General features: G+C 45.6%; 5 protein-coding genes across 6 annotated transcripts; 4 read left to right on the top strand and 1 right to left on the bottom strand.

Moving 5' to 3' along the window:
• The first annotated feature begins 18,699 nt into the window (after nucleotides 1-18,699).
• On the top strand, nucleotides 18,700-277,602 carry IGDCC3 (immunoglobulin superfamily DCC subclass member 3). The gene is made up of 13 exons (XM_073304657.1): nucleotides 18,700-18,781; nucleotides 35,709-36,014; nucleotides 117,932-118,076; nucleotides 123,276-123,406; nucleotides 132,068-132,205; nucleotides 140,948-141,106; nucleotides 153,632-153,797; nucleotides 176,582-176,829; nucleotides 177,278-177,442; nucleotides 191,776-191,964; nucleotides 192,308-192,412; nucleotides 230,190-230,282; nucleotides 277,430-277,602. Exons 1-13 carry the CDS (start codon nucleotides 18,715-18,717, stop codon nucleotides 277,600-277,602), a joined length of 2,085 nt encoding a protein of 694 aa, XP_073160758.1. The 5' UTR covers nucleotides 18,700-18,714.
• A 16,557-nt stretch (nucleotides 277,603-294,159) lies between these two features.
• Nucleotides 294,160-294,888, top strand: LOC140917968 (actin, cytoplasmic 2-like). The gene has a single exon (XM_073361499.1). It carries the CDS (start codon nucleotides 294,160-294,162, stop codon nucleotides 294,886-294,888), a length of 729 nt encoding a protein of 242 aa, XP_073217600.1.
• Nucleotides 294,889-316,016: 21,128 nt separating this feature from the next.
• Nucleotides 316,017-324,994, top strand: PARP16 (poly(ADP-ribose) polymerase family member 16). The gene is made up of 7 exons (XM_073304338.1): nucleotides 316,017-316,103; nucleotides 317,068-317,272; nucleotides 319,795-319,932; nucleotides 321,131-321,337; nucleotides 322,709-322,880; nucleotides 323,699-323,840; nucleotides 324,138-324,994. Exons 2-7 carry the CDS (start codon nucleotides 317,081-317,083, stop codon nucleotides 324,280-324,282), a joined length of 996 nt encoding a protein of 331 aa, XP_073160439.1. The 5' UTR covers nucleotides 316,017-316,103; nucleotides 317,068-317,080; the 3' UTR covers nucleotides 324,283-324,994.
• A 19,977-nt stretch (nucleotides 324,995-344,971) lies between these two features.
• LOC140917967 (gonadotropin-releasing hormone II receptor-like) lies at nucleotides 344,972-358,231 on the bottom strand. 2 transcript variants are annotated; one of them, XM_073361496.1, is made up of 4 exons: nucleotides 358,127-358,231; nucleotides 353,130-353,645; nucleotides 348,070-348,271; nucleotides 344,972-347,271 (listed from the first exon to the last, which is right to left on the bottom strand). In XM_073361496.1, the coding sequence occupies exons 2-4, from the start codon at nucleotides 353,640-353,642 to the stop codon at nucleotides 346,862-346,864; spliced, it is 1,125 nt and encodes a 374-aa protein (XP_073217597.1). In that variant the 5' UTR covers nucleotides 353,643-353,645; nucleotides 358,127-358,231; the 3' UTR covers nucleotides 344,972-346,861. The 2 variants fall into 2 exon arrangements, with proteins under 2 accessions (XP_073217597.1, XP_073217598.1); XM_073361497.1 differs by lacking the exon at nucleotides 358,127-358,231 and adding an exon at nucleotides 358,009-358,102.
• A 42,618-nt stretch (nucleotides 358,232-400,849) lies between these two features.
• On the top strand, nucleotides 400,850-416,292 carry CILP (cartilage intermediate layer protein). Its single transcript, XM_073304337.1, has 8 exons — nucleotides 400,850-400,916; nucleotides 403,629-403,712; nucleotides 406,119-406,388; nucleotides 408,665-408,850; nucleotides 410,122-410,436; nucleotides 410,577-410,685; nucleotides 412,563-412,720; nucleotides 413,382-416,292. Exons 1-8 carry the CDS (start codon nucleotides 400,850-400,852, stop codon nucleotides 415,727-415,729), a joined length of 3,537 nt encoding a protein of 1,178 aa, XP_073160438.1. The 3' UTR covers nucleotides 415,730-416,292.
• Nucleotides 416,293-418,108: the final 1,816 nt, after the last annotated feature.

Below are 418,108 nucleotides of genomic sequence, written 5' to 3'. Positions count from 1 at the left end.
TTACCCAGTGGTACTTACACTATCTTTCAAAGCAGAGAAATAATAAAGCAGAAAAGATCTTATCGTACAAAAAGGATGGGACTTGCATCAAGCCTCTAATTCCAAACTTCCCTGGAACTTGTGGAAGTTTGGGTCTGGGCCAAACTATGCTCCTCAGAACCCTCTCTTTGGTTCAGGTGTGTTGGACTGCACAGGATTCAAGTTTTCCAACATTTAGAATCCAGAATATTGTCTATTGAGGGGTAAATTCACATGAGGGAATGGCCTGGAGGGAAATTGTACGATATCTGTGAGTGCTGCAGAGAGGATGGGTTTCTGTGTCCATAATTGTCCATCATTTCTACAGTATGATCCGTGATTGTTCATTTTGGGGTTTCCTGCCCTTTCCTTGGAAGCAGCTGTCACAGTTGGAGACAAGTTGCTAGACCAGATGGACCATTAGTCTGATCTGGTCTGGCAATTGCTGTGTTTGCACCAGGTCCAAAGTGACAGGTCCCGGAGGGGCTATTGGGAGCAGAGCCGTGGGATCCGCCTGCTTGTGGAGGCTGGGAATTTCCCAGGAGCCTAATCCAAATCTTCAGAACAAGCAACTGAAGTTGGGCACCTAACTCCTTTACATCGCAGTCTAGCCTGTGAATGATCTGCATCACAGGTTGGGGTTTGGATTTGTGAGGCGTCTCTCTATGCCTGACATATCTCCATCCCTGTCTGCTCAGGACGACAGATAAAAGAAGATGTGGGAGGGGACAGCTGAAGTCAAACAGTTTGCAGTTCATCTCACCTGGAATCTTGGGGGTTTTAATAAGAGGAAGCATCCAGCAAATGAATGGACGGGATTCTTCTCCCAGTGGTGACACATTCAGCTCAGATTCCAAAAACTTTGCTATAAAAAGCATTGCTATAACTTGCCCCATTTAGCGGCCCAATCCTGCAAGAAGCTGAGCTATGAGATACCGAAGACCCTCAACTTCCAAGGCAGTGGATAATTATTAACGAGTGGAGGTCGCTCAGAACCGAGCAAACTTGTGCTCAATCTACGCAAGCTCTTATACTTGATCCAATACGTCTGTTAGTCTATAAGGTGCCACAGGACTCTTTGCTGCTTTTGCAATACAGTTACGTATAGATGTGACTATGGAGGGTTCAGACCCAAATAGGCCCCGACTCATGTTTATAGTTTCAATTTATACAATGCACCTGTATAGTACGATAAAGAATTAAACTCTCTGGCAATAATCACCTCATCCAGCAGTGTGTCAAAATTGAGAGAGAGCGAGCTTCCCATCCCACCATAAAGGATCCCTCCCAGTGCAACTCTCCCAATTCACAACAAGCTGGAGTGAAGTGAGAGGCAGTTGCAACAATGCCAGAAGGTCAAAAAACTCAGCGTATTAGACCAAGGGTGACAGTCAGGGGCCTGAGACAGACAGTGTCCTGCCCACCAGCCTTGCCAACACTCCCATCCTGGGACCAGCAGCTCATGCAGCCCAGCTCACCTCAACTCCTGGGTGAAAGGGTTTGTCTCTGAGATGCACGTGGCTGGGCACGTCAGCATTAACACCGGGCACCCAGAAACATGCTGGGAATCCAGGTACTTGCTCAACGCTCAGGCTATGTCCACACTTAGCATGTGAGAGTGGCCCAGCTCCAACTGCAGCCCGGTAGCACATCAGTGCAGCCACTTGCTGCAGCCGCAGAAAGGGGTTCTCCCGTTAGTATGGTAAACCCATCTCTCCAAGGCGGGGTAGCTAGTTGACCTTCCGTCGACCAAGAGCTGTCTACACAGGGGCTTAGGTTGGCTTAACTATGTCGCACAGGGGCTGGATTTTTCTCACCCCTGAGCAACATAACTGGGTCGATCAAAGTTTCAAGTATAGACCAGCCGTAAGTCAAGCCTCTGAACTTGCCAGCTAGGCAAGTAGCAGAGCTAGAAACAGAATCCAAGAGACTGGTTTCTGAGTTCCCTGACCTAACCACTAGACACGTGGCTACAGAGCAATTCATACCATTTAACTGCCTTGTGTCCTCCTTTGTCGACTGTTATGCGCTGAGTGAAACCTTGTTCTGGATTGCAGCCTTTATTTGAAATAGCTTGGATAGTTCTGTGATAAACTATTGTGTCCCTAGGGAGAGAGCTCAGCTCCCATGGTACTACAGTTTTCAGATCAACAGGGTGAAAGTTACCCTGTACGATTCTCTTCGCTTGGGAGGCTCTAGGAACACACGGAGACCGAGGACAGTCACCACAAACACAGTGACAGGACAGAAGTCTTGTTTGTATTATAAATTTTACAAAGCAGATGATTAAGGTGACAACCACATGCACAAACCCCGAGAAAGCCCATGCCACAGCTACTGCTGTGTTCATACTCTCTTTGCCAGAGATGTTGTAGAGTCTGGTGGATCTCTCAACAGGTGGTCACTGATGGAGGGGGTAGTTCCTGCTGGAGTCTTCCCACCCTATCTATTTCAGGAACCTTTTTTTTATCTTGTTGTTATGACCACGCCTACCACCTTATGCATATGCATGAAGGTGCAAACTTCCTTTTCCTTATCTGTACTTGCACACCTCATCAATTTTGGGGAGCCCTGTTTTTATAGGTTGTCCTCTTAGTTCCCCTTATTCTTATAAACATTTATGTAAACATGTTCCCATGGTAACCCGCGGTAAGAGCAGACCTTTCTGTGACGTTACAATCAGGTGCCTTGTGTGGTCTAGACAAGTACACTGTGCAGTATATTTTCTTGGAACATCACCTGTTATCGTGTTCTTTACAATAATCTTGTAACTTGACTGACATAGCTATCCCTCCCCATGTAACCCTCAGTGGTTTGAGCATTGGCCTGCTAAATCGAGGATTGTGAGTTCAATCCTTGAGGAGGCCATTTAGGGATCTGGGGTGAAAACTGGGGATTGGTCCTGCTTTGAGCAGAGGGTTGGACTAGATACCTCCTGAGGTCCCTTCCAACCCTGATATTCTATGATTCTACTCCTGGGTCACCTATGTATGTCAAAAACCCTGAAGCCTACTATGACCAAGCTGAGATCTTACAGGCCTCAGCCTATAGGCATCACATTACTTACATACCTGATACACACTTATCACACCTAACTAGTTACTACTGTTATACTCCTGTCCTGCTTATTGCTATACGTATATCTACAACTGAAATCTATTCATCGCACATCGATTGCACATGAACTAACAGAGGAGTTTGCCATGACAACAGGTAACATAATTAAATGATAAAATGGCCTGTTTTAACAGGGTTGAGTTAAAACCATGTTCAAACTGATGTGGGAGCGAGTCTTCCATTTAAGATCATTGTAAGAAACAGTGAAGGGGCCCCACCTAAAACAAAGGCAAATAGAGTCCCCAGAAACTGGCAGCGGGTGCCACTGGCCATTGTGGCCAGGTGGATGTGGATGTGTGAGAGCACACACACACACTGAGGACAGGCAAGAACAGGGAGGGGGCAGAGGCAAGAAAGCTAAGCGGAGGGCTGTGTGAGCACAGTATAATGCTGGAAAAAGCTAGAGAGAGTGTTTTGGGGTCTGTTGGCTAAAGGGGCTTGGGGCTGCAAGCTAGGCAGCTGCTCCTTTAGTTTTTGGTTCCACCAGTGTTCAGAGACCCAGGACTTTGTACCTGGTTTGTAAATAAACAAAACAGCATCAGAGAAATAGCAATTTTTACTCCCAATTTGAACATCCCAAGGGCCCCAAAATTCGACTAGCCACTCTGGTTGGAAAGAAGCAACCCTGAAATGCAGTCTTTGCCAGAGAAGGGAGCTTCCCCTTTTCCCGTAGTCAGCCAGGACTCTGCTGGATCTCATTCTGTCTGCATTAATAGAAGGGAAAGGCTGGCCTGGGACTTCTTTTTTATTCTTGCACTCAGAGGGTTAGCAGCTCCCCTTACTTCCCCATCTGCACATCTGCACTAATTTGTCATAACGGAGCTGGGCCTTCAAAAAGGCCAGGATCTGAATGAGTCATTAGTTTGCATTTCATTCTCATCACTATCTTTTATTACCCCCAGATGCTCTTTGCTACAGTACAGCCAACAATAGTATTACAGGCATGGGGCTAACCTGCAATGAGGTATTATGTAATTCAGTAGCTGTACTATGCAATGAATTACTCAGCTCAGCTCTCTGGCAAGTGATATCATGGGATTCAATTGGCTGTAGGGCAATATGGTCCTGTCAGCAACGTTCCAAGCAAATTCTGAGGGAAAGTGGTATTGTTTGTAGCCCATGATGGCAGATTATGGGATTGGGGGGGGAGGGGGTTTCGCTGAGTTTCTCCTGCTCCAGCAGAAAGTTACTGTTGGTTGCTGAGACAGCATTATACAAAGCTGACCCATGCCTGCCAATCGTGTGTGGGGGGGGCAGTGTGAGGGCAACCAGCTTTAGCAGTGTTACTGAGCATGCTCAGTACAAGCCAAGCAGCAAACTGGGGAGGTGTGACCCCCCGCATGCTCCCCCAATGCACGGTCTTGGCAACACAGATGCCCAGGGCGTTGTACAAAAGTGGGTGAAAATAGTCCCGTGCCAAGGGTCCGAACGATGAGAACAGCAGGAGGCCATTACATGGAGACGGGCTTCTGGAGAGAGATGAAGGGCGAAAACAAGGTGGTGGTGTGGTGGCCTCAGAGGTGAAGTCTCACCGCTTGAACGTTGCCCAGGTTCTTTGTTCTTTTTGCAGAGGAAGAATTGTTCCGTAGCTAGTAAATCGACAACTGAACGTAACAGCGTGGAGGAGCGTCCTTGGAGACGTGGTTTCTGTGAAGGGACTTAAATGAGGAGAGGGCAGAGCTGTGGTGGCCAGGGACTGGATTCCAAGGAAAAGGATATGTTGGCGCCATCCAGCTTAGCACCTGGGGCTGCGCGAAGGGCAACGAGGAACTTAAACAGTGACAAGACGCCGCTCATCAACAAAGGTGCAAATTAATGCCAGATATAGGACTGGTTTACTGAGGGTTTGTTTACAGGGGGAATTTTTTCAGCTGTATCATTAAACCACTATAGTTATGTCAGTGTAACACCCCTGTGGTCATTCTTATTCTAGAATAAGTGGCTTTTTTGGTTTAGCTTAAACTCTTCCAAAGCTACATAAACTGAATTGGAAAAAAGGCCTCCTTATACCAGATTATGAATGTCCACACGGTGATGATACCAGTGTAACTCTAGTGCTTAAAATTCACACCTGACTGTATACTGTTATAACTTTCCTATATAGATTTTGGTCCTTGTCCACTAAGCACTGTTCCAAAGTGAATACACCTGTAAAGAAGACCACTGAACTGCCAAAAGATGGCTTGAATTGGAACTCCCAACCTAGCGTAAGTGTTCGTCTACACAGGAAAGTTAGACTGGTACAAGGTAAGGGGTGAATTTAATCCCCTATATTTATACTGGTCTAACCCTCTGATGTGGACACCCTTATTCCAATTCCCCCTTTTTCCAATTCAGCTTATGTCGCTTGGCAAGCAGTGAGAAATGTCACTCTTATTCTGGAATAGGAGTGCCCACACAGAGAGTTATACTAGTATAACCATAGTTATTTATCTATACCAGTATAACTGAAAAAAAAAAAATCTCGTCACCAAACTCTCAGATACTCATCCCCTATTGCCAGTTCCCAGAACTGCCCCTTCCTCTGTGGGTGCTGACCCAAGCAGACACACTCTGGGCTTATTCAGACACCACACTAGCCACTCACGGGACATTGCATCCGCAGTGTTTCCATCCAGCAGAGTGTTTCCTGGGTCACCTGGTACAGGCAATTGATTCTGAAGGGGACTTCTGCCGGGGCAAGGAAACCAAGAGCGCCGAGGAAGTTTGACTTCTTCAGGAATGGCAGCTCTCAAATCGTGAGCCTCAGGAGCATAGAGTACATCTGATCTCCCATGCACATACTTTGTAATACTCCATTATAATAATACCTAATGTATTAATAGGAACACAAAAGCCAAATCTGCTACATTGTTCACGCAGTGACAGGTTGACATTTTCTGCATAAACTATGAGATCTGATTGTAATATTTTCTTGATGTGAAAATGACAAGCATAAATTGGCAAGAACTCAGTTTACTACCAATACAGTTAATGTATTGAAGGTTGATTGACTGATTTAGCAAACAATGAATACATCTGTGTTTATTTTAATTTTATTGCATTTGTAAGAATAATATCAATACGACAATATAAGACTTTCCTTTGGGTCAATTGGCATCTACCTTCCAGCAGCTCCCTCTGCACGCCAGATTGCGTACCACTGTGGCAGGATGGTTGAGTGCCCTTTGGACTGGATGAGCCAGATCTTCAGCTCGTTGTCGGTCCACTGAAGTCAATAGAGCTACATCGATTTACTCCCACTGGGGAGCTGACCCCAATATGTTCAATGATCTAGGGAAGCATTAATATTTATTATTAACAACGATTTTATAAAGTGCCTTCCCTGACATGGGTCTGGGCCCATTGCATGGCACACCCAATCGGCATTGAACCTGAACATATTTTGAACTTCCACAGCACCAACCCGCCAAGACGCTCCAACCACTTTACAAACATTGACTAAAATTTATCCCCATGAGCTATTATTCTCATTTTACAGAAGGCGGGGGGGGGGTCGGGGAGGAGGGGGAGAGGAGAAACTGAGGCCCACCCAGGTTAAATGACTTGCACAGGGGCCAACAGTAAGTCTATGTCAGAGCCAGGACTAGAATCCAGACTCCCGAACATGCATCATCTCTCCATGTGAGCCCCAGTCCTGCATGGCTATGAGCAACTCCTACAGTATGCCGCCTATTACTCCAATCAAAGTTGAGGGCACGCAGCACCTCGCAGTATCAGACCCCTGGGGTGAATGGGGATTGGGCCTGAGCCAAAGCCCTCTGAAGACAATATGGAAAATTTTTCTAAAGCACTGAAGTGACTTAGAGGCCTAAGTCATGGGATTTAGTCTCCTAAATGCCCAAGTCACTTTTTGAAAATGGGGCTTGGACTCCTAAATCACTTAGGCCCAGATCCTCTAAGGGAAATACATGAGAATTACAAACCTAAATATCTTTGACAATCTGGGCATTAGGCACTTTTGAAACTTTTACCCTGATACTAGTTCCATTGACTTCAACAGACTTTGAAATCAGGCCCTGTACACAGAGCTGACCATGGGCTTTTGGGGACCATTCTGATATACCGTCACTGTTTACTTACAGCAATAAAAAATAGAAAAATCCCACCCAGCCAAGCTATTTTGATCTCAGTCAGATCAGGTTGGTCAGTCTCCATGCACTTGCATGGTGGGGTTGGTGTAACTGCCTTTGATGACCATCGGCATTAAAGCATCATCTCTTTTCACTGAGACGCTAATGCAAGGGGGCGGAGAGGGGACTACAATGTAGAGGCCAGAAGGATATTTCTTTGGATTGCCTGGTTCATCTCATTTGCATGGGATGTACAGTCATGCTCCTTTATTTTCTCTAAGGCGTCATTAGTGCTGACGCCGCACACTCATTTCCACTGATAGCAAAACTGCTGGATCATTGGCACAGTTGTTTTCAATTAATTGAGGATATATCGCTCCGCCTCAGCTCAGCAACCTAACTGCCATGTGGAATCACCCGGCTTATGCACAGCAAGGCACAATGGCACCAGCCACCATTCATTTATGTCGGTAATGAAATGGCATAGGCTGGTCCTTAACAGCCACTATTAGGGCCGTAAACAAAGGATTTCTATTAGAGAAAGCGATTTCCAGTGGAGAGCCCCACCGGGCCCTCCCTGTGCCTCAGAGACCTCAGGAGCAGTCATCTGACCGCATTGCCATGCAGGAGTGTCTTTGAGCTCCATTCCTGAATATGGGCTCCATAAAGTTTTAGGGCTAGTGTCTTCTAATCCTCTGGGGGCCTTTGTGCCTGTAATTCCTGTGGTAACGAGGGCAGTTGTCAAGACAAAGGGAAGCAAGGAATGGGAAGGGCTGTGGTTGTCGTTCCCCTCTGGAATCTGTTCCCTTTCCCCTGGCTGAGCTAGTGCAGGGCTTGGGAGACCCCTGGCCACCACTGATTTAAGGACATATTCCTCAGGCAGGGCAGAACGGCTGACAACCCACCTCCATCGTTGTGCTCGAAGTACCTCTTCCTGTCAGATGTGCGATTTGCTCATCGCACGCTGCACTGACTGAAAGGAAACCCTCTGCCGCACAAGGGAAAGCAAGTGAGTAGGCTAGATCCCCAGTGTCTATAGACTTGGCTCATTGACTGGGAGAGAGCAAGGCCCATTGGCACCAGCAGGGGAGCTGGCTCAGGTCCTGCTCTTCAGAAAGATTCTGGAGATGGAAGCTAATCCCTTTGGCAGAGATGCCATTAAATGGCCAGGTTAAATGTTCTAGCACTGAGTCCGGGGGAGGTGACAGAGAGCTGCAGCCTGAGGGAAGACCCAGACTCCCCCTCATAGCTCTGTCAAGGAGGGGTGGGGGGGTGTCCTCCTTAGAACAAGTCATGTTTCTGTTCCCAAACTTCCTTACCTCAGTCCCTGCTGGTCTCCTCTGTCCACAGCTGACCTGAGGATCCTCCCTGAGACAGGGGTCCTCTCTGCTGAGGGGGATCTGTGGGAAGAAGCAATGCAGCATCTGGCAGCATTACTCTTCTGCCTCACCCCCCATGCAGTCCTGGGGCAGGAGGATTTCCCCCAACCCAATAACACAGCTCCTTTGCCCACATACCTACTGCCATTCAGGGATCCCCAGACCTGTGGAGAGCACTTGGCAGGCGTGGGAGCATGCTGCCGTGGAGGTACAGCAGACAAATAAATATTACTCCCTTTTAAACAAAAATACCTAGCACTGTTCATCCACAGATCTCAAAGGGCTTTACAAAGTAGGTCCAGAATCATTATCCCAGAGGGGAAAACTGAGGCACAGGAAGAGAAGTGACTTATCCAAGGTCACCCAGAAAAAGCAGTAGCAGAGTCAGGACCAGACCTCAAGTTGCCTGTGTCCTGGCCTGCTGCTCTGTCCACTCCAGCAGCAATAGAAACCTTTTGCTGAAATCCTGCAACCAGCGAAGATTACCAGCTATTCTCTGGTATTCCAGCCCGTGCTGATTCCAGGCAGAACGAAGGGGATAGCAAATTGTGCTGCCTTTTTCCAGAAAGGGGAGGGTGTCAGGTCAATTCTCATCTCTCAGAACTGGGGCTCTTAAACTTAGTTAAAATCCTGACCAATAAAATGAGACTCTCTTTGAGACGTTCCATAAAATGGCAAACCCACTCCAGGGTGAAAGCCCAGAAAACTCCAGCTGATTTACACCGGTCTTGATGAGTGCAGAATATGGCTCCATGATCATAAAATGGCTGGTGCAAAAACAATGTACATGTATATACTTAACTGCTCAGGAGACGCTGATGTTTAGGTAGCCCTGTAACTTTGCATAGCACTTGACAAAGAGAAGAACAAGTCCTTGCCCTGAACTTCTTTTTTATTATGTCAACTGTGGCCCAGATCATCCCCCAGAACAGTAGAAACTGAGTTTCAGGGGCTGATTCTCAACTCACTAGTGTAAATCAGGAGTAACTACGTTCAATGGAGCTACTGTGGTATAAAACCAGTGTACATGAAGGAGACTCATGCCCTCAAAGTCTCTGTTCTCATAGTCCATTGTGACAAAGTTCCTCCTCTGCCTCGGTGGGTCCTGTACTTATTGGCGGATTTGCTCGCCTCAGAGATTCACAGCAGCCCTCAGTCTGGCTACTCTTGCTAGTGGCTCAAACCTGCTGTCCATTCAGCTAATCTCATCACTGGCCAGCATGGGGGAAACAGAGAATAATCCCCGCAGTCTCTGTGTCCCACCTAGTGGGTCAGGGACAGGGCAGATCCTTTTCCAATTTAGACCTTTCCTTCTGGTGTTTCTCACAGACCAGGTCAACTCCTCTTGTGTCCAGTCAGGAGTTGGGGGGGGAAGAACCTGGGCCCACCCTCTACACCAGCGTCCAGCCCCAGGCCCTGTGGATAGCAGCTGTCCACAATGTTCCCCATATCAGCTGCGTGATGGCTACAACTTCATGGGCTACTTTCTCAGGGCCTTTCCCCAGCACCCTCTTTATCCTCACTGCAGGATCTGCCTCCTGAAGCCTGATCATGCTTAACCACTTCAGTCCACCAGCAGTACACCTTCTCACTCCTGGCACGTCCCCCTGCTAACCCATGGGAGGGACTTTTTAAACCAGGTGTCTTGATTTGCCTGCCTGCCATAATTGAATCTAGAAAGTTCTTAATTGGCTCCAGGTGTCTTGATTACCTTGCTTGTCTTAATTGCTTCTGGCAGGTTCCTGATTGCTCTAGGGCAGCCCCTTCTCTGGTCACTCAGGGAACAGGAAGCTGTTCATCCAGTGGCCAATATATTTGTCTTCTACCAGACTCCTGTATCCTACTGGTCTGGGTCTGTCACACTGTGGAAGATCTGGTTAGTGGGAGACATGGGGGAATCTCTACCTCTAAAATACTCAGGGGCAATGGACTTGAGCAGGGCTGGCTCTAAGGGCTGGAGAACAAGGTGATTGCTCTAGGCACCAAATTCCACTCAGCAACACCACTCAGCTCTTTTGGTTTATTCTCTGCTCCCAAGTCCTGGGCCACTGGACTTATAAAACTTTAGAGCCTACAAGTCCAATCAGTCCTACTTCTTGTTCTGCCAATTGCTCAGACAAACAAGTTTGTTTACATTTGCAGAAGATAATGCTGCCTGCTTCTTATTTACAATGTCACCTGAAAGTGAGACGAGGCGTTTGCATGGCACTGTTGTAGCCAGTGTTGCAAGGTATTTACATGACTGATGTGCTAAGGATTCATATGTCCCTTGATGCTTCAACCACCATTCCATCAGACGTGCCCATGCTGATGATGGGTTCTGCTCGATAACAATCCAAAGCAGTGTGGACCGGCGCATGCTCATTTTCATCATCTGAGTCAGATGTTACCAGAAGAAGGTTGATTTTCTTTTTTGGTGGTTCGGGTTCTGTAGTTTCCACATCGGAGTGTTGCTCTTCTTTTAAGACTTCTGAAAGCATGCGCCACACCTCATCCCTCTCAGATTTTGGAAGGCACTTCAGGTCCTTAAACCTTCGGTCGAGTGCTGCAGCTATCTTTAGAAATTTCACACTGGCACCGTCTTTGCATTTTGTCAAATTTGCAGTGAAAGTGTTCTTAAAATGAACAACATGCTGGGTCATCATCTGAGACTGCTATAATATGAAATATATGGCAGAATGCGGGTAAAACAGAGCAGAGGACATACAATTCTCCCCCACGGAGGTCAGTCACAAATTTAATTATGCATTTTTTTTTTTTTTTTTTTTAAGGAGTGCCATCAGCATGGAAACATGTCCTCCGGAATGGTGGCCGAAGCACGAAGAGGAATATGAATCTTTAGCGCATCTGGCACTTAAATGTCTTGTGACGCCAGCTACAACAGTGCCATACGAATGCCTGTTTTCACTTTCAGGTGACTTTGTAATTAAGAAGTGGGCAGCATTATCTCCCGTAAATGTAAACAAACTTGTTTCTCTTAGCAATTGGCTGAACAAGAAGTAGGACTGATTGGACTTGTAGGCGCTAAAGTTTTACACTGTTATGTAGCAAACCCCTACATTTGTAAGATTGCACTATAGTACTTGTATGAGGTGAACTGAAAAATACTATTTATCATTTTTACAGTGCAAATATTTATAATAAAAAATAATATAAAGTGAGCACTGTGCACTTTGTATTCTGTGTTGTAATTGAAATCGCTATATTTGAAAATGTAGGAAAACATCCAAAAATATTTAATAAATTTGGTATTCTAGTGTTTAACGGTGCGATTAATCGCAATTCATTTTTTATATTTGTTTACATTTACATACAAAATTAATCACGATTTAAAAAAATGAATCGTGATTAAATTTTTGAGTTAATCGCATGAATTAACTGCAATTAATTGACAGCCCTACTTAAAATCTCATGATTTGTAAGCCAATCGCATGATTTGGGCGGAAGGGGCTGACTCAGGATTTCTGAATGAGTGGAGTTCGCAAAACCAGAGAGGTGATTAGTGTCAGTTTATGAAATCCTAGCTGAAATCAGTGAGACAGACCTGTGACTCCAGATCTAGGGCTCCTAGCCTGGATCTGTCAAGGACCCACAATGTTTAGCTGAGTCTCATTCTCTGTCCTTTCCAATTCTGGGTCCTGGAAACCGGGCCCAGGACCACCACGCCAAGCCCAGTTGAGAAGGGATTTAGAATAGGTGAATATGCATGAGCAGTGATTTAAGAAAAGCTCTTCAGAAAGTTCCAAGTTTGATTTACTTTTTTTTTTTTAAACCCAGCCTGTAGTGTAATGTTTCTGAAGCCCAGTCTTCCGCCCTGGGAAATTCTGAGAGTCCAGAATAGCCGTTAGCATTACGGGAATGCTTGCTATGGGCCCTGGCCTCCATTAAGAAGAGCAAGCGAGAGGCCTAAGAATGAGCAGCTAAGAATTCGGGCTGAAAGGTCAGGGACCATTCAGAAATAACTGAGAGGTAGGCAGGGTCTGTTCAGTCAAGAGAAAATAACCACCTGCAATATCCACACGGGATCTCGGTATTTCTCTTACAACTCAATCCTCTGCTAAGTTCACCTGAAAACAAATCTTGAACACACAGCTGGTGGGCAAACTAGTAATGTCATCTTTGCTTCCTAGCAGACTGGAATGTATGTGTACAGTTATGTAACATCCAGGCAGTAATGGGTTGGGTGTTGTTAAAAAGTATTTTCACTGGAAAGCCCACTGAGCAGATCAGGTTACTAAATCCACCTCCTCCTTTCTATACTGGTCTGGTTTTACAAGATGACTGCCCATCACAGTGTCTTCTGCACCAGGGATCCAGCGGTTGATTTGCAAAAGGCCCAGAGGGTACGAGTGGGAATCAAAGCTGTGTGGGGGAGAAGACTGTCAGGATAACTGCTCCCTCCCCCACACCCCAAAATGGTGTTTCTAGTACCAGTGTAGTTCGGTGCACCCCAAAGGGGAAAAGTGTGCTCTTCAGGTCTCTCTCTCCCAATGGTAAGCCACCCCTAGAAGGGACAGGCTAGCAGGCTGCAGTGGTGGTGGGGAACATCATCTGGATGCAGGAAGGGGGATTTTTCTCCCACTCACTCTTCTTCCATCCATTCAAATTTCCTCCCCCCATTTTTCAGCTGCTGTGGAGATGGGGGCAGGAGCAGTGGCCAAGCAAAGTACTTCTGTATGTACCATCCATGGGTGGATCTCAAAGCACTTCACAACCATTAATACAACTAACTTGATATGTTTTAATGAGATTACAAGTTTAGTTGATATAGGTAATAGTGTTGATGTAATAGGCAGACTTTTGTAAGGTGTTTGACTTGATACCAGAGGACCCTTTGATTAAACAACAAGAATGATAGAAAAGTAACATAGCACACATGAACTGGATTAAAAGCTGACTAACTGATAAGTTCCACAGCGTCGCTGTAAATGGGGAATCATCACTGAATTAGGTGGGGGTCTGTTCTTGGCCCTACACTACTTACCATTTTTATTAGTAACCTGAAAGAAAACAAAATCATTGCTGATCAAATTTGCAGATGACCCAAAAATTGGGGGAGTGGTAAATAATGAGACCAGGCCACTAATACAGAGCCATCTTGATTGCTTGGTAAACAAGGCGCAAGCAAGCAATATGCTTTAATACAGCTAAATATAGAGGTATACGTCTAGGAATAACAAATGTCTGCCATATTTACGGGATGGGGGCTCTCTCCTGGGAAGCAGTGACTCTCAAAAAGATTAGGGGGTCATGGTGGATAATCAGCTAAACATGAACTCCCAGTGTGACACTCTGGCCCAAAGCGCTAATGTTATCCTGGGATGCATAAAGAGGGGAATCTCAAGGAGGAGTAGAGAGGTTATTTGACCTCTGTGTTGGGCAGTGGGGTGACTGCTGCTGGAATACTGTGTCCAGTTCTGGTGCCAACAATTCAAGAAGGAAGTTGAAAAAATTGGAGAGGAATTGGAGAAGAGAAGATTAAAGGGTAACTAAAACTCTGACAGTGACAGACTCAAAGAGCTCAATCTATTTAACTTAACAAAGAGAAGGGAAATGGGTGACTTGATTAGTTTGTAAATACCTAGGTGGGGAACAAGTATTTAATAATGGGCTCTTCAATCTAGCAGAGAAAGGTACAAAATGATCCAGTGGCTGGAAGTTGAAGCCAGACAAAATCAGACTGGAAATAATGTGCACATTTTTTAACAGTGAGAGTAATTAACCACTGGAACAATTTACTGAGGTCATGGTAGAGTCTCCATCACTGACATTTTTCAGATCAAGCTTAGATGTTTTTCTAAAAGCTCTGTGCTAGGAATTATTTTGGGAAGTTCTATGGCCTGTGTTATGTAGGAGGCCAGAAGAGATGATCAACAATGGTCCCTTCTGGCCTTGGATCCATGAATGAATTCGGACTTGCACCTGGAGAGTAGGGAAATATTCTCATCCCCACTTCACACACGGGGAAGTGAGGCTCTGGGCACATTAACACGACTTGTACAAGACCACAGAATGAGTCTGTGGTATAATTTGGGAATAGGACCCAGCATTCCTTCTTTAGGCACCTTGTTCTGCACTGAGTTTTAAACTGAATTAGGGAACTATGGTTAACCATGGGCCAGCTAGAATTATGCATAATATAGTTTGTCCTGCCAGTATGGCTGGATTAATCACCTGAGGACCATATTTCAGAGGATGTACACCCACACTGGTCAGCCAAACTGTGTTCGAAGTCAGTGGATTTGGATTCCTGTTTGAAGTGAGCTCACCACTGCCCCCTAACGCAGGTAAAGGCCGGGGTAAACAGGGCCTAGACAATGCAAACTTTTGCATTCATTTGACTGGGGTTTTTTTGGTTGACATTCACGTACCGTTATCTGTCTTTACCATCATCTGTTACAAAAGATGTACTGTGCTGTATTTAATGTGCAATCTGCATGCACCTCTGTCAAAAACGTGGGCTACTTACTGCCTGACCAAAGAATTCACTTTGGTCTCCAAACAAAGTCTGCAAACGGAGTCCCTAATAGTACTGCTTGGAAAAACAAAGTGAACATTTCATCAACTTTTTTTCTTTTTTTTTAATGTCAAAAAATCTCTGGTTCTTTGCAAGGTGAGAATGAGCTCATTGTACTGCAAGATCCAACTGATTGCCCTCCCAGTTACCCAGCAATCACTGTCAAACCCCCAAAACTGAGCTCAGAAACCAGAGCCCCAAGAAATGGCCTTATAGCATCACAGCCGTGGAAGACTGGAAGGGACCGCAATAGGTCTTCTAGTTCAGGGCCCTGCACTTACTTTTACTCCGGGCAGGATGAAGTAATAACTCGACCAGTCCTAGTTATGTTCAGCCTTGAGGGGTTAGACAATTATCTCAAGGCCAGGGGCCACAGTCAATACTTTAAAAGAAAAGGAGGACTTGTGGCACCTTAGAGACTAACCAATTTATTTGAGCATGAGCTTTCATGAGTGAGCTGTAGCTCACGAAAGCTCAAGCTCAAATAAATTGGTTAGTCTCTAAGGTGCCACAAGTACTCCTTTTCTTTTTGCAAATACAGACTAACACGGCTGCTACTCTGAAACCAGTCAATACTTTAACTGCTTCCCTTGCCCCAGGCACATAGGAGTTGGACATAGGGGTGCTGCTGCACCTCCTGGCTTGAAGTAGCAATCGCAACCCAAATACGTGGCTTCTGCCTCCAGCACCCCCACGGTAAAAATTGTTCCAGCACCAGTGCTCAGGCAGAGCCGGTCAAACACCTCTCCTGCTGTCCCCAGGGCTCCCAGCTCCTAGTAGGGAAGAAGGAACGGAGCAGCAGCTTCTCCTCCCTCCCCTGCGAAGCAGCAGGTGCCAGCTGGGGAGCAGTTGTGAAACTGCAGCAGGGGAGGGCCAGAAAAGCTACTCCTAGGAGGCTGTTTTTAGCTTACTAGTGCTAAGGGTGATGTGGGAAGAAGCCAGACTACCATACGGGGCCATTTTGTAAATTCATCCCTGGTATAATTCCTTGGAAATCAATGGACACTGGGCTAAACAATAATTGCTTTTGTCCTGTTATTACACATGCTTGGTCTCTGTCTTAATGGCAGCCTGGTTTCTAGTAGGCATTCTTCACTCCCGAGAGACCATGGATGCGCCCCTGAGAAGTAAAGAATTTACTCAGTTGGTTTTTATGGCAGCCGGGACTGTGGCTGAAGACACCCACTCGAGAGACCATCGCTGCAGCAATAGATGGGGTGTTGCGCTGGGAGTCAGGAGCCCTGGGTTTTATTCCTGCCCCTGTTGCTGACCTGCTGGGTGAGCTGGTACAAGGTGACGTCACTTCAGTGCCCTGGTTTCCCCAACTGTAAAATGAGGATAATGATGCTGACCTCCTTTGTTACGTGCTTTTTGAGACCCATGGATGAAGAGCACTGTGCAAGAGCTACGTGTTATAACTATTGGTTTCCCCTCTAACCCTTCAACTTTCTTGAAGTATAAGCTGTTTGGGGGCAGGGAGTGTCTCTCACTATGTTTGTAAAACACCTAGCACCATGATCTTAGTTGGGGCCTATAAGAGCTGTACTCTAATACAAATAGATAGAAATACAGTTTGTGTATAAGCCTCCCTCTCTCTCTGCTCCTGTGTGTGCATTGAGAAAAGTTAGTCGTGCATGCTCGCGCTCTCTCTCTCTCTCTTTTTTTTTGGTTAGAATTTCATTGCTGTGGATTTAAGCTACCTTAATACTTCCTAACTTCAGCTGGAAATGTTTCACTGATACTTTTGGAACTTCCCTTTGTACATCTTGTACAAAAGGGACCAACGTTACTCCTTTTCTAGTCCTGACCATGTTGTCTGTGCACGTTCCTGATTATTGGCACAGTGAATTAAATTCAGGTGAACAAGATTCAAGATGTTCCCATATTTAAAACATCCCCCTCCCAAGACAACAAGTCAGTTAAAAAAAAAAAGCCATTTCCTTCAGAACCTGATCACAAAGGATTATTAAGCAGAATAACTTTGCCCTGAAGAGTTATGTTTAACTCTGCAAGACAAATGGTCCCTTTCTTAAAGTGTAAAATAATTTGTTAGCTCTTAATTTGATCTTCTAGAATTAGCATGTAAAGCAATTTTCTCTTTTCTGTCAGTGCAATAAATCAATCCTTTATAGACAGAAATGTTGTTTATATCCTCTAAAGGGGGGGACAGCACATGGAAGCTAGAGTTCTTCTCTATGGCTTTGTTTTAGACAGTAGAAATCTATCTTCAGCATCTTGCATACTGTTGCTCTTTCTCTTACATGCAGTGGGTAAATGCATAACATACTTCCTCTGTAATTCCTCTCTCTTTGAATTGCCTGATTTAGGGAGCAGAGCTCTCTTTTAACACCCATTTGCTCACATGGTAGAAGTTTGCTTTAATTAATTTCCAGTGGACTAAACTCATCCCTGTTTGTATCAATGCACTGACTCCAGTCAAGATACACTAGGAATAGATTTAGCCCAATATATCTTGTTTTTATGGGGGGGAGGGTTTTTTGAATTTCTTTAACTTCTGCCTAACTGTCCAAATCCCCTTCATCTGACCCAACGGTAGATAAGTTTTACCATATTAAATGGGAGATCTTTTCTTGCTCTTTGCATCAGAGTGGGCCAAATTCCTCCTTCTCAGTCATACCAGCATCAATCCGGAGCAATTCAACTGTGCAAGGAAACCCAGTGCAACTCTACTTTGCAGAACCGCTGTTCTATCAAAGCTGCCTCCCTGGGATGCTTTTGCAGAGTGAAATAAATGAAGCACATGCTTTGCATTTGCACAAGCCCCAAACAATTGGTGGAGGGTGCCCTTTCATTGAGCTAATCCAGAGTAAAAATAAAAACCGGCAGTGGTATTTGTAGCTGGGCCAAAGGAAAAGGTTCCCATACAACTTTCTTTCTTTTTTTTTTTTTTGGGTGCCCTTTAATTTTATTTTTTTGGTAACTACAGTGCGAACATGACCATCACTTTTTCTTGAGACTCCCCTCGCTGCCTTTTCCTTCATGCTTTGCAAAATGAGCCCGGCTCCCCTGAATCTCGGGAAAGAAAGCAGCTATTCGCCGGTTTATAAAAGAAAGTGCATGAGCCTTTTGATGTTCTCCTGGAATATCCAGGCTCCAGTTCAAAGCCTGGTGGGGCAAGGGGGGGATCCGTTTGCTTTGCCTTGAAATGTCCAGTCGCATAAAGCGCCAGTTGGATCTTTTGTTCCCCAGAAGGGGCCTCCAGGAGAGAGAGGAGTGAGTGTGCACGGGGGGAAGAGAGGGATCGCTGGCCCCGGTGCAGGGGAGGCAGTAATGTTCATGCCTGTGTGTTTGCAAAGAGCAAAGGGAGATGCTGACAGATCCCTGATAGATGTGCAAGATGGCGCAAGCCCATTCCAGCCTCTCCAGCCACCAATTGTCTTAGGCAGCGCTCGCACCATGAGGATCTAGGTTGGCTTCCAACCACCCCCCCTTTTTTTTCCATTTCGGTGCTTTGGAGCTATTTTGGGGGGCCCTGAAACCCGCTTTTGAGGGGGCTGATTCCCCCCCCCACACCACTCCAGCTGGATTTCCCCCCCATCCCCCCGGATCGCAGAGGAGGAGAGACACCAGCCACACCAAAAGTGGATCCATGGCTTCCCCCGGCTCTCCTCTGCCGGCCGGCGTGTTCGGGTTCCTGTTACTCGCCTTCGCGGGAGGTAAGCGGGGATCCCTCTCCTGCCCGCCCGGGGGGTTGGGCGGGACCCACGCTGGGGGGTGACCCCCCGCACCCCATGCCATCTGCCCCGGCTCCGACCTGTCCCTCGCCGGCTCGGAGCGTGTTGCTGAGCCGCTTTCCAGAAGGGGCCGGAGCCCCTCTGTGGCGGGGGCATTTATTTGCACCCGGACACTGGGTGCCTGAATTTCTACCTGGCTCTAAACGGGGGGATGTCGGCGGGGGGCACCAGCGCTGATCCAGCCGCACACTCCCCGCCTGTGTTTTGATTTTCCTGGCTGCTTTGCTGGGAGCACATGGGTCTGTCAACAAGCTCCTTTCCCAGCAGGGAAATTTGCCAAGCAGCCGTGAATACTTCAGTATCGCTGCAAACGGGTCGCGCTCTCTCTGCACCCCCCCCACCCCCTCTCTGGGGCCAGGCAGCACTTGCTGGCTCGGTTGCTATTTTTTCCTCCACTTTGGCAGTTCGTTATGCGAGGCAGGCTCGCTCTTTTCGGGGCTCCAGCCAGCAGCTCGAGAGTCACGGCAGTTACACGGGGAGCTGAATTCCTGAAGCTCAGTGAGGCTCATCCTTGCACTGAAATGCCCTTCTGATTTCATTTGGGTCTGAGTCATTCTGAAACCGGGCCAGAGGTCTGTAAGCGATATTCTGAAGCACCGAGTAAACTTTTTTTTCAACACACGCACAGAGGCAATTTATATTCTGCATTAGCATCCCCATGTTTGCAAAGTTCGACAGGATTTCCCCTTCCAAGCGGGCTCTTATGCGGGGGCGGGGGGGGGGTATGCTGGAAAACCGCAAGCTAAGCCATTTAAAATGTTCTCTGGCCAGGTTTTTGAAGTTTAAATCTTGATTGGTGTCAGTGGGGAAGATGGTGTGTAGCTGTGTAGATTGGAAAGAAGGGGGGGGGGTATACAATTAAATAATGGGGGATTCCCCCTCCCCCACAGATGTTCCTATAGAATTTTCTGATGGCCTGTCAAATTATAAACCGGATTAATTGGAAATGTTCCAACTATTTCAGAAATGCTTTATGTTTAATTGGAAGAAAGAAAAGAATCCCCCTGCATATAGATTCAGAATAGACCCCATGGCATTCGTTATCACTGATAGGAATTAACGCTGGTGTTACTGAGTGATCTGTGATTGCAGTGGTGTTTGCACCATTGCTATTTAGAATTCACACCTGGAAGATATACACACACTGGGGTGTGTGTGTGTGGGATGAATCCTACCATAAAATGCACAATCCTTGTCAGTGGAAATGATAGCTAACAGGGTAGAAGTTATAGTGAAAGTTACAAGGGAAACAGCAAACTATTTTAAACCTACAAGTGTTATGCTTTCATGTAATGCTTGGCTTCGGTTCACACAAATGCCAACACAACCAGTAACACCCCCATAGGTGTAAGGCTGAACTACAAAAACATCAAAGGGATTTTCCCCTGGACCTATCACAAACCCTGCTGATAAATTGTAACATTTTCTCCCTTAGTCTGGGTGCCCTTAAAATACAAAATCAATGTAAAAACAGAACCAAGAAAGGCAAGTGATCTTCTTTGGCAAAGGTGGAAAAATTCATGTGGGAAAAGGATTTTCTCTCTTTCCCCCTCCCCGGTTCGTGGAGGAACCTGAACGAAATACGGTACAAGTTGTTTGAGAAACAGCTTAGCCTTCTCAGAACAGGAGAATAGTGTTACACTTAATCTGGGTGTCTGAAAAATGATTAGGAAACCAGGGTGCTGGGTTATTACAGTAATAAACCTGCTGTACAGTTCTTACAGCCAGTGGTGGAAGGACTGTGTGTAGCTCTTGGAAAATATAAAAACAGTGATGAATTGAACAGTAATGAGACAGGTCTCCTTATTACAATCAGCCTGGTATGATTTCTGGATAGATAATAGTGCAATTAAGGTGATTGAAATAATGCTTGGGGTGTTTTTACCTCTTTTTTTTTTTTCCTTGCAAGGTATTGAAAGTTTAACCTTCAAAAATCAAGCTCATTATTAGTTTATTGTCTACTGATCTCTTAGATGGGCATCATGTTTTCGTTTGTATTGCAGTGTGTAGTTGTTTTGGTGACTTTGTGGTATGCTTTCGTGGTCCTTCTTAGGAACATTTGGCTGCGGTTTAAAAGGTGGTGGTTGTTTTTTCCTTCTTATTCTAGGATTTTTTTTCTCCCTCAATAGGCTTAACACTGTAGAAACAGTGAGTGTAAGTTTCTGTGGCCCGCTGAATTTAATAAAACGTTCTATGTGTATGTCAATCAGTAACTCAATGGAAACCTTTTCCACTGTGAGGGAGACTGTGACTCATAGGTTCTGCATAGAGGAGGTAGTGTGTCATGTTGGGCTTTCTTTTTCTCAGGATGCTCTCTCTTTTCACTACATAATGCTTGAGTTCCATCCTCCGTGTTTTTCAAACTTTCCAAAATTAGTGCAGGCTGCCTCTTAAATAAACCAAGTGAAAGCTGAACCGGCTGGGGGCTCAGTTCATGGGATCTGGGTTCAGCTTCAAGACAGTATTTCCTCTTTTTTTTAATTTCCTGGAGTTCTTTGTTCTGGGTGATGGACAGCTTTTGTCTGTCATTGCTGAGCCCTACATTCAAAGAAAGGCACAGGATATGAGATGCACCCAGGTTCTGCTTAGTAACAGCCTTGGAATTAAATGTTGTCATTTATATTTAAGTAGGCTTAACTTTTAAATTATTGAAGCTATAAGCTTTCGCTAATTCCTATTCTACATGGCTTTGTGTTTTTTTTAATGTGAAAAGGGATTGCTTTCTCCTAAATTGGCATAAGACCCTGTCTTTTCTCTTAAAATACATACAGGGTATCTGGTATCATTTCCCTCATAAAACTCAAAGACAATATATGAAATTCAAACCTGCATTCAGTCTTTGTTTCGTTCAGGGAGTTCAGCTTGAGAATGTGTTTAAGTACTAAGAGCTGATCAGTTTTCATTTACAATCAAAATCTCATGGTTAATAAAATGACAGCAAGGGTTGTCTAGCAATAACAAAGTTACATGTAAAATCCGAGAGTGCTGAAAAGAGAGTGTAGAGTATGCCTGCATCTCCGTATTGTGTAACTATACAATGATTGTTGTTGTAATAACATCATTGTTGAGATCCCATGGTATCAGGGTGCCTATTATTATTTAATATTTATATTTCAATGGCACCTAATGGCTAATGCAGATAGTGCCCCATTGTATTAGGTGCTGTACAAACATATAGTCAGTCCCCGACCCAAGTTGCTAGATGAGACTCTGCATAATGGTAATACAGATAGAAATTTTATACATCTTTCTAATCTTTTTTCCTGGTCTTTATTACGTATCAGCCTGCCGTCCTCCTACACCCAAAACTCCCTGTGAAGTCCATTGGGAGTTCAGAGCATGTAAAGAATACAGATTTGGGCCCAGGGTCTATATTACAATCCTGACTCCTCGCCCGACCCCCCTCCATTTCTACACCAGTGTGATTCCACTGGTGTCATTTACATGGCATATGTGAGAGCAGAATCAGGCTCCCAGCAGTAACTTCTGTCAAATGGCAGAGAAGGCGTTTTTATGGTATACGTACAAATGAGGAACTGTCTTTTTTCCTTCGCACTGACTTTACTTTTCTGATTTCCTTCTTTGTGCCTGGAATTTCTCTCTCTCTTCTCTTCCCCTTGGAGCATGCTGAGTGCAGAGCACGGACCCCATGCAGCACCAGCCCCTTCACAGCTATGCTCCGCAGATACTTTAGAAGCAGTTCCATCGAGTGTGTGCTCCTTTATCCCCCCCCCCCGTGCGTTCGCTTCCTCACTGCCTAAAAGTAACTCCTTTGTCTGAAGTGTTGAGATCAAGAGAGCCTGGCTTTATCACCATGGCGCACCATTGACATTCAGAGGCTGGCTCCTACTCCCATTGAAGTCAATGGGAACTTTCTTATTGACTTCAACGGGAGCAGGATTGGGCCCGAGCCGTGCGGTTTCTGTGTGAGGAGCAGCATGTCAGTATAGCTCCATGCTGAGCTTCTGGCTTTTTCCTGTTGAAAGCAGAGAGCTAATTCTGCATTGATTAGAGAGCATGCCATGCATTTCATTTTGCAGATTGTAACAGCCTCAGAACATGAGCGGCTTTCTGGTTTTTTGACCCATAATATCACCCTTTTATTTGATCTAACCAGACAAGCCAGGCAAACCTTTTTCAGATTAAGAATTTTAATTTAAATTCGCCTATATCCAAATGCGGTGGGAGGGGAAATAGTCAATTCAGAATTACTTTGGAATCACCAACTTATTTGAACTTTACTGGAGCTTGTCGTTTTACAGAGTTTGGAAACTAATAAATTACAGAGCAGAGCTCATGAAAACCTACCCAGTCACTTTATCCAAAAGAATATGAACATTTTGGTTTTTCAAGGAAATAAAAATAATTGTTGACACATGTTCAGGAGTCACTGGCAAGCATATAAACCCAATGTTTAAGGGGCAGACATGTCAATAATTGCACTTTAAAAGAAGAGTGAGGCAAGCAGGCTGACATATTGGGAAAAGCACATAGCTACTAATCTGGTGTTGCTATTATATCAGATGTCACTGTCCCACCGCAGCCTGCACTTGAGTGGAGCCTAGACACTTAACAGTCCAGACCTGCTGCTGCTGCTTTAGTAATTTAAAACCGGAGTTTCATAGCCGAGGAAAGGATTTGTTTCATTTTTGCTCATTGTTTTGATGAAGCTAATCGTAAAACAAAAGTTGGGATTTTTTTTTTCTTTCTTGGGCAGAAGCTGGGATTGGACGATAAGGGATGGATCGCTGGATAATTGCCCTGTTCTGCTCTTTTCCTCTGAAGCATCTGGCACTGGCCACTGTCGGAAGACAGGATACTGGGTTAGATGGACCATTGGTCTGACCTAGTATGGCGGCTCTTTTGTAAACCGATGCTTTTGCCGAAAGAATCTTTGCAGCTCAGACCCATGCAATGAGTATGAAGGGGAAGAGGTGCTGATATTTCATTTGAAAACAGCTTTGATGTGTGGCCCACGCAACTGATACCCCCTGGAGGTGGAGCCAGTACTGATCAGCTAGCCCTTGGTACTTCGTTATATCTCCATCAGATTGATGGCCATGTTTGCCTCTGTTCATTTTCAGTAAGGTGTGGAATGAGAAGTGATAAGGCAAAGGGAATTGAAGGGGATGGAAAGAGCTAGTGCGGTATCTTTCTTCCTTAAATCCCTTGGGAATTAATAAAACACCCCAAAGATTAAATTAAGGATACGTTGGGGATATTTTTCCCCAAAGGAATCTGCTATGTCTGTCGTAGGGTCACCTTCCAGTCCAGGACTGTCAAGTCCGTGGCTTGGGGAGACTCTGAGTGCGGGCTGTAGACCTGTGATGCTAGAGAGAGAACTGCAGGGTCTCCAGGTGTCCTGCAGTCTCAATACAAAATCCCCTTCACTGCCCTCTTTCTTATCATCCACATGAGGTGCATGGCATTGCTGCCATCAGTTCAGAGCGAGAGCTCTCAAGGACGGTTTCCCTGCCGTCATTCTCCTTGTGAAGCACCAGGCACCCTGGGATGCCAGATAGGGATGGTGTGGCTAGTCCTCCCTTGGAAGTCTTGCAGGGTCCACGTTGTGAAGGATCCAGAAGGAAATGGGGAGCTCTTTGTATCCCAGTGCTATCTCCGGGCATTAGTTTTGATACCTTCAGGTGGCAGTTCTCCCCACAGACAACAGGGCTTGAACCAGCGCCCCTGGAAGTCAGTGAGGAAGGTTCCCATTCACTTTCTGAAAGGTCAGTGGGGCCCAGACACAGGGGTACAATGAGTGTCATATTTGGGGGCAGGAAAGAGTTCCTGACCTGTCACATGGAGCTATTGACATAGTCGTATTTGGAGGGTGAGGAGCAATTGCACTTTGCTCCCCGAGGGACAGAGGAGAAGACCAAGGTGGAGTTGCAGGAGAGAAAGAATGATAAAGAGGGAAAATGCCAGATGTTAAAAAAATGAGGGAGAAGGTCAAGTTAGAGAAGAAAACGGTCTTGAAGGAAGAGTGGGGACCAGGGGCAGAAGAAAAAAAAAAAAGGTAAAAAGAACAGAACTTATGCTCTATGAAATATTTTGGATTAATTGGTCCCGTGGTGGTGATTGTTTCTAGCTGTAGCGAAGAGAGATAGGGAAATATCCCTTTAAATAGTTTGCGGGCCCTCTAATGTCACTGTTTGCGGGCCCTCACTGTGCTCGGTGGTTTAGAAGCAGCCAGAGCATCAGTGTGCATGTAGGTAGGCCTGGTGTGTTTGGGGGTATTTAGAACAGGTGATTGTCTGGGACCCCGCTGTGCCTGGGTGGCTTCTTCATATAACTTGTTGTATGAAGAGCAGAAGACACAGCCATTGGTGACAAGGCTTGGGTCACAACAGCGTCTGTGCTTTCTGCTGGAGCTGTATGAAACAGAGCATGTTCCCACCTTTGGAAGAGGATGGGTGATAATCCCTACCCCTGCCCACTCTGCTTTGGATGCTACAAGTAACCCATGTTTTCCGAGAGGTTGATTGGCATGGGCATGTTGACAAGGACGTTGGGTGTTTTTGCCCTGCTTTGATACACATAATGTGAATCAGCCGTTGGGATGTGGTACGTGTATCCCATGGGGTTGACTTCCCATAACTGCAGTGGGATCTTGAGGATCTGTGTCTGAAATAGTTACAAAAAAGTTATATAGATCAAAGTTTTGTGGGCAAGATCCTTGCATGTGGCCAAATTGCACAGAGCACAAGTCAGGGTGTGTATATGCTCCCTTAATCCTGCTGCTGCTCTGTGCCTGGCTCTTCCTCCTGTACTGGTAGAGCAGAACAAAGGCTGCTCTAACTTGCTCCAAGCCGCAATAACGTGCAGAAGGGGGCCCACTAACTTACCATGTGACCTTGAGCAATCATTTCATCTCTCTGTGCCATCTTGTCTATTATAGTTCTTTGTGGCAGGGACTGTATCTTACTATGTGTGTGTACAGCACCCAGCGAAATGGAGCTGTGGTCTTATTTGAGGTCTCTAAGATCGACTGTAATCTAAATAATAATAATGCATCCTATACTCCCAGGTGACTGTCTACTCTATGAACACCTTATTGCTGACTAATTCCACTCAATAGCTCAATCTGGAAGAGGTCTTTCCCCTTTCCGGGTATTCCCGAATAGACTGGGAATTGAATTCGGGCCTCCTGAGTCTTAGACTGGTGCCCCACCCTGGACCATCCTTCCAGCCGAGAGCCCCACTGGCTACAGCTTTGTTTAAAGATGGTCACAACCAACATGTTTTGGGTCTCACTCTGGAGCAGGCCATAGAGTTTGGAATTTTTCTCACCCTTGTTGTCACTGTCTTCAGAGTTCTAACCCCTGGGAATTGTCTGCTCTAGTTTATAACATCGGGGGGCATTTTGCTGAATGGGAGACTGGTTCTTCACTTCATACTTGCTCCTTACTCAGGCAAAATGTTCATCAGCTGATGGGAGGAGAGGCAATTGTACTGGGGCCCCAAAGCATCTGCAACTGGGGTGAAGTGGGAGCCAGTCAGGGAACATGATGTAGTGGGCCCAAAAGTCCTCTCTATGCCTGCAATCCCTGGGTGAAGAGGGCTGGGCTGGGCCCTAGGTCAGATGTCCCAGAGGTGCTGCGTTATCCTTGGCTAAGTCCTTGTGCACTCCCACGAATGATGGACGTGTTTTATGTGCGCTGATGGAAAATAGCTTTATATAACCTCCCATCGAAATGGAAAGGGGATAAAAAATTCAGTGCTAGTAAACTTTACTAGGGACCATTATAGTCTGTTCTCTTCTTTAAATGTAAATTTTCTGAATGCCCTAAAGAGCCAGTTTGCACTATACTACAGAGTAGGGCTCTACTAGTCAGTGACTTGGTCATCTTCAGGAAGATTTAAAGGGACACTGTCCAGATTTTTAGGTACCCAATTTCATCAGCCTTGAAACAGTTGTCATCTGCTAGAGAACCTCCTTCAGATCCTAACTCTCTAATAAGAATATAAGAATGGCCATACTGGGTTAGACCAATAGTCCATGTAATGCAGTACCCCGTCTCCCGAAATTGGCCAATGCCAGGTGCTTGAGAGTAGTGAACAGAACAGGGCAATTTATTGAGTGATCCATCCCCTGTCGTCTGTCCCAGCATCTGGCAGGCAGAGGCTCAGGGATACCCAGAGCATGGGGTTGCATCTTTGCCCATTGTGGCTAATCGCCACTGATGGACCTATCCCCCATGAACTTATCTAATTCCTTTTTGAACCCAGTTATAGTTTTGGCCGTCACAACATCGCCTGGCAATGAGCACCATAGGTTGACATTGTATTTCCTTTTGTTAGTTTTAAACCTTCTGCCTATTAAATTCATTGGGTGACCCCTGGTTCTTGTGTTATGTGAAGGGATGAATAACACTTCCTTATTCACTTTCTCCACACCAGTCATGATTTTATAGACCTCGATCATATCCCCCCTTAGTCATCTTTTTTCCAAGATGAACAGTCCCAGTCTCTTTACTCTCTCCTCGTATGGAAGCTGTTCCGTACCTTTAATCATTTTTGTTGCCCTTCTCTGTACCTTGTGCAATATTAATATAGCTTTTTTGAGATGGGGTGACCAGAACTGCATGCCATATTCAAAGTTTGGGCCTACCATCGCTTTATGTAGTGGCATTATGATACTTTCTGTCTTATTAGCTAACCCTTCTTAATGGTTCCTAACATTCTGTTCGCTTTCTTGACTGTCGCTGCACAGTGAGTGGATGTTTTCAGAGATTTACTACAGTGACCCCAAGATCTCTTTCTTAGAATGGTAACCGCTAATTTTGACTCATCATTTTGTATGTCTAGTTGGGATTACGTTTTCCAGCGTTCATTACTTTGCATTTATCAACACTGAATTTCATCTGCCATTTTGTTTCCCAATCACCCAGTTTTGTGAGATTTCCCTTGTAACTCTTTGCAGTCTGCTTTGAACTTAACTATCTTGCGTAATTTTGTATCATCTGCAAACTTTGCAACGTCATTGTTTACCCCTTTTTCCAGATCATTTATGAATATGTTGAACCACACTGGGCCCAGTACAGACCCCTGGGGACCCTGCTATTTACCACTCTCCACTGTGAAAACTAACCATTTATTCCTGTCCTGTCTTTTAACCAGTTACTGATCCATGAGAGGACTTACCGTCTTATCCCATGACTTCTTAGTTTGCTTAAGAGCCTTTGGTGAGGGACCTTCTCAAAGGCTTTTTGAAAATCCAAGTACACTGTATCCACTGGGTCATCCTTGTCTACATGTTTCTTTGACACCCCCATTTTATTAAAACATAGCCCCGTGATACTGAGAAATTTAGAAAGCAAAACTTTTTTGTAGAACCTGACCAAAAAACAGTTGGTTTGTGCTCCTCTTTCTGCTGGCTCTGCAGTTAACTATCAGAAGCTCTGATCCTGCTCCCACACATCCATAGGCATTTACCTTTACTAACCATGATAGTTCTGTGGGTAAGGCACCTTGGGCTGAACTCTTCATTGCACTTCTCCAGGTTTATGCTCATGTGGCCCCATTGACAGTGGAATAATGCAGAGGACAGTCAGGCCCCTTATATTCAATAGGCTACACGAGGCTGGATTTGGTAGTCTGACAAGTTCACGTTGTGTCACTGACATTGAATTTAAACCATCCAGAGAATTGGACAGGAAAATTCTCCCTGTGAAGGGGCATCTCCATTAGCCTAAAGCTGGCAAAGACTGCATAGCCATGTCATATACCAGCTGCCGCTCCTCCCCCAACATATGGAGACAAAGGGCTGGGTGAGGACAGCAGTGGGCATGGTGGAACTGAACTGGACTGGGACCCATTTTAATTCCTAGCTCTGCCACTGACTTCCTGTGTGACTTTAGTAAGTCATTTAATTTCTCAGTGCCTTGATTCCTTCACCTGTGGATTGGAAATAATCATAGTACTAGCTTTGTCTGCTTAAACTGTAGGTTCTTTGAGGCAGGGATGATCTCTCTTTCCGTGTGTTTGTACAGCGCCTAGCACAACGGGGCCCTGATCTGAGTTGGGGACTCTACAAGTTACACTATTACAGATCATAACAATAATTACTCTTGTAAAAGAAAAGGAGTACTTGTGGCAGCTTAGAGACTAACCAATTTATTTGAGCATGAGCTTTTGTGAGCTACAGCTCACTTCATCGGATGCATCCGATGCATTGCATCCGATGAAGTGAGCTGTAGCTCACGAAAGCTCATGCTCAAATAAATTGGTTAGTCTCTAAGGTGCCACAAGTACTCCTTTTCTTGTTGCGAATACAGACTAACACGGCTGTTACTCTGAATCTTGTAAAATAAGACTTTTTAATTTCATCTTTTTTGAAAGCACGGGGGGAAACGGTTCCGAAATGGAAAAGGACAAAATCAGGGGAAGAAACATTTCTTTTCAAGCTTCTAAAGGGAATCACAATGAATGCTGAGTTTTAAAAAAATTAAAATTATAAAAACAAACAAACTTGGAAGTGTCTTCTAAGCTTTTAATTCATTCAAAGTTCCTTCTCTTTCAGCACTAGGTAAATCTCATAGTTCCAAAGTGCTAATTGGCTTCTCTGTGTGATCAATATGAGGAGATATTTTGCGTTCAGTAACCCTATACATTGACACGTGTATTATTCGGAAAGATGTTAAATATTTCTCAAAGGGGGAGTTGTAGGATGAAGCCTCCAGTCATTTTCTCTTTTCTTTTATGTCAGTGTTAATAATACTCACCCTCCCTCCCTTTAAGAGAAGGTACAGCAATTTCCCCTCACAAATTCCAAAGCATAGGCAGCTGGAGTTAAGACAATCATTTGTTTAATTGGCTGAACAGTGCCCGGTTACTCTGTGTCATCAGTCAAGCTGGCTGCTGAGTAGAGTTTTAGAAACAGTTTGCATCTTTTCAGGCAGTGAATATAACACACACTGACTCAGAGTCTATTTTCATAAATCCCTCTTTCCAGGGACTTTGCATGGGATGATGTTAGGTTTGATATACAGCCAAGATGTGGACAGGCATATCAGGGAATTAGACTTTTCTAATGAATGCACATGGCCTGAGTAATTACCCCCCACCCCAATTAATTACAGAGTTGAATGGTTTACATTTGACTAGAAAATGGAGTTTATTTCCACTTTGCTTCAAACTGGTGGCTTTCTGATAAATTTACTCTGCTATTTATGAGACAAGAGTTTACATTTGTTTGGTCCTTATCCATCTAATCTATCTATCTAATCTATCCATCCTCTCCTACATCCAGGTTGACCTCTAAAGTAAACATTCCTTTGTCTAAAAGGAGGCTGCTTGTCCCACAGGGGGAATTCTTGTGCTAACGTCATCATTCCTTTTACTGTAATCTGGACTGTCATGGAGAAAGCCTGGGCTCAGAGTTTGGAATCTGCCTTTTAAGATCCGGAATCTGATAAGGAAAATCTTTGCTTCACTTGAATTTCCCAATATGTGTAAAGTCAAATGGACTTTGAAAATCTCCCCCAGGGTCCAAAGGCATGGTGCCCAACTCCTTTTGAAAATCAACTCCCATTGGAGCCTTTGAAAAATCTTACCCAAAGAGAGCATTTCTGGGCCAAAAGGACTTTAGCTCAGGCAGTTCCTGGATCTGATAGTGCCACCCTTTCCCATGTTGAGTAAGGATGGGACAGCTTGGAGAGTAAAGTAATACTGAGGGTGAGTATGGGAAGCACAACCTCCCCCCCTGTGAGCAGAGGAAGTGATATAGGATCTCAGGCCTTCGGCTTAATTCAGTCCTTAGCGAGGCAAAACTTCCAGGACGAATTCCCTGTCCTATACCCCTGTCTCACCTGATTGGCTCTTTTTCACATGGAGAATCCCATTGATTTCATGAACAAGGATGTGCAGAACTGGGCCTCATTCAGTGGGAGTTTTGTCTGGGTAAAACCTGTGGCCAGATTCTGCCACATTTGATTCATGCTCAGTAGTACCTTGCTCCATGGATACTCAGTGTCTTACTTTCTAAGTGGTGCTTTCGAACGGTGTACCGGGTGTCCCTTCAGGTGTTGCCTTCCTCCTGACATTCCTGAATATGGGCACACAGGAATCTGGCTGTATATCTTAGTTACTTATATGGCCCCATTACTTAGTTTCTGAGCACCTCCTAAACATCTTAATGTATTTATCACCCCTGGGAGGCAGGGCAGGGCTGTTATCCCCATTTCACAGAGGGGAACTGGGGCCCAGATTTTTAAAGGTGTTTAGGTCCCTAAAAACACACACAGTGGGATTTTCTGAAGTGTCTAAGCACTTAAGAGCTTCTGAATATTCCACTGGTCACCCCTCTGCATCTTTAGGCACCTCACCTCAATGCCTGGCCCGAAGTGACTTGCCCAGGGTCACGCTGCTGGAAGTCTGTGGCAGAGCAAGGAATTGAACCTTATTTTCCTAAGTCCTTAGGCTAGGGCCCTAACCACAACACCAGCCTTCCTGTAAGCAGAGAGGTGTGTGGCCTGCTACTCCACATGCCCACAGAATAAGCTGGTGGGAAATGGGCATAGCCAGCCCCAAGGTGCCAGCAAGCATAGTAAGCCAGAAGAGGGCTGGGGAGGGGTGATTTGCTGCTGATCTAGGCTAGGAGGAAGCTAGCCCTCTGGAGGAAGAGGGAATCGGGGTAGGATTCCAGCCCCAGAGAGGGGTCTGTGAGTTGCAATGCAAGTCCCCCAAAAGGCACAATCCAGCTCCTCACTTCAAAAAAAACCCACCCCCAGGTTCGGCGATCACTGAGTATCTTTCAAGCCTTCCATGAACCAGCACGTGCCTGAGAGCAACAGATTTTTTAAAATGATGAGCTACAGCCCTTTCCTCATTCAAGCCGCGCACACAGTCAGGATCAAGGCAGAATGTTTACCGAGGTAAACATGATTATCCCAAATCAGAGGCCCTAATGATGGTTATTATAATGACAGCAATTGTGGGGAAAGGGTGTGTAATTACGTTGATTCTTCTCTTTATTGTACATATAATAATAAGCAATTTCATGCAACAGACGAGGGGGAAGATGGGGCATTTATTTCATTAGGCTCTTCAGTGATTGGGTGTTGGGCCAAATCCTGAAGTCTTTACTCAGTCTTTACTCAGGCAAAATTCCCACTGGTGCGAGTTGAATGAGTAAGAATCTTGTTCCTATTACAGAAGGGTCCAGAGGCCTCAGCAGAGAATGGGGCCCTGTTGTGTTAGATGCTATTTAGACTCTGGCCCATGCTGCAGAAAAATGCCGAATGTTCGTCTAATTCCTTAATTTGGGGGGAAATGTAACTGATGGATTCTGCCGGCTGCACTTTGAGCCGCTGAGAGAGCCACAGGGCTGTCTCTTAAAAAGGAGCTGGAGGGTCCGGTTAATCATCGAGGTGTGTGAGGCTATCCTGACGAACAAAGGGTTCGTAACCTGGTGGGAGAGCATGTTTATTTTAGGGGGCCGCTGCTACATGGAGGCTGTCCATTTCGTATACACATGCCTACCTCTCCAGCAGCACCTTTGACATGCCATGCATTACCCTGCCTCCTTCGCTGGCTCTGTCCTTGTGTCTCCTCTCAGGTTACACTCAGTATCTACCCCCAGTAATCCAATTTAAGCGGCTGTATATAAGTAACTGATAGGAACTAAAGGAAAAAAAAATAGAGGAAAAGTACCCTAGCTCACAAAGCAGAAGAGAAGGTAATTTTGTTTAAAAATAACCTTGTATCACTTTCCCTTATTTATTTTTAGCTAGCACGAAAGGTATGCATAAAGAGCCCCTCAACACATTTGATGTCATCTGTGTTTACAGCACCTAGCAGAACAGGATCTGGTTCTTGGATGAGGTCCTGTAGGCCCTACTGTCAAATGATGATAAGTTGTGGCTTGGGGTCACCAGGTAAAACGTCTCAATAAAGGTGTCAATTCTGCAAACCTGTGCGCAGAATTCATCCCATTGGAGCCAGTGGGAGAGAGGCAGAACTACTTAGATAAGCGCTCCCAAGGCCAAACCCAAAAAGCCCCGTGGATCAGAATGGATTCTCTAGCACTAGTAGATTCCACCTGGTGGAACTTTGTCTGGACACATGCACATGCCAGGATTCCATTAACTTCACTAACCCATTCCAAGGCAAAATTTTAAGTTATGATACCAACAGCGCTTTGGGACAAGGAACTTGTTGATCTCTCAACCGCATCGGCAATTTTAGAATCGTCTGATGCCACAGTGTCAAACTTCCTTCTGACCCAGGGAATGATCCCTATTGCAACAGTTTCCTCCGGTGTAGCTGACGTATTGCTTGCTGGAGTGTTCAAAGTTGGTTTGACTAATTGCCTGTTTAGTCCCCTGGGGTTTGTTTATGAAGTGTGGTAGGTTCTATAGTAATCGTTAGAGAAGGAGAAGACATAAGGTAACTGGAAAGTTATCTAAGGTAGTTGCCCAGATTGCCACTATGGTATCTATGAGTATGGCAGTAGGATCTTGTCTGCATCCAGGGAATTTGCAGCAGTGTAACTATATCAGCAGAGTCCCTGGAGACTAAACACCGCTCTCCATCCTACAAGTGGATTTTCCAGGGCAGGGTTGAAACATATTGGCAGGGGAACATGAAAGGAACTTTAACCGCTATTACCTTAGCCCCTTTTTCTCCTCCTCCCTTCAAATCAGTGGGAGAGTTTTGCTGTTGATTTCAGTGGATGGAGGGTTGAGCCCATTGTGTGCTTGGCTGACTCTACCTGTTGAGGATGTTGCTGATTAAATGATGGCTACCCCATTAATTTAAATTGGAGCTTTCATGTGCTCCTAGGACGTAAAGAGGTGAAGAGATACGGATACGTACTATGGAGAATGGCATCATTACTGCGGTTTTACTTGGTTACACTAGTTCTTACAACATCATCTCTTCTTCTCTTTTGCTAGAGAACTGCAAGAAGAGCTGAAGGGAGTGACATACCAAAGAAACGTTAGCTAGATTTGGTCTAATTTTCAGTGTATTTTGTCATCTTTTATGTAGTGTGAGACTGAATGGAAATATCCTCCAGACAGGACCATTTAAAATCCATGACAAGCCCCCCGTCGACATCAGAGGGAGTAAGATGAGACTCAAGGTGCATAGAAAGTAAATTTGGTGCTGTTGTTTCTGGAATATGTAGCAGAGAACTTTTCCACTGAGTATCAGCATGATCTGGCACTCATACCCATTCTGCAAATTGGTGGATTCCAGGTACATTGCACATGCAGCCTGCAGCAAGCAGCATTTTTTTTCAGAGAACTGTAGAAATTGCAGATGGAAGAGGCATGTCTGATGATCTGATCCCTTCCTGGAACTGCAGGATTGTGTTCAACTGCATTTCTATTTGATTTAGTTGGGGTACGTCCTGCAGCAGGGGGTTGGTCTAGATGACCTCCTGCGGTCTCTTCCAACCCTAATCTTCTATTATTCTCTGATCTCCTCATGTTTGAAAGCAGCATCTGATGAATGCCCCACATGATGAGGCTTCCAACACAACCCGTGGGAGACTTGTAAAACACAATTGTTGGGAAGACTTTCCTGTTGTTCAACTTAATTTTCCTTTTCTCAGAGTCCTGACAGTACCTCTAGTGATCCTTCCTCTTAACCACCCTAGTAAAGTCTCCATCCATGGTGTTTACACCCTTCAAATATTTATATTAGGACAGCTGTCCTTTGGTCCCCTTTTACATTTCAGGTGTGCATGTAAACACTTACTCTGAACTATTCTTAAAAGTGCTGGCCTATATTCATCTTTCCTTCAAGTCTGTAATCACGACTGCATTGCAAATTATAGCCTAAAAAGGTGTGCTGGACTAAATGAAGCATAAAATACAAAGGACATAGTGTTTAGACATTCTGTTGGGAAAAGGAGAAAATTAGCATGTATCTTTGTGGTGTGAAGCGTGGATTTGCTTGGTGTTAGAAATTCTACGTTAACCCATGTTCTAAAGATGTCAGTTAGTGTAATGGGCTGCAGGAGATGTTTTGTGTTTCTGCTCCATAAGATTGTGAGTTAATATTACTGTGCCTACTTTACTGTTCATTAAGAATGTAATAATGACATCATGTGACTGCTACTGCATAAGATGTGCTAGGTGGTAAAAGGAAAGGCCCAACTCAGCCGATTAAAGGGGCTTCCCTCAGAAGGCGTCACTAGCTTCCTGGAAACAATAAGTTGCAAGGAACGTGCAACTTGAGGGTCGTGACTCCCGAGGGGGTGTCATAAGTCAGGGGGCCGCGGCCACCATCCCTTTCTGTTTGCTTAGAGGAGCGGCTGAAGCTTTTTTTCCTGTTGTCACCTAGGGTCATGAGGTGGAGAATGGCTGTTCTAAAGTAACAGATGCGCATTGTTTGAGCGAATCCTTCTTTTATAGACATTGCCCCACCAGTCAGGGCTAAGGTAATAGTCTCGAAGTGGGTATAATATGGCTGAGATTTCCTAAGCCACCTCAAGGGTTTGGATGCCCAGTTCCCATTCATTTCAGTCCCTTAAGGCATCTCTGAACAACACTGCCTGCAGCTGCTCCTTATTGTATTTCCCTAGCCAGCTCCAGGAGGGTTCAAAATGAAACACAGACTCTGAGCTGCTTGTTGGAATGTGCGTGCTCTTCCCAGGTGCTCCTCAGGGCACCAGGAGCAACTAACTATTCCTTGCTGGAGCGGTCCCTTTCTAGTCTTCTTGACCAAGCAGCTTCTGCCCGTTTCTTGGGAAAGGTCCTTACGGCCCAGACACAGCAACCTGTTGTTTCTGGACGGGTTTCATAAATCCCTGGTCTTAGTTAAAGCCTTAACTCTGGATGCTTCTTGTGGATTAAGTAACTGACTTGGTTTGTTCCCTTTTCCCCCCATCTTCTAGATTTTGGTCATTCCACCGAGCTGGCCTTCGCCGTGGAGCCCAGTGATGACATAGCCGTGCAGGAGCGGCCGCTGGTGCTGTACTGCCAGGTGGAGGGAATCCCGCCCATCACCATTACGTGGCGGAAGAACGGGGCGATGGTCATGGACAATGAGAACACCTTCGTGCTGGCCAATGGATCGCTGTACGTCTCCCGCTTCCAGAAAGTCAGGGGGGATGGGTCGTCTGATGAAGGCGAATACGACTGCATGGCTCAAAACCGCTTTGGGCTGGTGGTCAGCCGTAAGGCGAAGATTCAAGCCGCTAGTAAGTACTGCGCTCGCCCTATCCAGGCCTCCAAATTCCAGCCAAGGATGGTCTTGTTTTGGAAGTAGAAATGTTCATTCCCTGGTACCGTTGAAGGATGCATAGTAGTTGCATTGGCTGGCTGGAGGTAGAGCAGTAAGTCTACAAGGATCTAAATGATCTGAATGCCAAGGGGGCATCACAACTTGACTATAGATCTGAGATGCAGAGGTACATGTGCTCCCATTCTGTCCCAGAGCTAATGGGTTTTTGGGAGCCCAGCTGCCACTTTACGTTTTCTGCCTGCCTGCCCTCCCTGTATCTGGTGCACAGAGACGTGGCTTGGGCGTGCTTTCAGAACTGGTGCAGGAGCGTCCGTGCGCCTCTTTCTGTAGATCTTACGCGCAGGGCTGGAAGGGTGAAAGTTCATATAGGGACGGGATTGCTAAACAGTAAGAACCAAGCCATTGGCAGGCTTCTGTCTGGAAACCTGAATGCGGGGTGGAGGAGAGGATTAAAAGAATGAGAGAAAAAGACGAGTGGGGAGCAGATGTGGGCTATCGCTGTGATCTAATCTTTGGAATAATTGTACTCCTGTAAAAGGAGAGCTAATCAGCCCTTGCTTAAGGAGGAGAAAAATAAAGAGACCTCATGGTAGTAAATCCCCTGTCCCAAAGGAGTGTGTTGCAGTCAGTCACACAGCGAATACTCCATCACTCATGTCTCTTCTGTTCTGTGTTTTGAATTCTCTTTGCCTCTCGCCGCTGCTAGGTACCATTCATAAGGCATCACTTTTCCAACAGTAGGCAAAGACCTTTTGAAGGTCACTATTTCTTTGTTATTTAAGGCAGGCAGTATGGAGGCAGCAAGGCTTATTTACTCCGTGGCATTGCTTTGCCTTCGGGGGCGAGGCTAACAGCACAAGACAGATTGTCTGTTGTAGGAGCCTGTAGGGGGGAAAAAAATGAAAATGTCAAAGAGTGAATGAAATTTAAAAAAAGAAAGAAAGGGAACAAAATACTGAGTGGAACACGATTGTGATTCCGTGGCCTGCCTGTGCCTGCAGTCTGCTGCTCTCTTATTTATCCCATTGTATTTGGAAATGCTGTTCCTGAAGTTAATTCTTTCTTGAGTGGCATATGCTCTGCTGGTGTTTTCCTAAATGCAGCCTGCTTGGGTTTTTGATTGCTGGTTTGGTCATGAGTCTGAGGGTTGTCCAGATAGCAGCAGCAGCTAACAACCCCCTGAGTGGTGGTTTCTGTCTATGTGCCTTCCACAGAGGGTCTGTCCTTTTGCCAGTAGGCTATCTGCAGGCTGCCTGAGGTCCAATAGGGTGTCCTTTCTGCATTTAACCAGATCTGGTGGTTATATCTAGGCGTGTACTTTATGTACAGTTCGAGTAAGGAGATACCCCATTCCCACCTTGGCTATCACCAGGCTGAGGTCCTTCATGTAAAAATTCTGGGCCAACATTATGAAAAGACCCCAACTCCTTTAAGAGAACATGATTTGCTCGCTCTAGAAGTGGTCCCATAAAAACGCTTCCATTGCCTTTGTAATTTATTTTGAGACCATCTGATGGAAGGGGCAAAAAAGCCCAGGCAATATCCTCCGTCAGGGTGTGGAACTTCCCTGGTTATACTTATTGCCACCGAAACCACTTAAAATCCTTCCCTTCCTGCTGTGGGGCTTTGGATCGCTGACTGTCCTTAAAGGGAAAGTCCTGCCATCAACCGTTCCTGAGTGTACGGAGAGGCCATCAGCCAACCTCGCCATTTAGTGGTGTGAGTAATGACAGTATCGAGGAGGCAAAGGGTCTGGATCTGTGCCAGGCAAGTAGCCAGATCTGTAACATGTCAGTCTCCTGAGGACAAGCCTCAGAGCGTTTTTGGTGACCAGTTTTGTCATTTCTGAGCTGGGAGATGGCTGACACAGGAGTATAATTTCCGACTTCCTGGCCCTGTAAGTGGGAGATGTAAGAGCCAGAGGAGTTACCTTTGGGATAGCTGATTGTCAATAAACAGTGCTCTCTAGGCTGTGGTGTCAATATATATGTGAAGAGCTGTGTGTTCCTCAATAGCATTTCCTTTGGTAACTAGATTTTAGCTTAAATCACAATGAAAGAGAATCACGTTGAAAATATTCTGGACCATATTCTGGCTTCGGGCTTGGAGCTGTCATAATTTCTTCCCATGCTCCATTAACCCTGTACAGAATATACTGTCTTCTCCTCACCCCGTGCAGTGAGATCCCACCAGGAATGGGAGTCATCTGCAGGGCATCGTGGTGCATGGAGCTGAGCATGTGTACTTGGGCCAGTGTAACCCACTGTTCAGCGTGTGTTGCCGATCCATAGAAAATATGAATCCGCCGCAAGTGCCAGCTAGAAACTTAGTTCAGTGGCTTATTCGTTAGGTCCCAGATTCAGTCCCCTCTGACGCTCAAGATGACGCCTGTCCTCCCTGGACCCAAAGCTTCACCACCCATCTTGCTTCTTCTTTAGAATGTAGAATGGCACCTCAGTCGACTGGGTATCAAAAAAGAACAGTTTCTATTTTTTTCAGCATTTTTATTAGGGTTTTTTTTTTTTTTTGGACCGAAACAGGTGAAATTGGCATGAATTCATGAAAAAGTCCAGTGTCCCCGAATCTGCCTCTTTTGCTGAAAAAAGGTTTAGGTTGGAAATTTTGTTCCCCAGCAGTATTTAGAAGCAATGTTCCAAACAGGTGGAAATTGGTTTGTCGTCTCTTGCACTGGACTTCCACGCTGCCAGGGCCACCGGTTATTTATTCTTTGTCCCATGGTAGCACCTACGGGTCCCAGTCATGGATCAGGGCTCCATTGTGCTAGGTGCTGTACAAACACATACCAAAAAGATGGTCCTTGCCTTGAGGCGCCCACCTTGTGCATTAAGCACAGAAATTCCAGTTGCATTAACTGGTAACGAGCGCTTATAATCTTGGGTGCTGTTTTCCTTTAAGGAAGAAAATATGAAAGAGTTAAAAATGTCTATGGGCTAAATCCTGGTCCCCCTGCAGATACGCCCTTCGTTCTGTACTGACAGCTGGGCAGAAAAGTGAAGGAGAAATAAAAAAAAAAAAATCATGAAAGTTTATCAAGGCTGCGCTACTGAGAAGTAAAAGGAATCTGACAAAGCAGAGCCCCCAGAGAGCTCTGCTATACATTTCACTCTGTTCAAAGGGATGACAGTCGTCTCATATCATCATGACAGACTCTGGCTTTGTATTGTCGCTTGGCTTGTAGTCTTCTTGGCTCGGTGGCGCGTCCATGTTTGCATTCAGGAAGTGTGTTGGATATCGCCTTTTTTTTATGTTTCAAGTTTACTTCAACACATTGATATTGGGTAAAATTTAATTGGAAAACCAGGCTGATCACAGATGTACATATAATACAGGGTCCTCATGGTATGAATGCTCAGATTCGAACTCCTCATATTGGCATTGAAATGAAAGGTTATGCCGTATATCTCAGGGAAGGTAAATTACCTGAGCTTTTCAGTAAAGTCTTGGATTTGGCAGTATTTAGACATCTCAGTGATGCAATGATTTGGGAAATTTTAATATAGAGAAACATGGTCTGAGCATAGAAATGGAGGCCAGACATTCCTGAGTCAACCAAGACTCCAAATCCTAGCTCTGGCACTGATTTTTCCTGCAGCCTTGGGCAAGTCATGTCATTTCTCTGCCTCAGTTTCCCCATCTGTAAAATGGGGCTAAACTGCACTTTTTTACCTCCTAGGGGCAGGGTTATCAAATTTAATTAGTTAAATGCTATATAATTGCTAGGTTTTATTCATGAGAATACATAGGCTTCATAAGGGTACCTCTGTTGCTATACAGTAGTATTGCAGGGATGGAAATTGGCTTGTTCTGTTATGTGGATTTTCAGAACATGTGCGAATAGTATTTTCATACAGTAATTAATCGTACAGTAGTAATTAAACCGAACAAAGACCTTTGATATTTGTACCTGCATCTAGCAGACTTCTTGGCCTGTCCTTGATCAGAACTTTCCAGTTGTTTGTTGTTTGTTTGTCCAACCCCAGTGTGTGGGTTTGAAAGGTCGCAGCATATGGCATGCTCTTTTATAATCTGATTATGTTATTGAATACAGCTATTTTTTTCTAAAGATAACAGAACAGTTTCATAATTTATCTTCTCATATCTCTTAGCTTTCTTACTTAAAATCAGTTTCATGTATCCACGTTCTCCTAAGGGAAGGATCAGGGAGGATGTGTGAATGTATCTGTGTAGGTCTGGCTCTGGCTTGCAGAGATTCATGGGCAGGGGGGAAAAAGAGGTATCCTTTTTTAGCAGGACAGCATTAAAGATCTTTAGTTTGCCCCTGGAAAAGCTGATTAGAGGCACTTTGATCAGGCATTTTATTGCTCATTTCACACTAGCTCTCTTTTTCTCTCCAGGCCTGCAGATGTTGTGTTTAACTATAATAGCATCATTCAGTGGGCAGGCCACAGGTCTGGGCATCAGGAGACTCAGGGGTCAGTTCCTGGTTCTGATGCTGAACTCCTGGGCAATTTTGAGCAAGTCACTTCCCTTCTCTGTGCCTCGGTTTCTCCATCTGTAAAATGGGGATGATAATTCTGACCTCCTTGGTAAAGCTCTTTGAGCTCTATGGATGGAAATGCTATATAATCTCTAGGTATTAATAATGAAAAGGTGTGATGCTTTGTTTTGTTTTTGTTTTACATTCTCCTTTTGCTGGATAAAACAGATGCAAAGGGCTTGATTGTGTCTGTAGGCATAGCCCTGAGCAAGACCATAAACTCTAGCATATCAACACTACTCTCTCAGAGGCACAAATTCCTCCCTGCTTCCTTCTCCTTCCAGCGGAATAGCACTTTCTGTTGGCTTCTACCACTGGCATGCAGGCATAGGGATTGGTGGAGCTCAGGCTCCGTCCACTCTCTGTCTACTCCTACCTACCTGCTCAGGTGAGGGAAGATAAATGGATCTAAGATCTGGAACGGATGAAGGAATGGGTTAGGAGCCCGTACGGTCTTGTAATTCAGGTCTCACAGCCTAGTCCCAAATAAACACAGGATGATTTTAACATGGAAGAACTGAGTGGTATTTCCATTCCATGGGGTCTATGCCATGCACGCTGGTGTTATACCACTCTCCAGGCCTCCTTCAAGAGAAGAGCACTACAGAATGTAAAGCAGCTAGGCTCCTTACCATCACCGCCTTTTGTTTATCTAGGGCTTATCTGGAAGCCATGTATCGTCTTGCAGAATTTGCAGCCTTTCCACCCGCACTATAATTTCATGGAGCTGCCTTGCATCATCATAAATCACAGCCTGGCCCGTGGAATAGGACCCATTGATTATATCACTCAATAACAAGCAATTATCGCTAATTGGAAACCACTGTCCTAGTGAATGCTGGGTCAGCTGCTGCACACATCTGGCCTGATGCTGGCAAGTTGCACGGTTTGATCTGATTGTATTAAAAAAGGCAGTCTCATTGCTTGATGCCAAATGGGTTTCCTGAAGCCAGGTGAGATGTTTTGGCCTGATGCTTTGATCTAGGTTGGCACCCCACAATGGCTCTGCAGAGGGCTGTACCTGCCAGACAAGAGTTCCCCCATCACCTCTTGTCCAGAGAGACCTCAGTTACCAGCACTGTAGGCGCTCAGCTCATTTACCTTATTTCAGCAGATCCCCAGCCACTTGCTTCCATCCCACTGTGCCTGTGTGTACTTGGCACTTCCCCTGTTGGCAGGAGGGGAGTGCTGATATTCCGTGCAAAGCAGATGTGACTTCTGTCCTCTGCATCGATCCTTTGGAGATGGACATTACAGACAACAGCACCAACTTCTCTAGTGAACCCCGAGGCCAACACCCCTTCCCTGCTAACCACTAGCCTCCGTGACCTAAAGGGTGAGGGTCTCAAGGTCACTTGCAAAAAACCCTACTGTTCCCACATGCCTTTGAGTCCTTTTGCCTTTTAAGCTATTTGCCCAGCAAAGAAAGTTGTGTGCTTTTTTTTTTTTTCTTTAAAAGCAGCAAAGATCTTCCCATCATTTCAACTCCTCTGTATAGAAGACATTCAGTATGTTTAAACTGCAGCCCCCTTTGAGCTGTGGGATGGTAGGAAGAGCAGGCTGAGCCTAAATAATGGGAGAATTGATAGGAGGGAAGAGGCAAGAAGGAAGTCTAAAAGGATTAAGCAGAGACAAAGAGGGCTGATTATTTTATGGGTCACAATACAAGGCATTAGAGTGAGATCACAAAGGGATGTAATTACAAAAGAAGGCCATATTGGAAGGATCAGACCAGGATTATAGTGGGAAATACATTTACACCGTTTTGTTCCACTCATTATGAAGTTAGCATTTTAAATTAAGGTTGAAACAAGATAGCCCCAGTGTTGTCACAAATGTATTTCCTGGGCAGTGCCACCATATGGATTTGGATGCAGATTGCAAACCACCCTTCAGAACTTCATAATTAAACCTTAGACCCACCTACCTGGTTTGTTTTTCTCTTGTCGAGAAGATGGAGAGCCCTTTGGATGGAAAGTTGAGATCGGGTCACCACATTTCCAAAATTAAAAACTTGGGGTTCTTTTGTGGTGACACGTTTTAGGGTCATGAAATATTTGCACAAGACAAAAATGCACTTAAATATATATACGCCGGTGTTGCTACAGCCAACATCTGGCTCAAGAGTGACATGAGCAGATTACTTCTGGTGGAGGACTTTTTCCGTAGTAGGTAGGCCTCCAGCTTCCAATGATTTCAGTGGGCGTTAGGTACCTAATGTCTTTGTGGGTCTGAATGAGCTTTGATCTGAGACGTTGAGTAGTATCACTCTGAGCAAAAGAACTGCTTTGGTAATTAATGTCTGTGTGCTCCTCCAACTATTCTCCTCAGTCCAAATATTGTGCAGCATGCTGAACCCTCATTCAGCTGGACTGGATTGTTCTTGGTAAACCCTGAGCCGATTCTACTTCCTGGAGCAATATGTCTTGGGGGTGTGTGTGGGGGGGAAACAACAAACAACATTTTAGTTATAAAATCAACCAAATGGTTTGATTGGCTGAAATGAAAAAACAAGGACATTTCAGGGGTCCTGTAAAGTTCTTGTGAACCAGCAAAACCACATGAAAGAAACAGAATTGTCCAAGAAAAACTGGGACAGGTGGCTTGGATTTTTAATAGATTTGCAGATTTAAGAGTTAGCCACCCATCTCCCATTGAATTTCAGAGTCTGCCTAAGTTGCCTTTGAAAGCTTGAAATTTGGTGCTTGTTTCACCTTTCTTGTAAAGGATGCTGGTTTGTAGCAGTGTGAGGTTCATTTAAATGTAATCTCACTCTTCTCTGTAATGGTTGTAATGTAGCTAGGACAAGCTGTAACTGCAGCAATGGTTTCTCGCTTATAGGAGCATTTGCTCTTCAGGCAGTAATGGCACTTAGTCGTTTGAAAGAATTCTCCAGGAAATATATCAGAGGAGTTTCATTAATGGTAGGACTGTTGAGTTATTTGTCTCATTTAACCTTTGTAGCAAAGCTGAGGAAGTTTGGACATCTGTAAGGTCAGCAGGACCTAGATAACTGATTTTTAGACATAACCAGAGCAATTTGAAGGTGGCTTTAAAAAAAAAAAAAGTCTACATCCACAACTGGTGTAAACTGGGGTCTCCACGGAAGTCAGTGGAGCAATGCTGATTTACATCAGCTGCTGATCAAGCTCTTGGTGTTTCAGTTTTGTTTACTTGTGCTTTAAAAATCTCTGTTCTGTCCCTGCGTTATTTTGCGAGTTTGTTTGCCAAGATGTTAGCCGTTGTACTTGGCAAGAGTGAGACACTGAAGTTCTTTCAGATGACTGCAGGGATTCTATTGTCGGAGCCAGTAAATTTTCATTTTCATCTGCTGGGATGGTGGTTCTCAACCTTTCTAGGCTACTGTACCCCTTTCAGTTGTCTGATTTGTCTTGCGTACCCCAAGTTTCACCTCACTTGAAAATTGCTTGCTTACAAAATCAGACCTAAAAATACAAATGTGTCACAGCTCACTGTTGTTGAAAAATTGGTGATGGTCTCATTTTTACCATATAATTATAAAATAAATCGATTGGAATATAAATATTGTACTTACTTTTCAGTGTGATACTTGAACCTGTTTTTCACTTGAGCCTTGTCTGAAGCCTGGGCCCTAGGCAGCGGGGCTGAAGCATGTAACTTAGCTTCGCAGGGCTCCCTGTGGCGTGGGTCCCTGGGCAATTGCCCTGCTTGCCAGCCCTGCACTTGCAATATCCCTAAACCCCTTCTGTGACCCCTGCCACCCCCGGGGGGCTGCAACCCTTCGGTTGAGAAACAGTGATCTAGATGAGTTGAGTACCCCCCAGTAGACCTCTACGCACCTTGTGGAGTACGCATACCACTGAACTGGGAGACTGGATGCCATTTTCTAAGACATCAAGTTGCCTGAAACTGTTTAATAGCAGATCAAGTCATCAGTAGTGACTATAGAAGAGTTCAAAACCAAAATGTCTGAACTGCAAGGATATTTAGACCCATGACAGACCCCCTCAGTCAGTCATGGTCCTGGATCTAAACTGGGTCTGGGAAAGCTCTGATTCCGCTCTGTGTCCATCTCTAGGCTTTATGCCTTGGGCCCATCTCTAGGAACAAGGGAGTATGCCTGAGTTCCACGTGCTTGGCCTGGTATAAATCCAGTAAGAAAAAGAAAACTTTAAATGGGGACAGAAGACCAGATCCCCTCATTACAAAGCTCTTTTAATAGGGGAAAGGCACCCAGGGAAGCTGTAGTGTAGACTTCTCCATCATCGTGGGGACTGGGATTTCTGGATGCAGCCCTGGAGCGCAGGTTGATTGCCTGAGTTGCAGACGTTTGTTATGTCTTATTTTGACAGCTTGAAATCTTCACTACTGAAGTGGCAGGAAACACAGTGAATGCAGGCTGCTTTATCTTGAGCCAACATGGGGAACACAAGTAGCTGTGACCTAGTGTCCGGGAATCCAAACAATGCCTCTATAACTTCTATCCTAATTTGGAACCTTAGAGCTTGGAATCAACATTTATTGCCAGGAATCTCCCAGATTGCAAACCTCAAGTGCTCTGAGAACCTGTACAGAAGGTGTTACAAAAGAGCAAAGAATTAGGTCACATGATTCACTGGGAATTTATTTTGGCTTGGATCTAGAGGTGCCCTTAAATCTTAGGCTTTGCAAGCCTATCAGCATGCAAATAGTATCCAAAGCCAAAGAAGAGAGGTGGCTACAATGACCAGGTGAGAGAGATGCTTCGTTTTTTTCTGCCACCGTTTATTGGAAAGACAGTGAGTAGGAATTGACTTTCTGGAGCCATTCGGCCCAGGAAATCCATACTGTTGGTCTGATGGGTACCTAGTGATTCTTTGTAACTTAAAAGATTCCTGTGCCTGGCTTGATATGTTGTATTTTGCTAATCCTGGGTTTGACCCTGTGGTTACTGATAATGGCCAGGAAAAGGAAACGAAATAAAAGATGTTTGAAAAGATGTTTAATCTCTGAAATCCAGCAGGGTGGTGGATTCTGCACTTTAACCTGCTGTCTGCAGTTACAGCTCCCTCCAGGGGCATGACAGCCCTGGGATAGGGTTTTAAACCCTTTTCTGTTATGTGCAAAATATGTCAACAGCTCCTAAGTGACTTAGGCACCCATGAGACTTTGGCTGCTAAGTCTCTTAGGTGCTTTGGAAAAATGGACCCTTAATGATAATACTTTGTACTCTGAAATCAGTGGCAGTCGTTCCACTGATTGCAGTGAGAATTGGCTAAAGGGTTTAGGGTCCCACAGTACTTTAATCTTCATGTGCCCTGTGAGAGGAGCAAGCCCTATGCTCCCTGTTTTTCAGGTGGGCAAACTCGGGCACAGAGAGGTTAAAACAGCTTTCCGAGGGATGGCAGGGGGCTGGGAATAGAACCCAGGACCACTGGCCCCTCTGTGCTCCAGGGCAAGAGAATGCAGAAAGGCTGCAGAGTGATACAGTGAGCGAGGAGGCAGAGAACTCACATGCTGGCTGAAGATAAGCAACGGGTTTCTTTAGGAGAGAATGTGCTGCCAGATTGGTGAGACGTGCGGTGAGCACAGGTGCTAGCCTGTGCTGGAATGGGGATGTGGCCTTAAAGGTCAACACGGGGAAGGGACTGTTGCATGATCCCTTTTCTTCCATTGTATACTGACATCTCCAGGTCGGTCCCCTTTCTGAGCATGGGATGTGCTCACGCTCCCTGCAGGTATGGCACATGGTTTTCCAGCAGGTTCCTGCTTTAAACCCAGTTTTACAGTCGGGTTGACTGAGGCAAAAGGAGGTCAAACGATTCGCCGGAGGTCACTCCATAAGTGGCTCGGATTAAATCTGAACCCAGGACCCTGCCGGTTCCCAGCCTTGGCTGTGACTGCCAGACCAGATGGCCTCCTGAATGCAATTTAAAGATCCTCAGCCTTTTCTCTCCCTCATTGTTCTCTATTGTGGGTTTTTGAATGCCGGACATTGAAAGTGAGAGTCGGTTGGGATTTGCTGAGTCTGAGTGACTGTTTAATGACGTGGGCTCTCAGGAGAGGGTTTAAAGCTGCCTTGCTGTGTGTTTCAGTCTGTAAAAAGGTTTGAAATCTCTTTGCTCTCCATCACTTTGAGCAGTTTTCTAAGCATAAAGCTGCCTTTCTCTCTCCAAACCAGCAGCAGGTGAAAATGGATCTCTCGTACATTTCATCTGTGCTGCTGTTGTTCCCTGCATCAGCCCACTGCCAAGCTGGGATGGGTGGAGAGGTAAAGACAGGGCTGAAGTCTACGTGAAGGAAACTTTTTGGCCTAAATCCTATGGATGGCCTGGCTGGGTGATGTTTGCCCCTGCCCTCTCCCATCTCTGGTGGTGCAGTGAATGGACATGCCATGCTCCTATGGCTTTCACACCCTGGTTGCTTGTGTGGGGTTTCAGTGCAGAAAGATGCTGAATGAACCCGTGACTTGCTCTGGAAGTGAAGCCCATTTCTCCTGGGAACACAATGCACAGAGTGGCTGGCTCCTTCCCCCAAGCCACCCTCCAATGCACATGGAAGGGATGCTGGTAGCTACTTGGTGTGGGACAGTCTCTTCAGTCCACATGACCCCATGGTGTCCCATTTCTGTGATGTTTTGTGTGTCTTCCTTGATCCCCTGTGTACCATGCAGTGGCTGGGGGTGTTGGTGGCGTAGGGGCCATGAAAACAGAAAGGGGAACTGATGGATACATTTAAACACACAAGGGAGAATGAGGAGTTTGATGACTGTGAACTCTTATGATATTGCCACCTCCCCATGTCCTGGCTTCACCTCCCCTGACACTCTTTTCACATCAGATCCACAGATGCAAAATCTCCATGGGCTGGAGCTCCGCAAGTTACTTGCTGGGTGAGCTTGGGGAAGTCACGTGACCGTTCTGTGCCTCAGTTTCCCCACCTATAAAATAGTCAGCGGGGAGGGGGGAAACTAACACGTTGACCATTTCTGTAAATCATTTTGAGATGCTTAGGGGAAAGGTACCGTAAACCAGCAAAGTCTGGAGGGGACAGTTACCTCAGCCACTTTGTGCTCCGGGAATAAGCAATATTTGGCTATAATTTCCATCTCCGTCACTTGGACAACATGGAAGAGGACATGTCTGTACACAGTTGCTCGTGTTCCTTGGAGAGCCAGGGAAATTCCTTTCCTAGGGCTGGACAGCTCCTCTCTGCAAGCCACCCTCCCCTCCTCCTCCTGTCGCTTTCTGCACCTTAGGAACAGCAGTGGCTCACATGCCTGAATAAGCTGGCACCTCTGGAGCATTCCTTGATTAATGGCGTTTCTTTGTCCATCCTAAGAGGCCCCCATTATGTCCCTTTGATGCTGCATTTTGCACTTACCACTGTCACCAAGCTCAATGACTAATTTTCACAGGTCACGGCAGAGGGACAATGGATTAGGCTAAATTGGGAAGAAACAAATGAAATTTTGCTGCAACTGAGAGCGCTAATTAAGAGCAGGGATCAATTTTGGCACACAAAGGAGATAGTTTTAGGCGGGTGGTGTGTAAAAGAGTAGCAGTGCTTGCAATAAAAAAGACTTGTGTTTGTGTGTGTGTGTATGGGCTTCACCTGCAGTCTTGTTCTCGGTTGCATTTGATCATGGCCCATGCTTCTGTGCTTATTCATTGTGGAAGAACAAAATGTTTTCCTACCTAGCGTGTCTTCGAAGGTCAGGCATTAATGCTGAGAAAAGACTTATTAGATCTACTCCATTACCAGGTCAGTGCAGCATTGTACCCTGTGAGATATATTGTCCTGTTTAGCATTAAAAATATCAAGCCACCAAGCTCATATTCCACGTGATCATTGATTACGGTTGATGTAAAAACATTTCCACAGCACGGTAAACTTACACGGTGCTTTGCAAACACAGAATCAGGTACAGTCCCTGCCCCAAAGATCTTGCAACCTAAGAGGCCAGTCTCTGATGCCCTTCCTGAGTGTGAGTATTGCCTCTTTCCACCAGTAGTCTCATTGATTGCAGTGAGACCATTCGCAGAGCAGAGTAGTACTCCAAGTGAGTGAGGATGGCAAAATCTGGCCCTAAGGCAGACGAAAACAACAACAGACCATAACAGTGCTGGGAAGCACCAGTGAGCAGAGGTGAGTGAAGGGAGAGGGGAAAGGGAGGGTTTCTGGAGGGTTTGGTAGGAGGGAGATCTTGCCAGATGTTGCAGGCACAACAGGATAGAAGGCAAGAAGCCAGGAATGTGTAAAAGTTAGGAAGGAAGCAGTAAGGAGAGAGGATTGGGGTTCACACGAGTCCTTCTCTGCAGGTGAAATAACCCATTCACAGAAAGAGCCTACTTCTATTCAGTGGGAGTTGGGTCAGGTCCTAAATATGGATCTGAGGCTTTGTTTAAACACCCAAGTCAGACTGGTCTAAATAAAATCTCTTTAAAAACCATACTGTGTAAGGTCTTGAGGACTGGGACTGTTTCACTGTGTTTGTCAGCTCCTAGCGCCATGGGATCCCAGTCTCTTTTGGGGCCCCTAGGCACCACCATCATACAAATAACTATCATTAATAACGAGATACTAGAATGTGAAGGTGAAAGCTTTTCTTCAAACGCAATCTGCACTCACAGCAACAGAAAACTATTGCCCCAGTAAGATATATTGGGCCAGATCCTAACCTGGCTTGGACTGCACCGAAAACAAGGCCAATATTTTCAAAAGCGGTCTCTGATTTTGGACTGCCTTGATTCTCTGGCGCCAACCGAAGACCACAGATCCTCTTGGCTTCAGGTGGAGTCCTGCGTGCTCAGCTCTCCTGAACACAGGTTGCACGGGGGCTCAGTGCAGGCACCCGCAAGGAGAGAGGCCCCCAAATTGGGGCCCACTTTTGAAAATGTTGACCTCCAGCTACAATTCCCTGACAGTAAAGGAGCTGCGTGGGAGGCCGGTCAGGGCCCAACTTGCCTGCTTAGGCATTCTTATGAAGGTTTCTCTTGAATGCCTGGCCATCGGCTGAAGTTTAGGTTTCAGGATCGATCCTAGCTCCACTCGTTTATTTCGTTTTCCACCACCTTCCCTTGCCCAGTTAGTGTCAATCGAGACGGCGGCTCTGGTTTTGAGCTCTCCTCAGTTTCACTGTCCCATGACGCTCAGCTCTGAAGGAAAGTCCTGTCCCTTTGTTCCCTCCCGTTTGGCGGTTCCCTCCTAAACAAGAATGCTTGCTGAGGTGTTTTGTTTGGCCAGAGCAGCGGAGTCCATCCAACTCACCATGGTTTCCCATGGAAATGTATGAAGGGGGTGGGAGGGAAAGACCTGATTGTGTCTTTCATTTACGATCCTAATGCACTGAGAGAGGGGGAGGGGAGAAGGGAAGGGCCCCCAAAGGGGTCAAATCTGTCTCTTGATCAAAAAAAAAAAAGAGAGAATTTCTTTTAAGTGAGCCTGGTTTGAAGCTAATGAGAGTTGGGGAAGTTTAATGAGTGTTGGGAAGAATCTCTCTAGCTTCTAGTGCTGGGTTAGACAGGTTCTCGCAGGTTTGGGGGATTCTGAGTGTTAATATGAGGAGGGAAGGCTTGGATTGGGGGTAGGGGTGGGGGGCTTTTTCTCTTCCTTTCTCCTGCTAGGGTTGTACAGTTCCACTTTGGCTGTACTCTTGACTTCCCCAGGGAATCTTCTGCAGCCAGTTTTCCCTTCACGTTTTGTAGTCCAGTGTGTTTGCACATTTTCCTTGTGGTGAGCTAAGCAAAGCAGCGGTCAGGGGCTTCTTACGCCATAGGCCCCAGTCGTGAGGTGAGCTCCCTGCGGGCCAAGCTCTGAACTCGTGAGTAGCTCCAGGCGGGTGCAGGGAGCTTGATGCAGGATTGGGGCCATCATCTGCAAAGGCGAAAATGTTTGAAAGCTGAAAATCAAATGGAGGCTGCAGCTCTCTCATGAAATAAAACCCAAAGGCTCATTCCTGCCTGTGAGGAGAGGGGGTGGATTGTGAGGTGATATCACACATAAAGGACACAGCAGGGAGCAAAGAAATTCATGGAACTCCCGAGGTTGTGCCCAGGATTGTGGGCCAAAGCAACACATCACAGCCTTTTCGATGCATGAACAAGGTCAAATTTGAACTAGAATTATCTCCTGGGGAGGAAACAATTGCCTTCTCCGTGCTAACAAACTATAGTCGGAAGTGGCACTGCTGGAATTCCCAAACAGCGGGATTTGCAGGTGCACAAGCACCTGGTAAAATCAGGCTACTCTTCGTTCGTGTCCTAAGTCCTCGGTGGACTTTGGAACCTGCTTTTAAGGATTCAGCGCTGAAAATTTTGGCTGGGCTTTTCCTTGAGGTGTCAGGTACTCAGGAGACCTGGCTTTAATTCCTGGCTGTGCCACAAATTGTCTGTGTTGTTTTGGGCCAATTGCTTAATCTCCTTGTGTTTCAGTGCCCTAGCTGTACAATGAGAATAACAGTGCTCTTTTCTCCCAGCCTTTGTTTGGTCTATTGGAATGCAATTTTTGCAGGGCAGGCCCTTTCTCTTCCTATGTGTCTGTACAGTGCCTAGCACCGTGGTCTTGGTGGGGACTTCTGGGCATTATTGTAGTATGTGTGTGTATATTTATAGATATGTTGAGTCACAACTGTAGAGAATATGCACAGGCCATTCATGTTGTAAAATATCTGGTTAGCGTAGGTGTGGAACAACTCAATGATTCATGGAGCTGTGGGCTGTAGGGGGAACGTAGTATCTTGCCTTTGTTTCATAGCTTCCATCCCCAGAGAAGCCTGCTTAAATTTTTTTCATTAACTGAATTCACCCAAGATTGAGAGTACCTTCTTCTTCCAAAGAGCCTTTCCTATGTGTGAGGATGTTTGGGTGACTTACCAGTTTTAATTAGCTCTCCTGACCAAAGCATGGGTCCCCTCTTCGTTTGCATGTTGACTTACATGTTGAATTACAATGAAGATTATCCAAACTGTATGTGTAACATCCAACTGGTGAGTGACAGACGTCCATCCATACTCATTTTTCCATTTCAGCAGGAGCCATTTGGGATGGACGCTGGCTGATTATTTGGGAATTTTTTGCTGACACACATTCAAACATGGGTTTGGAGTTTCACAGAGGCACTGAAATTCGGCCGTTCTATGAGGAGTGAGCACTGACTATTTTTTTTTTTTCTAATTTCAGTTCTGGATTTTCTCATGTTAAAATCTATAGTGATCTAGAATTTAGATTTCAGAGTAACAGCTGTGTTAGTCTGTATTCGCAAAAAGAAAAGGAGTACTTGTGGCACCTTAGAGACTAACCAATTTCTTTGAGCATAAGCTTTCGTGAGCTACAGCTCACTTCATCGGATGCATACTGTGGAAAGTGTAGAAGATTTTTTTATACACACAAAGCATGAAAAAATACCTCCCCCCACCCCACTGCAGGAGAGTGGGTGGGGGGAGGTATTTTTTCATGCTTTGTGTGTATAAAAAAATCTTCTACACTTTCCACAGTATGCATCCGATGAAGTGAGCTGTAGCTCACGAAAGCTTATGCTCAAAGAAATTGGTTAGTCTCTAAGGTGCCACAAGTACTCCTTTTCTTTCTAGAATTTAGACACATTCTAAACCTTTCGTGGGCAGAGAGGTGATTTAATTGGTGAATGGATGGAAGATGCCAGATGTCTTAGCTATCCTGTTCAGAGAAGGAAGGGAGCATCGGGAGTCATTAAATTGAGAGCGAGGGTAAAATTGTCCTGGGGTTTGCATTCCAAACACTATTCACAGCAGGATATTGGGTTTTTAATGTCCTAGGAGGTAAACTTTTTTTGCTGTGATTTTTCCTCTACTTTAAAATATGCTGGTCTGAAGTTTATGGAACTCTTGCCACAAAACATTTTCCATTCTTGTGGATTATTCAAGGTACAAAACTAAGTATATAATCTATGATCAATAAACTCTATGGCTGAATTTGGGAGAGGAAATAAAGAGAGGGCAAGATTCTGCGTTCCAGAGATGAAAAAGGTATAGAATCACTCCACAAAAAGGAGCAGAGGAGCCTTTAGGTTCTGAGTCTGTGTTTTCCTGCACAATGATTCCGATCGCCCTGCATCTGTTACAATTAGTTAGTCATTGCTTGAAAATTCAGAACGAATCAAATGAAAGGAACTCCCGTGGCTTGAAGAAAGCGTATTCTCTTCTGATGGCCCCGGTGAATGTTTGCGCCAATTCTACCTCTAGGTTTTGTTGTCCTGCTGCTGACACTGTTAGGGAAGGAAAATGATGCTGATTGCTCTTGCTCGTCCTTTGTGGCAGCTCCGCTCATTTGGCAAGAGATTTGGAGGGACGGGGGTTAAGTTTTGTTTTTTTCCCCCTTGGTTGCCTAAAAGTCAGATTTAAAATGGAGGAAGAGAAACTGTTTGTTCTAAGGTAAAAGTTTAGGACATGATCCAGCAAAGAGTTACTATCCCACACCTTATAGTGCCATGTAGGAGTAAAGAGACCCTTGTGTGTGCATGCCCATAATAAATGTGCATATGAACCAGCTCCTGTTCTACAGCCAAGGAGCACAGAGCTCCAGGGAAGAGGGAAGAGACTTGCATGGTTGTTGTAAAGCTCACCTTGGCTCCACCTAGATCCTGACGTCATGGCATGTAGGGCCAGTCCCCTGGCACTAGGTGAGAGCTGCTGTAATTTATGGTAGCTGTTAATGAGGCCCCATGGGGATGAATTGGTAACTGGGGATCAGTTCAGTAGAGCAGGTCTCCCTGCCATGACACCTTTCCTTCAGCCACATCCCCTGCCCCAGTGGTAGGGCAGATTGGGGGGTGGTTTAGGAACCTCCATGCTGGCTCTCTGCTATTGGAGGGCCCAGGGTCCACAGGTCGCGCAGTGCAAAGTGGCCCACAATATACGGCTATAGAAATTAGGATGCATTTATTAGCATTATTCTTCCTCTCCTCTTCCCTCTGGGCTAAAACAAGGCATTTGCATGGGTTTCACAGTGGCAGGGCTGTAACCACTCTTTTGTTCTTGAATAAAGGCTCAGCCAGCAGAAGGTCTTTTGTCACTGGAGTGAGGCTGTTTTGTTGTCCAGAACTATTTGAGTGAGACGTGGAGTTTCTAGCAGAGTGAGCACAGGAGCTGAGCTCTGTAGTGTGAGTGTCTTGGGTTATGGCCTGCTGCAATCGGCCTTTGCACGGTGTTTTTTGTAAATCATAAGTAATTGGCAACATTCTAACACATCCGATAGCTGAATGGGATACTGGATGTGCGTATGGAGCCAAATGATATAATTCGGTGTCTTGTGCTAGGTTGTGTAGAGGGTGAATCATTTATAGCAAAATTCATGAATTATTTCTGTGGGGTGCATCCCTAACTTCTTCCACGCTAAACACAAACCAAAACATTTCAACGTGTAACTGAATGATGGACCCATTGGTGCAACTTCATTTTGGTGAAAGAGAAATGGCCGAGGAGCTGCTCCGGACAAGCAGACAGAGCTCTGTGCTGTTGTTCACCCCAATTGAAGCTTCACGGTGCATACTTGAACTCCCACCATAGCAACAAGTTCATCTGTAGGCCAGTATAATGGTCGAGTACAACATGGGGCTATAGCATAACAATGTACCCAGGAGACCGTCCAGACTGTGACTTCCCAGGGAAGAAAGGTCACTTTCTCCAGGAAGGCATGAGGGAGGGGTTCTGAATGACTACGAGAGGCTTAGAAGAAAGAGTATGGCTCACGGGAGAAAGGGCCTGGCTATGTGATGTATGGAAATTCACCGTGGCATGAACGCGACAGGCTTCTGGAATTCTGTGGCACTTTAAGACCTGTCTCCATAATCAGCAGAGGGGAACTCTGCCGGAATAACAAAATGTACGGAGGGAGAGTGCGGGCTCTGCATTTCACACCCCCAGAATGCACCATTGGCTGCAGAATTCTAAGCGCTCTGGTTTCCCACACGCACAAGGCCAGGGACTCACTTGCTGGCTAGTAAATGTAACCCTTGCAGCGTCGGTGTGGTGAATATGGACGGCTACTGCTGTCTAGTAGAGATAGTAGCTAGAACAGGAGACTGGGAGCCAGGACCTCCTGGGTTTTTATTCCTAGCTTCATCCCTTGCTTATTAGGAGGCCTTTTGGGTGTGCCCCTCATCATGTCTCTTATCCATCTGTAAAATTCAGCTATTGTGAGGTGTAGGAAAGGTGCTATTTAAATGCTAGGTCATAATAGCTACTACTATTGTCACTTAAAAGCACCGTCAGAGAAGCCGTCACTGCACCAAAACAATTTTGTGGTGAAAAATACAGATTCAGTGACCCGGAAGCAGTTTGTGCATTTGTGTCAATTTTGCAGAATGGTTTCCATTGGAAATTATTTTTTTTTTAAAAAAAATCTAAACTTTGTTTTGATGTTTTTGAAATAAAATATTGAGTTTTTTTATTTGAAATAACTTTCACTTTGAAATTTCTTTTAGCTTTATTTTTTAATTTTTTTTTAAATGCTCAAGAATGAGACAATTTGTTGTACCTGAAATTAATTTTTCTTTACTTTTTTGATAAACTGAAAATTAGGAAAAATTTCCTTTTTTGGTTCAACCTGCAGTGAATTTAAAATTTTTTGTTGAATTGTTGAGAAACTGAAAAAATCTGTTATAGGCCCTCTACTGAGGATGTTGGGATTTTTTATACCAAAGGTCCGTTTATACTGCGTGCCAGCGTCAGGCATCAGTGCTCCAAGTGTGGCTAAACCAGCCACATGCCACTGGCAGAAGGATGCAATTGGTGCCGATCAAAGTGAGCAGATAATAAGCATTGGAAAACAGAAGAACGCGGATTGTAGTTCTCTTCACCTCTCTCCACTTTAAGATTTCAAATTTCTATGGTGAGAGACACTTGAGGTGGAATATTTCTAAAGAGCCACTTTCCATCCTCTAGAGGATGAGGAGCAGGGCAAATGGAAGTAGGAATAAATTGTATTGCCAATTTTGTGTTAAAAAATCCCACTAAATTCCTGAAATTGGTTTAAAATTCAATTTAAAAGATTAAAAAAATATGTGGTTCTGTTTGTTTCTGTGCCTTTAGGATATACTTAGTTCTTGCTTTCAGGCTTTTCTCCATGATCATGTGGGCTAGAAACTTGCTACTTTTAATATAATGAAAGCTGAGATTATGTGATCACAGGACTCCAGGAGCTGGGGCTTTTGGAAAAACACCACATAACATAATAAAATCACGAAAGCTGTCAAAACAGAATAAGATGATTAGCTTCTTGTGGTGCAAATAGACACCAATTTGGGTTTGTCAGTGTCGTATGGTAAAAACTGGTTTATGTTTTAGGATCCTTTAAATAAATACAAATCTACTTGGGAGATGCTTTGATCGTGGTGAGCTTCTCATTATCTCTCTGATACTATGCAAAAAAGGAAATTGCTGTGTCTTTTGTATTTTTCTATTTAATGCCATATAAATATAATTGCTTCAATGAACTGTCTTTACCCTCTTGAGGGAAGTTGTAGTCTAGGAAGAAGCCCTTAGACGTGAATGGATGACTTTGTAATTGCCATAGTTTCTGAAACACATAAGGGGGAACTACTGCTAATCACTTATGGCATGTTATGGAAGCAGCATAATAGAAGTCCCATTCAAGATTCAGAAGAGCTAATATTATTGTGTATCTTGCAGGGGGAAACTCTAGCAAAGCATCTCCAGGGCTGGAGGTTTCCTTACTAATTAGATCTTGGGTTTGTGGTGGGGTTTTTCCTCCCCCCCCCGTCCGCTGATGATACTTTAATTCTGTACAATTCTCTTCAAAATTATCATTTGGTTAAAGAGTTTAAGAAGTAGCATCCAATAGGAACACAGGAATTGGATAAGAAATAAAATCCCACTTGTCTGGTCTTTTGTCTCTGACAGCTCCAGATGCTTCAGAGGAAGGTACAGGACCACTGCAGTGGGCAGTTCTCAGATAGCCTGTCCCTTGGGAAAGTTTCCTCCTGACTCCCAATAATTAGAGGTTCACCGATGCCCTGAAGCATGGGAGTTTCTACCCCTTCCATAACTTTTAGTTTATTTCTGACTATTATAACTCTGGATATTCCTGTTAGCCCAGTATTGACAGCCCCAAGCATCCAAAATCATTAGATTGGCATAAATATAATGACAGGTTTCAGAGGAACAGCCGTGTTAGTCTGTATTCGCAAAAAGAAAAGGAGTACTTGTGGCACCTTAGAGACTAACCAATTTATTTGAGCATGAGCTTTCGTGAGCTACAGCTCACTTCATCAGATGAAGTGAGCTGTAGCTCACGAAAGCTCATGCTCAAATAAATTGGTTAGTCTCTAAGGTGCCACAAGTACTCCTTTTCTTTTTTCATAAATATAATGAAATTTTAAAATTAATGTGGGGTTCTTTTTAGTTATCTTCAGGATTTTGAGACTTTAGGGTCATGTTTTCAAATTGCCCTCCACAACCATGAGGGCTGGGAACTTAATTTTTTTTAGTGAAAGCTGAGATTTTCATTTAATCCCAGGAGCTGGGGCTTTAAGAAAAATACCAAATACTGCAAGTGTCACAATTAAATCATGAGATTAAGCAACACAGGAATATCCGTATAAATAGCCAATCCCTTTTGAACCCTCTTCAGCTCTTGGCCCCAGTGATACTTTGTGGTAATGAGCTCCATAGGCTCCAAATGCCACAACTTACTGTAAAATGGTTGCTGGGTTGTGGACTCTTACTGGAGAATACTGTTGTGGATTTTGCAGCATTGCAAGGTGATGTTACATTCACTGCCTTGTCAGAACCACAAGAGACAATGGCGGTCTGCTTGTAATCTAAATTCCAAGCCAAATTCCCTTTGTAATAGAGTGATCGTGATAGGGTTAACTGGGTATTCAGCTATGCTCCATCCCTCCCTTCTTGTTTAGTCAGTGAAAGTCCCGTTCTCCTAATTGTGATGCAGTTAAATAAAGCAGCAAGTTCCCAGCCTGCAGTCCTGTTAGTAGACTTACGTTGGTTGCACTGAGCAGTCCCTTTACAAATTCTTCCTACAGGAGCTCCTTCATTTTTTAAAGCGAGGGGTCCAAGGTGAATGCCTCTGCTGCTTGCCACTGCAGCTGTCTGACACAGGCAGAGAAACCTGTTGCATCCGATGAAGTTGGCTATAGCTCACGGAAGCTTATGCTCAAATAAATTGGTTAGTCTCTAAGGTGCCACAAGTCCTCCTTTTCTTTTTGCGAATACAGACTAACCCGGCTGCTACTCTGAAACCTGTTCACCCACTAGGTTTCAAGGCCAAATATGTTAAGGGCTGTTACAAAAAGGACGGTGATCAGTGGTTCACCATGTCCATAGAAGATAGGACTAGAAGCAATGGGCTTAATCTGCAGCAAGGGAGATTTAGGTTAGATATTGGGAAAAACTTTCAAACTCTAGGGGTAGTTAAACACTGGAACAGGCTTCCAAGGGAGGTTGTGGAATCCCCGTCACTGGATGTTTTAAAGAACAGGTTGGACAAACACCTGTCAGGGGTGATCTAGATGCTCTTGGTCCTGTCTCAGCACAGAGGGTTGGACATGATTTCTTGAGGCCACTTCCAGCCCCATCTGAGGATCTGGCCCTGAATGTTTCTACCTGCACTCCAACCAATAATGATCATTTCCCTGTATCTACGTGAGACTTTATTGTCTCCATCTGTCGTAATTCACCTTGTTTGCACAATCTACTGCGTGCATCACCTTGCTTCTGGAAAGTCTCTGCTTTTCATTAACAACTCGGAATACACAGAATTGTCCATGTTCTGAGCTGCCTGTCTCTATTTCTGGGCTTTGCTGTCGCTGATTTTTGTTTTGTAGTGGTGTCAGTTTACCTTCTTGTGGTTTGCAGGAGACTTTGTTGCTCGATGCTGCACTGCACTTGCAGGCTAATCGTAAATGCACACACAGCATCATAAAGGTAGAATCATAAACTGGATTAATGTTCATTGATCTTTTTGAGGGATTGAGGAGAAGGAGGGAGAGGTTTGAAGTCCAGCTAGAGTTAAGTCCCTGAATGTTTCCAGGTTGTCTCAGCAGCGGGTTAGCACTTACCTTACAACTCCTCCCCACAGCCTAATTGTTCTTTAAGCAAATTGTCCGCCTTCCATATCAGGGATGAAGGAAAAACATACAAGGAGAAAGAAAGTCAATTAGCCATTCATTGCCCATTCAACTCACCCACAGATTTCTCCCCAGGGTGCGCCTAGGCACTAATACTTTGGGCTGGATTCTTCATTGCGCCTCTGTGCTACTCCAGCAGCAGGAGATCTTTCCCGGAAGAACTTCCCAGACATAGAGGGGCTTCCCAGCCCGTGTTGCTGGTTGGAATGGTTCCATGCTGGCTCACCTTGCAGCCCGTGGCTTAGCAGGCGTGTCGGTGAGGGGTTGGGCTGGGCTGGAGTGCTGATGCACTCTGGCTGTCCTTGGAGTTTCAAGGCTCCAGGGGGAGCAGGGGTGTCCTCAGCACTATTTAGAGAAGCCCTGAGGCTGGGTTTGGAATAGGGGAGGCTTCCCACCACTCCGACATTACGTGCATTTCCTCCAGAACCGAGAGTTGTACCCTTTCTCCTTGTTCCATTCCATCTGCCCCCATGTACTAATTACATCAGATCGGATTGGTGGGCACCTCTGATGGTGGGCAGTTCGTTTCATGCCCTCAAGCTGAGTGCACTGAGCCGGATCCCCTTCACTTTCTTCCTTCCCAGCTGCCTCTGAGAGCTCCCCTGATAACATCCAGGTCCTTTCGTCCACAACGATGCCCAGAGTACTTGGCTCTCTTCCCGCTGAGTACTTAGGAACCTCTTGCAGCTCACCTGTGTCACGAACAACTGCCGTCCTCTTCCAACTGCTGGCACGCTTCTCTCGTCGCTGCACACACACTTCCGTTTTGTCTTCTTGACAGACAGTCACTCCTTTCATATGCTTGCTCCCTGCACGTTCTCCCCCCCTTGACCTTAGCATTAAATCTGGTCTTGGGATAGTGGCGGTGTCTCGTTCTATTGATAAAATATTACCAGCGCTCTCTTCAAATGACGTCTGCTTCTCATTTCATTGCTTTTGGGAGAACCCCTATAGGGTTGGCTCTGATGGTTTTAATCCCCATCTCTGATAAACCCAACAAAGATTAGCTGCCATTAAATCCCATGAAGGCTGCCAGTACCCATCCTTCTCAGAACCTCATTTCACATGGTAGCTGGGTTTCTGCAGAGTAGATGTTTTGGATATTGCCATATTTTGCACTGCTATTGTTAAGTGTCCTAGAGAATCAGATATTCTACTTTACTATCGTGGTATAAAGAGGCCTTACAAGGAGGGGATTAGACTGAGTTTAATGTTGGTGGGCTGGAAGAGTTGAAGTTACCCCTTACCTGTGTGTAGGTAAGTAACCTCTCCATTTTGCAGATGGAGAGGTTGAAGAACAGAGAGATTAAGGGCTGGGGTAAACCAGAGTGATTCCACTAGGTAAAAACATTTTAAGGGTCTATGTCCCACTGACTTTGAGTGGGATTTAGGGTTCTGAATCACTGGTCTGCTTTTCGAAACTTTACCCATTGATTTCAGTGGAGCTATGTCCATTTATGCCAGCACATGGTCTAGACCTAAGTGACTGCGGCCAAGATAGTACAGCAAGTCTGTGGCCAAGCCAGGAACAGAAGTCAAATTTCCTGCCATCCAGTCCTCTGCTTTTCCCATGAGCAGATTCTGCCTCAGTGTTAGTGTCGCCTGACCATTCTTCAAGGAAACCCTTGTCCGCCAGGTTTTCCTGATACCATTTTCCAGTTCTCTCTGATTGTCCTTGGGTGTTTGGTCGTGATCTGTGAGCATATCAGAGCAGCTCTTCTACTGAATGCCTGCTGGGTTTTCCTACTTAGCCTGGTGCTTCAACTTAATGCCACCGACAAATGGGTGTGCTACCTTTCTCGCTTCTGGCATGCTCTGCATGGATTGTTGACAGCATTGCAGACACTTACTGGTTTAAATGCTGGTGTAGACGAGGCTAGACCATTTTCACCTCTGCCAGGAAAGGCAGCTGTGAGGGCTAGGGCACTAGGCTGATACTTGGGACATTGGGGTCCATTCCTGGCTCCGCCAAAGGCTTCTTGTGTGAACTTGGGCAAGTCAACGATGCTGTGCCTTATAGCCCATCTGTACAATGGGATAATAGGTCCCTTTCCCCACCCATTTTTTGTCTGTTTAGAGTGTAAGCTTTTCAGAACATGGATTGTCTTTTACCATGTGTATGGACAGCACCTAGCCCGATGGAGCCTTGATCTCAGCTGGGGCATCTGTGTTCCACGAGAGCACAAATCACAATCATGTGCGGAACATTGGGTTCTTGCTGCTGTGGCTTCATCTGACATGGATAGGTGCAGGGGGTAAATCTTGGTCTTAGTTTGGAATTTATTTTCACTAATTAGCTTGCATTGTCTCCGGAAGTTTGATTATATTTTTTTTGTCCAAGAAGGTTTTGCATTATAAAAAAAAAAAGAAAGAAAAAAGAAAGCCAAGAGCGTCACACAAACCCTGACAAATGGCGTATTGTCCCCAACTAATAATGTGTAATTTTTCACAAGGGAATGTAATCTCTACCCATTGTAATTTCTTCTCCTAGCCTGGCTGACTGTTAATAGGATGAATAGTTACATGAAAACTCCACGTATGGCCAACTCTGGCTTTTGTAACAAATTGCTCCCAAAAAAACTGGGGAATGAAGAGTAGGGAGTGGATAAAAATCCTGACATAAAGTGACTTTTTCTGTACTGGGAATGGTTGGCTGGCAGCCAATGACAATAATGGCCCGGCGTGCCAGAATTAACAGACAAATAACACTTTCCCACTCCAGCGTAATTATGAGACGCTCTCTTAGCAGCACTCCTTCCTGTCACTCATTCTCCTGTGTCCAAAGGAGCTGTCAAGGGGGGAAATGTCTGAGTGTTGTGATGGGGCACTATGAAAACATGAGTGACAGACGGGCATTTTGACAGCTTGACTTCAGGTACTTACCGCAAATGTAAATACATTCATTTGAATCCAATTGAGACAAAAACAGGCCTTTTAATAGAAAATAAATGGAGGACAGCTTAATGGTGACATTTTTGGGGGGTTTTTTTTATGGGTTTTGCCCAGACTCGCAGAGTATTGTGGAGGGTGAAGTGGTTCCCAGTCCTCAACTGCTTGAAGCACATATTTTTCCATCAAATTGCTTCCTGCTCCCCCCAGTTCTAATGCTAATCCTTCTCTGAATGGCGAAACAAGGAGTTCATTCAATGCACATTAAAGCAGCTGATAAAACCCATCCCCAGTGATATCAAGCAGCCAAGAGTCTTTAAGCAGCCAAGAGTCTATCTTACCCAGTTCCTTTTGCCCTTTGGAGAGGTGCTACTCTGCAGGAGCAAAGGTGATAGAATCAGGCCCTTTCTAATTAATATATCTCACAAGGTCTTAATATGCGCGGGGTATTATCCCTGTTGTTATCATGTAGAAAGACTATACCCAGACTTAAACCAACCGGGTTATAAAATGCAAACATAGAGCGCAGTGCACGCTTTTCAGGGATATAAAACTATACCTCACATAAGGTGATTGTCAAAAGGGTGAGGCCATTCTCCACCCTCCACAGAGCAGACAGAGGCCATATCTACACTAGCACTTATGTTGGGAAAACTTTTGTCGCTCAGGGGGTGAAAAAAACATCCCTCTAAGTGACATAAGTTTTGCCAGCAGAAGCGCTCATATGCACGGGGGGGTGCTCTCCTGCTGATATAGCTACCACCGCTTGTGTCACGGAGTCACCGGGCGATGCTGTGGAACTAGTCCATATGAAGACAGCCAGGACTCTGGGGGAGCCTCCTCTCTCTGAGCAGACTGTCTCCAGGGTAAGAAGCTTACACAGCTTTGACCTTCCTGGGTCTGACCTTGGCGCATTCAGCATCCCCTTCTGACACCTTGCGCTTCCCACAGCTAGTCCGCACAGGACTTGGCTCCTGGGGAAGCCAGTGGGCCTGGCACCCCAATGCTGCAGTCAGACGTGACTCTCAGCCAGCCAGTAAAACAGAAGGTTTATTAGATGACAGGAACACGGTCTAAAACAGAGTTTTAAGGTACAGAGAACAGGACCCCTCAGTTAGGTCCATCTTGGGGGGCAGGGAGGCCAGAGCCCTATCTGGGCCTCCCTCCATTTCCCCAGCCAGCTCCAAACTGAAACTCTCCTGCCCCTCCTCTGGCCTTTGTCTCTTTCCCGGACCAGGAGGCCACCCGATCTCTTTGTTCTCCAACACCTTCAACTCGAACCTTGCAGAGGAGGGGCCCAGGCCATCAGTTGCCAGGAGACAGCCATTCTCTGTGCAGACACCATCACACTGGCCCTCTAGGGCTCTGTGACAATCACACATCCTTATCCCATCACCTAGATACTTAAGAAATGCCTTGGGGGAAACTGAGGCACCCACACAGTATTCAGAGAAAACGTTAAGAACATTCCCACTTCCTCACAGCGTGTTGAGCTGGTTTTATTATGTCAACGGCAGAGCTCTCGCCTGTCAGCATAGAGCGGCTGCACACACACTGTATCACTACAGCTGTGCTGCTGTAAGCTTGTAAGTGTAGACGTTCTGTGAGTCTGTGCCCTGAGCTCACACCCCACTGGGGTTTGGCCGTAGGGGTAACTTGAACAGCTTTTTCTGCTGATCGTTGTTCCTAGGGTGTCTCTCTGTGATCTCCTCTGTCTTAGTTCTCTGTAGCTCAAAGAGCTGCTTTTTTAATCCTGCTTTAAGGTAACTCGACCCACGTCTTGGTAGGACTCGGCAGTACCTAGCCTAGGGTGGCTTGACAAAAGACAACGCCTGGATTACTTTCCTCCAGGTACTGTTCTGTGCTGTGTAGGTTCTTGTACCATGCTCATCGTCGTAGTCTGAGCACCTTCCGGTTGTGTGTTAGGTTTTGTTCTCTCATGGGGGAGAAGTGTATGCAGCTGAACGCATGGGCAGCGGGTATCGCAGGCCAGGGGAGGCTGAGCCTCCCCAAACAGCTCAGGCATGGCCCTGCCCCCAGTCCACCCTGAAGCCCCCTCCTGCTTCCCTCTCTTCCCCTGTGGCCCGGGCTGGGTGGGGAGGTGTGCAGTCTGCGACTTGGGGCAGCTGGGTCTGGTACTTGGGCCGCCTGGCACTGGGGTCATGCTGCCTGGTGCTCTGGAGCTGGGGGCATCCACCCAGCACTGTGAGGTTGGGGGCGCCCACCCGGCGCTCCAGGGCTGGGAGCACTGTGGCTGGGCATGCTCACCCAGCACTCTGGCACTGGGGGTGCTTGGGCAGCCCGGGGTTAGGCAGCAGCTGCGATGGGGAGCTCCGGGCACCAGCAGGGGAGGGGAGGTGGCGAGAGGGGCAGGGATGAGGTGGGGCCGGGATCTAGCCTCCCCCAGTGGGCGGTTAATGCGCTGCCCATGGCTGAATGTCTTGTTTTGGTAGAGTTGTAAATGTTGCTCTGTATTTGTTAGGGAAGGCAGGTCACAGAAATGCGCCTTGTGTTGAAGCGGAAGATGGTGGAGAGGTTTGAGATGCTCCTTAATTCCTGGGGGAGACCATTCGCCAGTCTTGGACCAGCCCTCCCTGAGAACATTCTGTCTCCCACGCAGAATGGGCTTTACCCTTACTGCAGAGCGTTCCATGGTGCCGGAGGTGTGATGCTATCGACCCCGGTGAGCCTTTCCCTCTGCAATAGGTACGGTCTGGGCGATCTTCAAGCAGTACGTCACCCAACTGTAATTCAGCACAGGTAAGTAGGGTAGGCTGGGAATATTCATTTTCTTTAAGGGCTTGGCTCAGCACCCACTGAAGTAAAAATGGCATCCCTTCCATTGACTTCCGTGGGTGCTGAATCAGGCCGCAATGGTGTCAGAGTCCTGGGAACACCATTGAGTGCAAATGGATTGCAGCCATCTTGACTTGTGGCTTGTCATCTGCCACCTACCGTACTGACGCATGGCACAGAAAGTCATGGCCCTACCATCAAAATGCTGCACTGCCCCTTGATTGTAAGTCTGAGTCTCATTAACCTGAAATCCGCTTTACACTGGCCTCGTAGTGCAAGAGACCCTGAAGATGGATGTAAGGAGCTGAACGGCACCTCACAGTGAGCGTATAGGGGTGTTAGGGTATGGGGGATTTAGGCCAAAGATCTCGATAGACACGAAGGCTTGCTGTTCCACCTCTCCTCCTGCAAGGGGCTTCTTGCTCTGCAGGGTGACGTCCATTGCATAACGCTGAATTCCTGCAAGACGTGTGGGGTATTGAGGCTCCAAGACTGTAGCACCGATGACCTACGTGCAGTTTACGATGGCAACACTCAGATGAGATAAACCAGAGATGAGACATGGGGGGCTTATTTCACTTCTTCCTCAGACCTCACCGCCGAGCTGTGGGGAATCTGCTGTTTCAGCAACAGGTCTTGTATCTGCCATGCATAGGTGATCTCCATTATTATGTCTGGTGAAGAAATGGGTGGATTGGACAGATAGGGCTCATTAGGTTTCTGTTGCACTGGGCATTGTACAAATATGTAACAAAATGGTCCCTGACTCAGGGAGCTTGGTATCTGAATTTCTCAGCGTTCTGGAGTGTGTGACTCTGGGAGTTCGAATTGGACCTGTTTCTGCTGTACATAGAGGCTCCTAGATGAGCATAGGTTGAACACTGACTGTTCTGGCAGGAGAACAGACAGGTAAAGCTCACTCAAAGCCAGATCCTCCGTAAAACTGCATGGCAGAGCAGGACATGAGCTCCGGTAGTTCTTGGCGCAGGCACATGCAAATCAGTTAGCAGGACTGGTCCTTAATTTGCAAGCTCACTGGAGCAGGGAACTATTTTCTGCGAAGCACCCAAGCATGCTGGGGAGTGCTACAACGTATGACATAACGGCAATGTCCCAGAATGATGTAGGGCACGCCAAGGTCTGAACGAAGTTTAGCTGGAACACATTTTCTGTGCGGTCACTTCCACAGGCCTAATTAGATGGGACTCAGACCCATCGTGTAAATAGATGCTGTTTCACCCCACTTTTATTCTAGTTTAGCTGTTCTACTCAGTGTTAAAGTGGAAGGGGAAACAGGGAAGCTCAGTTTAATGGGGCAGCTCTTTCAAATACAGCCTAATGTAGTGATGCCGAATAATAACAGAAACTTTACTGTAACAGTGTAAAAATCTGTTCTGAATTGAGTTTGATGGGCTGCGTCAGATCCACCCGGAGGTTGCCACTCCCTGATAATCATGTTAAGCCCTGATTATTTTTTAAAATTTGTAAGCAGATTTGGATAAACCGTTTCCTCTGCCGCCCCCCCCCCCCCGCCAAACTTGAAGTATCTTTCCTGCTTTCATACAAGCCTCTTCAAAACCTTTCTCTACTCCTTGATTAGTATGGTATGCAATGCATGTCAGGAAAATCCCTGGCAATAACAAACAGAGCACCCTATTCAAATAAACCAGCTGGGATATCTCATTTACCCTCCAGCTTCATCTGAGATTCTCTAGCTAATGGGAGCGTATCCATATTTAACAGAGTAAGGAGTTCAACTAGACTTTACAGTATTCCATTGCCAGGGGGCTTTGCCCATAACTAGAGCAAATGGGAGACTCCTTGTTTGAAGTTAGTGAATCTCAAAGGATTTCAGTTGATTGAATACACAATAAGGCATATAGGGTCTGATTCTGCTTTCATGTGCACTGGTGCAAATTAGGAGTCACTCCGTAGACTTCAGTGGAGAGACCTACAATTTGTATTGGTGCAAGTGAATGGAGAATCAAGCCCATGATGCCTGTTGAGGAATTAGGTTGCTTCCTTATTACATTGGAGGTCCATGAACTACCTTTGGGTACATAGAGGAAGACAACAGTTAAGCAGCCATTTATCTGTTATTTTTACAGTGGGAGAAGTAGGAAAGATACTGTAGGAGTTGGACCTCCTCTGAGTGAGAGGGGATCGGAAGATAATTGGGATGGATAAGACGCATGTGAGGGCTTTTTCAACATATTTGATGCATGTCAGGGAGACAAGAGCACATTTAGGAGACACAAGCTTTTCAGATCACTGAAGTTTGGTTATATGAGGTTTAGCTACACGTTCTCTTAAAGTCACTATCATAGAGTCATAGAATTTAAGGCAAGAAGAGATCAGTAGATCATTTCCCTTGCCTGTCCCATGCGGGAGGTCATCCAGCATCCTCATGCTTGGGTAGTTGCTTGGGCAGTTGCGCTCTCGGCTCTTGGGGTGGCAAAAAACCTAGCGTTGGCCCTGATCAACCGTAGATTTTTAGACCAAACTCACAAGACTGTAGTGCCTGCAGATATGTCTGACTAGCCAAATGCTTATGGTAGGGCAAATGATTTTGATAATGAGGCATTTGGGTGGCATCATTGCAGGAGCAGGTGGCCAACCTTTTGCTGGCGGAGAGGAGAGGCACTGGGCAGTTGTGTCTTTGGCACGGCTCGGTGAGCTTTGTTGCACATCTGTTTTTGAGCCATCCAGCGGTGGTAAAACTGAGGGTCACTTTGGGACAACAGTCAAGACCTTGAGCCAAGTGTACTTATCAGATGCACTTTTAAAATATTGATTCTGTCTACACTCCGGGCTCTCACCTTGCACTTAATCAGTTCCCTGGTTTCTTCGACGTAATGCTGGGCTGTCTCCAGTGTAGTCTTCCTGGACATAGATCGTGCAACCCACCAGGTAGCCAATGCCATATCAACTTTAACAAAAGTAAAGCTGCCTCTATTTGCTCATCTGTGGTGTCATGCTATGTGCACAAGCCTGTTTTTCAACCCTTTCTCCTGACTATTGAATACAGAGAATAATACCAAACTGGCATAGCTCTAGCTGAGTCACTGGCAAAGCCCTGTGCAGTGATTAGCTAGGCAATCCTCACAACATCTCTGGGAGGCAGGTAGATATCACCCCCATTTTATAGATGGGGAAGCTGCGATGCAGAGTTTAAGTAACTTACCTACGGTGACATGGTTAAACAGGGACAGAGCCAAGATTAGCATCTCAGAGTTCTTGGCTTGTAGTACCTTGTTCCGGTTCCCTGTTTCTTGTCTCTGTGTAAGAATTCCTACCCTCTTTCTAGGTCTGATTCATTGTTGCCCTGCACCTTATGATTCACATCAGAAGCAAGTACAAAATACTCTGGTCTGGTTGCATTTTACACCCACTGTGTAGGGTGCAAATCAATGGAGAATTAGGCCACTGGTACGTAAGGGCCATAAGTAGCTGTGCTGAAGACGAAGAACTTAGTGTTCATGAGTGTCTTTGTCCGAAGGCGATGATTTTGCTGGCTGTATAGGTGCTGTGTTTGGCAAAGGAGGGGCCGGGTGCAGGGTTTTCACCTTGTTTAGATTGTATCGCACCATTACTGTGGGGGTGCTGTTTGGGAGCCAAGCGCTACAAACATGAGGGGCAAATCCATGCTTGGTGTCAATTCTAGGCATGAATCTGACCCCAAAGGTCTCCCACATGGCATCGGTGCTGTGTTGTTGCTAACCACCTGTAAGTACTGTGCACTTCTACTCACTCTGGTTAAGGAGGCAGAATCAGGCCTTTTGTAAGAGGCAAACGGTGCTGTAAATATTTCATGCTGTCAGAAGTTGAAGTATTATAGAGACAAATAGCCCATAGGGTCAGCTGTAAATAAACCTCTCTTTGCTTTTACTTGGGTTGCACTTGGTTAAGTTCATGCTGTCCTGTGGCTCTAAGTAATTCCCTCTTCCCTTGCCAGTGAGGTGACTGGCTGGTTTCCCCCCGAACAAGCAGAATACGGTGGGGTTAGAATAAAAATCTTCAACCAGGCTGTCCCAAACTCTTTCCTCTCCACCTGGATTTTGATACCGATTCTGGACTCTGGCTCAGCTAAATGAAAGGCTTGGAACTGTTGCCAAGTGAGGGGACAAATTAACTCCAGATGGGGCTTAGTGGGGGCAGCTCTTTGCTGAACTGCTCTTTCAGGAAATAGCGAATGGGGCAGCTAAGAACCAGGCAATTATTTTTCAGCCAGCCGGGCGTTGTCACTGTGCATGCAGAGAGATTTTTCCCCTTTTTTATTACAAAGCGTGAGACGTCATTGTTCCCACCACCCGAGGCATGCAAAATCCACTTTGCTCTTCTGGATGAAGGGTGCAATTGTCGCCAGGGCTGCTTGGTAAGACCTGAGCAAAAGACCAGGCGAAAACGCTTTTGGCCTGTCGGGCAGAGGGAGAAATCATCCTCTCTTTGGCTTAGATGCTCCCCTCTGCCTCTTGGCACAGAGAAATGGGGCCAAGGACTGCGTGGCCGACAACTGAGGAATATGTGACATCTGTGGTTCAGGCTCCTCCCCTTTCCTCTCCCGGCCGCAGACTGTGTATGAGAACCATGTACATTTGGGGCAGGGCCGTAAGGAGGTGTGGGGTAAAGCCAGAGGCATGGATACTTTGCCCCTGAGAAATGTACAGATTCCCACAAGGAGCGTCCTAGTGGATGATGCTAGGTTGTTTGGTGTTAACTCCTCCTCTCTGTGCATTAGCTCCCCCAGAAAGGGTAGGGTTAGGCAGGCATCCTTGCTGTGGGATCAGAGCGTGGAAGGGCATTGGACTTCAGATCCATGTCCTATCTTTGCCAGCCCATTATCTGTGTCTCATTGACATTCTGAGGGACTAATGCACGTTCACAGTAAGTTTCTTCCTCTTCGGTTGTGTCTGTGGAAGGGCACGATTTGGTCCTGTCTCCTGGGTCTCTGCCACCATTTCAAACATACCGCTCCTAGCACTTGCTGCAATCAAACTTCCTATTAGTGGGTTGACACAGGCCACCGTAAACATAACCCCCCTGAGATCTCTCACTCACGCTTCGGAGAGAAACACCCAACCGCTAGATCAAATTCACCTCCACGCTTGAGCCTTTGTGACATGTGATGAAAGCTTAGGCATCGAGTTTGAAGGAAGAGACTAGAGCCTGGGAGGATTCTGTAGGTGGAAACTCCGCGCATTGCTAATATTATCAGGCCATGTTCTCTCTGAGTCTACAGCTCTCACCCACCCTGCCCCTTTACAGTCTGTCTTTTTGACTTTCTCACACACAAACGCATCTCTCCATCCTCAAACAAGGTCTCCGGCCATGCATTTCTAGTGCCCCCAGGATTACAGATTTGCAAACCCCACAGCCATTGTTAGCTCTGTCTCCCCCCCTCCCCCTCCCTTTTCAATGCTCCGCTTTGCTGCAAAGGCATTTTTGAAGCAGATGTCCGACATGAGCCTTTCCCAAGTTCTCACCCCACTAGAGACATTCTCAAGAGGAACATGCTTCAGTTCTAGAATGTAGGTGAGCCTTTCCCAGTCGTCAGCCCCAAAGCCAAGCTGGGAATTCGAAGGCTTGAGCGAAGCAACTGCACGAAGCTGATTACATTCTCATCTCATTGTACAAGGCGGGCATTTGCAATTTTAAGCAGAGGGGGGAAGAGAATAATAATAACCCTCCCCCCCCCAAAAGAACCAAGCAAATGAATTCCGTTTCGGTCCGGATGTTTCCAGACCACCCTGCCCTGCACAAACAAATGAGTTAGATGGTCCGAAATTCCATCCCTGCCTTTCAGGGCTTGTCGGGGGAATTCCTGAGTAATGGAGGTTGTACTAGGTCACGGGGGCAGCGGGAGTGAATCCTCAAAGTTTTGCTCTGGCGTTAAGTCTCCTTTTTAGGCATGTAGGAGAGGGATTTTTTTACATCTCCCCCTCCCCAAAACCTGGGAACAATACCTTGGTGTCGGGGGCCCAGGCTGGTTCTGTGCAAAGCCCTACAGCGTTATCTGGGAGGGGAAAGAACTGATGGGAAAAAACCATGCTTCTTCTTGTGGACACTTAGTGGAATCAATGTGCATTCAATTAACCCTGTAAACCATGCAGGCTCTTTAGAAGGTCCAGGAAAAGAGGCTTTCAGGCATTGTGCGGAGAAAGTTTTTTTTTTTTTTTTTTAAAAGCCATCGTAATGATTCCTGTTTGAATAAAGCCCTCTGGGTGCTGAGCTGCACGATGGGGAATGGAGGGGAACTTTTCTGAAAGCTGAGTTCAGGTAAACTCTAACGGGCCTGATCCCGAACTCCTTACAGTCACTGCAACTGTATGGTGCAGCGGAAAATTAAAATCAAAGTCACACTGGGCCTGAGCCTGAAATCCTGACTGTGTTTGTACTCAGGCCAAGCTCCCCTAGGCATCTCTGAATAAAAACTCTGAATAAAATAAGGACCCAGGGGTGCTGAAACAATTTGTATAGCGAGGTGCTGAGAGCCATTGAACCAAACTGGAAACCCTCTATCTGATGGACACCACTTCAAGCCAGGGGGTGCGGCAGCATCCCCAGCACCTCTCGTTCCAGCACCCTTCTAAGGATCTTCTTGAAAGTGATGGGAATTTTGCCTGCTTAAGGAGTTCAGGTTTGGGCCCTACATTATAGTAGCGAAGATGGAGTGGGACTGCAACTGTACAGTGCAGCAGAAAATTAAAATCAAAGTCACTGCATCAGAAGGACCTGCAGAGAAGCTAACGAGGGGAGCTTGCAAACTGAGTTGCCGTCTCACCCTTAGTGATGGTGCCTCCAGGTCTGGTGAGTGAGACAATTTTGTGAAAGGTGTGAATGTTTGCAGTGCATAGGACATTGGGAGTCGAGAGGCTGTGTTCTCTTCCTCGTGTTGTTGTTGGGGTCTGTGCCTCAGTTTTCCCATCTGTAAAATGGAGTTAATGACACTTTTTGAGATCTGTGGATAAAAAGTGCTAAGTGCTGACTGTTCTGTGGACAAACAGAGGACCTAATTCCCCAGGTCTGTCTGGCAACATTCATGAACACTAAATTCATGCAAAAAGAAAAGGAGTACTTATGCTTATGCTCAAATAAATTTGTTAGCCTCTAAGGTGCCACAAGTACTCCTTTTCTTTTTGCGAATACAGACTAACACGGCTGCTACTCTGAAACCATAAATTCATGCAGCAGTTTTAAAAATAAAATTATTCCAAGCGCTTTGTGTGTGTTCCCGCCGATCCTTGCAGAACTGTTCAGGCGGATGTGAAAACAGGTGTGGAGGGGTTTGGTTAGGAAGCTAGAAAATATCGATTACTGGCAAAAATAAAAACCACCATCAATGCAACTCAGCCCTAAGTAGCCCCAGTAGAATCTCTGCAATACAGTTGAACAAAGACTTTAAAACAGCCAAATCCCTTTCATTGCATGCAGATGATGTTCACCTGGAGAAATCCAGCCATTTGTGGATATTAAACTAGACACTGTAATAAGTTCAATATGTATTTCAATTTACTTTGCTGCAAATAGATTTAATTTACCAACTGCAGGGTTTTAGATGGAATCGCCTGTATTTCTGTCATTTTATGCTATTTGCCGAATGCATTATACATAAAGTTGTAAATGAACAGACCAGTGTGCGATTTGTTGTACAGATGACATGGATGTGCAAGTAAATTAACGATGAAGTCTTAGCAGCACATAGTTTAATTATATTTGCAGATGAATTAAGCAGTGCCCTCTTCCTTTCTTACTGTGATATATGGTTAAAAGTATATTTTCATCCAGGGCGTTGGAAGTCATTTGCACCATCCTCTATGGAAGGTTCGTTACGCTTGGTGAATGGCTGCAATTTGAGTTCATGACACACGTGCTGCCTAGACACCCATACTTCTTTATTATTGTATTATTAATAATAATTGTAATTTATTATTTTATGTTATTGCCTATGTGTGCTGTGCTAGCAGCTGAGGGCCCCAACCAAAGATCAGGCTCCTCTTGTGCAAGATGCTGTGCAAACAAGTCGTGAAAACCAGCCCCTGTGTCAGAGAGCTTACAACCTAGGGCCCCGACCCTGCAATTGGCAGAGCCCAGGCAGGCTGTGGAATCCATGCAGAGCCGGAGGGGTACATGTAGTCTCTGGCGTATACCCACACGCTGCCTAGGTTGATGACAGGATGTGAGAGGTGACTGGCACGGAGAAATGGGCAGGAGGTGGGGAGAAGGAGAAGAGGTGGTTGGGAGGATGTGGGATGATTAACTCACAAGTTTAGCCGGCTGAGGCCAGTCCGTGGTTGCATGGGAGACCCACCCCCACCAAAGAGAAAATGAGGGCTGGCTGCTCCAGGAAGTGGTGCTGGTGATTCTATTCTGAGGCCCTGGAAGGCATCGCTACTCAGGACCGCACGCAAGCACGTGCTTAACTCCCACTGAGGACAAGCTAAGCATGTTGCAGAAGAGGACTAGAGTTAAGGAAGTGCTTAAGTGCTTTCCGAGTCAGGGTCCAAATCCATGCAGAAGCAATGCCCCAGTGCAGAGGGCAGTGCCATAGCAATCATTATTGCTGTCTTATTTCACTCTTTTTTGTGTCCTAAGTTCTCCACCATAACCATAAGAGCTTCTCTGCCAGTGTGCGTTAACTACAGCGTGTCTGATTAAACCCAGCAAAGCGTTAGCAAAGGAAACACTGATATTGCTGTGACTGCTAACAACGTTTTGCTACGCTGATACTGTGGGGGGCTCTGTCGTCTTCCCTGTGGTCTGGTAATAGCGCCTTTAAAGCTGCCGCTTCTCGCGAGGCGCTGGTGGGATTCACAAGCACGGCTTTGCCCCTGGTGGGCGTGTGCAGATGTAAAAGGATCGGGATGCTTCGGTGGGAAAAGGAAGTGCTGGTGTGAGACCGAGTTCCAACCCTGGAAATCGACGTGTCCGCCAATAAAATACCCCGTTGCCAGCTCAAAGAGCAGGCAGGTCTCACCAGCTGGGAGGCCACATTGCATGAGTCTGAGAGTGCATGAGATTAGACTTTGTGGGGCTTTTCTGGGGACTGGATCGGGTCCTAGGTTGAAAAATGTCAGTGTGCGAGTATCTCCACCTTTGTGCCCAGCGCTAGCCTCTGCCAGCGGGCCAGCCCCTGCCCTGCTCAGCGCCGAGGGGACAGCAGGTGTGCTTGCTCCGCGTTCTCCATAGCATTGTGGGGGGTGGCTCACCACAGAGCCTACTCCGCTGCTCCTTTGAGCAGGCTGCTGCACCGGCTCGGGAGCCAGGATGCACCAGCCAGCGAGAGGGTCTGTACTTAGACTAGTGATTAGCCTTGGATAGTATGTTGCAGGCTTTGTAGCTTCTAAGCTTTAAAAGTAGCTCCTAAGTCAATTTCAGTGTTGTTTGCTTTCTGGGAGTATGAACTTCATTCATGTGTAATATACCTGCTTGTCCATATAATTTAAAAGTTATCACATTTGAAGTAAATCGTGGACCAAATCCTCAGCTGGTATTAATTGGCATAGTCCCTTTCAATGGCACTGTGCTGATTTACACCAGCTGTGAAATTGTCAAAATATAAGTAAATTGGGTGAAATTCTGGCTCCATTCAAGTCCAATGGGAGTTTTGCCATTGGTTTCAATAGAGGTAGTATTTCACCCACTGTGATGTGGAAAATAGGAGTTAGAGCTAGAGAAAGGTGCAAGCTACACCAGATCCAAAGACTGCAGCTGTGGATCTGGATTTGAATCCAAATTTGTGCCCATTAGAGAAAAAGAAGTCGGGGTGAAATCTAGCTCTGATAAGTTTTTCTAAGGGGAAATGATCTATTTCCCCTGATAATACTTGCCTAAACACTGCTTGGTTGCTGGTAGCTTCCCATCAGTCTTTGGTTTTTCTTTTTGGATAAACGTTAGTTTCTGCAGGCCAGTGGCTTTTAATGGTTTCCTTTGAGTCCACACACACATTCGAACAACGCTGTTTCTCCTTGACATTTGGAAGTGGGAATGTGTATATCAGCATTGCTACTTCACAGTACCCTTCAGGCACGGAAACTGGGACCTTGGATAAACTGGAGATTAAAATGAAGCAGAATTACACAATAAAAATCCACATTTTTCAGGTGTGCCAGGAACAAATTGGAGAGGCGATTCCTGCTAATGGGAAATTCAGTGTGTTATCTGAAGAGCCATTTAATTAACAAACAAGAAACCTGTTTACTATGAAAACAAGTCGCAGCTTCACTAATGGGCCTTTCAGTTTCTTATGCTGAGTGTACGTCTCTTAAAGGATAAAAGCACCAGCAACTCGGAATCCAGTCTTAACCCACAAGCCAGATTGGGGAGGCAAAGAAGTCAAGAGCCATTTATCTTTTATTAAGAATATGAAACCAGCCTTTCTTTTATTTAAACACCCAGTTTATTTTCTCTCTTAGAGGTTAACAATGCTAAATGACTTTATTCACAAATTACAGTGTGAACAGAACAATTAGCTCGCCCTAGTCAATCCACCTACCATTACCGAAACTGCAAACAAACACACCACATATATGAGTAGAATCAATCTTAGTTGCAAGCATATGCAACTCCAAGGCACTTAACAACATATTTTTTAAAAGCCTCTTGCTTTCTCCTCACTTTCCTTCTTGCTCTCACTTCCAACGTACTGTGTATATCTCCATAGTGGGTTCCCCTATTGCTCATCCCAGTTGCTGATTAGTTATAATTCTAATAGACGGATTGTTTTAGCAGTTGTGGTTTTGATGGGTGTCTCCCCCCGCCCCGCCATAACAATCAGAACTTTTTTAGCCAGTTCAGTTTTTCATCGCAGCTGTTTTGTGTGTGTTTAAACGAGAAAAGTGTAATCCGTTATAAGCTGAAAATGGGCGACGCTGTTCCTTTAACTGTGCAGAGGGCATAGCTGTTTTTACTTAAAGCTCTTGGAGCAAATTGTCTCACCACATCAGGGCCTCATTTTCATCACGTCTATCTCCCCCTCCCCCCCTTGAGTCCTAAAAGTCAAAGGCCAGTGGGGGGAGGGGGGAGGAGAGACAGAAGGCAATGACCTCTGAGTAAGTAGCGGAGCAGATGGCCACGCCCCTTCCTCTGAGCTTTTCTCTCATTGCCCTGGGGCACAGATCCGTGACCTTCGCTTTAACTGAATGCCTGGACTGTGGGACTAGGACTTTGGCGTGCTCTTTAATAGGCATCCATTATCCCTCTTTTGCCAAAAGCAAGGAAAAGTAGGTTCGTTTAGATTTGAATTTTAAGTAAAACTGTTTGGATTGGTCACCCTCTCCCCTAGGTGCCCTAAGTTAAATTGTTGCTCTCAGTGGAAGATGCACTCATGGACAGGTTTGAAGGCTTTTAATTTTGTTTAAATGCCTGCTGCTATGCAAAAATCTGCACACATCACACACACACACACACGTGTGCGCACATGAGCACACACACAGACACACACAGAGAGCACGTGAAGCTCTGGTGCTCCAAGTCAGAAACTCCCAGGGCGCTGGGTGCACAAGCCACATTTCCTTTTGCTGATATCTGTTTTGTACAGAGTCGGGACGAAAACTCAGGAGTTCATTTGATGGCACTGCCTTTCCCATCACACAGCTAAAGGAGAATCTCTGTCCATTAACACTGGGAGCATTAGGGTTCAGAATCTCTTCAAAGGTTCCAGACAGTAGAGCAGGGGTTCGCAACCTTTTTCTTTCTGAGGCCCCCCCACCATGCTATAAAAATTCCATGGCCCACCTGTGCTACAGCTGGTTTCCTGCCTATCCAGTAGATTAAAAGCCAGGGCCGGTGCTAGGGGGTACCAAGCAGGGCAATTGCCCAGGGCCCCACGTCACAGGGGGCCCTGAGAAGCTAAGTTGCTCAGGCTTTGGCTTTCAACCCTGCTGGTTTATTTTGGCGGACCCCCTGAAACCTGCTCATGGCCCCCCAGGGGGCCCCGGACCCCTAGCTGAGAACCACTGCACTAGAGGGTGACATAATCACTAATATTTCAGCAATTCTGATTCCAGACAACAGGGGTCAGTGGTGACATCAGCTCATCGGCTAATCTAGGACATTGCAATGTAGTAGAACTAAATGATACCAAGCAGAGGGCCAGATCCCATTCTAATTGAATTAAATGGAAAATCTCCCAGGAGCAGGGGTGGGCCAAACATATATTTGTTGTAAGTGGGTCTTTTAATCAGTTGTTCTGATACCATTGTCAAATATTGTTACGGCTGCACTTCTCCACACTATGTCTCTTTTATTTCCTTTGCTACTTTAAGTTTGAGTTATTGGAGCAGAGGGACATTAAGTGGAGTTTATGGTTGAAGAGACTAGTTTCCTCACCAACGTTGTTGCAAGAAGGATGTAATAATAAATAACAATAATGGCTGAAGTGTCTTGTAAAATAAGAAAGATCCCTTCGTGGAGCAGATATATGCTTCTGCACGAATTAGAAGGAACTGCTTTTCTCATTAGTATTTCCAGGAAGTTCCTCTGATATTTCTGCGGATGTCATTGAAACCCCAGTTGTTGTTGTTGTTGTTAGGGGAGCCCAAGTTCATGTGAAAGCAATTTGCTTGATAGCTGCAGCCTTCCTCATGAATTTCCTTAAGGGAGGCTAGAAATATGCAGAAGAAGAATGCAGCAGAGAACATGGAATTTGATTTTTGCATGAATGATCAGTGACGAGCTTAACCCTTTGAACATGGATAGTTTACAGGGTCTGTCAGCCAAATGGATACTTAGATACATTAATGCTCGCAGTCTCTAAAGGGTTAAGCACCTGAAAGTTATTCCAATAACTTCCCTTTACTACAAACTAGGCTTATATAAGGACGTAGGTAGGTTAGCGGGCAAAGGGACAAATTCAGCCCTGATGTAAGTGAGTGCAACTTCACGGGACGTCAGTGAGAGTTGCATGCCCTTATGCTCGGGCTAAATTTAATCCAAAGACTTTAGAATGTTGATTTTTTTAAATTATGTTTTTTAGTCACAGAACCCTGTTTTGTGACATCTGCCATGGTTTACAATTGCACCTATGATAGCAGGCTAAAAAACCACTGAAGAGAGGGCAGTGGATGCTAGTGCGATGGTACCCTAGGTTTTGATTGCTCATAGCTCATGTTCCTGTTTTCAATTAAATTAGAAAGTATTTGTGGATGAAGTGACCCATTAGTTGGGTAATAACACTGCCTTATCATGCCTGCTTATCAGTATTAGTTATGCACTATAAAACCCATACCAAAGCCCTTGGGGGAATCAATCAAATTGAAACGGGCCGCTTTGTTTATGTGTGTGATAGAACCATTGTTACACGTGAATCACGCTTTGTACGCCACACTGTTCCTGATAACTACTGGAGTCTTCCTAGCTGTGGGCCAATCCTGCCTTTAAGCGTTCTGCATCACAGATTTCCCTTGCCTCTGCCATGTTCCACACAGAACAGAAAGAAGCAGGCCATAAATTTGCTGATTATGTGCATTTAGGCAGACTAACTCCCTTAATGGCCTTTATGACGGTTGTGGCAGCCAGTGATGGAGTTTTGCATCCACAGTGCCTAACAGGAAAAGCTTGCTTGTTCATGCTATACATTGCATTAAATAAATTGGAGCCTACTGTGACTGATTGCGGATATTAAGCTTCAGTGGGATAGAATAGGAAGGCCCTCTCTTGCCACTCTGACTTCATGGGAGGGTGAGTGTTGGATTTAAGGGGTTTATACTTTTTTAGGGAGGGGATGTATAAGAATGAAAAAAAGCTAGAAAAAGTCGCATCTAAGTTCCTGTCCAAAACTAGAACAGTGTAGTGTGTAAGTTGCTAGGGCTTGATTCTGTAAGGCCCTGAGGCCCATGGTCCTCAAAGGTGTAGGTGTCCTGAAGTCAGTGGGAGTTAGGTGCATAAATACCTTTGAGGATCTGGGCCTCAGTGCCTGATGCACTGGCTTCAGTTGGAAGAAGCAACTTTTAGCACAAGACCCTTATTTCTAGCCAGGTATTACTTGCTAACTGTATCCCCATTTCTGTTGTTCCTCTCCAGAGTGATCTGTGGTGTAAATAAACGGAGAGAACAAACAGCATTTTTATTTTTGACTTTCTAAAAGCCACCTTCTGCTCCCAATGAAGTCAAGGGCAGTTTTGTCATCGAGTTTAATGTCCGGTATAAAAAAGGAGACACAGAGATTGACCTACCAAATGTATCAAATAGAGAACTACACATTAAATGAGACAGATTGTTGAAATTCACTGTCCATTTGAACCAGTAATGAAACCTGATAACGTATTTAGACTCCACTTCTTCAGAGAGATCTAATGGCTGATCAGCTGGAAAGAACTGGATTTCTGGAGAACATCCTGCCACCCCCGTCAGTTTCAGTTAGTCTGTTAAGGTTGTATTTGGCATGAAGCAGGAGCATGAATATCTCTTTCCTTGATCTCCTAGGACCAGATTGAAAAAGAAAGTGGTGACTTGCAACAAAAAAACTATAATTAGCAAATCTCGGGCCACAAAGTGACAGATCACACTTCAGTGTTGCAGTGAGGAGAGGGTGAAAGAGAAAACACACCCCCAGTGAGATGAAGGGGTACTAAGAACAATGTAATTCAAACAAATCTGCTTTTTAGAAGGCCACAACTCTGCTATTTTTGAAGGGATGTGTAGAGTCGCATCACATTTCCAAGAGGTTGCATTTTCCTCTTGAAGAAAACCTCACAGCAATGGTTTGGATCTTAAATTCTGAGTGCTCTGCTTTGAATTTGAGAAGCTGCAACACCTTAAGGTCAGGCCAGGGGGCCCCTGCTAGTTGGCAAAGGGGGAATATGGGTGGAGGGAGCAGGATGTCATTTTGTCATTAGTTGGGCTTCAAAGCAATTCAGGCATTAGGATGGAAGCGGAGTCGGGGGTTGATTGAAGGCTGTGACCCAATTAGAACAGACTCTACATATACACACCACTGGATTTATTCACCTGGCACATAGCTGCTGTTTCAAGGAAAAAGCAAAATAAAAGCAGAGAGAGAGAGAGAGAGAGGCAGGCCATGGTGCAGAAAACTACATGGGCTGATTTATTTCTTCCAGCAGCCTGTTTAACTGTCCTGAATGGAATGCAACGCATAGACCAAAAATGATACCAACACTCACTGTTAGTACTTGAGAGTAGTACAACACAGTGAATGGGCGGGGGCGAGGGGCTAGAACACTGCCCATTAGGAAGGAGGTGCTGTTTAAAGTGCAGGTCCCCTCCCAGGAGTGACAACCTCTCAGTGACTTCACAGCAAATCCGCATTGCAGTGATAGACAGCTCTGCTGGCCCTGGGAGCTTAGCCGGGAGCTGAGCTGGGCGTGCTCTAGCTCATGCACTACAGAATGGCCAACCTCAAGCCTTCAAAAATCATGCGTCAGGCGCCCCCAAAGTCATGAGACTGGCTGAAAAACCTACGAGGTTTTCAAAAACACAGTGAGTTGTTTGGATTCTCTTGATTTTGCTGTCTGGTTTCTGAGCCTTAAGGGGACGCTGGGGCTGTGGTTCCAAGCTTGCCACTGCTGGGCTTGAAACGTAGGGAAGTTGAGATACTCGTTCAGTCTCTTGGGTCTAGCAGCTGGGGTGTTAAGAAAACACCCCATATAGAGAGATTATAGAGTTGGCAACAACCTTGCCTCCCGGTCCAGAGTTGGTCCCGGCCCAGCCAGGAGTAGGATTGCCAGTGTTGGTTGGACGTATTCTGGAGGTTCCAGCACGACATACTCTTTCATTAAAGATTACTCTTTAATTCCTGGATACTCCAGGACCATCCTGGAGAATTGGCAACCCTAGCCAGGAGGCTTCTGTGTTAGCTGCTCTCAGAGGTGCTCCTGCCTAAGATCCTGAAGCCCCTGGTTGGTACAGCTGAGGAGACCTTCTAGGCTGTTTTTCCATGGGGTTTCTATGGTGAGGTGATGGAGGATTCCAACTATAGACTTACAGCATAGGCCAGTCATAGTCTCCCAATCCATCCATGACCACAGACTTGGGGCCGTGGCTAGAACCACACTGGTCTACCCCATCAACACTGCTCTACCCTTCACCACCGGGGCCTGGGAGCAGCAGTAGAATCAGGGCCAGAGCCACCCAGCCAGGGAGCAAGGGAAAGGAGTAGTCGGAGCTAGGCACCCAGCTATGGGCTGCCAGAGCATCCTTCACCTGATTGCAAGAAGCAGCCAGATCTCCCAGGGCAATCAGGACAGAACTTCAAGGAGCCACCAGAGATATCTGGACACCAGCCCAGGTAAAATGTCAGAGCCAGCCAGGAGCATAGTGATTCTTATGTTTCTAAAGCTTATTCCATGCTACAGCCTCGTCAGGCTCTGGTAATTAGGATGTTCATTTATGTAGATAAGATAATACATATTAGTCAAATATGTAAATTAGGCTATTAAGTCATTTTCATGCAACCTCATGATTTCTGAACCTTCAGCCACAACTCATAGATTCTGCAGCAGACACTTAGTTAATCATTCTGTTGATGCATAAGGCAGACTAGAATCCAGATCGCTCTCCCACAGCTGGTTCGGCTCTGCTGCGTGAACGGCAGCAAAATGGAGCAGGAAGATGTTTTGGTTAGTACAGGTAAGGCGGTCTGACACTGAATACACCCATGGCAGATTGTGGGGATAAGACAATGCCATGATTACACAGACACTCTTCTGACCATAACCACATGTTAAGTCATGTGATAAACCGTGTATCTGCCTTTCCTCAGAATTGCATCCATTACATGCAGGGCAAGTACCACACATGTATCGGATGGCGAACAATAACTCAAATAAACGAGAGGCCCTGCCTCAGAGAGCTGACTCTGTAAGTGTCTGCTTGTGTACAATGCATTGCAGAGCAACAAGAGAATGGAAGCACAGAGTCGCAAGCCTAGCGATTCCGAGATGAGTAGGCCTTGGTCAGAGGGACTGCTTGTAGGAGTGAGCGTCTTATCTGGCCATAAGCACCAGGGTGTGACTTCATCTGAAGCTCCTATGGGGTCACTCGCTGATGGCTGACACACTGGAAGGCAGAACGACTCTAGGGTTGTCAACCCTCCAGGATGGTCCTGGAGTTTCCAGGAAGCAAAGCTGAATCTTTCATTAAAGATTATGTCACGTGATAAAAACCTCCAGGAATATGTCCAACCAAAACTGGCAACCCTGCCGTGGTGTGAAACCCTGCCTCTCTCAGCACAGCTGCACAGGAGTGACTGCAGTGCTGTGTGACAGTGTGGGGTGATCGGGAGGGTAAAGGGCACCACCAACAGTACTGGTGGGAAGACTCCCCGGGGCAGTGTGGTGCTGCAGCTCTCTGCATCGGTGTGGAGGGACGAGGCTGGGAGCAAGGTGAGGGCTGGACAGGGGAAAGGCAAAGGCATAGCCAGTGCATCTGTGAATATTAGAGCTGGGTGGACACTTCGTGCGTGGGCTTTGCTAGTGGCTATAGAGCATCAGCTGTGGGAAGAACGGGGAAGAAATCCCTGCTGCAGGGACTTCTTTGGCCAGCTGTGATGCCTGTGGCTTGGTACAGATGGCCAGGAATGATCCCAGTGACTTCAAAGGGAGGTTGTGCGTGATCCAAGACTACAGGGCTAGCTAGCTAGTACAGAGGCAATGCTGTATCCCCACAGGAGGTCTGCAGTAAAGGGGGCAGAACCATCCTCAGGAAAAGCCAGGGGAGTGCCTGCAGACATGCTAACGATGGTAGAGGACCCAGGTAACCGGCCAACGAGTGGTCTTTTTCCTTTGGATTCATTCAGGGTTGTGGGCGTCCAAGTGCTAGCCCCCGCCGTGGCTGCAGCTTCCGGGACATCAGTTACTACCAAAAGGAAAATGCATAAAGATCTGTAACCCTTTGCCTGCAAGTAGCTTAACAATACCTCTGAGCATTACCCTAAATGTATATAAGAAGTCTGGACTAATAAAGTAACGAATTTATGAGCTTTTTAAAGATTTTACTAGATAAATAGAGGCGCTAATAACATGATTCGATTTCTTAATATAAGCAATGTATTTACTGGGACCTCTTAAAAACTGTGTCCTAATGTTAAAGCTGAAATTGTAGCCTATGATTTGTATTTCTGCTGCTGGAAGCTCTGGCTTTCAGGATCTGTGTAAGCTGCAAATCCAATTATATAATAGATGCGAGAGAAGGGATGTAATGTTTCATATCTAATTGTTCTAACATGCAAATTCTTTCTAAAGCTGGCACATATTAAGATAAAAGGAAGCGGTGGATGCATTCGAGGTCCGTGCGCTGTGTAAGTGGAGCCGCGCACATTGCACAGCATTGGGTACATCAGCCTATCGTTTTGACGGGCTTTATTGCATGGCAAGATGCTTGGAAGAACCTCCAGGAACCCCGAATCCCAAACTGAGGCTCGGCTACGCTACAGCTTATGCTGGCATAATTTATGTCGCTCAGGGGATGTGAATAAGCCGCCCCCTGCGCGACGTAAGTTACACCCACCCAAGCGCTGGTGGGGACAGCGCTGTTGCTGGGCAAGCTTCTCCTGCCGACACAGCTCCTGCCACTCACTGGGGGTGGATTAATTAAGCTGACGGGAGAGCTCTCTCCCATCGGTTTAGAGCGTCTGCATTAGCAACACTCCAGTGGTGCAGCTACATGGATGCAGCTGCATGGCTGTAAGCTCTGCAGTGTAGCCAGAGCCTGAGAAATCTGGTTGCTGAATGAATTTAGTGCCGGTGAAAAGTGCCAGATCGACTGCTCTAGAGGGCCAAGCCTTTCTACTGACATAGCAGAATATGCCACAGATCCAAACTTCCCAGCTCACCCCTATCTCTATAATGCATTGAGCCCAAAGCCGGGATCTGAACATCCCAGAAGTTTGGATACAGACATGAATGGTTTCAGAGTAGCAGCCGTGTTAGTCTGTATTCGCAAAAAGAAAAGGAGGACTTGTGGCACCTTAGAGACTAACCAAGCTTGGGCCCATCTCTGGCAAAAAATATCTAAACGCAAACCAAGTGATCTCACAAAACTGGCTGATAGGGCAACAAAATGGCAGATGAAATTCAATGTTGATAAATGCAAAGTAATGCACATTGGAAAATGCATAATCCCAACTTTACATATAAAATGATGGGATCTAAATTAGCTGTTACCACTCAAGAAAGAGATTTTGGAGTCATTGTGGATAGTTCTCTGAAAACATCCACTCAGTGTGCAGCAGCAATCAAAAAAGCGAACAGAGGCTGAGAATCATTAAAAAAGGAATAGATAATAAGACAGAAAATATCATTTTGCCTCTATATAAATCCATGGTACGTCCACATCTTGAATACTACGTGCAGATGTGGTCGCCCCATCTCAAAAAAGATATATAGGAATTGGAAAAGGTTCAGAAAAGGGCAACAAAAATGATTAGTAGTGTGGAACAGCTTCCCTATGAAGAGAGATTAATAAGTTTGGGAATTTTCAGTTTGGAAAAGAGATGACTAAGAGGGGATATGATAGAGGTCTATAAAATCATGACTGATGTGGAGAAAGTAAATAAGGAAGCATTATTTGCTCCTCATAACAGAAGAGCTAGGGGTCACCAAATGAAATTAATAGGCAGCAGGCTTAAAGGCAGAAAAGGAAGCATTTCTTCAGACAGCGCACAGTCAACCTGTGGAACTCTTTGCCAGAGGATGTTGTGAAGGCCAAGATTATAACAGGGTTCAAAAAAGAACTAGATAAATTCGTGGCGGATAGGTCCATCAAATGGCTGTTAGCCATGATGGGCAAGGAGGTGTCCCTAGCCTCTGTTTGTCAGAAGTTTGGAATGAGCGACAGGGAATGGATCACTTGATGATTACCTGTTCTGTTCATTCCCTCTGGGGCACTTGGCATTGGCCACTGTTGGAAGGCAGGATACTGGGCTAAATGGGCCTTTGGTCTGACCCAGTGTGGCCGTTCTTATGTTCTTAAGTGAAATGAGTGTATGTGCTGAATTCTTAATATGCACAGTTTAAATGTCACATAGGTCAGACCTTCCAGAAATTATATCACGGTACAATTTTGTATCCTAGTTTCCCGTGTCCTACTGTTGATCAGACATATTGAGAAAACAGGCCATAATGTTATGAATTTCTTGCATCTATCACTTTAATATCTATGAATCTATGAATTGCCAAGTTGCAGCTCGACTGCTCTATTATATTATTTATCTCCATCCTTCTAAGCACTTAGAAAGAATATCGTGGCACAGTGGGGCAGGGCCTACACCTTCTTGTCCGTCTGGAAAGTGCCTACCACTGGTTAGCTGAGAGATTCCCCTGCTCTCCCCTCACCACAGCTGTGATCAGCTGAGGCCCTCAAGCAAACAGTTGCTGGGTTTAAACAGGAAGGGCTGGTAGCAGGACATTGCCAATCATCTCGGGAACTTGTCTCTCTCTTGATCTTATGTAACCCAAGTAAGCTGATCTTTGCTGTAAGGACTGTCTGTTTCCCCTGGCATTGGGAAGGGGGATATATGTGGATTTAGGTTTGTGGTTGTTGGTGGTCCTGTTATAGATAGTACCAGTAACATAGGGGAAGGAAGAGTTCATAATCATGTATTTGTTTATTTTGCCATGTATGTAACTAGTATACACTCCTAGAGGAGCTGATTAGGTACATTTAAAGTGATCAAGATAAACAGAGGGACAATCTAATCCTGGCTAAGCATGTCCAGCTCCATTGAAGTCCGTGTTCAGCCAGCATTGAATCTGGCCTATAATTGTGATTTGCAGGGGAACGCTGGACACATTTAAAAGATCAAAGAATTCCATAGCTTCTGCCTACCCCAACAGCCATTCACTCGCTGCTCCTCCTCTTGCTCTGTGTGTTGATCTCTGTCCCTTTATTTTACTGCTGTGGCATCAATGGCACCAGCCAGTGAATGGTTCTGATTTCAGCATTGGGTTCTTTTGATGAAGATTCCCACTAGTTATCTCGAAGCTAATGGGCTCTGTGATCTGGATGTGAATGGGTCCCATTCAGCTTTGTTTTATTCATCATCAGCAAAGCATGAAATTACAGTGGAAATGCTAATAGATTTCCTAACAACTTCATATCTACTTGTGTGAAATGGTTATCTGCTGACTAATTAGTAACTTAATTATTTAATATTTTATTGAGGTCAGGTTTTTTTTTTTTGCATTTCTAAACAAGACTCCATTTTAACGACTGAACTGCAGGACTTCTTTTTGTTGGGCTGATAGAAAGAGGAAGAGAAGCCAGGAAGAGCAGTGGCATCTCCAGAAGAAATGATCCCAACCAGGCTTGTGTGAGCCAAGTGCCACACCAAGATCTCAGGGGTATGAGTGGTCAAGGCCAGCTGAAAAATGTGTTTACAATCGCGTGCTTAATTTGCACTGGCATTTACAGTGCTGGTGTATGCAAATCAGGTCTTTAGGTCTGTCGACAAATCGAGCGCACACATCGAAGCATATAATTGGCTGTTTGCGTATGCAAATCGTAGCAACTGAGTGTGTAAATTAAGCATTCGACTATGCACTTCTGAGCATTGGACGATGAGGCCTGTAAGCCTGTTATGTGTATTAATCTAATGCCAAGGTGATACTGGATTTTTAAGAGGGAAGAGACCCAGTCTACCAATGATTGGTCAGTTGATCTCCCCAGTTAGACTTAAAAGAGGGCATCTGGGCTGGCTAAAGGTCCCTGCATGAAGATGGGAAGGCGCAAGTCAGAGCTGCCTGGGAACGGAAGTGAGACAGAAGGAGCAGCAGAGTTTCCCAAGGGAACGAGCTGCAAAAAACAGCAGCTCTGAGCGGCTGGTGATGAGGTCTGACCATTGAAAGGCTGGCTCAAGCTGGGGAGCCCTGGCCAACTGCAGGAAGACTTGTGCAGAGGCCTCTAGGAATGAGGGGAAAAGCCAGCATGGTCAGTGGCCCAGAAGCAAGCGATTGATTCTGAAGGGCGGAGGACATTAGCCAAGATGGTCAGGGACGCAGCCTGGTGCTCTGGGTGTCCCTAAACCTCTGACTGCCAGAAGCTGGGACTGGATGACGGGATGGATTACTCAATAATTGCCTTGTTCTGTTCACTCCCTCTCAAGCATCTGGCACTAGCCATTGTCAGAAGACAGGGTACTGGGCTAGATGGACCATTGGTCTGATGCAGTATGGCCGTTCTTATGTTCTCGAGGAGTAGGGGGAGGTTTCACAGCTGGGGAAGCTGCGGAGCATAACGCAGAAGACCTTCATGGGGGGCTGTGGGAGGAGCGCAGGAACAAGAGATTGGTCCTGGAGGGACGTTCCCCTGAGCGGGGGTGAGACTGACCAGCGAGGAGGCCTGGGAGAGTAAAATGCTTCAGGGAGGCTGGAGAGTGGGGCCCTGGAACAGGGGCTAAAGGAACCGGGACAGAGTGGTCAGTAACTCTCGCTTGCCTTGTTTTGCTTTGGGGATTTCAGAGGAGCTGTTTCTACTGCGAGGGATCCATGGACTGTGGCACTTTCCATTCATAAAAGCATTTGAATTTGCCGCTCAGAGAGAGACAATGTTCATTTGTACAGCTGGAAGAAAGGGGACACTGAGGCAGGCACGCCTGCCTTAGAAGGTGCTGTGGGTGGGGCTGCCCCCTGACACGTTTCATTAATATTAAGCAACATAGGCAATGATTGAAGATGGAGGGAACTGGGCTGGGCTGGCTAAAGGGCTACAGCTGGGGACTGTTCTACTTCGAGCCAGCTGGCAGAATCTCCAAGGGGCCATTACTGTAGCTGGGGATCTGGTGCACATGGACACCTCATGCACACTCCATTTCCCTACTCCTGTCCCTTACTCTGGCCTCAGGTAGGGGCTGGTTCTCCCAGGGCTGGCTACAGTGGAAGCCCGAGGGGGGATAATCTAACCCCTGTTGTCAGGTTCACTGGCTGGTTTGAAAGATGCAATCTGAACTGAAACGGGCCCAGGCAGTAATGTTCCAATCCAGATCTAGCGGTCCAGGAGTGTTTTGGAACTGGAGTTGCACTCCAGGCCTGGCCCTAGCTCTCAGGCCGAGCACTGGTGGTGTGTTGGGATTTATTTATTTATTTTTGTGACTGTTAAATGGCCAGTTTTCTCATCTCGACAGAACTGCTTACACACTGCAGCCGTGCTAATTAAAACCATTCCTGACATAAAAAGCATCCTGCCGAAAGAAAGGAAAGACCTCTCCTTCCTGGAATTTATGATTGAACATGCGCTTAACTCTGCCTTCCTTTGCTGTGGCATGAAACTCTTTTGCCCGGCATTTCCTGCCCTCCTTTTTGCTTGCTTGCTTCCTCCTAGTTTGGTTGGTTGGTTCAGCTTTTCCAGTGGTGCCCTGGCAATATTTGTTTGGCTCTTCATTCTCTCTTGCCTGTTTCCCCAAAGCATCTGTGTCTTTGTTCCCCTTAATGTTGCTTCCCTGGGAATCAGCTGTCTTAGATGTTGTCATACCCTGTTCTTTCTCTGTTAGTATCCCTTAAAAGCAACAGACATGTCATGGTGTCAGCATTGTAGTGACACTTTTATAAGCCACTGGTCTTGCTCGTTCATGGAACACGAGTGTAACTCCATTGAGTTACTCCCAGTTTGCACTGATGTATGTGAGAGGATAGCGAGGCCTAGAGAGTTTGGCTGTTGTGTAGAAGACTGCCGTGTGTTTTAGAAAGGAGGCAATGTTGAACACGACTGCAGACAGTTTTGTTCTTCCCTTGGCTTTCCAGAAATACAGTTTGGGACCAGATTTACATTGCTGTTGTCTGTCTGTCTGATCTGTTGCACTGAAAACCACTGTTTTGGGTTCATTACCTTTGATCTAACTAATCAGTATTTCTAAAGCAAACATCACCTTACTATTTAAGCACTGGCATATAAGTCTTTGTCTACACTTGCAAATTTTGCTGGTATGGCTACGCTAGCAAATCCTTCCTGGTGGAGACGCAGTGATACTGGCAGAAAAGTGCTTTTGCTGGCATAGCTTATTTTGGTTCAGCAAGAGAAATAACCTATACCAGGAGAAGCATTTTTATGCCACTGCGCTAGGGATTTTGCTGGCATAGATATATCATAAAAAATCACTCCCCTAACTGACACAGTAAAACTTTTAATTGCAAACCCAGCCTTACTCTCTGTGATACCTGTGTATAACATCTGGGCATGCAGTGTCTTTACAGAGGATGGTATAGCTAGACCGTTTACTACCCACAGGCTCAGTCTTTAGTACTTAGGCAGACAGCACTCCCATGGGTTGAAATTAATCACAGAGACTCCAGGATGGGGCACAGGACCGCATGCTGTCATGTATTACAGACTGTTTCAAAACGGAAGCTACAGAGCAAACCAGTGATCACATAAAAAACATTTTAGAAAAATAATGGACAAAATGCCTTTTGGATCTTGTCAATGATACTTTTGACTCACCCCATGTCAGATGAAACCTTTTAAAGTTTGCATTTGATTGGCGGTAACAATCTCTGTGCATCGGACTAAATGAGAGAGTAAAAAAGCAAGCGGTTGCAAAGTATGTTTTCAACCTGCAGCTGAGCATGACCCGGACATTTCAGGATAGTGCTGCCTGATTTACCCTGCCTGTGGATACACATGGATTCATTTTCTTCCTGTTTATCCCAGGATTCTTGTTAGGCTAAGTCCTGCAGCTCGGGGATCCTCTAGGAAGGGGCTGTAAAAGTTTTATTAGTGAAACGGAAAAATGTTTGTAGTCCTATTGTTCCTTGTGAAATAAAAGCAGAAAGGGTAGATAATGGCATGCCTCTTTACTGGACTGAGCAATCAGCCATAAAGCCGGTGTGCATTTGAAGCTGGACCACTGTGCCGCTCGCTAAAGTGGAGTCAGCAGTACCCCGCTGTTTGATTGGAGCCTATGGGTCTAACTAAGGATTAAAGGGAGACTCTCCAGAACCGTCAATGGACTCTTGTTTCAGCTGGTTAGAGGTGGGAAGGCACCAAGGGGACAAGCTACCACTCAGTGATCCCAGAGCTGGTTCCACATTGGCCCCAGACTCCAGGTATATTCCAGCAACCTGGGAGCTGTTCTAAACTGGTCTGGATGGCAGTGCCCCCCAAGGTGCTGTCTGAAAGCTGGGAGTTGCTGGAGCGCAGTGCACTTTGGCTATGCCCGTTTCCCAGCATGCCCCCTACACCAGGTGTTGCTATAGGTGTGGCCCAGAAGCTGGCTCTATGCCTGCTAGGGAATCTGTGGGTAAGGAGATTTGACCTGTCTGCAGCCTTGCCAGAGCAACGCGAAGGGGCCGGAGTGGGCCAGAGAATCTCTCCCTCTGTTTCTGTTATCTATCCTGTGCGCTCTCCAGTCACCTCCTCCTCTAGCCTTGCATCAAGGCTCGGTTTATAGAGAATTTAATTATTAAAACATAAACCTTTCTTAGTTGAACGAATATTAATGCACTGTGCGACCTGCCTGCCAGGTGTACGTGAAGCTGTCCATTTCTCGGAATTACTGGGTTGAAACCAATGACTGTGAATGACCTATAACAATCCCTTTTAAAAATATAGAGTCCACAGTGAAGATATTTCATTTTAAAGTGTTTGCTCACGTCAGACATTAGTGCTGCTTTACTTCCATCTGGCAGCTACAGCCGGCGGTGAAGTTTTATCAGACGTTAAAGACGTTTGAATTTTCTCCTGGGCTAGACTGTTAAATCAACCCATTTTCCACCATTTTTTTGTGTGTCTTGTGCTGTTTTTTTCCTGGCAGCTGTGGGTTTGATTCCATTTCTCTGTTAAGTTTTCTGTCAGCCCTATCTGTAACCATCTCGTGTTTTATTGCGCATGAATGAACGGTGATGGCTTTCAGATGACAGATATTGTCATCTGAAGAAGCTTGTTTAATACAAATTTCTGCTTAGCTTCTGTCCCTGCAGTGTTTTATAGGTAGCACGAGATTATTTCAACTAGCCTGAATCTGCAGCCAAACTTATCCTCTAGGAACAACCACCCTTTTCCCATTCAGGGGCAGTTTGTAGCGTCTGTGGGTATCCTTTCAAAGACTGCTCGTCATCTGTGAGAATTTTGGAAGCCGTATTCAGTGGAGTTACACCACTCTCACTGGGCCTGAGTGTAGCCTCTAGTTTACATATGACAGTACACTCCCAAGGATGTGCACCATGGGCATTTCACCCTCTTCCACCGCTGATAGCAACGCGATCTCGGATGTGTGAGGTAATAATGCCACCCGCTTGGTTTGTGGATCTCTGTGCACTAGGCGTCATGCACATGCATTTTGAAATGAAACATTTCATCTGTGGTATTAATTTTGTTATTGCCTCATGGTATTTGCTTCTGGTATTTCTCCACTCTGGAAAGTAGAGCATATGTCATACTTTTCAGGAATGCACTATGTGATATTATAATAACGTAACATTTAAATTCGGGGTCAAAATCTGGTCTCAGTGTCAATCTGGATTAATGACGCTGAAAGTCAGGGTAGATCGCTACGGCCCAGATTGGTGTTGGGTTCCCCCCAGTACATGCACAGAGGGATCTGGAAAAAAGAAAAGGAGAACTTGTGGCACCTTAGAGACTAACAAATTTATTTAAGCAAAAGCTTTTGTGAGCTACGTCTCACTTCATCGGATGCATTCAGTGGAATCAGAGGGATCTGGGGTAGTTCTGGGGTTCATGCAGAGGGAGAGGGTGGATCCGGGGGGGGGGCGGCGGGGCGGGGAAAGAAGTAGGCAGGCAACAGGTGGGGCTGGAGTGGGTGCATGTTGTTCCCTGATGACCCTGGATGGAATCCCTGGGAAAGATAACACAGCCTAGGACTGTATTTCCTTCTCATGCAGCCCAAATCTGGAGTTCTAGAGCAGCTTCATCCAGGGGCGGCCCTGGTAGCAGCATTGCCAGGAAGCCAGTGGCTACAGTGTGAAGGCACAGGGCTTTTGTGCAGATGGCCCTGGCTTCTCATGGACCTTTGCGGATCCACCAGGTTTGGGGACATGGCCCATGGCCGATTCCATGGGCCGGGGAAGGAGGGGGTGAAGCAAACTTCACCTCCCATGAAACAATATGGAAGCTGCTCCATGGGAGTGGGTAATCTGGCCCTGAAGGTGTAGATTTGGAGTAACCTCATTGAAGTTACTGGTCTGGAGTTGTCGTTGTGTCACTGAGATGAGAATTTCACCCATGGTCTCATCAACAGAGTGTGCAAGCACGAGCGTAGCAATCAAACACAGATCATTCCATGCCTTACGTAGCTGATTCTGTTAGTGAATGACTGGAGACCCGCCTCGTTCCAGACTGCGTCGCTGTGTGTGTCGCTGCTCAGTGTGAAGACAGAGAGCGCCAGCAGAGAGCTTGCTGAAATGCCGCCTAAGTGAAAAAAAAAGATGTTCGCAAGGCCCAAGGTTTGTCATCTCTGTTTGCCAGGATCCCCTGAATTTCTCTAACAAGGTGATTATGCTGGTTCATGGCTCTTACCAACAGTTATCCATGTGGTTATCCTTCTGCATTTGCGATAAATCCGTGCTCAGTTGCAACAGTGACAGGCAGGCATGAGAAACACAAGCTGGCTCGATAGGGGGCCTGCTGCTGTGGGAGTGGAGCAGGAGTAAAGGCAGCCAGAATGTACATAGCGGTGGCTGGAGGGAGACTTCTGAATGCAGGTAGTATGGGGCTAACTTTTCTCCATGCGTGGCATGTCCTTTAATTAACTGGCAGCAGGTGAGAGCCATATGGCCAGCACGCCCTGCTTTTTGTAGTTGTGAAGCTCCTTTGATCCTTCTCCTGTGCACCTCTTGGCCTGCCTCTCTGGATTAACCCCACTGCCTCTGATCCTTTTTGCTAGTGCGGCATGTACGTGGGCTTTTTACAGCTTTCTGAAGCTGACTAGGGCATAAAAATCCGACCCTAATGATGGCTCACATTGCGCCCTCCAGTGGAAGAGGCAAACTCTGAGACATCCCCCACGCAGAGCTGAATTCCTCCCTCGGGGTGAGGTCTGACCCCCGACTAGAAGAAACAGCCAACATCCCTTCAAAATACATAGATTGCCAAGATCTCTGGGGATTACTTTGAGACACGGGACCGTGGGCAAGGAGGCCACGGGTTTCTGCTTTGGCTCTGGAGCCCACTGATACGTCCCTGATAGCTCTGAGTTGTGCTGACTGGGCTTCTCCTGGCTGCAGCAGGGCCTGCTCCCCCTTCCTCCAAATGATAGGAGTTAATACAGCTGCGGGCTCTGCCTCTCTCTCACACCCGCCCATCTGGTATCAGGCAGCGGAGTGGAGATTGCACACCAGCAAGTTAACATGGTTCACACGCCTCCCCCCCGCCCCCCCAGCCTTTCTCCTTCCTCCTATGTCACAGGAGGATCTGGGGAGAGTTTTCCCCTTAGATAGAATAGTCATAAGCCATGAATGTCTCTCATGAATTGAAACCCAAACTGAAGCAGCCTTATTCTCTAACACCTGGCCAGAGAGACTGACTGATTAGAGCAGGTCCCAAGTGAATGTTGTCTTCAGCTGCAGGACTCCCTTCCCTGGCAGCGCCTTCTCTCTGACACCTGTTCCCCCCTGCGCTTCTGGGTGTGCCCCACCAGCCAGGCAGGATCCTCTCTTCTACGGAGGACCTAACCCTAAGCCACTAGTGCTCAGTTCCAAGGCCCTTAACCTGTTGGCTCCAGCACGGTCCTGAGCTGCCTCACTCCTGCTGGGCTTGATTCACTTCTCACATCGCTTATACCAGCTTAACGCCATTGGCTGGACTGCGGTTACTACCTTGGTGAGTTCAGAATTAGGCCCAATGTCTTCCATGAGAGCGGAGGGGTGCCCAGCACCTTCTGGGAGGTGCTGATACCAGGCAGGATCAAGTGTTACCCCAAGAACTCTTGTTATGACTTCGTTGTTTGCTAAGGGCCAGATGCTGTCACCTCTGTTCACAGTGAGTAGTACATTGCCCCATGAGGAAATTAGTGGGATTGCTCCCCTGAGTCCTTAGCATGGGTAAGGGGGCCACAGTGCAGCCCACTGAAATCAGTGGGACTGCTTGCCAAGTAAGGGCTACAGAATCTGGGCCTGAGGTACTAATATTGGAATCTGTGCCCCGTATATAGTCATTTCCTAGCAGATCCATTGTAATTCAGCATTCGAGAAGCATTATTTAATGGGTCTGGTTTCTAAGCACAGTGTATGAGCACAGCAGTATTAATCTGGTTTGTCCCTGCTGCGGCAGCAGAATTTGCATGTGGGCATCTTGAAGCAGACAGTATTGTATGTCTTTCAGTGTCACACTGACCATTTGTTGAAAGGCGGCGCATTTCCAGAGCCCCTGGAGACCATACATCATGCAAATGTGCAACGGAGACTTTCTCTTGCCTTTTAATAGATTGCCCAGCTATGACTCTGGGCTGAAATGCAGCTAGTGCTGTTCTGCAAATATCACACTCCTCTCCCGTCTTCTTCCTGTTGGTCAGACCCACTGGTCAAGCCATATGCCAGCAATTGTCTCCCAAGCAGCCACGCATCTGCATTAATTTATACGGTTCAATGTGGCCAGCTCGTCTTAGCTTGATTTCCCCAGCGGTTCTCTGAGTCAGCTGGATGGCTGGGGCCTCAGTTTAGCGGTCCAGCCCCATGCCAGATGGTGGGTTATGGTTTGTGAAGGCCACCAAACTGACAAGCCCATTGTGCTTTATTACAAAAGAGAGGCTGGCTGTTTTTCTTCTGCCTTCATTTTCATTCAGCGCTGTCACTATAATGGATAGTTCTTGGGGCTTTACCTATTTTTTTATTTTTTTAGTTAATTGTTAGCAGGGTATAAATTTTTGCCTTACATTTTTGACGTGGATGCCTGTGTCATTTTCTACCTAAATACCCTGTAGGCTCTGTTTTCCCTGTCTTTTCCACAAAGCATGAACACCCAGAAGAGCGCACACACACAAGCAGTCTTGCCCACAGACACGCATACACAAGAATTCTATTTGCAGTCAATTTAGTCACATAAAAAAGTTATTAAGGTATCCTAGTTGGTCTCCTAGGGAGCCATTATGTGCAACAAGGTTTCCTTAAGATAGACTTAATCAGCGTGCTGGATATTTTGGGTGTCCAGATGGTTTTGCAGGGTACTAATAGCCAGTGTTTTCATTACATGTCGATTGCTGACTTTGCATCGCTTTTGTTCGTACCATCGTTAGGCCCGTAGTGGGGGCTGAGTGTTTGTTTCCATAAAGATGTGACTCTCTGAAGAGAAGACCAACTCCGCAAGTATAACGTAACGAGGGCCGAGCTATTAGCTTCTGAGATTCCCTGAAGATCAGGCATGAAGGAAGCTGATGATGACAAGCTCCGATTGACAAATCTGGCAGCAGAAACGGTGACACAGATCAAATTCAGAGCTTTCAGTTATTTCAAAAAAAGCAACATTTTGCAATCGGCCAGTCTGGAGAAATGTGAATTCCTTTGGGGTGTTGGTCATACTTTAATGGTTGCTCTCTCTCTCTTTCCTAACCCCCGCCCTGAGCAGCGTTTCTGCTGGTGCAGAGGGCTCCTGGACAAGGCAGATAGGTGGGAGTGCACCACTTTGGGACTGTTTTGGCATTCCTGCTCTTAAGTGCTTGGAAAGTGCTGGTTACGGTTTGAACAAAACTATGGCTCATCTCAGCCTTACTGTGCCAAGTGAAGATCTTAATTTATTTGACGCATCTTCAGGTGGGATCCCTGGGCTACAGTGAGCTGCTGGTGGAGAGATGTGCTGTCCCCGGAGCAAGTCAGGGGAGGAATTGTCAATAAATCTCAATTATTTCCTTTCCTGATTCCCCCTTTGGTCCTATGGGGAGGAATCTGCAAGTATTCCCCCCCCCCTCTGTTCCCTCCTCCTCCCCCCCGCCAAGTTCAACCAAGCTGGCTGGTCCATTGTGGCTGCAGAGTTCCAGCTTCTCTCCCCTCTGCAGGGGTGGGGTGTGTATGCTGCATGGAGCCTTTGTTGTCAACCTCCTGCCTGTGCAGATATGTAGGGGGACCCCTCAGTGGTGTGGGGAGCATTTACTTTCCTTTATGGCCTCATGCAGCTGTGTCAGGTGGGGCTGCAGTGTGGCCCAAAGTCTTTAACTGATCATTCTGGTCATGATGTTGTTGTGACCTGAGGAAGAGCTCTGTGTAAGCTCGAAAGCTTGTCTCTCTCACCAACAGAAGTTGGGCCAATAAAAGATGTTACTTCGCCCACCTTGTCTCTCTGGTATTCTGGTAACAGTCAATTTCTAATGACAGTGAAGGTCATATTTAGTGCTCCTCTGGGACTTTTCACCTTGAGAGCGCTTGGCCAACGTCAATTAAAATGAATCCTCCCGACAATGTTGTGAGGCTAGTTAGGTAAATATTATTAATCCTGTTTCCTAGATGGGGAAAATTGGAGGTCACAGGGTGACTGAGTCAGGATTCAAGCTCAGGACTCCAGATTCCTAGGCCACTAGACTTCTCTCCTATGAGTTCTCACGGCAGAAAAACCTTGGGAGGCTTTCGGAGTCAGTAGACAACATGGACACGCATGTAGCTGCTTCATCTGAATCTTAGCTGGGTAATTGCAGGTTCTCTTTGGCTCCCTCATCACTAAAACCCACCTTTGAAGTCCCTGAGTGATTTTGAATTCAGTTTGTATGAGTGCTCTTGCAATGTCAAAAATGTGCTTGTGCTCTATTCCCCAGCTACCATTCTGTTGTTTTTTTAATATGTTTAATTCTCTAAGGGTTTGATCCTGAGAGCCTGCAATTCCCTTTACTTCAATAGGAGCTATAGGTGCTGAGTCCCTCTCAGAATTAAGCCCTAAGGGGCTTTGATCATTTTCCAAGATACACTCCTGTCTCTTGTTAACCATGATATCTGCATTTGATCCACTATGCAGGGTGTTTACAGGTGTGTGTAAGGCGTGGGAAAGAGAGCGTGTGGTAGGCACGTAAATGTTTTTAGTTAAATAGCAGCTGCTGTGATCAGGTCTGTGCTTCACTGCTGGCATGCAGAAGGGCTTCTTGCAGAAAAGATGCTACTGGCCTATGTGACTTTGCAACTATATGCCAGTTGAATGGTGCAAGTGATTGCGGATGGATGACAGCATTCTGGCTAGCTCTCTGTATTTTTGCTTGTTGAAATTTTGTGATAAAATGTTGGCAAATTACACAGCCGCAAAAATGCTGACACCCTCCCCTGTCACTGGGGAATCGAGAGAATGCCTTTTTTTTTTATCAGGGGCTGTGCCCTTACCATTGAATGCTTTGGAAGTTAGCCCTCCGCCTCTTAAGGCTCAGCTGCCCTTCCCTCATTACTGGGGCCTTCTATGATATCATGTGCCCAGTTCTTCAAACAGTGCCACAGGTCTTCAGGAAAAGAGAGAAGACACGGTCTTCGGTTACTGATGCTCCTCATCTTAAAAGAGAGAGAGAGAGAGAGCAAAAGAAGGCTTTAAAAATGTTGTGAGATGTCCTTTAAATATCCCGGAGGAGCCGCTGCTAAGGGTGCACGTGACGTATATTTGTTTTGGTTTTCAGTTCCCCTTTAAACATCCCCAGTAAATCCCTAATTCTGACAAGCAACAGACACATTTTCAAAGCACCTTGTTTGATTGTGACAGAGAGCGGAAACCAGTGAAAACACACTTGAGACCCATGTACATTCTAGATATAGATTAGGTGTCAGCTGATCACCAATACTGATAATGTTGTCTTTGTGTTGCATATGAGCCCTGTTGTTTAGGTTGTATGCTGCTGTTGTAAACCTTATTGCATATCTAAAACACATATGGAAACACTCTGTAGGTGGCAGTGATAAATTGCAGAAGCATGTGATAGAAAGGTGCCCGATAAATTCATTTAGCTAATCTTTCTGATCTCATCTCTCCCACTTTACATGATAGTCTTGTATATTTCGGTATCTATACAGACCTCTGAAGTAGCATTCTCTTTATGGCCGTATGTACAAACTGCCTGCCATGGCCGTTAAGCACATTCAAGTAAAAAGTGGAAGACTCAGATGTAGTGCACATAAGGAGTAGAAATACTGCCACCATGAGCTGCAGCCATTCCTCTTCCACCTCTTATTTTCAGACAAGCCTTTATTTTTTCTCCCTTCAAAGGAAGCAGGTGCAATTTGGTAGACTGATGGTTGGGCTTGGGGCTGCCTGTTTGGATCTGTCCCACTGGTGAGTGACACCATTGTGAGTTTGATAGGCAAAGCTTTCCCTGTTCCTAGTAACCAGAAGCCAGTTCTTCTCTGGGCAGTTCTGGCTTCTGGAAAGCATTCACCTTCCTTCTGTGATGTTAGTGATAAGGAGGCAGATAAGGGCCTATGTTATAAACCCTCTCAAAAAAACCCCTCCTCTTCCTCCATATTAGTAGCCTCCACATTTTCTCTATCTTTAACAGTTGTCCTGGGTCCTAACTTGTGTTTTTCTTATTTAGTTTGGAGGCTTCCAGGGTCGGGTCTAACTCTTGCTTTTAAAGTACTGTGTAGTTTATGGTGCGTTATTAATAATTTCTGCACTGCATGTATATTGTGAGGGGAGAAAGGTAGCAGAAGAGCTCCATTGAAGCATGAAAATTGTGGAACTTAGGACCAATTCCAGAAATAAGAACTCAGGTAAGACGCTTGTTATATGCAATGGCTACTTCATTCCCGCTGCTAGGCCTTTCATATGTTACTGTTGTTACAGTAGAATCTCAGAGTTACGAACCCCTCGGGAATGGAGGTTGTTCCTAACTCTGAAATGTTCGTAACTCTGAACAAAACATTATGGTGGTTCTTCCAAAAGTTTACAAGTGAGCATTGAGTTAATACAGCTTTGAAACGTTACTATGCAGAAGAAAAATGCTTTTAACCCTCTTAATTTAAATGAAACAAGCACAGTTTCCTTACTTTGTCAAATCTTTTTTTTTTTAAACTTTCCCCTTTTTTTTTTTTAGTAGTTTACGTTTAACACAGCACTGTATTGTATTTGGTTGGGTTTTTTTGGTCTCTGCTGCTGCCTGATTGCGAACTTCCAGTTCCAAATGAGGTATGTGATTGACCGGTCCATTTGTAACTCTGGTGTTTGTAACTCTGAGGTTCTACTGTATTTAGTATTTGTATTACTGCTAGTCATGGCGCAGGACCCCATTGTGCTAGGCGCTGTACAAACACAGGACAAAAAGACGGTCCCTGCCCCAAGGAACTTGCAATCTAAGTATGAGACAAGAGACCACAGATGGCTGCAGACAGATGGGGAAGTGCAAGTAAACAATAAGATGGCATCGGTCAGCATGACAGGTAGTGATCTCTGCACACGACCAGCCGAACCATTGTCAAGTTTTTTGCAGGCACCACAGCAGAGGAGAGTTTTGAGTGGGGATTTGAAAGCAGATAACGACGTTGCTTTGCAGCTGTTTCTGGGGGACGCCTCCCAGGCAAGTGGGAGAAAGCACCCAGGTATGCGTTCGAAAATGTAATGAGCGGGCAGTGGAGGCTGGCATCAGGGCTGAGCGGAGGCCAGCCTCAACAGCTCGATAGTGAATGAGAGGCGACAGGTGGGGTGGAGATTACCGTGAAGGGCCTTGAAAGCGAGTACAAGCAGCTTCTGTTAGGTGCAACAGAGACCTATGGTGAAATGGAAGTCACTGCCTCGGGGCTTTAACGAGCATCAGCCCTACGTTGTCGAATGGTTACTTACCAAGGAGTTTGGTGAGGGAGTGGATGGTGAGATGCCTGTGTTCACTGGCCAAACCCCTAATCCAGCAATGCTAGCAGAAGGGCAAGGAAGGGGTTAACACCAGAAGACACCGCCGCAGAAACCCATCCACCTCTCCTGGTGCTTTACAGGGAGAAATCCAGGAAAACATCAAACCACACAGACTGCACAGCAGAGATGATATGCTTGAGCGGTGAACTTTCTCTTTGAGGCGGCAAGAGCTTGGCTAGCAGCCAGCAGCAGCAGAATAAGCGGAAAGGGGAACTTCCACAGATAAGCTATTTTCAGCCAACAGGGCTTCTCTCTGCGAAGAAACAGAATAAAGTGTGAGGCCTACGTATGTGTCATGTGTCCCACTTCTGTGGAGTTTGGCCTGTGTTCTGAAGAATGGCCGTAACTCAACTTGAATTCCCCTGGATCTGTGCCAGCAAAATAGGAAGCCGTTTCTAGTGCCAGAGGAGTGAAGGAGAATGTGTGTGTGTGTAACGTAGCCTCGTGGAAGAAATGACAGCTAAGGGCTTCACTGTGTCTAGGGGAAAAATGAAACCTGGGGGGGTTGGGGGTGGGGAGTTGCTGCGCTTATTCAGTGTCGTAGTGGTTCATCCCAGCCTTCCCTTCCCTAACATGATATTTTCACCTCAGATCTGAGTTAATTAGCCTCAGCACATGGTGGTGCAGATCACTCCAGTGATCACTGTGAGCACCTAGGAGTTGAGAGTGCTTGGCATCTGGTAGAATCAGACCCAGAATGGACATGTGAGAGGTGTTCAAACAAGGAGTGTTAGACCAGTGAGTTCTTATCCCCATTCTGCCACTGACTTGCTCTGTGACCGTGGTCAAGTTCTTTAGTTTCTCTGCCTCACTTTCCCCTTGTGTGCAATGGACATAATACTTCCGTACCTCACGGGTTGTGTGAGGAGATCCAGATGGCTGGTGTGATGTGAGTATGGCACAGATTTATTAATATTTATTTATATTAATGTCTTTTGCTAAAGTATAAATGTCTTATGTCTTTATGCTAAAGTATAAATGATTGTCACCTTTCTTTCATTATTTAATAACAAAAGCTACAACTAAAATCACGGGGCAACTAAAGAGGTGCTGAGCATCTGATGAGCAACTGCAAATCCCAAGACAATCAAGACATCTGCAAGCTGTAGAAAGAGGGAGTGGCAGATCATGTAGCAATCCCAGCCAGACGTTACCAATGGAAACCTGGAGTTTCTCTCTAGCTGAGTTTGAAAGAGACAGGTACTTGGATACCATGTAACGGGCCTGGCATAAGAACCTGGTCTGAACAGAGTCAGTAGAAATTGCCTGATCTCTTCTGGCTCCCAGTGTAGAATTATCCTCACCAGGTCCCTTCCCAGTTCTTTTCATCATAGAAATGCTTCACTACTGGATCCCTATCCAATGGTTTGTTGGCCTTGCTCCTCTTTGTTCGAATCTATGAAACAGAGAAGTAAGCAAATGTCTCACCTGTTTCTAAAAGTCCAGCAGCCCAAGGATTTTGAAAGAGTGGGTCAGAAAAGCAAAACCGCATTAGCACAGCGAGAGAAAGATGGTGTGGCATTCAAAGTCTCCTTGGCCAGATATTTGGAACTGGTTGTGTTGCTGAAGGACAAAGTTTAGACTGACATGAAAGAGCAAACGGAGTAATGGACTGGCCTCTCTCACCAGTGACCCTACAGGAAAGGAAGGAGTGACAAGACATTCAATGTGTACACCATAGACTTATCTGTGGGCCAAAATGTATTCTTCTCAGGACAGGACAAGTAGGCCACCACTTAGATTATCCAGAGGCCCCTGGAATCAAGTCTTGTAGGTGAAGCTGTTTCCTTTGGAAAGATGGGAATTCTCCCTTCTTCTGACCTCTAACTGGATTACATGCATTAATGAGGTTTTCCCAAGCATGGCACAGCTGCCTCTTGTTCTTTCCCCTCTCTGTGATATCATTGCAAGGCCTGTAATTCTATAGCATAGCAGAAAATGCATGTCATGGAGACATTGAGTATTGCAGCTGGGAGTCTTTTATCTACCCTGCAACCTCTGTTCTCCAACCTGGACAATGCAAAGGGACGGTCTCGAGGTACGAGAGAGTAAATATTTCCCAGTGATGTTGTGTCTCACTGATACCCATGTAAGTAAGGCCTGAAAATGTATCCTTGTGCCTGGTTCTTGCCAGGGTCTCTTGAGAGCCTCACTCAGCTGTATGTGCTGCCATATCTTGGATTGACAGTTTAATGAAAAGATAAAGGTCCTGACCTTGGAAGCCCTTATTTGTGTGAACATTCCTTCACGACTGAGGATAGTGATGCACCAGTGACTTCAATGAAACTGCTTGCATGAGTCAGGGTTACTGGATTGGGCTCCAACTTTATTAGTTCTAAGCCAGATCTTGAATTCGTTAGTCCTTACTCAGGCGAAACTCCCACCGAGTAAAGACTTGGGCTGCGATTGTCAGGTATTGTAATAGAAAGGGAAATGAGAGAGTGAATTAACTGCATTGATGCGGTAGCCCTGATAAAAATGGCATGCTGCCCCAGTGTTCTATAAATCACAGGTTCCATTCGGAAAGGAGTTTTCTGAGGTAATTAATGAGCCAGTATAAAGATATTAAATGTAGAATGTGCTGTGATAGAATGGCTTGTCATTCACTGAGCCATCTTCCCTCATGTGAATAACCACAAGGGAACAAAGGCCAGCCTCCGTATAGACTAAAGTGCACTATCTCTGATAGCTGGGAATGAAGTAATTCTCTGAAAATAACAAAGGCACAGTGAAATACACTAGTAAGCTAATTACAAGAGAGCTGTTGAAAACAGAAAATTTCAAGCTATTATTGAAATGATTGCTAGCGGAGAAACGGGTATCGACAACAACAAAAATTAAAAAATGCATCTCATTTAAAATTCATTAGCCTTTGTAAATCAGGAGAGTTCCCTCCTCTCAAAGTGGGCCTGATGGCATTTCAGTGGGCATTGCTAATGAATGGCTTCCTTTTCCTTTGCCTTTCCTTTCATTTGCTTCCCTTCAGAATTCTGTAATTGCATGTCACCTTCCCAGAGGCCAAAACTAAACAGGCACATAGTCCAAATCTTCCAAACAAAAAGGCAAACAAATGCATCAAATTGTATTCAAAAGGAAAATCGTTACGCTTCCTGCAACATACGGTGAGCCAGCTCCCGCTGAAATCTCTGCGAGTGTTCCACCCCACCTGGAAATGGTCAACGTACAATCTTACTGGTCCTACAGCTTCGATATCAGGATAGATTGGACCCAACAGGTGGTGGCTAAGTGAAGAAAATGGATGTTAGAATACTTCCCATGATACCGTCAGTCAGCATTTGACGGTGGAGGTGATATCATCTTTATTGAACAACAAATCAAAACAGTAACTCAGTAATTTGTTTTAATTGCATGTGTCAGGGGTAGGGAAAAAATCTAAATAAGGAGAACGGTCTGCTGGCAACATGCTGGATTGTTTGGTTTGCACCTTACGATCCACCAATTTCTGGAGAAGGAAAAGGAGTACTTGTGGCACCTTAGAGACTAACCAATTTATTTGAGCATAATCTCACGAAAGCTTATGCTCAAATAAATTGGTTAGTCTCTAAGGTGCCACAAGTACTCCTTTTTTTTTTTTTGCGAATACAGACTAACACGGCTGTTACTCTGAAACCAATTTCTGGAGGTTTATCAGACTTCTTCTTCTTTGTTTTTTCATTATCACCGGGATCTGTCGGAATTACTTGAATGTGATGATTCACGATCTCTGTCTGCACCTGCAGCATGAGGTCAGGTGCTGCACATTGGAGCGATGTTCTCCCGTCAGGGTAGGTGTCTGGTTCAAACCAAATTGCAGTCTTTCAGAGCTTGGCGACACGCTCTGCTCCAGGGGGATGCAATGTCATCAGACGCATGATGGATTTAAATTGTGTGACTAGACCTGTAAATCATCACCATAGTAAAATAGAGCCTGTCTGTTCTAGATGTGGTAGCACATCACAGGAAGCAGCCCACCCGCCCATGCACTAAAGTATCAGGCAGGGAACAATATCTGGGCCTGATCCTGAGAAGCTGCTGAGTGCCTGAAATTCCCTTGGGGACACCTCCTGTGGTCCTTCATCCCTGCCGCTATTGAGGGCGACGATAGTTTGCCTGAGTAAGGGCCTCAGGATCTTGCCCACTGCCTTGTGGTGCTCAACACCTCTCAGGATTGGGTCCTGCGGGGGTGTGCCTTCAAATGAACTGACCGTGGGGATGGGGAAGGCTAGAAGGAGCCACTTGGCACAACAACGAGCTTCAGCGGCAGGGAGCAGAGGTTCTTTGCTGCCACGAGGCTGCGCTGCCGGTGTGACGAGTGTTGTGGTTCACTGTTCACGTCTCCGGAGTCCATGGGAGATAAAAGCCAGCTCTGGCTCTGTCGTCCACAAGTCCCAGGCTTAATCCTTCGGTATCGGGGGGAGTCCTTTTGCCAAGCACAACCGCCCGGCATGGGCGTTGCTTCCACTGTGATAGCCTCCTTCAAACTCGCGCCTCCGGAATGGCTCTCTGCAGGACTGCTGGAGTGTCCCCCCGCGAACCAGCGCCGCCTAGCCAGGGCCGTCGCTTTGTAATGATGACAAATAACCTCCGAGTGAACTCCGTAAGCCACATGTGCAGCCCTCCCAGGCAAATTAAGAGTTGTTTATGACATTTAATACTCCCTTTTCCCCCGCAGCGGCAGGGCAGGGGGAGCCCGGCTTTTGTTTCACAAATGGTTGCCTCAGGATACACTAAAAGCTGTCTCTGAGTCAGAGAATCATTTCTTCCTGAAAAATGACTGCAAGCCAGCGTGCTGATAAAGGCCTCTCCCCGCGATGCCGCCTTTCTGACAGAAACCTCTGCTCTCCCCTTAACCAGTAGGAGAGTGCTAAAAGGGCGGCTTGTGAGTAGATTTCACGGGAACATGTGTTGCATGGAAGAGTGCGCCGGAAAACTAAAGTTCCACTGTCCTCTGTTTTGCAGCTCTGCCTAGCAGGTGACTGGCCAGAAAGCTGCTGCATGCTACACGCTGGTGCTATAAAAAGGATGGGAGTGGCCAAAAGAGTTACCCGGTGCTCCATTAATTGGTACCATGTATCTTTAGAAGCTAGTTAAAACATGCAAAGCAGCATGACCTAGAGGATAGAGCCATGGACTGTGAGTCAGGGGATGCAAATTCTATTCCCAGCTTTGCCTTTAGCCTGGGTGACCTTGAGTGAGTCACTTCTCTCTCTCTGCCCAGTTTCCCTTATCTGTAAAATGGGGCTTATGATACTGACTTCGCTTTTAAAGTGCTTGGAGATCTCTGGCTGGAAAAACTCCGTGTCAGAGCTAAGGATTATTTCTGGCAGCCTTCTCACTTTTTTATTAATTCTCTGCCTAGAAGCTGGGTTGAATTTACAGGGAAAAAGCATCCGTAAGATCACAAGAAACGAGTATCTGAGGGGAATCATGGGATTATTGCTTTCTGGCCTTTAACAGTTGTAGGGTGTATTTCGGTGTGAACCAGCCCCTTTTGATGTTCAATCACTGTCCCTTTCCATGCATGGCTCACAGATCGTTTCTGTCCCAGCGAAGATCTCAGATTCACAGGAGAGTGTTCCTGCATCAAAAATTAATGGTGTGGTAGTTATTTTCCAATAAGTGAACTATAATCAATGCCATAAATCTACTTGATATTCTTTAAGACTGTCAGAATGGCTTGGATATGTGTGTTTGTGAGAGAGAGACAGAGCATGCACGTGTGTATTGAAAAGAAGCCCATCAACATCTGAATTGTTGAGCTGTAGGAGATGATGTATGTACCTGTAAGTCACTTTCATGACTCAATACACTGAGCTAAATTCCGCCCTAGACAGCTCCATGGTAGTGCCTTGAAGCTGGTTGGAAGGAGAGCAGTCCCTTTACAGGGCCACACAGTGCCTTTAAGCCCATGGAGGACCAAGCAGCGTAAGGCGGAACTGAGCCGCAGCAGGAGGACATGAAGGCCTTCTAGTTGCCTCAGCCCCAGTTCCTCCAGGGACTCCCATGGAATGCGTGCTGGTGAGGGGGTCCCACCAGTAGGTGCTTCCCCTCCCGGTGTCAGCTCTGCTCCACTGGCCCATGCAGGGGTTGGGGAAGCCAGGGTGTCATCTTCACTCCTAGTCACGACCTTCTGGGCTGGCTTGTGTTGGTGGGCGCAACACACCAGCACAGGACTGGCATTCCCCGCTGCCATTTTGGTTGCCCTCTTGCACCATCTGCCTTTCGCCTCATTCACCTGCTTGGGACCATCCACCATCTGGCTTGGATGGACCTTGCTGGGACTCTGCGGTTTTATTGCACATCCTTCCTTTGCAACATGTGTGTGGCAGAGTCATGTTAGTGAGTACCTACTGTGGTAAATTGCCGGCACTACTTTGATGGGTCTCGTGCTTTCTCTTCTTGGGGAGGGTTCAGGGCACCGTTTCTTGCCCCTGAGCTTGGGTATTAACTGCCCAACTAGTGTTCTAGAGGAGGGGAGTGGAGAGGGAGGGACCCGGGCCCGCCCTCTACTCTGGGTCGGGGCCCTAGGGATAGCGGTAAACCGCTTGAACCAGTGGTTCCTTCCCCTGGGCTACTTCCCTCTCCTGCCCTTCAGCTTAGGGGCTTCCTGCCCTCCCTCTGCACAAACCAGGTGTCCCTTTACCTAGGGTCTTGGTCTTCTTAGCCCACCGCAGCACTTCTCCAAACTCTCCTCTGCTTCCCTCCAAACTGCTCTCTGCTCCAACACCAATCCACTCTGCTTCAACTCCTCCAAACTGCTCTCTGCTCCAACACCAATCCACTCTGCTTCAACTCCTTCCCTTGTCTGATTGAAGCAGGGGGGTTTTATCAGGTGACTGGCTTCAGTTGCTCTAACTGGCTTCAGGTGCTTTAATTAATCTATAGCAAACTTTCTTCCCTCTCCAGGGAATAAGGCTCCCTTCTAACACTCTGCTGCTGCTGCCCTCTGGCCATGCTGTATCACACTACCTATTGGGGATATTTAGCACCTATGCACAGAAATTATCCCCCTTATGGTTCGGCATCTTTCCACCCTTTTGGTGAAGCAACAAAACGAACAGTAACTAATTTCTGTGCCTTAAGAAGATGTTACCAGGCTGTAGATCTTAGTCTGGCCTTAGGAGAGCAGCAGGATTGCCAGTTTTCCCAGGAAAACGAAAGCAGGAAAGGGGGAGAGAGGAATGTTTAGTCCCGTGGCCCAATCCTACCTGCCTTACTCAGGAAACGTTCCCATCAGAGTCTGGTCCAGAGGGGACTCGCTTTTCTTTGACCTGACAACGCAGCTTTACGTGGCTGAATTGTGCTTTGTCTGGTTTGGTGTTTTTGTCTATGTGAAGATCTGAGATTGGATCCCACATCACAGCTTTTAAAACCTGGATTTATAAAAGACCTACCTGCCATCTTAGATCTTTTAAATCCCACCTGTCCTCCGGGGGAATGCCACTGAATAATGCCAAGTGCCTGTAAGGAGGGAGCATCGGTCTGCAGGGCAGGGCATTATCAAAGTTTTCAGGACCATTTTTTAAAACAAAAGATGTTGTGTGCTTTACAGTCCAGACACTAGGCAATATTGTATCCCTTGGAAAGAGCAACCAAAGTTGTCTGATGCCATTGCGGGGATGCCAGTTCTATGGCAGATTCCTCTGCTGGAGACCTACAGGATCAGGCCTGTTACGCTCCTCAATACCCCCTGGATTTTCCATTGAGACACTGACTAATGTCTCTTCTCAGGATTGGAGAGCCCCGGGGCAGCATGGGAGCCAGGCCAGAGAACAGGAGCTCCACTGAAGCTGGATCTGTGGGTGTTCCACCATCTGGCTGTTCTGTGTTGGGAGGGGAACTCTGCACCCCCCAAGGAAGGACAAGTAGGAAACATCAAGTTGAGTGTCCTGTGCCCTGCATGGGAAAAACCCACCTAGCGCAGAACAGGGCCCCCCAAGGGTGCCCTGCGAGGACCTTTCAGGTGCTCTCACTCCCTGTGAGAGCACCATGTCCCGCTTTGGAGCCAGCTTAGCTTAGCTTTAACTATCAGTTGTGATGATCCCAGGCCAGGAGGCAGAAAAGTCTGGCATTGTTCCTGTCTCCTGATCTGCCTGATGCTGGGCTGTCTGCTAAACAACTCAGAGAGCACTGGGTCAGCTGAATGAAGATGGAAAACCTTTCTCCCCCCAGCTTGTGCAGGGACAAGCCACAACCCAGGTAGGCAATGTGCTAGCCAGAGGGTAAGACCATGACTATGGCTCCTCCCCTGTGTAACAGCCTCCGACACTGGGTCTGCGCAGGGCGAGTGTGGTGCACACCCCCTGGGAAAGTGGAAGAGCCTTGTGCTAATGTGTGTTTCCCTGGAGCCCTTAGAAGAATTCTAGCTGAAGTCCCTAAAATTTCCAAGGCCTCCCCCACTATATGTCCCTCCTCCCCCACCCCAATGCAGCCCCTACCTTCCAACCAGTCTGGACTGAAAGGGGGAAGCGTGCAGATTGCCTGTTTTTTGGCACATGGCCATGTAAATTGTAATGTAAAAAGCCAATAACGCTTGACACAAATGAAGTGATTTCATCTTGCTGTGAGTATGGAATGCTGGGGTTTTTTTTAGTATCTGCTGCTTATTTTCTCCCGTAGACAGCTGCTCCGTCACGAGATGGGTTATTAGAATGCGATGCAGCGCACCAGCGCTATTCAAACTCAATCAGCAGCTCCTATCTTCAGGCGGTTTAGAACTGAGCAGCAAGAATAAATAAATAAATTAATGGAATAAAAATCCCCAGCCTGCTCCAGGTGGAAACTTGGCATGTTGGCCTGAGAACTGCTTTTGATCTGACTTTTATTTGGAACCATATTTGGATGAAATCATCTCACCCAACTTTGGTCAGAAAGAATCAGTTCTGATGATTTTTAAAGTGGCGGGAGAGCGAAGAAATGAGAGGGAGAAATCTTGTGCTCTGGGAGACTTTGGCAACACAAAAAAACCCTCCAGAGAGCCTGATTCTGCCATTCCTCCTCCTACTGCCTTGCTCTGGGAGTAGTTCCATTTGTTCCACTGTGGAGCTGAAAAATGGTTTGGATGACAGCAGAAAACGTGTGGCTAATTGGAGTCTGTATTTGGTTCAAGGTGTGGGCAATAGACACAGAACTGTTGAAAATCCGCATAGCAAGTTACAAGCTTTGGGCCTGATCCTGTGTGTGTTTTACTCGATTAGTCCTGTTGAACTCAACGGGACTGCTCTGAGGAATGAAGATGGCTAATGTGAGTGTAGGATGGAGTCCCATGCCCTTTCAGAAACCCCCACTATGGTTGGGAAGTGCGGTACATAGCAAAAATGTTTTTTTCCCCTATCTTCTGGTGGCTGCTTGTTTGCATTGCGTTCATCCAAAATGTCTTCCTCCATTCTAACGCTGTTGAGTCTCACGGCCCATTTGGTTTTCAGATCTGAGACCCAACGTGCACAATGGAGATTTGGGATTTTAAACCCTCTTATTAGAGGGAAGAGCTGAAGGGGATTTTCTTCTGTGGCGAGTGAGGCACGGCTGCTCTCTAATAGGTCCCTCCCTCTTTAAAGCTGGGAGAGAGGTGATTTTTCATTTCCCTCAGCTGTGAGTGACGGCCCCCACTTCTGATACTCCTGGAGAATTAAATAGATAAATGGGCGGCGCTGTTGTTCACGCTTCACTATGCACAAAGCCGCATGCATTCAAAACAGGGCTCCGTAGCCGTTCAGCCACGGCCTCACACAATAGCATCATTAGACACGGAGAGTGAGCTTCCAGTCAGGGTGAGGTTGCTGTGCAGCTGTGAATAGCCACTGGGCTCTTGTGTGAGGTGTTTTTTTTTTTTTATGCATCTTTTTAAAAAGAATGTAAAAAGAAGATACAGTGTCTTTTCTTAAAGACTCGTAAAACCGTTCTGTTCTGAAAGCAGGCGTCATTGAGAGGAGAGGAGAAACCCAATGGAATTTGCTTATTCTCTCTCCACAACCCCTTTTAATATCCGGGCTCCTTTCAGACAGGCCGATTCTCAGTTCCCAGAGTGTGAAGGGTAGCAAATAAAATGACCTTGTCCAAGATAAGAATTTCTCTTTGCAGATAAGGCAGACTCCGTATTTATTAAGACTTAACCTGCTAGCTCCTTTGAAAATATTCAGCTAGTTTGCTAGGTTAATGGTGCCAGGTCTCTTAAAGCGTCAGAGAATGAAGAGGGACATAATTCTTGTGTTTGCTATGGGAACTTGGCTATTGGGTGGAGTTTGGAGATGGGTGAGGGGTGGTGCGGACTGCCAGCATTTAATGAGCCTAATGGACCCCAAAGATTGTTTCTCTTGTGCCTTTCAGCTTGAGGTTGTAACACTTCAGATACACACTTAATTGGCACACTGTTTAATTACTCCATGGAAAAGGTCTCTTTGACTTCTGTTGGCTGGATTCCGTCAAGGGCGGCCAGTGATCAGGCTCTGATCTTTCTGCTGCCTTAGTATTACGGAGGCTTCCCTATGCCCTTATATATGGGAAGCAGAATGGAAGGTGATTAAAATATGCTTCCACCCAGAAATGTGATTCTCACCATGTTCATTGTGTCTCAGGCATTTCCAAGATTTGCTCAGCGTGCAAATAAAAAGATGTTTGTTCCAACTGCTGTCCTCATGGGCTTACCCAAGACTTAGGGGTCTCTCCCTCTTACATGTCATCCCCAGTTATACAGGTTCTGCTGCCACAGCTATGCCTGGGCAATCCCATTAGCCTTTAGAGAGGGGTAATCAGAAGGCAGTGGGTTGTATTGGTGTCTGTGAGGGCCTGCTTTGGCCAGCAGAGCTTCTGTTACTGGTGATGATGTACAAGATGGAAATAACACAGCTTGGCTCTCAGGGCTCAGGCTGGGTTTGTGGAGACGAGCTGTTAGGGAAAAGGCCTTTTTAGTAGTAAACTAGCATCAGTGAGAAAATCAGAGACACATGATAAAGGCCATTCCCCTCACACAGTGACATTTTTACAACATTACCTTTCAGGGAAGAACCACTCTTTAAGGGAACCAGTTCTGCCACTGCTTTGCTTTGTGACTTGGGGCAAATCACTTTCCCCTGTGCCTTAGTCTTCTCATCTGTAAAATGGGGTTAGTGGTACACACACTCCTTTATAAAGGACTTTGAGGGCTTTGGATGAAAAGCTGCATATAAAAACTAAGTATCACGACTCTTCCTCCTTTTACACTCTCATTTTCACCTGTGATTTGCAATTTCTAGAGGGTCTGAGGTGTTAGTGGGCAGAAACATGAAGCACTACTATCCAAGTGACTGCCCTTTTCGCGTGTCATTTTGCACACGGTTGAACTTCCATGGCTTTTGAGGGTGCTTAGCACCTTATAGGACGTGCTCTTAAGGCTGCATTGGATCACTACATTGTATCGCAAGCAACTTGGGTGTGTTGTTTTCTGGAGTAATTTAAAAAATGGAAAAGCAACTTGATTACAAAAGTAGCAGGGCTTCCCGCTCTCCAAACACCATGCTTTGTATTGAACCTTCAGAGTTCTTTTCCCCCTGTGCCTGCAGTTGATAATAATGTTTGCGTTTTAATGATTCTAACAGGCATGGGATTTGCTTTGACATCCCGAGTTAATGTTTTCTTTTTCTACATCAGATCTAGGTCAATCTCTTGCTTAGCACTAATGCTCTACTGAACAAAAAAGGATTGGCCATTAATGGTTTCAATTTAGTTTTTCATGGAGTAAAGAAAATTTCATTCAATACCTATTTTCATTTTTATTACATCAGACTTTCCGTGGCATCTGTTAGTCTGGAGAGTGTATTTGCTCTTCGATTATGGAAGACCCAGCAAACTTGTTTGCCGTAATAAATCCTCCGTGAATATGGATGAGGTCAAGATCTGCTTCTTACCTGTGAGATGCTGCAGGTTTAGTGCAGTGTCTTGAGGACTTTTCCTCCGGGAATCCCAGAGCAATGGAATTCTGAATTTGGAAGCTCCTTAGTGTGCTGTATAGTGATACCTCGCCAACCGCTGGAGTGGAATGTGGCAGTCAATGCATTCGAGTAACACTCCACGAGAGTTTTAGGAAGAAGTGAAGGATAATTTCTCCCGTTGAAAGTACAGTTAGGTATAATGTAAATATCCACCCTGGGATGTGTCCAGGACCCAGGAACTAGAATACTTCTCCTGTTATGAAAAATCCCATAGGCTTTACAATAACAAAAAATGGCTAGAGTCTTGGATTTCTAGCTCATTCAAAAGATGGGTGTCTCCTGCAGCAGGTCCCCCACGCATTACCATTGGCTCAATACTGAATTAGAAGGAACAGTATCACCCGCCCTGAGTCTTGCAGCTTCTGGGGCACAGGTGCTGACTTTTGGTTTTGCTGGTGGTTGTGTTCCTCTCTGCCCGCTCCCTCCCTGTGCGAGTGGTGGGGCGGGCCTTGGGGGAAGAGGCTGGGTGGGATTGAGGCCTCGGGCGGAGCATGGGTGGGGCCACAGGGCGGGGTGGGGGTGGGGCCTTGGAGGGAAGAGGCTGAATGGGGTCTTGAGATGGAGCGGCAGGTGGGGAAGAGGCTGAGCAGGGGATGGGGCCCACAAAAGATTAATGTGGCCCTGCGGGTGCTGAGCACCCCCTATTCTTTTCGGTGGGTGCTTGAGCCCCGGAGCACCCATGGAGTTGGCACCTGTGGTCCGGGGCTTCTTCTGGAGTTCCCACATCCAACCAAACACTTTATAGCTTACGAGATCAGCCCAGCTACTGCCTGCAGTCTGTGAGTGCTGCTCATGCAGCCCCCAGCCCATGGGTGCAGCACTCCTCTGCTTGGCTGTCTGTGCTCTGCACGGACAATATGATGCGCTGCCAAAGGGCAGGAGTGCCAGTTCAAGATAGCACTGGGCCCAGTCGAAGGGGAGCAGCTCTGAGACTTTTCACGCCGTAGTCATGTTCTGGAGATAACAATACCACCAGCATTGTTCTTGGCTCTCTACGCCTGTGGTGGTCTTATGACAGGGGTGGGCAAACTTTTTGGCCCGAGGGCCACATTAGGGTTGAAAACTGCAGGGAGGGCTGGGTAGGGAAGGCTGTGCCTCCCCAAACAGCCTGGCCCCGCCCCCTATCCTCCCCCCTCCAACTTCCCACCCCCTGACTGCCCCCCTCTGAATTCCCTATCCATCCAGCCCCCTCTGCTCCTTGTCCCCCAACTGCCCCCCTCTTGGGATCCCCTGCCCCTATCCAACCCCCTCTGCTCCCTGTCCCCTGACTTCCCCGACCCATATCCACACCTCCACCCCCTGACAGGCCCCCCGGGACTCCCACGCCTTTCCAACCCCCCCGTTCCCCATCCTCTGATGGCCCCCCCACAACCTCCGCCCCATCCAACCACCCCCTGCTCCCTGTCCCATGACTGCCCCCCAGCACCCCTCGCCCTGGCCCCCTTACCATGCCGCTCAGAGTGGCATGTCTGGCAGCCGTGCCACCCAGCCAGAGCCAGCCACGCTGCCCTGTGGGGGCGCGCAGCCCCACTGCCCGGAGCGCTGCCCGCTCAGTGGTGTGGCTGCAGGGAGAGGGGACCGTGGGGGAGGGGCCAGGGGCTAGCCTGCCTGGCAGGGAGCTCAAGGGCCGGGCAGGATGGTCCCATGGGCCAGATGTGGCCCGCGGGCTGTAGTTTGCCCACCTCTGTGTTATGAAATACTTCCCTTGGAGGGGAGGATACCACATTTGCCTGTACACAGGCTCAGAATGATGTTCACTGTAGCCAAGGCCCCAGCAGCTGCGGGCATTTTTAACCATCACATCGTCCGTAATTGCATTTAGCAGAGTTAGGTGACACAATGGTCAACACGTTGGCGCCTTGCCTACTCCCATTGTTCCTACCACGGACGGAACTGAACCAGCAGAAAGTTTTAAGGGGGGAAAGATCAGTTCAGATCCCCTCTAACAGCAGGTCAACAGAACCAGCCAGCAATTTCCACTCACCCACTACTACTCAGCTGCTGCAGTGGTGGTTTCATTGGGGACAACTGGATGGAGTAAGTTAAATGACCAAGATAGAGGGATTAGATAGTGCCTCCCTATCCAGGAGACTGAGAGTGCAAATGAATATTATAGTGCCATGCAATTATTTTAAAAAATAATTATGTAAATGTGCATGCAAATTAGATGCAGCCGTCAGGCTCTTGGCAAGTGGCCGATGCCAACCGGGAAGGTGTGGTTAGCACTGTTCCCAAGGTATGTTTAGACAATTAAGTGTCCCTGATAACAGAAATCCTAGTGTTTCCTGGTGAAAGGCAGGAGAGTCAGAGAAGCAAGTGCTCAGCAGTGTGGATTTGTTGTGCAGTCAGGTGAGAAGTATGTAGTATGGTATGGTACAGATTTATCTCCCTTGAATGGTGCCCCATAAAGCCGTCAGTTTCCCACCCTTTTCTCCTTTACACACCGATGTGATTTATTTCGAGGTTGGGAACCACATTCAGGTGCTCACTTGCTGTTAACTTTGTGGCAGTTTATATGAGCTCCAGCAAAGCCTTTGTCTTTGTAACTGTAAAGAAAGTTTCAAACCTGCTTTAAAAAATAGTATTTTGTAGGTCAGTGCATTCATTTTTAATGCAGATTGTGAAAACCAGCTGCCTTGGCAGGGGTCGTGGTGTTTCCTAGGCATTTAACATAAACCTGTGCTTCAAAGCCACATTACAGGGTCACAGAAGAGTAATATTTTACTTACCGTCCTCATAACTGAATTATTTATAACCTCACATGTTTTATTCATGATAAATATTAATACCAGTGTCTTTAAGAGGAGAGGTTATCACTGCAATTTTACCTGTACGAAATACGATTGAAATAAAGGAATGGAAATGCGTTTTTTACCGAGGGCTATTTTCATTCACACTCCCCTCCTCAAATTAACCCCTTCAGCGGCTGTTAAATTTCAATATTGTTTATTGCTAGAGAACACCGTGATCGTTTTTCCAGCCTGTAGTTTCTGCATCCTTACAGTGAGTCATAATGCAGGGCATCTGCGTTTCTGGCGTTTTTGTTTTCTTGTTTAACTTTGTGCAGTTCAGTGAGTTCATGGACCCCTGGTGATTAGCCAGCTGATACCAATTATAGCGTGATCATCCAGTCAGTCACTGTGCTTGGTTATCAGTTATTGGGCACCTCTATACTATTGACAGGTGGTGACTTACCAAGACTGTACCCCCTTTTAGGAATGGGAACTCTCTTTTCACTATGTTTGTACAGCACATAGAACAATGGATGCCTAATCCTTGATTAGGGGCTATCATAATAGACTATTCTCAGTGGTAGAAGAGGACAGGACAAGGAGTAATGGTCTCAACTTGCAGTGGGGGAGGTTTAGGTTGGATATTAGGAAAAACTTTTTCACTAGGAGGGTGGTGAAGCACTGGAATGCGTTGCCTAGGGAGGTGGTGGAATCTCCTTCCTTAGAAGTCTTTAAGGTCAGGCTTGACAAAGCCCTGGCTGGGATGATTTAATTGGGGATTGGTCCTGCTTTGAGCAGGGGGTGGGACTAGATGACCTCATGAGGTCCCTTCCAAACCTGATATTCTATGATTCTGTGATTCTATGATAATACAAGTACTACTAACACATCATCATTAGTTTATTGGGCATGCCACATTCTTTCTCCTCGTGCAGGATTTCCTTCCATCTCATTATATTCGATGAGAGCTTTATTCATGGAAATAAGAATCAGTTTAACAGTATGAAAATAAATAAGGCATTAACTTTACAAGGCAAACATGGGGCATGCTCCAGCTCCCACTGACGTGGATCAAGCCCTTCATGAGGTGAATATGTTGGGACAAACCCAGAGAATCCATAGAGGATTGAATAGTAATTTGCACTGGATGGACACAATAACGTACCTCATCCTGGCCCTGAGCCCAAACCCATTGAAATGGAAAGTGTCCCAGTGATTTCAGTGGACGTTGGACCAGGTCTCCTTCTGGAACTCTTCCCTCTGTTGGTGAGCACTGACTGACATCAGTGGTCCCATTTGAAGTCAGTGGGATAGCTCATGCAGTGCTTGCCAGTGTAACTCAGGGGCCCACAATCAGGCATGTTGCCCTTTTGAGAAAAAGGGATAAGGGATCATTCTTCACCTTCAAAAGTTAAATCAGAAATAGGTTTGGTCAGTTTTATTGAAGGCGTCAGGACACTCCCTAGAAATGCTCCCTGTAGGGAGAACAGAAGATGTTTCTGTATGCCTGTGTGTGCAGTTTCCAGGTTAGTATGTTTCCCATTGGGTTTCCCATTGACTAGGCGGGCTTTGATCCGGTCGTGCAATATGTCTAGTGTGCTGAGGGCGCATGGCAGCTTGGGTGTTACTGCTATCTACACAAGACCATATGGCAAGGGGAATTCACAAGCACTTGAAACAAAATGGATATTAATGAAATACTTAGAACCAAAGAGCAGGGTCCAGGGGAAACCTTCCCAATCCTCCAACCGCCCTGTGCTGGGGCTTTCTACCAAGCGCTATTCAATCAGCTTAACAAATCTGTATTTAGCATGTTGAACTTGAGACTGATGATTTGGGGAGCAGAGGGGTTTAAAGCAGCACATATTTAATGTATTGCTAATAGCCTCTCCCATCTGCCCAAGCCCAACTGGAATCAGCAGGTGAGTGACCCTGACACATACGTAGCTTGTTCCTTAGCAGATGCACATTGATTACCCTTGACACATGTAAAAGGAGGTGGGCTTTTCTGTGCGGGAGAGGGGTATTTTTAGGGATGGGAAAACAGAGCTAGGGGATACGTGATTTTCTTGGAGTTTATATTATATGGTAACTTGAGGGATCCTCCTGTGTATATGGTACTAAAAATGAATCATGAGCTAAATAGAGGCTCTGAGGTGTTTATTAGCCCAGGTTATATTTATTACGCAGTCAAAAGTTAGCACCTTCCAATTAATTAATAGTAATAATTATTGTATTCTGGTGATGATGATTTATGTAATGCTAACGGCATGCCAGACACTTTACCCACAAATGATTATTACTCTTATTGTACTGCAAAAGCTGGTCTTTCTTCTTCTTCGCTGATGCTTTGAGAGTTATCCTTTGCTGACAGCTGGTTGACATGAGAAGCCCAGGTGACCCCAAGTGTCGTGGGCATGCAGGGCCCAATCCTACAAAGTCCTGAGCACTTTGTGGGACTCACTACAGGCCCACTGGTTGAGGAGGATGCTTGTTGCAGATGCTCATCACCTCCCAGGCTCAGGGCCTGTAGTAACTAAGTTTAACAGTAGAGGAATGTGCATGTTATGTGGTTGTGCAGAACTGAGGTAGATGTGTGAGTCAGTAGTTTATACCCATGCTTTTCTCCTTAATGTAACGGAGGGCAACCTATATCCTAATGAGAGTCGTGACCAGGAAATAACAAACCATGGGCTGTTGTCTTAAACTTGTCTTCTGTTGAAGGATATCCCCAATCCTATCATGATTGTGTGCGACTGCTTGATAAGCATGGCCATCTTTAAGCAGTTCCTGGCCTTTCCTATCTTCCTCCAGAGTGTGATGCCACATTAGCACAGGGGGACTCTGTTTTTTTCCCAAATTACTGCAAAACCCCACTGCATCATGCTAACAGTTTGGGAGAGCTAAAATAAGGATTGATCTGAACATTTGCCAAAAGGATCCCTCCGGACAATGTTCCCTTTCTGTTGTTTTTCTTTGACTGGAATGAATGACAGACAAAGCTCAGACTTGTGTCATGGTGGCTATCATGCCGGAGGCTGATCACCAGTGCAGCTCCATCAATGGTTTCAGTGGTGGGAACACTACTGTAGATCATAATAGAATGCCCTAGACCCTTCCTCTCCAGATTCCCAGCCAGGACTTCCCTCCTTGGTTTTATAGTGAGCCCAGTGCATGCTGGATCAGGGGTTTAGGGGGTGCTGTGTGAATTCTTGTGTGATTGATAGCACTCCTAGTTCTGTACTTAACTAGTGAGTTCCAGTGTCTTGCTCTGGGCAGCTTAGAATTTGACCTGTTGTCTCTTTGTATTCACTAAGTCACCAGTTATCCTTTCTGAATAGGTTGTTGCCTGTACAATACTGAACTGGTCCCTCTGCTGCTATTAGGGTGATGGAGAAAATATGCACTAAAATTGGCACCGGCATCATCTGTTGGTGTTTGCCAACCTCTGTTGCTATCAGTTCTGATCCTATCATTCTAACAGCTCTGACTTTATTGGGGTTGTTCCCTTTCCTTTTTTGATGCTGGAAGGCAGAAACTTGAAATGATAGGAGGCCACCTGCAGTATGTGCCAAGCAAAAAAATCGGCTGCCATAAAATGGTTGCCAGCCTGTTCCTTGCACTCTTTCAGTAGAGAAATGAAAATAAAGTTAATGGGGAAGTTAAGTCAAACATACAGACAGGACGTTTGTGGTGGACATGGTAGAAGGGCACTGACAGCACTGGAATGAAAAGCGCAGAGACCAGACCTTTTCTGCTCTGCAGCCGAATCCAACGCCTACTGAAGGTGATGACAAAGACAGCCAATGAGTGACACTGCAGTGTTGGAGCATCCTACTGGCCCCTGCTGTGATGGTGGTCACTTCTACACATGATTGCAGCGCACGTAAATTGTGTAATTGCAGGCCTCCCATCCCGCTTTCTTTGCCCAGGTGCAGGGTTAGCATGTGCAAATGCCTGGTGTGCAAACATCCTTTCTGCACACCAAGGCATGGGTCCAGATTCAGATATGACCCTACAAGCCACTTTTGTTTGCTGTTTCTTGGCAGGTGAAGTGGTGGATATTTCTGCCAGGCTGGGTCATTGTGACCTCTGCTGGCAGTGCGCTCTCTCAGCGCTGAGCTGTTGTGATCTCATTTCATGTCTTTGTTTCTTCTCTTCCCTCCTCCAGCTATGTCGGACTTCCATGTTCACCCTCAGAACGCAGTCGTGGAAGAAGGAGGTGTTGCAAGATTCCAGTGCCAGATCCATGGTTTACCAGAGCCCTTAATCTTGTGGCAAAAGAATCAAGTCCCCATCAACACGGACAATGATAGGTAAGAGACATAGAGGTAATTTATTACTGACCCACACCTACATGTTGGAAATAGCAGGCCAGAGGCTCTCTTGCTGGTAGAGGGAGATGCAAATGCACTATCTGGGCACACTGAACATCAGAGCGGGGTTCATCTGAGGGAAGGCTCTTTTGTGTTTCTGCCTTGGAAAGACATTTAAATCTATGCCATGAGTTCCATCCTCCCGGCCCGGGGTGCTGGAGTGCTGAGAGCCACTGAACTAAACTGTGCGCCCTGTGTATGATGGAAACCACTTCAAGCCAGGAGGTGCGGCACCTATGGTTCTGGCTAGGGGATGTGCCAAAATAATGCTTCCTAAGGCTATCCCGGGGGCTGGGAACATACTGTCCTGGCCACCCAGTATAGCCACAATCACTTTCTGTAGGGCCTCCTCCTGAGCCAGTGTGGCAGTCACTGTCCTTTTTTTTGTCTCAGACTGGAGAGGCTTTTTAATCAGATTGCCATGTACAATATCTATCTCTACACTTTGCTCCCACTGCAGGTTGATTCTCCTGAGCTAGGAGCCCTCCACAAGGGACAGCTCACAGAAGGTAGCACTCACCAGCATGACAAAGCGTTGTACAATAAGATCCTTTTATGTTTTGAAGGTTTAAAATACAATCTAATCACTGGCCTTACCTTCCGAAGCGAGCTACATTGTAATACCCCAGCCTTGGCAACGAGACCAAAAGAAGGGTGCCAACAGAAGATCTTTTTAGCTCTTTCCCATTCAATCCTCCTTAAAAAAAAACAAAATCACTTTCCACTTCTTGCCCCCCCCCCCCGGAAAACTTGAATGGCATGTCCTTGCTTCCTTTGTTTGACAGCCTTCCCCCTTTGTTTAGGAAGCGCCGCTAAGCCTGGTTTGATCTTCTGAGTGTGGGCGTGGAATGAAGGGACAGGTGGCAGGCCACCCTAGTCTTTGGGAAGAGTTTCAGCACGTAACAGGAAATGCTTGATGTGCTGGCTCCAGTCTGTGATAGTCACAGCTGCAGCCAAAGCACCACAAAGCAAGTCTTCCCGGAGCCAATCCATCACGGCACACCTTGATCATGACTTGATGTCTGCACACTGGGGAGAGATGAAACCAGGAAGCTGTAAATATTTTTCTGAAAGTCCCCTGTTTTTAAACGTCAGCTCAGCATCAGAATGTGGCTTGGTTCCTTTGGAGCTAAAACAAAACACACGCGAACCAGAACAATACTTGACCTTTTCAGCTGTACTGTGAATTTATAGAAGCACCCAAGAGACCGACCACAGAGTTTAAAATTGCAACGGTCTGATTTTCCTGGTATTTTCCATCTACCCTTTTGTAGCCTACTAGCATTATATCTACACTGCAATAAAAGACCCTGGGCATAGCTGGGTCAGCTGACTTGGGCTCGCAGGGTTTGAGCTTCAGGGCTATAAATCTGCAGTGTAGACGTTTGGACACGGGATGGAGGGGGGGCCTGGGGCTTGAGCCGGTGTCTGAATGTCTATACTGCTATTTTTACCCCACAACCCAATCCTGAGTCAGCTGACCTGGGCTCTGAGACTTTGAGCCGCAGGGTTTTTGTGGCAGTATAGACATACCCTAGGCTTTATTCTTCTACCTAACGCACTTTGAATAGTCCTTACTCATGTGAGTAGCTCCATAAGAGTGCTTGCTAGCAGGACGCATGACACAGTGGGACTGTTTAAGGTAAGTACTACTCAATGTGAGTAAGGGTCACAGAATTGGGCCTTAACATTTTTTGTGCTCATCAAAATGAGACTGTTAGAATTGGCTAGAGTAGGCCATGCCATGGGCAGATTTGTGAGCAAGTTCCTCTTGTATCTGTTGCAGAGATGCACAGGGTTGGAACTGCAGTGTCAGAATAGACTGCCAGATACGTCCACATCCCCAGACCGCTAACACTGGCTGCGCATCTGGCAGGGATTTGAGTGAGATCATCACACCTCACTTTAGCTGAGGCTCGAAAGGAACAGCCACAGAATCCAGGGCTCTGATAACCAAACCCATTTGCCTGACCTGCCCTCTACTTTTCCTTGGGTGAAGGAGGAATATTCAGATGCTTACAAAGGAGCTAGTTTAGGCTCTTTCTACCTGTGCTGGGCATCCTGATTTTGAACGGATTCCGCTTCTTTTAGGATGAAGGTTGCTGTCATAAATATAAAGGGAAGGCTAACCACCTTTAAATCCCTCCTGGCCAGAGGAAAAAACCCTTTAACCTGTAAAGGGTTAAGAAGCTAAAGATAACCTCGCTGGCACCTGACCAAAATGACCAGTGAGGTGACAAGATACTTTCAAAGCTGGAGAGGGGAGGAAAACAAAGGGTTCTCTCTGTCTGTGTGTTGCTTTTGCTGGGACCAGAGCAGGAATGCAGGTCAGAACTCCTGTAAAGGGCTAATAAGCAATCTAGTTAGATATGCGTTAGATTCTGTTTTGTTTAAATGGCTGATAAAATGAGTTGTGCTGAATGGAATGTATATTCCTGTTTGTGTGTCTTTTTGTAACTTAAGGTTTTGTCTAGAGGGATTCTCTGTGTTTTGAATCTGATTACCCTGTAAGGTATTTACCATCCTGATTTTACAGAGGTGATTCTTTTACTTTTTCTTCAATTAAAATTCTTCTTTTAAGAACCTGATTGCTTTTTCATTGTTCTTAAGATCCAAGGGTTTGGGTCTGTGTTCACCTATGCAAACTGGTGAGGATTTTTATCAAGCCTTCCCCAGGAAAGGGGGTGTAGGGCTTGGGGGGATTTTGGGGGGAAAGACGTTTCCAAGCGGGCTCTTTCCCTGTTATATATTTGTTAGATGCTTGGTGGTGGCAGCAATAAAGTCCAAGGGCAAAAGGTAAAATAATTTGTACCTTGGGGAAGTTTAACCTAAGCTGGTAAAAATAAGCTTAGGGGTTTTTTCATGCAGGTCCCCACATCTGTAGCCTAGAGTTCAGAGTGGGAAAGGAACCTTGACAGTTGCCCAGAAGGTTTTTAACATTAGTTCAGTCCATAAATTGTGACATTTGTAATCTCTGACACCAATGGGATTTGGTGAAGAGAGTTGCTTCCTTTGTAGCTGAGTTGAAATTCTACATTAATCATGGTTGGTACAATTTTGTGTATAAATTGCATATAAATTTGTATGCTGAGTGTTACACTTTGAGGCTTTGAAGACAGTATAATAGCTTTGGAATTGAATCTTCTAATGTGGTAGGCAGATTGTTAACAAAAATGAAGGCTTCTGGTGGTATAATTCATCCAAAATAAAGGACATTTGAAAGTCCCAGAGAGATTGCAATCAACTGCAGTACGTCCAAAACTGATTGCTGTCATGCTGTCTCAGAGATTCAGCCGAGCTCTTGGAACCCACAGTGAGAGCCGGTTAGAAACACTTAACCATATGCTGATCTAGAAAAGATAGTCTCAATCTTCCAGACAGAAATAATCATTAACTCATCAAAATGTAATGACCTACTACCAGCTAATTTAATGACATAGTTGTTTAAAAAAATGCCAGACAACTTATAATAAATATATATTTTTGAAACCCACAAACACACTCATTTAAGGTAATACAGAACTGACTCGCAAAGGCCAGAAAATTCAGACTTCCTAAAATCTACAAACTCTGTGTGTACCTCAGCCCATTGCCATAATAGATAGCATTACGGTATGCAAGGAAGCATGTTATTTAGAGACTTCTGCAACATCAAGTTTCATCCTTTGGGTTAAGGAGAGAAAAGTATTTTAGCGTTAGCTTTGAATTCCCTGGCTTTTATTGGTTTGTCAGATCACTAATGCTTTTCAGTCTAGGTTGTTTTAGTTGTTTTTTTTTTAATTGTTCTATTGACATGTGGTATGAGAAGGTCCGAGGTTCATTCACACCCATATCATGAGGATCCACAAGACAGAGATTGTTTTATTGGCAGCTTCCATAGTAACAGACACATGGCAGAAGTTCTGGTGTTTTTGGCCAATGAATGTGGTCGACAGCCCAACACGTTCTAGATCATGAGACCAGGGGAGGGGGTGGACAAAAATCACCATTTGTGTAACCTGGTCCAGCTCCAGGAGGCCAAACTGAGCCATCTTGCACCACATGGAATGATGCTAGTGGGAAATTAGCGCTGAGGTCTGGTGGCGGTATTCTTTTGTCTTTCAACCAGTGAAATCTGAATAATCACGTTTTTGTCTGTGATGAGGCAGGGCTTCTCCCCAGCTTCCAAATGACTCTCTGCCATGCCCAAAGTCTCTTTGGAGCAGTTTTATTCCCAAACTGAAACCAACAAATAAAACTAGTTTCATAACTTACGTTTTGCATCTCAGGCTTTCGTTGCCTCCCCTCCCAGGGGGTGTCTGGCAGTCCTGTTTCCTGCAGCTTCCTGCCTCTCTCTCACCTGCTGACTCTCAGCCAGTTCCTTCTCACAGCCAGCCCTTCACTGGAACTTCCTTTAGAGCCCCAGGGGCAGCCCACCCCCTTAATTGGCCCAGCTGGGAGCACCTGTTCTGGCACAGGCAAGCTGGACTTACTTCAGTTACAGGGGCCAGCTGCCCTGGGACATGGTCCAATTTTGGTAACACGAAAACTACTGTTAACAAAGTCAAGAAAACGATGCAGTGCTCAGTGGGGACGATTTCTCAAAACCGTTCATATCTTGCTAGTTCCCTCTCTGCAAACATTCTGCTTTGCTGGTGACTCTTTATATCTCGTATAGCAAGATGATGGTACCTGTCCTGGGTACCAGGGATGCCACTTTTGACGTGGAGCGTTCCAGTGGAACATGAGAGGAAAGCTCCTGCTAACGGGACGGTGTCAAGATTAAAAAAATCAGACCAGCCCCAACCTATTCAGTGTTTTATACACCTTCCTTACGAGTGTTACTACTGTTAAACACGTAGGAAGGGAGAATGTCTCTTCAAAGCGGAGGATAAATTCCGTGCATTATGAGACCGGAGATTAACACTGAAAGGTTTTTTTAAAATATAGGCCCCGATCCTTAGGTCTGGTTGAGCTTGCTTGGTGTTGTACCGGATTGTGCAGCACCCTTACATACCCCTAAACACTGGGGCTAGTGGATGCCAGCATGGTGCAGACTGGCCTAGGTTAGTGCAGCCTCACCTGGGACGTGCAGTTCTGCTCCCCAATCATGTTGCATTCTGCGACTGTTTTTTCGTTTGTTCTTTTTGTGTCCTCTAGGTACACGCTGCTTCCCAAAGGAGTCTTGCAGATTACCGGACTCAGAGCCGAAGACAGTGGGATTTTTCACTGTGTGGCTACCAACATTGCTAATGTGAAATTCAGCCGGGAGGCCAGACTCACTGTGTCAGGTTAGTAACAGTAAACGTGGTCTTTCACTCTTTCGCCTTCTATCTGTTGTTCTGAACCAGCTGAGTGTAACAGAACTTTTGTGATAACAGTATTGAAAAGCTTTCTTCTGTCCACAAACAGTACATTCATCGTTCCTGCTTGTTGTTAGTTTCTGCCAGATTGGTCCATGTGATAGCAAATAAACCTGTCTCTTTGCCTTTTAATTAGTGCCAACCGTTGGGCAGGCGGAGGAGGGAGGAAGAGGAAAACATGAGTTGTAGAAGGAAGGAAGGGAGAATACATTCTTTCTGAAATGTGAAAGATTCCCCATTTCCTTACAAACTTGGTCTACTCTGGAAGTAACTGCAACACGCGGCGTGATCAATTATTTATCCAACAGGGAAATACATTCTAGTGTTACATTACATCCTGAGAAGTACTGACATTTCCAAAAAAGAGAAAAAAAAAAAAAGAAAGCAAACAATTCTCAGAGCATTAAGGTGAGGTTTTATTTGGTTTTACTTGACAGAGGTGAAATCTGGCCCTACTGAAATCACTGGGAGCAGGTTCTCACTCCTGATAGTACCGAAAACTTTAAGGGGAAATATAATGGCATATGAACTGTTTTCCAGAAAGTGAGTGTTATGTGCCCAGACAGTTTTGGCACACTGCCACCTGTGCAAACAAACGATACCATAAGAAACACACAACTGCTTCCCTGCACAAATGGAGCATGCATGAGCTTTGCATGTGCAAATTCCTTCATTTTGTGATAGTGCACAAAAATGAAGCGTGTGGGTGATGTCCACGCATGCAGTGGAGGATGGATTGAATTACCTTTGAAAATGTGGCCCACAATGTTTCCATAACTTCATTAGAGTCCAGCTTGTCTTGTCTGTAGTGTTTTGTGGGCCATCCTTTATTAGACTACCCTTCTAGCACACAAGTAACAATCTAGAAGCCTCTATGAACAGTTGGCTCATTTTCTGCCAGGCCAACTGGCTCATCAGTTGGCTCAATTTCTGCCAGGCCAGTCAACCTAACATAAGTAGTGTAGCCTTCTCCTTAACATTTGATCCGATGTTGTTTGGCCACTCCTTTAATTTTAAGCAGTGTTAGTCTACAAAACCTACTTCAGTGTTTCAATCACCCTCCCTAGTGTGATGAAAAGAAAATATGAAGTCAAATCATGCACCCATAACCCAGCAAGCAGCCAACAGTAGATGACAACTTAGAACTTTGTGGAGGAGAAGGCACTTTCTGTCCTGAGCTTCCTTTTAGAAAACATAGGTGGTTTGCTTCTGGGTGGTTTCAAAGTGTCAGAGGTTCTTAGTTTCTGTTGGTTTCATTCTTCCTGAATGGCCACTTCTGGGCAAATAACCCAGCAATCTGGATTTCTTCTTGGAGATATAGAAACCTAATTTACATGTAAATTTCAGATAAGGAATTATACTGCAGAATGGGAGCTGATTTTCAAAAAATGCATATGTGAAATTGTGCATGGAAAATAGGTGTTCCAGAGAGAAAATCATGCATGCAGATGATCAGTCAGACACACGACTCCAGCTGGAATTTAATTAACCATTTTGTGAAGATACACAAGCAGGAATAGAATCCAGCTTCCTCTGCTGTACCTGTACAAGTCTGTAGAGCTGACAGGTGAAATAAGGCATACAACATATAATGGTCAGTTGAGCAAGCCAATCTGACCCCGATTATACCCAAGGAGCAGATCCATTTAGAAACTTTAGAAAGGCAGGACTTTAGCCTTTGTAGACAAGCACCACATCTCATTACCAGGAGTCATGATCCTGTTGTCTCATACAGCTATGCCCGCTGAGGCCCAGGACCTGCTGTCACCAAGCCTGCTGTAATCCTCGGACATGGCTCTGTGGCCAGTGACGTCATAGAGCTTGGGCTGTTCCTTTCCTGAATGCAAGATTAGTCTCTCGGCAGCATGTAAGAAAACAGCCTTTGGGAAATGGGGAGAGGCTGGGGCAGAGAGATGTTGCACATCAAATCTGATGGGAGAAGAAAACGGCTTAACTGCTTCTGAAAGACCTGGTAGCATTCGAGGCCTGTTACAGATCTGCATGCTTGATGTATGTGAACAGTAGCTGCACGGAGGGGAAAACGAACAATAAATTATCAGCGGGCTGAAGTTCTGTTTAACAGTTTACTGCTCTGAGTTATTATTTCACTCAGGGAGTAAAGTGCTAGCTGCTTTCATCTGCCCATCTCTCACTCTGAATGGATGGTCCCCTGGTTTCCTTTATGTGCAGCGTTTGTGGTGTTTGTTTTCCTTAAAGAAACAAGTCCCATGATGAATAAGTCAACACTATGCAGAGTACGCTGATAGTGCTCTTTCACTAGTGGAAGTTACACCATTATCATCAGCGTGAGCACTACATAGACAGCATTTCAACATGGTTTCACCGGTATAGGCCTTGCGTCAGCATAAGCGCATGGGAGTTGCACTGCCATAATAGAACTCAAAATCACCTCGCAAACCTTTGCATCTTCTTGCCCTTGGATGTGATGGTGGCAGGGGGTAAGAATTACACCGATTCGTGTTCTGCCCATCACCTCCATAGTTGGGGCTGTGAATCTGTCATTTGTCCACCTGCAAAGAAATGGACCCAAGCCAGTTTTTTACTGGAGCCTTGGAACTTGGTTTCAGAACCAAGACTTTGCTAATGGACCAGAGGAGATACAAGATGAAGATGGTTTCTGACTGCAGCACCAGAACAGGATGGACTGTCAGTGTTTCTCACGGAGATGTTGGTAAAAGAGAGGCACCTGATGAGCAGGTTGCTGGTTCAAGAAGATTCATCCTTTGCTGATGTTTCCCTGTTTCCTGGGAGCATGGTGGTACCTCTCTGATAGAACTGCTTGCAGGATGCTTTCTGATCAGTTTTGTTGTCCTTGCAAATGCTTCCACATGAGATGGTTGTACAATAGGATGGACAACCTGCTTGCACCCCAATTGACCAGTTGGCACTGCTCGCCTCACTCTTAGACAGGGTTGCGGTGATGGAACTGGAAGAACTGGAGGATAGAACCACTGGGGTTGTGGACCCTAAAGCACGCTGTCAGTCTCGCAGCTGTCTTCCCTCTCCTCTTCTGCAGCACTGGGGGTGGCCCCATGGCAGCACAATGCACAGATGTTTCTTCCATCCGATTGATTGGTTCTTTTCAAGTGCCTTCTTAGAGCAGATGTTCCCGTGTGGCTTCCCTGCCTCTCTGCTTTGACACCTTTCCTACGCAAGCGCACACCGATGGCATTTCTTTCTCTAACAGAGTGCTTGTCCTTATTGATGGTGCCTGGGACCTTTTACCAGCCTGATCATCCTTCTCTTCGATGCTGCTGCCACTGGGACTGAGTTCTGAGGTGGGGACTTTGTGCCTCAGCCAGTTTCGTTTAGGAATTGCAGCTTTTCCCTTTCACTCCCCTGCGGTGTTTTGAAATGCATTAGGCTCTCAACCAAGAATCGCTCCTTCATTCCTGCCCCCTGGATCAAACGAATTTCCTGTGTGGTGCGGAGAACCTCCTGACGGATCGTTTGCCGAGATCAGCCACTCTGCATGGAAGGCTGGTGTTTTACGTTTCCAGCCACAGTCAACATAGGCCCTGCTCTGCGGCCCCCTGCTCTTTGCTTGCCCCGGTGCCAGCACCACGGGAGGTACACTGCACTCCGGTTACTTCTGAATTGGAGGCGATGAAACCGTAAGTGGCTCCCATCAGGCTTTGGCAGCCCAAGGAGCACGGTGCGGAGCACACGGGCTGTGCTGTGACGTGATGTTAAGGGGCAGTCTGCCCACATACGGGCAGAGTGGAGTGGTGGCAGTAATATGTAGTAATATCCCTCTGTTGTTCCTGTTCACTAATGGATATGCAGGCCAGCCCCCAACCTGCCTGGCCAGGTCCCCGCTGGGGCTCTGACGTAGCGCGGGAGATGCTTGCACGTTGCCACTTGTGAACAGAGAGCAGCATGCTTCCTGGCCCCCGTGTCAGAGGCATGGGGAAGAAAAAAGGCTTATTTGCATTTTGTATTTCCTGAGGCATGACAAGGCAAATGAGGTGGACTTCATCCCGTGTTCCAGCAACACAGAGGAATGAGATTGCACTGCCCTTATTTTGTTATGGCACATATAGTGGTCCGTGTCCTGTGTGCGCCCCCCAGCTCTGCTTTATTTACTCCAAGTCTCTGCCAAGAAAACATCCCTGGATCTTACACCTTACTGGGCTGTTCATTCCTATTCTCGTGGTGAAGACAGACACCCCTGTCATTCGATGGACATTTACATCCAGACTGGATAAAGCAGGAGGGAAGACACCATCAGGAACAATCCTGTCTATGAAGAGGGAGGGATAAGATGATGTATGAGGAAAACCACTTTCCATTGGGATAGAGGGGCTGGTGCAGATAAGAACTGACACACACCAGGGCTCATCACTTAAGCTGAGCCCCAAATGGATCCTTCTGGGGTTCAAAAGAGTTTGGACAGCTTTTAAAACCGTTCTGTTTCATTTTGGCTGCTGACCCTGCCCTTCCATTTCTGGTTCTGGACAGTACTGTAGGAATCTTGGGAAAGTGCTTTATTTCAGCCTTGGCCAGAAGCGAGAAGTACCAGGAATCTTGGGAGGGAACCTGTTCTTGTGAGATGTCTGACCCAGTGTTGCAAATCCAGGAGGGTGCATGATTTGCATAAGGTACAGTGAAGTATTTGAGTTGGTCTTGGGGTTAAAACATGGCATGGGGGGCCAGGAGAACTGTGTTCCTAGCCCAAATTGGACCAAGATTTTAAAAAATGGGAACTGGAAGTTAGGTTCTCAAGGTAATATTTAGGCATTTTAATAAGTGGTGAGCATCCATGGACTTCAGTGAGAGATGCTGCATGTTTTTAGTGCTTTTGAAAACCAGGACTTTTTATTTAGGGAGCCTAAGTAAGAATTGAGGGGTGCAATTTTCAAAAGCATGTTCATCCTACCTAGCTCTTAGACAGAGCTTTGCATCAATAGATCTTAAAGTGCTTTACAAAGAAGATCAGTATCCTTATCCCTATTTGACAGGTTGGGAAACTGAGGCACGGGGAGGAAAATGACTTGCCCAAGGTCACCCAGCAAAGTGGCAGCAGAGCTGGGAATAGAACCATGGTCTCCTGAATCCCACTTCAGAGCACTAGGTCACACTGCCTCCTCTCTTCCTATGGAAGTTGACAATAAAGCTTCCATTGACTTCAGTGGGAGCTGAGTGAGGCCAGCGCTGAGTGCTTCGGAATAGGAGCCGAGCCTGGTGTTGTGATGCTGCGGAGATTGTTGGAAAGGTGTTGAGATCCCTCGATAGAAAGTCTCGTTTTTCAAATCTGCTAAAGTTCGCCAGTTGTTAAATGTAATTAAGTGCTCTGATTCTCTTCAGAGATCGGTATTGCACAGGGTAGGGTGAACTGGACTTAGCAAGAAGCCAACTTTTAAGCCACACATACACAAAGCGATTTGGATCTTACCTCTTTAAAAACAGCCCATCCTGTAGCTTTATCACCCCCTGTACAGCAACCATATACATGCTTAACAAATGAGCCATTCATTTGTGGTTGTTTAGTACCACTGTAATATCCCCTGACTTCAGCCCCCGCTGCAGTGTGAAGCTAAAAAGTGCAAGAGGAAATGAAATCTAGGAGGAAAGCTTTTGCAAAGAATTTCCAATGCAGCATTTCTGTTTGAATGATCTTTGCAGTCAGAAGAAGCTCTGTGTACAAGAGCCAGTAGTGGAGAGATCTGAAAGAAGAATACTCAATATTAGTCACAAATCAGACCCAAATGAGCCTGGGCTGACTTAATTATACCCTTCACCTCTTCCCCACTGCTGCCCTCCAACTCCTAAGGATCGAAATTGATGGACATATTTGTCCATGCAGGTGTACAGAATATTCTTGCCACCGGCAATGGATTGTTGAAATTCCTTAAACACTGCTTGACCTCAGTGTTTGTGGAGTATAACCTAAGCCCATGGAAGTGGGACTGCACCAGATATGGACTTTGGTCACTCTAAAAAGCACTCGTCGAGCGATAACACTAAGCCTGTGGGTTGTCGTGACTTTGGGCTGATTTTGCCTTTCTGGAATTGGGCCCAGTTTTTAGTAATGCTAGACTTTTATTGTGTGTAAGAAAGGGTTGTATCGTATTGATTCTCACCGGGGTGCAATTTGTCTGACAGGTTGTGGGTCTAGTGCACACCTTATTATTTTGATGTATCACATTGTGGGTCGTGCCCAGAGGCTTCAGCCAAGATCAGGGCCACATTGTACCGTATGCTGCATGGCCACATACCAAGCAACAGCGCTTGCCTTGAAGAGCTTGCAGTCCAACAAAGGAAGTATTGTTATTTCCATTTTACAGATGAGGAACTGAGACACAGAGAGGTTAAATGATTTACCCAACTACACACAGGGAGCAAAACCAGGAGTTGAGCGCAGCTCCTTACATCCACACACGGATTGGCTGATAACGTTACTTCAAACCCCCTTTGCAGAGCAGACAGTCTCCTGGGGCGAGACGGCTCTCGCAGATGTTCAGCTTGCACTGCGTGTGGCTCTGTGGAAAGCTGCAGTGTGGGGAGTGCTGAGAAGCAGAAGTTTTGGGTTGGAAGGCATCACTGTTTTTGTTGCCTCTTCATGCATTCTTAGCTTCAAAGAATGGTACTGGGCATTCAGCAGCGTTGCCACTCTCCAGCATTTCCAGGGTGACAGCAGAGACGCCTCGGTTTCTGATGCCTTAAGTGTACATCAGCTCTGCCTTATCTCCCGACCTCCTGGAAGATGATGAAAGGCGCAGAAATCAGTCAAATAACAGTGCAGAGGAACACACCTCCTCCAAATCATATTTCAAATCTGTAGGAAGCATGAAAGGAAGGGTTGGTCTTATGAATATGTCACTGGGCTCTCACAAGATTTGGTTTCAGGTCCCCGCTCCGCAATGTGCTTCTTATGCAAGTCACCCAATGTCTGTGGGCCCCAGTTGCCTACCTGTAAAATGGAAATAATACTTCCTCTGTTTGTCTTGTCAGCTTAGACGATGAGTTCTTCGTCCTAGGAGTACGTGCATCATCTAGCACGGGGGTCTCAAAGTCCTGGCCCGCAGGCCATCTGTGGCCCGAGAACCTCCCCACTGCTGCCCGCCGAAACTTTAAAAAAAGGTTATTTCATCCGGCCCTCATGGCTACCGGCTGAGGGAGGGGGGCGGGAGGGGAGCGGGCAGGAGAGATTCACATGCCCCTGTCCCCAGAGGAGAGACCCATGCAGCCACGCTGCTGGCTCTGTCTGCTGCAGGCACCGCCCCCCGCAGCTCCCATTGGTTGGGTCGCCGGGCAGAGTCAGCCAGGGTGGCACACGGCCAATGGAGCGAGGTGACATTATTGGCCCGCTGGGAGGATTTGAGGACTGGCAGTGGCCCTAAGGTAAATTGGGTTCGAGATCCCTGACCTAGCACAATCAAGTGCCGGTCTAGGTGCAAGTGTGATACAAGTGAATAATAATGGTACCGTAGCGCTGCCCACGAGATCTGTAACCTGTCATACGAAAAGCATCAGCGTGAATCAGTGTGGTCCACCCCTTTACTGCAAACCAGAAAGGTTTTCTGATAAATGTTAGCTATTTGGCCTGAAGTCAGAGGTGATGTCAATTGTTGTGGAAGGAGCACCGCGTGGAACCCCCTGTAGTATTTCCTTGGAGAAATGTCCCTTTAAAAAGATCCCCAGAAGGAGAGATTTAGAAGCAGCCTCTGTGAGCAACACCAGGGGTCAGAGACAGCAGCTTAGTTGAGTTTGAGGCCAAAGCACATGGCCATAGCAGCAATAAGAGATGGCTCCTTTACAGGCAGATGTCAGCTGTTCTGGATGCTGTGAGCCACGTCATGAAGCGGGGGAGGGCCTAGCATGTGTTGGGCTCTCACAGTCTAAAGTCCGTGGGTGTAACTTACACACCAAGGGGGCAGCGAGAGGTGAAGCAGGAAAAATAATTTATATGAGGGCATACGAAGGTGAATAGTAAATCAGCCCCTTCCCTATTGGGTCTCACATCTCCTTACACTTTCCTCAGAGCTGCTATCCTTCCTCTAAGCCGCTTCCCCTTTCCACCCACATCACATACATACATCAGTTTACACCCACCTATTGGCGTGTACTTTCACCAGCGTTTTTGTCACCTCTAAATCTGGTCTGTTCCTTTTAATGCTGCTTTTCAACAGAGATGGCATTCAGTCCATGCCATTACAGATGACTTGGGCACCGCGTGCATTTCAGTTAAAAACTTGGCCGATCCATTGCCAGTCAATGCTGTTTTCTTATACTTTGCATATGTGTACAGTATGTGAATTGGATTGACAGAATGTGCTTGTGGATTGGTCATTGCTGTCAAGAGTGTTATCACGGAAACGTCAATATGCATATTTGAGGCACACTTCAACATACACTTGTTATATAGGCAACGTCCTTGTTTGGTGTGACTAGTTAGTGAATGCATATAATGAAATCATTCATTCTGGGTTACATGGGTCACATTCTGTTCCATCATGTAGATGAACTGAGCCCTCGTGGGTTATCATTGTACTCTATAGTGTCATATCTTGCAGTTAAGCACTAAGGCCTAGTAGGTCTCAGTTAACAGCGAGTATTTCTTTGCAGGCTCCCATTCTACAGTTTACAAGGATCCCATGATTCTTGTCGGCCCAGAAAACCTCACCCTGACTGTGCACCAGACAGCTATCCTGGAATGCATTGCAACTGGAAATCCCAGGCCCATTGTGTCCTGGAGTCGACTAGGTAAGCAATTGAGTGGCAGGAATTTAGCTTGGCACTGTTGATTGTCCTCACACAGGAAATAATTATGTGCCATTGATTATTTATTGCACAGGACAATTCAGCCTTCTCTTTACTGTTCAGGTTAATTGTAGACTCAGAACCCCTTTTATCTTTCTGTCTATGGTTTGTACTGCCTTCCGAGTTCCTATTTCAACTTGTTATTGAGGTGGGTTGGTTAAAGCTGTAAACGTTTTATGAAAGGTGATAATTTTATCTTTCCAAAAAGTGACAGCATTTTCTTTAGTTGCATCAAAAGCATCAACGTTGGCTCCAGAGAAGTGACTTCATTCGCAAACATGTCTTCCATGTAAAACAGACTTGAGAGAAACTGTCTGTCTATTGAGTGATTTAAAATAAAACCAGGGAATGGGAGTGGTTAATAGCTGCACACATGAAGCTCTGAAGAATAGATACTCAGTGGTGAGGTCAAGAGTATTTGTTAATCAGCATGAAAAACTGAGCCACTGTCAAGTTCTATCGCACGAGTGGAGTAGTCCGGTGTTGTTTGCAATCGAAAAATGTTAAGATCTGCCTGCTTGACGTTAGCCCAGAGAAATGCATACAGTGGAAGGGTGCTTTCACATTTAACTGCCAAGCAGAAATCTTTCCTGAATAAATAGCTGATGGCCTTTGTGTTGCACTCTGGTACCTGAAAATATATGTGTATGTGAACCGAACCAAGTGAATGTTTCCAGACCTTTGAGCTGTTCCTCCTCGGAGAAGCACATTGCAACCATTTCATTCTCACAAGATTTTCCCACCAGGATATTACATGTTCCCCAAAGTGGCTATGCAGGGTAATGGGCTACGTTTTTGGGAGTGAAACACACTCTGGGTAGCTATGCTCACCCTAGACTTCAGCCGCGCTCCTTGCTTTTTATTCATGAATCTCTGGTTCTCAGAACTTGATTAATGGTTGTTAGCTTCCCAGTCTAGAGCCTTCAGGGAAACAGCAAGAATACATTTATGTAGTGGTAATCCAGAAAGATTTTTTTCACACTGCCTTTTCCATTCAGATTCTATTAATTCTATTCTGTTAATTCTAACAGATTCTATTCCTGTTAATACCACCTACCCAAGACTGTCACTAACTGACCTTTTCCCCCTGAGCAATAATCTTCATACTGATGCTGTTTTAAAAACCTGCTGGATACGCTATGCCACGGTGTTGCAATGTTCTTTTGGGCACAAGGCCGCTCTACCCTGACTCTCAACTATAATAAACTACTTTATAATTGCCCTAATTATATCAGCTCATTGGCTTGTTCAAAACACTTGTCTCCATAGAATGGGGTATTAATGAAGATATAATAGCATCGAGCCATATTACCCCATATAGATTCAGTCCAACACTACTGTCTATCAAAAAAGACCCCAACTTCTCTGTCGTGGCATTTGATGTAGAGCTACCGAGTCAAAAGAAAACCTCGCTATTTTTATTTCCACGTTAGTGTGAATGCTTTCCTCCCAAATAAACACATTCTTTTGTCTATTTCTACAATGATGTGAAAGGTTGCTTACGAGTTCAATGGATCTAGGGATCCCTTAGGCTCTTTTTTGAACTATTTCAATCATGTGAAAATATCAGACATAGTCTTTGGTGTTCTTGTGTCCTCACAATCAGAAGGAGGGGAAAGGAGACAACACAACTTTGAAAGGACTCCCAAGTAGGACAAAACCAGTTGAGGGAAGCCGTGGGGGTTGACATCAAAGAAGAGGTATTTTCATGCCTGATTGAGTTTATACATGTGTGGCTTCCTCATGTATGAAGTTTACCTGTCTGAGGCACCTCCTACAATGCTAGTTCATGAAGAGTAATTGCAGGAGGGCTCCTCTTAAATAACTGTTGGAGCAATACAGCTTGGAGAAAAAAACTTTCCACATGGAACCATAAACTATAAAATATATGGCAGTGGAGTCTTAAAGGTAGGCGGCCAACTTAGATTAGGCTCAGTTTCAGTTTTATTTAAATAAAAACGAATATAAATGAATAATTTGTGCACCATTTTTTTAAAAATCAGAAAAAGTCCCCATTGAAGTAGTTCATCTTTGCAGGATTTTGCCATTTCATGGGGGTCCTTTGTACTCCTCAGTTTTTATTTTGCTGCCATTTCAATGAAATGGCAATTGTTTTATTCAGAAATGAGCGCAAGTGTGAATTTTTGCATTGTTTTGTGTGTAAAAGCTGTCTTCTCTTAAACAAATGGACCCACTTTTTGCTCTGACTTTGCCAAAAACCTGGCTGATTTTCAGTGGGAAATGGACCCAGTTTTGTTTGGGGGGAAAAATCATACAAATCATGGGTCAATTTTTGAATGATATGCAATAAACTTTTACTTTTATTTCCTTGTGAGTATTTTGTATCCCTCTACCACAAAGTTCTTGTGTCTCCCACTGCATGAAATGCTTTGCAAAGTGAAATGTTCATTAGAGGATTTGTTCCGAGAGAAGTGTAAAATCGTTAAGGTTTTGGTTTGTTCAAGAAAGATAAGATTTGTCCTTTCACAACTACACACTCGAACCTGATCCCGTAGGCGTACAAAAATGAATCTCCAGGGAACTTATTGCAAAGCCAGCAGAATGAATAATGATTTTTAATGTATTACATATCAGCTTATCCTTTAACTGACAAGCTGCTGATCTGGCCTCCATCAAAGATACTGAGACAAAATAACACGCTATTTAGAGAGATCTACAAAAGTGAGACAAGGAAGAAAGGGCAGTGATTATCTGATAGCGTTATACAGAACTTGTCAGAAAGGGTTACACAATGGGAAGGAAATTACTAAAGGGGGAGCCATTCAACACATAAACCATACAACAGTTGTAGGAGCCAATTAATTGGTAACTTATTGGACACAGAAGCTTGCAGTAGATGGCTGACTGGTTGACAGGAGCACCATTCCCTGAAGTGTTTAGAAATAATAGAGTAAATTTCACCACTTCACACACTGAATAGTTAACTGTTGCAATGTATTCTAAATATGCTAATACATGGTGCCCAATGTCTGATGGAGTAGAAGACCTATGTGTCTAAAACGTAGAAGGCTGCTATGCCAGGATACAAAGAATTCACAAAAGACCTAAATGGTCAACATTAGAAAGTTGTTACTTTCTTTCTACTTGCTACTTATAAAAGAAAGGCATTCGCGTTGTTGCATATTCATATCGCCTGGCACGTTTTAACGAATTTCTGTAATTGGTGCTGATGTGCCAGTCATTTGCTTAGTAGACAGAACAATGGAATCCATTACAGTGAAAAAGCATCCCAGATACCTTTGAAAATTAAATAACTTCTACCCCAAATTGCAGGGATCTTTCCTCCAGATTTCACTCTAATGGGAAATTTTAAAACTTTATTTGTGCACTGCAAGGAGGTTCTTTGAGGGTGTCTCCTATTTGGAGTATAGCCAGCTTCAGTGTGAGCAGTGTTTATTAATTAGTAATCCAGCTGCTCTTCACTACCAGCCGAAACCCCCACCTTAAAAACCACATGCGTTTTAAGGCCCTATCAGTATTCCACCCTGCTGTTTGCTAGTTGGTTCATAGTGTTGTTTTGTCACAATCGCATCAGTATAAAGTGAAATGGAAATGACCTAATTCTGAAGTCTCCAAGTAGGCACACAGACTTAGGGCTCAGTTCCTCCTATATCCCCCGGGGAAGCCATGTGACACTGGGACTCATAATGGGGTTTCATCTCCTGTTCAATCAGACAGCCTACTGGGTCTCAAACGATGATCCATGAACCACCCGTTCTAGTGGTTCATTGGTAGTTCTTTGATTCACTAGTCATCATTTCTGAGAGACTGTAGTCTAGCAGACAGTGAATGTCACAGGGTAGGAAGATGTAGGAGGTCCACAAGATGGTTTTTGTCTCACAAAGTCTTCCAAAGAATTAAAACATTCAAAAGCCGCTGGCATGGCTGATTTCAGAGGATGCAAAATGTCCTGCTTATTGTTGGGGTCGACTTTCTGGAAGGGACTGCTGCATGTAAATTTACTGGGCTCTTTGGGCCCCCATGAAAAGGAATGCTATTTCCAAACGCTGATCCTGAAAGGGTAAGGGAGGTGCTCGGTACCTTGCAGAAGGCATACACTACCCTGTAGATTCGCATCCTGTCCCGGGCAGGCAGTCTGGGGATCTGAGATCCTGTCTCCATTTGAGTCTGGCTGATTGATTCCAAACTTCTGTAGTGTGTGTGGTGTGGTAAGTTACTGATATTTGAGCCATTCCACCATCCGAGAAGAAACTGCAGTCTAGTCACAGAGTTTGGGTGAGAGCAGGGGGCTGGCTGCATGAGGAATACCACCTCTCCTCCATGTGCTCTGGGAAAGGATGTCTCAACTCTTCTGAGCTGGCATTGCAATGGGAAGCTATTACAGCACAACCATCGGTCTGCATGGTTGGGGAGTTCTCACTCTCGTTTTGATGCATTGCGTCTTGTCCTGTGCCAAGAGTGTGAGCTCTTCAGGGCATCTTTTTATTACCTGTTTGTATAGTGCCAGTGGGGCCCTGGTCCATGGATAGGCTTCCTAGGTATTATCACAAGCCAAGTAATGGTACGTTCATGTTCTGTTTGTGTTCGGTTTTGCCAGACTGGTTAGACTTGCAAGGCTGACTTCTTTGGAGATTGTCTAGTTCCCATTGTTTTAAAGGGTGGATAGCTCTGCAGCAAACTTTGGCAAACAGGATACAGTGAACAAGCCTGTCCAGATTGCTCTCTGTTGCTCGCTGATTCAAAATAAGTTAAAGGTCACATCAAACATTTCACTCCTGTGAGCCCCTGTAGCTTAGAGAGCCGAGCAGCAGCGTTTAGAGCAAGTTAGCTGGGGCAGGATGTTTTTCCTCTTTGTGATATAGCCTAATGCAGGGGTTTTCAACTTTTTTTTCATTTGCAGACCCCTCAAAATTTCAGATGGAGGAGGGGACCCCTTTGGAAATCCTAGACATAGTCTGCAGACTCCCCGAGGTCCATGGACCCCTCCCAGTTGAAAACCACTGCTCTACTGAAAGATGGGGGCCGGGTGATTAAAGTTAGGAGCGCAGGTTTCCTGGGTTCTGTTCCTAGCCCTGTCACTAACTCGCTGAGACTGTAGGGTTTCCCTGTCTGCATAATGGGTTTGAGAATATGTGTCGACCACGCCAGGGGGTTGCGAGGCGCAGTTCATGTGTGTGGAGCTCCCTGTGCTCCTCAGAGGAAAGGAGCCGTGCTTGTGCCAAGGGTTATTTTTGTGCTCTCTCTGTGACTGTGAGATGGGGCTGCTTGATAACACTGAGGGCTAAAGATCCGCGTGCGCCTCACTCCAGGAGAGGGTTCATGGCTGTGAATCCTGAGTTGGGGGAAGCACCACACTCTGGCCCAGCTGGGGACCTAAGTCCCTTGGACGGGTGGGGCGTGGGCCACACCCACTCCTTGACATTTCTTACACTACATCACTCAGGGCTGTGAAAAATTTTATACCGTAATTAGGTCGACCTAACCCCAACTTTAGATGCAGCTAAGTCTCCTTCCATCGACTTAGCTACTGCCTCTTGAGGGGATGGGTTTACTACAGAGATCATAGAATCCTAGAATATCAGAATTGGAAGGGACCTCAGGAGGTCATCTAGTCCAACCCCCTGTTCAAAGCAGGACCAATCCCCAACTAAATCAGGAACCCTTCCATTTCTGTAGTGTCTACACTACAGAGTGTCGCCGTAGACAGACCCTGAGAGAGGGAGTGTAAATTGAGCCAGCAAATGCAACCTTTTATGATTATTAGAGATGGCAAAACTTGCCTGACTTGAATGGTGGATGCAGTGTAGTTGTAGCCATGTCGGTACCTGGATACTAGAGGGACAAGGTGGGTGAGGTAATATCTGTTATTGGATCAACTTCTGTTGGTGAGAGAGAGAGAGAGAAGCTTTTGAGCCACATAGAGCTCTTCAGTACCTTTCCCAGAGCTGAAGAAGAGCTCTTTGTGGCTCGAAAGCAGGTCTCTCTCACCAGCAGAAATTGGTCCCATAACAGATATACCTCACCCACCTTATCTCTTGAATGGTGAATATGAGCTGGGAGAACTTTATTTTATTTTTTTTGTTTAGAAAAGAGATAAATTTAGCTGGCAGGAGAAATTTCCTCAAACTCTGACACCTCTAATTAATCGATGGCCTCTGTAGAGACAAACGGAAACATATTGACACTGATATTTCGACTGCGCGGCATATCTGACGCAGCCTGGGTCTTTTATGTAGCACATGATAAATAGCGTAATAACCCAAGCTGGCATTCAAGTCATATTTCTGTGTTATTTCTTAACTCATGTATACAATCATACAGCCTACCTGCCAGGTACAGCCTGCTCACATATTTCACCTGTCCTACTTCCTCAGGAGAGAGATTTGATTTTTACACCTATTGTAAATATGGGCTTCAAAAAAGTCTAATTTAAAGAGGAAATCAAGTTCAATTTGAATTTAATTCAGACCTTCTTTACAGTTTGGTTTACATGATGTTATTCAAAAGGAACCGACCCTTCTTATTGCTCATTAAACACTGGACAGGTCATGCTTTACTATCCTTTTTTATGGCTGAGCAATTTCCTGCTGCAGCACATCGGCCATCTATACAATTATTTAATGACATTGTTTTTCTCTGTCTGAAAGACCTGAGCCCCTTTCACTGTAACGTAAATAATGAAGTGTCCAGGGTCTGCCTGCCTGACGGAACAGTGAAACCTCTGAGTTAAACATTTCCTGTAAAACATTGCAAAGATCATGGGCAGAAGATGCTTCTGCAACTTTCAGGGTACGTCCCCTGTTTTGTGTCTTTCAATCCATAGTACCTTTTCCCACCGCTCTCTGTCAAGGCGCTGTCTGAAATTAGACTATTTATTTCTGCTGTTCTGATGGGTGAACACATACTGCAGGATCTGCTGATTTATTTATTTTTTTTAAAATACCTGTTTTTTTGTCTAGTGTCATCTCTTAGTGCTCCTGTTCTTGAGGACTTAAGCTGTCTTAGTGGTTTGGCTCCTGTGATAAATGGTTTTGCTTTCGGTGTAAACGAAATAGTTCCTGGAGTGAGGAAGAAATTGCGTGCCTAAACTTAAGTAGAAACAAACAGAAGAAATTGGTAGATGCCCGATATATCACAGGTGGCTTGCAAAGTGGCTTTTGGGTGGGGTGATAGTTATGTGTCCCTTTCTGCTGGAAGAATGACTATACTATAATTGACGAGTGTAGCCATTTCGTTGGTTCTCTGTAAGGCTGTGACTGGCTCTGGATTCTTCACAGGCAGGATAAAACCCCCATAAAAGCTCTTCATTCTGCACTACTATTCTACAGAAGGAATTTTCTTCCTGACCCCAGCTGCTAATTGCCTGAAGCATGAAGCCCAATAGCAAAGATAAAAATTATAAGGTGTCTCAGCTGCTTGACTATGGTGACCCAGCCACATCTGGAATGTCAACAACTTCATTTCCACACCGATTGGCCCATAAATTTCCCATTGTTGGGTTACAGTAGATATTGACACTGGAATGACTGTCTGTTCCACAGAGCCGTGAATGTTGCAAGCAGTACCGTTCGCAGTCCCTTTGGTAGAGGGCTCCTTGTGATTAAGACAACTTGGTAGTTATGCGTCTGACTGGAGTAAAGCCAACCCTAGAATCAGAGGGCCAAATCAATGGCAATTGCAGGTGCACAGCATCTTGGGATTGAGCAATAGAAATGGAAAATTACTGTCTCATCTAGCTGATCCCCTGCCAGTGAATGACTGTTCTCTACGGAATGTTTAAAGTCTTTATTGGATTTCCACTACTTCCCTGGGGAGACTATGCCACAGTCTAATATAATCAGTGGCAGGAATTTTTAATAGTGAGCCTAAATTTTCCTTTTTTCTTAAAAAGAAAAGGAGGACTTGTGGCACCTTAGAGACGAACAAATTTATTAGAGCATAAGCTTTCGTGGGCTACAGCCTGCATAGAATGGAACATATAGTAAGAAGATGCATCTGATGAAGTGGGCTGTAGCTCACGAAAACTTATGCTCAAATAAATTGGTTAGTCTCTAAGGTGCCACAAGTACTCCAGTTCTCTTTGCGGATACAGACTAACACGGCTGCTACTCTGGAACCTTTTTTCTTAATATCTCAATACACCTTTAAAGCACAACGCGGAAAGTGTTTTGCTACCGAAAGGAACAAATATTTGAAGAGGGTGTGTTGTGTTCAGGTGCTAGGAACCCCAAGGCTGGGCCTTTATTTTTTGGTTCTGTAGGGCTTTTAACTTCCTTTCTAAACACAAATGCAAGAAGGAAACAGGATTTCAGTTTCACATCTGATGAAAGGGCAGCTCCTCCAGCAATAACCACCCGGCTCTCCACTCAAACTCCCTGGAACGAGCTAGTGCTGATTTAGAGCTGTGTTTGTCAGGCACGGAGTCTTAAAACACCAGCCAATGGAACAATAAAATGCAATGGCCTGATACTAATGAAACATGTTGTAATTGGGGGCAAAGGCTTAGTTGGGGCTCTTGGACTGGCTTTTTCCACATGTCACATGCATAGTTTGAGTTGCACTGTGGAGAGCTGGAGCTAAAACTCACTGAAGTCAATGGAAGGACTCCCCTTAATTGGGACTCAGGACTAACTCCCCTCACTGTGGGCTAGAGAGTTCAGCTTAAAGGTACACTAAGTAATTTTGTCTCGTTTCCTCTTCCAGATGGCCGTCCCATTGGCGTAGAAGGAATTCAGGTGCTGGGGACAGGAAACCTAATGATTTCTGACCTCACTGTGCAGCATTCTGGGATATACGTTTGTGCTGCTAACAAACCCGGCACTAGAGTGCGGAGAACTGCCCAGGGAAGGCTAGTCGTACAAGGTAAGATAACCAGGCTACTATTGGATAATTACACCCATTTAGCTATTTTCTCCACCTCTTCCTAGCCCTGTGTAAAGATCTGGCCCTTAACAGGTGCTGGTTCAGTTTTTCCTAGATGTTCTTTGCATTGCATGTTCATGAAGAGAGGAAAGTTTTTATTTTAATAGTACAATCCTCCCCAGACCCCTAGGTAGGTACTCGGATGGCTAGCCTGGGCCGCTGCCCCTGCTGCTGCGGCCAGTGCCATTTTTAGGTGCTACCTTGAGCAAAGCTAGTACATGTCTGTCTGCCTGAGCTGAGAATGATCATGGGACACAAAGCCTTTCCTTTCAAAATCCCTCGTTCGTTTGTATCCAGCCCAGGTCAGTAGAGAACAGAAGTCATTAACGCCCAGTGGTTCTTCTGTTGCCTCTGTGAAACAGGTTGAAATGCCCCCATCCAGTTCTTGTGTTCACAAAACTCACCTGTCATTAGTTAGCACCCTTCTTAAAGGACCAGCAGGGAGCCTAAAGGCTGAATGGGCCTGGAGATTGATTTACTTTCTCCCCTCTACCAGTGGTCCCCCCAGGGCAGGGTTGAGGCCCACTGATAGGGTGTCATGGAGGAAGCTTATAGTGATGCTGTGTCATACCTGTTCTCTGCAGATAACAGAGTTCACCAGGTTATCTTTCGCCAGCATGACTTTTATTTTGTACAGTTAAGACATTTAAAACTCTGGTTCCGGACAGTCAGTGGGCAGAGGACCCACCATGGTGGACTCCGGCAACAGATGATGAGTCTGAGCCACCCACGAAAGATTCAGAGTTGAACCCTCTTAAAAAGTCACCTGTGACATTCCCCATATTGTCAGTGCCAGGGAAATGCAGGTTCCACCATTGGCCCACAGCAGTAGTCCTGACAGGGCCACTTCTCATGGGCCTTCCAGCTAGCAGCCAGAACCAGGCGCTCCAAACCTCACCGAGCCACCAGTCTCCCTGGCGAAAGGAGCCAGGCCAGTGTTTAGAAAGGCAACACAGCTGGCAGTGTGGAGCTGAATGGTGATAATCCTCCCCTGATTACAGGCACTCACCTCCTCCTCAGGCTGGTCCACTTACAGCATCTCACCCTCTCATCAGTTCACTCATTAACTGTTGACTGATGATATCCTGAATCTCAAATTATGCGTCTCTTGCCTGTGGGCTAATTGAACCTTTCATGCTAGTGACAGGGAAAGTGCTCTCCTTCCCCGGTGATGCTCACCTGTCAGTTACCGAGAATCACATGCTGGGTTCACAGCTGTATGTCTTGCTACCACTGCAGACTGATATCAGCTCTAAAACTCCTTATCACTCAATACATGCATTCCTTCCCATGCTGATCTATGAAGAAGACTCAGGTCACATGGTATTGGCCTCCTTTTTGTTCCCAGCTGCTAAATCGCACTAAAAGAAGCTGAAAGTATGTGAAATCCTCTCCCTGTAAGCAATTGCTGTAATTGCCACTGGGACGTTATACCATTGCCAGCGGGGATGGAAGGGGGTCACACAGCGATCTCCCTATTCAGATGTGGCCCACACAGTGGAAAAGTTTGGGAACCCTGGCATTCAGCATTTACTTCTGTAGCACAACATAACTGAGAGCGGCTGTAAGGTCAGGTTTCTTTGTGTGACGCATTTCCTCCACTTGCACACTCCGAGATAGACACAAGGGATGCTCTCCATTCATCTTGAAAGTTAAAGGTGCTGAATAAAAGCACCGCTAATAAATCATAGCAGGAGTCAAGCAGATTCAGGTTTTGGAGCAGTAAATCAGCAACTGCCTGGAATGCAGCCAGGTGCAGCTACAGCGTCTAAAGCCCCAGGATTGGGATGGTGCGGGGGAGTGGAAGAAAAGCCATTGAAAAGTACTTTGCGTCTGGTAGGAGATCTTTCCCAAGAGTATGCATGTGGTAAAGGCTATTGAACCACACGTGGCTGGGGAGCAGACAAGGGAAGTTTAAAAAAAATGGAGCTAGTTTAAAAATCTTCATGAAAGTTGCAAAATTAAAAGCTTTCCGTTCTGCTGACGGCTTCCTCTTTAGCGACAACATGGTAAGGAAAAGGAATAAGGAAACTGTTACATGGCCAAACTGATTACAAAGAGGCCGCGTTTAAAATCACATCTGTGAAGACATGGGTTCAGATTCTGATTTCAGGTATGCTACTGTAAATCCAGAGTTATTCTACTGACTTCCATTGGGGTTATTCTGGAATTACACTGGTGAAACTGAGAGGAGGATCGGTTCCTAGGTGTCACAGCCATTCGGGACAGCCTCCTTGTCATGGAGCAAATGCTTTTCCATTAAGAACTAGAAGATCAAAAGGGTCTATGAATATGAGGAGCTGGCGACTGCTTCGCTGTGCAGACACAGCGGGGCTGTCCTGCTCTGACTGTTGCTAGCTGAGTTGTATCTGGAAACTGATTGGAATTCAGAGGTACAGCAAGGGTCATCCGATTGAGTGTGTAGTCTCTTTCCAAGGGCTGTATCCTTTCCCTGTGGAAGCCAGTGGCAAAACTTCCATTGGCAACAGAGTTGTGCCCTCGGTGAGGTCAACTACGCTCGCTGCCAGCAGCTTCTGCTTTATCTGAACTCTGTATTGTCTGAGTTTTGCCACTCAGAGCTTCAAGTGATTGTTTTCAGAGGGGTGGCCGTGTTAGTCTGTATCAGCAAAAACAACGAGGAGTCCTTGTGGCACCTTCGAGACTAACAAATTTATTTGAGCATAAGGAACTGCTGAGAGTGAACTATAGCGACTGCAGGGTTTAGCTTTATCAAGGTATCAAAGGTGTAAATTACACAGTTTAAGGGGGAAAACCAATAACAACGAAACAAGAGTCTGAATGATTTGGGAGGAGCTCTGCAGAAATGCTGGGCTTCCAAAATAATGCCCAAGTCCCCACAGCACGATCTTCCAAAGTGCTAATAAATAATACTTTCATTCCTGTTCCGTGAGGCTCTCACCATGCTTTCCAGGCATAAATCAGTTAACCTTTGCAATACCCTGTGAAAAAGGCATTCTTGTCCACATTTTATAGGTGGGGAAACTGAGACAAAAAGAGGTTAATGTGATTTGCCTAGTGTTGCACAATAAGTCAGTGGAAAAGTTTGGAAGAGAACCCAGGAGTCCTGACTCCCATTACTCAGCTTCAGTCGCTAAGTAATGCTGTGTCCCAAAGATCTTAATGAAAATCTTGGCTATAGGTTGGGATGAGATCTTTACATTTGATGTCTTCACTCTCTATTTGAACACTTATTCTATTTCAGTGATAATTATCTTTCTCATTACAATCTCCCTTTTAGATCAGCTAATACCATCTTATTATCCTCCTGGGACTTCTCCTGCCTTCAAAGGTTAGGGTCTCAATCTCTCTCACTCTCTCTCTCTCACTGCCCTCGCCTATCCATTTAGAGTTCTTTGATCTCCTTTGTTAAGTCCCTACACAGAAAAGTTTCCGTTTTCTTCTGGGATCCTAACACAGACCTTTGAATATCACGTTGTGCCATGTTACAAGTGAAAGTCTTGTGAGGGGCTGTTTTAAGAGCAGACTGTGTCTAAATACAAAATGGAAGGTGTTTGTGTGGGATGGATGGGGGAAGCAGAGGGGTCAGTGGCAGTAAAGAAACTAAATCAAAGCCCTCTCTTTCTCTATCTCCTGTACGATCTATTGTGCTTTATTATGTGTTTGGTGTCATAACAAACTGATGGGCTCTGAATGGCCAGATGGTCACCAGTGTTCTCCACTCCACGCTTCATTGCCTCCTGAAAGCTATGGAGAAAAATGAGATCCCATCTCACAAACGACTGTCCATCTTGAGAACACATTTTAGAAGGCTCTTTCGGACAATCACTGCCTCATATCTCTGTTCTCTGCTTTCAGAAATGGGTTTTGTTCTTTTGTACAGTGGATTCTGCAGCTCATACTCTCATGTGAGCTGTTCTGTTGATTTCGTTAGCATGGGATGCAGGATCAGGCTCCAGGTTAGAATTAATTCACAGATGTGCTGCAGTTACTGTGTTACATGTTGGAACTCTTGGCATTTGCATTGCTACAGTTGTTTGCCCTAGCTAAGGAGCTCTTAGCATTTACACCATTTACACTAAATTTATGCCATAAAAATGTGTTCAAGATCTCACTATGAAAAGATTCATATTGACTTCACCAGCTGTTGGATCAGCTCCATTGAGAAAGGGACATTTGCAAATTTCAGATCAGGGTTTGACTTTTGAAACTCCCCAAAGTTGGAGATGCTCTGCCCTCTTTTTCCTCTCCAGTGTTCCTCGGACACGTGCTGTGTCAGTATCCATACAGATTCTCAGCCTCGGTGCTCAGTGGAAGCAGAATTTTACTTTGGATTATTAGCCGATCTCTCGTATAAGTTGTGTGTCATGTTTTGACCAATGATGGTGCCGTTTCCCCACAGTTCTCCCTCAAGTGGACTTCAGAAGTTCAGCCTCTGTTCCGATATTAAAACTCTGGGCCCAATTTTCAAATTTTTGCCCCTTAGTGAAATGTCCACATCCTGCATTACGGATGCTCAGGTCAGTATGTAGGTACATAAAATGGGCACGCATGCTGCTACTGTAGATCCATAATTCAAAGCCTGTCTAGGAAAGTAGGCTATTATAGCTGTTAACCATCTTTTGGCTGTTTGGCAACCTGCATGAAATGAATTTGGGGGGGTCAGTCCAAGTTTCCAGTAGTATGGAACCATAGAAATGGAGGGCTGGAAGGGACCTCAAGAGATGATCTAGCCCAGAGGTTCTCAACCAGGGGTCCAGGGCCCCCTGGGGGCCCGAAAGCAGGTTTCAGAGGGGCCGCCAAGCAGGGCCAGCACTCGCTGGGGCCCACGGTAGAAAGCCAAAGCCCCACCGAAAGGGGCTTAAGCACAGGGCCCTGATCCCCGCCACCCAGGGCTGAAGCCGAAGCCTGAGCAATGTAGCTTCCCAGAAGCCGCTGTGGTATGGGGCCCTGGGCAACTGCCCTGCTTGCTAATCCCTAACACCGGCCCTGGCTTTTATATGGAGAAAACCAGTTGTTGTGGCACAGGTGGGTGGTGGAGTTTTTATAGCATGTTGGGGGGCCTCAGAAAGAAAAAGGTTAAGAACCCCTGAGCTAGTCCATCCCTCCACTATGAGGCAGGACCAAGTATACCTAGACCGTCTCTGACCAGTTTGACCACAGTTGTGATTAATTGACTTCCTGTTGGCCATCTCAGCCGAGAGATCAAGGCCTGAACGGGCCCTGGGGACTGAACTTCCCTGTCCCAGCTAGATGCAGTCCCTCCATTTAGGCATGTAGATAATGGCAGTGTAGGGAAACTTGCCCTGTCACTGCATATGATGCACGGCACCTCTTGTGTTGCTCAGGGGGTGGATTATCGGAGCGGCTGCACATCTCCAGCTCCCATTGGCTTCAGCTGGAGTTGAGGGTGCTCCGCACCTCAGAAAGTCAGGCCCAGACGACTTCACACTCCAGGACACCCAAAATACTTAGGAGCAAATAACAATAATGGCCGTTTCATGCTTAGCTTGGTGTGAGTAGCTGCTGATGAGATAGGATGTTCCCCCGGGGATCGATATGGCGTGCCATAGATCTTCATCACATCACGATGCAGCATAGCTAGGCCCAGCCAAACTGATTAGTGCATTTATTTAAACATTTCTGAAGATGATATTAAGCTTTATTGCTTTTTGATACACGCCTATGTCACACCTTTAAATAGTCATTAAAACCATATGATCTGTTCCCTGCCTCTCATTATATCCTGGATAATCAAGCTTTCTATCCGCTCACTGCACTTCAGACAAACAAGAGCCAAGATGTGCCCGGGCCTCCTCACCATAAGTTTGACGTTACCACCTTAAATATAGCTGTGGATCTGGGTGAAATGGGTTTCTGGTTTTCTCCCCGCTACGGCCTTTTGTTGTGTTAAGATGGAGGGAATGGAGGCATTTGGGCGAGTGAACCTCTTCTCAGGTGAAGTAAGCATCCACAAGACGATCCATCCATGATGAATGACAAAGGGGGATGGATAGCCTGGAACAGAAAGACGCTGGTGTGGGTAGGGTAAGGAGAGTGGGAATATGCAGGGTGTTTCAAACTGTCCACCTTCTTCTCCTAAACCCAGCAAAGAAAAAAAAATATTCAGCCGATGCTTATTGGCAACATGTTAACTATTGGGAAATGGAAGGGCCAAGTGACCTTCCAGAGAAACCAGGCCTCTTCCTAATCTGTGGATGGGACAAAACAATCATATCTGTTTTCTTAAGTGTTTGGAGCTCCCCCATTGGGAATTCCCAGTCTGTTAAGCACTGAATTCTGCTACGCCCTAAACCAAAAAAAGGCAACAGTTCCTTTCTTCCCCCTTCACTTGCACTTGCCCGACCCCTGACATAGGCTGGTCCAGCCCACGAAAGCGTATCAGCAGCCCTGCTGCTTGAAAAACACAGGGTTATGGTATTAACAATTTACTGCAGGAACATCTCAACTTTTTCCCCACCAGACCCTCCACCTGGGCCTTTGCCCCCCTCCTGTGCGAACGGTTTTGCCTGCTTTCTATAGCTCTAGTTTGGGCGAATACAGAGGTACTGCGTGTGTGTGTCTGATAGTGCTTGCCTCAAATCATTCCTCTGATCACATTAGTTAGCTATACAGGCTGTATCATTTTAGGCATAGTTTAGCAGAGCTACTATATCTGGTGTTGCACGCAGTGGCCTGAATTCTGGTCTGCCCTGTGTGGGAGAGGAGGCCCAGGGAGCTCTGATGCACCTGTCTGGGGCCTGGGCAGAATGCTGCTTTGCCCACTCCTCGCCACCATGCCCAGCATCTTTCTCAGGGCCCAAGGAGGCTTGGCCAGGCCAAATCTTCCTGTCCCATCCCTGATCCCACTGCTGCTAGTGACAGGCAGTAACTGGGGAGCACATGTATCGCCTTTTAAAGGCAGCAGTAGGTGCTGCTGCTAAAGGCATTCACCCAGCTCCCCCTGCGACATTCTGCCTGGTCTGGCCTATGCAGGTGAAAAGTTCCAGGCTAGCTCCACGTGGCGCCGCACCCCTTCCCTTCCCAGTGCAAGAGCCAGAATTTAGCCTTATGTTGTTCAACAGCAAGCAGGAGGTTGCAATAGGAGCTTTGCGATGCCAGCCAGTAAGGGCTGTTTCACAGGGAGCCGGGGGGGTGGAGAGGCAGGAGTCGGTTCCAGAGGTGCACTCAGGCAGAGGCAATGGGAAGAGAAGGGGGCAGGGGGCTGCCGATGTTGGGTCCATCCTGTTCCTTCTCTGGAGATTTTAAGCAAGTGAAACCTGGAGTCTGGCGCTAGATCTGGTTTCGTTTAGTGAAACAGCAGAGCAGAGCGGGGCCATGCTGAATCCAAGGGGATGGGTTTTTGAATGGTGAATAGCATCCCTGGCTCACTGCCAGTGGACACAGCTGTACGTTTGGTTACCCTGGAGTAAAATACGACAGTGTCCCAATTACTCCCTCTTGACACCAGCTAATGAGAGAGAATGAGAAGAGAGAGTGACTCCAGAAGTGTTCTGCTGGATGGCTTCTTCCCTGGTTAAAAGATGTTTCCCCTTGAACAACTAGCGGGTTCAGGTTTTCGGGGGGTAAAGGCAACCAGCCAAGTGGCAGGAGTTTAATGAAACAGTACGAATGGAGTTGGAAGATGTCTATGTCCTCATTCAGTGCCTTTGAGCTCACCTGCAGCATTGAGGGCAAAATGATCTGCAGGCTTCCGATGAAAGCGGGCGGGCATCAAACTGCTTGCAGAATAATTGTGCTTGCAAAATTCCACCAGCACAAAGGGGAGGGAAGGTTAAGTCACTGCTTGAAAATTAGGTCCCCACCGTGTCACGCTCTCACTGTACACCACTTAAGCAATACAAAGCAATCATTTGCTGCAGGGAACAGGGTTTTTCCCCCCTCTTTCTGTTTGTCATTCTCCTACCAAAATCATCTTCCATTTTAATTTAATTTAAAAATTAACTTTGTCTAGGAGGTGAAAAAGTTGGGTTGGGGGGAGAGAAAACCCATTGATTGGAATCCAGGGAAGTTTCAGGTTTTAGGAATACGTGTCCAGTAGGTTTCTAAGATTATTAGTCTCTGGCTCCTGAAAAACTAGCCTGACAATGAACTCCGTCAGTGGAACATCCCCCTACTGCTCGCGTAAGTCAAGTTGACAATGCTCCACTTCTCTTTGATTATTAAAAATGAAAGAGCGGGGCTCTTGTGAGGAATATTTAGTTGGATGATTTAGTTGGGGTTGGTCCTGCTTTGAGCAGGGGGTTGGACTAGATGACCTCCTGAGGTCCTTTCCAACCCTGATATTCTATGATTCTCTTCAGTGGGTTTTTTTGTATTGCCGCTCTCAGGGTTTGCCATCTTTATGACGTTGCTCTTCAGTGTCGATACCTTTAGCTTTGCTTTGACCTTGGAGCCGTAGTCAGGATGCCATTTTCTCGTACAGCTTTGATTGTGAAAGGAGTGGGGGTTGGCTTTTTAAAAAATCCCCTGCAGAGTCTATACCAGATGTCAAATACACACACAAGGGTGGTGGTGCGGCTCTCTCCTTGGTCATGCTAGTGTAACTCGGAAGTAGCTCCAGTGGAGAAAATGGAGCTGTCTGGGTGTATAGGATTTACTTGGTGGGAGAGGAGAGTTGGACCCAGCCTTTGGACTTTTCCTCCCGTGAGGGGACACTTATGCACCCTTCACGAGACTGATTGTTCTTGCAAGGGAACAAACCACCAATGTTTTCATCTCACGAACAGTCTCGTTATGTGTATTGTGGTCACTGCTGGCTCTCGGGAGGCACCATGTTAACATACCCACCTTGTTGGTGCCAGTCTCTGTTAGCAGAATTCTTTTCCTTCTCTCTTTCCCTCCTTTTGCATGGAGGCCTCAAGCCGATTTGTAAAATGAGGCGGAAGTCATTTCACTCCTACATTTGCATGGAAATATGGCATTTGAACAAATTATTTCCCAGACAGGAATGCAGCGTGCTCCTCCTGCCTCTGTCTAAATAACTAGCAAACGTCTATTTGAAACAAGACTTTTAACAGGCTGCTCCGGAATCAGATTTCCCAAGGTTGGGGAGTTCTTCGTCTCCTGCAGTGATGTCACCTGCACGGGGATGCTTCAGAGGTGTCATGGAGCCATTTCACCTCAGGCTGCACTCTAATTAGCGTACTGCTAGTTAAGCAGGGAAGGACCTGCTCTGTACAGGCCCAGGAGACTGTTTTCCATCTGAGTCAGTAAAGAACAAACGGCCCAGCATCTATGTAGCCAATCTGCTTTTTATAATAGCGACCATTCCCTTAGAATTTGAGCAACTCCCAAAGAATAACAGCCAAACGGTGTTACAGGGAGGGGTCCCTCTATCTGAATTTGATTTGAAGTGGGAATGGATGGGGAGAAAATCACAAAAGACCAGTGGCTTAACTTTCATCCCTGCATCCTGCCAGGCAGATGGGTGAAATGAACCCCGTGGGGTGTGATTTTTTCAGCCAGGCTGCAATCCAGTCTCTGATTTTGTGGTGACAAAGTTTTGTGCATACATATATGTGTACACACACAATTGGAGGCATGCGCTGAAAATCAGGCTCTGTATGTATATAATTTGCAACCCTGCAAGGTGCTTCGAGGCTTGCAGAGGGTGCTATAGAAGCCAGGTAATAGCAATGATCAGAATTAGTCATTATTATTATTATTTATTATTATTATTCACATTGCTCTTACCCGACCACTGCACTGGACCAACCACCACAGCCAATAGAAATCCAAGATTGTCCCATGATTACAGTCCTCTTCAGAGAGAGAGGCTTTTTGTTCAGGCAGGGTAAAGTTCGCTCCTCTGCTGAGGGTCAGCACTACAGCGGTGCAAGACATAAGGCTTCCGTGCAAGTAATGAGGGCTGGTCTGCACTTGAAAGTTAATTCAGATTAAGAAAGGGTGTGAATTTAAAGATCAGTAGCTATTCCAAAATAACCCCAAGACCATAGTGGATCGTGGACCTTGGGCTGTCTCTGAATTTCACCCTGGCTGCCACATCTTAGGGAAGCCTGTTTGTGTCCTAGATTTCTGGAAGTCCGGCGATGTAAGTGTGGCAGGGAAGGGATATGTGCATCTTTCATGGCCATGCCTGCTAATCTTCTGCTTGGAAAATGCCTGCTGTGCAGTGAGCCTCCCTCACTAAATAACCTTGCTTTTGTCAAAAATATTTAATGTCAGCAAGCCACTTTGTGCCTTTGGGCTATAAATTCATTAGACCTGTGGCTGTTGTTTGTTTGTCTTCCTAGGAACTGCTGGAGATTGCAATTGGATTCGGGTCTTAGAAGCAGCAATATGGAGTGTATTATAGCTTTGCCCTTTGAAGCGTAACTGCTTGTATAAACTCAGCTACTCAAGCATGCATTTCAAGCGCCGCTTTCTGGATCCCAGTATATTGCTCTATTCTGATAAATGATTTTAAGCCTCAGATGAGCTGCTCGGAGGGGGGAGAAATCATTTCCTGTTAAAATCCGGTGAAAAGTCAGAAACGTTTGTGACTATTGTGAACTGAGTAGCAATCAGAGATGTTCCGGCTTCTGCCTCCAGGAGTTCTGGGTCCCAGGCTGAAGACTTGGGCATACAGGGCCTGCTCTGATCTGTAACTGGTCTATGAACCTGCAGCAAATGGGAATCTGGTGAGGAGAGAATGGCCAGCCAAACTTTTGATATGTTACTATTGTAAAACCATGCTGTATGTAGCTGCCAAAACATTTGTAGCTCACTAAGAGAGCATCATCTAGTGGAGAGTGTCAGGTGTTTGGATTTCCAGTGCAGACGTGCCGCTGACTCTGGGCAAGTCATGTCACCTCTCTGTGCCTCAGTTTCCTCATCTGTGAAATGGGAAGAATGATACTCCCCCTCCTATATAAAGTGCTTTGGGCTCTCTGGGTGACGACCACTGTATATGAGCACATGTTCGTCTCTGGCTGGCTGTGTATAGGGTAAAGAAATGAACTCTCTTATTCATCTGTCTTGTTTCCTTGTGGTTCCCTTGTCTGTCTTGATTCACCTGTTGGCTCTTGTTTTATAAATAGATGGGAAGTTCTTTGAAGCTAGGAACAGCTTTTTGTTCTATGAATGTATAACCCCTAGCACAGTGGGGCTGTGGTCCATGACTGGTGCTCTTACGCGTTACTGCAGTACAAAATAATCATATTTGGAATGGTATTGCCAGAAACTCTCATAACTGTTTGTCTCTTTGAATGAAGCAATGCTGATCGCTAACAAACTCCATATTGCTCCACAGCCAGGCAGATGGAAATGAATGTGGCTCATTTGAACTCCATTTGCACGTATACTGGAAAACTCTGCAGCATACTCCAATTTCCAGAGTGATTTGTATAGCTGAAGAGCTTGAGCTCCCGTTTAGAGAGAGAATTGTTGTAATATGTTGCATTTGAGCATTGGAAAGCTCTTTGCTAACATTAAGTAGACCTTGTGCCGCCGCTCTGAGTTCGGTGGCATGGTATTTGTTGTGAAGGTGGGTAACCGGAGTCTCAGAGACGACTTGCCCGAAGACACATTTCAAGTCACTGCTGGGAATAGAACCCAGGACTCCTGACTCCATGCCCAGCACTCTAACCACGGGACTTCCCGTAGAGTGCAAAGCTATGGTATAATTTGCCATTCCTGGTTGTGTGTGGGCTGGGGCGTGGAAGGATGTGAAAGTGGCACTGGAATGATACACACTATGTTTGGGGGCTCACACTTTCAAACGGGCCTGCAGAGCTGCTGATCTGGCACCTTTCACCAGAGCTCATTTCATGCAACGTACACAATCAATCACAAGGAGAAAGAAGAAATGAATCCAACACTCCCCAGCACATGATATTAAAAAAACATATTAAGGGAGATGATTCTGGTTTTTATATTTCATGCCTGTGTTTGAATTCATTCAGATCAACAAAGTTCCAGCAGGTCCTTTCTAATGTGCAAGATTCATTTTTAAAGAGCCTTCATCACATGGGCCTTGTACCAGCATATCACTGGCCCAGAGCCATAGTACCGTTGCTGCAAAGCCATGGTAAGCAGCCAGGGCTTTGTGGTTCAGGGTAGCCTAATATAACAACACACCTCTGTGTAAACAAACAAGCATCCAGGTCCCTTAAAGAGCAGGAAGGGGACCTTGTGTTTTTAAATGACTAGCCCACCTGGCATCAGTAGCTCATCCAATTACTGAAAATTCCTCTCCCCAATTAACCAGCCCAGCTCTATTCTTTAGTTGGTTACAGATGGGCAAGCACAATCTATAGTTATCTGTAGACCACACACGCCTGTCAAACCTGCCGAGCTACCTCTGGATCTGATAAACTGCGGTGGTTTTCTGTTGTCAGCCTTCGCCACGCTCACAAAATTGACTCAGGTTATTTTACACCAAGTGATTAGAACGGGCTTGGTGCCAGGGCAACATTGGCTCCTGGCAGTGTTCCTCATGCTTCACTTTCCTTCCCTTCACAGCCCCTGCTGAGTTTGTGCAACACCCTCAGTCAATTTCCAGACCTGTAGGGACGACTGCGATCTTCACCTGCCTGGCCCAGGGAGAGCCTCCCCCTCAGATCACCTGGCTGAAGAATGGGCAGATCCTAGAACCGACTGGTCACATCAAACTGAAGAATAACAACAGGTAAATCAGCTGGCAACAGATTTCAGCTTCATTGAGTTGGGTGGAGGGATGACAAAAAGGTCAGTACTGACATGAAACGTACCGCCAGGGTCTGATATTGCACTGGTGTAAATCAGGAGTAACGCAACTGGATTTAATAAATTACACTGGTGTAAATCGGAGCAGAATTCTTATGTGTCGGGAATTTCCCCCATCCCTAAATAATCATTTTTGGAAGTGTGCTGTCCACGCAGACATTTATTTAGATACAGACCCAGGATCGATACGGGCAGCAGAGCAAATTAATTTCACCCATGCATTAACTTTTGAACAGAAGATAGTTGAGGCTAATTTGTTATGAAAGCCTAATCCCTTCATTTTTGACTGGGGTTGTTGAAGTCTCCTTAAGTAACAGTGACTGACAAGCCTTTGCAGTGACGCTACTTTTTGGGAGAGATGCTGACAAACTCTATCCTGTGCATTGTTGTATCTGTGTCTTAAACGCCCCATGTTCTGCTGGACAATAGTTAAAGGAGCGATCCCAAGACACTTCCATTCCTGTTCTTTGATTGCTTTTGGAGACTGAAAGCGCTAGCTTGGAGTGAGGATAGAGCAGAAGAGACTGGTCGCTTTCGTATGTGTTCCCCGAACAAGGGGACACTTGTAATGAAAGACTCTCTGACCTGCCTTACAAGAGGAAGCTGAACTGAGGGCCATTATTAGTAACAACCAAGGCTCCAATGGTCAGGGAACAGGAAGAAACACACACTTTTTCCTTTATTAAAACAGAGCAACTAATTATATAGCTAAAGGAGACCAGAAAGATGGTCTTGTAGTTAAACATTGACGTAGACCCAGGAGATCTAGGGTTCAGTTCCCGTCTCTGCTGCTGACTCCTTGTGGGAAGTCACTCAATCTCCCTAAGCCTTAGTTCCCCATCTGTAAAAAAGGTATAATGGTATTTTTCAGCTTCCACTCTTTGTCTGGCAAGCTCTTCAGAGTAGGGACTTTCTCAGTTTAACTGCACAGCTCATAGCATAATAGGGCCCCCTTTAAAAGTGGTGGTGTTTTTTTTATGGAACTTGCATCAGGGGGTTCCCAGGTTTGCTGCATCTCCGTGATTCCTACCCCATGTTTGCTCAGTTCACAAATAAAAAATGTTTTTACTAACCAGCCCTGTAAACTCAGTCAAGATCTGAGAGCCAAGTTGGGTTCTCAGCTCGCGTGTAATTACCATAATCACGAGGCTGTAGGCCAACTGCCCTCGGTGACCTCTGTGCAACTCCCTTTTTCTCAGATTCTGGCTTCAACTACACTGGTGTGGTTTTGTTGCCTTCAGGGAGGCGGCATGGGTGTAACTGAGGAAATAATTTAAAGGCAGTGAAGTTGCAAAGGTGGGCCTGCACTTTGAATGCAGGCTGTGATACAGCAAAACACGGGATCATGTGCTTTAGCATCCAACGCGTGGGCTTAAAGTCGAACATGTGCTTAAGTGCTTCTTTTGGATCAGGACCTTTGTTTAAAATCACACTGATGAGCCTGAAAAAACGCTACCCCCATCTCTCTGCTGGTTCTGCGGAGAAAAAGGCTGTCACTGAAGTAAGCAGAGGTTGCTCTGAAGACACATTGGGAGCAGCAGCAGCTCTGAAGAGCTCTGAGCAACTCAAAAGCTTGTCTCTTTCACCAGCAGAAGTTGGTGCAATAAAAGATATTTTCACACGGTCAGTTCCCAGAATAGTTTAGTCTGTACCTTTTGACCCCTGGTATGCTCAAATGCTCATGGAGGCACCCCTGTTGGAGATCATATTGGCTCGGTAGCAGATTTTCTCTAAATTTAGACCTTTTATCTCACTGGGGAACAGTGTTTTCCGCAAGGACTCAATAACTGCTTTTCCATGCTAAAATACAGTCATTTTTGTGTTGCAGAAATAATATGGTGGGATGCACTTGGTGTGAAAATTACAAGTTGACAGAACAGTTTCTATGGAAATAACTTGGAACAGCACACTATGAAATTACAGTAGCTGTGCCATCCACCTAAATTACCAGCAGAGCTTTATGGTCCCAGGTGGGATATAACTGTTACCTGTATTATCTGTATGCAGGAATCCAATGAACACAACATGGGTTGAGAAAAGTCTCTTCCTTCAGTCTTTGTCCATCAGCGAAATGTTATGGTGGCATTAGCTTCTACTTCCGGGGAGAACCATGTTTTTGGTTATTATAACTTTATCATAGGTGGCAGGAATAGCAGGCCAGGGGAGATGATTGATGAACCTGGGAAGCTGAGTAGCGGATCCCGCCTCCTCAGCCGCCCCAGAACCTGCGTGGCGCATATAAAAAACTCAGGTTCTTCTGGAAGAACTTTTGCTTTTCCCACTAGGCGGCTCGGGGTCTCAGGAGGGGAGGCACGGCACATTTCCTATTCAGTGGCTTGGGCCAGCTCGGGGAAGCTGGGGCTGGCCCAAGGCTCCTCCGGCTGCGGTGTGTGTGTGTGGAGTTCGGGGCTACAACTGTGGGGGGCGGGGGAGGGCTCCGGGGGAAGGGGGACTTGGAGCTCTGGTAGGCAGGGGAGCAGGGCCTCATGCGGAAAGGGCAGGGCCAGGGGGCTAGCCTCCCTGAAGCGGGGGTCCACCCACCGCCCATGAGCTTTATAATAACGAGGCTTTTTAGCGTTAGGTTTCTGATTGTTTTGAAGCTTTGTGAAATGATCGTGGGATGTGAGTTGGAATAAAGATAGTGAGATATTATCCACCCTAAGTGGAGTTTTCATCCCAGTCAGGTGTCTTTATAAAACTCCAGGCCCCACAGTGCCTTTGTGCACATATGCACATTCCATGAGTTGTATTACAGTGCTGGCTGAGATCAGGGCCCTGTCGTGCCTGGTGCTATTGAGGTACATAACAAGAGACAGTCCCTGCCCTGGAAAGCTTCCAATCTGAATAGACAAGGAGTGGGAGAAAGGAAAGCACTCTTAATCCCATTTTACAGATCACTGTACTGAGGCACAGAGATCCATAGATTCCAAGGCCAGAAGGGACCATTGTCTGACCTCTTGTAGAACACAGGCCATAGAATTTCCCCAAAATAAGTCCTAGAGCAGATCTTTTAGAAAAACATCCAGTCTCGATTTAAAAAATGTCGGTGATGGAGGAATTAAATTGTTCCAAGGATTAATTATTCTCATCATTAAAAATTTACACCTTATTTCCATTCGGAATTTTTCTAGTTTTAGCTTCCAGCCACTGGATCATGTTAGACCTTTCTCTGCTAGATGGAAGAGCCCATTATCAAATATTTGTTCCTCATGTAAATACTTACAGACTTTGATCAGGTCACCCCTTAACCTGCCTAGTAGGCAGCAGATTTAATATAAACAAAAGAAAGTATTTTTTCACACAACGCACAGTCAACCTGTGGAACTCCCTGCCAGAGGATGCTGTGAAGGCCAAGACTATAACAGGGTTCAAAAAAGAACTAGATATGTTCATGGAGGATAGATCCATGAATGGCTATTAGCCAGGATGGGCAGGAATGGAGTCCCTAGCCTCTGTTTGCCAAAAGCTGGGAATGGGCAACAGGGGATGGATCACTTGATGATTACCTGTTCTGTTCATTCCTTCTGGGGCACCCGGCATTGGCCACTGTTGGAAGACGGGATACTAGGCTAGATGGACCTTTGGTCTGACCCAGGGTGGCCGTTCTTATGTTCTTATGTTGTTTGTTCTCTTTGTTAAGCTAAATAGATTTAGCTTCTTGAGTCTGTCACTACGAGGCAGGGTTTCTAATCCTGAAGTCATTCTGGTGGCTCTTCTCTGAACTCTCTGCAATCTACCAACATCCTTCTTGAACGGTGGGCACCAGAACTGCACACAGCATTCCAGCAGCAGTTGCCCCAGTGCCAAATATGCAGGTAAAATAACCTCTCTGCTCCTCCTTGAGATTCCCCTGTTCATGCCTCCCGGGATCACAGTAGCTCTTTTAGCCACAGCACTGCACTGGCAGCTTATGGTCTGCGATTATCCACCGTGACGCCTCTTTTTTTTCCAGAGAAACCAAGGTTCTGTCTACTTTGCAGCTAGAGATGCACCTGCAGCATGTGTGGACATAACTAAGCTAGCTTTGATCTAGCGGGATTGAATAACCACAGCAGTGAAGCCTGATCAGCATGGGCTGTACAGGACGAGCCCACTCGGGACTCTGAGTAGGCTCTCAGGCAACTGCTGCAGCTTCTCTGCTATTGTTAATCAAGATATTTAGACCACGGGTTCTCAAACTTCATTGCAACGCGACCCCCTTCTGACAACAAAAATTACTACACGACCCCAGGATGGGGGACCGAAGACTGAGCCCGCCTTAGGCGCACCACCCCAGGGTGGGAGGGGCCAAAGCCCAAGCCTCTCCGCCCCAGGGCTTCAGCCCCAGGCAAAGGGCCTGTAACCTGAGCCCCGCCACCCAGGAAGCCCTCAGGCTTTGGTTTTTGGCCCAGGCAATGGGGCTCAGGCTTTGGCCCTGGGCCCCAGCAAGTTTAAGCCTGCCCTCGCGACCCCATTAAAATGGGGTTGTGACCCACTTTGGGGTTCCGACTCACAGTCTGAGAACCGCTGATCTAGACCACCTCTGATTGCCGTGTAGACATACCTTAAGGGTTTTGCGTAAGAGAATCTGTGACAGAATCTGGCACTGAATCCAGTTCTTTTAGGTGTCCTAGTCCAGTGCCATACCCACGAGACTATCCTTCCTCTCAACCTGAGGAAGGTGGTAAGTACCCAAAGCTTGGAGATACTCAAACCTTTGGAGATACCCACATCTTTTGGAGTCAGTTTGGCCTACCTGGGCTTGCAACCCTGGGAGATGGAAGGGACGGGACGCACCTGAGGGAGTTTCCAAAGCCACTGATCTGAGAAGTGCAGTTGTAAGTGGGTTTACAGGATGGCTGATTGTTGTGGGATAGGATGAACTGGAGAAAAGAAGTCAATGGTATGTTTTTCTGCAAGGACCCTTTCCAATGTGCCCTTTCCTTTCATTCTTGGGTGCATGACTAAGTACTGTAACCTGCTTAATTCCAGGCAAAGTCCATTTGCGATTAGGCCTTTGGATTTATCAGTCACTTGCACTCAGAAAATATTTGTCCATGTAATAATGGATCTAGAATCTAATGGTAATGAAGCTACTAAACTCCACTCTAAGCTTTTTAATTAGATTACCCGGTTTCCTGGAAAATTCATTTGGATTAAAACTCTGCTTAATATGGCTATAAAGGTCTGAATGCCCCCAAAGGGGTTTTTAGAAAAAGAATAAATCATCCAAAGTCATATTGTGCACTAATTGATTTCCAAATGTACCATATGAACAACCCTGCTCCTGAAAACGACACAGCTAGGGTCACCCATTGACAGACTAGGATTTAGAAATAGCCAAAAACTGGGGTGTTTTGGTCCCCCTCCTTCAGGTCCTACCTCCAAAATGTCCTGTTAGATTTTGGTTTTACAAACCTAAAACCAAAATGAGTTGTTCAGCTCCTGGTCCCATTTATTTGAGCCCCCCTTTCACTCTCATCTCATGGGCTGAGGAAGGATCAGTTTGTCTAAATGGATCCTGTCTTGGCCCATCTCTGCTTGGGTAGGTATTTTAAAGAAATCTAGGTTCAGGGATTTTCCCTCTTTGAACTTATTGTTACAGATCTCTGACCACCTACGCGAGGACTTCATGGTTGTCACTAGCATGGCATGGAAGGTGGGGAATAATTTCTGTGACTATATCTTCCAGTTCGAAAGAACATTTCAATTTGTCTGTGTTTCTGGCCCTGCTGTCCTCTCCTTCTGCAAGCATTTGAGTGCCTGAAGCTAATCAGAGCTTGTATTCATTAGGAGCAACTGTTTCATTCCAGTGGCTTAATATTTGCCAAAAGCAAATGTCAATTGATAGATTTGGTCCTAAATTACTATTATTATTTATTATTATCTATTTCTTATACTGTCGTAGCGCATCAGGACACTAATCGTTGACCGAGACCTTGCTTTGCTAGGCGTTGATCACACAAGTAACAGAAAGCAGGTCCCTGCCCCCAAAGAGCTTACAATGTAAATATAAGGCAAGAGACAACAGGTGGATGCGACAGCCAGATGGGGGAACACAAGGAAACGATTGATACTGGTCAGCATGGAAGTAGATTTCACAGCACACCAGCTGCCTAGCCAGGGTAAAGATCTTGTAGACACAAAGGCAGAGGAATCTTAAGGAAGACAATGAGGTGGTTTTGCAGATGTTTCCTGGGAGCTCCTCTCGTGTGGAAGGGCCTTGCACTTCCGACTGTGTTGGCTAGTTACATAGGTCTGGTATTGTTGCTGCTCCCTGATTGGTTCACTTGCATAACTACCAACACAGCACACGTTGTCCATATTACAGTCAAAGAGAAAACTCATAAAACTGGTTCGGTGGGATTTGTCCATGAGAATTGGCTTTAGGATCCAGGCCATGCAGAGGAAAGATGCTGATCATGTTCGTGCATGTAAATAAATCCAGAGTAATTCACTGGCAGTCATTAATTGCACCAGTGATTCCCTGGTACTCATCGTACTGGATTTCTGAGATGCCATAATGATGATTGCAGGATAAATGCCCAGACAGATAGAAGTGGGACTTACACACGCTGCTTGGGTGACTGTTACACAGTCATTCTAAGAGCATGAGAGAGTAAACAGAGACTCTTCGAGAGGGTAGCTGTTGCATTGTTCTTTCCACACGGTTGGGTTTCGTTCACTTTGTGCAATAATTGATCTGTGCCCCCCGACAATACGGAGCCTAGAAAATAAAGAATTTTCCCAGTCCCCAGCATGCAACAGGAAGAACTGGAATGGGGCTGGGTGTGAGAGCCTCTGGTCTCTGCTCTGCCTGCTTCCCCATCCTAGACATTTCCTGACAGCCCTCTCAGAGGTGTAGTCCTTCCACGAGTGGTTCGGATCCAAGCCAACCCTGGTAAGGTAGAATGCCTTGTGTGAAGTCCCTGGCCACAGTATCAACCCCGCCTGTTAAATCATTCCTCCTGCTTCCTTGTGGCTACCAGCTGCCCTGTGTATTTTGCACATGTTCAGTAGATTGCCCCCACTCAGGCCCCTGAGGTACCTTTTAGAAGAGCCGTGTTCAGATCTGTCAGGAACGCAGCTGAACACAGCAGGGAAGGTTTAGGCTGCATGTGGAAATGAGGCATGTAATCCCAAAAGAGCAGAGCTGTGTGTGTCCAAGGTCACAAAGCACTTATAGCTTCTTTAAGACAGTGTCTCAGGGCAAAAAGAAGATGCAGGCATAGACTAGCCTAGGATCCTGTACCCACCCTGGGAGGGCAGTAAGAGAGACCACCCAGCTCCTGGAGTCATGTGATTACATGAACATCTTGCCTCTGGTTTTTAAGAAGTGTGTTTCTAGCCTTAGGGGCTTGTGAAGAAAAGCTGGAAAATATGGACCACAAAGACTTAAAAAACAATAGCAAATAAAATAACCCCAAATTTGTTGTTTTTAAAATCTCTTGATGGGGTCGGGGGGGAAGGGGATTCATGGTTCTTGAATGCTGGGGGGTAACCATGCTGGATTTTCCTTGTCTTGTGGGTGAAGTGCAGGACAAGGAGTCAAGAGATCAAAGTTCTAGGCCCAGCCATTCCACAGGATTACTGTGTGCACCCAGGTTGTGCACTAGAAATGTACAGATAATGTGGCAAGTCATTTGAATGCTGTGCCTTGGTTTCCCCTTCTCTAGAATAGGGGTGATAATATTTCTCCAGGGTGTTATGATTAATTAATGTATGTGAAATGCTCTGACATCCTCAGGCAGAAGGAGCTGCTGTATAAAGGTACGAAGTGGTATTGTCTGCGGTAGACATTTGTTGAAGGAAATATTCCCACCCTTATTTCCCTTCTCCTTTTTGGTTTCTTACAACCTCCTAGGGAGAGTCATTTAAAGACGTAATCTTGCTCCCATTGAGGTCAATTGCAAAACTTCTGTTCACTCCAGTGGGACAGAGGCAGTCCCCAGATCAGTGCCAGAAAGGGAGGCTGGCGTTCTTTAGTGACCCAGTCCGGTAGAAGCCATCTATAGGAAATTCTATTCTGAAGACTTTGCAAAGGGCATCATGCAGTTGAGAAGAGGCCCGTTAGCCTCTGGAAGTCTAGATCATCCTGAGTCATGCCCCGTATGGGCTGCTTCTGCACAAGGAAAGCAAACCACAGGCCAGAGAAACTTCTGAACCTCTTTTGTGAGTTAACCACAGGAGGCAGCAGCCAGACGGCTAGCACAGAGGATAATGCACTTCAGTTAAGAAGCATTGTATTTACATTGGCTTTGACTCGCTTTCCTGAGATCATGCTTTAAAAATATTGCCTGATATACTGGAATTACTGAACTTTCCTGATAATTATATCTGAATATGCAAATTATAGGCTGGGGAAAGAGGCGGGTGTTCAGACCCTATCTCCTCTTGAGGGTATTTCTCTGCCCATTTGATCCTTCAAGGGAAAAAGGGAATCAGTTTTAGGCTTATTGTATTCTCTGTTCTCCCTCCCATTTCTCTCCCTCCGTTCCCACCCACCCCACCCCACCCCGCTTCCCAACCAAACAAGGGAAAACTAGCCTGGAGCTCTTCCTGACATGTGCCAGTCCCAGCCCACATTGATCTCCTAAGACAGGAGTAACTAGGAGTTCAGGGCCACATTGTATTGTGGTCTGAATGTAAAACAAAGAAAGGCCGCTTCAAAGGTGTTTGGGGTTTTTTTTTCCTGGTACAGAAGGACACACCTTTGACTTTGGGGCCATTTCCTCTTACGGCTTCCCATGCCAAAATCCTATTGAAATCAATCAGAATTTTGAGTAAGAATTGATGGCAGGAGGTAGAGCTTGGTCATACAGAATTGTCCAGATGGAATATCTGGACTAAACTCTGTCTTATGGAGGATCCCAGGATGAGGCCTGAGTCCCTTTGGAGGGATGTATGCATGTGTCCTTAGGTACCAGGTGGTGGCTAAAATAATTGGAAGAGAAGGAAGGACTATTAGGGGACATGTGACTTTAAAATATGTAATTGGTGCCCAGAATAAGACCGTCAACAATTTTCCCAACAAGAGAATTTGACTCTTCTTGAAAATTGTTCGAGCCTCATTTTCAACCCGTGATATCAGAGTTCAGGATGTTGGAGAAACACCGAATTTATAGCTGGGTTTTGGACGGATGAAAAATTCTATCCCGTGGGGTAGGTGGAAATGACTGCTCTTTATGACTGAAACCTCAGCAGATTGTGACTTATTATATCCCTCGGACCTGTGCCTTACTGAGCCAATTATTTTAGTGATCTTCATGCATGGTATGGGGCTCTGGACACACTGATTCACTTGCCAAGCAATTTATAGTCTTTTTACATAGTCAAATGACCTTTGCAAGCTAAGTCCAAGAAATACCCTTTCCATTCCCCCATCTGTAAAATGTGAATTCTAATTATTTTATGCTCTGAAGAGCTCTTAGTCCATTTAAGATTGTCCAATGCGATGCCCTCTCGAAAGGAGGTGGTTCTGTTTTGAAAATGCCAGCTGTGTGGGAACAAAATATCTGATCAATGTTTAGCAAAAATCAGAGGCAATTCTGGATCACGGATAATTGTTAATGAAAAATGCATGAAGGCCCAGGCCTAGGGAATTGTGGGATTTTCCATCAAAAGCTGTGAATAAAAATCACTTTCCCTAAGAAGTAAGACTCTTGCTATGTGATCCCTTTCTCAGACCATGGAGCCCATGTTTGTTGGAATGATTGTATATTTGACCAGCTCACTGGAATTTGTTTCATCTGACAAACATAGGGCTGAATTCTGCTCTTGGAGCCGCACAGTAGATTGCAGCTCTGATTTGCTCACCCTGCATGTGCAGATTCCAGTACGGGATACAGAACAGGTAGAGCGGAATCTGCATACATAGTGCCAGATCCTCAGCTGGCATATATCGGTGCAGCTTCATTGGCTTCAATGGAGATGTGCCCCTTTGTACTAGGTGAGGATCTCTCCCACTCTGCCCTGATCTGAGAGTACACATTCACCTACAGAATTATTTCAAAAAAAAGAAAAGGAGGACTTGTGGCACCTTAGAGACCAACAAATTTATTTGAGCATAAGCTTTCGTGAGCTACAGCATCCGATGAAGTGAGCTGTAGCTCACGAAAGCTTATGCTCAAGTAAATTTGTTAGTCTCTAAGGTGCCACAAGTCCTCCTTTTCTTTTTGCGAATACAGACTAACACGGCTGCTACTCTGAAACCAGAATTATTTCAATTGATCGTGATCAACAGTACATAATTGTGTAGTTTGCAACAACAAAAGTGCGACTGCTCCTTAAATAGTTCCAAACCCACAGGCTGGAATGGTTTCCCCAAGGGTGGAAGGGGAAGTATAATGCGTTACTGGCAAATTCCGACACTTGTAGTCAGTGCAATCTGCAAGAAAACGTATCGCCGCCATGGCAAACGGGTGGTTCTTTTGGACGGTAGAGGTGAGCTCGCGCACTTTTCAAAATCATGCATTTGAGGTTGGTAGATTGAAATATACCAGGAGAGGGTGAGGCATGAAATAATAACAAAATTGCCACTATGAAAGGTTTATTGCGTTTCATCATTTGACCCAATAAGTGTTCAGTAGGTTCCAGGGGGTCATTTTCAGGCTAGAAATAAATCACATTCAGGGGTTTATGTAGCTAGGCTGCATTGCCATAACAGCAAGTAACAAAGGCCAACATCTGCAGAGAAGGCAGGCTCTAAACATTGATTTTTCAAGACGATTTTATTTACAAAATGGTAATTAAGGGATTTCAATTATTCCACTGAAAAGGGGCATCAGTACAACCCAGGGCTCAGGTGGCTTTTGCTTTCACAGTGACCTTAGCTTATGAACTGTCCCCCTTTAAACTCTGTTACCTTTATGTGTTGAGCTCCTGTTGTCAATATCCCTTGAATGACTTACTACATGAGTGGTGTGTGTTAAACCCTCATCGGAGAAAATAATACATTGTAAATACATGTAGAGAAAGTTTTGTTCCTTCTCTTGGTGCTGAATTCCAGTGCATCCACCGGATTTCATTCTAATAGATGTCAGTCCCCATCCACCTGCTATTGTATACGCTGCATTGTCAGCTTTTGGATATCAAATGCAAGCAAGCTACCTATTGCTATGGCTGAGTAGAATAACTGCCCCTTGCAGGGGAGTGAAATAGTTCAGTGGCTTGTTATGAAAACAAAGAGGGGTTCATGGTCCCAGCAAGATCCTGCTGACATGACTGAACTGTGTGCACCCATTTGGGGAACAATCAGGCCCCTGTGTTTCAAGTCTTGAGGGCAGTTGGAGAACTTCACTGATTACAGGTCGAGGGAGCTGCATGCTAAAGTCTGTTAGTTCCCAGAAGCATGAAAAATAAGGAAGAACAAGAAGGTGGAGGGAGGGTCTAGATGTTAAGCGGCTGCTCCTCACTTAAAGATCATTTATGGGTTTGATTTTGTTTTGAAGGAATATGTAAAACCTGCTCTGCAACCCAATTGCCTCTGCAGCATGGGGCGTAGAATCCCTCGAACAGAGCACAAAGCCAGCAGTGGGGCATCATCATAACTCAGTCTCCTCTGCCGTGAGCAGGGATCATGCATTAGGGTCAGGCGGTCATATCCCACAAGATGGATTTGCAGCAATTACAGGGCAGCTGACATTGATGGACCTTGGTCTTTCCCATCTCATGTGTCTCGATGATTATTTTGCTGCTGCTGTGATTTTTCTCAGTGGTCCGTTCCATCTAGCTGGCGTATTAATAACTTGCTGATTCAATGTTATAACTCACTCTTGTGTTGGTTATGTATGGAAAACAATACATTTGTAGAGGGGTCCCTTGTACAGCTCTGCGTGTTCTCCCGTTCCTCCTTTTATATCTTAACCCAGCCCCCAACACACACCCAAACAGACATAAGAACTGTTCTGGGTCGGACCATGGTCCATCTTGCCCAGTGTCCCGTCTCCAACAGTTTCCTGTACCAGAGGTTCGGGAGAATGTACGGAACCCACCTTCTGGAAGTCACAGGTTTAGGGTTTCCCCGGTATGGAGTTGCGTCCCTGACTATCTTGGCCATTAATAGCCATTGATGGACTTATCCTCCATGAGCTTTTCTACTTCTTTTTTTATCCAGTTATACTTTTGGTCATCACAACATCCCATGGCAATGAGTTCCACAGGCTAGCTGTGCGGTGTGTGAAAAAGTGCTTCCTCTTGTTTGTATAAAACCTGCTGCCATCAAACTATGTAATCAAGAAAAACCTGTCATTGGCCATTGTCTGCTGTTTAGAGCAGGGAACCAGGAATCAGGAAGCCACTGTGTTGTCAGCTTCTCTGCTGGCATAAGAAGACACAAGGCCACAGAAGTGAATGGAATTGTACCTTCTGACATCAGCGGTGAACCTGGCTGCTGAGTTCTGTTCCCAGCTCTGACACTGACTTTGGACAAGTCATTTAAACTCTCTGTGACACACGTTCCCTATCTGTCAAATGAAGATAATCGTGCTACTCACCTCTGTAAATTGCTTTGAGATTAGTGCCAAGTATTGTTAGAGATGTATCTTAATTGCAACACTGGCTCTAAGTGAAACTCCTTCAGACATTGGGAAAGCTCCGATCCCTACCCAAACTTTGCAGCTCAGGCCCTTCTCTTTAAGAGGGACCAACTGAAACCAATGATCCAAGAGCCCTTGAACTCTGGGAAGTTTGGAGTTGGGTTGGGATTTAGATCTGAACCTGCAGGTTGGACACTTGTAATTATTATTATTTATATCTATATCCACAACAGTAAAATCCTAAAGAACCCAAAGGGCAGTTTGTGTACCATGAGTGTGTGCACATTACATACTTGTGTGTACTTTACATGCACATGCAACTGTGTGTATGCTTGTGAGAGAAAATACATTCAAAGTGAAGGTTAGACTGTTGGTGTGCTGAGACCACTGCCAGTCCTGCTGACCTGGATTGTCTCATTGGTTCCTTGAAGTCCCATGCATTCATCTCTTGTTTCTCGTCTTATACTGCAGGCCCTTTGGGGCAGGGACTGTCTCTTTGTTCTGTTTGTATAGCGCCTAACACAACGGGTCCTGATCCATCATAATACAAATAATAAATCATAATAATAATGAAATGGGCATGGATTGAAACTATATCACTTTTTAAGGCCTTGACTGTGGCTTCTGGAGTATGTGGGATGCAGCTTGCTATCTCCTCCGTGGCCAACCAGTTCTGCTGCCTTGGGGCTAGGATGTGGTGGAGCTGAAGCCCTGTCCCCTCGGCGTGTTGTGCACCCCCTAAGGAGTAGGGAGCAGCAGTCCCTGTTTTCACTTGAAATAGACTGGAATTCTGCCTAACTTATGTGGGCAACCTGGGAACGGGGAATTTCCTTGCTCCCTCACCCCATATGACGGTCAGGCAGAATCTGGACCTATATCCGTAAGACATTCAGATACCCCGTTGATGAGCACAGGACAGCTAGATATGGAGCCTCTCTATCTAGATATAGAGCCTCTCTACTTGCCCATTTTTAATGCATTGGTCCCTGTGCTATCTGGGCACCACTTTTGTCCTCCATCTTACTCCATCTTACTTATTTCTCCAAAACGCCTGTTACAGGAGTTTGGAGAAATTGTGGTAGGTCTGAGCCAGGCTCCAATTGCAGGAATTAAACCAGATCCTAGCCAGCCAGAAAGAGGGTTACATCGTGTTCTACTAAATATAAATCCATAGAGCTTAAAGCCAGAAGAGACCATTCTGGTTATCTAGTTTGACTTCCTGCACAACACAGGCCAAAGTCTTTCACCTAGTGGTTCAAGCATGAAGTCCATCATGTCTGGTTGAGCTAGAGCACATTGTTTAGAAAGACATCCAACTCTGAGGTAACGATTTCAAGTGATGGAGAATTCGCCTCGTCTCTTAGGGCAGTTCTTTCATTAATTACCCTCACTCTTAAAAATGGGCACCTTATTTCCGGTCTGAATTTGTCTAGCTTCCAAATGTGGGACACCTTTGGAACAACGTCACCACACACCACTCCAGGCAAAAGCTTCTTTCTAACCATGCTGGCAAGTGGCTGAGAGACAGTTATTCATCTGTACAGTCATCTCCAAGACAGACCATCACAAATACAGTCATGCTGGCCATAGCATGTGGTCAGAAACTTTTTGAATGGGTGATTGCCATGCATCTGAATGCTGACTGGTACATTCCTGCCACCAACAAAACTGAAAAGGCTCCCACAACTAGTCACTCTAATCTCTGCGTTAGTTACATCGCATTTTCTCCTGATCAGGAGCGAACCTCTTTTTGTATGTGTGCACATGCTGATACCTTTCCAAGTAGGCCCCTCTTTTTCTTTGTGCCGCTGAAGCAGTGAAGAGGTTTCCTTCACTTTGGAAAGCTGAGCTCTGGTCACTGGCCTAGACCTCTGACCCGAGTGAGATCAGTCATCTTGATTGCCTGTGAACCAAGAGACAGCTTGTGAATATGCTGCTTTTGAATAGCTGAGGCCTCCTGTTCCTCTCCACCCCCACTTCAGATCGGCGTGGTGTGAATTGACAACAACGCAGCTCCCCACTTTTATGAATGCCTGTCAGTGCATTGTGCAAAAATTTGATTGAGCTCTCAGCTCACTGAGCATCTTTAGTGGCCAGCAGAAAGCGTTCTGGCATCTCATATCGTCTGATGCGTTAATGTTGCCATCAGTCTGGCAGGAGCGGAAAAGTTTTCAAAGAGCAGATGTCCCGACGTGACAGATTTTCTGTTCACAGGGAGAAATAAAGGGCACTTGCATATTTCAGGCATTTCGAGCCAGAACCACTCTGCTGCTGTGTGAAGGGGAGGGGTATGTCACATAGCAGCTAGACATTTTGCTTTTGTTTAAGCTTCTTAATAAAAAAACAACAACAAACCTTTGGGAAACAGGGCCAGATTCTGCCCCAAATGACACCTGCTGCAGCCTCACTGATTTTGATGGGGATTCACAATGGGCAAAAGCAGGCAGAATTGGTCCCATAAATATTTAAGAGGCAAACTGGAGCTTACCAGTGGCCTCTTCAAGGAGCAGAGCCTCATATTTGACGAATTATCATTGACTTGCTGCTAATAACCCCCTTAGAATTTAGGCATGATAGAGATTACCATGGTGTAGGCGCGGCTGCTGGAACAATTTGTATCGTCGGGGGGCTGAGAGCCATTGAACCAAATTGTAAACCCTGTGTATGATGGAAACCACTTTAAGCCAGGGGGTGCTGCTGTACCCCCAGCACCCCTAGATCCAGCACCTATGGTAGGTGCTTCCACCGAGGATATACAGGGTCTTGACAGTCCATTTGTGATATCTGCAGGTCAGGTTGTGTTGTTTTTTTTTTCTATGTGAGTGTGTGTGCGTGAGAGAGAGAGCGAACCTTATTTTGAGGTTACTAGTTCCTTATATAATTGTACCTTATGGAAGTCCAGCATTTTTTTCCTAGGATAAGCACTCTGCCTGCTTCTCTGCCCTCAATTTCTACACCTCATTAAAGTTTTTAGGTGTTGCTGAAAATGTAATAATTGTATCGACCCACTGTCTGTGACCTAGTTCAAAGTAACACAACATCTGTGGCCTCTGTCGATCATATTTAATGGCTCTCTTTGACCCTAATCATCTACCACTCACAAACTCGCACTTATAAACCTCCAGGAAAGAAAAGTTTTAAAAAGTCTCTAAGACAGAGGTTTTAGCTGCATGCTGTTTTCAGTGTGCGCAGAATCTTATTTCTTCAGACATGACAGTCTGCTCTAGGAATGTGAGCTGCTGGTGTAAAATCTCACAAGCTACAACTCAGTTAGAAAATTTAGTTATTTCATATGGCAGAACACAGTGATATCAGGGTCCTATTGGTAAGGCATATGGTGCCTGTGAAATATCACAGGGTATGCCTACCCAGATCCTGATCACTTAGCATCCCCAGGGACCTCTTGGACTGGAAGTTCTAGCATCTGGATAACATGGTTTGGTTTAAAATGGCAGCTAATCACCTCACACTTTGCCCTCTGAAATGCTCTCTGAATACAGGAGAAAGGGTCAGGTATACAGCGGTTATCTCACAGCAATTGTGTTTCCTGCCCTATTACTCTGCTAGCATTCTGCTAAAATAATCTGCCAGCAGACGTGTTGAGACAAGCCTCTTTCTAATATTGAAACAGCCAGAGGCAGATCCAGTTTTAATGGAGATAATATAATTTCATCTTGACTGACAACATGACGCTGGCTGGAGAGTAGGCTGTTTTCCATTGGGGGAAGGGAGATCTGGGTCAAATTCAAGGCGCTGGTCCTATTCTTTAAGGTCCTTCATGGGCAAGTTCTTGGCTACCTCAGAGAGTTTCTTTCCATTCATGACTTACGGGACAGCTGCACTTATCAAGAATGTTGATGCTGTTCGTGCCTGGGATGAGACTTCTGGTAGGCGGTGGTAGGGGTGCAGGCAGAGAGTTCTGTGGGTCTCTCTGCTGGAGATGATCCCAAGTCCTGCTCTGTGGCTGTGCAAAGGCCACCTTCTTATGCAAAAGCCTTCCTGCAATGACAGGAGTCAAAGAACAAATAAATACGGAAAACACCTCCAGGGAAGAGTACCTAAATCTAGCCATGATGAACAGGATCCATGATGTGATTCAGATGTGTTGTGATTCTTATTCCTGTATGCTGCATCTAGGTACTAGACAGATGGGTACGTTGTAAAAAACGTAGAGAGAGACAGTTCATGAACACTGAGGTAAATCAAATAACCCCTCCAAGCCAGCATTGAGGAGTTTTGGCAGACCATTCTTGGCCAAGCCTGCCACAGCTCGAGCTGTACCTGTCTGTGGCTAGAGACAGACCTCAGCCCCGCACTTTTCACCAGCACTAACGATAAAAGAAACAAATGTTTTTAATTTCAAATTCAACCTGTGATTTGTATTGCTTTACTCTTCAGACTCCACTCTGAGAACTGCTATTGCTCAGCTTTTATTATATTGCTGTTCTTCTGTGACACATTCGAGACCACCAGCGTTTGACTTAGGCAGTAAAGTATTTCACCGGTAAAGAACAATAAGCTGCCTGCTCTAATCTACACAGCCTGTTTAGCATTACGACAGGCGGCCACAGGCGGGACTTGAATTGGATGCAGTGCTCTGATCCCTTAGGCAGAATAGGCCCTCGTATTAAGGGTTGTAACTATGATCTTGGCTTGAGGTTCATCTGACTTTTTGGGGGCACTGCATTCTTGGTAGAGTGTGCATCCGAGGCTGTGGAATCTCCCACCACCAGAGATCAGCAAGATCACCAAGCCCTACCATTTCTAGGTTATGATGCTCAACCCTCTTTCCCGCAATAATGCAGCTGCAAAAAGACCAAATCACATTCTTTTGGAAGACAACCCCCGAGTGTGGGTCCACTCAGGGCAGCAGAGGAGTCGAGGGAGAGGTGGGGAGTTTTGATCTCTTTTGCTGACAGTGTTGGTGTAACTCGTTTAGGTACCTGACACCTAGATACTGCTGGGATTGGTGAATTAGATACGAGTTGGAGGCTCTTTCACATGCCATCTGGTGCCAAGGCATAAATTAGAAACTGGCTGATTGCAGACCCTGGGATTAGATCAGCATCTTCCCCTCTGGTGTCATGCGATTTCCTCAGCTCGTTGCAACAGAGAGCTGGCTTTTTGTTTTCAGAAGGCTGTACACATGGCGGAGAGCAGGGCACGAGGTACAGGTCTGGTTAAATAGGGGCCAGTTCCTAATGTTTTCAAAGGCTCCCCACTACAGGAAACTCTCAGGGAAGACATCCAAACCACGGACCATCTAGAGTAGTGGTTCTCAAACTAGGGCCACCACTTGTTCAGGGAAAGTCCCTGGTGGGCCGGGCCAGTTTGTTTACCTGCTGCATTCACAGGTTCGGCCGATCGCTGCTCCGACTGGCCGCAGTTTGCCGTTCCAGGAAGTGGTGGCCCTCGTTTGAGAACCACTGATCTAGTGAACCACTGCCCTCTAAGAGCCTTCTCTGGTGGGGCAGCTTTGATTCATTCCATGTCACTGGAAGCCACAGAGTGGATGTCAGACTTGGACATTGACCTTGAGTGCTGTTTTGCAAGTGGCCATATGAAAAAAGAAGGCTATAAAGTCTGCTCCATCGATCTGAGCAGCCAGCCCAAGAACGAAACGAAAGGACAGTGAGGTGTGAACAGAGCCAGGGCACTGCTCCCTCCCCAACCCTGACTTCCCACTGCCCTCCACTGTCTCTCTTCCTACATTTAAACTGTATATTAAACCCAGCGGTAAGTCCGTGGAAGCTAAATGCTTCCCATTGTTTCTGTGTCACTTTGTCTGCAATCGGGAGGTTCCGCGCTCCCCTCTGCTTCAGAGCCAGCCTGGATAAGGCTGTTCCTAGGTACACAGATGCCCAGCGAATTCATAAGAATAATCCCAATATTGATGCTGCAGACGGAAGCAGCATTCGTGCTCCTTTCTCACATCTTCTGTTTTATGGAAAGCTGCAAATACAGCTTTTGAATTGCATAATCCCGCCTTTGCACCATCTGTCCTTGTGGAAATCCTCTCTTGTTGACACAGTTAAGCTACAAGTTGGGCCTTCTTTCCCCCCTTTCCTTTTTCATTTAATCAGCTATATTGAGCCTATGGCTATGAAGGGAGTTTACGGTTTGATTCACTGAAATCACCATATCAGCTGAAACCGTCCTATTTCGTATTCCATTTACAATGTTTCCAAGGAAACAAAGGCCTAGGACATAAATAGATGGCTGTTAAACATTTGCTCATGTGCGCCAGTCCTGATGATTTGCAAGGCAGAAATATGAATGTTAAATCAACAGCAATAATTGATTTTAATACAGGAAGACCAATATTTTGTTACAATTAAAAGAATCATTCATTATGATATACAATCAGACAATGTTGGGTTATTTGTAATTTACACTTTCTACTTACGGTTTTTCACTGACATAAACAATGTGCCTGATTCTGACCTTATACTTAAAGTCATGTAATTTCATTGACTTCAGCAGAGTTACTCCAGATTTTCGCCAGCGTAACTGAGACCAGACTCATCCACAATGTTTCTTTATCTCTAACGTTCACCCTCATGTAATAAAATGTTTTTTTTTAATGCCATGATCTGGTAGTAAATGTGGATTTGGTTAGATTGGGGGCATTTCTTACATACCAAAGGGTCTGTGTGTGTGTTTGTTTCTGCTTGAGGAATCATTTATTGCATGCTGACTTTGACATATACTGTACAAATGTCACTGAAACCCTGAGACATTATGATCCAATGAAAGTTTCTGCTAAGTTACAAGTGAGCCAACGCAAAACCATTCAAAACCTGTCAAATGTACTGAACAGAACTCAGGAAATCATCATGAGAACAACGAGGCAAATAAGCATAAATACAGTGCAACAGGTATGCGGCCACCACAATGTATAACTATATCATGTGATACATTGGTAAGCAGAGTTTACGTACAATTATGAATGAACAATGTCCTGTGTGAAAATATATACCCTGCAGGATTTTGTCAGGTGATGAGAAACATCCAATAGAACATGGTAAGTTAAAATGCCAGTTCAAAGGTTAGTAAAAATATTTCCAACATTGTCCAGTCCTGGCTGATGTAAATGTACAGGTAACTTCCCAACATCAGCTAGGGATGGGGCTCAGGCACTGGGTTTAGCACCATGTCTGAGCTTTCCCAGAGTGGGTGGCTGGATCTGTGCATTTGGTTAGGGCTCATCTTCATCAGAGACTTATGTAAGTTACATCAATGGTTTAGAATTTGCCCTTGATTGTGAGATAGAAATGGTGTGAAGATGCCATACACTCTACCTCTCCCACCATATTGAAATGATTTCATAAACATGTTCTTCTCCCTTTCATGCCTTCCCAGTCAAGGCCCCATGCTGTGGGAACCTTCCTCCCCCACAGAGAGGAGGCTGGGATGGGACACTTCCAGATCCCTTCTGTACTTTTTTAGCTGGCCAGAGGAGTTTGCTGGAGTCATTCACCCACCGGGGACCGAGCGCCTGACTCACTCCCCGGACCCCTAGTCAATTCCTTTTCCACTTGAACTCAGATCTTCATGTTAGTGCCTGACATCGGCCATGAAGATAACTTGTGGATGCTGTTCAGAGAGGTTTGGCTCTATTACGAGCCTCCGGTGGTCAGTATTTACAGTGGCTAGTGTGACCGATTGATAAAGTGGGGGCCAGTCAGTGAGATTTCTAAGTGGATGGATATTCCCTTTAACTCTACTTACATTCCTCCACACACACAGGGCTGTGTTCTCTCATTGATGAGTTCAAGTAAGTCCATTTAAGGCTAATGGAAGGTAACCTTATATATAAGTATTTTAGCATTCTAGCTGTGGTCCAAAACACTTCAATTTACAGCAGAAATTACAGTTCAACCACAATTTACAGCAGTGATTTGTACTAGTACCATCTCTTATTTTTTAAAATAACTGTTCCAGTATTTGCTCCCAGGCAACATATTCTCAAGCTGAGCGTAGCAGGAATTTACATCTTCAGAGCAGGCTGAAAAAAGCATCAACTTCCCTCTTTTTTACACAATAGTAACTGGGCTAATGCAGTTATAAATATATTTTGTTTGGCACCTTCTTGAGCTACTGCATCAAGGTTGTTAGAAGCAACTCCAGTTTATTTGAGCTTCAGAGGCTGCCTGCCAGTTTCTATTAGGTAGCAGAGAGAACATTGTAAGAGTACAGTGACCCTGGGTCTTTGAAGGCTGATGTATTGGATATTTACTTTTAATCTCTTTTTTTTGTTCCAAACTTGATTTTTGAGGAAATATGTAAGAGCTTAAAAGACCAGACCATGCATTGTCTGCCTCCCTTTGAGAGCTGAAAGTTACTAAAATGCTGTTTTGAACAGTAAATAGCAAAATAGGCAGGTTGCTAGTAACAAGTGTGTCCTCTTTTCTTTTCTTTTTTTCTTTCTGAAATTGATAGTTGCTGGCTCTGTTTGTCTGAATCTGGGCAGCTGTTCCACTCCATTGGATATGAAATTGTCTCAGTTATAAATGGCCCTTGTCATAAAACCGTGCAGTTCTTGAAGCAGCAATTCACTTCAACTACCTGAGGTGTAAATGGAATCTAATTCTTCGTATTACCACCTATCTAACGAACAACCATCCTCTCACGCTGGCAGGATTGGGGCACTAGCGTCAATGAACAGAGCCACCAGCATTTTAGAGATTTGGAGCATGACCGGGCTTTTTCCCCCTGCTGAAATGGTTGTGACTGAAAGCCCCTAAACCAAGAAGCAGCCCCCCCCCACCCCATCCCTGCAGTATGTTTGAAGAGCAGTTCCAATGATTGCAGTATGAAATCGGTGCTTTCAAACACCAGCATCAGAAATGCACACGGAGGTTTTGTGAAAACCAGAGAACAGGCTCGCAGGCTTTGGATTTCGGTTTGAAATGATCAGGCTTTTCAGTACACAAAGGCAAAGGATGAAGCTACAGCCCCGCAGGATAAGTGGGCTAATCCTAATGTTACCCTAAGACTGCTATAATGTGCTATAATACAATTACAACATCACCAGAGGGCTTTCTGACTGGGGTTGATTAGACTTGGCTTAAATTTCACGGGCTTTGCCTTTGTCAGCTCATTGTTGGTAGCTATTTCGATAATCCTTCCTAGCCAAGTTAATATCATGTGAATAGACACAGGGACCAAGCAGGTGTAGGGCCCAACTCTGCAAGGCACCAAGCACCTTTAACAGCTGAAGTTGGCACCAGCTGAGCTCAGCATCTGTCTCGAGGCTCTTACCTTCTTGAAGAATCAGGTTCTTCAGTGAGACTAAAATCTTACTGAAAGTAGGGCTCAGAATTCAAACTTTCCCTGTGCTGTCTTGCATACTCACTCTGCTGAACTCAGATTGCTTCCCTCCCTCATGACCATTTGTGATCATGAAGCACCATTCTCATCTCTAGGCTGAAATAGCAAATGACTGGCAAATATCTCAGGTATAAAGAATTGTGCTGAAAGCAACTCAGCTGAGCTTGGGGGGCCAGGGCAGATTAAGATTCCACTGAGAAAAGGCAGGTTCTAAGCAAGAAGATGAACATGAATCAGATTTGAGAATGCCACCTCCCTACCCTTCCTTGATACTTGCCTGTTTATACAGCCGAGGATTGCATTCTCCCGCTCTGCCCCACAGCATTGCACTGGGAACCCATGTTCCATGACCCCTAAGTCATTCTCACAGACACGGCTCAGTGTAGGACACAGTTGCCCATCCTATAACTGCGACCTATATTGTTAGTGTCTCATTCTTTCTCCACAGCCCAGGGGCAGCAGCCCCTCGGGGTGTGCCTCTTCCCTTCTAACTTTAATTAGAGGTGTCCACAATCTCTTTAATTCAAGACACAGATATGCCGCCTGGTTACAAAATCAGGATAATGTCTTCTCCTTTTTCTCTTCCTCCTCCCTGGGCTTTTTCTTTTCATGGAATCATCAACTTGCAGATGCAGCGTTGGGAGCCTATTTATAGCTCCTGTTTGGCTCAGCAAGCAATGCCAAATGGGATTTATTTCAACGGTCCCACAGTCAGCCTCAGCTGTTTGTGACATCTTTTCAGACCCGGCCGGATGGACCTCGCTGTGGCGGGCAGGTGGGATTTTGAAGGGGCCAGATATTTCTAGGAAAGCGCTCGGCTCAGAACAGCTTGTTTTGTTTTGTCGGCCTGTATTTTTAGCACACTCACAATCTACGGGATCAGTCAGGAGGATGAAGCTATCTACCAGTGCATCGCTGAGAACAGCGCCGGCTCCACCCAAGCCAGCGCGCGCCTGACGGTGCTGTGGGCAGATGGGTTGCCTGGTCCCCCGCAGAATGTGAAAGCTGAGACCGTCTCCGCAACCACTGTCCAGGTATCCTGGAGCGAACCTCTGCAGAACACCAAGGAGATCATCGGTTACGTGCTGCACATAAGGAAAGCTGCAGGTATGGGAAAAAACCTGATGCTCCTTCTCCTAGGTACTTGAATATTATGGTGATGAGGGGCATGTAAATGACTAGATAGAGAGATGATCAAGTTATCTCATCCCTGTCATCTGAATCTCCCTGAGGATTAGTCTTTGTATGCAGGTCAGAGAATAGGAGATAAGAGTAAGCAGAATATGAGAAAAGTTATACCAAACCTTCCATATAGCCTAATAGTTAAATATAAGGAACCGAGTGCTGGTATTTCCTCTGAGAGGGAAGGGAAAGTGAAGCTATATGGGCCCAGTCCAACTCCCATGGTGAGTAGAATCAGGCCAGGCAAATGCAGTTCCTTGTTTTGATGCAAAACCACGACTTAGTAAACTGTTGCTGCAGCATTTGTCTGTCCGATCATTCCCTCTTAGGCAAAGCTAATGCCTCTCTGCTTTCCCTTTCTTGTGCATTTCAGACCCCGTGGAGATGGAATACCAGGAGGCTGTTAGCAAAAGCACCTTCCAGCAGCTAGTGACGGATTTAGAGCCCTCGACCAGTTATAGCTTCTATATAAAGGCTTATACCTCCCGGGGTGCCAGCAAAGCCTCTGAAGTCATGGTGGTGAGCACGCTGGGAGAAGGTAAGGAGACCTAAAGCTTGAGAGATCTGATGCTGGGAAACCTGCGGATAGCAGCTCCATTTATCGGGCTGATAAATGTACTTGAATATTTTAGATCATGTCTTCTTATTGTTCCCCCTTTTCCCTGCTCTGTATTGTGCTGTAGGATGTTATATAGAATTCAGCTGTCGTCTTATGACAAGGAGCTAATGGAGTTCCTCATCCTGGCAGTATTGGACTGGCAAGTCAAAAGCAGCTCACGCTCTGTCTGATCTCCGACGCTACACAGCCTAACATTGTGTAATTGGAAGTTGTTGAGGGTTCTTTTTTTTTAAAATGTAGCCGTTTCTGTGTTGGTTGTGTGCCCGGTTGCAGGTGAAAGGCTCTTTATTGTTTATAATGTACCAAAGGAGAGTCTTTTGCAGCAAGTGGGGTATGTTTGTGGATTTTCTCTCCCCATCTAAACACACTACAGAGACCTCTGCAATGTTTTGTGCTGTGCAATGCCAGTGGCTTCCTCACACAACCCTTTTGTTCCCATTTCTCCTTCCCCGAGGTCCCTTCTCTGGAAAATGAGTGAGTTCTTTTGATCACCTCAGTGGGGCCTGACTTCATGCTGCCTCATGCCTAGATTTCTGCCCCACCCCCACCCCAAATTCTGTGTGCAGCTCTTGCAGGATCAGGCCCTAGCGATGAAGGAAGTAAAGGGCATTCGCCAGGTGGTGCTCTAGGTCTCAGTTTGGAGTCATTGGGCCAGATTTTCAGCTGGTGTGAGCTGGGGTAGCTGCTTTGAGGGGGAAGATGAGGTAGAATAAAACCAGCACACCTGCATAGAGGGGATCCACAGGTGATATAGAGCGATTGGAGCTGCTCCTGTGCCACTCACTTCCTGGTTACTGGCTCAGGGGGAGAGGCCGGGGAAAAGGTTGTGGCAAGGGTAGCCCTACGCTGGCAGCCAGCTACATGAGAGTAGCACTCTCGGGCTCTGGATGCCCCATTGAAGCCAATGGGAGTTGAATGCCAGCCTGTCTCAGGATCAGGCCAACGCTGCGTTGTAACCTTAAACCACTTGTTTTAAACAAAGACTAAAGTCCAGGTCCCCCAAGGTATTCAGGTGCTGAACTCCCATTGAGGCTCTGGGCCTAAACCCCTACGCATGAAACAAAGGTCTCCGTGTTCCCCAGGAGCCAAAATACTGTAGTAATGTGAGCACAAGGTCTGGTGTCTGAGCAGCCATTCCTAAAGAACCCGGCATGTGTACTTTCTTTGGATGACTGTGGTTCTCCTGAGGGCAGCTGATTAACAGCCCAGCAGAGCGAATCCTTGCTTTACCCACCGAACAAGAAGCTTCCCTCCCAGCCACAAAGCCCTGACCTGGAGCGACCTCATCTTTCAGTTCGACCTCTGGGGCTTATTCGTACCTTGGCCTCTCTGTGGAGGTTGCCAGTTAGTGTCCCCAGTGTGCAAGTGCTCTTTGTGATGGGAGACACTTGTCCACAGGAAACTGGACAGAAATCACCCAACCCTGTTTAATAGGCCACAGTCGTGAGATGTGATAACTTTCAGTCACTGGCCGTGTGCAGGAGGGTGTAGTGTTTTCTGAAGGGGCAGATCTCTGAGCATTTCAGGCGGCGGATGCCCATGGTTTATCTCAACGGCCTCTTCTTTTGCTGTGAGACAAATGCATAGGAGGGGTGTGTTTTCCCTCAAGAAAGCACTCTGATAATGAATTTGAAATTGAAATATCAGTGATATGAGGAGAAAGGGCCTATTTCAGATATAGTTGAAATAGGGCCATTGACTTCAAGTTGGTGAATCAGATCTCAACTCGGCTTTCAGTGGATGTGAACATTTGCTATAGTATTTAAGTAAAAGGGCTAATAAATCCTTGCAATGGAACGGGCTGCGTAGTTACCCTTCAAGGTTATTCACTCAGCATTCTGAAGGAAACCAGTCATCCTTTTAGCTTGGCTTTCCTTTCAACGTAGAGAGAGGGGGTGTAAACTTTAAAATCCTTGACCCAAAGCTCTGAGTTCAGTAGCAGTAGCCAGCAGCCACGCATGCCTCATAAAACTTGGTGTTTTTTGGATAAGGTTGGGGCAGGCTGGGTAGGGCTTTTTGACATTATTCCCTTAAATCAGCACGTGCACGTTTACGTATTTTGTATCAGGGTAATAAATTTCCAGGCTCTTTGAAGCTTGAAGGCATCCTTGTACAGCTCTAATGTCTTTAAAAACAACATCACCCCATGTAACAAAGATTAACCACTAAGCTGCAATTTGTAATGGACAAATAAGCCTTGCTAAATACCCCATTCTCCCTCCACTGAGCTTAATTCACTTCTTTTTTTCCCTGATTGCTGCTGTTTGAAGGGGCTCTTATCATCTAGTTCATCTGTAAAATGTTGTTCTAAAAGACTCTCCTAAGACAGAAATGTTTTTGTGACTTATTTTAAGTTCAGTGACACCAGGTTTGGTTTGTGTTTTGGGAAGGCATGACGACAAGGAGAGACTTAGGGTATGTCTACACTGCGATAAAAAACGCGTGGCAACGAATCTCGGCGCCTGAGTCAGCTGACTCATGGCCATGCTGCGGTTTTTTTACTGAGGGTAGTGTAGACGTATCTTTCAAATGCCAGATTCTGAGTTGCTCTGTTCCTGCGCTTGGTGGAGAAACAGAGGGGTGGGGCAGAGGTGGCTTTAAGCCACCTTTGCAGTCTCCAAATTCTAGGACAGCTGAGGCCTGCTCTACTTTCCACTCTGCTTCCCATAGCCCTCTCAGGACAGCGAGTTACGTCTCCCTGACTGAGGATCGGACCTGGTTTTAACACCACCTAGAGCTGCTGCTGCTGCTTTAAGTTTCCGCACTGACATAGGGTCTTTACTGGACTTTACACCAGTGGAAAATTGGCATTGTGGAGCTCCCGTCTGCCACACCCAGCTGTTTTCTGTTCAAGGATAAAATATTCTATCTAGCAGGCTGAAAGGAGCTGCAAGAACAGAATCTGTGGCATCCCAGTTCCATAAAAACGTAGAGCACTAGACTTGGATGTTCACTGAAAATAAGACTGATGCCAAGTTTATGTACAGTGGAACATGTTCATATGAGTGCTTAGGTGGCTTTTTTGGTGAAATCTTATTGACGGGAAAGGACCTATGCTGTACAGGACTGTAAGTATCTGCAGAAGAAATTAGTGTGTTTGTCTATTAAAACTGACTAAAATTACTGTGACAGGAAAAATATGTTTTTTCCCCTCCATACAATATTCCATGTGCAATGTCTTATCTGATGCTGTCAAGTTTCCCCCAGGATGGCTCTGTCATCCTGACTCAGGGACAGAGGAACAGTGATACTTAGTGTCTCTGCCACTAGAAGACGTATTAGATGTGCTCAGAATCCTCTGTTGTGGCATGTCTGTTGCCTGTTCCTCACAAAGCCGCAGCTTGCCAAGCTTTATATCTTAAACAAAATAACAAGATGAATTTTGCCCTGGCTTACACTGCATACAACCCCATTGCAAACTGTAGGGTCCAGTGCATCAGGGCAAAACGTATCCCAATAACTTCTATATAGATGTGGCCATTGCAGTTCCTAGCCACAAGGTGAATGTCAGCACAATACAGAATTATTATCTGGTAGAGATTTTTCCAGGGTGTAATATGGTGAAGAAATTCAGTTCCTTAAGAACAAGGCTACATAAGAGTATGGGGCTCTCTGCTTCTTGATGCAAAATGTGCTGAGACAATTTGCCTCAACACCAAACAGAGAGACACTACTTGCAGTGCAGAAGTGAGTTTTGCTTCACCGGTAGGTTATGGGTTAGGCCCCTGAAGAAGCCAGCCTGAGCTTTCTGGGAGTAAGATGAGTTGGATTTGGCCCTTAATTTGTAGACAAGAAAAGATCCCATAACAGGCGTTCTAGTGGCTGGCCCGAGACTGGGGATGTGGCTGCTGGGCACTGACTTGGACTTATTTCAGATTTCGATGCCCGTAAATGCACGTCTAACACACAAATGCTGGCAAATAGCAACAAGCCACATATAGTTGCCTCCTTCAAACCGTTCCTCCAAACTCCTCTCATATTTTCTATCACTACTCTCAACTCTGATGCTTTCCGCTTCTTTCTTTGCACCTGGTCATATTAAAAAATGAAAAAGAAGAAGAAGAAAATACCAAGGAGGGAAACCAAACAAATGATCTGCATCCTTGGTAAATATCTGGCATTAGAGAAATCTTCCTCTCTGTTTTCCATTGTTCATGCTTCCGCCCTGTCTACACCACACCTGGTTTTCATTTCTTGTCACGTCTCTCTTGTTTGAATTCTAAGCTCTTCAGGGCAGGGACCTGATGTAAAGCTCTTGGCATAGTAGTAACACCATATTCAATAATGTGTTGAGAAGTGGACAAACGATCATGCAATGGAGAGAGGGGTCTGATAACAAGACTCTTAGAGCTCTTCAGTCCAGTCCTGAGCTCCCATAAGCCAGTTTTACATCTGTGTGACTCCACTTATTTTGGTGGAGTTACTCCAAATATGCACTAGCATAAGTGAGATGAGGATTGGTTGGGCCCATTGTCCCAGGCAGTCTACAGGCAGGTGCAGGAAGACAGCAATGCATTGGGCCATCTTCGGAAGGTTTTCTTCATAGTCTAGAATCCTGTTTTTTTTTTTAATGAAAATTTAAATTGCACTGGAACTGAAAGAGCCAGCACAGAAGCTGTTAGTTGTATTGTGAGGTACCATCTCAATCCAGTCACTGGAGGGAATGATTGACAGGCAGAGGGGGAAGAGATGGGTTAGATACTGTAGGTACTTCAGTATAATATGAATTGGAAAGATGACACAACACAAGCCTAGAAAGAGCAGAATAGGCTAGGCCCTACTCGGAGACAAACTGTGTAAATTCAGAACAACTCCATTGATTTCAGTGTATTCACTCTGAATTTATGCAAGTGTAGATAAGATCAGAATCTGTTCCAATAGTTGGGATTGCTGCTCAGCCTTCCGGTAGTGAGATAAAGATGTGACATATTACAGATGGGGAGAAACAGGTGCACGCCATAGACGCAAACAATGTGACTTTTAAAATCTCAAACTATATGTGCATCATAACAGCGTGTAAGCAGCACACACTCCTATTCTTGTCTTTTAATGCTTTTTAGGGTTTTCTCCAGGACTTTTTGACATTTCTCTAGGATGAAGACTGTTCCTTTAGTCATCTTCGGCTAAAGAGGATGCCAAGAAGAAAGTTGAAATGACCTGGGGAAAACTCCAAACAGCACTGAAGAGGAAAACAAGTATTCCATCCCTTAGTAAATTTGGGAGACTCCTTACATATATTAGATATATTTTACCTGTTATATATACTTCTGTGAAACACATATAATTGTGTGTGTACACATGTGTATATATATACACATACCTCTATACTGCCATGCTGTATACACTTATTTGTGTAATGAAATTATAAAGAGCACATGCATTCTACAAGTGCATACATAAAATGAATACTATATATTCCAAGTTTAAATGAATACTATATATTCCAAGTTATAATGAATACTATATATTTCAAGTTTTGAAGGAGAGAAGTTCTTGTGGTTTTTATTAAATGTAAGGCTCTTATACCGTAAAATAAAACAAACTCTTCACAAATTGGGGTGGCCAATGTTAATGTTTCTTTGTCCAATGGATAATAAAGGTATTTCTCCCCCCATTACCACATTTTCATTTATGATTCAGGTAATGAGGATCTAACAAAGTGCAGATTTTCAGCCAGCCTACCATTGAGCATATACCCACTTCTGCGTGCACAACCAATGCACACTCATTTTTGCACAGATCCTGCATGTTTGTGTGCAGATTGGATTGGTGGGCACCCACTAGAATCTAAACATGGCTGCTTGTATGCACAGATTTGGCAGATACCTACGTCTGTGGTGCAATCAGTTGCATGCTCAACGTTGGAGTCCAAAGGAGTAAATGTTGCCCCGAGTGTGCCCACTGCTCTTCTTTTGATACATGGCAGCTGATTTCATTGTGTCTCTGTCTCTTCAGCATACAGAGTCTCCGTAGAAAGACACATGCCTCAACGAACAGATCAGAAAAGGCAGTTTTTGTGCGCACCCCGGTGAGGCATGCACTGTAAATGCTGTGTAAGAACCTTGAGAGATGGCGAGAGAGAACCCGTGTACTGTAATATTACAATATTCAGAGGCTCACGGACTTTGCCCAGCTGAAGGCTGCTGTGGCAAAATTCCAGGAACTTGAGAATTACATCGAAATTGCATACACCTGAGCAAATGAAAAGACTCTGTGGATGCACCTCTGTGCACTTTGTGCCAGCGAAAATGATCAGGCCCTTTTTAGAAAAGGCGTGGGCAGCAGCATGACAAGCACTGTGGATAAAAACGTTTATCACAAAATGCCAAATCCTACATTCCCTAAACTTTAGAGAAATCGGGATCTAAATCCAGATCCAGACTTTGCAGCTGGCCCTTATGCCTATAATGGTCTAAATGACAGACCTCCCCGAACTTCCTCAGCTTTCAGAGTTCATATTCTCAGGCCAGATACCAGGCTGTGGCCGAGCTGAGCCTAACATAGCTTAGGGCTGTGCTATTTGTACACTTGTTGTCAGTGGTCCTCAGAGCCATTCCAGTAGCCAAGTATTTCCAGCGTGCAGGGTTGCACTGGACATGCCCCCTTGGTCCTGGGGGAGGGGAGAGACGTAGACGCAGCTGTGGCCACCCTGCATTACTAGTGGAGCCCTCTATGCAAGGTAGATCCTCCAGTGGCCAAACCACGGCTGAGTCCGTGCAAAGCAGCTGCAATAGGGTGACCAGACGTCCTGTTTTTAAAGGGACAGTCCCATTTTTGGGGATTTTTTCTTACATAGGTGCCTATTATCCCCCACCCCCTGTCCCGTTTTTTCATAGTTGCTATCTGGTAACCCTAAGCCGCAATGAGGCTGAAATTCTGTACCCTAGTGTCCTTAGCTGTTAAGCTCTTTCAATACATCCTGTGCCTGACCAAGGTTTCTTAGTCTCGAAGGTGATTTCTGCAACACATAGTCCTTGAGCGTTGTAAGGCAATTTAGAGACGTCCAGGCAGTTCCCCCCCTCTCCCCTCCCCGTCATTTCAGCTTTGTTCAGGTGGCACAAGGCTAAGCACCCTGTGCTGCCATGTGAGATCTGTTTATTTAAGGATATGCTCAAATTTTCAATTCCTGGGGCTACCAAATGCTGAGCTCATCACACAAAAGTGCTGCGTTCTTTCTCCCTAGCGGAGAGAACATTGCATGCGCCCATGTATAGCCCAGCCCTAGCTTAGGGATTGACTCCAGGACGGTTGCCTGAATGGAATAGTATTGTGCAGCACAGTCCTGGTGTAGCCGTAGATCCATTCACTGGATTTATGCTGTGCAAGCACCTCCTTCATGATTCTTAGGAAGGTCAGTTTTCATCTCCAGAATGATATTGTCATCTCATGGAATGGCACGTTTTATCCCCATTGTCACGTCAAATGGGTATGGGGAGAGAAGCATAACGTAGTACACCTTCTTATGTCCTCCTGTGAGCCGCACGGCTGCCTTCTGGGTCCTCCCCATGTTAGTTAAACCAGTGTAGACTCCTTTATGCGCCATTCAGTTCGGCGTTCCAAATTCAGAGGTGATGTGTAAGATACATTTTGGTAAGCGAGTGTGAGTCTAAATCTAACCAAGTAACTCCTGGTCTCTAACTCCTGGTCCCATATGTTATAACAGGGACAAAATACCATTGCTAGAATGTCACATGGTGAAATGAACCTCTTTGAGATGTCACCATGGGCAGATGCTGGCCGTGTGAGGACATGAGACCAATAAATAAGGGCCACGCTTCAACGGGTGGGATCCATCACCTCCACCTCCTCTAGGGATTCCGTTTACAAGGCTATTTTCCATTTTAGGGTAGGGCCTGGAGTTCCACCCCCTAGGCTGAGTCAAATGGCCGGCCTCAAAGAGGGGACCCCCAGACCACCCCACAGTTTTGTCCTGGAGGGATCAGGAGGGAAGGAGTATTATAGGAAAAATTACATTATTGGATTTAAAAAAAAGATTTATATCTACATCTTGGATGAAATGGCATGTTCCAGAACAAGTTTAGTTCTGATCCATAAACAGACTCCATTGATGCGTGTACACAGATGAAGCCATAGTGTAAACAGATTTCCATTTCAATAACTTACACATCTGGGTACTATCCTGGTAAGAAGCAAACTTTGATATAATTGGTTGTTTTCCGATAACAGATGTTAAACCAGAATATGTTCATACAAATGAATGTGGAAGCCTGCTTTCTTCGTTTTCTACTGAGTGTACATGGGGATGTTCTCCTAATGTAGGTCAATGGGAAAACTCCAACTCATTGTTCCCTTCTATTGACTTACATGTAAGTCATTAGGAAAATTCATTGACTTGCCCTGACATTGCATCCCAATGGGAATCAATGGAGATGGAATACCTTTTTGGAAGTCGTATTACTGTGATTGCACAGAAGTGTCTCAAACAACAGATTAGTTTTTGTTTTTCCACAACAACTGTACTTCTTTGAGAAAAAAACGTTTAAAATGTCTGGGAAATTTCAGATCCTTCCCATGTGCTGTTTTGACCATAATCTCATAAAATAGTAAAAAAAACTGGGAAAGTAGCTTATTTGCTGTTGTCAAGCTTCAAACTGGCACAATTACATTTTATCAACATTTGGAAACAAACTTACCTTTTCTGTAATACCATGATAAGATACCACTCAGTTCAATTAAAAACTGACACATTTAAAATCAATTATTATTATTATTATTTATTCAAGTATACAATTACTTTGTGGCACTCTGTGCCAAAAAATATTGTCAAGACAAATATCTCAGAAAGCGTCGATGAAAGGTAGGCTTAAGATAGCTGAGGTAATGTCTTTATTGGAGCAACTTCTATTGGTGGAAAGTACAAGCTTTCGAGCTACACCCACATCGTTGTTATTGGGGCATTTGATGCACTGGATGAGGTACGCCACATGTTGTGACAAGCATAGGGAGGACCCATGAACCTTGAAAGGTGTATGTTGTGAGGGGTATTGATCTTTGTGGTAGTGGAGATGCATCTGCACGTTTTGCACCTGTTGTTCTAGCAGGGTCTAGTGCTGCTTTGAGTTGGTGTGTTCTGATCTGTGGGAATTTCGCTTCTGATGATGAACTTGGCAAGTTTAGCAGGTTATCTGAAGGCCAGAAGTGGGGGTTCAGGAAAGATTTATTTCAGGATATGGTCTCCCTCACATATGTGTTGTAGCTGTTTGATGATACCTCATATGGGTTCCAGTGGCTGGTGGTAGGTAACAACCAGGAGTGTGCTGAAAGCGGGGGTTTTTTTTCTGTATTGAAGCAGGTTCTCATGGGATATTTGAGTGGCCCTTGCCATGATGTTATCTACTTCTCTGGTGGTGTAATCTACTTCTTCTTCTTTGTTTAGTGAAGGCAGGTTTACTTGTGTTTAGGTGTATAGTCCGGACTTTCTCTTTGGAGCAAGTTATGTGGTATCTGAGTGTCTGGCTATAGATAACAGATTTTTGTGGTGTGTCTGAGGTGGTTGCTGGCTCTGTGGAGGTAAGGTGGGTTTCTTGTATATAGTCATTTGTGGGGTTCCATTGTTTAAGCTAATCGTGGAGTCCAGGAAGTTGATGCTGGTATGGAAGTGTTCTAGAGCAGTGGTTTTCAACCTGTAGTCCACAGACCCCTGGGGGTCTGCAGGCTATGTATTAAGATTTCCAAAGGGGTCCGACCTCCATTTGTAATTTTTTAGGGATCTGCAAATGAAAAAAGGTTGAAAACTACTGTTGTAGAGAAAGTTTGATGGATGGGTGATGGCTGTTGAAGTTGTGGTGGAAATCTATGAGGGAGTTTAGGTCTTCATAGATACTAAGGTTAGAAGGGACCATTATGATCATCTAGTCTGACCTCCTGCACAATGGAGGCCACAGAATTTCACCCACCCACTCCTGCGAAAAATCTCTCACCTATGTCTGAGCTATTGAAGTCCTCAAATCGTGGTTTAAAGACTTCAAGGAGCAGAGAATCCTCCAGCAAGTGACCCATGCCCCATGCTACAGAGGAAGGCGAAAAACCTCCAGGGCCTCTTCCAATCTGCCCTGGAGGAAAATTCCTTCCCGACCCCAAATATGGCGATCAGCTAAACCCTGAGCATATGGGCAAGATTCACCAGCCAGATACTACAGAAAATTCTTTCCTGGGTAACTCAGATCCTCTTCTGTCCGAGGAGGAAAATATCATGGCTTATCTCAGGTATATCGTCGGCCTTGTGGTGCATTTTGCCAGAAATTCTTCCTCAAGGTGTCCCATGAAGAGGTTGGCGTATTGGGGAACAATCCCAGTATTCGTGGCTGTCCTCATGGTTTGGACAACGTGTTTGCTGTTAAAAGTGAAGTTGTTATGGGTGAAGATGAGTTTGGATTTCTGAGGGTTGTGCATTATCTTGTATGTGTTTGAGGCAGGCAGCCACGCCATTGCGGTGAAGGATGTTGGTGTATAGGGAGGTGACATCCGTGGTGGTAAGGATGGTGTTTGATGGAGGTTGTTAAAGTTTTAGAGTTTCTTGGGGAAGACTGTAGTGTCTTGGAGGGAGCTGCCCTTTTGTGTGGTGAGTGGTTTAAGGATGTTTTCTATGAGTCCTGATTAGGGATGTAAATATCATTTAAAAAGTTAATAGTTTAAACAATTAAAAATATTTAGTTTAAATGGTTAAATGATTAAAGGGCTGGGGCTGCTGGGGCCACTCCAGCCGGGGCTGCTCCGGCTGGGCAGCGCGGGATGGCTGGGGCCAGTGGGTGGCTTGGGGTGGCTGGAGCCAGTGGGCCAGCCGGTACAGGGTGCCTGGGGCCAGGTGGCCAGGCGGCCCAGGGGTTAACAGTTAAGGTGGGTTAACTGGTATGACTAATGCTTACCGGTTAACATTTTACATTTCTAGTCCTGATATTCCTTCAGTAAAAGTGCCCTGGCTATATATGATGGGCCTGCTTAGGTTCCCTTGTTCGTGTATCTTGGGAAGCATCTAGAAAGTCCCTTGAATGGGTTCATGGGGGATGAGGTCGTAAGGTTTTGCTTCAAGTTGCTTTGGGAAGGATTTGACAGTATCTTTAAATTCCTGGGTGAATTGTGTTAGGAGGTCTTCTATGAGTTCTTTACAGTAGGTGGTGTCAGAGAGTTGTCTGCTGTCCTTGTTGACATAGTCATCACGATAAATGGCTATGGTGGTGTCCCCTTTGTCTTCAGGTTTGATCACTATTTGGTCGATGGATTTCAGAGACTATCTGCTTTCCTCTTGGTGGTGGATGTAATGTTTGTTGAGGATTTCACAGTGAATTATTTTCCTGAAGTAATCAATGAAATGATCCAGTGTGTGGTTTTGTCCTCTGGCAGCATGTGCAGTCCAACGATTCTTTTTTCTTATGATTGTCATTGAGATTGTGGTGCTTGTGGGTGGTGTCATCTTTGTTGTGAAAGATGACACCACATCGTGATTGAGGTGGAATAGGTGGAAGAAACCACCTCCAACATACCTTACCCTTCTGTTTTACAGTCTATCCCAACTTGTATTTAGCTCAGACACTCTACTTCCTTCCCCAAGTCTGTGTAGCTCAAAAGCCTGTACCTTCCACCAACAGAAATTGGTCCAATAAAAGATAGTACCTCCCCTGTCCTGTCTCTCTATATTCTGGGACCAACATGGCTACACCAGCACTGCAATAAATGGTTAGACATTTCTGAGAAAAAGAATAGTGACTGTAATTACAGCAGCGAGGATACAACCACAGGACCCCCAATCCTTCTTCTTTTGAGTGCAGACTGCTAACCAAGTGGACTCAGGTACTAATTTCACCCCTGTTCGGTACTTTATGGAAGATTAACTCCTTTTTCAGAGGTATCTGATATTGGCTACTATTGGACACAAGATACTGCTAGAGATGGACTATTGTCCTGTTGCAGTTTGGCAATTCCAGTGTTCCTGTTGACCAGGGTTAACTGAGATCAGATTTATTCCCAAATTGTTATAGGGCTAGATTCTCTCCTGCACCAAGGGCAGGGGCAATAAGGAGCTAGATCCAGCTCTTTGATTCTTGGAGCAAGCCCCGGCCAAGTGACTTCAAGCTACACAACTGGTTTAGAGTCCTTAAGGGACCCTAAAACCATCCAGGATTGCCATGGTGTGGCAGATCTCTGTCACTCCTCCTGCCTGACCTCAAAACACCTCCTCCCTCCCCTGCCATGCCCTCTACACCAGGTGTTAGGGGCCCAGAGCTGGCACATTGGTACCAGCTGGGATACACCTCTTTGACAAGGAAATTCTCTGTGGGACAGTTGTGGTCAGTTTGCACTTAGTGAATGGTGCAAAAGGGCCAGACACTGATTAGAGCATTTGCTCTATAGAGTTTTGTGGTAGTCAGCAAATGTGTTAATGACTGAACAACACCTGGGACGCCTAAAGAATGTTGTACACGAGGTGTGGGAAGAAAAGGAGCACAGAGAGGAAGGGGAAAAAATTCTGCCAAAAACCTCAGTCCAAACTGTCTCTCGTATTATGTGTTGGGCAGGCACCCATGTGAGCCTACGTTTTCTATCCCTAAAACGCAGCCTGAGGTTTCCATCGCCACCTTGTTTTTTTAACTGAATCAGCTGTGAAAAAACCCCATGTTTAAATTACAGGGCAACTTGAACTGGGTTTGCAGACCCACAAATCACTGGGGAGCTTCTCAGGCCGTCCAGCTAGGTGTGGTTGGCTCACTCTTGGTACATGGTTTCGCTCTGGTTATCTTTGTGTTAAAACACTACCTTGGATATGTGCAAGGAAGAAGCAAATATGGGAAAACTCTCTGTGCAATTCACCACTCCAGACGCCGGGAAGAACTTTGAGAATGGGACCTGGGGGGGCATATAGCTAGCACTAAGCCTGCTCAGTGTTCAGACTTTAAATCTTTCTTTACCTCTGTGACATAAATCTACACGTGGCCTGTGTAAAACAGGAAGAGATGCAATACCCCCAGGGGCGCTGGATGGACCATGCTCATCAGCAGCCCTTGCTACACCCTGTCAGGGCCAGCCATGCAGTGGTGCCCAGTGCATACATTGGAGGACAGCCCCACTCCAGCTAGCTACATCCCCATGTCTCCTGACACTAGCAGCTCCTCCCCTTATCTCAAGGGGTCTGAGCCCAAAATCTGTTGATGTCAATGGAAAGACTCCTATTGACTTCATTGGGCTTTGGATCAGGCTGTGGGGGGGGGGGGCGTAGGCATCAGCATTATGGGTAAGTGGGGATAACAAAGTAAGAAAGGGGAGTACTGCATCTCCCCCGCCCCCCAACCTTACGCATCCTTGAGATCTGGTAAGTACATCCCTTTACAAAAAGATTATGATGAAACTGGTTGCAAGGTAGCAGCAACATAGAGAAACTTACTGCCTTGATTGAAACTGCTTTGTTTTCACTCTGATCCCTGATTCTTTCCCTTCTTTATTAACCTCTCTGTGTAATGGCCCCTGAAACACACTGCAGAGCCGAGCCCAGACTAGCAATCACTGCTGGAACAGCAACTGCAAGTCAGTGCAGGAAGCCTGAGAGCTCAGCCGGTTGCAGCATATTTCACGTATTGCTTTAAGACTAAAAAGGAAAGGAGGACTTGTGGCACCTTGGAGACTAACAAATTTATTAGAGCATAAGCTTTCGTGAGCTACAGCTCACTTCATCGGATGCTTATGCTCTAATAAATTTGTTTGTCTCTAAGGTGCCACAAGTCCTCCTTTTCTTTTTACGGATACAGACTAACACGGCTGCTTCTCTGAAACCTGCTTTAAGACTGATGTCTCTAACTCCATCCTTCTGGTTTCTCCCTCCCTCAGGGATTAATCACTCTAAAAAGCTACCATTGCCCTCGGGGAAAGAGAAGGGAATCTGGAAATGCACTTCCGATGCTCCTGCATTCCTGACCTGACCCGATGGGGCCGAGAATCAAATTGCAGACAGACTCTACAAAGTAGCCTCCTAGCTTGTTGAACTGCCATGCTGAGAACAGGAAACGGTTTGAAACTCGCACAACTTCTTGAAGGAATTCAGGACTATAAAAGCAGGATCTAACCTAAGCTAATCTTCTCCATCAAATGAATCTTTCTATCACATCCCCTGACTCAACAGCTAACATGAAATACTAGCAGGGATTTCATTATTTTTCTGTGCACAGCCGATTATGTTTAGGCTACGACAGGCACAAGCATGACCCAAGTCATTAAAAACCTCTCTCCCTCTCTCTCTGTTTCAGTCCCAGCAATGCCGTCCCTCTTTATTAAAGTTCTTAACAGCACCACCATCCAAGCGGTGTGGGAACCCTCCGTCAAACTGGGCCAGCAGGAAGGGTTCAAACTGTACTACCGTAAAGTTCACCTAGCCCACTTTACTGGCCCTATGCTCCTGCCCAGCAACGTTACATCTTATAACATTACTCACTTGGGTAAGTACTGAGGAGGGCTTTATCCGCATTACGTGCCTTTGCTGAGCAAGAAAATTCCCCTTTATGTTGTTGTCATTATAGCGGAATGTCTAGAGTAATATACGACAGCTAGGGAACATATATCATGAGTGCCTAGCAAGGTTTGTTTTCCACTCCTCCCTTAGGCCCTCAGCCTGCCCCACTGATTTAAATGAGAGCAGGTTCGGGTCCCTATACTTACAGTGACTGGCTTTTGCAATGCATGTAAAATGTCTCTGTTTTATTGACAAGTGCAGGCTCAGCAAGATTAGTGTACTGAAGCTCTTTAACCTGAAATGCCCTCCTCGTGTCTTTTCTAAAATAGACCCATCAGTGGTATATGAAGTAAAACTCCTGGCATATAACCAGCACGGGGATGGAAATTCTACTGTCCGCTTTGTATCCCTTCGAGAAACAGTTGAAAAAACAGGTAAGAGGCCAAAGCAGGCCAACTTGTGTACGTGATGTGAACTGTCACAGGATAGGAGTGATCTAGCCAGAGACAGGGAAGGTCTTACTAACACGCAGGTAATTTAATAGTGCATCCAACACTGTGTGTTGCTACTTCTGAACCGTCACCTTTAAGAAGCACTTTATTTTCTGCCCAGCAAATAAATTTGAAGCTAGGTTGCATGGAGAAGCAGTGCCTTCTGGTGGCTAATATGGTTAATTCCAGTTGCTTAATCTTCATACATATTCATCACCCCTTCTTTCTCTCTAAAGGAAGCAACTGGAAATAATATGGGCATGAACTGCCAACTCTGTAGCACACTCCAAACCACCAATTACCGATCATTGGTGTTGCTAGGAAGGAAAACGTTCTGGATCTGGCGGCTCAATTCCATCTAATCTCTAGTTACAGAAAACAAAGCAAAATGTGCACACTTTCCGGTACTCCTGTAACTAAATAGCACTGTTTGTCTTCTAAATTCAGGTTGTACGGGCCCCAAATGGAGAATGTGGAATGCTGTTTGGTGGACAGGCTAGAGAGTACACACAGCTAGCTCTCTCTCTTTCACAAGCAACAGCTGTGCATGGACAGCATGTTGTTATTTATTTAAGTGGGGGGAGGGATAGCTCGGTGGTTTGAGCATTGGCCTGCTAAACCCAGTGTTGTGAGTTCAATCCTTGAGAGGGCCTTTTAGGGATCTGGGGCAAAAATTGGGGATTGGTCCTGTTTTGAGCAGGGGGTTGGACTTGATGACCTCCTGAGGCCCCTTCCAACCCTGATATTCTATTATTTGTATTATTGCAACACCTAAGAGCCCCTCTTATGGACCAGGATCCCGTTGTGATAGGTGCTGTACAAACACAGAATCAAAAGATGGTCCCTTCCCCAAAGGCCGTATGTTTTTATCACCAATATTGCATTAGAAGTCTTAGGGTTAAATCCTGGGAGTTCATTCTGTATATTTGCAGTTTCAGCTGACTTCAGTGGGAACCCAGAACATATATCCGAGGTCAGAATCTGGCTCTTAATAGACTCAGAGCCAAATTCTATCCTTAGTTACATTTAGGTAAGTTTGCAGTCTCTTCACTGTACTCAGGGGAGCAAGTCAGGTTTTAGTGCTCGGACTGAACCAGAACTGGGTGTAGTCACCAGTGTGTTGGGCTATTAGACAGATTAGATGAGATTGTGTTGATTATAGTAGTTTAAGGAGTCCATTGTTGTCCTGCTTTTCTACATCTCCACAAACTTATTGCAGAGTGGGTGATAATAGCAGATAAAGAATCATTGTTTCTGGAGTGGTTGGTTAGTTGTTAACAATCTGGGACACTTTTGTCTGTGACAGTCTCTCTCTGTTAACAAACCAAACAAACAAACAAGGAAATTCCTGTAAACAAGAAAATGAAGAAGAGCCTGTCTGAAACTGACAGAAGAATGGAGGCTCCAATTTGTAAAGGTATTTAGACATTGTTCTACTTAGCGCTGCAAGACCTGAGTGACTTAGATGCTAAGTCCCATTTTCAAAAGTGATTTAGGAGCCTACATCTCATCAGAAGTCAAAATCACTGTCTAAATTGCCTAGTCCTTCCAGTGCTGAGTGAAGAAATGCCTAAATCCCTTTACAAATCTGGTCCTGAACTGAAGTCCAGATTTGACCCGTCCTTTGCTCTTCTTGCTGGTGCACAGGAATGGACGTGAACAGAGTTTTGGTTATGCTCAGCTGTATTATCATTTTCACATTGGAGGCTGTCTTGGCTTTGGAAGCAGATTCCTCCCTGGTCTAACATGGTTTTGCCATCTCTCACTACTTACTAGGATTCTGTTCCCACTGCAGGGAATTGGTCTCAGAACAGCTGGTGGGTTTGCCTTTGCTTTGTGAGCTGCAGTGATGAGTTAAGGATGCGTTTGCTGCCATGATTCTAGTCTCCTGGCTCTTCCACACCTAGACTAGACTCCTCTCTGGGCCCAGTGTCCAGAGGCACTATTTGCAGCTTCCATTGATTTCAGCTGGAGTGGTGGGCAAGAGCACCTCTGAAAATCAGGCTTCAAATAATTTTAACCTAGTTCTTTGGAGGGCATCCGTGTTAGGTAGGAAGAGAGAAAGAGACTGAGTGTATCAGTGCTGTAGTTACCTGGAGGCAAGAGGATTCACCTCTCAGGGGAATCTTTAATTGTTCACACCTTTTGTGTTCTTGTATGTGTTGAAAAATACCCTGGTGCTTTGGGAGTCATTTTAACCAGACTTCCAATGGGAATATCTTCAAAACAGAGATTGTTATTCATACTGTACCATTAACGTAGTAAACATGAATCTCTGCTGGAAGTACAGATAAGTCCATCAGCTCCATTCTAATACTTAGCCTTTGTTTTGAGGGATACCACTGAATAAGATATTATAAACTGCTCTGGCTGTATGCATCCGATGAAGTGAGCTGTAGCTCATGAAAGCTTATGCTCAAATAAATTGGTTAGTCTCTAAGGTGCCACAAGTCCTCCTTTTCTTTTTCCTCCAGTGTAATTCACATCATACCTCTGACACAGAGAAAATGCAAAGTTTACAGATCCCCAGGCAGGAAGGCAAAATAATTGTATGTTATCCTTTCGCTTTTCATCTGAACACAGCATTAGAGATCAGAGATGCAGGCTCGACTTTTAAAGGAAATTGCTTGTCTCAGGAGACTAGGCTGAAAGCTTTTGTTCCCGTGTAGCAGAACTGCCGGATTGCAGCAAAATCTTAGGAATTAGTTCAGTTGAAAGTCCCTGCTAGCCCCTCCAGCACAAAGGGAAAGGGGGAGACACGGGCCTGTAAATAGCTAGCTGCAATACAGCGGGTGTATTTGGGGAGAGCGCTTCGCTGTTATGGAAAGCTGTTGCAGAGCTGTTGTGTTTTCCTCAGCTAGCTTTAGCCTGTAGTTACATCAGCTCAGACAGTACCCTCAGATGTTATTCCAATGGCAGTTCTAGGTACAGATCACGGAGAGGGGATAACGTCCGTCTGTAAGAGTGTTCAGCTGGCAGCCTGCTGCAGCCATCGACCTGCAGTCTGAATAAAACAAATGTTACGCTTGGCATCCCATTTCGTTCATTAAATAACAGTGTCCAAAGTTTTGGCCAGTGCTAGCCCTGGGTGTTACCATGGATATCGGTTGATTGATCTGGGGACGTTACCATGAAAGACTGTCAGCAACAACTGGCACAGATGAGCCACACCCCTGCCTCCACGCCCCTCACCCGGCACTGGATAAATACCTTTTGGCTACGGGCCCAACAGAAGAGAGCCCCACGGTGAACGAGCACATCTTACGCCAAGTCCTAAAGAGCCACCAGACGGGCTGTGGTGAGCCGGGTCCAGGGCAAAGAACTTGCACCGGCAGGGTCCTGCTGGTCACAGCCTGGAATCCAGCTCTGAGGGCAGCCAGCAGGGCTCCCCCACTGTGGCCACTGCCATAACGGGACGTTAAGGAGAGCAAAGGAGTTGCTTTGCCAGCAAAGCTGTGGGGAGGTACCCCCTCATAGTACAGTGAGGCCCCTCCTGCCCCCCAAACATTCCCTCCCTCCCTGCCCCTTGCAAACCTCCCTCTCCCCCACGCATCCCTCCTCCACAACTCCCTCCCCTTTCCCAAACTCTCCTCCGCTCCTCCCACCTCCTAAAAAACACCCCCCACCCTTCCCCTGCCTCAAAGACCCCACCCACCAAACACCCCCCTCCTCCCCTCCAACACCCCCACCCAAGCCTTCCCTTCCCCCAACACTCCTCAGCCCTCCCCTCTCCCACCCAACCTTTGTCCTCCCCTCCAGGCCACTGCTTCTACAGCTTCTTCCCCTGAAGCACCTTCCACATCTGTTTTCCCCACCCAGGCTCCCCTCTCCCATATCTGAACCTCCTTCGGGGCGGGGGAGGGGGCAAGGAGGAGCTGCTGCTGGACTGGGATCAGTCTCTTCCCTGGAGCTGGCTCAGCCCTCCTCCGTCCCCAGCTGGGCTCCCCCTGCTCTGTCTTCTCAGCCTGGGGGGCCATGGGGAGGGAGCTGTGCCAGGTCCTGATAGCAGGGGGGACAGAGCCAGCCCCCTCGTCACAGGAGGCTGTGACGGCAGCTGCCTCCTCCCTGCCCTACCAGGCCCCTTCTCCGCTGACTGGCAGAGAGTGGGGTGGGAAAGCTGAGTGCTCTGCCCTCCCCTCCCCCAATGAGGGCTTAAACCTCCAGGCTGAAAGTTGGGGAGATGTCTCCTCCTTCCTTCTACAACTGTTAGTCTCTGAGCTACTCAAGAACATGGCCTGATGCTGGGCTTCCCACCCCAGCTCATGCTGCGGTGCTCATGTGTCTAGGATCGGAAGCACTAGGTGGCTAAAACCCCAGGGACTAACCCCTTTTCACTGCTTCTCCTCACAGTGTTGAATCCCCCATGTGACTGCATGAAAGATGAGCAAAGTAATAAGACCTCCACCACGGGGATCATCATTGGGATCCACATTGGAGTCACGTGCATTATATTCTGTGTCCTGTTCCTCATGTTTGGGTACAGAGGAAGGTACGGTTCTCTCCCCACACGGGCCGAGTGACGCTAATACACTATCTACTTGTATTGTGCTGTTTGCTTTGCCCTGGTGGTTCTCAAGCTGTTTGAAGTGTTCTCAGACTCAACCGATTAGATTAGACCTGAAGTGCACAGGAGTTGCGGGCGCTCACTTGATCGTAAGCAGAGCTGTGCGGCCACATCCAGCAAGAGGCCTTTGATGTCAAGCCAGCACCTCGCCCCTACAAAACGTATTAAAAGACAGTTGCACTAAATACCCTACCTGGGGCAACAGCTGAGGTGGCACACAGGGTGGACACATCCGCAGGGAGATCTGCTTTGAAAGCTGTGTCAGAGAAATGGGTTATAAGGAGGAGCGAGAGAACATGGCGCACCGATAAGTGTGGAGGGGGTTTTGGGTGTCCGGGGAAGGAGAGGTGGAGACAAAGACTAGAGCTGTGACTCTGTTGGCTGGCTTGTCTCTGAGTCTAGCTCCTGTTTTGGGAGGCTGTGTATGAGCAGAGAATTGGCTGTAAGATGTGAACGGCGAGGTGTGCCCAGGCCCACATAAAGGGGCTGCATGCAATGCTGGGAAGTGCTGCACTTTCAGTGTCCTCCCCCCTCGGTTTTCCAGACTGCTGATGTGTAAAAACGTCCAGGAACAGCTGTCAACCCCCCAGATCCCGAGGAGTCAGAGGAATGCCACAGGCCTGGTTCTGAACGGAGCTGCTTGGAGGGACAGGGACGACCTGGACATGAATGGGAAGCAACTGGAGATGAACGAGCTGGAAAGGTTGTTTCTAGCATTGCCTTCCCAGGATCAACAGGATAAGGGAATAATGGTAAGGGTCCTGCCTTGACATTAATCGTGGGATTTACAGACACTCTCTCCTTTCAAACACACTCCTCTTCCCTTGATGTTTGGGGAGAGATATACGCTTAATTCCCTTCCATCCATTGAAAATATAGATCCGCTAAGCACTAATGTTTAATCCATTCCACACTGGGAGTGTCTTTGTTCCCCAGTAGTGGCTAGTTCATATAAGAGGTTAAAAGTCTACTACAGCTGCTAGCTAGAGGAATTATTATTTTATCACAAGTGACAGAGGCTCCTGCGTTTAGTGCTGACAGTCTCAAGTTTGAACCCCATTGTCAGCCCAAAGGGGGTTGGTTACGAATATACAACTTTATAGTGGTCGCCACAAACAGTCCTTATTCCTGGCACATGGGGTAGAATTTAAACTGTAGATGGTAAGGGCATCTATGTAAGATGTGCATATTCGTTCCTGGATGAACCATGTCATTTCTAAGAAGCCCAGCATCTTGGTAGTGATAGCCAAATGCAACAATTATTGTCTTTGTAATGGCATGTTTTTTCTCCTCTCAGCCAGATCACGTTCCACCTGACTCACACGATGAGACTCAGATATCTACACTTCCATTGGATGAATTCAGCATTATAGAAGAACAGCTTGATCCCCAAGCCAAAAGTCTGGCTCCTGATGATCAGGGTGGACCGCTACACAACTTTAGCCAGGAAGTCCCAGCTTTGAAACATAGTCCCACCAATGAAGGATAATTGCCAAGTCTTTAAGCCTCTTGTAGGACTCACCAAGAACCATTTCCATGTCTGGTGATGTCTTTACAATGATTTGTCAATCTCAGGTCAATTTAAGATTTCTACAGTCTGATTTTTGTTTTTGTTTTTGCTTTATTATTTCTTTTATATTGATATACAGCTTTTTTGAAGCTCTATGAAGTTTATCTTCCTGACCTGTCTCAGGCCTCTCTGTGCATTTCTTCCTACAATTGCATTATCAAGACTGGTCATAATTGTTTTTCCCATGGCTGCTAGGTAACAGACTTTACCAATTCTCCAGTCTCCATCAATGATGGAATATGGCGGAGCCTTGTTCCCTTGGCATCACAGCCCATGTTCCCCATTAGTGGCTTTAGGACTACTTTGTGATCTACTTTTTATTTCACGATGACTGGATTAAGATGAATCCTTCTAACTTGACTCCAAAAATTCAGGCCGGGAAAGGCCACCTTTTCATGGATTTGATGGTTTTGTACACTTTCTCTATTTCTCAGGATGCTTTTTTAATGATTGAATATAAATAAGAAAAAAAAATGAGGCCTGCATGAGGGCTACTGAAAGACTTGGACAAACATCCCGAGTAGACTCAGAACCTACCTCAACCGGAATGAATGTCTTCGGGGAAGTAGCAAATATCTGTGTCTTCCTTTGTTTTCAAAACAAGTTGGTCTGCATAAGCTTGGTACTACCTCAGAAGTCATGCTCCATATCTGCCATGGTGTTGTCCTTTTTTTATGTCGTCGTCATTCTGATGTAAAGCACTTCCAAACCTTGAAAGCAATGTTCTACCTCAAGTTTTATATAGAAGTTCATTCGTTTGTGTCGTCAGACCTGCTCCTCTTTCATCTGACTGTTCTGCTCTGCTCCAATGAAACCTGTTCAAAGACAAACGAAAGGGCAGTGTGTTTGCGTTAAATCCCGATTGTGGTGACATTTCGTTAGTGTTAAAAGCTTTACATTTAGCCAAGTCGTAGTGCTTGTGTTCAGTTTTGTGTGTTGGAGTTTTATATGATTGATCTCCTTTAATGACTGTTGTAGCAGGTTTACCACCACCAGTAACCTAAAGAGAGTCTTCACCTGCCACATTAGGGCCAAACTGGACCCTGGAGTACAGGTGAGCTGTTCCCTATTGCTCCTTCAAACCAGCGAACCCCCCCATTTTCTAAGGATTGTGGGCTTGATCCTACAAGAAAGTAAGCAGTCTGGTTTTGATCCAACTACGTCAATGCTTAGTCAAGAACTAAGCATGCGTGTTTTGCTGAATCAGGATCAGAGTGCTCAGCTCCAGGCAGGATCAGTCCCCAGGGAATAACCAGTTTGTCTAATCAGAGTTCCAGTCTGACAGATTATGGGACATCAGCCAGATAGGTTAGAACTACAGCTCCTACCCTTATGCACGTTCCCATCTTTACTCAGAACCCTCAGGCTCTACCATTGGCTACGTGGAATAACACACTCCCAGCTGAGATAATGGCACTTGTTGGATACTGGAGGCACTTGGCCTTTCAACCTCATTCCTCATGCATCCAAGGAGGTGCCTGATTGTCACTGACACATCCTCTGTCATGTGTTAAATGCCTCAGGGAAGTGCTTTTTGAAAGAAAAGCATATTCTGGTCCCTTCCCCCCCCCCCTTTTTGTCTAAATACATATTTCTAAAAGATGCATTTTCTTCATTAGCTTTATTTCTTTTCAGCCATAGTGTATTACATCTTACTTTTAAAAGAAAAACCCGCTAAAACTTGAGACTTCTGAATACTTAGTATTAAAAAGCACATCAGAATGTTCAAAGGTACAGCTGGATGAGCTGCCTAATATGCCACCTTTCTGAGTGGAAAGAGTGCCTGGTGTGGTGGAGGGCCACCAGACTATTTCATTAACACCTCACTGGGAAGAACATTGGTTGTTTTGAAAGGAAAGGGGGAAATTTTTTATTACTATAGGAAAAGAAAATGGAAAAAATACAGTAAGAGGCAACATGTGTATATATATTTAAAGCAGAGAGGACAAAACCTGAGATCCTTTACTCAGTCTTTAGTCAGTCAAACTCCCATTAGCTTCAGTGAGAGCTGTGTCTGAGAAAGGCCATATTCTGAAGGCCTAAACAAGTGACTAAGGCCTTGTTTACCCTACAGGGGAAATTTGATCTAAGCGACGCAATTTGAGTTACGTGAACAGCGTAACTCAAATCAACCTAGCTTATATCTATTGACTGTGGGGTCCACACTACGCGATGTCGACGGGAGACATTCTCCCGTCGACTCACCCTACTCTTCTCGATCCGGTGGAGTACAGGAGTCGACGGGAAAGCGATGGGCGGTCGATTTAGCGGGTCTTCACTAGACCCGCTAAATCGACCGCCGATGCATCAATTGCCACTTGTCGATCCCCTGGTCAGTGTAGACAAGCCCTAAATGTCTGATTCTGCCCTGAACTATGCTAGTTCAATCCCAATGGGTCAAAGCCAGACTTGGTACCATTGACTTCAACTCAGTTGTCCTCACTTGCGCTGAGGCTGAATTGGCTCATTATCATTGGTGGGGACGCACTCAGCTAACGGAGAGTACAGTCTGGCGCATGCACCTCATTGCCTGCACCTCACCATTCCGCCTACACTCTTTCACTGTTAGATGGTCATCACATTCTCTGCTGTTCAGCTGATGAGATCCCAGGAGTAAGAGACCTGTGACTGGGTGCACATGTTAATATATACTTGAGTTGCTGCCCAACAGCAAGTGAGTGTGCACCGTAGTCTGGAAACACACTTTGCTTTATCACGAAAAACCTCTTTGTCCTTGTCTGATGCGCCACTCGTAAAGCAAGAAGCCTTTTAAAAACTGCTTCTTTTCACCAGGAAAGGGAAGGCCCGCACTGTTCAAAGGCAGTTGCTGGGTGCATCCACGCTGCATGTAGTATTAAAAAAGGCTTAAGGGAATGGTCATAAAGAGAGCCTCCAGCAGGGATGGATGTATCACTTGGATGTGCAGCGGCTTTTTAATAGGAGGTTAGGAAATTAATACTATTTCATCAAGGCATTAAAGAACCAAGAGAGCAATTGGGGACAATTATGGTTGTCTCTCAAGCAGCTCAAAAGACTGCACTGGGCTGTGTTTTGAGCAGCTTTCCAGCCACTGGAGCTCCATTAGAGTTTCATAAGATGGATATGAGGCCAGAATCTGGCCCAGAGATAGCAATGTAGGGACCCACTTATTTCACTCTTTTTTTTTTTTTTAGATTGCCTTAAAGTATCAAATTCTACATTAATTACCCTTTATTATGAAATAGAAGGGGTCAGCACTCCAGGCCATTAAAGATTCTGTTTGCTTAGCCACATGCTGTTTTGAATGGTAAAGACCGATTTCAATTTGGAAAGGTGGGAAAAAGAGACAGTTCTAAGGGCTTGTCTACATTACCAGCTGGATCGACGGGCAGCGATTGATCCAGCGGGGGTCGATTTATCGCATCTAGTCTAGACGCGATAAATCGACCTCCGAGCGCTCTCCCGTCAATTCCGGTACTCCACCAGGTAAGTAGATCTAAGTACGTCGACTTCAACTATGTTATTCACGTAGCTGAAGTTGTGTAACTTAGATCGACCCTCCCCTCCCCCACAGTGTAGAGCAGGCCTAAGTGTCCACAGCCACAGTTTGCACAGTGCCACAGAACTAGTTGTCAGTGTCCCCACCCACTCCAAAATTGGTCATACCAGTTTATACGGCACCAGCATGTATGGTGACAGGATCACCGTGCTCTTAACATGGCATTGTGACAACAGGCATGGAGAAATTCCTCCTGGCAGCTTATCTTTAGGCTATTGTTGGTGGTATCTGTTGTAGACCTCATGTCCGAAGCCCTTAGAATGTAGTGTGGTCAATCGGTGCATGTTGCTGGTGACCTACCTCAGTGCAAGTGGTCAAGCAACCTGGTGGCATTGAAACATCTGTATGGCGATGCTGAAGAAAACCCAATCCACAACTCTAAACATCCAGGCCAGCCATTTCACAGGCATGTGTTTTTAAGGAGTTTATTTGTAAAGTATTTTTATACACGGTGTTGAATCAAAGGTGACAATTTCACTTTTCTTTGAAAGTGGAAAGGAATCAGGAAAGGAAACTCATTTAAGTAAAGAATCAATTGTCTTGCCTTTTTTTAAAAAAAAAAAATGAAAAACAGTTCTGCAGCTTCAGTACCTGTGGAATAGATCAGTATGTATCAGAAACATGTTTATCAGCCCCTCTTAACTAACTGTACCCTTTGGCATTTGAGTACTAAAAGAATTGTCATAACGTATATAGCACAGTGAGCAAAAATATATAACTCCCATTTCCTTTGTGCTGAAATAGATTTACTCCTCATGAAGTTAGATCTGAGGGGGGCAGCTTCCCTGAGGGTCCGATTGACCAGTATGCTATAAGCAGATGCAATGCCGTTGACCTCAATTAGGTTGAGCAACATGCGCCAGTGGCGAATATGAGTCAGTGTTTATAAGTGTCCTGGCCCTTTAAAATTCCTCTTCTCCTACATGATGTCTTTTGGTTTTGTTATGTTTTGTTTTTTGCAGGATTGGAGGGGTTTTAAAGGGCCAGATCTGTATGTGAACAAACCTACAAACGCTCTCCCCCTATATGACCTCAGAGAGGTTGCTGCTCATGCTTTTACAGTATGCTGGGGGAGGTTTTTTTCCCCCTCTCCCTCCAAATTTCTTAAGCAGATTGCAAGTGAGAGTGTAACAGCTTTAAGCCAGAGCACCTATGCTCTCAGGCCCTGTGGTTTCTGAATTTAGGTTATTATTGATCAGCTGGGGATGTCTAGCTACAGAAGAAGAGTTTGCCTTGTAGGAGCCAGTTTATGCCAGTGTTTGGAAAGGCAAAGTGATGGGGAATGGAGGTGCAGGGTGACCCGAGAGTGGTGGGAATGTTGGAGCCTTATTAAAGGAGTACGGTAAGTGTGTATGGCGAAAACCCAAGGAAAGGGTTAATGTTAGTGATTTGAAGGGCTTGATAAATGTGTCTCTTTTATTTCAATCAAAACAGGAATCAGCGTCTAAGATTTGAAGTAGCTGTTAGAGAAAGCTCAAACTGCAAGGTCTGGATTTCAAACACTTCAAAGCTTGATCTCCAGATCTGGGCATTTTGGTGAGGGCCCGTCTCTAACACTTCCAGCACTCACCAGACATGTCACGAAGCAGAGCCCCCATGCCACATGCACAGCATCAGTATTACTTAGTTTACAATTTACTACCAGAAGGAAGGAAAAAAGAAAACGATGATGTATTTCCTCGTACATTGAGTTACAACCTGGTATCAAAGAGAACCCAGACCCCCTCATTTGAACTCTTGTTTTTATTGTCTGTGTGTGTAATGAAGTTCAGATTGAATAAAGTACTGTTGCCAAAGTGAACACATAATTTAGACTAGCTTTCGGCTCAAAATACCTGGGGCTGTGAACCTGTTATTAGTTTAATATCACATTATTGTGATAATGTAATAGTAACACATATTTGTCACTCCTTCCTTTTATGAAAGGGAAATGCTGTGCCATTTGATTAGTTGAAATACAGTAGTATGTCAAAAATAGGGGTTTTTTCCTAAGATGCAGAAATGTAATGGCTTGAACTGATGTTGATTATCTGTTGGTTTAAGACAGTAAAAGATATATGTGAACCTTTAAAGATTATTTTTAGATATTTAGATTTTCCTCTCTTTGAGGTTTCTTTTAAGCTCTTGTAAATCTATAGCATTGCAAAATATCCATAGACGTTTGTGATGGGCAAACCTCAAAAGGTTTGAAGGTCCATTCTGGAGAACCACCACGGAGATGTTATCCTACCTGAATTATCTAAGCCTCCTGAGTCTGCAAAACTGGACAGGAAACCTTGCAACAACAGGCATTGTCTTGTGTGTTTTTGAATACATGATCATCCAGCTTCTGGTCAGATGGGAAATAACACAAGTAGCTGCTATCTTTTTGGCTCTTGGATGCCTCCATTTTTGATCCCAGACTGAACAGAGTAGCACAGACCTGTGCAAAAAATAAATACAAATTTATACAAATACAAATACGGCTGGCTCATGTCAGCTGACTTGGGCTCATAGGACTTGTGCTAAGGGGCTATAATATTGCAGTGTAGATGTTTGAGCCCAGAGGGTCCCAGAGCCTGGGCTCCAGCCCTGAACCTGAATGTCTGCAGTGCAATTTGATAGCCCTACAGCCCAAGCCCCACGAGCCCAAGTCAGCTGACACAGGCCAGCCATGGGAGTTTTATTGCAGGGTGCACATACCCTTAGTAACACCAATATAAATCTGGAGTAGCTTCACTATGAAGCTACTCCTGCTTTACACTGCTGTAACTGACCGCAGAATCTCGTCCTGTATATTTATCTAAGGAAAGCGTTCCATTACTTCAAATAAACTGACTTTGTTTACCATCATTTTCCTGGCTGCAGTAAGATGAAGCTGTGGCAGGAAGTATCCAAGACCTGGTTTTGATAACCCCTAGTGAGCACGACCTATTCTTGGAGATCTGTTCCCAAGTTTACCAGAGATGGCTGCTACCTCAGGGAAAATATCTTTGTTTTATGTTTAATTCAACAGGGAAGAATTTTATGCTGTGACAGGGTATTTTCATACTTTTGGATTCAGGTATTTATTTGTGAAATGTATCTTTTTTTTCTTTGTCCTTGTTTCATAAAGATGCTGGAATTTAGTAAGTGTTAAAACCAGACTGGAATTTTTAAAACTTCCACCTAGGATTAAAGAGAACAAGGATGTTACATTGAAGTCAGCAATTAGAAAAGAAACAATACATGAAGTGCTATCACCTTAGGGCCCAATCCAAAGCCTATTTAAATCAACGGAAAAACTTCCTTGACTTCCATGGGTGGTGGGTCTGGCGTATGGTACAAAACACACAATGCATTGTGAATCTGCAACAACCTCACTATGTTTCCCGACACATTTCTCTATACTAACATAATTATACTGTGCAGTGAGTTGAGGACAAGAGTCTCTAAAGCGTTGCAGAGCCCCTACTTTGGGGAATGAATATGAATGGTTTTTTTGTGTTGGAAGCGTATGATGGTCTTTAAGAAAAAAGCAAAGCATACTATAAAATACATTTCCAAATTCTGAGCTTCATCCTTTATTCCAGACTTCTTAGCCTATATTCAAAGCTGGGTTCTTCTCTCCTCACAAGCTCTATGTCTGGTTCCTTCGTAATGCTCATGTTTTCAATGTGAATGTAAATAGTCATGAGTGCTTAGCGTACACCCTCCTTGAAATAATTTTTCACCCCACGATTTCCCATTGCCTCTTGAATATGACTCCATCATTCATTTGGTGATGACCTGTGTCCTTTCACCCTGTATGTCCATCCTGTCCCCTTCCATTCATCCCCCTCCATCCCACCCCACACACATTGTCAGTCAAAGCAAATAAAGTCTTTGCAAAGGAAGACCATTATAACCAGGAACGTCTTCTCCCATGATTTGCCTTCAAATATCTTGTCACACAGAGATCACAGCTAGGAAGATTTCAAATCCTGGAAAGACTCATAACCGCTGTCATTTTTTTAAATTGTGGTCTTTACATTTTCTGCCATGTATACTGTATGTAGGTGTCCCATTGCATAGTGTTATGTGAGTCTCATCATGAGCATTGCCCTTACTGTGTATATACTGTAGAAAGGAAGCGGGGGGGAGGAAGTAATCCACAGACGAGAAAATGCTGAAGGAGCTTTGACCCTGGATTGTCTCAGTTGTACAGAGCGAGTTGGCATCTCTGTTCTACATGGCCTGCTGCTCCTTTGCCATGGGTTACCTAAAACGTTGTCAGTGTTAATGTTTCATGGTTGGATGGAAAAATGTAACGACTGGGACAGAGCTTTGGTTTATTTTTTACAAATTCTGTAGAGACAAGAATATTTAAGCTCAGAGAAGCCCAAAGTTTGAGGTACTTACAGGAAGTGTGATATTTGTGCATAGACAGACGTCTCCAGAAACAGAGCTGGGAGACGCTACTGCAGAGTTTGCTTTATACAGAAACTCACCGAGCCAGATTCCAATCTCATCCTCGGGGGGGGGGGGGGGGGTAAACCCGGAGGAAGTCTGGTGCTATCCATGGAGGTGAAAATGGGGCCTGGGTCTTTGAATGGCAGTCATGCTTGAGTGAGCTGTCGTCATCAGCAGGCGTCATTAGTTGGATAAAAGCAAGTGGGATTCTGAAAAGAACAGCAAAAAAGAAATAAAATTAAAAAACCCTATACAAACAAGTGGTAAAAGGCGCGGGGGCGGAGGGGAGAGACCCCTGTGGAGATCGTCTGTGCAAACAGTATTTGCAAATGTATCCCTCCCAATAAAGATACATTAAAGGCAGACTAAAGATCTTATCTAGCACCTTGATGCCTGTTAATTTATACCTGCCCCGCCCCCCAAATTTAAAAAGAGAAAACCTGGATTTGTGCCAACTAGAATGGTGATCTCACTGAATTCCAGACCATGCGTTTGAACTCTGGCAATGATTATGTGTGAAGTACGGTAGCATCTTCAAGGGAAAACTCTGCTATTTCAGGGCCACATTCGCCTCTCAGTTACAACAGTATCAATCCGCCATGACTCTGTAAATCAATGGAATTACTCTGGATTTATGCCAGTGTAAGTGAGAGCAGGATTTGGCCCTGGACATTTTATAAAGAGAAGAGACTTGGGGCCCAATCCAGAGCCCACTGAAGTCAGTGGAAAGACTCACATTGACTTCACTAGGTTTTGGATCCGGTTCTTTCTTACAAAGCGAAGAGGGAGTTTATTTTGATGGTATTTGCAGCATTGTTGTAAACTTGTAATATCTTTACATTTGTAATAAAGTAATAATAACTATAATAAAACTCTTTGTCCCAGTCCTCTTCAGGAATAAACTGTTAAGGAAAAATAGAAACCCAAAATGCAAAGCACTTTTCTACTGTTTATTTTTTACCTTTCTTACTTTTATCTGTCTTGATATTTGAAATCCCACTGATCCTATGATTGTTAGTCCTTGTATAAAAGAAAAAAAGAAAGAAAAAAATAGATTTTTTTTTTTTGTAGTTTGCTCTGTTTAGATTTTAGCCTGTGGCTACTTGTATAAGAAAAATAAAACTAGAATAAACTAGATCCAGTGATTCATGAGTGTTGCTTTGTTATTCTTAAATCGAATGCAGAATTAATGAATTGTGTGTGTGGATTTGGGTTTTCAGGTGTATAAACGCAACATTCTCTTGTGGACTGAAGCTGTGGAGGGTTATTATAGATTCATAGATTATAAAGTCAGAAGGGACTGTTGTGAAAATCTTTTCTGACCTGCTGTATAACACAGGCCAAAGGACTTTGCTGAATTCATTCTTGTTTGAACTAGAGCAGATCTTTTAAAAAAAAAATCCCATCTTGATTTTAAAAATTGCTAGTGATAGAGAATCCACCACAACCCTTGGCAAATTGTTCCAGTGGTTAATTACCCTCACTGTTAAAAACAGACATCTTATTTCTAGCCCCCAACCTGAAGCAAATACTCACCAGCAACTACACACCACACCACAGAAACACTAACGCAGGAACCAATCCCTGAAACAAACCTCGTTGCCTACTCTGTCCCCATAGCTACTCTAGCGACGCCATCAGAGGACCCAACCACATGAGCCACACCATCAGGGACTCATTCACCTGCACATCTACTAATGTGATATATGCCCTCATGTGCCAGCAGTGTCCCTCTGCCATGTACATTGGCCAAACCGGACAGTCTCTACGTAAAAGAATAAGTGGACACAAATGAGACATCAGGAATGGCAACATCCAAAAGGAATTAGGAGAACGCTTCAATCTCCTTGGACATTCCATAACAGATTTAAAAGTAGCCATACTTCAACAAAAAAACCTTCAAAAACAGACTTCAAAGACAAACTGCAGAACTAAAATTCATTTGCAAATTTAACACCATTAATTGGGGGCTTGAATAGGGACTGGGAGTGGCTGGCTCACTACAAAAGCAACTTTCCCTCCCTTGGATTTTGACACCCCCTCATCAATTATTGGGAGTGGACTACATCCCCCCTGATTGAATTGGCCCTGTCCACACTGGTTCTCCACTTGTAAGGTAACTCCCTTCTCTTCAAGTATAATAATGCCTGCATCTGTAATTTTCACTCCATGCATCTGAACAAGTGGGTTTTTTACCCACGAAAGCTTATGCCCAAATAAAACTGTTTGTCTTTAAGGTGCCACCGGAATCCTCATTGTTTTTATTTCTAGCTTGAATTTGTCTAGCTTCAACTTCCAGCTACTGGATCATGTATTAGCTTTGTCCATCAGATTGAAGAGCTCTTTGTTTGTTCCCCGTTTAGGTACTTACAGACTTTGATCAAGTTCACCGCTTAACCTTCCAGGGAGAAATTGGTTGAAAATCTGAAGGTTGAAGGCAGTTTGGGTGAAAGTGATAACGAAATGATAGATTTTGTGATTCTAAGCAAAGGAAAGAGTGAGAGGGGCTGAATAAGGACAACGGACTTCTAAAAAGCAGATTTTAACAAATGGGGAGACCTGCATAGGTAAGGTCCCATCGAAAGAAAAGCTAAGGGAGAAAGGAGTTTAGGAGAGCTGTCAATTTCTCAGAGACAATATTAAAAATGCAACAGCAACCTACCCCAATGCAAAGAGAAGATAGGAAGACTAGCAAGAGGCGTTCTTTAATGACCTGAAAATCAAAAAGGAATCCTACAAAAAGTGAAAGCATGAACAGATTGCTCGATTGGAATACAAATAATAGTCCAAGCATATAAGGACAAAACCAGAAAGGCTGAGGCACAAAATAAGTTACACCGAGCAAGGGAAATAAAAGACAATAAGAAGAGGTTCTAGAAATCCATGAGGAGCAAGAGAAAGACAAAGGAAAGTGCAGGTCCTCATTGGGGAAGGAGAGCTAAAGACATGACATCAAGAAGGTTGATGTGTTTAATGCCTATTTTGCTTCAGTCTTTACTAAAAGGGTAAATTGTGATGATACTTACTATTAACAACAAGGGGGAAGGAATGCATGCCAATTCTGGGTCTTCTCTGAACCCTCTCCAATTTTTTCAACATCCTTCTTGAATTGTGGACACCAGAACTGGACACAGGATTCCAGCAGCAGTCGCACCAATGCTAAATACAGAAGTAAAATAACCTTCCTACTCCTACTTGAATGATATTCCCGACTTATACATCCCAGGTTGTGTTAGCCTTTTGGTCACAGCACCTCACTGAGCGCTCATGTACAACTAATTAGCCACCGTGAGCCACAAATTCTTTTCAGAGTCACTGCTTCCCGGGAGAGGGTCACCCAGTAAGTATGGCCTTTATTCTTTATTCCTGTAACTTTACATTTGGCCATATTAAAACATATGTTGTTGGCTTGTGCCTAGATTATCAAGTGAACCACATTACACTGTAACAGTGACCTGTCCTCATCATTACTTACCACTACTCCAATCTCTGAGTCGTCTGCAGACTTTATCAGAGATGTTTTCTTCAGGTTATTGATACAAATGTTAAAAGAACTGATCTCTACAGGACCCCCACTCGACACACACCCACTTGATCATGATTTACATTTTGGGCTCTGTCAGCCAGTTTTTAAGCCATTTATTATGGACGGTGTTGATTTTGCATCATTCTAGTTTCTTAATCAAAATGTGACGTGTTAACAAGTTAAGTATAAATATCATCACTGTTACCTTTATCAACCATCTGTGTAATCAATCTCTTTAAAAAAAATCAAGTTAGTTTGACAGGATCTATTTTCCATAAGCCAGAGTTTCCCAAACTGGCGGGTGTTCCCCCTTAGGGAGGACACGCAGAAGCATTCGGGGGGGGGGGGGGGTGTGGGTGTGTGGTGGGTCCAGGCCAGCCCCCTGTGGGGTGGGGCGGGGAGGGAGTGCCACTCAGCCCCCAGCTCTGCTCTGGCCCCAGCCCTGCGCCTGGCCCCGTCCCCAGCCTCAGCATGGCTCCGCTCCCGCTGCTGGCTGCCGGCCCTGGCTGCAGCTCTGTTCCCGGCCTGGAGCCAAGGCTGGGGGAAAGAGCCACACCTGGCTGCGGACCCGGTTACTAGCCCCCACCACTGCCTAGCTGCGAGTCTACTCCCCCCCCCTCCACCCCCCGCCTTGGCTCCTTTCCCCGCCACAGCCTCGGCCCACTTACCCCTGTCCATGTCCTCTGCCCCCCTGCCTCCCGGGAGCCATGGCCCCACTCTCAGCCCCAGCTCTGGGGGAGGGGGTAGCGGGGGGGGCACAACTCTCAAATTTTGGGGACCACTGCCATAAGCCCATGTTGTTTTGCATTAATTATATTCTCCTCCTTACATGCTTTATTAATGAAGTCTTCTATCGCCTCTTCCATTATTTTGCTCAGGAGCAAATAACCTGGGACCTCTGCCAGCTCTTCTAAAATTCTTGGATGCAAGTGATCCAGAGTTATTAAACTTGGTTCCTCCCAGCGTAGCAAGGCTTGGAAAAGGAAATTCTACACTGTAACTGTTCTGATTTTTTTTTTCACTTTTGTTTTACGCGTTGCTCACACATCTTGGGCCATCTGAAGCTGGTCTAAATTGGAGCCATATCAGCAAAGGATCTGGGCCCTTTGTCTCTTTAATCACTGTTAGTAAACATGTATCTTGTGAAAGTAACATCCTTTATTCTCCCTCTCACTTGCACCTGGCTCCTGGGGTAGCACCATTGACTTTAAGACTGATATGCCTGATTTACACCAATGTTAAGTGAGAGTAGGATCAAGCCCATAAGCTAAAACCCAGGATCTAGAATTTTAGCTCCCAAATCCCAGCTAGCTGCACACCATCCCCCAGACTTGACCCTATAAAAACACCTGCGCTCCCCTGTGGCACTAGGCCTTCGGGAAGTGTAGCCCATGGTTCTTTGTGTTGCAGTCAGCTGACCCGCTCTATGAGGCTTTCCCAGAGACTTGTGCAAGAACTTGCCTGTCCCACTGGGCACACAGGGGGAGTGGTGGGACGGCATCAGTGGACGAGGGGCACATCTGTCGTTAAGCCTGCAGAGTGGGTGGGTTACCAGCCCTTGTGAAAGCAGCCCCCCAAGCTAGAGCCTAGATCCAGCTAGATCCAGCAAGCCTGGGTGAAATGCATTAAACTTAAGGCCAGAGGGAACCCTTAGATCAACTAGTCTGACCCCGCCCTGGCTACCCCAGACCATTACATGTCAGCCGGTTACCCCAAGCTTGAAGTCAATGGCGCTTACGCACACGTGTAAGTGCTTTCCTGACTCGCGGCCAACGACAGGCCGAGGTAGCTGGAGTAGTTGGAGCACTGCGCTGATCGGGAATGACGGTTCCTATGGGCCCACCGCTGCAGCTGGCTCTGGGGTAGCCCTGGGACTACGGCTCCTTGTGCGGGGCAGCCTACAGGCCTCGGGAAAGCATCCACGTCTGCCCAGGCAGCTCCAAGACTCACACTTTAGGTTGGCCTTGCTAGACCAGGCCAAGACACTGGCCTTGTGCCCGGGTCATCTGCCGCTTTGCTTGAGCGGACGTACTTTAAAGATTCCCCTCGCTGCCCCGAGGAAGAAAGGTGTCACGGCTCCTCTGCGTGCAAATAAAAACTAGGGCCGTGCTGCTCCGAGGCGCCAGAAAGCACCAATTGTAAACACAAAGTTGTGAAGATAAATGTATCTGATAGTCAAAAATCACTGCAGTCATTGGCTTGTGGATAGTTTTACAGTCACCTGGTGGGGCCCATCATAAAGAATGAAGCTTTAGCAAAGGGCTGGGAGCAGAAATACGGCCAGCAAACGCATGAAAGGCTTAAAGGCAGCGCGGCACCAGACAGGGGGTTGGGGGTGTCTATAAATTGCTTTAGAAGGTTTTATAGCTGGGGTCATAATAAGACATGACAACTTACTCTGGCCGGGGTGGGGCCGAACGGCGGTCCTGCAGACTGAGCCGACAGCGGCTCATGGCTCTGTCATGCTTAGCCAGAGTCAGGCCAGGCGGGATTTTGGGTGCTGGGCCTCAGCCCGCTTCCTTCAAAGTGCCCATTGGCACCAGGCTCAGACGCATTGCTCAGGAGATTAAAGGGCGTGGGTGCAACCCGTGTGCCCAGGTCTCTGGACCCCCTAACGTTCAGGGCGGGTGTCGAACCAGGGCTCTGGCGTGGCCCATTATAAATACAAGCGCCATTTGGGACACATTGGTCCAGATTTCTAGCCATCGTAGGTGCTTATCTGGCCCACAGTGCTGCAGCACCAGCCCCCCCGCCCCGTTAATGCTTTTCTCCCCACTCCCTGGTGAACTAGGGCCGTGCTGTTATCCCCATTTGCTAGCTGGGGGAACTGAGGCACAGAGAGACCTGGGGACTTGCCCACACAGTCCAGATGGGAGGCTGCCCTGCCCTAGCTCCTGCGATGACTGGGCGGGGCGGGGGGGGGAGCCAACTGGTGATGCCGTTAACCTTATGGCTGCAAGGTGGGCTAGAGCCAGCAGCCAGCTGAGCATCTACGGCACAAGGAGACAGCGTCACTCTTCTCCTGGAGCACCTGGGCAGGGCTGGCCTTTGGCACCCCAGGCACCCTCATGGGCACTTTGCCTCTCGTTGCCCCTGAGCCCCAGGGACTCCCCCTCTTCATCCCCAACCCCTGCACTGTGCCCCCCCCCACACCCCAGCCCCTGCAGCTCCCTAATTCCTGTACTGTGCCCCCCATGCCCCTAACCCCTGTGTGCCCCCCCCTTGCCCCAACCTCTGCACTGTGCTCCCAATACCCCTAACTCCTGCAACCCCCCCCGTCCTGCGACCATGTGGGGAATTTGACCTGGCTGCCCACTCCCCCGCCCACACCTTGAGAGCTGCTCCTACATGCACGCCCTAGGGGGCTCTGAGAGTGGGGCGCGAGGGGCTCCCTGCGTCCAGGTCACTTTCCGATCTGTGTCTCACCGCACACCTGTGCCGCCACTGGGCGGGAGCAGGGAGAAAGCTGGGCGCGCCCCCCCATGAGGCGCTCCCCTGCCAGCTGGGCGCCGTTTCGGATTCTACACTGGCAGCTCACACCCCTGTGCCGCCCCATGGTGCCCCCTATTGACGGCGCCCAGGGCAGTCACCCGGGTGGCCCACCCCTAAGGCCGGCCATGCCCCCTGGGCTCGAGAGTAGCTGGTGGACAAAGGCGCTCAGGCGGGACGAAGCACAGAGGGGCTTTTCTGCCACGTCCTGCAGTTGCCCTGGCCCTTGGAGGTGCTCCAGAGCCTCTCCGGGGTGGGCGAAGGCATGGCCAGGCAGTCCCGCCATTGGCATGAGGCTATGGTGGATGTGAGCACCAGCTGCTGAAGTACCGGAACAAGGATGGCACGATCCGCCCGCCTAAATCCCTGCCTTGGCGCAGGAACGAATCCCCCCCACCCCCCACCCCCGCCCCAAAGACTGACTAGGTGACGAGCCCCAAGTCACACGGGCAGTTTGGGGACGAGGCAGGCACTGAACCCAGGTGTCCTGAGTCCCACTCGCAATGCCTCGATTGGCCCAATGACATGTCACTCTTCTCGCTTGCCAGTGGCCGCTTGGGCACTGACGCCGTCGGCTTTGTCAGCATCGTTTGGGCCCTGCTGCGTGGTCTGCAGGCGCAGCAGTCTCAGCAGGGGTTGAAGGCTGCAGGGGCTCCTCCCCCTGGCGCTGAGCGCAAGACCAGAGCAGAGACCCTGCCCTCATGACTGGGTTGAACCGACAGCCTGGCTCAACCCAGCCGGTTGCTTGACACACGCAGCGAAGTATGGTGACGCTGCCCGTTCTACATAGCACACACCTGGGGGTGGGACTCAAAAATCGACAGCAACAAAGCCTGTGCAAGCTGTTGCTGGCTCATGGAACAACCCTAGGAATTTGGGGGGGTCAAATCCTGCACCACCCCCTCTCCCCCCAGTCAGGCTCCGAGCCAAGACCATGGGCTTGGTCCCTGAGTGAGGCGGAAGGCTGCACAGCTGGCCTGCAGCCTTGCAGGAGTGTGGTGTGGACAGTAATTTTTAACCAGCAACCTGGGTGCAGCCGGTCAGAGGCACAGTGGGAGGAGTTGTGTTTTGTTGCCGGGGCCTGGAAATGCAGTGGAATTAAATGGTCTGAGTCTGCGCAGAATCACCCCCCCAAGAGACAGAGGTGCAGCTCAGCCCGAAGTGGCAACATTGGCTTTGTCTCATCTTTACACCTCTGCGTGCTGGGCTGCTCCGGGGAGTGAGCCCAGCCCAGAATCCCTGTCGTGCCATGACCACTCGGCTGCCCCATGCCAGGCCCCAGTGGCAGGGCTCTGGGTTGTGCAGGGAGAACGCTGGCCAGCTAGTTTCAGTGCATTAATGGCTCCTCGGCACCACTGAGGGGAGGGGGACAGAGCCTGTCTCCCAACGATCAGCGACAGGTGGGTCCCAGGGCTAGCCAGAGGCCATCAGGCCACAGAACGATGGAGGGGAAGAGAGGGCTGTTATAGAAACCAATTTATAGCCATCTGCTTATTGACTGGTGATTCAATGACGAGGAGTCAATTTGGGTACTGCAGTCAGATGCTCATTGCTCATCGACATGAACCGTCAGACCTTGCGCCTCAGGGGAGCTGAAGGAAATCAATTTCCATTGCCAACAAATGGACCCAGCGGTCACTAAACACCACCGGTTGGGCTGGGCGCCTCAGAGCCGGCATTCTCACCGCATGCTGGCTCACTTCCACCTGTCACAGTGTCCCCACCCCCCCCGGTGAGTGAGTGGATGAAGCTTGCTTGGTAGCATTTTACCCATGCGTCAATGACAACACAAGGTAATAGGCCGGGGAGGATCAAGCCTTGAAAGCTGACCTTGCTGAGAGAACGCAGCAGGGAACTGACGATGGAGCTGAAATGCCAGCCTCACTCTGCGGCTCATTCGTGATGTCAACTCATCCGGCTGGTTTCCAAAGAAAGGCTACCCCAGGTGACGAAGGGACCCAGCTACCACCAAGAGCCGTCCTTAGAAACACATGGCGCTGTCTAAAAGGCAGCACAAAGCCCAGTGTCCTGTTCATCCTGCCCCTTCTGCGCCTGGCTCACCCGGCTTGCTGCCCTTGTGACATCACCTCCCGCCTTCCTGAGCCCCGTTTTAAAGGGGTCTGCGAGGCCCTGGCCAGGTGCTTTAGCAACGTCTCCTGTAAGAACTCATGCGCTCCGAGCGGGGCACTTGCTCATTTGCCTGCCAAGCGGTACCCGGGGTGGAGGTGGTGTTCCGCCAAGTCAGCGCTCCGGCATGCTTTGGGAGCGCTGCGCTCCTGGCACGGTGGGCAGGAGCCGCCCTTGGCAGCCGGGTGCCAGAGTTCCAGTGGAAAGCTCGGGCCTATGGAGCCTACATTCGTCCACCCCAATGCTGAAACAAACCAAGCCCCCAACACCAACAGGCGGGATTTTTAAAAGGAGCAAGGTGCCAGCCTGGTGGAGTGCCACTCCGCTGAAGGGAGTGTGAATCTGGATGCCACACGGTGGAGAATTAGCACTACCTGGCAGGCTGAGGTAAGACCCATTCTGCTGGCTTGGAGGAAGAATTTAGCATTAAATAACCCTCCACATGTCACGTTGGTTACCTGTGGTGGCAAAGAGCAATGCATATTGGGCTCTTTCAATCCCCTGCAGGGAGGGGACAACCCTGCTTCTTCACTGCTCCTTTCAGCTCTCCTTGTTGTTTGAAAGTGAGCGAGAGAGAGAGAGAGAGCATGCTACACTGACAATAGAGAAGGGGCCAAACCAATATCCCAGCACCAAACAAGCCTGAAATTTGGGGTGTTTAAAATCCAGGTCCGAGTTTTGCAATCTGACCCCCCCCACCAGCTCCTTCCAAAGGCCCCCATGCGGTTGTCGGAGAGCACCGAAGCCACATAAAAAAATTGGGGAAACAACAGGAAAGAACAAGGCTACATCTTTGAACCATCAGCTCAAAGCTTTTTCGCGTCCATATGGTGGGGATAGTGTGGGAACCAGCTACAGGCCAGCGCCAGCTGGCTTTTGACTATTGCAAAGTACGCTGACTTGACACGTTCAAAGGGATTTGGCTAAGGGTTCAGAGTTCAAATAAGAGCACTTTCAAGTCATCCCTTCCTAGGACTTTTACTGCTTCCAGATTGAGCAGGACTCCATGTGGCTAATTCATCTGATTCTTAGAGCTAAGTTTCCAGTGTGGTGCACGGGGAATTAGCATGGCAGCCCTGTGATCGCTCATGGGAAAGCCCAAGCTAATACCCTGTGCACGTCACTTAAAATGTCGCCCACAAAGCCCGCTGGGGCTTCAGGGCACTTACTGTAAAAAATGGGGGTTGTAAATTATTGGAGAGCACCACAAACGGACACCGCTCCCTCCTGCTGAGCCAGCAGGAGGCGCTGCCTGCCGGAGACACCGACATGGTGGAGGCGTTTAGGGGAGTGGGGCATTTCATACCTTTTTGGGCCCCATTCTGCCTCTGGGAGCAGGGCACTTCAGTGAGCAAGGCTGGCAAAACCCAGCCCTCACTACTTACGTTACAGCTCGACTCTGAAAAACATCCATGTGCTGTACAGTCAACTGCTTTGGCGGCGGGAGGGGGTCTGTTCCCCCCATGCGGTCAGATTTACATCCCCTTGCTCTGCGGACAAAAATCAGCTCTTTTATCCCTGGCTGAGCACACCAGCTGCAGGCGCGGAAGCTGGGACACTGTCAGTGGGATGATTAACTTAGTGCCAATGGCAAGGTCGTATCCTGCCCTCAGTTACACCCATTTCATGGTGGCATCGAGGACTGCAGCCCTGACTCTGCTTTACACCAGTGGTTTCAGTTGAGTTACTCCTGATTTACACTGGTGGGAGAGGAGAGTCAGGCTCAGAACCCAGAAAAATGTAAGCCCGGGACTTCAGAAAGGATGCTGATAAATGAGAGAGGGGTCAGGAAAGAGCCACAAGAATGATTGTTTAGAAAACATGCCTTATAGGTATAGCCCCAAAGAGCTCAATCTATTTGGCTTAACAAAGAGGATGTTAAGGGATCACTCAGTTACAGTCTCTATATAACGACATGGGGAACAACTGTTTAATAATGTGTGTCACACTGTTGGAGTGGCTCACGAGCGAGAATACCAACCTAACGGTAGACGGTTAAGAAGCAGGGCAACGCCTGTCTGGTTGTGAGCTCTAGAACAGAGATGTCCAATAGAAATTCAATGCTAGCCACACTTGTGGTTTTGAATTTTTCTTATTAGCCACATTATAAAAAAAGCCACATTAAGCCACATTAATAAAAAAGCCACATGCATTAGCCACAATCGAATAGCCTATTAGCCACATGTGGCTAGTGATGAACGTATTGGACACTGCTGGTCTAGAATTAGATTTCACCAACCAAGTAACACGTGTAAACTCCTAAGGCACTATACAGCCTTAAAATGGAGACACAGACAAGCATCTTGGGCATTCCGATCTATGCAGCCCCCAAGCAAGCTTAACTCCGTGACAGATGGTCACTTTACACCAGCGATCACAAAATATTCAGGTTACTTCCAGTCCAAAGGACACATCACTTATCCGAAGTCAATTTGCACCATAGATTTCCCACCAAAGACAACACTTATAGCCAATCCTGTAATAAACTCACTAAAGATTTATTAACGTGAAAAAAGAAATGAGTTATTTACAAGGTAAAAACAGATAAAGACACACACACAACTGAGTTGCAGTCTTAAGTTTCAGATGGTGATAGCGCGACTGAAATATCCCAGCTCTGTACATCCATTAGGTTAGTCCTGTTGAGCTCTTGCTTTTGTTTAGGAATCTTTGCTCCTTAGAGTCCAAACAGCATAAAGAGATCCTAATCCCTTCTGCTCTGAGATTTTTATCCCCATTCTCCCTAGGGACCAAGCTTCCGCACATGACCTCTTCCTTGGTGGGTAGGGGAAGCCATCAAGAAAGTCTTTGTTCCCCTATGGCCCATTTGGATTCAGTCGTCCTTCCTGATGGGCAGGAGAGAACATCGTTTTTCAGGATCCAGCATTTTGCATTGGGTGAAGTTTTTCTGGTTTGGTGAGTTACAGAGTTTCAGAACAAACATTTTACAGTTCTAGAGCAAACACCTAAGTATGACCTTATAGTGGGGGACACAAATATTATATGCAGGATTAATACATGCAGCATCCGACAAGCATTCCATAGAGTCTAAACACATTCTTATAACATGAATATTTATATCAACCCACAGGCCAGCCAGTTTCCAGCCATGCATTTGCCAGTGTTTGGTAAGGCCCGGGGCCTTGGCATGAGCTGGCACCAGCATCCTGATAAGCTCTCCAATCTAGCAAAGAGATAACATGATCTAATGGCTGGAAGTTGAAGCTAGAGAAATTCAGCAAGAAAATAAGGTGTAAATATTTAACAGTGAGAGTAATTAACCATTGGAACAACTTAGCAAGGGTCATAATGGATTCTCTGTCACTGACCATTTGTAAATCTGGATCGGACGTTTTTCTAAACGATCTGCTCTAGGAATTATTTCAGGGAGGTTCTTTGGCCTGTGCTATACAGGAGGTCAGACTAGAAGATCACAATGGTTCCGTCTGGCCTTGGAATCTATGAACCTACGATAATGGATCCTATGTGTAAAGACCTTAGTTCTCCATCTCCCAGTGGACAAAAAATTAATACAATCCCCATTGGAAACAAAAGGCTGTTGAGTAAAAAAAAAAAAAAAAAAAAAAAGACTTAACTTTGTTACCAGCACAAAATTCTCTGTTACTCACACACTCTAGGGCACCCATCTGTTCTTAGGGCTCAGGTGTAACCCCGTTTAGGCACCCCTCACCCTCCTGCTTCTATCAGCTCAGGCGTAACCTTACCCTCTGCAGGTTTGCAGGGTCTTTTACCAGTGAAAGAGCCTTACACAGTAATATCCTACGGAACCTCTATTTAGTAGCAATCACCAAAACCAGACTGCACACACTACACAAACAATGTTCACCACGCCCGATAAGACAGATGAACTTTTCCCTGCTGGCCAGTCAGGATCAGGTCCATCTGGGGGAACTCCAGTTTCTCCATGGTGTCATTGGCAAAGTGTTGAGGTCTGGCAGCTCTGATCTTTGGTGGTGTCCTGGAGTTGGTGCCCAAAGAACTTCCTTTTGGATTCCAGTTTATATAGTGAAACTTGAGTCCTGCTTAGCTGTACCTTAACCAAGCATTATACTAGAACTTTACTAACCAATCCTGATATATCACAACAAAATTCTCTAACCAATCCTACCCCACCACCTTAATTAATTTACACCTAGCAAAATTAATTATGTAACAGACAGAAACAATCAAAGAACCAGACAGAGATCCGACAAACAATAAAGAAGTGGGGACCATAATGACAAAACAATAAAGAAATGAGGATTTCACAACCACAACTACTGAGAAGTGATTGCTTGCCAGATAGGATGCCATCAAACTAAGTTTTCTTTAACCATCTGAAGATCTGTTTCTTTATCTGGTGACAGTGGGGGCCATTAGGACCGGGACTCCTTATCAGCCTGCCATTACATTGTTTTAATGTAATTTACATGGAATGTGGTGATGTGACTTCCTGCTTTTCAGCTAATGGCTGCTGCTCGTCTGCTCTTTTAATCTGGCTACAGACGAAGGTCTTAGGCTTTAGGCCTCACAATATGGCTGCAGACAGAGGACTTATCCTTACAACTTGAAGGAAGCTCAGCAGCGTTATGAATACATTCCCTTTGCACCGCTCGGGTCATGGGTGCCATGCACTCTGGTGAGCTCATGCTGGGCCGATACGATGCACTGGAACATTTGGCCAAGGTTGAGTGTAGTGCCAAGAGCAATCAGGCAATGTCAAGTTTTGCAAATGATTTTAACGATGTTAAAAATGGCGAGCGAAGACTTACCAATTAAGCAAAGTGTTTTAGGGCCTGTCGATTAGTTCCAGATGCTGCACAGCAGAAGCTCTCAAGCAGCGTGAAGGAAACTTTTTTGCATCTCTTGCTGTGCAAAGAAGGGGAGGTGGTGTAGCCAAATCAGCGATGTCAGTACACACACAGGGCCAGATGCTCAGATGGCAGAAACTGGGTGAGAGTCTGGCCCACTCTATATAACAACAGCGAGTGGCTCAGGCATTGGGTCAGATCTTCCACAGGTATAACTCAGTGGAGCTCTATTAAAGTCAATGGAGCCATGTTGACTTATACTAGCTGAAGATCTGGTTCCTTGTCCTTCCCTCCTCCACTCCATCTGTGTCTCTGGCACTGGCCTCCTGTCTGTATCTCTGGACAATCAGACTGTTGCAAGGGCTGGTTTTGCTGCAACTCACACACCTGGAATACGTCTGAGGCTGAAATCCCCCATGATCCACAATGATTCTTATTCATGGCCCAGTCCAGCAACGCACATAAACACATGCTTAACTTTAAGCAAACACCTAGGTCCTGTTGGCATCAATGACACTAGTCCTGTGTTAAAGTAAAGCACGTGGCTAAGTGCTTTGCAGCGCGTTCAGCTTCAAGCCCTTTCTCACCAGCTTTTTTCTAGTGGTTCTGTTCTTCAAAGGCGGCCCCTTTTAACATGTTAATAAAATGGATGCTAAGGTTAAGGCAAAATTTGCCCACAGGTTTTGGACTGCCTGAGAGACCACACTGTTCCTCTGTCAGTGGAACAGGAACTAACTGTATTGCAAACTGCTCCCACATGTTGCCTTTTTAATATGGGCTCTGGGCATCAGTGGCCCTTAAAGGATGCTGCAGAAGAGAAAAAGGAGAGGAACGTGGCTCCATAGTCAGGAGATGGGGCCTCTAACACTTGCTCAGCACAGTCACGTAGAGCGAAGTTTTCAAAAGTGTCCACAAATATTAGTTGTCTCAATTTGTGGGCGCTTGGCTTGAGACCTGAGTTCCAGAGAGATGAGCAGGGTCCAGGGTGGGTGAGTGAATTGCACCATGCTACTGACTTGCTGACGGATCCTCAGATTAACTCTCTGGTGGCTTCTCATTTGTACCCACCCGGTTTCTCCCAGCTTTCTAAAAGGAAGCGAACGCTCACAAATGGGCTCTGCGGCATTAACTCACTGCCCTGTTTTTCTTACTGTTTTAGGATAAAAAAACCCACCTTCATGGCCAGCCTCTACCCAAACCCTATTCGGCTTGTGTAAACTTTGCTGTTACTAAAAGAGCATTCGGTAATGCTTGCCATCAGCAGGTTCAGCACTGTTGTCGTCCAACTGCTACAATCAATTCAGGAGGCCTCAAAAAATTCATGATCGCTTTGAATCTACATGAACTTTTGTTTTCCCTATCTAAGGAATGAGCTCTCCTTCGTTACTTAATTATGCCAGGGAGTTGTCATGGAAACAATAAATTCATATTTAGTCACATTCCAGTACCACTCTTTAAACGGTCAACTGGCATTTATTTAAAGGTCAGTGACGTTGTGGAGATGAACATGGTGCCTTGGTGTATGTGCAATTGAAAGGCTCCTGCAGCTCCCATGGGAATATCACGCTCAGGGTCTGCTCCGTTGTGCTGGGCACACCTAAAGGTTGTAATGTGTGTGCTTGGAAGCCCTGGCAAAGGGCGAGAATAAATATAATCTCTTCCCCACCCTGGACAGGGAGGGCTCCAGAGTATAGGCCTTGCTTTCTCCTAGCACTGCCATATGCATGCCTGACACACGACATGACAGACTGTAGGCAGGGCCAGCAGCCCCAGCGAAAGGAATGGGAGTGGGGGCCCCCTGCATCCTCTCCCAAGCCACCCTCTGCCCAGCAGCCCTCAGGGGAACGAGGGCAAAGGGATCCAGAATTCGGACCAGGGACTCTGGCTGCCACATGGTCCTTCCAGCGCCCCCTCCCACCCCCCCAGTACCCTGGGCACAATCTGGCCCAGGCTCTGATTCCAAGGCCAGAAGGGACCATTGAGATCATCTAGGCTGATGTTCCATAAAGCACAGGCCAGAGAACCTCCCCCGAAATAATTCCTCGAGCAGATTTTAGAAAAACACCTAATCTCGATTGAACATTGTCAACGATGGAGACACCATTACGATGAATGGCTTAGTGGTTAGTTACCTTTACCGTGAAGAATCTACGCCTCTCGCCAGGCTGAACTATTAACTTGCTTGGCCGTGCCAGGCTGATTAGCTTTTAAAACCTGTGCATTTTCCTGGGTGTATGCTACACGCCACCCAGCTTGCCGAGGGGAGAGGCCGGGCACACAGAACCTCAGCCGGTCACCCTTTCTCTGAGTCATTCTGCTGGATTCCATGGCATGACTTAAGGCTCTTCATGGGAGTTAAGGCCACTAGCCTGAATCAGGGTTACAGGCTCAAGCCTTCGCTACGGTGACTACAAGGAGCAGCAGCAAAATGATCACGACTAGCAACACGAGAGCGCATTTTGGCCACATGCAGCACCTGCCCTGTCTTTTGGCCTTTTGAGTCACGTGATGTGCTCGTCACTGGTTAGGAGTAATCACAATTAGAGCTTGTCACAGTTTAAGGACATTTTTCATTGACATTTTGAATTTTATTGGGGGGGGAAAAAAACAGACTGGACTTTCCACAAACCATTCACGAAAAATTCTGGCGAAAAATGACACAGAAATTCTGACTCTCAATGGAAAAAAAGGGATGGATTTTATGTGTGTGTGTGTGAGAAATGTTCCAGTTTTCTAAATGTACTGGGAGTAAATGGGGAGTAAATCTCTGGCCTGTGATATACAGGAGATCAGACGAGGTGATCTAATGGTCCCTTCTATCTAGGAATTGTTTGACTAGCTCTGAAAATACTTTGCACTTCTCCAGTACCTTCCATGTAAGGCTTCAGTGTAGACGCTCACTACAGTGATGGGAAGGGTTCTCCTCATTGTAGTTAGTCCACCTCCTTCAGAGGCAGTAGCTAGGTCAAGGGAAGAATTCTTCTGTGGACCCATCAGTGTCCATACCAGGGGTTACATCGGCTTAACTGCTTCACTCAGGGGGGTGGATTTTTCACACCACTGAGCAATGTAGCAGGGTTGACCTAACTTTTTAGTGTAGACCTGGCCTTTGTCTTCACTGCTTAACAAGCTGGGTCTTTACTGTGAGATAACAAATGTTTGATAGTTCTCTCTGTAAGTGCAGACGGGGCTTACCCCAAGGTAGTTAATCACGGTCAACACTATACCCCTGCCTGGGGTTGATATTGCCGTAAAGTGCCTTGTGGATACTGGTTTTACAGCAGCATAGCTAACAAGCATTAGTTGGTTATCCCACAGCAGATACATGCTTTTCCCCTCAGTGAAGACACCCCCTAGTCCCAGTAAGCCCCTTCTCTTGCTCCCCTCCCACCAGGGGACGTTTCATCCCCCACCAGCTCTCCAAACACCTCTCCATAAAAATGTTTGCACGGATAGAACCGCAGTTCTCAGTGCTGATACCTTGTTCCATGCTCAGCAGCTCTTATGGTATGCGGCAAAAGATTCCCTCATGGTACAAAGAGGCTGCTTTATCCAGACAAGTCAGAGGCAAACAAACCCGAGCCCATGATGGCGCTTGAAGTGTAATTCAATTATTTCCCACTGCCCTGCCCCACCCGCACTCCCAAATCTGTCCACTGTGTAATTTGTGCTACTCTTTCAACACAGAACACATTTCCTTGGAATCCATCCAGCTAAGTGTAGAGTAATAAGATTTCCCCTGCCCCTTTTTTCTTAATCCACTATCTGAATGGCTTTCTATGTTAGTAGCAATATGCTTTTAATGAGAGACAGAAGGTACTCGGCAATAAAAACCTAAACTGGGAATGCTTGAGTAAACCACGTATCCCAAGAGGTCACACTGGTATTACTGATTTACTTGAGCTGATGGAATCAAGGCTTTAAGCATCCTACCCATAATAGAAACATTTTCAGCCCAGTGGACCCCCTAAAAGCCTGTCTAAATGAGAGGAGGATTTTCTAGGCTGGTACTAGCTCATAACGTACGGAGTCTGCCAGTCCCATTAAACTCCATAAGACTATACGGGATGTGTTCTTCATGTCAAAGGTTACGATGCAGTCTCGCTTGGTGAGTGCTGCTTGCAAACCATGAGTTATGTTGCCCCTCCCCAGAGTGTGGCTCAAGCCTCATCCCCAGTGCTTGCTAGTGGGTGTGACTTCTCTCCTCTCCTAGCATGGGTTGGGTTTCTTTTTGTGTTGCCTGGTGCCTCCACGCAAGGTGACTCCTCACTGTGCGTGGCCTATAAGGGGTACTGTCCTCTGGGGAAATGAATAATGCTACCAATGCTGGGAAGGAGTATAAAAGCCAGTACACAAGAAACAATAAAATCCGTCAACACAAATCCAAACAAAGAAATGATTCACCCCTAAAATAACAACATAACAAAGGGGGAATAACAAATAAAATATGACACTATTGGAAGCAGGAAAATAGGATCTGGGGAAGGTAAGTACTAATACATCAACAAATCACCGATTTCCCCACCTCCTAGGGTGACCAGATGTCCCAATTTTATAAGGACAGTCCTGATATTTGAGGCTTTTTCTTATAGAGGCCCTTATTACCCCACACCCCCTGTCCCGATTTTTCACACTTGCTGTCTGGTCATCTTACCACCTCCTAATCCTTACAACTCTGCCCTCCCTGGCACTTTCCCAGACAGATGGGACACTGAGGATGAGTCCGGAGATTCAGACAGTTGCAGTGCTGTGAATGCTGGCCGGCTTAAACATAAAAATGAGCCCTCTTACAGTAGCTTTGTCCCTGGTCTGGAGTCCTGTGGAGGTCTTGGTACCAGTGCCAGGTTGGTCTTTGCAGGGCTTGAACTGCCTGACCTGTGCATTAGATCCCACAGCAGTTCAACAGGATGGGGAGTTAATTGGAGACTCCTTGAGGCGTTCTGCGTCTCACTCAAGCTCAAAACTGAAACTAAAAGGAGTCTCTGTGTCTCTGAGTCAGGCTGTCCCCACTCACAAAGGGCTAAGCAGCCTTGATTATCACTGGCCCTGCAAACTGTCCGTCTAAATCAATCTACCCAAAACCTCCCTCAGTAAGGAGTTTCTATTCCATTCTGTCCCCACCCCTGACTCCACGCATGCTGGGAAAGGGTGCCAGAGGGATCTAGTAGGCGTTGTTATTATAGTACCTAGGGTAGGACCACCCCAGAGGCTAGGTTTAGAGTTTCAGGGGCTGACTAATGCCAAGTGGGGGTGACAATTATAATGACACTGACACTCTTAGCATTCTTTCCCAGTGTGCTGGGTTCTGTTTCTAATAACAACGTGCATGATGGAGCACCTTTCACCTGACGAACCCAACTACTTTACAGAGATGGGTCTATAGTAATATGTCTATTTAACAGCTGAGGAAACTGAGGCATATAGAGATCAGATGACCTACGGAGAGGAGCAAGACACAGGTCTCCTGCCACCCAGTCCCCTGGTTTACTAGCTAGACAATAAGAAAAGGAGTACTTGTGGCACCTTAGAGACTAACCAATTTATTTGAGCATGAGCTTTCGTGAGCTACAGCTCACTTCATCGGATGCATACCGTGGAAACTGCAGCAGACTTTATATACACACAGAGAATATGAAACAATACCTCCTCCCACCCCACTGTCCTGCTGGTAATAGCTCAATGTTATTATTTGGAGTATACTAGCAGGTAGACACCTCATCTGAGATCTGGACCCCACTGGAGCTGGTGCTGTACATACCCATAGCAGAAGACAGTCCCTGCCCTCAAGTGTTCACAATCTAAATAGACAAGACAGACAAAAGAAGCCGTACCAATCTCCATTTTACAGATGGGGAAACTGAGGCACAAAGCGACCTGCCCAAGGTCACAGAGGACACCTATGGAAAAGCTGGGAATTGAGCCCTAATCTGTCAAGTCCCAGGCTCAGGCCTTCAAATGCAAGTCCACCCTTCTTCTTGACTGCTCATTTAGCATTAGTGCTATCAGGGAGGCCAAACCCCAAGGGTTTGTTACGGGGGGAGGGGTTAGCTTAATTTTTGACAAATGTAAATGGCTCCCAATAAATGCAAATGATTTTTCATGAGTTCTGCTCAGTTGGGTAGAAAATCAGCCCCGGCACAGCGTAGTCTGCTCTGAATGGCACAATTTTCCTAGCTCTAGGAATGCAGATGCAATTAGCTAATGTCAGAAGTAATTATCTGCTATAAGGGAAAGGCTTGCAGAATGGTTTAGCTCAAGAACCCTTGGCACTTGTACTTTAAATTGGCTTTATTTGAACGTTAACGGCCAACAAAAATCTGTCTGCTGCTTATTTCCGATGGCTCCTTCCAAGGAGATCGAGAGCAGGATGAGCTGCTGGCTTTCTATCACTGGTGTCAGATATTTAGGGCTTGAGCATGCGTCTATTCACGTTAACGGAAAACTCCACTTAGCTTTACTGGTGCAGTATCAAGCTCTTCAACACCACCGGTGTTACGTGTGATAGAAACACTTGGGCTGACCCCCCAGAGGGGGGCTTTGAGGAGGGGTATCGATGAAATCCCAGTGCAGTTCCTACGTGCAGTTTTGATTCATTCAGCCATGGTTGTAGCCTCACAATCCATTACCATGGCCACGTCTGTGACATCACAAGGTGAACTATGTCGCTCAGCAAGTCCTGCAGGGTGGACAACAGGGTGATCCCAAAGGAAGGGAGGTCACTTTAGACACACAGTGCCCAGATTTCAATGGAGGTTAGATGCCTAGCTGGGCCTCACCTCCTGGCAATCAGAAACAGTGGGAAATACAGTCATGTTCTGCCCTGCTAGCGTGCCTTCCACCCGAGGAGCTGAGCACCTTACAGACACTAATGGTGTGACCTTACCACTCCCCAGTGATATTGTGATCCATGCACAAATCCAAGAGATCTAAGTCCAATTCCTGTCTCTTTTGCTGTGGGATCTTGAGTAAATCAAGCCAAAATCTTCAAAAGTGGCCTCAGATTTTGGGCGTTCATCTTGAAGCACTCATGTATGGAGACATCCAAAAATCATAGGCCTCTTTTGAAGATGTTGGCCTTACCCCTTATGAGCTGCAATTTCTGCAGTTATAGCCTGGGGATATTGGGTAAAAATTTCCAAAGCACCTGAGTGACTTAAGAGCCTATGCCCCATTGACTTTCAAGGAGACTTAGGCCCCTGAGTCATCTTTTGAACAGGAACTGAGCCATCTAAGTCAATTCAGGCCAGATTTTTAAAGGTATTTAGGCACTTAAATATGTTCACTAAGCACCTAGTTAGATTTTCAAGAGCACCTACACACCTAAATCCTATTGCAATCCATGGGAGCTAGGCACCTAAATACCTTGGAGGATCAGACCCCCTAGGCCCTTTTGAAAACTGCACTAAGTACCAATCTTCCTTTTTAGGAACCTAAATACCTTTACAAATGCAGCCCTAAATCACTTTTGAAAATGGAACATAAGCACTTCTGAAATTTTTACCCGTAAGCTCCTAAATCACTTTGGAACATTCTGATCAATATCCCCGACCTACCTCACTAGCGTGTGTAAGGTTTGGTTCACTAACGTTTGTAAAGCACTTTGGGATTCTCTAGTAAGAGGCACTACAGAGATGTAATGTATTAATTTACAGGTAGGGACTCTGAGTCACAGATATGTTAGCTGGCTTGGCCAATGTCGCTCAACAAATCAGGAGAAGAGCCGGAAATGGAATTCAGGCCTATTGATCATCATCATCAGTAGTAGCTGAGTTTTATAGTGTAACTGCTAAAGAATTCTCTATTTCAAGAAAAGGAGGCTAGAGAAAGGATGCTCATTTTAATGTGGTTTTGGTGGAATGTTTTACTTTTTTTAAAAAAAGTTTGCTGGTTGCACCATCTTTTTGGAACCTAGATAATTAGCAAACGAAAATCCACCTGATAAGAAGGAAAAAACGTTATTATGCATGGAATGAGCATTATCACAAGTGGGGTCCCCCTTCATTTGCAGCATTAGATAGTCAGTGTAAAGGGACGCTCTTAATTCAATTGCCCCCAATTTTAATTAATTGGCCCCAATTTTAAATTTTGTAAAAACAAGCTTTAATAAAGTTAAGACCAGTGGAACTGATTCAACAATTTAAAAAAATTTCTCATGAAAACAGTTGTTTTAAAACATTTAAGCAGCTCGCAGTCCTGTTGGAAGCTCAGACGTGGCAGCACTGAATATTTTGAGGGAGGAGCCGAGAGAATCATCGATTTTTTAAAGTATTGGCCGAAACAAAACGGAGCTGCCAAATGACAAATTTCAAAATGAAATGGCCTGTTTCTAAACAAAAGATTGAAATTGTTCTTAAATAAAAACAAAACAAAACAGAATGAACCATTTGGAAGCTAACTATAAACACAAGTGAAAGGGATTTTGCTGATTTCCATTGCCCATGCTGAAAGAATATTACACTGTTATCAGCTCTCTGGATTTAATCGCAAGTCTTACGATATTTACTGTTTTTCTTAACACTGCAGCCCCTAGGTCACGTGATTACATAAGAATCTCAGCTTTCTTTTTTAAACAAAGTACATTTCAAGCTCTCGTGGTGGCAGAGCAAAGTTTGAAAACATGAACCCCCCCCCAAAAAATAAAAAATCCTAGAAGGCAAATAATCACCCCTGCAAATTTATTTTTAAAATCTCATGCTTTTTAAACTCAATCACATCATTTTGGGGGGGCCCAACTCATGATTCTGGAATGATGGCAATACTGGCATTAGAGACAAGTACATCTGAGATTTCTCTCACCTTTAACCATCTAAGGTGTTGTTAGTAACATAGGTAAAGAAATTTCATTCTTGATTTTGATCAGATGATTTTTCGGTCCCTTTCAAATGTCTGATGGAAACATTAATCTGAAGAGTTTATATTTAGTAAAGAAATAGTGAAGAAAATAGGGTAAGTTAACTGAGGCAACTGCCCACAGGATAGCGCAGATAGCTGAGAGTCAGTGTAAATAGAAGGTTGTCGACATGATTGCTTAGTTTGCCAACGCAGAATGAAAAACACCTTCAAATACTCAATCTGAGCAGGCTGAACAGGCAAATGATAGAGACTTGCAGGATTTGCTGCCTAAGGTATTGCTGGAAAAGATGTTACTCCTAATGTCCTACTTATAACACTGGCAACTCATCTTTTAGAATTTATAATATACCATAAAATCCCAACTATCTGAAAGGTCATTTTAGCTTTAATACAGTTAGGGCATAATGGTTTCATTTGCTGACACTTTTATGAATCTTCGCTTAATTTCAACAGGGATGTCGTAAAACCTTTATAGTGATGTTCTCTGCACTGAAAAATAATCTTTAAAAATCAAGAGCTGGAACATCTTCATCAGCTGTATGCAAATAAGCAGCCCTGAAACGGCCAGCCCTTCTGTAGGGAGAGACATCGATTGATAGCCCATCAGCCTGGTGGGAGCGGGATTACGCCCTCATCCCGAGGCAACAGATGTTTTAGTTATACGCTCCTTCTGCATCCGTTGTTGTCAGACAATTAGATATTTGTGGGTGGAGTTGGTCTGTGTGTCTCAGGTCAGATGCCAGAACTGGAGAAGGGGTTGGGAGAGCACAATGGAAGGTGCCAGTTTCCAACCCTTCAATATAAAACTTTTCGTCTCATCCTTGCTTTTCAGCTGCCCTTTCTCTTGTGGATGACTCTTTGGAAGGCTACCTTGATGCTTGGCTTGTCAGATTCCCCTTCCCCATTTCAGCTACAAACAGGAACCGTGTGGACTTCAATGATCCCTTGACTTCTTGCTTCAGATCATAGCTCTGCTGTAATGACACACCTCTGCACCTTTCTGCTGGGGCTTTCCCCCTCGAGGGCCTAGGAATGTTGCAAGCTTTTGCTGTTAACAAGCTGTTTTCCCCTAGCAGTCTGACGTGGTTTTGCCACCTGCCTTTGGGGATGAGGAAGCCCCACGATTCCTTTACAAGGACGTCGGGCCCATTCACAGCACCCACTTTGCACAGCACAGCAAGTTGCAGGGTTGCCCGACGAAAGCATCATGTTTGGCCAAGGATAAACTGCTAAATAAATGCCTGTTTTATTTTAAAAACAGTCATTTCTGTTTGGCATGCTGCCTGAAAAGCAAGATCAGCTAAGATACCACCTGCCCAAGAGCCACGTGTAATCACAAACCCTCCTGTTTTCATGGGGGTTTGAATCAAAACAAGAACATTAGCAAACCCATTTTGTTTTAACAGGCTGTATAATTAAAACAGGCAGTTTTGCAGGGGGTAGGTAACTTAGCAAACTTCCCATCTCTTCCTAACACCAGCGGGGTACCACATTTACCCAACATCACCCTGCACTTTTAGGGTATCATTTGCATTACCATAGTGCCCCAGTCGCATGTAGTGCTCAGTAATTGCTCTGGATGCAGGGTGCTTGAGATGCTCTTTACTGTGTTTTTCAAGCTGTTCATCTATTTGAGCCAGAGCGCTATGGTCACACAATGCCACCACAGCACCAAGAAGGCCTGAGTTCTAATCCCAGCTTTGACATTGACTCTCTGACACCTTGAGCAAATCTACTATAGCCAACGTTGACGCTACACCCCACATTCTTCATAGAAATATGGTTATAATACTGTTATGGCATAACGAAGATATGTTTTGTGCAAGATGCGTCATGTGAGGTATCATTGGAGAGGTTCTGATTTACTGAATATGATTATCCTGTTTATATGCGTGTATCATTTCTGTATCTGAGGTTAGGAATATTAACTCTGTGTCAATTGCAAAAGTGTTTGTAGCTGGGGAACGCCCACCAGACAGTAGGGAATCAGCCTGGATGGGCCATTAGGAAGGACAATACGACTTTGAAGATACTGATCTCCCACCTTCCTGAGAAGCTTCCTGAGATGCTGTTTTGACACTGCAGGTTCATGTGATCATGTCACCTGGTACTGGATACCACCTTGAACTGCTAGTAGGGGGTGGGGGTCAAACTAGGAAACAAAGAATTCCTGCCATATGTAAATCCTATTTAAGGCTGAGGAGTGAGTTAATCTTGGTTCTTCTCCACTGCCTCCTTGCCCAAGAAGGAAGACTGCTGAAAACACCTGAAGAAACAAAGGAACTAAGCTAGGGGAGAGGCAGGGGCTGAGCCCAGGCGAGAAAGATCTAGCCTGTGAAAGGAATACCTGGAGATTTAAGCTGCAAGCAGGGCAGTTTACCTTCGAGAAACATGCAACTTGCATAAAACAACAGTTTGGGTGAGAAAAAGCTACTATTAACCAGTTAATTTAGTGTAGTAAGCTCAGGTTGTGTGTTTTGTTTTATTTGCTCAGTAATCTGCTTTGATCTGTTTGCTATCCCTTATAATCACTTAAAATTTACCTTCTGTAGTTAATAAACTTATTTTTTGTTTATTCTATAATCAGTTTGTGTAATTCATAACGGGGTGGGGGCAGAAAGCTGTGCATATCTTCCTCCACATTGAGGGATGCAGTGGACTTCATGAGCTTGTGCTGTCTAGGCTTGAGGGTCTGGCACAACAGGACAGAGTGAGGGAGCCCAGGCTGGTGGAACGGGCGGGCTCAGTGGGACCCCAGTGTATCAGGTGGCACCCGGGGGGGGGCAGCAACCCATCCCACCAATGTATCTTCTCATTCTGGGGCCTCACTTAGGACACCTGAGAGCCCAGAGGTGCTCAGCAACCACAGCCTCCACGGACTTCAGCTAGATGTTTGGGTGCTCTGCAATTCTGAGCTCCAAGTCTGTGGTGTCTTGAGCTAGCTCTCTCCAATGGGCGGATACTGTTGAAATTTGGGGCCTTCAGTGCAGCCCAGTCCAGTCCAACCAATACAGAATTCCTTCTGTTTATGTACTTGAGTATTAAATGCAATGTCCTACTGCTCCCCCCACTTCAAATGTTCCTTGTGCTGGAGGATTCTGCACTGACAGTGCTAACAGCATTGGGAAGGGACAGTTACGTGGAATGGCACTTAGGAAAACATGAGAGGTGTGGTGAGGTAGTTGGTCTTGGGGATGCATCTCCTATTTCTTCCCACTTTGGAGCAAAAAAAAAAAAAAAAGCTTTAAACCTAGAGAAATGAGTGTGTGGGAGTGTTTGAATTTTTCATTCTGCACTCCAGCAACCCTGGACAAGAACAAGCTGCCCCACTTCTCCTTCCACCCCACCATTTGCCCCTGCCTCCAACAATGACAAATACGCATATCTGGATTTTTCTGCTGAAACTGGCAGCAGTGAAATATAGTTAACGAGGAAACTTAAATGGCCATCGTCAGGCTTCAGTATCAATGCAACTGTGAGACAAAGGAAAGCAGTTCACAGGTCTCAGAGCTATTGATTCAGGCTGTCTGCAGACTCTGGCATCAGTTAACCTTCACAAAGAAAATTGAAAGTATCTTCTCAACCATACAGAGTCTCTGTGGCAATTTAAAAGGTAGCAAATTATGTCATGGTACAATCCCAGCATACAGGGGGCCCTGACAATATGGAGCAACCTGGTACGATCATTATTTAACTCGTTTTGTAGCTGCATTAGGATTCCCAGAACATTACCGCCTTAGACTAACCAGTCTCCAGCCTGTCATTTTGATGAGCTGGAAATGGGGACATTTCACTCACAGCCCTAACCCTGTAGAAGACTCATGCTAGGGAGCCCTTGCACACCTACATCAAAAGAAAATTTCTCTCTAGGAAAAACTCTCACAAAAGGCCTCCCCCCCTCCTGGCCCCCAGCTAGAGTGTTGTCCTGTGGCTTCCTTTTGGCCAGTAGCATGCCTGGTGAGCAAGTTGTACTAAACCGCCGATCAGCTCCAATGAATTTAATCTGAAGCGACTCCTCTGCAGACTTCTTGCTGAGAGGATGCTTCAGGATATATCACAGGGCATGCAGAGGCCTCTGGAAAGAAGAGCAGCAGGGGGTAAGAAGAGAGAAAGCCACCTCGCCCTAGCTCCTTGAGCCCCTAAGGACAGCCATAAAATATCCCTGGCGCAGCCCATCTGCTAGACAGAAGAGCAATTTTTGTTCTGACTCTCATTATATTAGCACTTCCAGGGGGATTGCCAACTCCGAAGAGCTTTTCAGTTCAATTCATAGCACAACTTAGTGAGCTAGGTATGGGAGTATCATGATCCCCCAATTCACAGAGAGATAAGCTGAGGCACAGGGAGTTAAAGTGATACAGGAAGTCACAAGAGGAGACAGGAACTTGATTTCCGCTTTCCTATTCAAGCCGCTAGAACAAACTCCCTTCCTTAGGTTGCTTGGCCAGGAGGGTCTGGCTCCTTAGACAGCACCCAAAGGGAGCAGACTCTGTGTCCCAGCAGGAGCAGCGAGCTGACAGTCAGCCCGTGCACAGGAAAAGTGAAACTAAAGGGGGAAGGGTTTAATCAAAAGCAGCTCAAGCTGAGTAGCTCTGCTCAGCCCTATTCTGCAGCGATCATCTTCACTGGAGCTCGAACCCAGATCTTGGCTTCAGCATTAAGGATTTTCCCGCACTTTTCCCTTTCCAATTTGAACAACGATTATCATACAGGTAACTACACAACTCATATCCCCAAGTGGTATATGTGTCTCATGATTCAAACATGCCTCGCTCCAAGAGAGCCATCAAAAATCCTCCACTTTTACTGGGAAAAGATTAAAAACCAAATTCTCCTAATTTTATATGAAAACTACTCACTAACGAACCTTCCGCTTGTCCAGAAAGCTAATTTCCTTAGCACCGAAATGGCTAAATGAGTGTTGCTGGGAGTAGCAGAGGAGCCTGTCTTATTTATTGAGCGATAAATATAAAGATGCAGTAACTAAATTCATCAGTTCCTAAATTCAGCCATTGGGAAAAGCTATTTCCAGCATCCAATCTACAACTGCATGAATATTTTACAGTCCCGTTTCCCTCGGGCACTTGCCTTATCTCTGGAGCCTGGAGATTATTTTCTGCTGTTCAGCCTTTTGGCAATACTGGAAGAAATATCATTATTTGGACCTGTGTGGATTACAGTTGACTTTCCTAAGCCAATTTATATTGGCAGGCTGCTGTTTTAAAACCCCCCTATAAATCATTGTTATGAATTTTAATAATATGTCGTTTCAAACATGTTCCCTTAATATGTGACATACTATTACAGCCTGCAATAGATCCTAAGGCCGTGAACTCAGTCTTATCGTCACATTTTCAGAGCGCTAGATGAAGATGTACAATGCCTCAACCCTTTTGGAATTATGCAAATTGCTGCTTTTGTTCAAAATATGCTGTTACAGGGACAACAATTTAATGGCACCATAATAAAAGAAGTAGCGTCCCTGCACCCGCCGTGCTGGTGACTTGAATTTCATCTGACTGCTGGAAGAAGAAATTGCAGAATTAAATCTCAGTTGCACTAAGCTGTCAGGTAGGTGCTTAAATTGTATTTTGAGCATTTGTGGCTGTAGTAGAGATGATGGTATGCAGGTACAGGAGATTCAGGGCTTTCCTCTCCCTGGGGATTGATTTCTTTCCCACTCAAGACAGGAGGAGGCATGTGGACTCCTGTTGATTGACCACTGGTGGGCAGAACTGAAAACATTCTCATGTCGAAGTGACGGCTGCCATCTTGGCCAACGCATCAGGATTGAACTGGGACCCCCAGGCCTAAAAGCATGAGTTAAGAATGCTAGTCTACATAGCTGAGACTATAACAGACTCATGCCCTGTAGGGACTGGCACAGAAGAGGACCCGGAACACCCACTGACCAGTGGGTTACTCACACATCTGGCAGAACCAGCGCCATCGATCTGAACCCACCTCCCGTCAGAGTTCAGAGACCTGCATTTCAAGCAACTCAGGGCTGGGGCTGGGTTTTGAAAGACAAAAGCCGATTTAGTGACCCAGGAGACTCTCCAGCAAAAGTCACCATTTCACAGGCTTGCAAAACAGACCCAAGCTTCCCCTACAGAATCTGAACCTGGGAATTTATGCTGCAGCAAAGACAACACCCCCAGCACATGGGTGGGAAACAGTCATTTCAGCACACACTTAAGTCTGTTGACTTCAAGAGGACTTAAAAGATAAGCCCTTGCTTAAAAGCTTTGTGGAACTGGGGCCTAACCTGGTACCTCTGCAGTGCCGTATAGGGCTAGAATTTGCAGAAGGGCTCTGGATTCATAACTGGGTCCAGATTTTCAAGAGAGCCGAGCTCCCATTTAGGACCCTCCCTGACTGATTTTCAGAAGAGCTAGCCCTAATTTAGGGGCCTGAAGGGGAACAGCGCTCTCTTGAAAATCTGGACCCACCACATATCAGTCTTGTGTTCATCCGCTGTGAAAATAAATCAGATCCACTCTTTTTTTCACAGATGATTGTAACATTTCTGTTGGGAACTCCTATACCGTATCCGGCCTGATAAAACCACGTTATTGCACGGGCTGTGGCCAAAGGGAAATAGTGCCATTTTGCTTATGATCTCTGATACCTGTTAAAATTGTACAGTGCCTTGGCACCAAAGTGAGAGCTGCCTTAAAAATACTCTGATAGGTTAGTTTTCACACTAAAGGGCAGAAGTGAAACAGCCAGCCACTATTGCTGCTAGTGAAGCTACCTTGCCAACATCTGAAAAGCAAACATTTGGGTCAATTTGCAGTGAGTCTGCAATGAGTTTCAGAGTAGCAGCCATGTTAGTCTGTATCAGCAAAAAGAAAAGGAGGTCTTGTGGCACCTTAGAGACTAACCAATTTATCTGAGCACGAAATATACAGCTCACGAAAGCTTATGCTCAAATAAATTGTTTAGTCTCTAAGGTGCCACAAGTACGCCTTTTCTTTTTGCAATGAGTTTGATGGTTTAGGATTTAGCACGCACTAGATGAGATAAAGGAGTGAAGTCAAATGTCTCATTCTTTGTAAGTATCTGCACATGACTGTTAAAAACACAAATCATGCGGCAAATATTTGTAAGTTTGATCTTTAGCACTTCTTGCATCAAGGAAACAAAGCCTCTGAGGCATAGCTCACATTCTTCCTGTGATTTATCACCACTGGGTCAGGGTGCAGGACAGGTGTCAGGATCATGCCAAAAAAACCACACTCCTTTAGCAGGCAGTTCCTGGAAGACCGTAGAAATTATGGTTTGGGGTATGCAAAGTAAAATGAATGTTTTCTTCGGTTCTTAAAGTTCCAGTCTGGGAAATGCCCTAAGTGTGGCATTTCTCTGTTGCTTTGAATAGGTCAGAAAGCCATTTGCCTGTGGGTATAGGGCACTTCTCGTGTGAACTTGGCAGACCATTCATTATCCTAATTGCTATTGGTGGGCAAGTGAGTAGGATGAATCTCTTTGAAGGAATGCCATCTAATCTGGCATCCAAAGCTGCCAAGACAAAAAACCCCAGCTGGGAAAGTTTCCTCCATCTGGGAAGGACGCTGGGTACAAGAGCATCTCTTAATTCAAACACAAAATCCATGCAGTATAATTAGGCTCAGGGTCCGACTGAAGTTTAGAACAGCAGAAACATTTCAGCGATCAGGCTGACGCTCCATCTGTAACTTCCCTCCATGGTGCTAAGGAATGTATTTCCAGACACACTTGCAACTCCGAGGAAAGCAGAAGCTGTATTGATCCCAAGCGATAGGACAAAAGGGGTCTGGCAATACAGTGCAGGGTTTGAGAAAGCTGTAAGGATGCATGTTATTTACCTGGTCCAATGGCAGCTTCAGAACAGTGTTGTCGGCTCATCTAAAACGCTATTTGTCAGCTATTTAATGTGTTGTCTTGGGGGCAGGAGAGGTCCAAAGCACCACAGCCTATCTCACTTTAAACCACTCCCCCCACCGCAGTTCTTCTCCCAGAAGGATTTCAAGACCTGATGAGCCACATTCTTTGACCTTCATTCCACACATGCTTTGGGAAGGCTCCAGGGGTCTAGGCTCCATTTGCCTGTGACACCCCCTCTCTCCCCTGTAGAAAGGTTCCAGGGTTTTACAGCCCATATTTCCATCCCCCCACCCCCCATGGACTCCTGAGCTATATGTCTCATATTACCCATTGCACATACAGAGTCCCTTTAGAAAGCTGCACAGCACCACTGGCCCCATTCCCTCATCTTGCCCCAGGCCTTAGAGAGCATTTAACGAGAGCCCACCAACCAACCAAAAGCTGGCCTCCTCCTCCTTCCGCTGGCGGGGGGCATAGTTCACAGAAAGGTCACCACAAGGCACAAGGGTTCTTAGGCCATTTACTTTCCTTCTCCGAAAAGTGATGATCAGGGTTGGTTTCTCCCCAACCACATAGCTCCCCGAAAGCTGGGAGGTGCCTCGTCAAACCCTCCAAAGCCCCGAGATGGAAGTTCAGTTCCATGGTGGATTTTCAGTAAAATTTACAATGTATTTTTGGAGAAGGACCCAATTTCTGTTTGCAGTGGAGACAGGGTGACCAGTCCTGGCTAACAGAGAACAGGAAGCATTGTCCGATTTCCAAAGTAGTCCTCCTCCACCCATCCCCATCCTTTCTCCTCCACCCTCTGCATGTGCAACAGTGACAGCGTTCCAGCATAAAGTTTTTTGGTCCAGATGCAAATCTGAGGTCCTGTCCATTGTTACTCCCCTGTCCTGACCAAATTCCAACCCAAGGAGTTACTTTCTGCCTACCTCAATTGCCCCTGCTGTTTTCAATGACTACAAGCCCCTAGCCTTCCTGTGCTAAACTCTTGAAGAATATTGCTCTGTCCTGGTAAGCAATTGCTGCATTTCATTGCAGGAGGTGGCTGACTCATGCAACCCCTGTTGATTATTTTAATAACAGTTTTTAAGGTGCTATTATAAATATAAATGAAAGATCATCATCATCAGCTGTGATTCGGCTTGGAAACAGGTTGCTCATTCCTTAAGAGGCAGGCATCTGGCATGTTTAACTCATTCTAAAACTATGGCCATCTTACTACAGTCTCTCTCTGCTAGACTCCTCAGACAAGGATCATAAAGACTTGGCCACGCATCATCCATTGATACTGGTATTTTCCACTGAAGCAGACTCCAGTTGTGGTGTTTTTCCTTTGCCTCCATGCAGTTCAGATGATAGAAAGCATAACCATTTCCTGACATTTCTTTCAATAAAGACATAGGAAGTATGTCCAGTGTGTGATTTCCAGAATGGAGTCAAGCTGTTTGATTCACAAGTACTAACTGGTCGAATCTAGAAAATCCCCCGCGCTTTGAAAGGAGACTAGACCTTCTAATTGTCAAGCTCTTTTATTCTGACAAGTTCTGCCTCCTTGCATCCCCATGTACAGGATTAATTTTCTTCACACCTAAATTGCAATGATGCCATAATGCCTTATGGAAAACACAGTTCCCTACACTATTCAGTGCTGAATATGTTATTGCTGTTACTGGATCAGAAGGAAAAGGGACAATGTGCTCGGATGTAGGGTAAAAGTGTGGGCAATGCAGGAAAGAGACCGTAATAAAGGCACATTCCTTCTCAACAAATCTGCTTTTGATGGGTCTTTGAGTTCTATCTGCTCATTTTAACGGCAAATAACTTTGATTCTTGATAGGCCTCCAGGGACTACGACGAGAAACCCAGCTGGAGTCTATTTTGCTTTGTGCATCATCAACAGAATTGGCAGCTATGTTCCAACGGAAGCTTTGTCACTGTTGGTAATGGTGCAAGAAGCAGAAAGAACCCATGGAGCAGAGCTGGCACTTAAGGGGGAAAAAAACTTCCTATGACTTGGAAGCTGAGCAGAATTTGACCTAGAAATCAGACAGTGGATGTGGAAGCAACCCCTGCCACTTTTCTGGAGTCCCTTTTCTGGTTCTATCTGTGTCTTCCACAACCACCTTGGGATTTCATGGTATGTCCATAAGCCACCCCTGTCATCACTTGGTAACCTCTTGGTGGCAGTGGAAGTAGAGCTCAAGTCACCCCTCTCCCAACTGTTAATCTAAAGAGGAATCGTTAGGTTTTAGCAAACAGAGTTTACGACACCATTGAGCAGTCCAAAGGAATGATTTAAACAGCCACTGGCTAGCCCATGGCAGTATTTGAGAATTTAGAGACAAGTTCAAAAAAAGCCAACATCTGAATGCCCTGAGAACGTGAGACCAATTCAACTGAGCTTCCACGGAAACTGCGTGGGCAAGCTGGAAAGGAGAACAGCCGGGTTAAATCCACAGCACACTGGCCAAACCTCCAAGCAGGATTTCAGGCCACAAGCTCTCCAGGAAAACCTCTCTCAGGTGCAGGCTGGCACCTCTTTCTTAGGCATGGAAACACACAATCCCCTGTATTCTCCCCGGGGGCAACGACATGATCGTTAGTTGTCAAACAGCTTCCTTAAGCAACATAACTTACAAACCAATAAACCAGCCTAAGCATAATGCCTGCCTTCCCCTAACACTTACCATTGCCTGGATCTGGGAAGGCCCAATGCATTTACACACTCTCTCTCTGAAGAGTCTGTCTGTCTGTGTCAGCCTGTGCCTCTAGACAGCTGCTGAAAAGAGCCCCCTCAGAACAACTGTATAACTCTTTCATCATCTTCTTTTGAGCTCCAGCTCCCAGCCTGGTAAAACAACAGTGTTCCTGGATCCCAGGACAGGTACCACTGGGCTGTAATTGCCCACAACTGTTTGCTGGGATGTTCTGATGTTGCCTTCATGCAGAGTTCCCCTTGAATTCAAGCATTACAGGTATATAACAAATAAATATTCCACTAACTCCAACACTGGTTCGATCAATGTACAGGAAAGTGTTATAACCTAATACACCATAACGTCCCTGCACTGACCTGGTCACAGACAGCGTATGCCCTGATGACATGTCAGTATTCATATAGATTAATACCTAGCAATTTCTGTGGCATGCATATAGGCTCCATTTCGACCAGAGTACCCGTCTACAAATCTGCTCTTTCCTGGCCATCACATACACCATATTCATCTTTTCCCATAAAAATTAAACAATGGACAGGTACAGTGCTCACTCTTTAAAAAACAACCAACACTTACCAGCAATCACTACATGGTGGTAGGAAAGTCCAGGCCAACACAGTATTTCCAATACCACCCGGTGGTGACTTTTGGCTTTTTAATTGCAATCATTGTAGGTGTTTCATAAGATCTGCCCATACTGCCCAAGAGGTGCTTAGTGATCTCCAGAGGGATCCAACTGACATCCACCACCTCTGTTCAGTTTCATTTCATCACGTCAGTGAGTTCACAGTCACTGGTATTTTTCTTCTGCTGGGGTTAAATAGCCACTGTTAAACAGGCAAATGACACTGGATAACAGAGGGAGGCAGCAGAATGAACGGGGATGAGATATTATTGAACTCTTCACGCTGAAAAGTGTACTACTGGTTAATAACACCTCCAGGCCTTGCTGTGAGAGGCAGGATGGTTCCCAGTGGTTAGATCAAGAGCTGGATGGCATGTGCTTTTCAATAATGGGTACAGCATCAGGCTTCCAAAGTGCAGTTATGTTATAATCCAGTAACTTTACTTATTGGATCAGAAAAAGAAAATAGATACTAATGCTCTACTCTGCGTCTATTGACATCAAATGGGAGTGGAACTGGGCCAATAGAGAAAGACAAAAATTCGGATTGCTTTCTACAAATATACAGAGGAAAGGCAAACTGTGGGTGGAGCGCTAGCCAACAAGTGCAATGGGGCAAAGTCCCTGTCCAGAGGGGATCTCTGCTACAGGCAGATGCAGGGATGTGTTAGTTTTATTTAGTGCTCGGGGAAGATTTCAGATTGGGAGCCCTGGAAACCAAAGTCTTTGTGTAGCTACATAACAGGTACAGAAGCGGGACCAGCAATGCAAGCATCTCCTTGGTGTCCAACACCTCTATGTCTCCTTCTCTAGTGGGACTGCTGGAAAGGTAGAGAGGATCTAGTTCAGTCTCCATGGCTATTAAATCCTTGACATTCTCAGCAGAAAAGCCAACAAGGATGCCAAGGGCAGGAATGATTGTGGGTTTTTTTTTGTGAAATATGGAGACTTGACCATTAGGGCCAGCTCATGAAGCAGTGTGGTCCAGTGGTTCTTGTCATGGCTCTGCTAGTCACCTGCTGCGTGGTCCCAACCAAGTCACTTCAGCCCCCATCCAACCCCCACTTACGTCAATAAGAGTCTTTCCATTGACTCTATCGGCTGGTGGATCAGCCGCTGAACCTTTCCATACCTGGGAATAATCAGAGGTTAAGGCGTAAAAGGAGCAGAAAGCGAGCACAGAGCAGAATTCTCCCTCTTCTACCTAGCTTGCTGTGATGAGCATTCTCCCAGTCCTCTTCCGCTGCTTGCGTGGGGAGAGCTCCCCGTCCTTTTTAGTCTCCTTGAGCCCCTGGGGAGAACGGTATTTACCTGTCACTGCAAAGTGCTTTGAAATTTTTATGCTTTCCAAACAAGATTGGTTTCTCTGATTGGACTGGTCACATTTCAGATGGAGATGCATTTGAAAAGAAACAGAAATAACTAACAACTACAGAAACATAGGCAAGCCATAATTGCACCCGCCATTAGGCTGATTTGCTTTCCTCCTCCATACGAAAATTGCAGGGGAAAAGACGTCTCCTGAATTGGATACTTTGCAAATGGATCTTTAAAATGCGATAAGAAGCTCAAGGGAATACATGATATAAAAATACATTTCTTTCAAACACGGGTTATATTTTGCTAATACACAGCCAAAATAAGGAAATGTGGATCACCAGTAATATTATGCACATCTGCAAGAAACAGGATCATTAAAGAATGTACTAATTACAGAGGAATAAAAAAAGCACAATCATGTATTTGTCATCCTAAAAATGTGACTACTAAAGTGCCTGCATTCCAATTAGGTTTAGATGCATAGCAGCGAATTCTGCTCTCAGTTACGCTGGTGTAAATCTGAACTAGCTGAATTGACATCAGTGGAGTTACTACAGTTTAATACGGGGGCAACCCAGAGCAGAATCTGGCCCTAAGTAGTTTCATGGCACCCTGTTCAAAATTATGTATTTGAAATTAGCATTTGCATTTGGCATCCGCTTGGAGAACTGTTTGGTATACAGCTTGCAAATATAACCTGCATTAGCACACTGTTATGCCTCCTCTAATGACTGGTCCACAGAAGAGGATCAGAACCTACTACTCCTGCTACCAGCTAACGGAGTTCCTCCTCCTTTAGTTAAGTGGTCAAGACCCATGCTTTTAGAAGTGGTCAAGACCCATGCTTTTAGCACAGAAGGCTCCATGTTCAAACCCTGCTGGTTTATTACACAACCTTCACTCTGTCACACATTTGGGGTGTGGGAATAAATATGGGTCTGAACAATGGTCAAACTAAAAAAAAACCAAACAAACAACAAACCTCTGAGGGTAAAGAACATTTTTGGGTGCGTTTAGAAAGTGTGGCGAGATGGGCAGAGATAGATTTCAGAGGGAGCGAGCTTAGACCCTAAACTCCTATCAGCAAAGGCACAGCCCTCCGATGACCTAAAGCATGATGGTGGAGTCTCTAAGTGTACCTCGACATGGCCCACGGCAGCGAGTCTATAAGCCTGGCTTGATACCACACTAAAAATACCTGTGTAGATGTTGTGGCTCAGGCTCTGAAGCCTAGCCTAGAGCCTAGTGTGGGCTCAAGCCACAACTTAAAAATGCTGTCCGCACAGCTGTTTTTAGCTTATTAGCATGATCCCAAGTCTGTCAACCCGGACGAGGATGCTTGCTGCCACAGGCTGCCCCTGGCTGTGGAGATGTGCCCTAAGAGATGGGTGGTGTCCGAGTAGGGTCCATCAGGCTGAGGACCAAGGGGGTAGTCACGAAGAGTTTGATCTTGGGTTCACTGCAGAATTGCTCTGATGCAATTGGACTGGTCCCCCCTCAACTACCCATAGTACTGTGTGCAGTTCAGTTGGCTGAAACATGATCTTTCAAAAACAGAGGGCCAGACTCAGAGTTCTGGGGTAGGCCAGGAGTAACTCCTCTGAGGTCAATGAGGTGCATTGGTATAAAACCAACGAGACCTCAGAATCGACATCCTGATTCAAAGTCCATCGTCTGGTTTATGTTTTTCAAAACTTCTTTTTTTGTCATTAAAATGGATGAAACTGAATAGAAGACTAATTACAGGCAAAATGCAAAAAAGCCATAAGTTCTTCTGGTAAGGCAATGAAAGGAGGGTCAGAGGGAAGTACAAAAAGTGGCAAAATATTTTATACAGGAGGGAATAAGTAAGAGTGGTCCTCTAACCACTCCCAACATGGTTTCTTCTTCTGGAGCACCCAACGAGGAATTGCGTGGCCGTGCTACAACACAACAACAACTCTGGAAAGGCTCCGCTGTAATCCGGTATTCAGATCCAGTGTAAAGTTCCCCAGAAAGATTTACTGGAGCCTGTAAATAAGCTTAAAGCATAAATCGCAGGAAGATTTTGACGTCCAATTGAAACAGGCTCTATTATAGGAGGTGGAAAAAATGCTTTTGTTTGAGGCAGATTCATTTGAAAGAAGAAATGGATCCCAATCAATCCAGATCAAACTCTGGGTCAGTCTCACTTACAGTTCTCACTTACACCAGCTGTGCCTCCATTGAGATCCATGGGGTTACTCCAGATTTGGACTCTGATCCACCAAAGCATTCAACCATATGCTTAACTTTGGACGACAACCTGATTACTTGCCTGGTTAAAGTTAAGCACATGGGTAAGTGCTTTTCTGGATCAGGACTTTACACTATCCTGCCCTGAGAGCAGAATCAGGCCCTTTGTATCTCTTTAATGGGAGGAACTGAAATTCCAGCTCTAAAGATGTGATCCGGGTTTCAAAACAGTCAACTTCCAAAAGTTTGAGGGTTTGGATTTGACATTCAAATGTGGCCCATCACAGAGACAGGCGTGAACTGCAAACTGAAATCTAAGCCTGGATCCAACATTTTGACTCAGGCCCTTCTCAGTCTGGGAGACTGGCCTAGGTAACCTTCACAGCAGTAACCTATTCAGCTTCATACAGTCATTCATGTATATTTAACAAAGGACTTACTGGAGAGGAAGTGAACTGGGATGGAGCCATGTGTTTGGGGTCCAGTGCTGTACCAGGTTTTTCAATTGCAGTCCAAATGCCACAGACCCAGAGCAGTCGCTGTTTTCATGCTGATGACCACAGCTGTTTTGTGCAGAGAGCATACAAGCTTTTCAAAGGCTTTCACTGTGTGATTTACCCTGAAATGTTGCCATGTTCATCGTTTATCTAATTTTTTTCCTCTTTATAACTTAACCTGTGACAAGCAGATATTGTAAGTGCTTGATTTTCCAAGAATAAATTATAGTTGCATAATGGTATTTTCCTTCCCTGCTCAATTTGCAAGTGAAATTTTGCCAACTGCTTTTGTTCACAGATTTTTTTCCCTTCTGCTCTTAGAACAATAAAGTCCACCCCCCCCAGGTTTTTTAAACCATAAATTATACTAGTATGATAATACAAGATGAATAAATGAGTTGACTATACCACCATTTGTTTTGCATTGCATACGTACACACACGTGTGCTTATTTAAACCACAGACACACACGCCACGTGTACAGAGATCTACACATCTATAAGTCATACACACAAATACAGTTACTTCCCAAAACAGAAAATAGCCTGTTAGATTATAAATATTTACCCTGGCTGCACATTAGTTTACTGAATGCCCCAAGGGACTCTTAACATAAGTGATTTATGATTTCTGTTTGTTACTTGACCCTTTAAGAGCCTTAGGATATTCAGCATACAGTCAATGAAAGGTCATTCTCAAGGCTCTATATAAATACAGCGTACAGCGTGACACGAGCATTACATTGACAAGAATGGACAATGGGAATGCAGTCAGCCCCTTGGTTGTCCAGATGGTGCTCCACTAAAATGCAATAATTCCTCTCCGGAAACAGGGAAATAATCAATGCATTAGCCATTGATCCACAGCAGGCAGGGAATAGGGGAATTGGCCTTCCAAGATATAACCATCAATTCTCGATTCAAGTCACTTCTCCCATTACCCAGCTGAAAAATCACAAAGCATTGAGTTTGTCGCTTTTGAGGCAGTTGCATTAGTTGATTTTGTTAGTATATGAGATTTGTAGTGCAAGATAGGTGATACCATTTCACACAAATGCTGTACAACCTTAACGGGTAGCAAATAGACTCCTCCTGCCTCAAACCTGAACTTGATGTTGGCTCCCAACCCTACAATGAGCCCAGCCCAAACTCTGTGATCTGAGCACTCCATAGCAGAGCTCAGACAGACATTTTCCTGGGGTGAATTTAGCTGGTTCCTCACTCCCATAAAGGCTGCTCTTTACAATGTGTTCATTATTCACCACCGGTTCAAGAAAGAGTGAGAACAAATTGCAGCTTATGAGCTGCTCACAATTGTTTCATATTCATGGCAAATATTCACTCAGGTATTACGTATTTGCTAGTCGAGGTGTCTAATTTATCACTTGGGGTGCACGGGATTGACCACTTCCACACGCAACAATTTTTTATTTTAGCACAGAATGAATTTTGTTTCTTTATTATCTGCTTCTTGTCTACAGGCCCAAAAGTTGCATGCCACAAACATCTGTACCCGTGAAAACTTGCCGACAGATATATGTGAAATAGACATGGACACAGACAAATCAAACAGCAATCCAGAATGCACAAAAATTGTTTTACAAATACTGTTCCCCCCCGCTATAAAGATCTGTAGGCCCGGATTCTAGCCCTACAGGAACTGGGGTAGCGGATACCCACATCACCACTGGGAGGTCCTGCAGAGGCACCTCTAAGGAGTACTGTGGAGATTAGGCGCTGTAGGAAATACCGCCCAAAGGGGCCAGAGTGACAGCACCCTGCTGCCCTGTGATTGGCCCACATTTACTATTTAACGCTGGAGGGTAGGCCAGGAAGCTGTCTGAGCAGCCACAGCAGACTCTTGGCCTGCTGTGGTTACAGACCTTGCCTTGCTTTCTAGTCTCTGATCCCAGCCTGACTCTTGCCTCCTGACTTCAGCCTGGTGACTATTCCTGATTTCTTAACCCTACCCTGCTCCTTGCCTATTGAAGCTGGCTTGCCAACTACTGCCTCGGGGCCAGCCTGGACTCTGCAACACCAGCCCAGCAGTGTCCACTAGGCCAGACTGTCTATACCTGGGCCCCTTACCACTATTTATTCAGCCCTGTGCCTGAACTGGGGAGAGCTGAAATCTACCACCTAACTTTGTAGCTTTAGCCCCTTCTGAGCAAATACACCATTCCAGCTACCTTCATGTTACCTTATTTGCCTTAATAGAAGGATGACAGAGCACGCAGTCCAAGGTGGGCATACATACGGCCCTGCTAACGTGAGCTGCAGAATGCGAGGGGCGGAGGTGGGTCAGGACACCAGCTGGGCACTCAGGAGATCAAAGTTCAGTTTCCTACTACACTACAGACTTCCTGTGCGAGGCTGGGCAACCTAAATACTTTTGAGGATCTGGGCCTTAGTCTCTCTGGGTCTCAGTTCACCATCTGCAAACTAGGGATAACAGCACTTCCCTACCTCACCAGGCTGCTGTGAGGTTCAATCGATTAACGGTTGGGAGGTGCTCAGCTACTAGGGTAATAGGAGCCATCTGCAGTATCACTAGATTCTTTTCAATATGTTTAAAATAGTAAATGTATTAATTAGTGTTTGTATTATTAATTTGGATTGAAATGCTAATAAAAAAGTCATACAAAAGAGCCCGAGATGACCTAATAATTAAGACTTACAATCACAAAATGACGAACACCCGGCGGCAAAAACCTAATCATACACAAATAATGCATGAACTCGGCCAGCCAATAAATCAGAGCAGCGAAACAACCTCTTAAGCCCCCAAAGGAACATACCTTCAACCTTCCAAAATAAACCTGGTCAAAGAAATGCTTTTTTGCAGCATGCCTCAAAGGTTGTCAAGTTTGGCCTGAAATAATAGTTAGCTCGTCTATTGAGATTTTCATGCATAGATTTTTTTAAAGCACTTTACAAACAAAGGTAAGGATCAGTAATTTCTTTTAACAGATGGGGAAGTTGGGTGCAGTGGCCTTTGAAGGTGTATAAAAACTTAAATACCTTAATTCAGACACGTGCTGGTAATGCAGTATGTGTGTCAATAAATTAATATCCTGGGATGTTCTCTCCAAGAGCTTTATCTTGGAATGACTCTTCTCCTAAGCACAAGAGAAAGCAAGGGACAGACTGTGCTTGTATGATCAAGAACTGAAGAAGGTTGAGCATAAATTATGTCAGAAGCCAAACTACAATACTGAGATCGTTCTGAGGAGGCATTTTCCAATTCCTTCCCTTTGCATCTTTCTTTTTCCACACACTCGCTTACAGCTAAACTTCTTTGTAGAGCAGATGTTTTGTGTAAGGCCTCCATGACTTTCCTCCATTTAAAGACACCACTTTGATGAATGACATTTTCCTTCCCAGAAAGAGAGGAATCAGGTTTTATTCCCCTGCCCAACCACTAATAGTACAAAGAGCTGTAATATTATATTTAAGTGGGGAATTTCCTTCTCCAGGGTTATTGGATTACTTTCCCTTTTATTGCCCTGTCTCAGAGTTGCTTTATATAATGACACATAGAGCTCTTCATATATATTATCTTCCAATTCATCTCCAAGTAAGCCTGACATATTAGTTCTCACAAAAGTACCGTCTCAGCCCAGACTCTCTCTTATCTGAAAGCCTTTCTTTCTATTTACAGGCACTGAAAATTGTAGTCATATTGGAACAGGAAACAAGTGGAAGGGGACATGTTTCTGCTGGATTACATTAAAACACTACACACTCAGTCTCCTATGCCACCTCCATGACCCTCCATCCATCAGCCCACCAAACACAAAGCTGATCTAAAACAGCCTTTGTATGAACCCACTTCAGTACATATTAATTATCAGAGATAGCGCAGGTAGGCAAGGAACAGAAGAAAATGTGATCATACTGCAACAAGGCAGAGTGCTAGGAGAATAAGATATAGAAATGGGCAACGTTTTTCAAATGAAATTTTTTTTTAGTTGAGAAGTGACCTTTAAAAAAAAACAAACAAAAAAACAAAAAACTTGTTGCAAAATATCTATTGACTTTTTCCAAACCTGGGCATTTGTTGCAAAATTCTTCATGCCATTTTAAATTGAAAATATTCTAGAAAGGTCATCAAAACTGTTCCAGTAAATTCTGGTTTGCAGCAAATGAAAATCTCAGCAGCCATTTTCAATGAAAAATGTCATACAAAATTAGAAAAGAAAAAAAGAGAAATGGGTTCATTTCAAACCCTGCAAAGTGGAAACAACTGAAATTTCAGATTTACGTAACATGTAAAAAAAAAAAAAAAAGTGACCAGCTCTAGGGAGATGTTTAGTTTCTTCTTATGTTAGGAATAGCAGTTTTCACTAGCAGAGAACTGAGGCCTGGCCTACCCCTAAAACTCAGTTCAACCTAGCTATGTAGCTCAGGGGTGTGTGAAAAATTCACATCCCTGATAGTTAAGCTGACCTAAGCCCTGGTATAGACACTACTAGGTCAACAGAAGAATTCTTCCGTTGACCTAGCTACCGCCTCTCAAGGGGGTGGATTAACGACAGTGACAGAAAAACTCCTTCTGTCGCTGTAGCAAGTGTAGCAAGCAGCCTTGCACAGGTATGCCACTGTGGTGTTTATAGTGTAGACATTCCCTCGGTGTTCAGGTTAGTTCAAAGGCAAGCTTCCTTGTCTGCTCACCTCCTGCTTTAAAAGGCAAGCCTGAAATTAGAACGTCTAGAGGAGGATTTCCCACTGCTCTTGGCAGCAAGAATTTCCACCCCTATATCCCCTAGAGGTACAGTGGTAGCTGGTAGAGGTGACGGATGCACCGAGAAGTGGGGCCCGTGACTAGCAGTTCTCATAGACATCAGGAACTAACAAGTGAAAAGATAAGGAGTGCCGAACAGGACCTGATGTGACTAACTTTCGGCCTAAGCTGGTGTGAGCCATCCTGGCTCTCTGAATGGCTTTTCAAGTGGTGTTTGTTAATTTCTTTTTTCCTGTATCATCACAAATAATTCTAGCCTCTCGGAGACCCTTAGGCACTGTACATACATGCTGAGAGACTTAGTTGGACAGAGTAGGCAAAGGGTGGGAGGGGAAACAGGGGCCCAGAGAGATGAAGGGACATTCTCTAAGGTCACACAGCAGCCCAATGGCAGGGGCAGGAGTAGAATCTACTGCCACTCCTCTCTTCCAGTCTCATGCCCTAGCCACTAGACCACTCTGCCTCTGCAAGGCAATTGCACCCAATGGGAAAACAATGAGCCGGTTTTTCTCCCATTACCCTTCTCCCCTCCCCCAACACAGTTTCCAGCTTGGGAAAGGAGAAAGGCTGCTTCACTTATTAATTTCTTGGGTTTGGAGTTGGATATCCTGAGGCTGAGAACCCGAGTTAAAGGGGCTCCAGACCAGAGTCCTGCTCTGATGGTTGTTTGCTGACAAAGGATTAAAAGGACTGAATTTAGAGGGCAGCTCCCACAGAACAGTGCCACCTCTGGTGACACAGCTGGAAAAAATAAGGTGAAATGCTGGCTCTCACTGGCAACCAGATGCTGAGCACTGAGTGGAGGTTTTCCTGTGTAAATAAATATATAATAATTAGGATGCTGGGGTGAAGGGAGGATGGGGGAGGGAGACAACATTTCTGCTGGAATTAGAGCTCTCTATCACACCCCGCCTGGATTCTCCTTCAACCTCCTGTACTTTGAATGAGGTCCTGTGGAATATGTGATCATGTAATTGGAGACTGCATCATAATGCATGCTCAAAAGGGGGGCCGAATTAAGGTTGTACATTTCCTGCCTTTTGAGTGCAACCGAGACCCCAGGCCAATTGTGCTAGTTGCCATTGCAACATAGTAATTCATGGTCTGCTCCCTGGAGAGTTTACAGCTTTAAAACAGTTTATACGAGGTAGATATTTATTTTTCCCTTGTGTGAAAGTCCCTCTTAAAATAAGTTTTAGCCTGGAATGTGACTTTCAACCCTTATCTGAATGGCCACATCGGCCCTTGAATGGAAAGCTGTAGTTACCACTGTGGGACTGTTTATGGAACTAACTAATCTATAACATGACAAAGAAGCGCCTCGGTCATACGATGGATTCATTTGTTACATAACCAATACTACAAGGCAAGTGTGGGTTCTTACAGCGATTATTCAGGACTGGGCTGTTAATGGTTTTAAGTGGCTGATAATCAATGAGTGCAGTTAGTGTAATTATGAGCTCAGATACAGTGGTAGAATACCACGAGCACGTTAGCTGCAATATGAAGCATAATACAAGCTACATGCTCACTGCTCTTCAGGCATCAGAGGCTGAGTGGCTGAGCTTTCTGAGCAGAAACACTTTGTGAACTTCAGCCAATTGGGCATTAAAAAGATTTAGCGTGCGGCAAATTTGCTTCTTGTATTTCCCAGACTGTAGGAGCTACAGAGTGTAACAAAAATAGACGGGAAAACTGGCTGGCAGGTTTTGCTGAAATCTCTTTCAGATTTGCTAAATAGTGCCTACCAGGCTCATAACTTAAACTTACTATCCTAGGCTCTGCATTGAGCATTAGCAGGCTAGGATTTTAATGCTCAAATGTGAAAAACACTGCAACTGAAGAGCTTAGTCATGCTGACACCCATGTTCAATGAGAGGCACTCGGATGCTACAGTGATGAGCACGGAATTTGTTTGCTCTAGTGCAGTGCCCAGGTGCAGATATTACAAACATCACCCTCACAACTGGCAGTCTCAACTGAGCTGATAAGTGTCGAATGGGCCATGGAGGCAGAACTACCTCTTCCCCTGGAGAGAAAGTCCTTCCAGGATGGTGCTGACATCTGTTGGAAAGATAAAAAACAGTCCGCAGAGCATTGCAGAAGGCCCAACTGGAACAGCTGTCCTGACTAAATACAGATCCAGAGCCATACGTTCATCTAAGGTGCGCAACTGTTCTGCTGAAAATGTCTGCAGCGCTGAATGCAACCAGATAAACCAGAGCTTCTAGGGAGACAGCATGGCCGGATGGCTAAGATACTGGGCTAGCAGTCAAGGTGCCTGGATTCTAATCCTGCCTCTGCTAGTGATCACTGGCAAGTCACTTGACTTCTTTGTGCCTCAGTTTCCTCATCTGTAAAATGGAGATAATGATACCCTGGTTTGTGACCTATGGCTGCAGACTTCATTAAAAGAGCTCGCTCTCAAGTGTTTATAGCCATGTTATTACACTGACACGCTGAGCTCCTGCACAGCCCTGGCTTTGTGCTCCTCCTACTGAGATGCTATTTCAGTCCACAAACGACAGAATCAGAGGAGGCGTAGCACTTGGAGTCAGGCTGGGAAGACAGAACAGGACAGACATCACCATGAACATACTGATGCTTTGGGCCGCTCTCCTTTGTTTCAGATTGGATTTTTGAATGGAGGGCAGAGAACTCCCACCCACGGAGCAGCGGAGGGAGCCCTGCAAACAGAACGAACACACACAAGGCAAACGCATGGTATGTTTTAACATGCGTGCTGTTGAATAACAGCATGAGAAAGGATCACTTCACTAGCAAACTATGTGCAGACTGGCCAAGTTGCTCCCCACACGCCTATCCCCATGACAGAGCAAACCTCTGAACCATGTCTAGGCTACAGCTTCCATTCCTGGTAGCATGGATTGTGCTGCACCAGTGCAGTAAAACGCCACGTTTTCCCAGCACAAGTCACACCCAATGGTGCATATTTTGAGTGATGATTGTGGAGGTGGGTCTAGCCCCCTTTTCACACCCATATTGTCCAGGATGGCAGCTCCTGCATCAGATCCATCAACACCGAGGCAATGGCTCGCTAAGCTGTCTTCAGGGATGCGTTGTGCTGGAGGAACGGAGCAAAGCAGCCCCGAAGCATCATAGAATCAGGCCCAACACATTCATGCATGCAGTGCCAAAGGCACAGAAATCAAGCCACCAATAGGTTTCCAATACCCCGTAGCGCTAGTCCCACTAACTAGCTCTTGCACTTGTCATCAGATGACTGCAAAGAGCTTTAGCACAGATGACTGGGGAAAAGGGAACAAGTGGCAAGTATTTTGTTTCAAACCATTTGTCTTTTTTGGGAAACTTGGAAAATACAAAGAAGTTAAAAATTTCACAGTTTTGAAATTCCAGCAATTTCGAGGAGCTCTATGCTGGGTTGTAAAATTGAAGTGGGATATTTGTGCATGCGAGAGAGAGAGAGAGAGAGAGAGAGAGAGGAGATTCTGTAAAAATGCCATCAAGGTTTGTCCTAGCTTTATCAAAATATCATTGACATTCGAAACCATTCAACCCCCTCTACGCTTTGCAAGGGGGACAATCACATTAGCCGCATAGTACAGATGGAGAAAATGACGCAGACAGAAGTGACTTGTCCAAGGACTCATAGCAAGCCAGGGAAAGAACTCCATAAGATGCAGGCAGACCAGGTGCCAGCTCATGACAAGGCCACTGGCCCTCACTGAGCACTGATAATGCATAGCTGCAAACCACTTTGGCTCGCCCATGTGTTAGCATGGTTAAAAGAGACAATAGACTTACAAGAATGGCTTTTGTGTTTAGACTTTATGAAATGCTTGTAAGATGCTGCATTTATTAATCTTACTTACAATATCTATAACCCATGTGTTATAAGGTAATATTTAAGTGCTTGCTCTGTAACTATAAAAACATTGGCAGTATTTCTAAGCATAAGCAAGGGATCCCCAAGCTGCTTGGCTTGGGTTAGCCACATTAGCATATTATAGCAGCTGCTATCACCTTTTGGAACGTCAGACTGCATCTCATTTGTGTGTGTGTGTTACCTGCTTTAGTCTTGTAAAGAACTCTCTTGTTTCTTTTTCTTCGTTAATCAATCTTTAGTTAGTTTATTACAAGATTGCCTACCAGTGCTGTCTTTGGTTAGAGATCTGAGGTAAATGACTGGTCCTTTGGGACTGGCAGTAACTGAATGATTGTTGTTATTTTTGGTGTAAGGGACCCTCTATCACAAAGATAGGCTTGCCTGCATGGCAAGATAGTCCCCCGGGACACTCCAATCTGTCTGTGACTCCATGGTAAGGCAGTTATAGTACCTGAGGAGTTCACACTTGTTACTTGCTTGGTGAAGTCTAAGTACAGAACTCACAGGGGTTTGTGAGCCTCTCCAGACAGCATGACACTGAGAACAGAACATTTCCCTGATTCCCATTCCTCTTCTTTAACCACTAGCCTATGCTGCACCTCCTGGCTTTGAAATGACCTTATCTAAGAACTTCTCCCTTGAAGAGTCTAATGACATTTTCCCCTTTCAAATCAAGTTATTTCTTGTGTTTCTTCTGGCATCCCTAAAGAGGAAAGGACTTCTAGAGTTTTAAACCAGCTCTTTACAATAGGAGGTTTTCATCTGGGAATTTTACTAAACCATTATAGAAAACACTAATGGGAAGATAACATTAGTACCCAGAAATGTAGTTACTTTGCAGCACTTATCATTTTAACATTGCTGTGTATTTCTACCGCTGTGCCCACATCTGCATTAAATTCTCAAAGGGCCCAATAGTTTTCATTTGTGCATTACAATAAGCCATTCATGTTTGCGAAAAGCCCACCTGGGTTTTGCACAAGCAGGTGCATCAGCTTTGAAGGCTGAGCTTATTAGCTGCAAGGCTTGATAGTTAGACTCTCCAACCAGTCTTTTTTATGAGCATCCATTCTTGCTTTGATGTCCGGGTGACAGCACTTCCCAGGTAATGTTTCACAGAGCACATACCATGGTGATGGGATTCAAGTCTGGTGACCTGGAATGGACATAAAAAGCTGAAGTTGGAAAGGTGTCCTATTTACAGCCCTTCCTAGCCACATGGCCACAAAAACCACCATAAATTCTAAAGAGGAGCAGGCTTTTCTTCTGTCACTTACTGACATCAGCGGGGGGGGGGGGGGGGGATTTTAGATCCCACTAATTTCCTGTCTGGAGATGAGCTGTGCCAGAACACAGGCAGCGTCTAAGAAAAGGGTCTGCATTGAGTTCGGCATATGCAGAACATACAGTCAAACAAGGGGAAGGTCCTTTGTGTCAGGGTGTTAATGCTGGAAAAATCCTTGCTGTTGGAAACGCTAAGCAGTCCGCTACTAAAGGCGAGGCTCCAGGTTAGGAAGGGAAGCCTACCTAGCATCCTCCAGCTAATAACCATCCACTTATCTGGCTTGATTCCTGGGAGTCGTGTAATTCTGCTACTGCTGCTGGGCCTATATCCCCCGGGAGAACGGGCAGGGCTGGGGGTGGCATTTCCGCTCCATCTCCAGCAGGAAGGGGCACTTCTGGCAATGCTGATTTGTTATGATATGGCGGCAAGCTGCCAGGAAGCAATGGGAGGCCGTTATCCCTGTGTGGTTGCCAGATTTGGATAAAGCAACGTACTCTGTGGCTGGCATGATGAAGGCTCTCCAGTTGTTTGGGGCGTCCCCAAAGAGTGCCTTGTAAATGCAGATCAGCCCCACAGCCTTCACCACAATGATTATAACAAGGAGCTCAGTGGGGTATTTATGTATGTATGTATGTGTGCCCCTCTGATCTTCTCGTTATAATCATTGTGGTGATACCTTTATCAATAAGTGGGGTAAAACAATTCAGGGTTTTACTGATTGTATCCGCTCAAGTACATCATTTGCAATATTTGCTACTTGGCTTTCAAAGGGTTGGGCCACACATTGTTGGTATTAGTTTCTCTCTGTGAATGTTTCCTCTCCCTATTACGGTCTGTATCGCAGGTTAGAAAGTCAGCTGTCCAGCCCCTAGTATGTCTTTAACAATATGGAGCCTGATCGTTCAGTTACAGCTGCTCAAGTTTTGGATACTCTACCCCAGTGAAGGCTATGGGGCTGATCTGCATTTACAAGGCACTCGTCAGGAACATCCCACACAACCAGAGAGCCTTTGTCATGCCAGAGAACATTTTATATATATATATATATATATATATAAACTTGTAAGGCTGCGTAGAGCTTTGTATTATTGTTTACATCTAAATCACATAAGTGATTATGGATATATATATCCATTCCCATCCCTATGTTATTTTTTACATTTGGCAACAATGCACCTTATGCGATTTAGATGTAAACAATAATAAAAAGCTCTAAGTAATTACAATTAATTAGACTTATGGTAACATAATAATGAGCCTCGGCAGCATTAAATATACATATGTAGGTAACACATTAACTCACCCAGCTGGCACCATGAAACAATCAGACAGGTAAGAAAACAAAAAAACCCAGCCAGCCAGGAAATCAAAGCAGCAAAAGGGTTAATGCAAACCACTCCCAGGAAAATACCTTTGATCTGTGCCCAAAAGGTCATCAAGTGCAGGCTCGCTGGGACCAGGTTATGGTCTTGGTCATGGTCGCAGAGTCAGTCAGGTCCCTGCATATGAGATCTACATGGGCAGACAATTGTGTCCTCAGCCAGGAGTCCTCTGCTGCTCTTAGGAATAGGAGTGGGAAAGCCGTGGGTTTTAAACAAAGGAAATGTGGTTGCAAAGCCACAAAAATTGGCAGGGGGGCTCAGGGTGAGAACTTCTTACAACTCACTTTCTATGAAACTGATTAGTTTTCAAGTTGCTGGGGTCCCTTTAGCCCCACAACTGAGAGTTAACAGAGTCACTGACACGTGTCATTATCACACAGGTGCAAGGACTGTTCTAGAGTTCAGATCTGGAGGGAGATGTTGAATGTAAACTCAAAGCATCCTGGGTTTAGACTTTCAAGTCTCAATCTGGTTCACTTCTGCTGGAGCTGGTAAGGGTGGTGTGCTGCTGAAACCGTCAGTCCACTTTTATAGTCCTTGTTGATTGTGGCTGGATTCTCTCTGGTCTCCAAGTTAAGAACCTCCCCTTCCCTGTAACAGACTGCTGGGTCTGCAGTGTGGGGGACGCTGTCCTTACAGAGCAATGTCCTAGTCGGATGTGAAGGACTTACCATTATCAATAGGAGCCAAGACCAATGTGCAGAAAGTGGATGCCCATGCATTGGTTCTAGCTTTCACACATGAAGACCATTCGGTGGTAACTGTGCATGTGATCAGAGACTTAGATATTTGTGCCAAGGGCAACTACACACTTTGCTCTCACAAATGTAAAACCAGCACATGCAAGCTCTGGTGAGAGGGCTGTAGCGCCAATGGCTGTATATTTAGATCACAGTATTTTGGCTACCATTTGTCAGCTACGCTGAGTGCAAACACTCTCCCTCTGCTGGCTTATTCTCCTTTGTTCCTTACTGTCAAGGTCTGCAGATTTAAAGATGCAATTTAATTATTTCTGATTTAATCATGTATAATGCACCTCAATTTGATTCCATAATGTCATCTATTCACCAACGAGCACCGTCATGCTGGACTCACGCTCGGCATCTGTTCCCACAGGGCTAGCTGAAGGTAAGGTTCCCCAAAACCGATACATGTTCAATTCTAGAGCGCAATGCTGGACCATAACAAAACTCCCCGTCTCACTGGCAGGTCTATTTCACCAGCCAGTCTGTGCTCCTTGCACCTGCAGGAGATGTCTCTGGCAAACACCGTACCGCGTGGAGTTCTGCGCTCCAGGAGCTCGCCGCACAGCAGTGACTAGAAAGACCCACTCAGAAGCTGTTCCAGCCATTGGACTATTAGAGCATCCATAAAGCAGCACCGCAGCTGCTCTGTGGCCCCTCCCTCCATCGTCACAGCCCCACCCAGAATCCAGCCCAGCTGGATTGGCCCCCATGCAACTGTCTCCAATTATGGAGCAGTGGTTGGCCAATTCTGATGAGACTCCTGCGTCCGTCCACTTCTCTGCCCCCCATCACCATAGTGTCTGAGCACCTGCCAGTCGCGAATGTATTTATCCTCATCCCTGGGAGGTCAGGAACTCCCATTGAACAGAGGGGGAACCAAGGCACAGAGAGACAAGGTGACTTGCCCAGGGTCACACAGGAAGCCTGTGGGGGAAGCAGGGAAGTGAACTCAGGTCTCCTGAGGCCCAGGCCAGTACCTTTAGCACTGGACCATCCTGCCAGGCCTTTTCCACCCAACAATGGGTAGTGAGATGTGCCTGTGTGTATGGAGGGTCTTCCGGACATAAATGATCCCTGGGTAAAAAAGAAAGCAGAGACATAGTCCCCTCTCTTTAAACAGCAGTCAGCTACAGCTAGGTACCCAGCCTGGCCCAAACCTTGCCTTCAGTTAAACCATCTTAGCTGGAGCATCTGCTACCCCTCCCCACCCTCAACCCCCTCCAACCACATCCCCAAAAGACTAACACCTTTGGTTTCCATGGCAGCATGATTTTCAATGAGCATCCTTCGAGTCCTAACCAGAATGAAAGCGCTTCATTAATGCATACAGGACACAGTGACATCTCCCAAGGGCAACAACATCCTTCCCCCGAAAACTAGCACCTTCTGCCCATGTTATTTTATTTTAACAAATGCATTCGAGCCAGCAGCCCTCACTTCCTTCCAGCGCTGATGGGAGCAAGGCTCGTCGAGACACACGCAGCACTCGCTGATTGGCAGAGTTTGCTCGGAGCTAATCAAGAAGGGTTTTTGTTGTTGTTGTTTTTTAAAGAGAAAGGGAAGTTGATGAATAAAAATTGCTACTGAACCGGAGAAGGATGATAATGTTTCCCCAAACCACACTTCCAGAGGCAGCAATTTCCCAGAATGCAGCAGGCCGGGCCTCCCTCCTCCTTTCTACCTCACTAGCCATCCTCAGAATGACACCCTCCCCTTCTAATCCTTCCTTGAGCCTGTTTGAAAAGTCACAGCACTTTATTTCAAAGTGAAGCCTGCCCTCCTCTGATCTCTGAAAAAGCCCCTTTGACTCGTCGCAGGGGAGGAGCGTGACCACTCTACGAGACCGCCCGCCTTAAGGGCCAGGCCTTCCACATTCTCACACTCCCTCCGTTTGCCATTTGTTCTCCATTTCTGCTCCGTCTGGCTTTTGCTTCGACATATGTCTTATTGGGAGGGGAAAACAGAAAGTTCTAATGGGTTCTGATCTGCATCCAGCCCCCACACCCAGCTCTCCACAGCCGCCCTTCCCATCTGGCATTGTCTCCATGGACAACACAAATGGCATGCACCGTCACTTGTCGTTACGTGGAGCCCTAGCTGCATTACTCTGAAACTGGAACATCAGAATAGGCACTGGTGTGGCTCCCCCTCCCCCCTCCGGAATTCAGTTCTGATCTTGGAGGAGGGATCTGGGTTAGAGCACACAATGGGCTTGATCCTAAATCTGAGATGCGCGGCATCTTAACAAGCACACAGCACCTACCCTAAACAGGGAAAGGAATTTCATAGCTAAAACCCTGGCGTCAAATTCGCAGCCCCACCAGGATCTCTTTGCACAAGTGAAGTGGCACAAAGAGACCTTACACCAACCTTAAAGGGGCAGCTGAGAATTCACCCAGCAGGGAGGAATGGTAAGAGATTCATGGTAAGAGATTCTGTGACGAGGCGTGATTTCAGAGGGATTCTTTAGGAAGCAGAGCTACAGCCCACTGTGCTCTGATTATCCTCACCAGTGTAAGGGTCCCTAGGGAGGCATTACAATGTGGCACAGGTTAGAGTAGCCCCTAGGCTGCTCTAACTTGAGCCATAGGCTGGTTCAGCTCCAAGATTAGGAGAGGCAGTTGGTTCTGAGCCACCTCCACCTTTAGCCACATTAAGCACAAGCCTGGCACAGCTAAAGCCAATCCTCCAATAAATTTAATTTAGCTAGATTTTCACCAAATGTAGACATCCAATTGCATGCACAACTCAGGTGTATTGGAAACTGTTAAAATGACAAGCTGTCCTGGTCCTGTTTGGAGGCTAGGAGTTCTGTATCTTCAGCAGTCCGGCTCAACAAAGAACTAGCATAAAGCGAGGGGGGGAGAGGAGTTGTGCCTCTCTGCCCTAGGGAGCAGCCTGCTTTGTCTCTCTCTGTGTTTTTGGTTCTTATGTGTTAGGGCTGTGGATTGCAAGAAAAAAAGTCATGTTATATTGCAACCTTCCAATAAGAGATTTGATGTTTTTAATCTAGGTTCTCTCTGTGTGTATGCCATGAACATAACTGTGCGCACAAGTGAACAATCTGCATCATCTGAATGTGCAATCACAGCACCTGGGTGTGAAAGCTAGACATGCAACTGTGGGTCTAAAGTTGGCACAACATTTGGCTACAAAAGCCTGACAAACTAGTCTGCAGGACAAGATTGCAAAGCAAGGGCAATTTGTGGACCGATGTGCCGCAGCCATAGGCTTGTGGGGGCAAGACACCCATTTTAAAAGGTTAATAGGAGGTTTAAAGCTCAAAGCGCCCATGCCACAGCTTATAAACATCCAGCTATGGTAGCAAATCACCCCACGGTTTCACAAAACTGTATTATCAGCATATAAACGGACCTCTTTAGCCTTTTACCATCTGAACTATTATTACAAACACCATGGGACCAAAATCAGACCGAAAATGCAGCCTACAGGTACTACCACTGCAAACAGTTTCCGCAGAAGAGCGAGGCCTTTCATTCTAATGCTCCATGCAGGATTTACAACCAGAAGGCAGCAAACAGCAAATCCATCTGCAGATCACAAAGGTCATGACAGGATCTGTAACACCCATTGTCTTTTGGAGCAATCTCTGACCAGGGCTAGACATTTCGGATTTGTCACAAATGCATTTACCGCAACGCGCCAGTTCGCTCTGGTTTATTTTTTCCAGAGTGTGTAGCATGTGAAGGGCACTTGTAAACTGAGCAACAGCTCATGTATTAAGAGCTATCAGCGGCTATTTTTTTTAAAAAAAAAAAACTATGTCGTTAATCTCACTCTCTCTCTCTCTGCCGTCCATCATACATGCTGAAAAGTTTGAAAATACCGTTTATTTTGCGACCTGCTTTATCCTTCCCAGTTTGCAAATAATGGGCCAGCCACCCCTGTTCTATTCCGCAGCCAAGAGAGAAACACAGACGCTGGTAAAACAAACAAACAGCTCGCCAACGTGGGCTCAAACCACTACCAACCCTTCAGACCCATATTGTGTCATTGTTCCCTTGTGCTTCCCCCCTCCAGAGCCTCCTGTCTTACATTTAGTTTGAAACCTGTTTGGGGCAGGGGCTGTCTTTTTGTTGGGTTTGTACAGCGCCTAGCACAACAGGGTCCTGGCTCATGACTACAGCTCTTTGGCACTGCCACAATACAAAACAAATAACAACGGTCAAAGGAGACCAGCGAGCACAGAATGAGGAGACCAGAGAGCACAGAATGAGGAGACCAGTGGCTACGCTGCTTTTTCTTTCCATTCTCCAACCCATTCATGGTCTTTCCCCAGTTGCTCCCGTCACACGCAGCTTTCATGGCAGGGCTTGACTAAAAGGAGATGGTGGTGGCTGTTCCTGTGTGTACAGTAGTAACGCCCAAGGACTTCAGCTCCCGGTCTGGGACTGCATTATGTGCAGGGCCCGACCAAATCCACAGTCTGTTTTGGTCAATTTCACGGTCATAGGATTTTTAAAGTTGTAAATTTCATGATTTCCGCTATTTAAATCTGAAATTTCACGGTGTTGTAATTGTCGGGGTCCTGACCCAACAAGGAGTTGTGGGGTGGGGGGTTTGCACGGTTATTGCAGGGGGGGTTGCGGGACTGCTACCCTGACTTCTGCGCTGCTGCTGGCAGCGGCGATGCCTTCAGAGCTGGGCGGCTGGAGAGCGGCGGCTGCTGGCCCGGAGCCCAGCTCTGAAGGCAACGCAGAAGCAATGGTGATAATAACGTGACCCCCCAGGCAACTCCCTTTTGGGTCAGGACCCCCAATTTGAGAAGCGCTGGTCTCCCCCGTGACATCTATATAGTAGAGGGTAAAAGCACATAAAACACAAGATTTCACAGGGGGGAGACCAGATTTCACAGTCCGTGACACGTTTTTCATGGCCGTGAATATGGTAGGCTCCTAATAATGTGAGGTGCTGTGGAAACAGCTATTTAAAAAGAGAGTCCCTGCCCCAAATGGTGGACAATCTAGCTTACAACCAGGAGACAAAACAAACCGGAGGAGGTGGAGGTGTAGGAGTAAAGCAAGCGTACACAGCCCCCAGCATTAACCTGGGCTCTCCACTCTGCACACATATGTAAGAATACACACCAGAATAGAGAGAGCTGGGGATTTCTGTGGCATTATGCTGATTTACACCAGCGGGGGATCTGGCCCTTGGAGCCTAACCTAAAATTAAAGATAAGGAAAAGGGGCACAGAAAGATGCCGAGACAAAAAAAGATGTATAAAATAACTGGAGGTGACCCAAGGAAAGGTGTCTTGTCCAGTGAAAGAAAGTTACATGGGTGTGTAAATTCTTGCAGGATCAGGGCTTTATTTTGTCTGAAGGATGAGGTTAAAGTTCCCTCACACCATTTCTACCTTCCAGTTTCCCCAGAGTTCCACCACAAGATGGGACAATTGGGCTCACTCTCTCTTGGTACTGCAAACCCCCCCCCCCCCCAATGTGGTGGCTTTTTGCTTACTTCTTGCCTTGCACCTGCTTTACTGGCCACGTCAACAGGAAGGGGCTCAGCCTTGGGAATAGCGTGTGTGTCTGTCAGGCTGCTATGGAGAAGCAGCATTTTACTAAAGCACCCATTGATTTTATCAGAGCAGTACCCTGGCCCTGGAGAATTTAGTAAGAGAGCACATATTTACAAAACCTAAAGACATTTCCCACCAGCCTATAACAACTGAGGGAATATTTTGAGCACAGGGAAGTGTTCCTTTAAATAAAGGGATACTCTCAATGTTAAAATAGACCAACAATTATATTAGACATTAAATAATGGTGTGAAATCTATTTTTACAAGATGACCCGCACATAAGATGGGCGTGGGACATTGCGATAGATGACGAAAAATGCTGCTTGCCTAGTATCCTTCAAAAAGATTAAAAGAATTTAAGTCACTGAGCAGCTTTAAACCTGGCTTTTGCATTGTATGAAAACAGTGACGTACAATTGATCTGACCTCATCAGTGACCTATCTGCCATCTAGGGTTTGATTGGTACAGATATATGGCTGTAAGTTGAGGGTCTGTTAAAAGCAGGCCATTCTGAAACAATAAAACTCTGTAGGAGGCAAAGACTGAAATAAGTTAGGGTAACTTCATAATTTACTATTGACAGATGGACAAGCAGGGTGCCCATCATCTCTGAGCTGGTGTCTCAGGAAGTTGGCCTCTAGTATCAGCAAGGAATGACCTTATTTTAAGGCATTATCGAGCCTATAAAGTCTACCTCATGGGGAGGAAACAATTTGTTTTTCTGCACTCTCTTTTCCACCTTCAACCAGTTTAGAACCCAAACTCTTTTAAATAAATTATTGGCTGCTGTAGAGCACTACAGATGGATGTGAGGTAGCCACATGCTATAGCACATGTGAAAATAAACCCACAGTCTCTGCCCTCAGATAGGTGCAGTCTCAGAGGAAGGGTGTTCCAGGAGCCTGGAAGAGCTGGATTCAATTCCCTGCTCTGTGCCTCAGGGCAAGTCACATATATGCTCTGTGCCTCAGTTTCCCTATCTGTACAATGGGGATAACAGCACTGCCCTGCCTCCCAGGGATGTTGTGAGGATAAATACATTAAAGATTAGGAGGCGCTTATGTACTACAGTAATAGGGGCCATTCTCTCGTCTCTCCCGGGGGTTGCACGTAAGAACACCTATGGTAGATACAGAGAGAGAAGACGCACCAGACAATGGTTTAGGCCAAAGAGGATTTTTTGAAAAATAATTCATGTAATGCAAATTAACAATTGCATACAACTCATTTTTCTTGCATACCCCGTCCCTTCCGTTTTATATATTCATTCCATATATAATTCTATGTTAACGTTACCTCTTTAGCATTCAAGAGTCAGGAAATACCAAATTGATTACTGCCTGCGTGACCTTAACTCACCCCCCTTATGCAGATAGATTTTTTAAAATAAATAAGAAAGGTGTATTTTCCCCAGCCCTCCTGGAAGGAAATTTCTGGAACAGTTTTACTCAAACTTTAAAAATGAAATAAAATTAATCAAGCCTCCAGAAACTCAGCCCCCAAGGTGAAAGTTTCAGAAAGTAACAAAACAGAGGGTTGGGGTGGAAAGTGGTGGGAAATCTGAACTTCAGCACTTTCTGTTGCTCCTGCCAGAATTCCACGGATAGGCCATGACGCACGAAAGCTCCCCGATGTATTCAGGATGGACACTTAAACACATGCTCAAATACTTTCCTGAATTGGGGCTTTCGGGCTCGATCCAGCCAGGTACTGAACACCCTGGCCTTGATTCAGCAAAATGCTTAAGTACATGCTTAGCTTTAAGAACGTAAGTCATCCCGTTGACTTCACTGGAACTATTCACATGAGTAAAGGGCAGCACAAGTTGTGCTGGATCAGGACCACAGTGTTCTGCACCTTGCAGGATTAAGCCCTTAGTTAGTGGGAAGACAGGTGAGAAATATAATATATTTATTCAGTTTGGACACAATCATGTTCCTAAAACTGGAGTTTTGTCTTTGACATCAATGGGAGTTGGATTCTATCCTTTATCATAAGTTTCTCCATTAACCATTGAAGGCAAAATGTACTGAAAAGGCAGACAAAAAGCATGACCCTGAGCCACATACTGATATACTATCCCAAAAGCTCTGGCTATGGACATAGAAGGCCTAATCTTCAAAATTAGGTGTGTGTACAACTGTGCACCTCTTTTGCATGTGTAAAGCTGGATGATTGCATGCACAGATGAACGGGTCTTCATCTGCGTGGTAACTTGCACACACAATCACAAGATGTGCATGTACAATCATGGACAATGAGCATGCAAGTTAGACATGGAATTGCAGGTGCATTTTTGGCACCCAAAAGGCATATACCCAAGATTTTGGGGGAGGAGAAAAAAAAAAATCGAACTTCACAGCCAGGTTTTCACCTCAGCTATGCTCACACCACGCAGCTAAAGTTACCATGGTTGTACTGGTGTAAATGAGGGAAGAATGTGACCCCTGGGGTGTAAAATCTGGCAATATTTGAAAAGAAAACTGCCCTCCACTCCTATGGGAAGGGCTCCTTCCACCAGAATAGCAAAAGCTATTATAAGCCAGTAACATCACTAACTGAATCTTCATAAATTATTTTGCTATATAAAAAATATGGTAACCCAACACCTTCCATCTTCAAAAGCACATTACAAGCTTTGATTCATTAAGTCCCCAGCTTTCCAGAAAGACATGGCAGTATTTGGGTTATGCTTAAACCATGGCTGCTTTATTAAACATTAGCAGTGATATTGATTTTAAAACCATTAGCAATGACACTGATACAGAACGTCTGATTTTGGCCACCCTGCGACACTCCTCCAAGTCTAGAACTTCAAGACAATCTGAACAAACAAATCTAAGTTATGCGCGCAATATATCTTGAGTGAGTAAAATACTGCCACGTTTCCTGCTCCATTTACCCAATTTTAACTACACCTGACCTATTCTTATCCTAATGGGAAACGGCTGCTCCTCTCATCGCACCATTCACCGAACATGTATTTCTGGTAAAGGCCAAGCCTAAATCACTTCCCCTGCTCTTAAGTGCTGAGCACCAGCTGTCTTGTGACATTGAACTGGAACAGCCCTTTTCCTAGACCTCCAACTGGGCTTCCCCATATCTGTACTCTCCCCCACCCACTATCTCCTGTGTTTCTGCACTGGGTTCCAAGCTTTCATATACTGCTTCACTTTAAGAACTCTAAATCACCACTGGATAATACCTACCCCAAAGGTTGGGCAAATCTTCATTCCAAGCACCAAGTTAACAACTAAGGGCCTGATCTTGTCCGGTGCTCAGCAATCCACGATTTCTATTGACTTCAGTGGGAGTAAGGGTGCTGAGCACCTTGCAGGATCATTGCAAAAGTACTCCTTCAGCTCCAGTTCAAGAACTGATCCTGTAAGCCATGACTCAGGCAAGCTGTCCTTAATGCAACTTGCATTCAGCAAGGCTACTCAATTCATACTGAAATCAATGGAAAGACTCCCAATGACAACGGAATTTGAAGGCGACTCTGAGTAAGTAACTATTCACACGAGAAAGGATGTGCAGGACTGGGCCCCACAATGGAATGAACTGGACTTAGAGCAGACTCTTTTTTGGCGGTAACAAAATCCTGATTAGGAATAGGGGAGAGATGCATCTTCTAAGACTGGTCAATTCAATTAAGCCAACTCCATAAAGATCAAATAGAAACCAGATAAAAATACTTGCTGATCCCTGACCTTTCCAGGACACGTGCTTAAAACTGTCAGCTTCCTTAGAAAATGTGTTTGTTTTACAAACAATGACAGTATCTTTTGAAATAGCCCAGAGAAGCCAGTCAGAGATTATTAACTGATATTAAGTATTACTTGGGACTTGGTGGTGAAGAAACATATGCCATTGGCTGAGTTTATGCGAGATAATTTTACAAGTTTACTTTGGTATGCAGAAACTGATGTCTTGAAGCAAGTATATAGGCAAAAGAATTTTCTGCTGGAATTAGCATTTGGCATAAGATAATTGCAGCAATTGTCTCTCCCTTATTGGTGGTGAATTGCCGTAATTGTCCATCATTTAGTTGCGTAAATCTTGCACGAATAAAGCCACAATTTGCGTATATGCAGAAAAAAAACATTACAGAAACAAAAAGTAAACAAGCTATATTTTCCTGCTCAAGATGAGTTTTCATTCTTATGTCAAAATTAAACAATAAGATTCTGTGTGATTTGTTTGTTCCCAGCCTAGAAATCAAAACTTCAGCAACCTTTAATTTTAAAATAATCAAAAATACTGGAAGAATGAGAAATCTTCCATGGTTTGTTACAGAAGTTACATTGTGTGCTATAGTGGTGAGAACACTGGACTGGGGACTGAGCACTGGACTGGGCATTTATTCTTGGCTATTCCACTGATAATCTTTATGAACTTGGCCAAGTTAGCAAGTCTGATCCAGGTCCTGCTGGCCGTCAATGAAAAGACTCTCATTGACTTCCAGCTTCCATTGGAGTCAATGAAAGTCTATCTAGTGACTTTAACAGGAGCTGGATAGGACACTTAGGAACTGGTGTTTCAGTTTCCCCACTCACAAAATACCACATGGATGTCATGAGGCTACATAAATTAAAATGAATAAGAAGCTCTTTGAGGTGTCAGATGATTAAAAATAAATAAAAAAATCTACCCCTAAACTCCCCCCAAACAGTTAACATTTCTTATTACCGCTGAAAAGTGCTACTGAAGTAGAACGTGTCCATTGCAACCAACAATATCCTGGATGGAAGATTCTGGTTTGGCATTACTATTTATTGCTGTGTTGTAGCTTTACAATACCAACGGCAATAGAGCGAGGCAGATACTGTGAGAAATTCTCCATAAATACGCATTCCATTTTTCAACTAATTTGATTTGAGCATATCCTCATTCCCTGTGTGTTTGGTTACAGCAAATATTCCAGTGAATGGAGTTTTTTGGCAGAAATGATCACTGAAACAATGAAGTAAGGCCCTGATTCAGCAAGGTATGGAAACGTGGATAGAATTTTAAGCATGTGAGCCCTATCCACTAAACCAGGCTGCCAAATTTAGGAAGTTTGATATTAACATGATACCTACATTACAGGTAGGGCTGGTCAAAAATTCTCCAGTAAAACCTTTTTTGACAGAAAATTGGGCTTTTGACTGAACTAACATTTTCATGGGAGGTGACTGCTTACTTCGAAAGTTTTTGATTTTTTACTGAAAGACCATTTTTTTCCTTACAGCAGAAAAATCAAAAAGATTTTTAGTTTTGGACAAGTAGTCAAAATTTTCTGTGGTGGAAAAAAAACAAAACCCATCATATGACTAGCTCTAAATCTAGGCCCTGATCCTGCAATCTGATCCGCATGGGTGGACTCTTATCTCCGCATGAGTTCCCAGAGGAGCTCTGCCTGGATGCAGAGTTCTATTCTGGCAGGGTCAGGTCTTAGTGCGTATATGTGATCTTGTTTTCATTTGGAAATTTTCTCATAAAGTGACATGAACGACATTTCCTTCCAGCTGTACGGCGACATATTGGAGAGGCATACAACATAACTCAATTCCTCATATGGTGGTCAAACCCCTCAGGCATATAATTTTAATAAAGCATGGCCTCCTAGAACGCATCCACCTCCTGTGCAATTCAGATGGAACATAGCTTCTTGACAACCCTCGTTAGCTGTAACGTTAGGTTACTAATTAGTTAAACTAGCAACTGGACCACTGGCTGTTCAACCAAGCTGCAATCAGGCCCTGGCTCTAGGAACAGGAGTCTTATTGTAGATTTTGGCGTAGTTCTGAATTGATCCCAAACCAAATTGCTGAATAATTATGATCATCATTCAGGATCAGAATCCAGCCATTTCCCCTCCATGGCCTCTCCTACCTAAAACATCTCCTCTTGATCTACTTTCCAAGTTGCCATGGAGGTCTACAGCAACAAGCCGGTATCATAATAGCTGCCCTTTTCACTTCTAGCCCAAAGGTACTGCGGGATATTGTACTCGTTTATTCAGCACAGATTAAAAGGAGATATTTGTACACCAGCTACAGTCAGATTCATTACTGGGGAATTCCATACTTTCAATTAAGATTCTAGTATCGCAGAGCTATTAATCACTCTATAACCTCATCAAAACAAGTCCTAAGGGTAGATATTTCTGAGTAAAAAAAACTGTCAGCATTTCAAGAGTGGGAAGTGACTGGCAAAGGGTGCATCTCTCCGTTTCACCTCAGTGCATTATTCCTATGTGTACATTGCAATGAAGTGGTATAGTACATGCAATCCTGTCACTGGAAACGGTCATCAGCAGGATCACTAGAAAAGGGTGTATTTGTAAACCTCTTGTTTAACTGCTCAATACCTTGCAACAGGATCAGCCCAGAAGAACTTCTTTCACTCCAGTGGGCCTGCACCGATAAGCCCCTCCTGCGAGTGCCCTCAGCTTCCAAAGTAGTCCAGGTGAGCTGAGGTTGCTCAGCACTGCATAGGAGGAGCTCAGCCCTTCGCAGAACCGGACTACTACTGCCTTCAGTACTTCGGCTGCTAGGTTTAGTGTAAGAACTGAGGCACAATGTCTCAGCTGACTCCAGTGGAAGGCACAAGTGAACCAGTTACAACTCCATGAAGCATGAACTCTTGTCAGCAAGTTAAGGAAGTATGGGCTGGATGAATGCACTATAAGGTGGGTAGAAAGCTGGCTCAATTGTCGGGCTCAACGGGTAGTGATCAATGGCTCCATGTCTAGTTGGCAGCCGGTGTCAAGTGGAGTGCCCCAGGGGTCGGTCCTGGGGCCGGTTTTGTTCAATATCTTCATAAATGATCTGGAGGATGGTATAGATTGCACTCTCAGCAAATTTGCGGATGATACTAAACTAGGAGGAGTGGTAGATACGCTGGAGGGGAGGGATAGGATACAGAAGGACCTAGACAAATTGGAGGATTGGGCCAAAAGAAATCTGATGAAGTTCAATAAGGATAAGTGCAGGGTCCTGCACTTAGGATGGAAGAATCCAATGCACCGCTACAGACTAGGGACCGAATGGCTAGGCAGCAGTTCTGCGGAAAAGGACCTAGGGGTGACAGTGGATGAGAAGCTGGATATGAGTCAGCAGTGTGCCCTTGTTGCCAAGAAGGCCAATGGCATTTTGGGATGTATAAGTAGGGGTATAGCGAGCAGATCGAGGGACGTGATCATTCCCCTCTATTCGACATTGGTGAGGCCTCATCTGGAGTACTGTGTCCAGTTTTGGGCCCCACACTACAAGAAGGATGTGGATAAATTGGAGAGAGTCCAGCGAAGGGCAACAAAAATGATTAGGGGTCTAGAACACATGACTTATGAGGAGAGGCTGAGGGAGCTGGGATTGTTTAGTCTGCAGAAGAGAAGAATGAGGGGGGATTTGATAGCTGCTTTCAACTACCTGAAAGGGGGTTCCAAAGAGGATGGCTCTAGACTGTTCTCAATGGTAGCAGATGACAGAACGAGGAGTAATGGTCTCAAGTTGCAGGGGGGGAGGTTTAGATTGGATATTAGGAAAAACTTTTTCACTATGAGGGTGGTGAAACACTGAAATGCGTTACCTAGGGAGGTGGTAGAATCTCCTTCCTTAGAGGTTTTTAAGGTCAGGCTTGACAAAGCCCTAGCTGGGATGATTTAACTGGGAATTGGTCCTGCTTCGAGCAGGGGGTTGGACTAGATGACCTTCTGGGGTCCCTTCCAACCCTGATATTCTATGATTCTATGATTCTAAGCTGGGGCTGACTCTATGCCGCTCTAGATTACAGTAGCCCAGGGGCTACTCTAATTTCTCCTGTCTAACTGTGGCCCCTAAGGGGCTAGCTGCCAGCTAGAAATAGCCAGAGTGTCATCCACTCTCCAGCCCCTTGACATGCCTCATATGCCATGGGAGCCAACTGTGATAGCTGTACATCCACTGGGGATTTCTTCATGCTGGGGGGGAGTCCCAAGCTGGAAGATCCACCCAGTTTCCAGCCTCCTGCACCACGGGAGCAGGCTGGAGAATCTGACTCCTGGACTAGAGCCTCTGATCTCAAGAGAAAGAGAGCTTTCACTGTCCTGCTAAGTAACCTGCAGAGGAAAGAGGATGCATTGTCAGCATCAACGTAATCTCCAGTCACAATTCGCATACAGTTACACAAAGGGGTAGGCAGCAATGGGAACTACCTTTCCACCCAGACACAGAGCCGGGTCTGGGCCACAGGTGGCAGCATCGGCGTCCACTATGCAAGGGGAAAGACGAGGAGTGTAATTATTGCCTAGGCGGTTGCTTACTTCACTGCTGCTTTGACTTCCATGAGCAGGGTCATTACAATCCCATTACCGCTGACAACAAACACTGAATCCATCAACCCAACAGGCCATGTGTGCGTGTGAGAGAGAGAGAAGGGAAGATACAAATAGTATCACAGGCTGCAGTCATAAGCAAAAGTCTGCTTGCCGTGCTTCTCCTTGCTACTCAAATTAAACTCCTAGTACAGAAATATGTCAGCTACTGCTACAGTAAGGGCTCCTCTAGCTGTGACTTCCCACCCCGTCACTACTACACCCTTTCACCCCAATCCATGGTCTCATCCAGCTTCAGGTAAGCAGAGGGAGACTAAGGGCTGGTATCCTCAGGCTGGCTCCACGATCAGCTTATTGCTACAACAGACTCATCACAACTGTATTATTCTGTCTATGTCCATACTTCCACAGGAGATCATTAGAAAACACTAGCACCAAGAAATGAGAGTGGATCATTGCTTTATCAAAATGAAAGCTTTATACCACTTGCAGGAAAGCATCACTTTAATTTAAAAATGAGATTCTAAATTTCTGTATATTATATATTAAGAGAATGGGATTTAGTTTTAAAAGTATGAATACATAGCCCCTTAGTACGCTACCCAATACCTCATTAGATCCTCTCTCTCTGTCTCAGACTCTCTGTACATTCGTGGACAAGTAGCCACAATTGTCTAATGATCTGACTAGCCAGACCCTCATTTTTATCTATAGTTTCTTTAAATCAAGTAGATATATTGCACTGGTTAAAAATGTCCATGTGCAGCAACTACACCAGCACCCCTAAATACTAACCGATGTGAGCCATATACTCACTTGATAAATAAACATGAGTTTAAGATATGATGGAAACTTCTGGTTGATTTTTCCCCCCCAAAAGGATTTTGAAGTTCTTTCTGGAAAATTTTTTTGTTTTTCCATAAAATTTTTTTTTTTTAGAATTTTTTTTGAAATTTCAATATTTTCTCCATCTCATCTTTTTTTGCCCTTTTTCCAACCAAGTACAATCATCATGTGCATTTTCCCTACACTGACTTTGTTTGTTTCCATATTTCTTTTGGCTACCTTGTAACTTTTCAGAACTTCTCCAACTTTTGAAAAGTCACAGGGGGGCAAAGTTACAGTCTCATTTTTCCATCTGCTGCTCTCAAAGTTTCCTCGGCTTTAGTAAAGTTGCAAGAGGTGACAAATGTCAAACAAAACAAATAAAACCCAAACCATTCATTGCACTGCATTTAGTGCCAAAAGTAAATAAAAGGAGGCAAAGTGACAAAATAATTTTTAAAAAGACAAAAGTTTTCAATTTTGAGGGAAAAAAAAACAAAAAACCCCAAACAAACAGGAAAATGATGAAACACCAAAAATGCTCATGAAACTCTCCAGCTTAGAAAAGAGATAATTTGTTAGAATATGGTTTTGAATTCAAAATTTCCACTAGCTCTAAATGCCAAGTAACCTAGCAGGAAGGCGCTAACAGAAAAGAAGTCCATTCTAGTGTTTAGAAAAACTACAACTTATTTTGCACACAAAACAAGTGTTTTTCCTCCCTGCATGACTCCTTCCTTCCATTTTCTCTTCCTTTTATGCCTTGTCTCATTCCCTCCATTCTCTAGTAGGTTTTGTATGTATTTCTCCAATGCTGAAATCATTGTCGTTCTCTAACTGGCAGGTAAATGAATCCTGAATCCTTGAATCTCCCATGCATCTGGGAAAAGGAACTAGCCAATCTAAGGGAAAAAGTTGCCCACTCCAATCCCTTCATCTTAAAAAGCAGAGAAAGGAGTTGGGGGAAGCACAGACGGAAAAGGGAAGCACAACTGCCATTGTTTTATAGGGTCATAGTAATTAAATATCCTATAGGGTAGGAATATACTTAAGACAACCCCCATACAAGGCCTAGTTCTAGTCTTCCTGCCTGCCCCCCTTCCCTAAGAGAGGATATGTCCAATATTAAATTGATGTGATAGTTGATCTTACCAAAAGGCAAAGAAGTCCTTTTGAATCAGGTGTTCACCTAGTCTTGTGAGCAAAGCTGATCTGCTGACCTACCGCTGGATATCTGCAGTAAACAGCATTCTCGGGTTTTAACAGGTAAGTGATATCTTTTACGAAGAGAGCGAGAGAGAGGTTGAAAACGCTGGATCAGTCAAAAGCAAAGCTATTAGTCAAAATGTTAAATTGATACAATGGCACTAAGATTGTGTGCATAATAAGCATCCCAGCTGAATAAGTCTCATTAATCTATTTATTTTGGAAGGGACGCTGCTGGAGTCACATGCATCAGAACATTTAAACTGCAGTAATTAGAGTTTCATTGGATTTTCTCAAAAAGAAAAGGAGGACTTGTGGTACCTTAGAGACTAACAAATTTATTTGAGCATAAGCTTTCGTGAGCTAAGTGAGCAGTAGCTCACGAAAGCTTATGCTCAAATAAATTTGTTAGTCTCTAAGGTACCACAAGTACCCCTTTTCTTTTTGCGGATACAGACTAACACGGCTGCTACTCTGAAACCTGTCATTGGATTTTCTATCACACCCACAGAAGAATGTTACTGACCAAATGTCAAATTATGCTCTGTTGCGCCAGTGTAAATCCAGAGTAACACTACTTAAATCAGTGGAGTTACTCTGGATTTACACCAATGGACTGAAAGCAGAATTTAGCCTTGTCAAATATAAAGGGAAGGGTAAACACCTTTAAATCCCTCCTGGCCAGAGGAAAAACCCTTTCACCTGTAAAGGGTTAAGAAGCAATCTGGTTAGATATGCGTTAGATTCTGTTTTGTTTAAATGGCTGATAAAATAAGTTGTGCTGAATGGAATGTATATTCCTGTTTGTGTGTCTTTTGTAACTTAAGGTTTTGCCTAGAGGGATTCTCTATATTTTGAATCTGATTACCCTGTAAGGTATTTACCATCCTGATTTTACAGAGGTGATTCTTTTACTTTTTCTTTTTCTTTAATTAAAATTCTTCTTTTAAGAACCTGATTGTTTTTTCATGGTTCTTAAGATCCAAGGGTTTGGGTCTGTGTTCACCTATGCAAATTGGTGAGGATTTTTATCAAGCCTTCCCCAGGAAAGGGGGTATAGGGCTTGGGGGGATTTTGGGGGGAAAAACATTTCCAAGTGGGCTCTTTCCCTGTTATTTTTGTTAGATGCTTGGTGGTGGCAGCAATAAGGTCCAGGGACAAAAGGTAAAATAGTTTGTACCTTGGGGAAGTTTTAACCTAAGCTGGTAAAAATAAGCTTAGGGGGTTTTTCATGCAGGTCCCCACATCTGTACCCTAGAGTTCAGAGTGGGGAAGGAAACTTGACAAGCCTATATACCATCTAAGCAATATGTACACAGCTTTTTTTCTTGTTGGTGTACTTGTAGGAACTTTACGGCTTGAAAGCATTCGTTTTCCTTTAAAAATGTCCAGGCTGGTGATCTGGAAGCTAAATTCCAGGTTCCTGTAATTAAGCTGCTCTTTCATGCAAATTCCCAACTCCCTGCTCTGAATGTTTATGTTTCATACTGTTGATCATACAGCTAGTTTTAGGCACCTAAAAACCTAGGAAAGTACTAATTTTCCACGTTTTGGGGTCTGTGTTGTGCTTGGAAATGAGCCTGTCCGGACATTCACCCGTTTTTACTAGAAACTGACCTGGTGTTTTGCATGTTTTTGACTGGTTTTGAAAGCAAACTGAGGTTCAGGCTTATCCACAATCATACAGCCAGCCAGGGCCTCAGCTGCAAGTAGGGCCCAGAGGTCCTGATTTCCAGTTTCATACTTTAGGGCCCAATCCTGCAAACAATGGCACTGCTCATATGAAGTTACTCTTGAGCATAAGCATATGCAGCTTTGGGACCTAGGCTTTGTCCCCCCCAAAGAACTTGACTTCCAGCAGGACACTTTCTTTGAGGGGTCCCATGCCAAGCATGTTTGCACACAATTGACAAACTCTGAGGGACAGCTCAGTGGTTTGAGCATTGGCTTGCTAAACCCAGGGTTGTGAGTTCAATCCTTGAGGGAACCATTTAGGGATCTGGAGCAAAAATTGGGGATTGGTCCTGCTTTGAGTGGGGGTTGGACTAGATGACTTTTTGAGGTCCCTTCCAATCCTGATATTCTATGAAACGTAAACCTTCTGGTGTGTTGAATTCAATTGAGCTCTTCTGACAAAGGAAACATTTAGGGGAGAAAAATTTCATGCTCTTTCGGGGTGGGGCGTCAGTTTGAAAGAGAAGAAATATGCCTGAAGAGGTGGGGCCCAGAATCTGCAGGCCACGGTGGAACAAAGGTGACCCCAAACCAGCTTTTTGTCCTCCTAGTCCCGGGCCGCTCCAGTAGCTGGAGAGGCCCCTGCGTAAATCACACAGGCTCTGAGCTAAGGCAGCTTCGCAGGGCTTCCCTATGGACCCCTGCATAGCAGGAATCCTTGGGAGACAGCCTTACAGCTATCTTCTGCTATACTTGAGCCAGGGGAATCCTTCCCCAGCCAAATCTGGGGCGTCCAGGGCCTTTTTATACCACTCTAGCCCTTCCAGTGCAGGGGCAAGAATGTCACCCTTCATCTGACTGTTTATAGGGAGAAAACTTACAAAGTGTTTGAATTCTCTGGCCTGTGCTAGGCATCCGGTCAGACTAGATTGTCAGAACTGTCCCTTCTGACCTTAGAATCCAGGATCTCTTTTCCAGAAAAAAAAATTATAAACTCTTCTTTCATTCGATAGGCATTGAGCCTGCATACCTCACAGGAGCAGCCTGAGTACCGAGCTGTCAGTTTAAAATACACATTTCCACAATAGCATTCAGTGGGGATTCGCTATTTCAGGTAGAATAAATATTTTTTTAAAAATCTAATTTAGTTTCCATTGTTAAACAACTGTATTGCCAATTTTTTTTTTTTTTACCACTTTCATGCTGTCATTTTGGGGGTGAAAGGCCACTTAATTTCTCTAGTGCTTTCTTTTTGAAAAATGAGCCCATTTCTGTATCTGTGAAACTTATGCCCCCCCTTAATGTTAAGCAAAGAAACTGTGTTTTCAGAACACACATCTTAGGTTTTAACTCTTGATTCATTACTGATAAGGAATCAAGCTAAGGATGCTCCATTGTTCTCCTCATCAGGTTTCAATCATATTTCTCCAGAGAAGATGCAAAGGAAGGAACTCTTTTCTGTTCATACACATCAGCTTGATGAAATCAAGCCTATAAAAGAATTTCATTAATGGCAAATACACCACTGTTCTTTCGTCAAAATACATTTTAAAAAATATTTTAAAATTTCCCATTGTGCTAAATGCAGACCCTAACAAATTGTGTATTGGAATAATAATTATTCACAGCTTTAAAGTTATTGGCTTGGGAAATCTAATTGGATTTGCATGTAGATCTGGACTTCGACATATTTTATGCCCAAGGATTCCACTTGTCCACTATTCATTATGCTTAAAGATATCATCATAAAGGAACCAGAGTAACTTTTATACTATACAGAGGTTAATGCAGTGACAGTAGTATAGTGCATGAACACATTAAGACCGTTTCTTACAAAGAATTCTACAACTGGTTAAATGCCATCCACCAGAGGGAACAGATAAATTAAGTGGTAAGGTGATGAACACACTGGTGCAACACATCGTTTGCCGCATTGTGGTTGCAAAGTAACAACAGAAAGTCTGGCAAGCTGGGTGAGGTAATATCTTTTATTGGGCCAACTTCTGCTGGTGAGAGAGACAAGCTTTCAAGCTTACACAGAGCTTTTCTTCAGATGAAGAGCTCTGTGTAAACTCAAAAAGCTTGTCTCTCTCCCCAACAGATGTTGGTCCAATAAAAGATATTACCTCACCCAGCTTGTCTCTATAATATCCTGGGACCAATATGGCTACAACACCACTGCATATAATAGAAAGTCTATTACTCTACAGATATACTCCCTCGGGACCCATCAAATGATGGATGAGTAGGTCAGCTTCCTATACTTTGCTTTCTCTTACAAATCGACAGCAGTTACCAATGCTATAGATGTTGAGTGGTTGTCTTGTCTTTACTTTTTATATCCCATGTATTTATAGAATAACTACCTCCCTTCCTGACAGCACTATTTTTACCATTTAAGCAAAACTTAATTAAAATTTTAATCCAAAGATGAATTACACTCTTAACCTCCTGGAGAGAAGAACCCTATTCCTTCACTGCACACGGTATTGTTGATAATCACTTTTTTCACACTATGCTTTATTAATATACATATGGTACGTGCTCTGCCCCAAAAACTTACGATGTAAGACGGTTTTATAGGGCCAGATTCTGGCTCACATGATGTCAATGGGACTGTCCATGGATTAAAGTGAGGATGTCACACTCTGATGTACGTTAGGTCATCAGTTCATAAATCAGAACAAAAAAGCCAGTCTGCCCGAGAAGGGCACATCTCTTAAAGCCCACCAGATTTAAAGAGGCTGTGTTACCTTCCTGATCACTAGAAATAACTGTGAAGGTTATTACTCGTGGATGGTGTCCCTAGCCTCTGTTTGCCAGAAACCGGGAGAGGGCGACAGGGGATGGATCACTTGATGATTACCCGTTCTGTTCATTCCCTCTGGGGCACCTGGCATTGGCCACTGTCGGAAGACAGGATACTGGGCTAGATGGACCTTCGGTCTGACCCAGTATGGCCGTTCTTATGTTCTCATCAGCACATTTCTATAATTGAACTGAAAGGATCCATTAAGCTATTTATTTTACTATTTGTATTGCAGTAGTTCCTGGAGGCCTGTAGTGAGGTGGAGTGGCCTCCTACTGACCCAGATGGGGAGGAGCTGCTCGCAGAGCCCTGGTGGGTGCAGCCAGGCCACGCTCACCCCTCCCACCGGAAGTCAGGGGGCAGGGCAGGAAGTATAAAAGGTGGGTCTGGGGGGTTCAGTTGTGGGGCAGCTGCTGAAGGAGCCAGATATCCCCTCCCTGCTCCCAAGCTGGGAAACTGCTGCAGGCCTCCCGCGGCACTGAGGACTGGCCGACGCTGCCAGAGCCATCTGGTGACCGAGCCATGGAGGAGTCGCCGGGACTGCTGCTGGCCTTCTACCTGGACAACTCAGAGGACCCCCTGCGGACCCAGGTATGCCTATGCCGACAGTCCGCCGAGTGAGGACACTAGGAGGTTCTTCTCGTGCCTGAGCTCCCCCAGGCTGCATTTGGGGTGCTCTACCCCGGCCTGAGTTCAGAGGACTTGTTGCCCCACCCTGACTAAGGGCCTCAGCCCTGAGTGTAGGCCTGAGACCCAGACTCTGCAATGCCCCGCCAAGTGTTCGGCGTACTAACTCTTTGATTACCATTCTATCCGGAGTACCGGTCCGAGCCACAGACTCTTCGCTGCCCTGACTGTGGGCTAGAGACCCTGAGTCTGCCCGGACTGGTGACCAGAGATACAGGCAGAGTGTGACTCGGCTCATTCCCTAAGTGGGAACAATGCCCCGGGACATAGTGAGGCGGAGTGGTCTCCTACTGACCCAGAGGGGGAGGATCTACTGCTAACCCACTACAAGGCCCCACTTGAGATGGGGGTCCCATAGGTCCAGTTCCTGAGACTGTCCCTGCCCCAAAGAGTTTAGAATCTAAATAGACAAGACAAAGGATGGGAGGGGAAACTGAGGCACAGAGCTGGTCAGACAGCATGTCAGTGGCAGAACTGGGGAGAGAAATCCAAGTTTCCTGACTCCCAGTCCAGGGCTCTATTCACCTGATGCCACCACTTCTCTTTAACTTACTACTAACACGTTCCAAAAAAAAAAAAAAAAAGTTTCCTTTCTAGGCCCTCCTGCCAGTTGCCCACACCAAACTGGCGGGAAGATGGCAAAGAAATTTGGCTTTGCTGGCAGATGGGAGCATTGTTCCCTCTCTGTCATTCTCCTGTTCTCTTTTGAGTCTGATTCTCCTCTCACTTTCACTGGTGTAAGCCAGCAGTAGGAGATACAAAAAATGGTGCAAGACCAGAATTAGGCCCATGGAGTTCTAACTTGCCTCAAATGAAAGCCTCTCTCTCGATCCCTAATTTTTCTGGCCATATCCCCCCTCAAAGTTCTGTTGACACAATAGCTGCTAGTTCTTTAGCCTTGCCTCAGCTCTTGACTGACCCATTAAGCCCATGAAAAGACCCTTTCTGCGAACTCAACTTCACGCACCGCCACTCGGAGACATGGAGTGGCGCGTTGAGCTAGGACATCTGGGAAGCCCAACTCACCAAGTTCCTCAGTGTCTCTCCCCTTCAGTAGGCAGTGACCCAGTTTCTCCTCATCCCCCATTATTAAGGATGCGTGCTCACAAGGCCAACATTCAGCAGAAATGGAGAGTCGTTGGCACCGGGCAGGATTGGATCCCCAGTAGGCAAAAATTGTCACAATCTCCTTCCTTCAGAGATAGGGCACAGGTTTGCAAACTTCCAAGGTCAGTAAGAAGCCCCCAACTTACTCGCTATAGCCTCCTTCAACTCCTCGCTCTTCGTGAGGGCTAGGGGAAAAGCGCTTTTGGAACAGAGCGTTACACTTGGCAACTGGCAGAGCCACAGGTATATTGATTGGCCTTTGCATCTTTTTGTTTTATAAGGCACACTGGCACATAAACATGAATAGGATGGGATGAGGCAAGGGCTAGATCCCCTACTGCTTTTCTGTGGGTTTATGCCTGTGTGACCCTGCTGTGTTACATCAGCATAAAGCTGCCCTGATGCAGTGAAGGAGGCCCAGAATTTAACCGAATGTGTGTGTTTCTGTTCAATCAAGGCAGAAATGAGGCTTATTTTACTCACAATTCCTTGCAAGCACAAGCCCGAGGATGGCACCCTCTCTTGCTCTAAATAAAATGTAATCCTTTGCACTTCCATGGCACCTTCTGTCAGAGGATGCCCAGGCACTTTACAAAGGTTAATAAGTTAAGCCTGGCATTATGGCTGTGAGACAAGATGGTATCACTGACCCCTATTATACAGATGGAGAAACTGAGGCCCAGAGAGAGATGAAGTGACTTGTCCAGAGATCCTCAAGAAGCTTGGGTGCAGAACCCAGACATGGAGACAACCAGTCTTGGGCTTTAGCCATAAGACTGTTGTGCCACATTGCCAAAAATCAAACATTGAAAAAGTTTCTCGTGATTTGCTACCACGTTTCTAGGGAGAAGGAGGAGGGAGATCAGAGCTGTTAACCTTTTCAAGGTTAAAGCAAAACTTAGTTAAGACCATTCATCCCGGTTCTTGCTCACTCTTTCATTCTGAACAAAGACAACGCAGGAAAAGCACTCTCACCGCAGGCAATATCTAGCAGAGGAAATAAACAGCAATACATTATGAGACAGAGAGCTCTTGCATCTTGTACCCATTAACTAATTCCTACGGCAGGACATGGGCACCAATTCATCAAACGTAATCAATACCTTCCCATACGCAGCGGGTTGAGGAGAGTGTGTGTTGACATTCCGATGACCTTGGGAGAACAAGGCCAGCTCCCTCAGAGCTCAGGCCAAAGAATCTAGTGACAGAGGATGTGGAAAAAGCTAATGTACTCAATGCTTTTTTTGCCTCTGCCTTCACGAACAAGGTCAGCTCCCAGACTACTGCACTGGGCAGCACAGCATGGGGAGGAGGTGACCAGCCCTCTGTGGAGAAAGAAGTGGTTCGGAACTATTTAGAAAAGCTGGACGAGCACAAGTCCATGGGGCCGGATGCTCTGCATCCGAGAGTGCTAAAGGAGTTGGCAGATGTGATTGCCAAGCCATTGGCCATTATCTTTGAAAACTCATGGCGATCGGGGGAAGTCCCAGATGACTGGAAAAAGGCTAATGTAGTGCCCATCTTTAAAAAAGGGAAGGAGGAGGATCCTGGGAACTACAGGCCAGTCAGCCTCACCTCAGTCCCTGGAAAAATCTTGGAGCAGGTCCTCAAGGAATCAATTCTGAAGCACTTAGAGGAGAGGAAAGTGATCAGGAACAGTCAGCATGGATTCACCAAGGGCAAATCATGCCTGACTAATCTAATTGCCTTCCATGAAGAGATAACTGGCTCTGTGGATGAGGGGAAAGCAGTGGACGTGTTGTTCCTTGACGTTAGCAAAGCTTTTGACACTGTCTCCCACAGTATTCTTGCCAGCAAGTTAAAGAAGTATGGGCTGGATGAATGGACTATAAGGTGGATAGAAAGTTGGCTAGATTGTCAGGCTCAACAGGTAGTGATCAATGGCTCCATGTCTAGCTGGCAGCCAGTATCAAGTGGAGTGCCCCAAGGATCGGTCCTGGGGCCGGTTTTGTTCAATATCTTCATAAATGATCTGGAGGATGGTGTGGATTGCACCCTCAGCAAGTTTGCAGATTACACTAAACTGGGAGGAGAGGTAGATATGCTGGAGGGTAGGGATAGGATACAGAGGGACCTAGATAAATTAGAGGATTGGGCCAAAAGAAATCTGAGGTTCAGCAAGGACAAGTGCAGAGTCCTGCACTTAGGATGGAATAATCCCATGCACTGCTACAGACTAGGGACCGAATGGCTAGGCAGCAGTTCTGCAGAAAAGGACCTAGGGGTTACAGTGGACAAGAAGCTGGATATGAGTCAACAGTGTGCCCTTGTTGCCAAGAAGGCCAATGGCATTTTGGGATGTATAAGTAGGGGCATTGCCAGCAGATCGAGGGACTTGATCGTTCCCCTCTATTCAACATTGGTGAGGTCTTATCTGGAGTACTGTGTCCAGTTTTGGGCCCCACACTACAAGAAGGATGTGGAAAAATTGGATAGCATCCAGCAGAGGGCAACAAAAATGATTAGGGGACTGGAACACATGACTTATGAGGGGAGGCTGAGGGAACTGGGATTGTTTAGTCTGCGGAAGAGAAGAATGAGGGGGGATTTGATAGCTGCTTTCAACTACCTGAAAGGGGGTTCCAAAGAGGATGGATCGAGACTGTTCTCAGTAGTAGCAGGTGACAGAACAAGGAGTAATGGTCTCAAGTTGCAGTGGGGGAGGTTTAGGTTGGATATTAGGAAAAACCTTTTCACTAGGAGGATGGTGAAGCACTGGAATGCGTTACCTAGGGAGGTGGTGGAATCTCCTTCCTTAGAAGTTTTTAAGGTCAGGCTTGACAAAGCCCTGGCTGGGATGATTTAGCTGGGGATTGGTCCTACTTTGAGCAGGGGGTTGGACTAGATGACCTCCTGAGGTCCCTTCCAACCCTGATATTCTATGAATCTGGACCGAAACAGCTGTATAAGCTCACATGTTGCTCCACACCGCAATCAGGTTGCAGCTTGTCATGGCATACCCACGCTAGCTTTGATCTAGCTAGACCAAAACTACCTGGAGTAACAATAGCAGTGTAGCCGCAGCAGCCTGGGTAGCAAAGCTTGTGTATGTATCCTGGGTCCTGTAGCTGGGACCTAGCCCATGCCGCTACCCCTACGGCTGCAGCTACACCGGTATTGTTACTCAGGTATGTCTACACGAGCTGCAAGCCCATCTCCTGATTGCAGTGTAGACCTACCAATGTGGCTTGGCCCAGGCAGCATGTGGCAGAGGCAAGAGATTAGACCTGATGTCTCCCAAGCGCGAGGCTAGCCCCATAATCACTGACCATCCTTTAGCCACTGCCACAGTGCAAACAGTAAGTAATAGCGGCAGCCAATGCCCGTGCTACCCACGTTCTGTGGATCAAGTACCTCAGTCTTCTGAGCCAGCCACATCCCTGGCCCCTATCTATAAAAATGCCAGCATGTAAGTGAAATGCCCCCTATCTGTATGGCCGCAATTCAACAAGGCAAAGAAGCCATGGCAGTAAGCAGTATCAATGGATTATTATGCACACTGCGCACTTTTTTGCCAGAGGGGTATCCTTACGACCCCCCCCCAACCTTCCCAAACGAATAAATGCAAAGAGCAGCAAAAATGCAGGCTTACTCATTGGCATGATGGTGGACTTTGTCTTTCACAGCAGTTCGGCTACCCCAAAATTAGAATTAGTAAGAGATGTGGAGATACAGTAAAGCTGCTTTGATGTTTGTCTGCATGATTGAGGGTTAAAATCATCGCTGTTCAGCCTTATCAGCATGCCAAAGGTAATTAGATAACAGGCTGCCATAAACTGTCATTTCCTATGAACATATTTAAAGTGGTCTTTAGTTGACCTTTACTGTATGCAGTTGCTTCGTTTGCTCTATGCTCCTCCAATGGATTTATTTTGAAAATTAGACACGTCTGTGGTCTAGGATGCCAGATAGGAGAAATAGCCTAGATTCTGCACGGGAACAAAACATACATGGTGATGAGAAAACAGTCCTGACAAGCTGTTTTATAGACTCTTTAGAAAGCATATTTTTACCTGTATGGGCCAAATTCAGATTTTGTGTAAGCAGCTGCAAGTCCACTGACTTTACATGCAAGACTAAATCTGCTGTTTGAAGCAGTGGAAATTTACTTATCATAGAGTCATTAACAGGAGAGGTAGCCAAGGGAATAGAAAAAGATGGAAAATTTTAGGACTAATTACATTTTCAGCTGAACATGCCAAGGTATAAAGTCTGATGCATCAGGGCACCAGGCAATCACCCAAGGGTCAGGAAGGAAATCTTCCCCCACCCATCAGAGGCAGGATTACACAACTGGCCAGGTGCATTATGGTCTCAATCCAGAGATGGTACACAGCCAAGTGAGGGCCAAGTGTCCTGATCTGATACAGCAGGCCCTAAGGCCTTATATCTTCACCTTAGACAAAGGAGGTTTTTAATATAAATCAAAGCAGAAACACATTCTTTTCAAATACACTATTCCAACTGGCTTTGCAGAAGAGCAAGAGATTCCATGCCATCAGTAGCTGCTGGCTGGTGCAGCACTTCCTGCCTTACAAAGCTCCAGAGTGGAAGAAAGAGAAAAGATGGAGAAGGAAAAGGACTTGAATAAAGTGGTACAGGGCCAGATTTGCCTTTCCTACATTCAGAAGACACCTGTCATCCCAGAGCAGTGCCCAAAGGGCTTCTAAAATTGCCATGCTGCTCAGCAGTTTTTTCTTCACCTTTTGAGCCTCTGAGCATAATGGAATTGAAAAAAAACAAAACAACCCACACAGACATAATGACGACAGCCGCTATCAAAATAATTCTAAAGCTCTGGGAAGATTCCATGCAAGTTACATGTAGATCGATGGCTACATTCCATTGCTAGGACATATGAATATGGTGGTTATGCTTCTAAACACACCCAGTGAGTCATTTCCTACTGTATATAGCAGTAGTTTTCAACCTGGGAACTGTGACCCCTGCGGGTCCGCAGACTAGGTCTAAGGGGTCCACAACAGGTTGTTGTTACCATAGCACAGTGGTTTTCAACCTGTGGTCCATGGTGGACCACTGGGGGTCTGCAACCCCTGGGGGTCTGGAGGCTATGTCTAAGATTTCCAAAGGGGTCTGCACCTCTATTTGAAATTTGTTAGGGGTCCTCAAATGAAAAAAAGTTGAAAACCACTGATCTAAAGCTCTGGAGTTATCTTTCTTTGTCCATTCCTATATATGTTGAGTTAGGAAAGTGGTGTCAGTTGTTTACTGGAGTGTCTCATAAAAATAATGGAGCTAGCCTATTATTATTTTCCACAAAGATTTTAAATAAGAATTCCTCTGTTACGGTTGTCATTTCTGGAATTTAAGGAAGGGTCTGATGTCATTAAATAATGGTTTGAGGCTTCAGTAACTCAGGCAGAGATTAGAGGTCTATTACAGGAGTGGGTGGGTGAGGTTCTGTGGCCTGCAAGATGCAGGAAGTCAGACTAGATGATCATGATGGTCCCTTCTGGCCTTGAAGTCTATGGCCATCTCGGTTTGGACTGAAATATAAAACCAAGGTCCTGACTACTCGTATCAAGGAAACACCATCATGTCTGGGTTACATTTTGAAAAACATGATCAATTTAAGCAAAAATTCCCATTTCTGTTAGCACCCCCTTCAAATGGTATGTATGGAATTTTAAAGGGTCGCACAACTTTTCATTTCTTATTAATTTCCTCTGGTGATATTTTTAAGGGTCTTTTCAGCAAGGGAGAGTGGCCGCTTACAGCAGCACCCACACCAAAGGTGGTTGGGCCCATCCTCTTGCCCTGCTCTGTGTTTATTCCTGCCTCGAGGTCTGCTTGAGCCTAACTTGAAAGCTGGATCCAAGGCCAAAAGGGTGAGTTGTTCTCAGGTGCAACCGGAGCCAGACACCTGTAGCAGGGTGACTACCTTTTCAAAATGCAAAAACAGGACACATAGAGGAGCCCCGGCCCCCGCCCGCAGGGTCCCTCCTCGTGCTCCTCCTCTTCCCCCTGAGGCCCCGCCAGAAGCTGAAGCATGGCAGTGGTAAGAGCTGCCCAGGGAGCCCGGGCTGCTGAGCTGACCATACTTGAGTAGTGGACAAAACAATCCCCATACATACCACAGATTGTAAAGCACTTTGAGACCTTTCTGGAGGCAAGGTGCTATATAAATGCAAGATCATTTCCAGGAGACCCTATCTTTCTCATTTGTCATGAACTCCCAAAGTTCAATAGACTTATCTCCCCATAATCTTATTCTGCTATTAGAAGTAGATTTATGCGAATTTTAGAATTCAGGAGAAAGTCAGACCCTGCTGGTCAAGGCATCTTCCAATTGAGGGATTTATAAAGTAACTGAACTTCATTTTAAAATCTCATCAGATTCACTGGTTAATACTCCCATATCGAATCTAATTAAATTTTTTAAAAATACTTTCCAATTCCCCTCACACGTGATCTCACTTGGCAGCCAATAGAGGAGTTTTTCCTGTTATTTTCATCATTTCTTCAGTGACATGAAGACCCTACTTTTTAAGAACAAGCAAGATTCTTAAAGCATATTTTTTATATTTATTATACCAGAATCTGGGAGATCCCAGGGCCAGACAATATTTCTTTGTGTTTTTAAATCTTCACAAACTAAACAGCACAAATCCCTGATCTGGAAGACAACAACAAATGGGTGTTGTGACTATCACCCATTAACAGTGTCCAAGTCAACTTCCATATATATTGTTGGCTCATTCTATCTACCTGGCCCCCATCACCATACTCCCTGAGCACCTCGCAATCTTTATGCATGTTTCAGAGTAACAGCCGTGTTAGTCTGTATTCGCAAAAAGAAAAGGAGTACTTGTGGCACCTTAGAGACTAACCAATTTATTTGAGCATGAGCTTTCGTGAGCTACAGCTCACTTCATCGGATGCATGCCGTGGAAACTGCAGCAGACTTTATTTATACACAGAGAATATGAAAAAATACCTCCTCCCACCCCACTGTCCTGCTGGTAATAGCTTATCTAAAGTGATCATCAGGTGGGCCATTTCCAGCACAAATCCAAAACCTGGATTTTGCTGTTCCTGTTCAGGTTCCTGTTCATGGACATCTAGCAAAGCCAGCTGCCTCCCTACAGCCCAGACTTACATACCCATCTCCATGAGAGAGGCGGGGCTTCGCACACCTCCCTCTCATCTGCATCTCCCATTGGCTAGCCTAGGCAGCTTCCTGCCAGCCGGCTTTTGTGGATCACATCCTAAGGTGCCTATCTCTTCCCGTTTATTGTATAGCGAGCCTAGACACCTAATTCAGGCTTTGTGTGCCCCAATGTCATTCCAGGGCTTTTCTAGGCACTGCAATGTTCAGCATCGCAATACCTAAGTCCCTTTGTGGATCCAGGCTTAAGTGACTTGGCCATGGACAGCCAGGAAGCAGAGGAAGGAACTGAACCTGAGTTTCCCAGTTCTCAAGCTAGTGTCCTAACGGGACCATCCTTCCTGTATTTATAGAATGACTAAGCACCACCAAAAACTAAAATTGTAGCACTGGAATGAATGCAAAAGAGAAACAGTAAAGAAGGAGAGAAGAGACGGACACTGAGGATTTTTGCCATTTTTTAAAATTTTAACTTTACCACTATTTTATACTTACATGCTGGTAGCAGGACATGGCCAACCATTCCCATCTCCAGGAGTGAAGTCATTAGAATCTATTTTTCCCCTTGACGCTCGGTTTTGTACCTCCTGTTTTCATGCTCTTGCTAATAATAATGTGTTGTGCTAAAGCATCTTCCATCCAAGAGTCTCAATGCACTCAGCAATCAGCATCTCAGAACAGTCCCACCTAGTCTGTCTGGATTATCCCCATACTCCAGATGTAGCAAACTGAGGCACAAAGCAGTTAAAGGTCACACACAGTGAATCAGTGGCCAAGCCTGGAATAAAACCTGTACCATTCATAATCACGTGCCTCAGGAGGCTACTGCAAGGTCTAATTCATTAGACGTATGGGAAGCCATTTGAGTTCTGTGGGTGGAAGGTGCTATAGAAATGCAAAGCATTGTTATTAGTAATCAATCTATGTGAGCTGGAGTTTAACCAGGGGATGAAATGGAACTGCAAGGAAACGTGGATTTTAATAACATTGTCGGGTTCCTTGGAGTATCACCTCTTCTGTATTTTATTAAGCTTCCTCTCTGCAAGGCTCATCTTTAAGCCCAGGCATTTGAAGAGCAGGATATCTAAAAGGCTGGGGAGTTTTATCTAGGTTAGAGATGTTTATTATCAATCTTGTTTATTCATAGAGGGGCAGCAAGTTCACAGTACTATGTATCCATGAAAAAAAATAACATACAGCCTCAAAGAAATTAAGTGTGACACGTCACCCAGTGCCTGGGATAGGTGTTAGCGTTTGAATGATTCGCCTCTTTACAAACCAAATATAAAAGAAGGCAATGACATTTTCAGTATGATTTCAGGAGCCTTAATTTCTGGGGGCTAAACTTCAGCCTGATTTTTACAAGTCCCGAGAAACCGCCACTCCAATTATACAATATAGACGGGACCGCAAGAGGTCGTCTAGTCCATGCTTCTGCACTGAGTCAGGATTAAGTGTGGTCAATGGGAGCGGCTGGGGTTTAGCACTTTGTAAAAATCAGAGCTAACGTGTGTTGAGTGGGGATCCCAAAACCTTGTTAATTTTTGCCTTAACTGCTCTGTGCTAAAATAAATGCTCAAGGTTGTTGCAGGATGCTTTTAAATTCTCCTTGTGTGCCATACAAAACACCACCCTGCTAGCAAGCAGAGATGACAGAGGACATGCATAGGCCAGCCTAAATGAGAAAATCAAGGCAGCATGCTTTCTGCCTGAAGGCCAGTGATTGGTGACGGCACAATTCCTCAGCGAGGCCTAGAAATTGACAGTTTTTGACAGCATTCCCTATCATTAGGACTCACTTGCTGTCTTCCCAGCCTAGATCCAAGCAAACACTGCTGACCGATTCCACACCACAATATGCCACAGTTTGATATTCAGAATGAGATTCAGTTGTCACTGCACAAAGAAATTGGAGAGCAATTGCATGAGAAGTCACTGGTGTGTTAAGCTGTCCTGGGATACCTAGCCCCCTCGCCCTTGTGATGGACACCACTGGCTAGAAGCCGTAATGTATCAACATAACCATGAATGTGTTTATTGTCCCAGAGGTTCTATTACAGCTAGACATAACCAAACTGCCTCAACTTGTTGCATTACAATCCTCATTCCTGCAAGATTTATTGTTTAGGGTCAACTCCAAATGAGGGCTTGGATCCAGCCTGGAGCTCGTATTATAGTATTGCTGGACTATTTATTAACATTTCTGTCCACAAAGACATGCACTGTTTGAAATAAATACTGCAGGAACCTTAATTTCCCTCCGTACTAATGCTTACAACCCCCATCCAAAAAGAAGGCAGGAAGAGAAGCGGCAGAGAGCGAGGCAAAGACAAGAAGAAATAGTACTTAGCGTGTATACATAGGGCTTTGCATTCACAAGAGCATCCTGTGAGGTGGGGAAAATATCAATGTACCCATTTCATAGACAGGGAAACCGAGGCTCAGGGCAGGGAATAGGCCCCCCAGCAGGTCAGCAGCAAAGACAGAGTTAGAACTTAGAAGTCCCTGGCTCCCAGTCCTGGCCTATGCTGCAGAAGGACAGAGGATGCAGAAAAAGGAGGGTGGAGAACAGAGCAGAAATCAATATAAAGGGGATGGAAAGTGAGAAACAATTTTTTTAGATAAAAAGTATTTTTAAAGACCCTTAGCATAGCAGCCAATAGCCAAAATCCTGCACTGTGTATGTGGTGCAACCTTAGATAACCCATTGGTCAGCGTATGTTACATACCCTCTCTGTGCCCCATCCATACTGGATAGAAGTAGAGGTGACACATGGTGTCATGTGTCCCCCCAGATTTCTGCCAGGGTTTACATGCCCTGCCCTGACCCCCGCTGAATACCACCAGAGCCTTTAAATTGTGCCCCCGCCACTATCAACACAAGCCTGCCTCGTTAGCTCAAGCTGTAAAGACCCATGTTGTGAGCTCGAGAGCTCCCCAGGGTTAGGGTGACCAGACAGCAAGTGTGAAAAATCGGAATGGGCTGGGGGGGTAATAGGAGCCTATATAAGAAAAAGCCCCAAATATCAGGACTGTCCTTATAAAATCAGGGCACCTGGTCACCCTAGGCCAAGGTGGTGGCCTTCAGTCTTGCATAACCCTCAGGCCACAGTAAGCAGCCGATCTCCGACAAGATTCCTTCTCTGGCACCTTTGTCAGCTTGGAGCTCCCCATGCCGCAGCATGAAGTTCCTGATACACTGGTGCCCTCTGGCTCTGCAAACATAACAGGAGCTGTAAAACCACTGTGAATTCCTCCAAGGGGATTCCTTTAACGAACCCAACGTATAATCTTAGTCCAGTGAAAACAAACTGACCAATGCAGTCTGCAAGCAGTTCTGAGCTGATTACAGCCCAACCCAAGAACAGTAGCCTCAGACTGTGCTCAGACGAGTAATTCATGCACCACTCTCTGCACGGTCTGCATCTGTTTTAGCACGACTGTTCCTCCTTATAGGACTCACAGTGCTGTGATATACGGCAACTGTACAGTATTTTAGAGGAGCTGTTTGCCAAATGTAAAGGACGGCTTCTTGCCCGAGGACTTCCTTCTGTTGCTATTGATACACACGTCTGCAAAGGTTTGTTACATGCCACCAAAAGGATTAAAGCTTAACATAAGAAATATTACTGCAGAGATGCTGGAGACAGCAGCCACAGGGCAATAACGTAGCCACGCCAGCTACGCCAGCTACGTCCTACTGCAAGCAGCTTGGATTTTAATGCATGAGGCTTTTGCCTCTCCGAACAACGTAGTGCAAACAACAAAGGCACTTCCATGGGGAAATGTTCTGCGAGTCCGTGGCATTGCTGGCCTGCCAAGTACTGGCTGTAGACCTCAAAGTGGCCAGTACTTGGATGCACCTGAAAAATCTTTAGACAAGACGATCGCTGTGATATGTAATAAAAATACTGAGTCGTCCCTCCCTGCCCCTCTTCCTGCTGGCATTTCCCGAGAAAGAGAGGCTCCTTGGGCCAGGGTGTAACTGTATGGCCCCCTATACCCAGAGGCTACCCCTGATCACCCACCTTGCAAGAGCCCCTGGAGCAGACTGCCTGACAGTGGTGGGGGGAAGGAGAAGGGGCCACGGCCAAGATGCTCCACACCTGGTTATCCCCAGCTGCTGGAATGCCCATATGGGCAATTATTACCTGGACACAGACCTCGGAGTGAGGGAGCAAGCACATTGTCTCCCCCTCAGTCCCTGCACTGACACAGTGGTGAATTCTCCGCCCCACCCCAGAGAGGTTAAGCAGTCCCTGCACTGGAGCTCAGGATTTCCTCAGACCATTAGGCCAAGTGCTAGTTAGGTGCAGTGTCGGTCGCAGGCATGGTTGAAATGGCTTTGACCTGGCCTATGGTAGCACTTAGATGGCTTTCCCCATTGGCTCAGTTGGGAACACGTGCTGAAAGCCCGTCAGATTTCCTGGCATGCCTGCACGGCTGGGGAGTTTTTGCTGAGTTTGCCAATCTGACTCATTCCCATGGAGAGAGGACTGGTTGTAACAGGATTTAGCAGGACTAGATTATCTGTCAAGGATTAAACCCTACCAGGAGACAGCATTATGGAGAGATTATTTTGTGATTATATATATATATAAAATTCGCTGAAGTAGATCACAAGATTATCCTGTAACAAGATTCATTTATGGTGAGACAATGATGGACAATCGGGGAAGGGGCCAATGCCATCTTAACATGTGCTCTCCAATGTGGAATCATCCAAGTATATATGATCGTCCACTGTGGGCTCTGAGAGGGAAAAGCATCCAAGATACCAATGATGCCTCCCTCAGTTTGAGAGAGAAACTTCTGGAGAAGATCAGGTCAAAGGTCATTAATTTATAGGTAGTTTCTTAACTGACCCTAATTTCTGAAGCATTATTAGCCTTCTAACACAGTCATCCAGTAGATGGAAGCCAGGGCTTGGGAGACGAGCAGCATCTAAATGGAGATTTGCAGTGAGTCCAGCTCTTTTCACTTTCCAGAAAGTTGGTGGCAGGACTGGTTGGGAATATTTTAGCTCTGCATAGAAAGGGTATTTCTGCCTTATGGCCTATGAGAGAAGAAGAAAAACAGAGAAGGGAAGAAAGAGAAAAATAAGAAGAAGAAAAAAAAGAGCTGATCCCCCAAAGCTAAGAATGGATTCTGGAAATTCATGGGTGGGAATGAGGTGAAGAAAACACGTTGATTTGAATCCCCCTGATACAAACCTGCCTCTAAAGCTTTGGTTCTGGGTCAGTCCAAAACCCAAAGTGGCCTTTGGCATTCTAGAGTGAGGGCATGCTATGGGCAAGATGGCAGAGATCCTCCTAAGAAACTGGATCTTAGTGGCATTAAATCTGAACAGGAACCCAAACTGAACCAAAGCCAGATTCAGACACTGTTTCTTCACCTTTGTCCTAGTTAAAAACAGGAGAGTTACTCTCTATTCACTTGCTGGAAGATTCTCTGCTCCTTGAAGTCTTTAAACTACGATTTGAGGACTTCAATAGCACAGATATAGGTGTGAGGTTTTTTGCAGAAGTGGTGGGTGAAATTCTGTGGCCTACGTTGTGCAGGAGGTCAGACTAGATGATCATAATGGTCCCTTCTGACCTAAATATCTATTAATCTATTCCAAGTCTCTCTTTCTCAGTAACAGGCTCAGAGAAGTATTCAGGCAAAGGAGAAAGCAGTCCTAATGGCTAATTGAGAACCAAACCTACAAATCAAAGAGCTCTGTGCAATCACCATTATGTTCTGGAGTTGCACGTAGTTACCCACCTCTGGGACTCTCATCTGGGACTGCATCCGCCCTGCTAAGTGGGACAGGGGTCCTGATATGGCAAAAAGCAAACATGGTACAGAAGAGCTTAAGAACGAGTGTTACACAGCACCCATCCGACATAAAATTATGGTTGAAACCTTACCTCTTCTATACCATTGGTTTCAACGGGAGTTAGGCACTTATATATCTCTGAGGATCTGGGCCTATGAGTCTTCAGGGTTAGTATAGCTCACGAAAGACCACTCTCAACATTCCACAAAAGTATTACCCTGCAGCCAGAGCCATTTTCAGGTCATATTTCCTTGCGATTTCTCAGTGTGCCTACTGTGCATTTCAAAGAATAAGGGGGTGGGGGAAGATACAGGATTCTACAAATGGGATACAGGATGGGCAAAATGGGATCCCATGCAAATTAGCTGGGTTCAATTCAAGAGGCTATACAAATTGTGTGGGGAAGGGAAGAAGTGGATTTTAGGGGGTGTTTACGTTTTATCTGAAAAATATTTTGGTGCCTGAAACCTCTCTCTCTCCAGGGAATGCATCCGATGAAGTGAGCTGTAGCTCACGAAAGCTTATGCTCAGATAAATTTGTTAGTCTCTGAGGTGCCACAAGTCCTCCTTTGCTTTTTCCAGTCAGTCTGTGGCTCTTATTTTTTAGCCATGTTATAGAGGGCATAATAGCAAATCATGCCTATTTAGAAACAGATTTCCATTTTTAATAAAGCCCAGCTCTGTATCCCTTTTCACATGCTGAGCAACCTGGGAGCAAGAATGACTCAGCGTGAGTAAGGCTTACAGATTCTGTCCCAGGCTGATTTTAAGATGATACTTTCCACAGAAAGGCTGCTTCGCACCCTGTACTTTTCAAATTGCTGCCGTCCATCTTTTAACAAAGAATCAGTTACAGCAAATCCTTCCATTCTTGCGTATAAATGGATGATCTGCATTTCTTCAGCCTCATGCACGAACCCTGAAGTCACACTCGAACAGCACAGTGAGGTACTGGATCTCTGCCACCTTTCAGACTGTAGAACGCCACCTTCCAAGTAATGCAATCAAAACAATCCATCTAAAAGCATTTCATTTGGGATGGATTGATGTGAATTGTTTAGAAAAAAGCTAAAGCTCTGTGGGACAACTAATGGGTGCTTATTAGGACAGCCAATGAACTATTCAATCAACTATACAGGGAAACTAATGGGGACTGGTAGGCAAAAGACTTGGTGAGGACTTACCTCTTTAAATAAAGCACAGAGGGTCTGGTGATTGGATTAATCAGTTTTAATTTTCATTGCTACTCCAATCATGGCAGTGTGGCCTACCGGGCACAGCACAGGACTAGAACTCAGGACAGCTGGGTTCTAATCCTGCCCTGTTGGGTGATCTTGGACAAGTCACTTCATTGCTCTGTGCCTCAGTTTCCCCATCTGTAAAACAGGGATAATGATACCCAATTCCTTTATAAAGTGCTTTGAGACCTACTGATAAAAAGCGCTATCTAAAAGCTAGGTATTATTCACATACTGCAGTCTGGTTTGTTTCACTTGCAGGTTGGGAAATACTGCCCATCAACTTTCCAAATCTGACTCATTTGGAAGATCCCTCATTAATTATCAGGCAGACTCTAAAGTCTAGCACTGCCACCAGGAAGGGCTTGGCAAAGGGTGTCATCTGTAAAGTTCTTTTAGATGAAAGCCCTATGTAAAGACAAGAGATTAACATGAGACAGGGAAAACCTCCCTGAGGGCAGAGACCCCCCACTCTTTACCATACTAGGTTAAGACCAACCTTGAAACCATCCCCACAATCCCCTGAACAAAAGCAGGCAAATAATTACACCCACCCTCTAGAAACAAAAAGCACTTCTTAATCAGTTTTCCCCCCATACCTTTAGATAGTCACAGCAGAGGGGACTCTGGAGATATCTCAGAATAATTTACAACTGTGGCAGCGAAGTGAGCTGACAGGGAAGGGAAAGGCTAGTTTCTCTTAAGAAGTAAGGGCCTGAAATTTGCAATTTGGAAGTGGGAAATACCCACCTCTGAACCAGCTCTTTAACTTACTTTTAGCATTGTACCACTGGCAGCTGATGTGGGGCCCTTCCGAGATGCACCCTGCAGAGGGTGAGTGAACAGATGGAAGCAATAGCTGCTGATTCCAGGTCATAACCCTCCGCACCTCTCCCTAACGCAAGCCAGGTGCATCAGGCACTGAGTAGCTTCTTCCCTGGACAAATGTCAGCGAACCAGTAGGCTCACCAAGAGACACCAATGAATGACTGCATCCTGCCCCATTTAGGGGCGTGGCCATGTCTCCCTTAAATATGCCCCATACTGCAGAGGGAACCTCCTATCCAGCCAGCAGCAGTGCATCTCTGAGCTTTTGCTGTTGCAGTTATTCTCCCAGCTAACTCACTATAGCTGATGAAGAGCTTGCTGCTCTGGTAATTGATAATGGCTCTGGTATGTGCAAAGCTGGCTTTGATGGGGATGAAGCTCCCTGGGCTGTCTTCCCCGTCATGGTGGGGCACCCCAGGGTCATGGTGGGGATGGGCCAGAAGGGCAGCTATGTGGGAGATGAAGCCCAGAGCAAAAGGGACATCCTGACCTTGAAGTATCCCACTGAGCATGGCATGGTCACCAAGTGGGATGACATGGAGAAGATCTGGCACTACACCTTCTACAATGAACTCCTGGTGGCCCCCAAAGAGCACTCTGTCCTACTCATGGAAGCCCCCTTGAACCCTAAAGCTAATAGGGAGAAGATGACTCGGATCACATGTGATACCTCCAGTGCCCCAGCTCTGTATACAGCCACCTGGGCTGTGCTGTCCCTGCATATGTCTGGCCATCCCGCCAGCATTGTCATGGACTCTGCGGATGGTGTCCCCCACACCGTGCCCATCTATGAAGGCTATGCCTTGCCCCATACTATCCTGCACCTGGACTTGGCCGTCCGTGATCTGATCGACTTCCTCATGAAGATCCTTACCAAGAGAGGGTACAGCTTCACCACCACGGCTGAGAGGGAAATTGTGCGAGATGTCAAGGAAAAACTGTACTCTGTCACCCTGGACTTTGAGGTGGAGATGGCCATGGCCGCTTCATCTTCCTCCTTGGAGAAGAGCTATGAGCTACCTGATGGCCAGGTGATCGCTATTGGGAATGAGAGGTTCAGCCATTGTCCACTGTAAATGCTTCTAAATAAACTACCTGCAAGTGTATCCACACAACTGGAATAGTTCTGGTTCAAATAAAAACCCTTGCCAAGTTTCTGAGACTGATACTGAAGCTATCTGAAGGACACTACTTTGTTCATGTTAAATCTCCAAGGTTGGTCTAAGCTTCAGGAGAATCGCACCATGTAAAGCTGTCTGCTTGCATCATTGCTAACTGGGACAGTCCACTATGTGATCTAAAATTGAAATGAGACTTTTTTTGGTGTGTGTGGGGGGAGCTGGTTGTAGGAATGTTAGGATCCTGTGAGATTTCTGTTTGCTCTAAATGTTCTCCTCCTCCTTCCAATTATGAAATTTTCTAGGGCTTGAGCCCCAGTTTTGGGAGTGGGAGAAGTAATCAAGGCAGAATGCAATGACTGAACCACTAAGCATTGCAAACGTGCTGTCCCTCTCTTTCTCCCTCCTCCTTCCTCTGCGAGGTTAGCGCTCCAAGGAAATCAGGAGGAGACGCTTGCTATTCTGGAGCACCTAAGCATTACAAATAAGTTCTTTATGGCTTGCAAAAGCATGGTGCTAAGCACCATGCAACGTGGGCTGCAACTCTCACAATAGGAATGCTTAGAAGCTTCTGCAGAGCTCAAGTGGAAAATCAGGTTGCTTTGGAGTTTTGCAAAACCGAAGGCCTTATGCAGTGTCCTGAGTGCATTAAGAATACAGCTGACCCCTCTAACCGGGTTTGCCCATTCATAGATCTAATTCTAAAGTCTAAGAGGTATCTCTTTAATGTATTAGTAGCAATAAGAGCATAAACACATAGCTCATGCACAGCTGAGCCTTCCCTTTCCACCACCATATCCCCTTGCAGAGGACAGCATTATGCTGATTAACTTGTATTGCCTACAGCACAGGCGCTGGTCATGGTCACAGAACATGCACTGCAGCTGTAGGACCCAGATGCATCGCTGCCCTTGCTATGGCATGTGAATGCTACTTCCTCCTGACTAGTCCTATCCGGGGCTGTGGTTGGGTTCTTGTGGGTCTGGTGAAGTAGCTGCATTGTCCTTTAGACTAGGAGACTAACTTCCTCTTAATTGTTAGGCTTCTCCTGTATAACCATCTGACTAAAGTTTTTTAGCTGTCCTCAGTCTCGCAGCTCCCCCGTTTGCCCTCCATTCACCCTGGGCCCTATAGAGAGAGAGAGACAGACACACGCACCCTTGCAACTTGCATACGGCAGGAACCGAATCCATTTTTGTCGGCACTGAATGCAGTAGAAACTCTTCTGAAAAACTTCCCACAACTAACTGTCAGGCAAGCTTTTCAATAACTTGGAGCATTGCTATCATGAAGTTGTTAAGCTAATTAAGAACCATTACTAAATAGTTAAGGGTAAACAGATGGGTACATACAGCAACTCATTTTCAAATAAGGACACGATGAACTTGTAATTTTTTCCTTGAATAAAGAACATTCACTCCACTAGAGAAAGTAGTGCAGGAATTTATCAGCACTACTGCAAATAATTTAGAAAGAGCTAAACTGCATGATGGAAAGGGATCCCTTGTGTTCTATTTAGGACTCTCTTAACAGGATGTGATTTCAAGTGGAGGATTTTAGTGTATGAGGCTCCAGTTCCAAACTCAACTTGGGCTGAGAGCCTCTTTGAAAGATAGGAACCTGAAACTGGGCTCCTAACTCAGTGGCCTGGTCTCTGAGTCTGCTGAGCAGCCAGCAGCTCCCACTGACTGCCATGGGAGCTGCTGGGTGCTCAAGACCCTTAATAAGTTCGCTCACTTAGTTCCTTCTGGCCTTTGAGTCCATGAAAAATAACTCTCCTGCAGCCAATGGATTTACACCAGTATGAAAGAATCGCGTGTGTGTATATATGCACATTGAGGGGGAAAAATGAGATGTTTCCCAAACAAATACAACTGAACTGGCTGCTCAAGGCTTTGCCTTTGCCTTCACTGCTAAAAAAGGTGTGGAATTCCAGTGGAATAATGAAGGTGTAGTAGCTATTGCTCTGTAAACTCTTAGTGGAGAGAAGGCTCTGTAGTTTTACCATGAGGTTAAGTAGGTGAGGTCAACCATGGGTAGGGCCATAGTGCTGACCTCACGTAAAACGACAGGAGCTTTGCTTCCACAGGATTTTACAGTGAGAGAACTATCCTGTGTTTATCTCACTATAACAAAAAATCCTCCACCACTAGTCTTCCTGCCCCAACAAGCTTCACTCAGGGTGAGAGGTGCCCTGTGTCTGTGAGGTAAGCTGGGAGGAATCTTATTGTTTTGTGAAACGAGTCAGCGTGATGTGCAAAAGAGGTAGGGCTGAAGCTGCATTATTCATAGAGGATCTTAAATATTTCAGTGAAAACAAACCAACGCCGATTTTGATTTTGTCCTCTCTTCCCCTACCATGACTACTTGGGTTTGGGGAGGGCAAGATGGGAATATGCTCTCGCTCCACACACGGGCTCTTGCAAATGTTTTGCAAAACTCCCAAAGTAAAATCAAGTTAATGGTTTTGCTAACCAAGCAGACCCCACTGTCTGTATGTAATAGTCTCTGAGAGAAATACAGTTAAGCTGTCGCCTCCTTGTTCAAGGCAGTCTTTAATTCTCTGTTTAGTGTTCTGGGAGAATGGCTGGTGAATGATTCAGTGCCTCACTTTGTTTTGAGATTCAGCAGCCGGGCTCTAATTTAAAAACACAAGCAAGAGGAAGACACAGGTAGAAGATGCATAGAGCAGAAATGACTGGTTGTGCTCTCCATGCCCCAAGAGTTGCTACCCTGTTAGTGCTCGCTTCCGTATCTTTCTTTTTCCTTTGGGCAATTTACCCAATCTGCAGAAACAAATCAGACGAAATTGCCCATTCCCACATGGCAGCATAATATTGCACTATAATCACGTCTTGCAATATCTGAAGGAATCCAGTCAGAACACCAAAAGAAACTGACAGGTCAGCTAGTTAGAAAACCCTGCCTGCTGAGCTGCATGAAGCATAAGTCCTACCCTGTAGTGGCACAATTATCATGTTTAATTGTATTGGCTGCGAGGGAGATGGTGGCTCAGTTGCATAGATACACTGCTGCCATCACCTGGCAAAACACATACATTAGGGAACGCTCTCTCCACGACAATGAAAACAACAAGGAGTCCTTGTGGCACCTTAGAGGCTAACAAATTTACTTGGGCATAAGCTTTTGTGGGCTAAAACCCACTTCATCGGATGCATGCTAAATTTGTTAGTCTCTAAGGTGCCACAAGTGCTCCTCGTTGTTTTTGCTGATACAGACTAAGACGGCCACCCTTCTGAAACCTGTCTCCACGACAGTGGGAATTAGCATTGAGATGTGCTGCAAACATCCAACAGCTGAACAAACACCCAGCACCATTGTTTTGTAATTGTTACACTGCCGATTGCTCTCTAAATGCAGTCGGAACAGTATTACAAACAGGGTATTCCATGTAGCAGAGATCTAGACCCCCTGGGCATGAATCAGTGTTACACACCAGGTTTCAGAGTAACAGCCGTGTTAGTCTGTATTTGCAAAAAGAAAAGGAGTACTTGTGGCACCTTAGAGACTAACCAATTTATTTGAGCATAAGCTTTCGTGAGCTACAGCTCACTGCATCGGATGCCGATGAAGTGAGCTGTAGCTCACGAAAGCTTATGCTCAAATAAATTGGTTAGTCTCTAAGGTGCCACAAGTACTCCTTTTCTTGTTACACACCAGTTTTACATCACCATAACTCCACTGAAGTCAATTGAGTTGTGGCAGTGTGAAACTGGAGTAATGCAGTGAGGATCAGGGCCCTTGCAAACAGCATGAAGCAAAGGCCAAACAGCCTTTGTAACTGGTCTCATTGGAAGTGAAGTCACAAGACTAGTGCATTCATGTACTATGGACTTCTATTTACATAGCACCTGTACTGTCCGATGCATTTGCTATGCAGCCCTGAAAAGCAGAAAGTCTGTCAACTTACAAAGTGCATGGACTTTTCAAGCTATTTAGTTTTAGGTCACTCATTTTCTTAGGTCATTGCCCCTCACAGTTCACCTTATTTGCCACTTGCAGGGGAGACCACTATAATTATCCATGAAAGCGTTGGGCGCACAGCTGCCATCAGGACCTTGTGGACACTTATGCTAGGTAAAATATCATCCATTTTGCAACCCCCCTCCCCATTTTGAGAGTCTCTTGGGTGGTTTCATGAAGGAAAAAGTGAGATGTTTCACAATCCAATACCCACACTCATGCCCTCGCTCCCAAAGACAGAGGTCTCTTGTTCTTCCCAGCAGAAATTGCTTTTCAATTCTGGAAAGAAACATACAAAAATATGCAGAAGAACAATTTGGACAGAGGGGAAAACTGGTTAAGAGAAAACTTCAAATGGGCAAACCCAGTTCCCCAAACCAAATCTCCACCCTATCTGATCAGGTACCTCTACCTTTGCCCTACGAGTCCTATGCCTTCCTAAGTTAATGAGGGCACAAGCACTTCTGACTCTAACATGAGACTTTGAAATTTGTTCCACACAAAGATTTATGGCACTAAAACTTGACTGTGTAAACATCCATGTAAAGTGCTTTGCAGCTCCCACCAAGCTCTACTCTGGTTAGTGGGAGGACATGCATGGAAGAAGGAGGGAAACTTCAAAAGGTTCATGGCCAAGCTTTGGATTGCCTTTCAAACCCTTTGGGCCTTAGCAAACCCAGGTCTCTAGCCTTTTCTCACAGCACTCATCACCCAGTGCTCACAAAACAGCCTAAAAAGGCAAAACTTGACAGTAGCCTCTTGTGTGAGAGAAGGAACTAAACCAGCACCCTACAGCTGACTACTCCTGAACTTGAGGAAAATTCTACTCTGCTGGGAATCCTCATAGATCAATGACTAAAAGGACTATCTTAACAGTGATTTAAATTCTATCTCATGTCTCCTTTCTGTCGGGTTAAAAGTTTTTCACACCATCTCACTGTAAATGTTTACATTAATTCAGTGCAAACTTTTGCAATTACCTTAATTATACTTCAGTTTGTTAACTGACGAATGCACCGTGCCCTTTGTGGTGGAATATTTTCCATTCCTGAGTTGTGCATTCAACAATTTCCAAAACCAAGAAAAGGAGTACTTGTGGCACCTTAGAGACTAACAAATTTATTTGAGCATAGCTCACGAAAGCTTATGCTCAAATAAATTTGTTAGTCTCTAAGGTGCCACAAGTACTCCTTTTCTTTTTGCGAATACAGACTAACACGGCTGCTACTCTGAAACCTGTCTAATGGAAAAGAGACTTATGGCCTCTAATATTTAAGAAATCACCCACTGTGATTTGTAAATGTTCGAATCACAGAAAAAGCTATAGTTCAAAAGGTACCCTGAGGTTGTATATACAGAACAGAGAGTCCTCTAATTATGTCGACATCTCTGAGTCTTTAATCTGAAACCAAAGTCTCCATTAATCCATTCAGGTCATCTCCTTCTTCTCATGGAGGATAGGTCCATCAATGGCTATTAGCCAGGATGGGCAAGGCTGGTGTTCCTAGCTTGTATTTGCTAGAAGCTGAGAATGGGCTACAGGAGACAGATCATTTGATGATTACCTGTTCTGTTCATTCCCTATGAAGCACCTGGCCTTGGCCACTGTTGGAAGTCAGGATACTGAGCTAGATGGACCTTTGGTCTGACCCAGTATGACCATTCTTATGTTCTCAAAAGCTTTTTCTCTCTTGGGATGTCCTTTGATTGCAGTCATCAGCAACTCACCTTCTGCGTCTTCTGTGGAAACAGCAAAGGAATGGCACTCCCACTTCTCTGAAACTGGTGCTGTGGTTTTGTAGTAATAGTGTCTGTTAGGGGGCTTATTCCTTCACCCACTTACTTCCCTGGTCCTTCTTGCATGAACAGAGAGCAACAATACCCGAAGTCCAAAGGTGCAAACAATTCGATGTTTATTGGGGTGAACTTCCAGCAAGCATGATTCCAGTTTCCTTCCTTAGTATCCTCCTTCCCAGCTCTGACCACAGAGCCTTACACCTGTGTCCCTGTTCCCATTCCTACCCTTAGCCAAACATGATTCCAACTTCCTTACTCCCATTCCCTGTTCCCATTTCCCCCTTTAGCAAAACATGATTCCAATTTTCTTACCCCCATTCCCTGTTTCCATCTCCCCCACCCACCCCCTTCCTCATTGACTACCGATTATATAGTAAAACTTGAGTTCTGCTTAGCTATACCTTAACCAATCATTTTCCTGAAATTTAACTAACCAATCCTAACATATTGTAACATGATCATGTAACCAATTATATCCCACCACCTTAATTAGTTTACACCCAGCAAAATTAATTATACAGCAGACAGGAACAATCACAGAACCAGACAGAGATTATACAGACAAACAATAGCAAAGTGGGAACTATAATGACAAGACAATACAGAAGTGAGGATTTCACCTCCCAGCTATTGATAAGTGAGTTCTTGCCAGACAGGATGCTATCAAACTAAGTTTCCTTTTACATTTTCTAGGCACTTCCCTTTCTCTGGAGGTGATAGGAATACAATCCTGTCCTGATAGTGCCTAACAGCCCAATAGCACCTTATTTCAATGTGACTAGTTTGGAATGTGAGGATGTGACTGTTCGCTTCCCAGCTTATGGCTGCCTCTGCTGCTTAGCCAAAGGCCTTAGCCTAAGAACAGGGCCTCAGACTGTCACAGTAAGAGAAGGCCCTTACACCAGCAGACAGTGATTTTGATTCTTTCTTTTATACCTCTAGAACTAGCCAAGTGATACGAACACACCTAAATTCTTAAAGTACAGGCCTTTGCAGACAGGCCTGAATATCTTTATCCTAACAGTGTCAAGAGTAAGAAATAAGTCAAAGGCAAGGGTGAAAGGCCCTGATTTTGATCTTATTTACACTGGTGTAACTCTGTTGTCTCCCAGTTTACAACAGTGTGAGAGCAGAATCACACCCAAAGCGTTTAACGCTAATATGCAATTCATATGGCTATTATGGGAAGTTCAGTATTTGTGCCTGAACCTTTGAAACCACACCTTTGGCATATCATCAGCCTGACCCAGCTATCATATTACCGTATATTCTACTCAGACTGATTGATTTGAGAAAGGGAAAGTGGGGGGGGGGAGCAAAAGAGCCTTGAAGAGTTGATAGCATCAATTCTCTCCTTAGAATAACTCCAAACTTCTGCTTGGCAAATAGAGGCTCAAGATGGGGAAGCGAACCAATAGTTCACTGGCTTGCTCCTGATATCTTCCCTTTTTAAAGAGAACTGAACACTGTTGAAAGATGCCACACTGATAGTGCTGGAGACCAAAGTCCTCTGTTTACTCATGAAACAGGTTCAGCATAAGCACTCTGTCAAAGGAGGGTCACTTCTGAGCGGGGCTGGATTTGAACCAGTGACCTAGAGGTGAAATGCTCCATATCCAGTCTCCTATTGCATTTATTTTCTAATGTGTCAGACCAAAGACCGCTAAGGAGCAAATAAACCAGCAAAGGGCCAGCACTCCAGACAGATCTTACTCGCTTTTATTTTTTTACTTTTAGCACGTATGCCCCTTACGATGATATATCATTTTCAGATTTTTGTATTAAAAGAAAAAACAGCCCATCATAAATACGAAAACCTGCCATTATCTCTACGCTGCATGGACCACCTTGGGAAAGAAGCAATCTGCTAATCAAAGCTGTTTTAAAATACCCAAGTTTATATTCAGCAACGACTTTTTATTTTAGCAAGCCATTGCTTCCCCGCTCTGAGAATGTGTTCACTACACTCTGCCTTGGAATTTGCTTTGCAGAGGTGCCATGTGCTAGAACAATTCAATAAAGATCTCCATACTGTCACAAAAGCTGGGTAGGCTTTAACATTTCCTTTGCTGTTATTTGACCCAAACAATTCAAGATCATAACGGTATCTGCTACCATGATAGTTATCTGGCCAGAAAGTATTATTTTCTGCTAAACATACTAGGCCTGATTCTTCTCTTATTCACACCGGATTCAGTCGAGCTTAACTTGATTAGTTTCAGAGGAGCTATTCCTAAATTACTCTGGTGTCAGTGAAAAGAGAATCAGGCCCAATGTCTCTTTTGTGCTGCTGGGAATGAGTATGCTGTCTTGGGTATTCCTTTATTGTGATGGTAAAGAAAGGCATGGATAATTACCATATAAGAGGGATTTAGTTCACGGCATTTTTCAACCTCCTCAGATGTGTTTGGGTGAAATGGAAACTGCCTCTCTTTTCCATAGGTGGTGACAGCACAAATAAACCTGAATCACGTAACCTAGTCCTCAATAATCTGCTCTACAGATGATAATGGGAGTTTTGATCTCTTTCTACGTGAAATCCCCAAAGAGGAGCATAAAATTGGTGCAGAACAAAGAAAGGAAATTCAATAAAACAAAGAGAAGAGCAATACTGACCAGAAAAGGAAGGATGGTTTTGTGGTTAAAGCACTGGACTGGGACTCATGAGATTTGGGGTGAAATTCTGGCCCCATTAATGTTAATTGGGGCCAGGATTTCACCCTTGAGGACTATCCCAGCTCTGCCACAATCTTCTTGAGCTGCCTTGGGGAAGTCACTTAACCCTGTCCCTCATTTTCCACCTATGCTAACTGGGGATAATGCCTAACTCACAGAGGGTGTGGCGAGATTAATATTTGTAAAGCACTTTGAGCTATTTAATTTTAAAAAATTAAACAGCTCAGTTTTTAGAAGGGCAGACTAAACTGAGGGTACACACGAGAACTCACAGCAGACCAAATTTTCCTTACACTGGTAAACTTGGGGTGATTTGGGGTGGTACCTGTATGAGTGACAGGAAGATTTGACCCATCATTTTCACATTGCTTTATTTACAAAATAAAAGTTAATATGATTTCAGCAAGCCACTAAAAAGTAGGGAAAAGTCAGGGCATTTTCTGCCAATTGATTTCAAAAGATATTTGGTACAGAGTTCTAGTTTCAGAAAATATGCCAGGAAAAAGGGACCTTAACAGATTAGTCATGAAAAGGACAGAAAGATGTTAACTCTAGAAGAAGGAGGAAAATGAGATCAACAGTTTATTTCTATTATCTTTACCATATGTTCTATTCCAACTGGATTCACAAACTGCATGTCAACTTCAAGCACAGCTCTAGACCCTTTGAAGTGACCTGACCATATTATTGATTTAAACTAACCTCTCTCTTTGAACCCTAGGTCAAGGTTAGTGCTATAATAAAATATACCTTTTACAGCTGGCCTTTGCCAGTGTTGCCAACAAGTAACAAACCCCTTATTTAAGCATTCATTTTACTGAGTGTAGCATTGTATTTCTATTTTCCCTCCCCCATAGTCATTTCCTTCACAAACCCTAGTTAAGGAGAAAAAATTCTCATTTCCGGTCCAGGAGATCAATTTTAAACATACTTGAAGTAAATGCAGATATTTAAGCTACATTTCTATGCCAAAAGGCACTGACACCAGACATGCTCTATTTCGAATATCCACGTACGCTAACCTACCACATCTTTGACTTCATAAGAAACCATACAGATACTTCTTCCACCAGCAAGGTCAGTTTAGCAACCTTCTATAAACCTGTCTTTGTGCAGAATCACAGCTGTCCAACAAGGACAATATATCTAGAAAATATGTTTTAAGAGCACTTCTTGAGTAGGGAAGACATAACGGAGAGCTGCTTGTAAGCACACACAGGGCAACGCTCATCCTTGATGTAAGTTCATTGGCTTGCAGAGGAAGATAGGGATGGAAGTGAGGTGAAGTGAGGTCTTTGACTGCGTGTAGGCAGCTGGGGGTGGAAGCAGCACTGGGCTAAAAGTGTCTGTGGTTGTTTGGAGATGAGGAATGCAGGGATTAGGGCAGGGCATCAAGGCTGTACTCCACTCTGTTCAGGGCTTCTGAGTCTGCTGCTTCCTAGCCGAGAGTTTTGACTCCTAAATCCTCAGCCAGTGATCAGACAGCACTGTGCCTTTTACAGACAGCAGGAGAGTGACCATATTTCCTAAAGAGAAAATGGGACACCCTCAGCTTCTTGCCCAAGGTGCCTGTCCCCTCCTCCCCCTCCCCCTCCCCCTTCCCCCCCACATGAGGCTGTTGCCCGTCGCTGGAACCCTCTGGGTGACCCCCCCCCCCTTGCATGTTGGAACACTACCTCCCCCAAGCCCTGCCTCCCCCCCCGTGGGGGAGGGGGCTAGCATTTCCGCTTGCCCCCCCATGTTCCTTCACACTGCACCCCACTTTTTTGACATCTGTCCCATTTGCTCTTACCAACTGATCAAGTCAGCAAGAGCAAACAGGACATATGCCTCCTGAAAAAAAAGTCGGGATGGCTGGGACAGGGCTTAAAAAAGGGACTGTCCCAGCCAAAATGGGATGTATGGTCACCCTAGATGGCAGTGGAAATGAACGTGGCTGGGCGACAGTAAAAAAAGAAATAAAACATTTAGAAATTTGTAATTCTTCGATACAACAGTGTTTTTAGAAAAGAAAGGAGTGAGGACAAGGGGCGAATGTTCGATTTTTGAAATCAGAGCAACACTTTCAACTCTTAATTAAATGCAGGAATTAGTTAGTTGGCTAGAATTCTAATATTCCTCCAGACCCCAAAGCTTTAGCACTCTGTGTCCGTCAGAGCTGCTATGAGCAGGATTAAATGACATGGGGCTTAAAATGCAAGCAGCAGTTGGAGGTGCTTCTATACCGGGGCTCCCAGTGTTGTCAATATTAGAGGAGCTTAACTGGTATTAGCAACAGTGGGATTTTTGCTAGGGAGGTGATGTTTTAAATAATGATCAAATTAATAAAATCCCCCAAGTAGAGTTGTGGCCCCGAAAGGGGAGAAGTGCCAGAGTTTCCATGAAGTCCATTAAGCAGTTTGCTATTCCTATTGCGTGGAAGGTATTCAGATACTGCAGTGATGGGCAGCAGAATAAAACCCCAAGATAAATAAAAGGAGTACTTGTGACACCTTAGAGACTAACCAATTTATTTGAGCATAAGCTTTCGTGAGCTACAGCTCACTGCATCCGATGAACTGAGCTGTAGCTCACGAAAGCTTATGCTCAAATAAATTGGTTAGTCGCTAAGGTGCCACAAGTCCTCCTTTTCTTTTTGCGAATACAGACCAACATGGCTGTTACTCTGAAACAAGATAAATAAGTACTAATGGGCAAAAGCTATTTGGCTTCAAGGGAGTTACTCCTGATTTACACTGTGTGAGGGCCCTGTCAAGTCAATGACTCCCGTTGAGGTCAGTCAGAGTTGGATCAGCCCCTGCGCAAGAGGAGAATCAGGCTTTGTTACTCCATACCCACCATGGGGTTTCTCCAGTGGTTTGATTGATACAACATCAGGAGGCAAAAGAAGATGATAGCGCCCAGTGTCCCTAGCTGGAGAAAAGGCTCATGCCAAAACTAAGAATCAGAAAGAGGAATGGATCTAAATACAATACTGTAACTTTAACACTTACAAGATGGTAGTGGCTCCTTATTAATACGGCTGATGTCACATCTTCATGGACTTTAGTGCCCTGAGTGGAAGTTCAGAAACATCAGTACAGGAAGGGGTTTCTCTTAAATTTGGCATCAAATGCTTTTAGTGCTCCACCCCCTACTTTAATGTCTAGTTTGTAGAATAGGGTTTTAGTGCATCCTTGGATGAATTTGACCAGACACCACTCTCAGTAAGTTTAAATATAGCAAACTTGTTATCCCATCAATATCTGCCACTGCCTAAATCAGCAGAACTTGCTGCAATAGAACTGTCATCCATTATAAATCCCAAGGATGACCCATCAATTCTGGGTCAATGTTTTCAGCAGTTTCATTAAATATCAGGCTGCTGGTGTTACTTTATATCTATTCTTGGGTTAATTTCTTGGTGCAGGAACAAGTCAACACACCACCATCTATTTACTTTAAGAGAGGTCCTCCTGCGATTAACTAAAAGGTGTATTGATGAGCTCTGGAGCAGCACAAATGTCTGGCCTCTCCAACACATACAGACATAATTTTCTCCTCCAGGACAAACTCTTCCTCTCTCTCTGGCTCTCCCATTGCAATTCACCAGGATGGACTTTTTCTCATAGCTTCCCCAGACAGACATTTGCCTTTCTCCCACATCTAAGTCCTTGACCTACTATCCATGTCCACCTAAATCCTTGATCGACCACCTATGTAATACATCCCAGACCACCATAGGAGATAGCCAGCTGGCAGCTATCAACTGAGCACAACACCACTGCATCACGCTCTTCCTCAGACTCACAGCTCTGGTTGTTTGTAAGGTATCAGACCTTAAAAAAGACACTGGTCCTTCAGATCAGCAGTTCTATTTTGCCACTTGTCCAGGACTGTTACATGGCAAATCCCAGATATTGGATAAATGCAGCTTTTGGCCCTTGAAATGTCTTCATTATACTCAGGAATTTCAAAAAAAGTAACAGCTTTTCCTTAAAGGAAAGGTGAAGATAGAAGCCCAGGAAACAAAAAATTATTCACCATTGGTGAGCTATCAGTAAGCAGAGATTTGCATCTGGTATGTGATTAGCTCAGAAGTTAACAGTTATCACCAAACGCGGTTGCATCCGGTTAGGATGCAATCGTTGGTATACCCAATCTGATTGGTCGCCATTGCTCCAAATCTCAGTAACCATCCCCTAAATTGTAAACATCCAAAACATGCTGACATGAGAGTAGCTGAAAGTAGTCATGTGACAAGACAGCATTTTCTTTTCTCATGTAACAAGAGATATTTTACAATAAGACATGAAAATGATATTAATGCAGCAGTTCAAAATAGCAATGTAAAATTCCACTCAGAGGAAGAAACTGAAAGAGACATCTCCATGGTCATATTATATTGTTCTTTAACAAGTGCTGATAAGAAAACGATTATGTCTAATGAAATATTAGTGAATAAAATCAGCCAACTGAGACAGTCAATGACTGATTTTCAAAAGGAGCGCACAGAACAATTTAATATAATGCAAGCTAATAAACACGTCCCAAGCTGAATCACTGAATGATATAGTTAACAGCCTGTCAGAGACATCGGATATTTACAGACAGAATAATGCAGAGAATCAGATAAAGCAAAATGCCTCCTCACAAGGCCTTGCAAATGTGGAAATCAGTCTCAGCAGCCATATTCCGAGATCAGGATGCCTTACACAAGCCAAGAGAAAGAGGTGATAGCTACACCTTCTCCTTAAAAGTAGCTCATCCCATCCTTCCATCCAAAAGTATTTTATGGATAATATATAGGAATCACTGCACCAAATGGAATGCAACCAAGTCCAAGATTGAAGGTGGCTGTCAGACAGCTGATTGGCACATACTACACTGCTACACAATGGGGGGGTGAGGAAATTTGCTGGCCAGTGACATTGGGGCAAACTCCTACTGTTACAGGAAGTGCTGTGGGATTTTTAATGTCCATGCAGAGCAGTCAGAATCTTGATTTTAAGGTTTCATCCAAAAGACCCCGCACAATAACAATCAATTACCAGTGTGTTAGGAAAAGAAAGGCAATATAATCCTTACGAGCTGGATAATGTTTTGAAGAGAAAAAGTATATCTAGATGTCTAGTAAATTTGCTAATCTAAAACCCCAAGTATCTTTAAGATCTTTATCTCCAAGACTACAACAAGACCATACCGCAGCAAATAATTTTATGTTTTTATACTGAAGTCGTTTACATAACTGTTATTGAAAAATGCATTTTCTGTGAAATGATCAAGAAAAAAAAGATCGTAAGCATATTTATTCCAACACACCAGTCCCTGACCATAAAATCTCATCATCTAAAAGATGCATAGGTATTTTGCATAGGTATTTTACATAGCTAATTTAAGAACAGTTAAGACTCTTTCTAAGGCAGCTATAGATATTTAAGCAAAGAACATTTTCTTTTAATTCCATCTTTTATACAGGGAAAACTATCTTAAAATAATTCAATTATGACCTAATTTTGGGTACAGTAACTCCTCACTTAAAGTCGTCCCAGTTAACATTGTTCCATTGCGGATCAATTAGAGAACATGCTCGTTTAAAGTTGTGCAATGCTCCCTTATAATGTTGTTTGGCAGCCACCTGCTTTGTCCACTGCTTGCAGAAAGAGCAGCCCGTTGGAGCTAGCTGGTGGGGGCTTGGAACCAGGGTGGACCAGCAGCCCCCCATCAGCTCCCCGCTCCCCTAAATGTCCTGTGCAGCAGCCACCCAACAGGCTATCAATTGCCAGGCAGTTCAGTTGTCCCTCCCCCCACTGCCATGTGCTGCTCCTGCCCTCTGCCTTGGAGCTGCTCCCGGGAGCCTCCTGCTTGTTGTGCAAAGGGGGTAAAGAGGAGTGCTAATGTCAAGGGGTTCCCCCCGCTCCTGACCCCCATCTCCATAGAACAAGGGATACCCGACAGGGCTCAGGATGGAGGAAGAAGGGAGCTTGCTGGCAGCAGCTGCTTGGCTCAACTTGCTGATCTACTTAAAAAGGCAATGTACTTAGAGTGGGGTCAGCATTCTTAAAGGGGCAATGTGTGTGTCTCTCTCTCTCACACACACACAGTGTGTGTCTCTGTCTCTTTCTGCCATGCTGTCTCCCCTCGCTCCATTCGTGCTGCCTTGTAGGGTGTGAGGCTACATTAACAACAATGTGTTAACCCTTGAGGGCTCAGCCAAGTGCTAGTTCATCATTTAGCAGTAAGGCATTCCCTGGGAAATATCCCACCCTCTTCCACCCTCTCAACCAAGCTTCACAATCATCATTGCTGAGTACAGTATTAAATTGTTTGTTTAAAACTTACACTGTTTATATGTGTATGTATATACATATAAAATATAGTCTTGTCTGGCAAAAAATATTTCCCTGGAATTTAAACCTCCCATTTACATTAATTCTTACGGGGAAATTGGATTCTCTTAACATCGTTTCGCTTAAAGTAGCATTTTTCAGGAACAGAACTACAACAGTAAGCGAGGAGTTACTATAATTAGTAGTGTCTTATGTGTGATATTGTAATGGATTTGCTAGTTGCGGAGTCTCCTTCACTGGAGATTTTTAAGAACAGGCTAGACAAATACCTGTCATAATGGTGTAGTTATTACTTAGTCCTGTACTGAGTGCAGGGGACTGGAGTAGAAGACCAGTTGAGGTCCCTTCTAGTCCTACACTTCTATGATTCTATGGAATATAATTTGAACAGCACCTAAAGATTATCCTTCAGTTCAAGTGACAGCAGCCCATACTTTTGGAGCAGGGAGACCTGAGTTCTAGTCCCTCTGTCATTGTAATATTCCAAGCAGCGGCATGCAGCATGGTGACAACTCTGAAGATTCCAGATGGCCCAAGAGGTATTCAACTATTTTTGTTTGCACTCCCACTGTATACTGAAACCATGAACTGATTTTTGTCCATTGAGTTTGCCTGATTATGATGTATAGTGTAATCTACACTACCCAGATGAAAAACAAGCATGATCATACAACTGCTGAAAATTAGGAGAAAAAATTATCCCAGCAGAACAAGTGGAGAGAAAGGAGAGTGTGATGGGGCGGCTGCCCCTCATCAGCAGAAAAGGGGTTAAAAGCAGCCCTAGGGAGGCTGTGCTGGAGGCAGCCAATTAGAAAGGGGCGGAGAGGAGCAGCCAATCATGGCCCGGGAGGCTCATATAAGAAGGACTGCAAGGCAGAGAGTTCAGTAGCTGACTGCTGCCTAAATAAATACCATGCATGTATGCCTTTTAAAGCTCTCTGAGCATTTAAGACACTTCTGCATGACAGGAGCCTATATCAATTGATAAATTGCATATGGAATGCCCTTTCTGAGCTGATAAACCAAGCCACAGCTGACTTCTCATTGAGATCCCTCCTCCAGACTTACTTCTGCTCTAATGCCTACAAGCTAGGAATCAATGGGATTTATACTATTAAAAAAAAATCCGTCTCGCCTTGCTGTGCATCCGTTTTTGCCAAGTAACAGTGCGTTCTCACTGCTGTAACATCCCTCACTGCCTTCACCCGCCTTAGTACCCCCTATACAAATGCTATCTTCTGACAGGGGAAAAGGGAACAACTCTACTATGCCTTGCATGTCTCCTTTGACTCCCAAAGATGTGGGGCTGTCTGTATTATGAGGTCCTGCACCCTCTTCCTATCCAATAGTTCGAACAGACTTGATGTTTCTTCTTCAGATCAGATCAGACCCCATCCCTGCCAAGTCTCCCTCACTTGGAGGTGACCTATTCAACTAGGATTGGGCATAAAGGCCAGTATGTATCATGAGAGAAACAAGGTGAGTGAGGTAATATTTTATTGGACCAACACCTCACGCACCTTGTCTAATATCCTGGGACCAACACGGCTACAAAAACACAGTAGATACCTCTGTTAGGACAAGGGCTGGTTTTGGCATGTTTGTGATGGTCACACTCAACAGCTGGAGCTAAAGAGCCTTGCTCGTTATCTGAGCACTGTCACAGTCTCTCATCTTCTGTGGAAGGGGGATACAAAGCACACCCCGGGTATTGGCTAGAGCTGGTCAAACTAGTTTGTGATGGAAAAACTGCAATTTTGACTAAATTAAAATTGCTGTTGAAAATACCTGGTTTCTGCTGAAGATTTCAGGGAAAACCATTTCCCCCCTTGTTTCTCTCAAGATTTTCTGCAAGGGGGAAAAAATTAACATTTCCAGGGCAGCTCTGCCACAGGCTACAAGTGTTAGGGAAAAAGGGTTCCCCTCCCGTCTAGGGTTAGGAGGGTAGCCTTCCCTGGACTTCTGTATTAGCCAAACAAAACACAGAGTCTTGGCTCTTTGATAAAGTGAGGCACTTTATTGCTAGCGAATACGACAGCTGAAGGGCTCACCAATTCCTTTTCAGAGGAAAATGGTGAAGCCCCGAACAAAGAACAGGGATGAGCTTTTATAGCTTGGTTCAACATACATTGTGATATCTCTTCCAGTTCGAACCGGTTAACCCAGTCTGTTTGAAGTTCTGGGGTAGGTAAGAACATGGAGGCTTATCTGTATAAGGAATTCTCTCCCCAAAAGCAGGGAGTGCAGGTTACACACAGTTCGCATTCTTTCTATCCATAAACAAAGTAGAAAGGACAGATAAGCATAGAAAAAAGACAGCAGCGTAGCTTTACATGATTATAGGGTCGCTTTCTGGGTTTTTTTCCTATCACAAGGGTGTCAATGAAACCCTGCAAAGCTCCTCTCTTTTCATTTCTTCATTCAGATGATTCCATCTTGGGATAGTACAGATGTTGACCCGCCCCAGGTCTCTGCTGGGGCAAGAGTGGGAAAGGAACATGATGGGGGTTGGGCAGAAAGGAGGGAAAGAAAGACAGGGAGTGGACAGCAAAACAGTGCAATGAGTGACTGAATGGAGAAAAGAATGGAAACTACGAATAAAGGGAAGGGAAAAAGAATGGGAGGATGGAGAGGGAGGGGGAAGGACAGAGAGAGGGTGGAGGGAAAGTGAGGAATGAAGGACAAAGATGAAAGAAGGCGGGGGAGGGGGTAAAACCCAAGGGATTGAGGGAGAGAGGGAGGGAAGGATAAAGTGGGCAAGGAGGGAATGGGAAAGAGAAAAAGAGAGAGGGGAGAGAAAGAAGGCAAAGGAAAGAGGGACAGCTAGACAGTTGGGGGACAGAGTCAGTGGCACAGGTAGACAATGGTGGGGACAGTGACAGGCCGTCGGGAGGACAGAAGGAAAGCTGGGGGAACAGAAAGAGAATGGGGAGATAGGAGGAAAGTCGGGGGGGGGAGACAATCGGGGGGGAACAGTTGGGGGGATCAGAAGGAAAGTCGGGGGGAGACAGACAATGGGGGGAGCAGTCGGGGGACAGAAGGACAGTGGGGAGACAATCGGGGGGGACAGTCGGGGGATCAGAAGGAAAGTCGGGGGGGAGACAGACAATGGGGGAGCAGTCGGGGGGGACAGAAGGACAGTGGGGAGACAGGAGGAAAGTCGGGGGGGAGACAATCGGGGGGAACAGTCGGGGGGGTCAGAAGGAAAGTCAGGGGGGAGACAGACAATGGGGGGAGCAGTCAGGGGACAGAAGGACAGTGGGGAGACAATCGGGGGGGACAGTCGGGGGATCAGAAGGAAAGTCGGGGGGAGACAGACAATGGGGGGAGCAGTTGGGGGACAGAAGGACAATGGGGAGACAATCGGGGGGGACAGTCGGGGGATCAGAAGGAAAGTCGGGGGGGAGACAGACAATGGGGGGAGCAGTCGGGGGACAGAAGGACAATGGGGAGACAATCAGGGGGGACAGTCGGGGGATCAGAAGGAAAGTCGGGGGGAGACAGACAATGGGGGGAGCAGTCGGGGGACAGAAGGACAATGGGGAGACAATCAGGGGGGACAGTCGGGGGATCAGAAGGAAAGTCGGGGGGGAGACAGACAATGGGGGGAGCAGTCAGGGGACAGAAGGACAATGGGGAGACAATCGGGGGGGACAGTCGGGGGATCAGAAGGAAAGTCGGGGGGGAGACAGACAATGGGGGGAGCAGTCGGGGGACAGAAGGACAATGGGGAGACAATCGAGGGGGACAGTCGGGGGATCAGAAGGAAAGTCGGGGGGAGACAGACAATGGGGGGAGCAGTCGGGGGACAGAAGGACAATGGGGAGACAATCGGGGGGGACAGTCGGGGGGGTCAGAAGGAAAGTCGGGGGGAGACAGACAATGGGGGAGCAGTCGGGGGACAGAAGGACAATGGGGAGACAATCGGGGGGGACAGTCGGGGGATCAGAAGGAAAGTCGGGGGGGAGACAGACAATGGGGGGAGCAGTCGGGGGACAGAAGGACAATGGGGAGACAATCGAGGGGGACAGTCGGGGGATCAGAAGGAAAGTCGGGGGGAGACAGACAATGGGGGAGCAGTCGGGGGACAGAAGGACAGTGGGGAGACAATTGGGGGGGGACAGTCGGGGGGGTCAGAAGGAAAGTCGAGGGGGAGACAGACAATGGGGGGAGCAGTCGGGGGACAGAAGGACAGTGGGGAGACAATCGGGGGGGACAGTCGGGGGGGTCAGAAGGAAAGTCGGGGGGAGACAGACAATGGGGGGAGCAGTCGGGGGACAGAAGGACAATGGGGAGACAATCGGGGGGGACAGTCGGGGGATCAGAAGGAAAGTCGGGGGGGAGACAGACAATGGGGGGAGCAGTCGGGGGACAGAAGGACAATGGGGAGACAATCAGGGGGGACAGTCGGGGGATCAGAAGGAAAGTCGGGGGGAGACAGACAATGGGGGGAGCAGTCGGGGGACAGAAGGACAATGGGGAGACAATCAGGGGGGACAGTCGGGGGATCAGAAGGAAAGTCGGGGGGGAGACAGACAATGGGGGGAGCAGTCGGGGGACAGAAGGACAATGGGGAGACAATCGGGGGGGACAGTCGGGGGATCAGAAGGAAAGTCGGGGGGGAGACAGACAATGGGGGGAGCAGTCGGGGGACAGAAGGACAATGGGGAGACAATCGAGGGGGACAGTCGGGGGATCAGAAGGAAAGTCGGGGGGAGACAGACAATGGGGGAGCAGTCGGGGGACAGAAGGACAGTGGGGAGACAATCGGGGGGGGGACAGTCGGGGGGGTCAGAAGGAAAGTCGGGGGGAGACAGACAATGGGGGGAGCAGTCGGGGGGACAGAAGGACAGTGGGGAGACAATCGGGGGGGACAGTCGGGGGGGTCAGAAGGAAAGTCGGGGGGAGACAGACAATGGGGGGAGCAGTCGGGGGACAGAAGGACAATGGGGAGACAATCGGGGGGGGACAGTCGGGGGGGTCAGAAGGAAAGTCGGGGGGAGACAGACAATGGGGGGAGCAGTCGGGGGACAGAAGGACAATGGGGAGACAATCGAGGGGGACAGTCGGGGGATCAGAAGGAAAGTCGGGGGGAGACAGACAATGGGGGAGCAGTCGGGGGACAGAAGGACAGTGGGGAGACAATCGGGGGGGGGACAGTCGGGGGGGTCAGAAGGAAAGTCGAGGGGGAGACAGACAATGGGGGAGCAGTCGGGGGACAGAAGGACAATGGGGAGACAATCGAGGGGGACAGTCGGGGGATCAGAAGGAAAGTCGGGGGGAGACAGACAATGGGGGAGCAGTCGGGGGACAGAAGGACAATGGGGAGACAATCGGGGGGGACAGTCGGGGGGGTCAGAAGGAAAGTCGAGGGGGAGACAGACAATGGGGGAGCAGTCGGGGGACAGAAGGACAGTGGGGAGACAATCGGGGGGGGGACAGTCGGGGGGGTCAGAAGGAAAGTCGAGGGGGAGACAGACAATGGGGGAGCAGTCGGGGGACAGAAGGACAGTGGGGAGACAATCGGGGGGGGGACAGTCGGGGGGGTCAGAAGGAAAGTCGGGGGGAGACAGACAATGGGGGGAGCAGTCGGGGGGACAGAAGGACAATGGGGAGACAATCGGGGGGGACAGTCGGGGGGGTCAGAAGGAAAGTCGGGGGGAGACAGACAATGGGGGGAGCAGTCGGGGGACAGAAGGACAATGGGGAGACAATCGGGGGGGACAGTCGGGGGATCAGAAGGAAAGTCGGGGGGGAGCCAGACAATGGGGGGAGCAGTCGGGGGACAGAAGGACAATGGGGAGACAATCGAGGGGGACAGTCGGGGGATCAGAAGGAAAGTCGGGGGGAGACAGACAATGGGGGAGCAGTCGGGGGACAGAAGGACAGTGGGGAGACAATCGGGGGGGACAGTCGGGGGGGTCAGAAGGAAAGTCGAGGGGGAGACAGACAATGGGGGGAGCAGTCGGGGGACAGAAGGACAGTGGGGAGACAATCGGGGGGGACAGTCGGGGGGGTCAGAAGGAAAGTCGGGGGGAGACAGACAATGGGGGGGCGGGGTAATCGCGGGGGAGACAGACAGTCACGGGCCGTGGTGTCCCAGGGCAGGGGGTTGGCGCTGACGGGGTCCCCCGGCCCCGATCCGGGCCCAGCAGAGACACGGGGGGGGTCTCTCCCCTTTCCGGAGCCCCGCGGGGACCGGGCGGGCTGCTGCCCCCCCTCGCCCAGCCCGGGGCCGCCAGGGCCGTGTGCGGGAGGGAGGCGCCGTCAGCCGCCGGGGCTGGGCGGGGCCCCGGGAACCAGAGGCAGCCGCAGCTTCCGGCCGGCGAGGCAGGCCGCGGGGCGGGGGAGCCGAGCCCGGCCCGGGAGAGCGGGGGGCGCTGCCGGGTGGGTAGCGCGGGGGGCAGCGGGGGCTGGCAGCAATAAGGGGGAGAAGGGACTGGAGGGGGCAGTAGGGGGGAGAGGAGGAGGCCGGAGGGCAACATAGGGGGCAGGCTGGGGGCAGTAGGGGCAAGAGGAGGAGGCCAGAGGGCAGTATGGGGGGCCGGGGGGGCAGGCTGGGGGCAGTAGGGGTGAGAGGAGGAGGCCGGAGGGCAGTATGGGGGGCCGGGGGGGCAGTAGGGGCAAGAGGAGGAGGCCGGAGGGCAGTATAGGGGGCAGGGGGGCAGGCTGGGGGCGGTAGGGGCGAGAGGAGGGTGGCAGTATAGGGGCCGGGGGGGGCAGGCTGGGGGCAGTAGGGGAGAGAGGAGGAGGCCGGAGGGCAGCATTGGGGGCCGGGGGGGCAGGTTGGGGGCAGTAGAGGCGAGAGGAGGAGGCTGGAGGGCAGTATAGGGGGCAGGCTGGGGGCAGTAGGGAAGAGAGGAGGAGGAGGCTGGAGGGCAGTGTCGGGGGCCAGGGAGGCAGGCTGGGGGCAGTAGGAGCAAGAGGAGGAGGCCGGAGGGCAGCATAGGGGGCCGGGGGGGGCAGGCTGGGGGCAGTAGGGGTGAGAGGAGGAGGCCGGAGGGCAGTATAGGGGCCGGGGGGGCAGGCTGGGGGCAGTAGGGGTGAGAGGAGGAGGCCGGAGGGCAGTATAGGGGCTGGGGGAGCAGGCTGGGGGCAGTAGGGGGGAGAGGAGGAGGCCAGAGGGCAGTGTAGGGGGTGGGCTGGGGGCCCAAGGGCAGTCAGATGGAGGGGAACTGCAGGGCAGGGTACATGTTCTGTAAATCCCTGAGACACAGATGGCAGGGTGTGTGGGTGGGGTGAGGACAGCTGTGGGGTGGCAGATTGGTGTGTCCCCCCCCTCCTCTCCTGTGAGCATTAGGGAAGGGCTTTAACCTCTGCTGAGCTGCTGCCCTGTGTGTTTCCTGGCCAGACCCCTTGTGGGGATGCTGCCCCACAGGCCCAGCGATGCTGTCCTGAGGGAGAAGATCAAGGAGGCCACCCGCAGGGACATCTTGGCTGCGGATCTGAAGTGCAGCCTCTTTGTCTCTGCTTTACAGAGCTACAAGCGTGATTCCGTCCTGAGACCCTTTCCAGGCCTCTATGCCAATGAGGAGAGCAAAGATTTTGATGCATTGGTGAGTTATCATCCCCTCGAATGGGACAGTGGAATGGGACAGCTTGGCACCGGGTGAGTGGGGAGGGGAGAGGAAGAGCAGCAGGTATTCCTTCAGAGCACACGTGTAATTAGTTCCACGTAAAAACAAAGCCCAGAACAGATCCTATAAACAAGTCACTCGTTTTCATTACTGATGCACTGAATGCTACTTCGCAGGAGTGTTGTTAGGAGCAATCAGTTAATATCTATAAAGTGCCTCCAAGATGAAATGTGCTAAGTATTATTAACATGATTATCCACTTGAATAGTCCTGACTCCATTTCTGGCACCTCCTGGTTTAAACACACCGGCTGTGCAGGCTTGCCTTACCTTCCCCTTGTTTTCTGGCTGACTGAGGGGTGCAGTGGAGGGTTACCACTTCCAGCCAGTGCTTTCCTGCATTGTAAATTTGTCCCCTTGTCCTCTGATTGGGGGTAAGAGTCTGATTCACTCGGAATTCCCTGCTCAGTGCAGCTACTGCTTCAGGCCCTTAATTCTGGAGCCTGTTCAATGTATCTGGTTTTCTGTACACACCGAGGACATGGACAGATTCCCTGCGGCGGCAAGATATGGCGTGAGCATTAACGGCACATATATTATAAAAACTTGGATCCTCGTTAAGGACAAGTGGCTACCATAATTCTCCGAATCCCCTCACCCAATCTTGATTTTTCTAACTACACATGAGGCTGTTAGGTTGTGCTCTGTATGTATGTGCTTGAACACTGTCCACGAGTGAAAATTGCAAAACAGCTGCCATTATAACATTTTCAGCTACTCATAACTTTCTGAAAAACCCTCCTCTAGGATGGAAACTTTCCAGACGTGGTCCCTGTCCAAAGGTGAATTTCCGTTTTGGTTGGAGGAAAACACCTTTTCAGGCATGTGATGTTGAATAAACAGACAGATGCCATATTGAGCACATAGCCCTCTGCATAAGGGGAAGGAGGGAATCACTGGTTTAATGGTGTCCTTCCAAATAAATGCAGTGTAATTTGTACACAGCTCTGGAAGTTAAAAAAAATAAATTAAAAAAGTAGAAAAGCTGTCATACTACTGCATATATTGTGTTATAACTTGTATATGGGCAAAAGCCTACATAGCTCTTTACAGACAATCATAAAAGTGAGGCCCCGGCCCAACGGTTTATATCTAAGTTGAGTGGAAACTATAAAGCAGGTTTAAAATACATTGTTTTCTCTATAACTAAAGAGTCAAAGCAGCCATGCAAAACTATGTACATTTACTAGCTCAAACAAAATACCTACTCTTGCCCAGTTAATGATAAAAAAAAATGGATATGTTGTCTGCCCAATATAAGTGGGTAAGTAAAATTTTGCAAGTCTGAAATGCAGTAAAATAAATTAAGGAATTGAGATTTAGAAGGTAAATGACAAATGTAGACTTGGAAGCCTCTGAGTCTAAGTTTGAAAGTCTGAAAAGGTTTAACAGGTGAAATAATATCAAAAGCCTTTTATTTTTTTCCCCTGTCTGTTGCTCTCTGGAAAATCCAGTTTGAACCAGTATGTGCAAGCCTCCTTGGGGTGGCATCTCTCTGGAGATGTTTACAACTTAAATGAGTCATCGTGATCACCACCTCACTGTTTTGATTCATGGGGGAGTTGTGGTAACTCTCCCTCCTGGTGTTGCATATAATCCCTGGCCCACAGTCATAGGTATCAACTTCCCCTCTTTTCCGTGGGTCCTCGACCCCCCCCACCCGTCCCCACCCCTTCCATGAGGCCCCACCCCTGCCCCCATTCCAACCCCTTCCCCAAGTCCTGGCCCCGTCCCCGCCTCTTCCCCTCAGCACGCCAACGTTCCTGCTCCTCCCCCCCCCCCCCCGTCCCCGAGCTTGCTAACGCTGCCAAACAGCTGTTTGGCGGTGGCCAGGTGGGAAGTGCTGGGAGGTAGGTGGAGGAGAGGGGATGCGGCGCGTTCAGGGGAGGAGGAGGAGGTGGGTTGGGGGGTGAGGAGAGCTTGGCTGCCGGTGGGTGCAGAGCACTCACTAATTTTTCCCCATGGGTGCTCCAGCCCTGGAGCACCCACGGAGTTGGCGCCTATGCCCACAGTGATACATAACTTAATACGGTATGGTTCCCAAAAATATTACATGGGATGGCAATATCTGTCACACTTATACCACTCCAGATATTGCCTCTGTGTTGATGTAGTGACCATATTCAGATGTTTTTGCTCACTGTTCTTATGCATACCCCATGGATGCTGCTGCTGAATATAGATCATAGAATTATAGAAGACCTGTAACTTGCTCAAACATAGTACTCAGTGTTGCATGTCAGAACAAATGACAAATTTCCCCACATAATCTCAGTGTAAGTTTTTCAGAAGTGATTCTTGTAATTAATTGGAAATTGTTTTTCAACTTGTACCCCACAGATCCCCATTAGAGTGAAATATTATTTTCTTACCACTAGAGGTCTCTATTTAATCGTGATGATGAAGAGATGCAAACCACACTAATCATCTTTCTTGTGTTAGCTTGCAGATACAAATGCTTTGCCAAGCTTAAAAGAACTTCCAGAGTCTATTTCAGACACAGATAAAAGGACATGGGATCTGTTTAGCTGGATTTTATCATCTAAATTCTTAACTATACAAAGTACTAAGAAAAAGGAGGTAAGATTTCAAATTCTTATGAAAGTTTCATGACGTGAGTTTTCTATTTAACACAACCATTTGCATGCAGGTGGTTACCTCAACCTGGGATTTAAGGGTTGTTTATTGTAAGGACTGAAAAGTATGTCAAGTGAACCCATTTTCCGGTAGGCATAGATGAATAAAGAGACAGTCTCTTTACCCCAAAGAGATCAAAATCTAAATAGAGAAGGAACAGAAGGAGGAATGTGTGCAGCAAAAGCAAGTGAATGACTGAGTGGTGATTAATCTATTATTTCCTATTAAAACCCCAAAGGTTTGTCTTAGCAAAACCCTTATATTGCTAATATATGGTTAATCACAGTTGACCACTCTATTGAATGTTGTACTCCTACCCTGTGTTCAGATTGTGAGGGCCTCAGGGCAGGGACCATGCCACTTTTTCTATTTAGAAAACACCTCGTGTTGAGAAGGAAGAATGAGCTAGTGGTTCAGATGCAAGCCCAGGAGGCAGGATACGGGGGTTTGTTTCCATGCTCCGCCACAGACTCCACGTATGATCTTGCGTAGGTAACGGTCTCTCTGTGCCTCAGGTTCCAATCTGTAAAATGTGCACTGCCTCACAGGGACGTTGTGAGGATAAATGTGTTAAACATTGTGAGGCACTCAGATACTACAATAATGGAGACTATGTAAGTACCTAAGAGAGTTGTGGATGCTGCTGGAAATGATAAAAATGTCTTAGTTCCACATTTTTTTCTTTCCCCAAGGAACATATCTCATGAATATATCTATATCATAGCCTTGTTTGTGTGTTGGGATGATGACACCATAAAGATGTCTCTCTTCTTTTCCTCCCTCTCATTGCATCATCCACTTAACTCTGATATCTGAGTCCCATTATTAGGAGAGGAGGTGGGGGGACATTTAACTTTGATATCATAACCTTACCACTCAGTAAAGCTCATGAATATTCATAGAGAAGCAGCAAAGGAGAAGAGGGCAGGAGCATGGAGGAAAAATAAACCCTTACAGTTCCCACAATCTACTTGATCTTCTATGGTACCATTACCAGCTAGCTGCGTATTAATACTGAATTATAAATGTGCATAGGTAAATATATATAGGAACTAGGAAAGGATCTGAGAGACTAAGCAGATTTCCAGTGAACAATCTAGACCTTTTAAAAATAACACTAGGATTCCTTTCTGTTTTTAAGTATGAGAAGATCCAAGAGTTGACAGGAATGTCAAGTGATGCCGTTCCTACTCCTGATTTCCTGTTTGAAATAGTGTATTGTGATCAGATGAATGCCAAATTTGATGAAACCAGGGGAGAAAGGAACCTTATTTATGCATTCCATGGGAGTCGCCTTGAGAACTTCCATTCCATACTGCACAATGGTTTACATTGCCATTTAAATAGGGTAAGGTTTCCAATATTTCTTGCATTAAACACACAGCTTTATCCTTCATTCACAAACTCTGAGGGGTGTTTTAAACACATGTACAAACTTGCGTAGGGATAAAAAAAAACGTGATCTGATATCTCATGTTGCTATTTGTTTTCCTTGATGGCAACACTGTTAACTTTGCATATGATTGTACTGGGTTTTATAATTCAGATTGAGCTTAAAAAATGCAGGTGATGTGAAACATAGGCATTAAATTATAGTCGTTTCTCCAATATGCCTGGTTGTAGCCATCCTTCACTTTAAAAATAAAAAGATGAATTTAGTGCCTCTGAAAAATGCTGGCTTATTTGACAGCCCTAGAGATGGAAGATCTCTAGCCTTATACCAAGAGGAACATAGTCAGTGTAGGCGCTCTCTGCCCAGGTCTCAACCTTGGACCACCTCTAAAGGTGAGAAACTATCTGCTAACTGAGAGTCCTTTGCATCTGCCAGGAGATTGCTAACAAGGATGTTATTTGGTCGGTGGGGGGGGGGGGGGGGGGGAACGACTTTGTGGATGTCCATACCTATTTGATAGAAGCTAGCTGGGACTGTCACTTCTTTTCATGTAGGTTGTCACATAGCTGCCAGACAGTAAAAACACACAGTCACTACCAACCTGGGTCACGTGTGAAACAGTGATTTTTTTTTTAATTTCATCCCCACATTCTTACTACCTCACTTTCATAAGCACCAAAGTTCACATGAAAACAAAAAGTTAAAAGGCTCACACTTTTAGGGTCACAGAGGGCAAGAAAGAATCTTTACCTTGCCAGGAGGGCACAGGGCATTTTGATTTTTTCCCCCACCCTCATGAGTTATCACATTGACTACAGTGGGAGGCAGCGTGCTAGATTAGATGGGGTGGCAAATCCTATGTTTCTGAACTATTAAAGCAATTGCATTTGGGGAAGAAAAAAAATCACACTTGAAAAGAATTTTTCTCTCTTGCAAAGCAGGTTTCTAAATGTCACTAAGGCCTGGTCCATGCACAGAAGTTGCACTACTTTAAATATACCAGCATAGTTAAAGCTGTACAACCTCCTGAGTGTGGTTTAAAAAGTGTGTATATTGGTCTAGCTTAATCCGTTTAAAAAAAAAGTCACACCCCTAACTGAAATAGTTACACTGGTACAAAATCTGTCTGTAGTCCAGCGCTAAGGAGTTTAAGAACTGAGACTTCTGAATGTCACTGCTGTGTTTAAGCTCCATAATACTTTTGGAAACAGCGTGCTGGCATTTGGAAAGGAAAGCGCAGTGGTACGCTGTATTATTGTTCTATGTGGACATTCAGAGTGTTTGATCTGATGCAATCTCTCTTGATTTTCCTTTGTGCTATTTCAGACATCCTTGTTTGGTGAAGGTACCTACCTTACCAGTGATCTAAGCCTTGCTCTACTTTATAGCCCTCACGGTCTTGGGTGGCAACACAGTGTTTTGAGCCCTATCCTTAGTTGTGTAGCTGTTTGTGAGATTATCGATCATCCAGATGTAAAATGCCAGGTGAAGAAGAAAGGTGAGTGTATAAAAATAATTACAACTAGAGTGTTTGTTAGTCTATTAATACTCCTCAGGTCTTGGGTTGTGTATACGTGCAGTAATACAGCTAAGAATGTACTCCTGTGTACACTAGTTTCCCTTCTGCAGAAACTGACCGGGGGGCACCTTTTCTGGATGACCCATTAGCAAATCTACAAAAGCTTTCCACAAAAATGGAAACAATAAAACTTGATCATTCTGGTAGTGGGACCCTGCTAGATCAGTATCGAAACCAAAATAACATCCTATTTTGTTTTAATCTAGCGTCAATACGATAACAGAATGTGTTCTGTAATGCAGAGTTATTTCATTTGTTCCAGAAGTGAACCCAAGCCAAGGTATTCCTGTAACAGCAAGATTAATACGCTTTCTGTACTTTTGCATGTTTGACTCATAACAAGGCCCATATTCTAGTAGTCAAATTTCATTTTGCTGTTTTCTTCCCACAGTTCTAGATCCTGTTGTATTATTTCTTGATCCTTTCTGATGTTAGCAACCCCTCAAGCATTGTGCTCTCGGCCTGCCTTCTCCTATCTCTAATGTGCCCCTTCTCCACTCCCAACCCATAGTACCCCCATGCCAGGGATAACCAGCAGGGGCTGGTGTAGCCTTAACACAACTCTGATTCTCCTTTGGGATGCTAAGAGGGACCATTGAAATTTGAGGTAGAGCCAGGAATAACAGCCCTGTTTCCTAACTCCAACTCCTATGCCTTGACCTGTCTTCCTTTACTGTCATACATGTGCTTTTGCTTTCCTTCCCATTCCCAAGAAAACCTCTTTTTGTCCCATACAGATTCAGAAGGAATAGACAGGAAAAGAGCAAGAGTAAAAAACAGCGAAGGGGGTGATGTTCCACAGAAATACTTTGTTGTCACAAACAATCAGCTTTTACGAGTTAAATACTTATTAGTATATTCACAGAAACAACACAGGAGGTAAGAGTTCAACTCACCAGTATGATGAGCATGGTGCAAGTGCGAGATAGACTGATCTTATTTGTACAGCATTCTCTCTCTCAAAATCCAAAAATACAAAAGCAAGACATGGTTCCACTTACAGGAAGCAAAAAGGGATCCCAAAGCAAATAAAGGAGCAAATGCAGTAGCTAGGAAAATCTTTATCAAAGCTTGCAAGATCATTTAAAAATAATAAAACATAATAAATGTGTCTTAATGTGACAAGATTATATTTGATGTAATTCATGCTTTTTATGCATTTTTTTCCCTCCACAGGCCTTCTAGTCAGTCATCTTGGTTTTCCAATCATCGTTTTGCTATAATGATGATGATGTATCTACTACTGCTAATTGTTATAGGTGCCAGCAACTCACCGGCCTTCCTCTACTACTGGAATAGAATGTTTGACTCAGAAGGATGAGCAAGCTGGTTTATATGCTGTTATGTTCACCATGTGCCTTAATGATAGGAGATCTACAACCTACTGCATCTGTACCAGCTCTCTGGAAATGGGGTCTCGAGCATTTGGTTATATTCCAGTTGCATTACCTTCATGGCCCCCTTTCCATTTTTTTCTTGTTTTAAGTCGTTTTCTTTCTTTGAGTAATGAGGGAGCCTGATCGGCTGAAAAGGGAGCTGCCATTCTTGCCCTAGGGATGCTGAAGTAGAATGTGAACAGTTCTGTACACACATTTTAGTCAACGGTCCAAAAAAACCTTTATTTACAATTAATTAAAACTTTGGTGTGGAAACTATTGGGCCGTAGGTGCTGGAACTGGGGGTGCAGCTGCACCCCCTGGCTTGAAGGGGTTTCTGTCATACACAGGGTGCACAGTTTGGTTCAGTTTCTCTCAGCACCCCTGTATTGGGGGTGTTTATTCTCTGCCAGATTAAACCAGCAATATTTATTTATAACGCTATTGGAAAGGAGGAATTCTCTTTACCTCACACAAAGGTAAACCTGCAGTAGGTTTTATTGCTTTGACTTGAGAAACCCTGTGTCTTTACTGAAGAGGAAAAGTGCTTTCTCATATGATAAAGCAGGATCATCTTAATTACAATTTTGACGGGATTATATTTAGGCACAATGATTGTAACAAAACATTATAAATAAAACAGTAACCAAATCGGAAGGATCTGAACGTTCTTGTGTGTTTTTGAAAATAAAATCACTGGATAAAGAATTAATACTGAATTTTAGAGCACCGTAGGTGATGATGAGAGGAATACGTCTTAAGTACAGTACAATGGGCCAGATCCTCAGCTAGGTTTAGAGAGCATTCAGTGCACGTCTGGGGAAGAGGGGTGTAAGATCAAAGTTCACCTTGGCCCTCCCCCACTAAGGGGCACACTATATGCAGGGCTGGTCCCTATGTCTAACAGGCTCAAATGGGAGCTCAGGATCAGGGCTGGGCAGGGGCTTCCCATCAAGAAGGAAGGGGAAGGTCTATGCCGCTGGCAGATCTCCTGGTCTGGGAACACTGTTTTCACAGCCAATGGTGCAGTGCAAGGTGGTCACAGGATGCTCCAGCATGTGGCTCTGTGTTTGTACACATGTCCCGTCTCTTTTTCTGCATTTGTGACCTGATAACTGCAGTAGGAATATATCAAATATTTCCTAAAACAGTGTTTTAGAAATAAAATATTTTGAGAGCAGGATTTATTTTGTTTCCGAGGTCAGAGAGTGATGTCAGCTTAGTATATACTGCATTTAGGTTTTCACTGGATAACTGACCTTTTTACGTGTGTCTGTAAGATGTACTGTCTACATAAAGTTATCAGAAGGAGATTGGTTTTTCCTCTTTCAGAATTACATTATCTGTGTTAGGTAGGCTTCATGCCAATATGTAAGTAGCCGTGTTTTACTTTTTTTTTGTTTTGTAAATCAAATTACACTAAGAACCCCTCATTTATCATTTAGAATTGTTTGACAATGTATAGGTTTGTGAGAGTTCTGTGTAGAGCACACTTAGAGACTTGGAACTTTTAAAGAGATTTGAAAATCACTTCCCTGTCTGAATGTTTTATCTGTACTATAGTTATAAAACCACCTAACAGTATAAAAACTGAAAAAGCTAGCAAAAAGAATTTCTGTTGTTAGTTTGTTGTGCATATGGGGATAACTTTGCATAGGGTCAGATTCACTATTTCTCCTTTTATGGAACAGCAAGGCAGCAGAAGAACCCCACATAAAACTGCCTTAATACAAATATTTGTAAAAGCTTCAGGACACATTTTAAGATTGTGCTCTCAGAAACTGGCAGGTTTTTTAAATAAGTCAACTTTAAATAATTGAAATTGAGACAGTCCCTTTAAACTCTGGGGGCTTTTAGCACTCATTTTGAGCACAGTAAAACTTTAATTTTGTGAAGATGTGAGTATGGGTGACTTTGACCAGTCTTGATGTTAATCTCAGATTTAAGTACAGTGATGTGGTGCAAGCAGGAGAGTTCCACATTTATAAAGCGGTACATTTTGTGTTGTAAACATTAGTTATGTTTTGAGACAGCCAGGGTTCAACAAAGAAGATCTACACCCTATGAAAGTAGATTCAGCAGCAAACTAGCCAAGGTTGTGAACAAAGTGTCAGGAAGGAATGAACTATTTCAGACAGAACTATTTTAATTAAGCTTTGGGGTTGGCTGACTTATTTTTAAAGGCATTAAGAGACAAAATATTTTACGAAATGTGTATTTTCTCACCTTTGAGATTTTGAATTATATAAATTCAACTTTACATTTTTAATAGAAGCATCCATTCTAGGAGCTAAAAGTTCGTCATGACTTATGGTAAAGTAGCCTCATGGGTGTCAGATAGGGAAGTAGCATGTCCATTTCACAGACGGGAAACTGAAGCAGAGCCACTAAGTAAGGTGCAAGGGAAATGGTGATCAGGGCATTTTACAGTGAAAGTGGATGGTTTTAGAAGATTTAAAATGGCAAAGGAAGCCACCTTCAGGAGAGGTTAAATGACTTGCTTATTAGGGTGAGGAAAGAGCGGTTTTAAAAAGTTGTGCGTGTTTAAAGGTGATCACATTGGAAAAAAAAATCACAATTGCAAAATTTGATAACAGCTCCTGTGTGAAATCTGTTATTAGCCAAACTGTAAGGAAATGGTGTGTACTCCCTGAAGCCATAGTGGAGTGTCTTTTAAGATGCATGAAGACCATGATTATCCTCTAGGCTTCTGATTATCCTTCATCTGAGGATTTCAAAATGGTGGGCAAGTATTAAATCCCTTTTCCTGATGGTTAAATTTAGGGACAAAGTAGTGACTTGACTGAGAATATACAGCAAGTCTGTGATGTAGCTGGGAATAAAACCCACCAGACTTGACTAGAGGCCCCTGCTGTAACCACATTAGAAGTTTAACGTCTGTGGATGGCTGAATTGCTGGCAAAACAGATTAGATGAATGGCAGAGAGATCCAAGGCAAAAGCTAGAAGTTAGATGCATGCATCTGCTCGAGACTGCAATCTGACCCTTAATACTATGCTTGATCAATGCAGCTTTTCATTGAACAATGAACCCTACCGAAAGGTCTCGCTGCATATTTCTGGCAAACGAGATGAGGGTTACTACCTCACTGATTAAGTGTGTCAAAATATCTTTTCCCTAGATGTTATTCTGTCACCTAATTGCCAGAAATAATGACTTGGTAATCAGGTTTTCTAACTCAAGCCCTCAAAATTAGGCCTAAACCATGTCAACACTGGCTGTGCTATTGTGGTGACATCACTATCAATTCTCACTCACTGCACCTAGAAGCATTTATTCCGGTGAATTTCTCTGTCAGAACGCCTTTATTTATGCCCTGTGCAGCTTGCAAAACAAGAACATTATCATCTAATGCCACATTGCCTTTCACAGTCCATTAATACTGCCCAGCTTTACAGCATATCCTATGCCCAAGTAACATGGGCACTAATCATAGAGCTGATTTGACATTAAAATACTTCTCAATTAACACTTTATTGTTCCATGGAGCGGAGGACAGAAGCCTCTCGATCTCTCTCTTTAAGGCAGCTTACCCTTTGGTTCTCCATTACAGGAATTAGGCTTATACGGGGATCTCAGGCCATTTCTGAAAGCATTGGTGTGTGGTTTTGGTGCACGTCAATGTGTGCTTGCGTGTGTATATTAGTGCCATAGGTGTGCACAGTGACTGCAAGCTATTTAGAGTATAACTAGCAGGGTGGCTGTGGCCGTGCCAAGTACGTACCCACCGGGTTCAGGCAGGTTTGTACTCGGCCCGCCAAAGCAGTATCCGTACTGCCCGGGTCACTGTAGCGACATCGCCATTTCTGCTCACGCTAGCAGTCATCGAGCTGGCGTGAGTATACGCACCCGAGCTGGGAACTGCACCCCGAGCTCGCAGGGCAGAGGTCTAAGAGGCAGGAGTGGATACAGCGCTAGCCCCTCGGTGTTTGCAGTGGCTACAGCTAGAACGACTGGGGGACCAGCTGGGTCTTCAAGAGCCCTTGGAAGGAGGAGAGGGAGGTCGTGTGACACATACTAACGTGGGAGGTTGTTCCAGGAGAAGGAGCAGGCACAAAATTGGGGGGTCGGGGGGGAAGCAATTAATTAAGACAGAAGGAGCAGCTGGGAAGAAAGACAGGAATTTTTGAGACTTTGTCGCTTAGAACAACTGGTTCTCTAAGAGCCAGGCGCCTGTTGCCCAGAACTGCCACTACAAACAGCGGAAGTTTTGTGTGGGGAAAGGAGCAAATATCTCATTCTGTTATCAGTTGTTAAGCAGGTCTCCCAACAGACTACAGCCATGCTTTTTGGGTCCCGGAGGAAGGATGGTCCAGTGGTCAGGGCCATAGCCTGGTACTTAGGAGCTCAGGGTTCAGTTCCCTCCTCTGTTACAGCCTTCCTGTGTGACCTTGGACAAGTCACCTGGCCTTTCTACGCCTCAGTTCCCTATCTGTGACCTACCTTGCGGGTCCGTGAGGGTAAATACCTTAAAGATTGTGAGTTGTTCAGATACGATGATAACAGGATTCAGATAATGCATTTATCAGCTGATAATGGATTCTGTACTCAGGGCCACATCCTGCCACTATTTGGAATCCGTGTGGAGGACTGGTTACTACGTGTATTTCCCAATGCTGGCAAGATGCATTCACTTGAATTACTCTGTGGTAGAAAACACAAAGTTGTGCCAAGCAATTCCCACAGGTATTTTTATTACTTAATGTGAACCAAAGATTAGCCTATTAAACAGTTTACATCTTCAAAGCACCAGGCAAAGTGCTCGAAAAGTACTGAGTGCTTTACTTCATGGGAAGCTAGTGTAATTTTGCCTGCACAAAAAGTCTGAATAAAACTGAGTAAGCAGCTCAGGATTAGGCCCCAAAGCTGCAAAATGTCTAGATCCCTCTGCTCATCAAAATAGTCAGCACAGCAATGTGACGAATAGTGAGAATGTGCTGCTCAGACACAGACATCTGTCAAACGCCTTTTAATGAATTGAAAAATATTTTATTTAAGTGAAACCAATCTTTTAAGTTACTTGTCTGATATTTTATTTTTGTTTGCTTTATCGTAACAAAGAAACTGGGTCTCTCTCTGCTCCGGTTTGGCCCAAGTCCAGTGGAATTTTAATAAAATGGCCCCCGGTGGCCTCCAGGTTTTGCAATAAGGGGCTAGTGCATGGGCATCTGAAAGTGAAACACACTAGAAATAAAACTGAAGCTGACTGGTCTCTGTTCCTTGCCCAAGCTGCGAGAAATGCAAACAGAGTCTACAAAAGTCACTTATTTTTAAAATTTCCATTTTAACAAATTAAGATATTGAGAGAGAATTTTCTCAACGCTTATCTACTTTTAACATCTCCTTGAAGCGAGATTTCCAGTAGCCTCCCTCAAAGGAGCTGGAAAGAACAAGCTTCAGAAATTCAAGGGAAAAAATGTACTGTTTAGTTTTGCAGAGTTAAGAAATTGTAGTGGGAAAGGCTGATGGCCGGTGATCATGCATTTCATGGTTAGAATTTTATTTTTATAGAAGCAAGAGTAATAACCTTTAGATGAGACATTAAGCATTGGAAATATCGGTTAGGCTGAAGATTGTAGCTGTAAGTCACCAAAAATAAAACAAAGAAATACAAATAGAAATCTCCATTTAACAACAGGCTCTATGTGTATGTTACTCTTTAAAGATCCCATTCTGAGTATTGCCAACCGCAAGCATTCAAAAATCATGACTCAGGCCTCTCCAAAATCATGAGATTGGCTTAACAACAATAAATGTTTTTCTGTTTGCTTTCTGAGCCTTTAGGCTGCCCTCACTTGATATTTCAAGCTGTTTGTCACAACCCGGAAGGCTAGAAACTTACTTTCATTTCAAACGAGAGCGGAGAGTCTCATGCAATCTCTGGATTCCAGCATCTGGGGAAACACCAGGTATAAACAAGACTGAATCCCTCAAACACTACTAAGTAAAGTGCTCACCCCTGGAGCAGCAGGCCTGGTGCTATAGGGAGACAGCAGAAGTGTTGTGTCAGCCATGTGAGTTGGTATTTGCTCGGTAACACCTCTGCTCTCTGGCGTCTAGTGATGCTACTCTACAAACTCAGCTGCTCCTTCCCCTAACCACCAGCTCTGCTCCTTAGTGCCCCAAATGCCTCCTCCTTGCTCTTCTGTGTCTGGGAATCAGAGTCTGCCCCCTAACCACCATCTCCACCTTCTGCAACCTCCAAGCACCTTGATCCCCAGATTCTCCCTAATGTCTGCAGACCTCGCCCTGCTGTTTAGCAGTTCCTCCTGTCCCAGCCAGGGGAATTCACTCACTTCTGATTCCACTCAGCTGCCTTTGCCCCCCTCCCTGCTCGTCAGGAGTCTCCATCTCCATCCATTTGGCCTTTAAGACTTGGTCAGTTAGCACTGCAAAGAACATGCTTCAGTCCACTGGTGGTTTGCAAACTATCCTTAAATTAGTGAGGTGTGTGAGATGGGGCCTGGAGTGGCATTGTTCTGCTTGCTGATCTGGCCTTCGTTCAGCAAAATATCAAAGCGTGTGCTTATGTCCCATTGCAGACAACGGTAACGCAACCACCTCCAGTGCATCAGTTGCAAGGGGACTTAAGCACATGCTTAAAAATGTTTAGCAGCATAGGAATGGAATTATTCATGTGCTTAAAGTTAGGCAGGTGCTTTAGTGAGTTTCTTGTCTAAGGCCTGGACGGAAAGGTCAAAAATGAGAGTGATTCCAAGATGGCAGCACAAATGCTTACAGGGGCAACACACACATGAGTATTTGCAGGACTCATTTTCTACCAATGTTCATGTAAATGGCACATAAACCCTGGTGCGAAGGGTGGTGTCAAAGTGATTGGAAACAGTAATAAAGCAATTGGCTAAGGAGCAGTTCTGCAGAAAATGACCTGGGGATTATAGTGGATGAGAAGCTAGATATGAGTCAGCAGTGTGCCCTTGTTGCCAAGAAGGTTAATGGCCTATTGGGCTGTATTAGTAGGAGCATTGCCAGCAGATCAAGGGAAGTGATTATTCCCCTCTATTCGGCACTGGTGAGACCACACCTGGAGTATTGTGTCCAGTTTTGGTCCCCCCACTACAGAAAGGATGTGGACAAATTGGAGAGAGTCCAGCGGAGGGCAATGAAAATGATTAGGGGGCTGGAGCACATGTCTTATGAGGAGAGGCTGAGGGAACTGGGGTTATTTAGTCTGCAGAAGAGAAGAGTGGGGGGGGATTTGACAGCAGCCTTCAACTACCTGAAGGGGGGTTCCAAAGGGGATGGAGCTGGGCTGTTCTCAGTGGTGGCAGATGTCAGAACAAGGAGCAATGGCCACAAGTTGCAGTGGGGGAGGTCTAGGTTGGATATCAGGAAACACTATTTCACTAGGAGGGTGGTGAAGCACTGGAATGGGTTCCCTAGGGAGGTGGTGGAATCTCCATCCTTAGAGGTTTTTAAGACCCTGCTTGAAAAAGCCCTGGGATGATTTAGTTGGTGTTGGTCCTGCTTTGAGCAGGCGGTTGGACTAGATGACCTCCTGAGATCTCTTCCAACCCTAATAGTCTATGATTCTAATTGGTGGGCTTTATTTTAAAAAAAGTTCGTATTACACGTGCTCGTTTGAAGGTCTATTTAAGACAAACATCCCCAAACAAAATCTTTAGCTTTAGCAAGCTAAGGCAAAGCTGACAAGTTTTAGGCTCTGATCTACCAGATTGTTTATGGAGAATTGAACGAGATGGTTCAAGAAACACCTTAGAAAAAAAATCACAAAATAGAGATCTGGCATGGAGTATTTTTAAAAACACGTTGTCACTTTTAAATACCAGTCTTAAAATAATTGTGGTGACTCACAGAAAGATTGCCAGTGGAAAACAAAATAAACTAAAACCATTTCCTTTCGGCCTCTTTCCAGTTGACTGACGCAAATGCTAAGGTGAACTAAAAAAGAGTAATAGGATTTTTTAATGAGTGTCTGGCAATCTAAACAGTTAGATGTAATCATATTTGTTACATTAAAGTGAATTTAATTCTAAGGAGAGCACTAGACTTATATTAAAAGGAGTCAGTAGATATCCCCAGAAAATTGGATTTGGTTCTATGGCTTATCATCGATATTACATTGTTCCATGAGGCTGTATTTTATCAAATGAGTGAAAACGTTTCAGTAAACTTTGAATTTTCATCGTTTCAGTTAACTGTGTAGCTCTATCATCACTCACAAGGATTAGATGAAATACTGTCATCAGAAAAGTTATTTTGTCTCATTTTAATTGTTTGTACTTAATGAGCCAGGTACACGCAGGATGTGGTGTATCCAACAGGGGCATTTGATCCCATGCTTGTTAAATATAATTGCCACTAGATTTTCTTACTACTTAGCAGATAATTAATGGGTAGGTAGGATCTAAAAGCAACAATTGAATGAGATGCTTAGCTTCCTAGGAAAATGGGAGTTTCCATGTCCTACTAAGATATCATGCCATGTAAGTGGCATGTAATACCGTGACTGCTTCCTCCTTGTTTGTCACATTTGGGGGACATGGCAAAGTTCTCTGTTCCTAAAGGGAATTATTATAGATCCCAGGCTTTGCTGCTTTTGTAAAGGGGTGAAAATAACTGAGAAGGAAATCTCAGCAGCCACCGGCATCTAAGACCATAGCTTGCAGCTTTCCTGTATAGCCTTTCATAAAGGACTCTGGAACAAACCGAGATCTCTCTCTGATCGCAGCAAAATAAAAGAATGCAATGACCACCACCCTGTAGCTGAAGTACCACATTTGTGTTAATGGGGCTTGTGCTGAGAAATATAGTCTTATGTGAATCCATAGGACTAATCCAGCTAACATTTCAGATACCAGCTGGAATTGGGCAGCAGCCTATTACAGTGAATAGGCCCTCAGTTATAGTGCAATTGATGGAGTGAACTGTACGATCCAAGATGGTATCTTACTACAGCTACTAATTAGACTTTCCTTCAATAGAGGCACATTAGGATTGGGATTTCACTACTGGTAGCAGGAAGCAGAGGCGTTCTGGTCTGGATCTGGTTTTGCTTAGGGCCCAGGTTAGAAAATGAAGCAGGGTCAGGGCACGGGGGTCACACTGAATGGTGCTAAAAGCTCCTGAGCTGTTCTCAAACACAACATCCACATCAGTTCAGGCGACGGCCCCAGAACCAGAAATGCAGGGGCCGTTTCAGACCCAAGTACAAGAAGCCAAACACTAACCCAGAATTCACAGGGGGCTGGATTTGAGGTTCTGAGCTTCATCCCATCTCTGTTTTCCAGAGCACCTGGCAAGACCCATTATCTGTGCTAGACTCCTACCGTCAGCAACCCAGCTGACACCGACCCATTGCAAATCTATCCTCTTGCCAGTTCTGTCTCCGTTGCCTGGCTGGCTTGGCGCTAGGCAGGCAGGGTGATATATCTGGCAACGTGCTTTTTTGGTGACATTTTCATTTCATCGTGAAAGCTGTCTCCACAGGCTCCCTGCCCACACCCCGAGCTTCCTGAAACGCGCAAATGTCAGACTCGAGCACAGAGAAGAAAATGCAGAAAAAATAAAAATGCCTACAGACGACAGAGACCAGGAACCAAGTCATGGAAGGAAAGGACACCACCAGCAGGTCTTACGCTTACTGAAGCACAGAGCTACCGGAGAGCCTAGAGCTGAGCCTAAACCCCCTAGGTCCCAGTAGTTCTGGACACCAGAGAAGTTCAGAACTGGGCATGGTGGAGATGAGGAGAGCTCTTTCCGGAGACAGAGCTGAAGCAGTTTGGGGCAGCTGCTCCTTCAGGCCCCTTCCAGCAAAGCACGTAAGCACATGGTTTAACTGTAGGCATGTGGTTCAGTCCCCCTGAATTCCATTGGATTTAAGCACATGCTTAATTATGTTCCTGAATCAAGGCCAAGAGGCCGGCACCACAGACCTGGCTGACTGTAGCCCAGTCAGTCTCATGAACCCCCATTTTACAAACAGGGAAACCGAGGCACTGGGAGTGAAGTGACTTGCCCCAGGTCACCCAGCAGGCCAAGCTGGGAATAGAACCCAGGTCTGCTGCATCCCACTCTAATGCTGTAGCCACTAGGCAACACTGCCCTTCCTCCCCCCTTCCACACAATGCACGCCAACCTCACACAAGGGCCCCTCCCTCCCAACGCCGACTGCTGGGCAAGGCCTATTGCTTTGCTTTCATGCCGGACACAGCAGGGAGTGAGGAAGGCCGACGCCTCTCTTGACAGGCCTGATGCTGAGCAGCCTCAGGTCCCTCCACGGCCCATAGGACGGAAGCAGCCAGTGTGCGGGGGGTCGGGCCAGAGGGAGCCAAACTCCTTCATGCTGCCCAACAGCGCTGCCTGTGAAGCCGGCAGATGGCTCTGCCCCAAATAGCCTTCTACAGCTGACCCAAGACACGGGAGGAGTGGCTGCATGGGCCAGCCAGGCAGCTTCACGCTGGTGAGCTGGGAAGGGCAATGCTCCGGATTCCTTGCCGGGGAGTGGTTTTAGGCTGTTGCAGTGCTGTGCTGGCCCAGACATCCCAGACAGGCTGCTGCCATCGCTCTGAGGTAACGAGCGGGTACATGCAGGAAGAGCAGCTCAGTAAAGCATCAGCAGAGTGGGTAAGGGGCCACGAGTGGTTTAGATGGGGACTCAGCCTTGCGGTCCCAAGGTCTGACAGGGGCTGGCTGTGGAGGGTCCCCCCTATTTCAGTCTGCCTATTGTTCAAGGAGAGAGGCACCAATGCAGGTCAGGAGACGAGGGGAGAGAGGGGAAGAGAACGACCAGAGATTCATCTGAACAGAATCTTCCTAAGAGAGCCCCAATCTCAGAGGGACCTGAGACAACTACAAGACTCTGAAACAGGCCCTGGAAATGCTCGGATATGTATGCAGGGCATCTCCTTAGACTAGCGTATATGGAGACAGGACTGGCATAGCCAGCGGGGCCTTTCCATTCCTTGGCAGCCCCCCAGAAAGGTGAGGCCACAGCTCTAGGCTTTGCAAGTCTGCAAAGTCAGCTCTGAGGTCTATCTTAGGTATTTATCTATTACCCCCTATTACCACAGCCTCTGAGCACCTCACAATCCGTAATGGATTTCTCCTCACAACACCCCTGTGAGGCAGGGCATTGCTGTTATCCCCAGTTTTACAGATGGGGAACTGAGGCACAGAGAGACTAAGTGACATGCCCAAGGACACACGAGAAGCCTGCATAGGAGCTGGGAATTTAACCAAGGTACCCCCAGGCTAGTGCCCCAATCCTCTGGCCATCCTTCCCCTCTGATGGGCTGCCAGAGGATTAGGCCGTCCTCTCATCACTGCAAAGAGGCAAACTCACTAATAGAAAACTTCAGCATTTTCCAAATCTCTGCAGCCCCTCACAGTTTTCCCATGGCTGGCCCTAGTGTAGAGACATGAAAGGACAGGACTGGAGATTAGTACAGAGGTTCCCTGAAGCTTGTATTTCATGGACATGTTTCTTACTTTTAACAGCTGGGCTCCCCTTTGCTGTTTTCCACCTCATCTCTCCGATATGGTCACCGAGCACCAGATCATGAAACCTGCACTCTGTTGATAATTTCAATCTAGTTCTCCTACATCCAAACACCGCCACTAGAAGACATGGCCTTTGTTTAACCCCAGTCCTGTCCGACTTCCTTTTGCGGTTGGAATGGGCATGTTCTGATTTCTCTTCATTTAGTTTCTCTCTCTATGGACTATCTCAGCAGACCGTAACTGCACGGCCATGTTTTCATAGGCATACTGCAGTCCTCCCCCACAAGCCCTTTAATAAAGTAGCAGCTGCGCCCAACCTCCGCTCTTTCCCGAAGATCACACTGCAAAAACTGTATCGGTTGTTTCCAAATACGAGCCATGTTCTCCTCCTTGTCTTTTTGTTGGGTTCCAAAGAACCATGAAATGTATCAAATAATCTGTTTACAATCAGCATTTTTCAGGGGGAACTGGATTTTAAAAATCAGTGAAACAGAAGGATTAAACCAGAGGATTAAATTGTGTTACTTTATTACTCTGTGTGTTGTGATAGCACCACGGAGCCCCTAATGTAATCATGCACCAGGACCCCATTGTGCCAGGCACTGTACAAAAAGACGCTCCACTGTCCAAAAAGCTTACAACCCATTGCACTTTCCAAGGTCACATGTGTTTAACAACAGCACCAGCTACTCCGCCAGGCACATCTTCCTGCATTATTAACTGTCCGTGAGGAAACTTTCCTTTCCTTCATTCCTTGCTATTCTGCCACTTGGAAGCCTTCAGAAAACCCTCCTCGGAGCTCCCCGACACCAATCATGGCCCACCAGTAGGCCAAACGGGCTGCCAGCTGGAAATGAACCGAACCCTGAACCTTGAACTTGATTACTCCAAACTTCAGGGGGATTCTATACATCTGGGCCTGGATCCTGATCTACTTTTGCACCTGGTCCCTAGCTCTGGGACAGGCTGCTCTGAAGCCCCAGTTCTAACCATCCCTGAGGTTTTGGGGAGTTTGAAATCCAGACCCATATGTTGTGGTTTAAGCCCATTTCTACTGCAGGACATATCGGAGTGGGTGGGAGAGGAGATCCATTCATCTTTCCCTTGCCCTCCGGGGTTCCAATCATGGGAGAGTATTTAGCCTTAGTCCTGCTTCCATTGAAGTGAATGGAAAAAGTTCCGTAACTTCTAGATGGGTGGAGAACTATTGCTATACTGACCAACTAAGAACTGTGTACTTCCCATTATATTTATTGATAGCTCCAGCCCATCCTGGCCTGCTTGTTTGTCTCAGCCTCTTCTCTCTCATAGAGTGTAAGCTCTTTGAAGCAGGGACTGTCATTTAATAGGTGTTTGTACAGTGCCTACCACAAGGGGCCCCCGCGCTTGTGGCCTTTAGGGGCTACCACAACAAACAAAAACAACAGAGAACATAGTGAAGTATGAAGAACTCTGCCATGCAGTGCAACAATTATGGAAAACCGGAACAAAGATGACCCCAGCAATAACTGGAGCACTTGAAGGGGTTCCTAAGGGTGTGAGTGAGCAGCTCAAACCTCTGTTAGGAGTGCAAGACATCATGACCAGTGACCTCCAGCAGACTGCAAGAATCCGAAGGAAAGTCAAAGGGGAACAGGTTCATCTGAGCACCTAAAATGCAGGAATTTTGCTAAGGGTTTAACCAGACTCCTGCTGACCCAAACCTACATGTTAGGGGGCTTTCCCTTCACCCCTCCCCAGGTTCTTGTCACACAGACAGAAAGCAGAAGATGAGAAGTCTGAAGTTCAGGCAATGCGATGTTTATTGGGGTTAGTTTCAAGCAAGAATATGCATAGCTCTGACGCCGCAGAGCCTTTACCCGTGTCCCCGTTCCCCCAATCCTCAGCAGCATAATTATACCTGCACTGCATGCTCCTGGTTCCATCCCTTACCATTTATGGTCATGCTCTGTTTTGGAGGGTCATGAGTCTGGGGGCTTGGTACCACCTCTTTTGTATCCTATAGAAGGGGTACGGAGTGAGGTTGTTTTGTTGCCAAGGCCAGGCTTTTCTTTGGCTTTTAGTGTTTCTTTTACCACCACCCTCCTTGCCCCCTTCCTAACTGGTTGCTTGACCTAGGCTTGAGAGAGGAGCCAGGCAGCCTTCCAGTGTATGTTCGTATATTATACTCCCAGTCGTGGGGATACTGTCAAAAATGTCTCTCTCCCCTTTTTAAAGATCTTTTGACAGTATCTCTTCCCTTTTTAAAGATCTTGTATGTTGTGAAGGCTAATGGTTTTTTTTAAAAAAAATCCCCTCATGTAATGCTGAAGGATAACAATAAAATACACTTGGATTAGCCAGGGCTCACACTGCAAAGGTATCCACAATGACCCATGGCTTTGAAACAGGCTTGCAGCCCTAAAACACATGTTCTCCCTGCCTGTGTGGGCAAAACAAAATAAAACAAGGTAGAAGCACGTGGAAGAGCAACCTTTTAACCCCGGTGGCTATCTAGACTAAAAAACAATTCCTTGATACGGTTAACCTCTAATATCGGGGTGGGGGTGTTTCTGTTCTTTTAAAAACCAACATTTTATTGTAATTATGGAAACATTTTCACCCAAACAAGGAAGTTCTGTAGCTATTAGTGATATTTCTCTTTCATTTTGACAGGCTTGGCACGGAGAATTATATTAACGAAGGACTTAATTCTGCAGCCCTTCATTGAACAGTGATCTTTTAACTGACATCCATGAACGTTCTGTCAGATCCAGCGCCCTCTGAAGTCAATGGGAAGACCCCCAATGTCAATGAATGCAACGTATTTGTCGTATTGTATAATAACTCACTCCTGCTACTGCTGGTCTTACTCACTAAACTTCTACATGAATGGAAGACGCAAGCGATTCACTGCCCATGCTATCTCCTGGGAATGACTTGTCAAGATAAAACAGGAAGCTTGTAATATTAGCTGTGCAATAAAACAAAAGTCGTGCTTCAAGTGAAAATATGAAACAAAACTCTCTCTCAATAAGAGAGGACTGATGCCAAGGACTCAGTGCAAGAACAAGAAGACAGGAGGTAGAGAAGACACATATTAAAGGTGTTGACAAGTTAATATATAATAAACAAGTCCAGGAGGCAAAATGCTGAGCAGAAGAATAAGCTTCCAAAATCTGATCTATGCCTTTCTTTGATTAAATGAAAATCAAAGCCTGAAAGAAAATAGAAGTTCCATCTTAGCTGGCTCTGTTAGAACACACATTCTCGGTCCCGCTATCTTGCTTCCTAATAAAAGGTTACAAACAAACATCTCTGTACATTCATCAGCCTGATCCACCATCTCAGTGAAATGCCACGTGCAGCTGTTTCTAAATACGTGCCAGGAATCTGTCTCACTTACACCACTTTATAGACTGGCTCAACCAGGGAAGGTCCCCGAGCTGCAAAGCCAGCCCAAATGTAGCCTGATTAATTGTGCTATGGGGACAGAAAATGGGAACGTAGAAGCGGTTTCCTAGAGACAACTGGTTTAATTGCTACCAAAAAGCCAGAGAGCAACAACTTTCCGTCACTAGCTTCCAGCCTGCCTTACATCTGAGCCAAGGACGTCCATGTGAAAGGCTCCACATTTCATTCCAAAGGCGCCAACCTCCTGAACTGTCTTTCCTTGTTTTCCTAGATCGCCTCCCACAGCAGCTTGCAAACTCGGCGTTAGTTATTCCATGACATGTTAAAATACGTTCTGTGTAAGAACCAGCCGAGACAGAGAGCTGGCAGGCTCTCAAGTCCCAACCTTTGTTGCTCCCACAATAAAGCTCATGTTTCTGGATCAAGCCATCCGTTCATAAGCTTTTCCCTTTCTTTATGATACCGCCGCATATTCATCCTGCAGCAGATTTCACATGTCCTGCACGCAAGTAGATGTCTGCCAATTTCATCAATGGGTGGTGAAGGAGAATGAGCTTCCCTACTGGGGTATGGTTTGCTTAAGAGTTTTACAGACCACCCACTCTAAACGTCAGCCTTTTAGAAAAGGAACAAGACAGAGGGCTCTGGGCGGGTGTGACACCTACGGAGCCCTTGGTGTCAACTGGCAGAGGGCACAGGGGGAGCCTACGATATTACAGAGATTCCTTGGGTTGGATAGCTGCATAACAGTTCACCATAGAGTGGCATATGAGGTCTCTACCAAGAGCCAGTTGCCCACCGGTCATCATGATCATTATAAAATGTACGTAAAGATCATATTTAAGGAGTTCTGTATCTATACTGAAAATGATGCTCTTAAGGTCTTTGGAGTTCAGGTTGATCCCCAGGAAGTGACATACCTTGGAGATGTTCCTTTCAGGCAGGAGGTAACTGATACTTCTCTCCCTGTCAGAAAACCAGACTTAACGGCCTTTATGTGCCCACAGTGATTTAAATGGCTGGACTACATGAGAGTCTCATGAATATCATCACCTCAGAGCAAAAATAGCTCCTGCCACTTTGAAGCTGTTCCTGTTTGCATAGGTCAAGTCAGGACAGCGTGAGAGTCGTTAGCTCCGCTCCCCGTTAGCAGTGCTTAATTAACCTTTAAAAGAACAAGTGAGGAAAATGAAACATTAATGATGTCTCATTGGCGTTTGGGAGCAGTGTAAAAGTCTCAGATTAATCCCTACAAACCAGGCAGCGCTCTCTGAGCTGTAATCAAAATTCCTATTAGGCCGCACATCTAGCGTGGAGGGACTTTAATGCTACTCTGGGCTCAATATGGGGAAACAAGTTACTTCATATGTCTCTTACCCCCAGCCTACAATCAGCCTGAAACACACATTTGCCCCATTGCCCAGAAATAATCAACCTGGAGGTGCCATCTCCCTCTTTCCTAACAGAGAAACACAGATGTAAAGGGGAATTCTGTGCTAAGCAGCCCCTAGGGAGAGCAATGGCCTTGCCAACGAAAGCACTAGCTAGTACTAGGGAGTTAGGCAAGCCCCTTACAACACATGCAGCTGTCCATTTGTGGAGGGGGGAACCAGAACAGATTGGGAGCCCCCCAGGCTAAGACACAGCATGTGCATCTGATTACTGTGGTGCTGGTCTGAAGGGAGGCTTCTAGCTTCCCCACAAACGCACAGAGCTAGTCAGGAATTTTTTGACAAAACATTTTTTCCCATCAGAGAATGCCGAGTCACCAAAAGCAAAACTTCTCCTGGGAAAAGGTTGATTTTTGACAAAATTTTTTGACGTGAAGAAATTTTGAAGGAAAAAAAAAGTTTTGAAGGTTTGTTTTTTTAAAAAAGAAAAATTCTGGTTCCAAACCATTTTTGTTTCAAAATTTTGTTTCAAAATTTAAGCCAGTGAATGTAATTAAGAAGAGGTTGAAATCACAACAAAACATTTTTGTTAGCCCAAAACCTATATTTGTATTTTAGCCAATGAAAAAGATCAAGATTTCAAGCTCTCATCCCAGTTTAGAGTAGGAAAATTCATCAAGATGTCAAAAACTCTCAGAGATGGAGATACAATTTCCTAGATAGGTCTACTCACAATTTCTGATCTGGTTTGTCTCCTTCTATCCAATCCAATCCTAGCTTTGATCCAGACTCTGCTCCAAACAGCATTCCGACTGCTATTAGAACACAGTCAGCTGAACTCATCTTCTCTAAAAGTTAGTTCCGATAATAGCCCTAGCACGTTTGTACAAAGGGGTCCATGCCCTAAAGGCCTTCCAGTAAGGGTGATTATGCTGGGCAACAAAACCACCTCTCCAGAACGTTGCCTAGATCAGACCAAATACAAATAACCCCCTTCCGAACATTTTTAATGCTGAACAAACCCACTTTCACCAAAACACAGCAACCACTTGACTACCCAGCCTATGCAAATTACCAAGCAGTTGATTCAGTTCCTTCTTTATGCCAACAGGTGACACCAGCATTGTTAGAACAATCACTAGGAGCCCTCCCTCTCTCAACACATTAAATAATCCTGGAAGGATTGTCTGTGATCTCATTGCTTCTCCTCCCATCTCTCCATTTTCTGTCCTCTCCTCCTGCCTCTCAACTCTTACCTTTTAACTGTTTTCTCTTCCTTTTGGAAAAAAATATTTTTCGCTCTCCCCTTTTCTCTTTTCCTCTGCTCCGCCCATCTGACCCTCTTCTCACTTTCTTAGATCCTCAAAACAGGTTTAAGCTGGGCTTTAAAAAGGTGTTTAGGCTTAGTTCTCACCCTCCGAATTACCACCAGCAATGATCTGTGCCTCAGTTTACCCATCTAGCAAATGTGGGTGTGAGGCAGGGGTGTGAGGCATGGGAATGTATGTAGGGGTTGCTGGATACACGTACCAGTGCAGAGTGTTATTGTTTAACTTGCTGGCACAGGGGGAAGTCAAACGCAGATGCTGTCTATCACCCTCTGTGTCTCCACAGACACGTGCGGTAAATCTTTCCCAACCTATGCCCCCTTGCCCCCCACAAAACGCCGACTGATGGGACTTTCCAGAAGCACTGCAGTAGAAGTGGATCAGAGGGAGTGAGAATCTTTCCCCTTTTGGAAGTCTCTGGCTATGAGACGTGCAGAGCTGGGGCTGATCTCACATGCAGAGAGAAAGGAATCCTGTTGAGGAATAGACTTGATGGGCCAGAGCCCAAGATCCTTCCCTCAGGCAAACTCCAGCTGAGGCTAAATCCAATGGGAACTCAAGTAAGGGATAAATAAAAGTGGAGTAAAGATGTCAGACCTACATGTGGATGACTGAGTGACATGGAGTCATCTGGTCATAGGGTGACCAGACAGCAAATATGAAAAATTGGGACGGGGGTGGGGGGGTAATAGGAGCCTATATAAGAAAAAGACCCAAAAATCGGGACTGTCCCTATAAAATCTGGACATAGCCATATAAAATCTGGTCACCCTATGCTCCCATGATGTCCAAACAGCAATGTTCAGTACCTTTCATTTGATTGGGATATTAAGGTCTCATCGGGCATCTTTTACACCAAAGTCAGGTCTAATTCCCACTGATTCCTTTGTCTGAATCAATGGGAATTTTGCCTGAATAAAGAGTGCAGGATCAGGCCCTTTCTTTTAAATTTGGAAATCTGCATTCTTAGCACAGACCAGAGGGCGCTTGACAGTAAAAGAGAAGTAAAAGCATGAGAGTTCATTGCAATTGCCCTGATGTAGGCTACACGGCTGTCCCAGCTCCTACCCTGTCATTATCAGCCAGTGACGTCTGATCTGGCCACACCTCCTGCTTCCCCTACACACTCACCCAGGGCCATAAGCGGGGTGGGGAGAGCGGGGCAGCTGCCCAAGGCACAAGGCCGTGGGGGCAGAAAAATGGGGCAGCATGTGGGGGCAGTCATGGCCCCCACCCCCAAATTTCTGTCTTCCATTTAGCACAGTGGTTTTCAAATTGTGGGGCGTGCCCAAACCTCTGTGCTAAATGGAAGGCAGAAATCTGGTCGCGGGGGCACAGGACTCTGCATCGCTTCTAGGGGGCGCAAATATGCCTGATTGTGGCTCTGCACCCACCCACCCTCACACACTACTGAATGAAAGCTTATTCTGCCTGAGCCCTGAACACGTCACAATTGAGATCAGCCAGCCTGTCTTCCTCCAGATCCCAATAGCAGCTGATCGACACACCCTGCATTAACTCCCTTCTGGTCTGAGGGTTCCTTCTCCTGGTGGTACCCAAACAACAGCCAAACCACTGATGCTGAGGTCCAGGATTTGCCCTGTAACTGTAACACTTATAAAGCATGTTGAGAGCCATGGACAGAAGGGGCTGCAGAAGTATCAGTGCATTAGAAATAGCAAGGGGTGGGACCTTGAATCTGTGGCAGATTTCTAGCAGAAGCACTCTTGCAATCTGCTGGGGGGATGTTTACTCTTCACTGTTGGTAATCGAAGGTGCTAGCAATGAGAAGATGGGAGCCACTAGGGATTCTATCAACATGAAAAGATACTCAGCCCGTGGAGTGTACAAAGTAACATCCATGTGTGTGGGCTACAGGTTAGGACACTGGACTAGAAGTCCTGGGCTTTATCCACAGCTCTGCTGTAGGACATTGTGCAAAGTGACTTTCAGTTTCCTCCCCTTTAAAATAGGGCTACTGAAATGTATCTGCCTTTGCAAAGCTCTTTGAGATCTATGAATGAAAAGCATGACAGAGGCGCTCAATACTATTAGCTGTGTCCATTTACTGTGTCTTTACCCTATAAGGTTCAAAGTATTATGATGAGAATGAAACAAAACCCTGCAAAACTCATTTATTTCTCATTCCAAACCTAATGGGGGGAGGGGGGGTTTATGCTGAACATTTGGTCTGTACAAACAAGCAATCTGTGGTCGGGTGTGCTCTCGATCAGCTGCCAGCATCCTTCCCTATTGAAAGCCCGGCCTGGCAGATGGCACCAAGGGGCTGCGAAAGTGCCCACAATGTGCTAGAGTTTTACTTGTAATTGACATAAGCACAGAAAATGTGAGACTGGAGAGAGGCCCAGGAGCGGAGTGAATCTAGGTTTGTTTCTGGTTTGGATGTGATTCCAGTTTGCATGGTAGACTGGACTGTAGAAGTGTTTCTTAGGCTGTCTCAAAGCCTGATCCGACCAAGACTTCAAACAACTGACAAACCACCGTCAAGGTTCAGCCTACACTACACATGGAAACAATGTTTGCAACTAGGTTAGAGAACAGGTGTGCTCGAACCACTTCCCAGACATGATTCCATTTGCAGGGGGTTGAACTAGATGACCTCCTGAGGTCTCTGCCAACCCTACTCTTCTATTATTCAATGAATGCCAGCTACAAAAGTGCAATGCAAATGCCTGTTCTCACTTTCTGATGACATTGTAAATAAGATGAAAGTAGCATTATCTCCTGTAAATGTAAACCAACTTGTTTGTCTTAGCGATTGGCTGAACAAGAAGTAGGACTGAGTGGAGTTGTAGCCTCTGAAGTTTTACATTGTTTTGTTTTTGAGTGCAGTTATGTAACAAAAAAAAAATCTACGTTTGTAAATTACGCTCACGACAGAGATTGCACTACAGTTCTTGTATGAGGTGAATTGAAAAATACTATTTCTTTTGTTTATCATTTTTCCAGTGCAAATATTTGTAATCAAAAATAATATACACTTTTTTACAGTCCAATTACAACACAGAATACAATAATATGAAAATGTACAAAAACATTCAAAATTTTAATAAGGTTCAGTCGGTGGTCTATTGTTTAACAGGGCAATTAAAACTGTGATTAATCGCAATTAATTTTTTTAATCATGATTAATTTTTTTGAGTTAATCGTGTGAGTTAACGGCGATTAATCGACAGCCCTAGTCTGAAGCCCATTAGCTTGCGAATCATCAACCTCCATTTCTAGGGTCACAGTTAAAAAATTTACACCAAGGCAGCAAAATATGGGGCTGTGGGAGGTGAAGCTATTCATTCCCCAGAATGGCTAAGGGCGCAGCTCTTCCTGTCTTGGTCTACTTTGAATCTCCTGGGGGGTGCTGCCTTCGACACAGCTAATCAACGGCCACAGCAGCCTTTGTCTTAAACTAGTTAAACTGCAAGTGTAGACGGCGGAGCTCTCTGTAAAGCCAAGGTGGCAATCCCCACTTTGTGACCGCCTAGGGCTGCAGAAGGAAGAGTTTGGACTGGGTTTTTGACGCAGACTTTCAATGAGGGGGTTGTGTCTCTCTTTTCTTGATTACCGTATCCTTTAATGCGGACAACAACTAAACAACCAGGGGCTGATCCTTCAGTCTTTGCCCAGACCAAACTCCCACCTCAGGGAGTTTTGCTTCTGGAGGGAATGCCAGATTTGGCCAGAAGAGGAGTTTAAGCTCCAGGAACCTTCTGCGTCACTGGGCCCAAATGTGAGGGCATATTATGGCTTCCGCTGTATTAAGGTTAAACAGGGATGAACTACATTGGTACTCTGCACTGATCAGGCAGGAAACCATATGTCCACAAGCTATTAAAATACCCACATTGGCATATCTGATTTGTAATCATGTCAATTAAAAGGCAAACGTAACTCAGAGTTCCCGGTGCCAGTGCATGGCATGGACACAGCTAAGGGTTTCCCATGAACAATCCACTGACCGTTTATTTCCACCTTACATATATCAGAAAGTACCAAACAAGCACAAGCTCCCTTTCCAGGGATTCAAAACAGTCACAGGAATGACAGTGGAAGAATTAGGGCTGGTGCCTGGTACATACTGAGTCATGTGAGTAGCTTTTAATACGGGACAGCTGAGTAGAAGTTCACGGAGGAGGTGATGTCAGGAGCAGGCTGGCCGGGAAGACAAGACCAAGTCTTTGTATGACAAAACCTGAAACGTCTCATTTTTGTCATGGAAGTCACCGTGAGAACCGCCCGGCCCGTGAGCCTGTTCTGCAAACACCTCCGCAGCTGAGTACTGTTAGCCCCATGAATGATCCCACCAAGGCAAAAAGGAGAGGATGCTCTTTTGCCAATCTGGCCGTTCCTCTATATTTTTTAGAAGTCAACGTATATTTCCAGAAAACCAGTGGTTGGCAGCAGGGGGCTGGCAGATACTGAATTCTAGAATCCATCACAGTAGGTTGCACCTGGCTCAAGAGCAGCATGAAAAGGCTATAAAGGGGGTGGAACCAGCCCGTGGGGAACAGGATATGTGCAAAAGACTTCTACAGAGCTGGTGGAGTAGCAGGACACCAGCCCCTCTCTGAGTCTCTCCCATGGTCCCAAGGGGTCCTCGGAAGCAGAGCACAAGGGCCCAGGCCTGGAATAAGGGGGAATCAATGGGACCCCTTGGAGAGCACGGTGATACTCAGCATGAGTGCGGCAGAAGCCGCAGAAGTTACTAATTTCTGGTGACTGTTCCATTCAAACCTAATTCAGGAGGGGCGGGTGACTGAACGACATGCCAGCATTAGTACTGTACTTCCCAGGCAGTCACCGTAATAGGAGCTACTGGCCAACACAATGCCCCTGATCAGGCATTGTGATCAAGAACACAGAGTTCCTTTTCTCCTGCCGGATGCTTTTCTTTAGCAGACCGTGTGGATGATTGTGCCGTTGGAAGCGCCCGAAGCTGCTCCGCCATTTATAATGTAGTCCTTTATGTTCATCTCAGAACTGGACATCAGTTTGTTTCTCTCCTGCCCTGTAATTACTGTTTCTATTCCTCTAAGGCACGCCTTCATATCCTCTCGGAAGGAAGGAGTGTAGAGTCCGTAAATGATAGGATCGGTGCACGTGTGTAGCAAGCCAAAGAGAAAGAGACTGTGGTTGATGTACTCCGGCATGCTTTGAATCATGTCTGGCTGGAACCAGTACCACAGGCCCAGGAGGTAATATGGGGTCCAGCAGATAATGAAGGAGGCAACTATCACAATGGTCATCTTCAGGGTCTTCATTCGCGCCTTGGAGATGTGGTTGTTTTTGCTTCTTGCTAGACCTGCCGGGAAGAGTCAAAGGGATAATTGTATACAACACAATAGCATACAACCAGGAAGAGACCAACATTCACAGCCCAGCCTCCGTCAAAGTCAGTAAGAGTTTGACTTCAAGGCTTAGGCCTGATCCAAAGACCACTGGAGTCAGTGGGGGCATTTCCATTGACTTCCATGAGCATTGGATTAAGCCCAAACTGCAGCTGAATTGAGTTACCACAGGGCTGAAGTGGCTCTCTGTATTGGGGTGTGCTTCACTGGGACATATGGCCATGCACAAGGCGCAGGTTGGGTCTCTCCCAGGGGTGGATGAATAAGGATGTCCGTTTTCAAGCCTGCTGTCTTTCATCACTATAAAGTCACTTGACTAGATTGAGGCCTGGCCCTACCCAGCCATGCAGGAGTCAAAAGAGGAGGAAGCTGCCCTGGGCCTTGCACACCCTCCCCATCTCTTCTTGCCAGGCCTAAAGGAGACAGTAGCAGGTCTCCAGGATACTCCTGGAAGAAGTGGGCAGAGAGAGGTGGCAGACTCCATGCTCTGCACCCCTCTCCACCATTTGTGCAGTCTCTCTTATTATAATATACAAGGCTCCCCTGTTTAGCTGTCTGTTATTTTCCATCAGAGGGGACTTGCCATCCCCAGAAACACACCTGCTATTTCTCATTTTCTAAGCCTGGAGATGTCAGGCAATGATGCTGATAATGCAAGAGATGCCTATGATGGGGAAAATTACAATGTTTCGGCAATACCAATAAGATCACATGGAAGTATGCTGAATGCTCAATAGCTGTAACCTGCTCACCCTTGTTGATCTTCAGTTGCTTGCTGATTTCCCAGATGATGCGGATGTAGCAGACAATCATGACGCTCAGTGGGGTGACATAGAGGGTGGTGAAGGTGAACATGTTGTAGAGGATTTCTTCCCAGTGCTCTTGGAAACTTCCATGTGTCACACACTGGGTAAAATTGACACCCGGGGCAGTGTGCAGGTGAAAAAGAAAAAGCTGAAATTAAGAATGAAACACTTAGTCAGAGATCGTTCTTAAAGGGGCACTGTCACAATGACAATCTCCTTCCTGGGCTTACTGGGAACACCTTCCGGCAATAAAGCTCATGCTCAAATAAATTGGTTAGTCTCTAAGGTGCCACAAGTACTCCTTTTCTTTTTGCAAAGACAGACTAACACGGCTGTTACTCTGAAAAGAATTTAGAAAGTCTTATTACATAGGGTTTGTTGGATTGGGTCAGACCACAGGTCCATCTAGTTCAAAACGCTGTTTTGACAGTGGGCAGCACCAGATGCTTTCGAGGAAGGTGTTAGAACCCTGCAGTAGCAGATGTGGAATAATCTGTCCCCACATTAAGTCTTGTTCTATCTCTGATCAGCAGAGCATGAGGATGCATATTGACTTTCATCATACACGCTCTTTGCTGACTCAGCCCATCACTCATCTCAGGCAATCGTCTGGTCCGTTCATGGTCAATTCCACTGTCCAGTCCTCATGCACGAGTATGACACGGCAACATTCGGGCTGGAGCTGGTGAGAAATGGGTTCTGTTGGAATTAAAAGCTTGTTGTGGTTTTTTCCAGGCCTCGATCATAAACCTCAGCCATTATTGTAATTATTTCTTACTTTGTGCCAATAGACAACATGGAACCAACTACTAGCAAACACATCAATTAATTCTTTAAGCCAGGTTCTTACAAATAAATCAGAGATAAAGTCCTTGATTTGGGGTGGATCTGTCTCTCCTTTCTAAGTATTATGACGCTATTCTCCACGATAAAAATTATTCCACTATCAAAAACATACTTGGCCTAAGAGCAGAAAATAACCCCCACTGAGCTCGTAAGCCAATGAGTGGATATTTTAAAGGTTGTTGTTCCCAGCCAGGCAATATTTGATGGATTCAGTAACTGGGTGAAGAGCCATTTCTCTCTCTCGGGAACTCAGAATTCTTTTCTGCTGCTACAAGAGCACTGTAGAATTCATGCTCACAAGATTTATTTTCACTCGATGGCGGCTTCCTGTCCTGGGCTGACAGTACACCCCACTTATCTCCATTAGTGTCAGACGTTCCTGTCACTGTCTGAAGCTGGAGCATCTTTTGAATGAAAAGTCTCCATACTAGCCTTTTAAAATGCCAATCCCTGTATGTTTTCAGTCTCTGAACCTGACTGCCCTTGCAGCACTGAAATTTGTACACTGAATACGCACTGGAAGGAGGACAGGTGAAGTATTTTACAGCCGTCCTAGTCCAGACACACCATACTGTGGATATGCGAGACCAAGGCCCAACTCCTCAAAGCTAGTTCAGTGCCTAACTCCAATTGATTTCAATGGGAGTTTGGTGTCTGAATACCTTTGAGGACCTGGGCCCAAAGAGGTAATGTCTGGTTATCATCTAGCAGGTTTCCTCCACCATGCAGGTAGCTAGTGACAGCGTTACGCTACTGCACATTTCCCGCTGGGTGTTTTTGACTATTGCACTGATGAAACTACTGTATTTAGAACAGGAGCAGCAGGTATAATAGGCCTGGGGAGGTTAAGCCTCCCCTAACCGAGGCCCTGGCCCTGCCCACGCTCCACCCTCTCTTCCAAACCGGCGGGAGCTCAGCTCGGGCCGGATACCAGTAGGTGGCTGGGGCCAGCTGGCAGCCCAGTGCCGGGGTCGGCACTGGGGGCAGCCGGCGGCCCAGGGCAGTTCAGCTGGGGCTCCTCCGGCCATAGGGGTGGGGGATGCTCGGGGCTCTGGCAGAGGGAGGGGGCAATAGAGGCAGGGCCTCAGGCGGAAGGAAGGGGGGGACGCGTGGCTAGCTTCCCCAAAAGGGGGTGGGGGCTCGCAGGGTGAAAGCTGATTAGCTCTGGGCTTGTAGGCCCTGTTCACACTACAGCACCTGTAGTAATTGCATTTGAAGCCATTTTGCAAGGTGGTTGCAGCCCAGTGTAGTTATAACATGGTTCACATCTACCCCTTCCCACTGAAAGAATGCCGTTGGCTGTCTAGAAGAGTGCTCTGTGGCGCTGGTCACAGTGGGTATTTTTGCTGACATTCTCTCCCGTTACTGCCAGCATTTCAGCGCCGCTGGGGGTAGCAATGAGGGGGGGTTAGTGCAGGCAGCCGATGGCATTTTAAGCACCATGCCGTTTAACCTTGACATGAGCAGGTCTTGCCAACACGTTGGCTTAAGATGCTGGTGGTCACTGGCAATGTGGCCGTTCTAGAGTGTCGACCATTGTGAGCGCGAGTGGTAACAACTGGGGGAAATATTTGGCAAAATAGCCCATCACTGACAAAGCCAGAAGCACCATCTAAGCCAGCAGGGTTTTCAAATCTCCACACACACTGGACTGGGAAACTGTACGCGCTGCAGTTGGGGATGCTCCGTGGGCTTAGTCGAGTTCCTCAGGCTTGCTAGATGTGCTGAGGAACATGGCAAAGAGATGTTCTGATGGGACCAATATGGGACAGAAGCTCTCTACCTGCAGCAATCATTGGGGGTACGTGTACACGACAGAAAAAAACTCCATGGCAGGGAGTCTCAGAGCCCCGGTGAACTGACTTGGGCTTGTGTTACGGGGCTAAAAACAGCAGTATAGACATTCCCGTTTGGGCTGGAGCTTGTGCTCTGAGACCCACCCCATTGCTGGGCCTCAGAGTTTAAGCTCCAGCCCGAGCAGGAATGTCTACACTGCTATTTTAATCCCCGCACTGTGAGCCCCATAAGCCTGAGTCAGCTGACCCAGGCTCTGATGTGAGCAGACTCAGGGATTTTTTTTACACAGTAGATGTACGCTTAGTGTTAAAGTGACAACACCCCACCTGTTGTTCTGTGATTATCTTTTCACTCTGACTCAAAGGCTTGGTTTATTTGCACATTGCAAAATAGTCCATCCTCCACAGGGAGTTAAACAAGGGCACCCCAGTTGCTGTGTTGATCAACCCCATTGCACGTCATGAAATCCGAAAGCCACAGGACCAAATCCTGCTCTCATTCCCATCTGTGCAACCCAATGAATGAGGTCATTTGTGCATAACGGAGCAGAATCTGGCCTGTAGTTTGAGCTATGGATCTGATTATCTTTTGGATGCTTGGCCATTATATCAGTAGCTGACCTGTGTGTAGTTCTCGTATTGAACCTTCCTTGCGCAGATAAGGTGGAGGCGAGGTAGGTCACTAAGAAAGTTCTACCAATAACAAATTTATCCCTGTAGAAATCTGGGGCCAGGGCCTCAGCTGGTATGAATCAGCATAGCTTCAGTAACTTCAGATCAGCTCACACCACAGGAAGAATAGAATTCTATAGCAAATACATTCCCAGTTAAGTGAATGGGGGGGCATGGATCAGCGTTCACGTTGCACCCCCTATCAGTACCTGGCCTGGGCCAGGGAAGCTAATGATCCAACCAGCGGATCAAATTCAGTGCCACCTTAGTCAAGTTGCGCGTTTGCTAAGAAGTTGTTAAGTGAATGGAATACAATAGCTGACACATCTCCATGCAAAGAATGGGGTTCAAGAGTTAATGGATTCCCACTGAAGCTAAGGGACTCTAGGCGCTACTGCCTCCAAAGCTGAGCCCGGTCGAAATTTCAACTGACATTTTCTGGCAGCGCCATGGTACAGCATCACCACCTTTGACTCACTCTTCCTCACAAGCTGGAACAATGAGAAAGGGGCAGTGAGCAAAGAAGGGCTCAGTTCCAGGTTACTCTAATAGCTGGAGAATGCACTGACCATAGACTTTGGAGAACCTGGAGCGGTTCAAGAGACAGGCATGGTGTATGGGAGTGGAAGCCAGAAATTCCCAAGTTATAGTCCTGGCTCAGGCAGCAAGTTCTTCTGGACCCATTACCTCACCTTCCGGTGTCTCACTTTCCCAGTGTACAATAGAGATTGTAACAATTACCATTCTCCCTAGGGTCTGGAGACGATGAATGAGTTAACGTCCATAAAATTAGTTCTCTGAAAACATCTGCTCAGTGTGCAGCAGCAGTCAAAAAAGCGAACAGGAATACTGGTGTGCAGTTCTGGTCACCCCATCTCAAAAAAGTTATGTTAGAATTGCAAAGAGGACAGAGAAGGGCAACATAAATGTTGGGACTGGATGACAGGGAATGGATTTCTCAATAATTGCCCTGTTCTGTTCATTCCCGCTGCAGAATGTGGAACTGGCCACTGGCAGAAGACAGGATACTGCGCTAGATGGACCATTGGTCTGACCCTGTATGGCTGCTCCTCTGTTCATAAGTGTCCTAGAAGTCCCACTTTTTATCTACCTCAACATCTGCATACCTGAACCTTAACTGGATTTGAACACCTCCCTGTGTGTTGGGGATAGGGCACTAAACCAGGAGGCTCTTCCCAACTATAGCTGTGCTGAGATGGGATCTGTGCCAGCTGCAAGAATATCTCAGGTCTGAACTCCTCAACATTCAATAACAAGTTAGGACCTGGATTCCTCTTGGAAAATAATGGGCACATTGTCAGTCTGTTTTAGGTATTGCAGATGGCTCCCCATCACTGCAGTATCTGAGCACCTCACAATCTCGAATGGATTTATCCTCACAACCCTCCCCTGTAAGGCAGGGCAGTGCTATTATCCCCATTGTGGGGAACTGAGGCCCAGAGCCACTGAGCGGCATCCCCAAGGTCACACAGGAAGTCCATGGTAAAGGAGGGAATTGAACCCAAGTCACCAGCTAGTGCCCTAACCATTGGATCATCCTTTTCTCTTGATTACTGATTATCACCCAAACCATTCGCCCAGCCCAAGGTGGCTGTTCACTTTTGCCTATTCTGAAGTGTGACACTTCCTGTGCGAAGCGACCCCAGCTTGACAATGGCATTGTGCTCATACCTGGGGCGAGGCCAGCAGAAGGCTCATGACCCAAGCAACATATAACATGAGTCTGTTGCGTCGACTGGAATTAGCGAAGGCAAAGGGATGGAGGATGGCTGAGTGCCGGTCTATGCTGATAACCACAAGCACCAGCGCTGCAGAGTACATGGCAAAGAGCTTGAAGAAGTTCAGCAATTTACAGGGCAGGTCCCCGGCGTACCACTGGACTGTCACATTCCACACAGCATCCAGGGGCATGACCGTGAAGGTCACCAGTAAATCTGCCACTGTTAAGCTCAGTATCAGCAGCCGGACATGGGACTTCCTTCTCTTCCTCATGATGCTATATAACACAACTGAGTTGCTGCATGCTGCTATCAAGAAAAAGCAGATGGTGACAATCACACGGACCCTGGCTGCTAGGGTGAAAGTGGGTTCGATCCAGGGCTCGGGGCAGTCGGAAGCAGAGAGGTTTTCATCCACGACATCAGCTGACTGAGGAGGAGTCATAAGGTCCCGTTCTTCAGGCATTCCCTACAGGAGGACAAATGGCAAAATCAGAGAAGAAAGCTAGGCCTAAAATCCCTGTTGGGTGTCCATTTAGCATGGGACAGCTTTAAGTGTGATGAAGAGGGAGGCTCAATAGGCTTAGCCAAAGATTCTCAAGTGTTTTAATATGCTTATCAGGTAGTACCTTAACGGCCCCAACCAGGGCCAGGGCCCACTGAGCTGGGCGTGGGGTTTGACTAGATAATCTAAAGATCAAGGCTAGCCATAAACTCTACGAAACTTCAACTCTATTAAAACCAAAAGATTGCACCTGCCCCAAAGAGCTTACAGGCTGAACGACCAGACAGACAAACAAACAGGCAGAGACAATCAACAAACAACAGTACAATGCCTTCTCCGTTTCCTAGTTTCCATAGTGTGGACCACCTCCTACTAGACAGATTATCCCACTGAGCTGCATCCTCTTCCATTTGCTATTGCGGGGACCATCACCTCCTCCTCTTCATAATTACACATCATCCCCATGGTGACTATAGCAACTGCTCACATGGAAATGTATTTTAAGCACTTTTCAATGCTGCTTAGCAGGTGGAAACAAGGAGGTGGCAGTCCCATGTGACCAGCCAACTGTGCAGATGACCCAGTGCGGCGGAGCGGGACTCACTCCTGTGGCGCCTCCTGCTGGTCGTCCAGGAAATTAGCATTTCCAGCCTTCGGAGTGCCCTCTGCAGGCTGGTATCCCTCCTGGACGCTGGTGCCCCTGGCAGCACCCCCACAGACCTGCGTCTCCCCACCGCCCCAGGGAACCCCCACCTTCTATCCCCACCTCGCCTCAGTCTTTGGCTACTGCCAGTCACCATCTAGCCCCTGTTCCCTGGGGCAGACTGAGGCTCATGAACCAGCATGAGGAGCAACTGGCCACCCTCTGGAAGGGTTTGGGTGCCCACTGTAGCCTGCTTAGCTCTCAGGTGGGTTTCCCTTTCTGGTTGGGTCTCCACCGTGGCCTGTCTCACCTCCACGTGGATTCTCCTGTTGAGCTGGGGCCTCTCTGCCCCAGAACCCCTCTCTTCTGGGCCCCTGGTCTTCACCACCCCCTCCTTTGGGGTAGTCTCACACCAAGCCCGATCCTCTGGCCTCTCCCTCCTTCTCTGGGGGCAAGACCGTCTTACTTGACCACCCTTGTGGCACAGGAAGCACAGTGCATTCCTTGGGCCACCTGCGGGCTAGGCCTGGCCCTGTGAGTCCCGTGAGGGCACTCCCTCTTCTTGTGCCCTGGCTCCCCACAGACCCAACAAGTTTGGATCCCCCCTGTTGGCTTCACAGGGGGCACTCTAGTCTCTCCGCAATGCCCTGGGCAGAGCCTCTTTGCTCCATCCCGATAGGGGCACTCCCTCTTATAGTGCCCCGGTCGCCCACAGGCAAAACAGTCTTTAGGCCCCGGCACCGGCCTCCAGCCCAAGGTGCTGGCCCCCGATGACAGCTATGTGCCCTCCCCCGCAACAGCTGTAGCAGCCTTGCTTGCTGCTCGGCGAGACGGGCCACACAGGCTCTCCAGTAGTAGTCCCTCATTTCTCCACCTTCAGTTCCTTCACTCAGATTCCAGGCAACAGTCAACAGTCCTTGCCCTTGCCCTCTGTATCGGGGCGGACCGCCTATGCCCGCATTCTCCACCACGTTGTGGAGGGGTGGGGGGGACTCACCCCTGCGGCGCCTCCTGCTTGTTGTCCAGGGAATTAATGTTTCCAGCCTCTGGAACACCCTCCACCGGCCAGTGTCCTGCTTGCCGCTGAGCCCCGTGTCCCTCCCAGACCCCAGGCCCCTCCCTCTCAACATCTAGAGAGAGACTGTGTCCTCCTATCCCACTGCCCTCTTATAAAGGCCAGCTGGGCCCTGACTGGGGCATGGTGGCAGCTGTGGCTGTTTCCCCAATCAGCCGAGGCTGGCTGCTTTAGCTAGCAGCAGCCCTCTCCCAGGGCTGATTTCAAGCCCTTCAGGGCAGGAGCAGCTGACCACCCCGCTACACCCAGTAAGAGCTTCGTGGAACCCAGCTGGTCCATTGACCACAAATAGAGAACCTCTGGTCTAATGAGGAGTTAAAATGCACCTGAAATACTGAGAATCCCTGGAATTGTGATGCTCTGAAGTAGATACGTTGAGTTCCATGGAGATTATACTGGGTGTGTGGGAGAGAATCCATGTGATAAGACATTAAAAACAGAGGGTCTGACTCCTCATTGAAGACCCATTGGCACTTTTCTTTAGAGTAAGGGTGTCCAACTCAGTATCTTTGGTTACATTCTCCTCTGGTCTGCTGTTGTCCAGTGAGCTTGGGTCTGTGGCTCTGGAGATAGAACCACCGGCTGTTGTACGCTGTGCGCAGTGAAGAGGTGTCAAATCCCGTCCCTCCACACCACAATCTCAGGAAAGCTCCCTGAGGTGGAGACTTATGGAATCTTCCTTTCCTCATAAGTATTTCCATGGGAGGCAGCAATCTGAGCAAAAATACCTCTCCTATCCATGTTAGCACAGCCACCATGAACCTATGACACCCTAGGCCCCGGTATATTGCCCTGTTCAGGTCACCGGGATTATATTATTATTATTTATTATTTGCGTTACTGCCTGGGACCCCTAGTCATGGAGCAGGATCCCCTTGTGCTCGACGCTGCACAAACACAGAACAAAAAGACAGTCCCCGCCCCAAGGAATTTACAATCTATGTCTAAGACAAGGAAACAGATGGGTACAGTCAAACTGACGGAGGAGCACAAGGATACAACGAGACAACATTGGTCAGTAGGATAGGGAGTAGTCTCTGCACACTCGCAGCCAATAACACAGTGGCCCAAATTGTGAAGGCCTGCCCTGCACTCTGCCCAGAAAAAATGCCTAGCAATCACCATGTAGTATTTATTCACTTACAGCATGAACATGTTTCAGGGCTGCCAATGTTATCTGTTTATTCCCTGGAACAAGAGCACTGAGCTACGTTAGCACAACACAGACAACACTCAGAAGAATTAGACACAGCAGGCTATCTTTGGTGTGAGACCCCTGTAGTCGGTCTATATTACACCAGGAATGAATTTGGCCCACGGTCATTTTAAAAACTCTGATCGAAACTCATCGCTTGCTAAGTGGAGATGGGTCACTGGCCTGAATCTGCCAAACTTTGGAAGTCCAAAAACAAAACAAAACATAGGACCCACGACTGAATTGGGTTGTCAGGTTTGTTTTACAAAACCCTCGAATGACAAGGTTTAGAAAGACCACACCACGCTCGTTTTTGCCCATCTCTGTTTGAAATAGACAGAGACCTGTATTAGAACCATTTACATGAACTCCTAGGCACACACATGGCCCCTGAACATTGTGGGTCCAAACAGAAAAGGACCTGATCCTGAACCAATGCCAAATCACTGCAAAACCCAAACCCAACTGACAAGATTTTTCCAAACCAAACCAGCTCTGGGTGTCACCTATCTTTGGTGTCAAGATTCATGACGTTTTCTCAGCCCTTATTAATCCGATCTCCAGGGCTGCCTATCAATATCTGATTCCAACTTCCAGCGTATAACAAACCCACACATCTCACCTGCTTCTTAGCAGAACAGAGACATGCGGCCGAGTTCTGGGTTCAGTAAGCAAAGGATAATAAAAGATGTGAGGTTAATCAAAAAGAGAGAGAGGAGTCTCTCTCTTTTTCCCCCCCTCTCTGCTCAAAATAAAGATGCACACAAGCACTTCTCACAGATGTGAAAAGCGGTTCACCCCCCTCCTTTCATTCATCTAGAGGGTGACATGAAGTCAATCCCCAAACAGTCCCCCACAACTGTCTCTAAACATGTTTTTTGGGGGGAAGGGAGGTGCCCTGCAGAAAGATGCAACCTATACAGTTTCAAAGCCAGATTCTCGCCCAGGTAACTCAACTGTGCAGAGTCACCACTGTTCCACTTAAACTGCCCTCTGCTCCCGTACAGAATGATATCGTGAACAAGCCAAATTTCAAAGGCAAAGACTTTCAAGTTTAGGAGAACACAAACAATGAGCACCGGTCAACGCGAGCAGCTAACAAACCATTTCATGCAGCCGGGGCTGTTGCTCAGTTTCACTTACACAGAAATAATGTGCTTTCCCCTGGTGAAGTTACAGAAATAAAATGATCAGCAGAGACCGAATCTACATCCTGCTCCCGAACTAACCTATTGTTACTACACACTTACACTTGCTCTCTCTCTTCTCCTTACTCTCATTTAGTCCATGTTCCGTGTCTAGTTACAGCTGCTTGCTTTGCTGCAGCCCCCACACAGAAAGTAAGCGCAAATATTACCAGATTCTTAGATCAAACCGCAAAAGCAAGCAAAAAGCGATAGCAATGACAAAGTACCAAACTGGTCGTTTCTCCTGTTATTGCCAGTCCACAGGAGGGAGGAATGACACCGAAGGAAGCCCAGTATCTGTGCTGATTGGAGGTGCTGCATTCAATTCATCGGATGGGAACATACCTGGTATCCGCATGCCCTTAAGGGAAAGGAAAACCGTTTCCTCTCTATTTGCCAGTGCCAGAAATGTCAGCCTGCTCCTCTGCTGCATGTAGCCAGCAGTCCACATGATGCAGATCTGCCTCCCAGTAAAGAGGAGATGCAGAGAGCTGGCAGGGTGGCTGGGAGCTGTTACAGCGCTTGGTCTATGCACAAGAGGAGCGTCATTCCACTCCCTGCTGCTGGCTCTGGAATTCTCCGAGAGAGACCCCACTGCCCAGTGTAATTCAGGTGAACCTAGCATAATGCTTTAACAATGCACAAGGAGAGTTGCTTTGACAGGAGCCCATGGGGGGCACAGCTCCAGTGCATTCAGGGCTTAGCAGGTGTATTTTATGATGCTTGTTAGGTCTGTGTTTTAACATGTGCAGAATACCAAGGGCCTCTGTGGTGAGATGGGGTACAAACATAGCTTTATAATATAATATTATTATTGCATCCTTAAGATTATTGTATTGCTATGGAGATCAGGAAACAGGCTCATTAACCAGGCCGTGAATCAAATTGCTCCAAAGAAAAGCAGAAAAGATTCTTTGCCCTGGGTCAAACCATGAGGTCCTTATTCCATTTTTAACCTAGTCCATACACAGGCAAAACTGCATATGGGCTGGGTAAAAACAAATCTCAAGATTTGACACACACGTGAAAACAGGTATCAAGCAGTGAACAGCCAGGTACCAACACATATTTCAGTGGAGCACTTGGGCTGGATCCACGCAGGGACCAGTATGGGGGCGCTTTTGGTTTTTCAAATGTTAATGACTAAATGGGCCTCCTTTCCTTTTAGGATTTAACGAGCCACCCACTTGAGGATTTAATGAGCAGGCCTAGGAGACAATGACAAATCTGCTGCATTCAGGGAAATGGCCACCTTCAGATGCTGCACCTGGTTACAGCAAAGCTGAACGGTGCCTCTTCAGGGACAGCATCACCATTCCAGCACAGCAGTTGTCTGTAAATCAGTAATTATTACATGGACTGTTGTTGAATCTGCTGTTGCTTAGACAACCGTGACACACACACACACATGCATATAAAGCACACACACAGCAAAGTTCCAGGAGCGTACAGCTTTTTATTAACCCACTGATTGGGGTTAATAAGGAGGGGATGCGATCCTGAATGGAAAGCCATTAATTGGGAATTAAACACAGAGAGAAGAGGAGGCTAGGAATTGGATAAAATGTTCAGAATCCCTTGGTGACTTAGAAGTCTATGGCCCATTTTTGAAAGAGGCGTAGACACTCAGGGCTAGATCCACTAAAGGGTGAGGCTGACATCTTATTTTAGACACCCTGTGCCCAGTGTAATCCCCAGTCCTGAGTTAGATGCCCAGGCTCTCTATACAATGCATGGAGACTGCGGGGCACCTATGGATGGGATTCCCAGAAGCCAGCACACTGAGCGGGGAGCCATAGGAAATGCTGAGGAAGGGTGTGTGGCCTAAGCCCTGCCCCTCAAAGGGCCTCAGGCACCTCCCTTTGGCCTAGATGTAGGATCTGTCTACACTAGATCTGGAAGCATGAGAAGCCGTACCCACACGAGCGCTGATCACACTAGTGCACTAAAAACAGAAGTGTGACCACAGCAGTGTGAGTGATGGGAGGGGCTAGCCGGCCAAGGACAAACCTACGGTCTTGGACGGGATCATGAGTGGGTGGCTAGAGCCCCTTGTAATGCAGCTGCATTTCTGTTTGGGTACGTCTCCTCCAGCCAAATGGACACTTTCCAGCTCAATGCAGACATACCCTTAGGGACTGGGGACTCTCAGCTGTGGACCCTCTCCTGAGTTAGGCTCCTACGGTAGGTTGGTCTTTTCTCACAAAAAAATAGAGGAGGAACCCTTACACCTAATAGCCCAGGGAATGGAGGACATTGGGGACCACCAGGTGTGGTTTTCTACTGAAGTAACCCACGAGTGTTAATAATAATTCATTGCTAGTAACTTAACCGTCTTTATCAGGTAATTAGTTAACATATCTCCAGAGCACCTGAAAGCAGGTCAGTCTAACCTAGAACCAGCTGCCTCCACCCAGGGTCAGCCCCCGACACCCTGAAGAGTCTATTTATTCTCTTAAATCCACTGGCACGCCATAGCCGCCACCACCCTCTCCTCCACGGCATCAGGACTCAGGCGGCTTTGCACGTGTCCAGCGGCGATGTAGCCACTTACACTTGGTTTTGAGGATCTCTGTTTCGGACTTAGGCACCTAAAATGGCAGTTAGGTACCTACATCTCTTTGTGGATCGAGCCCTAAGAGACTAAATCTCATTGCAAGTCAATGGGACTAAGGCAATGCCTAAGCCACTTTTGAAAATGAACCCTAAGTGACTTAGAGAGCTGAGTGGCTCAATGCCTAAATACCGGTAAAAATCTGTTCAGAGGGTCCTCTCTGGCCAGATGATCTAAGGAGTGGTGTTGAGTGCTGCATGTCCTTCTCTCCGGCTCAGGGGAAGATGCTATGGAAGCAGGTGCTGTAAAGAACGAAGAGTTCCTTGGATGACAAAGACAGCGAGGAAGAGATGAACTATAATATCAGTCTGGGTAATTTAGAAGTCCAACACACACACTGGATTGTGTGCATCAGGAAGAAAACCACATGAAAGGGTCAATGCTAAAAATTAGTGAATAACTTTGAATGCTGTCTTTGACATTCACACAAGTCTCCAGAAGATGGCGCCTCCGAGTAATCAGCAGGGGGATGGCTCAGTCTTCCGCTCCCAAAACCGGGTTTGTCTTCTGTAACCAAACCTGCTCTCAGGTCTCATTGTGAAACCCACACTCAGGCCAAGTTTGCTGAGGTTCTCAAAGCTATCAGCAAACCTGTTAAAGTAATGGTTTCCGGTGGGCAGCATGCAAAAATGAGGTAACTTTGTGCAACATCAAGTGGTTTCGATCTGAATGTTAGGCTAAACTTTTGGCCATGTTCCATTTTGGAGGAGGGGATTATTCACACCTGCAACTCAAAGCAACTTCGGAGCTGGGGGAGCGAACCCCGAAACATTGGCTCTGTCTGTGATGCGAGTGCAGAATTCTAGGCTGAATTAGAGCACACAGGCAAAAGCAATGAGCCCAACGAGAGTAAATGGCCAAACTCTCATTGATTTCCCTGGTATCATGAACAATTAAGGACTCATGCCAAGCGCCGTGACCTTTAGAAGAACTGTTACAATCCCCTAGAGGAGAGGCAACAGCAGTACTTATTCACACACAAAACCACAGTGCTAATGACTCAGTATAGAACAAGGTAACCTTTTCCTTCCTCCAGTAGGGCCTCTACAAGAAACCAGATACAGATAATGACAAAATTACACAGATTAACAAAGGAAATAAGAGCAGGAAAGCCCTGGAGAGCATGATGTGTTAGGTGCATAACTAACTGTATGTGTAAAATGTTCCTAGGTTTGCACACCGAACGTGCGCATGGAAATACTGCAGCTGTGCACACAAAGTGGGGAATCAGGAGTGGAAATGAATTAGGGTAATTTGTAATTGCTTGATTTGTGGGGAAAAGTGGTTAATTGCCTGTGCAAATAGATGAAAAAAGGAGCAGAGGGAGAGAAACATTGGAGTGAAAACCATATGGTCCAAGGAATAGGTGTGGGGATAACCGATTGTTCAGTTTGCTGACAATTAAAATTAAAAAAAAAAAATAGTTTTGGGTAGAACCAAAACTGACATTTTTCAAAATTTTTAGCAAATTGAAGTTGAAAAAGATTTGTTTTGATTTTGAGCCTTTTAAAATGTTTTTCATTTTAAAAAAAATAAAATGATAGGAAATTTCTAAATGAAAAGTCATTTTGAATCAAAAATCAAAACATTCCCACTTGTGCACAGGGCTTTTTGTTTTGTTGGACTGAAGCAATTCAGTGAAATCGACACGAATTTCATTTTTTGCCCCAGAAAAGTTTTGATTGAAAAATTTCACCCTGCTCCATTCATATGCAATGATCCAACTTATGTCCGCCACAGGGTTTGAATCAAGGACCTTCTGCAGCGCAGAATACACCTCTATCACTTGAGCCGAAAGAGTACTTCCTTTAGCTGGTAGCAGTAGTAGGCTATTACCTTCTACATGGATTGACTACTGGAGAGGGACCAAACACACACTCCACAAGCATATTACATATACATGGGGCATGTACTTGTATCAGTCTACCTTCTGGGGTAGAATATTCTATGCATAGTGTAGGACTTCCTAAATAGTTTGTGTTTTAAAGATGGAATCATCATTGAAAAAATACATCTAATTACAGGGGGGAAAGGTCAGTGAACTCAAACTAGTTTTGGGAATCCCAAAGAATAGTAAGAGCCTACAGCCCCTTCAAACTCTGTGATGGTGGCTCATGCTACATTTAACTATTGGATCGCCCCCACCCACATACCCATGTGCCTGCCCGTTTCCTAAAGGGATTTACATTTAGCTCATGGCAATGATATTGAATGGACTGGAGGAGGCTGACCCTGTCCTGGAACAGCATGGAAAATATTAACTTTGAGTTTCCAACAGCACTGAGAAAAGCTAGGGAGAAGCCAGGCAGGCAAAATATCTGGAGAGCTGCAAACACACAGGGCAGCCTACAGATCACAGCCACCAAAGAGGAAAACCAAACAATCCAGGGAGATACCAATATTGACCTAAGTGAGAAGTGTCACGCCTAGAGGAAGGGGAGGAGTAACCCAGCAGGCTGGGGGAACTAAGCACTACCAGAGGGATCGTACCAGGGATGGAAATATCTCCCCGAAGTCACTTTCAATGTGACACCTGTCAGGCTGAGATACAAAGTAGCTGCTTTATCACCAGGAAAATTGCTCCTGCAACGTGCTTCTCTGCTGAAAATACCTGGGAGCAGTACCTGTGTATTTGAGGGAACGAGAGACCACAACATTATATAGTACTTGATGAGTCAAACTCGCCTCTTAGATACACCAATGTAAATCAAGCTAACCCAGTTCACAGTGGCGTAACTAAGGGCTTGTCTACACACAGTCTTTGTACCACTTTAACTATATTGGTTTGAAATGGACATAGTTAAATCAGTAAAACCCATAGTGTGGATGTAGTTATTTTGCTGTAAAGGCGCCTCATACTGGTATAGCTTGTTCCTGTAAACCTACATCCATGTTAGGAAATGTACCAGTTTTACTGTTTGGTTACACAGCGTACCAGTAATCCTTACACTTAACTTGGTATGAAAACTGTGTATAAACCAAGCCGAGGAGTTCTGTGGCCTGTGTTTTACATGAGGTCAGACTAGATAATCACAGTTGCCCCTTCTGGCCTCAGAATCTATGAAAGAGGAAGAGTTGGCCCCTACTACAGGCCAAACTACTTTGCGAACATTATTAGCTAATTAATTCTCACAGCATCCTGATTTTGCACATAGGGAAACTAAGGCACAGAAAAGATAAGTGGCCACACTCAGTGAGCCAGGATTAAAACCCAGGTGACCCTGGCTGCCCAGTCCAGTGTTTTAATCATTGGACAAGTGCTGACTCTGGGTGTGTAGGGAAAAACGGCACTTATGCTACAAGTCATTCATAAAGCCAAAGAAGAAGAGAGCGAGAAGATGGATTGTCAGAAAACAGAACATTTAACCTCAAGTGGAGAGAACAGGCTTGGATGACCTAGAGGCTGATAAATCTGCTTTGCAGACTACGCAGCAGGGATGGTGAATCGTTCTGTAAATATTGGGAACATCTACCAGTACGTGTTGTCCTTCTTAAAAACAAAAAGAACGAACAAAGCTAGTAAATCCCTTGTGATCTTTCCATCATCTGCTCTGATACTTATCGAGGAAACGCTCGCCAGACAGAGAATGTGCTGTTCAGGTCTACACGCCGTTGACATGCACTAAAGCAATGTGCAAGCTTACCTATTTTAAAAACCCCTGGCCAGCACCAAGAGGTTTTTTCTTAAGAACTCCTGTGTGTGGAGGGACAACCAAATGGGGGATGGGCATGTTATTTGCTTCTGTAGTTTCTTGTTTGATATCACGCACTACATCTGATATAATGGATGCTTTCAAACACAGTAAAGGGCTCTGGCAGGCAAAGGTGATAACAAGATCTATGGGAAGCTGAAGCTAAATAAATCCAGGCTAGAAATAAGGTGCAATGATTTAATAGTGTGGGTAACTGACAACTGGAACTGCTTTCTGAAGGATGTGGTTGGCTTGCCAGCGCTTGGCAATCTTTAAGTCACGATCGGATGTCTTTCTAAAAAATATGCTGTAGATCAGCCAGAAGTTCTAGGTTTAAGGCAGGAATCACTGGGTAAATTTTTATGGCCTACGTGATGCAGGAGGTCAGACGCAATTATCATAATTTAAATATATTTACATTTGTTCATAGACAAATATCAATTTACTGTCAAACGGCCTCCACTTTGGATACAGTTGCTTCTCACTGTCTGGAGAGGAGACTTTCCTTCTCGGTGATTGTTTGCTGCTAACCTGTTCTCCGGTAGCCTGACTGTGTTTTCACCTGTTTCAATAAGGTAACGCATGATCTCCTCTGAAAGCAAATCTGCGCCATCCAATGACCTCATGCCTGCAGAAGACCTCCTTGCCATACGTTCATGTTATGGAAACAAAGGGAGGTTTTTGCACCTTGTGACCAAAAAACAAGGACTCAAGCTCCAGTCTGACTTGCAGGGATTCTGTCAACTGTTTAACACAGTGTGCAATAGATTTACTTTAGAGTCCAAAAATACACCCCAAAGAAACCCCTGGTTTGCCCTCATTGCTTTCACTGTCTCTTCCCGAAAAATACGGGGCCCAAACCACTTCACACATCTGTGAAAATCAGGAGTAACTCCATTGAAATCAGTGGAGTCACATCTGGTGTAAAAAGTGTCAGGATCAGAATCATGCCCTTTATGAATACAGGCCCATGAATGAAATACAAAAATACTCTCCACCCTGGGTGCTCTGCCTGGGAGTCAGGACCACCCAGCTCTCTCACGTTGCTAAATGACAGAGGATCCCTTTGTCTTTGTGGTCTATTCCGATGGTAAGCTCATCAGGTGAGGTGCTGTCTTTCCCTATGTGTCTGCTCAGCAACCAGCATAATGGGGCCCCAATCTTGGCGGGAGTACGTAGGTGCTACTCAGCTGAGCGAAGTGAGGCCTAGCAGTCCACTCACTGGCATTTCTTTTTGTCTCTTTGTGCATCATGGGATAGCTTTCGAAGATCCTATCTGATCAGTTCTAAAATTTCAGGGACTGGTCGAGGCATCAGTGGGCAGAACCCTTGTGATTTTGGTGGCACCATAAATGCGGAACCGCCACATTGTGCCCATCTGGTGCTGCAGGGGGAGAAGCATTGTGACATCAGGGGCAACTCAGCCAGTCAGCCCTCCCGCCCACCAGTTCATTTGCATACTTCAATCCCGTTGGTTGAAATGAGTCGGCAAATGAAACTGCAGGTCAGGACTGATGTGCTTGGACAGAGATGATGGGGTGGCAGGGATTCAGGACTGGAAGAGCAGGGGCTGCATCAGATCAGATCGCAGGAGTGGGTGGGTGAGATTCTGTGGCCTGCGTTGTGCAGGAGGTCGGACTAGATGATCATAATGGTCCCTTCTGACCTTAGTATCTATGCATCTGTGAATCAGGTGCTGTACTGAGTGAGGCTGGAGATTTGCACTGTGGCTTCCTCCACACTATGCCTGGCTCAGGCACGTACATTTACCTTTGCCCAGTCAGAGCTGTTTTAGTTCAGTTAAACAGTGCCCCTCCAGTGTTCGACTCCTCGACTGGCAGCACTAGATGGGTACGGGCAAGGGGAGAGATGGCCACAGGTCCGGGTTTGGGGTACCGGAGGCAGCGAGCAATGACTGGCTGAGTTACCTTTGACGTCACCATGCCGCTGCTCAGGTTCCTCTGCCTGAAGCACCCCATGGACCTTGTCAGGTGGAAGCTGTTGACATAAAACAAGGCAGAGAAGAGGAGGAGTGGCTAAGACAACTTCACAATGACGTTTAGGTTTAATGGCAGTTACAGATTCAGGGAGAGAGACTGCGTTCCTCCCCCTCCCACTCCCTGCCAGCTCGGCCTGCATCAGCAACCAAGTGTGCCACCTTCTAGTTAATAACACTAACAAGGGCTGGGGGTGATCTGAGGGGATCCCAGCTGTGGCTCCGAACTAGCAGGGGCGGCTCTGACGGGGGAACAGTTACAATGGGAGAGCAAATGGCAATGATATGCGTCTCTTGCTTCTTTCCAACAAACATCTGAATGGAAATCTTGATGAGTGGTTTCCCCACTTGGTTCAGCCGCCCTGTTTTCTAGATTAGTTCTTGTTAAGAAGTCCCGTTTGTCCCACAGGAAGCACGGCTATCCATTATGGAAAAAACACTTCCCCAGCTGACATCGCTCAGCTTGGATCATTTTACGATAAACCCACAAGTGACGCAAAGTGGAGGCCGAAATGCTTTTGCAGCTTGTTTGTGGGCAAGCCTGGGGTCTGTTCCAATCCTAGAAATCCAGTTAGGAAAAGCAGCATGCCTGTTGTATCTCGGTCAGTGCAGCTAGCTACCCCAGTTTGCATTTGTAAGTTTGTTCCTAGGAGCTTTGAGTCCAGGAACTACAATTCCCAGGATGCACCAGGGAAGGAGGAGGAATGGGAGGAGCAGAAAAGGAAGAATGATGAGCTCTGTGAAACAGTGAGGGGAATAAACCTTACCTTGCTATTAGCAAGTTTCCCAAGTCTTCCTCCCAGGGTTTCAGGTACACAACAAACTGGCAACAAGCATAAAAGAACCACAGAGAAAGATGATGACACCAGAACACTTGCAACCCTATATACGCATATCACATGAGCTATCCCTTGTACATGAATTAATTTTGGGAATTGATCATCTTGTTGTCCCTGCACTTATGAAGAATGATTGATTCACCTGGCACACGACGGACATCTGGGGATGAGTCTAACCAAAAGATGACTGCGACAAGACTTCTGGTGGCCAGGGATGCACAAGCTGGTTGAGGAAATCATCAAGAATTACATGGCTTTGTCTTAATAGTGATAAATCACAGAAAACCTTCAGCATCCCTCTCACACCAGTTGACTATCCCATCTGTCCGTGGGAGAAACTGACTCTCAGCATAATGGGACCATTTGAAGATCAGCTTGTAATGCAAAGTTTTGCCGTAGTAAGTGGCTGGAAGTTACATTCAGTGGAAAGGTTATCACTGAAATCATCATTAAGTTCATGCCACCAGTCTTCTCCTGAGGTGAATTTTCTAAGAAATTGATAACTGACAATGGAACATAACTGACCTCTGCTGAAATGCAACATTACCCTAGTAGCAATGGTATCAAGCACAAAATGATTTCTTTATACCAGTGGTTCTCAAACTATTGTACTGGTGACCCCTTTCACATAGCAAGCCTCTGAGCGCGACCCCCCCATAAATTAAAAGCACGTGTTTATCTATTTAACACCATTATAAATGCTGGAGGCAAAGCGGGGTTTGGGGTGGAGGCTGACAGCTCGCGACCCCCCCCATAATAACCTCATAACCCCTCTGAGGGGTCCTGACCCCCAGTTTGAGAACCCCTGCTTCATACCATCTGAGAGCTAATGATGCAGTCAAGAGAGTGAACAAACTAGTGAAAGAAAGTTTGCAACTTACCTGTTTGCAAGTGAGACCATGGAAACAAGCTTTATATGAAACACAGTTTGCTTACAGGACCACTCCACACTCAACAACTTTGAACTATTAAGAGGATGCAAGGCCAATACACAACTTACTACCTGTCAAGGGCTTACATATTCTTCTTTTTCAACCAAATATCCCGAAAAAAACTACTTGTGACCGTGTTGAGAACAAATAGGAGAAATACAGACAGTATGTAGATTGTAAGAAAGGCGCTAAACCTTACAAGTGTCAATCTGGAGATTTTGTTCGTGTGAAGCTGCGTTATGGAGTCAAAAAAGGATGTTCAAAATATTGATGTCCTTTGCAGATAACAAAAATCGGAGGAGATCCTGCTGTGTTAATAGATGGAAAGAAATGGAACATTTTCAGGGTTGTCCACAGCGCATCAGCCAGCAGCTGGAGAAGAGAATGCTGATGTCCACCTTGGACCAGAGAACATCGATGACACCGATAGTGATGATGGACAATCCATAGTAGTAGGAATTGCTCCACTGCCTAGTCTCGTTACTGCCTCTCCAGGTAGTAGGAGAAGTGGGAGACAAAGGGGACTGCCTGAAAGATCGGAAGACTTTGTTACTGGACTCAAGTGACTGTTTAAAGTTTTACAATGACTATTCGAAAGGGGAAGTGTGTGTTATAGCTAGCAAGGTGCAAATACCTACCCCAGTTTGTGTTTGTAAGTTTGTTCCTAGGTGGTGCCTGTAGCTCTGAGTCCAGGAACAATAATTCCCAGGACGCACCAGGGGAGGAGGGGGAGAGAGAGGAGAAAGAGAAGGAAAGGAAGAAAGTGAGCTCTGTGAACAAGTGAGGGGAATAAATCTCTCCTTTGCTGTTATCAAGCTTCTTGAGACTTCCTCACAGTGGTTCAGGTACAAAACAGTAGTAGCCTTTGACCTGTTTTATCTGTGCAGCCACATAGGGTTTGTCTACACTGGAGATTTGTCTACTCTGCTGGCCCAGGTCAGCTGACTCAGGCTTGCGGGACTTGGGCTGCAGGGCTACAAAATTGCAGTGTAGACATTGGGGGTGGGCTGGAGCCTAGGCTCTGAGACCCCGCTATCAGCAGCCCCGGGCTCTGAGGCAAGGTGCCATGGATTTTTTATTACAGTGTAGACATACCCATCTTTGTTTATCCAAGGATCGCGCATGCAAACAACGCGGGAGCCACAATGGCAAAGGCCTACTCATAGGTGGAGTACTCTTAGGGTCTGAGCCAAAGCCTGCTGAGCTCAGTGGAGAGTCGATGTCAATGCACTTTGGATCAGCCCCTTGCTTTGCATGGGGCCCTGTAAAGCTGAGGCTTGCCCCTGTCAGTCAGCTGGTCAATATAATTCCATGGACGATCTACTCTCAGCAGTGAAGCTGTACATGATTCACAGGGATTTGGACTTGGGCTGGATGAATGGCACAGTTTATAATGTATCTGAGATGGCATTCATTGTATGGAATTTATGATCCCTGCTCCTGGCACGTTTAAATTCCCTCCCGCAGCTTGACAGGGGATTTGGTTTTGGATAAAGAGAGATTATGTGATAGGCTAAGTGTGTATAGTTATTTTGAGGGATTTTATGAGATTATAGGCGGATTGGCATTGCCTGCCCATGGCAGCGATAGGTGATATGTCTTAGTGGAGCACATGGACTTTCCCAAGACCTCTGCATTTGTTCTCTTGTTCAGTTCAAATTTTAAAAGGCAATTCTTCCTCTTATAGGTGGACCCCTATCTATCTCACCCGTGTCTCTGGATACTTGAGCACCTCCCAGCCTTTAATGCATTTATCTTCACTATGCTCCTGTGATGTAGGGCAGGGCTGTTATCCCCATTGCACAGATAGGGAACTGAGGCACAGAGAGGCTAAGTGACTTGCCCAAGGTCACACAGGAAGTCTCTGGCAGAGCAAGGAGCTGAACCTGAGCCCACCAACTTCCAGGCCAGTCCCCTAACCACTGGGCTATCCTTCCTCCCCCTTGTAGAGTTCTCAGGGAATCTCTGTCAACAAAACTCAGCAAAAATACTTGCTTCCATGAGGGCTGGATATAATCCATTGTGCCTTTCACAGGGCTGACCGATTGGGACTGGACGAACTCCACTTGGAGTTGCAGAGGAAAGTTCACGGGTCCACCGAAGTGATCACCACTAAAAGGAAAAGACCGACTCTGTCTCTTTCCTCCCCCACTGTCTCCCCTCCAAGCATTGTCAGTTTAGCTGAATACATATCCTGCTCTTCAGGTGCCAGGACCAATGACTAAATAGTCTAAACAACACTCAATAATCATCATCAAACCCACCACCTCCAAAGAACACCTAACTGATTGCAGCTGAACCCATTAGTAGAGGCAAAGGAGCTGATTTGCTTTTACACACAAACAGCATGCTTAGCCGAAGTTCAGTTATCATATCCCATGAGCAATTATGAGATAACCATTGTTATCTACTGGAGGGAGGAGGGCTATTTTCTGGGCTTACAGATTCAGCTCAAAATCTGAACAGAGAATGAAGGCCGGTTACATGTTTCCTCCATCGCCCCCCCACCAACTAAACAAAGATTTGCACAGATGTGACAGTGTTTTGCAAAGGCATCGCCAGGTCAGTTTACAGTCTTGGACAGCAGAACCAAAGAACCCTGCAGACCAACACTGCACAATTTCCATCAGTACTGCATCTTAAAGAAAAGGGGAGTGTGGCTAAGGTAACTAGTGAGGTTGGCAAGACAGAGATCTTAATACAATTGTCAAGGCTGATTCCCCACTCCGGCACTTTGAGTGCAGAAGGTGGGGGCCGGCAAGGATTTTAAAAATTAATACTGACCACTCCAGGCTTGTATTAAACTCCCAAGGTTGCAGCTTTTCTCTGACCTCGGATAGGTAGATGCTGCAACCACCCAAGTACAAAACCCCCCTCTTTGGAACCCAGGAAGGTGTGCTTGGGAATTCTTCCCTGTGGCGTAGCCTCAAGCCCTTTCACCCCTGCCCCTCCAGGGAAGAGCTGAGAAAGAAAACAAAGGAAATTAGCTGTTGAAATTGACCCCAACTAATTAAATGAAATCTGCACAAACCTCTTCGGACACCAAAAATACAATCCTGTTCTTAAAAAAGATAAATTTTATTAAAACAAAAAGAAAGAAAATACATCTGGAACTTAGGCTTTTGTTAGGTTTAAAAAACCCACTTACCAAAATTAAACATCAAGAGTAATCTTCTTGAGGTCCAGCTTAAAGGTTACCAGCAAAACAAAAGCATTTGGTGTTAGCACAGAGGAGTCCACAAGCCAATAAGAAATAAACAGAGATAAACTTAATTGCATCTTTCTAGACATTTTCTTACTTACATATCTGGGGTTTCAGATGAGGAGGTTTTAGGTATGATCTGATGATTTTCAGATCTGACAAAAAGCTTTTTACAGTGTAGTCCCAGCCCTGTCTCTGCTCTGTCCCCTCTCTCTAGAGAACAACAGACAGACAGACAGACAAAGGGAGGTTTTTTTCCAAATTTTAAAAATTCTAGCCTTCCCATTGGCTCTTTTGGTCAGGTGCTCACTCCCTTTCCTTTTACCTATGCAGGGAGACTTTTTAATCCTTTACTGGTAAAGCAAGTAGAGAACTATCACCGAGAGGGATTTTATAGCTAACAGGCCGGCTGGGTGTCCACAAAAGGGCGCTACCCCCCTCCCAGCCATTTATCACAACAATGTATGTAACTTCTCTTTGTTTTGATAATGAGAATCATCTACATTTATTGTCTATTTGTTCACATGGATATTTCTGTTTGGTCAGAGTAATTTATAGCCTCAAATAGAGTTTTTCGGAGACTGATCTTTTCCCCTTAAGTTTTTTTAAGGCTTGTGTTGTTTCAAAAGCAACTTGTCCAAGGAAACTTCTGCCTCATGTTGGATTTGAAACAGAAAGTCTAGTCAGAAGGGGACATCTAACTTAGTGTTTTTGTGAGTAAATACCAGCATCCATGCAGTCATTTCCTCGGATTAGGTTGGAAATGAGATCACCGCTGGAATGGTTTCTTGATATCGGACAAAAAGTTCACAAGTTAAAAATATGTTCATGAAGTTCCCATTTTTTCCCCCTCTTTATCCTTAATTACATTATCTGGGCTCGATTTCCAAAATCACTGTGCTGAGCTAGAATTAATTCCATAACATACCTTGTGCTACGGACATGCCTCTATCAGCTGTGTAAATATAGTAGCCATGTGCTTTCAGAGTAGTCTTCAGGCCAGGATCTCAAAGCCCTTTGGAACATTCACTGAGCCTCAGAATATTATCCCGAGAGGTAATTCATCCTCATGCTAGAACTAGGGAAACTGAGGCACAGAGCAATTAAAGCAGGCCAACTTGCACAGAGAGGTATCCTCCACTCAACTGCTCCATGACAGCTCTCCCAACTCTGAGACTGCAGTAGCACCCTACCACCTCCCACGTGCAGGCAGGCCGCACAGAAGGATTCTTTCCAGAAACACACCCTCTGGCCCTGCCTTCCACCACTTGCTTGTGTCAGCAATAAGGTTTGAACCTAGGACTTCCACCACTACATCCCAGACCTCTACTGCCTGAACTAGCAGGGCCACTCCATTAGTTAGTATATAGTAGGCTATTATCTTGTAGTGGCCCATCCCCTAGTGGGAGATGATATACATTTGGCCACCATTGCGGTGAGAAGCAGGGAGCCACCACAGAGTTAAGCTCCAGCCATGCAGAAACTAGTGCAAACATTGCCTGATTTTGTCCAGACAAGTTGCTTTTTTGGGACTCTTGCTGGAGCCCTGAAATGGAACTGTAAATAGACCCAACTTGTCTGAGTACACATTTATGACTCCTGCACTGTAGAAATTGGGTTATGTGGATAATAAGGAGGACATGATCTATTGGGTGTTTATGTCACAAGATGGTAGGGAGGAAAGAGTTTATTTTCCATAGTTGTAGAAACGTCTGTGATCAAAGGAAACATTTGAAAACCAAGGCATACTTACTCCACAAGGCTCTCTCTGTTATTGTACCTCAGTTCCCATCTGCAGTGAACCCTGTGGTAATTATTCTTTTACCTCGCCTTCGTTAAGACACACAACACACTTGGTTTCCAAGGCTGATATCGTAATAAGGAAAAATTGTAGCAGAGGGTCATATAAACATATAAAACGCCTGACATTCAGAAATGATTTGGGAGCTGAACAGGGTGTGTGGATTTCAGTCTGGATTGGGGTTAGACCAGGGCTCAGAGTCTGGGTAAGAGGCAGAACCAGGTCTAGATTCTGAGTTAGCCAGCAACAAAATCTCATGAGATTTCAACCCCCAAACCGTGAGAATTTCACATGATCAGTTGCTCTTGTGAGATCTCCACCACCTGGGCCATATTCAGAAACAGACTCCTTCTGCTCTGCAATCTAATCCAGAAAGGATGGGGATCCCCATATAAACATCCCATCCCTGGAATGTATTTGGGCTGAGGGGACGCAGAGATGGTATGTCTTCACTGGAGAGTTAACTCGGGTGATCAACACCGGGTTTGCTGAGTCTGGGTGTGAACCACCCCACTACAAAGCCAGACTCGAATGACCCTATCCTTCCTGCTGCCTCACTCCCCTGTGTGAGTCACTGGGACTTGGGGGCACATCCCAGAGTTCTGCAGTGAGCTTTCCCAGTACATTGTGAGAGAAATTGTCTGTCTTTCTGGGCACATGGGAGAATGGTGGGAAGGCCTTGGAGGACTATGAGCACGCCAGTGATTTAGCCTGAGTCCTCACAGCCTGTGTGAAACCAGCACTTCAGCTCTAGCCTATCCGCAGGACAGGACAGTTAGCTTGGGTTTAAAGCAGCAAACACAAGTGACTGGTTGTGTGTGTGGATGGGAGGAGGGGCTAGGGTCAACTCCCAAGTAAGACCCTGGGTTAACTCTGTAGTGAAGACAGACCTAGTGTCAGGGCCAGGCCATTGGCAGCCTGTGTGCCCTGGTAAGCTGCTAAATTGCAGTCGGGAGATAAGCAGCGGGGCTGGGGTCAAGCTGCGTCACAGTTCCAGGTTATAGACAGTAATCAAATAACAAAGTCGAGGACCAACCAGGGTCAGCAGCAAGCAGGGTCCGGAGCAGAAGCAGGCAGCCAGTCTTCATGGTTGCTCAGATAATAGTTGGGGTTGGTTCTGCTTTGAGCAGAGAGTTAGATTAGATGCCCTCCTGAGGTCTCTTCCAACCCTAATCATCTATGATACTATGATTAACTCTCCATGATGGCTTCCTGGTTTAAATACTAGTCTCAGCCAATCAATGGGCTATGAAGGGATGCCACTCAGGTCCTGCTGGGCGGTACTTCCTGCCAAGCCTAGGTCCACAGTGTCCTCTAGCGGAAAGCCAGCCTGAGCTTCCAGTGGTGATGTGGACGCATTAGCAGCCCAGAACCTCACTTGTCTAATCCTATGGGCTCTTGAGCCTAGAGAGGTTCTACCCTTGACCATCAGCATGCATCACACTGCACCACTTCATCATCAGCCGGCTCACACAGGGTTTGAACATAGATCTGAGCGACAGGCCAAAGCTTCTCCAATTCCAACAAGTTCTATAGATACAGAAGCAGTCTGAGAGGCTTGCAAACCTCTACACAGCTTACCATCCAGCTGCCATTTGTCTTACATCTCATATGGTTCATCAGAACACACCAGCACACATCAAAACTAGAGATGGGCCTACCCCTTAGACCTGAACATCCCTGAGGCTTTTGGATGCTGATCAGGCCCATCTACAACGGAAACAGTTCTCCATGCTGCTGTTATAGCAATCCCTGGGCATGAGCCCCTCATGGCAGCTCTGCCTACCTGCAGTGCAGACCATGTGCCTTTGTTACAGTCTATACCTAGCTGGGTTGGTTAGGCTAATGAGACCACCTATCTGAATAGCTGAGTCACCACTGAGGCTCATTTTGCTTTCCTTCAGCCCAGACAAGCCTGGCAGGGAAGAACTGCGGCCTACCTGCTCTTCAGGAGTTCTGCTTCCAGGGAACTGCCAGGCCTGGCTAGGATATGGATCAGGATTCAAGCTGACTTCCCAGGCAGACAGCTGTCACTGCTTGCGGATGCATCCCAGCATTGTTGCTTGGGAAGCTGGGATGTTGCACCATTATAGGCACGAGGGCAGGTCACTTCTAGCCCCTGTGGAATCCCCTGTCAAACTGTAAAAGGCTCATATAGCCAGTAAGAGGCCGTGAAAGGCTTAGTAATTGGAAGATGAGCTAAAAGGACAGTAACATGGTTACAGATGGTTCTGGAATGCTCTGTACATTTCAGACTTGCTTACGTCACTGAGAAGAAACAGAGAAGGGCCCTGTCTGAAACCAGAGAGCTAACTGTAAGCTCGGGGAGCTTGGGTCTTGACCTGAGCTTTGTGTCTAGGGCCAGTCTCTGGCAGGCAATGCAGCAAAGTGACTCTATCCCATTGCCGATACTCTGGGCCAGCCGTTACTTTGGCTTGAGTTTCTGTGCGTATTGCTAGAAGCAATGGGAGTTACACGGGGCAGATCTCTGTTAGGCTGGATGGACCCAATGCAATGGCTGCTAAGACCCCACTTCAGGAAATTGGGAATCCCATAGATGCTGCCAGTGATTAGGGGGCTACCCAGGCCCCTTCTTTCCCTCTGCAACAGTCAGCAGGAGTTTGCAGAGTTGGCACTAACTGCTTTGGTGTCCTAAGTAAGTTTGGGGTTTGGTTTCCTTCCCCCACCCAAATCACTTTGAAGCACAGGCCAAATCACAGAACCTCTGTGCCTCAGTTTCCCCAGCAGTCAAGCAAGGATTATAATATGTACCTGCCTCCCAGGGGCGTTGATGCATTTATGTCTGCAAAGAGCTTTGAGGTGCTTGGATACCTTTGGCTGTTACAGAAAAGCAGAGTGTTATTCGTGATCATCCTTTGGTTGCTGCTCCAGTTCTAGAATCCATTATACCAGCTGCAGCAATGCTTCAGAGGCAGTACCACAAAAGTACCACCATTACAAAGCCGGATGCTGGAGCTCACAGAGCACCTGTTGAGCAGAAACAAGGAAGCAGAAACCTTATGGCTGACAGGCCCAGCCTATGGGGGAGCGACCATGATAGACCCAATACACTTTCCATGCAGTGCCACCTAGTTAGCCTGGGTCTAAGGTTGCTCCAGATTCCCTTAAAGATCTCTCTGCAGGTTCCCAGGAAAAAGGACGGATACTGACACACCTCTCACCATACCTCTGGTGTCTACAATGAATGCTTTGTGAGGAGAATGGATAATAAAAGGGTCTTATATTGTTGGACCACTGTGGATTGCTCCTTGCAGCCAGTGATAGTTTTCTGGGGTCCAGCCTGATTCTTTCCTGACCTGTGGGTCCCCCTTTGCATAAATTCTTAAGTGGAAAGTGACACGCAATGCGCCAAATTCTGCTTCTGCTTACACTGGAGTAAGCTCCAGGTGACTTCAGTGCAGCTACTCTGGACGCACATTAGTGCAGCGGAGCTGCATGGGGTCCATTGGATCCAGTTATGGCGATAGTGTTCGACTGGAGCAATTGACTGTAATGGGAGCAGGAATGAGCTGTTAGGGCCTGATCCAAAGCCCATCTTCCCAATGACTCGAGTGGCTCTGGCTCAGGGCCCCAATGTGCAGGAAACCACCCAACTCATTCATTTCTCTCCATTCTTCGTAAATGCAGAAAACACAACTGGGGCCTCTGCTTTCTTTGCTGCGACTTCCAGAAATGTGATTGCAAACCTTTCAGGGAGAAGTGAGCATCTTTTAAAGCCAGTGTCATGTTTTTACATGTCCGGGGGCTGTTTGCCTCATGCTTTATTGGAAAATGATCCCTACCCAGAAGGCCACCAACCGTCCTTTCATCAAGTCTAAGGTTACCTGTGACGTATGGATTTGTCAGCTGTCTGTGCATTGCATAGCACAATTCATCCACCAGGATTTATGGGGAAATAAATGGGGGTGCTGAAAATGAGCTTTGTGGTGAGCAGATTTATGGCCATAACAGAAGCTTTAGAAGTGAGGAGACTCCTGCAGTATAAAAACACTTCCCACTAATCCATATCCTTCCTAATTTAACCACGGGCATCAGAACGAGTCCTTCTGTTCTTTTATGGAAGCTGGTAAATTAAAGAGCAGCAAGTCAACACAGTAATTCAATACCCTTCCACCAGCATGCTGTGAAAGATCAAATGAGGGAATATGTAGCTACTGTACTGCAGAGAAATCAAAAGTCCAAGAATACACCCAGGAAATTACCAAGGCCTGAAATACTCAGAGCAAACACCAACCATATGCTCATAAAATAAAATGCTTTATTAAGAATTGCAATAGCCTGAATGTTCATTCAAGCATTTCCCTGTGGAATGATGATACTCTGCTCTTATATAGCACCTTTGTGTGAAGATCACAGTGTGTTTTTCCAGATACTGATGAATTAAGCCTCATGGCTAGAGATGACTCCAGAATAGATTCCAGTTCCAACTGCTACAGAGTCTGGGGTGTTTACAATCTGGGGTTTGGAGTCCAGGTGTTATGGCTTGGGACCGTTTCTACTCACAGACACCCCTGGAAGCTGATACTTTAAATATTATCATCCCCATTTTACAGATGGAGAAACTGAGGCACAGAGGAGTCACCAAGCTAACAGTGAAGCAGTGGCAAAAACAGGAATAGAATTGAATAATTATAGCACATAGTCCTGTGATCTAACCCCTAAGCCACACCACTTTTCTGTTCCCTTTCATTCAAAAATCAGGTTCAGCCTGGGCAACAGCACTGCAAACTTCTCCACACAATCCCACCAGCATGTCGTCCTGACTCTAGGAGTGAGAGGGGAATTGATTTGCCCTGCTCATCCAATCTTGGCCTTTTGATGAGATTGCCAAGAAGGAAAATAATTATTGGCTTGAACTGGGTTCATTGGCAAACTAGGCGCTTTCTATTCCATTGCTGATACTCTGGGCCATCCAAAAAGGTTCTAATTTAACACTGAGGTTTAAATTTATGTCTGGTGTAAGTCCATTGAAGTCAGTTAAGTCATACTAGGGATAAATTTGGCCAAGCATGTTTAATTTGTTAGTAAACCCTCATCTTCTTTTGGACCATTTCTGCATGAAATAAAGTACGGTGTCAAGATTCAACGTCATATTGTGCTGTATTTTAGAACACTTCAAGACTTTATCAGCCACGGCCCTTTTCTTTGGCAGATTCTAGGTGAACTGCCTAATCTAGCAATTTGTTTCTAGCCCTAAAACACCTCCAATGCTCACAAGACCATCTGTTCTTGTGTGTTAGTAACCTGGTACAGGATTCCTAATTTCTCATGTACCAGAGACATCAGCAAGCCAGCCTCAGCTTCAAACAAGGATGCCTGAAAAGGTGAGAATGTAAATCCATATTCACTAGATACTTAAATCTGGATGGCGGTGTCTCACACTTTAGACATACAACTATTTCCCCAAGCTAATTTTTTGCCTACGGTTACTCACACCTTCTTAAAAAGAAAAGGAGTACTTGTGGCACCTTAGAGACTAACCAATTTATTTGAGCATAAGCTTTCGTGAGCTACAGCTCACTTCGGCTGCTACTCTGAAACCTGTCACACCTTCTTGTCAACTGTTTGAAATGGGCCATCCTGATTATTACTACAAAAGTTTTTTTTCTCCTGCTGATAATAGCCCGCCTTAATTGATTACTCTTGTTAGACTTGGCATGGCAACCCCCATTTTTTCATATTCTCTGTATCTATATATATCCCTACTGTATTTTGCACTGCATGCATCTGATGAAGTGGGTTTAGCCCACGAAAGCTTATGCCCAAATAAATTTGTTAGTTTCTAAGGTGCCACAAGTACCCCTTGTTCTTTTTGCTGATACAGACTAACATGGCTACCACTCTGAAGGTTATCTAATGTTTGCCTAAAGCTTTATTCCCACATCCTGCTCGTAACAAAATGCTCTGTGTATGAGAGTCAAAAGTTCCCTCCGTTCACTTAAAGCAGAGAAAGTTTTATCTGGGAGGATGGCAGCTGAAAGCATTATTTCCAGAGGTAAATGGCTAGATGTGTGGAGCAGCTGTGCGGACCAGGCCACCTGCTGCTTTAACTCCAGTACTTCTACAGAGGTGTGGAATTCCACACCCGGCTCTAAATGACCCCACAGGAAGAATTTAGTAGCCTGACTCCCATTCAAAAAGTGCAGTTTATATCAAATCACTGCTGGTGGCCATTCCCGGGTCACACCTGTTTCACTGTGTGTAGCATCAACGCGGTGGTATTTCTGGCTTTGACACTTTCCTTCCTAGAGCATTAAACTGAATGAACAATGATCTATATGGAATTGAAGGTGGTTCTAGATAAAACATTTAAAAGGCACCAAAATGGACATTCTCCCCACCACACATAACACACCTCACGCTGCCCATCTCTTAAAGTAAACAAGACAGACAAATGGATTTGTCACAATGTTGGGGATTGGTCCTGCTTTGAGCAGGGGGTTGGACTTCTGAGGTCCCTTCCAACCCTGATATTCTATGATTCTATGATTCAATGGGCCAAACCCTGAGGTCCTGCATCAGGCCAAACACCCCTGGGAGTCACTGGGAGTTGGGCTGAGTTGGGACAGAATCCAAACTAAAGGCCACATCCTCCCATGCAGGAGAATAGCCCCCAGCTTACAGAGTCTCCTATGAATTCTGTCATTGAGGATAGGAGGCTGCTCCCACTGGGCCTTGGAGAACATGATGGCTTCAAGCCTTGTGCTTCTAGGACTCCACAGACGTCTTTGCTCCACTGAGGGAGAAGGCACTTAAGTTAACACAGCCACAGGTTTGGGGGGGAGCAAGTACCCAGATAAATCCAGTTGGTTCCCATGCCCCATCCCCTCCAGCACCTGTTGTATTAACTTTCTCAGTGTGTGCACGCACACTGGGGGGAGGGGGTGATTCATGCCCCTCTCAGCTTTCCCCCCTCTTGCCTTACAGATCACTGACAAGGACAACCTACCAGGCCCAAGGCAGGAAGGGACGGTGCCTTGGGGTCAGATAAGGAGAAGGGAACACATAGAGTACGCGGCACCAATGATCAGGATGAGGGCTTGACCCTTACTTTTAACAAATACAGTTTCTGGGTTTGGGTTTTCATTCATCCTGAAATATCAAAGAACCCTTCCAGTTCCAGTGGAGCTGAACACGGCACCCGCACAGGAAACCTCCTGCCCCCTTGCATCCAGCTTTGTCATTTCAGTGCTTGGCTGCTGGAATCATCCTACGGAATAGATGTTCCAGACATAGGACTGTTTGCTTTGGAGGAACCAACACTGAAGTATCTTATACACATAAAGTTCCAGGAACAACTCAGAGCACCAGATGACACTGAGGCAATGAGGGCTGGACACAGGTAGCAGCTCTCCGCAAGGGGAAGGGACATTTCTGGAGCTAGACAAGCTGTGTGTGCAAATAAGGGATGCTTATGAGGCTTTCAACATTGTAGCATGAGACCTGGCACAACGTTTATTTTGCTGTATTTCTTAACTGCTGTCCCAACAGGATTTTTGAAGATAATTGAGCAATGGAATGTCCTGTTCTGCTAAGACTTCTTGGCTGTCAGAAGCGATGTCTAAACAGCTGAAGTGCAATTCTAGAGCACAGCCCCACAGGGCAAACAGAAGCTGTTTGTGTTCATCACCTGGCTTTGCAGACCTACTTATCTGCCTCAGCACATGGTGCCCTCTGTGAAACTACACTCAAAGAGTTCGCCCATCAGGTTCCATCCTCTGAAATTCACTGGCACTGACTTTGGTGACACAGCAAGGTCCAAAGGATAGGGCGAGGGTCAGGAAACCTGGTTTCAGTCCCGGTTCTTCCACTGATTAGTGTGTGATCTTGGGCAGTTCCCTTCACTGTGCCTCTATCCCCTCTCACCCTCCGTCTTGTCTATTTAGACTGTAAATTACTTAGGACAGAATGGTATCCTACGTGTACGTACAACACCTTGCACCATGGGGCCACGATCTTAGCTGGGGAGTCTGGGCATGACTGTAATTCACCTAATAATAGCAACGACAACAATGCAGAGGCTGGGTTCACCTTATAAGCCTAGGCTCAAAGGTTTACAACACTACGCAGCAAGGGGCTTAGCCAGCCCATGGGCCCTACTGGTTTAAATGGAGAAGATGGTGGTTGATGTCCCATCATAGCCTTCTTCCTGGTGGTCTCTGCACAATGCTTGGGATAGAGTTGTACAGTACAGTCAATGTGTTACAAGTCCTGTCAGCCACAAACATTCTGTAGATTTCTAGAGGTTTTTCTTTTTGGAGGATGGGTGGCAAAGGGAGGCAGAGTTTTGATGCCAGTGTGAGGCTCAAGATAAATTAAAACCAACAATCAATGCAGATCTCAGAACTTTACTGTGACTTGGTAAGAAGTCCACTGTGCACTCCTTCCTCACCCTGGTTAGATCGCTGCAAAGAATTATCAAGGCTCAGTGAAAGGAATGCTGCTTGTCTGTCCAGCATTCGTCTTCCTATCCAAACATGTTCCTGGCCAGACATTTGTTAGGTTTCTTAAACAGGACCAGATTTGCCAAAGTGCTGAGCACGTAAACACCCCCTGAAGTCAACAGAAGTGCAAGATGCTGCCCCTAATTTTCCACAGCTCTTATATTTCCCTTAATCTGCGACAAACTATGGAATCTAATATTTTCACTATGACTAACCTATGAAATTGGACAGTTTTGTCCTTGATTTACATGGGGCTCTAGTTGCCATATTCAGGTCTCTCCCATCTACTCTCTCTTTCCTCCTTACTCTTTTCTACCATCTCCTTACATTCTCCTTCGAATCTTCTTCTCTTGCTGGTTAGAACCATGGAGAAAACGTCCTAAAAATTCATACTGTAGCAGTGCACTCCTGTCTTTAATACTATAAGAATTGTAATTTCTCCGAGTATTTTCCAAAGGAAAAAAGGCTTCAGACCCCAGCAAAAGATCACATATTTTCAGCCCGGCTTCTCAGCTACCAGATGAGTAAATCTCCCACACCCACACCATGGCTCTCATTTAAGACGCTGGCCTTTCTGTGCAATTACCACATCAGTTTTACAAGTCAGTTTTGCTACAGCCAGTTGTTGAGTCTTATCAAACAATGCTGTTCTGGAGATTTCTAGAAAAATCCAGAGTGCAATTAGCCTAGGTCAGTTAATGAATATTACAGGCCAGCTCTTCAGCTTGATACAAACTGGCACAGCTCTGTTGTTGTCAATGGAGCTATACAGATTTACAGCACCTGGGGATGCAGCCCTAAATTGCTTTGCACTCAGCAGAAAGTGTGACACATGCACCGCATTTCCGTGAGGATAAATGGGCCTGATTCTCTTCTCACTCAGCCCAATGGATTTACTTCCGATTTAGTGAAAGAAGAATCAGTCCCTGATTCTATGCTTCTGCCTCAGAAAAGTTCTCAGAATCATTTGACTCCATCAGATTTCTCAATATCATTTTTACGATTATTCCCGTTGCCCCCCCCCCAATGATAAAGCTATTGCACCTACATGGTGTGTATATTGAGTAGATCCTGACCCATCTCTGAGCACCTTTCAGTGGTCCATTTAGCAATGTGACTTGCATTTGTCAGACTTGGTCACCAGGCATTGGCTCCCTCCCCATCTCAAATGCAAATTCAGACTTGCCCTGCTGTTTTTCAGTGGTCTCACTCTAAATCACGGCTCTGACCTTTTCTCCACAGGGCCAACCTAGGGCCGGTCCCAACACTGGGGAAGAAGATCCATCGATCCCCCTTTACTTGCAGTGTTCCTTCTCTTTAGAACTCTCCTCCTCCAATTGTCCATTCTCCCTCGGCCGCTATTTCTCTTGGAATCAAATCCTAGTCCTATGGCTGTTGGTGGAAATGACTGACATGTAAAGACAGCCACTTTGAAACATGTCACCCAATTTCTTTGTATGTTAAAGAAACTTTGTGCCAGAAGTCTTTGTCCTCCTAAAGAAACATAATGGAGAAATATTCTTGAGTGTACGTGTGCACTGGAATATTGTAGGCCTTAACTAAGGCGTACATTTTTAATGATGAGAGTAACTAACCAGCAGAACAATGTACCAAGCATCATGGTGGATTCTCCATCACTGACAATTTTTAAATCAAGATTCAATGTTTCTCTGAAGTATCTGCTCTAGGAATTATTTTGGGCAAGTTATCTAGGAGATCAGACCAGACGATCACAATGATTCCTTCTGGCCTTGGAGTCTATGAAATGAAGGAGATGCAGCTTACAAATAAACTATTAATTCCTCAGTGAAATAGTTAGACTTAACTGTATTTCTCTACTGCTAAAAACCACTTAAGTCCCTAATGAGATAATGAAATTGAAGCGGGCATAAAGATGAAGAAGATCTTGTTCAAGGACTGTGGTGGGAGGGATTTGATTTCCCTTTGCAAAGTGTATTTAAAAAGAGGCTCTTTAAAAAAAAATCTACATTGCAGATGGATCCAAACAAGAATCCTATATCCAAAGATCCACTGATATCAACTGGAGTCTTTCCATTCACTTCAGTTGGGCCAGGATTCCACCCCAAACTTGGGGAAACTCTAGATCCACATTCAAACTTTGCAGGCCAGGTCCAACTCTGGCTTTTATTAAATTAAGAGATGTAGCTACAATTTCTCTGATGCTTCAAACTAAAATCGGTCTCTCTTGTCAAACTGTATTTTACACCTCCATCACAAGAGCACACTGGTCTTCAGTCTAACAAGTGTTGTGCTGCCATCCTATTCCCTAGGTGGTGTGGAGGCTATAGCTGGAGAGAGGATTTCCCTCCCACTCCCACCATTACCCCCGCTGCTGCAGTAGTCCCTTGGCTTTTCAGGGTGTAGAAGCATCCTTCAGGCTGCTCTAACTTATGCCAGGAAACCAGGCTGGCACCCAGCTGGCCCAGGATCAAGGGAGCACAAAGGTATATTAAAGCCATTTTTGCCATGGAATGAACTCACTGTTTCTTGCAAGCAGCACCACAATTATATATTTAAATGGCCATGTGTTTTTTTATTTTCTCTTGTGTGTGATTTCCTATAGTGTCCATGTATTGGCCTGTTTCGTACTAGACAATGATACACAGATTGGCATGTTAAAAATTAGAAATAAAAAATTCATAAAAAATAGCAAACAGCTCTCTTCTTTACTTCTTCCTTCTGTCACTTCAAGAGAGAACACTGGGTTCTTCTTTATTCTGGGCAATGCTCACCATCTGCAAATCCATTTTAAAGAGGCACTATGAATTAACCAGATGTTGGCTTTGAAGCACAGTATACATTCATCATCTGCTTGCACACCCAGTCATTCCCGAGCCCAGCCATGGCCTGCTTTGAAACATCACTGCTGTTTCCTTCCGTGTTGGTTAGGAAGGTGTTGATGAGGGTAGAAGGTTAAAATTCTAACTGATCTGCACTGAAACATCATCACCAGCACTTCATAGGCAAGCCATCGGGAAAACATATGCAAGCTGGAAGGCCCAGACTTGAGGTCACTAGCAAGTTGTTCCTATCCTTGCATCTCTGCCACCCCTGCGAGGCTGGGTCTAGCTCTAGGATGCTAAGAATGGTGGATGTCCGGGTTTGGTTCATACATGGATTGACCTGTTCTCAATAAACAAACGTACAGTGCATGTAAATCATTCCCATCCTGTTGGACTCCTTTATGGGAAAGGGACATTTACACAAGTTGCTTTCGCCACCACTCTCCCAATTACTTGACCAGGTGACCAGTTTACACAGGAACTGTGTTATCGAAAGATGGAGCAGTCGTGCATCTGGCAAGCTCCCCATGATCTAATATACAGCACACACTTCAGACGTGAGAGCTAGTGTTGGGTAGACAGCTGATGTTGCCCAGTCTTGGACTCTTCCTTCCTTCCCTCTCCAACTGATTTAAAATAAACCTAAAATCTCCAAGGAACATAGGAATCGCCAGACTTGATGTGCCGCAGTCAGGCCTAGCGGTCAGAGCAGCAGTGGTCAGAGGCCAGGAACAGTGCCAAAGGTCTGAGCCAGAGTCAGGACCAGGAGTCAGACCTGGAGTTGAGCCAAGAGTCAGAGCAGGGGCGGGGACCAGGAACAAGGCAGGAGCCAGAACAGGTCAGGAAAGCAGGGCTCAGGAGTTGGCCAAGAAAGTAGGGTCCAATGTAGCAGCTAGCCAGGAATCTTATAGCACAGCCAGTCCAACTGGGGGCAGTGGGGGTGCTCCTTCAATCAGGACACCCAATGGGTAGTACCTCTGGTGGGGCCAGGGCTCCATTAGCCACTGGCAAGCCACCACCTGGTGGCCAGGCTGCAAAGATTGCCCGAGACCCAAGGTCAAGACCCATGGATCCTCACAGGATCAAACTCATGACTCATCTAGTCTTTTAATATATATATACAGCAGAATTAAAATGGACTGACACTGTCTGGACCTTAGGTTCTTGGGATTCACTATCAATATGATTTTGGCATTGCTGTTAGCTGCCCCTGTCCACTGCACTTTGTGATGGACGAAAGAGAGTGTGGAGTAGTTGAATGTGCTCACGTTGGTATAAACCCAAAGAATAATTCACAGTGTTTTATATGCAACAAGAATAGTCTGTATCCACTAATTATGAAATAAAGTAACAATATCATATCATATGATACAAGTACAGTCCTATCCCTTTAAGAATTCTCCTATCCTGCAAGGAATCTCCTGCCCTACAAGTGAGTTCCATTGAATAACACTGAGTTCCTGGAAAACACAGACCTTCTCTTCTGGCAGGGCAGGGGAAATTTTAACAGGAGACAATATTGGTTTACCAAATATAGTCTAGTCACCTAAGAAAGGGTCATGTGAGCTAAATCAGTTTTGCACTAGTCACATCTTAGCTGGACAAGTCCTTGGAGCCCAGAAATGGCCAGCTAGCCATGGAGGCCCTGTGTACTGCCTTCTTAATAATTTCAGAGGCTCCTGGACCCAGTGTAAATTGGGGGCCCCTGCCATATTACAGTAGGAAATAAATAGTAAATCTTGTCTCTAAATTTTATTGTGAGCCAAAACACAACATAGCTCTCCCCCAGATGAGGCAGTGGCGAGAACATCCTCTTTGCCTCTGGATGACTTTAGGCAATTCCAAGAACTACAAATCCTGCATCTGGGCATCTGATTAGATTAGATGACCCTTGTGGTTCATTTTAACCTATGGTTCTATGCTAGTGGTAATAGAAAAAGTTTTACACTTATTTTCCTGATTTTAAAACATTGTTTTCTGGATGTGTGGGCAGCAAAGTCAAGAATGACATCTGAAAATTCAATTTCCTGAAGCACATTGGACTCAATATTCACCGTAGATAGAGAATTCAATCTTGGCTGTAGCCTATGACAGATGTAGTCGTTTTTTATCAGCTTCAAATCTGAAAATGACCATTCACCACTGCAGTTTGTTACACTCACAGACAAGGAAATTCACAAAGCAATTTCAGTGTTAGTGAATTGAATGTGGAATCCAGCTTGTCAGTCTTTACTTCCAAATGAAGGCTTGACATGGACACTGATTCTTCTCCTTCTGCTGAGATATCATGCTTGAAATGCTGATATTCAGAAATAAGGTCTGCTTTGCCAAAGTCATTTTGTAGTAAAGAGAGGCAAGCTTCGCCCGCTACTTTGCGATTTCCTCAGTATTCATATCCTTTGCTTTCATAAAGAAAACAAATTGCCCATTGATGTCTTTGTATAACTTGCCTCATCTTAATCCATGAGTTGCTGATTGGTTTCAATCTTTTTTCAATTATGAACTTTTGGCTTCCTTGAAGAACCGCATTACTAGCAGCTCTTTCAAAGTGACTTAGGCAACAACTTCATTGTTTTACTGTTACTGTAATCAGCCTCTGGACCTTCTGCCTTTGCCTTGTATTCATATTCATCAAACTGGTCTCTCAGATCTTGTGTATATGACTTCAAAGATTGGACGATGATGACAACAACAGACAAATTCACATCTCCTTTTTATATAGTCTTGCCTGTTTCACTGAACCAGATGAGAATATCATGCCAAAGAATGGTTACAAATACTGTCTCCAGGGTGCCCATTTTTTATGGAGATTTTGAGCATCATGCATGGTTTCTCTTGGCTGATGGTAGGTTATCACTGGCCAAAGAATCAAGAGTTGCTTGAATCCCTTCACAGACATCACATGGATCCTTCACTGGGTCAGCATGAGCTGACCATTGAGTGTTAGACAAGTGCTTCACCACCTTGTAAAGACACCAATGCATTCCAACCATGAGTAGATGAAGCAAAATATGTGTACAATCTTTGCGTAAAGTCAAAGTATGAAACAACTTGCATGCTCCATTCAGCAACCTTAACACCTACTAGGAACAATGAATATCTTGCACAGGGAACGTACACAGGAAATTCATTCATTTCTTTTAGCCTTCCTGCAAATTTGAGTTGCTTGGGTGGAGCAAAATTTGGACCAGGGTTCTACTCATGTGAGTAAGGGCTAAAGGATGTCGTTCCTCATGTGGAAGGGGGCAAAGAAGGCTGCTGGGCAGGACATTGAGAGCATTATTATTCCTGTTAAATCCGTTGTTTTTTCCAAAGTCCTTCTAACCTGAATATAAACACCCTCTCCTGGCTGAAATGTGGCTGACAAGCTTCAGCCCCAAAATTAAATTAAAACCCTTTTTCTTTGCCTTTCTGGAGAATCAGTCAAAACAAAAGAGCCCTTTCCCAGCCTAAAATTGTTATTCCACTTAGGAAAAAAAGATGCTAACTTTTCAAATGTGATTGTTTGGAAGCCCTCGGTTCTACTCCCATGGGACTCAGCAGCAAAGCTCCATTGACACCAGTGAAGCAGAATCAGGTCCAGAGATCTTTCTTTGGTCTGATGCGAGCTGGCTTGTTGATGTTTGAAAATCAGGATCTGTGCATGAACATTATATTTCCCAGTATAGACTCAGGAATAACTCCATTCTGTGGGGAGACACCTTAACCCTCTGAAAGAGCCAACTGTTGAGATGCACTGGGCCATAACCTCAACCAGTGCAATACTTGGAATTGCTCCATTGAAGTCTATTTGTACCAGCCGAGTATCTGCTCCATTATGCCAAGGAGATACTTATTGGAGTCAATGCACCAAATTCAGCACTGGCATAACTCCACAGAAGACTGTGGAGATACACCAGGGATGAGTATGGCCTGATATTACTTAGCAGAGCTAGGAGAATCTTGGCCACTTTGCTTGCCAGAGATTTCCACAGACAGTTTCTTCTTCTTCTTCTGTGTGGCATTCACTTTCTACTCCCTCAAGTTTCACTGTTAATTTACATTTGAAGAAACCTAAACATCTCTAAGAGAAACAACTGCAAGTTGAAGCCACCAAATTTTCACATGGTTTTGCATCAAAACCTCAAATTTTCCCCAGTATCAATATGAAAACACAACATAACCTGCATTTCCTCAAAAACTGGCACCAGATGTGCTTCAAAGGGTCACAAACCTTTCAATAAACCCAGTCTGAGGTGAAAACAAGAACCCCAGCCAATAGACCACTGCCTATCATGCTCACCAGTATTGTCGCATTATTTCTTTGTGTTCCCCCATCTGTCTGTATGTATCCACCTGTTGTCTCATGTTTTATACTTAGACTGTAAGTTCCTGGAGTAGGAGATCATCTTTTCGTTCTGTGTTACAATGCCTAACACTGTGAAGGCTGTTGTGATAATTGGGCCTACAACTTTACCCTAATTATGAGCTAAACTTATAAGAAGTACATGAAAGTTCATAAGATATCACAGTGACCTATAACAACAAACGTTGATGGGAAAAGGCACGATAGGGAGACGCCAACATGGAAAGAGTCCAAACACAAAGCTCTACTGATATAATTCAAGGACTGTGTTAAAATCATGCTTGGTAAACAAGAAAAGTATGGAACCAGAAAACCGTGAACCCTAATTGGTGGGCAAAACCATGAGGGGATAAGCTATTCTGCCCACCATTCCCTTTGTGGGTCCTTAAAGAAAGACTTTGGCTTCACCATTATGGCTGCCTCTCCCACCATTTTCTGGAATGCCAGGCCTTCATCAACCTGATGCTGAGAGATGGCTGAGCAGACCAGGCCAGAGAGAGGGACCCAGATGACACTGCTATTTCTACTGGCTCCAGCTGAATCCCAAACACCACCTGGGATGAAATGGGATTGGATGTTAACAACAACAGGTCCAGCCCATCTCAACTAACTTCTTCTCTTACCATCAGTTATTACCATCATTGATACCATCTAAGAGACTGACAAACAAGGTTTTTTTTCCCTTCTAAGGACTCTTACCAGCTAAAGAAAAATGGAACAAGGGATGTTGTTAAAATGAAAGCCTTATTTAATAGTTTGCATTTCAAATACTTTAAGTGATTTTCCTTCTTTTCTTTATCTTTCATAAAAGGTTTAAAGGATTTTTAATGGGGTGTTTGCCATGTTACCAAGCAGGCTGAGGTCTCTGTATGCCCCTGGGTTATGTTAAAACCTTTAGCTCACATATTCCATCTAAATTAATACCACAGGTACTGGTCGATGACTAGGGCTCCTATGGGCGACAACAATCAATATATATCACAAAAAAACCCACAACAACGGTGACTGTACTTTTCTGTGGTTCCAGATGAATATTTCACACATAGTGGCTAAGAAAAAGTGTTGCCCTCATATTTTTGTTTTCAGGAACCTGCTTTTAATCCATGGCATGGTGCATTACAACACATTGAGAAGTCAGCAATGAGACAGAGACCATCCTCCCCTGCTTGTTTTGTTATAACTATCCTGCCGTATTTTGTTTTGGAAACATTGATATGGAACATGCTTCCTGAGATCCCCAGGGACCATGTTTTTTTTCTTAGAACTTTAATTCCTAATTTGCTTGACATTTTAGGCAAAGCTTCCCAGAATTATAGTTGTAGCTTAAAACTAATCTTTCACCAGCCACAGATTCTCAAACTCCCACAGTGGTTTTAACACTTCAGAGGTAGCTTTTACATCTGTTACATAAATGATGTATGTAAAACTGAATAGCATTTAACCATGGTCCACAGTTTAACTCATAACCAAATCCTTCCAGTGGGAAATGTCTGGTCATTCCTTGACTCCTAGTCACAGCCTGTAAATTCTCCTTTGGGCAATAAAAGCAAACTACTGTAGTACATTTTCTGGATCTTTTCCAAAAATTTTAGGCAGATGGGCCACGATTTTAAGCTTAAGGATTGTTTGTTTTAAGTCACAAAATAATTTTGTGCGTGAAAGGTTTGATGATGGTTCAAACCTCACAGTGAGCCCCTGGGACTCTATGACATCTCCAAGACTGAATATATAACATGGAAAACATTGCTAGGGGCTGGGGTATCAAACAAGATTTTAAAAAAATAGTTGGCATTAGTTATCCCTGTAGAATGGTTGGATAACTCCAAGGAGTCAGGTGATAAATGAAATCAGAACTCCCAGCTCATTGTTCTAGAATGGATTTAATTTTATTGTAAAACAGTGTTTGCTGTGGAACCAAGTAGGCAATTAGGCCCAGATCAAAGGTATTTAGGTGGCTAACTGTCAATGGGTGCTGAAACATGTGAGGATCTGGGCCTTTGTTACTTAAAATCCTGTATTCTCCTGCATAAAGATGCAGGAGGGAGGAATTTACAGAGAAATGCACACATCAGCAGAGGGAGATTAGCATCAAATCCCTATGGTAGGCTGGCAGTGTGAATGGGAATGGAGCCAGGAAAACAAGAGTAGGTGCTCAGATACCATGGTTATGAGTGCAGCATAAGAACCAGAATAGAAAAGAATAAGGTTTAGATTAGCAGACTCATTGCCTTGAGATGTTGTGATAGCCAAAAGTATAATTGGGTTAAAAAAAGAACTAGATAATAGATCCATCAATGGGTATTAGCTAAAATGGTCAGGGATGTAACCCTATGCTTGGGGTGATCCTAAACCTCTGATTGCCAGAAGCTGGGTGGGGAAAACAAGGGTGGGTCTCTCTAAAATTGCCCTGTTCTATACACTCCCCCTGAAGCTCTGGTACTGGTCACTGTTGGAGAATTTATCAAGCAAAATTTATCAAGCAAAATTCAGATAAATATGCTATTGTTTTACAATTAGTTACATTCCCTATATCAAATCATAGAAGTAACTGTGTAAGAAACCACACAGCCTCCTGAGAGTTAATCCACAGTAGCAAACGGGAAGGAGAGTGAAGAAGAGCAGACGACCTGGCATGGTAGCTGAGCAGACAAGCCGCTAAAGCCCTAGACAATCTCTAAGTACCACTGGATGAATCATCCCTTTAGCCTCAAGAGGGACTGAATGCTAATTCAGGAAGAGATGAAGTTTCAATTAATTCCAGCTTTAAATTTAACAGGTGAAAAGCATTAAGGGGAAAAAAAAAAGAGGATGAAAAAATGTCCTTTTCATTCTAACACATTCCTCTGTCTTAAATATTGAATAAATTTGTGCTGGTTGAAAATCCTAGAAACCAGAAACTCTGGAGGGATTCTGAACTGCGAGTTCAGATCCAGATTTAGAACCTAGAACCGAAATTGTTCAAAGTTTGGGTGTTGTCCTGATTAGGGGCTCTTATTTGGACCACTGAAGATATAGTCTGACACTTGGCTCTGGAATGAGATCTGGAGCCCAAAGTTCAGCAGTATTTGGCTGTTCAGATCCGTGTCCACTAAAAATGGGTTAGTCTGCACACTTAAACACAGAGAAGGTATTTGACTAAGAAAATTCCCAAGTATCCCTCACACAAAAAAAGGGAACAGTGGAAGCTAAAACCTATCTTATATCACAAATAGTCTCTCTCACACAGCCTCAAGAACTACAACATTAGAAATTAATGAATTGTAACCCACAAGAATCATGTATATGTAGTAATAATATATTTACAAATTTTATGTCCTCAGTAGACTTCAGCCACTGGAAGGCGACATGGCACACATTAGAGACAACTGTACCTTAATAGAAGTTAACCACTACATGGTGACACGATCCTACACACTCATACACTGCTCTGCCATTACTTATGGCAGAGAACACATAAAACCTGTTGGAAGACGGGCAGACATACAAATACAGTGCATTATTATATAGACATCGTAGCAGTCGTGGAAAATGTGAGGATAAACCAAATTGGACAGGCCCAGGGAGAGCCATATATCATGTTTGTTATCAGCTCATCACACATTAGAAATACTCAGCTCTTGTCTGGCTGTGTAGCTTACAACTCCGAGGATGCACGGTAGCAAAGCAACATCTCCCTGCCAAGCCGGAGAACTGATTATATCTTCCATATTTGGCTAGTGGAAAGAAGCTGAACTCCCTGCGGAGAAATACCTGTCAGGCTCAAGCTCAGCATGCTACAAAATATGGCATTCAACATTATTAGGTAAAAATCCAGCTTGAGAGAGTAAATAAAACAGTTCAGCTCAATTTGGGAAGCCACTGCCTCACTAAGGAATTTCACACAAGTACATTCTTCCAAAACCCTCTTAAACATGTGTACTTTTCCTCTAACTCCTTCCATTGCTGATTATTACCAGAATATCTGCATGTGAACAGAAGATTCATGTCATTTAACAACAAAGTTAATTAAACTCGGGCTGTCGATTAATTGCAGTTAACTCACGCGATTAACAAAAATATTAATCGCAATTAATCGCAGTTTAAACAATAGAACACCAATTGAAATTTATTAACTATTTTGGATGTTTTTCCTATATTTAAAATATATTGATTTAAATTACAACACAGAATACAAAGTGTACAGTACTCACTTTATATGATTATTTTTATTACAAATATTTGCTCTGTAAAAATGATAAACTGTTTCTTTGCTATTATAATAGCTTTTGGTGAGCTCATTGGTTTTGTTCTTTTACACTGTAAACATAAAATCTGAGTAAGTGTAATTAGAGATCAGTTGTTTATATGACAACGCCACAAACATTTTCAGTTTGTTTTGGTCCGTCTGCCAGCAGGAATGAGAAGGATTAGAAAGTGGGCAGAACTCAATTTAACAACCCTTCCAAACCTCATTTTCTCCTTCATACTCAAATTAAAACAAACATTTGAAAGAATTTGCCTGCACTTCGGCTATTGGCTCCTGAGGATCCAAGACCCACATAGTTTAAAGGGGATCATTTTAAACAAACTGGCAGGCACAGGTGATAAGGGGATGTGAGACAGTCACTTTTTTTTGCCTAACTTTGAAACGATTACTGTTGAACTTGGACATATGGGACAATAAATTTAAAGTGGAACCAACATTCGAGGGGCCCAATTCTTCACCACCCCACAGGATATCAGTAACTCCCTCTGACATCAGAACCAGGCCCCAGTTTGCTAGAATTAGCTGAGGACCAACAGTAGCGTGCTTGTGATGGAAGGAACAATCTGTTTAGACTAAATGACAATCCCTCGACTAGTTAGGAAACCTTTTTTAAAGTCCTCCATTTGCTCCCTCCATGGCTCTGTGTATCAAGTTGGAATGCCTTGTCCTTGCTTTCAAACCCTACTTCTCAGAGACTCATAGACTTTAACATCAGAAGGGACCATCATGATCCTCTAGTCTGACCTCCTGAATGTCACAGGCCAAAGACCACCCACTCCTGTAATAGATCCCTAACCTCTGGCTGAATTACTGAGGTCCTCATATCTTGATTTTAAGACTTCCAGTAACAAAGAATCCACCAGCCACACACCTGGGAAAGAATTCTCAGAGCCCTCCCCATCCAGTGTCCCATCTCCAGCTGTGGCCGATATTTGCTGCTAACAATCATGGATGGGCCACATGCCTTTGTAGGCAGTCCCATCATACCATACCCTCCATAAACTTATCAAGCTCAGTCTTGAAACAAGTCAGGTTTTTTGCCCGCACTGCTCCCCTTTGAAGGCTGTTCCAGAACTTCACTCTTCTGATGGTTAGAAACCTTTGTCTAATTTCAAGCCTAACCTTATTGATGGCCAGTTTATAGCCATTTGTGCCAGCACTGGCCCTTAATGTAAATAACTCTTCCTCTCCTTCCCCTGTGATTATTCCTGTGATGTATTTATAGAAAGCAATCATATCTCTCCTTAGCCTTCATGTGGTTAGGCTACACAAGCCAAGCTCCTTAAGTCTCCTCTGGTAAGGAATGTTCTCCATTTCTCTGATCATCCTTCTTGGCACCTGTTCAAGTTTGAATTCGTCTTTCTTAAACATAGGAGACCAGAATGGCACACCGTATTCCAAATGAGGTCTCACCACTGCCTTGTATAATGGTACTAACACTTCCCTGTCTCTACTGGAAATACCTCGCCTGATGCATCCTAGGACTGCATTTGTCTTTTCCACAGCTGCATCACATTGGCAGCTCATAGTTGTCTTGTGATCGACCAGCGCACCCAGGTCGTTCTCCTCCTCTGTCACTTCCAACTGATGCCTCCCCAGTTTATAGCAAAAATTCTTGGTAGTCCCTAAGTGAATGCACTTTGCACTATTAAATTTCATCTCATTTCTACTACTCTAGTTTTCAAGGTCTTGTATGATATTGTACGATAATCTCTATATTGGCATACTTCCCAACCTTGTGTCATCCACAAATTGTATTAGTATCACTTTTTGCGCCAAGGTCATGAATGAAAATGTTCAGTAACACTGGTCCAGTAGTAGGGTCCTCAGAGGGCTGGGTGGCCTAGTGGTTAGTGTCCACTCAACTGTGGGACAGTGGTTGGAGACCCTGGGTCCACGCGTTCCACTGAGCTACAACCCAGGGCCCTAGGAGGGTTAGGAGTGTCAACCCCAGGAAGAGGCATGGGTGCCCCCTCTGAGTTACCCTCCCTGGGTCGCTTCCTACCATTGCTTCTGCTTCTGGTGCCAGATAAGGAAAAATAAAAAGGAAGCCAAACCGTCAGCACCAACTGGGCTCAGCGCATACTACTCAGAGACATGTCTCTAGCCCAGTGGCTCTCAACCTTTCCAGGCTACTGTGCCCCTTTCAGGAGTCTGATTTGTCTTGTGTACCCCAAGTTTCATCTCATTTAAAAACTACTCGCTTACAAAATCAGACATCAAAATACAGAAGTGTCACAGCTCACTATTACTGGAAAAGTGCTGATGTTCTCATTTTTACCCTATAATTATCAAATAAATCAATTGGAATATGAATATTGTACTCACATTTCAGTGTGATACTTGAGCCTGGTTTTCACTTGTGAGCCTTGTCATTCTGGGAGGCAGTGAAGTGACAGCAACCATTAGGTTTTTCTCCATGCTGAGCCTATTCCTACTCTTAGGCCTGGCGTCAGGGAGTGGCAAGCAGGGCAATTGTCCAGGCCTCATGCCACAGGGGGCCCTCTGAAGCTAAGTTGCTCAGGCTTCGGCTTCAGCCCTGGGCACCAGTGAATCTAACGCTGACTCTGCTGAAGCTCAAGTCCCGCCGCGTGGGGTTGAAGCCTTCAAGTTTTGGCTTTCTGCCCTGGGCCCCAGAGAGTCTAACCAGCACTGGTGACCCCATTAAAAGGAACTCATGACTCACTTTGGGGTCTCAACCCACAGTTTGAGAACCGCTGATATAGTAGACGGAGCAGGAGCCTGCGGGCTAGGCCTGCACTCATCCCCAGTCTCCAGAGCTGAGTTGCTCCCTTGGAGGGGCAGGTCTAACTGGGCTCAATACTGTCCTTTAGCCCCTTCTGTCCCAGTGTGGGGTCTGTATACCCCATCACAGGTCCCAAGACCGATCCCTGAGGAACAACACTAGTAACCTCCCTCCAGCCTACCTGTTCACCTCTCAGGGTGGCCTGTTGTAGTCTCCCCTTTAACCAGTTCCTGACCCACTTTTTGATTCTCTGATTAATCCCTGTCTTCTCCAATTTAACTAATAATTTCCCATGTGGTACTGTAGGAAATGACTAACTGAAATCCAGGTAGATTAGATCCACTGTGATTCTTTTGTCTAAAAACTCAGTTTTCATCTCAAAATAAGAAATCAGCTTGGTCTGGCACGATCTACCTTTTGTAAAACCATGCTGTATTTTATTCCAGTGATCATTTACCTCTATGTCCTTAACTACTTTCTCTTTCAACGTTTGTTCCAAGACCTTGCATACAATTGAGGTCAAACTAATGGGCCCATGCTTTCCTGGATCACTTTTTTTTCCTTTCTTAAATATAGGTTCTACAGTTGCAATTTTCCAGTCATAGGGCACAACCCCTGAGTTTAGGGATTCATTAAAAATCCTTGCTATTGGGCTTGCAATTTCATGTGCCAATTCCTTTAATATTCTTGGATAGAGATTATTTGCTCCCCTCTTCCCTCCCCCCCCCCGATTTGGTCCCATTGAGGTATTCGACTTCCACCTCAGATATGGTAATTTCTACTTCCATGTCCTCTCTGCTACTGTCCCCAGGCTCCTCATTATTCTTATTAAAAATGAGACAAAGTATTCGTTTGGATAGTGGGCCATCCCCATATTATCTTTAGTCTCCACCCATCCTCAGTGCTTAGTAGTCTCACTTCTTCTTTCCCTACTTCATCACTCAGCTTCTGCCAACATCTTGGTCTCCTTTGGTGTGTTCCTCCTTCCAGCCTCAATTTCCCCTTCATCTCTTTCTCTAACAAACGTCTCTGCCCCTTCTGCCTTGCCACCCAGTATGCCTGCAACTCTCTCTCAAAATCTCTTTGCCAGCCCAGCACACTCACCTCGTTAAATCCCTCCTGAAACCCAGGGCCACTGCAGAGCCGCGGAAGAAAGAAAAGAACTGAGCGGAATTAAACAGAAAATAGTAAACAAACTTCTCCCCACCATTATCCCGCCCTACCCCAAAAATAACCCAAAAAGGTTGCTCTCCAAGAAGTGCATGTCAACTAATCAAGGTCTCAGTTCTGTGATGAGCTCTGAATGGGCATAGGGCTATTCCCATTAGCGCTCATTGCAGAGTTGGGGCTTATGTCACCACATAATGTTATGTAAATGGCCCTGTCTGATCCTATGCTCTTGTGTTATGACATCTAAATTTTAAAGTGTAAGCTCTTCAAGGCAGGGAGCTATCTATTTATCAGGGTTCTTATTTGGCCCCCACAAGCCTAGTATCTAAACCTCTTCCACAAGTAAAATCGAAAACAGTCATCTCTCTCCCCCTCTTATCTGTCATCCTGTTCAATGAGGCTCTGATTACACCTCCGGACATGGTGTAAGTAATGAAGAAACAATACTCCAGTACTAAACTACATACTTGCTCTCCAGTGCAGTTTCTCTGTCCTTTGTCAGCCCCTTTGCTCTCTCCGGTTACTTATCTCCATTTGGGCACTGCAACTCCCCAGTCTGCCGTTGGCTTGCATTATTTTGCAGAAAGTTGGAATATGCAATCACCTTGTTAAGGGATTACTCAGACTGTGGTTTCCTCACTCTTCTATTTGGTTTCCTCTGAGTTCTGTGGCTCAGTGCCACCTCCTAAGCTACACGCTGTGCTATATAAGAGACCCCAGTGGCTTCAAGCTGCTGAGATCGCTTGTACTGTACCGTAGCTCAACTCAGAAGTAGCATACAGGAGACTTTGGTAAGCTGCAACTCTTATTTCTTCTACTAAAGGGCTGTAAATTCCTTAGTTCAAGGATGCTGTGCGTGCAACTAACTCTTGCTTCACCTCTCATACTGTAGCTTGGCTAAAAACTTTGCAGCAAGTGAGATTGGATTTTCCCTTAATTGTTGTCTAGGTGATGTATGCAAGTGAATTAATCTAGGGTTTTATTCCCCCTCTGGTTACACGATTATAGATCATAAATATGTAATTAAGGCTGAGTAATTGTATTTGACTGTGTTTATGGTTGAAAGATCTATATACTGTAAGTGGTAATTCATTGATGGCGTGTTGAGGGAAATATTTCAGAGACTGAGTGCTCAACAGCTCTGAAAATCATGGAAGGGGGGAAATATACATTGAACTGTGGTCTGGCGCGAGTACAGGACAGATCATTAGCCTAGGCAGAAATGATCACTTTTAATTTCTATTCAACCCAAATCAGTGCATGGGAGAAAGTCTCCTGACTTCCTTCTATCAGATTTCTATATTACACAGATATTAGCAGCCCTCAAAGCACAATCTTCCTTCTGTAGGTTTCAGACCTAGGGGTTTAAGCACAAAATCTGTACATCCAAGCAAGGGAGCCTCTTAAGGAGCTGTTCCAACCTCATTGAATGTGAATATGTTTCTACATTGTGACTAGCTCCTGATTCATAATCCTCTTTCCAGATAAACGGGAATGTGCATAGCATACAGAGTGCTTAAACTCCTCTGGCTTAGTGGGAAGCTCAGCTGGAAAATGAACATTTTAAAAACCCTCTGTGTCTTGGGCTTCCAGGAATGTAGACGGTTTCTGGCTCCTACACCCTATGGGAAAGGGAAAAAAATGTCCTAATTCTTGGCTGAGATTTCCACGAAATCCAGTTTATAACAAGCTAGAACTGAGGTACAAAAGTAGCCTCCAAATGGGAATAGGCTTTTAACTAGGGGTGAATTTTCTTCTGCTATTGTTTGACTGTAATTTCAAATTCTCATTATAAAGCCACAAATTGTCCCGAATTTCCTGCTTATATCGTTTTTTGGCCACTCATAGCTTTTAAGTTATAATAAACATATTTCCCACCCCTATAGTGCCTTTTCTCAGAGACCCTCATAAATATGACTTTCTAACCGCTAGGCATCATCACGACTGTTATTAAACATCACCACCATCCTGCAAGGTATGTAAATCTTAGCCTCATTTTACAGATGGGCAAACTGAGGCGCAGAATGGTTAAGGCTATATTTTCAATATGTCCACTAACTTTAGGGACATCACCTCAGACACTGACAACCCCAAGTGACTTAAATGGGAGATGATGCTCAGAATTTTTGAAAATTAGGTCAGAAGGTGGGCACCCCAAAAATCTGGGACACTTGTAAATTTGGGCCTATGTGATTTACTCAAAGCAGCCTCATAATGGACAGAGCTGGGAATAGAACGTAGGAGCCCTAACTCCCAGTCCGTGGTCTGTAACCACTAATGTAATAATAATCCTTTTTTGCAGCATGTTGGTCCCAGGATCTGAGACACACAAGGTAGGTGAGGTAATATTTTTTATTGGACCAACTTCTGTTGCTGGAAGATACAAGCTTTCAAGCTGCGCAGAGCTCTTCTTCAGGTCTGAGGAAGGAAATCAGAGTGTCTGAGTTAAATACAAATTGGGACAGATGGGTCAGCAGAAGGGGTAACGCATGCTGTACATGATATTGTAACATGCATTACCCTTTCTGCTTAACAATCTGTCCCAACTTGTATTTAGCTCAGACACTCTGATTTCCTTCCACTGACTTGAAGAAGAGCTCAGTATAGTTCGAAAGCTTCTACCTTTCACCAGCAGAAGTTGGTCCAAGAAAAGATATTACCTCTCCTACCTTGTCTCAAAATACTTTGCATATATATAGAATTTTTACACTTTCAAAGCACTGTACAAACATCAGTCCTCACACCTCCCCTGTGAGGCAGCTAAATAAATAGGTAGCTTTACCCCCAACTTGCAAATGGGGAAACTAAGCCCCTGAGCAGTTACTATATAACTTACAGAAAGCCACACAGCAAGTCAGTGGCAGAACTGGGATTGGACATTAGATCACACTTGATGCTATTCCACTTTGCAAACAACAGAATGACATTGATGTCAGAGGCATGTGATCTAATCTACAGTGCTGACAGCTCTGGAACTTGTCTGGGTGTATGTTTCAGTTACATTTTATTTCCAAACCATATTTACTATTGGTTGCAACTCCCTTCCAGTATATGCCATTGTACTTGTGTCATTCTTGGAGCAAGGTTGCGGTTTCAGAAGGAATGTGGGACTGTCGGGCTTGGTTTCTGCAGCAGTCCTGAAACATCATCATTGCATAGAAATTTAATCCATGAGAAGGCGGTTTAATGATCTTCCATGAAATCATTGTCTGCAGAACACATCTAGGGCATGGCTTGAATGGGGTGGGAGGATACAAATACTAGAACTCTGTGCCAGATACACCTTTCACACAAATAGAAATAAGGAAGAATTCAACTGAAGTCAATAGAGTTCCACCAGTGTGAGAGAAGAATCAACCCAAATGTTTGCAATGGGGTACAGACAGAAGCCCAAACTCTAAGGCCTGTGCTGTACAGGAGGTCAGGCTAGATGATCATATTAGTCCCTCTACCAGCTTTAACATCTGTGAATCCAGAAGTGATGCCATTGGTGATACAAGTGCCACGTCAAGTGGAAGTTGGTCAGAAGACAGGGAGGGTGGGTGTAAGTGGCAAAGGAGTGTATTTCACATTGCTTGGTCAATACTCACACTAGACTGTTATACTGTGAGGGCCCAAAAATGATTGGATACTGTAAAAACTTAACCATTGTACCTCAGGACTGTTTACCCAAGACGATCTTTGGCCCACACTGGTAAATGTATATTTAATGAGAATGGTCATACGGAGTAGTTCCAAGGAACATAGTCTTCAGAGCAGAACTCCTGGCTATTCCTACCAGACAGGTCAAGTCTTGTGTTTAGGAATCAAGGCCATTCTCGGCTCTTTTAGCACCAGATTTTGCCATCTATAATTATGCTGAGTTGTACTTCAGTCTTGCAGGAGCCCCACTGACATCAGCCATAGCATGCTGAGGCCTGAAATCACCCAGCCTCTAACTGAAGGGAGGTGTTACCCAACACAAGGAAGGCTGGGAAAATCTGGCCCTTGATGAATTGCCTTTCAGGACCTCTTTGAGAGAACCATCACATAGGGCCTAGGCCAAATCCCATTGATATCAATGGGAAGATTGTCATGGACTTCAATGGGCTTTGGATCTGACCCATGATAATTGAAATTGTTTTCACAGGTGACCTAATTTAGGGAAACTACCCAGGGACTAAAATTATTTGAAGACTCTCCATTCTCTGTGGGGGCTCAGCCAGTGAAGAAAAGGATGATCGCAGCAAGAGGATGGATTCTCTCACTCTTTCTTCTGGATGCCACAGCTGTTCTAAGTGAAGGTTAAACAAACATTATGGTTGTGGCCCAAAGCTGTCACCTGCTGATAGCTGTTTGATGGCCTACATGAAATGAGCTGTTGTTTTCAGGTCTATTCCAAGGGGAATTGCCCATGTCAGAAAAATCACTGGTGCATTGGCACTATCTGCTAACATTTCCCATCTAGATTACTTATCTGGCCCCCATCACTGTAGGAGCCGATCCCCTCACACTCTTTAACACCCCCGTGAGGTAGGGCAATTATTCCAGTTTTGCAGATAGGGAACTGAGGCCCAGAGACACTAAGTGACTTGCTCAAGGTCACACAGGAAGTCTGTACCAGAGGTGTGAATTGAAACTAGGTTTCCCAAGATCCAGGCTAGTCCCCTAACCACTGGACCATCCTTCCTCCCTAATCAAAGTCCCATAATTTTCACTCCCACCTCTGCTCCAATATTTGAACCCAGGACCACGCACATTGTAAGTGAGAGCCATACCCCAGACGAAATGGTGTAGTTTGTGGGCACTCTACTACACTGTCGCCTCTTAGGCAATGTCTATTCTGGGAATTTTCCCCAATTTCAGCCGTCAGCAGGCAGCCATCAATGGCACTGCTGAATTGTTGGCCCCCCCATATAGACCAGCGAAGATGTGATTTGCACTGATACAGGTTACCCTGGATTCAAGCAGGAGTAAATTAGATTGGTGCAAATTATGGCTTATAGCAGTTCATTCTTTCTACACTAGGAGTTTGCACACCAATGATCGGCTGCCCGTTGCTGAAATCCACAGAGACAACATGGTCTTAGACATGGTATCCAGGGCAGGATCAATATGTGAATGGGGCAATGTGGATTAAAAAGCCTGCAGTTACACCGCTTGTGCAATAAAATAGAGCAGATAACCCCTTCTGCCTCGAGGCAGGATCTCAGTCTCTGTCAACAGAGATGGCTGGGAAATTTCTGCAAAAAATTAAAATTTGACAAAGTAGAAATGAAATTTTGAGAAAATCCATGGTGGTTTCCATTTTCTGGCCAGCAGCTCTAACTTTCCATCAGACACCTTTCAGCAGCACAAATTTAACTAAAGAAAAAGGCAACGGAAAACAAATCTAGATCATCCCATTGTTGTCCATGTCCACACCCACAAACTCCTTAGCTCTCAACGAAAGCAATTAAAAAATATCTAATCGCAACACTGGTCATAAACTAGTTCCTCATTTGTGTTACAAGCCATCCCTGCCTGCCTCCTGCTTCATGAGTTTCCAGTCTAAACAGTTCTAAATTTCATTCAAAACACGTTTGATCTCCAACAACAGGGCTAATGGCTCACTCAGAGTCAGCAATGACCCACTGCCCACGTGTGATTAAACTACTCAGCCTCAAACCTCATAGTTTATCCCTTTGGGAGGGAAACTAGATTATTGTTCCCCAAATTGCAAGGGGGGTGGGCTAGATGACCTCTGGAGGTCCCTTCCAGCCCTACATTTCTAAGGCAGCACATGGCTATTATTGTCCCTTCGTTACTGAATCTTAAGCATGTTCCAAGCATGCAGACATCAAAGAGTTGGGGCTGGGCTAAGTATGGGCAGAGATGGGGCCAGAGAAGCATGCTGCAGTCTTCGGGGAGGATTCCTTCCTCTTTTCCCCTATGCATTAGCCCAGTGCCCAATCCTAGGCAGGGCGCTGTGTTCAAGATTTAGCCTTTGGGGTTAACTGCAGCATTAAATAAAACAAAGCAGTTGGCAGCCGTTACATGGAATCTGTAACACACTTTGGAAGGGTTATTTTGGTGAGTCAGCAGTGCTAGAAACTGATTATTGGACTACATTTCCGGTCACATCGATGTCAATGGGACTTTTGCCATTGGCTTCACTGGGACCAGGTTTTGGCCCCATGGTCTGCAGAGCAGCTTGGTTCACTTAGAATTTCCACGGCTTTGCAGTCAGAAAGGAAACCTGGTGAGAAGAGTTTCTTTTGTGAGATTCCCAGACCAACTGCTTTTGGCAGGGATGGGAATATTGTGAGGTCTGTCTATCATTGTAAATAATTTTAAAATACAAAAGTTTTCAGCCCACTCTTAAATTCCACCGAAGACACAGGCCCTTTGTAGCTCAGGAGGGCCACACAGCAGTTCTCTATCCAGACCATTACTGGTGCAAAAGAGAAACTCTGAGATGGCTGTGCACAGAAACTCTGGACCCAAACACTGTCACTGAGAACTGGATCCACATCAGAGTCTCCTGGCAGGCCCCTAAGTCTAGAGTGGCTGAATCAAAACCCAATTCTGCACTAAGTTACATGGGTGGTGCTCCCTTTAAAGGCAGTGGGAGATGCACCCTATGTAACTCAGAGCAGGGTCGAGCAAGCCCTGGCTTCATGTACCTCCCAGCTTTGGGAAAGCCCAAATCCAAACTCTGCAGCTCAGACCCATTGCAGAGAAGCAAATTCTTGAGGATATCGACTATTAATAAAGCCAGGGCTGCTTCTAAAATAATTATTTCTAGCTTTTAAAGAACAGACTTCCTTTGACCATCAATGACTACTTTGAATCCCCAGCAATTTATCACGTGACTGAAGAGCTACTCAGCTATCTCATAGTATCGATCCATTCCCTCGCTCCCACAGCACTAACATTGGGGGTGCATTAAAAGAAATTTTGGAAAAAATCAATTGCTAGGAACAGCCGCTCCTCAGAAATGTTCTTCTTCCCTGTGTTGTAAACTTCTCCCCCAGGTGAGAGGGTCCTGAAGCAATCCGTCAGCAGGATCCAGCCCAGACAGAAACCCCTCACTCCCTTTGTAAAGGACAACCTAGCAAGTAAGTCATTTTCCATCTCCAGAAGCTTTGCTTGGTGGGGACAGAGGTCGTTTTGTGCACGTTTATTTTTTTCATGCTTAATATCCAACCTCTTTAACAAGATGAGGTGCTTATACAATGGACTCATCCCCACCTCTGGCAGGATTTGGTTGTCACTGCAATATGCTTCTGGCTTCTCTCCTGGAATAGTGAAGGTCAAATATACAACCACAGCCCATATTTCTAGCTGGAATCCAGCCTCACACACTTCCCTTAGGGACGTAAGGTTCCTCAGAGAGGAGGAATGCATACAGATATCTTGAATGTTTCACTACACCCTCCTCCCCCACCAGAAATCACACAGTGTCAGTCCTCAGAAGAAGTTTGATAGACAGCTCCCTGCCCTACACTTTTTCCTCGGCACACAATGCCTCTTCAGAAGAACTCTCCAAGGAGACTTTGTCCCACACTGTACACATGCAGAAGGAAGGTGCCCTGAGAAAGTTGGGCTGGGCAGAAAAACATCCAGCCCCAGGACCACTCAGAGAATTAAGAGCTCTCCCCACACGACCAGCAAAATGAAAAGACAAGCCACCATCGTCAGAATCAATGGCTGGAATTTCTCAGGGGTCCCCTACAAGTTCTGGGTCAATGTAAATATGCTCTTGTAACAGGTGCATGTGTGCTGCTAAAGCAGAGTAAATGTGCCCCCCGTGCTCTAGCTGAAAGCATCCCCTCCCTCTCTCCTGATTTAGACATTTCCCACCAGGACTGGGAATAATCTGCAGGCAGGGCTATGCGTGGGTGCCATGGGTTAACCAGGGGGCCTATGTGCAAAAATGTATACACCACCAGCCAGAACCCTACATCGGCGTCACTCCACTGAAGTGAGTGGAACTGTACCGATTTAGCCAACGGAGGATCTGGTCCCCAGCTCCCTGAAGCTCCACCCTGAAATGCACCTCTGTGGCATTTTTGCAACTGGGGAGTTAAAGAAGGCAGATAAATTCCATCTAATGCTCCCATCAGCTGTGGGTGGGTTCTCTGATAAGCTCCCTGCCACGAACTTGGCCCAAATACAATGCTGGTAGATAAGCCTAACAATGTAACTGGTTAGCCCACCAGGCACAGATCCTCTAGCAATGCTGAGCACATGCCAGCTGCCGCAGTGTCACCCTGCAAACAACCCCTATCTTTCTACAGTCGCGTAGGGTATTTCTCAGTGATAAACAACCAAGCAGATTTAATGACCCACAGCGTCATCTTTGCCCATCAGCTCATCCCAGCTGTTTCTTAATCCTCAGGAAATATCCTGATGCCTCAGGTGATGTTCCCTAATGTCAGGCACCACAGACTAGGATTTAAATTGCAGCAGATACTGAAAGCGATGAACAATAATGATGTTATGGCAGAGGGATTGCCAGACGTTCACAGCAGTTACCCAAACCTTCCCATCCCATTTTCCCTTCATTACCATTCTTAGCAGTGGTGGGGGTGGGAAGGAACCATCCATGTGTGATGAGCTAAAAGCACAGAACCAGGGACGCAACACCTGCATTTCAAATAAAGGATTTGCATTGGCTCAAAAACTGGAATGCCAATTTAAGCTGCTTGTTTCCCCCTTAAACTGGTGGTTAAACTCACTCTTGTTACCAAACCTGTGGTTAGAGCTAACATGGCAGTTGGGGATAGCCCATGTTTCATGACAAGGGGAAATATCTAATATTTGACAAATTTGTTTAGAACAGTGTTTCTCAAATTTCATTGCACCACACCCCCCTTCTGACAACAAAAATTACTACATGACCCCAGGATTGGGGACCGAAGCCTGAGCCCGCCCAAGCCCTGCCACCCTGGGAGGTGGGGGGGAGGGAGGCAAAGCCCAAGGGCTTCAGCCCCAGGCAGAGGACTATAATCTGAGCACCGCCACACAGAGCTGAAGCCCTCAGGCTTCAACTTTGGCCCTGGGTGGCAGGGCTTAAGCTTCGGCTTCTGTTGCAGGCCGCAGCAAGTCTAATGCCAGCCCTGGCGACCCCATTAAAAAGAGACCACAACGCACTTTGGGGTCTCAACCCAGTTTGAGAACCGCTGGTTTAGAACAGAAGCTTCTAGACTTGACCACACTTGGAAACAGGGATCTGAAAGCACCATGCACACATTAATTGATTAAGTCTCATACATCCCTCTTGGGGAAGTATTATACCCACCTTTTATGGCACAGAGGTTAAAGGACTTACCCATGGTAACACAGCACAGCTGGCATTAGCATCCAGGATTCCTGACGCTCCAGTCCCAGTTTGGGGACATACACAAGAAAAAGAAAACATTCAGGATGAAAATTAAATGGGAACAAGAGCCAAAAAGTGGCGTGGTGATCATGCCTCCAAAGCTGACAGTCAGTACTGAAGCATCCTTTCTGTTATCCAGATCATGGGGAGTGGACCACATGGTTCAATGTTGATCATCCAGGTGGCAACGGGGATCACGAACGTTTAGACGCCATCAGGTTTTACTTCAGGGATAAGATGTGCGAGAGACCCATGGGAATTGAAGCACGAACCACAGACTGGGTTCCTGCCCAGAAGACAGGCCAAGTGGTCCACGCTAGCCTACAGGAGGGATTCTGGTGTTTGAATAAGGAGCAGCCTGCAGGAAAAACCTGTTTGAATTATGCCATACGTTTCCTGTGTCCCACAGGTAAGTGCAGCAGCTCTCTGGGGGGTTGGAATTAATATTTACCATGTCACTCTTAAAGAAATGAGGTCCAACATGCCATCCAACGAGGACGTACAGGGTATCTCTACACAGCGAGGGCAGTGCATCACAGAGCCCGGATCAATGCTACAGTGCAGGGCTCACACTATGACGCTAGAAATAGGTGTGTAGACTTTACGGCTAGGGCTGGAGCTCAGGTTCTAGAGCCCATTGTCCTCCTTTAGCTTCAGAGCCCGAGCTGCAATGTCTACTATTTTTAGCACAATAGCACAAGCCTGAGTCTCTTGACCTGGGCTCCAGACGTAAAACAGGTCTTATAATTAGAGCCCTGTGAAATTGCTTTTATTTCTCAGAAATATATTATTTTATTTTATCCATTCCTCCACCAAGGAGCTGGGCCCTGCCCCTGGGGGAGGCTGGGAGGCCATGAGGGGATGGTTGCAGAGCAAGTCCACCTTGCATCGGACCTGCAGTGATGGCTACTGTCCTGCAGGTCTGGGCCTGGCTCCGGCTCCCTGCTCCAGGCATTGTGACCTGGCACACAGGGTCACAGTGCCACTCACTCAAATTTGGTCCGACCATTCCCCCATCCTCATGATGGAGTGGCAGTTGGGCCAAACCGGAGTGATGCTGCAACCCCATACACCAGACCCAGGCCGACAGGACAGGAGATACAGGAGCTTCCACTGAGGGTTGAGTTTTTCATTTTATGTTGTTTTAATGTTTGGTTTTTGTTTTATTTTGTGCTATTTCACTTCTGCATAAAACACAGGGCTCCATTTATCATTCACCCCATAGAAAGCATTTTAACTTGTACGGTCGTCTTTTGAGACTATCATCTGTCAATCAACCAACCAGAACACAGGATTTGAGGCACCAACAGCTTTAAAATGTCCATTTAAGCCATGACACTTCTTGACGAACCAGCCATTACAGTTCTGCGGCTGCTGTACTTCGCTTTCCTTCTCCAGCCACCAAAGTCCACATAAAACTTCTGCTTTTATAAGACAGGGGTCAAGTATCCAGGGGTAGTCGTGTAGTCTGTATCCACAAAAACAACAAGGAATCCGGTGGCACCTTAAAGACTAACAGATTTATTTGAACATAAGCTTTCATGGGTAAAAACCCCACTTCATATGCATGTTCCAGGCATCTGAAGAAGTGGGGTTTTTACCCACAAAAACTTATGCTCAAATAAATCTGTTAGTCTTTAAGGTGCAATAAGACAAGGGGTTCATATTCCAACATTGTTATTCAGACACTTAGCTGGGCATCTGTCTGCATTTCTACCAGGTAACCTGACCTTCTAACTGGTTTATTACAATAGGTGGAAGAACGTATAACATGGTGCTTAGACATTTTTCTGTAAAAGCAGATTTGTATGTATTTAAAAGAATGTGCTAATAAATATTTTATGGGGCACGGTGACTCATTTTTAAACACTTGGAGCAGACCGTGTATTTTGCAAGCAAGCAACTTAAATTACATTAATTCCTTCTAGTAACTTTTTTAACTGAAGTGTCTTAAGATCCCAAACACACACAAGACCATATTATGCACTGCAAATAATCTGACCATAAAATGCTATGTAAGTGCTAAGTGGTATTCCAGGGTTCTGTTCTGCCCTCAGTAAAACAAGTGCAATTCTCACAATGGGAGATGTACTTATGTTATTGTAGACAACGTTTAATTATCAGAGTCATTGGACTAGCTTGTGCCAATTCTCTTATATCCTTCCATGTAAGTGACAAGGTCTGTTTGATTTCCTTTAAAACAAAGACATTCAAAACTAAGCATCTATTGCCCTTGAGCAGTGGTTCTCAAACTTTTGTACTGGTGACCCCTTTCACATAGCAAGCCTCTGAGTGCAACCCCCCTCTATAAATTAAAAACGTTTTTTAATATATTTATCACCATTATAAATGCTGGAGGCAAAACGGGGCTTGGAGTGGAGGCAGACAGCTCACGACACCCCCCCCCGAATAACCTTTCGACCTCCTGAGGGGTCCCGACTCCCAATTTGAGAACCACTGCCCTTGAGTTTTACTTTAGCAATTCTGAATGTAGTAGCCTGCACAGATTTAAGTCAGGCACATTTGAAAGTCTTCTCAAAGCTTATTACTCAGAATCATTAATATGTTTTGGGTTTTTTTAAATCTAAATTTTTTTTTAATAATCACTGCCTTTTTCCCAGGCAAGAGAGAATACGCAGTAAATGTAACATGCATCTTAGTAACACAGAAATGATGTTATTCAAGGGTCTTTGCCGCAAGATTCAAAAAGGTTTTGGTCTCCATGGTCGAAATGGAGTGCGTGCTCAGCAGAATGTGGCAAAACTGGTGTCCAGACTCGTATCAGAACCTGCCTGGCAGAGAGCCACTTGGACCTGCACTGTAATGAAGTGACTGAAGAAGGGCAACTCTGCATTGGACATTCTTGTTCAGGTGCTCATATAAACTTGATTACAATGTCCTTTACCTACATGAAATAATGTCACAGTCTCACTCCAACTACTAGAGTTCAGGAACCACCTGTACGGTTTTAGCATCTTTCTTGCCAGTCTCAGGCAGGAGTGAATAAGCCACAAAGCCTGATCTACCCTTTCACCCCGAGGGTGGTCTTGTCAGATCATGACTGAAGTACACCGATGGGGAAGCATGGGGAATTCATATGCTGTGGTCTATGCTGTGCTTACCCTGTGATTAAACAGAGGGCTCCAGAGATGAGCTAAAATTAAAATCCCCCAATTTTGATGCTTTGGTATCAAGATGTGGGAAACACTCAGGGCTCCATCAGGGATGCTGTGGATCTCTTGGATTAAGGAGCATCTACATGTAATGTCCTGATAGAGCAGCACTCAGACTGTGGCTTATGGACCACTGGTAGTCTGCAGCGTACTTGCTGGTGGTCTGCTGGCTGGTTACGTAGTGTTAGCTCTCCTCTTATTAGCACATGGTAAGTAACATTAAAAGTAGATAAACTACGTTATATACTTTCCTAATAGTGCTGTTGTTGCCACAAGGCAATTAAGCAATTGTGAATGAAAGAAGAAATGGTGTGAGCCATTGTGATGGGAAAGGGAGATGGTTCCCTGAAACACTCTCTATTAGGTGTAGTCCACCTTAGGAAAAAGTTGAGATTCACTGTTTTGCAGCTAATCTATTAGACCCCTAATTCTGTCCTCAGAGAATGCCCCTTCAGTACCTCCCATTGCGTACTAAAGTCAGGACAGAACTGGACCCACAGAGTTAACTAGGTAATTAGTTTTATAGACGGACCTGAGTCATGCCATGTACACTTAGATCTGCACCCCAACTTTCCCAGTGTTCAGAGCGTTTGGATTTGTGGTTTTAATTTGGCCCGTTGTATATCTGTGGCTAAGCTGGAAAGTTCACATCTAAATCTAGATTCAAATTTCCCCAAGGTACAATGCTGGGAGGTAGAACGGAATGTTTGCAGTAGCTAGTTATTTCAAGGTAGTGACCAATAGTAATAAATTTTCATTAAGTGATTGACTACATAGCCATTAAATCTATCTGCTTCTAATACACAGTTGCAGATCATCAATAAAAATGTGTTTTGGATAAAAGTTATTTCACGTGCTATATCTGCCTTATTAAATTTGAATTAAAGTAAGACTCAAGATCCTTAACGGAAAGCATTATCAGACTGAATCCGAATGCTCCATTTTAACCTACACTCCTTCCTTCCCCAGAGTGCAACCTCACTTGCTCCATGGGCCGCGTGAATGCTGAATGTGATGCCTGCATGTGTGAGGACCACGTACTGCATGGGATGGTCTCCCTTGCAGACGGAGCACCGGCTGCTGAAGCTACTGTCTACGTGCAGTCTGAGAATCTGAAATTGTTAACGGAGTCTGATAGCAACGGAGGGTTTAGGATTCCTGGAGTGTGCCCTGACGGCAAAAACATTCTGAAAATAAAAAAGGCCAGATACGCCACTGTGACTGTCCCCATACCTGAAAGCACCAAGAAATCCTCAATAATCCACGTGCGTCTGAAAAGAGCAGGTAACTACAAAGACTCCTGGCAATAAAATTTACTGCTATGATCCACTGATTGCTTAGTAGTTTGCTCCTGCTTTTAACATTCATCAACTCTAACTGTGGTTTTAAACTGAAAAGAATACAGATTTTCTTCCCTCCCACAGACAAGCCATACAATATAAAGAATCCAGTGGATAAAGTGAGAAGAATAGGGCAAAGCGTGATACTCTGCTGTAAAGCTGTGGGGAATCCAGCCCCTGATCAATATCTCTGGTAAGCAATTAAAGATGGCCCACAAAAGTTATTTTTTGCCTTTGAGCATGCTACAGATATAAAAGATGCAACAATGCTCTTAAGAGTTCCTCTGCAGAACCACAATAAAACCTTACATTATTGTTAGTAGGAAGCATTTATATTACGGTAGTGCCCAAATGTCTCAACTGTGCTTGGTGCTGCAAAACCATAGAAGAGTCCATCCCTGCCTTGAGGGGCTTCCAGTCAATAGTGTGTCCGGTCATTTGCATTTGGAATCTCAAAAATCCCCTGTAGAATTCGCTATTGAGGAAGGGTTTAGTATAAAGATGCCCAAAATGCAGCCTAAATCAAAGCACACTACTGATTTAGGGCCAGGTTATAATACTCCTTACACACCGTAAATAGTACTTTACTCCCAAAGATTGACATTAGTTGGATTGCTGATGGTGAAAGGTGTTATTCACAGTCTGGTCCTTAACTTGTGTGATGAGTTGATACAGTAAAGCTGATGGATCAGAGAGTAATTTTCTCTGTAGTGTATATTTTATTTTTATCTCCTTATCCTCTTAGCAAATACATTTTTGAAATGTGACACAAATAATGTGTAGGACTTCATAGAATGGGAAATTATTGTTGTAAGTAATTGTTTCTCTAAGATTTATACTATATTACTTCTTGTACAAGTCTGCAGTTAAGAGTTCGTATGGAAAAAATATATAATGATTTAAAAACCCCCTATCCCAGCAGAACCTTCAAATGTGGCCGGGAGACACTCTCCAGTCTGCTGTGTTTTAGATACAACCTGTGGGGGCTGGCTATGCTAAAGCTAGATTTACTTTAAGAATTTTTACCAAGTTTAGCACCATTGTGGTTCTCCATGTGCCAGAAATGGTAGAAGCACCACCATAGGCCAAGTGAAGGCATTTTGACCACCATATATCTTACCCTGGTGACATGGTGGCAAAAATCATGCACTAGCATTTCCACAGTTTCTAGCAACAGTGAAGCTGAACCAGTGGGCAAACGGCCATGGTAGGAAAATTGCTAGAAATTCTCAGCGCAGACTAGCCTAGCATACCAAAAACCCACAGCTAAATTCTGAGCTTATTTAACATCACTGAATTTACCCCCACGTAGCTCAGATCGGAATCCAGCCAAAGACTGATAATGCAATGGTCATATTAAATGTTTTTACCCTGTCTGAAAGTTTTTACCAGTTTGAGAGAGAGAGAGATCTCCAATACACAGACGGCCTGGGTCCAATGTCCACAGGAGTCACTGGAAAGACTCCCATCCCCTTCTATGGGGGTGGGATATGGTCTGCTGGTAAAAGCTTTCAAACCACAGAAAAATTCTGAGTGGTCTAATATATCCCTCCAATGTCTCTGTGAATGCTTGGGCATTTTGGTTTCAGTGCTGGTGAACTCAACCAACGAGCGAGTTCTAGCCACCCATCAATGATAATACAAGCACAGGCAGATATTAGGGCTGTTCGCATATATTTTAACAGTAAGTGTAAATTATAACTAGGACTATCTACAGACTCCTAGAGAATTGCCAATGTATCCCTCAGTGTCAAAGTTTGGACAGCCCCACCATAGTTTATTTACTGGATACTCATAAAAATACTTTGCTCTTCTGTGGGGCCTTCTACTTAAGGATTTCAAAGCACGTTATTAGAGCGAGTTAAAAGCTCACATCACCTCCATTAGGTAATATTATTCCAATTTTGCAGATGGGAAAACAGCAACCCAGCAATGTGTGGCAGAGTTAGGAGTAGAACCCATATCTCTAATTCTAGTCCAATGCATTAGTCATTAAAACCATCCTTTCCTTGCCCCATCAAGTTGCTTGACTTTTTAATCAGGCTACGGAATGATTTCTGTTTCTTACAGGTACCACAATGGAACTCTGCTGGATTCCTCAGTGTACAAATATAATAGCAAGCTGGTGTTAAGGAACCTGAACACAGACCAGGCAGGAGAGTATTTCTGCAAGGCTAGCAACGAGGCAGGGTCTGTGAAATCCCAAGCTGCTAAACTTTCTGTAATAGGTAAGAAAATGAGGCATGTTACAAGAAGTTTGGGAATTGCCAATGTGCAAAATCAGCGGGCACATATGTTGAGGCTATTTAGGACAAGTTTTGCAGAAATAATATTCGTTATTAGAACATTAATACAAGATACATTCAATATCAGATAGTCGCAAAAGAACGAGCCTTGTGCACTTTGGATCACCTACCAAATTTCAGTTTAATGACCTAACCAAAATAATTGTCCTTTACACTCACTGCCATATGAGTGGAGTATCTCAGTACTTTTAGACACTGGGGCTGAGGCCCCAATTCAACAAAGCACTTAAGCATGTGCCTTCCCTTAAGCATATGTTTAAGTTCATCCCTATTCAGCAAAACACTCAGGCACATGCTTAAGCTTAATAACTAAAGGATATTCTTCATTTGAATGGGATGTTAGCACATGCTTGAGTGCTTTTCTGAATAGACAGACCCTAATCACATATTTTAAGTATGTGCATTGCTGAATTAGAACCAGAGGCACTTGACTAAACAGAAGCTTGTAACGCATCCAATTATTCTGAATTTAAAAACCTTATTGCTATTGAAATAATGGTTATCAATATCGGAGGGGTTCAGATGTGGCAAGAAGCAGCGCAGAAATATCTACACATTCATTGATCAAAATCTATTTTAACAGCACGCGATGAAGCTTCCTGCAATCCAAGACCTGAAAGCTACTTCATCAGACTCCCGCATGACTGTTTCCAAAACGCAACTAACTCCTTCTACTATGACGTTGGTAAATGTCCAGCAAACACATGCGCTGGAAAGACAGATAAAGGACTCCAGTGCAAAGACAGAGTTGCTTACTGCTGCGGGGTCTCCAAAATGGAAGCGAGAGAGATATCGTGCAGTGGATATGCCCTTCCCACTAAAGTTGCTGTGGAATGTGGCTGTAGCATGTGCACGGAGATCAAGATGACAGTCCGGGGGACAGCCACAGCCGCAGATAACGGTGAACCAATGAGGTTTGGCCATATATACATAGGGAGCAACAGAATCGGCATGACTGGCTACAAGGGAACCTTCTCCGTCCACATCCCAGCAGACACAGAGAGGCTGGTTCTTACTTTTGTTGACCGCCTACAAAGGTTTGTGAATACGACTAAAGTTTTGCCTTTCAACAAAAAGGGAGGTGCCGTGTTTCACGAGATCAAGTTACTAAGAAAGAAAGCCCCCGTTACGTTAGTGTCCTCTGAAACCAACACGATTCCCTTAGGAGACGTGGAAGGGGATGATCCGATAGCTGAACTAGAAATTCCTCCCAATACGTTTTATAGGCAGAATGGTGAACTCTACACAGGCAAAGTGAAAGCCAGTGTTACGTTCCTGGACCCAAGAAATATGTCAACAGCTACGGCAGCACAAAGTGACCTGAACTACATAAATGAGGAAGGTGACATGCTCCCGCTGCACACATATGGCATGTTTTCCGTGGACTTCACTGATGAAACAGCCACCGAGTCTCTTAATGCAGGGAAGGTAAGGGTTCACCTCGACTCTACACAGATCAGGATACCAGAACACCTGCAGCAGATGAAGCTTTGGTCACTGAACCCAGAGACAGGATTATGGGAGGAAGAAGGGGACTTCAAACCTGACCAAAGCACACGTCACAAACGGGAGGAAAGAATTTTCTTGGTTGGGAACATGGAGATCAGAGAGAGGAGGCTCTTCAACCTGGATGTCCCAGAGAGCAGAAGGTGTTACGTCAAGGTACGAGCTTATAGAAGTGAGAGATTTCTGCCAAGCGAACAAGTTGAGGGGGCTGTGATTTCCCTTATAAACATGGAGCCCACATCAGGTTATTCATCCAACCCTAGAGCATGGGGACGCTTTGACAGCGCAGTCACTGGTCCCAACGGGGCTTGCTTACCAGCTTTCTGTGATGAGCAACGTCCAGATGCCTACTCAGCCTATATCCTGGCAAGCCTTGGAGGAGAAGAACTTGAAGCTGTGCCCTCTTCTCCCAGACTCAACCCTAACGCCATTGGAGTCCCTCAGCCATATCTCAACAAGCTCAACTACAGGAGGACAGATCACGTGGATCCTAGAATTAAGAAAACTGCCTTCAGTATCACGGTGGCCAAACCAAGTCTGAGCACTGCAGAAGAGAGCAATGGCCCCATTTATGCCAATGAAAACCTAAGAGAATGTGAGCAAGCACACTACAGTGCCGCTCATTTCAGATTTTATAGAGTAGAAGGAGACAGGTATGATTACAATACAGTTCCCTTCAATGAAAATGACCCAATGAGTTGGACTGAAGACTACCAGGGATGGTGGCCCAACCCAATGGAGTATAGGGCATGCTATATGAAAGTAAAAATTAATGGACCCCAAGAGGTGAACATAAGATCTCGCAACATGGGTGGTACGCATCCGTACACAGTCGGCAAGCTTTACGGCATCAGAGATGTGCGCACCATTCGAGACATGGAGCAATCAAACCTTTCGACAGCGTGCCTGGAATTTAAGTGCAGTGGCATGCTGTATGACCAAGACCGCGTGGACCGTACACTGGTAAGAATCATTCCCCAAGGAAACTGCTACAGAGAAAGTGTTAATAGCATGCTCCAGGAATATCTAGTGAACCACCTCCCCCTTGCTGTAAATAATAAGTCAGATGAGTACACAATGTTGGCACCTCTTGACCCTCTTGGACATAATTATGGAATCTACACAGTCACTGACCAGAACCCTAGCATAGCCAAGGAAATAGCTCTGGGTAGATGTTTCGATGGCACGTCTGATGGTACTTCCCGAGTTATGAAGAGCAACGTAGGCATAGCATTAACTTTTAACTGTGCTGAAAAGGAGGTGGCGCAGCAAAGCTTATTCCAGTCTCTGCGGAATTCACCTAGGCAGAGTGAAAGAATAGGGATCAGAAGGCAACAAAGAGAAATCTGCATTGGCCAGGCCAATATGAGGAGAGTTACCCAACGCAGGAGTTCACCAAGAGTTCAGTGTACACCTACAGATTAGAAACACCAAAGCGCCATTAAAGTACCCATATTTGACTAAATATATTCTAAAAAGAATAGCTACTTGCCAATAAGCTAATCTAAGTACATCTGTTCAGCTGCAGTTGGGGATCATTACTGAATTTCCTGAGACATCACTTCTATGCTCACTCAACTCTAGTAATTAAGGTTCATCAATTTCTGATTTTCTTTTTATTGCACCACAAAGGAGAGATATGAAGCAAACATACTTGGGGCCAATCATATTACCATGTTAACATTCTTAGTTAAATGAAATCACCATAAAAATCTTATTTTTGCCTGATGTTAAACAACTTCAAACTTTGGCCTAAAGGGCAAAAATTCAGAGATTAAATAATGTACCTAAAATATTGTTCTAATGTTCTGGATCCAAAGACGTTGCCAGCTAGGAGTACATGAACATTAGTTGGTAACAATTAAAAGGAATAAACTGATTTCTTCATAGTGAATTCAACTGCAAGATTTTGTACTTGAAATGTAAATATTTTATTTATTTCCTTGCTTATTTTAGAAGTGTGTATTCATTACTGAAGTATTGTATAGTGCATTTATTTTATTTTGTGTTTTTGTAGCACACTGAGAAGAAATCATGTGGATTTTTAGGTTTCACTTGCCGAAGGCTACAGTTTTATTTTGCTTCTTGCTTGATTCAAGTAAAAAGTCCACACTGTAGAATAGTGTAGATTCATAAAAAGGTAATTTTTGTAACACTGATAGCGCTGTATTCCTTCTGTGTCTGATGGGTCTGTATTAATGTTCAAGTAACAAAATAGTTATTCCTGGCAAGGAATAATTTGCTAAATTAAAAGGTGAAACTTTCTTTTTGTGAACAATTCACAAAACAGATCACAAAATCCTCAATTTGAGTCCGATTCTGGCTGATGCTGTGGGCACAGTTCTGGTAGCACAAAGCAGCTGTAAAGCTGCTCTAAAAATGGGCAACTGGAGATTCTCCCAGGGTGTGAGGGGGCATAGTCAGAGCATGTTGCAGCAATTTCTTCTATTACGAGCCAATGCAATTTGGAGCATCCCTGGGGCTACTCTAATGAACACCAGCAACCAAACTGGCACCCAGCAGCCCCTGAGATGGGGAAAGTGCTTCCCCCAGCCCCAATCTCCTCGGCTGCATTGTGCAGAGCTCTCATGCAGGTGAGGATCTAGCCCTTACTTTGGTCTTTGAGTTCTAACTTTGTTCATTCTTGGAAAGTTATCATGAATTTCTTCAGTACTTAGAACCTGATCTGCTGATTGCTCATGAACCACGAACTGCAAACATTCACAATCTGCATTGCACTGGCTAGTTGCACAAGACATATGGTATTGTTTCTCTTCCTGGAATGGCTGACATATGCAACTAACCAACAAAGAGCAAACTGTATATTTTACAGTCAAACCAACCATTTTAAATGAATATTTAAGTTTAAGATTTGGGCTAGTAAATCTCAAGCACTAGAATGCTCATGGAAAGAGATCACAAAAAAGTAACCAATACACTTAGATTGGGGAGGACAAACTATGGCCTGCGAGCTGCTTCCGGCCCATTAGACGTTTTTATCTGGCCCTCGAGTTCCCACCTGGGAGCAGGGTCGGAGGCTTCCCAGCCCCAACTCACAATTCCCTTGATGAGCACCATCTTCCGACATGCAGAACCACACTGCGCAGGTGCGATTTCACGGTGCTGTTTCCGGGATTGGAACCCTGCCCCTACGTGGCAGCCCCCATCCCATGCGGCAGCACACCCAATCCCCTCCCGGTCTCCTACGGCCCCCCCTCAAGAGGCTCAAAACCGCCCAGGGGCCGCACCCGTCCCAGCTAGGGTGCCTCTGCCAGTGATGGTGCCTGGTACGGCCGCCTTGGTGACACTGCCAGCAGGACCCTTAGGAGTCCCCAGTACTGCCCCTATAGAACCCCCCCCCCACGCCCCATGAGTCCCCGCTCGCCCCACCTCAGTAACATCCCTTATATAGCCCCCCCCCCCCATGCTACACCCCATACAGTCCCCCTCTCCCACCAGGCATTCATGGCCCACCATACAATTTCCATACCCAGATGCGGCCCTCAGGCCAAAAAGTTTGCCCATCCCGACTTAGATCAACAGTCACTTCAGAAGTGAAACAAATACTCAGGGCTAATTTTTTCCTACTATTCACTCAACCCTCATGTATAGTAAGTAATTTCTAAACCAGATAATATGCATGACCCTGATCCAAAGCTTACTAAAGTCAATGGAAGTCTTTCAGTATATTTTAGTGGCTCAGTCCTCAGTGTTGGGGGTGGGGAGGACGGCAAGAAAGTTCAGCTTCACTGATTTTAATGGTTATAAAAAAAACCCCAAAAACACCTTTGATCAATAGACAAG

Source organism: Lepidochelys kempii, chromosome 10, assembly GCF_965140265.1.
Source record: "Lepidochelys kempii isolate rLepKem1 chromosome 10, rLepKem1.hap2, whole genome shotgun sequence".
In the NCBI taxonomy this organism is placed as follows: Eukaryota; Metazoa; Chordata; order Testudines; family Cheloniidae; genus Lepidochelys; species Lepidochelys kempii.
Note: the sequence above shows the minus strand (reverse complement) of the source record. Positions and strands in the feature narration are given on the sequence as shown.

What these genes read in the sequence shown, in the direction of transcription:
- LOC140917967 (XM_073361496.1), bottom strand. Translation starts at nt 353,642, where the DNA reads ATGCCTGAAGAACGGGACCTTATGACTCCTCCTCAGTCAGCTGATGTC. An exon ending in TTCTGCTGGCCTCGCCCCAG is followed by an intron (nt 348,272 to 353,129) that starts GTATGAGCACAA and finishes TCTTAATTTCAG; the next exon opens with CTTTTTCTTTTTCACCTGCA. An exon ending in GCAACTGAAGATCAACAAGG is followed by an intron (nt 347,272 to 348,069) that starts GTGAGCAGGTTA and finishes TCTTCCCGGCAG; the next exon opens with GTCTAGCAAGAAGCAAAAAC.
- LOC140917968 (XM_073361499.1), top strand. Translation starts at nt 294,160, where the DNA reads ATGTGCAAAGCTGGCTTTGATGGGGATGAAGCTCCCTGGGCTGTCTTC.
- PARP16 (XM_073304338.1), top strand. Translation starts at nt 317,081, where the DNA reads ATGCTGCCCCACAGGCCCAGCGATGCTGTCCTGAGGGAGAAGATCAAG. An exon ending in GCAAAGATTTTGATGCATTG is followed by an intron (nt 317,273 to 319,794) that starts GTGAGTTATCAT and finishes TTCTTGTGTTAG; the next exon opens with CTTGCAGATACAAATGCTTT. An exon ending in TCACAGAAACAACACAGGAG is followed by an intron (nt 323,841 to 324,137) that starts GTAAGAGTTCAA and finishes TTCCCTCCACAG; the next exon opens with GCCTTCTAGTCAGTCATCTT.
- IGDCC3 (XM_073304657.1), top strand. Translation starts at nt 18,715, where the DNA reads ATGGCTTCCCCCGGCTCTCCTCTGCCGGCCGGCGTGTTCGGGTTCCTG. An exon ending in GTTACTCGCCTTCGCGGGAG is followed by an intron (nt 18,782 to 35,708) that starts GTAAGCGGGGAT and finishes CCCATCTTCTAG; the next exon opens with ATTTTGGTCATTCCACCGAG. An exon ending in GCACATAAGGAAAGCTGCAG is followed by an intron (nt 176,830 to 177,277) that starts GTATGGGAAAAA and finishes TGTGCATTTCAG; the next exon opens with ACCCCGTGGAGATGGAATAC.
- CILP (XM_073304337.1), top strand. Translation starts at nt 400,850, where the DNA reads ATGATCGCAGCAAGAGGATGGATTCTCTCACTCTTTCTTCTGGATGCC. An exon ending in CACAGCTGTTCTAAGTGAAG is followed by an intron (nt 400,917 to 403,628) that starts GTTAAACAAACA and finishes CTTCTCCCCCAG; the next exon opens with GTGAGAGGGTCCTGAAGCAA. An exon ending in TGCTAAACTTTCTGTAATAG is followed by an intron (nt 412,721 to 413,381) that starts GTAAGAAAATGA and finishes CTATTTTAACAG; the next exon opens with CACGCGATGAAGCTTCCTGC.